This window comes from Zalophus californianus, chromosome 13 (genome assembly GCF_009762305.2).
Source record: "Zalophus californianus isolate mZalCal1 chromosome 13, mZalCal1.pri.v2, whole genome shotgun sequence".
In the NCBI taxonomy this organism is placed as follows: domain Eukaryota; kingdom Metazoa; phylum Chordata; class Mammalia; order Carnivora; family Otariidae; genus Zalophus; species Zalophus californianus.
Genome location: NC_045607.1, coordinates 11,554,728 through 12,124,389, shown reverse-complemented (window position 1 = coordinate 12,124,389; position 569,662 = coordinate 11,554,728). Strand labels below are relative to the sequence as shown.

The following is a 569,662-nucleotide window of genomic DNA, read 5'->3' as shown; positions in this document are numbered from 1 at the left end:
GAATGAAACTCGACCATTCTCTAATACCATTCACAAAGATAAACTCAAAGTGGATGAAAGACCTCAATGTGAGACAGGAATCCATCAAAATCCTAGAGGAGAACATAGGCAGTAACCTCTCTGACATCGCCCACAGCAACTTCTTTCAAGATACATCTCCAAAAGCTAGTGAAACAAAAGCAAAAATGAACTTTTGGGACTTCATCAAGATAAAAAGCTCTGCACAGCAAAGGCAACAGTCAACAAAACAAAGAGGCAACCCACAGAATGGGAGAGGATATTTGCAAATGACACTACAGATAAAGGGCTGGTATCCAAGATCTATAAAGAATTTCCCAAACTCAACACCCAAAAAACAAATACTCACGTCAAAAAGTGGGCAGAAGATATGAAAAGACACTTCTCTGAAGAAGACATACAAATGGCTAACAGACACATGAAAAAACATTCATCATCATTAGCCATCAGGGAAATTCAAATCAAAACCACATTGAGATACCACCTTACACCAGTTAGAATGGCAAAAATGGACAGGGCAAGAAACAACAAATGTTGGAGAGGTTGTGGAGAAAGGGGAACCCTCTTACACTGTTGGTGGGAATGCAAGTTGGTAGAGCCACTTTGGAAAACAGTGTGGAGGTTCCTCAAAAATTTAAAAATAGAGCTACCCTATGACCCAGCAATTGCACTACTGGGTATTTACCCCAAAGATACAGATGTAGTGAAAAGAAGGGCCATATGCACCCCACCGTTCATAGCAGCAATGTCCGCAATAGCCAAACTGTGGAAAGAGCCGAGATGCCCTTCGACAGATGACTGGATAAAGAAGATGTGGTCCATATATACAATGGACTATTACTCAGCCATCAGAAAGGATGAATACCCAACTTCTACAGCAACGCGGATGGGACTGGAGGAGATTGTGCAAAGTGAAATAAGTCAAGCAGAGAAAGTCAATTACCATATGGTTTCACTTATTTGTGGAACGTAAGGAATAGCAGGGAGGACATTAGGAGAAGGAAGGGAAAAATGAAAGGGGGGAAAGCGGAGGGGGAGACGAACCAGGAGAGACTATGGACTCTGAGAAACAAACAGGGTTTTAGAGGGAAGGGGGGAGGGGGGATGGGTTAGCCCGGTGATGGGTATTAAGGAGGGCACGGACTGCATGAAGCACCGGGTGTTATACGAAAACAATGGATCGTGGATCACCACATCAAAAACTAATATGTACTGTATGGTGACTAACATAACATAATAAAATTTAAAAAAAAAAGACCTTCAATGTCACAAGAACATCAAACCTAGTGACCATTTCCTTTTTTTTATTATGTTCAGTCAGCCACTGTATAGTACATAATTAGCTTTTGATGTAGTGTTCAATGATTTATTAGCTGCGTATAACACCCAGTCCTCACCATGGCATGTGACCATTTCTGAAGAAAATGAAATCTTGAAATACATATTATCACTGTCATAAAAATTTATTTCTATGAAATAAAGATGTGGTAAATATTTCACAGCAAATTATTGTATCCTCCCAACTTTGTGGAGTAATAAAACTTCCTGTTATTTTAAGTTCAATCATTTTATTCATTTACATAGTGTGTTGGATTGACTGTTATCAACTTTACCACCACTCTAGAATTACATTTCCCAGAATTCCTTTCTCTCTATGGTTCTGGGATAAAGTTTACAAATAAAGGAGCTTGTATGATATTTGGGACACCGCAGTGAAATGGAAGACTATTCCCTGGAGACAGATGCAGCTAAATGTGTGGACATACTAAGAATTTATAATAGCTCCTGAAAAAACTCATAAAACCACCTGCTTTGCAACTGCAGACTGAGACACTTGGTGGGAACTTATCAGAGATTCTCAAGAGTTAAGGAATCTTCCAGACAAGCCTTTGAGAACCATCTGCTTTGGAATGTCAAAAGCAAGACAACAGGCCCAAAATGGAGTCATCTATTCTAAGCCCTGTGTCACCAAATTGGGGTTTAACTTAATTACAATTTTGGCTCCCCAGAAACGGAATCTTACACCAGTCAACCAGGAATCACCTGATCAGCACTAGTTAGGTAATACACCAGGATAGACCCCTACCATCCCCGAAAGGAAAGCCTTTGCAATAACCGACCCATTTTTTTCTTTTTTTTTTTTTAAAGACTTTATTTATTTATTTGACAGAGAGAGACACAGCAAGAGAGAGAACACAAGCAGGGGGAATGGGAGAGGGAGAAGCAGGCTTCCCGCCAAGCAGGGAACCCAATGCAGGACTCGATCCCAGGACCCTGGGATCATGACCTGAGCCAAAGGCCAGACGCTCAACGACTGAGCCACCCAGCTGCCCCCAGACCCACTTTTTTCTTTCCTTTCTTTTTTTGAAATACAGTTGACATACAACGTAACATTAGTTTCACCTTTTTGTCTAGTATAACTTCCTGGTTCCCATTCCCTTCTGCCTGTAAAAAGTCTTTCATCTTGTACAGCTCCTCAGAGCTTCTTTCTATCTGCTGGTTGGATGCTGCCTGATTTGAATTTATTTTTGCTCAAATAAATTCAAAAATTTAATGTCTCAGTTTATGTATTTTTTTTAGGTTTTTATTTAAATTCCAGTTAATAACACAGGTGCAGCCACTCTGGAAATCAGTATGTAGATTCCTCAAAAAGTTAAAAATATAACTATCCTATGATCCAGCAATTGCACTACTAGGTATTTATCCAAATAATACAAAAATACAGATTCAAAGGGATACATGCACCTTGGTATTTATAGCAGCATTATCTATAATAGCGAAATTATGGAAACAGCTCAAGTGTCCATCAACAGACGAATGGATAAAGAAGGTGTGTATAAATTACCAAGGGCATATTACTCAGCCACCAAAAGAATGAAATCTTGCCATTTGCAATGACATGGATGGAGCTAGACAGTATAATGCTAAGTAAAATAAGTCAGTCAGAGAAAGACAAATACCATATGATTTCACTCCTATGACTCAGTTTATTTTTAACAGGTGCTTCTGGCCAAGGTCTTCAGTGTCAGTTTCTTTCACCTCTAGCAAAAGCTTCTCTGCCCTATGTTCCTCTCATTTTTTCAATAATTCCGTAAGCCCCAAATTCTACATTATTTATTATATCAGGAACACTGAGTCGCATGTTTTTCTAATGGGTTGATATGATTTTCAGTACCAAAGATGGCTCCAAAGAAACAGAAACTTAAATATGAGAATCTGGAATTGGTTATCCAATCTACTTAGATCTGAAGGTAGTAATGGCCTCCTTGCTAGTGGAAAATGGGACACAGTTAACCCATGGAATCATTATCGACATTGTTACAATCACTTGGTAGACCAAGCAGCCTTAGCAATAGAATAATAGAAAGAAAGAGCATAAAAAGAGTGGAGTGGACTAGCTGCTTCAGAATATAGCAGAAACCTTTGAGAAATATGACAAGCTCAACATTTTATATTTCAAGCTCAAGACATGAGTAGAAAGCTAAAAGCTTTGATGATTTCCCTGAAAAAAAAAATCCCTTCTTTTTTCTGTCACAGGATTGAGATTAATAAAAAGCAAAATAAGAATCTTACCCTGTAGGTGACTGAATTACAATGCAAATCAACGGACTAGATGGGTGATGGGGATTAAGGAGGGCACTTGTGATGAGCACTGGGTGTTGTGTGTAAGTGATGAATCACTGAAGTCTACTCCAGAAACCAATATTGTCCGTATGGTGACTAACGAAATTTAAATGAGAAGAAAATCCACACATACAAACAAATAAAACAATGCAAATCATATTTACAACCTTGTCATTTATGTTAAAGTCAGGGCATTTCTTGGGAGAGAATGATTTCCTGAAAATTGGACTGAGAAAATTTTGGTAGACGGTGATGAATCGGAGTACTTGGAAACCCCATGTGTCTGAGCCTCCTTTGCCACATATACACAGTCCTTTCTCCTCTCTCTGGAGAAGTTATCTGCCCCTTGCCATAACAGGCTGGAATAATTCCTCCTGAGGAAGTCCTCTTGCAGGGGAATGCTGAGTCTTCTCAAGATCAACTTTGACCACCACTCCTTATCTCCAGACCCATAATCAAACTCAAATCATGGCAGAACCAACAGGAGAATTACCAAGTCTGCCCTGAGAGACGCCATACACAATGAAAGAGCAAGATGCCTATTACTTGAGCAGAAAAATAGGGAATATTTATAGGAATGGGTTCTGAGGGTATTAGACAAGGGAAGAAAGGAAATGATTTTGCATTGGGCTACATTTATTGATGTCATTGCACAAACCAGAAATTATGGATTCCTTACATTAGCTCAAATAGCTGAAAATGGTTCTAACAGTTTTCTCAGATGGTTAACTGAAACCCAGACTCAATGGTGGCATACATTAAGCTGAGACTCCCCTTGGTGTACTGTAGAGGAAGCATGGAGGCATAGGAATGCTTAAGTGTATTTATATGCATCACCTCCTCTTAAAGACACATCACACTGCAGGGTCTAGAGGACACTTCCTTTACCAAAGCCTTGAGAAACACACTGGTAAGGAAACCATATATCCTTGAAAGTCTCTGTAATGCATATTCTCTATAGACAGTGAGAAATGGCATAGAGGTTCTCTAGATGGCATTGATGGGTGTCACTGCTGAAATGGACTCCCAGAAGTCAATGGAAATGATGGGATTCCAGAACAGGAGTCAACAGGTGGTAGCACTGATAAGAGATATCAAAAATCAGAATGCATTAATCTATAGAGTCATTGGCAGCAGCTAATTAATTATGGTGTCCCTAGTACTAAAACCGATAAGCAGCCCACCAAAGTCTTACTTGTTTTGTATAACAAATAACCTCAAGGTCTGGTAAACCAAGGATTAACTTAAACCATACAACATAATTTAAATCATAGCTCCTCACCAATTCCAAGTCTTAAACCAGTTCATGGTCCTAGGGCCCCCCCCAAAAAAAATTATACTATAAATCTTCCAAGTTTCCCCACAGGACCTACAGCCATATGCCAGGTTTACTGTGCATTGTAAAAGGAAATACCCAGATTGTAGGAAATTACTAGACACTGTCTCTAAACTGACACTAATTCCTGCAAACCCAAAATACCACTGTGGTTGACCAGAGTGGGGCTTTTGAAGCTCAGGTGATCATTGCATTTTAGATGCAATTAAGTTTTAGCTCAAATCCATCTCACAGTAAACCCAACTGAAAGTGAAAAGAGGATTCACCAACATTGATGAATGTTGGCTGAAAAATGGCTGAAAAATGGCTTCTGAGGATATCTAAGTCCTAATTCCCAGAACCTATGAATATGTTAACTTATATGGCATAAGGGATTTTGCAGGTGTGATCAAGTTAAGGATTTTGAGATGGGACAATTATTGTGGATTATGCAGGTGGGCCCACTGTAAACACAAAAGTCCTTATAAGAAGGATACAGGAGGATCAGGGAGAGAAGTAGATGTGAGGATGGAAGCAAGCGATTGGGGTGATCTGAGAAAGGGCCACAATCCAAGGAACACAGGTGATCTCTAGAAACTGAAAAAGGCAAGGAAACAGACTCTCCACAGAAGCCTCCAGAAGGAACACAGCCCTGCAAACACTATAAATTTAGACTTCTGACTTCTCAAACTACAAGGGACTATATCTGAGTTCTTTTAAGCCACTAAGTTTGTGGTATTTTGTTACAGCAGCAATAGGAAATTAATACAGCACTCAAGAGCATGGACTCTGATTAAACAGCTCTGAGTTTAAATCCTAACTCTACCAGCTACCAACAGTTTGATCTAAGGAAAGTCACTTCACTCTGAACTTTAGCTTCTTCACAAGTAATATGGGTGAAATACCCAAAATGACTGATTCAGGCAAGAGTCATTAACCTAAAGCTAAGCTAAAACCATGAAGTAGAAGGTTGCTGGGGGAACAAGGGGGTAATCAAAATGTCTCACATCTCACCCCACTGATTACCTACTAATTTACAAAGGAGAAATTTTGCATTTACAATGACAGATCTGCTGGTCACCATCTTAACAAAGTAAGCAAACTCACATGAGCACTAGGAGGGCCCAACATTGGGTTCCTACTGATGTGATGGAGCAAAGAGCCACACAAGATCTCCTGTGTAGTATTCTGGTCAAAAAATGTTTAACCTAGGGGCACCTGGGTGGCTAGTCGCTTAAGCATCTACGTTCAGCTCAGGTCATGAGCTCAGGGTCCTGGGATCAAGCCCCACATCAGGCTCCCTGCTCATCAGGGAGTCTGCTTCTCCCTCTCCCCCTGCTCATGCTCTCTCTCTCTCTCTCTCTCTCTCTCTCTCAAATAAATAAAATCTTTTAAAAAATGTTTAACCTAAGTTGAATCATGTGCAAAGAATCAGACAATTAGAGAATGTACAACATTCTGCAAGGCAACTGGCCTAGACTCTTTAAGAAGAGACAATGGCGGGGGAAAAACAAACAAACATAAGTAGGGATGTTTTCCCCTTATTAGAAGAGACAAAAGAGGGGCGCCTGGGTGGCTCAGTCGTTAAGCATCTGCCTTCGGCTCAGGTCATGATCCCAGGGTCCTGGGATCGAGCCCCACATCGGGTTCCCTGTTCCATGGGAAGCCTGCTTCTCCCTCTCCCACTCCCCCTGCTTGTGTTCCCTCTCTCGCTGTGTCTCTCTCTGTCAAATAAATAAATAAAATCTTTGAAAAAAAAAAAAAAAAAGAAGAGACAAAAGAAACACTCCAATGCAATGCATTCACCTTGACCAGAGTCCAGATTGGAAAACCTGGACCCCTGCATATTGGATGACATGTAGAATTTGTGTTCACTTTCTTGGTTACAATTGTTTTTTGGTTCATGGGAGATGCCTGCTGACGTACCTAAAGGGGAAACTTACTCTCAATAGCTTGGCAAAAAATAAATTGGCAATAGAAAGGAATGAAATGTGCCAAAAGGTTAACAACTGGTGGATCTGTGTGAAAGATATACAAGTGTTCCATTTTTATGTGAATTTGAAATTTTTCCACATAAAACTTTGGAAACAAAAACATAAGTTAGATCATATCCCTCCTCTGCTCAAAACTCTGCAATGACCCAATGGCTTCGCAATGCACTCAGAGAAAGAACCAAGTCCTTGTAACAGCCTACCAGACTCTACATGATCCGCACCCCCCCCATATCTCTCTGCCTTCTCACCCTGCTGGCCCCTTCATTATTTTTTTAAATTATATTTAAATTCAAGTTAGTTAACATACAGTGTATTATTAGTTTCAGGGGTAGAGTTTAGTGATTCATCAGCTGCATATAACACCCAGTGCTCATTACATCAAATGCCCTCCTTAATGCCCATCACACAATTACCCCATACTCCCACCCACCTCCCATCCAGCTACCCTGTTTATTTCCTATAGTTAAGAGTCTCTTATGGTTTGCCTCCCTCTCTGTTTTTATCTTATTTTATTTTTCCTTCCCTTCCCCCACGTTCAGCTGTTTTGTTTCTTAAATTCCACATGAGCGAAATCATATGGTGTTTGTCTTTCTCTGACTGACATATTTCACTTAGCATAATACACTCTACTTCCATCCATATTGTTGCAAATAGCAAGATTTCATTCTTTTTGATGTCTGAGTAATATTCCACTGTGTATATATACCACATCTTCTTTATCCATTAATCAGTCGATGGCCATCTGGGCCCTTTCCATATTTTGGCTATTATGAACACTGCTGCTATAAACATTGGGATGCATGTGCCCCTTCAAATCAGTATGTTTGTATCCTTTGGATAAATACCTAGTAGTGTAATTGTTGGATCATAGGGTAGCTCTAACAGTATGGTAGCTCCATACTGTTTTCCAGAGTGGCTGCACCAGTTTGCATTCCCATCAGGAATGTAAGAGGGTTACCCTTTCTCTGCATCCTTGCCAACACCTGTTGTTTACTGAGTTGTTAATTTCAGCCATTCTGACTGGTGTGAAGTGGTATCTCATTGAGTTTAGACTTATATTTCCCTGATGATGAGTGACACTGAGCATTTTTTCATGTGTCTGTTAGCCATCTGTATGTCTTCTTTCGAGAAATGTCCGTTCATGTCCTCTCTGCCCATTTCTTGACTGGATTTTTTATTTTTGGGGTGTTGAGTTTGATACATTCTTTATAGATTCTGGATACTTCTTTTGGCCCCTTCTTTACCTATTTCCCTCCAGAAATACTGATCTCTGGTGTTCCTTAAATAAACATGGATGGCTTCCATCTCAGGCCCTTTGAATTCACCATTTCTGCTGTCTGAAATGCTTTTCCCTCAGATATTCACACATATCAACACTTCTGCTCTCTTTCTAAATTCAGATATTACTCAAATGACAGTCAAAATCCTTGGCCATTTCCCCCTGTGAACAGAGCTATCCCACATTTCCCAGGCTTTCTTAGAGTTAAATATGGCCAAGGAACTGAGTTCCCGCCAAAGGAATGTGGGTGGGAAAAATGTGCATCACTTTTCGGCCTGGCCCATTACTGACACTGAGTAAATAACATGTGCTTGATAATCATTAGATGCGCCTTGACTGGTAATGTCGCAACTGTAAGAATTGTGCAAAGCAGGTCAAAAGGTATAAAGTTTCAGTTATGCAACATGAATAAATTCTTGAAATCTAACATAGAGCACACTGACTACAGTTAACAATACTGTATTGTACATCTGAAATTTGCTAAGAGGGTAGATCTTAAGTGTTCTCACCACACACACAAAAATGGTAACTATGTGAGGTGATGTGTATGTCAATTAGCTTGATTGTGGCAATCATTTCACAATGCATACATATATCAAAACATCAAGTAGTATACCTCAAATATATATGAATTGTATTTGTCAATTATACCTCAATAAAACTGAGAAATAAGTATTGTTTGAAATTATTTTTCTGAGTTGAGGTAAATTAGAATACCTGACAAATGATTAAAAACTTTAGTTCATAAATGCTGAAGTATTCATTAGACTCTAGACGTCTCTATCATTCTGCTTGGCAAGTAAGCTGTAAACCAGATGAGTGAGAGGTCAAAGGGAGACTAGAGCAGCTGGTCCTGCAAAACTAGGAGAAGAAGAATGTTTACAAAGGGTGAGGAGCCCAGTACCCATCATCACAGGGTACAAGGAAGAGAATAAGGCTAGAACAATCTCAGGCACCTGAACAAGTCTCGGTGCTGCCTTAAGATGGACAGGGTGGTCTGGGCAGAAGTGAGCTTTTCACACAGGGGTCTACCAGCAAATGATGGATGATATGAGAGAAGATTAATTGTTGAAAGAGTGACCAGTGACATTTAAGATCTCACCCAATATGAACGCTTTACTACTCTGGACTAGAACAAAGGCTGAATATGCCAGGATTCACTAAGGGGAAAAAAGGAGCCAAAACGTGTAGCCTATTCATAGTCTCCCTGTTATTAGACCTTCCTAAGAATACCACTTGCCTGAATTGTGACCCATTACCTGTCACCTCCAAATACTTTATCTGCCCTGATAGCCTCCCATTATCACACCCTGCTTGTCCATCCAAGCATGGACTCTGCTCAAGTATTTGTCTCCTCTCTAGAGCCATCTCTCTACGACTCTCTGAGTTTCTCACAAGGTGCTCTGTATAATTGGGATTCACATTTGGCTGAAAGTAATGGAAAACATGACCACAGTGACTTAATCAATTGGGAGGGGGGTGTTTATATCCTACCCCCCCAAGAGATCAGAGGAGATGGTTGCTAGCATTAGGTCCATGCCTCAGCGATATCAGAGATGATACATGACTCAATCTCTTGACTCTTCTTATGATGGCTACTTCAGCTCCAACTAAAATAGTTAAAGGTAGTAAAAAAGAGAAATACAGGGAAAGGATAGCAATGTATGACTTACGTTACATCTTCTCACTGCCTGAGACTGACTCCTCCAGCTGAAATAGTGGCTGAAAATCTAATGTATAATTTTTACAGCCAATATTCTAAAGGTAGGCAAGGAGAAGGGAGACTGGATCGGGTACTGGGTAAATGAAACTATGGTGTCTGCTTCACACCATTCTGATGTGTCCTGCTCTCAAAGAGTTGGTAATCTATCAAGGAAAATGCAGCAAGAACACAAATAAAAGCATACCAGATAGAAAGGGAGTCTCCATATGACTGTGGAAAAGCCAGCACTATATGAATCAAAGGAAGTACCAAATGAGTCATATCTTTGAGTAAATATAGTAAGCTTTCACAGCAGAGGAAGGCTAGACTTGGAAGACAAAATTTTCCAGGCAAGCAAAGATGGAGAGGCTAGGTAGATAAGTGCCAAGCGAATGGCACATGCAAATCCACATGGCAATCGGGTGCTAAGAACGGCAAGAAGCCAAGAATGGCTATGGCCTCAGGAAGTACTGATAGGTGACAAAAAACAGGAATAGGACTAGCTCATGGAAAGCTACGAATGGCAAGCTAAAGAGTTTGAATTATTTTCAGTAAGTGTAGCAAGCCTAACATTCCAGCCTCATCTCTGGTCACTCCAACACATTCACTCTAAATTTGAGTCACATAGCTATTTTCAGATCCCCAGACATAGTATGTCTGCCTGGGTCCCTCTGCCTTCAATGTTCTTCCACCATTGACTCTTTGGCCATCTTTCACTTACACTTTCAAGAATCAGCTCAAGTGTCATTTCTACTCGAAATGCTTTTCTCAACCCCCAGCCTCACCCGACTATGAATTCAATGCTCATTCTTCCCTACTCTTAAGACTCCTACATACTCCTATTGTATAAGCCTGACCACTCCATGTTGTAATGACATGTCTCTCTCTCCACTAGAATGTACGAATAAGGACTCACTTGGTGTGACTGATTTCTTTATTTCTAGCATCTAATATAGTATTGAATTAGTAAATGAACTGAAGGTTTTAATCAAAGGGGAAACATAACTAAAGACAAAGCCAATTAATGAATCGTTATACACTACATCAAAATCTAATGATATACTATATGTTGGCTAATTGAACATAATAAAAAAATTAAAATAAAATAAAAATTAAAAAAGACAAAACCACTTTCAGAGTATTTTCTGACTTTCTCATCATGAGAAGCTGATTGATACAATGGCTGCATTACATCAGATATGGTAGGCGTCCCTCTTTAAGTCCCTCTGTTTGCTGTTTCTGGACATAATAAATTCCTTTATCTGAAGTCTTAAAACACTTTATAAATATAATTATTGTTTTGGTAGCACAGCAACAAGAATTTATTCTGGTTTGGAATTACTTTTTAAATTCTTCCCAAAAATTTTAAAAAGAAATACTGTGCCTGGTATATTATTTATTATTTTAACAAACGGTTTTGAATGCCTACTATGGGCCAGACTGTGCTAGATGCTGAGGGGATGCATCGGTGAACTAAAAAGAAAACACGGCCCTACCCCTCAATGAGCCATTTCAAAAGTGGAGAAAGAGCTTGCTCAGGATTACCAGAAAGGGGAGGGGGTGGAAGTAGATAAATCTGTAGAACATTTGAAGATGGCCTGGCACCTTGGAGGAGAAAATGAGAGGAAGCCATCAAAGACATTCCTAGCTGTAGTCTTCACATAACAAAGTAGAATATGTGTGGAATATAGGAGTGAGACAACCTTGAATCTGAACTTAGCTGCAGTACTTCCTAGTTATGGGACTTTGGGCAAGTTATTTAATAAGACTGAGCCTCATTTCCCTCATCTGCAAAAGAAAGAACACTGCACTTGAAGAGCTACATACACATGAATCCAAAACCTATGGGATACTGCAAAGGCAGTCCTAAAGGGGAAATACATAGTCATCCAAGCGTCACTCAAAAAAATAGAAAAATCCCGAATTCACCAACTAACTTCACACCTTAAGAAGTAGAGAAAAAGCAACAGACGATGCCAAAGACACGCATTAGAAGAGAAAAAATTAAGATTAGAGCAGAGATCAATGAATCAGAAACCAGAAACTCAGTAGATCGGATCAACGAAACTAGAAGCTGGTTCTTCAAAAGAACCAGCTTAATAAGACGAATAAACTGACTTATCCAAAAGAAAAGAGAAAGGACCCAAATTAATAAAATTATGAATGAAAGGGGAGAGATCACAACTAACACTAAGGAAATAGAAATAATTATTAGAAATTATTATCAACAACTATATGCCAATAAACTGAACAATCTGGATGAAACGGATGCCTTCCTGGAAACCTATAAACTGCCAAGACCGAAACAGGAAGAAATTGACAACCTGAATAGGCCAATAACCAGTAACGAGATTGAAGCAGTGATCAAAAACCTCCCAAAAAACAAGAGTCCAGGGCCTGATGGATTCCCTGGGGAATTCTACCAAACATTCAAAGAAGAAATAATACCTATTCTCCTGAAGCTGTTTCAAAAAATAGAAACAGAAGTAAAGCTTCCAGACTCATTCTTTGAGGCCAGCATTACCTTAACCCCCAAACCAGGCAAAGACCCCATCAAAAAGGAGAATTTCAGACCGATATCCCTGATGAATATAGATTCCAAAATCCTCAACAAAATCCTAGCTAATAGGATCCAACAATACATTAAAAGGATCATCCACCACGACCAAGTGGGATTTATCCCCGGGATGCAAGAGTGGTTCAACATTCGCAAATCAATCAGTGTGAGAACACATTAATAAGAGGAGGGAGAAGAACCATATGGTCCTCTCAATTGATGCAGAAAAAGCATTTGACAAAATACAGCATCCTTTCCTGACTAAAACTCTTCAGAGTATAGGGATAGAGGGAACATTCCTCAAGTTCATAAAATCCATCTATGAAAAACCCACAGCGAATATCATCCTCAATAGCGAAAAGCTGAGAGCCTTTCCCTTAAGACCAGGAACACATCAAGGATGCCCACTCTTGCCACTATTGTTCAACATAGTACTAGAAGTCCTAGCAACAGCAATCAGACAACAAAAAGACATAAAAGGTATTCAAATTGGCAAAAAAGAAGTCAAATTCTTTCTTTTCACGGATGACATGATACTTTATGTGGAAACCCCAAAAGACTCCACCCCCAAATTACTAGAACTCATATAGCAATTCAGTAATGTGGCAGGATACAAAATCAATGCACAGAAATCAGTTGCTTTCTTATACACTACAATGCAAATGTAGAAAGAGAAATTAGAGAAACGATTCCATTTACAATAGCACCAAAATCATAAGATACCTCGGAATAAACCTAACCAAAGAGGTAAGGGATCTATACTCTAGGAACTACAGAACACTCATGAAAGAAACTGAAGAAGACACAAAAAGATGGAAAAACATTCCATGCTCATGGATTCGAAGAATAAACATTGTTAAAATGTCAATCAACGTGATACATTAATAAAAGAAAGAACAAGAATCATATCATCCTCTCAACAGATGCAGAAAAAGCATTTGACAAAGTACAGCATCCTTTCTTGATCAAAACTCTTCAGAGTATAGGGATAGCGGGTACATACCTCAATATCATAAAAGCCATCTATGAAAAACCTACAGCAAATATCATTCTCAATGGGGGAAAAAGTGAGAGCATTCCCCCTAAGGTCAGGAACGTGGCAGGGATGTCCACTATCACCACTGCTATTCAACATAGTATTAGAAGTCCTAGCCACAGCAATCAAACAACAAAAAGAAATCAAAGGCGGGGCGCCTGGGTGGCTCAGTTGGTTAAGTGAGTGCCTTCGGCTCAGGTCATGATCCTGGAGTCCCGGGATCAAGTCCCACATCGGGCTCCCTGCTCAGCAGGGAGTCTGCTCCTCCCTCTGACCCTCTTCCCTCTCGTGCTCTCTATCTCTCATTCTCTCTCTCTCTCAAATAAACAAATAAAATCTTTAAAAAAATAAATAAATAAATAATTTAAAAAAAAGAAAGAAATCAAAGGCATCCAAATCGGCAAAGAAGAAGTCAAACTCTCACTCTTCGCAGATGATATGATACTGTATGTGGAAAACCCAAAAGACTCTACCCCAAAACTGCTAGAACTCATACAGGAATTCAGCCAAGTGGCAGGATATAAAATCAATGCACAGAAATCAGTGGCATTCCTATACACCAACAACAAGACAGAAGAAAGAGAAATTAAGGAGTCGATCCCATTTACAATTGCACCCAAAACCATAAGATACCTAGGAATAAATCTAACCAAAGGGGCAAAGGATCTGCTCTCAGAAAACTATAAAGTACTCATGAAAGAAATTGAGGAAGACACAAAGAAATGGAAGAACATTCCATGCTCATGGATTGGAAGAACAAACATTGCGAAGATGTCAATGCTACCTAGAGCAATCTACACATTCAATGCAATCCCTATCCAAATACCATCCACTTTTTTCAAAGAAATGGAACAAATAATCCTAAAATTTGTATGGAACCAGAAGAGACCCCGAATAGCCAGAGGAATCTTGAAAAAGAAAAGCAAAGCTGGCGGCATCACAATTCCGGACTTCCAGCTCTATTACAAAGCTGTCATCATCAAGACAGTATGGTACTGGCACAAAAACAGACCCATAGATCAATGGAACAGAATAGAGAGCCCAGAAATGGACCCTCAACTCTATGGTCAACTCATCTTCGACAAAGCAGGAAAGAATGTCCAGTGGAAAAAAGACAGTCTCTTCAACAAATGGTGTTGGGAAAATTGGACAGCCACATGCAGAAGAATGAAACTGGACCATTTCCTTACACCACACACAAAAATAGACTCCAAATGGTTGAAAGACCTAAACGTGAGACAGGAGTCCATCAAAATCCTAAAGGAGAACACAGGCAGCAACCTCTTCGACCTCAGCCACAGCAACTTCTTCCGAGAAACATCGCCAAAGGCAAGGGAAGCAAGGGCAAAAATGAACTATTGGGACTTCATCAAGATAAAAAGCTTTTGCAGAGTAAAAGAAACAGTCAACAAAACCAAAAGACAACCGACAGAATGGGAGAGGATATTTGCAAATGACATATCAGATAAAGGGCTAGTATCCAAAATCTATAAAGAACTTATCAAACTCAACACCCAAAGAACAAATAATCCAATCAAGAAATGGGCAGAAGACATGAACAGACATTTTTCCAAAGAAGACATCCAAATGGCCAACAGGCACATGAAAAAGTGCTCAACATCGCTCAGCATCAGGGAAATCCAAATCAAAACCTCAATGAGATACCACCTCACACCCGTCAGAATGGCTAAAATTAACAAGTCAGGGAACGACAGATGTTGGCGGGGATGTGGAGAAAGGGGAACCCTCCTACACTGTTGGTGGGAATGCAAGCTCGTGCAACCCCTCTGGAAAACAGTATGGAGGTTCCTCAAAAAGTTGAAAATAGAGCTACCATATGACCCAGCAATTGCACTACTGGGTATTTACCCCAAAGGTACAAATGTCAGGATCCGAAGGGGTATGTGCACCCCGATGTTTACAGCAGCAATGTCCACAACAGCCAAACTGTGGAAAGAGCCAAGATGTCTATCGACAGATGAATGGATAAAGAAGATGTGGTATATGTGTATACACACACACACACACACACACACACACACATACACACACATGGAATATTATGCAGCCATCAAAAGGAATGAGATCTTGCCATTTGCAATGACATGGATGGAACTGGAGGGTGTTATGCTGAGCGAAATAAGTCAATCAGAGAAAGACATGTATCATATAACCTCACTGATATGAGGAATTCTTAATCTCAGGAAACAAACTGAGGGTTGCTGGACTGGTGGGGGGTGGGAGGGATGGGGTGGCCGGGTGAGAGACATTGGGGAGGGTATGTGCTATGATGAGTGCTGTGAATTGTGCGAAACTGTTGAATCACAGATCTGTACCTATGAAACAAATAATACATTATATGTTAAAAAAAAAAAAGAAGATAGCAGGAGGGGAAGAATGAAGGGTGGGAAATCGGGAGGGGGAGATGAACCATGAGAAACGATGGACTCTGAAAAACAAATTGAGGGTTCTAGGGGGGTGTGGGAGGATGGGTTAGCCCGGTGATGGGTATTAAAGAGGGCACATTCTGCATGGAGCACTGGTGTTATACACAAACAATGAATCATGGAACACTACATCAAAAACTAATGATGTAATGTATGGTGATTAACATAACAATAAAAAAATTTTTTTAAAACATGGTTAAAATGTCTATGCTACCCAGAGCAATCTCCACCTTCAATGCCATACCGATCAAAATTCCAATGACATTTTTCAAAGTGCTAGAACAAACAATCCTAAAATTTGTATGGAATCAGAAAAGACCCCGAACTGCCAAGGAAATGTTGTAAGAGAAAAACAAAGCTGGGGGCATCACGCTGCCCGATTTCAAGCTATATTACAAAGCAGTGATCACCAAGACAGCATGGTACTGGCACAAAAACAGACATATAGACCAATGGAACAGAATAGAGAGCCCAGATATGGACCCTCAACTCTATGGTCAAATAATCTTTGACAAAGCAGGAAAAAACATGCAATGGAAAAAAGACAGTCTCTTCAATAAATGGTGCTGGGAAAATTGGACAGCCACATGCAGAAGAATGAAACTCGACCATTCTCTTACACCATACACAAAGATAAACTCTCAATGGATGAAAGACCTCAATGCGACACAGGAATCCATCAAAATCCTAGAGGAGAACATAGGCAGTAACCTCTTTGACATTGGCCACAACAACTTCTTTCAAAATACATCTCCAAAGGTTAGCGAAACAAAAGCAAAAATGAACTTTTGGGACTTCATCAAGATAAAAAGCTTCTGCACAGCAAAGGCAACAGTCAACAAAACAAAGAAGCAACCCACAGAATGGGAGAAGATATTTGCAAATGACACTACAGATAAAGGGCTGGTATCCAAGATCTATAAAGAATTTCCCAAACTCAACACCCAAAAAACAAACAATCAAGGCAAAAAGTGGGCAGAAGACATGAACAGACACTTCTCTGAAGACATACAAATGGCTAACAGACACATGAAAAAATGTTCATCATCATTAGCCATCAGGGAAAGTCAAATCAAAACCACATTGAGATACCTCCTTACACCAGTTAGAACGGCAAAAATTGACAAGGCAAGAAGCAATAAATGTTGGAGAGGTTGTGGAGAAAGGGGAACCCTCTTAAACTGTTGGTGGGAATGCAAGTTGGTACTGCCACTTTGGAAAACAGCGTGGAGGTGCCTCAAAAAATTAAAAATAGAGCTACCCCAGGACCCAGCAATTTCACTCCTGGGTATTTACCCCAAAGACACAGATGTAGTGAAAAGAAGGGCCATATGCACCCCCAATGTTCATAGCAGCAATGTCTGCAATAGCCAAACTGTGGAGAGAGAGCCGAGATCCCCTTTTCTTTTTTTTTTTTTTTAAGATTTTATTTATTTATTTGACAGAGAGAGACAGCGAGAGAGGGAACACAAGCAGGGTGAGTGGGAGAGGGAGAAGCAGGCTTCCCGCGGAGCAGGGAGCCCGATGCGGGGCTCGATCCCAGGACCCTGAGACCATGACCTGAGCCGAAGGCAGACGTTTAACGAATAAGCCACCCAGACACCCCCCGAGATGCCCTTCAATAGATGACTGGATAAAGAAGATGTGGTCCATATATACAATGGACTATTACTCGGTCACCAGAAAGGATGAATACCCAACTTTTACGTCAACATGGATGGGACTGGAGGAGATTATGCTAAGTGAAAGAAGTCAAGCAGAGAAAGTCAATTATCATGTGGTTTCACTTATTTGTGGAACACAAGGAATAGCAGGGAGGACATCAGGAGAAGGAAGGGAAAAATGAAGGCGGGGGGGAATCAGAGGGGGAGACAAACCATGAGAGACGATGGACGCTGAGAAACAAACTGGGGGTGTTAGAGGGGAGGGGGGTGGGGGGATGGGTTAGCCCAGTGATGGGTATTAAGGAGGGTACTGCATGGAGCACTGGATGTTATATGAAAACAATGAATCGTGGATCACCACATCAAAAACTAATGATGTACTGTATGGTGACTAACATAACATAATAAAATAAAGTTAAAAAAAAGAAGACACATAAAATGTTACATAAGCGTTTGATAAATTTATTATTATATTATTATTATATGAATATATTCTTGAGTTTATTTAATTCTCTAGGCAACCCGCTCTGCCATACAGGTACTAAAATCTAGATGACAAACCTAAAATTCAGAGAGGCTGAGAGTTTGCTCCAAATCACAACTACTCACTGGCTGACTAGAACCCAAGGATCTTCACTCTTAGGATCCTTTCCACAGCACCACACATCACTCCCCAGCATCCCAGGGATGACCCCAGGTCCAAGCCTTCTCTATTTACATACCTCAATCTCCTCAAAATCACAATGGTAACAGCCACTAATTATGTGAGATTCAAAGAAACTTGTCACCCGGTAAGGCAGAGATTCCTTAGTCTCTACTGTTCTCCCCAAGGCTTTCTTCTTAATGAGCTCCCCCAGGAGCAGTGGATGGAAAAACTGTCTGCCTCCTTGGGATGATTTATGTGAAAGGCAATCACCTCCTTCCAGTTCTTCATCCTTCCTCATCATTTGAGTAAGTCGGCAAGGCCAGTGATGGTAGCTGGGGATGGGAGAAGGCCTTGGGTTCCAGATGCCTGAGGCTACACTGTAAGATTACTTCTCTAAAGGAAGAGAAGTGTCTGAGACGACAATCACACACACAACATTCAGGGTGTAGTGAGTCCTGTCAGCTCCCACACCAAGCCCAGATCTTGTCCTTCCTCGCTTGATATGAGAGCTCTATCTCCCCAGTCCGCATGTCCCCACTAATCACCAAGGCCAGTGAGGCTGAGGAGAAGATGCCTGGACTCTTGAATGGCCACCCTGGAGGTCACCAGCCCTTTCCTGAGTAAGTAGCTGTTATATTCCACCCCATGGCTATGCCCAAGTCCTACAAACCCTGGAGCATTAGAAACTAAGAAATTATGTTGTATGACATCCTACATCTCTTTTTACAAGGACAAAATCGGAGGCTCAGCACAGCTGAAACCACAAATCAGGTCATATACCACCTAAGCTTCCAATGCCATGGTCTCCACACTCCTCTGTTTCTCCTTCTCCGTTTATTTAACACAGGAAAGATTTGTTACTGGCAGGTAAGACCCCAAGGAAAGAAGTTCTGCACTTGGAACGAAACAGATGTAGCTAATCTGATGCTGTCAGGGAGACCCAGCCTGGCCCCTGGTTTTCCCCAAAGCCAGGCCTGCTGAGAAGGCTCCAGATTCTATGGCCTCACCCTGACCTCTGAACACCTTCAGAAGAGCACGGGCCATGAGCTAACACAGGAGAGTGGTAAGGGAGACTGTGGTATTGGATAAATCACTTGTTCTCTGGGCCTCAAGTTTTCCCTACATAAATGAGTACACTGTTTTCAACTACATCTTCATAATATTTCTTATGCAGTATTTCAATCTGTAAAACCACATTAATAGCCGAATTGCTCTGATTAGAGAAAGAGACCCAGAGAACCTCCCATTCGGCCTTCCCCTCAGCTTCCCAATCCCTCTTGGGGTGGCCTCTGAGTCCCCAGAGAAGCAGTTTGGAAACTTACAAAATGGGTAAGTTCTAAGATCACTTCCATCTCCAATGGCCTAGAATTTTATAAACGACCCCCAGGATCTTACATTCTAAAAGGAACAGGGAGCTTTAGCCATGCCAGCCAGAAGCTTAAAAAGGTGACTGTAGATGGTGGGATGACTTAATACCAAGTCCTGTTGGGTAAGGAAGGGTTGGAAGGAACTGGAGGAATTACAGCCAGAGAAGAAACCTGGGGACATGGTCATTGTTTTCAAACATCAGAAGGGCTATCACGGTATCCGATTCTTCTGTGTTAGCAATGTTTAGGTTGTCTCCTGGCACTTGGTGAAATTTTATTAAGTGAATTATAAATCAATCCATCAATCCATGAAAGAAAAGCATACCTAATATCATTAACAAAGAGAAAAGCCAGCTGACAGGATGCTAGTACTGCCAGGCTTAATAGAATGCTTGGCTCTTGCATTTCAATCCAAGAGGTATGGACTTACCCAATTTGGATTGCAAACGGACAAGGGGCACAATTTGGGAGACAGCGGACTCCATTTACTGGCACTATTTTAGCGGATGACCTAGCATCTGTGCTCCTGATGGGTTCACGCTCTGACGAGTAGAAAGGAAGAGAAATCTCTGAGTTTTATTTAAGACTTGATATTCTTTTTCTTATTCATAGACTTCAGATGCAAAGCATTGAATTAACCACATACCCCAGTTCGTGGCATATTGCCAACACTGGGCCCCTTCTTCTTTTATTTGTTTGCTTCCTCACTCACTCGTGAATATTTATACCCACTCCCCACTGCTGCCCTCCTCCATTCTAATATACTTAGTGTTCAACTTTGTGTATGGATATCCTTATTTCATTGCATTTTTAAATTATTTTTGAGGTGTACAATGTGACGTATTGATCTATGTACATGTCATGAAGTGATCACCATTTCTGTTGCATTTTTAATTTATATAAAACATCTTGTGTTACAGATCTCATTCGTTTTCTCACTTTTTCACTCAGATTATGTTTTTAAAATCTACCAGCGTGGCTATAAGTAATTCTAGTAAGTCATTTCTAGACAGCTGCGCTATACCCATGGTGTTCTCCTATCACGTTTACCAGCCTAGTGATGTACATGCAGGTTGCTGCAAACTCCCCATCACTGCAATTGACACTGCAGACACATCCTCCTCCATAAGCTTTTATTTGCCTGGGTACCAATCTCTCTGGGATATCCATCTAGGAGCAGGATTGCAGGGCCATGGGATAGTCATTCACTTGACTAAATCATGCCAGTTTGTTCTTTGAGAACTGTTTTACGAGTTTATTATTTTACACGTACCAGTTTTACATTCCAACCAGCAGTGCCCAAGGATCCCTAGGTTGCCACATCCCTTTGCAAGAGTTGTCTTTATTCTTTCTAATGTTTGCTGGGCTAACAAATGTAAAGTGAAATCTCATTGTCTGTTTTGCCATTTCTCTGATAACCAATGGATTTGAGCATTTCCTCATGGGCTTATCAGCCTTTTGGCTTTCTTGCCCATTTTTCTATTGGGATTCATAGATTTCTCTTTCTGATGTGAAAGTGATCATTGCTGGTTCCCCCTATTAGTACCTCACCTGCTACACATTGCAAATATCACCCCCCAGCCTTTCATATGCCTGTTAGCTTAATTCATAATTATGCTGCAATTTATTTTTGCCTTTTTTAAGGTGAAGTGTCTTATTTAAGAAGTTCTTTCCTCTCTAGCTCATAGATATTCTCCTACAGTTTTTTTTAACTTTATAGATTCATGTGTTACCACAGATAAGCCCATAATCCACCTTTATACATGATATTAGATAGCAATTTTTTTATAATCTTCAAAATAACGAGCCAGTGTTCCCAATACTTCCCAACATTCTATCCTTTCTCCCATTAGTTTTCAGTACCACCATTTTCCTGTATTAAGGTCTTACATAAACACAGGTCTCCCTCTGAGCTATCTAGTTTTTCCCATTGGTCTTTTACCTGTTCTTGCACCAAAACCACAGTTTTTATTACTATGGATGTTATTCTTAATCTCTAATAAGACAAATGCCCTCTTTTTACTTTCTATTTTCAAATATGACTTACCTATTTCCTGATCTTTATCGTTATATGCAAATTTGAGACTAAATTTATCAGTGACTCCAAAAAATCCAACATATATTTTAATTGAGAGTGAATTAAATTTATAGATTAATGTGGGAAATAACATCTTTGTAACATTATTCATTCCATCCAAGAAGATGGATTTCTTTCCCCTTGTTTTAATTATCTATATGCCCTTTATTAGACTTGGCTTCCACATGGTAGTTTTGTGTATTCTTAGATAAATTAATTCCTAGAGCTTTAGAGTTCATGCTGCAACAGTGAATAACATCTTATTACTACATATTCTGATTGGTTATTTCTAGTCTATTCTATTGGTTATTTATATTCTATTCCAGAGAGACGCTGTTGATTTTTTAAGTGGATCATGTATCCAGTCACTCTGCTGAACTCACTGATTGGTTCCAATAGTTTGTCAATTGATTCTATTCTTTTTTCCAAGACGATCCTATCTTTTTTTTTAAAGATTTTATTTATTTATTTGATAGAGAGAGCAAGAGAGCACAAGCAGGGGGAACAGTAGAGGGAGAGGGAGAAGCAGGTTCCCCACCAAGCAGGGAGCCCGATACAGGGCTCGATCCCAAGACCCTGGGATTATGACCTGAGCCGAAGGCAGACGCTTAACCATCTGAGCCACCCAGGCATCCCTGATCCTATCTTCTTTAAATAATGAAAGTTTTATATTTTTTTCCTTCTATCCCTTTACCACCTTTTTCTTTTCTTATAGTGTTAGACAGAATTTCCAATACTCTGTTTAACATTTGTGGTGACAATGGATATCCTAATCTTGCTTCTCATCTTAAAAGGAATACATCTAAGGTTTATTCATTTAGTGTAGGGTTCGGGTATAGATAGCTTTTACCAAATTAAGAATATCCCCTGTTCCTAGTTCTCTAACAGAGGTCACTGTAGACAGATATTAAACTTTATAAAATGATTGTTCTGTTTCAATGAAAATTACCATGTAATATTATTCTCCTTTCTTTTATTAATGTGAAGAAGTATATTGATGAAGTTTTGTGACATCTGCATTACTGGGACAAATCCCACTTGCTCATGATGTATTATTTTTAGTGCTATCTTGGATTCATTTAAAAATTGCATTACTTAAGATTTTACATATTTAAGATTATGTACATAAACAAAATGGACTTATAGTTTTCTTATTTTTATTCTGGTTTTGCACTCAGTATTACACTAATCTTATAAAATGAGCTGGAAGGTCACCCTCTTCCTTTTGTTTACTGGTTTCTGGAACAATCTGCATAAAAGAGAATTAGCTATTTTGAAAGTCTGGTAGAACTCAACGTAAAGTCATTTGGGCCAGGTATTTTTTGAAAGGGAAGGTTTTTGTCTACCACTTATAATTTCTCAATAATTGATGAGTCTAGTCAATTAATTCTTGTACATTTTGTATGTTTCTAGAAGAATGTACTTATTTCATTTAAATTTTTCATAAAATTTTCAATTGCATAAGACTTATTATTTTATCTCTAATGCCTGAAATAATTTCTCCTTTCTTAATGATTTTTTTCATGCATTCTTTTTTTGTGTGATTAGTCTTGCCAAGGGGTCTATTTCATTGATATTTCATAGGACTTCTATATTAGTTTCCTAGGGCTGCTATAACAAATTACCACAAACTTGGTGGCTTAAAACAACAGAAATTTATTCTTTCACAGTTCTGGAAGCCAGAAGTCCAAAACCTTAAAATAAAGAGATTATCCTCAATTATCCAAATGAGCCCAGTGTAATCACGGGGTCCTTAATATAGAACAATGAAGCAAAAGAGAACCAGAGAGATGGCAACATAAGAAGCACTCACCCGTCCTTGTTGGCACTGAAGACAAGAGGGAGGGAGCCACTCACTAAGGAATGTGCACAGTTTCTAGAAGCTGGAAAAGGTAAGGAACTGGATTCTTCTGTGGAGTCTCCAGGATGGAACACAGCCTTGTCAACATCTTGATTTTTCAGCTTTCTAACATACAGAACAGTGAAATAAAATTTTGTGTTGTTTTAAGCTAAGTTAAGAGTAATTTGTTACAGTAGCTACATAGAAAACTACACACTCCAATAAGAATTATCCTAAAGAGGGGCACCTGGGTGGCTCAGTTGGTTAAGCAATTGCCTTCAGCTCAGATCATGATCCTGGAGTCCTGGGATCAAGTCCCAGGATCGAGTCCCGGGATCGAGTCCTACATCAGCCTCCCTGCTCAGCAGGGAGTCTGCTTCTCCCTCTGACCCTCCCCCCTCTCATGCTCTCTCTCTCTCTCTCTCTCAAATAAATAAGTAAAATCTTAAAAAAAAAAGAATTATCCTAAAGATAATAGTTTATCTTTATCCTAAAGATAATAATTTACTTTATCCTAAAGATAATAATTTTCTCTCTCTTCCCAGGAAAGGCCAATTTGTTCTGAGTCTGCACCCTGTCACTCTGCTGTCCCCTCCAGCTTAGCACTTACACTCCTCCCAGTGACCAGTCCCCTCCCCAAAGCACACTACCCTGGCTTACCCTCCCCCTTACCCTCTGCCTGGCTTCCTCTAGATTACATCTACTATTTTTCAGCTGTACACAATTAGGTACAGAACACTAACAAGAAATATCACTGATAGTATAAGCAACATTTACATAGAATATTATAGATCTCAAACACTTTTTCAGATATGTTGTCTTATTTGAACTTAACAATAAACTTCAAGAGATGACATTTTATTTTCCCCATTTCTAAGAGGAACTATCTGAACCACTCTGGTTCCAATATCTGAACCAGAACTAATTTCCAAATCATGAATTTTCTTCCATCAACTCTCCCGATTTTAGGAGTCTAGTCTCCCAGTTACTAATCTAAAACCCACAGTCTTACAAGGAGTGGTCAGGGATGACATTTCTGGTTCAATCTGTTGGCCAGTATTTATTACACAACTACTATGAGGCAGGTGGAAAACAGTGGGGAGCAAAATAGACTTGGACCCTGCCTTGGTAGTGCTTTCACCATGGACCTATCCAGATGCTGTCTGGATGGCCTTAGTGGCCCCTTGCCTAGTGGAAGGATCCAATTCAGACCTTCTGAGCACCAAGTATCTCAGAGAGGAAGGAAACACTTAAAACAATGCTGCTCTATGCATGCCCATGTGCAGATGTTAAAAGGGAAACAAAAAGCCTGAGTTCTCCTAAGGGTAGGGCCACCAATTTCATTCAAGATTACTAAGCATTAAAAACATATCAGGAGTACTTAGTTTGTTTCTGACTCATTGTCAAAAGTACCAGAAAGATGATGAGGACACAAAGGAGTACAGAACATGGACTTCTCCAATTCAGACTGCATCCCCAACTCTACCCTCCCTTACCTAGGATTACTTGACCTCTGCTTAGAGTCTCTTTTTTCTGCTCTTTTCTCTGAAGCTAATCCTGTCCTTAGGCAGCGTGGACATACTGAGTGTATGTTCTGTGACTCAGCATCTCGCTATCAACCCAGGTGGCTGCTGGCTGGTTCTAATTCTATGTCCCAAATGGTTTCTTGTCTTGCCCCACTTCAACTGGGTCCCTACTTTGGTAGATAGATGATTAGTGCCTTAGTTCCTGTCAGGCTGGACCTTTGGCTTATTCTCCTTGGCTCTTGCCTTTTGGGAGGACAAAGAACCCATTCCTGAACCTCAGCACCTTTCTGTGCATACCTCTCAGTGTGTTTTTGCCAGAATACTGCATCTTCCCACATTTCTATTGCCCATATCACCCCCCTGGACTCTTCCAGCCTGTAAGAGCACTCATTTAATTCCTCTGTGTCTTCCTTGATGCCACCCACCTCCCTAAACCACCAAGCTCAATGTTAGGTAACTATCCTTCCTCTACCACAGACAGTTCTCCAACTTCTCACTCACACTTGACAGTTCCACACCCCGATGGACATGTCAAATTTCTAGGTCCCCACCACTCCTAGTTAGACCTTCTTCCCCATAATTAAATTCTCAAATGCATTCCAAAACCACTTTTTTCCAAGAAAGGTTGGATCAAAGAATACAGACTCTACAGTATTTATGTGATCTCTATAGGGAGAACTTAGGATACCCTACCTTCCTTACACAGGGGGAGCAAAAGGTAGAAATCCTGGCCAGTAGCACCAGGTAGGAGCAACTAGAGGTTAGCAGGCTGATCAGAAACAGGCCAGGGTGCCTGGGTGGCTCAGTTGGTTAAGTGTCCAACTCTTGATTTTGGCTCAGGTTATGATCTCAGGGTTGTGAGATCAAGCCCCGTGCTGGGCTCCATGCTGGGGGTGGAGTCTGCTTAAGATTCTCTCTCTCCTTCTCCTGCTGCCCCTCCCCACCTTCTTTCTTTGCCTCTCAAAAAACAAAACACCTGAGGCCAAAGCAAAATATGTGTCTTAGATACAACTTGGGAAATGAAGCAAAATGATTACTTTCTGAACATTTTTCCAAAGATCTTTAGCACGTATCGTCAGAATAGCCTAAGAACATGGGTATTACAAGTTCTGTCTTTTAGATAAAACTAGAGATGAAGTACCTTGTTCGAGTTCACAAAATTAGTCAGATGCGAAGTTGGAATTGAAATCAAGGTAGCCAACACCAATTCTATGAAGTCATATCATAAAATATATGATGGGCTACATGGATGAATCCCCCTCCTGCAGGGCACAAGCTGGAACAAGTTATAAGCTATCTCCTCTACCACAGTGAAGACCCCAAGCCAGGACACACACCTAACATTCCTTCATATTTTTTACTTACAGGAAATCAATGCTGAGGAGAAACCAGAGCCATATGACTGAATTCCTCCTCCTGGGACTGACCAGCGACCCCAAAGAGCAGGGCTGGCTCTTTGCCAGTTTCCTCGCCATGTATCTGGTCAATGTGGCTGGCAACTCAGTCATCATTGCAGCCATCTGGGGGGACGCCCGCCTCCATACCCCCATGTACTTCTTCCTCTCCAACCTGTCCCTGGTGGACATCTGCTTTACAAGTGTCATTGTGCCAAGGATGCTGGCAAACATGCTGAGCAAGAGCAAGAAGGTTCCCCTTGCCCAGTGCCTCACACAGATGTATTTTTTTGTGGCCTTTGGGATCACTGACAGCTTCCTCCTGGCGGCCATGGCTATTGACCGCTACATGGCCATCTGTAACCCACTGCATTACACCACGACCATGAGCCCCCGGCGCTGTCTCCTGCTCGTGATGGCGTCCTGGGTGCTGTCTCACCTCCACTCACTCACCCACATGATTCTCACGGCCCGCCTCTCCTTCTGCGGGCCCAACATCATCCACCACTTCTTCTGTGACGTCCAGCCACTGCTGATGCTCTCCTGCTCTGACACCTCCGTCAATGAACTTTTGGCCTTCACAGAGGGCTCCGTTGTGATCATGAGTCCCTTCATCTTGATCATTGTCTCTTATGTTTTTATCACCCGTGCCGTCCTGAGGGTCCTTTCTGGGGGAGGCAGGTACAAGGTCTTCTCCACCTGTGGATCGCACCTCACAGTTGTGGTGCTATTTTATGGAACCATAGTATTTGTGTACATTCGCCCCTCATCCACCTATTCAGTGACAAAGGACCGTGTGGTCACTGTCATCTATTCAGTAGTTATCCCCATGCTGAACCCTTTTATCTACAGTCTTAGGAATAAGGACATGAAACAGGCCTTGAAAAAGCTGATCAGAAGGGTAGAATAGCAAAACCCATTCATTCATTCAACAAGAACCCATGAAACACCTGCTATGTGCCAGGAACTATACTGAACTATGAAAATACTGCAAAGATACATCAATCATAGCTCTGTCTTCAAAATTAATTACAGTTCAATAAGTGGAGATGAGACAATTGCAATAGGTTATTATACTTTTTGGTAAAAATAAATAAAATGAGACACAGATATTGATGTCTTACTGTATCAGACACATGGTTTCCTTTTTTTTCGCTTGCAATCTCTGGCTCGTCACAGACATAACCAGTGTTGTGTAAAAAGTATGATGAAAAGTCAGAAAAACTTCTGTAGTAATTTTTTTTTAACCTGTTCGGATATGGGTCAGCTCATATGAAGCCTCAGTAAGTCAATGTTCTCATCATATGAGTTATTCATCTTATGCACAAACTCCTTCGGTCTGGCTAGTGGATCTTCTTATTACCTTTAGATCAGCTCATAACATCTCCATAGCTGTTCACATATTTGTCAGAGAAGGCAGCTTCACCAGCATAGTAATAAGGTCCTAAGATTCTGAGTGAAAACTTAAGTTACAAGTTGATCTCGCAAATTATGTGACCATAGTCAAGCCACTAAGTGTCCTGAACTCTTATTTTCCTCATCTACATAATGGATACAATAAATAATCCCACTACATGGTTGTGGGTGTGAAAGGAAAAATTCTGATTTTGATGACTTTGAATCATTTACTTAACCCCTCTGAGCTTCTGTTTCCTAGTTCTGAAATTATACCACTTGGCCTGGAAGCCCAATCCACCATTACCAACCCCATGATCTTGGGCAAGTACATTAACCTCTCTGTGCCTCAATTTTCATATGAAAAGTGGATTGTTTTGGGGATTAAATGATGTAACAAGTATCCTAAGACATATTTATGTTTTAAGTAATTGGAGCAGTGTCTTGCATATATCAAGCTCCAGAAAATTTCAGCCACTATATCAAAATTATATGAAAGTGTGTCTATGGACTCTTCCCAAATAACATTTGAAGATCTGTAACGAGGTGGGAAATAGTCATAATGTCATACATCCTCTAAGTGAGTTCAGTCCAAGTGTCTCCTGAAATTATTTCAGTATTTCCAAGTGTTTCACTATAAATGATCTGGTCTTTAGGACCTTACCACTATGTTGTCAACTTTCTTAGGAATTCCAGTGAGTACAGAGAAGGCCTCCCCAATATCCATAATAACAAAATGCCCCCCAGCCTCTTTTCTCCATCCCTCCTCCCTACATCCCAGAATTTCACTATCAACGAGAATCTTCATGAGAAATGCTGTTCAGGGGCGCCTGGGTGGCTCACTCGTTAAGCGTCTGCCTTCGACTCAGGTCATGATCCCGGGGTCCTGGGATCGAGCCCCGCGTCGGGCTCCCTGCTCCGCGGGGAGTCTGCTTCTCCCTCTCCCGCTCCCCCTGCCTGTGTTCCCTCTCTCGCTGTGTCTCTCTGTCAAATAAATAAATAAAATCTTAAAAAAAAAAAAAAAGGAATGCTGTTCAGCACTTCAAACTTCTGAAATACAATCTAAAGCTGTGGGATGTGGAGACGAGTGAAGAAAAGTTGGGGGGAAAATATAACTTTACCCAGGAGGAAATAAGGGGACCGGATATAAAAGAGGGAGGGAAAAAATGTAATCACCTTCCTGGACAGGAAAAGAAAAGGTATGGCGGATGATTAAATGGACCTTCAAAGAGAACAAGCTTTCATCTATAAGATGAATTAATGCACAGCATGGTGACAATAGTTAACAATACTGTATTATACACTTGCAGTTTGCTGGGAGAGTAAATAATCTTGAGCATTCTCACCACAAAACAAAAATGGTGGGCGCCTGGGTGGCTCAGTTGGTTAAGCCACTGCCTTCGGCTCAGGTCATGATCCCGGAGTCCCGGGATCGAGTCCCGCATCGGGCTCCCCCTTCTCTGTGGGGAGCCTGCTTCTCCCTCTGCCTCTGCCTGCCACTCCCCCTGCTTGTGCTCACTCTGTCTCTCTCTCTCTCTCTCTCTATGTCAAATAAATAAATAAAATATTAAAAAAAAAAACAAAAACAAAAATGGTAACTCTGTGAAGTCATCATTGCACAAAGCATATGCATATCAAATCATCATAAATATGTACACTCTTATATATCTAAAATTAGAAAGATTCTGAATTCCAAAATGAAAAGCCCTGAAGATATTAGGTAGGACAATGTGAACCTCTCTTATGCATCGGTGAAAAAGAATGACCTGTAGATGGGTATTAAAGAGGGCACGTTCTGCGTGGAGCACTGGGTGTTATATGCAAACAATGAGTCATGGAACACTACATCAAAAACTAATGATGTAATGTATGGTGATTAACCTAACATAATAAAAAAAAGGGGGGCGCCTGGGTGGCTCAGTCATTAAGCATCTGCCTTTGGCTCAGGTCGTGATCCTGGGGTCGTGGGATCGAGCCCCGCGTCGGGCTCCCTGCTCCGCAGGAAGCCTGCTTCTCCCTCTCCCACTCCCCCTGCTTGTGTTCCTGCTCTCGCTGTGTCTCTCTCTCTGTCAAATAAACAAATAAAATCTTAAAAAAAAAAGAATGACCTGTAGATACAAGTATCAATATGAATGAATGTCAAAAACATAAGCTTGAACATGGATGGAGCTAGAGGGTATCACACTAAGTGAAATAAGCCAAAGACAAATACCATATGATTTCACTTATATGTGGAATCTAAAAAAATGAAACAAATGAATAAACAAACAAAAAGCAGAATCAGACTATAAATACAGAACAAACTAATGGTTGCCAGAGGGGAGGGAAGTGGGGAGCAGACAAAATGGGTGAAGGGGAGTGGGAGGTACAGACTTGCAGTTATGAAATGAAAAAGTCCCAGGAACAAAAGGTATAGCATAGGGAATGTAGGCAATGTTACTGTAACAGTGTTGTATGGTGAGAGATGGTGGCCATCACTTGCGGTGAGCACAGCCTGACCTACAGACTAGTGGAATCACTATGCTTGTACACCTGAAACTAATGTAACATTGTGTGTCAACTGTACTCAAATAAATTTTTTAATTTTTTATTTAAATTCAATTTAATTAACATATAGTGCATTATTAGTTTCAGAGGTAGAATTTAGTTATTTATCAGTTGTGTATGACACCCAGTGCTCACTACATCAAGTGCCCTCCTTAATGCCCATCACCCAGTTACCCCATACCCCCACACACACCTCCCCTCCAGCAACCCTCAGTTTGTTCCCTAGAGTTAAGACTTGTCTCTTATGGTTTGCCTCCCTCTCTGATTTCGTCTTATTTTATTTTTCCTTCCCTTCCCCTACATTCATCTGTTTTGTTTCTTAAATTCCACATATGAGTGAAATCATACGATATTTGTCTTTCTCTGACTGACTTATTGCACTTAGCTTAATACCCTCTAGTTCCACCCACACCATTGCAAATGGCAAGAATCCATCCTTTCTGATGGCTGAGTAATATTCCGGTGTGTGTGTGGGGGTGTGTGTGTGTACACACCACCTCTTCTTTATCCATTCATCTGTTGATGGACATCTTGGTTCTTTCCACAGTTTGGCTATTGTGGACATTGCTGCTATGAACGCTGGGGTGCAGGTGCCCCTTCAAATCACTATTTTTGTACTCTCAGGAGTCACAGACTTGGTCACTCTGAGACAAAGGTGCTCCTGACACTGCTGGGATTCACAAATCCAGGGCTCAAAGGGCCAGCTGGGAGGTTGGACATTTGTCCCATCTTGTCTCTAACTAGGAGATTGGGGATTAGGTCCCAGGAGATACTCCATGTGAAAACAGGAGCCAGGAGATACTCCTCCTGGCTCCTATTCCTGAGGATGGGTTGGCTCCAGCTCCAACTCTTCAGTCCATGCTGCTGTTACAGGGGAGGCAGAACACTGAGGTTGTAGCAGGACCTCTTTTTATTTTTAAGATTTATTTGTTTGTTTTAGAGGTTGGGGGGAGGGGCAGAGGCGGGGAGAGAGAGAGAGAGTCCCAGGCAGACTCCACCTTGAGCACAGAGCACGACGTGGGGCTCAAACCCACGACCCTGAGATCCCGACCTGAGCCGAGTCAGATACTTAACCAACTGCATCACCCAGGTGCCCCATAGCAAGTCCTCTTAAGAAGAAGGGAAGGCAAACCAAATAGGCAAGACAGACCCAACACCTAGTGATGGTGACAAAATCTGAGGATGGTCAGAATTTCCAGGTAAGATCTGAGGTAGGTAGAGATGGGAGGCACTGGTCACACACACACATACCCTTCCTTCTCCTCCTCCCCTATTCCTTCCTCCTTTTCTGTCCCTTCCTCAGTCTCAGGCAAATACAACTTGGCTCGCTTAACCACCACAAGGAGAGCCTTGACTTGATATCCATGAATTCCCTGAGAGTCCAGCCTGAAGTCAGTCCAGATCAGGGGTCCCCAAGTCCCTGGCAATGGCCAAGACATTGGAGCTGTGCAATAACAGTGCTCAAGACCCCTGAACTATGCATGGACCACTCCCTCTCAGCCCACAGGATCACGGGAGTGGCTTCCAGAATCAGTCTATACCACCATCCGAGGAGCGAAACAATCTCCACAACAATGAATAGGTCAGCACGCCCTAGCTCATTTTTTTTTTTTTTTAAGTATCAGAAGTATTTGCAATAGATTTATTTAGGCTCATTTTCCAATCGAGGTTCTGAGAAGGTAAATGATTTGGCCATGATGGTACACCTGGAACTGACACCCGGGCCTGCACATGTCACATGTCTGAGTGCAAGCTTTGTCATTGTACTAGGTCAGAGCCATTGCCACCCAAGAGCATGATGACGAAATTGGTGACGATGGCACTTACAACTCTATATATGAAACTTTTACAGTTTTCAAAACTCAGCTTCCCACAGACAGGGACCAAGAAAAAGTCCAATTTGCTCAGGACTGAGGGTGTTTCCCGGAAGTGAAATGTTTAGTTTTAAAGCAGAAAAGTCCTGGGCAAACATGAAGGACTAGTTGGTCACTCCAGAAGGCAACCTCCTTTTGTTACCTCTGTCAAGAGAAAACAATAATATCAGGGAAAGCTACTATTTGATGAGCACTTGATATAAGCCAGTCACTGTTCTAGTTCTGTACAATCCTTATCTAGTTTAATACTCAACGACCTTCTGATTTTGGCATTATTATCCTCTTAAAGCAGATGCAGAAACTGAGGCCAGAAACACTGAGCAGACTTGTTCAACATTACAGTCCACAAGGAGGCTGGGGCCCAGTGAAGGCTCGTCACACCCAGAGAGAATGTATCTTATCGCCACATCAAAGAGCATGGCTGCCATTGCGTGTTTGTGACTTCATCCTTCCATACATCCAAATGCATGAGATAAAATCTCTCAATTTGGATTTTACATCACAGGTCCTGAAAAAAACTTTGATTCTGGTATTTTGATGCATTCAACAGTCCCATATGGTAGGTTTATGTCTACATCTTACAGGTAAAGAAAATGAGGCTCAAAGGATGTAAATAATTTACCCAAAATATAAAAAGTATTGAGGGTTTAGACAGAGAGGATTCCCCTTAATAGTTGTCTAGTAAATGCCCCTCCCCGAGATATCTTATTCACACCTCTAAGCCTATGAAATTGAGATTTTCGTTTTTAAAAAAGTGGAGAGTGGACTAAGACCTGGGAAGTTTCTTCCTAGCTAAGCTCCAGTTCAGCCTCACCCAGGAGGTCTACAGGACAATTTATGAGACACCTAAAATGCAAACTTCACCCCCCAAAAGATCTCCTGTTGCTACTGTCCATAGTTCTCAGTTCTGTACATGCTTATGTGCTCACCAATGAGAGACAAGAGTGCATTTTAGTGACATTTAAAAAGAACATAGAAAACAGAGGAAAAGCTTTGAATGGTATAACTTGTTGGAGTCTATGTACATGTAAGCAAGATTTTCCTGCAATTTGGCTACTATAAATGGCAATCAGAAACCACACCAGCATCGCTGACTTCGTGCTCCTGGGCTTCTCTGAACACCCAGAGCAGCCGCCCCTCCTGTTTGGGCTCTTCCTGGGCATGTACCTGGTGACTGTGTTGGGGAACCTGCTCATCACCCTGGCCGTAGTTGCTGACCAGCACCTCCACACCCCCATGTACTTCTTCCTGGCCAACCTGTCCCTCATCGATACCTGCTTCTCCTGCACCATTGTCCCCAAGGTGCTGGTGAACATCCTCACACAACACCACACCATCTCTCACACTGGGTGCCTCGTGCAGATGTACTTCTTCATGGCACTGGCCCTGCTGGACGACTTCCTGCTGGCCGTGATGGCATACGACCGCTACGTGGCCATCTGTCTTCCTCTCCACTACACCACGATCATGTGTCCCCAGCGCTGCCTGCTGCTGGTCGCCGTGTCCTGGCTCTGCGCCCACCTCCTGGCCTTCTCCCTCACCCTCCTCATGTCTCAGTTCTCCTTCTGTGCCTCCCATTCCATCCCACACTTTTTCTGTGACCTTCTCCCTCTCCTCAAACTTGCCTGCTCAGACACCCAGATCTTTCAGGTCACGATGTTTGCTGAAGCAGCCCTCTCGGGTGTGGTCCCTCTCGCCTGTGTCCTGGTCTCTTATGCCCACATCATGCACACCATCCTCAAGGTCCCCTCGGCTGGGGGGAAACACAAAGTCTTCTCGACCTGTGGCTCTCACCTGACAGTGGTCACTCTCTTCTATGGAACTGTCTTTCTGGTGTATTTCCAGCCCTCATCCTCCTACTCAGCAGACACTGGAATGGTGGCATCTGTGGTATACACGATGGTCACCCCCATGCTGAACCCCTTCATCTACAGCCTGAGGAACAGGGACATAAAGGGGGCTCTGTGGAGGCTCTCAGGCTGGAGAAGATGCTCTATTCTGTAAAGGGTCCTGCCCCAGACTGGAAGCTCAGGCTCTCTGAAATGCCTTCTCCCTGCACTCTCCACTGCAATTTTGAAAACTCAAGCTCAAGGTAGGATGGATGCTCGGCGTCACGAGCAGGTTCAATAAACAGAGAATGCCTGGCAGCACAGAAGTAGAGTAAGATCAATTGGCCAAGGATACAGCTCAACATGGAAGAAGGAGTGACCAGCAATGGCCAGCAATCCCTACAGGGTGACTTGATTAGTGGGTATAAGCGTCCAAGCAGATTCAAACCACAAAGTGGGAATCTCCAAAAGAACATCAGACAGAACTCGGGTTCTGGGATGAAGGCAGGTATCAGCTCAGTCTATGACTAACAGGTCCCCCTCACCTATAAGCAATGCTCACAAGAGATGGAAGGGTCAAGTGCTCCGAGTTTCAGGGACCATTTCCAAGCCCAGCTTTGGAAGCAATTCACTGAGAGGGGCTAACCTACACACAGAGAAGGCTGAACCAAGAAAACACATTCTTTGCTGGGACTGAGAGAACAAGAAGAATTCTAGGGGAAAAACTGGGCACAGAGAGTTCAGAGGACTGGCCCCAAAATACACTACAGGGATCAGATCTTAGATTGTGACAAAGAGTGATTATTAGTTATGGACAAGTCCTTGATTCTTTGGTTTTTAAACTCTGGGTTATTTCATTTGTCTCAACTGCAGAATAATACATGCTCATTATAGTAAATTTGTAAAACCTAGACAAATAGTAAAAAGGAAAACACGTACTATCCCTCCTTATAAAGAAAATTATTGATAATACTTTACAGTATTTCCCACTTAGCTTTTTCTAATGACTTTTTGTCTTATTATGTCAAGAAAATACTGCTGGTACAATTATATATACTTTTTTTGCTTAATCTTATAACATGAGTTGTCTCCATATTATTACCTCTTCCTGAACATTTGGCTCTCTGAGATTACGTCACAAAAAACTTCCATGATGTATATGGCGTTTCACCATGGTTGGATGATTAGGGGGTTCTGAAGCTTTCACTGTTACAAATAATGATGCAGTCAGAAAGGATGAACACCCACCTTTTACATCAGCATGGATGGGACTGGAGGAGATTATGCTCAGTGAAAGAAGTCAAGCAGAGAAAGTCAATGATCATATGCTTTCACTTATTTGTGGAACGTAAGGAATAGCAGGGAGGACATCAGGAGAAGGAAGGGGAAAGTGAAGGGGGGGAAATCAGAGGGGGAGATGAACCATGAGAGACGATGGACTCCGAGAAACAAACTGAGGGTTTCAGAGGGGAGGGGGGTGGGGGGATGGGTTAGCCCAGTGATGGGTATTAAGACGGGCACGTCACGTACTGCATGGCGCACTGGGTGTTATACGAAAACAGTGAACCGTGGATCACTACATCAAAAACTAATGATGTATTGTATGGTGACTAACATAATAAAGTAAAATAAAAAAAACAATGATGCAAATAAATTTGCAAATGCAAATGCAAAAAAAGAAATGATTTTCATATATTCATAGTCTGTTACATTTAATATTTTCAAAAGTAGAATATCGAAGTAGTACCTTTTTAGGGCCCTTTAACCATTCTGCCAAGATGCTCAAATGATTTAGAGTGCCCATTAGACTACATCCTCTCCATATTTTGATGTTCACATTTTCCCCTTAATTATAACTGATATGATAGCCAAAATGGTATCTCTTTGACTTAGTTTTAATTTCTTTGATTCTTGGTGAAGGAACTGTTTACCTGAGTCTGTTAACCATTTTTTTTCATTTCATTCTTTTTTAAGTTTTTTCTTTTTTTGTTATTATAATTCCAGTGTAATTAACATACAGTGCTATATCATTTTTAAATTGAAGTGTGGTTGACAAATAGTATGTAGTATAATAATATTAGTTTCAGATGTATGGCATAGTAATTGGACAACCATATACACCACAAAATGCTCCCCACAATAAATTTATATTTGAGAGTTGGGAAACTCAGCTAGAAATAATCTTAGGAGGAAAAGAAATCATAATGGCTATTAGAAAATACTGTTATCTGAATGAAAACCAATTATGAAAAATTATTTACAAGAAATTCTTCACAGAAAAATTAGTTATAAGCAAATGTTAGAAAAGCAAAGGCTATAAAATACTAAGCCTAGAATCCATCCGAAAAAGAATATCAATCCAAGCAAGAAAACAGATGAGAACAAAATATGATAAAATAGAATAAAACATACAACAGAGAAGACCTACAAAGCTAAAAGATATTTTGAAAAGATAACTTACATTCCTCTGATGAAAATGGTTATATGGGGAAAAGACCAATCATCAATAAGAAGAAAGAAAAGAGTGACATTACCTCTGATATTCAAATAAAGAGGTTATTATGAACAATGTTATATACATTTTAAAATTTAGATTAAATAGACAAACTTCTAGGAAAACATAATTCATCAAAGCTAATATAGTAAGAAAAAGAAAACCTAAATAAATCTATAACCATTGGGAAAGCTTCATTAGCAGCCCTTCCTTAAAGAAATATTCAGGCCCAAATGGCTGCAAGAGTGACTTTCTATACACAATTCAAGAAGGAAAACTTTTCAGGCTTGCAAACCCTTTCAAAAAAAAATAGAGAATGAAGGAACACTCACCCAATTCCCTTTATGAGATTAACACAAACTTCATACCAAAAGCTGACAAGAACATTGCAAACAATTACAATAAGAAGTTGATCTCCATGAAGATTAATACATCAAAGAAATTTATAAAATAAATGCACCAATTCAAAGTAAAATATTAGCAATACAATCACAACAATGCAGAAGAAAATAAGACGCATCATTTCCCAGTTGAGTTTTCCCAGGAAGGAAAGGTGGATTTCAAATTCAAAACTCAACCAAAGTAAGTCACCATATTTATACAGCAAAGGACAAAAATCATCTGATGCAAGAAAAACATCTCAACAGATGGAAGAAAAAACAGGTCATAAACTTCAACATCCACTCACTGGAAAGTCCTCTTGGCAAAATGGGGATGGAAGAAAACTTTCTTAATCTGAAAAAGTTGCCTTTTCTTTTAAACAGACAGCATATATAATACATAGGGTTATACATTTAAATCTCTGCTATCTAAACAGGGAACAAGACAGAATACCAGCTCTCACCACAGCTCTCCCACACTCTCCCTGAGGTGTCTTCAGGGCAGTCAGAGGAGAGAAAAGAAAGGAAGGATGTAAATTCTCTACAGGAAGAAAGGCTGCATTTTGTTTACAGATAACATTTCCATACAACTGCAATTCAAAAGAGTCTATGTAGGAACCATTGGAATAATTAGTCATCATCCTGCAAAAACAAATACAAAATAAACACACACACACCCACTTCCTTACATAAAAGAAAAATAATTCCAGGTGCACTGAAGAACTGATTGGGACAAGCAAAATTATAAAGTTTTTACAGAAGAATGCTGGAAAATATCTTCCTGAACTCACGAAAGAAAGGACCTCTTCAACCAGACACAAATAAAGCACTCGGAAAAAAAAAACTGATGTATTCAATCGGTTAAAATAAAAATACTGATGTCGCAAACAGCTCTATAAACAGTGAAATGACAAACTGGAGAGAGAGGAAATGTTTATCATGTACATAAATCCACAAAGAACTAGGATCTAGAATGAATAGTTCTACAGAGTTCTATAAATAAATCAGAATATTTAACTGATACAGATAACCAAATGGAAAAATGAAAAAAAAAATTGAAACAAGCAGTTTCAAAATAAGGAAATAAAAATACTAATGAGCGGCACCGGGGTGGCTCGCTCAAGCCTCCCACTCTTGATTTCCCCTCAAGTCAGGATCCCCGGCTGGTGAGAGCAAGCCCTGGGTCAGGCTCCATCCACAAGCCTGAGTCAGCTTCTCTCCTCCCTCTCCCCCAGTCCTCCCTCTGCTCCCTTCTCTCTTGCTCTTTCACTCTCTCTCTCTTTCTCTCTCTCTCTAAATAAATAAATCTTTTCTTAAGTGCTAAGGAGTATTTATAAGGAACTCAGTCTCATAATTAATCACTGAAATATAAAAATCAAGCCATCAGGAGAGGACCCCCAAACCACACACACAGCAACATGACCCCAGTAGAAAAGGCTGAAACCACCACGAGTCATCCAGGATGTGCAACGAGTACTCTCACACATTGCTGGTACAAGTGCAATTTGGGACAATCTCCTTGGAGGTCAGTTTCACAATGTGTACTAAACTGAAGGACATGGACATCTCTGAACCCAGCGTATGGGTATGTACACAAGAGAAAGGAATGCACGTGTGCACCAAGACTCAGGTGCCAGAATGATCACCCCAGTATTATTCCTAATAGCCAAAGAGCCAGCAATGCCTTCCACACTAGACTGCATGAGTAATATGTGGTGTTGTCCTACAACGAAGCAACTCACAGCAATGGTAATGGACACACTGCCACCATACACACCTATCTAGATGAAGCTCGCATAAGTAAAAATAGCAAACAAAAGGAGCCAGAGAAAAGAATACACAGTGGATGAGCGCATTCACTTAAAGTTCAGAAACAGGCAAAGCTAAAAGAAACTGTTAAAAGAAGATAGGGATTATTTTACTTCCAGAAGGAGAGAAAAGTCATGATTAGCAGGACACGCAAAACAAGCTTCAGACGTGCTGGCCATGTTTGACTTCTAAATCTGGGAAGTCATACAGAGGTGATTGGTTTCTAATATTTCCTTGAGGGGGAGTGTTGTGTTTTGCACAGTTTTCTGTATGTCTTACCCTGCAAGGATTAATTTTTAAAAATACACACCGTGATTACTACTACATAGGCACCAGGATATCTATCTACATCTCTATCATACAAAAATCTCTCATGAGAGAAGGATTTTCTGTACGTTATCAGTGAACTCATTGAACAGCAAACCATGATCTGAATTTGCACAAGGGTATTGAGCAATGTGCCTTTGTAGGTACTCAGTGTGAATACACATTCCTTCTGTTGTAGAAATAGTGTGTGTTTGTGTCCTCAGGACCTTCCGAGAGAATCACAGACAACATATATACACAGTAATACCAAACCCAAAATGTCTGAAATCAGAACTTTGGGAGGCTATAGGGGTACATAAGGAGGGGTTGTGACCTGTATGAGACAATACTAAACATGAACACCCTTCAGTTACATGCATCCACCCACATGACTAAGTGTGAAAGAAAAATGCTGAACAATACAAGCAATTCACAGAAGAATAGAAAAAGCATAATTCCGTTCACATAAAGGACAAAAACAGGCACATTCAGAGTAAACCATACAGTGTATCATCTATGCATGTGGGTTATCAAACTGAACACTGATACGGAGGGCAGGGAGCGAGCAAGGAAAGAGGCAGGCCACTCCCATTGGTAGGCAGCAGTGTTAATAAGCAAGGGAACTCACCCACAGGGCATGTCTTGTCTTGGGCACCCCAGGACAAGTAGAAAGGCACACCCGCCCATCAGAATCATAGAAGTTTAGATACAGAGAGGCCTCATAGGGGTTCAGTCACTTTGTCTTCCAGAGGGTCTCAAAGGCACATTGCTCAATCAGGGCTGCGTGCTTGAAAATGGCTCCCACTGTGGGAACAGTGGGCAGAGCTACATTCTGAGGACAGGGGACGGGGTGGGGAGCCTCCCATTGCCTGGGGCCAATTCATGAATCAACGGGTGGTCACATCTTCTCCAGGACCTCCCCAACCGTGCATATGTGGCAAAACTACAAAGAACAGCAAGAAATGATACACAATGTTCATAACAGTGATTTCCTCAAAAAGGGGGAGGAAAGGATATGATTGAAGACAGGTCCACACAGGGCTTCTACAGGATTCAACTATTTAAGCTGAGCGCTGGGAGAAGGGGCATTCATTGTATTATCATTCCTTCAACAGCAAATGTATGTTTTATAAACTTTTTTGTATGTAAGACACAATTACAACAAAAAATAAATTCAGAGATTGGGGCGCCTGGGTGGCATCTGCAGTGGGGGGTCCAACTGTTGGATTTGGTTCTGGTCCTGATCTCAGGGTTATGAGATCCAGAATGGGACTCAGTGCTTAGCATAGAGTTAGCTTGGGATTCTTTCTCCCTCTCCCTCTGTCCCTCCCACGCATGCTCTCTCCCACTAAAAATGAATAAATAAATCTTTAAAAAGAAATTCAGAGATTACACCCCGAGCGCTATACAGAGTCTACATTTGGTTCATATCTCTGGTCACTGGGGTCATAGAAAATAGGACTATTCCCTCTATTACATGACATTTGAATTGTTGGTCATATTCTTGATCTATAATTTTTTGAAGATTTTATTTATTCATTTATTTGAGAGAGACCACGAGTGGGTGGATGAGCAGAGGAAGAGGGTCAAGCAAACTCTGTGCCAAGCACAGACCCCAATAACGGGCCGATCTCAGAACCCCAAGATCATGACCTGGGCCAAAATCAAGAGTCAGACACTCACTCGGCCACCTGAGCCACCCGGGCACCCCTGCTCCTGACCTGTTTTATCTTTGATTTTTTTTCCCTTTATTCTAGGATTGACTGTATTTCATCCATGGGGATTGGGTTCTAATTAGAAAGGGTGACTCTATGATAGAGACAGGCCCTGTTCAGGATCAGGCCAGGAAGACGCATCCAAGCAGCACCTCACCCTGGGGAAAACCAGGAGTCCCCGCATGGACCCAGCCCTGGTCATCTGAATGGTATTATCACTGACACTTCTGGGACTCAGGGGCCCTGATGCAGAGGGGCCAGCTGGGAGGTTGGACAATTGCCCCATCTGGGCTCTAACTAGGAGATTTGGGAACAGGTCCCAGGAGACACTGCCTGTGAAAAGTCAGCAGCGCCTGTGCCTGAGATATCACCAAAGACCTGAGTCTTTAGTCTGTGCTGCTCCTACAGACAGACAGGGAAGGGCTCTGTGACTCTAGCCATGTCTTCTCTAGCAAACCCAATCTCCTTCCTGGAAGTGTCAGAGACTGAGGCTGGCCAACTTGTCCAGGTAAGAACTGAGGCATATGGATGGGGAGAGAGCAGTCTACCTTAACCCCTTATAAGAATACTTGCATGCACGTGCACGCGCGTGCGCGCACACACACACACACACACACACACACACACACACAGAGCAACTGACCTTTTCCTTTTGCTTTTTCCCTTTCTATCCTACATCCCCATCTGCTAATCAATTTTTGGCTCTTCAGATCACTAGGAGGGCCACCTACCTCTGGGGTTCTTCATGTGCCTGACAGTCTAAGCTGAAGGCGTTGAAGAGAATGGGCTTCAGACCCCCCTTCCCCCAGCCCCACCTGTGTCCTGACTAAGCACACCTCCCTCTCAGTTCACTCAGGCAGGTGTGGTTCCAGAATCTCTCTCAGCGACCACACCAAGTCAGTACTAGTACTGACAGTACTCCTCTACATCCAGTTAGAGTTTACCAAACTTGTCCATACCCTCCCTTCTTCTAAAAACTTGAGCCAGCAAATAACTATTCCAGATAGTCTCACGGATTCCCATTCTTCCATTAATAACCGGGGGCTGGGGGGCCCTGATGATTCTGTGATTTGACCAAGTTTATGCCAAAACACCAAAGGCTCTGACATTGACAGCTCTGAGTAGAGACATAACCCTGCAGAGACAGTGCTGCTGACAGTGAAGATGGTGGTGGTGGCTTCTGTTGTTCACACCTCACAACTGACAAGCCCAACCTGCAGGCACAGACTGGAATACCACAACCACCAAGCACCATCACTTGATTAAAAACAGCAAGAACATGGGGAGCCTGGGGGGCTCAGTCGTTAAGTGTCTGCCTCCGGCTCAGGTCATGATCCCAGGGTCCTGGGATCGAGTCCTGCATCGGGCTCCCTGCTCCGCGGGAGGCCTGCTTCTCCCTCTCCCACTCCCCCTGCTTGTGTTCCCTCTCTCACGGTCTCTCTCTGTGAAATAAATAAAATGAAAAAAAAATGGCAATAACAATACTAGACCGGATTTATTGAGCACTTCCTGGGTGCCAGCCTTGGTCTAAATATTATACAGTCATTTTTTAACCCAATGTAATCTTCATAACCACTGGATTCAGTAAACTCAGATAGTATTCCATTTGAAAAGACGTTGACGCTAAAGCCAAAAAATGTTCAGCAACTTTCCAAATTCACATCAAGATTAAGAGTGGGAATGCTTGGAGGCTCAGTCTTTAGAAGAGAACTAAATTTGAAGAAGTCCTTTCAGGTGAATCCCAGTTCAGTGTCACTCAGACAATCCATGCCAAAACCTTGCTCCATGACAGGAGTCTAGAACCCAAACTACAGCTCACCCTGACGCCTCATTATCACAGTCCACAGCCCTCCTGTTTACAAACCCACATTTTCAACTGCTAGTGAATCTCAGTGACTTTTTCAAGGAATAGAGAAAAACAGACCAAAGCCCTTGCAGTCTCTACTATTCAGAGCCTACCTTTACTTAAGCAAAATTCTCCTCCAATTTCTCTACTTTAAGACAATCAGAAACCACACCAGCAGCGCTGACTTCCTGCTCCTGGGCTTCTCTGAACACCCAGAGCAGCCGCCCCTCCTGTTTGGGCTCTTCCTGGGCATGTACCTGGTGACCGTGTTGGGGAACCTGCTCATCATCCTGGCCATAGTTGCTGACCAGCACCTCCACACCCCCATGTACTTCTTCCTGGCCAACCTGTCCCTCATCGATACCTGCTTCTCCTGCACCATTGTCCCCAAGGTGCTGGTGAACATCCTCACACAACACCACACCATCTCTCACACTGGGTGCCTCGTGCAGATGTACTTCTTCATGGCACTGGCCCTGCTGGACGACTTCCTGCTGGCCGTGATGGCATACGACCGCTACGTGGCCATCTGTCTTCCTCTCCACTACACCACGATCATGTGTCCCCAGCGCTGCCTGCTGCTGGTCGCCGCATCCTGGCTCTGTGCCCACCTCCTGGCCTTCTCCCTCACCCTCCTCATGTCTCAGTTCTCCTTCTGTGCCTCCCATTCCATCCCACACTTTTTCTGTGACCTTCTCCCTCTCCTCAAACTTGCCTGCTCAGACACCCAGATCTTTCAGGTCACGGTGTTTGCTGAAGCAGCCCTCTCGGGTGTGGTCCCTCTCGCCTGTGTCCTGGTCTCTTATGCCCACATCATGCACACCATCCTCAAGGTCCCCTCGGCTGGGGGGAAGCACAAAGTCTTCTCGACCTGTGGCTCTCACCTGACAGTGGTCACTCTCTTCTATGGGACACTTTTTCTGGTGTATTTCCAGCCCTCATACTCCTACTCAGCAGACATTGGAATGGTGGCATCTGTGGTATACACGATGGTCACCCCCATGCTGAACCCCTTCATCTACAGCCTGAGGAACAGGGACATAAAGGGGGCTCTGTGGAGGCTCTCAGGCTGGAGAAGATGATCCCCCCCCCCCATGAAGAGTCCTTCCCCAGAGTAGAAGACAAGGCTTTTTGAAATACCTTCCTCGTTGGAATTCCCTATTACAATTTTGAAAAGCTCAAGGTTACCGCAGGATTAATGCTTAGCATCACAAGCAGGTTTAAGAAATAAAGGGTGCCTGACCTGGCAGGCCTGGAATAAAACCAACTGGCCAAGGACAGCACTGCAGCGTGGAAAGAAGGAGTGGCCAAAAATCCCTACAGGATTTCACAGCAAAAATGGCACCAAAGTTCAACAGGCAAAAAAGACTTTATTCAAGACTCCTGAAATAGGAGATCTGAGCTCAAGTCTGCTGAGATAAATGCTAAGAGGACTCTTTTTTTATTATTATTATTTACTTGTTTATTTGAGAGAGAGAGAGAGAGAGCGTGTGCAAACAAGTGAAGGAAGGGCACAGGACCGAGAATCTCAAGCAGACTCCCCGCTGAGCATGGAGCCAAAGCACAGGGCTGGATCTCAGAACCCTGAGATCATGACCTAAGCCAAAACCAAGAGTCAGACACTTAAACAACTGAGCCATTTAGGTGCCCCCGGTAAGAGGATTCTTAAGTGCTGGGGTGAGTGGTGAGTGAAAAAACACAGGCCATCTGTGTTCCTTAATTGTATTTACCCAAAGGAAAAATAAACTTCTCACCTATGATAGGAGGTAGTTTTGTAACTTGAAACAAGCATCGTCCACAGGAGTGAGACTTCCACAGTCAAAGAAAGAAAGGGAGATGGGGGTCTTCCTTCCTTGTTCATTGCATTTCATAGGCAATACTCCCATCTGTTGAGTTGGGATGTTCCTGCGTTGTGAAACCGGCAAGAGGCTTTTTAAAAGATTTACATCTCAAAGAAGCAGAGAAAGAATTTATAATTGAAAGTTTTCTAAAGTAAATATTCTAAGAAAATGAGGTCAAAAGCCTAAAGTCAGGAAGAAGCTTGTCAAAAATTTCATCAACCTGAAGAAAAGGTAAAGGCCATCATGGTTGTGACTTAATTAGTAGGTATAGGGTGTGCAAGCCGATTCAAACAGGAGAGTGGGAATCAACAAAAGAATGACATTAGATAGAATTCAGGTTCTAGGAGGAAGCCCAGTTAGTAGGTCTATAACAAACACATCCCCACTCAACTATAAAAAATGCTCACAAGAGTTGGAAGGGTCAAATGCTCTGAGTTTCAGGGACCATTTCCAAGCCCATCTTTGCAGCAATTCATTGATAGGGACTAACGTACCCACAGAGAAAGCTGAACCAAGAAGACATGCTATTTGCCGGAACTAAGGGAACAAGAGTATTTCTGGAAGAAGCTATGTACATATAGATCACAGGACTGGCCCGAAATCACACAACAGGGATTGGATCTAAGACTCTGTCAGTGAGTGGTTATTAGTTAATGGGACAAGTCCTTGATTCTTTGGGTTTTAATCTCGAGTTTATTTTGTTTGCCTCCAAGCAAAATAATATTTTTTGCAGTAATCATTATAATAAGAATATAAAACTTAAGAAGTAGGAAAAAGGATGACATCACCCACCCTCCCTCCATTTAAAGACAGTCAAAGTTGGGGCTCAGTCAGTTGAGTGACTGACTCTTGGCTTTGGCTCAGGTCATGATCTCTGAGTCATGGGATTAGGTCCCACACTCAGCAGGGAGTCTACTTGAAGATTCTCTCCCTTTGCCCTCCCCCCGCCCCGCACTCTCTCTCTCAAATGAATAAATCTTTAAAAAAAATAAATAAAGACAATCAATGTTAATATTGTACATCATTACTTTCTGTCTTTTGCAAAATGCCCTCATTTCTGCTTTCATGAGGAAATGCTCTAGACACAATTACATATTCTTTTTACTTTGTCTGTAACAGGAGTTGCCTCCCTTTGACTTCTGTATATCTTTCTTTTTTGTGTAGTAATATTGGAGGGGACATTGTGCAATACGATTGCTCTTTTCCTGAGAAAAACTCTGAGGATGGGAATCTTATTTTGGCAGGAAAGTAAAGCATCATAAAAAACAGACGTGGTGTAAGTGGGAGAGAAATTGAGGGGAAAGCCGGGCAGAGCAGAACAGGATCTGGTCTTCCTCCATGAGAGTCCCGGCAGCCCTAGAAGAAGGGAGCACACGTAGATGTGTTTCCTTGGGAGAGAAGGTGCTGCTCACGGGACAATGGTACTTGTGACAGCTGGAGCAGGGGACAGGCAGCAACAAGTGCCCCTTATGAGAATCAATCAGTATCCGTAGAGCATCTTCTTGTCCATTAAAAATTTTATCTTTGTCTACTCTGATGCTCTGATATTCCCAGTTAATTCTTCATCTTTTAGAAGTTCATGATCTTGGGGTGCCTGGGTGGCTCAGTCGGTTAAGTGGCTGCCCTCAGCTTGGGTCATGATCCCAGGGTCCTGGGATTGGGCCCTGCATCAGGCTCCCTGCTCAGTGGAGAGCCTGCTTCTCCCTCTCCCTCTGCCTGCCGCTCTGCCTGCTTGTGCTCTCTACCTCTGTCAAATAAATAAATAAAATCTTTAAAAAAAAAAAAAAGCTCATGATCTTTTTTATGTAAATAAGTTTTGAATCTGTATATTATGTCAGACAGTTTTCCCTCTTTGTGGCTCTTCTGCTGGTCACAGAATAGAAAAATCTCCTCTGTGCAGAGTTCACATGAATAGGCAAACTTCTCATTTTCTCGCGGTGCATGATTTTTTACAAATTATTTTAGAAGGAAATCAAATGGTTCAAGGGCTTCCTTCTGAACATGTTCCCCTCGCTTCCTGCAAGAGTCTTCTCTCCTTTTTTTGTTTTGCTTTTGGTGTTTGTTTTTTGTTCCATGCACTTATTAACACATAGAAATGCTAAGTGTCTCTCAGCTTGGTTCCGTCACATACACCTGGTACATTCCTCTGCCTGGTTTTTCCTCTCCGTGGTGCCTTCTCTTTCTCCAGCCCGACTGAGACCCCTCCTCTACAACCCGTATCTGGTCCGGCTGCCACGGGGGCCAAGAGGGAGGGATCAGTCCGGTAATTTGCATCTTCTTATTAACGTGTGTTAAAGCTGTTGAGACATTCAAAAGGAGTTTAACTATGCAGGCAGGAACATTTTGAAATTCTCTTTAATAGATTAACCAATGCCCTGTCCTTCCTGAATAGAATGGTAAGAGTTTGAAACAAACGGATATCTCAGATACTGTGGCAAAGCTAGGTCGGCGGTGAGTATTTTGTTCCTGGTCACCAAAGACAGCAAATATAAAAGCAAGGAAGGAAATGCAGAATCCAACACGGAATATATTCAGAACTCCACCTTGAGTAGTCCTCTAATTTCAACTGGGACCACCAGAACACTGCAATGACTCCTTGGATGGTGCCTACACAGCCCACCACGGCTCGGTGCCAACTTCACAGACAACTCCAAGCATGAGACACCTCAGCTGAACACAGAGTGTTGCAAGTAGGTCTTTCTAACTCAAAGCTCACCCTTCTTTTCCTATCTTGTGCTGTCTCCCAACTCCCCAAAACTACATACACAAAAAGGCAGCTCATAATGAAATGGACAAGAGGCTAGACTAGATGTGCCATCAGAAAGATGTAGAGATGAAGGGTCAATAAACATAAAAAAGCTCTCAATATGCTCAATCATCAGGGAAATGCCCATGAAAGCCACTGCACAATACCAGCAAACTCCTACCAGAATGATTACAACTGAAAAGACGGACAAAATGACAAGTAATGGCAGGATATGAAGCAGTAGTATCTTTCGGACACTGCTAGTGGAAGTGTAAATTTGTACAAGAGTAGAATTATCTCACAGTATCTACTAACGCTGACATATGCCTTATCCCATGAGCCAGATTCATTGAATCAATATATCCAAGAGGAATCCAAAAGGCAGGTATAAAAATGTCCTTAGCAGTGCTATCTGTCATACCAAGAAGCTGGAAACAACTCAAAGATCCATCAACAGTAACATCAACAAATAAATCCCAGGACATTCATCAGTGCAATCCTACATAGAAATGAAAATGAATCAACTACTGTTTTGGTTTTTTTTTAGAGGGGGGAGGGGCAGAGAGAGAGAGAGAGGGAGAGAATCTTAAGCAGGCTCTATGCCTGGCACACAGCCTGACATGTGAGGCCTTTGATCTCTTGACCCTGAGATCATGACCTGAGCCGAAATCAAGAGTTGGTCACTTAACTGACTGAGCCACACAGGCAGCCCAAATCAACTACTGTTAAATGTAAATATATGGATGCATCTCATATTATTGGGTAAAATGAATCTTAGATTAAAAAGTACGTACTGGAAGTTTCCATATGTGTAAAGTTCAAAAACAGGTAAAACTAATCAATATAGTTAAAAGTTGGGTTGTTTTTGGAGGAACGAGAGGACTGGCAATTTAAAGGACACCCAAAGAGGTTTCTGGACTACTCTTCAGGTTCTCTTTCATGACCTAAGTACTGGCTCAGTCAGTGTGTGTGTTTTGGAAAAATTAATCAATGCATACATTTAAAAGGTTGTATACTTTTCTGTATACGTCAATAATCCTTCAATGAAATATGTACTTGAAAAGTTAAAAATGCATAAAGATTGAAAATACAAAGTTGAGAGGTGCCTGGCTGGCTCAGCTGATAGAGCATGCAACTCTTGATCTTGGGGTGGTGAGCTCAAGCCCTATGAACTCAAGCCCCATGTGTGGCATAGAGTTTACTTTAAATTAAAATAACAATAATAATAACAATAAAAAGAAAATACAAAGTTGAAAAAACATAGACTATAAAAATATATGTAGCTATATCATTATTGAACAACTAGACTTTAAGACAAAGAGCACTATTACAGATTCAAAGGTTCATGTTATAAGCATGAGATCTTTCATTCGCCAGGAAGATATAACTGTTCTAAATTTTTTTAGTAAAACAATTGCTGTAAATAGGCATTTTAAATTGATAGAGCAACAAAGAGAACTAGATAAAACCCACTTAGTAGAAGATTTTAATATACTTCTCTCAGTAACTGATAGAACAAGTAGGCAAAAAGAAATCAGTAGATATATGAAAGATTTGGAAAACACAATTAACAATATTAACCTAATGCACATTATGTAAAATACTACATCCAATCCTTGTGGAGAACACATTCTTTTCAAGCATACAAGGAATATCTTAAAAACTCGACCATATACTGAACCATAAAGCAAATCTCAACAAATTTTCAGGGACTGAAATCATACAGACCACAAATGCAACTCAACTAAACACCAGTATCAAAAAGATAACTTGAAAACTCCACATATTATTAGGAATTGAGGAGCACATTTAGAAATAATCTAGTAGTAAAGTATAAAAATTGGTGGATATTAAAAAATATTTAGTGTGAACAAAAACCACTATGTTGCTTTTGGGAGCACGTGGGAAGCAACTGAAATATTTAGGGAAAATTCACAGCCATACATGCGGATGTTAAGAAGCAGAAAAAGCTGCAAAATATTAGCTAAGCCCCCATTATGAAAAGTTAGAAAAACAACAGCAAAATCAATGCAAGAAGAGTAAAAGAAAGAGCAAAAAAATACTGAAATAGAAAATACAATAAAGAGTTCAAAAAAGCTAAAAGATTATTCTTTGAAAATATCAATAAAACTCATATCCCTCTAATGAAACTGAGAAAATATCCCACCAATTACCAATAATAGGAAAAATACAGTCACATCTCTTCAGATATGACAATAAAATAAGAGGATGTTATAATTAACATTATGCTAATACATTTGAAATTTTAGATTAAATAGACAAACTCCTATAAAAATATAACTTACTAAAACCTGAGGTGAGAAGAAATTTAAAATCTGAATAAATCTGTAACCATTAAAACCTTTCCTCAAAGAAAATTCCTGGCCCAAATGGCAAAAACAGAGAGTTGGTGTGCAAAAATGTTTCCAAGAAAGAATTAATTTCTGCCTTACAAAAACTCTTCCAGATAGTAAAAAATAAGAGACATTCACAAGACCCCTTTATAAGGTGAGCAAATCTTAATAATCAAAAGCTGACAGTCTTCATACAAAAGGACAATCGCAGTCGGGTCTCATTAACACATACAGACTCACATTCCAAACAAAATATTAACCAAACAAATCAAGCAATGCACAAGAAAAGATCATTTTTCATGACCACATTGGATTTTCTCCATAACTCAAGGTTGGTTTCACTTCAAAATTTAATCAATGACTTTTCCTCTTCCAGAGATTATGTCTAGAGGCATTCATTCAGAATGGTTTCTGCATCTGAGGTACTGTCCTAGATTATCCTACAGCAGAGCCTCTAACAAAGCTAGACTGTCCCCAACCCCTTGTAACAGACTTGCCTTTGTATCAAGAAGGTTGAGAAAGCACCAAAATCCACATGTGGCATGTGGCAAGGCCAACTTTAGAGGTTCATTCTATGAGACTGAAAGTTTTTAGAAGGCTATATAAACACACATACATACATACACACACGTCAACAGAACCTATGGTGCTCAACTGTCTGAGGATCAAACATGCTTTCCTTATTGCCTTAGCCAGCTCAGGCTGCCATAACAAAATACCTTAGGGGTATTTTTGCTAAATTTGTTTTCTCACAATTCTGCAGGCTGGACATCTGAAATCAGGGTGCCAGTGAGGTAGGTTTCCGGTGAGAGCCCTTTTCCTGGCCTGCAGACGGCCACCTTCTGCGTCTTCACATGGCAGAGAGAGAATAAGATTTTGTTCCTATAGGATTAGAGCCCCGCTCTTAAAACCTTATATAACCTTAATTACCTCCTAAAGACCCTATCTCCAGATACAGTCACATTGGAGGTTAGGGCTTCAATACGTGAATTTGCGTGGGTGGGGGTACACAATTCAGTTCATAGTACTTACCCAGGAGCAAACGTTTAAATTGCAAAGTGCTGACGGCACAAGTAGAATTAGAAAGCAAAAAATTTTTAAATAATGTTTTATTGTTTAATGAAAAGTCTATTTTACTTTTAAAAATCAAAGTAAGGGGCACTTGGGTGGCTCAGTCGGTTAAGCGTCTGCCTTGGGCTCAGGTCATGATCCCCGCATCCTGAGATCGAGCCCCATATCGGGAGCCTGCTTCTCCCTCTCCCTCTGCTTGCCTTTCCCCCTGATTGTTCTCTCTTTCTCTCTCGCAAATAAATAAAATCTTAAAAAAAAAAAAAAAGCCTCGTGAAAGATCAAGAGGACTAGGAAAGTCACCCCCACAACAGACCGTCCACTTACAGGAAGCACGGCTCAGCTGCGGCGGCGGAGAGGGACAGGCTCCCCCGCCTGCTGGCTTGCGCACTGGCCTGCCTACACGGAGGACACGAAGAGACCACGCAAGGGGGCAGGCCACGCGGATTGGTAGGCGGCAGGGTTAATAAGCAAGAGACCCTGCACACGGGGCACGTCTTGTCTTGGACGCCACAAGATGAGTTGACACCCGCACCCACCGGCCAGAATCGTGGAAGCTCGTATAGAGAGAGGCCTCATAGGGGTCCGCTCACTTTGCCGTCCAGAGCGTCTCAACAGCACCTTGCTCTCTCAAGCCTGTGTCCTTGAAAATGGCTCCCACTGTGGGAACAGTGGGCGGAGCTACGTGCCGAGGCTAGGGTCAACCGGAGGTCACGTCCTCTCCGTGTGGTCCTCCCACACTCCAGCCCTGGGACCCGCTCTCCCCGTCTCACACGCCCTCCGCTTCCGCAGTGTGCCCTGAGCGGTCTGCAAGGGGGTTCGCCAGCATGGAAGTGGCTGTTTGGTGGCTCTCTGGCTGCATCGGAAGCAGCTACCATAGCAACATATAGGCACATACAAAAGAAAACACGGATTAAGGTAATGATTCCCGAAATAAGCAACGTGCTTTTCCACCAAGAACCCCATGATCCGCACCACTGATTTATTAAGTCCCCCAGGCTGGGGGTCAGTTCACTCCGGGCGTTCACTTGTGCCCTCCTGTGATTTAATAAAGATGATACATAAGGATATTGTAACAGTGTTGTATGGTGACAGAGGGTGGCCACACTTGTGAGCATTGCATAATATATAGAGACGTTGTATCACTCTGATGTACTCCTGAAACTAATATAACATTGTGTGTCAACTGTACCCAAATTTAACAAAAGGGGGAGGGGAGAGAGAAAAAAAGATCCATTAGCAGACTCATCAGGTGTGAACACATAACATACTGTTTACATAATAGCCCAGATGCCTCCTTGCAAGGCAGTAATAACATCCAAGTCCATTCTGTTTTGGAGGACAGCTTTTCTCCTTAGAGACATTTTGGGGATCGGTAAAGGCAGGCTTTACTGGCTGTCATTTAAGGCTTGTTTACCAACCATCATTAAAACTTGTAAATTTAGGGGCACCTGGGTGGCTCAGTTGTTAAGTATCTGCCTTCGGCTCAGGTCAGGATCCCAGGATCCTGGGATCAAGCCCCACATTGGGCTCCCTGCTCCAAGGGAGGTCTGCTTTTCCCTCCCCCACTCCTCCTGCTTGTGTTCCCTCTCTCGCTGTGTCTCTCTGTGTCAGATAAATAAATAAAATCTTTGAAGAAAAAATAAAAAAATAAAAAATAAATAAAACTTGTAAATTTAGTAAGGGCTTCTACCTGTGTTCTAATGTCCTCCAGGCAAAATGATCATACCAGTAGAAAAAACAAATGCATGTCCTTCTGGCCTTGAGGAGAGGGAAATTGGCAATTTTTGTTACTAAGGGGTGGGTTCTCCCCTGTGCCCAGGGAAAACCCGGATGCATTGACCCAACAACCATCCAGGTGGAAGCCATAGCCAAAATTTTTTGCCATACAACCACTGGGTCCCATTTGGGGCTACCCAATAAACACCCAGCCAGGACAGCCAGTCAGTACTATCCTTTAATGTGACAAAATGACTACATAGGTCCAGTGATAGTCATCCCATTCTCCTGGTGCAACTGGGTTGGTTCTGTTCCGAGTGGTTTTCCTGTTCTGTGCTAGGTGCTCAAATACCCATAACTTAGAGGGAGCTACATGAACCCGTCCCAAATCTGAGTGCCGTCACCCATGGCTCTGCCAGTGATATTTTTAGCACCTTTCCAGTCAGCAGTTTGATGGGCTGCCTGTATAGTTTGACTGACAGGAAAAGAATATCCATGCCCAGTGTTATTGATAGAATGTGCCACGGGCCAGGTTTCTGGATCAGCATGGATAATACCAGATGAATTAAGAGTACTAGTCCTAGTTTGCTCTTCCCGAATGTGCTGCTTTCGTGCCTTCCAATCCCCTCCCTGGAGTGGTGACAGTGGCATGGCAATCCTGACAAGCCAGAGAGGGGCCACTGCCCACATACCCAACAGTAGGATTCATGCTTTTTGCCAGGCATACAAGTGAGCCCACCGCAGACAGGTCCTTCTATCAAGTGCTCATCTCATGATTGGACACCCCAGAAGCAGCAGACTTCTAAAGCCAAAAAGACAGATCTGTAGTAGGAACATGTATAAGGTTTTCCCCTTGTATAAGGATTACACTTGTGGCCTGATCCTTAGATGTTAACGTGGCTGCAGGTTTACGGAATTGTCCTCGTGGCGCAGACCACATATGTTGCCTATGAAAGGCAGCCCTGCCCTAAGGATGGCAGCCTGCCTTCCCCAGTGACAGGGGACAGGTGAGGTTAGACCAGTGTCCACACAAACCAAGGCATATTTAGAACAGTCACTCAGATGGTGGGGGCCAATGTATGTGTACCAATCCTCACCACTTGGGATTTCTGGTGGATGACTCCAGATTCAGGGTCCTAGGATCAAGCCCCGCATTGGGCTCCCTGCTTGGCGGGGAGCCTACTTCTCCCTCTCCCACTCCCCCTGCTCGTGCTCTCTCTCTCTCTCTCTCTTTGTCAAATAAATAAATAAAATCTTAAAACACACACACACACACACACACACACACACACACACACACACACACACACACACCCCTATGCCTTGGGCCCACCGTAAGAACGTGGATCTCATTTCCTGAGTGCTGACTCCATGGCTGGCCCTGGCCTCTGGTTGCTTCCAGTCTGCTGCTGCATCACACACAATCACATCTCCTCGTCAGTCTCAGAATCATGTTCTTGTATATGCATCTCTAAGACACACAGAGGGCAACAGCGTCTCTGCAGCGGATGCAGGAAGGCTTCCTGAAGAAGGTGATATTGAGCTCATTCTGCAACAAAAAGAGTTTTTCAGGTATACAAGGAAGAGGCTGGACATTTCAGGCAAGAGGAACAATGTGAAGTGTTAGGGGAACCACAAGAAGAATTTGTGTTGGGTGGAGATCATAAAGCATAAAAAAAAATGTTGAGCCCAAAGAATGGATGGGGAGGGCGCCTGGTGGTTCAGTTGGTTAAGCGTCTGCCTTCGGTTCAGGTCATGATCCCGGAGTCCTGGGATGGAGTCCTGTGTCGGGCTCCTGGCTCAGCGGGGAGCCTGCCTCTCCCTCTGACCCTCTCCCCTCTCATACTGTTTCTCTCTCTCTCTCTCTCTCTCTCAAATAAATAAATGGAATCTTTTAAAAAAGAAAGAAAGAATGGATGGGGAAAGCGAGCCAAGGGAACCCCTCTCCCCAAGCAGCATGATTGTCTGCCCCATACGGAACCTGGAGACCCACTTAACCAAACTTTTCCATCCTCCCTAGGCACTGAAGAGTGAGTCATCCCTGACATTCCCCTGCCACCAGCTATCATGGAGTCCCCAAAGGATGTGGAGAGGGAGTCTCCATGGAGTCTAGGACAGTAGAGAGGGAAGGAGCCAGGATGAAAACAGAAAGAGGCCATTCTCCCAGGGCCCAAGAAGAGTATAAGTCCCCCCATTCCTATGTTGGAGTGGGGATGTCCCTGCTACCTGCCCCTGCCGTTCTCATCCCAAAGGCTGGATTGGAGCTGCTCTGCCAGAAGATCTCCCCACCCACCTCCACCCCCTAAGTATGTCCTAACAACCCAGTAACCACACACCATCATGGGAAGAGTGGCTGGTATCTGGACTAAGATGGGTTGAATGCCTGTGTGCTGAGGAGGAATGGGCTAAGAACTCGGGCTTGCTGGGAAATAGCGAAGCCACATGTTGAGAAATGCCAGGAGGCCATCCTCACCAAACTTAAATGTGTTCATGAGTGTAGTGGGGCCTGGAGAGAGGATGACTCAAAACAGAGTTCAGCAGAGAGAAAGGAGCTAGCAGGAAAAGAAGCCTCCAGAAAGCTAAAATCTTAAGACATCAGAGCTGAAAATGCTCTCCAATATGACCTAGGGTCTTACTACTTAGAGCACGGTGCTCAAATTAGCAGCAGCAGCAGCATCTGGGAGTTGGTTAGAAATGCAGAATCTCAGCCCCCACCCAGTCCTTCTGAGGCAGAATCTGCATTTCACAAGATCCCCAGGTGATTCCTATGCATACTCAAGATTAAGAAGCTCTGCTGCTCAGGAATCCCAAATCATGCAGCACACCAGGATCACCTGGAACATTTTTTTCAAGCACAGATTTCTGAGGCCTGCTCTAGATCAACTGAATCAGAATTTCCGGACACTGTGCACAGCCATATATTTTTACCCAAAGCTTCACCAGTAATTCTAATGACAGAAGTCCATAGAGTGGACTGGAAACCACTGATCTGGCCCAATCTGCTCAATCTAAAGATGAGAGGACAGAGACAAGACAGTGGCAACCACAGGCTTGGGTGATCTATTAAGGAATCTAGTTAGAGTCTCTGCCTGGAGACAAAGAAATTGGATTTGGAACCCAATGTAAGTTTAAGCCCCAACTTTATTCCTTCATGGTTGTGCATCTTGGAACAAGTCCCCATTCTTTGGAACTCAGTTTTCTTACCTTCAAGGAAAGCTACCCTAGAATGTTCTCGCGGGCAGTTAGGCAACAGAGAGAAACTAATGGAGAATTAACTCTGTTTTGTACATGTGTGCGTGCGTGTACGCGCGCGCACACACACACACACACACACACACTCCATAATAGCTACATAACTGAAGTTTGAAGATTCTTGCACTCAAAAATTTCAAAGCAACTTAAAGGCTCTGAAGCTTCATTGTCCCCATTTTATAGATGGAGAAATAGAGAGTCACATGAAGCAGCTCTGCTCCTCACTTTGTGAAGGTGAGTAGTGTTTGTTTTCCAGATAGAGTGCAGAAACACACAAGGGGTTGACTACCAACTGGATTCTGAATGCAGAACGTCAGTCATCCAGCTGATTTGTTCATGGAGGACATGTAGTTTCTCTACCCATAGAGGCTTTCTGACCTCCACCAGCGACCCCACTAAGAAGGAGGGGAAGATCCCTAAAATTCTGTATCCCTAAGACTAGAGGGAAGAATTAGGCATAGTCCCAAATGCTTGATTAGGTGAGAGAGACAAATATTTAGGTAATTGGGTTATAAGACAGAGTCCAGTGACCGGGGTTCCAGCATGAGAGGTTGGGCAGTTGGGTGTTGAGATAAAGCTTCCTGGCAAAAAGTGACCCTGAATCATAAAAGATAAGAAGTATTAGTTTTAGTTCTGGATGAGGGGATGGGGCAAAAGTGATGCAACTTTATGAAATTCCCTGTGGTTCTTTAACTGGGATCCCATCTTTGGTTGGAGCACAGCATATGGTTCATATAAATATACATAAAAATGTACATACATACCCATAAAAATCATTTTGTGCCTTTTCATCAGTTTGTATATTTTTCCGAAAATCATGTTTTCATGTCAGCGTGTTTTTGAGATTTCTCCACATTGATACATAGAAGTTGAATCCATTCCTGTTTAACTCCCAGAGCCTACTGATAAACATTTAGGCTTGGTTATTGTTTGGTCATAACCAACAGTCCAGGAATGCATGCTCCCTTGTGCATATCTCCTTGTATAAGTGTGTGAGAGATTTCAAAACTAAACACCAAGAAGCAGAATTACTAAGCATTATGGACTGATTGTGTCCTCCCCAGTTCATATATTAAGGTCAATGTGATGGTAATTGGAAGTGGAGCCTTTTGGATGGTAATCAGGTTTACACTGCAAGGAAGCAACCTTCAAGTCAAAAAGAGGACCCTCACCAGAAGCCAACCATGCTGACACCCTCAACCCAGACTTCCCAGCCTCCAGAACCATGAGAAATAAATGGCCATTGTTTGAGCCACCCAGTCTACAGTGCTTTGATAGGCAGCCCCAGCAGACTAAAACACTAGGGTAGGCACACTTGTGGGTCTTTAACTGCCATATTCTCTTTCAAATGTCCCAATTTACATCTCCACCAACACAACCTCACGAACATGTGACATCATGAAATTTTTTCATCCAAGCTGTGCCTTGTAGGAAGACCATCATCCTTACCAGGCACAAATAGGTGCCAAACACCTAAACTTCTCTCTAAAGAAGGGGAAAGAGCATTTACTCAGCTCCAGGCCCTGTGCTGCACACCTAAAGCCTCCTAGAAACCCCCAACCGAAATAGTCTGATTCTTAAATATACAAGGAGAAAACAGGCTGAGAGAAGTGAAGTAACTTGCCCAAATTTACACACCAGAAAGTGGTGGAACCTGGACTCTAAACCAAGTCTGCACGCTGCTTATGTTCATACTCTTCACTTTTCTACATGCAACTAATACTTATTGAGCGCTGATTATACACCAGATGATTATACACCAAATGAATTGCAGGGCCATTCTTAGTGTGAAGTAGTATTCAGTAAGTGTTGGTTGAGTGAATATTGAGATCAAGGAGCTCCAAGCCCACAGGAGAGACGGACACAAAATACACGAATGGAAGCCTGATGTGTCGTGACAGATGTAAGCTGCAGTGCAGCAGGGCACAAACAAGGGAGTAGTTTCATTTCCTTTTGAATGCATTAGGTAAGCCTTTACACTGGAGATCGGTTTTGCCAAACATAAAGAGGAAATGGATTCTAGGAAGAAGGAGCAAGTGCAAAGGCACAGGAATGTGAAGCGATGTTAGACTTTCTGGAAATTACATGCTTTTGATTGCCTGAAAGTTGCTTCCTTCCAGTAGTGAGGCAAGGCATTAGCTCCGTTCAGTTCACTGATCCTTCATGAAAACGCCTTCTGTGCACCAGGCCCTGTGTGACAGAGATCCTTTACATGCATGATCTCATTTTGTCCTTGCACCCTTGTTCCCCATTACACAGATGAGAAAGTTGAGGCTCGAAGAAGTGGAGAGTCTGGCCCTGGAATACATTCAAACCTTCTGTTCTGTCCACTCCTTGATGTCTCCCCAAGATACTAGACCACTTCTGCACTCTCTTCACCCAGGTCCTACTCCAATGGAAAGATGTCCTCCTAGAACCTCAAGACCCAACACTAGTTACCCTTTGGGTCCATTTCTTTGTCTCTTTTCCTCCTTGGGAAACTGGAGAGCAGAATCCATCTGGAGTCATGGAGTGTTCCATCCTTGGCCAGATGCTAACTATCCCCCCACCGATCATTCATTCATTTAACAAACATTTGTTGAGCACCTACTATGTGCCAAGCAATGTTCTCAGTACTGTGGATACAAAACTGAGTAAGACAGACAAGATTTCTGCCCTCAGGAAGGTTAAATTGCAGTGACTCCTTAGAGTTAGGAAGGTTTGGAGAGGTTATGTGGTTTGTCCGAGGACACATAGCAATCTTATTACATGGGTAGAATGGAAGCCTGAGTCTGCCTGCCTCCCAGTGCTTTTTCCTCCCTCCTCCATGATGGACATAACCTATCTCTTACATCACTCTTGCTTTGCCTCTCCTTAGTCTCTGTCCAGCAGGATGACTACAGAGAACTTCACCCGGACCAGAGTTACCCCTGTTGACTTCATCCTCCTGGGCATCACGGATCGCTGGGACCTACGTGTGACCCTCTTCCTGGTTTTCCTGCCAGTCTACCTGGTGAGCCTGCTGGGAAATGTGGGCATGCTGCTGCTGATCCGCGTGGATGCCCGGCTCCAAACGGCCATGTACTTCTTCTTGGCCAGTCTCTCCCTGCTGGATGCCTGCTATTCCTCAGCCAACGGCCCCAAGATGCTAGTGGACTTGCTGCTGCCCCACGCCACCATCCCTTACCCAGCCTGTGCCCTCCAGATGTTTGTGTTTGCAGGGCTGGCTGATGCTGAGTGTTGCCTGTTGGCAGCCATGGCCTATGACCGCTACGTGGCCATCAGAAACCCTCTTCTCTACACAATAGCCATGTCGCGGCGCGTGTGCCTGGCCTTGCTGGGAGCATCAGGCCTGGGCGGGGCCGTGAGTGCCTTTGTCCACACGACCTTCACCTTCCGCTTGAACTTCTGCGGCTCCCGGGAGGTCAACTGTCATCTGTGACATCCTCCCACCCCCCGCCCACTGGCCATCTCGTGCAATGACACCAGTCTCAAAGAGCTCCTCCTCTTTGCTGTCCGTGGCTTCATCCAGACAGCAACTCTGTTGGTCATTACCGTGTCATATGGTTTCATTGCTGGGGCTGTGATTCGCATGCGCTCGGCGGAGGGCCGCCGGTGAGCAGCCTCTACCTGTGGCTCTCACCTCACGGCTGTAGCCATGCTGTATGGGACACTCATTTTCATGTACCTGCGTCCCAGCTCCAGCTATGCCCTGGACACTGACAAGATGGCATCTGTGTTCTATACTTTTGTCATCCCAGCTCTCAACCCACGCATCTACAGCCTCCGCAACAAGGAGGTCAAGGAGGCAGTCAGAAGGACTTGGAGCCGATTCTGCTGCCCTGGTCCAGGGCACCAATAAGAGGTCCAAGGAGCTTGGTTAGAACTATGACAAGAGAAGAGGTCGCTTTCTGGCCCCTCTCACTGTAGGTAAAGATAGATGAACCTCTGGCTTGGGTGTCTCTTGCAATTGTTGAAGGGACTGGAAAGGGGGAGAAGCTTGCTTCTAGAAGGGAGACAAGAATCTCCCAAGAGGGTTAATCTGGGGCTAGACCTAGAGCCAGAACCAAGATCAGGTTAATGTGGCTGGTGAGCTGCCTTAGGTTCCTCAGTGTTCAAAACTGAGTCCCTAGATGTTACCAGGTGAACTTACTGGATGTATTTGCCACTTGTACCTTTAGAAGGCTGATTCCCAGAAACACCAGGTAAAAATTGGGTTGGCTCCAAGTGTTCCTAGATTTCTTCCCCTTTTAAGGTTCTCCATGACCAGTGAGGCTGCTCCTACTCTCTTTGACCCCCAGAGAGCATCTTCAGAACCCACTCATGCCAAAGAATGGGACTGAATCTGATAAAGCAAATACCCCAACCTATTAGCCTATATAATTCCATCTCTTGGGGAAATGGCTGAACAGCACGGGAACATACACAGGCTCCTTCCTAAAATGCCAATAGTTAGGTTAGAATCTGGCCCCTGCCCCATTAGGTCAGGCATATGGTGAGGTTAGGAAAGGGTCAGAATTATGGATGTGGTCAGAATAGGGTTAGGATTAGGGTTCTGGTTATGCCTAAGACTACAGTTAGAGTAAGGATAGAGCCAGGGCTGGGTTTGGAATTTAAAAGCAATCAGATAAATTTAGGATTGAATTGAAATTATATGCATTATAGGATTTGGGTTGATTTTAATTAGTAGTAGGTTTGGGATAAATTTAGGAGTCAGTTTGGATTAACTTGAACTCTTATTAGAAATAATTGAGGGTTAGTTTTAGAGTACGGGACAAATTAAGGCTAAAGTTCAGGTTTCACTTTTATTGCTTAGAGTACATTCAGGTTAGAGTGTAGTCCATATCAGAGATCTGTTAGATAAGTTAAATTGATGTGTGGATAAGGTCCGTGATAAGTTTAAGTCACGGTCTAAAGTTATTATTGCAGTTAATCTAGGTTCAGAACAGATGAGAGACATAAGAAGAGTATTTTAAGTATCAAATTGGCATGTCTTGGGTCTTAATTTAAGATTCATTTTGGGTTATAGATAATGATTCATGTGTCCTAAAGCTTAGGGGTACAAGATGGTTATTGGTACATTTATATTTCATTTGCAGTTATGAACATACTCAGATTAGCACTTGGTCCAGTACAATAGACTGCTTTGTGTTTAGATTACAACATCCAGAGGCAGAATCAGGGTTAGGAGAGGGAATGCCATAGCCCTGACCTCTTGGGTAACCACAGTGCTCACAGCCTGGGGTCGCTCTGGAACCTTCTGACCCAATGCTCTTGGGATTTTCATCTACCCAGAGTTCACAATTTTGACAGAATTTTCTTTGTCTCCCTGACTCAGTTACACATGGGCAAGGCCAAGGCCCTGAATTCTGCCTGGAAAGCCCCTCCATGCAGAGGAGCAGGACAAGAATGGACCCCAGGAGTTAAAGCAGGAACTAAGAAGAGATGGAGCATGGCCAGAGCCAATGTCAGCTCCCACCTGATCCCCCCCTCCAGTTCCCCTGATTTGGCTGTGATGAGGCCAGAGGTGGAGAGGAATGGGGTTCAAACTCCAATAGGCTCCCCACAGAGTCTCTTCCTTTCTCTCCACCTCACCCCTTCAACTTCCCTTCAAAGGGAAATCAGCCACCAGGCACCAAGGCTGCAGGAAGACTGAAGGTTCAGCCTGGCTCCCTGGGAAGGTGATGCTCCTTGTTACCAGGACCAGGACCCTCCTTCTCAGTAACTGTGGCCTTCTGGGGGGTCCCAGTGTCATGGAGGGAGGGATATGCACAAAACTGTCTCTTCATATCTTAGAGGAGTCTATAGGTTTCCTGAAAGGGTCACCAACTTGTCCTGGTTTGCCCAGAGCTGTCCTAGTTTTAAAACACCAAGCCCCGGGCGCCTGGGTGGCTCAGTTGGTTAAGCGACTGCCTTTGGCTCAAGTCATGATCCTGGAGTCCCAGGATGGAGTCCCAGGATCGAGTCCCGCATCGGGCTCCCTGCTCAGCGGGGAGTCTGCTTCTCCCTCTGACCCTCCCCTGTCTCATGCTCTCTCTCTCTATCTCATTCTTTCTCTCAAATAAATAAATAAAATCTTTAAATAAATAAATAAATAAATAAATAAAACACCAAGTCCCATGTCCTAAGAACCTGTGCAGTGCTGAGAAAACCAGAATCATTGGTCACCTTGTTCCCTGATGAGCCCACATCTCGATGGTAGAGGGTAGAGTATCCTAGGTCAGCACATTACAACAAAAGTTCACCTAAATTAAAATCCCTTCTCCCATCACAGACTTTTATAATCCTTTCCCAGTTCATGCCTCCTTATCACTGTAAAAACTCACATGCCATCACAATGGTTAGAGGCATTATCAGAAAAGTTGGCAACCTCCAGACTGAGAATATGAAGTTTGCCCCCAATTCAATAATATTTATACTTAAAGCTCTCCTCTGTGGTCTTTTCTTCTTTGTTCATATTCTTGGGCTCTCATGACGTGTACAGGTCCCACCGCCATCAGGGAAGTTTCTAGAGGCATCTGGCCCCTTCCACTATCTTGGCCCTACAGGACATCCATGGGTCCTCCCACATGCTTAGCATCAGTGGGGCAGTAATAATTACAATAATAATTACAGAGATAATAATAATAATGCAATAATTACAGAAATCCTACACATTAACATGAGGTTGCAGGCCACAATGCTGGGCCTATTTGAGAGATAGAACAAACAAAAGAGAATGGGAAGGATTGGAAGGCAGTAACAGCTCAATCTGGAGGATAAGGGAAGAGAAGCAGATCCTCGACCCCAAAGTGAAATGTCCAGTAAATTAAATCTCCCCAATTCCAGTCAAATATTTCCCTTTTAAACCTCCTAAAACACCGTTTACCAAGATAAGCAGTCAGGACAAGAGCAGGCTTGAAATGGGGAAAATTGGGGGTCTGATTTAGGGCACTTATTGCACAAAGTGAGGTGGGCCTTACAGCATGGGTGGGAACTGGAAAAGGAACATTCCATGGGGGAAGGTACAAACGGACACAAAGACATGGCCATGAAATGAGCCCAGCGCGTGCAGGAGACTTTAAGGACACTGATTTAATTGGCTTGAGAGGGACGTATTAGAAAAGAAGTAGAGGGAAGTATGAAGATTGAGGGTCTGAGAATATCGTGGGTGAGGTCTCAGGTAGGGGAATGTGGACTTTCTTCAGTAGGCAATGGGGAATCCCGGAAAGTTCTCATGTTCCAAACCACACTTTAGGGTTGTTCTGACACCGAGTCTTGCAAAGCCAGTCCCTCCTGGAATGCTACGCACAGCACCCTTCTGTGACAATACACACCCAGCAACACAGACCCCTCCCCGACACAGACCCAGCCGCCATCCAGAAACGTCCTTGCACAAAGAAACACACTCACAGGCATGGCCTCCCGCACAGACACAGATGGAGCTGCACACTCAGACACGCACCGAAGCTGTGACGCACTGGCTTGCGCAGAGAGACACAGTGACTGTCTCCACACCCAGGCATACGATCCTACACACTCACACACACGGTCACACAGGCATACCTATCGCCCATCACCAATCCCTCCCACACTCCCCCACTTCCTACAAGAAGCCACCGGCAACAGCTGAGGGGACCGGAGGGTTGACCCCCGGGGAGCTGAGGCTGTAAGCCCTGGGCTCCCCTGCCCCCGACCCCAGCACTCTGCTTGGGGCTCAGGAGTCTTCTTTCTGGCCTTCGCAAGACAGGGACTGAGGGGCAGCACCCTCAATATGCATGAGCTCCTGAATGTCCCTTGAGTGGGGGGTGGCCCCAACCATCCCTTCTCCCATCAAACTGGGCCCTAGAGAGGAAGAATAACAAGCCCCAGAAGTGAGCTGCCTCCTTCCCGAGGGTTGAGGGCCTGGGGAAGGCACGGGGTTGCCTCTGGGGGGCCGTAAGTTGTGGCCAATAACTCCCTCCTCAGACACTCCAGTGACAGAGCACACAGGGTCCCCACTGCGGTTCCCTCCTGCAATGCGGAGAGGCCAGAGGGCACACTGGCGCAAAGTGTGCGGATCTGTCTTCCCACGTGCGACTGTGAGCATGAGACACGTGTGAGTGTGAGAGTGATGCTGCTTGTGGGAGGCTATGATTGTGCTTCCCCGTCATTGTACAGCCATGTCATGGGGGGGCAGTGTGCATACCGATGTGCCCCTCCAGGGTGGCGCATCTCTGCGGTGACCCATCACGAGCCTATATGAGTGTCGCCATGTGCGTGCAAATGTGAGGCTGTGAGCCCCCGCGGCTGTGCGTGATGAGAATGTGATCAGCAAGGGGGTCAGGTGTGACTAGCATGGGCATGAGCGCGCACTGCGAGAGTGCTTACACAGAGTAGGTATAAATGTGCACGGCGGGTCCCAGGAGCTGTACGTGGTGCTGTGAGTATCCATGAAATGATCATCACTCTCAGGCTTCAGGGCTATTTCGTGATTGTATTTGACCATCTATTTATGTGTATCATGATCTGAGTCCATGGGTCTTGTGGTTTTACTTGTTCGCTTATGTGTGACGCATGTGCTGGGTCCACATCTCTGTATATGACGGATCGTGCCTGTGTGTTTGCAGAGACCAGCCTGTGGCTGCGCATGTCTGCAAGCCTGCACGGGTGCGTCTATGATCACAAATGGAGGTTCTACAAACATTTCAGCGCATTTTAATGTTCACTGGGACCAATGTAGACACAGGTCAGAACAGGTCTAGTTTTTAAAAGCCACTTTATAAAGAGCTTGCCCCTTCCCCATCCGACTGTCCAACCACTCATCCTCCTGGAAGGTGGCACATGATCGGGACTTTGAGAAAATGCTCTACAGGGAGCCAAAGCTAGAGCATTCTTCTTACCCAACGGAGGAAAAAAAAGGAAGACGCTAAGGTAGGGAGGGCCTTTATTTTCTTTTATTTTTTATTTATTTTTCATAGAGAAGGACACAGGAAGAAATTAGGAGATCATTACCCTGCAGGGATGGTCTCAGCGAGGCCGCCAGTAAACCTGTGTCCTAAAACCCCTCTCCTGTTAAGACTCTCTCGTACAGAACTGTTCGAGATTCCTGCCGTGAGATTCAGACGGGGTCGAAAATGGGAGACGTTAAAACAAGTTGCCATCTGGCAGCTGCATCTGTCTGTGCAAGTTTCTCCCAAAGGGTTGGGCATTAGCTTGATTCTCAAAAAGTGCTTGATTTCGGGCGGAAAGCTCTCCAGGTATGTGGGGAATCATCCAGATCCTTTCGTTCTTTTTTTTTTTTATTTTGGCAAGTCTGAAAATACCTTTATTCTTCTCTCACACTTGATTATTATTTTGGTTTAATACTGAATTCAAAGTTCAAAATATTTTTTTTCCTTCAGAATCTGAAGATAGTGCTCGACCGTGTTCTATCATCTGCTGCCAATGAAGCACTTGAAGGAAGTCCGGTTACCAGAATATCATTAGATCCCTGTGCTCCATGTCCTCCTGAGGTATGGGGTTTTTCTGTTTATCCTTGGGGTTCTGGGTCTAGGTGTTGGGAGTTATATTTCTATATGAATATGTGGCATTCAGATTTGGGATTTTTATTTTTCATGTGTTCCTCCCTCCCATCTTGTTTTGTTCTGTTTCCCCCCATTCTTACTTTGCTGAAATAAGTGCCTGGGGGTCAGAACTTTTACCTGCTGTATTGACCCTCTCTCCGTCTTTTCTTCCATACTTTCTTCCTGCTCCAGTCTCTATCCTGGGCAACATCTTTTGTTCTGCCCTTGTTTAAAATCACAAAGTATCCAAGTTGGAAGTGGCCTAGAAGATCACCTAGGTCAGCTCCCTCATTTACAGATGGGAAACCTAAAGCCAGAAAGGAAGAAGGTTCGGGGTGGTAACATGACTTGCCCACAGTCACACCTGTGTGTATTACCAGGGCTGTCTGACTCCAAACCCATGATTTTCTCCATTGCTAGGAAGCCTTGAGAAATGTAGTCGCCCTTCACCCTTCTCCTTAGACACTGGGGAAATGACCCAGGAGTAGAAAGAACCCCTGCCGTTCTAGGGGAAAACCAGCCCAGGCCTGGATGCTGCCAATGAGTCTTCAGAGGGAGGCCCATTGATCCTTTTGGGACTGACAACAAGTCCTGGACCGCGGCGCCCTCTCTTCATGCTATTCTTGGGCCTGTGTGTGGCAAGCATCCTGGGCAATGGACTCATTGTGGCCGCCATCCGGGCCAGTCCAGCCCTGCACGCACCCATGTACTTCCTGCTGGCCCATCTGTCCTTTGCTGACCTCTGCTTTATCTCCGTCACTGTACCCAAGATGTTGGCCAACTTGTTGGCCCACGACCGCTCCATCTCCCTAGCTGGCTGCCTGACCCAGATGTACTTCTTCTTTGCCCTGGGTGTAACTGATAGCTGTCTCCTGGCCGCCATGGCCTATGACCGCTACGTGGCCATCCGACGCCCTCTCCGCTATGCCACAGGGATGTCCCGGGCCGTGTGCACAGCCCTGCTGGGGACCGCATGGCTGGTGTCCCACCTCCACTCCCTCCTGCATATCCTGCTTATGGCCCGCCTGTCCTCCTGTGCCTCCCACCGAGTGCCCCACTTCTTCTGTGACCACCAGCCTCTCTTAAGGCTCTCCTGCTCTGACACCCGCCACATCCAGCTGCTCATCTTCACTGAGGGCGCCGCAGTGGTGGTCACTCCCTTCCTGCTCATTCTGGCCTCCTATGGGGCCATTGCAGCTGTGGTGCTCCGGCTGCCCTCAGCATCTGGGAGGCTCCGGGCTGCATCCACCTGTGGCTCCCACCTGGCAGTGGTCGGCCTTTTCTACGGGACAGTCATCGCAGTCTACTTCCAGCCCACATCCCGGTATGAGGCAGAGCAGGGCCGTGTGGCCACTGTCATGTACACCGTAGGCACCCCCCTGCTAAACCCTGTCATCTACAGCCTCCAGAACCGCGATGCGCAGGGCGCACTCCGAGACCTTTTCACTGGACGAAGGATCTCAGTTGTTGACTCCTAAGCCCTGGACCCCAACGAGGACAGTCTGCATCACCCACAGGGACAGTTCATCAATTCATGAATGTACGTGATCATCTGTTCTGTGCTTTGTCCAAAATCATAATAATAGCTATCTATCACTTTCCAAGCACCCACTATGAAGCAGAGCCTTGCCTGATCTTACGTTATTCCCACAAAAACCAGGGAAGCGGATATTATGATCCAGTTTCATAGACGAGGAAACTGGGTTCAGAAACAAGAATTGACTTGTCCAAGTTTACATAATTTTTAGGTGGCAAACCTTGGGCCCTTTCTGCCTCATCATTCCTTCTTCCAACACTCACTCCCAGGCACTTAGGGAGCATGCTACCATTTACTTACCACCTAAAGCTGTAAGGGAGGGGGCAAATCCCCAGGTCTTGCTTTGGGGGGACTGGCACCTTATTTTCCATCACATCCCATGTATTCCCAAATAGTTGACTTCTCAACTGTCCGGGACACGGATAAAAGTTCACATACCCATGCATCAAGGGGTTGACCTTTCCCAGTGCACCCAGTTTGGCAGGCAGGAGGCACTCTGGACATCTGAGATGAATAAATGATTGTATTTTTATGCTAATAAGCATTTAGAAGCTGTCCATATTTTAAATCTTTGTTCTTGTACTTGTTTACTAGGACGCCACCTGTTTGGCTACACCAGGAATTCTGTAGAAGGTGCATGCAGTGGGCATGCACCATAAGTTCATGAAATGAAGCAAAGCAGGAAAGAAGGGATGGTCTACAGGCACTAGGGACAGGAGGAAGAGCACTTGTGCCAGCACTTCATTTGCTTTTACCTGCACAAAGCTAGGGTATTCTTACTGCCAGTTTACGAATGTGGACTCTGAGTCTCCAACATGGCAGGCTAGTTGCTTGCAGAACCAAAACAAGCCCTTCTGCTACTGGAGTTGCTCAGGTGCATTTTAACAGGGCCCCACAGAATCTAGACCCCAGGTTTGGGGGTCTCAGTGGAAGAACTTGCTAGAAGAAATCCCAGACCGGGGCAGGTGCACTGGCTCAGGTGAGGACACATTTGGGGTCTGAAAGGCTTCATGATATGCCCAATTTTTTAATAGGTTTATTTTTTTTTATGTCCACATCTCTCCAAGAAATCCACACCCATCCCACCCCCCTCCACTTCTCCCTTCAGGCTCTTCCCCTTCCAGGGAGGGGGAAGGCTGCAGCAATCCTGGCTTACCCACGGGCTTTTCCAGCTCCCACTCACAAGCCTGCCACCACCTGGTCCTGGAACTGCTACACTTTGCTGTTTAGATCTAAATAAATAAAATAAATAAATAAATAAAATAAAAGGGAGCTTAAAGATCTTTAGCAGTTTTAGCAAAACAAAACAAAAACAAAATTTTTAAAAAACACTTTTTTTCTAATAAATGTACACAGAAACATATATAAAACTGAAGGGGGGAAAAAGCAGCACAGTCTAGGTGAGGTGAGAGTCCAAGGCACCTTCTCTACCTCCTCGATGCTTCTCCTCCACCTCCCCGAGGGGCTCTTGATCTAATCTCATCCCTTCATTTGATAAACTGGGGAAATGAGGCCCAGAGTGCTTAAAGGGACCTGCCCAAGTTCACACACTTCAGGCTTCCTTGCTCAGCCCACCAGACCCCATAGCTCGGCCCTACAATGACACTGAAGGGCACTCTTTCCTGGTCCCTCTTCCTCCCACCCGCTCCCCAGATTATCTGTTCGTGCTGTGATGTCAGATCTTCGCTACTCTACCGACAGCCTGTCCCTCGCTTCACGACCCGCTTCCTCCCTCTGCCTTCTCTAAAGTTGCACAAAGGTACTGGTCATGATGCTCGTCAACCATTCCACACCTGCACCATCAGCCCTAACCTAGGGAATAGGGTGTGTCCTGAGGGACCTTGACACACCCTATGAGCTGATCATGAGGGACCTTGTCTGAGTTCTCTCGGTGTCTCCAGAACCTGGCACAGAGAATATGTATGTGATATGTTTTGCTTTGTCTGTCTTCTGATCTTCTTCCAGGTGATGTTGCTGCATAAGGAGAGAGGGACGCAGTGGGGTTTGGGAGATTACCAATACTTCCTTCTTCTGGGCCACCAGGCCCGCCCTGGTCATCCCAAAGAGCTGGTCGCACCCTGGAAGGGTCTTCCACTTCCAGACCCCCAGTAGGACAGGCAAGAGAAGGGAATGGTGGGCATGTAAAAAGCCTCAGTCACCAGGCATGTGGGACCCTGGGCCCCATCCCCAACCCACTCCTACCTAGAGCTGGCCTCTTGCTTTATTTTGGGTAGACCTAGCAGCTGACATTGACCTGAGGACAAGAGGATAAATCTTTCCCCCATCTCCAGAAAGACTGCAGAGGAATTCTTAAATCCACTGAAGAATATTTCCCTGGATCTTTTTCACATTAAATATAAAGAGACCAATTTTGAACACCTGAAGCAAAATAAGCATATGGAAATGCTTATATTTTCTGCTCCCAGGCTGTTGCCCAGGAAGAGCTTATGCTTATCTCAGTGAGGCTGTTGTAGCTCATGGGGGTTTGCAGTCCCCCTTCAGGAAGTCTTCCATGCTACACATGGAAACCTGCTTCTTACCCACCATAGTCTTGAGTTTGTCCTGAAACAACTTCCGGCCGTTTCAAAATCAATCTAGCCCACCCTCCCAGCATCAATATTTTCAACTTTTCAGTTTATTCAAACTAACATGGAGCACTATGACCCACCTCACCCAGAAAAAAACAAACAATTGCATTTCAAGAAAAGAATTTGAGTCTGCTCTACACCCTTGCTTCTAATGTAACCTCCACACATTATAAAGCAAGGCAGCCTTCATTTCAAATGTGCAGCAATTGGAGAGATCTCAGTGGTGAAAGAGGCTCCAATCATAAATGGGAAATTGATTACTCCTTCTACAGGTACAAAGGAAATTTCTATAAGCCTATATAATCTTTCATGAAAGGGCTGCCACCGGGAAAATGCAACCACTACACACGAAAAATAAGAACACAAGACTCTTTCTCAATGCGGATATGGCTGCTTTAAAATACTTGGGATAGATCAATATTCCAAGAAACTGAGAGAGCCAGCAGCTTAGTTTGTTGGGGAAAAATAATCCAACCGGCCAGAGACGAAGTGACACTTGGGAAAAGTAGGAGAACTCAGATTTATTTTACACCGGCGGACCCAGATGAGCCCATGCTTGAAGTTCTGGGCCCCAGGCAATGGGGTTATAGGGCTTTTATAGGGGACTGCAGGCAGTCAGGTTCCAAGGGCTGTGCTGACTGCTGGCTGGTAGGTTTAAACTGGGGGGCAGGGCTGCTTTAGGTGAGGACTGTAGTGCCGGGAGCCTGTGGTGGGAAGCCTGTTTAGAGAAGCAGAAACAGCTGGTTATCTCTTGCTCCCAGTAGAGCTTCTGGTTATCTCTAGCTTATTGTTGGTAACTTTCCGTCTTCTGGGGCCTCCTGACCTGGGCCTGCTCTGGGTAATTTTCCTTTTCAAGTTCAGATGATCCCTTAACTCACCCTATTCACATCTCTTTCAGTTTCCTTCTTCCACTCCCTTTACTTTTATGTGCCTCTCCTGTTTTCTCATTTCTGTCACTGGTTCCTACTTTCTTCCCTTGTTTGCTGTCTTCTCTCTCTCTCTTACTATTACTTACCAGGCACCAGGACTATGCACACAGTTCTTGCACTCATGTACATAACGGTAGCACGGATTATGATCCAAGCCAGAAGACAGGTACAAAGTGCTATAGCAGCATCAAAGAGGAAGCAAGGACTTGAGATCAGAGTAAAGGAGAGTTGAGGAAATTCAGGGAGGAATCTGGTCAGTTATATCAATGGCCCCAGTTCACCCATCCCTGAACACATGCCCTCGGCCACATAACTTTGCCCTTCATGACTCCGGGTTCAACCACGCAACTTGCTTTGTCAATAGAATATTAGGAGGCAAGACACAGGAATGAAAAGAAGCTACGAGGGGCGTCTGGGTGGCTCAGTCATTAAGCGTCTGCCTTCGGCTCAGGTCATGGTCCCGGGGTCCTGGGATCGAGCCCCGCATTGGGCTCTCTGCTCTGCAGGAAGCCTGCTTCTCCCTCTCCCACTCCCCCTGCTTGTGTTCCCTCTCTCACTGTGTCTCTCTCTGTCAAATAAAAAATTAAAATTAAAAAAGAAAAGAAGCTACAATATTGGGCTTGTTCTCTTGTTTCTTTCATTGCCATGAGAAGAACATGTCCAATTAGCCCACTGGCCACAAGAGGAGGATGAAGGACACATGGGGCACAGTCATCTAACTTGAATCCCTATCCAACCTGTAGATGCAAGAGCAGCCCAGCCATGATCAGCAGGATCCAGCTGTCCCAAAGACACAGGAGTGAAAATAAATGACGCATGATTTAAGCAACTGAGTTTTTGGATGATGCGTTACATAGTAATAGCAAGCTGATAAAGCTCAGAGTTATTTCTGATATTTGCCTTTTTCTCCAACACAGCATGTCCCAGCCCCTAAAATGTCCCAAGGATTGATCTACCAAGGCATACTTGCTTTCTCTGTTTGCTCTTGTCCTGAGCATGAATCTACTGAGGATCCTTTGAGAGTATGAGTTAACGCTTTTCCACTGGACTAGGAGTGCCTGGAAGTAGGAGTCAGGGCTCCCCCTTTCAGATCTCACAACCAAATCCACTTTCTCTTTGTACAGAGTTAGGTTCATCTCTTGGTTGCTTTCTTTGGAGACTTTATGCTCATTCCCACACTCAAATTCAAACCACACTGGAACACTGTCAGCTCCTCCCTTATGGGAAGGGAAAGTGAAATTGACAAAGGCTGGAAAAATAAGATGAGCAAAACTAATCAAATAACCCCTTGTTGGGGGGCGCCTGGGTGGCTCAGTTGGTTAAGCGACTGCCTTCGGCTCAGGTCATGATCCTGGAGTCCCGGGATCGAGTCCCACATCGGGCTCCCTGCTCAGCAGGGAGTCTGCTTCTCCCTCTGACCCTCTTCCCTCTCGCACTCTCTATCTCTCATTCTCTCTCTCTCAAATAAATAAATAAAATCTTTAAAAAAAAAAACAAATAACCCCTTGTTGGGCAAGTAGCCAGACACCCCCACCCCCTACCCCCCCCACACACACACAAAGACACCATTTCCACCCCTTCCTCTCCAAGGACCACAGAACGACTGACATTTGGTGAAACCATGATCAAGACCATCACCACACACATCACAAAATCTGGTAACCACAGACCTCAGAAACCACAATGACAAGGTAGGAAGCTACTTAATGATAGGCCAGATTTGGTGCTGGTAGCTTTGCATTCATCATACCATTTAATCCTCATAAAAATACTGTGCAGCACACATTATTATCCCCATTTTACAGATGAGGAAATTGCAGCCCAGGGAGGTAACTTGCCCAAGGCTCCAAGCCACAAAGTCGTAGAATCGGTATTTGAATGGAGATCTGGCTCTGAGCTGACATGAGGAATAGTAAAAGCCCTCCCCTCACCCCATTCTTACTCCGTCTATTTGCCATGCATCAGAATCACCTGGCCTATTTATGTAAAATGCATATTCTACCCTCCACCCCCAGACGTCCTGCATCAGTGGGTCAGGAGTGAGGGCTGGGACCACATTTTAAATAAGCACCTTAGGTGATTTTGATGCAGGTGGACTCCAAGGCACACTCACAGAATCCTGGCCCTAAATCCTATAAAACTTGAGATTGCTAAAAGGGAGAGAGCATCCTTGCCTTTAGAAAGGCTGTACTTAGTGGGAAGTGTTCAGAGGTAACACAAAGGCTGTAGGAAATACACAATTCTGGAAAAGATGGACAGCAAGGTCTACCATGAACCTCAGAGGGCAGAGGATTCTGTGATTCTTGCCAACTCTCCTTCCAGGTAAGTTTGAGGTGTCCCACTTCTCCCTACTCTCTTGAATTTATAGAAATTACTAGGAATCAGGGTCTTAGTTAGCTCAGTCCATAACACCAACCACGGGGCAGGCACCCCTCATCTCTTCCCAGTAGCCTTTTTGGGTGGACATCATCATAGCCTGTTACAGAGGCAAGGCTGCCAAACAGTACTAAGACCCTGACTTCTGAGCTCTGAGTTCCTGGGCATTAAGTCCTGACATTTTTCTTCACTGGCTGGTTGACCTCAGGCAAATTGCTTAACTATAAATGAGGATAATAATATCTCTCTGGGGTTGTTATGAGAATTATCCAAGAAAATACATATCAAGTGCTCAGAATAGGGGCGCCTAAGTGGCTCAGTCATTAAGCGTCTGCCTTCAGCTCAGGTCATGATCCCAGGGTCCTGGAATCGAGCCCCGCACCGGGCTCCCTGCTCCGCGGGAGGCCTGCTTCTCCCTCTCCCACTCCCCCTGCTTGTGTTCCCTCTCTCGCTGTGTCTCTCTCTGTCAAATAAATAAATAAAATCTTTTTTAAAAAAAGTGCTCAGAATAGGGGTGCCTAGCTGGCTCAGTTGGTGGAGCACGTGACTCTTGATCTTGGGGTCATGAGTTCGAGCCCCACGTTGGCAGTAGAGTTTACTCTTAAAAAATTAAATTAAATTAAAACTAAAAAATGAATAAGTAAATAATTAAGTGCTTAGAATAATGACCTGGCACCTAGTAAATCTCAATATATTTGGTCACTTGCACCATCACAGGGAGGGGACAAGAAGTCATTGAGGATAAGCGGCAGGATTGGGATTTGAACACAAAGCTTGTGCTCTGAACTAGGGAGCTTGGGACTCTTCACCAGTGTGGGTGCCCCCTGCCTTCCTCTTTTCAGCCTTAACTGACCATAATATGAAAGTTAAATGCATACATGTTGCATTCATCAAATAATACTGTGTTTGCCCTGTTACTCATTAATAAAAGGTGTGCATGTAATACTTTCTGGTTCTCTTTCCTAAAAACAAATTCTCTAAAACGGCTAGTACATGGTGGTAGACATCACCTCCAGCCCCTAAATCCGAAGTCTGTGGCTGGGTTTACCAGCAGCAACAAAATTATTCTTTCCCTCTCCTCTGCTGCCACCATGTGGCCAAAACCAAGTTAGACCTGGCATTTCCTCTTGGCTTTGGCCCGGCTGAGGGTTTAATTTGAATTTGTAATCTGGTTCTCAGAGAGCATAAGTAGTACACCTCTGACCAAAAATATGTAACATTTCTGGAAAAGCAATATAACAGAGAACCTTCTACCTTAGTGTGAATTCCAGCCTACTTCAGCCTTGGCGATTTTCCCCACTTACGCAGCCAACATGCGCTTCCGTCAACGCAGATCAGAAACCAGAAATGACAGGATACAGTCCCTGTCCCCAAATACTTCATAGTATTTTGTGTAAACAAATACTTACAATTCAACTGGGGCAACCACACATGCTTAAGTTGGGGTTACCCTACAGGAAAGGGAGACAAGTTCATTCAAGCCCCCAGGATTTCCACATCTCATACAGGGAAAACCTTATGTTTCTCATTAAACTAAATACAAAATGATAGCATGAAAACAACAGTAGATAACTTACTGAGATGTTCCTATGTGTTAAACAAAGTGCCAAGTACTTTACTGGTATTAATTCATGGGCCTGTCACGCAAACTACTTTTATCCCACTAGGTAGGTGGGAAAGCAAAGCCACAGCACTGAGCCCTCAAAACTTTTTTTTTTTAAGATTTATTTATTTATTTTAGAGAGAAAAAAAGTGCGTGAGCTGGGGGAGGGGTAGAGGGAGAGGGAGAGAATCCCGAGCCGACTCCCTGCTGAGCATGGAGCCCTACATGGGGCTCAGTCTCACAACCCTGAGATCATGACCTGAGCCGAAATCACGAGTCGGATGCTTAACCGACTAAACCACCCAGGCACCCCCCTCAAAACTTTTCTTAACCAATGTTGTCATAACCCATGAGTTGGATGCTTAACCGACTAAACCACCCAGGCACCCCCCTCAAAACTTTTCTTAACCAATGTTGTCATAACCCATAGAAGCACCGGGAATGGTGTGACTGCTTCTTCCTGAAGAGACAGGAAAGACTTATCAAGGTTCCACAAAAAAACAGATATAGCAAGTTAGCCGCAAAATGTTATTGGTAAAACTAAGTGAAGGGTATACAGGTATTAACTGTAATATTCTTTTAATTTTCCTGTAGTTTTCAAAATAAAAGGTGATTTTTAAAAATGCATGAATTCATCAAAGTTGAGAGCCTGACGGGTCTTTTTTTTTTTTTAAAGATTTTATTTATTTATTTGAGAGAGAGAGAATGAGAGATAGAGAGCGCGAGAGGGAAGAGGGTCAGAGGGAGAAGCAGACTCCCCGCCGAGCAGAGAGCCCGATGCGGGACTCGATCCCAGGACTACCAGGATCATGACCTGGGCCGAAAGCAGTCGCTTAACCAACTGAGCCACCCAGGCTCCCGAGAGCCTGACAGGTCTTAAAAGAGCATATAATTTACCTCTTATTTTACAAATGGGAAAACTAACGCCTGGGGAGAGGAAGAAGTTTGTCTGACGGAACACAGCTGGCTGCTGGGAAAGCTGGGGTTCACATTCACTGTTCTCTGGATCATTGCCACCTGCAGTGGACATGGGTGGGCAGTATGGTTCTGGGGGGACAGACCAGACAGGCTTTGCGGGGAAGGACTTTGTGGAGTCCTGGCAGGGAGAGGAGGACCCCTCAGAGGGTCACAGCCACAGCCCGGATGGGTGGAGGTTCTGATGTGAAACGCAGGCAGGACCAGGGGACCCGGGCTCCACCCAGCTTAACTCCTTTTTCTCTTTAAATTCGCTCCCTAATTTTCTTTCTCCAATCTATTCTCTCCACTTTTTCTTTTTTATCTTTTTTAAGATTTATGTATTTACTTAGAGAGAGAGAGAGCTCGCATGGGGGTACAGGGGGTGGGGCAGAGGGAGAGAGAGAGAGAGAGAGAGAGAGAGAGAGAGAGAGAGAGAGAGAGAATCCTCAAGCACACTCCTCACTGAGCAGGGAGCTGAATGCTAGGCTGGACCCCAGGACCCCAAAATCATGACCTGAGCCAAAATCAACAGACGCTTAACCAACTGAGCCACCCAGCTGCCCCCACTTTTTGTTTTTTAAATTGATGTTTTACTGTCACTTGATCATCTGCTTTCTCCACGCAGAACTAACACGACATTGTGGAAATGGTATAAATTTTGGAAATATACGGACCAGATTTTATACCCTGCCCTGTCCACAAGCTGGAGTAGTCACTTAACTCTGCTAAGTCTTGGTTTCTTCATGTCTGAAAAGTTACTATTTATTTCCTACCTTGAAAGGCTCCTGGTATTCAGTGGTTTATTTTATTTTAATTTAATTTATTATGTTCAGTTAGCGAACAATGTTCATTATTAAATGTTTATTGATCCTTAGCAAGAGTCAGGCACAGTAGTGGGCACTGGGGATGATAAAAACGTATTTGAAGGCAGTGTTCTGAATATTTTATATGAAAGGACTCATGTTACTCACCCCCATTTCACAGACGAGGACACTGAGGCACAGAGGGGTTCACAAAGCTAGTAAATGTTAGCCTATTATTCCCATCATTCCAATGATCATGCCAGGCACTGGGAAGAAAACAGAGCCTGTGCGTGGGAATCTCGTTCTGAAGGAAAGTGAAATCTGGAATACTACAGGGACATAGTTTGTGATAGACAAGTAGCAGTTTCTTTCCTTTCCTCAATGCCTTGGCTAAAAAGGAGAATCACATAAAGAGGAAGAGAAGAGCTCTGAGCGTTTGGTTTCAACTCCTTCCCTCCCTAACTCAAATAAGCTGTTTTGTGATCATTGCTGTCATTATCTTAATCTATACATCAGTGATTCTCACACCTGAACAAGCCTCAGAGTCACCTGGAGGACTTCTAAAGAGTGTGCTGGGCCACTCCCAGAATTTCTGATGTGGTGGGCCCGGGGTGGAGCCTGAGAATCTGCATTTTGAACAAGTTTCCCAGTGAGGCTGATGCCTCTGCTGTCGGACCACACGTTGAGAACCGCTATGACAGAAGAGGTGAAGCATATTGTTCCCATTGCAGAGGTGAGGAAACTGAGCTTCAAGAAGCCTAGGTACCTCACTAGGAGCTACACCAGTGACAGGATTCGAACGCGGATCTTTCTTGACTCCCAAGCCCGTGCTATTTCTGCTATACCTGAGTAAGAGATTTAATACTCAAGGATTTCCCCATTCCATTTCTGTTCATTTTATTCTAAAGATTTGACAGAGAGAGAGACAGCGAGAGCAGGAACACAAGCAGCAGGAGTGGGAGAGGGAGCAGGCCTCCCGCCGAGCAGGGAGCCCGATGCAGGACCCGATCCCAGAGCCCTGGGATCACGACCCAAGCTGAAGGCAGACACCCAATGACTGAGCCACTGAGGCGCTCTGTTCATTTTATTCTAGAATCTCTGTTCTTGAAAGGCAAAGTGAAGGTTCTGCAAGTGGCTATTTTCATTTCCAATAGGAACAGAAGACGTTTTCTAAAAACTATTTTGCAGGGTGCCTAGGTAGCTCAGTCGGTTGGGCATCCGGCTCTTGGTTTCGGCTTGGGTTGTGATCTCAGGGTCTTGAGATCAGGCCCTGCGTTCTGTGCAGAGTCTGCTTGGGATTCTCTCACTCCCTCTACCCCTCCCCCTGCTATGGCAGGCAGTCTCTCTCTCAAATAAATAAGTAAACCTTAAAAAAAAAATTATTCTGTAAATGTTCTTGCCCATCCTCCCAAGAAATCCTCTTCTAGAAATCTATACTAAGAGAACAATCCAAAATACAGCCCCAAATGCAAAGATGCTAAGTGTTTTAATGAAAAACTGGAATCTAAATACCCAATATGGGGGCACCTGGGTAGCTCAGTCAGTTAAGCGTTCAACCCTTGGTTTCAGCTCAGATCATGATCTCAGGGTCATGAGATCGGGCTCACATCAGGCTCTGTGCTGGGCGTGGAGCCTGCTTAAGATTCTCTCTCTCCCTCTCCCCCTACCCCACCACTCATGCATGTGCGCTCTCTCAAAAAAAAAAAACAAAAAAACCCAATATTAAGGAACTGGTTAAATAAATCATGGTATATCCATATGATGAAGTATTATGAAGCCATTAAAAATTATTTATTTAGAATTCTTATAACACGTCAAAGTATTTATGATATAATATTAAATAAAATAGAACACAAAACTAAATCCAGTAAGCTCTCAATGTTATTAAAAATACTGAAAAAAGACTGAGGGAAATAAACAGGAACATTGACAACAGTTGTCTCTGCTTCTTCTACACTTTCTACAGTGAGCTTTGTAAGCAGATAAACCATGCACTTTCTTCCTACTGACAAATCACAATAGATATTTTCAAGACCCTTCTACAGTTAGTCCACTCCTGAATAACCAGAAAAAGCAAAAATGAATTTTAATCTTTTAATTCCAGATTACATTTTCCCTGACCTTAGAATTATACCGTTTTAAGTAAAAAAAACAAGCGAAATACATTCAAATGACAATCATTATTATAAATAAGAATACAAATAGAAAAGACTAGAAGGATACCTATAAAGATGATAATGCAGATAATTTTTGGTTGGCGGAATAATAAGACTTTTAAAATCTCTTTTTTAGCTTAACAATTTTTATTGCATTTTCTACAATGGACACCTATTACTTCTGTAGTAAAAAGTCTTTGCTGTTTTTCCTTTTAAGAGACAACCACCAAGCAAATTACAGCACCATCTACACAGTGAAATACTAATGACCATTTTTTAAAATGTTGTAGATTATATAATAACATGAAAAAAGTTTGATCTATATTAGCTGACCATACTATAAAACAGTATGTTCAGAATGATCCCATTGTTTTGTTTAAACACAAGCAAATGTCTACATATACAAAGAAAATACAATGGAAGGATATATGCCAAAATATTAATAGTGTTTTACCATAGACAATAGGATTAGATGTTATTCCAACTTTCTTATTTTCACTTCTGTATTTTGGCAAATGTTCCTCTGTTAAATATTACTTTTCCAGTATGCAAAAAAAAAATAAAAAAGCTTTTTAAAAAGCTACATTAAAACAAAAAGTTACATTGTTAAATAAGAGAAAGACAGACAAAGAAATGAGGAGTATCTTATTGAAAGATCCTCCTTTAAAAAGGCCTCCCAGCTCCAAATCAGCTCCGATTTCTAAATCAAGCTGGCCTTCCAGCATCAAGAGGGTAGTCAGCATCAATCTTTCCTCCTATTCAAGACTTAATAATGCTTGAGCAGGACACTGGCTCCAACAGCAGAGGTCACCCCCCTTGATGGGGCAAACACACATTGTCTGGAACTTTTAAACAAGACCCTGGTAGAGAACAGGGTCTAGGGTAAAAACGTAACTGCCTTCCAGGACTATGGATCTGATTACAAGTAAGTATAATTTATGATCATTGATGAAGGAGACACACAATTTATGTTGCAAAGAACACACTATCTATAGAGTTATACTCCCAGGCCTGGCAGAGACCTCTGAGATCATCTGGAGACAATTTCCAGGACACTGTCTTTAGGATGTTATGTAAATACTGACTAGAAACAATAACAGAGATGTCATGCTGGAGAATCTTAAGTAAACATTTCAAAAGCCTGGCTTCCTGTTTATACAATTTTAAGTCACTTTACTGCTAGCCACAAGGTGATTCAGCATTCCAACTGAATCTAAGAATTTCTTGACTTTACATATACTAAAAGGGACTACAAAGAACAGCTGAAAACCCACACAACACAGGAAGGAACAAAAATAAATACACAGACATGTGTCTTCCAGCCCAAACAATGAGAAATCTATGCAATTAGCCTAGCAGTTCAATCTATTTCCAAATCACTATCCTCACTGTGACAGGTGGCAGAGTTACACACAGACGTCAGCACCAAGACTTCCTTTTCAGGGAGCAATCCAAATTCCTGTAGAAAAGCTTCAAGGTCCACAGCAAAGAAATCTTCCCCCAGCTGGTCAGTGACACGAACAAAATTGCCAATCAATTCACCCCCCTTGTAGATCAGCAGGGCAGGGAGGGCGTTCCTGGTGAAGCGACTGCTGGCCCCAATAACCGAGCTCTTCACCCGGCAGAATTTGACGGCTGGGTACTCGGCAGCAAGGCAAATCATGCAGCCATTCATGGCTTCGGTCCCCGGAATGCCATCCTCATAAATATGGACCATGATGAGGGTGCTTTTCTGCTCTTTATCAATCATGTCTAAAAACCCTTCTCCGCTGGGGATCTCAAAAACCTGCTTGAACTGGGGCCCTTTGTGAAGCTGCTGCCGCATCTCTTCCATTCTCTGCTTCCGGTACCGCTGGAGGAACTCTTCGTCATCTTGGTCCTCATTCATCATGGCAAACTCCTTCAGAGTCATCTGCAGGACGACCACAAAGTGAGCAGACGCAACACGAACACAACTCTGCGGTTATAGTTAGTATGCACCCCACGCTTATGAGATGTGAGGAACCCTGCCAAGTGCTCTGTATGCATTAAAGCCCACAGAAATCTTAGGATAACCCCACCGGGAGGGAACTTTCATTGCCCTCATCTTACAAATGAGATCCGAGGACTTGAGATTATTGGCGCCAGTTCACGTAGGTACGAGCCCAGGACTCAAACTAGATTTTTTTAAAACCCAATCTTTTAACTACCGCATTATGATGCCTCTCCATCCAAAAAGGCGGTTAGTATCACTTCATGAGCGTGTTTCTTTTGGTCAGTCTTGACAGTGGATTAATTATTTTATCCACTATGTCAATTCTGGTAAAAAGACAACAGGATATTAAGGAATTTTAAAAAGAACACTTGCAATTCTTGCTTTGCACGCTCCCCACACACACAGTCACATACACTCTCTAAAACTGGATGTTGCTTTTTATTACCAGTCGCAAGCTGAAATCATTTCTGCTTTTTTAACAGCAGCTGTCGGGTGTACCAATTAAGCCATAACCTGCTTTTGCCACTTGGCATCATTACATCATAAATATTTCCTCGCGTTTCTAAATATTTTTTTTTAGAATTACACATAATGTGCCATATTTTGCTTAACTTCCCAGTTTCTGGCATTGAGCCAGTTTCCAGCCCTGTTTCACAAGCACACAACCCAGCAGGACACGGACAGCTTCTCTCAACTGCCCCATGTGGTCATGTGATATGTTGTTATTATGCTGCTCTAATCTCCGTAGAAGGAAGCCCTGTGAGCAGTGGGCACATTGCCCTGCAGCCAGCTTATGTTACAAAAGTATCTTCCTTCTCCTGGCCTGGAACAGAGCCTAGCACTGCCTCCTATGGCACTGATTAGAGCGTGGGCCAGGGAACAACAGTAGATCAGAATGGACATTTCTGCATCACGGCCAGCACCATCCTTCCCTGCAGCTCCCAACTCTCCCATCTATCTTGGTCTGCCAGAGTGGCTCTTTCTGAGCCGTTATGGTCAGAAAGTCTCATGCCCCTAAATCCTCCTCAGGCTCCAGACAAATGACTCCTCACTCAATCCTCTTATGTGCTCCCTGATCCTGGCTGGTATTTCCAGCCAAGAGCTGCTTTGGGCCATGGCCAAATGATCTCAGGCACTCCTAGACATTCATCCATGTTCAGAGGGCACGTGGGAGGATTCGATGGTCCTTTGATATGGGGGAAATAAGAGAGTCAGGGACCTGGTCCCAAATATCTTCCAGAGTGCCCATTTGCTTCTACTGTGTTGCCTTGTTCTGCTAAATTCTCGTGAACAGGCTTCAGGTGAAACAGAGCAGAATCACAGAAAGAGCAAAAAAATCTGGCTGAGACGCCTACTTCCTATTAGCATTTACTGGTGGCATGCCCTGAACCAAGGCCCCTCTCCTCTCGAAGCATCTGTTTCATTGTTGGTAAAACAGGGATAACGCCACCAACCTCAGAGGGTTATTCCTGGCCCAAGGTAAGGCCTCAATAAAGGACAGAAAACTCCCATTTACTGAGCACTGTCAATGGGCCAGGCACTGCACTGGGCTTTGCACCCAGAGAGCACTGTGAGGTAGAGATGCTGACCTCACCTAACTCGTGACAAACCGGACTCGGAACAGAAGACACAGCCCCATGGGAAGCCGGTGGCCACACTGAGAAAAGCCCGGGGGCTGCCAATTACCTTCCCACTGATCTTCTCCTGGAGGTCCTTCTGCTTGTGTTGCTCCTCCTCTTCATCCAGATGGGACCTGCAGGTCATTGACAGCTTCTTGACTAGCCTTTCCATCTCCCGGCACTGCTCTTCCCTCTGCTCTGTCTCCAGCTGTTTGAAGCGGCGCCAGTCATTTATCACCCCTTTTGGACCTGAGCGGGGGGTGAACGTGGAGGTGACCGAGGAGAGTGGGGAGAGGATTACGGGCCAGCTCACAACCGGCTAGAGCCTGCTCCATCGGCTGCACAGGGACACAGAGCACACAGGCTCACGTGGCCCCCACACAGTGACGTCCGCTGCGGCGTGGCTCTCCATAATTAAATGGACAAGCTAAGGCCCAACATCAGGAGGGGCACTAAATAAATCGTGATTCATCTACTCAAAAGAAAATAAAGCAACTCATACAAAGAATGAGGTAGCTATATGTTTCTTGCCATGAAAGATGTTCAAATATATTAGGTCAAAAAAAAAAAAAGAGCAAAATGAAAAACAGTATCGTGGGACGATCATCCATTCTTTAGAAAAGAAATTGTTATGTGTATGTATATATATGTATGGATATCTGCTTATGCACATGTACCTTTGTATGTTCACAGAAAAAGGACTAGAAGGAAATGCCAACAGTTAACAGAGGCTGTCTCTAGGTAGGGGGATCCAAGGGAACTAATGAGACAGAACCGCTACTTTTTCCATTCTACATTCATACATTCCGTATTATCTGGATTTTTTTTTTAGATTTTATTTATTTATTTGACAGAGAGAGACACAGCGAGAGAGGGAACACCAGCAGGGGGAGTGGGAGAGGGAGAAGCAGGCTTCCTGTGGAGCAGGGAGCCCGATACGGGGCTCGATCCCAGGACTCTGGGATCATGACCTGAGCCAAAGGCAGAGGCTTAACAACTGAGCCACCCAGGTGCCCCTGTATTATATGGATTTTTATAAGATTGTGGCAGGTTGTTCTGTTATTCAAGTTACCCCCAAGCCTCGCTGCTCCATGCTATATATCCCTGCCATGTGTTTTGTAGGACCTTTTATGGGATGGGTATATGCATCCCTGGCTCACTGATGCTGGGCTTGGCCACGTGACTTGCTTTGGCCAATGAATTCTGAGCAAAAGATTTACGAGCCATTGTTTCCAACAGTCCTCTCTTGCTCGCTAGACTTGGTCATGAAAAGGCATGTCCCAATCAGGGGTTGCTCCTTCAACCCTGTCGCTAGAATGACAGGATATATGAAGAAGAGGCAGGGCTGCTGCTGACCCACACAAGCAGCTTTGAGGAATACACCTTCACTATCATAAGCCACTGAGGTTTGGAGGTCATCTGTTACCGCAGGAAAAAAATATAAAAATCTACATGAAGATGGGGCACCTGGGTGGCTCAGTCATTAGGCATCTGCCTTTGGGTCAGGTCATGATCCCAGGGTCCTGGGATCGAGCCCCGCAGCGGGCTCCCTGCTCCGCGGGAAGCCTGCTTCTCCCTCTCCCACTCCCCCTGCTGGTGTTCCCTCTCTTGCTGTGTCTCTCTGTCAAATAAATAAAAATCTTAAAAAAAAAAAAAAAAAACCTTTAAAATTCTACCAAGAAACACAAAGAAGGATCTGATTAAATGGAAAAGCAATACCATATTCCTGACCAGGAAGGCCCAATATCACAAGGGTGCCAATTAACCCTAAATTAATCTCTGTATTTAATGCATTCCCCTGTATGCATGCTCCTAAATTTGTTTTGGAAAAAGAAGAAAGCAAAAGTTAAGGGGCACCTGGCTGGCTCAGTCAGTAGAGCATGTGACTCTTGACCTTGGGGTTGTGAGTTCAAGCCCCACACTGGGCACAGAGCCTACTTTAAAAAAAAAGTTGGGAAAATGGTGACACAGAAGAGTATTGAGGGGAAACCAGCCCCACCAGATACTGAAACCTGTAATACAGTAATTAAAAACAGTGTGATATAGCACAATAAAAGACACAAATATAGGCAGGAATTCAGTACATGATAAAACTGACATTTCAAAGCAATAGAAAAAAGAAAGTTTATTCACTAAATGGTGTTGAAACCACTGGGTAGCAATATGAAGACAAAAAGGGAGCCCTACCACATATCTTGCACCAAAATGAATTCCAGATGAATCAATATTTAAGTGTAAAAAAAAAAAAAGACAGAAAAAAATCATGAACATACCAAGAAAAAGTATGGGAGAACCTTTTTATAATCCTGAGTGAAGACCCTTTCAATAAGAAAAAAAAGTAAGAAAGTATTAAATAATGCTTTCAGACACAGAAAAATAAAAGTTTTACGCCAGGAAAAGAACATAAAGTCAAAAGACAAACAACAAATTGGTAGAAATAGTTACAGCTCATAACACAGATGAGTTTCCTTACTATATAGCTGCCTAAAAAGAAAAAGACCAACCACCAAATTTTAAAAATGAGTAAAGGATATGAAAATATCTCTTAAAGTTAAAGAGGCTCAACATCCCTCTTGAAAAAGATAGAAAATAAAACTACAATGAGTTACCACTTGTCATCCACCAGGAAGCAGAGATCCCAGGGATCTCTGATAACACAGCAGGAGGGCAAGTGTATGGGGAAAATACCACGGGTTACATATAAAACAGCACCACCTCAATTGCCACAATTTGGAAATATGAAAATGTAAAAGTACAAACATGCCATTTCTAGGAGTTTATACTACCACAGAGTATACTACCATGTACTAAATGCATACCTATGACTTCTGTGATATCAAACCACTATTAATTTGAGAAGCCGGATTCAAAAGCAAGTCCGTCTGTGTTAACTGCGTGTGTGTTCACAGTCTACGTATGCTGTGCATGCCTGCTGGCTTTGTGCACTGAAATGGCTAGAAGCACGCAGAGGGACATGATGACACGAGGCTATCTCTGGAAGTGAGACTGGAATTAGAAGTGATCAGGAGACTTCTGACTGATACATATTTAACGGACATTTGTTAAACCTGATCCCAGAGCTCAGGGATTCCCAGTACCTGTGTTAATTGAGATGCCTTCGCCTGCCAACTCAGCATCTGCAGGCGTCGAACTACGGGCCAGTGCAGCCCCGCCGCCGTCCTTGCCCTCACGGTCGCTGTCCTCGCCCTCACTGCTGCTGTAGTAGTACTGCAGCTTCTCCCCCAGCAACTTATCATCCAGGGTCGTCATGGTGCCTAAGAGAGGCAACGGATCAGGCTCTTTGTTGGTGTGAACCAGACAGACATGGACTAGGGGCTCACTTATGCTGAGATCCTACTATTTACAAGACCCGAAAAGTGATTTTTTGCATAAGCAGGATCTCAACAAATCCATACCATCATCCTGGGTGACAGGGTCAATCACGCTCTTTTTGTCAAAGGTAAAATTGAAGCTCAGATAAGGGAAGTTTCTTTGCCAAGCTTTACAGCGAATGGCGGAGCTGGGACCAGGCCCCAGGGTGCCTGACTCCAAGACACCGAAGGCGTGAGTCACTGTCTTTCGTATACCATACCCCGCACTAGCCTGTTGGCTTGGAGCAATCTACTTACTGACTGGAGGTTTTACCTACACATACTTTTAGGTTTTCCTATCAACTACGACTGCTGGGTAATTGAAAATTGGGTAATAATCCTCAGAAAAAACTCCAAAAAGCAGCATCAAGAGTATTATGCTGAGTCACTCTTTGTTTAAATCAATCACTCATGTGTCCCTTGCCTCCAACTGCCCCTAACGCACACTGTGCGGTGAGGATGGATGGGCTCTGAAAGCCCTACCGCTTGACGGTGAGGATGGATGGGCTCTGAAAGCCCTACCAACTTTGGTTAGAAGAAGGGCCCCTGACAAGATCTTACTGATTCCCAAGAGTTTAAAGGGCAATGGTTAGAGCCAAGACTGCATCAGAAGAAACCAAGGGCACTTGGGGAGAAAGGTACAGCTTAGCTCCTCAGAGGCTAGCTTGCCCTTCCAGGAGGAAGGGTGCCAACTCTAGTCCCTCCCCTAAGCATCGTAATACTATGCTTCCTTCATTAAACACTTATCACCGGGCCTGTGAAACTCCGTTACAAAGTGGCTCTCCCAAGGGGCAAGGGGTTCCTGAAAGCAGGGACCTCCAAGGTCCAGCACAAGGCCTTCGCACCATTCACTAAGCACATACGGAGACAGGCAGGGTCGGTGCGGGAATGCGAGACCCTAGTAGTCAGACAGAGAAGCTGCACAGAAGGCAGGGCTGATCGAAAGAAACATGCAGATACCGGGGGGTGAGGGCCGCGGGGGGCCAGAACCAAACCTAAAGAGGCATGGAGCGGCCCGGGCGGTGCAGGGAGGGCAGAGACTGGGCAGGGGTGTACTCGGTGAGGGCGGGGCCTCTGAGGAGGACGCGGCTAGGGCGGGGCCAGTGGAGCGGCCTGAAGGAGGCGGGGCCGGCGGAGAGGGCGGGGCCTCTGAAGGGGAGGGGGGGGCTGGGAAAAGCGGAAGGGCTGGTGGAGGAGGCGGGGTGGCGGAGGGGCGGTGAGGGCGGGGCCAGCGGAAGGGTGGCGGAGGGGCGCGCGGAACCGTTGGGGGGAACCCGAGGGAGGTGGGACCAGAGGAGGAGGCGGGGCAGGGAAATCGCGGCGGCCGTAGGGGTCGAGGGGGCGCGCAGACATCACCTCCCACCTGTATTCCATGCCCGCCGCTTCTTCCCGACTGACCTCAGTGCAGTTACCCCGTCTAGCTCAGTCCGGATCCTTTCCGGCTGGCAGCTCCGGACACTTCGGAAGGAAGGGTGCGCTCGGTAGGAGGAAGAGAAGTGGGTCGGCGCCTTGAGCACTAAGAGAAAAGCCGCCGGAGTCCCGACTGCGCGGACCAATGAGGCGGCCTTCCTGCGGTCGGGCAGACGCACGCTGCCCAATTAGGGGCAGCCTCCCCCGGCGGCTGAGGGGAATGCTACGGGTCCTTCTTTGGGACAAAACACCTCGACGGCAGTAGTACTCTTCAGTTGGCTTTGTTTTAATTTAAACGAAAAGTTATCCTGTACGTACCTAGTTTTTAATAATAAAAGTTTGGTTATCTTTGAAGTTTCTGAAACCGTTCCACCTGTGTTTCTTATTGGTTCTTAATCACATCGCGGCGCATAAGACAGACTCAGAGACATTAACTGTTTTGCCCAAAAACACACAGACTTGCATTAAAAAAAAGAAGAAGAAGCCAGGTCCCCGATAACGCTGTGTGAATTTCTGAATTGGGTCCTGGAACAGAAAAAGGACATGAACAGCATAACTGATGAAATAAGGTCTACTAACAATAATAGTGTATCAGCAGTTTTGATAATTGTACTATGGTTATATAAGATGTTAACCTTTGACTACTCTGGGTGAAGAATATAGGAGAATTCCATGTTACTTTTGCAACATTTTTTTAAACCTAAATTTCAAATTGAGTCCTTATTAAGGTGTCCAATACACAACCATGAAGTAATTCATAGAAAGCTTTGTGCAAATTAAATCATCCAAAATACCCTAAAACAATACACTCTAAAATAGGGCTCCTAATTTGAGGGAGAGATCCTCAACTTGTGGTCCTACAACCACTACGACCACCTGAAATTGTCTGCAAATTGGTATACGTGCGCATTTTCCTAAGAAGCTGTTGGTTCAGGCTCTCAAGAGTGAGAACTCCTCTGGGGCGCCTGGGTGGCTCAGTGGTTAAGCGTCGGCCTTTGCTCAGGTCAGGTACTGGGGTCAGGACCCCGCATCGGGCTCCCTGCTCAGCGGAAAGCCTGCTTCTCCCTCTCCCACTCCCCCTGCCTGTGTTCCCTCTCTCTGTCAAATAAATAAATAAAATAAAATATTTAAATATTTTTTTAAAAATGAGAACTCCCCTCCCCAAATTTAAGAACAACTCATCCTATGGAGATCCGGTGGTGACTTTTGTATTTTTGTTCGCAGAGTGAATAATCTTACCTTAATCAGATTTGTGTGTTGAACAGCCAGCCAACTGGAGGATGCTTGTGATCTGCCTTAAGTGACAAGCCAGCACCCAGCAACAAAGCCTCTGCAAGGCAGATTCCCCATAAATATCTGTTAAATGAATGCTAGGTGAATGCATTTGCTTTTAATTCTGTTTTTCTGACACCTCCCTGAAGCAAGGATCTTCTTCATCCCTGGTGGTGCTTTGTCCTTCAAAATTCACTTTGGGGGCGCCTGGGTGGCTCCTTTGATTAAACAATTACCTTTGGCTCAGGTCATGATCCCAGCGTCCTGGGATCCAGCCCCTGTGTAGCAGGGAGCCTGCTTCTCCTTCTCCCTCTGTTTGCTTCTCCCTCTCCCTCTGCAGCTCCCCCTGCTTGCGCTCTCTTGCTCTCTCAAATAAATAAAATCTTTAATAAAAAAAATTCACTCTAAGGCTGTAATCCTCAGTGCTACCCAAAGATCCTTGTTTCCCTGGGCAGGTTACCCTCCCATTCACTAAGAGGAGCAATTCACATCTCTTTTCTCAAATACTCAACGCTCTCTCCGCTCTCCTGGCTCAGTTTATGACCTTGGTTCTTATTTCACCTGAAAAACAGAAGCAGTCAGGAGCTGAGGACTCCTTAAAACAAACAAAACAGAACAAGCAGAAGCAATCAAAAGAGACTTACACTCATGTCCACCTTCAAAACGCACCAACAACCTCCTGCATCTGTACCTATTAAATGAATCACTGATGCAGTGGATCCCACTCCTCCAGCCTGGTAAAGGACTCTTCCTGCAATTACCTCCTGTCTCCCCTGTATATTCAAGCTTGCTTTCTACAGCTTGCTTTTATGCTTTCCTGGTTCTCATCTCCAAAAGAAAAAATCCTCTCAGATACCATTTTCCACCATTCAGATTGTTAAAAATCAGAAAGTTTGATCACAGCAAGACTGTGGGGAATGCATTGCTGGTGAGGTGTAAATTGATACAACTTTCATAGATGAGAAATACTGGTCAATAAAGCAAAAATATATACCTTTACTCTTAATCATAGGAAAAAACTGAGGGTGGCTGGAGGGGAGGTGGGTGTGGGGATGGGGTCACTGGGTGATGGACATTAAGGAAGGCACGTGATATAATGAGCACTGGGTATTACATAAGACTGATGAATCACTGAACTCTCTACATCTGAAACTAATAATACACTATACATTAATTAAAAAAAAAGAACTTACGGAACAGCGAATGACTGGCTAAAGTTCTCAGAAGAATCTGACTCAATATATTCAGTAGTATAAAAAATATATAAATACCTTGTTAATTAGATATTTGCTGTTTGAATGGTAGAAGAGTATCAATAAATTATAAAAAAATACTTTTAAAAATTTAATATTTTTTTTTAGCCCAGAAATTCCACTCCTGGAAGTTCATCTTATCAATACACTTGCATGAACATAGTATTTAGTTTAAAAAAAAAAAAAAGCAAGGTGGTGGAGAACATTATGTATTAATTTCCTGCCTTTTGCATAAAAAAAAAAACCCCTAGGGGCGCCTGGGTGGCTCAGTTTGTTGGGCGACTGCCTTCGGCTCAGGTCATGGTCCCAGGGTCCTGGGATCGAGTCCCACATCGGACTCCCTGCTCGGCAGGAAGCCTGCTTCTCCCTCTCCCACTCCCCCTGCTTGTGTTCCCTCTCTCGCTGTCTCTCGCTCTCTCCCTGTCAATTAAATAAATAAAATATTTTTTAAAAAACCCAAAAAATGTTACTTGCTTATATTTGCATAAAGAAAAGCATTAAAAAAATTGTAAGAAATAGAATAGTTATCTTCAAGGGATAGAGGCAAGTCAGGCCTGGAAGAGAGACTTTTTATATATAACTTTGTGTATATTCTAGAGTTTAAGAGTAATTTTGGGGGGGGCACCTGGGTGGCTCAGTCAGTTAAGCATCTGACTCTTGATTATGGCTTGGGTCATAATCTCAGTGTCGTGGGATCAACCCCATGTCCGGCTCTGGGCTAGGCATAGAGCCTGCTTGGGAGTCTCTCTCCCTCTCCCTCTGCCCCTCCCTACCCTGCTTGTGCTTTCTCTCTCTCTCAAAAAAAAAAAAAAATAATAATAATAATAATTTTTTTTGTAGTTAATACTACCTGAAATTGTCCCTTCTGGTACAGTTTTAAGGCTGATTTTCATTTCATTCTTTTAATATATTCACTCTCCTGGTTGTATATGATGGAGGGATATATCTAGTGGTATCCTTGTTGGGAATATAGTTTGCATCTGTTAGGAGTGACTGTATATATGAGTTAGTTACCTAACAATATTCTCCAGGACTGCTCAGCGTAGCAGAATTTGGGGCTGGTGTGGATAATGACATTTCTGTCTAATGGGAGTACCATGTGTAATTTATAGTTCTTAAAGTATTTTACTTGTAAGCTTTTTGTTTGTTTATCCATAGAGCATACTGAAAGTATTTCTTAGCGGGAGGACCAAAATCCATAGCTGTTTTGTGACTATTAAAGCATTCGCCTTTTTTTAATAATTTTTTATTGTTATGTTAATCACCATACATTACATCATTAGTTTTTGATGTAGTGTTCCATGATTCATTGTTTGTGCATAACACCCGGTGCTCCACGCAGAATGTGCCCTCTTTAATATCCATCACCAGGCTAACCCATCCCCCCACCCCCCTACCCTCTAGAACCCTCAGTTTGTTTTTCAGAGTCCATCGTCTCTCATGGTTCGTCTCCCCCTCCGACTTACTCCCCTTCATTCTTCCCCTCCTGCTATCTTCTTCTTTTTTTTTTCTTAACATATATTGCATTATTTGTTTCAGAAGTACAGATCCGTGATTCATCAGTCTTGTACAATTCACAGCGCTCACCATAGCACATACCCTCCCCAATGTCTATCACCCAGCCACCCCATCCCTCCCACCCCCCACCACTCCAGCAACCCTCAGTTTGTTTTCTGAGATTAAGAATTCCTCATATCAGTGAAGTCATATGATACATGTCTTTCTCTGATTAACTTATTTCACTCAGCATAACACCCTCCAGTTCCATCCACGTCGTTGCAAATGGCAAGATCTCATTCCTTTTGATGGCTGCATAATATTCCATTGTGTATATATACCACCTCTTCTTTATCCATTCATCTGTCGATGGACATCTTGGCTCTTTCCACAGTTTGGCTATTGTGGACATAAAGCATTCGCCTTTTATCAAGGGAAAATCTTGATCCAACCAAAAGATTTGCAAACTGTTATTAAACATATTTGAAGTTTTGAACTACCTGAATGAAATTCATATAAAAATTCTTAAATGCCCTGAGGCATGGGTTTCAAGACTTCCTCTACCCTTAGACTTTTTCCAGATGATGATAATTAGACATAAAACAGGATTTGGTCTTCCACTGTGTTTCCCACCAATATTTTTGTAAATTTAAAACAAATTTGTCCCTGTCGCTTGGGTTTTTTGATTTTTTTTTTTAAGATTTATTTATTTACTTTAGAGGGAGGGAGGGAAAAAGAGAGTGCGGGAGCGAGCAAGCACAGGGGTGGGGAGGGGCAGAGGGAGAGGGAGAGAGAAACTTAAACAGATTCAACACTCATTGCAGAATCCAACTCAGGGGCGGGGCTCAATCTCGTGACCTTCAGATCAAGAACTTGAGATCAAGACCTGAGAGGAAATCAAGAGTTGGAGGCTTAATCAGCTCTGCCACCGAGGCATTTCACTTGGATTTTATTTATTTATTTATTTATTTATTCATTCATTCATTCATTCATTCATTCATTCATTCATGAGAGCGCGAGCACGCATGGGGGGGTGTAGAGGAAGAGGGAGGAGGGGCAAGCAGACTCCCTGGTGAGTGCAGAGCCCCACAGCGGGGCGCTAGAGCTGGGGCTCCATCCCAGGACCCTGAGATCATGACCTGAGCCAAAGTCAGATGCTTAAATGACTGGAATTTTTCTTATAGAAGTATTAAAGGTCTAGAGACAGTTTGGGGTGACATTAAGCAGTATGAGCACTGTTTGGAACAACTAGTCTTTTTCTTTCCTTTCTCTCTCCACTCTCCTCCCCCCCTTCCCTTCCTTCCCTCTTTCTTGGGGGTATGGAGCCAGTCTGTGGCAATTCAATGTCTTTCTTATTTAGAAATTAAACAGCCTTTTCTTCTTGTATTAATAAATATAAAATCAGTAATACTTTAGATGCATTTCTCTTTAAGTTTTAAAAGTGTTATCTTTACTGAGGGCTTTAATTTTGTTAACTGAAATTTTCTTTAGACGTTGGGTTGTCTTTAAGGAGCAATTACATTTCTTTTTAGAGTTTTGATTAAGGCATTTGAGAAAAATCAGAAAACTTCGTGTTCGTAGCTTTAGTAACATTTTTCTTTTCTTACACTTAAGTGTACGGAGCCAAATTTCCTCTTTTTTAGAACTATTTGAGTTTTTCTTATTTCATATATATTTTTCATCTCTGTAAGCCAATCAGAATGGAGCTCTGCAAATTTTTGAGACCTTATAACAGATGTAACCTTTATTCTGTTAATATGGTGGATGACACGGATTGATTTTCAGCTGCTAAACTAACTTTACATTCCTGAGATAAACCCAATTTGGATGTGATGTATTGTACTTTTTATACGTATGTAACTTTGGTTGGTCTAGCAATAATTTTCCCGTGGGCTTCTCAACATGAAAATTGGTGCCCTCAAGACCTCCTGTCACCACTGTCACCCGAAGGCTTCCTGTCTGCACTGGTGCCCATTACCTCCATGGGTTCCTGTGTAGCTCACCTGCGGTCCAGAGACTTGCTTCCTGCTGGCCAGCAACCAGCTCCAGCCTGGGCACATCAGCAAACTTCCCTGCTGTGTGGTGGGCTGAACTTCACCTTCTGCACTGAGGTCTATACCACAGTCTTGGTAAGAGGGCTTCTTTCCAAGTATGTCCTTCCTTAGATAGGGTCCCATATGGATTCCTCTAAGCCATAGGGTCCCATATGGAATTTCCTTTTATCTTATATTCATTCATTTATTAAGTCTTAATAATTCTTTGTTTTAAACTTCCCCTGTATGGTTTCTGTCTCCTGTCTACAGATAAGGAGGTCACTAGGTCTAGTCCACGCATAGGGGAAGGGGATTACACAGAGCATGAATAACAGGAGGTGGGGATCTTGGGGAGCTATATTAGTTCCTGACTGTGGTCTGGATCAAATGATGCTTCTAAGTAATAATGACAAAAGAGATGGGATCATACTTCCAAGATCAGGTTACAAAAGATTGTGAGTTCTTTATAGCGCCCTGCCCCCCACCTCTCTACCCATCCCCTCTCCCCCTCCCCTACCCCGTCTCAGGCTCCTCCTGTTTGCTGCTTGGATGAGCCAAACTACCATATTGATTGTGAGGGGCTCAAGTGGCAAGGAACTGAGGGCAGCCTTCAACGAGGAACTGAAGGCCTTCATTCCAACTGCTGGAGAGGAACTGAATCCTGCCAACAATCCAGGAAGTAGGCTTGGGAGCAGACACTTCCCCAGGTGAGTAGGGAGATGACTGAGGCCCCAGCCAACACCTCTGAGACCCGAAGCACAGGACCCAGTGAAGTCACACGCAGATTCCTGACCCACAGAAACTGTGAGATAACAGACGCCGTTACGTTAAGCCGCTAGGTTTTGGGGTAATTTGTCAGGTGACAATAGATAACTAATACAAGAGTTATTCCAATTTTCCTTTTGATTTTGTATCTGTTTTGGTAAATTGTACTTTGAAGGAATTTGTCCATTTTTAAGACTACATAAGTCCAATTTATCCATTTCTTTCAGAGGTAGCCCAAATACACCAATTTATTTGCTCAAAAAAATACAAGAAACAAAAAAACGTTAGTCCACACAAAAATATGTATACAAATGTTCATAGCAACTTTATTTATAATAGCCAAAAATTTGAAACAACCCAAATGTTCTTCAATGGGTGAATGTTTAAACAAAATGGTACATTTGCTACTCAGCAATGAGGAACAAACTATTAATACATGTGACAGTGACAGTTTGGTTGGATCTCAAGGGAATTAGGCTGAGTGAAAAAAGCCAATCTCAAAAGGTTACATCCTGTATAATTTCATTTATACAACATGCTCAAAAGGACAGTTATAGAGATAGAGATAGATCAGTGGTTGCCAGGGCTTAGGGATGAATGAAGATAAGGGAGGGGAATGGATATGAATGTAAAGGAGTAGCATAAGGGATCATTGAGTGAACATTGTTACCTTTTTTTTTTCAGTTCTGTTATCTTGGGAGTAGTGGTGGTTCTGCAAATCTGTGTGCTAAGAGCTACACACACACACACACACACACACACACACACAAATGAGTACATGTGAAGCTGATGACATCTGATTAAGGTATGTGGATTGTTACAAATGTCAATTCCCTGGTTTTGCTATTGTACTATAGTTATGAAAGATGCTATCATTGGGGAAACTGTGTGAAGGGTGCATGGGTCCTCTAGTATTTTTGTAACTTCCTGTGAATCTATAATTACTTCAGAATATAAAGTTTAAAAGAAAAAAAACCCCAGTTGAACTCATCCAGTTCCTTGGGTTAAGGGGGATGGTACCCCATCCCCTGCCATGGCTCTCCATCCAGTTTTCACTGAGGTTGACTTCTGAGTAAAAACCTTAAGAAAAGGAATATCTCATCATGAAGATATCCAGTGAGGGTGGGGGAAGCCTTTATCCTTAACAAGCAGAAAAGCCCTATGATGGAAGCATGCCTGGCGTGGTAAGCACCTAAGTGGCCAGTGCGGCCATAGCAAAAAACCAGAGAAGAGGCTTTGGCTTTCACTCTGATGGTGATGCATTTGAAGGGTTTTGAGCACAGGAGTGAAATGATCAGACTTCACACTTTAAAGGGATCACTCTAGCTGCTTGAAGGGAGGCAAGGGCAGAAGCAAAGAGAACAGGAGGCCATTCAGGCTAATTCAGGTGACAGATAATTGTGGCTCAGACCTAGGTGGTGAGAAGGGGTCAAATTCTGAATATATTTTGAAGGTAGAACTGGCAGGATTTGTTGCTGGACTAAGTGGGAGGGACAGTGATCTAGGGAGAAGTAACTGAAACGGGGGAGGGGGGGAGAGACTGGGGGTGTAGTTTGGGGAGTGGAGGAATCCCAGACAGTCCGTCTTTGACATGTTAAGTTTGAGATGTTTATCAGGGATCCAGACAGGGAGGTTGGGCAGCCTGCCCTGCCTAAAACTGTCCACAGTCCTGAGAATTACCACTCCCACCTTACAGTATCTCATCAGCTGGTTGTATTATATTCATTCTGGTTGTATTACTCCTCATGATCTAAATTCACCTTTCATTTGTTTTTTGTCTGTGCCTCCAACTGTAATGTAAGTTTCATGAAGTTAGGGACTAGCTCACTCCTGTATCCTTTAGGCCTGGTACGTAGTAGATTCTCATAAAGATATCTGCTGAATGTCTCCGAGAACCATACGGGCCTGAACATTTGCTAACGGATGTTATTCAATACCTCGGCTAAGACAGGTCCCAAATCCATTTTCATTCATTACAGCAGTGGTTCCCCAATTTTTTGCACATTGGAAGCACTCGGGGAGCTTTACAAGTACAGATGCCTTGGTCCCACCCCCAGAGATTGTGATTTAATCCGTCTGGGGGATGTTCTGGGCTTTGGAATTTTTATAAAAGATGCCTAGGTGATTGCACCATGCAAGTAAGTTTGGAACCACCGCACTGTGGAACTTTCAATTAAGGTTTTTACCGTCCTCTTTGTCACGGTGCATGCTCATTACTCCAATAGGTACATTAAAGGAGATAAAATCTTCCTGGACTTTCATTTCCTTAAGTTTCCTCTCTTGCTTGGATCCACTATCCCTGGTTTTTCCTCTTCTTCCTGATCTATGTCGTCACTCCAGGGCTTACACAATATTACACGTCTCACAAATATGGCTCTCTTCTCAGCAATGAGGTCTGGGACTCTAAGCCAAATCTGATCCACTGTCATGTGTAGATGCCTAGTATTGTCTCTCTACAACAAATCCGGTCAATTGCTCTCTCCTGCTTCTCAAATCCACCTGTCTCTCCCTCTCTCCATCCCTGCTGGGCCACGCTCTGAACACTTCTTACCTAGATTGCTGACCTGGCTTCCCTGCTGGTCTATCTCCAGCTTCACCTCACTCTACTACCAAAATGATGTCTTAAACCCCAGATTGTTCAGATCCTCTAACTTCCAAGACTCCCTAAGTTTTTTTATTATGATATTCAATGTCCTTCATAGAGATCCCTATCTACCTCATCCAGCCATGTGAATTCAGGCAAATTTGCTAAGGTGTCTGCCTTGGTTTTCTCATCTGTAAAACGGTGACAGTAATGGTCCTAGATTTTAATATACCTATCTATAGCACTTGGAACTGTGTCTGGAATATGGTAAGTGCTCTAAGAGTTAGTTAAGCTATTCCTTAAACACTCCTCCCACTGTAATACGGCTAAAACAGTCCCAACCCCCACCATCAATCACTACCTTCGGGAGGTAGAACAGACTTGAGTCCTGAATTCGAACTCCGCTACTTTCTAGCTAGGTGGTCTTGGGTAAGTTACTTAACATCTCAGATACAAAATAGGGATCATAAGATCTACAGTGAAGGACTAAGATACAGAGTGGGTTGTTGTGAAGGTAGAGTAGGTGTTCCCCTCTCTCTACCTGGTGACATATTATCCAGCCTACAAAGTCTAGCCTGGGATCATTTCTCAAAGCATCTCCCCTGGCTCACCACCACTACCCCATAGTTTCCTTTCTCAAGTCTCCACACAGCCTACATTAAAACAGCTCCCTGAGCTGCTGATTCAGATTTGTCTTTCCCGGTTTCCACACTATGAACTTCCAGAGGAAGAGTTCGTGTTTTATTGACGTTTAACCTTAATGACCAGCACACACTGGGGCTTAAAATGTATTAGCTGAGTGAATGAGTACAACTAGTCAGGGCCCAGGGAAAATGGTGTTTCGATCCACTCAGACCATTCATTATCTGTTCGTATTCTGAGGTTCCACAGAAGTGTCTTTGTACTTCTATGACACATTAGTTATGAGCTTGTCCTATTTCATTCCTCCCCTAGATTGTGAACTGCTAGTATTATCTATGTCCTCATCTGCCATATAGAAAGTACTCTATCTGTATTTGAATAATTGAGTTGACTGATTGGATTACAAACTATTTCAACCTCCCTGGTCTATTCATTCTTTCAGATCCTTCCCAGGCATGTATGCATGACGTAGGTGATTATTTGTTTATTTTAAAGATTTTTAATTTTAGGGGTGCCTGGGTGGCTTAGTCGGTTAAGTACCTGACTCTTGGTTTCGACTCAGGTCATGATCTCATGGGTTGTGAGACTGAGCCCTGCATGGGGCTCCACTCTCAGTGCGGAGTCTGAGATTCTCTCCCTCTGCCCCTCCCTCTCAAATAATAAATAAATCTTTAAAAAAAAGGTTTTTAAGTACAACCCCCCCCAATGTGGGACTCGAACTCACAACCCCAAGATCAAGAGTCCCATGCTCTACTGACTAAGCCAGCCAGGCGCCCCAAGGCAGGTGATTATTTAAATCTCAAGGAGTATCCTGGTAGCTTATTTAAGCCAAAAGGTATACCAAGGGTATCAATATAACTAAAATGCACCATGAACTTAATATTGACACTAAAACAACTTTTAAGGTGGACAAATAATTTTATTTTGTGCATGCAAATACATGTCAAGTACTGCAAACTTTTTCCATCAATTTTCTCTCAAACACTGAAAATCATGATGCTCTATTCTGTGAACAGCCAAAGCTAATATCGCTTCACTTCAGTGCTACAGCAAAAACACACAGAATTCACCCTTTGCTATTCACTACCATCACAACCCTCATTGTTCCATCTCTGCCCTCCCCCCATACACAGGCCTTATAAACCCTAGCCGTCCCCCATTTAATCCTATTCCTACAGCACAAAGGGAAACATTACAATTTGGAAATTCAAATTGAAGTAAGTGGAATAGAATTTATTCCCATATATATTCCCCATTTCATTGTACAGAATTATTTTAAATTATAGTTTTAAATAGAAGCTGAGTATATGCCTTAAAAATGAGCATTAAATCCATCTTAGAGATGGTGCCTGCTTTTTACATGATGGGTGTACACCATCTTTAATTTCATTTACATTTCAATCGAACAATAGATTTGCAAAGAAAATGTCTAATACAGACGTAAAAATATTCACACTAGAGCTTCACAATCGGTTGTACAATTGACAAACAGGCCTCTTTTCCCAAACTTTCCAGCTAAGCAAATTTATAAAATGTAATCAATGCAACAAGAAAAACATTTCTCTTTCACTTCCAGGGAAAAGAATATGCAATAAACAGTATAAATGCAGACAGCAGTTGCTGCAAGCGAACCACGATACTCCCAGTGGCTGTACAGTGGGGATGTGCGGTACAAAGAGAAGCCACATGTGTTGTATCACAACTACAGTATAATTGTTTGCCCAGCTAAGAGAATGCATGCACTTCCATGCCTTGGGTTATAAAGTGAGGCCTAATTCTCGACAGATTGATGGAATATATGCAAATGACCTTGGCTTTTGGCAGTACTAAGTGCAGCCAGTGTCTATGTTCCACTGGTTTGAGGATATTTTTAAAATTTTATTTAAAAAAAGAAAAAAGTTGCCAATTTCGGATTTGGGGAGATAACTGCTCTTGGAGTAGAAATAAGACTCCACTCAAATGTGGGGTGTTCTCATCAGTGGCCTTGACTCCTTGTATTCCCTTGCCAGCAAAGGGATACAAAGAAACTGCTAGTATGAAGGAATAACTAGCAAATGTATTCAATTTATCCAGAAAATGGGATACTCCTTGAGCATGTTCATTTGTGTTCTGCTTGCAGAAGGGGTTCTTATGAAGGAGTTACAGTAAGTGATCCCATCAATACTCTTCAATCACTAAAACACAAGGAAAGTTCTCCCAGGAAACTAATACATAGTTGCAATGCAACTTTTCCCTTTAACTGCTCAGTTACCAATACTGGTGACAGTCTGCTCAGAAAACGACACAGAGAAGCTAGGGAAGAAATATTCAGATTCAAAGTTAAAATCACATGCTGAACCTGATCATTACAATTCCACCCCTGTCAACCAAACAACATGGGCTTTAACATCTAAAATGCAAGAGCAAGCTAGATGGTTTTTAGAACAATGTTTTCAAATGTTTAAATGATCCCATTTTAAATTCCTAGAAATTGCTGTGCATCCTGTGATTTTCTCAAGGCAGCATGTAAAACTGGGATGTGCTTTATATACTTTGAATCAACTCGAAATTTGAGTGAAAGTGACTAGATCCATACGAATAGGGTATTTCAGTTCTCGTATAGGAGGTGAGGTTTCTTTTATTCTCTTGTGAGAGTAAATAACTGTTAGGAAAAAAATCAGTGCCACTGACCCTGTGAAGTACTACCTTCTCTTGAAAATTCTCACACACAAACTCCATGCATGACGCTGGCTTATCAGATGGTACCGAAAGGAAGTCATGGCAGGAAAGGCAAGGGAATCTGCTCTGCTCAGGTACCAACTAAACAAAATACATACATCACTTTCTCAGGTTTTAGAAAATGACCTGGACACTACAAAAGAGACCTACTGAGGCTACATTCACAGAACCTGAATGAGGCACACAGCCTTCAGAGTGGGACTTAGAAATGGAAAAACAAACACAAAAAGTAAAACAAACGCCCCACCATTTTCCCACTTTCCAGACCTCAGACTACTTTTTCCTAATTAGACCACAGGCACCATATGCAGTTTAATTACCAGCATTACCACCTTTCCTCTCCTATTGCCTTATATACTGATTTCAAACATTTGTACATCACAACATGTTGGTAAAAGGGTCAAATGACAGGGAATGCACCCAATTTTAAAAAGTCACATTCTCGGTCTGATTTATATATGTATTTTTTCCTCCATGACATCAGGGAGTAACTTTTTGAAGAAGGATCAGAAAAATTGCTCTTTCTTCTAAAGGGGCAGAGAACCAATGTCTTTCCTTACGTGAAACCCACCATGAGAAACAGAAGATGGTCACTACACAGATAAACGATGCAATACAGAATAATCCCAACACAGAAACAATTCCTATGTTGTTAGTGAGAACGAGAGTAAGCTTTTAAGAACAGGGAGTTACTGTTTTATGGGATCACCTGCTGCAAGACAAGCATTATTTTAATATAAATGTTCTGAGACATACCAATAAGATTGGCAGGTATATACATACACTGATGCAAATGTAATTTCACTGGACAAGTAGGCAAACACCTAAGCAGTTTATCCCAAACCCCTCCAGCAGAGCACAACCAAGTTTCAAAATTTCAATTTTAAAATTAAAAAGATAAGGTTAAATACACAAGATCAATTTATGTAGTATATATTCACCCTCAGAACGTGCTGAAGATGTTTTGCGTAGTTCTGTTGCACAGAGGGTTCTTTCCCTGAGGGCACATAAGGAGCTCTCAAACTGTTAATAGGTCTCTATTTTGTAACAAAATAGCAATTTTAAAATCTTAAAAAAAAATACATTACCTTCAACATGGAAGATCTCACTATTTAAATATCCATGAAATAGACATACTGGTTTGCATATCCTTTTTGGAAATACAAACAGCAAATAAAGTACATTGGAAGCATTTTAAATGTAATAAGCGCATATTTATAGAAGGGTTCTGATATAAATTATATAATAATCATGTTCCTGTAATATCCTAGGCTAATTTATAATGTCAGAAATAAGTTAATGTAACATGGTTTAAAACTCTTGTTCCTATTCATTTCAGGTTACAGAGTGAAATAAATAAAATGTTTTGTAGGGAGAGGGAGCACTGGCCATGGCAAAAAGGTACAGTACTAACCGAAGGAAACGAAGTCAAGGCTACTGTGCTGTTAGGCTACAAACAAACATCTTCATACATTTGAATATTAAATAAATGTGTAAGATCTTCCATACTGACACCAGAATATCAAAACTACCCCTTTGTTTCTCAGGTATATTTACAACTTATCAGTCACCTTATGAGCATGTTCATTAAGACAGGTATCAAACACCAGTATTTACTCATTCTGATCAAGAAATTTCAGGGAAATGTCAACCCTCCCGCCCCTGGAAATGTGCACAAAACTTTTTATCAAAATCTTATCTGATACAATGCTGTGGTTTTGTAAAACAACTAAATAGCTCAGACGACCAATAACATGATCCTGTTTAAGCATCTTGCTAGCAGGAAAAGCCCTTACATACAGTACACCTGGTGAAAGATCAGCTTGGCTTAAAATATTCCAGTACAGTTTTCAGAGTAAACAACTTCACAGAAGTTAATTAAAAAAATAATAATAAAAGTCAAACTAATCTCAAAGAAACCGGGGGGAAAACAAAGAGACAAACTATAGGTAAGATCACCAGAAAGGAATGCCCAGCTTTTGTTTCCAAATGTTGACTGAAATTTAGGTTTCAGTAAAATACCTCCCACAAATCTGGGGCATGGCTGGTTGAACATACTGCATACTTCCAGATGCCAGGTCCAAACACTTTTCAGTCACATTTAGCAGGGCAGAAATTATTCGTGTTTTTAAGTATGAATAAAGGTTAGCCAATGTTCTATTATTACATGGTTCATAGTCTTATCAACCTAACAGTCAGAAAACAAGGAAAATTAAACCCCAACGTGAAGTAACAATAAACAATATTTAACCGAGATATTGCAATGAACATCCAAATTAATTAGTTTAAATTAAAAAAAAAAAAAAACCAGCAATACCATCTTGTTAGTCAGTGCAAACGCTACATACAGGGTTTTCTTAAGAAAGCTGAAAGCACCTGATTCTTTTGCCAAGTCATCAGATTCAATAATGTACAGGCTTAAATCTGCATTTTAAAAAACTGCCATTACATTAGTGCATAATTTATCAAAATTGTAAAAACGATTCTGCATAACTTAGGAGAATTTAATATCTAGTACATCAGCTGAAAGACTTAGGCACTTGGTTATATATTTAATTACTTACTTCAACAAGTAGCCTGTGTATAAATATTAACAAAGCAGAAACTATTCTTGAAAAATGGAAAATTAAAAAAAATTTCAATGCTACAGATAAAAGCACTGCACCACACTCCTACATATAATGCAGTAAAGAAAGCTAGTATATAACCCTGTAAAATTCTATGGTAAGAACATCTAACTCCACTCTTCAAAGTAAAAGAAAGAAAGGAAGGAAGAAATAAAGAAGGAAAAGAAAGAAAAAGAAAAAAAATCCATGCAAAGTCCCATGAAAAAGATAAATAAAGCAGCTGGAATGAGATGGAAATTTCTCTCAGCAAAACATAAAATAGAAATAAATAAGTTAATTAAGTCTACTTTCACTAGATGTATCATTGTAGGATCCTGCTAGTTTAATAACTGAGTTGTTAATTTTCTATAGAAGCCATTTAAAATAGGAAATGGCTCAGTTACTGCACCGGATTGCTACAAACTCATAAAAAGCTGCTTGAAGCTTAAGTTAAATGTCCAAATTCCAATCACCTCTGGAAAGTGAACGTGTTACCCTAGTAAAGTAAATTTTCTTTTTTTTTTTTCATAATGCTAATGCAAGAGGGCTTGAAGTATCAAAGAGTCCACAGGAAATGGATGCCCCCAGTAATATCTTTTTTTAAAAAAAATATACATTATATAATATATATTATATATATAAAAAGCTAGTGTAAATGCTTCCATGGTATGGTCACAAATTTGAAAGATGAACCTCCTTTCAGCTGTTAACCATCTTCCCATTTGCAACAGGTTTTAAAAAGTCGTTTTTATCTTCAGACATAACATGAGTTTTCAGAATGAGGTTGCCAACACTGACAGACGTGGTGATGGGGAGGCAACTTGCATTGCTAATGGACACTGGGAGTGGCTGGCTAAAGCAAGAAGTTACCGGCAGAATTGTTTTTTGCTCCTCCCTGGGAGAAAATAAATGACATTGAAAACAAATTAGCTTTAAGTGAAAACTTTAAAGAATAAGTATACATGCTTAATACAAGTTGTAACAACCTTAAGAGCCCCTAGCAAAGGCATGTCTTTATCACTAAAAAGTATCAGCACTCACTAAAAAAAGTCCCATTTTCCAAAAATTGTATTAAAAAAATTAAAGTACTGGTTAATTTAAGGCCAACAAACTATTAAGTTCAAGACTAACCCATATTTTTGGCAGTAATTACATAAAATGGCAATATTAAATCTAAGAATATCTTAACATGAATTTATTAAAAAGGGAAACCCTACATCTAGGTTTTAATTCTCCATTTTGTCATTTAGAAGTCTGCCTACCAGACTGAGAAAGTATAACCTGATGCTGGAGCATGAGGAAAAACTTTTATCCCAACAAAAAGCAAGTTTCAGGCGACTTAAGTGGGCTACTTTGTTCAAATTTACCTCTTCTTTCCTAAAAATCCAGACTGACCCAATCATTTTCCTATTACATAGGGTCTTCCCCTTACAGGATAAAGCCAAAAATGCATTTAACACTGCATCTATTTCTCTTTAAATATTCACAGCCTATATCCACTGGTTAGGAATTATCTGTCTAACACTCACAGAATCACATGGTCTTCACCTAAACTCTGTCTCTTCTGCTCCAGCGGCTCCTTTTGGTGCTGCTGGACCGGATGCCCATTTTCCACTGCTGTTCCATTCAGCAACTGATCATTTTGAGGACTGATACCAAGCTGTATGTCCAGGATCTCCTAAGAAAATAAAATGTTAATCCTTCACTATGAAAGCACTTTATACTTTCATTTCCAATGGAATAAAGCCTCCTAAATATCTAATTGTAGTACTTACTTCAATTTGTTCACCTTGTCCATCAGGTTCATCAGTATCAAGTGCCGAAAGCTCTAACTCAATATCCCTATCAGGCTTAGTATCGCTTGCATCTTCTGTATAATCACTCTGTAATTAAGAAAAATGCTCATTTTATACCTGTGGGAAACCCCAGCTTTCCCTTAGATTAAAATGGGAATCCCAATGATTGAAATAAAGAATTATGTAAGAAATCTGGTACTACAATTTTATTTCTATTCTGAGTTTTAAAAGCAATCATCCACCAGAAAAAGGCACACTAACATGCACTAAGTAATGGCAGAAACCAACAAAACAGCAAACAGCAAATACATTAAGCACGAAGCTGGGAGAAGCTTTACCTCTCCATTTCTCAGTTCAATTTCCTTGCTTAGAAGATTTAAGCTAAGGTGACGGCCTTCATCCAGGGAATTCCACTTCTGTTGCATGGCCAGAGCATTGGCCTCCCTCTGAAGAAGCAATGAGTTACTCTTGGCCTACAGGAAAGGAAAAAAAAAGTAAAGTTAGCTTCTAACTGCCATTTTTTAAGAATTCAAAGCTGAGCAACACAGAGCCTACCTGCTGAAGTTCAATGCTCAAAAGGTCTCCAGTACTGGAATGCTTTCGATGACCAGATAAATCGGTAACAATGAATCGGTCCCTTTAAAGAGAAACATGTTTACAGTTATAAAAATGGAATCAGGAAGCACCTAAAGCAGTAATGGCCATATGCCATACATGTTTTCAGTAACGCATCAACAATGAAAGTTTCAGTTGTCATTCCAAATGTAAATTTTTTCAGAAATTTGTTATATAGCTAAAAGCATACTTCATGAATAATTGGGGGTAGGATCTATACTCTGAGGATAACGTACAGTCTGAGAATAGAGAATCCAAGAGAATTCAGAGTAACATTACCGTTCAATATAGTGTGCTGATGATGTGGCCTCGTTACCATATGAACTCCACCTTGAATCAACAGCATTGACATAAGGAACATAATCTACAGAAATGCAGGAAAAAACAATGATCACAAAAGTGAAAAATCAGTATATAAATGTGAACATATACATATATTTTTAAAGATTTTATTTATTTATTTGAGAGACAGAATGGGAGAGAGAGCATGAGCAGGGCAAGGGGCAGAGAGAGAGGGAGAAGCAGGCTCCCCGCTGAGCAGGGAGCCTGATGCGGGACTTGATCCTGGGACTCCAGGATGATCTGAGCTGAAGGCAGTTGCTTAACCAACTGAGCCACCCAGGTGCCCTGTGAACATATATTTTTAAGAAAAGATCTCTATTTTATCCAACCAGCCATGTTCTTCTGGCTAAACCATTTAATTCTGAGCTGCCTGGGATTATTAATGGATGGAAATGTTCTGTACCTCACAAAATGAGGATTAAAAAGCACAGTGTTAGAACATATCAGTATTAGTAAGGTGGATTACCTGATACACTGATAGGCTTAGTGGCACTTCCTTGGGAAGCAGTGGCCTGGACAGGATCCGTGGTATGGTAACCTGTACGTGAAGATCTGGAAATTGCACCCCATTTTGAGATGATAGGTCCATCACTAAATGGAATTATTGGGTCTTCTTCTTTTGTCCTTCTCTGGGTTTCAAATAAATGCACTCTTCTCTTAACATCTCCACTGTCCAGGTCCTGCATAAACCAAAGAAAATTAATAAAGGGATTGCTGGCAATTACTTCAGCTAGTAATACAGATACATGCTTTCAAAAGACATGTAATTAAGTTTTCTGGTAAATTTAACACTAGCTATAGATCTCTATGGTAATCCAACATCTATTTTAAACCACCGAACTATGCTCAAATAATTTAAACATCAAATGCAATTTATTTCAGACTTACCTAAATATAACTCTGTTGCTTACAGAGGAAGTATATAGCAACAATATGAAGATGAAAGCATTCAATCACTCTAAAACTTCAGTCAACATGCATGATATCCCCCCGCCCCCCCCAAATCATACCATTAATACAGCATTTGAATTAGCAATTACATCTCTGGGTTCTGAATCGATGGCATTTATACAGGAGCCTATGGTGCCACAAGACCAGGGAGAATAATGAGAAAGATGATCTTCTTCAAATTTTGTACCACTCACGCTCTCAGAGAACTGATTGAAAAAAAAAAAAAGCATAGTCAATTAGTACAAATCAAACTTACAAACTTGTAACTAATACAAAGTAACAATTATAGAATATACAGGACTTCATATCAATTAAACCTTCAATAATTAATATAAAAAACTGTCAATAGTAACAAGTAGTATCTATATTCTTTGTGTTTACATTATTCATGAATAGAAAATAGAATGACTTCTGTTTTTACTTTGTTCTTTCAGTACACATAAGAAACCCCTGACCGATACTATCAAAACCAATCAACAAATATTTACAGCATGCCTCGAATATGGACAAGGTACTCCAAAGAATGAAAAAAGCAAAAGAAAACACATACACACACCACAGTCCATAGTGGTAGTTTATCATTCTCTTGAGAAAAGACCAATATGAGACTATGGGAACAGGGGTGCCTGGGTGGCTCAGTTGTTAAGCATCTGCCTTCGGCTCAGGTCGTGATCCCGGGGTCTTGGGATCAAGCCCCGCATCGGGCTCCCTGCTTGGTGGGAAGTCGGCTTCTCCCTCTCCCACTCCCCCTGCTTGTGTTCCCTCTCTCGCTGTCTCTCTGTCAAATAAATAAATTAAAAAATCTTAAAAAAAAAAAACTACGGGAATATAGTGGATAAACCATGCAGGATTAAATTTAAAAAAAAAACACAAAACTATGGGAATATAACGGATAAACCATGCAGGATTAAAAAAAAAAAAAACACTCAAAGGCAGCTTTCTGGAACTAGAAGAAAAAGTGTACAAATTTTAAAGGGACTGTCAGAATTATTATAGGATCAGAATATTAAAGTTGTAATAATCATTAAATCTAAGTTTACTGATTGTACAGATACAGAAAGCCAAGGCCAAAAAGGTTAAATTACTTATACGAAGTCACACTGCTAGCAAACAGCTGAGCTGAGTGTCAGGGAGATAATTTTTTTTTTTTTTAAAGTAATCTCTACACCCAACGCGGGGCTTGAACTCACGACCCTAAGATCAAGAGTCATATGCTCTACCAGCTGAGCCAGCCAGGCTCCCCAGGGAAATACTTATTTCTTGAAGTATAGTATAAAAAAAATGTAAATACATTTTTGTATCAAGCAAGTGGCAACTCATATTACACTGCTGTCAAGATGTTTAGCTGCTTTGAAGAAGTCTTTTTTTTTTTAAAGATTTTTTAAAAATTTATTTACTTGAGAGAGAGAACGAGTTGGGGAAAGGACAGAGGGAGAAACATATTCCCCACTGAGCAGGGAGCCCAACAAGGGGCTCGACCCCAGAACCTTGAGATCATGACCTGAGCTGAAGGCAGATGCTTAACCAACCAAGCTACCCAGGTGCCCTAAAGGAGTCTGTTTGATGAGAAATTTGGATCTAGTTTAAAAATTCAATGGTTTATTGAAGTATTTATAGATGAAAAAATATGTCTAAGATTACTTCAAAATAATACAGAGGGAAGAGGGGGTACAAATGAAACAAGACTGGCTAAGTAGATAATTAGGGGTGATGGGTAGATGAGGTTTATTATATACTATTCTCTCTACTTTTTATGTGTTTGAAATTTTTCATATAAGATTTTAAGAAGTTTTTTATTTTAGAGGCTGTAGGAATGGGAAATAAACCAAACTAGAGGAATTAAAAAAAAAATGGTTTGTTCTACATAAAAAAGTACTGAAAACAACAGGGCACACTGAAATGATCCTAGTACAAAAACTTGTTCTGTAACAAGAACAACAGTTAACAGTGACGGAAAACTGCACAAATAAAACAGTAAGCATTTCTGCACCTTTTGTGAAGTAGGGAAGAAATGCCTCTGCCAGATTTACTACCTGGGCAAATTACTTAATTTCTCTGAGTAAGATTCCTAAAAAAAATAGAGATTTAATACCTGCCCCCTAAGATTTTTGTGAGAATTAAATAAAATAGCATTAGTACAGTGCCTAGCTCAAGTAGGTGCTCAATAAATGGTAGATACAAATCCTATTAAAACCAGAAAAACAATGAGAACTACACTGCTGGAAAGACTCAATTCTTGGTGGGAAGAGGACTGTTGACTTCATGGTCTTCTGAGTCTGACAACGCCTAACTGTAGTGCTCATTACATGCTCAGTGTTCACAGAACTAAGCAGACTCGACTGCACAACAAACCACTGCAAAATGGCCAACACAGCTAAGCCTGGTTTGAAGGAGTGCTCTGAGGTCAGGTGTCTGACCTGTCCTTGCAACATCAAGTGATTAAGACCTTTCTTACATCAGTGCGAAAGTCTACACTGAATAGAGGAGAAGGTGGTGTTGGTGACTGTGTTGCCACAGGAAGAGTTGAAGAGACAAGAGGTGCTTTCTGAGTGTGGTACTGTGCCCACTGCTCTGGCTTTCTTCTTATCTGCTCCTCGCAACTGGTCTTCAAATGACCACAAGGTTCCTAAGGGGGGATAAAAGAAACAATCTTAATCATCTAGGGAGCAGTAAATAAATTTAACTATGCTCTGTGGAAATAATGTTAACAGTTTATTATATCGTTGGGACCAAAAAAAAAAAAAAAAGAAAGAATACAGTAGGGAAGTCACCTTAGCCTGTTCTCCATGCATTTAAATGAAAGGGTTAATATTGAGTCCAGTGATGTTAAAAGTAGTATCCGAGCACTCAGTTTTTCTGGTTTAGGGAAGTCATTTCTCCCTACATGGGGATAATGAAAATAGGCCCTGTCCTATTTTGGAGATTTCTTTTTACTTTCCCCTCAGTTTCCTATCCAAGCATAACATTTATTGAGCATTAATATGTACCAGGTCCCATTCTAAGGGCTTTGCTTTTCTGATTTAATCCTCACAACAGCCTTATGAGGTAGGTACTACTATCACTGCCATCAGACATGAAGAACCTGACAGAGAAGTCATGTAACTTCTGTCCATCACACAATTCATAAGTGGAGGAGCCAGAAACTGTACCAGGGTGGTAGGACACTGAGTGTGACAGCAGGCTCTTACCCACCACACGACAGTAGCGCGCTCCTATTTCCGTCATCACTTACCCTTGGTAAAGGCACACTTGTCCTTGGCTCGCTTGGTGGCTGACAAGCCACGGAGTAATACGCATCTAGTGAGTTGTATCTGTCTCGCAAGGATGCCTGGTAAACAGACGAGGGCATCACATCCATTGGAGGTAAGGAACTGCTCCGAATAATGTCGTCTCGCGGGTAAACCGGTGGGCGCCAGATGCGCCTGCTGTCGTACACGGGCGCGTACATTCCAGAAGGTACTGGAGGAACTGGTCCATATGGCTGCGGAGGAGGGGGCTGGTAAGGAGAAGAACTCATTCGATCTCGAGGGGAAAATGTGCTGTATTGATCAGCATATGGCATAGAAGCAGGCGGGAGGGAGGACTCTGGAACATGACTGGACCTCACAAAGCGAGGAACACAGGGAGCCACACCGGCCGGCACCGTTGGAGGGGGTGCGTAGTAGCCTTGAAAATCAGAAAGAGGAATACTTAATGTAATCTTAGTAAAATCCAACATTTTACAAAGGTTTAAGTCTAAGGCAGCCTTTAATGTGGGAAAATAAAGTAAGCTTTGAACCTTACTTAATTACCCCTGCTTTAGAAAGAAACTACATACTTTCAAGATGTAACTACTATATGAAAATCATTAAAGTTCACTATTTTGTTAAACTGCTCCTCAAAAACGCAAGACAGAGCTATTAACAGATGGCTGGTAAGTTTCCTTCTAGGGCATCTATTGCCACAGGTTTTGGATTAAGTAATTAGTTACATTATTGACTCCTAACTTTTGGGGAGCAGAGATTAAAGAGCTTTCAAAATCTGTAAGTTGTGCATCATCTTTCCAAAAGTATAGATAAGTATATATAAGCCAAACATTCTGCAAACTGTTTCAAGAGATTCACAAAACTCCCTGAAGTTCATCCATGGACCCTAAATTTGATGCATGGGAAGGAGAATCTTAAAACTACGGGCACGTAGAATCATCGATTCTTAGGGCAGAAAGAAAACTTAGTCCAAAGCATTAATTTTTTTTTTAGTAGGCTCCATACCCAGCAAGGAGCCCAACACAGGGCTTGAACTCATGACCCTGAGATCAAGACCTGACCTGAGATTGAAAGCTGTATGCTTAACCGAGCCACCCAGGCACCCCAGTTAATTTCTTAATGTAGATATTCTAGGTAAGTGATTCACTTACTTACCTAAGGACAACAAATGTTATATCAGTTTTTTTTTCTTAGAACTATCTAAAATTACTTACCTGTCTGTGGGTACTGTGGGACTTCAAAGGGTATCTGAGTCCTTGGATCTTGAAAATACTGAATGTTTTCAGAATGCTGAGGATATACTGGTACTCTAGTTATAAATGGGCTGGATTTTGGAGGCACAGAATTCAGCTCTGTTCCAACATTAGAAGGCCCAGCTGAGGTAGCCGCTACATTACTTACAGGAGTCTTGGGTGGAGAGCCAATTTTACTGGAGAGATAATTTATCAAGAACAAAGAATAAATCACTGTCTGTAACTGTTGTCTTCCTCAGAAGGAATTTTTCACAAAATTATATAGTGAAACCATTAACAGGAAAAACTTTAGGTACTTCCATAGCGAAAAATTAGGCAATGAATTCCATTGCCACCTTCCACTGCTCATTCATAGAATCATAGTAACAGATCTCATATTCTGGCAAAGGCAAAAAGAAATGCAAACAAATCCCAGGCACTAATGTGACCCATCAATCCCTTTTTACTCATTCTTAAACAACACATTTTTCCTAGAGAAAATAAAAAAAATTACTGTTCAAGAAGTTCTCAACAGAAACAATATACAGTTAACCCTTGAACAACACAGGTTTGAAATGCACAGGTCCACTTACATGCAGATTTTTTTCAATGAATACAGTACTATAAATGTATTTTCTTCACATTTTCTTTTTTTTAAATACCTTTTTTTTTTTAAGTAAACTCTACCCTCAATGTGAGGCTCAAATTCATGACCCCAAGATCAAGAGTTACATGTTTTACTGAGCCAGGCACCCCTCCTTATGTTTTCTTAATGACATTTTCTTTTCTCTAGCTAACTTTACGGCAAGAATACAGTACATAGTATATATAACTAAAAAATCTGTGTTAATCAACAATATGTTATCGGTAAGGCCTCTGGTCAAGAGTAGGCTATTAGTAGTTACGTTTTTGGGAAGTCAAAACTTGCACTCGAACTTCGGACTGCACAGGGGTTGTGTTGTTCAAGGGCCCACTGCAGTCCACCAAAATTCTTTGGGACAAAGAAGACAGACATGTAAAAGAAAGGTTGTTCTATTAAGAGCTAGACAGACATTCTGAAATGTAAACTCCTTGAGAAAAGGCCATTTTTGTCCTTTTGGGGAGGAAGGGGCAGAGGGAGAGAGAGAGAATCTTAAGCAGGCTTCAAACGAGAGAATCTTAAGCAGGCTCCAAACCCAGCAGAGAGCCTGCTGTGAGGCTAAATCTCACAACCCTGAGATCGAGACCTGAGTCAAAATCAAGAGTTGGACGCCTAACCCACTGAGCCGCCCAGGGGCCTCATTTTCGTCCAGTTTGTTAATTGCGGTCTCTCCAGATTTTTGTTAAGTGTTATATCTACAAGAATTCCTGGCACACAGTAGTTACTCAGTAAATATCTGTTGAATAAATGAAACAGTTCCTGCCACATAGTAGGTAGTCAGTAAATAACTAGTGGATGATCAAAATGCCAATATATGTTACTCATTAAACTGAATACATAAACTTTTTATTATTTTTTTAAACAAAGGATTTTCTTTGTTGAGTCACCAAGCAATCAGCTCCAGGGGATCTCATCATGGCTTTCTTATGTCCTATTAAGAAGTCCAACTTTAGGGCACCTGGGTGGCTCAGTCAGTTAGGCATCTGCCTTTGGCTCAGGTCTTGATCCCAGGGTCCTGGGATCGAGCCAACATTGGGCTCCCTGCTCAGTGGGGAGTCTGCTTCTACCCTCTCCCTCTGCCCCTCCCCCCTGCTTATGCTCTCCCTCTCTCAAATAAAATCTAAAAAAAAAGTCCAACTTTAAGAGCTTAGATATGTGGTGGCTCCAGAAAATGCACTTGTTAATGATGCAGGAATTCAGTATGCTGCATCCCGAGTAGAGTAGAGGGTTTTTCTCAAACTAGAGAAGCCCTTTTAAAGCTAGAATATAAACAAGGAGTATGGGCTGCTTTTAAGTCTAACACAGCAGATTAGTCTAGCAGATGTTTACTTCTATGTGTAAAATGAAAATAACTAAGGAACTGTGGGTAATAATAGTAGATACAAATTTACTGACTTACAGTTTGAAGATATTTTAGGGCTATGTTTATTCTTTGCAGTTAAAGGCAACAAGGAAAATACTTAGGATTTCCTTTTAACAGTAATATACTAACTTTTATTGAGCAATTATTGAGCACATTCCAGGCACTATGCAACGTGCCTTACACAGGTTTTCTGGTCCTTCTATATGAAAATGTTATATACTATAAAATTTGGTAAGTACTTTGAAATGGCAAAGTTTTAGACTTGTCAGCAAAAAGGTATCAAAATCCATGACAAGATTCACAGATTCACAGCCTCATGAGATTGTGTAAACTATCTGTAAAAATCAGACTTAAGGAAAACGCTAGCCTTCGGTCACATTCCAGTCAGGCAGCTAGATTCCTACAGCTGTAGCCTATAGGACTTTCAGGATTCTATGCTCTTCTGCAGCATGCCTCTCCTGCATACACGATTTTGCCTGTGATGCTTGCTGTACTGAGGAGTCCTTCCTTCCCAACTATCCATGTTTCTGGAACTAGCTCAGGTATTCTCTAAGGAGCCTTCCACAATAACTTCCTGCAGAATGGTATTCTTTTTTTGTGTTCTAGTAATACTTGGAACACAACTGCATTATAGTACCTCTCAGAATATATTATATGGTCTGTTTACATCTGCATCCCAAACCACACTGTAAGACCCATCTTAGAAGCAGGGAGTAGTATTATCTAGTTCATTTTCATTACATTTCCACCAAGTGGCTGGTTTTGGGCACATGGAAGATCCATAATTTTTGAATGAATGATTCAGATTTTTTAAAAGTTTTCCCTACTCTTATTATCATTTAAAAAAATTGAGATATAATTTACCTTTTGAAAGTATACAATTCAGTGATGTTCTGTATATTCACAAGGTTGTACAAGGACCATCACCACTAATCCTGAGACACTTCCATCAGCCCTGAGAGAAATCTCTCCTTGTTAGCATTCACTCCCCAGCCCCTGACAACAACTCATTTACTTTGTCTCTATGGATTTGCCTCTTCTGGATAATGACATAAATGGAATTCTGTAACATATGGCCTTTTATATCTAACTTCTTTCACTTAACATAGTTTTCAAGGTTCATCCATATTGTAGTATGTACTAGTACTTCACTCCTTTTTTATGGCTGAATACATTCCACTGTATGGTTATAAAACAGTTCTACATTACCTTGCCAAAACCCTTCAAAAGCTCGTTTTCTAAACATATATGTAACACAAGGTCTCCATAATCTGGCGCCAACCTATCTATCTAAACTTATTTTAACCAGTCCCTAACAAAACTTTCAGTTCTAAAGGGCTGGTCTCTTCAATATTCCATATAATTACCTAGTATTACATTATCATATTACATATAATTTCCTAGAAAGCATATAATAAACACTGATAGGAGCAACAAAATCTGAACATGTTAAAACTCAGATTTTAAGACCCTAAAACAATAGCAAAGCATGAGATTTTAGAGGTGGAAGTAACTTTTCAGATTGTTAGAAAGTTGTAAAACTTTTTTCTTAAAGCACCAAAACCTTTTCTTATGCTGAAACCCAACAATATTGGTAATAATAACAACAGATATTTATTGAGTGCTATTTGGCAGGCATCGTTCAAAGCATCGCACTTAATTCACAAATCTGCACAACCAACATATGTAGTAGTTGCTATTATTGTACAAATTTTATGGATGAGTAAACTGAGGAAGACAGATTAATTGGCCTAAGATCAAACAGCTAGAAAACAGTGAGCCAGAATTTGAACCCAGAGAGTTCGGCTCCCAAGAGGCCCCTCTTAACTACCACACATCATTATAGAGTACAAAGAGGAATTGTTCTGACTGCAGCAAAGGCTGGAGACTCACCTTGCTTAGGTTTCTATTTAGTTCCTTTCTGGCACTTCTATGGACTCAATTCTAAAGTTCAAAGAAGTGTGGGGAAAAAAAAAAAAAAAAAACAATTCTGGCCCAGCCTCTTTATAGTCGAGGAAAACAAAACCCAGAGCTGAAGTGACTTTCTAAGGTCACAGAGCTATTCAACTGCAGAACGAGGACTAGCACTCAAATTTTTTGGCATTTAGTGCTTTTTCTACTATGTGAAACATTCTGCATAAAAATTCTGATTAACTTCTTTTCCATAGGATAAATAAAAATATTCAAGCATTTCTAAAAAACTCACAGTAACCATTTTTACCTAATACTTACTTTTCAGTGACAGATTCTGCAGAAGGCCCAGTAGCATTCTGACCATTAGTGCCAACCTTCCCCACCTTCTTCACAGTCTCCAGAGCTCTTAACGTACTGTCAGTACTACGTGGGATTAGCTGGGAAACACTGTTTTCTGCATTTGAAATTCCGTTTGTACTTGGAACAATTTTCCCCGTTGTTTCAGTACTTCCTATGACAGAAATGACATTTCCGGCTGTGGTTGTGACAGTGTTGTTTACACCAACTTTATTTAGAAGAGGAAATGTTCTTACAGTTGCATTGATCTTTTTGTTCCTTAATCGATACCTGTTTCAAAAACAATCAACATATCAGTGAATATTTCACTAAATCTTACCCTGAAAGGAGAAAAAAAGAAGACAATGGGAAAAGATTTAAATAGGAGGAACAGCTTTAAAGAAAAGTTTCTTCAGCTAAATATCAAATACAGTCTACATCAAACTCTGCTGTGATAGATGCCACATTAAAATACATATGCCCCCCCACAAACATATATGTAGGCACGTAATTAATACAGCAAGCAAAATACACATGTATTCAAAGAAGCCTTTTGAGGGAATAAGAGATTCTTTTGAAAATTTTATATAATTGGAATATAAAGTACATTATATAAAAATGAAAGGAACCATACCAAATTTATTTAGCAATGCAAAATGAAGAGAAAAGGTATGAAAAAGTTGGCAAAATTCTGTTATTACCAAATGATGAGAGCATTATATAAATTTAAAAAAATTATGAAACCAAAACTCATTCTTAAACACTATACCAAAATATGAAAATTTAGTATATTTTTCAGATTAAGTTTATGCCTTAAGTAAAAAGGATTTTGATTAAAGACTTTTCCGATATTAATTTCAGGGTTTTATTTATATAACAGGTGTTATTTATATAACACTCTTAATATATAAAGCAATTTGATCTTGGAGTCCATTTAAGAAAATTTGTTTCCACTTGTACAATTCAAAAACTTCATTATAATGTAGTCCTAGTCAATGTTTCGTCTAATACTTTAAAGTGATGAACTATTACACGAATAGAAAAACGACTACACACATTTGAAGTCATAATTACATATGCCTAAATTAATCTGATATTAATGTTATACATAAGCAAACATATGGTAATTAAATATAAATAGCGTTCGTGATGAGCAATGCCTTCACAATCCCCTCCCTCTCAGCCCATCAGTATCTACAAACAGCCTCATTATTCAATCCTGCTCTTTTCCCTCCCTCCCACTCCCCCCCACACACTGAACAGAGGCATGTGGAGCTCAATAAAAGACAAGTGTCCCCGGACGAGACTGGCTGAGGATGCAGTGACAGAACACAAAGTTAAAAAAAAAAGAAGACAATAGTTATAGCCAATCTATATATGTCATCTCAGAGATTCTGGGGAACCACCGATTATGAGTAGGGTACAAGCAGACCTATATTTTAGAAAGGCAGTTTGGTGATGTGGAGGGGCCTGCACTTTCCTCAACATGCTCTCTGAAACCTGCTCTTCATTCTTCATCTCAAAGGTTCTTGCACAAAATACCCAGCTGCTCCTTGCTTTCCATCCTCAAAGGACAAATCTCAGCTATCCTTAAGATTACTCTGGCAGGCAAAAAACAAAGGTTTAATTGTGAGTACCTTAAAAGAGAAGAGTTGTAAGAAGTAAAACCTTAACTAAGGGAGGTAAAGTAAGTGACAAGTTCAGGATACATACTGGACTTCTAGCAACTAGGCAGCTAAAGACTTGGGCTTAGGATCTGGACCTCACACTTGAAACAGCCACTTATTTCCTATTCTTTTAAAATCATCTTTGAGCTCCCTGAAGTACTTACTCCCTGACTTACCCAGCTTTGAATCCACTATCTACCATTAATTCCTCCCTCGTAAGTACCTTCAACTCCCCCTGTTGGAACTCACCTGGTAAAACCCTATAATCTGATTCTTCACTTATTCTCTTATGCTGGGCCTGCTCCCTGGCAGCTGAATGTTGGTGGAGAAAAACTATGCCATCATGCTCTCTAGACTCCCTTCAAAATTATGATCAATTTTTTAAAATGGCCAAGCAATACATTAATACACTTCTCTACTAAATTCACTTTCCCATCTCTCACATCCTTTCCACCTCCACTCTCCACAGCTCCTCCACCACTGATGATACTGCCTCCCACTTCAGAGAAAATAGTTGAAACCAGAAGAGAATGACTTCTTTCACCACCAAGTCCAGTAACCCTCCTGCATCTGTAACTACATGCTCCTCTGAAAAAGGGATGAAGAGCTCCTGCTCCTAACTCAGGCCAATCTTGCCACTTGGGTTCTACCAAGGGCCCATCTCCACTTGAGCCCCAGGTCCCAAGCCCATCTGCCTTTGCAAAGACTCCACTCCTGTAATGATCTGTTGTTCTAGGGCACCATCACTTCATTCAGGTGTCTCCTTACGTGTCATATCCTCTGTGATACCTTCCGAGACCATCTTATCTAAAATATCTCCCCTTTCCCAATCGTTCTCTTTCTCCATACCTTGTGTTATTTTTCTTCATGGCACAGATCAGTACCAGATATTATGCTTTCTAATTATTTGCTTTGTGTCAATATTCTCTACTACAATGTAAGCCCCATGAGAGCAAGGATTTTTGCCTTTCTTACCCACCACTCTACCTTCAGCACATCATACAGTGCCTGTGCATACTACGTGTTCAATAAATATTTGCTGCATGAATGTGGAGTAAGCCTCTAACTTCATATGGCCAAGAGAACGAACTACTGATTCTCTACCCCAAAAGCATTTCCCATCTCAGTAAAATACACTACTTGGTTATGCAGGTCCCAAACCTTGGAGTCATTCTTGATTTTTCTCTTTTAAGTCCACATTCAATCTATCAGTTCTATCAACCTTACTTCTGAAATACATCCCCAATCTGATCACTTTTCATCATTTTCATTACTATGGTCCTAGGACCAAGATACCAATCTTGTGCCTGAACCACTGTAGTAATTTAATTGGTCTCCAGCCATGCAGACACTTAGTGACATTTCTATGACAAAATTAAAATCTCATTGTTGTGGGTTGGCTGGCTGGCTCAGTTGGTAGAGCATGCGACTCTTGATCTTACCAGGCTCCTGAGTTCAAGCCCCATGTTGGGCATAGAGCTTACTTAAAAAATAAATAAGATTTGGGGTGCCTGGGTGGCTCAGTTGTTAAGCGTCTGCCTTCAGCTCAGGTCAGGATCCCAGGGTCCTGGGATGGAGCCCTACATCGGGCTCCCTGATCCACGGGAAGTCTGCTTCTCCCTCTCCCACTCCCCCTGCTTGTGTTCCCTCTCTAGCTGTGTCTGTCAAATAAATAAAATCTTTAAAAATAAATAAATAAGATTAAAAAAAAAAAAAACCCTCATCGTTGCATTTGAATAAAACCCTACAATGGCTTCCAAATTCCTCACCGTGGTCCATAAAGCCAGTATGATCTGGCCCTTGCCTACCTCTCCAATCTTATCTTTTGTTGTTCTTCTCATTCTCCATCTTCCAGACACACTGGTCTTGTTTCTAGTTCTCACGCATGCCAAGTTTGTTTCCACCTCAGACGTTCTTAAAGTATTTTATCAGTAACTGAAATTGTGTTTACATGTTTACTGTTCTTCTTCCTCCACTATAAGCATCTCAAATAGTACCTGGCACTTAACAATCATTTTTATAAATATTTGTTGAACTGGTTGATCCCAGGCTTTTGACACTCTCCAGAATGCAGCAACTCTTGGAAACACGATTCTAATACTCAGGAGACTGTTGGGAATTTACATTTAGTTTGGTTAGAGAGATGCATAGTAGTGAAAGCAGGCTGGAGTAAAATTTATTTAAGTAAAACAAATGTTTGCTCCTGGTGTATTATGTGAAATAAGACAAAGGTTCTACCCTCAAAAACTCAGAGATAGGTAGCAACATGTATTTTTTTAGCCAATAGGGTAGTGACATCTTCCACTTCCTTAATCCTTTGTATCATCCCGTTTTTTCTTCTTTTTTCACACAGCAACAAGGACTGTGAAGCTGGTTGGAAATAGGAATTGTAGATTATTTGCTCTTTCAACATAAATGTACTGAATTTACGTATCGGATACTTGCTAAGTGAAAAAAATATCAAGATTAATTACCCATAGGATAAATGAAGTCCAGTGAAAATACACACATGCAAATAAATAATTGCAGTATGACAAGAGAACTGGATGTTATAAAGTATAAAGCACTACACCGGCACAGTGAAGGAAGCAACTAACACTGCCTGGGAAGTCAGGATCCTCAGAAGGAAGTTGACATCTGAGTATGACTAGGAACAGGAGCTCTCCAAATAGAGAAGAGAAAAGCATATGATATAGAGGAACAACATGTGCAAGGGAAAGAATGAAAGAATTTGTGTAGTAGTAAACAGTGATTAACAAGATGTACCTTAAAAAAATAAAGACTGCAAAAGGTAGAGTAAGGCTGGAAAGCTAGATTAGGACCAGATCCTGTGATCTCCTGAGGAACCAATTTAGAATGTAAAACAGAAGATGGACATGATTAGATGCTTATTTGCCAAAGAAAATCTCGGTAGCAATGAAATAGCCAGGTTGAATATAAGGAGATGCCAGGTTAAAGGCCATTATAGTACTAAATGGATAAATTGGGTAAACACATGTGAAACACTAAAAATGGTACCTGACACCAAGAGGGACCAATTAATTTGGCTATGATTATTATTTTTATACTACTACTGTTATAATTTCAGACAAGAGATAATAAAATTCTGAAGTAGGTAATGGAGATGGAGAGTAGAAAGCAAGCTTGAAGATATAAGAGATAAAATGGATTTTCAGCTGGGGTACCAGTTATGGGTGGAATGGCAATGAAATCAGTTTCTCCTCTTTGTTAAGTCTAAGTACACCCAAGCAAGGTCCCCTAAAAAGTTCTACTTTCACTAAGAAGCTCTATTTCAGGTATGGGCAAGCTCAATAGATCTCCTAGAGTCTCAAAAACCAGCCCAATGTAAAACTCTGTATTACAGAGATGCTCAGACTGGGTGCAAACAGCATCTTTTTGTCTTAGGACTCCTACAACCTCTCTAAGCTCTTCCAGTAGGGGGAAAAACAGAGAAGAGAAGCATGTTTCTACTCTTCTTTTTAATGCACACACACATATCATCTATCATATTGCTGCTGCTGTGGAGCTCATTATATACAGGGCCCAGTGCTAGCAACTGAGGAGAGGAGACCGTAATCAACAAGATGGATACCGTCCATTGAACTTACACAGCAACAAGGCAAACAGTCAACAGATCAGGGGTCAGCAAGCTACCTCTTGTGGGCCAAAATTGCCTGTCTGTTGTAAATGAAGTATATAGCTATGCCCGTTTTATGCACTATGGCGGCTTTTTTGCTACAACGGCAGAATTGAGTGGTTGTGACAGTTCACTGCATGATCTGCCAAAATGAAAATATTTACTATCTGGACCTTGACATAAAAGTTTGCCAACCACTAAAATTTACCATTAAGTTAACCATAATTTTGATAAGCATGATAAAGAGGAACCTGGTTTAGTATGTAATATTGGGAAGACCCCCCCAAAAAAGTGAAGGATAAGCTAGGCAAAAGAAAAGCTCCAAAGGCAAGGCCCCAAGGAACAGCATGATGTAGAAGACCTGAGGTGGGAAGGAACATGATGCATTCCAGGCACTGTCAGAAGGTAAGCGTGGCCTGACTACAGAATGTAATTCAGGAGCACTGATGAGATCAGAAAGGTAGGTATATAGATGATGCAGGGTCCACAATCTAGATTTTTTAACTTTATCCACAGGGTAAGGAGAAACCACCTGCTTCTCATTATCTGCAATGAGCTTAATGTATAAAGTTCTCCCTGTTTTGTGGGGAATGATGGGGTTGGGGGTAGGCAACAATAGCTGTAAGACGACTAGTTAGAAGGCAATGGCAGATCGAGAAAAGGGGATGATAATTTAGACTATAAGGATGGAAAGAAGAATTGAGAAACATACAGGCAGGAAGCTGAACTGACTTGTTGAATAAGACAAGCAGGTGAGAGAAAGGTGACAAAAATGGTACCTTTAACATGGTATCTATAACTGACTAGACAGGGTTCACTGGGGGAGAGCAGAATGAAAGGTGGGAGAGGATGTATGGGAGGAGAAAATTAGCTCAACTTGAGCTTCAAGTGTCTAAAAACAAAAGGGAGATGTCTACTAAGAGCTGATACACAGGCTGCTTCAACAGAAAGGCTGGAATCAATTTTTTGGCAACAGGGGTACCTGAGTGGCTCAGCTGGTTAAGTGTCTGCCTTCGGCTCAGACCATGATCTTAGGGTTCTGGGACCTGGCCCGAGTTGGGCTCCCTGCTTGGAGGGAGGGGAACGGGACAACCACTGCTTCTTCCTCTCCTTCTCCTTTGCCCCTCTCCCCCGCTCATGCTCTCTCTCTCGCTCGCGCTCAAATAAAGAAATAAACCCCAAAAAACAAAAAACAGAAACTTGGACAATACATATGGCAAAAAGACCAAAAGCCATAAGAAGAAAAAGTATCTGCTGTACTGTTTTACCTGGGACTTTGCCGTTATCTTCAACTGAACCTGAGCAAATAAGATCGCATGGAGGGGTGTTTTATTCTGCACAGGTGCTTAGCAAAAACATGGATTCCAGCTATACAATGCTTTAAAGTATGACACTTGAATAAGGTTCTAAAGCACTTATCATGTTAATCTTGCTCCCAGAAGCGAGAAGGTATAGTTTCAAAAGAAAAAATTATCTTGCAATCTAAGGAACTCTACAATGTGAACTTAATCACATCTGCGAAACCCACCACAAACTTTGCGACTACACAGGACACTTTCATAATGACCCCAAATTAAACCCATATGAAAAAGAATTTTCATAACTTACTTTTCAAGCTCTTCCTGAGAATGGGCAAAAGTACAGTTTGTTCCTCGGGGACACCCTCCTTGCTGACGCAGATCTCGGCACATGCTAGTCTTGTATTTGCTGTTTGGCTGAGGCTACAAAAAAAATCAGTGTGTGGAAAAGTGAGAACTCTTGGGATTTCAGAATTTTATGATTTACCGCTTTAATTCTTTTTCATGTTAGAGAAGTAATGCTTATGCTGAAGCAACTGCCATTCCACCATTTCCCATTAGGCATTACACACAGGGTAACTCTGAACTGCCATTTTAAATATTCCTTCTGAGGATTATCTGAAACTGGTTCAAATGTTACATCTATTTATTTGTCAGGCAACATAATGTCCACAAAAATACAAGATTTTCTCCTCAATTCATTGCTGTCTTAAAATGATACCAAAACAAATGATTTAAAAAGCACTTAAAAAGCCATAAGCCTTGTCCACTTAAACTTTCCCAGGAGAGGTAGAATATAATTTCCCCTGAAAGTGAAAATTTATGAAACTAACTTATTTGTCAGCTTGAGGGTACAACTCTCTTCTTAGGCTTCGAGCTGTTTAAGTTCATAAAAACAATGAGGCAAAATATAAAAGCCTCATCATAACAGCTATAACTGCATCAAAATTTAAGATGGCATTGTTATTTCTGTGACCTTAATAAAGATGAAACATTTACCTATTTATCTGTCAGTTAATGTTTGAATATTATAATGTTTTCTAATAGAATAAGGGTAAAAGAGTGGAAAGATCACTTTGGAGTAGATTTGATCCCAGCTCTGGCACTTACTGTCACCAGGACCTTAGATTTGTTATTTAACCTCTTTAAACTTCAGCTTGGGAACAGCAATTATCTTGCAGGTGGCTGTGAGGATTAGAAATCATATAAATAAAATACTGAACATAGGAATTTGGCTCACAGTGAAGTAATAAATGGGCATCATTATTAGAATAAAAGATTATACCTTAAGCAACTCCTTCTAAAGTACATTGCAAATATTTTAAAAATTCTAACTCCACACATTTACAAACAGATATTCATTTGTACAAGAGCAATGGAGAAAAAAGTGACAATTTCCCTACATTAGAAAAGAATTAGACAAAATGTCTGGAAGGAATCATTGAGCTATACTTGGTCAAAACATTGACAATGAACCCATATTCAAAATACTCTCCCAATGGGGGCGCCTGGGTGGCTCAGTCGTTAAGCGTCTGCTTTCAGCTCAGGTCATGATCGCAGGGTCCTGGGATCGAGCCCTGCATCAGGCTCCCTGCTCAGCAGAAGCCTGCTTCTCCCTCTCCCACTCCCCCTGGCTTGTGTTCCCTCTCTCGCTGTGTCTCTCTCTGTCAAATAAATAAATAAAATCTTAAAAAAAAAAATACTCTCCCAGTGGTTGCTGTGCTATGAATTATTTATCAGGTGTACTAAAACTTGAGCTTCTCTCAAAAGAACAGAGATAATAGAAACCGAAAAGAGCAGAGTCATGTAAGAAGTCCATTAACCGAAAAGCTTGTTCAAGATGTTCAGGATGAAGCTCTGTTAGAGGTAACAGCAGTCAGAAGTGCAATGAATGTGCTTACCTGAGGTGTCTCATGGCCTTTCCTACTATAATTTTGTATGAAGTCCACAAGGCCATGAACCACTGTTTTAACAGCTACCATTGCATTTTCTAGCTGCTCCCAAGTTGGCGAAACAGCATCTACAATAAGCCGTCAAGGAGATGGGGGGGAAGAATTTGTTAGCAGTAATTCTCTTGTGTTATTTACCTCAAGGGCAGAAAAAGTATAAGCAACTGAATATTTTTCCACATACCTGGATTAGGGTCTATGTTTGCAAGAAGCTCTAAATGAGGCCTCAGTCTATTTAAGTTAGCTGGGTCACCCGTTCGTTGCAAAACAATTGTCAATTCCTGGACACTCTTTGCAAATGATTCTGGAGACTGCAGCTAACGAAGAGACAACAGAATGGCTTTTACTCTGCTTATGACAGATCTATATTCAAACGCTTCATTTAGTCAACATACTAAACAGGTTTTCAAGTGCCTTCAGATTCCATAGTAGGAGTATCAATGATGAATGAAATTTTCACCTCAGAATCTGCCCTATGAAATTCATCATTAGACACTTAGAAAACTTACCTATTATAAGCTGTATTAGCTCTCTGGGGTCAAAACACAGATAAACAACAGACTCTGAAAGCCAGGCTGCTTTTATGCTACTATCCTATATGTGCTTCCCTGTTGCCTCCCGTTGTTTATTTTGAAAGTTAGAAAAATAATAAAAAGAAATAAAGATAAAATAATATAGAGTCTGATACTTAAAAACACAGGAATCTCCAACTAGTTGTCTCTTTAGTTCCTTTAGAAGATTGCAATGCTCTTCTAAGTAACAGCAATGATATAAAACAAACATCACTAATTTCACAAACCTTATCAATGATAGACTGCATGTGTGATTTATGTGCCAAGTCACCATACAGAAGTGAGGACCACTGCTCAGGTGAAATGCGGAGTCCTGCTTCCATAGCAATATGAACAATTTGGGCATCATGTTCTCTGCGTAATGCTTCATAACTCCGAAATTCCTCCTTTAGCTGCATCAGAGAAGAGTCTTCATCCCTTTTGGTAACCTACGAAATAGAAAGGAGAAAAAAAAAAACCCATAAGAATTGGTCTGCTCTCCCTCCTTCTCCAGTCAGTTCTTTTGGGGGCAGAGTACAGATACCAGACACCAGACAAAAGGAGGTGCAGAGAAGAGAATGTCCTTATCACAAACTCTTTTTGGAACCAAGCAGAACTTACATAACCCAGTACATAGTTTTGCCTTCTTTCAATGAACTCAGCAGCTGATAGAGAAGACACTTGTAAACAGAAAATTATAGTGTACGTGCTCTTATTGCTCCGTGGCAACATAAAGGAAAGGCAATTAAATCTGACTTGGGGGAGAAGGAAGGGGTAACAGAGAAGGCTTCCCCAACTTGAAGGCTGCATGAACTGAGTCTTGAAGAATGAATAGGAGTTTCCAGGTAAGAAACAGAATCCTAACAAGAGTAGCAAGTGGTGAAACAGAAAAATAAAAGAGCAGAGCGCATAGAATTAAAGACTAAGAGGCTAGAGAAGAATCATAGAGGGCCTTATAAACTCCGGTGAGAAATTTTTATATTATGCTGAAGGGAATGGGAAGCCACTGAGGACTTTTAAGCGAGGAATGACAAATCAGTCCAATGGGTAGACATATATTAGCATTGCCACGTGATAATTAAGAAATTTTCTATCACCACAAAAATGATCATTAGGGTATTTATTATACAGCTTTAATTTATACCTGACTTAAGTCATTTAAAAAACATAAATTCAAAAGCTTACAGTTTCACATACAATACGTAATTTGTAAACATACAAATTAGTTTGAAACTAATTCTCTGAACATGCAAGTGTATGACTAGATAATTTCCACAACAGATGATACCATTTATCTAAAACTTGCACAGTGAAATTTGAAACTTGGCTAGGAGTCAGAAGACCTAGGACTAGTACAGATTCTGTAATTCAGACTGAACAAATCATTCAAACTGTTCAAAATCATGATTTCCTCATTGGCAAAATGAAAATATCTCCAAACCACCTCACTGGTTCTTTCTATTGTTGGCACATGAGACAACAATAATATGACCCCAAGAATATGAAGATGGGAAAATCAAGTTACCATCTGAGAATTAATAGTATCAGTTCAAAATCTCTTTGGAAATATGTAATTACATTAGAGAAAAGTGTGGGACATCCAAAATTCTAAACATAATCTTAGGTATAATTTGGAAGCAGAGTATGTAACTTAGAAGTCCCAAAAATCTATATTCTACCTTAACCTATTTAAAGAAACACTGAGGAAACAAAAGAAAGAATTATCAATTTAAAAAATAGAAGAAAGAAACCCAAGAACCAGGTGACGGTAGCACTCACCCAACTACCACGTAGGCTACACAAGGGTGCCTCATAGGCAGCGTAAGCATCTATTCACCTGAGTAGTAAAGACATACACAGGTGGCTAAGAGCATGGTCATATTAAAGTTCTCACTACCATGCATCAAAATCACCCGTGAAGCATTAAAAACTACAATTTCAGGTAATCATAATTCCTGGCTTTGAAGACCACACGATTTAAAAAGTATGTATGAATGCTCAAGTCCCACACCAGATACACCAAATTAGAATATATCCGGGGATGGGACCCAGGATTGTATACTTTTAAAAACCCCATAAATAATTCTGATGCAGATCATCACTTGGGAATCACTGCATCAAACGCTGGAATTATTAACTCCCTTGCGCTGATGCCAGGCTACTCAAGCAAAGGTCTGATACTCTTCGGCAGGAGAATATCTACAATATGATGATTTAAGTCATAAAAGAATCGCACCTCTCATTACAAATTAATAAAATAGATCATCCATTGTGGGTGACCTTGGTAAGGGCGTTCTGTTCCTGAGGAAAGAATCTACTGTATGCACCCACAAAAATTCACATCTCTAAGCCTATAAAATCAAGGAAAGACCTTTGACAATTGTGATTTTACTAGAGTAAATGACACCCAAGAGAGGCCTTTTAGCAGTTAAGTCAGTATGTTGTCCTTTTATTAATCTAAACACTGCTTTAACATTTAAACTAGAGGGCAGTAAGGATGAAATGAGAGCATAAAATTGAAATCACTTTCTATACTAGTGTTATTCAAATGTCAGATGTTAGTAGCAACTGTAGATGTATGACTGTCATAAACCACAAATCAGTATGATTCCTGAGAGAAAAAACACATTAAATCAGGAATACACAGTGTGAGAACCTAGTCAGTCACTTGAGGATGATAAATGATCTCTGTAATTTGGTTGCTTAGCCAAAAACATAATGTTTGAGGAACCAGGGTTTCATTTCTATTGTTGCCCTTAAGGGCACAAAATCAAGCACTATAACTATCAAGGAGATAGTGTCCAAGCCTCATTGGTGGAGATAAGTGAGTTCATTTGAACATATTTCCATCAGCAATTACCTGTTATTTCAAACTAAGCAGTCTGCCAAAAAAATTTTTTTCTGTCTGTACTGTTTTCACTCTTGGGCTATAAAACCAGCAAAATAGCTTTGGCTTTCAAATTTTGATGTTTTACTTTTATAGAAGCCAATGCACTTTTCTAGTTCCAAGTATTTGGGCTTTTCTCAAGATGAAGCCAGCAGTCCCTACTCCTGTAACATGCAGAAACTTTTAAGGATTCAGCCTACTTTCCACCTCTCTCAGTACCTGTAACCACGCACAAGTCTATAAGACAATGCAACCACATTTCTATTTTTTTTTTTAAAGATTTTATTTATTCATGAGAGACGGGGGGGGGGGGGTGGGCAGAGGGAGAAGCAGGCTCCCAAGGAGCAGGGAGCCCGATGCAGGACTCAATCCCAGGACCCTGGGATCATGACCTGAGCCGAAGGCAGACGCTTAACCATCTGAGCCACCTAGGCGCCCGTAACCACATTTCTAAGTATCTTGGGGTTTTTCTGTCTTCTCCACCAAAACAAAACACACAAAAAAATCACACCTCCTAAATGCAGAGTGGGGCAAGTACCTCAACTCTTCACTCTCTTGTCCTGAAGGCAACATTATAGGCCATCTTCAGATTAAAGGTCATAATCTAATCACAACAGGGAATAAAATAAAAATAACAATGGGAAATTGAAAAACCAACTTTTTATGTACTTTTATATAATTTTCCCTTTTAAGATGGGAAATTCATTTGAATTAGACTTCTTTAGTCTACATTCATTATCCTAAGAGTCAAGTTTATCAAACTATTTCCTTATGCTCTATTTTGTGTTACTGACACCTTCACATATGTTTATTCTTAACAGGTAGTATCACAGATGCAAACAATGCAGAAGGAAAACAAAGTTTCCTTTCAACTCTTAGAAGCATTCTGCATTCTTGGAGCCTCTAGACAAGGTAACATCCATTCTAGAAAGCCTCTGTCTCATACAAAGGCATGTAATGTCTAGATGGCTGCTTGCTACTTACCTTAAAACATGAAGCTCGATACAGTAGCTGCACAACATGACCAATACTTGTTTTTGATGCCTGAGGAAATCTTGGTTCTAGTCTTTGCACAACAAAAAGTACCAGTACTTTCCTTGAGAGAGCAGAGCCATCTTCTAATGCTAGCAACACCAGCTTCAAGGCCTCTTCTTGCATAGCTAGAAGTGAGAAACATGAATTCACAATAAATGAGAAACCCTGCAGATCATGTCTGTCAGACTTCTTTGGGTATTAGGTTCATGGTGGTCCATTATCCACAGTCTGTATTTCATCAGCACAAAAAGAGGACACCACACATACAAATATACAGTTTACTTAAAAAGCAATCAAACAAAATGTAATTTCTACTAAACAACTATTTAGAACATAAGTCAAGAGAACTTAAAACATATCTCCTGCAGGTATTTAATAATCAAATAGATAACAATGTTACATTGCAAAGAAAAAAATCCTCATTTACAAAATACATGGAGATACTCTGATATATTAAATACATATAAAGAACATAGTAGCCTTATGGTAAATGGTAATTTTTCTTTAATGCTTGAGACTGTTACTTTGCCTGACAACAATTTTGTACATGATTTTAAAGTGATATTAGCCTGTGGATACAATACCTAAAGAAGGTATTAATTTATGTTGTTTTTCCAGCCAGGGATGTATATAGTATAATCTGAATCTAATTATGAGCGAGTATCAGACAAACTCAAATTAAGGAACTTTTTATAAAATAACTGCCTGTAGGGGCACCTGGGTGGCTCAGCTGGTTAAGCATCTGCCTTTGGCTCAGGTCATGATCCCAGGTCCTCGGATCGAGCCCCACATTGGGCTCCTGGCTCAGTGGGGAGCCTGCTTCTCCCTCTCCCCCATGCTTATGCATGCATGCTCTCTCTAATAAATAAAATCTTTAAAAAAAAATAACTGCCTGTATTCTTGGAAGAATAACATCAAAGAAGGGCTGAAGAACGGTTCCAGATAAAAGAAGACTAAAAAGAAATGACAAATAAATAGAATAAATGATCTTGGACTGGACTGTATTCTGAAAGAAAATAAATTCCATTAAAGACATTTTTGGAATAATTGACAAAATCGGAATATGAACTAGATTTTAGTATGGTATGTAGGTTAAATTTTCTTGAGTTTGATGAACGTACTGTTGTTACATAAGATGGTATCCTTGTTTTTTGGAAATACATTGAAGTATAAAGGGATAACGGGGCACTGAAATATGCAACCTGTTCTCAAATGGTTCAGAAAAGAGGAAAAGGGCAAATAACATAACAAATGTAACAAAATATTAAAAACTAGTAATTGCGGATAAAGGGTATACAGGAATTCTCTACATCGTTCTTGCAACTTTTGGGTAAATCAGAAATTATTTTAAAATTAAAAGGTAAAAGTGCATTGGTTCTCAATTAAAACAGTGGGACTTCAAAACTGAGAGCACATCTAGAATGTGGATTAAAAATCAAACCCTAAAAAAAAAATAAAAAATAAAAATAAAAATAAAACCCTTTTACAAGTGAGGCACTGAGGTCAAGGTTCACAACTAGATAGCAACAAAACTGTACTTGCACCAAGGACTTTTTTAAAAAATTGAGGTAGACTTTATATAAAATTTACCCTTTTAGAGAATACAATTCACATGAGCCACCACCAGGTCTATCTAGGAAACCTACAGCCATTACGCAGTCAGCTCCCATAGCCTCTACCCCCAGCCTCTGGCAACCACTAGCTTGCAGTCTGATTCTATGGATTCACCTTTGTGGATACTTCAAATACATGGAATCATAGAATATGTGACCTTTTTTCTGGCTTCTTTCACTTAACATAATATTATTAAAGTTCACCTACACTGTAGCATATATCAATTTCAATCCTTTTTTAATTTCTATGCTGACTTTATATAGAAATGAAAATATTTTATATATTTCAACCTTTATGTGGCTGAATAATATTCTATTTATGGACAAAGCACATCTGGTTATCCATTCATCAGCTGATGCACTTGTGGATTGCTTCCACCTTTGGACCATTGTGATGAATGCTGCTGTGAACTCTGGCGTACAAGCATTAGCTTGAAATCCCTGTTCAGTTCTTTGGGATATATACACAAGGAGTGGGACTGCTGGGTCATACGGTAACTTTGACTTTATGAGGAACTGACAAATCGTTTTACAGAGGCTGCACCATTCTGCTTCCCAAGTTTCACCCACATCCTTAACAACTTTCCATTTTTTAGATTACGGCAAACCTAGCTGGTGTGAAGGGGTATCTCATTGTGATTTTGATTTGCAGTTCCTTAGTGACTAATGACGCTGAGAATCTTTCCAAGCTTTTTGGCCATCTGTGTACCTTCTTTGGAGAAATGTATATTCATGCCCTTGGTTCATTTTTTTACATTGTGTTGTCTTTTTGTTGTTGAGTGGTAGAACAAAGGATATTTGATACTTAGTCTAGTGCTTCTTGGGTCAAGTAAATAAATATGAGGAAATATCCAAAAACAGCATTTTTTAAAAATACATATAGATGTGGATTTTTAAAATTATTTTTCAACTTAACTTTGTATTATGGTAAATTTTCAACATACATAAAAGTAGAGATCATATGAACCCATAAGATAGCTGTTGCCAGTTCTTACCTACTTTTCTAGTTTGCTTTGGCTGGAGTGTTTTGATGTAAATCCCACACAACATAGCATTTCACCCTTAAATAATTCATTATGTATTTCTAACATGTAAGGACTTCCAAAAAAATTGTATACCATTATCACATTTTAAAAAAAGTAATATATACCCTTACTATCATCTAATATCCAGTTCGCGTTGAATTTTTTCCCATGGTCTCAATTTCTTCTTAGAGTTGGCTTTAGTAAGTACCCAAATAAAGTCCATATTGCTTTTGGTTAATATGCCTTTCAACTTAAAAAAAAAAAAAAATCTATACTAGCTACCCACTACCCTTCACTCACCCATTTAGGAGAAAATTCAGGTTTTCTCTGATTTCTTTGAAGAAACAATCATTTTTCTAAACAATTCCCAATTTCTAAACAATTCTAAACATTCTTGATTTGGCTAATTTTGTACTTAAGAGTATTTCTAAATATGTTCATTTATCCTCCTTATTTCATGTAAACTATAGGCTTGATTATAATCAGAATGAGTTTTTATTTTTTGAGGTTTTGTTTTTTTCTGCCAAGCAAACTTGTTATTCCGTATATTACGTAAGGTGATACTTAAGGTCTAGATGTCTCACTTTTAGTAATGTTAGTGGGTTTGGTAATGATCAATGGGTTCAGGCCTCAGGCATCTATAGTTAATTTTCTCAGCAACCTTACATCTAATGGTTTTAACAGCTACTAATAATTCTTGTGTAGACCCACTAATTCATTTGTGGTTGCAAATGTGTGATTTTTCTACTTTTGACACTTTTTTTCTAAATTTATTAGCTGGAATTTTGCTAAAAGAGGAAGTTACTCTCAACACCCTGAGAAACTGTCCTTGAAAAGTTTGTAAAGGAAAGGCAGAAAAAACATGCTTGATTTTTATTCTACTCTTTTGCAATTTCTAGAATAATGTGTTGGCATTAATAGGAACTGCCAAAGATAACCAATTAATTTTTCCTATACCATCATTACAAAATCATGGATTTTCATATATTTTATGTTTCAATCCATTACCGTCATTATTCATTTTGGTGTTTGAACTGTGCCACTCATTTCCAGTGGAAGCCCTTTCAAATTTACTTCTAATTATGACAAGATGCCAATGATCTCTGATAGCTTTTTTGCTTTCTAGCCCAAGAATTCCCAGGTTTAACTTGTACTTGGTATCCTAGAACTGGAATATGGCATTATCTAAAGACTAAAGAGCCCTGCTTCTTTTTAATGGGCAATGATATTTATTAAGAGTCATAATCTGGTTGCTATGGCTAGTCATTGTTTCTAAGCCCTTTCGAATGGACAGATCGAGGGAATACACATTTTTAGAGACAGAAAAGTAAACGAGCCTGTACTTACATTGACAATTCAAATTTAAAACTAAAGGGTTTTTACATAAATTCTTTGATTTCATATTTTTTAAAAAAGATTTTATTTATTTGAGAGAGAACAGAGCAAGAGTGAGAGAGACAGCACAAGAGAGGGGGTGGAGGACCAGAGGGAGGAGAAGCAGGCTCCCTAAGGAGCAGGGAGCCTGACACAGGGCTCGATCCCAGGACACTGGGATCATGACCTGAGCCGAAGGCAGATGCCCAACTGACTGAGCCACCCAGGCACCCTGATTTCATACTTGTATCTTTTCCTTTAAATGCTGAAAATCTTGGTTCCTGATGGCATTAACATAATTACTTACTTTAATTACTTACTTGCTTTATCCTACCGTGTGCCTGAACATACCCTAGGATTATATATCCCACTGGGGATATAAAAATCAAAACACTGTGTTCCAAAGTCACCTGTAATAATTCATTCCTGATGAATATGCTACCAACTTAATGTAGTTTTAGCTTTTTTATTTTCAGGTATTGTTGTGTCTTATTCTTTTTTTTTTTTTTTAAAGATTTTATTTATGTATTTGTGAGAGAGAGAATGAGAGATAGACAGCACGAGGGGGAAGAGGGTCGGAGGGAGAAGCAGACTCCCTGCTGAGCAGGGAGCCCGATGTGGGACTCGATCCTGGGACTCCAGGATCATGACCTGAGCCGAAGGCAGTCGCTTAACCGAGCCACCCAGGCGCCCTTGTGTCTTATTCTTTTTAATTAAACTTTTAAAATTTATTTTTACTAAAAATTGTTTTATAATTACATAGAACTTTTACATGGGTCCCAAGTATAAAACAAGGTACATTCAACAAGGTCTAGTTCTGTCCTGTCTGCTTTCTCTTGGTGCTTCCTTCCTCTATATAAGTTTATTACTTTTAAATATCTCCTACTGTTGTTTCTTTTGGAAAATATAAACAAAAGTAGACAATGGTTTTATCTCTCTCCCTTTCTTAGATAAAAAATATTATAATAAGCACACTATTCTGCACTTTGTTGTTCTTGTTTTTAAAGATTTTACGTATTTGACAGAGAGAGTGAGAGAGCACAAGCAGGGGGAGCAGCAAAGGGAGAGAGAGAAACAGGCTCCCCGCTGAGCAGGGAGTCTGATGCGGGGCTCGATCCCAGGAGTGTGGGATCATGACCTTAGCCAAAGGCAGATGCTTAACCGACTTAGCCACCCAGGTGCACCTGTGTTTTCTTTTCTTTTCTTTCTTTGTTTCTTTTCCTTCCTTTTTTTTTTTAAGTAAGCTCTACACACAACATGGGGCTTGAACTCATGACCCTGAGACCAGGAGTCCCATGCTCTACTAACGGAGCCAGTCAGGTGCCCCTTTTGTTTTTTTTGTTTTTTTTAAATGTATAGAGATCACACCCTAGCAGAACATATACATCTTCCTCATTCCTTTCGACAGATACCTGTTTATTAAACAAGTCTCTTCTTCATAGACATTCAGGTTGCTTCCAGATGTTTGCTGTTACAAATAGTGCTTTGTAACTATGCATTCTGGGGGCACCTGGCTGGCTTAGTCAGAAAAGCATGCAACTCTTGATCTCAGGGCTGTGAATCTGAGCCCCATGCTGGGTGCAGAAATTACTTAAATAAAAACTTAAAAAAAAACAAAACAAAACTATGCATTCTGTATTTTTTGCTGTATCTTTGGGATAGATTTGTAGAAATGGAACTGTTAGGCCAAAGAACAAGTGCATAGGTGATTTTGGTAGATATTGCGGAATATCCCTCTTTAAAATGTGTACCACTTAGTACTCCCATTGTTATTGGATGAAAGTACCTGTTTTCCCACAGCCCTGACAACAAAATATACTGTCAAACTTTTGATTTTTGCCAATCTGATACATGAGAAATGGTCAATATAATTTTCGTGAATATTTCTCTTGATATGAGAAACACTAAGTATGTTTTATATGTTTGAGGGCCATTTACATTACTTTTTCTCGTGCATTTTCTGTTCATATCTTTTGCCAATTTTTCAATTGGGTGGTTGGTATCTTTCTCTGAGTTTTTAGAAGTACCTTACATATTAGTTATATTAGTCCTTTGTGATAGAATACATTTTTCTAAGTTTGTAATTTTTTTACTGTGCTGATATTTTCTGTGATGCAATTAAAAAAATATTTAGTCATATATCAGTCTTTTCTATTACTGCTTCTGCATTTGGAGTAAAAAAAAGTGTTTCCTATACTAAGTTATAGAGGAATTCACTCTTGTATTCTTTATGAGTTGTATGATCTATTTTTTAATAACAAATATTTATGACCTACTTGGAATTTAAGTAGCTATGGTGTATAAGAAATATATCCAATTTTATCTTTTTCCACGTCTCTTCAGTTGTCCCAATGTCACTTATTTAAAAAGTTTCCTTCACACACATTCACACACAAAATTCTACCTGACTATAGTTCTAAATCAGAAAGGTAAAATAATAAAGCTCTAAAAGGTAACAGAGAAGTGTACTTCATTCATAACCTTGTTATAGGTAAAGATTTTTTAAATAGAATTTGGATGGTAATAACTATGAAGGCCTCAACCCCAGTGATTATTTTTTTGTGTGCAATTTCTGTTTTCCAAGTCTTAAAGACAATTTTTAAATTTTTTTTATTAAAAAAATACTTTTCCTTTACTTACTACCTGTATAATCTCAGGCCTCTAATTTGGTTCTTTAAATTGTGAAAGCGGATCTGTGTCACTTCTTTTGAAGGCTGCTAAAGATTAAATGAGAAATTTATTCTAAAATGTTACAGTACTATCACATAGATTATGATTACAAAAACTGGTTTATCTTTAATTATGTCAAGATTTGTGTGTATAACTAAAGATGGGTTGAGTCTGGGGATTCTCAGCTAACTCTAGAAATTGGCATCCTCTTGCCCTGATAGCCAGTAAGAGAGACAAGATAGTGATCTATCCTACCTGGCCCTAGAAACTGGCATCCTCGAGCCCTGACAGCAGCCCACAGGTTGGCAGACAATTGCTGGGGATTCTGGTGCTGTAGTATTAGTTCTGTTACAGTTCTTTCTCCAAGTGAACGGGCTGCTCGCATGGCTCTCACACGACCTTCTTCCTCCACCAGTTGACAGTTTACAAGTGTCACCAGTTTCCTTTGCATTGGACGGCTCAGTGCACTCTGGTTCAAACTAGCTACACCTTTAAGAGAAAGGAAACAAAGTATTTTCTATTAAATAAGACAAGCTACTTTTCATTACCCATACTTAACTATGAAGCCATAATTTGTAATGAGTCCTTCCACTGTTTTAACAACAAGAGTATTCTGAATCTGTTTATTACTATTCTATGGTAACAGGAGTCTAATTTGCAGTTATTTCAAATTTTATTTAGGTATCCTGTTCTCTGGGTTGCATGTGTCTCTCAAGAGAGTACTTCGGGTTTATTTAGTATTTTTCATCCAGTTAATTAATGAAATGTTTAATCAAAATGATTAATAACAGCTCTAATTTTATTGTATACATGATATTTAGAAATACAACTTAATGGCAAGCTCTTAGATCATAATCCCTTTCCTTGACTCACGGATATGCTCCAGCAATTCTTTCCTCTCTCCCACATCATTACTTCTTCCCCTTCTATTTGACTGCTTCCATCAGCGTACAATAAAAACAAGCATGCTGTTATTTCATCCATCTTAAAAATAAATATATCTTTTTATTCATCCCTCTTTGCCTACCGGCTCTGCCCCATTTCTTTCTTCTCTTGTGTGGCAAATTCTCTAATATTGTCTATATCGGCTATCTCCAAATTTCTTGCTTCATAATCTTTAAAACCTACTCCAATCAAGTTGTTGCTACTATCACTTCATCAAAACTGCCCATCACGACAATTACCTCTACTCTGCTAAGTCAATGGTCAATTCTCGGTCCTTAACTTACTTCACCTTTCAACAGCCCTGAACACAGATGACCACTCCTAATTCCTTTCAACACTTTCTTTACACTCCACCCTCCTGCTTTTCTTCTTTCCTTTTATTCCAGGTCTTCTTTTCTGATTTCATTTCTTCTTCCTGACTTCTTAATGTTAAAGGGCCTCAGGACCCAGTTTTCCTTCTCTATCTACATTTATCACGTACCTGATCTTAGCCAACCTTATTAATTGCTGTAAATACTACCCATATGTTAATGACTCCCAAAAGTACAATTTCTATACCTCATTCCTTAACATATATCCATTGGTTACACAATAGCATCCAAATGAAGATTTGACTCCTCAAACATAATATGACTAAAACTGAACTCCTGATCTTCCCATCTAAACTTGATCTACCTTCAGTATTTCTTGTCTAGGTTGATGGCAATCTCTTTTTCCAGATGCTCAGACCCCAAAACCCAGGAGTCATCTTTGATTCTGCTCTTTCTCTCATACCCTATGTGCAATAATTTAGGAAATCCTCTTGACTCTACCTTCAAAATATACCCACACCATTCACTTCTTACTACCTCTACTGCTACTCTTGGCCCATTAGCCTATAAGCCAATACCCTGCTCCTACCCTTCCCTTCCACACTGCATTCTCAACAGAGCAACTAGAGAGATCCTTTAAACAATAGTCATATTGTGTCACTCCTCTGCTTAAAACCCTAGAGTGACTCCCCAATTTCACTTGGAGTAAAAGCTCAAATCTTTAAAATGGCTTGCAAGTCTGCACATTATCTGGTCTTACCACTTCCTTCATCTATGTCCTTCTGCTCCCCCCCTAACTCACACTGCTTCAGACACACTCCTATTATTTTCTTTGAAGATACTAGGCATGCCTTGGGGATTTTGCTATTGCCTCTCTGGAACTTTTTTTTTTAAGAGTTATTTATTTATTTGAGAGAGAAAGACTATGAGGGAGAGAGAATCCCAAGCGGACTCTTTGCTGAGCACAGAGCCTGACACGGGGCTCGATCTCAGGACCCTGAGATCATGAACTGAACCGAAACCAAGAGTCAGACACTTAACTGACTGTGCTACCCAGGTGGCTCGGTCCTTATTGCCTCTCTGGCACACTCTTTTCCCAGGAACCTACATGGCTAACTATCTCACCTCTTTCATCTCAAGTTCAGAAGCTACCTTCTTAATGAGTCCTACACTAACCAACTTCTGTAAAATTGCAACCTGCCCTTGTCCCCTCACCCTGACATCTCTGATCCCTCTAAATGTATTATTATACTTTCATAACAATCAATTGTAACATACTATATAATTTTTTATTACACTTGTTTACTATACTTTCTCCCTTTTCTAAAACTTAAGTGCTATAAGGGCAAGCATTTTACTCATGTATGCCAAATACCAAAATAGTGCCCAGCACTGACTACATGCTTGTTAGATATCTGTTCAGTAAATGAACAACTGAATGAATGAGGTATATAAACTAAGTTTCTCAAGGAAATCACTATGTCCTTAATATTCAACAGTGCAAAGCACAGAGCAGATATAAAATAAATATTTGATTGATTCATCTATGATGCATGGGTCACTGGGTATGCGGTGATGAACAAAATAGAATTCCGTTTCTGTCACAACACTTAAAATAATTTATTGCACTTATATGCCTATCTCCCCCAATAGACTGAGATCTGTGAAGGCAGGGACCCTAACCACTATTAAATGCTCAATAAAATTGAATGATTGGATGAATACATGAAATTGTCTTTGTAGGACTTATTAAAATTAATATTCTGCTACAGCACTATTATTTTAATGAATACGAACTGTAGAAATCTCAATATGTAGTGTCTGATGAATTCTTAAAATAGTAACAATATTGGTTATTTTCAGTTTCCAAGAATTGTCCAAACTTTTAAAACTTAAATTAGGGGCGCCTGGGTGGCTCAGTCAGTTAAGCATCTGCCTTCGGCTCAGGTCATGATCCCACAGTCCTGGGATTGAGCCCCACATCAAGCTCTCTGTTCAGCAGGGAGCCTGCTTCTCCCTCTCCCTGCTGCTCTACTTATTTGTGCTCTCTCTCTCTCTGTCAAATAAATAAATATCTTTAAAAAATTAAAAAAATAAATCTCAAAATTTAACAGGGTATATTACCAAATCCTGCTCACCAGTAAAAAGACTTTTTATGAACTTACCTTTACCTCCACTTAGTGGTTTCAAGTAGAGTGCCAAATCCTCAACACATTTCTTTGCAACCTCATAGTGTTTGTTCTCACCTAAATTACTTAACTTTATTGACTGATGATCTGGTACCTAAAAACAAAGAAAAATCGAGGAAAGACATTCATCCAGCTCATGGAACTGTTATTTATATATTTGATAATAATCTTAGTGAGTATAAAAATTATAATACAGAGACAATACATCAAAGTAGTTTAAGTAAAATTAAAGCCGAACACCTAGTCAAACTGCTTTCCAAGAACCAAGGTTACTATACTTAATAGCAGGGGCTCGGTGTATTAATAAATGGAGAAAGCAGCAGGTAGTTAATAATACTGTCAATGTTAAATTTCTTAAGCTTGATAACTATGCTATAATTTTGACAGATATTAACATTAGGGGAAGTTGCAGGAAGTTATACAGGTTCTCTGTACATTATTTTTTTGCAACTTTAAAAAAGGTATTTCAAGATAACTAGAAAAAAAGTACTTAACACCTTCTCACTATATAATTCACTTATTATATTTATTGATAATGGTCTGTCCCCTTTTTGTAGAATAGAAACACCACAAGACACAGTATTTTTTTTTTTTTTTAAGTAGGCTCCATGCCCAGCATGGAGCTCAATGTGAAGCCTGAACTCATGACCCTGAGATCAAGACATGAGCTGAGGTCAAAAGTCAGACACTCAACTGAGTGAGCCACCCAGAAGCCCCAAGACCTTAATGAAAGGTCAAAACTTGGGCATAAACTGCAGCTCTGCCACCTCCATGAGTGATCTTGAGTAAATCACTTAACTGCTCCAACTCATGGTTTTCCTATTTGAAAAATGGAGATGAAAATCCTTATTTCATACTGCCACCATGAAAATTCAATTTAATCCAACAAATATTTGTATTTATTAAGTATATTAGGGTGTTCAGTCAGTTGTCTGTCTTTGGCTCAGCTCATGATTCCAGGGTCCTGGGATTGAGCCCTGCGTCTGGCTCCCTGCTCAAGTGGGGAGCCTGCTTCTCCCTCTCTCTGCCCTTCCCCCCCCACTCGTGTGCTCACTCTCTCGCTCTGCTCTCCCTCAAATAAATAAATAAAATCTTTTAAAAAATATATTTGTATTTATGGAGTACTTAACATGTTCCAAACACCGTTTTGGGCATTAGGCAATTATCAGTGAGCAAAACAGACAAAATTTTTTGCCCCTGGAGAGCTTACATGCTCGTGAAGAGAGAGGATGGAGCCAATAAATCAAAAAACATAATAAATAAATAGGTAGTATGATAGAAAGTGATCAGTAAAAACTACACAGCAAGGATAAGGGGGATTGGGAGTGCTGGAGAGGGGCTGCAATTTTAACAGGTGTGGTCAGGATAGGTTTCCTTGGGAATCATGACATTTGAATAAAGACTTGAAAGAGGAGAGGTAATAAACATTCTAGGCAAAGATAACAGTCGCTACCAAATCCCTCAGGTGGGAACATGTTTGGCATATTTAACAATTGGCTAGGAAGCAATATAGCTTAAGCAGAAAGAATGACGTCAGTAGTAGCAGGTGGGGCTTTAAAGGTAACAGAAATCACACTGTATAAGCCTGTAGGCTATTAAGCCTGACTGAGAGGACATTTATAAATGACAAAACATAATACCTGACCTATATAGCAGACGCTAAATAAATGGCAGGTAGCTAGTATTATTACAGTCTATAGTATTTATGGATCTAAGATGCCACTGTTTGCAAAAGGCACTATTATTTTATGTGCCATTAAGAAAAACTGCTGCCAATTATGACATACTATTGATTATAGATACATCTCGATTTCACAGTGTCTAACTGGATTATGAACATTGAAAATATGTTTTAAAAGAAAAACTTCAAATATCAAGGTACTAAAAGAATGGAATATTTTTAATTCACTGAATTTTCTAAGAAGTGATTAAACAGAAAATTCCTCTCTTGCTTTAATATATAGTGCATGATGTACAGAATTTCATCTTCTTCCTTACCTGTAAAATGGGGATAATAACTATCTGAAGAGCTATGGAAAGAATTAGTAATAATAGTTGTTGAATACTTACTATCATACCTAACAAAGTAAGCCTTTATTAAATGGAAATTATTATAAGTCTAGGGTCTTGGTCTGATTTCAGTAAAATGATTATAAACAAGAAATATTAATTTTATAACACATGAGCATAAAAAACTGTGAAGAATTTGGTACTGATACTCTGGAAATTGGTTCATTCCTAAATAGACCTTATTTTCTCATTTGTAATATCATCCTAAAAGTCAAGTGAAGTTAAAAAAAAACTCCAAAACCTCCATTTGAGGGTCCCAGTTGATTGGTATCTACCCAAAGCTTTAATTATATTTCTTTTCATATCACCTAATGAACACGCTTATTTAAAAATGTCCCTTATCCACCAAAATAAATTATAAACATAAATTTTGACCACAGCACTGAACACAAACACATAACTATAATGGAATTTGTGGTTTTGCATAAGAATTTATGATATTATCTAAAGAAAATTTTTGCAGAATACAATCATGACATCAGATATACTGAATATTTTTGAGGTCTCAAGTATCACTAGACACACTTTGTACCCCTTAATGAACAAAGGTCTATAATTATTACATATACCAAATTAGTAAAATCTTGAAAGCTTACCTGGGCTCCAACTAACTGGAGAAGTGCAAAGTTGACAGGAAGCACATCAATGTCTGTGTTGATGGCAGTCTGGTCAAAAGGACAAGCTTTTCGGTGAAGTTTATTCAAGCAGGTCTTGCAAACAGTGTGTGAACAACCTAAACTGATGGGTTTGTGCACATTCTCATCAAATTCATTATAGCAGATTGGACAGGACAGAAATTCTGTCCATTGAGCTGCCTGCACAGGCATTGTGGAAGCTGGATGCTCGGGTTAGCAGTCTAGCAGATCATTATTTTGCTGTGTAGTGTTTTGTAAGCTGGAAATGGACAAAAGTAAGAATTAACCACATAATATTCATCATTCACCTTTTAAGAGCTAACTGTTTAAGTCAACCATCACAGATTCAAAACCTAAAATACTCTGAATAATTTTATATGCTTTGGATGTCTTTTTCTTTAATTTGCTGAATTTGTTAAATTTCTGAAATTTTGTCCAGAAACAATATCTGTATAGTGTCCTTTTCAACGAAACATATTTATATTGGTTGCTCAAAGAATAGTTGACTATCAAAGCTTTTATGTATTTTTCTTGATGACCACATCAAATAAGTAGATTAACTTTCCATGTTTCATTTTTAGGAACACAAATTACTTTGGATTGCTTAGGTTTTTTGGATAGCTACTACCCCCAAATATATTAAGAAATGGTCTAAGAGTTATTGGACTTTGAAAACTATTGATCCAAAGAATATCATAGTGAGTCAAGTGTGAAGAAACAGCCACCTGAAATGACCAAGTCAGATAAGGATATGTTCAACTTGGCAGCTTCACAAAAGAGGAAATGTCTGGTCAAGATTTGACTAAGAGCCTAACAAAGGTACTGAAAATCAAAGTATGTGAGATGATGATGACAGAGCAGTTTGTCCAAAAATTAAAAAAAAAATGCTAACCTTAAAATACAGAAATACAGTGCCAAAGTTAAAAAAAAATTATCTTACAAATCTAGAATGTGGTTCCCTACAATACTTTTGACAAAACATATCTTTTAGTGAGAGAGGTATACAGATACATAACCCCAAACTGTCAGGTCCAATGAGCAAGATATGGAAGAAGCAATATTCTCACCTAATAATTCTAAACAGAAAAAAAACCAAAATATAAATTTTTATCTTTACATATGATTAAAAGGCACATGGAAAAAAAAGACAGAATTCTTTTTCCTAAGATTAAAATGTTTATTCCATGATTTGTAATAAAATATTTGGTATCAAAACTATACTGCATTCTAAAATCTTTAGATACCTAACTTGAACACTCTATATTTCACAAATGTTTCCTATTTTCCAATTCAAAACTTACATAAGTCTGACAAAGGTTCTCTGGTGAACAGATATCTAGGTATTTAGGGCAATTAAATAGCCACTACTTTATTTCATAAGAATGTTTACCAACCCAAATATCTTAGTTCCACAGAAATCAGATGTTTAAAACTATAGTCAGATTCAAGACAGAAAAGTATATAACTGATTCTCCAATATCCCCACATCCAAATGAAGAATTCTGTTAGCCTTTATTTTGCTTTTATGTTCACAAAAGCTAAGGTTTCAAAAAATATCTTGGTAAATGAATCACAGGGCTTGTTATATAAAAAGCTCCCTGTACAAATTTCTCCTTAAACAGTTCTAATGTAAAGTATCTAATATCTTTATTTTTAAACTAGCCAAATCTTGCAAGTTATACTTATTTTATACCTTTTACCCTTATATTGCCACATCTATTAATGCCATCAATCTTAAACCCAGTTAGTCTGCTTCCAACTTTAGAGATGAGCACTGAACAGGTGAACACATCACTTCTTGAAGCTATTTTACATTTGAAATGTTCAGTTTTCTAGGCTGTAGAATTATACAAGGAAAAGGCTTCTGAGGGAGAAGGCATTTTATATTAAATCTACTCAGAGCCCTAATTTATTTAATAACCTGAACCAATAAAATATTTATCAAAACAAGACACTGCATCTATTTTTTCATAATGGCCACCTGTTTGGAAATGCTAATTTTGTGGGTTAGGGTATCACACTGTGTAACAGGAAACTAGTAGGAAACACTTTTTCCTTATTTCGTTTTCCAAGATCACCCTGAAATGCTTTACATTAGTAAATGAGTCGGGGGTGGGAGAAGCTGTTTAAGTTTGAACTAAACATAAAAATGCTATCTTTCATATTTTCTTTCCCATGTTAGTTTTCAAGTATTTCAAACTACTCCAGAATATACTTAATAGTTTTATGTTATAATATCTCACATGTGTTTCTAGGTCTACAAACACCAGATGCTGTAATATAATTAATACTGAGAACTTTGATTTCTAATAGAAACTCAATACCTTAAAAAAAAAAAAGAAAAATTCTGCCAAAATTGGTCAGTAATTCTGCCAAATTCTCCTGCTATGTGTCAGAGTCTAACTTTCTGACAGGAAAAGTATGTACTAAATTCTCCTTATATAATAAGTCATAGGAAAAGTTTTTTTTAAATGTTTTTCTTCAGTACCATTATCAATAAATTTTAGATTCCTCAATTAAGATAAAGACAAAATAAAATTTTATCTAAAACACAGAAGCAGCTTATATAGTCCACCGAAATTTTTAATTCGGGATGGCAAAAGTGACTTTAATTTCTTCCTTTTTTTGACTTTCATTTCTTTAAAAAAGGCACTTCGTAAATATTTACCTAGGAATTATTTTTATAACCAAAAATGATACATAGCCTATTGTCTTTATTAATTCCATAGTAACTTACTTGACTCTATGGAATTCTAAATTGCTAATAACACTTAGAATTAATAGTCAAGTATCAAACCTGAAAATACTCCCAAAACATCTCAAACTGAGATAAAATGGATTAAAAAGCCAAAACTCAAAACAAACAAAAAGCCCACAACTCTAAATACATAGAGACTATTTAAGAAAAACATTCTAATTAAATTACTTGTATTAACTAAGTAACTTTCAATTACTAGTCAGTAAAATTGAAGAATAACAAGATAAAGCAGAGAAGAAACACTACATTATAGGTGCGACCTTAAAGATTTTCCTCAAGTAATTTTCCAGGCTATAAGTCCCTTGTTATGAATACTAACTTGTAAAATAGAAAAAGTAATTAGTAGACATCTCTGATATGATGCAAATTATGCATTGCTTTATTAGGAGCAAACTGCATACCAGCTAAGTACTCTCAGTTTTTGTTATTAGTCCACCATGAGATTATGCAGCCAGTTCTGTACTATGCCACCTGATTTTAAAGTGCCAGAATAAAGTTTATACTTCTTTCACTATTGTATAATAAAAAATATCTAGTATTTTACAATTCTCTTCATAAAAATCTAGACATTAGGGCTCAAGTCTGTTAATTAAGACATTCATTGTTTGTTTAATTATTATTATTTTCTAAGATTTTATTTATTTGACAGAGAGAGACAGCGAGAGCAGGAACACAAGCAGGGGGAGTGGGAGAGGGAGAAGCAGGCTTCCTGCTGAGCAGGGAGCCCGATGTGGGACTCGATCCCAGAACCCTGGGATCATGACCTGAGCCGAAGGCAGACGCTTAACGACTGAGCCACCCAGGCGCCCAAGACATCCATTGTTTTCATTTTAGCTCACCCATGTGAGGAATTTAAGCTCCCGAAATGAAAAGCACTGAAAAGCACTTCTCAGTTCAGAAACCTTACAAATAATTAGTTTTAGACTTCGAAAGTTATATTTAAAGCATCAGGTACAACTGAGACCTTAGCCTATAAAACAGCAAACAAAACCAATGGAAATAATCTGCAAACTCTAAAACTCGGCACTAAAACATACTGAAGGGACTGGAGGAAAGAGAATTGAAGTACAGTTTTAAAAGACTGCTATTATAAGTGACTGTAGTATAAGTTAGGAAAGATACAGGACTCAAGTTTTTTCTTAAATCCACCCTGAGCCTGAACTCAGTTTTTTAATCAGTATAAGATTTAATTTCCCATGTCTTCTAGTGTAACACTAATGGGATAATTTTCTATTTTAATTAGCATATCCAATAAAGTTTTGCTTTGGTGATGACAAGACATGAACAATATTTATTTTTGAGACAGAACTTACTCACTTCTGCCTATCAAATAATGGCCACTGGATAACTTTATTCTTCATATTACGAAAGTCCTTAGCTTTTTGATTATTCTGATTGCAAGATGATACTGTCAGGAAATTTTTGGTTTTCATGTGCCTACTTTTATTCAGGTAATTTATTTCTCAGAAGAGCAGTGCTGTTTTAAACAGTGCTGTCTAATAAAAACATGATGTGAGCCACAAGTAATTTAAAGTTTTCTAGTATTCATATTAAAAAAGGGAAAACAGATATTAATTTTAATAATAGAATTTAACCCAATTTATCCAAAATATCACTTCAATATGTAATCAATATAAAAAATTAAGGTAGCTTAAATTTTTTTTTTGCACTAAGTCTCTGAAATCTGATGTGTATTTTATTTTACATTGATACTACATCTCAATTCACACTAGCCACATTTCAAGTGCTCAACTGCCACATGTGGCTATTGGCTTGTATTGGACAGTGCAACTCCAGAGTACTTAAAATTATGAAGTAATAATCAAAACTAACTTTTATTAAGAATTTGAGGTGAAAGTCACAACCACACTTAAGTTTTCATAAAACTAGAAAACCTGAGAAATATAAAGATGTAACTTACAAGTTACGAGACTGGATGCAAAACATTACTTCTGATTTTCAGCTCGCTTTATTTTACCACGTTTCCTTTTTCCATAACTAGAAAGTGAAACTTCAATGCAGTCCAACCAAAACAACAAGTGCTTATTATAATAAGGCCTTGTTATAAGTTTATTTAGCATTCTTAGATACTGCATATAGCTTCGAAGTTTCATTTCTGAACACAAAATTTTGTGTTAAAAGGATGCTTCCCCCCCAAAAGAATTTTTGTTAGCTTTTTCAGACTGGAAGATATAGCAAATTACAAAAGCAGAAAGTGAATTAATGAAAACATACGAACAATTAATGAAAACATATGAACAAAGGACATAAGTCTTATATGTCAGGTCAACACAACAGTAATAACAGATCAGGAGTAACTCAAGGGATCCACTAATGAACAGAACTGCAACTAAATCTTCAAAGAATAGGAGGCAATTTGAATTTTAACATCTGCTTTTTCTAACCATGTTTGGAATATACGCTTAACATTTTGTCCTTCTAGCAATTTTCCAAACTCTAAAATTTGGAAAACATGAATCTCCAAATTAACAAAAATAGCAGTACTAAAAAATCTGACAGGATTTAATGGCCTCTATTCCTTCAAAAACTAATGTGGAATGAACACAGGAAAAGGATGTTATAACAGTGGTGTTGCTTTTTAGATAGTAAAAGAAGGTAATAATGGCAAAATTCATGAACTTTTCTTAATGTTTGAAAAGCCTTAACTAAATTTGTGTATTTAACTAGAAAAAGGCCACAGAGGGTAACTAAAACATGTTTCTTTGCTTTTGGGTGAAATTATATCAGTGTAGTGTAGCAACGTTTGCATTCTCGGGTTAATCAAAAGTTCCTATTGGAACTTAATAGTTAGAATAATACAAAAATGGAAAAAAGGTTACTTAAGCACTTTGTAATAAAAAGTCGTTCTACTCACAGCGGTTTGGGGGGAGTGTTGGAATTAAAAAGGGGCCCAGGTAAGGAGAGAGTAGGAATTAAAAGAAGGGAACCTAGGTGGTTATTTAAAAATAAAACAGGCTGGGAATCACGAGATTAGATCTACTTCATGTCAGTGATTACTTGAGACTATTTTGGTGTCAAGGTTCTACCTTGCCGGTATCTTAAACTCCTCTGTGATTAGAAGGATGGAAATGACAGCTACTCTCATGTTCTCCCTTCCTGAAAGCTAAGCGCAGAGAAAAGTAAAGCTGCTTCTGAGAAACAAAGATGCTTTCTACCATTCTTCTAAGATGGTGGAAGAGTCTCCTTAAGAGGTTTCCCCAAGAAAGAAAAATGAAAGAGGGAAAGAAAGCCACAGCAGAATTCCCTGGCCGTGTTTCATGCCATTGCTCCGTCACATCCACTGTGCAACCACTCTGGTCCGGCCATCTCGTTCCCAGGAGGTTAAGCCCTCCCAGGGCATTGTTTGGCCGCGGTCCCTATTTACCACTCAGATCGCCTCCACCATCCCTGCTCTGAGATCTCGGGAAGCTCCAGGACAGAATGCCGAAAAGCTAGGAGACGGCTTGGTTTCGAGGACCTCCTCCAAAACCCCTCTTGCCAACTGGTGTAGAAAAGAGAAAGAAAACCCTGGCCTCTGCTTGGGTGGGTTCCTTAAGGGTCAGAGGCTTCCCCTCCGCCGGTGTCGAAGGGAGGTGGCCATTTGCGCCGGGCGCTCGGTATTGAAAAAGCCCTACCAGAGAGGGGCCTCCGCAGGCCCCGGTCTCCGGGCCCGGTCCGAGCGTCAGGTGCGGCCCTCAGTTCCCAACCCTCAGGGCACCGGCGACGACAGCACACAGGCCCCGGGCTGAGGCCGGTCTCCCGCCCGACCGCCGAGGACTTAGGGACCCGAGCTAGGGCCCGAGCCGCATCGTGCCCGCCCCCGCCCTACCTGTGGGGGCCCGGGCGGGGTCGCTAAGGGCCGCTCCCGGGAGCCCCGCGACGGCGCGGCTCGGCGACGGAGGCGCCTCGTCTCGCCGGGGCAGAGCTCGGCGGCGGTTTCACGACCTCAAACTCCATCGGGAGCTACAGGGACAGCCCCGTTGGCGGCGGCGGAGGCCGCGACGGGGCCTCCTCCTCCTCCCTCCGCCTCCGCCTCCTCCTCCTCCTCTCCACGGAGGCGGTCCTGGAGGGATCCCGACCTAGCTCTCGCGAGAAGATACTCCCCCTTTCACGCGAGATCACGCAGGACTGGGAGTAAAGGAGGTGGAAGGAGAGTAGTAGCCCCCGCCACCTGGACTGCGCATCAGCTTCCCTCTGGTCGAGTCTAACCACCACTGTCACGTGACTGGGGAGCCCCGGAGCACTGTGGGAGGTTGCTGTTAGGAGGCTTAGGCAAGCCGAAAGGGTTGATGGGAAACTCCCCGCACCTTCATCGGCGTCTTAAGCCAGCCTCCTAGACAGTGATGTGAGGCAGTGTCTGACTCTCCTTGTGAAAAAAGTGGTCTCCATTGAGCATAATCTGATACATCTGTATTATATTCTATGCACTGTCCCGTAATAAACACTGACCCATTCCCTCAATCCCTCCACATATTTGCCAAGCAACCTCCCTATTTAAAAAAATAAAAAGAAAAGCATTTGCTTGGCAGGCACTAACACAAATCTCTTTATTAAAAAGAAAACTGAACTCCTTAGACGGTGGCAAGGATCAAAATTCAATTAATATCTCAAATATTTGTTGAATGAGGGGCACCTGGGTGGCTCAGTCGTTAAGCATCTGCCTTCGGCTCAGGTCATGATCCCAGGGCCCTGGGATCGAGCCCGGCATCGGGCTCCCTGCTTAGCGGGAAGCCTTCTCTCTCCCCCACACCCCCTGCTTGTGTTCCCTCTCTCACTGTGTCTCTCTCTGTCAAATAAAGTCTTTAAAAAAATTTTGTTGAATGATTTTTCACAGCAAACTGTAAAGCAGAAATTACTATGTTTTTATATATGAAGAAACAGCCTGGTAAGAAATAAGGGAATAAGCATTTACGAAGTGCTTACCATGTGCCAGGTCCTGTGTTAGGTAATAAAAATTTCATTTCTACTATAGATTTTAGTTTTATTTCATTCATCAAAATAATCCTAAAAGGCAGATACTACGTACTCTGTTACTGAGAAACTGAAAAACACAGATTAAGAAAATGGCCATGAGTTGTAATTAAACTCAAGGCACTTTCCAATGTGAAACCAGATGTCCAACAAAGGCATGTATGAAAGCAAATCCACTATGAATTAAAAACCATATGAACAAGTAGTTTATAAACTGTAAAGACGTATATATATATATATACACACACAAATATATATGTATCTACTGGACAGTGTATATGACAGTCTGCTAAGATTTTTCAAAGGTGGCCTGACCATCACAGTTAAAATTACAATCCCAATTTCCATTCCCTGGCACTCCCTATCTGCATTTTATTTTCTCCAACTTTGTTTTCAAAATCTCATATACACTGATTTTACTTGTTTGCTGTTTTTCTCCTTCCACTAGAACACAAGTTTCATGAGAGCAGGGATTTTGGTCTGCATATCTAACTTCTAATACTACGTAAAGACTCAGTAAATACTTCTTGAATGAATGGTCAGAAGAAATAGTTTTCTTCTTTAAAATTCAGAGATGTAGACAAAACACAAAGTTCTCCATTCCCATCTCCAGTTTATTATTTTTTTTTACGTAAAGATATAGAATAGTTACATCCAAGGAAAAACAGCACGGGTTTTCTCTTATACCAAAGTAACAACTACCTTTCCAAGATCCTTTATACATAAATGCAGTAAATGAAGAGGCTGAACTCAAACATGTTGCATTTTTCCCCATCATATCAGAAACACAAACAACTAAAAGTGAATGTTTTAAATGAATAAATTCAACACTTTACTTTGCCATACCTGCATTTTTAAAAAGATTCCATTTTCCCAGAACTGTTTATATACATCATGCAAACAGAAACTGTCCCAGGAATGTTCTGAGATCACTCTGTGCTACTGGACAGGAATAAATAAAAATAAATAACAACCATCACTTGCACAGAACAACCCTTCCCCCCAAGCAAATATCTCAAAGTGCTTACAAAAAATGTCACAAGAATCTTACAAGGCACACATAAAACTTAAACAAAGTTCAACCATAATTTTTTTCAAACATCAAGGATAGTAGATACCAATTCCTAAAAAAACAGTTTATTACTATTCTTTTACCCTTCCCTCCCTTCACCATCCCTTCCCCACAAAATTTCATCCTAGGAAACAAAAATAAGGAAAGTACTTCAAGCACAAACTATTTCTGAAAGGGAAATGTTTTCATACCTGGAAGTGGCCAATCATAGGTCAAATGGGAAAGAAAATTAAATGCTGCACTATCATGTTCTCCAGTGGAAGAAAAACACTACTTTAGAAAAATTCTGTCTCCAAAGTAGCACTCAAATAGCAACATTCATAGAGACACAAAACTCTCCTCTCTTGCTTTCCTCTCTGTTCTTGGAAACTCAGGGAGATTTAAGTATAAAATCATTGAATTTTGGACCTGGAAATGATCTTACAAATTACCAAGTTCAAAGTTACTGTTTTACACATGAATTTAAGAAAAATTGATAGAGAGGTGACCTGTCCAATGTCACTAACAAGTGACATGGGGAGGGAGGGGGTTATGAAGTTGGTTTTCTTATCAAAGATGAGAGGTGGATTCCTTAAAGTGTCTCCCAGAGTTAAAATTCTATGGAGAATATGTTTTTCACAAAAGTATCACAAAAAGGATATTTAACATTTATAACTATCAACATGTGATCAATCACAAAATTCTTACAAATGGTACAAAGTATATTACATTTTAAAATGTCGAAGGGCTTCAGAACCTAAGTATAACAGAAATTCTACATAAAGCTGAGGTGAGTAGAGGAGGAATAGAACTTGAAAGTGAGATGCATCCAGTCAGCCTTCTTTAACTAAAAGTAGTTCCTGCATTTTAGAGTATGATTTGCCCTGCAATAGATTTTAATCTTTGCTTTGACAACAAAAAGTTTTGTGTTATTTGTACACAGGGATAGCAGAGAGCAAGGGCTCATAACACAAACAGAATTACTCTCACTAAAATAACCATACAGTCATGGTTTTGCTTTTGGCACATTTCTGGAAATACAGAATAAAACTCTAGGGATGGTTAGGGTTTTTGTCAACATGTGGTAAATGAAAATTGCTTAATGTAAATGAAAAAAGTTAATAATTAAGAAAACACTAATAGCCAACCATATTTAAACTGTTCATCTAGTGGCAGCAAGATAGTATTTATTGCCAATTCAAAGTAAAAAAGGGAATGAACTACTGATACACACAACAACGTGGATGAATCCAATGGCATTCTGTGTGGTGAAAAAAATCATCTCACAAGGGAACATACTACAAGATTCCACTCACGTCATTCCAAAAAAGGCAAAATTATAGCAATAGCAACTGTTGCCAGGATTTAAAGATAGGTGGAGGAGCTGATTATAAAGGGGCATCATAAGGGTGTTTTTAGGGATGATGGAATGTTCTGTATCCTGATTGCAGTGGTGGTTGAACAAATCTACATGTGTTAAAATTCATGAAAATGTAGACCAAAAATAAAGGTCAGTTTTAGTATATGTTAATTAAAAAATAAAAATGAAGTAAATTTTAAAAAGGAAACAGTAGAGTATCTTTGGTAAAGTTGGTATTTCTAAAAGAAATTTTCAGAGCTTCATGCCAGTGGTATAATTTCACTGGTCAAAAAATTATTAAATACAACTGCATGAAATAAAATCAAGAAACTTGGGCTTGATTAATCATTTCTAAAATATGTATACTAAAAAAATCATGGAACCATTATTTTAAGGAATATTAGCCCATGTACAAGGAAATTCTACTACTCCCAAGTGAATTTGAAATGTGTTCCCTTATAGTTTAAAACAAGTACCTTGGTGCTTAGCTTTAGAAGTCAACCGCAGTTTGTTTAAAAAAAAAAAATCACTAGTCCTACAAAGCATAATGGATTACAGCATGTTTTTAAGTCTATTTTCTCTTCCTGTTATCCTAATTCATTAAAATTATTATGTGGTTGGGATTTTACATTTACATTATTTATCTAGAGAGTCAAAATCAGAATCTAGAAATACTGCTGGATCCTCTGTCACTAGAATCAAGAATATTTAAGAGAGGAACATTATTTCTCTAGATATACCACTGGGACTTACATATACTATATGAGATAAGGCAGCATCCCATTAGCTTTATCATGTCTCCCACACTTTGGAACTGTTAGTAGAAGTTCAGAAAGAATAACATGTGTAGGCAGACCAAAATTAAGACCCAAAGATGGGGGGGGGGATGCAATATAACAGATGCTGCATTTCTGTAGAAAAACTTGCCTAACAGAATTATATAAGGCTTACGTAGCAAGGTGTGGTTCTAATTATAGTAGATTTTGCCTTTTGAGATCATGCCTGGGTAGTTTTTCACTACTGCTTCTGCCATGGACAGAGGTTAAATGCTTTTTGAGGGCAGATTTGTGCTTGAAATCCATGTCACAACAATGGCATTTGTATGGGCGATCTCCACTGTGTATGTTCAAGTGGTCCTGAAGTGTGCTTTTAGCAGTAAATGTCTTCAAGCACACAGTACACTGAAAGGGCCGTATGCCCATGTGCCCTCGAATATGCCGGTTGAGATTTTTCTTTTGCGTAAATGTTTTCCCGCACTGTAAGCACAAGAACAGCTTATGCATCTTAAGGTGGCGCAGGTAGTTTTCAACATGAAGAAATCCTCGAGGACACCTGGGGCACTGGTGCCTCAGTGAATAAGCATCCTCCAGATTCTGAATCTCATTCACTGTACCATGATTTCCTTCAGTATTCTCACAAAATAAGCTCTGATCTTGGTTCCCAGGAACTTCTGCCACTCTGCTCTCAACCGTAGAATTGATCAGTGAATGCTGTGTTTCAGAGAAATACATGCTTGCTTTTGAAGAGGTACAAGGCTGTGAAAACTGCCCATTTTCTACACCAGCAGTACTAATAGATTCCACATGGAGGATACAAATTTCATTATCTTTAAAACCAATATCTACTGAAGACAGCTCTGGTGACTTCATTTCCTTTCTCTCTGATGTCAACTCTACTGTAGACTGTAAAACATTGCTTTCCTCTTCTTTTACATGAAAATCTATATTTATAGGACTATCTTCTGAAATTTCAATTATCTCACAGTCTTTATCTGAATTTTCTTCTTCATTCTTAACATCTGGATCAGAGGATTGACACAGGTCAGTATGTTGATTGTTATTTTTCATAGAAAGATCAATTTCCAGATACTTTGACAAAGCTTCTGTGCACTTTTCCACAATGTGAACCATCTGCAGGTAACTAGCAGCTGTCAAGTATTTCAAAAGCTCTTTCCTTTTAACTTCAAGTGCTCCAGTATAGCAAGAGAGCAACAGTTTTCTGCCAACTTCTGCACTCTGCAAGATGGTGATTCTGACATGTTTTGACTGTGTGAGTAAAAACTGATCTCTCATGAAAGTAGAGCAAGCAGCTAAAATCACCTTGTGCCCCTGGAACTCGGTGTCATTAATATAAATTGACACATCACAAAATAAATTCTGCTGTCTCAAGAGATTCATTTTCTGCAAGACTACATCTCCTTGCTGTTCAAACTGGAAGTGCAGGACATCGGATTCAGCAGCCATGGTCACAATCTACGCAAAATAAAACACAAACGTTGATGTAATAGGGAATGCTTTCCTACATTGTCATGGTAAAAACAAACAAAAAATCCCAAACCATAATTGGGTAAAAGAAAATTCAAATTCTAATCTAGGTGCAAAGACTGAACTCCTATGCCACCATCTCAAAACCGAGAAAATGAAAATGCATTTCTTTTTTACTTCATGTCCCGTTCTTCACTTATTACTTAGTACTTATTTAGTATTACTTAGTACTTATTATACTGAGTTGTACTTAATGGTTTCTGTTTTTCTCCTTGGCTAAATTTTATCTGTTCTGTGGTTCAAGATACTGTTAGTACCCGCTACTAAGGGTACTTAATATAGTTTCTCACATTAGAAACCTTAATGTAATCTCCAAGTTTCCTATTCTCCATCACTATTGCAGGTCCTCATTCTGTTCCCTTGGACTATTGCAAGGTCTTCCAACAGGTTTCCCATATTCCAACCTACCCTCCTAAGTGCCACCGGAACTAACATCTTTTAAAACTTTTTTAAAAAAGTTCTCTCGTCTACTTTAGTTTTTAAAATCTTTTTATTTATTTGAGAGGGAGAGAGCGAGCAAGAGCGCTAGCAAGAGTGAACACGAGTGGGAAGAGGGGGCGCAGGAAGAGGGAGAAGCTGACCTCCTGCTGAGCAGGGAGCCCAATGTAGGACTTGATCCCAGGACCCTGGGATCTTGACCTGAGCTGAAGGCAGACGCTTAAGCAACTGAGCCACCCAGGTGCCCCCCTCTTCTACTTTAAATCCTCCATTGCTTTCCTCTACCTCCAGGACAGCCTACCCTTCTTAGCAAATACAAGATTCCTCATTATTTGGTCCTAACCATCTTTAAGGCTTTATCTTTGTATCCTCTATTCTCTTTTTCATCAAAGCTCCTTCGACATTGAGATTTTCACCATTGCCCAGACAAGAAGACCGGAATACACTTTTGCACGTTACATTAAAACTGCAGTTCCTCTTTCCAGCTAGTGATTTGGCCCCTTTCAGACCCAAATCAATTTAAGACTGCTGTGACTCCTCCTCCTGTCTCCCCAACAAAGAGTTGGGTTGCTCCCAGAGCACCACGAAAAGGTGCCTGGTTCATCTGAGTTTCTGCAGCGAGCACAGGGGCAGGCACAAGAGCAGGCACAGCGGAGGGAACATCTGTTGAACTGAGCGGGACCCAAAGTGGCCTGGAAGATCCTGCAACTCAACCACACATGGGTCCTCCCGAGTAAGCCTCCCATAGGCCCTGTCGGCCAGGTGGTTGCAGCACCAGTGTAGCCTCCCAGTCCGCGCCTAGGGGCCCTCTACCTCCTCCTCCTCCTCTTCCGGCTTCCCCACCTGCCCGTCTCCAACGCGCTCACTCACCGACTCAGAGAGCCAGAACCCAGCTTTCCGCAGCAGCGGCGGCCCAGGCCGGAAGGTGGACTTAGCCTGGGAGGAAACACATCCGGTGTCAACTAGCTTTACTCCTCACTGGGGTGCGCTTGGCGTCCCGGAAGGACATCCTGAGACATTCTCCCTTCCTCACAACCCCCGCTCCTGGGATGGCAGAGAGGCACCCGTATTCCGGCAAATCCCATCTCTCCTGCCCCAGTTTCGGCGCGCAAGCCGTTCCCCTTCGTGAGTTCTCCCCAGCGTCCGTATCGCAGTCGGGTTGTGAGGCTGAGGTACAGCGCGTCCATCGGAATACCCTGCAACGGGACCACTGGGAGGCCCTCATGGGTTGTTACGGGCCGGGTTCTCTCCTCACTGGGCCATCTACAATTTAAAAGGTGGCAGAGGAAAGGAGACTGCCATAAGGATCGGCATTCGAGATTGCCTAGCTAATGACCATCAGGATCTGGTCCCTACCTCTGGATCTCATTTCACCCATCTGTCGCGTGTGACCGTCCACCTCCCCCCTCCCCCCACCCGCCAGTTCTAGGCAAACCCAGGCCTATCTAAACTCTTGGGGCTGCCTCTTCCCACGTGCCCTAGCTCTCCTCCCACTTATCCTTCAAAATCTCGTTCATAAATCATGTCATCCCTGAAGCCATTCTGAATTGCCCTTGAATTAGTTGGCTCCCACTTGGGAGCCTGTAAGCCCTTTGGCTGCCTTTATTATTGCAATTATCATACCTGTATTGAAATCTGTGACCCATCTGGGCGGAGGTATTTAGGACAGTGATTTATGATCTTTGCATTACCGAAGTCTAGCACTGAGTAGACATCAAGTTTTGCTAAATGAAGGAATGTCTGAACCAGGTCTTAAAAGCAGTAGCTCTACCCCCTCAGTAACTGACCCTACTAACAATTTCTAGTTAACCTTATTTGCTTCAGAAGCCATGCTCAGAATGCCTGATTAATAAGTGTTTAAACAATAGCAGTGAAGAAAGCTTTCCTTATTCAAATTTAGGCAATTGAAAAGGAAAGCAGGAGGGAGAGAGAAAAGAAACCACTGACACCAGAGATTTAATTGTCACACTTTTATTAAGGAAACTTCCCCATAATAAGTGAAGAGGTAGTTCATAGTATGTCTAACATACAACAGATTTAGAACAGCTATTCACCAGCTGAAATAAAACATTCTGGTTTGTTTAGGACAATATTTTAGAAGTGGTGACACTGGTCACCCTCCATTTATAGATCTTCTAATAAACGAAAACAAAAACACATCTGATTTACCTCAGAGCCACTTCAGTTTGGAGTTTGTCTTTAAAATTAAATAATAAATAAATAATGGTGACATGGTAATTTTTTAAAAACCAAACTATGGTAAAGAGAGTCCTTTTTAGTTATCCTGGGGATCCATAAAATACAAATGCAGAATGACTAAGGTTTTAAAAAAATTTACTCCTCTTTAAGAATATGACTAGTTTTGAAAGTCATCTTCCCTTATAAAATGTAGTTGATATGAGTTAACTTGACCACTTTGCAATACAACCTAAGAAACATGTACAAAGGAGAAAAGTCAAGTCCCACCAAATTAAGAAAATGTCTCACAGAAACAGAACACCTCTCCAGCCAAGAAATGGAGGAGACTGTAAATCACTTCAGTGGTTTGCAGTTGGAAAAGGTGGGAACTGGAAGTTTTACTGATAAAAAACCATCAAGATACTGATTTTAAGTGATTAAGTGATTAAAGGAAGCAAGGCATTTTCTTTATTATTCCTAGTTAAAATCACCTTATCTAAGACTACAATAGACCATATAAGCTCTGTGAGGGCAGGGACTTCAGCAATCTTACCTTGGTATCCTCAGTATCTAGCATAGTGCCTGGCAACAAAGGTGCCCAATAATTGAGTAGCTTCTCAACTACTGAATGAACCCAGAAAGTCTCCAACCAAAGAGGCCAATCTTATTTGAACCCACGCCTTTTAGTCTTCAAACCAGTAACAAAAACAGGACATGAATGTAAGCAAAGGAAGCACTCCAACTTGAAATTTCCCTATGATGAAATGATGTTCAGAGAAGCATTGGTTAACATATTAATGTCTCACTGTTGCATAGAACTGGTACTCTTTGGCTGGATAATATAAAAATCAGAATGCTAGGTAGCATTATTAGACCATAAAAATGAGTGACTTTAGGCATAAGATACCTATTAGTCTTATCACTCAATTTTATTCTCATTGTAAGTGTTTTAACATAAGGTAGAAATTATAACTCCAATTAGATTCACATGTCAATGCATCAAATTATAACAACTCTAAGAATTCCCTGTGACTACTCAAGTTAAACTTCAGTTTTGGTTTATCTGTACATGCATTCTCATAGCTCAAAAATAAAACAAAATCCTGATGGAAACACTGCTTTCAGACAAAAATCAGTTTCACATTTGGATCCTTCTCACACTATTCTTACTCGTCCTTTCCCTCCCTGACCACCACCTAGCAAGTCAGTCACTTGCTTGAGAAGAATGTAATATTCATTCTAACCAAAAAATAATTAATTGACAAAAACACATCCTTCCTGTGATGTTTTGTTTGCAAAATCCGGCTGTCTCAAAAAGCCAACAGGGATTCCCAAAAGTGAAGCACAAACTGGGAGCTTTTTGTTAATATACTTTTGATCATGTACTAAATCTTTTTAAGCCAAGAGATAGTGAGAAATAAGAAGACATTAGCTCATTCTTAGTCACTTCTCTACTTTGGCCAAGGCCACCTCTTTGAGCTTTGGATACCCCAACTTAAAAAAAAAAGAGGTGGAGTAGATGATCTCTTAAGATTCTCTAAGGACTCTAAGACTCCTATTACCTAAATTTAACTCATGAGTCAAAAGCTACTAAGACTCAAAATTTTATCACTTAACTCTAACATGTGCTTTAGAAAAAACGATTGTGTTTTTTCCATATTGGAAGATCAATTTTGTATTAGTGATCTATCAAACATGGCAAGATGGGACTGTGTACCTTTATAGGAATATCTGAATGCAAAAGCCTGATTGCTCCTCTGTGATCCACCTTTTTTCATCCATTTTAGAAACTAGAGTACAGGAAGAAATGAGAATTCAGAGATTACATTACACCAGACAAAACTCTGAAGGCCAAACTCACCTTTCTGATGGCTAGCCTCTAAAACAAAGTCCAGAGACGGACTCCCAGATAGCCCCTTTTTAGAGAGACCATTATACTTTAGCACATTTTAAGTGTGCCTGGAGCAATCCTGACTTAAAAACATCCACAAGAAGTTACACATTAATTATAAGCATTTGGCTTCTTTTTGGGAAGAACTCCTGTGTAAGTGCTATTGTACAATTGTACTTCTATCCTTTGTTAATTATGTTCCTCATGCTGATCCATGTTGCCGAAAAGATTGTACTCTGGTCCATGTGAACTACTCAGTGACATGAAGTTGGGCCATAATACTGTTGAAGAGTACAGAACCCAAAATACTTCATACCAGCTCCAAGACAAGTACAAATGGTAGGAGGCAGATTCATTATCAGTAGGCAATTAACAATAGGCAACCAGAAGTTCTAGCACATATTCAGGCCAAGAGCAGTATCACCTTATATCTCAGCCTATTTTTTGCCAAAGAAAAATACTATTCACTTCCCTTAGCATAGCATCTATTAGTGGACTGTAGGTGATGTTATTAACTTATTGGTACCTTCAGAATGTGCCCAGTGAAAAGCCTAAAATAGTTTCAGTCTAAGAAAAAGTCAATTGTTAGGTAGACAAATGGAATACTCCTTGGAAAAGGAAAACAGACATCACGAGATAAATAATTCAAAACACAAAATGGAAGAGGGCAAAAGGAAGGCAAGACCACTCCAAGTGGTAAGTTGCCTGGTCTGTTAGTGCTTTGACTCACCCCTACAACCTGCACAGAGGCTTTGGAGAAGTCAAACTAGCAAAATCACTCCTAAAAAGACTCGAGACTATTGCCACGTTTTCAGTCCATTCTAAGTTGAGAGCATAAAGCCCCTACTCAATTCACACAAGTACTATCATTTCTTAAGTTCAAGACAGCTTGGGCCAGTTTACCTGCATCCAGGACCTGTGTTGCATCAGGCTGTGGCTGACACCCTTTAGAGTCTGTGACTGTTGTACATGCAAAAGAATCAAAATCCACTGTGAGGTCTTGCACATTTCTTTCATTGGCATTATCAAAGCTGTTTTTGCCATGCAGCTGTTTAAGATGTTTCCTCAAAACTGGCTTATGTGCAAAAACCATGTCACAATAGTTACACTTATGGGGCTTATCTCCACTGTGAAGGTTAAGATGATCCTGTAAGGAACACTTCTGAGAAAAGGTTTTCCCACAGATCTTACACTGGAAAGGTTTAATGCCGGCATGCACACGCATGTGTCGATGAAGGTTGCCTTTCTGAGTAAAAGTCTTGCCGCAGAGTAGACACATAAAGAGTTTGTGCATTTTTAAATGGTTGGCGTAGTTCTCCAGGTGACGAAACACCCTGGTACACTTTGGGCACTGGTGATGCCACTGTAAGCCTTTGTCTACACCTCGAATATTAGGCCCAAAGACATCTTTTGAGGCCATGATGATATTATCACTGCCTGCGTAAGAGAGGGCATAATTGTGGAGATGGTTTTGTTCTATTTCACTTACTCTGTTTTCCACAGTTGAATTTATCAGGGAATGCTGGGGCTCTGATGAATGTAAAGCAGTGGGTTCAGAAGAAATAAACTGGTTCTGATCTTTTTTACTTCTAACCTCGGATACATCCCCAATAGATTCTACCTTAACAATCTGAATATCACTGTCCTCCATATCCATACTGTCTTCAGATGGATGAATACAAGGTGAATCCTGCTTTGGGGAGCCTCTGGCATCTCCCTGCTGTTCTTTTGACTGGGGAGAAGCACTCTGCGGTTCACATCCCTCTTTACTATCCATTGGTTGTTTTGGCTTTATAAACTTCCACAAGGCCTGTGTGCACCGTTCTACAATGTGGCTCATCTGAAGAAAACTTGCAGCAGTCAAATAATTGACCAGTTCCATCTCAGGGAATTCCAGCACACCACTATAACAGGATAAGAGCAATTGTCTCCCCACTTCGGAACTCTGCAATATGGAGATTTTCACCTCTCTGGAATCATTCAGTAAAAACTGGTCTCTTAGGAAGGGGGAACCTGCAGCAAACACAATTTTATGCCCCTGTACCTCAATATCATCTATGAGAACTGTAACATCACAAAATTTATTCTCTTCTCTTAATTTGTTCATTTTTTGTAACATTGAATCTCCATAATTTTCAAACTTGAAGTGAAGGAGATCTGATCTTTCAGACATTTTGGCAGACCTAAAGAACAGAAATGTAAAAAGGATGAATTTAAGAAAATTCAAACAATTAAGATACCTGGATTTTTCCTTCCAAAAACAATTTGTGTTGTCATATCTCTTCGTATGTATCCAAATGAAATTTTCCTTGAAAGAGGAAGCTAGTGTAACAGCTTTCAAAGGCTGTGAAAAATTATTCCACATCAAATGTCAATTGCACCTAAGGAGTAGACTTGTATCAGTGTAAATAGTTTGGCATCCATTCAACTTTTTAAGATACTTAATACAAGAATAGTGCTTGAGCTACTTTAAAAACATTTTTTCGCTTCTCAAATGAGAATTCTATCAGGTTTCAAAAACAAACTAAAAACATCCCAACAAATAATAAAGTAACTATTTTCTTTAACATGATACTGTGAACCTGCTTCTTCAAAGACAAAATGTTTTCCTTTGCTTTCTATTTTAAAGAACTGCAGTGACCTTGCTTGCCCCATTCCTGGGTAAATCCTCTTCTATTTAAACTGATGTGCATTTATTCATACAAGCATTTCTGCAATAAACTGAAAGTAATAGACTTAAAGGCACAATGTTCAGACAGTGTCAAAGGCACAGGTCTTTATCCTGTGCAGTTTGGACAGATCTAAACTCTCAAGCAACATTTCTTGATATAGAAAGTAAATATTTTATATAGAAAAAACAGATGAGGCACTTGGTGGGAATCTGAGTAGGAATAAAGTCAATCAAATTAATAGCTTATAGATTCTGTTCTTTCTTTTTATTCCTGTTTACCCATCATTACTCATCAACTGGACCACTAGAACAGGATCATGAATGTTTCTTGGGTTCCAGCTTCTAGTCCAACTTCTACACCAAATGTCAACTTTCAAAAAAACTTGATGTGATTATATCCAACCCCCGCCTAAAATCCTTCTGTGACTTCCCACTGTCTCCTGGATGAAGACTAACCTTTGAGGATAAACTAATGAAATAAACCAAATAATAATTAAGGTAAACATTGGCATAACCCATTCAACCATGGAGAAGGTGTATGCCAAACTCTTTCCCTATCTGTCCCTTTATATAGCAATTCCTTTGGAGAAAGTTCCTATGTTCTGATTCTATACTCTGTAAATGATTTTCTGATAATTTGTCTTCCCATGTTTCTCTCTAAAGGGAAGGATGAATTACCTATGTGAACATAATTCCAGTCCACCAGTCATTATAAAAATAATAAACTGGCACTCTGTTTATATACCAGTCTTCTGGAAGATCAGTAGGTATATCAACTCTACCCTTGAAAAACAGCTCTACAATCTCAGTGCATCATTAAATTCAACTTGAACTTTGTGCATTTATCAACTCCATAGTTGAGAATCACAAGAGACAATCAGCTGTAATTGGCGACATGTAGATCCTGAAGCCCAATCTTTATAATTTATCTTTTATAACAGTGACTGACCAAGGCTCATAGAACACCAGTTCCTTAAGAAGAGTTCAGGTCTTACTCATACTGCTCAGTGCCTGGTGCATGACAGCACTCTATTGACTCCAGGCCTTAGTACAGTTAATTAATTCTCTTTCTTTTTTCTTTCTTTCTTTCTTTCTTCCTTCCTTCCTTCTAAGTAATCTCTACACTGGATGTGGGGCTCAAACTCATGACCCCAAGACTAAGAGTGGGATGCTTTATCAACTGAGCTATCAAAATTCATCACTCCTTTATTTATTGAGATGCCCCTATCAACCTCTTAGACTAGAACAGTTGTCTCTACTGGACCCATAGCATAGCACTTCCAACATAACATTCAAAATATTTTAAGTACTTGTTCCTTCCCCTCCAAACTGCAAGCTTCATGGCATTTGAGGTAAACATCTCCATCTCACTCAATGAGGCTAATGCTGGGAACCTGCAACTTCTAGGGCAAAACACTTTTTCCTTTTCCTTCAAATTCTACTTCCTACAGCCACATTACTGGCCAGACCCTCTTCTGTTCAAACTGGTCTGTCTTCCCATCACCTAATATTGTGCTAAACACACAGCAGGTGCTCAGTTTGTTTGTTGAACCTATAGAATTTGTTTGACAGTGGAAGGAAGGAAGACCTGCTGTTAGGAAGATCAGCTCAGAGTCTGTAAAAGCATTATGGGTGTAAGGCCATGAGAGTCTAGAAAGGAATGAAAATGGGAATAAGGAGCAAGAAAAAATAACAAAAGATATTTTAAGAACTTGGTGATTGACTAGATACAGAGAATGACCAAAAAAAAAAAAAAAAAAGGAATGTGTAAAGGTCCCAAACTTAAGAGTGAAATGTCATTGGAAGAAAGGTGAAACATAGGAGGGAGAAATGGCATGGTTTATTAACAAAAATAGACATACAGAAATTATAAGCTTTTCCTTTTCCTTTTCCTTTGTATAAGCCTTTCCTTTCCCTTTCCTTTGTATAAGCTTTTTCCTTTCCTTTTCCTTTGTATGCATCCTGAATGTATAGGTAATGAATAATCACAATAAAATGAGAAAGGAAGGATATAGAGAAGCAAATGCAGCATCAGAGAAAAGATGGTGAATATCAAATAAAAAGGAAAAATCTAGGAGATACAAGAAACATATCAATAAAGAAAGCAGCAAAATTATATTATCACTGGTTAGTTTCAGCAATTTCAGTGGCCTCATACATTCATTCTGGAAAGTGAATACCCCAATTTATAACCAGAAGTTATAAAAATGACTGTTGTTTCAAGTGGCCAAACAAAAGGGGCATTCTTTTTTAGAGTTCAGCTTGTCCTCAGTCTACCCTCAGGTTAGTATTTTCCTATACACACCCAAAAATGATCATTAATTCCTTTCATCTATAGGACGATAATACTCAGAGTGCTTTAGACAAACTATCCTTAGGAATAATTGTTCCCTGAAGCTCTAAAGATGAGGAGCTGGAGTACTTCCTACCAATCAGTCTCAAGAAACTTAACAGTGAGAGCAGCCCAATAGGTAGGTACCCCAGGAAAGTGCCTGCTTTGATTTCTCTGCTATAGTCCAAGAATGTGAGGAAAATTTGTTCTGTTTACTTTAAGAAGTTTTACCTAATATATGTCAGTGTACTCTATTGGCTGTCTTTGATAAACTCTTATTTCTGGACCACACAGTTTATCCCTTTAATTGATTCCTGCAACCAGTTTCTCTTTTCAATACAATATTAGTTATCCTAGGACAAGGACCAAGTGTTACTTTATACACAGCTCATTCAACAAAAACTAGCAGAATAATTAACTCTTCAATGTCCCCTATGAAATTATTATTGTTCTATGATAGAGAGGCCCTCGTTTGAGTGTCCTGGGGAAAATCCCTTTCTAGCGTTTGTTACCAAAACAGTTTTGACAATGTAAAACCAAATTTTAAACAATTTTTTTTTTTACTTTTAAAAATGTCAAAGTGAAAAAGAATAATTGTGTTTCTTATAAATTGGTTTAATGATAAGAGAAAGGATAGCTAATCTTTATTGAATCCTTGCTATGTCCCAGGTATAGTGCTAAGTGCTTTACCTAAATTGACCCACCTAATCCTCAAAATCCTTAGGCGGTAGGTATTATTAGCATCTCCATTTTGCATATGAGGAAACTCAATCTTGGCGGATATAAGTAACTTGCTCAACTTATGAGAGGTAGAAAGTATTAAGTGTTAGAGGTGCAACTTGAGCCCAAGCTACGTGATGCCAAAGTCCATGTATGAAACAGTAAGACTAGGTGAAGTTTTACCTGATAATAATGTTAACTGTGTAACTGTTCAGACTCCCTTCCTCATATCCATTCAGCTGTACATTTAATATTTTAATACTTTTGTGTATTCAGTTATGCTTCAATAAAAGGTTTTTTAAAACAAAGAGTACGATGTAAAGCCAAATTTGTGTCCAGTCTAGAGGACTTTAACAGTAAGCCTTTTATGTACTAGTCTTATTCTTTTTTTTTTTTAAGATTTTATTTATTTGACAGAGAGAGACACAGCGAGAGAGGGAACACAAGCAGGGGGAGTGGGAGAGGGAGAAGCAGGCTTCCCGCTGAGCAGGGAGCCCGATGCGGGGCTCGATCCCAGGACCCTGGGATCATGACCTGAGCCTAAGGCAGACGCCTAACGACTGAGCCACCCAGGCGCCCCTGTACTAGTCATATTCTTGATTGCATTTTATTCCCTTATCCTTGTTTTACCTTTCTCACCTATTTTTTTAAATTTTTTATTGTTACGTTAATCACCACACATTACATCATTAGTTTTTGATGTAGTGTTCCATGATTCATTGTTTGTGCATAACACCCAGTGCTCCACGCAGAATGTGCCCTCTTTAATACCCATCACCAGGCTAACCCATCCCCCCATCCCCCTCCCCTCTAGAACCCTCAGTTTGTTTTTCAGAGTCCATTGTCTCTCATGGTTCGTCTCCCACACCTATTTTAACTTTATGTTTTTTCCATCTTTTGTGTATTTATATTTGTATACTAAATCTGAATGCCATTGCAAGTAACTGTAATTAACTTAAAAATATAGCAGCAGTTATTTGTAAGTTTCATAAAAATAACACATAATTCTAGATTATAGAAGAGCTTTGAGTAACTGAAAGAAAGTAAAGAACTTATCAGGTAGAATAGAGACTTGGTCACCACATTCTGTTGATTCTTTCCTCAGAATGACTTCCAAATTCTCTCTCTTTATTCTATCATTGCCATGGTTCAGGCCCTTATCTATTACCTAGGCGACTGCAATTAAATCTGCATACTGCCAAGTTTCTATTAGCAAGTTTTTTTTAAAAAGATTTTATTTATTTATTTGAGAGAGAGTGAGCTCGAGAGAGCAAGAGCGAGCATGCAGGGGGAGGGAGAGGGAGAAGCAGGCTCCCTGCTGAGCAGGGAGCCAGATGCAGGACTCTATCCCAAGAACCTGGGATCATGACCTGAGCTACCCAGGCACCCCTATTAGCAAGCTTTGAATGACCTATTTCTCAAACATCAATGTAATAGGAATATTCTCACTGAAGATCACTTTCTCTTTGTTATATTTATACAGTTCTTTCATAATTATCTCTGTAACAAATGTGCCAACTGATCTGAAAATTTCCCCTTGTTCAAACAGGAGTAACCAAAAAGGATCAGTGGATATTCTAAGTCGGACAATGTTTACTGCTATGCTACAGGCAGTGAGAAAATACCCAAGTTTCTTATTTCAAATACCTCTAATTACTTATAAGGAAAATCTTTCTATTCCACATAATAAACTCCCAAGCTATACGTCAGTCTATTTTGTCATCTACCTCATAAAAGTACCCTTATCTTTCAACTTAGCACTCATAACTACCTGGAAATCTTTCTTTGTTTCTCATTAACATCATACTCCATTTTTCAAAAAGGTTGCATTACACCACAACCTTTCTCTCTATAAACCTCAATCTTTTTCTTCATTTGGGTAACTTTCATGACACAACATTCTCCAAGTTATCAATCTTTTGTTTTGTTTTTACTTTTAACTATAAGTAATATACACAGAAATATATCCTTCCTGGAAAGTTTTTCAACATTATAGATACTGTAAAAGTCTCCTTTCCCAACCATCTTCCACTTACTACTGAGTTTAACTTTGGTCCTTTTTGACTCTCCTTCCCTCCATTTGAAAAACAATACTTCTATATGCCTAGCCCCAGAAGATATAAGACTATGTTTCTTACACATAAACTGTACATATTGTTTGGCAACTTTCTTTTTTCACGTATTGTTTTTGACAGCTATATATGTTGAATAGAGATCTAGTCCATTCTTTTTAAACTGTTGTACAGAAATGGCCAAGTTGCTTAACTACTGGCCTCAGCTTTCCACCATTCTTTTGCTTGTTTGCTCTTCAAGGTCCAATAAATTGTGTAAAGGTAAATATATCCTTCAAAGCTTAGTCCTTGATTTTTTGCTGTTTTTTCAAGGCTTACTTCCTCTCAGAAAGCCCATCTCGTTTCTCCATGTTTTATTTACATGCTCTATTTTTTTTTTTTTAAATCCCTAAATCTCCATCCTTATGGCCAACCTTAGCCAAACTTAACTTTACCTCAAGTTACTCAACAATACCTGCCCTAGGCTACTATTCTATTGCTTGAAATGTGTGATGTCTAAACTCCTGCACCGTCTAAAACTCAGTAAGTCAAAAATAAAAATTAATGGTGAATGGCTCTAAGAACAGTGGACATGAAGGCAAGGATACCTGTAGTATGCTATTACTCTAGCAGATCAAGATGGAAATAATGAGGGCCTGAATACTGACAACAATTATATGGATAGAGAGAGGAAAACAGATTTGAGAGATATTTCAAAGAACTGATGGACTTGGTGACCAAGGTGGGGTTCAAGAAAGGATAGTTTGAGATGACTCCAAGACCTTTGATTTGAATGACTGGATTAATTTGACACAGTGTCACTCAGTAAGCTAGGGAATATTGGAGGGGATGATCATGGGTCTGGTTTTAAAATGTTTAGTCAGAGACTCTTACATGACGTGAAGCGGAAGATTTATTAGCTAGTTGGATATGAGTCTGAAGCTGAAGAGGAGACCTGATTATAGATAATAAGTGATAGATGAAAGCATGGCATAAATTGACCTAATTGTGAAAGAAATTGACCTAAAGTGGCATTGATTGGAAGAGGATATAAGACAGAGAGAAATAAAAAACAAATATGTAATATAAACATACATCCATTACTTACCTTCTCAATTAGGTTCTCCTTCCAAGCCTCTCCATTTTCTATCAATGAACCTATCTTTGCTTAAAATTTTCCCACACCTTTCACTCCCATATTCAGTCACTGCTTAGTGCAGTGGATAAAACTATGGATTCTGGAGCCATATTTCCTAGGATGAAAACTCTGCTCAACCACTTACTAGCTGTGTGACCCTGGGCAAGTTACTTAACCCCTTCTGTCAAATAGTAATATTACTTCATAGCGTTGTTATGGGAAATTAAAAATTAAATTAATGTTTAAAAGAGCTTAGAGCAGTGTCTGGAATGTGCTTGATAAGCATGTTAGGTGAAAAAACAAATAAAGCCTGTCAATTTTCTTCATGAAACACTTCACATGTGGCCTTTTCTCATTCTCATTTAACATCAAACCAGTTGAGGTCTCCATTATTTCATAAATTGTGACCTCATCACTCTACCAAAATTGCTTTTGAAAAGGTCTCTAATGATCTCTCTCTTTTTTTAAAAGTCATCGCTATGCCCAACATGGGGCTTGAACTCATGACCCCCAGATCAAGAGCTGCATGCTCTCCTGACTGAGCCAGCCAGGTGCCCCACTAATTATCTCTTACTACAGGAAATGCAATCTTTTTTCCCCCCCTCTCATTCCCCAAATGCTCTGCATGAATTGTCCCAGTGGACCCTCCTCAAAATTCCCTTCTCTTGATTCTGGGTCTTCTTGGTTGCTGGAACCCTGTACTTTTATACATATCCCCTACCTCTGTTTTTGCTATCCCACGAATTCATTCCCCTTTCTGCTTCATAAATGCAACCATTCCCCCCAAATATTCCCATCTTTCTCAATACTTCCTTCCTGATGCCAAATATTACTACAGCTTCTACTTCTATGCCAGTGACTCGAACTTTTACCTCTAGCCACAGCACTGAGGTTAAGCTGCAGATTTGCATTTCCAACTCTATACTGGACAGTCTTATGTGGCTGTTCCATTATACCTTTAATTACACATGTCCAAAAAAATAAATTTGTAATCTACAAGGTTACGGTTTTATAGCTGATAATAGCATCAACATTCTCCAAATGCCAAAGGCCTAAAACCTCGGAATCAGCTTTGCTATCTTTCTCTCTCAACATCCAATTTATTAGAGTTTTCACACCATTCACTCCAGCATACTTCCCTTCTTTCCAGTAACACTGTCATAATTCCATTTTAGGCCTTCATTAACTTTCACTAGGCTGATTCCATTACTCCTTCAAAAGAATTTCCAGTAAGAGTACGCAGACATTAGTTGAAGAGTCCATAATCAGCTTATAGACATTTCTTTTCTATAGGCTGACTTCTAGAACAACATGGCTGTGCAAATCTGACTGTATAAGTCTCCCGCTTAAAACTCTTTTAAAACTACCCATCTCCTTTAGGATTAAACCTTCCACTATCTGGACCTCAGCCTACTTTCCCAGCCTTGTATCTCATCCTACGCACAAGAGCCCCCTATTTCCTCCTCTTCACACACAAGTTACGCTCAGTCATTCCTTCAGAGCCTTGCAAACTCTTCCTTCTGCCTGAAAAGCTCCTCTCCACTTCATCCTCTCCAAGAAGTATAATTCAGACCTCACTTTCTTTCTTCAGCCTTCCTAGCAACTGCCCGTTGGGCAGTTCACACATATATGACTGATATACAAATCGCAGGAGCAATTATTTGTTTATATCTGGCTCCCAAACTTGACCCTGGAAAACTGGAAGGGTATCTTAAGAAGCCCCAGTACCTGGCATAGCGCCAGTAATAGAAAAGGTGCTGCAGCCACTGGCCGATTTAGGGGAAACCCCGGCAAAAGGGTAACCTCGGTCAGCACGCATAGTGAGCCTAGCGGGCCGGCACTGGGGCCGGCACTGAGGCCTTGCCAGGGCCTCAGCTCTGGCACTTCCTACAAGATGCCAGAGTCAGGCGTCCAAGCCAACTGCCAGGCCCTCGGCTGGGGTCCCGGGAGGAGGTCCCTGGGGCATAGTTAGGCTCCCCACTCCAGACGCAGGGAAGGGAAAGGGGCGGGGCACAGCGTGGGCCGGACCAAGGGTTCCTTAAGTCCCACCGGGCCTAGGCCAGCTCCTCGCCCCCATCCCAGAGCAGGTCCCGGCCAATCCAGGGCCCCAAGGGGGCTCCCTCTTGAGAGACCCCGTACCCCTGCCCGGCGCTCCGGCCGCCTCCGCACTTACAGACCCGGGGGAAGGCCACCGTCAGGATCCGGCACCGCCAGGAGCTCCGGCCCCTCGGGGCTCCGGGAAGGGGGAGGGGCAGGGAACCCGAGCCAAAGGGGGACCCAACGGAACCGGAAGGGCAGCCCTCGCCGGACAAAACAACTTCCAGGTTCCTTGGTCCTCTCCACCAATCGGAGGAGTCGGAGGGTGACGGGGCTCGGAGAGGGACATTGCGCGCGGAGGAAAGGGTGCAGAGTATCCGAGAGGCCTGCGGCGAACTCGTCGCCGGCGACTCGAAGGTGTGGTGGTTCCTTCGCGTCCCGGGCTCAGGCTCTGCGCGCTTCGCCCGTTTGCAGCGGCTCCTCTGGAGCTGGGCCTCCGCCGCCTGCTGCCGCGTGGGCTTGAAGGGTGCCTCCGCACTTGAGCCTTGGTAAGACTCTCCCGCCCAGGGATGTGGACTCGCGGAGCTGGGGCCCTGAAAGCAGAAGGTGGTTTACTCCCCTCGCTTTTGGATGTTGGTGTTTCCCAGAGATCTCTTTCATTCCCGTGGCTTCCGTTACCTACAGCGTGCTGACCATTCAGAAATCACTCTTGCCAGCCGAGACAGGTTTCTTGAGCTCCAGGGCCAGCTGCACAGAAGACATCTCCAATTGGTTGTCCCAATCTTAATGTACCTTTTAATTATCTCAAGTTCATATGCAGACCTGTTTCTTATGGTCTGTAGTCCTTGTGTTGGTAAACGGCATCATCCACGCAGTCCTGCCGACCAGAAAACTTATCATCGTTCTAGAATCCTTTTCCTTCTCCTTGCCAATTCAGTTGCTCGCTGGGCTCTCCTTTTTTTCTTGGGGGAAAGGGGTATTATTGTGGTCAAACACAGTATAATTTTAATCATTTGTAAGTGTAAAGTTCGGTGGCATTAAGTACGTTCACAGTGTTGTGTGATAGTCACCACAGCTGTACCCAACTTCATATTCTTTTTATTTGGATATCGTTTTTCCAGCACCGGTTCTAGAAAAAACTGTCCTTTACCCTTTGAATGGTCTTGACACTTTCGACCATATATGTGACGGTTTATTTCTGGGCTCTCTGTCTTATCACATTTGAGGAAGTGTGAGTACTCCAACTTTATGCTTTTTTTTTTTAAGATTTTATTTATTTATTGGAGAGAGAGAATGGTAGAGAGAGAGCATGAGAGGGAGGAGGGTCAGAGGGAGAAGCAGACTCTCTGCTGAGCAGGGAGCCCGATGCGGGACTCGATCCCGGAACTCCAGGATCATGACCCGAGCCGAAGGCAGTCGCTTAACCAACTGAGCCACCCAGGTGCCCCAACTTTATGCTTTTTCAAGGTTGTTTTGGCCCTTTGAAACTCCATATAAATTTGAGGATGACCTTTTACATTTCTGAGAAAAAAGGATGTTGTAATTTTGATATTGTGTTGAATCTGTAGACCACTTTGGGTGGCATTGCTATTTTAACAAGTTTAAGTTTTCCTACTTGTGAATACAGAATGTCTTTCCATGTACTTAGGTGTTCATTAATTTCAGCAATGTTTTCAAGCTTTCGGGGTATTCTTTTTGATAATATTGTAAATGGAATTGCTTTCTTCCTTTTCATATTCATTGCTGGTGTGTAGAAACAGCTGATTTTTGTGTGTTGGTGTTATACCCAGTAACATCGCTGAATTTTTGTTTTGTTTTTGCTTTAGTAGCTTTCTTGTGGGTTCTTTGAGGTTTTCTCTCCATATAATTCATGCTGTCTGTGAATAGAGATAGTTTTACCTCTTCCTCTCCACAATTTGCCTTTATTTCTCTTTCTTATCTAATAGTTCTGGCTAGAATTTCGGGTACAGTGTTTAATAGCAGCAGTGAAAGGAGACATCTTTGACTTGTTCCTGATCTTAGAGGGGTAGCTGAATTATTGAGTATGGTGTTCAGTGTGGGTTTTTAACAAATACCTTTATCGTGTTGAGAAATTTTCCCTCTTTAACTAGTTTTCTGAGAGATTTTATTATGAAAAGCATTATGGTCTGTCACATGTCTTTTCTGCATCCATTGAGACGATCGTGTTTTTTTTCTCCTTGTTTTATTAATGTGATATATTACATTGATTGATTTTATGTTGAACCACACTGCATTCCTGCAATAAATCCCACTTGGACATGGCAAATAATCCTTTTAATATGTTGTTGGATTTGATTGTCTTAAATGTTGTTGAGGATTTTAGCATCTATATTCATAGGAGATATCAGCCTGTAACTTACTTATGATGACTTTATCTGGCTTTGGTATCAGGATGATGAAGGTCTCATAGAATGAGTTAGGAAATATTTCCTCTTTAATTTTTTTGGAAGAATTTGAGGAGGATTGGTGTTATTCATTAAATGTTTTGTACATTTCTCTAGTGGTCATCTGGAACAGGACTATTCTTTGTTGGGAGTTTTTTGATTATTCAATCTCTTTACTTGTTATATTTGTGTTGAGATTTTCTTCTGAATCAGTTTAATTTATGTTTCAAGGAATTTGTTTCTTTTCTAAGTTACTTAATTTGTTGGCATACAGTTGTTCATAGCATTCTTTTATAATCCTTTTATTTCTGGAATGTCAGAAGTAATACCCACTTTCATTTCTGATTTTAGTTATTTGCATAAAGATCTGTTGATTTTGTTGTTCTTTTCAAAGAAACAATTTTTGGTTTCATTGATTTCTCTCTTTTTCTGTTCTCTAATTTATCTCCACTCTCATCTGTTTTCTTTCTTTCCCTCTGCTAGTTTTGGGTTTATTTTCTAGTTTTTCTTGTTTTGTAAGGTGTAAAGTTAGGGTATTATTTTGAGATCTTTCTTCTTTTTTAACGTAGCCATTTTCAACTATAAATTTTCCTCTGATCAGTGCCTTCATTGCATTCTATCAGTTTTGGTATGTTGTGTCATCATTTTCATTCATTTCTAACATATATTCTAATTTCCCTTTTGATTTCTTCTTTGACCCATTGGTTGTTAAAGAGCATGTTATGTAATTTACATGTATTTGTGTTACTGATTTCTAACTTCATTCCATTGTGGTTGGAGTAGATACTTTGTATGATACCTGTCTTTTAAAATCTATTGAGGCTTGTTTTGTGGCCTAATTATATGGCCTGTCGTGGAGAATGTCCCATGTGAATGTAAGAATAATGTGTATTCTGCTGTTGTTGGGTGGACTGTTCTGTACATATCTGTTAGGTTTAGTTGTTTTCTCAGAATGTTCAAGTCCTCCGTTTCCTAACTTATCTCCTATCTGGTTGTTCTATTCATTATTGAAAGTGGAGTATTGAAGTTTCCAATTATTGTAGAACTGTTTATTCTTCCCTTTAATTCTGGTCATTTTTGCTTCATATATTTTGAGGGTCTCTTACTAGGTATGTTAATGTTTATAATTTTTATATAATCTTGCTTTATTGAAACTTTTATTAATAAAGTGTCCTTCTTTGTCTCTTGTAACCTTTTTTTTGGATTTAAAGTCTATTTTGTATGGCGTTTTTATAACCACCCCAGCTCTCTTTGGTTACTATTTGCACGGAATTTTTTTTTTTTTTTTAAAGTAAGCTCTAGGCCCAACATGGGACTCAAACTTATGACCCTGAGATAAAGAGTTGCATGCTCTACCGACTAAAGCCAGCCAGGGAGTCCCTGGAATATCTTTTTAAAAATTCTTTCACTTTTAACCTATTTATATCTTTGGATCTAAAGTGAGTCTTTCCTAGACTATAGATGGTTGGATCTTTTTTTTTTTGAAATCCATTCTGCTCATCTCTGTCTTTGACTGAAGAGTTTACACCATTTACATTTAAAGTAATTACTGCTAAGGATGGAATTATTTCTGCCATTTTGCTATTTCTTTTCTGTAGGCCTTTGTGCCTTTCATTTCTTTTATTACTGTCCTTTTCTGTGTTTTTTTTTTTTTAGTGAAAAGTTTTAATTCACCTCTTATTTCCTTTTGTGAATATTCTATAGGTATTTTCTTTGTGGTTGTCATGGGAATTTAATACCAAAGAGTTATAGCAATCTAACTGAATTGATACCAACTTTAATAGCATACAAAACCTCTCCTGTATAGCTCTTCCCTTTCTTTCTGTTATTGATGTTACAGATTATATCTTTTATACACTCTGTGCCCAATAACATAGATTAATATTCTAATGCACTTTTCTCTTAAATCATATAGGAAATAAAAAGTGGAGTTACAAACTGGAAGTATAATAATACTTACTTTTAAATTCCCCACATATTTATCTTTACTAGAGATCTTTATTTCTTCATATGGCTTCAAATTACTGTTGAGCATCCTTTCATTTCAACCTGAAGGATTGCCTATAGCACTTCTGATTGCCAGGTTTAGTGGTAAACTCCTTAGCTTTTTTAAAATCAGAGATTATTTTAATTTTCCCTCACTTTTGAAGGACAGTTTTGCCAGATACAGAATTCTTTGTCAACAGTTTTTTTTTTTCTTCCAGCACACTGATAATATTAACCTACTGCTTTCTGGCCTCCAAGGTTTGAGATGAGAAATTGGCTGATAATCTTATTGAGGATCCCTTGTATGTGAAGAATCACTTCTCTTTTGCTGCTTTCAAGAGTCTCTCTTTTCTTTGGCTTTCTACAGTTTGAATCTTCTTTTATTTTTTTTTTTTGAGATTTATTCACTTATCTTAGAGAAAGAGGTGCAGGAAGGGATGGAAAGAGGGAGAGAGAGAATCTCAAGCAGATTATGTGCTGAGCATGGAGCCCTATGCAAGGCTCAATCCCAGGATCCTGAAATCATGACCTGAGCAGAAATTGAGAGTCAGGTACTTAACCGACTGAGCCACCCAGGCACCTCTGATTATTCTTTCTCCCCTTTCTCTCTTCTTCTGGAACTCCCACAGTAGTATGTTGTTTCTCTTGATAGTGTCCCACAGATCCCTTAGACTCCATTCACTGTTCACATTTCTTTTTTTCTTTTCTTTCTGTTCCTCAGATGGAGTAGGAAGCACAAGGAATCCATCTCTCTACCTAGACAACAGTTGTACTGGCAGAAACCGTCTGAAGTAACTCTGGAGTCTATTTGAATTCTTGCATCTTCCAGGAGAAAATTTGGTTGGTAAATTGAGGTTAGTTTCAGTCAATGTCAGCCTTTAGCATGATAGCATCTCCCTGCTTCCTACCCTTCAGCCCTGTGGCAGGCAGCCATGTTCACATTCCTGGTGTGGCTTGCTGGAGCTGTGGTGGGAAATAAGAATTTTGTTCACCAAATACCAGAGTTCTGTGTTTTGATTGCTGATTATGCCTTTTGGGTTCTGAGATTCAGGCACAGAGTCACTGCCATTGTTTCAGCCCCCATAGGCTGAGCTGGCTTCTATGGGATTTGAAGGAACAGCTTCTGTTTTGTTTGTTTGTTTTCCCTTTTACCCTATTTGGGAGCCAGAAATTTAAGGATTAGGACATTCAGAAGCAACCACTTACATAGGGAAAATTAGAAAGCCACTGTGTATAACCAGGAAAAGATGCAGGCTTGGAAAAGAACTGAGAAGACCTTAAGCTTTCACCTTAGGCTGATCCTGATCCCTGGCATAGAGATATCCTTCAACAATTAAAAAACAAAACAAAACAAACACACACAAAAACCAGCAATACCTGGGATAGGGGGAGAATTTGATTTCCACAGTTATCACATTATAAGATTCAAATGTCCATTTTTTAGCAAAGAATCAAAAGGCATACAAATAGGAAAGTATGGCCTGTTCAAAAGAATGAAATAAATCAACAGAAACCTTCCCTGAGAAAGATGAGACATCTGACTTACTAGACTTTAAACCAACCATCTTGAAGTTGCTCACTGAGCTAAAAGAAAACATGGATGAAGTCAGAAAAACTATGAAAAAAAAAATAGAAGTAGTATTAAAGATACAGAAATTATGAAAGGAACCAAAATGAAATTCTGAAGTTAAAAAGTACAATAGCAGAAATGAAAAATTCACTAGAGGGATTCAAAATTAGGTTTGAGCAGGCAGAAGAAAATCAGCAAACTTGAAGATATTTCTTTTTCATATGTCTCTTGAACCCTGTTCCCTCCCACCCCATCCCCTTTCTTCTGCCTTAGTTCAAATCTTTCTGATCTTGGTCAGCCTCTAAACTGTTCCATTTACCCCATTTTGCCTTTTCTACTGCTACCAGAATGATCTTTTAGAAAATCCAAATAAAATATTGGCACTGTATTTAAAAACCTCTGAGGGCACCCATGGGTGTATAGATTGAATTTCCTTTTTTTAATTTTAGCATTCATGGATTTTCCCATTCTGGCTCCAACTTACCACATTAATCTATTGAGCCTTGAAATAGAACTTCCAGTTTCCAGGAAATACCAGGTCTAAAGGAACAAATTCAGTAACCGCTTGGGGAAGCAATCATTCAGATCCAGAGAGTGGGAAAGTTTGCACTTCAAGTGGCCTGATTTCTTCAGTAAGCCAGTATCTTAGTATTTTTCTTAAGTGCTAGAGTAAAAAATACTTAACGGATAGAACAACCAGATGTAGTGTGTGGTCCTGGATTGGATACTGATTTAGGAAAACTAGCTTTAAAAAATATATATTTCAATCAACAGAATATTTGATTATAGTAGATAATAGATGAGAGGAAAACTTAATTGAAATATTACTGATTTGGGAAAGCCAACTGTAAAAATACTTTTAGGTTGATGGAAAATTGGATGTGATCTAGGAATTAGATGTGAGGAAAATATACTGAAATGGTAAAGTAGATATTGTTAATTGAATAAAGCAGATTGCTAAACCATGTGATCTCATTTTAAAAAACAATATGTTGGCACACAAAGAGGGATATACATCATGGTATTAACATTGGTGGTGGGAATGTGATGTTTTATTTTTTATTGTAGCTTGTCTCTGTTTTCTGTTCTCCAAGGCATACTGTATTGAATCTGTAATAAAATTTTATTTAAAAAATTTATGTTAAGATTTACATACATATTTGGTGTATACATATGAATCAAAGAATACATGAATGTATAGTCACCAAAACATTAAAAGTGCATCAGGATATCAGGGGATTTCATAATATTGCATCTATTATTTGATACTACTACTTTAAAATGGGTGTGTATTATTATATAACTGTATAAGGAGAAAAGGAACAAAGCTATTTTCCTGTGGGAGTGCAGCCAAGTCTATTGTAATAGTAGAAAAGTCACATAAAGGACTGCAACAGAGCACATTTTTGTGTTTTCTCTGGTTGATTTGGATACATTATGCACAGGAAAACATTACATGGCTCATTCACTAGGAAAAGAGCATCGGCTATTTGAATAAAGAAAGGTGAAGAGTAAGGGATAGGCTGTAGAATTATAAATTATCATGACTTATTAGCACCTTTAGTAGCCATTGTTTCTGTTACCAACCACGTTGTAAATTCATTCAGGACTTTAAATCTCATTGCTTTTGCTCTATATATCACTTCTGAATGATTTAAGATTTTATTTTTAAGTAACCTCTATACCGCAACGTGGGGCTTGAGCTCACAACCCCGAGATCGAGTCGCATACTCCAGGACTGAGCCAGCCAGGTGCCCCACTTTTGAATGATTTTAAAATAAAATCCCAGCCCCATCTTTGGGTCTAACACTCTGAAACAAGCTATTTCTGATCTGTTCTGTGTGTCTCAAGTACCTCAAGGCAGCTGTGTCGCAGCCAATGGTCCTTGGACTTGCGTCAAAAGTGTTCGACTTTTGGATTGAACTGTTACTTAGGTTGGACTCCTTTATAAAATGAGAAAAATCGAACATTCTAACAGGTTTGTGGTAAAGCCAAGGAGATACCCATAAAAAGACCTATCATAATGCACGCCTTCGATAAAGGCCAGGTGAGTTGAGTAACGCTGGTAAGGGCTGCTTTTGAAATAGTACTTGAACGTGAAAGGTGAGATTTCTTGCTGTAGCACCAGTGGTCTTTGCATGTGTACCTCCTTTTAGGCGTAACAGGTGCTGGTTAGCCTGATTCCGCTGCCATCCTGCTTCCAGTCTCTGAGGCAGTCCAGAGCCAGTGCCGGTCCAAGTCTAAACACAGAGCACGGCGCTACTCCCCACCTTCAAGAGTGCAGACTCGGCGCAGGCGCCGACTCCCGTGGCGGGGTAAAAGCCCAGGTGGAGCTTCGAGGAAAGGAAGTACGCCCTCGCCGCCTGTTGTTGGGCCAATGGGGCTGCTCGGCTTAGCAGCAGGCCTATAAAAATAGGGTGGGAGGCGGGGCGGAGGGCGGAAGAAGCTACTCTCACGTGAGTAGGGGGCGGGGAGGGCGGGGGCAGGGCGGCTGGGGAGGCCCAGGCGGCGGAGCCTCCCGGACGGCGAACGGCGGGCGGCGGAGGAGGAGACGGCGGGTCGGGTAGGGCCGCGTTTCCCCTCCTCCTCCTCCCACCCTCCTATCCATCAAGGCCCGGGGGATCCTGTGACAGCCCTTGCTCGGGGCCAGGCTGTGTTTTTATCCCGCGGGGCTGGGCCGGCCAGACTGCGCTCACCTCCCTCGACGAGCCGGGTTCTGAGGGGAGCCGTGATTGGGGGGAGGGGGAGCTGTGGCGGAGGGGAGAGGGCGCATGCGCAGGCGGGAACGCGCTCTCAGCCCCTGCCCAAACCGGTTCCCCCTGTCTGGGTGGGTGTCTGTCTACCGAGTCCTGCGCTTGCGGCAGTCCCTCTGACCCCCAGGCAAAGCCGGATTGTCTCTTGACTTTCATGTTTGGGGCCAGGTCCTATTTGGGAATCTGGCCTCAGTTTCTCCCCATTGCCACCTGGGCCTGTATTTGTGACTTCAGCTGGCTTGGGCCTCAAACTAGCTTCCTGGGCTGCGCCAAATTTGAAAGACTTGCTTTCTTTTAGTGCTGGCCTGCCAGCTTGTAGTGATCTTTCTGTCTCATTTTCCCCACCTGCAGTTAGTGTCTCGCTCTCCCCATGTCTTTTAAGTCTCTGCTCCCAATACCTCATTGCTGTGTCTTGAGTCTCAGCAACCTTCAGGGTTGGTGTTGAGCCAGAGGATAATCCCAGACTTGCAATAGTTCGCTGTCCATTGCCTAGTACTACTTTGGTCCCTAATGTTTCTAATGACTGTTAGCATCTGCACCTGTTTTTACAGGCATCTCCGTATTTAAGCTTTCTCGGGGATTACTTTATCCTGGAAGCAAATGTCCTAGAAGACCGTGTTAAGTGATCATGCTACTAGTGCTTCGTTAGTTTAAAATCGTGTTCCAACTTGAATTTGAAATCTTTTGGCTTTTGTGGTTTTTATTAGTTGGGGGGAAAACTGTCAGGGGCAGGTTTTCACCATTTGATATTTTTTCAGCCATATAAACACCTGTGTTCACGTACATGTGACTGGAATAGTGTAGTAAGTGTGTTTCCAGCTGCTTTGTTTATTTAAAAAGAAAACAATGGAGGGTGAATTGCACTGTGTTTATCACATTAAACTGATGTTAGAAAAGTTGGAAAAAAGCTTAAATGCCAAGGAAGTACACATTTAACTTTTTTTAAACGAAGGACCTGTTGGCCTCAATTCAACATGTATAGGGTGCTATTTTATATATATTGAAGGTTTTTAAGTAGAGTTTACTTACAGAAACTGAAAATGAATATGGGAGAGCGTTATGTTCTTTATAGACCTCACATTGCATTATATTTGCATCCATGATTGATTTGTATTTACTAGTAACATTTAAAATTCACATGTAGCTTGAATACAAATTAACTCAAATTACTAATTAAAATTGAACTACTGCTATGTTGTAGTGCACTTCTTTTCATTGTTTCAATCTTATAACTCAGTTTACAGTGATTAACTTATGTCATTGGTGTTAAGGTATATGTTTGGATAGTTAATCTACCAACTATGCATTTTGGTCTTATTAGCATAGTATTTTATTAGCAGTTTACACATGCTTAATTTGGGTTAAATGGTAATTTAGTGGGACACTATAAAAGTGAAGACACCTGTTTCCTACCTTTTACATTACATATTGAAGTGTATTGTGCACATTATCTACATGAAGAGACATGAGTTTCTCCAAATATATCTCAACTTTACAGCCCAGATTCTTTAGAAGTCATTTTCCTTTTTTGCATACATTTCCAGCTAAACTTTACAGCCCACATTCTTTTTAAGAAGTCATTGTTATTGAGCACGTTTCCAGCTAATGTGTAACCTACTTTGAAGGTCTCATCATTTCACAGTAATTGTTTTAACAAGTGATCATTGAGTACAGGCTTCAGAAAATAATTAGTTTAAATCAGTGCTACTGTTGAGTGTCTACAGACAGTGGTGTGCTGAGGTTCTGACATAGGCTACCCATAATATCTTTGTAGTTTTCAGTATACTCAGGTATGATTAGATTTCTCAAGCATGTGGAATAAGTGAACTCATAAATAATCTTTCATGGAGTTAGAACTCAAATATCGAAGAAGTGCTGATTTAACCAACATACATAAAGAAGGGTTTGGCTGACATTTGGGTGCTTTGTATGCAACTGCCTGGTTCTATTGGTTTTCCATAGTTAGATCCCAAAGAAAATCCAAGGCCAAGGACTCAAAGTCAGTGGGTATCAACTTAAAAGCTGTTTCTTTTTTACATAAATTGGTTACCTGGTCCATCCCCCACGCCCCCCACCTCCTGTTCTGTGTTTCTGAGAGATCTTGATTCTTTAGAAAACAACACTGGATATACATTTAAACTTATAACCACTCTTGTTGACGCTAACAGGCTTGTTTCTCTTCCTATACAAAAAGTGAACAAATATGGCAGTCTGCAAGTAACGACGAACACTAATTTAGCCTGGAAGTTTCCCTCTTTTCAAAGCAACCAGTATCTCTGAGGTAGATCAGAGAGACTCTTTTGAAGATTGTTCTTTCCAGCATAGTAGAGTTTTATCAGGCCTGACTTTCCCCCCAAATTCCTTTTTTTGTGGATCGCTAAATAGTAAAACTAAAGCTCTTATTTTTAAGTTTATACCTGGTATTAAATAGTATATATGACCATGCCTCTAAAGCATTAGGTGTATCTTCTTAATTGTATGGCTGTGCTGCCAGATTGGGAGGTCCACATCTCTCATAGAGTTCATGCATGGTTGTTACATATCTCCAATTAAGGTTGCATCAGCTTTTTATGTTATAAATCACCACTCCTCGGAATCCATTAATCTTTGTGGGAATACAGTTTTCTCCGTGCTAAAATCTGTTATTTCTTTAGGTACATTAGCAAACTAGTGCCTGTGATAACTTTAACAAAATGTTATTAACTGTAAAGCTTAACAATTTGACTATTTAAAAAATTTATTTTATATATGTAAAATTCATATATAAAAATTTTTATATATATTATATGTATACAAAATATATTACATAAACGTATAAATATATAAAATTTTATATTTCATATGTAATATTTATATTATACAAAATTATAAATATACATTAAATTATTTTATATATGATATATAAAATTTATTATATGTTCCCTTATTTATATATTTTGGTAATTAAAACCAACAACCTGTGGTTATAATCTTGTTTTCCTTTTTTTGAAGATGCCCCTTGTATCAGAAAAAGGAATTGATATGCAGAATCTTTCTTTGGGAGCATATCTTAAATATCATCATGGGTATTAAGAGACAGCATGCAAGGCTAAACTGGATTAAATGGGCATTTGTATAATACTGGGGAGAGCCATGAGTTAATCATTTTAATATTTTTATTGTAGAGGTAATAAACTCTTTTACACCCTTGAAGTATGCTGATAAACGGATTCTGGCAATGTAAGAGTAGGAACATGTCATGTAAATCTCTTCTGTAACACACGATTTTCTATGAATAGACCTCTGATACATCTATAGAAGAGAAATGGTTATATCCTTATCATAGTTAACCTGTTGAATTCTCTGTGAATTGAAGAAAAATCTGAAATCTCTCTAACCTCAAAAGCTAATATTTCTTTTTTTCTTTTTTTTTTTTTGAAGATTTTATTTGACAGAGAGAGATGTCGAACGCAAAAACAGCAAGTAGGGGGAGTGGGGGAGGGAGAATCAGGCTTCCCGTGGAGCAGGGAGCCCGATGTGGGGCTGAATCCCAGGACCCTGGGATCATGACCTGAGCCAAAGGCAGACGCTTAAATGACTGAACCACCCAGGCGCCCCTAAAAAGCTAATATTTCTTTACAAAATTATTCCCTAAGCAGGAACAAATCTCCTTAATTTTTTGCTTTTGGTTGTGAGAAACAATCTTTTCAGAGGTTTAAAAACATCTGTGGAACTTAGTATTTGTACTTTTTTTAATATTCTCACACAGTGCCTATTCCAAGATGTGTAAGAAATGTTTATTGTTTGCCCGTCCCCTATTCAACACACTTGTCCCATGTCCCACCACCCTTGTGTAATTCTGACCACCTTATATCAGAAGGTGCAGAAAACAGGTGTGGATCTGCCAAACATTTGTGGTTTGCCTACACACTTTTCCCTGAAAATAAAAAAGAGGTTATAGAAAAGGGGGTGCCTGGGTGACTCAGTTCGTTGGGCATTTGCCTTCAACTCTGGTCCTGATCTCAGGGTCCTGGGATCCAGTCCCAAGTCAGGCTTCCTGCTCAGCGGGGAGCCTGCTTCTCCCTCTGCCCTGCCCTTCCCCACCACTTGTGTTCTCTCTTTCAAATAAAATCTTTAAAAAAAGGGGGGGGGAGGGTTATACAAAAGAGAAGCCATATTTTCTGTATTCATCTTAGGCTTTGGTCATCTATCAGATAATTTGCTTGTTTGGCATTAAATTCACATATTTTAAGGAGAAATGAATAATGTAAACATTTCATACTGAAGTATAGACAGGTTGATATTCTAAGTGGAATAGATTCATTTTCTTCACTGTGGATGAGAAGGAACTATATTGACTAATTTCCTAAAATGAGGGAGAGTCTTTGGACAATCCTGTGTTGCTTAAAAATATTCATATTTTTAGGGGTGCCTTGGTGGCTCAGACGATTGGGCATCTGCCTTTGGCTTGGGGTGTGATCCCAGGGTCCTGGGATCGAGCCCCATGTCAGGCTCCCTGCTTGGGCTTCCTGCTCAGTGGGAGCCTGCTTCTCCCTCTCCTCCCTGCTTATGCACTCTCTCGCTATCTCTGTCACTCTCTCTCAAATAAATTTTAAAAAATATTCATATTTTTAGATTTACAAAACACTAAATCATTATGCTTTAGGAATCTGTTCCAGAAAAAGAAAAAACATTTTTTTCAAATCTGTACTAGGGAGGTCAGACATATAATCTGACTTTGTGAATGAGCTAACTTTCATTGTTCCTAGAGGTAGGTTTCTAGTGTAGAAATGGCATCCAAATAATTTAAATATTTAGTTTTGGAGATACTGTGTTGAGGTGGCATAAAGTCATCATACCTTGAGTTCTGGAAAAAAATTAGTGTTTCCTGAAATATCCACAAGAACATGGAGAAATCACCTACATGGTTTACTTATTTATTTATTTTTAGCTGTCAACAGTACTGCATTCAAATAATCAGCTCAGAGTTAAATGAACTGTTTTATGTGCATTTCTTCCCCTCTTCTTACCTCTTGTACTCTTCAAGATATAGGGGAGTGAGTGTGAACATTGGAATCAGAAATACATAGATATCCTAAGTCCTGTACTTACTATATGACTGAAGGTAAGCTACTACTCTCTCTTGAGACTCTGTTTCTTCATTTGCGGAAATGGAACTAATGCTTACATCATGGATTAGAATTGGACAGCACCTCGCATCCCCCCCCTTCTGATTCCTCCCAATCACAAAAGAATAGAAAATGTTCATTCATTTCACATATGAGAAAACTGAAGCTACGACATTGGTTAAGTCACATCCAGAAGGACCAAGGAGCTCATTTTTTTAATATTGTACCAGACTGTTAACTTTAATAAAGCTTTATTATGACAAAGTGAGAAGTAACTCTGGAAATACTAGTTGTCTTCTTTGGGCCCTTTACTAATTTTGTGAGTTTTACCCTAAAGATCATATAATGTTACAGTCGGGCTTTAAAAACTTGTATTAACCAGGTCACCTGGGTGGCTCAGTCGGTTGGGCATCTTACTCTTGATTTCGACTCAGTCATGATCTCAGGGTTTTGGGATGGAGCCCTACATGCCCCCCCTCAATAAATCTTTAAGAAAAAACAATTTGTATTGTCCAATGAATGGATAAACAAAATTTAGTACATATATTCCATAGAATATTACTCGGCCTTAAAGAGGAAATTCAGACACATGCTATAACACAGGTGAACTTTGAAGACATTATACCAAATGAAATAAGCCAGCCACAAAAGGACAAATATTGTGTGATTCCCCTACTTTTATGAAGTACCTGGAATAGTCAAATTCATAGAGAAAGTATTAATAGTGTGTTGGTTGCCTGGAGGAATTGGAGTTAGTGTTTAATGGATACGAAATTTCAGTTGGGGAAGATGAGTTCTAGAGGTCGATAGTGGTGAGAGTTGCACAGTAGTGTGAATGTACTCAATGCCACAAAACTACACTTAAAATTGGCTAAAATAGTAATGTATATTTAACCACAATTTAACAAGATTAAAACTTTAAAATCTTTTTTAAAAATTAAAGTAAATCCTTCTATCTTACAAATTTTTATATTCCTAAAAGTTATCCTTTTTAGTTTATCTGGAATTGAACTAAAAGAATCACTTTATAGTTGAAGTAAATTGTCACAGGCATTGCAGGTTAAAATTTGCCTGATGATGACTTTTAGAGAAGCTGGTTTTTCTTGCTTTTAAGTGCTGTAGGCCCAAGACGATTGTTTTGTTTTCTTTTGTTTCTGGTTTTTTAAGCGAAGCTGAAATTATTCAGAAGGCTTAAATTAATATGGTTCTCTTAGCTCACTAGAATAATTCAAAGAAACAGCCTCCAAATTCAGTGTTAGACTTCAACAAAGACACATCTATTGTTTAGCAATTAGTAGTGGTGGAAAGGAATTTATTTTTATAAAGAAGGGATGATTTTCCATTGAGTTTTGTTAGATTTGTTCCACCCTTCCCAGGGCTAGGCTGTGAGAAATTCATGTGAAAACCAGTGCAGGGAAACAAACATCTGAGCCAAGGAAAAAAGAAAAAGCTGAGATTAATATAGTGTTATTAAAAAAAAAAAACTTCTTTGTACACTGTTTAATTTTAAAGGGTTACAAACCGAGAGGAATTGGCCTGTTACAGCATCTTTGAGACTTGATTCTCTTCCTTCCTGTTTTGTCTTTTTCTGAATAGAGTGTAATCTTGTCTGTGTTTTAGACGGATACAACTGGTATCTAACAAAAAGTGGATTAGAATGGGGGGAGAATGGAGATAAGGACACCAAGGAGAAGCATTCCAGAAAAGGACAGAGGCACCTACAGTTTTATCTGTGAACTTAAGCTATTGAACCGGTCTAAGCCTCAGTTTGTTTGTCATATGAAGTCAATATCTATCTGTCAAAGTTTGTGTGAATATTAGAAATAATGCATATAAAGCTTTTTAGTACCATGTTGGCCCATATAATTGGCAGTAGGAACTAATAATTATTATCTCTTTATATTTAGCAAGATGACTTAAGTATCCCCCTTAAGATTCCCTAAAGCTGTACTCATTTGCTCACTGGTTGAGCAACAAAAATGATGGGTATTAGGAAGGAAGTGGTAAGAGAGTGTTTTGGTCCAAAGGGAATCCAAGGTATATTTTCTGACTCGATGCTAACTAGTTTTGAGCTTGATAGTTGTGAACTTAACGAAGAGTCAGGGAGGCACACTCAAAGGTAGTTCTTTTTGAGTCTCTTTATTCTAGTTGCCATCCATATTCATATCCCCAAGTCACATGCATGTAGTATAGCCGATTTGTCATTTGTCCTCCTACCAGTTAAACACTGTCTAAAGAGTATTATTCAACCAAAATTATTTAGTGCTGCTAGTAAACAAGGATATAAAGATAATATGAATAAAATCCAAGATCCCAGTCCACAAATAGTTCGCAGGAACTATCTGTGCTCGTTGTTTTCCCAGCATTTACTATAGTGATTTGTACTTAGTAATTGTTTCTGGAATGAATGATCAACCAATACAGTGGAGCAGGGAAGAGGTATGATATTTTACTGTGTGATAAATGCTATAATTTTGTGATAGAATTAAAAAGCAAACAAAAGCCTTAGGAGCCCTAGAGAGAAATAATGAATATTGCAGAAGGGAAAGGGGGAGTTTGGAGATTTGATTGTACCATAAGATTGCTGGTGAGGGAGAAGGACTATGTGGGGAAATGAAGACATATTCCTAGATTAGCAAACAATGTGAGCAAAGGCTTGAAAGCATAAAAATGCATGACAATTTTGGTGCATTTCTGGTATGGTTTGATAGAAGGAGATGAGACTAGAATGATAGATTGTCTCCATATTTTGAAGAGTAATGATACAGAGAGTTTGAATTTTATTCTATTTTCAGTCAGGAGCAGTCAAAGGTTTTGAGGAAGGGGTGGGATATATGATCACATCTAAATTTTAGATATTAGCCGCAGGACTTTGATAATGACTAGAGAGGGTCTAGAAAAGGAGACTTATGTTTTAGCTAAGTTGAAAGAGAATGAAGTACTCACAAGTCTGTGACATGAAGGATGGCAAAGAAGGAATAAGATTGGGGTATGTTTTGGAACTAAAATCCATTAGTGTTCCAGGGAGAAAGAGAAAATGAGTCAAGGACTTTTTTGACGTCTCTGTCTTGGATCAGTGGTTGTTAACCAGGATAGGGAACCTATGAGGAAGAAGGAATATGCTTGTGTGACTGACAAGAGGTTTACATGGAATTGATTTTGAGATGGTCATGAACACATGTAGCAGAGCTATCCTGTGTATACATCCTTTGCATACCTCTGTTATACCAAGCACTATATTATAATTACCTGTTCATCTGTCCCATTTTCTGTACCACTGTAAGCCTATCCTAGGTAAAAGACTACCTATTGCTCCTCACCGTAACATTATACAGAGTGCCTGGCACATGTCAGACACTTAATACTAAATAGAAAGGAAAACACAGGGGTGCCTGGGTGGTTCAGTCGATTGAGTGTTCCGCTCTTGATTTCAGCTCAGGTCATGATCTCAGGATTGTGAGATCAAGCCCCGCGTTGGGCTTCATGCTGGGCATGGAGCCTGCTTGAGATTCTCTTCTCCCTCTACCTGCCCCTCCCCTCACCCTCCTCCCTGTCTTAAAAAAAAAGAAAAACGTAACAAAAATACCCATATGGATTTAGAGAGGAGAGATAGAGCTATGAGTATCATCAGCATACCAAAAGAAAAAAAAGTCATAAGTGTGTGAGCTAATAAGAGCCAGGGAAAAGTGGAAAAAGAAGAGGAACAGGGTAGAACTTAAAGAATGGGCAGAAGAGGGGCGCCTGGGTGGCTCAGTGGTTAGGCATCTGCCTTCAGCTCAGGTCATGATCCCAGGGCCCTGGGATTGAGTCCTGTATCAGGCTCCCTACTCCGCAGGGAGCCTGCTTCTCTTTCTGCCTTTCTGTCTCTCATGAATAAATAAAATCTTTAAAAAAAAAATGGGCAGAAGAAAGGGAAACTTAAGTGACAGCTGAGAAAAGGTAGTCAGAGGTAGAAAGTGGAAGCAAGAAAAAAGTTTTAGAATAAAGAAATGGTCAGCATTTTCATTTATTTCGGTGGTAGAAGATGATGAAAACTGAAGAAAAATTCTTTGGGTTTTGAAAGTTTGTACTGACCTTGACTGATTTATTTCCTTTTAAAAATGATGCTCAGAGGGTAAACAAAATACCCAGGGCCACAGATGAGGTGTTTTTTTTTTTTTTTTTTAAGATTTTATTTATTAGAGAGTGTGCAAGAGAGAGAAGGAGCAGGTGGAGGGGCAGAGGGAGAGGGAGAAGCCGACTCCCCACTGAGCAGGGAGCCCAACATGGGGCTTGATCCTAGGACTCCGAGATCATGACCTGAGCCAAAGGCAAACGCTCAACCGACTAAGCCGTCCAGGCACCCCCACAGATGAGGTTTTAATTAAGTTTTTAAAAGAGGAGGTTCAGTAAGGGTTGGTGAGAGAGAGAGGAGCCAGATTTTTGAGAGGGACTGCTCTTTGGAGTGTCCTATTGAAAGTGGTAGAGGTGGAGGCAGTTAATACTACTTTAGGAAGAAAGAGTTTAGGGAAATAAAGATGAATTAGAGCCCTAGAATAGTGGCTGGGAACTAGCACATTTTGTCTCAAGCATGTCAAGTTCAATTACAAGTATCACTCATACCTCTTTTATCAAGTTAGGTAGGTCACTTATTGGGAGGTGATTTTTGCCTCTACTGATTGTACATCAGCAAATTCATGCCACTGCAAGTTAACTGTTTATGTTACTCTGAATGTTAGTAACTAGAAACATACAAATATCTGATTGTACTCTGTACAAAAAACGAGTTCAAGTTTTTTAAAAGTAAACACTGATTATCCAAGAGCCCACTGCTGTTGAAGGACTATCAAAAGAGCCTTTATCATGGGCAGTTCTTTTTTTTTTTTTTAAAGATTTTATTTATTTGAGAAAGAACAAGCAGTGGGGAGGGGCCGGGGGTGGGGAGAAAGGAAAAAAAAAAAAAGCAGACTCCCTGCTGAGCAGGAAGCCAGATATGAGGCTTAATCCCAGGACCCTGAGATCATGATGTGAGCCGAAGGCAGATGCTTAACCTACTGAGCCACCCAGGCGCCCCAGTTCACATTTACTCTCCATTAGCTGGGTCTCTGAAGTGTTTAAGAAAGAGGAGATTGAGAATGGAAATTAATCTTCTTTTGGCAAGACTGAGGTGCATTATTTGCCATGATCTTTGCAGAAGTACATAGTTAAGCATAAATTTGTCACTTAGGGAACAAAACAGTAAATTTAGGCAAAAACTTTGTAAACAGTTTAAACATCATGAGACTAATTTTATTATTTTTTTTAATTTTTAAAATATTGAGAGAGAGCACGAGCTGGGGGAACAGCAGGCAGAGGGAGAGGGAGAGAGTGAATCCCAAGCTGACTCAACAACACTGAGCATGGAGCCCAACACGGGGCTTGATCCCACAACCCTGAGATCATGACCTGAGCCAAAATCAAGAGTTGGATTTTCAGCTGACTGAGCCACTCAGGCACCTGTTTTTATTTTTTATTTATTATTTTTTTAAAGATTTGTCAGCACTCAAGCAGGGAGCGCAGCAGGCGGAGGGAGAAGCAGGCTCCCCGCTGAGCAGGGAGCCCGATGTGGGACTCAGTACCAGGACCCTGAGATCATGTTCTGAGCTGAAGGCAGACACTTAACCGACTGAACCACCCAGGTGTCCCCAGGCACCCCTTTAAAAAAATTTTTTTATTAAATCTCTGTGCCTAACATGGGGCTCAAACTCACAACCCTGAGATTGAGTTACATGTCTACCGACCATGTCTACTGACTGAGCCAGCTAGGCTCCCCCATGAGACAATCTTCAATCAGAAAACCTCTAGGGATCTTTTATATCTCAATAAGGATAAAAGTAATGAAGTTATGAAAAATATAACAATTGAACTTTTGGGTTTGATGCAGGAGGCTGCATAATTAAACAAAAGTGACTTATTGACTTATTAAAGGAGATAGAGAAGGAAACATCCTTGAACTTGACTCACCAACCTGGCCCTGTTGGTAACTAGACATGCTAGGGTCTAGGTTGTCACTTGTATAAAAGAAGGAAGTAATTGGTGCCTACCAATACCAGAGTGCATATATGTATATTATCTTATTAAAATGGGATAAACATCCTTACTCTGTCTACCTTATAGAATTGTTAGGATGATAAAATGAGATAAAGAATGTGTATGTTTTAGTAATCTGTAAAGTATTACACAAAGATAAAACATTTTTTGAGTATTCCTTCACATTTATTTAGATATAAAGAAATTAGAATATGGAAAATAGGAAAGCTATATATTTTTGTCCTAGTATTGTGTTTCCTAAACTGAATTACCTAAATCAGTTGATACTTGTTAATTTTTATTATTTTTATTTTTTAAAGATTTTATTGAACTTTTTGAGACAGCACGAGAGGGGAGAGGGGCAAAGAGAGAAGGAGAAGCAGACTCCTTGCTGAGCAGGGAGCCTGACAACAGGGCTCAGTCCCAGGACCCTGAAATCATGACCTGAGCTGAAGGCATATGCTTAACTGACTGAGCCACCCAGGTGCCCTGATAGTTGTTAATTCTTTTAAAATTGGAAGTTAGCTTAAAAAGATGTAACTATTGGGTGCTTACAATGTTTTGTGATTGTTATTAAATGAGATGTACATGTGTTCCTTAGTAATTTTAATAATAGTTTTGTGAGGTAGATAGTACATCATTTTCACTTATGGAAACTAAGGCTTATTATGACAAAGCTCACGTTAGGTAGTGCAACCAGTATTCTAACTTGGGTTTTTCCTCTTAATTGTGTGCTTTACCATTACAAATATGACTTCTGTTCTTACTGTCAGTAAAAGATCTTTTCATTGGGTGGCTCTTGCTCTTTTCCATCTTTATTTGCCATTTATCCTAATTTTTTTAGCAAGTATTTGAGCACCTGCTATGTGCCAGGCATTGTTCCAGGTGATAAGGTACAGCAGTTAATGAAGCACACAAATTTCTGCCCTGGTGGAACTTAGATTCTAGCTTACGTGATATTTAAAAACAAATGATTAAAACGTAGTGTGTCAAATGGTGATGGATATTATGGGGAAAAGTAGGAAGAGAGATGGTAGTGCAGGATATTTGGGGGAAGAAGCTTGTTCTCTATTATCCGTGAGGTTTAGATCTAGAATTGCAGTCTGAAGGATGAAGGATTACAGTAGGAGGCTTCTTGTGGTAAATGATATAAGTAGGGATTAAAAACAAAACAATTACCCCTTGTGGTCTCAAGAGAGAGATTATGAATACAATTTTGCCAGGAGTACACTAGGTTCTGGGACACCTCTTTATTGTGGAGGCCAGAGAAGGGGAATCTTGTATAACTTTTCCTGTACTGCTTCATGTTTTGATAAACCTCATTCCCACTGAGTGATTCAGTTTTTTACAGGTGCCAAAACAAATAGTAAAGTATTTTATAAAGTGTATTTTCCTGTCTTCTCCTCAAAGGAAATAGGTTGAACTTTGAGTCGGACAAGTCTTCTCAGTTTCATAGTGTTTAAATATCAAAGTATATTATTTTTTGAGTCCAGAGTATCATAGAAAGCAGTGTCTCAGATCATAGCTTTAGAGAACTTTCCGAGGCACTTTGCTCTTATTAATCACAATTTAAAAGAATGGAAATCTAATTAAGCATGAAAAACCTTGCCTAAAATACTAGTTCTCCAAAACCTTGCCTAAAGTACTAGCACATTCTACAACAGATAAAGATTCCTTTACCCAATACTGAGGGTTTTGGGACAAGGCCCAAATTTGTGGCGTTGGAAAGGTATCATAATCTGACGGAAAGAGCATAGCTTCTGGAATACGAGATAACGGGCCCGGTTTTTGCTTTTGCCTCTAACCAGTTACATTACAGCCATTGCCTCGAACAAGTTACACCATCTGTCTAGGTCTCAATTTCCTTATCTGTGTAATAAATAATATGAAGAGTAAATTAAGAGGCAGTCGCCATCAAATTGTAATACATCACAATAGTACTATAAAAATGTAAGATGCTATAGGAGCAGAAATAAGGCAAGCAGTTTATTTGGTTCTGGGATGAAGATTGGCAAGCTACTAGGAAAAGGGGAGTCAGATCATGAATGTTGAGTTGGAGTTAATGGAGTACAAAACCAAGAAAACCACTTTAGAAGGAGGATCCAATGAGGGCAAATACATGGATGTATTAAAGTGTATATCTTTAGTAAGGACATTACCTCTTCTAATATATTTCTCTTTTTTTATTGATGTATAATTGTCATACAATATCCTACTAGTTTCAGGTGAATATATTCCTTAACTCTCCATGTCTAAATCCCTCTCCCAACATGTTCCCATAGTTTTCTTCACCCTAAATCTGTACCTATTAATCTGTTCAATGCGCCTCTGTTCTCTGCTACAGTATACATTCCTTTGGGGCAAGAATCTTAATTTCTCTTGCTTACCATGTATTATCCTTTATACACTAGACACTTGGTGAGTATTCATTGAATGGATGAAGCAAAACTACATTAAAAAAAGTTTTCAAAAAGTACATTTTGAAGTGTCTTTGAACGCTACACTATACATTTAAATTTAGTCCTATGAAATGTAAAGCTGTGATAGCCATGTAAGCAAGGAAATTAGTTTAAATAGAAAGAAGTAAGTAGCATTAGTAAGGGTTCCATCCTTAGTTATGCCTAGGTAAATTACCTTCTTTTGGGGTTGCCATTTTCTTATCTGTTTAACAGTTTCTTTTGAACTGTAATGCTGAAGGATTGTGTAATTCCTGCTGTCAGGTGTTTATCTAGTTGTGAGCCTTTGAAGGGAAAATAGTGCTTGGCACATGGTGGATGCTCGATAAATATATGTTCAATTGAAAACACGAAGCATAAATCAGGACTTGTTAATTGGAGAGATTAAATAGACTCTTCAGCACCTTTACCTCTTTGAGGTACAAGATGAGCATAGAGCTAGAACTACTACTGTTTATTGGTTAAAGCTTTCTGAGTATATTGTATTCTCTTGCTGTTTTGGCAACCAAATGGGAACATTGCCATAAAGTATTCAGAACCAGGTTTTTAAATGGTAGATGAGTTTAAGTTTTATTCCGGGAGTCAATAAATATTTGAGTGGCTTTTCATAAGTGACGTATTTTTATACTTCTTGCTGGGAATTTTTGGCATGAAACTTACTGGTAATGTTCATGTTGAGTTGAACTCTTGAGAAACTGTGGGATGGGAAGATTGAGTTTTTAACGGATTTCTGATTTCTTGCTATGTAAGGTATTTCCCAGCTCTAGAATTTCTGCTTGCTCTGCCTTGAATTTATTTCTCTTGAGTGTGACTATAAAATTTTATTTCTTAAAAGCATCTTGTTAATATTTTAAATTTAAATATCAGTAACATTAGAAAAACCTTATTGTCTTGTGTGCTTTCAATTTCATTTATGTGTACAGCTTTACAAATTAAAGGGTAGAAAACAGAAGTTTAGTACTTAATAGTTTTTGAAGTCCAAGAATAGAGTTGTAACATATGCCAAAGAAATCACTGTAGGTAGGCAGTTATTCTCAAGGGAATCTGTTTTATTGTTTCGTTTTGTTTTTTTAATCTGAAATATCCTGGCCCTGAATAGCATCAGATTCCTTCATTATCTGGAGTAAAAAGCCTAAGTTGTATGTAGTGAAAGTCTTGGGAAAAGATTTTGAAAGTATTTTTTTAAGTTTTTCCATATGTATTTTGTAAGAATTAGAGCATAACTGAATATCTGGCAGACATTCTATATGAGTATCTTTATGGTTTTTGTTTTTCAGGCATTTTTAAAATATTTAATCATTCATGAGTTGAGCTTCATTCTTGAGTCATGGATGACAAGGCTTCTGTTGGAAAAATCAGTGTCTCCTCAGACTCAGTATCTACTCTTAATAGTGAAGATTTTGTCTTGGTTTCCAGGCAAGGAGATGAGACACCATCTACAAATAATGGAAGTGATGACGAGAAAACAGGACTCAAGGTAAAACTCCATAACCTAAGATTCTTTTGCTTAGCCTTGCTAAGCGCATTGCAAAACTTGGCCTGTAATAGGAAGGTATATGGAGTGAAACTGAAAAAATGGAAGTAATATCCTAACTTTTTTAATGCTAAAGACTTTTATTTATAATTAGTGACAGTGACAAATTTGTATTTGATTAAGGATTTCCAATTTGATTAGCTTCTAAATCTTCTAATACCCCAATTGTCAAAACTAGTGGTCGTAGTATATTTATCATTTTAGTATTGTTTTTATTTTCCCTTTAAATTAGAGCTGATTATTTCTCTTGGGTCTGGTGTATGTAGTGTAAAAGGCAAGGGCAGGTCAGCAGTGCTATTTATAAAAATAAGTTTTAGGATTACTGAAACTGAATATTAAATACTTGGATATTGGCCACTTTGTTTATATTCTCTAAGCCAAATGAACAACTATTTTTCCCATACTCTTAATCATTCTCTTTATGGGTATAAATAAAAATATTCTCTGTTAATGTCATTTAAGATGTAAATAGCTTTAAAAATATTTCAGTTCTTGTTTATGTTTATTCATTCAACAAGTATTTATTGAGTATTGACTGTGTGCCAAGTACTAAATACTGGGGATACAGTGGTGAATAAGATTGCAGAGCCCCCTACTCTCTTAGAGTTGTTATTCCAATGGGGGAAACAGACTTTAAGCACGTAAGAAAATGAATAGGTTAAGTAAATTTAGGTGCTGTAAAGAAAATCACAGTGGGATACATGGGTAAAGAATGGAGGGCAGGTACTATTTTTGAAAATATCTTGAAATGACATTTGTGCAGAGACCTGAATGAAATGGGGAAGGAGGCCATGGAGAAATCTAGGAAGACAGCTTTTTAAAGGGAATCGAAGATAGACCCTGAAGAGGACCACCCTTGTTAGGACAGAAATTAGAGCAGAGTAAATAAAGTACATAAAAAGTGGTAAAGAATGATAGCCAGTGGTTGGCAGAGGCTGCATCGTGTAGAACTTTGTAGAGCTTAGGAGAAACTTGAACTGTGTTATAAATGTGAAGGAAATTTTTGGAGAGTTTTCAATGGGGACATGATCTGATTTACATTTTAAAAAGCTCAATGGCTGAAAGAGACTTCCAGCATGGCAGCATAAGGAGCTCTGTGGACCTACTCCTTAGCAAAATTGGTGACAATTATTAAAAAACAAAAACAACGATTTACAGTCTTTGGAAATGTTCTGAAGGATATATAGCAAGTAAAGAAACATTTATTCAAGGAAATTTACTAAAATTTGGTAAAGAATATGTGGTATTTGCACCAAGACCCATTGCTTCCCGGACCTATCCCAGCTGAGCAAGATGGTAACTCCATATCAGTGCAATCAAGAAGACAGAATTTCTTACCCCACCCCCACCCCCACTTGGAGGGCCATCTTCCAGGAAATAGGGCAATTGCATTTCTCATCCTGTCTCCAGCTACGTTTTGCTAGCCAAGTGTGACTCAGAGATGGGGGCTCCCTTTTTTTGCCCTGTCCTCATTCTTGGGATGGAGGCTCTACTTTGGGCACAGTGCTGCTTAGAATACTGAGAGTCCAATTGCCCTAGCCTCTTAAAGTAGTGGTTCCACACCACTACAGACAAACCAGGAAGACCTGAGACTACTACATCACCACTAAGTACTCAGCTTCTAAAGATGGGATGTCACTCAAAGTAAAGCATGCTATTGTCCATCTCCCAACGTCACAGCTATGGCTCACAGATTTTCCCTGTAGTGAGAAGGGGGTCATAAAACAGCTCCTAATCCCTTCCCAGAGAAGCTGACGCTATTTACAGCAGAATGTAGAGAAGTTCAAGCCTAAGGGTACTCTCAGAAACAGTAGAGCTTGTGGTGAAAGGTAATTCGAGAGGAGATTGGTAGATTGATTGAACATACAGATTTAAGTATAGGCTTACTAGGAGACTGACTCTTAGTGTCAGAACAAATCTCAGACATGGACCTCTGAAACTCTCCCTTCAAAGTAATGTCAATTTGGTTAGTTTATTCTGTAGAGTAGTTTATACCCACGTTCATTGGTGAAAACTATAAGGCAATTGGCCATATTTAGTGGAGTTTAACATCTAGGTGTGGTCAGAGAAAGAGACCAAGCACTCTTCCAAAATTGCTGTCATCTCAGGATGACTGTAGGCAAAGCCAAATCTCCTCAGGGGAGCAAGTCGGAGGCTTAATGCTATGGAAATTAGGGGCATAGAATTTAAGAAAATAAGCTATCTAGCTACTAAATGAACAAGCAAGCATAAAAAATAACAAGTCCCAGAGTGGGGAGACCAGTACTGTGAATTAGGACAACATATTATCTAAAATATCAAGTTTCCAACACAAAATTGTGAAACATGCAAAGAAACACGAAAAAATAACCCATATGTCATTTAAAAAAAAAAAGCAGGCAGCAGATACTGGTTATGAGAGTGACATGTTGGATTTAATAGATTCTTCAAAGTAGCCATTAAGTTCAATGAACTAAAAGAAATCATGCTTAAAAAAATAAAGTATGATGACAAAGTCATATCAAATAGAGAGTATCATTAAGAAGATAGAAATTATAAAAAAAGGAACCAAATGAAAATTCCAAAGTAGAAAAACACAGTAGCTGAAACAGAAAATTCACTAGAGGGGCTCAACAGTAAATTTCAGCTGGCAAAGGAAAGAATTAATGAGAGGTGTTTTCAGAAGTTTCAGGATGAAGTTTACTATCCAACCCTCAAAGAACAGTGATTTAGACAATCACTCATGGACGAGAGTGCCTTTGTGGGAGTCCAGGGGTCCATCAGAGAGGTTTCAGCATACTTGGAGGAAAAACCATCCAAGATTGGATCCATTGAAGACAATAAATGGAGCTGTTTTACTTTACCTGTGTCACCTTTCCCCCAAGACAGCACAACTCAATGCCAATAGAGACTTTCTCTGCCCATGATTTTCTCCATGTGGGAAATTGAGAGCAGGTGCTGGATTCCCCAGCTATGTGGGATACTCCCAAAACCCATTTCTTTCTCACTCTATCCAGAATATCGGGTTGTGAACTACACAACTTGGGGGTGGACAGTCATGCTGGGAGAACAACAGCTAAGGCTGGGAATGGAACATATCAAAGGAACACACATTTTATTAACTGCTTTGGGAACTCTGTCAGGAAATTACTCCGGAGCCACTGAGGTTGTCTCCCGTACTGATCACTTCAGCTGGCCTATGGGTACCACCAAGCTCTGTGCAGCTCACTCAGACACACCCATACCCAGTGACTGCCTTCTTGTGCATGCCTCTGAGGGCAAGAATGGTCATAATGAGCCTTTGCAGATGGCCAGTGAGTATGCGTAGAAACTGGATTCCGTGGGATTGGGAGAAACCACATGCTTGAGCAGTCATCACCACCTTAGGGAAAGCAAATGCAATTGAAATCAACAGCAGACTGGATCAAGCAGAAAAAATTATTATGAAGTAGAAGACAGATTATTTAACGTTATCTAGTCTGAAAACAAAAAAATGAAAAAGAGTGAAGAAAGCCTACATGAACCATGGTATACCATAAAAATAATCTATGCATTTATAGTATACCAGAAGACGAAGAGAGGGGGAAATGGGTTGAAAGATTAGAGACCTAATGAATGAGAATTTCCCAAATTTGGAGAGAGATTTGGACACCTAAGTTCATAAAATTTATAGTTTTCCCCAAGATTTCAACCCAAAGCAATTCTTTCCAAGACACATTATAATAAAACTGTCTAAAATAAAAGACCGTTTTTAAAGCAGCAAGAGAAAAAAAAAAATCACATGACAAGGGAATCCTGGTAAGTCTGTTAGCAGATTTCTCAGCGGAAACCTTTCAGGCCAGAAGAGAGTGGGATGATACACTCAAAGTGCTGAAGAAACCAACCAAGAATATTTTATTCAGTAAAGTTGTCCTTCAGAAATGAAGGAGAGAGAAAGATATTCCCAAATTGAACTAAGGGAATTACTCATCATCAAACCTTACTAAAAATGCTGAAAGGTGTTCTTCAACCTGAGATGACAGAATACTAGCTAGTAAAATGAAAAACATGAAGATATAAAACACTGAAGAAGGTAAGTATGTAGTCAAAATCATGATACTCTGATACTGTAATATGGTGTGTTGATTAATTCTAGTATAAAGGTTAAAAGATAAAAGTATTAAAAATAACTATAGTGATAATGAATATACAATATAAAAAGTTAAATTTTTATATCAAAACCCTAAAATGTTGGGGGGGGAGGGTGGAGTATTTGTATATGATTAAAGTTGTTACAAACGTAAAATGTACTGTTATATCAGTAAGATTTTATGTAAGCCTCATGGTAACCACAAAGCAAAACCTACAGTAGATAACATGAAAGATAAAAAGAAGGGAATCAAGGTATACCACTGGAAAATTTCATTTCACAAAGGAAGACAGGAAGAAAGCAACAAGGGAACTTTAAAACAATGAGAAAACAATAAAATAGCATCATAAGTTCTTACCTATCAATAATTACTTTAAATGCAAAAGAATTCTATTCTCCAAATAACATAGTGCTAAGTGGATAAAAAATATGACCCCCACTATGCCTGTTAGAGACTCATTTCAGCCTTAAGGACACACACAGACTCAATGTGAAGAGATGGAAAAGCAATTCCATGCAAATGGAAACCAAAAGAGAGCAAAGGTAGCTACACTGATACCAGACAAAATAGACTTTAAGTTAAAAACTGTAAGAAGATCTTTTCCTCCCTGGCTGCTTGAAGCCTCGCCGCCATCATGAACGACACAGTAACTATCCAGACCAGGAAGTTCATGACTAACCGACTACTTCAGCAGAAACAGATGGTCATTGATGTTCTTCACCCTGGAAAGGCAACAGTACCTAAGACAGAAATTCGGGAAAAACTAGCCAAAATGTACAAGACCACACCAGATGTCATATTTGTATTTGGATTCAGAACCCATTTTGGTGGTGGCAAGACAACTGGCTTTGGCATGATTTATGATTCCTTGGATTATGCAAAGAAAAATGAACCCAAACGCGGACTTGCAAGACATGGCCTGTATGAGAAGAAAAAGACATCAAGGAAACAGCGAAAGGAATGCAAGAACAGAATGAAGAAAGTCAGGGGGACTGCAAAAGCCAATGTTGGTGCTGGCGAAAAGTGAGCTGGAGATTGGACAACAGAAGGAGTAAAGATGCTGCAGTGGCTTTATCTGTGGTGGTTGTGCAGATTTTTCATGAGAGGATCAATAAACTAAGAATGTTAATAAAAAAACTATAAGAAGAAAAGGATATAATGAAAAATGGGTCAATTCATCAAGAAGATGTAACAATTGTAAATATCTATGTATTGAGCATCAGAGTACCTAAATATATTAAGCAAAAGAAACAGATCTGAAGGGAGAAATAGACAATACAATGATAGGGAACTTTAGTACTCTATTTTAAACAATGGATCGATCATTTAGGCACAACATTAATAAGGAAACATTGGACTTGAACTATACCTTAGACCAAATGGACCTAACAGGCATAAATAGAACATTCTATCCAACAGCAACAGAATACTTACTCTTCTCAAGCATACACAGAACATTCTCCAGGATGGATCATATGTTAGGTCACAAAACAAATCTTATCAAATTGAAGACTGAAATTATGCCAAATATCTTTTCTAACCATAGAGGTATGAAGTTAGAAATTGATAACAGGAGGAAAATGTGAAAATCACAAATATTTGGAAATTAAATAACATACTCATGAACAACCAGTGAATCAAAGAAGAAAACAAAAGGGAAATCAAAAAATATCTTGAAACAACCAAAAACACAACATATTTCACATTCCACAATGCATATGTGGAATCTGAGCTAAACTCAAGTAAAATGGTGGTTGCCAGGGGCAGGAGGTGATGGTAGGTGAAACGAGGAGATGTTGGTCAAAGTACAAATTTCCAGTTGTGCAATTATTAGGTTTTGGGGATCTAATGTACAGCATTGGGATTATGGTTAACAATACTATATTATATAATTGATTGAAAGTACCTAAGAGAATACTGTTCTCACCACATACACAGAAATGGTAATCATGTGAGTTGGTGGATGTAATAACCTTATTGTGGCAATCATTTCACAATATATACACATACCAAATCACGTATACCTTAATGTTTTATTTCAATTAAGTCTCAATAAAGTTGGAAAAATATGTAAAAAATAAAAGACCCACAGATTTTTTCATAAATAAAATGCGAGAAGTGTTTAAAATCTTTTTAAAAATGAACTATTACCACAATCATGAGGAAATATCAAAATAAGCTTAGTGGAAGAAGACAGACCAGCCCCCCCAAAATTCTCATATTGCACATTCTATTTATATATAATTCTAGAAGACGCAAAACCTGTCATCACAGAAAGCAGTTCAGTGGTTGCTTGGGTGTGTTGATGGGATGGGGAAAAAGAATGGGAGTACAGAGGGGCACAAGGAGTTTGGGGCATTGTGGATATGTGGTGTATACGTATGTGGTTGTGGTGTATACATATGCCAAAATTCACTAAAGTGCACACTTACATTATGTGCATTTGAATGTACATGTGCTTGCTTTGGCAGTACACATAGTAAAATTGGAACAATACAAAGAAGATTAGCATGGCCCCTGTGCAAAGATGACATATAGTGTACATCAAGTATACCATAACAAATGTTTTTTTAAAGAAAGAATTAAACAATGTTTATTATTTTTACTTCTTTATTAAGTAGGCTCCACACCTAACATGGGGCTTGAAATCACCACCCTATGATCAAGAGTCACATGCTCTATGGGCTGAGCCAGCCAGACACTCCTAAAAGAAGGAATTAATAAAGATCAGTAAAATATCCAAAGAACAGAAAGAAAAAACAACAAAACCTCAGAGAAAGATGAGATGTTATTAGCTGTAATAACATACTCATATATATATATATATTTCAGAGGAGAGGAGAAAAATGAGCAGAAAAAATATTTGAAGAAATAATGTCTGAAAAGTCCCACATTTATTTATTGAAAAACAATACACATCTAAGAAGCTCACCATACTCTAAGATAAACTCAGAAAGATCCAAAAAAAAGGCATATCTTAGTAAAATGTTGAAAACCAAAGATGAGGGAAATCTTGAAACAAAAGAAAAATGATTCATTTCCTACAAGGGGAACTCAGTAAGATTTACAGCTGACTTCTCAGCAGAAATAGTGGAAGCTTGAAGCCAATAGGATGACATTCTAAGTGCTCGAAGAAAAAACTGTCAACCAAGAATCCTAGCAAAACTGTTAGTCAAAACTGAAGATGAAATAAAAACTTTCTGAAATAAACAAAAACAGAATTTACTACTATCAGAACCACCTTACAAGAAATACTAAAAGAAGTTGTTCTGGCCAAAAGCAAGTGACCCCAAACAGTAATTTTAATCCATAGCACCAGTAAGGGTAACTGTGTAATAATAAAGACAGTATGAATACATTTTTTCTCTTTTGCATTATATATACAATATGTATATATTGTACCTATAACATACAGAAATATGATCTGTTTGCCAATCATAGAAAAACAAGGTAGGTCAGAGCAGAGCTGTATTACAGCTTAGTAAATGACTTAATATGGTAATTCAAAACTACAAGAGCCAATGAAGAGAACCAGGATTGATAAAATTAATATAACTAAATGTTTGTTTTCTCATCTTTTTTAAAAACACAGAATTAAGTAACAATTATAAAAATGTGTTGCTTTGTAATATAGATACAGTATGTATAATAATACCATGGGGGGAATACTGCTGTATTTGAATAATTTTTTGTATCTTACTAGAATTAAGGTAGTATAAATTAGAAAGTGATTCTAATAAATTAAGATATGTATGGCAAGTTCTGCAGCAACCACTAAGGTGGTGTGTGTGTGTTTGTGTGTATCTATATCATTAAAGAAATGTTAATGCTATATTAGAAAATAATCACGAAATACTAAAAAAGCAGTAAAGGAATAAAGGAATGGAAAATACGTAAGATCGTTGCATAAAAAATAAAAAGCAAAATGGCACACCTAAATTGAACTATATCAATAACAAAATGGATTAAGCAATATAATAAAAAAGAAAACTGTCAGTTGATAAAAAAAATATCTAACTGTATGCCCTTGGCAGGAGACACACATTAAATTCAGATACAAACATTTAAAATAAAAAGTTGGGAAAAGATCTATCATGCAGACGGTATGGGATAGAGCTTAAATGCATATAGGAAAATTTCTACTTATAAATTCCTATATTATGAAAGAAGGAAAATCTCAAATCAGTAACCTCATGTTTCATCTTAAGACATTGGAAAAAGAAGAGCAAACTAAATGTAAAACAGGCCAAAGTAGGAAATAAAAGAGCAGAAATCAGTGAAACAGAAAAGTAATAGACAAAAATTAATAAAACAAGAACCTGGCTCTTTGAAAAGATCAACAAAATTGGCATCACTTTAGATTGACCAAGAAAAAAAACAGATTGCTAGAATTAGAACTGAAAGAGGGGACATTACTGCCAAATTTACATTAAATAGGATTATAAAGACCTATTAGGAATAGTAATATGCCAAAAAATTAGAGAATTTATTGAAATGGATACATTTCTAGAAAAATACTAATGAGACTTAGTGTGACTAGACCTATGACAAGAAGTTGAGTTAGTAATAAAAAATGTACCCACAAAGAAAGCTCAGGCCTAGATGGCTTTATTCCTGAATTCTACCAGGTGCTTAAATCAGAATACCAGTTCCTCACAAACTCTCCCAAAAAATAGAAAAGGAGAGACTATTTTATCACTAAATCTATAAGGATGATGCTGTGCCAATGCCAAAATTAGAGACATCACAAGAAAACTACATGTCAGTATCTCTTAAATATGGACACGGAAGTCCTCAACAAAACACCAGCATACTTAATTCAGTATATGAAAAAGATTACATACCATGATCAAGTGGGATTTATCCCAAGAATGTAAGTTTGGTTTAACAACTGAAAATGTGTGAATGTAATATAACATATCAGTGGAACCAAAAACAAAACCACATGATCATTTTCAGTAGGCACAGGAAAAACACCTTTTTATGAAAATGAAGAAGTAGAAAACAAATCAACTATGAATGGAACTTCTCAACCTGATTAACAGCATCTATGAAAAACTCACAGTGAAAATCATTTTTGCTGGTGAAAGAGTAGATTCTTTCCCCCTAAGTTCAGATTCAAGACCTGGTGTCTGCACTTGCAACCTCTGTTCAGCATTGTACAACAAGGGCAGTTAGGCATGCAAAAATAGAATATCCAGGTTGGAAAGAAGGAAGTAAAAACTCTCTGTTTGCAGTTGACATGAATTTATATCTGGAAAACCCTATGAAATGTAAAAAATTATTAAATAAGTTCAGGATTGCAGGATACAAGGTCAGTATACAAAAAAAATCAATTTTCTGTATGCTCACGATGAACGATCTTAAAGTAACAATGAAAAAACAATTTATGATAGCATGAAAAAGAATGAAATAGGGGCACCTGGGTGGCTCAGTTGGGTAGGTGTCCAACTCTTGATCTTGGCTCAGATTTTGATCTCAGGGTCACGCATTGAAGCCCCACATTGGGCTCCACACTGGGCGTGGAGCCTACTTAAAAAAAAAAGAAGAAATAATGCTAAGTTAAACAAAAGTGCAAATCTTATACTTTGAAATCTGTAAAACATTGTTAAAAGACATTAAAGAAGATCTCAATAAATGGAAATTCATCCAGTGTTCATGGCTCAGAAGACTTACTGTTAAGGTGGCATTACTCAAACTGATCTACACATTCAGTGCAATCTATCAGAATCCTAGGTAACATCTTTGTAGACGTTTACATGCCAATTGTAAAATTCATTTTGGATTGCAAGGGACCTTGGGTAGGCCAAAATAATCTTGAAAATGAACAAAGTTGGAGGACTCAAACTTTGTAATTTCAAAACTTAGTATAAAGCAGTGGTAATCAAGACAGTGTAGTACTGACATAAAGATAGGTATATAGATCACTGGAATACATTTGAGAATTGAGAAATAGAACCATATTTCTGTGGTCAGCTGATTTAGACAAGGTTTACTAATGGCATTCAATTGGGAATGGGTTTTTTGTTTTTCAACAAATTGTGCTGGGACAACTGGATAGCCACACTCAAAAGAATGAAGTTGTACCCTTACCTCACACCATATACAAAAAATTAGCTTAAAATGGATTACAGCCTTCAGTGTAAGAGCTAGAAATGTAAAGCTCTTAGAAGAAACGGGTAAATTTTCATGACTTCAGATTTCGCAGTGGATTCTTTGATAACCACACCAAAAGCATAAGCGACAAAGGAAGAAAGACAACCCACAGAATAAAGGCTAAACAACCTAAATGTTTATCAACTACTAAATGGATAAATGTGGTATACAATGGAATATTATTTGGTCATAAAAAGGAGTGAAGTACTGATACATGCTACAACATAGATGATCCTCAAAGACATGTTAAATAACAGGCAAGTCACAAAAGTCCGCAAATTACATGGCTCTATTAATATGAAATGTTTAGAATAGTCAAATCTTTAGAGGCAGAGGATTGATTAGTTGTTGCTTTTTAGGTCTGGAATTATTAGGAGAAAGGAGAGTTGATACCTAACAGGATATGGTGGTGGTTGGTGTTTTGTTTTGTTTTGTTTTTTTGAGATGATGAAAATATTTTAAATTGACTTTGATGTTGATTGCACATATCTGTGAATATGCTTAAAACCATGAGTTATATCTGGCCTACTCCATGGAGAATGGGCAATAAAGAGACAAGCCTGATAGCAAGAAGAGCAGATGGAAGGCTGTTTTAGTCATTAAAGGGAGAGATAACATTGGCTTAAGATTAGAAGATGAACGTGGTCTGATTCAGGATATATTTTCAAGGTAGAACTGATAGGGTGGGCAATTTATATGTGGGATTTGAGACAAAGAAATAAATGATGATTCCTAGTTTTTGGCCTGAGCCGTTAGGTATATGGTAGTGCCATTTATTAAAATGGAAAGAGCTAGGACCAGGATTGGGTTAGAGGGATCAGAAGTTGAACATATTAAATTTGAGATGACTGTTATATGTCCATTTCTTGATGTCAAGTAGTTGATTGTGTGAGATTGATCCTCCGGAGCGACTGTGGCTGGCATCAACAGTATATAGATGGTATTTAAAGCTATGGGATTAGATGAGATCACCTACAGAGTGAGCGTAGAAACTGAAGAGTTGAGTGAAGAACTGATTCTTGGAGTACTTCAACATTGAGAGATGGAGATGAAGAGAAACCAGCAGAGAAGACTGAGAAGATATAAGTAGTGAGATATAAAGAAAACTAGGAGATTGGAATGCCTTGGAAGAGAGATGAAGAAAGTATTTCAAGAGAGCGGGAATAACCAGGTATGTTAGATTCTGCTGAGAGGTTGCTTTCGATGGTGACTAAAAAAAGACAGGAGAGACCTGGGTGATCCTTAAGAAGGGTATTTTTGTTTTTGTTTTTGCTTGCTTTTTTGTTTTCAGGAGAGAGATGAGATCATTAACATTCGTGTGGGTTTTGTAGTAAATGGTAGATGAGGAAGAAGTGATAGTATAACAACTGTTTTAAGGATTTTTGCTAAAAAAAAAAAATATGGCATGGTAGGTGAAGAGGAATAGGGATTGCAGTGAGAGATTTTATGATAACAAATGCACCGATGGGAGTTATTCAGTAAAGAGGGGGACATTACTAGTACCAGGGAAGAGCCAAGTCTTTGATTAGGGAGAAAGGTTTTCTGTTGTGTGAGTGGAAGGGTTAGCCTAGGAACAGTTTCTGTAATAGGAAGGAAGATAGCATGAACAAGTACACATGCAAATAGGTCAGTTTTCTCTTTTTGGGTTTCTTTCACTTGAAAATTTTCTTGTTAATTTTTGAAGTATTGTTTGACTTGCTCTTCCTGTTTCTAATTTGATGAATCATTTATGGTAAATGGGAAGGACCCTCAGGGCTCCTCCAGAGAACTTTTATTCTTGCTCTGTCATCTGTCTTGTTTACTGAAAAGAAATTGAGCAATATGCTCTACAAATTTAAAATGTTTCCTCTATGTATTTTCAGTACATCTCTACAGTATATTGGCTTATTGTATGTAGAACTGGTAAGCGAAGAAAGTAATACAATTACTGTTCAGTCTATGAGATCAAAGTAAAGTATGATGGGATTACTGCAGCATGTTGCTCCGTGATGCTCACTCATCTTTTTGAAACTTTGTTTTTTCAGCTACTACTAGATTTTAAAATTGAAGTGGATTTAGGAAATACATTTAAAAGCCTGTCATTCTTCCATGCCAGAAGTCCTGAGTGTTTTGTTGACTATTCAGTTGACAGCTAGTAATCTACCAAATGCTGTTTTTTGGTACTGAGGCTGACAACTCCCATTTTTGGAAATATGATGACCTAGAAAACCCAAAAATGTCCCAATACAAAATATTTAGGAGAGCTGGATGAAATATAACAAACACCCTTTCATAACTCTATTCTTAAGAAAATAAAGAAATCCCAAAGGAACAAAAGCAAAGAGGGACACTGAAAGCCAAAACTAAACATAAAAGCCGACACTGGGGCTGTACTGGGGGGAATTTGCTATTCTTTATGACCCATAGGTATGGGTTTTGATAGATAAATTGGGTAAGAGATAAGGCTTTGGGTTTTACAGAGAGGGGTGTTGGAAACTGAGATTTCCTTATATAGCACCTTCAGGGGATGATGCATCCTAATTGAAAGGATAGACTTGGAAAAGATAACTTACAATCACAGGAAGAAAATAAGGAAACTTAGCTTAAGTCTTCTTTTTTTTTTAATTTTATTATGTTATCACCATACATTACATCATTAGTTTGTTTTTTTTAAGATTTTATTTATTTATTTGACAGAGACACAGTGAGAGAGGGAACACAAGCAGGGGGAGTGGGAGAGGGAAAAGCAGGCTTCCCGCAGAGCAGGGAGCCCGGTGCGGGGCCCAGTCCCAGGACCCTGGGATCATGACCTGAGCTGAAGGCAGACACTTAACGACTGAGCCACCCAGGTGCCCCTACATCATTAGTTTTTGATATAGTGTTCCATGATTCATTGTTTGCATATAACACCCAGTGCTCCATTCAGTACATGCCCTCTCTAATACCCATCACCAGGCTAACCCATCCCCCCACCCCCTCCCCGCTAGAACCCTCAGTTGGTTTAGCTTAAGTCTTCTTAGCATGGACATAGGTTTAGAGGGAAGTCTTGTTGAGAATTTGTACCCGTAGGCTTGCCTTCGGGTATTTGGGGTTTGAATTTACACTACCTGAATATTCCTGGGTTGGTAATACTTTTAGGGTACCTGACAGAGTCAGTTGCAGAACTACTCTGGAGGGACATGCCTGCCACCTAGGCTGCGTGGTATTACCACAGATTACCCTAATAAAGAATATCAGATAATCCAGAATTTACAAAGAGCAAAGAACAGGCAAACCACAGCAGGATCAAATCTCACCAAAACTCGGGCATTTGAATTATTAGCTATAACTTTAAGATAAATATTTAAATAACTGAAGATTTGAAGAAAAATTTGAAAATATTAGAAATGAACAAAATTATCAAAAAATTTTAAAAGACCACGCAAACTTAGTGAAAATTAGAGCTAGTGAAGTTAAAGGTGCAACTGATGTGTTAAATAGATTAGACATGGCTGAAGAGAAAATCAAATACCTGCCAAATGAATCTGCAGAAGTTACTTGGAAAATAGACTAGAATGGGAGAGGAGGAGTTACTTGAGATAATAGCTGAATATTTTCCAGAAGTGATAAGACAGAAATCCTCCACTTCAGGGAACAGTGTGAGTCCCAATCAGGATAACAGTGAAACTGGCAAACATCACAAAGAGAAGCTCTTAAAAGGCTGAATGAAAAGAGATGAATTGGACATGGTTCCTATCTTCAAGATGCTTATAGCTTAGGGTAGGTGATAGTTGTTAGGATCCTTGTTGCAGTAGTGTGCACTAATCTTTTCTTTGTAACAAATTACCTCAGAATTGAGTGGCTTGAAACAATTTATTCTCATGATTTTGTCCATTGCATGGGTAGTTTTGCTGGTCTTGTTTTGGTTCATGTAACTTCACTGATCTGGTACATTGACTGGTGACTGGGCTGGATTGGGATGGTTGAATCTTTTAGTGTGGTCTTTAATCTTGGACTTCTTCACAGCAGCATGGTGGTCCTAGGGCAGACGTGGAAGCCGTAATGCATCTTTTAAGGCTAAGGCTTAGAGATTACAGGGTGTCACTTCTGCCACATTTTATTGGTTAAAGCAAGTCACAGGGCCAGTCCAGATTCTTGGGTTTAGGGAAATAGACTATACCTCTTGATGGAGGAGCTGTAGAGATATTGTGGCTGTATTTAATTTTCAACTTTAATAGATATATGCTACGGTAGAGATTAACAAAGGGTGCTATAGAACAGAGAGGATGGAAACCTATCTCAGCTTGGGGGAGGAGTCTGAGAAGCCTTCTTGGAGAAGACAATGCTTTAGTTAAGCCCTTTATAGAAAGGCTTTATGTGATGGTGTAGTTATAAAGGAAAAAAACAGGTATTTTTCTTCATAAAATGGTTTGACAACTCACATCAAAATTGGAGAACTTTTCATAAATTCAGAACATGTTGTATTTTCTTTACCTGACTCCTCTGGTGTAGGAATCTTATACCCTTAGTTCTTAACCAAAGATACTCTATAAATATTGGTTGGAGGTACATTGATGAGCTAATACTTCTTTGGTGGAAAGTTCAGTTAGAGGATTTAAAATTTTATTTTAATCTTTTTCTTCTTGAAAAATCCAATGGACATTATTTTAGTTGGAAACAAGTTGCCAAACCGTACTAAAATAGCTGATACAAAAGTCACTCCTCACTTAGAATTGCCTAAACTAATCTTCTCAGTTTCTGATATTACTTGTTTTTAGTATCAGGTGATCTTGTCCTCTAATGCAGATCTTTTATTCAGCAAAGTAACTGAACCATGAACACACAGTTTAATTAAGGGGATGAGGGCGATGGCAGGGAGACACATAAGTAACCATGTCATCGTGATAAAATTCATCAAGTGCTAGAATGTAGGTATGAACAGAATTATATGACAATCTGACTTTTGCCTAGAAGAGCAAAGCATAGGTAACAATTTAGCAAAACCTTAAAGAATGATTAAGAATTACTCAAGTGAGTCTGTAATGTGTAGAAAGATCAAGAGAATTATAAAGGGCCTAGGGTCAGGAGCATTGCATATGGTAGAATTAAATGTACTTTTCTTTTTCTCCCAAATAGCCTTTTTTGTTTTGTTTTCTGAAGTTATAAAAATAATGTGTGCTTGATACAGAAAATTCAGACAATAAGAAAAGTTAAGTAAAACCCAGTCATAATCCCATTACTTTGCAACACAGTCACAGATACTTTGGGTCTGTCTTCAGTTGACTTTTTAGGATGAGTTCACAAGGTACTCTTCCTTCTCCTTTCCCTTTTTAAATTAATGTTAATAATTCCTAATGGTAATTTAGGTTGTTTTTCTGGTCATTCCTTCACACAGTAAGATAAAGAGATGGATAGTCAAAACAGCTGCAGTTTATAAATGAGGCACAAAGTAATTTAGTGATTTATCAAAGATCACAGAACAAGTATGTGAGTGGATTTGAGATTAGTAAGGATACTTTTCCAGGATCCAAATGGGACTTCTGGTTATTTTGTGCCTTGCTTTCTGATAAAACTGAGCTTTATATACTTGTTTCAAAATGCCTTAGTTTTTACACCGAAGCTGAGTAAAATTACTGTCTGAACCATTGTCATTTATATTTTCATTACAGTCTGACACAAGTAGTGGAACTGTAGGTCATCAAAATTTGTCTTTAATTTTCTGATCGTCTATGATTTTCTCAAGTGCACACTGTTATTTCCTAAGCATGCTTTCTTGAAGACAAAATCTCTACTGTAAAAAGATCCCAAACTGCCTAAGGTAGCTTTGGATAACTGTCAAATCAAATGGGACCTGGCTGGTATTGTTGCGGTGACAGGAAACAGGGGCTATAAAGTTAGGAGTAGAAAATTAACACCAGGAAATGACTCTGGCTGTTGCCTTTGAAACATTTTGTCCCTTGCTTCTATAAATGCAGTTTTGCTCTTAAGGAAATAGACCTGTAGCCACTTCTACCATATAAATTATTACTTTTATTTGATATATTTAGAAAGGACAGATGTTATTCCAGTAATGGGTCTTTCACATAAATAGGTGTGTTCTTAGTTTTCTCTGGATAATGGAAAGTAGAACAAATACTTTTTTTTTTTAACTTATTATTTGTTTTTTTCAAACTTCAACTCCAGTAGGTGGGTCAGAGTTTATTTAGAAATAGCTGAAAGTGGGGGGCAACTTGCTGGCTCAGTTGGTAGAGCATGCGACTCAATCTCAAGGTTGTAAGTTCAAGCCCCACGTGTAGGGGCTGGGTGTAGAAATTAACTTAAAAATAAAAATTTTTTTTTAATAGCTGAAAGTGGGGTAAGGAGATACTGATTGTATGCTTACTAATTGGCAGGTACTGTGATGTGAGAAATGAGATAATTCCTGTAAAAATTACATACAGTGCCTGAATTATAAACAGTAAATGTCCTGTAATCATGTTATTATTGTGTCATTGAACCCTCATGACATGATAGTCCTGTGAGATAGACATTAACACCTTCATTTTAGAGATGAGGCAATTGTGGCTCCCAGAGGTTAATTAGCCCAGAGCCAACAGAGTTAGTGTCAGAGCCATGTCCCAAACTCAGCTCTGTCTTACTGTGGAGCTCAAGTAGGACTACTAAGTACAGCTCCACAGACTATACTCCGTACAGCCAACCCTTAAGGGGTTGCTGTTCACATGGTCTGTATGTGAATGGTGCCCCCTGGAGATGTGTCACAAGCCAACTCTTATCCCCAGTTTTTACTACCACCCTGCTTTGTAAGCAGAATTATGAATAAATCATTCATCATGCAGTCTCTGTCCTTGCAAATATTTATGTTTGTGTTTACAATAGCTGCTAAATTGGCTACTTTATATTTACTGTTTTTTTCTCTCAATTTGGGACTGTTTCTTAAGTACTCTCCCCTCCTTCTCTTACTCTAGTTTACATGGAGATGGACACAAATCTAAATATGGCCCTTGTATTATCCGTACATATAATCCTGTCTTTATAGAAGGCTTATGTAAAATGAACATAAGCTGTCCTGTGGTATTACCTATGCAGAGAGAAGAAGGAAAAAAATGCACAATTGAGCAAGGATCAGTAGGATTTATGAGTAATGTGGGAATGAGAGGAGTGAAGGGTGATTTTGCTCTTTCATTGGCCCACTAAGTGGATAGTAGTGCAATTCACTAATTAAAAAAAAAAAGCAGAGGTGGCACCAGGCTGGCTCAGTCGGTACAGCATGATCTTGGGGTTGTGTGTTCGAGCCCCACACTGGGCATGGAGCTTCATTAAAAAAAATAAAAAGGATACAGGAGGAGGCTCAGACAGTGATTTAAGTTGGACATACCAAGTTTGGGGTATCTGGCTGAAGATTTCTCTCTTCTTCTCAACTGTAGACAGTTGAGGAAGGGGTTGTAGTTACATATTAGGGATTGTTTGTGTATCTTGGCAGCAGATGAGGTGGGCACAGGAGAGTCTGTAAAATGAGGTTATTATCAAAAACAAAACCATGGATGAAAAAACGAACAGTGTGTTCTCAAATTGCATCTTTCAAAGAAACCATGTTTTTTTCTATTTTTTAAAAAATAGACTGTTTTTTAGAGCAGTTTTAGGTTCATAGCAAAATTGAGAAGAAGGTATACCGATTTCTCATTTAACCCTTCTCCTTTCACATATGCATAGCCTTCGCCACCATGAATATCTCCTTTCTATTTTAAGTTGATTGAGGTAAAATTTACACACAGTAACATGCAGCCCTTTTAGGTGTACAGTCCTATAAGCTTTAGTGAGTGCAAACTCTTATATAATAACCACCAGCACCACAATTAAGATGCAGAATATTTTTATCACTCCAGAAGGTTCCTTTGTGCTTCTTTTTCGTCCATCCTCTTATCTCTTTCCCAGCTCCTGGCAACCAATGATCTGATTTCTGTCCCTGAAGTTGTGCTTTTCCAGGATGCTGTATAAATGTAATCTTATAGTATGGTGTAGCCTTTTATGTCTGGCTTATTTTACTTGGAATAATCCATGCTATTGCATGTATTAATTCATCCCTTTTTATTGCTGAGTAGTATTCCATTGTATAGATATATGGAAGTTTTGTTTATCCACTAAGCAGTTGATAAACACTTATATTCAGTTTTTGGTGATTATGAATAATACTGCTATAAACATTCACAGTCAGGACATGTTTTAATTTTCTTGGGTAAATACCTAGGACTGAGTCATATGGTAAGTGTATATTTAACTATAAAATTTACAAAAAACAGCTGAAGTGAGTCTACCATTTTGCATTCCCACCAGCAGTGTATGAGAGTTTTTCAGTTATGACGTCTCTTTGCCAATCCTTGGTATTGTTAGCATTGTTTTGAATGTAATTTTAGCCAATCTTATAGGTATATGAAGGCATCCTAGGGCGGTTTCAGTTTCTCTAATGGCTAATGAATTGAGTTTCTCTCACGTGCTTATTAGTTAACCATCTGTATACCTTTGGTGAAATGCCCATTTTTTTAAATTGGGTTGCTTGTTTCCTTATTGAGTTATAAGACATTCTGGATATAAATCCTTCATCAGATACATATTCTCCAAGTCTTGTGGCTTATGTTTTCATTCTCTGAAGTGTCTTTTGAGCAGAAGTTTCTAGTTTTGATAAAGCATATTTTATCATTTTTTTAAAGATTTATTTTTATTTTAGAGAGCAAGAGCATAGGGGAAAGGGGCCGGGGGAGAGGGAGAGAGAGAGTCTCAAGCAGACTCCATGCTGAGTGCAGAGCCTGAAGCAGGTGCTCAATCTCACAACCCTGAGATGTGACCTGAGTCAGAACCAGGAGTCGGATGCTTAACCGACTGTGCCACCCAGGCACCCCTATCATTTTTTTTTCTTTTATGCTACTTTTTGTGTCACTAAAAATCTCTGTGTTCCAGGATTTTCATAGGTTTTTTTCCTTTTTTTCTGTAAGTTTTATGGCTTTAGGATTTACATTTAGACCTGTGATCCATTTTGCATCAATTTTTGTATGTGATATGAAGTATTGGCTGAGCTTCATGTTTTTGCATAGGTATGGATGTCAAGTTAATTGTTCCAGTCCCATTTCTTTTATTCTCTTTCTCCATTAAATTATCTTCTCAACTTTATTGAAACCAATTGACCATATATGTGTCAGTCTATTTCTGGATTCTGTTTTGTTCCATTGATCTGTTTGTCTACCCTTTGACTAATATTGCAGTGTGTTATTTTAGAGATGATTGTGTTATCTGTTAAGAATGCTGTTGGCAGGGCACCTGGGTGGCTCAGTCGTTAGGCATCTGCCTTCGGCTCAGATCATGATCCCAGGGTCCTGGGATCGAGCCCCGTATCCGGCTCCCTGCTCGGCAGGAAGCCTGCTTCTCCCTCTCCCACTCCCCCTGCTTGTGTTCCTTCTCTCACTGTGTCTCTCTCTGTCTCTGTCAAGTAAATACATAAAAATCTTAAAAAAAAAAAAAAAAAAGAATGCTGTTGGCATCAGGGAACAGAAAACCGTATTAATAGTGGGTTTATTTTCTGTTACAACACGAAGTATAGCGATAAGTAGTTGTTGGTTTGTTTAAGCTATTCATCAATACCAGGAGTCAATAAACTACAGTCTGCTGGCCTAATCTGGCCTGCCAACTGTTTTGTAAAGCACCTGTGGCGGTTCTTCAAAATGCATATGCCCAGGCTCTACCTCTGAGACTGATTTACTTGTTAGGTTGGGACCTGAGAGGACGGAGGGAGGAGCACATATTTGAATTTTAACATGCTTCCTGGTAATATTTGTTATTATGCTGTGTAGTCATGGTTAAGAACACTTCCCCCTAAATACTTCAACATGCACTTCATTAAATAGTTTCATTTTATTTACAGCTATTTTTTTTAGGTATGCACAATGATATATGCACATTTTAGGCAAACATTCTCCGAGTTTTGACAAATGTGCACAGTTGTTTAATGGAGACTCCGATCAAAATTACATTACTATTATCCCAAAATGTCTCATGTTCCTCAATCTGCCCTCTTACCCAACATGCAGAGACAGCTACTACTCTGATTTTTTCCACCATGGATTAGTTTTGCCTGTTCTAGAACTTCATAGAGTTGGAACCATACAGTGCATACTGCGTTACGCAAGGCTTCTCTCATGCAGCATGTTTTAGAGATTTACCCATGGTGTTGCTTGTGTCACGAATTTGTTCCTTTTTGTTGTTGAGCAACACTCCATTTGTTAAATGTACCACAGTCTGTGTATCCATTCCCCAAGATCAATATCTGGAATAAAGCTGCCACGAACATTCAAAAAAAAAAAAAAACCCATTAACCTAAAGTTAGTTCTTAGAGCATGGTCCCCAGACTAGCAGTATCACCATCTCCTGGAAACTTTTTAAAAATGCAGATTATCAGGTCCACCCAGACTCACTGAATTGGAATTCATTTGGGGCCCAACAGTTTGTGTCTTAAAAGTTCTCCAGGTGCTTCTGATGCATGCCAAAGTTTGAGAACCCTGAAAGCCATTGCTGAATGTTTCCTAGATAAGCCTAGGGAAAACTGTCTTTAAAAAAAGCGAACAACGGATGAGCGCCTGGGTGGCTCAGTTGGTTAAACGTCTACCTTCAGCTCAGGTCATGATCCCAGGGTCCTGGGATCGAGTCCCACATCAGGCTCCCTGCTCAGTGGGGAGTCTGCTTCTCCCTCTCCATTTCCCCCCTGCTCATGATCTCTCTCTCATTCACTCTCTCTCTCTCTCTCTCTCAAATAAATAAATAAGATCTTTAAAAAACAAACAGGGTTCCTCGCTAGCTAAGTCAATCGAGCATGCAGTTCTTGATATCAGGGTCATGAGTTCAAGCCCCATGTTGGGCATAGAGATTACTTAATAAAAAAAATATTTTTAAATAAAACAAAAACAACGAAGAAAACTGGTTTAAGTATGTATATTATTATGTCACAGACAGTAATTTTGAAATTAAATTGAAGGTTCACAAATCTAACATAATTGTTGAGTACTGTATTGACCCTAATCATCCAAAGCATATGTTGCATTGCTGTCTTTAAACAGCTTTTAAAAATCAGCATGTTTGTGTGTATACATTTCTTTTTCCTAGTCTTTAAGGAAGAGTTGAGGAAGTAGAAGGCAGTTCTTATGTTTATAGACTTTATAAACGAAAGAAGAATGCAAGATAAACATGTATAAACACAAAATATAAGCATATAAGCATGTTTTCTTTCAGGCTTAGGTGTATTTTTATTGATGAATATATGAAAATGTAGGCACCCTATCCAACAGGAAACGTGAGCTTAATTACCCTATAAACCAAAGAACAAAACAGTACTTTGTAACATGTAAAATATAATGTCTTCTCTTTGATTTAGTTTACTCTTTTGGTGATAGTCTCCCCAGTTATTACTAATTACACAAACATGGAGTCTAATATCTTTTTTCCATCTGTCTTCAGGAAGCTGTAACTATCCTACTTATGTTCTTTTTCCCCTTAGAAAACAGTTTAGGTTCAATTAGACTATCTTTTGTTTACTGCAGGTGATAGAGTAATTGCTCTCCAGTTCTGAAAGAATGAGAGGGTAATTGGAACTAAGCTGTGGTTTGTTTTTTTGATGACTTAAAAAACTTCTGAAAGTAGAACTCCTGAAAGAAGAAATTTGCATTCATGGATGTGTAGGATCAGGCGTAACAAACAATTAAAATTACTTGACCCACTTGTAGTTCCATTAGCAGTAACTGTAAACATAAAATGAAGTTCAGGGAAATAGACATTGTCACTGAAGCCACAAGGCTGAACACCTGTGTGGCCCTTATTTCCAAGGCAAGAGTAGCTGACATGTTAGATTTCGTTGGGAAAATGTCAGCAAAAAAGACTTAAGACTGTTTCTCAGTTATAATTTACAGCCAAAGGAACTTGAAGCTTATAGAGTTATAAAAAAATGTTTGAACTGAGTTCTTTGGTAGTCCAGAGGTATGTCTGTTATTATTGGAATTTTGCTTCTAACTTTTGTGTTGATTTGACTGGAAGGACCTCATTCTTTTTAAAACAGTCTCCTAGCCCCACCCACTTTACCTTTTTTTCAGGTTTTAGTCTTCAGAAAGCCTCCTAAATCAGCCCCCTTTCTTCATCATGACTTTTTCTAACTTGTTTTGTTAAATTTTTTTTAGTGTTTCTTGAATAAGCATTTAGTGACAATACTGGGTTTTGTCACTTGTGGTTTTCCTTAACATCGGTCAGTCTTCACTTGATTTTGCACTTGTTTACTTCCTTATTGAGCAACTAATAATAAACCATCATGACTCTAGAAAAACACTTGACACTGAAATGGAATGCTTCTCCTCAGGCCATTTTATACATACTAGCTTTATTCAGGTGCCTCAGAACTTTAAGAAACTGTTCATATCAAAGGAGTCTCCCTTAGAATTACAAGAGACTGACTTTTATATAGTAGGAGTGGTAAAATACATGTGAAAATTTATTACCTAATCAGTCTGTTTCTATGATAACTTTTGCAAGCAAACACATTTTCCCTGTTTCTTAAAGATTAAAGAAGCCCCTAAAGATACGCCTCTTAACAGATTATTTCTCACCAGACAAGTAAGATTACAGATATTTTAATTGTTAGTTGACGCCACTGTAGAAAAGTTTCAGGAACACTGTCACATACATTTCTGGGCAATAATCTCAAATTCACTATACACTTTTTCCATGAAAAAAGAATTAAGAGAGCAGCTGCAGCTCTTATTTATTGCAGATCCTGATTTATTCTGTTTTTGAAAAACATTCAGAAGATATCTTTGTATCAAAAGAAATGCTGATGATTTTCTCTAGAATACGGACCCATTTGAATTAGTACTGGCCTTTCTTTCTCACTTTGCTGATTGTGTGTATTTGTGACCCTTAGATTATAGGGAATGGAAGTGAGCAGCAGCTGCAAAAAGAGCTAGCAGATGTGCTGATGGATCCTCCAATGGACGACCAGCCAGGGGACAAGGAACTTGTGGAAAGGTCGCAACTGGATGGTGAAGGAGATGGACCTCTTTCTAACCAACTCTCAGCTTCATCCACCATTAACCCTGTGCCATTAGTAGGGCTCCAAAAACCAGAGATGAGCTTGCCAGTGAAACCTGGACAAGGAGGTTAGGACTGCTGCATTGCTTGCTTAACTGAAGGTTATTGTTTTTAATATGTGAGTGCCTACCCTATACTAGGTTTGATTCAGAGCAAGCAAAAACCATTATCTGTGTTTTCTAGAATGTTCAGATTCTAGATTTAGGAGGATGTGAGAAGGGTAGGTATATGTACCATTCTCATTTCCCTTTAAATGTATGTCATTGATATCAAAGGAAGAGATAACAGCAGTTAAATGACATTGAGGAAGTCTTATTTCAGAACGTTTCAAGATTTTTCCAAGGAAGAAGGAATTTGAGTACAGTGTTGGAGATGTGGAGGAGTAATGCTAGGGGAAGAGATATTTGCTGCAGGTCTGTATAGATAGCTCTTTGGGAGTAGTTGCCAGGTTTTTTTTAAAAGGGAGCCAAAAGGCACCACAGAAGAGGAGGAATAGGGGAATTATAAAGGCTCATTGGGAAAAATAGAGTGTTAAAACTATGCAGCTTTATTGGGAAAGGGAAACCACGGGTATTGGGAGAACATTAAGTGGCTAAGATGATGAATGAGAGAAATAAAGCAATACAGATCAGGAAGAAGACAGAGATAGGATTTTTCACAGTGGCAAAATGCTAAATATATTTTTGACCTAAATGTAAATTATAAAGTCAAAACAAATTAGAAGAAGCAAAAATGTAAATCAGATCTAACTGCAGATCACATTTTAGATTTGGGAATGACAGTAAAGCAATCCCTAAAAATTTTGGTGTTAGTGACAGTTTTAATGTGAAATTTCTGGCTTTAATGGGCAGTTCTTCTGGGGCAATGACATATTATCTCATTAGTTCTTAATTTTAGACCTAAGTGTAACTTTTAGGTTTTTACTTGGTATTCATGTCAACAAAATACTAAAATGAAAGTAACTTTCCATTACCATTTCTTTCAGATTCTGAAGGGTCAAGTCCTTTCACACCAGCTGCTGATGAGGACAGTGTAGTTTTCAGCAAACTAACTTATTTAGGCTGTGCCTCAGTAAATGCTCCCAGGAGTGAAGTGGAAGCCTTAAGGATGATGTCCATCTTAAGAAGCCAGTGTCAGATTTCCCTAGATGTAACCCTGTCAGTGCCGAATGTATCTGAAGGAACTGTGAGGTAAGACCAGTTTCTTGAAATGTTCAGATCAGATTTCTGCCCTACAGATTTAGAAAGAAGCGGTAGTGAACAAAATACATAATTATTTTATTCATGTAATGTTTAATTCACCTGGCACTTATGTCTTCCAAGGATTGTGACCCAGATGAAAATTAGTCACTCATTTGAACAGTTTTTTATATTCTTCCCCACCCTAGTTGTGTGTGGTACATTAAAAATTTAAATGTTTTGGAGATAACATATTGAAATATGTTGATCTGAAAGTATATATATTTCCTCTGTTCCACCAGTACAGATACTAGCTTAACACAGTAGTTCAGTATGAAGTTTCATATTGAATCTAACAGAACATATTAGAATCAATAATAATATTGACATATCAGAATCAGCATTTTTTAAAAGATTTATTTATTTTAGAGCATGCACACACGAGTAGGGGAAGGGGCAGAGGAAGAGGGAGAGAGATTCCTCAAGTAGACTCCCCACTGAGCATGGAGCCTGATGCAGGGCTCGATCCCAGGACCCTGAGATCATGACCTGAGCCAAAATTAAGAGTCGGATGCTTAATAGACTGAGCAGCCCAGGTGCCCCGTTAATGTGAAACTTCTCATAAAATTTGTTTAGTGCTCATTTCTATGTCCTTCTTAGTAGTTATTACCCAGCTGAAGTTATACTTTGTTCTGATACATTTTAATTCTGTAGACATACAAAAACCAGTTTCTCTTGCCCATGTTTCCAGAGTTTTCATGAAAGTGCCTTTGAATGTGAATTAGGTCCCCTTCCTGTGTATTTCCATTATGCACAGGGACCCTTGGGCTTTCCTCATTAATGGCCCTGCCCATTTAGTGTTGAAATTGCAGTTTCTTTTCATTACTTTCATATTTGTGTCTTAAGCGTCCAGAACAGAACCTGGAATATTGTAGGTATCATGGAAGTATTTGTGAACCAATACATATTTGAATGAATGACACACCTTTGATTTTCAGTAAATGGCATCCTTTTGATTTTAGTAATTATCTTTTTTTAGGTGTTAACATTTTGTACACTCTTATTTGCCATGAATCAGAAGAATATGTTTCACTCTGAGAAAGTACATCAGTTTTTTATTTTTTAAATAATACAGCAGATTAGGTCATTTTTTAGGAGGTAATGAGAAACACAGCTTTAATGATTCATTTTGGTAGTCTAATTTACCCATTGATCTAGTCTTTATTTAGGTACAGACTATATAGGAGAAACCTGTGTACTTATTCTTTGTCTTTCTGCTTGCCTCCCTAAAGCATAAGATTATGTAGGTTTTAATACCATGGAATTATGTAATTAATAACTTCAGGAATCTACATATGACTTTTTTTTTTTTAAAGATTTTATTTTATTTGACAGGTAGAGACACAGAGAGGGAACACAAGCAGGGGGAGTGGGAGAGGGAGAAGCAGGCCTCTCGCCCAGCAGAGAGCCCGATGCGGGGCTCGATCCCAGGACCCTGAGATCACGACCTGAGCCGAAGGCAGACGCTTAACGACTGAGCCACCCAGGCGCCCCCACATATGACTTACTTATTAAGACTTAAGATTGGGGCACCTGGGTGGCTCAGTCATTAAGCGTCTGCCTTCGGCTCAGGTCATGTTCCCAGTGTCCTGGGATCGAGCCCCTCATCAGGTTCCCAGCTCGGCGGGAAGCCTGCTTCTCCCTCTCCCACTCCCCCTGCTTGTGTTCCCACTCTCGCTGTCACTCTCTGTCAAATAAATAAAAAAAAAAACAAAAACAAGAATATGATTAGCATACCAAAAATGGTTTATATGATCTTGCTAGAATGATGAGTCTCAAATCATAATATGGATATAGTGAAAATAGTCCATAATCTCTCTAAGCTCTCTGTAACTTTTTTTCCTGAACAGACTCTTAGATCCTCAGACAAACACTGAAATAGCAAACTACCCTATCTACAAAATCCTGTTCTGTGTCAGAGGGCATGATGGAACTCCTGAGAGTGACTGTTTTGCTTTCACTGAAAGTCATTACAATGCAGAGCTCTTCAGAATACATGTCTTCCGGTGCGAAATACAAGAAGCTGTAAGTCCTTACCAGAAAAGTGTCTGCAAATGAAACTTCACCTGTACCCTCACTGTGTTGAAGTTAATTGCGGTATTTATTATGGTCACTTAATAAGCCAAATGAAATTCGTTGCTGTTTTATTCATCCCAGCCTGATGGGCTGAAATATAAAGAAACTAGAAGTTTGGGTAACCAGAACCTTGTTGCTAAGAGTGTCAGAGACTAAGAGTGACACATTTCCAAACTGTTCTTTTAAAGCTAATCTTGTAGGATTTTTTTTTATTTATAATATATTCAGAATGTTTTTAACAATTTTGGAAATTATTTTTCAGTTGGATTTCTTGTGTTTATAACCATTTCTTTTTTAAAACCCCTTCTCTGGCCATTTTTAGTGTTGCTTGCTTTCTAGGCCTAACAAATTATTTACCAAAAGAAATCCATGGGGGAAAGATGAATTATCCCCCACCCCCAACACACACACACAAAATAGGTAACCTTCAGCCTTAATAAAGGTTATTTTGTTTTTTCTGGTAACAGCCCATTTTCTAACTTGTCTGTTGTAGGTAAGCCGGATACTTTACAGTTTTGCCACTGCCTTCCGCCGTTCCGCCAAGCAGACCCCACTTTCAGCAACTGCTGCACCCCAAACTCCTGACAGTGACATCTTTACCTTCTCTGTGTCTTTAGAAATAAAAGAAGATGATGGTAAAGGTTATTTTAGGTAGGGTATTTTATTCTGCCTTTTTTTTTTCAAGTTTGTATTAACATGCTGTATCTGTGGTTCAAGGGAAACTCTGGGTCAGATTATATAACTTTCATGTATAAAATGATTGCTTTTATAGGTAGAGTTTTTTTATATTGTAAATGATAAAAGGAAATAGGCAAATTTGCAGAGGAAAGATTTTTTTATTTAAATTTTTAAAAATTTTAATTTCAGTATGATTAACATGCAGTGTTATATTAGTTTCAGGTACGTAATACAGTGCTCGCTTCGGCAGCACATATACTAAAAATAGGTACATAATACAGAGATTTAAAAACTATAGTCAGCACTCATCACAATAAGTGGTTTCTTAAAACCCATCACCAGTTTACCCATCCCACTCACCTCCCTCCCTCTGGTAACTATCAGTTTGTTCTGTATAGTTAAGAGTCTGATATTTGAGTTGTCTCTTTTTACCTTTGTTCCTTTTGTTTCTTAAATTCCATGTGTAATTGAAATCATATGGTATTTGTGTTTCTCTAATTATGGAAGCAGCCCAAGTGTCCATCAATAGATGAATGGATAAAGAAGATGTGATACATATAATGGAATATTGTTCAGCCATAAAAAAAGAATGAAATCTTGCCATTTGCAAAAGCATGGATGAGGTTATAATGCTAAGTGAAATCAGAAAAAAGCTGATTTCTTTTCATTTTTTGTCTTTTTTATGGCTGAGTAATATTCCATGGTATGCATTTTTGTGTATACACACACACCCCACATCTTCTTTATCCATTCATCTACTGATGGGCACTTTGGGCTGCTTTCCTGATTGGGCTATTTAAGTAATGCTTCAGTAGACATAGGGGTGCATATATCTTTTGGAATTAGTGTTTGTATATTCTTTGGGTAAATACCCAGTAGGGAAATTACTGGATCATAAGATAGTTCTGTTTTCCACAGTGGCTGCACCAGTTTGCTTTACCCCAGTAGTGCACCGGGGTTCCGTTTTCTCCATATCCTCACCAACACTTGTTATTTCTTGTCTTTTTTGATACTAGCCATTCTGACAGGTGTGAGGTGGTATCTTATTGTGGTTTTGATTTGCATTTCCCCAATGATGAGTGATGTTGAGCATCTATCTTTTCATGTGTCTGTTGGCCATCTGTATGTCATCTTTGAAGAAATGTCTTTTCATGTTTTCTGTCCTCTTTTAAATTGGATTATTTGTTTTTTGGGTGTTGAATTGTATAAGTTCTTTTTTTTTTTTAAGATTTTATTTATTTATTTGTCAGAGCAAGCACACAAGCAGGGGCAGCAACAGGCAGAGGGAGAAGCAGGCCCCCCACTGAGGAGGGAGCCCGATGCGGGACTCGATCCCAGGACCCTGGGATCATGACCTCAGCCGAAGGCAGGTGCTTAACTGACTGAGCCACCCAGGTGTCCTGTATAATTTCTTTATATACTTTGGATACAAACCCTTTATTGGATGTATCATTTGCAGATATCTTCTCCAGTTCAGAAGGTTGGCTTTTAGTTTTGTTGATTGTTTCCTTTACTGTGCAGAAGCTTTTTATTTTGATGTAGTCACAATAGTTTATTTTTGCTTTTGCTTCCCTTGCCTTAGGGGACATATCTAGAAAAATGTTGCTGTGACCAGTGTCAGAGAAGTTACTACCTGTGCTCTCCTCTAGGATTTTTATGGTTTCAGATCTCACATTTAGGTCTTTAATCCATTTTGAGTTTATTTTTGTGTATGGTGTAAGAAGGTGGTCCAGTTTCATTGTTTTGAATATTCCTGTCCGGTTTTCCCAACACCATTTGTTGAAGAGATGGTCTTTTTCCCATTGTATATTCATTACTCCTTGTCTAAGATTAATTGACCATATAATTGTGGGTTTATTTCTGGGCTCTCTATTCTTTTCCATTGATCTATGTGTCTGTTTTTGTGCCAGTACCATACTGTTTTGCTTACAACAGCTTTGTCATACATTTTGAAATCTGTGATTTGATACCTTCACTTTTGTTCTCCTTTTTCAAGATTTCTTTGGCTAATTCAGAGTTTTTTATGATGCCGTACAAATTTTAGGATTATTTGTTGTAGTTCTGTGAAAAATGCTGTTGGTATTTTGATAGAGATTGCATTAAATCTGTAGATTGCTTTGGGTAATATGGACATGTTCTCCCAATCCATGAGCATGAAATATCTTTCTGTTTGTGTTATCTTCAGAGCATAGGTCTTTCACTGTTTTGGTATTTTACTGTTTTTGGTGCAGTTGTAAATGGCACTGTTTTCTTAATTTCTCTCTTCAAGAGGCAAGATTTGAAGAATTTTAAAGCTATTAAAAAATTCTTTCGGTGGGGAAATATGTCACGTTACTTTGTTCTTCTAGACTCAAAGTAACTGGCCGACTGCTGTTATGAAATATGACAGAAGCTAAGCCTGCTGGATTTGTAGCTGGTTAATTTGTTTTAATAATCTAAAGATCTTAAGGCTGTTGACATCAGGTTTTCCATTATAGTTTATCTGAACACATTGGGGATGAGGAGAAATGAGGTGTGTGTCTGAAGTCTTAACCTTGCATGTATGGTCAGAAATAATTGGTTTGGGCTTTTAAGTAAAATGGTACTTTTTTTGAGTAGTGGAAAGAACCCTAGAATAGAAATAAAGACTTAGATTTAGTTAATTATTGCTGCTATTAACACTGTGAACTTTTCCAAGTTTCTTTATCTCCTGGCAGTAGTTCCCTTACTTAGAAAATAAGCTGGCTAGACTCTAAAGTGCTTTCTAACTTTAAAATACTACGGTCACGAGATGATTGTTTTGTTTTGTTTTGTTTTTAACCCATATCACACATTAGGTGCTTCTTGGATCATAATTGACAGTTGCATATTCAAAGTCTCTTTCCTTCATGACTACCTCATAAAATGGGTAAAATAAAATAGCATTAAAATGTGAGTGATTTCTACTATTTTGCTTTCAAATTAGAAAGCACAATGATGACTGGTTTATTTATTTGAACAACTGAGAACTCTTGGTCTCCCTGCAAAAATTTTTGGAATTCTCATGCCATCTGGTGGCCGATTTCATTTACAATGCAGCTTCAACTTTGATTTGTGCACTGAAGTATTAGACACTGTATCTGTGCCCTCTCATCAGCTGTATTTCTGTTCTCACAGCAACTGTTGGGATGTGCTGCTTCCCACAGTATGTATGCCTGCCCCAGGAAGTGGAAATTATAATCTATAAAGTTTGTAACAATTTTTTTCCTTTTTAAGGAACAAAAGTTTCTTTAAACTGCATTTTTCCCCTTTAGTAAAGAAATTTATGTAGATCCCATTTATAAATTTCAATTACAAATAGGAACGATGTCTAAGATCTCTCAGAAGCACTAGAACTAGTTCTCTTGCTTTTGGACTCAGGCATGTTCAAGGTAGAATGGTCGTAATCACAATCATCCCTGTTCTGTTCACCCTCATACCAAGGAAATGCTATACAGAAAATCCCTAGATTGTCATTTGCTCTTCACATTTGTCAGGGCTTTGTTCTTTTTTTGTTACATGGTTTTATTGAATTTGTAGTTTATAGTAGAAAATAGTGTTTTGTGGCCTTATTATAGTGATGAACTTATTGAAAAGTAAGCCTCTTTTTATCAGATTTGAACTGGCCAAATGCAGTTGTTTTTTCCAGTAATTCTGTAATATGTCCAGGAATTTATTTGCAGAAACATCATCGAGGTACTTAAAGAATTATCAAGATGGATGTTCCCCCTTAATACTGTTTATAATAACAAAATTAAAAAGTGGAAATTAAATGTTCACCAGAATAATTAAAATATGCATTTCACAATATATACAAATGTCAAAGCATTGTTATTCACCTCAAATTAATATAATGTATGTTCATTATATTTCACTAAGAACATAATACAGTGATATACCATATGACTTAACACCTATCCAAAAAATACAGGTATATGTAAGTAACCATAGCACAAGATAGATTTACTCTAACATAAATACAAAGTATTGTGACAAGAATTAATGCTCTTCTTTTCATCCTTGGAAAAGTATAATTCTTATATTATTAATGTTAGAAACCTACTTTCAATTTAGCCCTTAGGAAGATGGAGCGTTTTCATTTATACCATTCAAAGCACTTTTTTGTTTTATTTATTCTACCATATAACCCTATTAGGTATGCTGGGTATTTCATACTTTCCTTGTTTTATAAGTAAAGAAGCCCAGGGATGTTAAGCCTGGATCTCAGTATTGTAATTTATATAGTAGGAAGTCAATGTAGAATTATTGGGGTGGATCTATTCAATGATACGATGACAAGACTAGAAATAAAATCTAAAATCTAAACTCCCTGACAGCAGTGAAGTGAACTTCACTCTTTACAGTCTCCACTCTGCTTCCTGTTAATGTGGCTTTTCCTTGTACTTCAGCATTAGGACACCAGAGACAACTTTATATCTGTTGTTGTTTTAAATACTGCTAAGAGATGGGATTATATTTATTTCTGTGTCAGCATCTGCTGAACATAAAGACTAGTGTATCTGTTATCAGTTGAAAATTGAGATCTGTCTATATCCCTATAGGTGAAAATTCTGTCAGTCATAAATATTGAAGTTTGGTATGCAGAAGTTTTTCTTTGTACATGTTTGTCATTTCCAGACTCCTTTGCTAAGATTCTTTGGTTTTCTTTTCTTTTTTTTTTTAAGATTTTATTTTAAAGTAATCTCTATACCCAACATGGGGCTTGAACTTATAACCGTGAGGTCAAGAGTCACATGCTCCACTGACTGAGCCAGCAAGGCACCCCGATTCTTTGATTTTCTTATCTTAGTTTGATAATAGAGTGTTTTTGAATTGGTTACTCTATAAATACAGATGGTCTTCAAACTAATTTTATTTAAAAAAAACACAACAAAAAACAGACAACTAATTTAATTTTTCAGAGCCACTTTTTCGTTTGAGTAGGTACCTAGAACTCTCACGTAGCCTTTTATAGTATCTTTTAATGGTTCTGCTACCATTATTTTATAGTTGTACACTACGAAGACATAATTTGTATTTGCTGCATATTGGCTGATTGCCATTGGCAGATGTTTGCTTTTGAGAACAAAGGAACCAGAGAAAGTGGTGTGTGGGAGAGTAGGGGATTATTTTGGTAAACTCTAATTTTAAGAATATTTTCAACTTTTTTCTTAAGGTGATGTTTAACTATATCATTAGTATTATTTTTATAGTTATTGCACAGGTGAATAATAAGGTTATCACTGCTTAAGGGAAACATTAAGCAACAGCTTACTGTTGGCCTTAATTTTCCTTATCTCTATTATTTTTTGAAGGTACCTTGTTTTGGAATTCAAAGGATGTTTAAGTATTTTTTCTTTATTACATATTTAAACAAATAAGGCAATAAATATTTGTAAAAAAAAATGACTAAATTGAAAGGAAAGAAAACTAATGTTTTTTTCAGTGCCTACGTGCTAGATGCCATGCTAAGTCAGATATCTAACTTAATTTCACAACAGAAAATTAAATTAAAGCCACATTTTAGGGAGCATGAGTTTTTTCTAGCTCTTACAATTGTTTAGTGGATTACATACAGTAATGATAATATTTTCACATCAAGAGGTAGATGATTTTTAAATTTCTGTGATGACTTGAAAACCAGGCATACAAAAGAATCCTAGATTCAAGAGAGGTTGTTCTAGTATATGTCACAAGAAAATACTTTGCAAAATTAATGAAACATGTTGTTCTACAGTGCAGTTCCTAAAGAGAAGGACAGACAGTGCTTTAAACTTCGCCAAGGAACGGATAAGAAGATTGTCATCTATGTGCAACAAACAACTAATAAAGAACTGGCCATTGAAAGGTAAACATTTTTAGTAAATTCAGCTTAAATATAAATTCTGGTTTTTATCCAGTGGAGTAACCATATACTATATTCAAAAATATATTTGCAAAAATTTTGTTCTCTGGGGAATTCTTTTTGTTTTTGAAGTGAGTACTTCGTTCACTTTGAATTAGCTCCCATAAATCGTCAGCTAATATGCTGACTTCAGCTATGTGATAATAAAAGACAAGAGAATTGGTTTCTGTAAGTAAAAGAAGTAAGGTTATTTGGGCAATGCTAATTTATTGATAATTTTAATGTGTCCTTTATCCATCAATAAGAATTTTAAATGACCTAGTTTAAATGTCTTTTTTGTGTTATCTTTCTTCCAAATTTATGCCTGTTCTTTCTTTGCAGGTGTTTTGGTCTTCTCCTTAGCCCAGGAAAAGATGTACGAAATAGTGACATGCACTTGTTAGATTTGGTAAGGATTGCTTTTCTTTTTAAGGTTATACACTATTTCCTTGATAAAGGTTTCACTTTATCTCACTTGAATCTGATGGTAAAGCACTTTTGTGAAGGTGTTCTTGTGAGCTGTAATAGCAATAAACAAAGATAAAGAATTTCCTTATTTCTGACTTAATATTTACTAGTCTGACCTTAGATCTATTTAGTCTCAGCCTCGGTTTCTTCACTGTATAATGGTGAATAATCCTTATTTATAATTTAAAGTTGAAGTTGGAATCAAAGAGAAAGTTCGTGAGGGAAGTGTTTACAAACTATCATGAGTTTTTTAAAAGTAGGTGGTATTAGTATTGTTGCTATTTGAAAATCTTTATTTTCAAAACTAAAATTTATGTGATAATTATGCACTTGACAGAAGAACTCAGCATAGATTCAGGTGGTACATTTCTCTAAATTTGCAGAATTTGATATGATTTATAAGCATTTACTTTATAATTTTTCAGGAGCAATTGCAAAAATAATTGGCACATCTTTAATTTTAACTGCAGTCGTCTCATTCACATATATTTCTGCTTTTTAAAAAATATCTGACCCTCTTTCATATTTTTACATTTTTATGACTCCTGTTTTTTAAAGGCAGCAAAATGGGAACTAGCTGTTGTTCCTTTATTTGGCATTAATGTTTGTTTTTACTATTTTCTTTAGGAATCTATGGGCAAAAGTTCAGATGGAAAGTCCTATGTTATCACTGGGAGCTGGAATCCAAAATCTCTACCTTTTCAAGTTGTAAATGAAGAAACTCCTAAAGGTGATGCAGATTATTGATATCATGAACAGAAATTTTAGTCCCAAAAAGATATCCAAACCTTAGGACCACTTATTTGACAAATATCAGTGTTTTTTAATTCTGGTGAAACCAAAGAACTTGTATAGGTCTTTGAATTTATTATTAAATTTGACCTATAAACAAAGTATCATTTTTCCCCACTTATTTTTCCCTCCCTCTCAATTTTTCACTTCCCTGCTTCCTTTTTCTATTCATGTACTTATTTATATACAGAATTCTAAATTTTATTTTTATGGAGAGATAATATATGTACATATGGTTAAAAATTAAAAGGATATAGAGGGGAAAGTAAAAATTGACCATAGTCCTCAGGGCCCCATCCCAAGAGGACCATTGTGATCAGTTTCTTATGTAGCTTTTCAGATATTTTGTGCAGAAACCACCTTTTTCAAGTTATTTCCTACTCTTCCTGAATGCCATTTAGTGGCTGTATAATATTCTATCCTGAAAATGTAACATTATTTGCTTAACTAGTGCCTCCTGTTGAGCATTTATTTTTTTCCCCTTCATTTTTACTCATAGCACTATAGATAAATGGGTAAGTTAACCAAGATTTTAAAAGTTGAGAATTCCCAGTGTTGGTGAGAGTGGCATGAAGAGGCCATATGCCACTTTTGCAGATCAGTCTGACAGACATTTCATAAACTTTTATGTAATGCTGTCACTAATTCCAAGGAGTCTACCCAAGCAAAGAATTCTCAATACAGAAAAAGGGTTTTCAAAACAGCAATTTATCTGATTATTCTAGATTTTGATTTAATTAATGGATTACCTTAAGCTATCTTGAAAGTTTGTGAGAAAAGTAATTTTACATTAATTATATGAGCAAAGATATTTCCATTTTTTTATTTGCTTCTCCCCCCCTCTCTTTCTAGATAAAGTGCTGTTTATGACCACAGCTGTTGATTTGGTAATAACAGAAGTACAGGAGCCTGTTCGATTTCTCATAGAGACAAAAGTCCGTGTTTGCTCACCTAATGAAAGATTATTCTGGCCCTTCAGCAAACGTAGTACTACTGAAAATTTCTTTTTGAAACTAAAACAGGTACTACGCTTTTCTATAAATATGGGAGGGAGGTATAGATAAGAAAGGAGAAACTATTTTTGAGGCTGATATATCGTCAAGCTATCACTTAACATCTTTAAACAGTCATGTGTATTTTAAACATATTAAGAGGAAAAATTGTCTTTTATTTTTACCCACGTATTTATCATTTTTCTTGCTCTTCATTTCTTCCTCAAGAACCAGGTACCTGTCTGATCTTACTTGCCTTCAATCTGAAGAACTTACTTTAACATTTCTTTTAGTGTCGATCTACTAAAGTCATTAACTCTTAGACTTCTTTATCTGAAAATGTTTTTATTTCACCGTCATTCCAGTGGGATATTTTCACTGGCTGTAGGATTCTGGGTTGACATTTTTTTTCTTCTAGCACTTAGAGATGTTCTCTCACAGTTGCCTGGCTCTCATTGTTTCCCATGTGAAGTCAGCATGCATTTATTGATACTGTTTCTCTGTATGGAATGAGTCATTGTTTCCTGGCTGCTTTTAAAATTATTTTTTATCTTTGGTTTTCAGACATTTAAATATGATGTGTCTTAGGCATGTGATTTTTTGTCTTCCTTGTGATTTGCTGATCCTCTTGAATTTTTTTTTTTTATTTATTTGACACAGAGAGAGAGGGAGGGAGGGGGCATACAAGCAGGAGAAACCGGAGAGGGAGAAGCAGGCTCCCCCCCTGAGCAGGGAGCCTGATGCGGGGCTGGATCCCAGGACCCTGGGATCATGACCTGAGCCGAAGGCAGATGCTTAACCTACTGAGCCACCCAGGTGCCCCTGAGCTTCTGGAATTTTTAAGTTTTGTTAAAATATTTGTTTTGTTTTGACCAATTTTGAGGAAAATCTGGTTTATTATTCCTTTCAACCTTTTTTCCTGCCCCATCTCTCTTTTCTCTCATAGGATTCCAGTTATGTATATTTTAGTCCTTTTGATATTATCCTGCAGATCTCTAAGGCTCTGTTTCTAATTAAATAATTTTTTTTCCGTTTTTTTCTTCAGGTGGGATATCATTTAACTGTCTTTTGACATGTCTTAAAGCTGGCTTGCCCCTCTGTTTTATCATCCCCAATTTTCTGTTAAGTCCATTCAATGAATTTTTTTTTAATTTCAGATCTTGTACTTTTTATTTCTAGAATGTCCATTTGATTCTTTTTTTATAGTTTATTATGAGACTTCCTTTGTTCTTTCAAGAAGATTTTCTCTTACGTCCTTGAGCATAATTATAATATTGCTACTTTAAAAATCCTTAACTGCTAATTCTAATGTCTGGTGAGTCACATTTTCCTGTTTCTTTGTCTAGCAATTTTGGATTGTATGTTAGACATTTTTAATAATAGATTATTATAGCCTATTATGTTATGGTCTCTTCTGAGTATCAGTTTAAAAAAAAAAACTGTCAGTTAATTTGGTCAAAGTCAAATTCCATACTCTCTTTTACCTGTGGTGGGCAGCAGAGGAAATCTGTTTCCTTTTTGCTTTTTTGGCCTCAGATGCCCCACTACCTTTCCTTTTTTTTTTGCTTTCCTTTGTATTAAAACTTCTTGGAAAAAAAAAGTCCATAGTGACCTAAATTGCTAAATCTAGTGGTCAGTCTGAGTCTTCATAGTCCTTGGCCTTTGAGCAGTATATAATACGGATGATCACTCCCCTCTTCCTTATCCCTCTTTCACTTAGCCTTCAGGACATCTCACATTTACCTCACCCCCACCAATCCCTAGAATGCTCTCCTTGCCTGTCTTTACTGTCTCAGTTCATGGACATCTTCTCCTAATTGTTGCTGAGGCCAAGAATTTTACTTTCATTTTTCACACCCCATATCCAGTCAGTCAGGAAATTCTATTTACTTTCAAAATCTGTCTAGACTCTGGCTGCTTCTTACAACTTAGATTACACTAACCTTATATGAATTGTCACCTTTACCTGAGCTACTGTAGTAGCCTCTTCACATCTCCCTCTTTTTTTGCCTTCCTTCATATATTCTCAACACAGCAGCCTAAGATCAAATCAGATCACTTTTCTGCTCATAACTCTTTAAACCTGTTCTACTCTGTAAAAGCCAGAGTCCTTTCAGTGGCTCCTAAGACCACTGAAAGGTGGTCTACTGCCTGTTATACCATGAACGAATTTCTCTCTGACCGCTCTTCTTCCTTGCTGCTTCTGCTCTAGCCGTGCTCTCGGGGCCTTCGCTATTAACAGTTTCTTCTGCCTTAAATGCTCTTCCCATTTCCCACTTGCTATTATTCATCTCTTTCAGGTCCTCATCTTCTTCAAATCTGTGCTCAGATTGACATCTTCATAATGCCTGACTGCCACACGTAACACTGCAGTTTGTCTGCTCTTAACTTCCAGGATACCATATATACTTATATATATTATATACTATATGCATAATATACTTAATTTTATTTTGCTTATTATCTATTTTCCCCGTTAGAAACCTCTACTAGGGCAGTAGAGGTTCCTGATCTGCCTTGTTCACTGATTTATCCCAAGCATCTAAAACATAGTAGTTCTTTATAAATAGTTGTTGAATTGATTTTATTGACATGTAACTTCAGTCTTGAGTTTTACAAAATTATGATGTTGCTTGTGGATTTACTTGAGTATACTTTCTGATAGCAATAAATATTTTAGTTCCAGTGTATCCAAGTTAGGCCTTTTGGTTATGGTTAGAAAAAGGTGGCAAACAGAACAGGAATAGAGATTTCTCTTCAGTGTTGTCTTAGGAGACAGAAAGTAAACCTGGGCCCCAGCACTGTTCTCCCAGCTCTTCACTGTGGCAGCAGAAAAGCATTAGCATAGGGTTATCAACTAGAAGTTGGCTTTGGAATCAGAGTATATGGATATTACCACTGACTAGCAAGTACCTTCCAACTCTGTGAGCCTGTTTACTCAGCTGTAAAATGGCAGTGATTGAATCTTCCTCATAGTATTATTTGTTACTGAGAAACTATATAACACATTTGGCATATAGTATGTTCTTCATATATTTTACCTATTATTGAGACGGACTGTGGAACCTTAGTGGGGCAGAGAAAGAATAAAAAATAGTAAGTCATTGAGATGCCTGGGTGGCTCAGTCATTTGGGCATCCGACTCTTGATCTCAGCTTGGGTCTTGATCTTAGGGTCGTGAGTTGGGGTCTCCATGCTGGGCGTGGAGCCTAAAGTAAAAAAAAAAATACTAAGTTATGAAATCAAAACAACATCGATTATTATTAGTGGATCAGTCCCAGAAGAAGAACACTTCAGAAAGAAAACCAATTTACAGGTATTATTTTAAAAATTTAAGGAGTAGGGATGATTCTTGAGTGTCTAGAGTAAGAGATGATAAATGGAAATTCTATAATAATTTTAGAACAAATTTATATGTAAGAAAACATTCTCTTTAGAGTTCTGTCTCTTTAATCTTAGTGAACATAAATAAGATTCCTCTGATCTTGCTTTTCCTTTTAGGTCTTATACAACCTTATATTCAAAGACTGCATGAGTTTACAGGAATATTACTTATGTGGTTTGGTCTAATATAGTGTATCTAAGTAGGCTAATAAATGACTTAGGCAGAGTAAAGTAGCCAGAAACACATATACCTGAGACTTAGCCCAATAGACTACTCTAGAATCTCTGTGAAGGTTACAAGCTAAACATAGGCCAAGTTGTCAATATTTTCTTTGCAAAAAGCAGAAGTTTATATGTGGAAGCTAGGGAGGAGAGCAGGGAATTCCTGAGAATAATCTTTCATTTTTTTTCTTATTTGGGTAAGTCTTATTTTGGGGGGGAGGAGTTTTGTGAGGGGTAGGGAATGGGAAAGAAGAGAGAGAGTGTGAAGAATTTGAGCAACTTGTCGCTGTCTTAGTGCACTTAGAGCACTATTAATCTCATTTCTTGTAACATAAACTAAGTTTATTCCCTTCCTTACATTCATGGCATTAAAAAGTAGTAGCTACAGTGGTTGAGAGCCTACTGTGGCCATTACTGTAAGAGCTACCTTGACTTTTTCTGTCTTACATAATTTTTATAGTGATCCAATGAGGATAGTATTTTCATTTTTATAGATCCAGAGATGTAAAATCGATTTTATGGAATGTTGTGTGAACAAGATGCATACCTGAGCTTTCTAAGCATTCTCAGTCAGGATTCTTTCCATAGAAACATCCTCCCTTTGTCTGTCTTTCTGTAAGAGTATTTTTAGGATTTACTTAAATTAAGGAGAATTTAAAATTTTAACCCTTTTGCAGTTCTCATCAGACTGAAAAGGGAACAGTGGTGCAGACCAAATTTTTAAAATATATAGCATATAGTTTCTGTTGTTGTCAGTATGGGAAAATAATTATAGAAAAATTTTTAATACGTGTTTGAAAATTGATTTCTTCCTATCACTAAAATTACCTGATGACTCAGTAACTCCTCTTAAGCATGGAAGCCTTCCCAACTGTGAGTATTATTATATTAAGATGACATCATATTAGAGAAGAAACTTTTAAAATTAGTGGGGAAAGAGGCACCTGGGTGGCTTAGTCGGTTAAAACGTCTGACTCTTGGTCTCAGCTCAGGTCTTGATCTCAGGGTTGTGAGTTTAAGCCCCACATTGGGCTCTGCACTGGGTGTGGAGCCTACTTAAAAAAATAATGGAGAAATAACGATTGTTTTCGTGGATTTAAATATTTAGAATATTGTTTACTAAAAGAGGAAGAAACTGGTTTGAAGACTAGGTTTTCCAACAGTAACATAAAGTGAATTTAAGACCAGCTAAGCATTCTTAAAACTATAGAATTACAGAATTTTATTGCCAAAGAGACTCTAGGTGTCTTAGAATCTTTTATGAAATTATTTTATAAATGAAGCTGATGTCTACAAGACGAAGTATGCGGACAACATCACATAGACAAGTTACTAGTATGACCATATTAGAAACCTGAGCCTCCTATTTCTCTTTGGGGGGTGTGTGTGTGTGCATGCCTGCATACACAGGCATACGCACACATATGCAGTAAACCACTGAACCTCTCAAGGTGAAAAATATGGAAATGCTTTCTCTAATGGAGATCTTCAGCTGCTAAATCAGAGGGCACATGGTATCATGTGGTATTCCGCTATTCCTGGGAAGTGTGATCACTGGGTTAAGGTGGTGACCACTGGATTTCTCCTCTGTAAAAGTAGTTTTTGCATTTAGCAAGTAATATTTGGGGTGGCTCTTTGGCAACTTCCAAATACCCTGTTCCTCAACAATTTTCTAACTAATGGTTTTAGCATCCTTTAGCATTGATGATCCTTCAGTCAGTTGAGTTCATTCACATATTTTCAGTAGTAATTTCACATTACAGGGTTTTCTTTTACATTTATATATGTTTCTAATATTGAATATCTTAAATATAATAACTGCAATATATTTATTTGCTTTATCCTACTTTATCAAAGAATTAAAAAATAACAGTATTGCAGGAAACACCCTTAATACAGATCTTTCTTTTATTGCTCCTAGCAAATTTATAACAAAATCTTTATAAACTTGTAAAATGTTAAGAAAAGTTACTATTATATTTGTTTTTGAAATACAGATTTTAATTACTTAAAATTTCAGTGAGGAGAAACATATTAATACAATTAATCATGGGGTAATTAAGCATTCATTAATAAACTTGTACCATTTCTAAAATATGGATGATGCCACACTGCAATTTGTGTACAACTTACATTGTACAAACTTCTTTTAATTGGAAATAAGACCCATATTTTAATATCAGTTTATAAAAATCAGTATGTAAACATCTAAATGAAAAGGTTTTCAGAATGTTTAGCATATTCTGAACTTTTCTACAGATGCTTAAATTTTGGGAAAAACAATATAACTAATATGTAGGTATAACATAAAAATGGATGTATATAATATGAAATTGAGTCAGTACAGTTTCAAATTCCCATTTGTTGATCTTCATTCCAAAAAAGTCAGTATTGCAATTAATAAACTGTTGAGTGAAGTTTAAGATTTTATGGAACTTTTTTCCCCTTTGAACGTGTTCCAGTATGATTATAAAATGAGTACTGTGTTCAAAAGTTAATTGGAAAAAAATTTTTTTTCATTATAGTTACGTTACCATTTGACATATAGTGAGGTTCATTTGTTTCCATATTTTCAATTTGAGGACTTTGGGTCTTTTATTTGGTTTAATTTTTTGAATATTTAAAATATATACAGTGGTACAAAAGTCAAGATTATGTAAAAATGTACTCAGAAGTCTTAATTTTCATTCATGTTTCTCCATCCAAACCCATAGGTAACCATTATTAGTGGTTTCTGGGTTATCGTCCCAATGTTTCTTTTTGGGAAAATAATAAAATACTCCTATGTATTTTTAACTCCCCCCCCCTTTTTTAAAAGATTTATTTATTTGACAGAGAGAGACACAGTGAGAGAGGGAACACAAGCAGGGGGAGTGGGAGAGGGAGAAGCAGGCTTCCCACTGAGCATGGAGCCCGATGTGGGGCTTGATCCCAGGACCCTGAGATCTTGACCTGAGCCGAAGGCAGACGCTTAACGACTGAGCCACCCAGGCACCCCTTTAACTCCCTTTTTTTAAATACAAACTAGCCTATGTACTGTCCTGCACCTTGCTTTTTTAACTTACTACATCTTGCAGATCATTCCACATCATTTCATAGAGATCTTCCTCATTCTTAATGGCTACATAGTACTTTGTTGTTTGGATGAATCATGATTTGTGATTTTTTAAGTGTCCTCTATTGATGGATTTTTGGATTTTTTTTAATGATTTGCTATTCCAAATAATGTATATAACTTTGTGCATATGTTTTGATTTAATGAAAGTGTATCTTAGAGTAGATAATTTTGCATATGTAATTTTGTTATATTTGCCAGATTTCCCTTTCTCACTGTTGTAATCATAGAGATGAACAGGATATGAGAGTACCTGTTTCTCCACAGGCTTGTCAAGAGTATGTTATGAAACTTAAGGATCTGATGGTAGTCTTAATTTATCCTTTGGGGAATGAAAACAAGCCTTTTTTCATATGTTTAAGGGTGACTTGACTTTCCTTTTCTCTGAACTATCCTTCATATCTTTGGCTTTTTGGTTTTGGCCTTTTTCCTTTTAGTTTTTAGAAGCTTTTTCTGTATTTGAGAGATTAACCCTTTGAGATATAAATTGCAAATATTTCTCCTGGTTTGTCACTTGTCTTATGACTTAAATTATGATGAATCTTTTCAGCTTTTTTTGCCATAATGGTTATATTTTTAGGTACTTGAATTTATCAAGGTTTTCCCTTTAAAGCTTCTGGATTTTGAGTCATAATTAGGAATACTTTCCCTATACCCAATAATAAAGAAATTTACACATTTTCTTCTATTACTTATATGGTTTTGTTTTTCTACTTCTAGATCTTACTCATTAGTGTTTTATTCTGGTGTATGGTGTAAAGTATGGGTCTGCTTTAATCTTTTTCCAAATGGCCATCTACTTGTCCCAAAGCCATTCATTGAATAGTCTGACTTTTCCCCCAGTGATTTGAGATGCCACTTTTTATCATATATCACATTTTCTTGCATGTTTGGACTTTATTCGGGCTTTTATGTTCTCTTTCATGGGTTTTTAGATTACTCATGCACCAATATCACACTTTTAATTATGTAGACTTTATAATATGTTTTAATACCTGATAGGGCTACCTTACCTCCCCAGTTCTTTTGTGGATTTTGCCAGATATTCTTATTTTTCATGTAAACTTTAGATTCAACTTCTGTAGCTCTAGGAAAAAATTGGTATTTTTACTAAGGAGAACTGACATCTTTATTATGTTTAGTCATCTAAGAACATGGTATCTTTCCGTTTATTCAAGTCTATGTTTTTCAAGAGTGATTTTTCAAAAGTTTTTTATTACAGAACATTCAAACACACAGAAATAAAAATGATAGTATAATCAACCCCCATGTACTGTTTCCCAGCTTCAACAATGTATATCATTTTTAATAGCTGGCATTCTTATAAGCAGGGTTCAGTTCATGACTATGTTTATCTGACTTCAAAAGGCAGTTTTCGTATGGGCAGTATAACTCGGGGAAGAGTTTCTAGGTGAGCTGCAATGGTTATCACATTTACATAGTCTCTGAGAATTTTTTTTTTTTTAAATAAAGAGCTGTTGATCTTTGAACTCTTTTAGATAGTAATTAACTGTTTCAGACAGTAATTTGTAACATGAAAAAAGGAAATCCTATTCCCTATCAAAGTGTAATACTTAAAAGTTAAACATAATTAAAATTTAGAATGAACATATGTCATAGATTTTTAATTCAATTCATTAAATATTGAGGGAGCCAGTAAGATGGTAAAACTGACTCTATATATTTGAGGAAATTGAGTCAATATAGTCCTTTTTAAAAAAAAAAATAATGTTAGAACAAGATTGCTAGATCAGAAATAAAACTGGCTAATGTCTTAAAGGTAAGTTTGGGTTATCTTTTCTACTGGACAAATCATTTGCCTATCTATTGGATACAGATCTATAGGTTAATATATAACTTCATAGAGTCTGGGTCTTTAATAGTAAGTAGCTAAGTCAAAATTGTTTATTCATCTAGAAAATTAATCCTTAGGTGGACATGTTAAAACAAAGTTGGCAAACTAGAGTATGTGGGTCAAATCTGGCCTGGCCTTTGTTTTTATAAAGTTTTTTTGGAATATAGCCACACTCACTCACTTAGTGTTTATGGGGGCTTTTGCACCATCGTGGCAGAGTTGAGTAGTTGTGACAGACTAGTGGCCCACAGAGCGTAAAATATTTACTCTTTGGCCCTTTACAGAAAGGTTTACCGACTCCTATATTAAGCAGTGTTTCAGGATGATATTGAAAGGAAGCACACGTTGCCACTAACTTTGGTCTTCCAGGATTGGGATAATTTTTTTAAGAACCTACATGAACATTCAGATGATAAAATCCACTCTGCCTGATATTTTTGTACCTAATGAGCATTTTAATCCCCCCTTCTCTTTCTGTATTTTTACTTTATGCTTGTACATCTTTCTCATTGGTGTAGCCACATTTCTAGTTGTCTTTCTGTCTTTTCCTATAATTCTGCTTTTTCTTCCTGCTCTGTATTTCACTCTTTTTCCCCCTTCTTAAACTGGCTGTGATGTGGAATATTAATATATTTAAATTTGGTACTGGAAAAGTTTTATATTCTTGGTCCTTAATTTTTAATTTAGGTGAATTCAAACTGCTATGTGTTTGCCTCAAAATACAAACCAATTTGAGATACAAAATTTTTATGAATTTCATTAATCTCTTTTGCCACTCACCTCTACCCCCCAACCCCAGTCATAGCTTTCAGTTAAAGAAAAGTTCCCTATACTGCTTTAATTAAGCTAAAGGAGTGGGAAGAGGCATGGAAATAAAAGGACTCTCTTAGTCCTAAACTGTGTTAGAATATTTTAAAACATTTTTTTCAGGGTGCTTGGGTGGCTCATTGAGTTAAGCATCTGACTCTTGATTTCAGCTCAGGACATGATCTCAGAGTCATGACGAGCCCTACGTCGGGCTCAGCACTGGGTGAGGAGCCTGCTTAAGAGTCTCTCTCTCTCTCTCCCTCTGCCCTTCCCCACCTTCTCTCCCTCTCTAAAAAAATAAAAAAAAAAAACAAAAACATTTTTACAGGGATAGTTTTTTTTTAAGATTTTATTTATTTGATAGCTCACGTGAGAGAGAGCATGAGCTGGGGGAGGGGCAGAGAGAAGCAGACTCCCATCTAGCAGAGAGCCCAAGACAGGGCTTGATCCCAGGACCATGGGATCATGACCTGAGCTGAAGGCAGACACTTAACCACCTGAGCCACCTAGGGGCTCCCCTCATCGATAGTTTCTTAAACTAAACTTAAATAAAACTGCAGAATTAGAGTCCTGCTAGCCTATTTTCCTGTGGCTTTTTAAGTCTAAACGTATATTTTTCTATTTAGAAAAGGTTACATTTAGGGGCGCCTGGGTGCCTCAGTTGTTGAGCGTCTACCTTCGACTCAGGTCATAATTCCAGGGTCCTGGGATCAAGCCCCGCGTTGGGCTCCCTGCTCGGCGGGGAGCCCGCTTCTCCCTCTCCCCTGCCCCTGCTTGTGTTCCCTCTCTCATTGTCTCTGTCAAATAAATAAATGATATCTTTAAAAAAGAAAAAAAAGAAAAGGTTACATTTAGTGTAGACATTTCAAAGTAATACCTTTTTATTCTCACATCCTGTATGAAATCAGAAGTGTGGTGCTCAATTAGAAAAATAATTGTACCACTTAGTAAATAATATTTTTTCATCTTCAAGATAAAGCAGAAGGAGAGAAAGAACAATACTGACACTTTATATGAAGTTGTGTGCTTGGAAAGTGAATCAGAGAGAGAGAGGAGGAAAACTACAGCCAGTCCCTCAATTCGCCTGCCACAGTCTGGATCTCAGAGTTCAATGATACCTTCTCCTCCAGAAGATGATGAAGAGGAAGGTAAATTGTAGGGAGAGCTTAATTTCTATCATGGGGTGGTACACCATGCACACCATTATAATTTTATGAGGGAATTGATACTGTGACATAGCATTTGGAATTCTTTCAGTAAATACTTATGAGAATGTACTATATGCAAAGGACCATGGGAGATTCAAAAATGATGAGCACAGGACCTTCTTTAAGATAATTGTAATCAAGTTGGAAAAAAATGAGATTTATAATTAGTGTTTTTTTTAACAATCCGCATGTGCTAGCTTAGTGTATTAGCACATTTTTAGAGCAAACTTGACATAGCTTCCACCTAAATAAATGTTCTCATTTCAACTGGTTCATTTTACAGGGACAATTTCACTTGCCAAAATGTGGCTTCCACACATGACTCTTTCACAAAATATAAGTATTTAAATATACAAATTTATGTTTATATATTATTGGATTTTCACACTGATAAACATTAGGAATCATCCAGTTCTCTTTTTTCTCCTCTTTTTTTTTTTTTATTTAATGGTTATATCCATTAACTAATCTGTCAGTCTCTGTTAAAAGCTACTATATAGAAGTGAGAAGTGGAGAGGAGCAGCACAGGAAAAGCAAAAGTTTGGGAAGCATTTTCTAACCTATAATTTTGTACCAGGACTTTTTATTTTTATAAAGAGGAAAAAAGCTGATTATGATAGAAGGTCATGTGAAGCATGTGTCTATGTGAGGTTCACAGAAAGTGTTCTGAAAATTCATAGAGGAGAATCCATTTTTCATTGTGGGGAGATGTGGTAGGACATCATGACAAGTAGTTTTTGAGCTGGGACTTTTAAAGTTTCTAAAGTAAAATAATATTTTGTTTATATAATCCTCACAAAAATTTTGAAGAACAAGATTTCTATTATCCTTATTTTGCACATAAGGAAATGGTATCTCAGAAAAATGAATTTGCCCAAGGCCACACAACTAGAAATAAGCAAGGAGGATCTTTATCCAGTTCTGAGAGTTAGTCTGAGCTCTCTTTTGTAATCATCTTGGTGCATTTAGTTCATATAAAGCATTTTGAAGTGCAAAGAAGGCACATATATTGTTTTGGGAGAAGTTAGAGATACAATTTAAAGTCTTCCTGCAGAACCAATTAAGTCATGTGTTAAAGCTGGGAAAGTGGAATTGTTCTCACTGTTTGAGACTGCTCTATAGTAGTTTTGAGACTTGTAGTTTACCTTCTAAGTCAACATCTTAAGATGGAAGAGCAAGTAATAAAGAACTCTTCTCCTCTTAAACTCAGCAGTAAAAACAAAACCCCCATAAACTGAGAAAGACACTATTTTTATGAAACCAGAGAATGGTCAAATGCTGAATCTGAATGCTGCAGATTTTAAAGAATATCTACCTGTTACAAAGAAATTTGGGCCCAACTGAAGGGTAACATTCGGACTAATGTCTAAATCTAATCTATGGCAGGCATACAGTTTTCAGTGGAATTGAGTTCAGAGGGCCTCTAGTAACAGGTGTTAACTAGGAGAGATAAGGACCAATAGCAGACCATGGGAGAGTTAGGGAACACGAGAACACAAGTTCTGTAAAGGACAAAAGTGTCTTTTTTTGCCCACATTGTTTCCCTAGTGTATAACACAATTCCTGGTGTGTAGTAGATGCTTAGGAGATACTGGTGCGATAGGTTACCCGCCCCCCCCCCCCCCCCCCCGATCCATTCCCATAGTGAAAGGCTAATGAGAGGACCATGGGGCTGAAGAGAGCTGTGTAGTCTTCCCATCTTTTCATTCTCTAACCTACTATATGGACCAGGGAGACCCATTCTGTTATGTGTTTGCTCCCTAGAAAGAAATGGCTATAGTCCTCTAGTGGAGAGGCTCCTTATCCATAGGACATTTGTGCTCCCAGGGCAGGAAGCCAGCAGGTATAAAGGGGAGGTGTTCAGACTGAAACAGGTTGCCTGCTCCCTCCCCACCCATACCCCTGCTTTAGGTAGGTGGAGTTCTAAACACATATTTCAAACTGCTACTGCCAAGATATGTTGAAAGCATCCAAAAGAGTAAAAGAGAATTTGATAAGACAGGTCTTCCTAATCTCTTTAAAGGAATTGTCATCTCTCTTTAAAGGAATTGTCATCTCTGGTATATTTTAGTACATTTTTTATAGCTGCTATTCCCCAAAGAGTTGTTGTGTTGTATTGATAATTGAATGAGTAGAGAATTGCTTGAAGCTTAGAAAGTAGGGCCAATTCTGGCAAAAGAGCAGAGTTGGGAAAGTTTATCTTCATGCCCTCGAACCTTTCTCTTTTCCTTATTTATTCTGTCTCCCATTTGTCCCAAAAGAAGTCTCACTTACATTCAGTCTGTGTCTTCCCTATCTCACCATCAAAACCGATGCTAATGTCCAAGCCATTATAATGTAAAGAAGTAATAAGTGTCATGGATTTCTGAGCTGTTGCTAGTAGAGATGTTCATGATGTAATCATTAAAGGTATAAAGATCCAAACTTTGTTTAGGCAGGTTAAGCCAGAAGACTTAGAAATAGCATTGGTGAGGATACTTGGAAAGAAGTACCGTTGTCCCCTATTAGTGGAAATAAATTGTAGAGCCATTCTGGAAGGCAGTTTGTCAGTAAGCTTCAAAATATCCCAGGAAGTCCACTTCTGGGCATATGTCCAGTGAAAACAAGAGTTATGTTCATCCTGATACTATTTGTAGCAGAAAATTGAAAACTCCCCAAGTGTCCAGTAAAAGAGGATTGATTACGTAAATATCTTAGTCCATGTTTCCTCCTTTCGTTACACTTTTAAATTCCTCTCACAGGCCTTTATCATTGTCACTTTTTTCACTATCTTAAAATCTTTAAATTCTTATTTGAATTTACTTAATTACGAGAGTGAAGTTTGAAATGACTCGTTTTGGTCTTTTTTAATATTTTTGTGCATTCTGTAATAAATATATGTCATTGTAGAAAATTTAGAGTCCTAAAAACATAAAGGAGGGGGGAAAGAAATCATAACTCCATCACTCAGAGATTGTAATTGTTAATGTCTTAGCATAATTTGCTCCAGACTGTTTTGATCATAATGAAGATTTATTAGCTCCTGATTTTTATTTTATGTGACATTTTGCCAGATTATTAATGTAAACACATATCAATACATAATTACATTATAAACATATATCATAATTTAATCAGCCTCCTATTGCTGCTCTCCTATTGTTGGACACTTAGGTGGTTTGTAATTTTTTTTAACTGTGGTAAACAAGACTGCTATATATTTTCCTGGATAAAGTTGTTTGCTTTGGAAAAGGAAAAAGAACATACCATATTTTGAGTCTTAGAAATGGCTCTTTTCCACAGTTAACATAATGTGGACTCTATGGAAAGCAAAAGAGAAATAAAGAGATCATAGCCAGATCCTTGTACCTAGGATCATTTTTATTTTCTTTGTATTTATATCTGAATGCTAAAAGAGAGAAATAGAACTTATGACCTTATGCTCCCAGTAAAATCTTTCAAATTTGACTGTTATGTTTCCATTCATTCTTCTGGCTGGCATAGCCACTTCTGTTATCCTTTTTTATGTGTTTTATTTATTAAAGATAATGATGAACCTCTCTTGAGTGGATTTGGTGATGTATCCAAAGAATGTGCAGGAAAAATTCTTGAAACATGGGGAGAACTGCTGTCAAAATGGTAAGTTAGAATAGTTCTCCTTTTCCTCTGTAATTCTCATTTTATGGGTAGGGTATCTACCCCTAACTACAATATTCAATTTTGGAATTGTTCTATTTTGGAACCGCAAAGTATGGGGTTTGTGTTCTAGAATCTCTATTTTTAGAGATTTATAAGGGTAAGTAGTGAAGATCTGAAATCACCTTTCAGAATATCAGAAACCTAATAAATTCTCATTGCTGCAGAAAATATTAATTCAAACATGGAATGTATGGAGAGAATAAATCAGGAAAGAGCTCCTTTTTATTCACGTGGTTAGGAACCACTGACTGGTTAAGATAATACACAGCAATTAAGACAGTACACAATAATCAGGGAAGTTTGGAAGATGCTCACACAATGCGTAGAGCCACAGTAGAGACCTCAGGTGGGATTTTTTTCCTTATCTGTATTATGTACCTAGAGTGACAGAGCAGAGTGTTATGAACATGCTGTATATTGACTGCTCTAACAATTACTTTTCCTACTGACACTTGTAAAATTCAGGAATTTCTTGTCAAGAGAAATTCTCAGCTCTAGAGATAGCTTGACAACAATATTAAGAAGCACTATCCTATAGACTGTCTAGAAAGGATACACTCTGGTGTATTTCTTAATGAAACCAGAGACACTCTGCTAAGTCGGGTTGGTGAGACATTTATGTAGTTTCCTTTTTCCTCTCTGTAGGATGCCATTATATGCTGCAGAGAAAAAAAGCTTGAAAGTGATCTGAGCACTTCTCTATTTCTGACATGCTGGTTGTTAGGGTTGTCATGTAAGCTCCCCATGGGCCTATTACTTTGGGGTCTAATTTTTCTCAGAAAATTTAACAGTTGAAGCCTTTCACTCTATTCTTAGAAAACTGTGCTTCAGCATTTAAAAATCTTCCATGTCCTTAAGGGATGGGACTACAAATGGGCATACATCTGCTTCTAGCACTCCCACAGTGCTTTACACTTTTGGTGAAACGTGCTCCACATCGGGAAATGTCAAATGTGTACAGGAGGAGAATGCAAACCAAAGCATGGTTTGTCTTTATACAAGTGGTTTTAGTAAATGAACTCTGCAAAAGCCCCTTCACCCCCCCAGGATATAGTCCTCATTTACTTTTGGTACTCCTATAGCAGTCGTGAGACAAACCTGCTGATGCTCTCATCACAATTATATTTTCAGTTCAGTGAATTTGGAGTGTTTGGACTGCTGCTGGCAGGCATTTCATCTGTGTAAAAAGGTTTCTGCTCTAAAATAGAAATGTAATTGAATCTTGACATGGTTACATAATAGTATATTTAAAATCATTGAGATACAGCATTTAGACTCTAGATTTTATTAGATGAACTCACCACCATTTTATACAATTGCTTGGAATTTGTTACCAAATTTTATTGATTCATTCATTCATTTATATTATGTCTTTCTTCCACTTCCTCAAATACATTAACTGAGTCTACATGTTTCTTTACAGTGTTTAAAACTGTTTTCACTGATTTGGGTCCTGTCTTCAGAAATAATAATATAGTTTGTTTCTCTTCTTTAATTCATTTCATCTTTTTTCCCATCATTATTATATATGTTCTGTAGGTAGGAAACATTGCAATATCATGGAATTTTAGAGCCTAGTAAACCTGGCTTCAAATCCTACCTCTCCTACGTCCAAGCTGTATGGTCTTGGGCAAGTCACTTAACTCTTCTGTTTCTTCATTTACAAAATATACAAGTCTTTAAAATTACCATTCAAATTATTGTGAGTTAAAAATAATGGATGTTGTACTAGTAGTAATAGTAGTGAGAATTAATGAATTTACCATATGCCAGGCATTGTGCTAAGTTATGTGCTTGATTTCAGCTATTATAACAGCCTTATGAACTAGTATCTATTTATATAGATGAGGAAACTGGCTCAGAGATTTAGTCAGCAATTCTGGTTAGTAAATGGCAGACCTAAAATTTTTAACACAGGCAAGTCTAAGCCTAAAGTTGGTTTATTTAACTCCACATTAGATTTTAGTGGCAGTATTAGTAATAGTACCTTTGAGCTCTAATTCTCCAAGTACATTTTTTTTTAAAGATTTTATTTATTTGTTTGAGAGAGAGAGTGAGAGAGAGAGAGCACATGAGAGGGGGGAAGGTCAGAGGGAGAAGCAGGCTCCCTGCTGAGCAGAGAGCCCGATGCGGGACTCGATCCAGGGACTCCAGGATCATGACCTGAGCCGAAGGCAGTCGCTTAACCAACTGAGCCACCCAGGCGCCCCACTCCAAGTACATTTTAATGTGACTCTTAGTGGATAAGAGAACTAATGTTGGTATAAAATAGTATGTTGAGGGTAAATGAAGTTAATACGATCAGTGACATAAAATTATTCTGAAAATAATTTTACCAATATAAATTAAGCTAGGATTAGCATTATAAACCTAGGGTTAGGTTTATTATTTCTGTAAAGAGCCAGGTCATAAATACTTAGGCCATAAATATATATAGGTCATAAATATTAGGTTCTGTGGCCCAGTAGTCTCTGTCACTACTACTCAACTCTGCTGTTGTGGTGCAAAGGCAGTCATAGACAATATGTAAACAATTTAAAAAGGCTGTGTTTCAGTAAAAGTTGCTTTACAGAAACAGGCGGTGGGCAGATTTGGCCCACAGGCCATAGTGCACCAATCCTTGAATTAAGTAACAATTGCTTTTGTTCTTTCTGCTCCCAACCCTTCAACTTTTATATGTATATATTTTTCCAAGCAAAGACAAAACCATATTGAATTGTCTATAGCTACTGCATTAGGGTACTAGCATCACAGAATTAACCATTTTTAAATGTACTGTGCATTATTCTTTAGAATTCTGGGAATGTTTTGAGAAAAGTCTGAGTCCTTTTTGTATTTTTAGAGTGGTCATTTTGTATCAGTAACTTCTGTTTAAATCTGGTAGTCACAGAAGCCTTTCCAGGTCAGGATTCTGCATTACTGACTCAGTAATGGTGGCTTTCAAAACACAAAGCAGCCATGAAATCCAACAGAATATTTATTGATCTGAGTTTGAGGACTGCCTGAGTCATTTAATCGACTTCCCTGAACTTCTTTCTCCATCGGTAAAACTGGAAATACTAACCACCTACCTCAGATGGTTATTGTGAAGATCAAATAAGATTATATGTAAATCACTTTACAAATTGGTACCAATTCGGGCACCTGGGTGGCTCAGTTGGTTAAGTGTCTGCCTTTGGCTCAGGTCATGATCCTGGGGTCCTGGGATCAAGTTCCGCATCAGGCTCCTTGCTCTGCGGGGAGCCTGCTTCTCCCTCCCCTCCCCACTTGTGCTCTCTCTCACTATCTTTGTCTCTCTCTCAAATAAATAAAATCCAAAAGAAAAATTAAAAAAAATTGGTACCAATTCAAGATAAGTTTTATTTTCCCTATTTTATAGATTAGATAAATGAAGCTCAAAGACTTTAATAACTTATTTTGATGTTATAATAGTACAGTAGAAACTTTCTTATCATAGTCATTCAAAAATGTTACTTGAAGCAAGGTATCATAAAAAATGCTGAAAGCTTTATTTTTATATTTATTTTAAATATTTTAACTTAATTTTAACTTAGGACATATAAATACACAATTCATTTGTGAATTTTGATGTAGGGCCAAGCTCTTATCTTTGGCTTTCTGTCCGCTGATTGGAGTTTTGCTGTGTTTTTCTTAAATAAGCCACAACCATGAAGCTATAATTTCTAGTTTTGATTTTTATTTAAAAAAATAAAAATAGAGCAATAATTTAAAGATAGGTAGGAAATGGTCTGCACAATTCTTTCCACCACCCAATCTTTTAGTTATCTTGGCCACATCTATTTCAACAGCTTTATTTTTTTTTCTTTATTAATATGTTACCTTTATTAAGTCTGTAAAAATCATTTAGTTTTCATAAAAATAACACTGTTTAGCGGTGCCTGGCCAGCTCAGTCGGTGGAGGGTGTGACTCTTGATCTTGGGGTTGTGAGTTTGAGCCCCACATTGGGTGTAGAGATTACTTAAAAATAAGATTTTTTTTTTTAAAGATTTTATTTATTTGAGAGAGAGCGAGAGAGCACAGAGGGCAAGGGAGAAGCAGACTTGTTGCTGAGCGGAGAGCCCTGTGTAGGCTCAGTCCCAGAATCCTGAGATCCTGACCTGAGCTGAAGGTAGATGCTTAACCGACTGAGCCACCCAGGAGCCCCCAAAATAAGATTTTTAAAAAATAATACACTTACAGATTATGGCTTTATTTTTAGGCATCTCAATTTGAGTGTGAGACCAAAGCAGTTGTCATCCTTAGTAAGGAGCGGTGTTCCTGAAGCTCTGCGAGGAGAAGTCTGGCAGCTGCTAGCAGGTTGTCACAACAACGACCACCTGGTAGAAAAATACCGAATTCTCATTACAAAGGTAAGGGGCTGATAATTCAGCATTAATCCTTTTAAAAATTTGTTAGGAAAAGATTGTTGTGGCTATTTGATTTCAGGGAACTTTTTATAATTCCTTTATCTAATATAAGAATAGAACTTTTAAATACACTTCTAGCCCAAAGTTGTTTCTAGTGTTGGCACAGAAAAGAAGGAAAAAGGTTTTCTTTCTTGATTGGCTTCACCTCAGAGGCAAAAGATGTCCTCTACTCATTGGATAGCTAAATCCTTCTTGAACATAACTGTATTTTTAGATCATTCGTGCTTTGCAGTATGAAAAACTTCCTTTTGTTTATTTTAATTGTTTTCACACTTCACAGAAATGTGTTCTTTGTAGGTAAGGCTTAGTTCTAGTTTCTACAATTGGAAGAACATGATTTTATTCTCTTCGATTGTATTCCCTTTTAGCTCATTCCTCTAAAATGAAGAATTCTCATTTTTTATAGTATCCCTTTCTCAAGTGCATACATTCCTCAAGGTTTTATAAGCAAAGCAATAAAAACTGTTCTCTGTACAGCATACAAGAATTGAAATTAATTTTCTTCAAGATTCAATGATGCTTTGTGCCTTTGCACCCATCTCAGTGGTTTTAATTTTTGTTGTTTTCTCACATTCTTGAAGTATTTATCTTTGGAAAGCAGTTTCTCCAGTCCCAGACCTGGGTTTTGAATGAATTGCTCAGAACCCTCAATAAAACATCAGTATTTTTCAGTGTGACAAAAGGTGGCCTTCTTTTAAAGATATATTAGAACCTTAAATGAATAATATCTCCATAAAACTATTACTTTAAAAAACACTTGTAGGGGAAGAACAGCATTTGAACACAAAATTGGACCTTTTCTCACCAGAAAATGACTTTTACTTGATCAAAATATTGCTGTTGTCATCATTTTATTTCTAGACAGATTTTTTTTTTTTCTTTGAAGAACTAAATTCTGATTCCCTACATTATGTTGCTGTCATTGTTCAAACAGCATTTATTGAGTGCTCATTACAACCTCAGTGCAGGAGCTAGGAGGTGAAACACAAAGCAATCATTTGTCATTACAATAGACACAAGTCATAGGATGGCCTGAAATAGCAGTGGGAGCCATTGAAGGAGTGATTAATTCAGCTTGGGAGAACAGGAGAGTAATGTAATAAGTAATGTAACATTTAAGACCAGTTCCAGAAAAGAGCTCCCCAGCCGTGGACGGATGGAAGAGCATTGTACTTGTAGTATGAATGGAGGCATCGAAGAATGAAGATACGTAACAGGTATAGCTAGTGAAGGTACACCTACTTGGTTGTTTTTTTGTTTTTTTTTCCTATTGCTGGCAAATTATATTTTGGATAAATAATTCTCAGTTATATCTCTGTCTTTCCAGATCTTCTTTTGAAGTCCTTTGAAACACTTTGTCAAAAATCGTTTCTTAAATGTTTTTGGTGTGGCTTTTCAGACAGATAATTTTTAAAGATATGAACTATCCAGTTTTTCTGGTTCCATGAAAATGGTGGTTCTTGAATAGGAACCTGGTAGTTATATGATGTGTAAAAGATCACTTTATTAACAAAATCTGATGTATTTGATGAATGTCTTATATATGCTGGTGTCATGTGCTTTTTATTTCACATTAAACTTCTACTCTGTGGGTGGCTAGAACCTAAAAAGATTTCTCATGGATGTTTAATTATTTAGGGGCACCTGGGTGGCTCAGTCGTTAAGCATCTGCCTTCGACTCAGGTCATGATCCTGGGGTCCTGGGATCGAGCCCCGCATCGGGCTCCCTGCTTTGAGGGAAGCCTGCCTCTCCCTCTCCCACTCCCCCTGCTTGTGTTCCCTCTCTCGCTGTGTCTCTCTGTCAAATAAAAAAAAAGATTTAATTAATTAATTAATTGCTGGTAGATGATCAGAAAATACAAATTATTAAACCATATAATATTGGTGAATGCTTCTTTTTGTTTTACACTGCAGTATTATTAATGTAAGTTTATATTGCTTTTCTTTTCAGCCTTACTGAAAATAACAGTGACTGTTGTATAGGAATGGTACTTGACATTTTAAATTTTGTTCTGAAATTTTTTTAGGGGAAAAATTACTTTAAAATTTTTAAAGTTTATTTTCACAGCAAGGTGTAATTTATATAGGCTAAAATATACAACTTTGAGGTATACAACTCAGTGATATTTTACATATAAATACACCGCTGTGACTACTACTAAGAGGAATATACCCAGCACCCCAAAAAGTTATTTCTGTCGCATTCCAGTCATAACCACCCCTTCTCTGCCCTTGAATAACCATTATTCTGACTCTTCTTTCCCTACCATTAGTTTCAGTTGTTCCTGAACTTCATTTAAATGCAATCATACAGTTGTGCAGCATGTCCTTGTTTGTATGTGACTTCTTTTGATCATTCTATTTTGGGAGTGTATCAGAAGGCGTCTTCATTTTTTTTTTTTGTTTTCATTTTTTTAATTGCTGAGAGTATTTCACTGTATGAATAAGCCACACTTGAAAAAAATCTATTCTGCTGTTACAGATGTTTGGTTTTGCTTTGTTCTTTTCCAGTTTTAGCCATTATGAACAAAGCTGCTATGAGCATTCTTTTTTTTTTTTAAAGATTTTATTTATTTATTTGAGAGAGAGAGAATGAGAGCTAGAGAGCACGAGAGGGAGGAGGGTCAGAGGGAGAAGCAGACTCCCTGCTGAGCAGGGAGCCCGATGTGGGACTCGATCCCGGGACTCCAGGATCATGACCTGAGCCAAAGGCAGTCGCTTAACCGACTGAGCCACCCAGGCGCCCGCTGCTATGAGCATTCTTGCATTTAGCAAATGTTATGGTCTGAATGTTTGTCTCCCTCAAAATTCATGTGGTGAAATTTAATCTCCAAAGTGATGATGTTAGTATTAGGAGATGGGGACTTTGGGAGGTGATTAGGTCATGATTACAGAGGTCTCATAATAGTGATTAGCACCCTTATAAAAGAGGGTCCAGAAGCTCCCTCGCCACCTTCCATCGTTTGAGGGCACAGCAAGAAGTCAGTAGCCTGCAATGAAGGAGAGGGTCTATCATCAGATCCCAACCATATTCACACCCTGATCGTGGATTTCCTGCCTCCAGAACTATGTGCAATAAATTTCCGCTGTTTTCAAGCCATCCAGTCTGTGGTATTTGTTATAGCAATCCAGATGGACTAAAATAGCAGGATTTGTACATATTAGTATACATGTATTGACAATAATATTTACTTATATATATATGTATTACATTTTTATTTTGGACATGGGTTCTTTGCCAGATACATGCTTTATATTCTGAAATTTCACCTGTAATATTACTTTAGAGGGTTATTTATTTATTTATTTATTTGAAAGAGCACAGAGGGAGAGGGAGAAGCAGGCTCCCTGCTGAGCAGAGAGCCCCATATGGGGCTTGGTCCTAGGCCCTTGAGATGAGGACCTGAGCTGAAGGCAGATGCTTAACTGACTGAGCCACCCAGGCCCCCCTAGAGGTTTATTTTGCTTAGCTTCTTCAAAGACTAAATTTAAGACAGGACAAAAAGTGACTTGATTTATAGAGTGAAGCCCCCCCAAAAAAAATAAACGTGAAAACAAAACTGATGAATGTCTTCATCATCATCTTGCTTTGTCAAGCTTGACTTATAATGGGATATATATAGGATTTTTCCCATGTGAATTTTGTAATCCAAGGACAAAGGCCTTTCAGTAATAGAAAATACATAGGTATATATATTTTTAAGGGTTTTTTTTTAGATTTATTTTTGTGTTAGAGCAAGAGCATGTGGAGGGGGAGGGGCAGAGGGAGAGAGAATCTCCAGCAGACTTCCTGCTGAACAAGGAGCCTGACGTGGTGCTCCATCCAGTGACCCTGAGATCATGACCTGAGTTGAAATCAAAAGTTGGATGCTTAACCAGCTGTGCCACCCAGGCACCCCAAGGTGCTTCTTATTTCTGAAAGCAATGGAGTTTGGAGGCACTCTTTTTTTTTATGTTTGTTTGGGGTTTTTGTTTTTTGCTTTTTCATCTCAAGAAGGAAAAAGTATAATAATAGCTGCCCCTTTTGAGCACATGTGTCACCTGCCGAATTGAGCACTTTATAGTCATTATGTCATTCTAAGAAAATCCCCATGAAGTGGTAATTACTATTTCCATTTTAGAAATGAGGAAGCAGAGGTTCAGTGAAGCTTAGGAATTTGCTTACAGTCATTCAGCAGGTAAATAAATGATAGAGGCAGAATTTGAACTCAGGAACAACTCCAAAGCTGGTTCTTTTCCATTATTCTCCCTACTTGTCTATCCTTGAACTTAAATAAAAATTTTTTTATATAGCCATGTGTGTACTCATACAGAATTTCATGTGGACACATAAACATGCTTGTTTTTATGTGTAGATTTTTATTCAGTTACTCTTCTCTTGGTAGGCATTTACTTTGTTTCCAGATTCTAGCCTCTCCAAACATCCTTATATGTGTTCTAAATCTTTTATGGAATAGAATCTCAGGAGTATGATTGCTGGATCAAAGGGTTACATGTTTTTTAAACTGATTATTTAATTTTTATATTTAATTTACTTATATCCAGTTTGGTTCTCTGAAAGGCTGTTACTGTTCATAGTTCACCAGCAGTGTAGCAAAGTATCTGTAGCCCCACATCCCAAACAGTATTAGTTACCAGTAATTGTATTTAATTTTTTGCTGTCAATGGATGTAAGTGATACCAGCATATCTTCAGTTTGCAGTTCTCTGCCTACCAGTAAATTTGAGCGATTTGCTCTTCTGTGAGTTACCTCTTTATCTTTATTAAACATAAAATCTCAAAGCCAGAGGTGGAAGAAAATCACTTAAATAAAATAAAAATTATTTACCAAAAAAAATAACTCTCTAAGTATTCTCTATTATGTATATTAATCCTTTATCTTCATTCTTTATTGACTTTATTGATGGTTTCATGCCACACAAAACGTTTTCAATTTTTATGTAGAAAATTGTGTCTCGGTTAAGGTCTCCTACCTTTAAGTTTTGTTAAGTGCAGTTTCTAAGATTTTCTTGCAAGATTTTTATTGTATGTGTTACATATTTATATCTTTAATCCATCTGGAATTTATTTTTGTACATGGCATATGATAGCGGCCCAATTTTAATTTTTCCCTGGTGGAGAACTAGTTGTGCTACTCCTGTGTTCCTACTGAATAGAATACCATCTTTGTTAGATCTGAAATTCTTACATATACTGAAATTGAGTTCTGGATTTTTCTGTTTATTGATCTGTTTGTGTACTCCTCTGCCAATACTGTCTTGGTTAAACAGGCTTCAAGTTATGTTCTGATATCTGGTAAAGCAAATCTTTTTTCACTTTTTCTTATCTCATATTTTTCTTATATATTCTTACATATTTAATCTTTCATACAAACCTTAAAATCATTTTCTTCAATCTTACCACCACTACCTCCCTATAAGGTTGTGTGAGGATTCTAATTTGAATTTTATTTAACTTACATATTAATTTAGGCTATAAATTACATTGTTATAGTGTCTTTAAGAGTATGGTATGTCTTGCCACTTTTATGTCTGTTAAAGACTTTAGAGTTGCTTTCCTTTACATCTTGTGCCTTTTTTGTTAAATTTATTCCTAATAATTATCCTAGAGTGTTCTTGCTATTGCAAATGGAGTATTTTTTTCCTTTCTATTTCAGGGTGCTAATTGCTACAAAAGAGAATAGACATTGGTTCTTTTTTTTTATTCCCTATCCTTCTGCCTTTTGATATTTTGATTAGTTCTCCTAATTTTATGCTAGCATCTTTTGAGATTTTCAGGTATGTAATTATGTCAGCAGCAAAAACAGTTGCACTTCTTTTTTCACTGTTTCTGCAGGCTATTACATTTTCTTTGTTTTGTTTATATGTTGGAAATATTAAGACAGGGGCACCTGGGTGGTTCAGTCGGTTAAGCATCTGCCTTCATTCAGCTCAGGTCATGATCCCAGGGTCCTGGGATGGAGCCCTGCATTGGGCTCTCTGCTCAGTGGGGAGCCTGCTTCTCCCTCTGCCCGTGCCCCCCATGTGTGCATGAGTGTGTGTGTGTGTGTGTGTGCGCGCGCGCGCATGCATGCACGCATGCTCACTCACTCTCTGTCAAATAAAATCTTAAAAAGAAAAAAGAAACATTAAGACAATGCTAAGTGATGATGGTGATAACTAGCATCCTTATTGAGTTCTTAAATTAAGGTGGTTTTAGTTTTTCAGTCTTTTGGAAGGCATGCTGTTCATTTTTGTTTTTTTGTAAATAGTTTTTATTTTAAGTGATTTTCTTCCATCTTTGGCTTTGAAGATTTTATTAAGAATGTGTACTAAATTTTATCAAGAGGTTTTTTTAGCCCTTAATATGATTTTTACAAATTATCAGCATTATGATAGACTTGATATTGAACTACCCTTGGCTTCATGGAATAAATTTCTGCAGACCAAATATTCCTAAATTCTTTGTTTTCTGTTCTTTCTGGCCTTTAACCAAAGGTTCCTCAGCCCTGGTGTCTAGAGAGAACTTGTCAGATTCATTGGGAAGGAACCCTAATAAGCAAGCTGCAGGGACTCCCATGGCCCCTCTGACCCCCAGTTGTAAGACCTATAGCTGTTTGGGTCTGGTGAAGCAAATAAATGAAGGAAAATAGAGACACTTTCTGGTTTCCAACTTCCAGAATCAGCCTTTGGCCCTTCCTTTTGGTTATTTCTCACCTTGTGTGTCAGTGATTCTAGTTTTTTTGTTTGCTTTTTTGCTTAGTAGCAAAGATTTATGTCAAAATTGCTTCCTTAATGGATCCTTTTAATGAAAGAATAATGAAATAACAACATATTCTGATGGTTCTCATTCCTTTCATCCAGTCAGCCTTGTGTTTTCTGAAACCTGTTTGCTTTTGTTTTTGTAGTGATTTCATTGATAAAGTTCAGTGATAAGAATCTTTTGTTATGAATTTCAAGTTTTTATGCAAAATCTAAACTAGTGACAAGTCCATGTAACCAATATTTACATTTTTTAATTGTCTGTCCGAGGGAAGCCCTAGAGGCCCAGCCACATTTTACCAGTCTGGAAAAATAATTTAAATATCTAGTTATATTGTCATTATTCAGATTTTTGGTTTTAATTAAAATTATCTCTTTAATAGATTTGTTAATAGTAAAAGATTCAATAATATATAATCATAGAACCTGCCTGTAGGTACCAAGCAAAAAGGGGGTCAATTTAGCAAAAAGAGCTCTGACCATAGAGTTAGGAAGCCTGAGTACTGGTTTCAGCTCTGCCATTAGCTTATGAACTCAAATGAGTTCTGCACTTGTGGCCATTCACCTCCTCTTCTCTGACATTAGGTTGCTAAAGTAATTGGATGATCGTCCTTTAAGCTTGAAAATATGTGACATGTTTGAGTCCTGCCCCCCAAAATAGCCCATGATTTCACAGCTGAGTACTCTTGCTATCTGTTTCTTTAGGAAAATGGGTTTTGAGTACACTTTTAGGAACTATATTGTGTGCTCCCATATAGCAGTTGCTGTAGTTGGTCTGCTATAGACTGAATGTTTATGTCCCCCCAAAATTTATATGTTGAAATCCTAACCCCTAGAACCTAATAGTATTTGGAAGTGGGTCTTTAGGAGGTTAGTAGGTTGAAAGAGAGCAATCCTCAAGAATGCAATTAGTATCTTTATAAAAAAGACTCCAGATCGCTACCTTACCCCTTCTGCCTTATGAGGACATAGCAGTACCTGGCCATGGGTCCTCATGGTACACCAAATCTGCCAACACCTAGATTTTGGACTTCCTAACCTCTAGAACTGTGCTAAATTTCTGTTTTTTATAAGTCAGTGTGGTATTTTTGTTACAACAACCTGAATGGACTAAGACAAGTTTTTCTCAAATTGTTATTTGTGAAAATCATTTCAAGTCTCCATATCCCATCTCTGTAATGTCATGTCCCCTCTAGTGAGTTGCTGTAAGTTGTATCTGTCCAGGGAGTTCTAAAGGTTTCCTGAATTATAAGACTGGAAACATAATAGGCTTGATCATATTAAAATATCTGATATTTGATAATTTTTAATCTACAGTTAGGTAATTTCATATACATCAACCTAATAGGTGAATTAAACAGTTATTATAGTAGGGTTTTATTTGAAACATCTTCCCATCTAAAAGCAGAATTGCCTGTTGTTTTATTAGGCATTTGTTGTTTAGTCAGCCATAAATACCTTTGAAAGCCTACTTTATGTCAGCCCTGTGCTAGGTTTCATGGATATGCCCATGAATAAAATGTATCTGCTCCCTGGTTTGAGAGCGACTATAGTCTAATGAGGGAAATAATTAACTAACCATTTAATAAAATTATATAAGAGTTATAGAAGAGAAAATAGATATTGCCATGTGGCACGTGACAAGAACTTTTCAGTCTAAGGATTCAAAAAAGTCTCTTTTTCAGAAATTATTGAGGGAAGGGGATTGTTGTGGTGCGATAAGGTGCTGCATGGCATGTGTGATGTTAGAAGTCAGTGGGAAAAATGCATGCTCAAGGGTGAGAGAGAGCTTGGCAATTTCATAGAATGTAGAATGAAATGAGGCCAGAAAAGATAGATAGGGGCTGGATCTTTGAAAGCTTAAATAAGGCATATTTGAGATTTTTAGCAATAGAAAGTCATTGAAACATTAGAAGGCAGTATGCAAAGTGGGTTAGAGTATTGTCTAAAGGCAGATTGTCTTGATTCAAATCCTTCTTCCTATTGTATTTAAGCCATTAACATTGGGCAATAAATTACATTAGACTTTTGTTTCTTTATCTGTAAAGTGATATGACAATAGTACCTTATTTGTAGAGCTGTTAAATGAACTTAGATAATGTGTGAAAACACTAGGTACAATTTTAGCCCATAGTAAGTATAAATTATTCCTTAGTTATTGTTGTTATTTGTATTATCATTATTAGTTTTAGAATGGTCATTCCAGTTACTTGAGTTTGAATGGAGTAAGATTAATTGAAGCAAAACCTGTTAGTAATTGAGGCAAAAGATGATTGTGACTTGGAGTAGTGGCATAACAGATAGAGAAAGATACTATTTGAGAGAAGTTTCGAAAATACTTGACATTTGGGTGATTGAGTGAATGTGGGAGAGGGAAGAGTTAAAAGATAATAAGTCAAGGACCTCAGATTGGTTTTGGAATGACATTGGTACAAATACACCCCTATCAGCTGCATTTAAGTAATATGTTAATTAAATAAATCAACACTTAAAACTTATTTTTACAGAATAATAAGTAGTAGATAATGCCCAGAAGTGAATCTTAGGAATTTGAAGAACTGAGATTGATCCTTTCTCCTCTGTAATATTTAAGCCACTTGAATAGGTTGAGAAAAAAATAAATACAACTTGAGCAGTCATTTCCCTTTTCTGTTTCATGTTTCCTCTTTTTGCCTTATTTCCTTTTTAGTTCTGTCACTTTCATTTTTTAGTATTAGATTGAACCATATAGAAGTTTCCAGTTTTGGGCGCCTGGGTGGCTCAGTTGGTTAAGCGACTGCCTTCGGCTCAGGTCATGATCCTGGAGTCCCAGGATTGAGTCCCGCATCACATCGGGCTCCCTGCTCAGCAGGGAGTCTGCTTCTCCCTCTGACCCTCCCCCCTCTCATGCTCTCTCTCTCTCTCTCTCTCATTCTCTCTCTCAAATAAATAAAATCTTAAAAAAAAAAGTTTCCAGTTTTGTAGATCAGAAACTATTTAACCAGAAATGGTTACGTATTGGCCATTTTACATGGTTCATCCAGTTATATTCTCATTCTGTAAGAATTTTTAACCAGGGCTCTGAGGGTCCATTTTGAGTTAAATTGAGCATCGAAGCCTGTCTGAAAGAATGTTGCTGTGATGACATAAGGACCAGTGAAACGAAGTCCCATGAAGTAGGTGACTTAAACCTGGTATCATCCATTCAGTGCGGCTCTGGGAGGACATCTCGTGGCCAGAGTTTTTGTTAGCTTTACCGAAAGAGACATGTTATATATTATTTTCAATGTTTTTTTTTTAATATTTTATTTATTTGACAGAGATAGAGCAAGCGAGGGAACACAAGCAGGGGGAGTGGGAGAGGGAGAAGCAGACTTCCTGCTGAGCAGGGAGCCCGATGCGGGGCTCGATCCCAGGACCCTGGGATCATGACCTGAGCCGAAGGCAGACGCTTAACGACTGAGCCACACAGGCGCCCCTCGATGTTTTTTTAAACCTGATTATAAAAATGTACATTTGACCCTTGACCAGCATGCAACTTAGGGGCAATGACCCCGCCCCACATTTGAAAATCCACATATAACTTTTGACTCCCCCAGAACTCTACTACTAATAGCCTACTGTTGACTAGAGGCCTTACCAATAACATAAACAGTTGGTTAGCACATATGTTGTATGTTATACGTATTAAATACTGTATTCTTACAGTAAGGTAAGCTAGAGAAAAGAATGTTATTTAAATCATAAGGAGAAGAGAAAATACAGTACTGCAGTATTTGTCGAAAAGTTTCACTTATAAGTGGACCTGTGCAGTTTAAACCCATGTTGTTCAAGGGTCAACTGTACAAAGAAATTGGGAAATTCATAAAATATAGAAAAACATAAAAAATCTCTTGTAATCCCACCCACGATCCACTAAAAAGTAGAGTTGATTTCCAGTGTGTTTCCTTCCAATCATATATATATATAGATAGATATATACACATACAGAAATACTATTTTTTTTACCCAAAAGCCACAAATATATCATGAGATTGCATTATTTTTTTTTAAGATTTTATTTATTTATATGACAGAGCATACAAAGAGGAGGAGCAGGAGAGGGAGAAGCAGGCTCTCTGTTGAGCAGGAAGTCTGATGCAGGGCTCAGTCCCAGGACCTGGGGATCATGACCTGACCTGAAGGCAGACACTTAATGACTGAGCCACCCAGGTGCCCCAGGAAACAGACTCTTAACTATAGAGAACAAACTGATGGTTACTAGAGGTGGGGAAGAAGGGGGATAGGTTAAATAGGTGATGAGCACCAAATCTTACATGGAAATGTTGAATCATTATATTGTACACCTAAAACTAATATTATACTGTAAACTAACTAGAATTTAAATAAAAACTTAAAAAAATGAAAAGGGAAGTATATATAGATTTTTCTTTAAGATTTTATTTATTTATTTGACAGAGAGCGAGAGTGGGAACACAAGCAGGGGGAGTGGGAGAGGGAGAAGCAGGCTTCCCGCTGAGCAGGGAGCCCGATGCGGGGCTCGATCCCGGGACCCCGGGATCATGACCTGAGCCACCCAGGGACCCCTATAGATTTTTTTTTAAGATTTATGTATTTGGGGCTCCTGGGTGGCTCAGTTGTTAAGTGGCTGCCTTCGGCTCAGGTCATGATCCCAGGGTCCTGGGATTGAGCCCCATGTCGGGCTCCCTGCTCAGCGGGGAGCCTGCTTCTCCCTTTCCCTCTACCTGCCGCTCTGCCTACTTGTGCTCTCTTATCTTTCTGTTGAATAAATAAATTTTAAAAATCTTTAAAAAAAATTTATGTGTTTATTTTAGAGAGAGAATGCAGGGGGGGAAGAGCAGAGGGGGAGGTAGAGAGTCCGAAGCGGACTCCATGCTGAGAGGGGAGCCTAACCCCCCAGGCTCAATCTCAATATCCCAGATCACCACCTGAGCGAGAAATCAAGAGTCAGAGGCTTAACTGTGCCACCCAGGCGCCCCTGTATAGATTTTTGTTGAGGATGTAGATTTATTGCCACTTTATGTCCTTAATAATGTTTTTCTTTTGAAGAAAACGTTTTTCTTTAATCTGAAACAAAACACTTAACTCTTGACTGATTTGGTAAAGTGTCGCTCACAAGCTTTTTGTTGTTTTAGGTTTCCTATATGAATATTTTGATTATAGCTCCAAGTGATTTTACTAAAATGGAAATGAAGTTGGAAGAACTATTACTATACTAGTGGTAGTAATGTAACAGCTTGTGTTTTTATTACATTTTTAATTCTTTCAAGTTATTAACCAATGTAATGTCTTTTTTTTAATCAGCATAACTGTCTAGTTTTATACATGAGACACCCGAAATGGAGAATAAGTTACATGACAAACTTCACAAGTAGTTAGAAGAGCTTGTACTATTGACTTTGGTAAATGTTTTTTCTGTTTATTGAAATAGAACTCTCAGAAATCATTTCTTTTTTCATTCAGTATTAAGCACTCAAACAGTGAGAGTTCAAAAACAAAGTGTGTGGCAGATGTATAGAATAGTGAGTAACCTGGTTTGTCTGGAGGGCAGGATGTGTGGGGGGTGGTGTGGAATAGGGAGATTAGATTGGAGAGGCACTAGGGAGCCATTGACTTTTATTGAGCTGTGGATACCATAATAAAGCATATACTATTAGATGTTTAGGCAGAAATGAATAGATCGAAAAATGAAGAAGATTAAAAGCCCAGACAATATTTAATGATGGCCTTAAAGTATTAAAATGAATTGAAAGCCACTGTAGATATAGATTGCCAGGAACCTGGTGAGTAAGAGTAGTACATTGAGTGGGGAGAGAGTGGTCAAGATGATTCCAGAGTTTCTTACCTGAGTGCCTGGAAAAAATAAAAGTGTTGGAAAAAGATAAAAGAGGCCAATTTGTTGAGAAAAATGTATTTTATTTTGGACATGCTGTGGGTGAAGTCTGCAGGACATCCAGGTGGAAGATGTATTGGCTAGCAGGCAAATTGTAAATGGGAAAGAATGCTCAGGAGTGAAGTCAGGGCTGGAGACATAGGCAGAGAAATTATTAGTGTAGAGGGAATAATTGATGCCATATCATCATTCATTCTTTATAGATACTTTTACTGCCTTACGTATGTATAGCTTCAGTGTATTTGAGGAATGTGTGACAGCAAAATATCCAAATAACTGTTGGATATTCTGTTGTGCCTCAGAACTGGGCAGTCACAATAAGAGAGGCACTTTAGGAATCAGAGGACCCCATCCTCAAGCAGTGCAAACGTGGTTGGCAGAAAAACACAGACTACCTAGGAAGGGTATTTTAGTTCTAGGAGAAGAAAGGGAATAAAGTTATATACCCACTATGTGCTAAATATTGGTAAGCCTTTTGTATGTGTACACTGTCTCCTTTATTTTGCAATAACTCTGTGAAATAGGGAGTATGATCCTCATCTTACAGATGATGAAACAGGGTAAGAGGCTTAGTAATGTAAGACCAAGGATTTGAATGAGTTGGGTGGTCAGTGCCATGGGTTTTCTATATGTCACACTTAGCCATGTTTTCCAGTAAGATCTGTCAAATATAGCTATCAAGCTTATGCTCAATAGGTTTTTTAGTGTTGCCTTCCTATAATAAGTGGAGTGTTTTAGCTCTTAAGATATAATTAATTGAATTCTGATTATGGGGGACCATTTGCTTGCAGTGAGGAGGCATGTGTGTGAAACAAAAAAATGAAAATTGGATCACATAACACGTATCCCTGCCCAGGTGTGCCATCTTTCTAGAATGCCAGAATATAATCCCAACACAGTATAATATATCCCACAATATAATTCCAACTTGCATTGTTTTAAATAGGCACAAATGAGATTGTGTATTCTAAGATACGTAAGCTGATTTGTAACAGGAAACTTCTTATAGTTTTGAATCCTGAGTGAAATGGGTTTATTTACTTGTCCACCTTTTGTGTATATTTTTGTGCACTGCTTCTCAGTAAACTAAAAGCAAGAAATGGCATCTCAAAACTCTAGGGTAGCACTGAATACAGGAACAGTGTGCTTGTATGCTGTTTCCTCAGTGTTCAGAATGGGTGAGGTTTTCTTTATTTTTTCTCTTGAAAAACTGATTTTTAAGTTTGCTTGTTATTTTTGTCATCTTTCTTAAAATTAGCCAATATCCAGGGAATCGTGAGAGAAAATTAATGCTGAACATTTAGCCTTCTAGCTAGAACTTCTTGTGCCACTGAATTAGGATTCCTCAGTTGTCATGCACTGTTAACACACTTTAGCATTGCTCTTTGTCCCTGAGGAAAATGCTATAAGAAAATTGGAATTTCCTCTCACCATTACCCCCTTGGCTTTTGTTTCAGTCTAATTCCTGGCTGGCATTTTGTCCCAGTTACAACCCCTTCTCCTTACTAGCAGTCTGAATTGTGCTCATCGACTAAAAGGGGGATTCCAGACAGACGAGGAAACAGCTTTCAAACACTGCACTGCAGGCATATTAAGTTATTCCCCCACTGTGCAGTCGGGAAATCAGGGACCGCTTCTCTGGCCATGAATTCTAATGAGCTGCTAAAGATGCCGAAGGGTGTGTGCGCATAGGCGTTTTCTTTCCCCTCCCCCCTTTCTTCCTTTCCCAAGCCCCCTCTTCTCTTTCCCCTCCTCCTCCTCTATCCCCTCCCTCTGTCTCAGTTCTGCAGTCAACGGGGCTGAGGCACATTCCTGCACTGCAAGGCTTTCTGTTAAGGATGTTTTGTGGCTTTTGTTTGGATTGCAGCATGCAGAATTACAGGTAACACTCTGAAATCGAGCTAGACAGATAAATTCTGTTGAAATGTTTTCAAAGAGGCGAAATACTACATTGGAATCAGTGAAGAAAATAAATTATCTTAAGTAATTTTATTAGTGGTAGTTATGGTAAAATATTTTCGGAAATGCTGTAAGCAGATTCCTTTTCTTCCCCCAAAAGGCTCAAATGAAAGGAAATGGGGTTAGATTGATCTGGCTTGCGATTGATTTTGTTTTATGTTGATCATGAAAGCTTGCTGTTGTTGCTCCTCCTCTGTAGAGTCAGGACCAGTTATGTGGGGTGCCGCTGAGAGTAGCCATGAATGGTTGTACCGGGTGGAGTGGGATGGAGTGGGAGGGTTGATACCAGCCTGAGCTAGCCAGGTTCTTTGATCAGGGCATTGGATGCAAAATGTAAAATGCTCTCTCCTTTTCTTCTGTCAGCTATTCAGAGGAGCCTCATTACAACTCCTGCTGAAGCTCCTAATCTTCCTCCCTTCTCTTCTGCCCCTACCCCCTACCCTCATTGGCCTGAAGACATTGTACCCAGAGTTTGCCTTACTCCCCTGGTGCTATGTGTATGGTAAACCTGGTACTATGGCCGCATCTGGGACTGGCCAGACAACTGCTGCTGGTTCTCCCTATTCCAAGAAGGATTTAAAGGGGAATTGTACTGCAGGCAGTGCACCAGAGCAGCATCAGGAGCTTGGGGACTAAGGTTCGTCTGGCATTATTACAGACCCACAGAGCTGACCGCAATGACTGCAGCTGCTCCTCTGAACTGTTGGCAGCAGCCAAGCGGCAGCATGAAGTGAGAGATCACTCCCGAGCTCAAGATGAACTCTACCTTGGATGGTAATCAGAGCAGCCACCCTTTTTGCCTCTTGACATTTGGCAATTTGGAAACTGTCGATTTTTGCCTTTTGGAAGTATTGATTATTGTCTTTCTCACTGTATTGATTATTTCTGGCAACATCATTGTGATTTTTGTATTTCACTGTGCACCTTTGTTGAACCATCATACTACAAGTTATTTTATTCAGACTATGGCATATGCTGACCTGTTGGTTGGGGTCAGCTGCCTGGTCCCTTCTTTATCACTCCTCCACTACCCCCTTCCAGTGGAGGAGTCTTTGACTTGCCAGGTATTCGGTTTTGTAGTATCCGTTCTGAAGAGTGTCTCCATGGCCTCTCTGGCCTGTATCAGCATCGATAGATATATTGCCATCACTAAACCTTTAACCTATAATACCCTGGTTACACCTTGGAGACTACGTGTGTGTATTTTCCTGATTTGGCTATATTCCACCCTGGTCTTCCTGCCTTCCTTTTTCCACTGGGGCAAACCTGGATATCATGGAGATGTGTTTCAGTGGTGTGCAGAGTCCTGGCACACTGACCCCTACTTCACCCTCTTCATTGTGGTGATGTTGTATGCCCCGGCAGCCCTCATTGTGTGCTTCACCTATTTCAACATCTTCCGCATCTGCCAACAGCACACAAAGGAGATCAGCGAAAGGCAAGCCCGCTTCAGCAGCCAGAGTGGGGAGACTGGGGAGGTACAGACCTGTCCTGATAAGCGCTATGCCATGGTCCTGTTCCGAATTACTAGTGTATTTTACATCCTCTGGTTGCCATACATCATCTACTTCTTGTTGGAGAGCTCCACTGGCCACAGCAACCGCTTCGCCTCCTTCTTGACCACCTGGCTTGCTATTAGTAACAGTTTCTGCAACTGTGTCATTTATAGTCTCTCCAACAGTGTCTTCCAAAGGGGACTAAAGCACCTCTCAGGAGCCATGTGTACTTCTTGTGCAAGTCAGACCATAGCTAAGGACCCTTACACGGTTAGGAGCAAAGACCCCCTTAATGGATGCCATATCTGAAGTGGTTCAGACACTGAGTCACTGTGGGGTGTGTGTGTGTGTGTGTGTGTTTCCTTTTTATCTCTGTATTCCTAGTTCACTAGAAAATCTGGGACAAAATAATTAGACTCTAAGCAATAGCAAACAAATGATCCATCGAAAATACCTTCTAAGTTTGCAGAAATTATTTTCTAAAAAGTGTTTTGGCATCAGGAGAATCAGGACCGTGAAGATAAATTGCTCTTGGTTCCAGTTTTTGTAATGTCATGGAAATGACTACATTTTTAGGATTTAAAATAAAGCCCATATCTAACACCTCTCTTCAGCGGGCATGACTGAACCTGGGTGTGAAAAGCGTCAGCATTTTTAAAAAAGTCATTTTTTGTCGCTTTTCTGGGTTCTTTCCAGCTGTTTAGGCTGCATATGCAATTGAATTATTTTAATGGGGAATATTAAAAACCAGTGATGAATTAACAGGATATAAAATTTTTCTTTATATATGTATGCCAAAGTAGAACTGTGCTGCAAGTTTCAGCACTGTCATTTAGAAAGCCAAATGTTTTATATTTTATGTCTTATTCTCATGAGAGAATTCTCAGTACAGTGAATAATGTGAACACCCAAACACTAATTTTAAAATTTTGCAGTGCACCATAAATGAAGCAAAAGTGCAGTCAAATCATATAATTTTTATGAAAATTTGAGCTGCCCTCTGTGCCATGCTTCATGGAGATCTAAAGAACTGTGTGCATAGAAAGTGATTGTGTGGTGGTATTTTTGCCCATGCCTTTGGTATGTGTGTATTGACAATATTTGAATTTAGATTGCTCTTTACAGCAAAGTGTGTTTTAATAAGCTGAAAAACAAATGATAGGTTAATTGCTGCCATTTTTTTTATAACGGTGAAAACATATAAAAGTAAATCTTTAGTCTTCTCTTTTTTTTAATCCAGAGACTTTCAAAATATAAGACTATCTGGGAGAAAGGTGTCCTAAGCAACTGAGTGAGAAAATATACTGTATATTTAACTAATACATTTATAAAATAGAAGGGGATTGAGATGTTCTCTTTGTGGTTAAATGGAATCAACAAAGTAGCATCTAATTCTTTTTAAAAGCAATCTTTTTTAGTGTTAAAGGAATGCACATTTGAATGAGAGAAGGAGAATAAAGGACTTCTCCTTTATTGCGCTTCTCTTTCTGGAAAAAAAAAATCCTTGGATATAACAATTCTTTACTTTCTTTTTTTTTAAGCCAAAGTACTAGCAAAATTTGTAGGATGTTATTACTGTTACTCTGTAGAATTATCGATAGTGCTGTGTATTTCTATGTACTAGTGATGTTTTCTTCAAGTGATTATCTTTAGAACAAGAAGTATATTTTTCTAAAAGGAGAGAAGGATTTCCCAGCAGCTCCAAGCATGAGAGTATTTCCTCTGCTTTTCTACTGGTTTTAATGTTTTGGAAGTCTTCAGGGGACTTCTGTGATCTCTGCCTTTGGCTGGATGTTATAATCGTAATACAACAATGGTATTCAGTGAGATGGAAGAAACCCAAGGGAAATGGGTTAAAGTGAAGTTTTGAATCCAAGAAAGGACATGGATATTTATAAAACAGGGAGATAGGCTTTGGTTTTTTTGTCATATATTAGAAAACCTGCCTCCTTTTAAAATAAAGGGCAGCATTCTTATGATTTTAGGTTTTAGGTATCAGTTTGATTTTTAACCTCAAATGTGTGTTCTACAGTATTATGTAAACATTGAAATTTCAGATTCTGAATTCTTCCCAAAAACTTGCTTGCTCTTTATATTTACTATTAGAAAACTTGATTCCAAGCTGTTTCAATATTTAGAACTCATTGAAATTGCAAGTTATTTTAACAATGAATGGCTCTGTTAAATTGCCATTTGAATTGGAAAACCTTTTCCCTTGGATTCTGAAAAATGGTTCTGTACATTTCTTCATTTACATGGCACAGATCTAAAAGAACCAAAATTTCCTTTTCATACATGTTGGAGAATGTAACCTGTTCAGATTTGCAGTTTGCTTGTGAGTTTTTAGTTTAGCAAAGATGAGAATCTTAAAGATGATTTTTTATAGAAAACTGATGTTAAATCAGTGGATTTTTACTTTTGGGGGTGCTGAGCCCTTTTAATTTTTTCCTCCAGTGGAGTTCCATCTTGTGAGAAAAGAGAAAACTCTTTGGGAAAGATCTTATGGAAATTTTATGGAAAAGAGAAAATATCTGTTTGATTTTCTGGAAGTGGGCTAATCAAGCTGATCTTTTAATGACTCAAAAGATAACTCTTTTAATAAGAGCTTTTGTTAACAGATTTTTACATTTTTTTGTCCTAGTACCAAATTTAGATGTTATTAGAAATATTTTTTTCCACATTAAAATCTCTGTCAATGTCTCAGCCTGAAACTAAAGTAGAAGCTATGTATAGTAATTTTAAAGAAAAATTCCCCCACTCCCCCAGCTGATACTTGTTTAATATCAGATGTCTTTCCAGTTTATTTTGTCTTCATTGGACTATAGAAAGTCTGTGTTTCATCCACTTATCAGTTCTTTTCTCACATTCATTGTCTTTACCGTTTTTTAATTTTTATTTTCTTACATTTGTGCATGTTGGGGGAGAGGGGATGAGCCTGGGTATAATCATTCAGTCTTCAGTGGCTAGGAGCATTTTCTCTGTGATACATATGGACAGTTTGTATTTAAATAACCTTTTCATCCTGGCATGTTTAGTGCAACAATTTGATGACGTTTGGTTTAAATACCAATCTGGCTAGTTCAGAATGAAAAAATAAATATATTTTTAGATTCAGTTACCTTGGGCTTTGGCAAGACAGTGCATTTAACTATATATGGTATATGACTGATATCAGAGGAAGCATAAGCTTTTGGTGATTGTGTTGAAATTATTTCATAGTAAATGTTCAAATAAGACAATACTAATTATTATATTTGTAAATTGTACGTTTTTATACAGTGATTTCAGAGAAAATGTGTTTTTTTTCCTCTTAGAACAGAAAAGCAGTTACAAAAGGACAAGTGGTCTACTTTAATGAAAGAACTGTCTTACACCAGAAAGGATATTTAAATTGTTCATGGATCTGCCGACTCCCAAATTCCATTTTGGAAAGGGTTTTCTTTAAGCGATATTGCTTGATGAATTTCTTTTTGAGCCTTTTTAAGGGCTTTTCCTTTTTACTTGAATAATGGTCTCAGTATTTTAAGGATTGGGAAAACTTGAATTTTTATACTATAAATGCATTGTCCACTCTTTGAACTTGAAATTGAAGCAACAGGGTTACAAGTTCCCAGATGGTAGAGTGGTTTCTGGGAGTGTTTCCTCAGCCTTTCAGGTTTGATTCAAAAATCTGCACAGTGGCTTTGTAGGAAATGTTTTAATTTTGCTTTGTGTTTTTGTATCATAGAAGACTTGTGAAATAAATTATTGGCAAACCAGAATTTATTGTTATATGAGCAGATTGTGGGAAGATTAAGGATGGGAGAATTGTGGCATTTATGATTTTTTAAAGTCTTCACAAATCATTCTCTGTGTTTTTGTATAATTTTTCCATTTCAGGTGGAAGGAAACCTAATTATTTTATATTAAATGTACATATTATTAACATATTTTGCACATCTTGGCATTATTCTAGACATTTCTTATAGCTGCAAATGAGTCGTTAGGCTTTTCTTCAAAATTTGGGTGACGAGGGCACCATGATATGATTAAAATGAACTTTGAACTGAGAATAAAAAAATCTAGGTTTCTGTTTCAAATTAACTAGTCTTGTAAGGGCAAATCACTTCTCTAAGCACTTAATTTCTTCTATAAAAGGAGATAATCTCATCCCTCATAGGGTTACTTTGACAACTGAATTAGATATGGGTGTAAAAATACTTTGTAATACATGAAGTGCTTTGCAATAAAAACAAGTACTATTATTTGTATCTACCATGGTTTCACATCTAAGGAAGCCCTACATAATGATTTGGTGTCCCCCCCAACAATAAAGTCTTAGAAGCTCAATGTGGGGTTAGCAATTCCATGCTTTTTAGCAACCCCAAATTTGGGAAGAGAGGCATGATAAACCCTCACCTTTCTAAAATGACAGTAGCATTAAATTCAACATAAAACTGTTTTCGTTTACCTCCTTTACTTGTCTGTAAAGTCTCTAAAGGCAGGAACAGTGTAGTGTCTCTTCATATCTTTGTCCCTAAAATCTAACATGGGACCTGGCTCAGAGCAGGAGTTCTGGTCAACTTTACGGAATTAATGAATGATTCTTTCTTATTTTTTATTTAATTTATTATTATTTATTCTTTCTTATTTCTTATTTACATCTAGTCACTATTATTATTACTTCTGGTGATTATAGAACAGTGATGTTCAAAAGGTGGGCCAGAGCCTGTAAGCAGTCTTCTCTTTGCTCAAGGCTATTCTTGACTCTAAATGATAAAAGGTATCTTTGTAGTACCAGGAGACTAGTGTGGGAATGTGCGTTCTTTGTATGCCAGGTAACTTGACTCCTGGAAACCCAGTAGCCTGGGCCAAGGGAACTTCAGGCAGTGCTGTCAAACTGTCAGTTTCTCCCAGCCTGGATAAGGAATATGTATTTGGATCACATCACCTTCTTGGCTCTGAATCCAGATAAGGTAGCCCGTAAAAATCAGTCACAAGGAAAGAGGAGGTATCCCTAGCTTGGTGACTAATTCTGTGGTTTTGCTTTGTCTTTCAGTCTTAACCAGTTTTCTAGGTTTGTCTTCTTTCCTTAACATGCTATCAGTCATGTATTCAGAGGGATGTGCTTCAGATGATACTGCTTGGAAGGTGTGGATAATTCTATTACACAATAACAGTGGCTTTAGGGAAAGTTTAAGACACAGTCAAGAAGCCCTTATGCAGCAGTCTCTGCTATATCCCAGTCATTGCAGCTAACTGGCAGGGTTATAAAGAAGGATGACATGATTCCTTTCTTGTAGAAATGCCTGCGTATTTTAAATAATCAGTTTTCTTGTCCCTCTGTGCTCCCAAAATGCTCTCAGTCAGCCTTAAATCTTCTAAGCAGGAGATAAGAGGAGTCCAGTCTGGGGACTGATTATTTGAGGGCTCCCAAACTGTCATATTACCTGCCCAAGTCATTTTAAGTTGATGCCTGTCAGTCAACAAATCCCACCTATGCATACAGAGCTTTCAGTTAGTGTGTTTACTCCTCTTTTACAGTTAGCCAAAGATCACTGGTCTTTCGAGAAAGGCATCTCACATAATACACAGGCCCAAAACAAACAAAAATCAGAGGAAATAGAAACAGTGCAAGTCACAAAACTTTTAAAAGTAAATCCAATATATTTTCTAAAATACATTTTCAGAGAAGCTTTTGCATCCATTAAAAGAGAATAGGATGCCATAAAAAAATGAACAGAAAGAGAATAAGAAAGAGTTCTTGAAAGTATAATCAGATATTTTTTAAATCAGAAAAGTTGGAAGATAAAATTACTTCTGAAGTAGGCCAGATAGTGAAACAAAAGACGATAACGTAGGTAACAACAAGACAGAGACTCAATAAAGGAGACCCAATATCTGGCTAACATGATTTTCAGAAACAGAATAGAGGGGGAAAATGAGGAAATTCTCAGAGAAATATCAGAAGAAAGATGTCCAGAACTGAAGGATATGAATTTCCATAATGAAAAGGACCAGATTGGTGTATTAAAAAGATTTTATGATGGCAAATCATAAAATTTCAGAACACTGGGGATAAAGGAAAATCTTAAAAGCTTCTTGGTCTGGAGTAGGGATGGGAGAGTGGGAACATACTAAGTACAGAGATCTGAATAGCACTGGACTTTCTGCCACATTGAAGCAAGGAGATAACAGGAAATAACTTCAAATTTTTAAGAAGTGATTTTTAACCTAGAATTTTATGCCCAAACTTTCATTCAAATGTGAGAGTAAAATAAACCCATTTTGAGATATGCAGGGTCTCAAAAATATTTACCTGCCTTACATCCTTTCTCAGTGAGTTACTGAAGGATATGCTTCCCCAGAATGATGGTTGAAATAAAAAAAGTGGAAGATAGAGAACCGAGGAAGTGGGGACTCCCAGCACGGGACAGAGGGGGAGGGAATTCCCTTGGTGATGGAGAAGGAAAGCCATGGGGTATCAGCTGTGCAGCAGACCTGGAATCAGCTCATCCAAATTGGAGCAGAAGGAAGGAGGGCACTAGGAAGTATGTCTTTAGGAAAAAATAACTGAGAGGAATTTACAATTTTTATTTTATTTATTTATTTATTTTTTTATTTATTGAGAGAGAGAGGTGTGTTTGGAGAGGGGGAGACAGAGAATCCTAAACTGGTTCCATGCCCAATGCAGAGCCCAATGAGGGGCTTGATCTCAACCCTGAGATCATGACCTGAGCTGAAATCAAGAGTCAGATGCTTAGCTGACTGAACTGCGCAGACACGCCAGGAATTTACAATTCTGTCAGATTTGTTGGGGAAGAATTGGTGATAGATATACATAGAATACTGAGGAGAAAAATGGAGCAATTAGTAACTGCAGACAAAAATGGAAAGTTAATGAAAAGAAGTCTAGTTATGATATACTCTGTGATTCATTTATGAACAATATTGATTTAACTAACAATTGTAGCAAAATTACATTGAGAGTCCAGGGAAGGAAAGTAAGTGTGTGTGGCAGGTGGGTGAGGTTAGGGACTATAACAGAAGTACAGTATCATCTCCCATACTAGATAGTCTGAAAAAAAAAACAAAAAAAAACAGAAAATAGCAATTTAAGTATTATATTTAGAAATAGGAAAAAACAGCCAAAAAAAGAAGAAGGAAAGAAAGAAATGGTTGCCTCTGGGGAGCAGGGAGCAAAGTGGGAGGAGTGAGGGGTCTAGGGTCTGCTGTTTTTCTTTGTAAGCTTTGTACTGTGACCTTTCCAACTAGGCAGGTGTATTATTTTTACAAAAAGCATAAACCACGTTTAGGAAAAGGCAAATAAATTTCAGCAGAAGCAGAGGGAAACCAGAAAGCATAGGTTTAGAACAAACTACTAAAGTAGAAAATGAGAACCTAATAGCACTCTGTTATCTCTGGTCCTATATAGAGCAACTTCCTATTCATCATCTCCTCTCATCCTCCTAGGAAGACAGCCAAAAGGGATATTTTCCCTCTTTTACAATTGTGGAAGCCTGGTTTGGGGACTATAAAACCTTTTTGATTCCAGTCTGCTACATCATGATGCCGCATAAGTATCTGTTTGGGTCTTTTTAGGTTTTTTAATTTTGGTTTTTACCAAGGGAAGACAGCAGACTGGAAAGCATCTTCTTTGACATCCTGGGAAGGATATCATGAAAACAAACAAGCGTGTGTGTGTGTGTGTGTGTGTGTGTGTGTGTGTGTGTGTGTGTGTGTGATGAGTATATGTATACTGGTATACAGGTGTGTGTGTGTGTGTGTGTGTGTGTGATGAGTATATGTATACTGGTATACAGGTGTCTGTAGTACAAGACCTGGCAATTTGAGATGATGAGTGGAATGCAAAGTACCATGCGGTATTCATAGGTAAGGAGATGTGTGTTAGGTGAATTTCCTTAGAAGGCAGTATATGGGAAAAGTTCTGGGCTAGGTTCTGGGAAAAGTAAGATTTCTAAAGTGTTATCTCTGCCCACCCCTTGAATAAGATTGCCGTAAGTATCCGGCTGGGCAGAGTTTGAGGAACCCAAAAGATCTATAGACAAAAGACTAATAAAGTGACCTATAATTATCAAAGCAACATATGACACAAGAGTGCCCTTTGCAGAGTAGAAGCACATCTTTATGTTAAATTACCATGATTGAAATCACTTAATGAAAGATTTATTGGTTTGTTACAAAATGATTGTATTGGCTTTGAACAAAATACAAAAGTAAGAGTCTTTTCAAAGTAAAACTTTAAATTCTGTGTCTATCAGCTTTTAATAAATACTTGTTGAATTAGTAAGATAATATTTTGGGGAGAAAGCAGAAGTTACAGCATTAAACAGCGTGATTTATTTCTGAATTTTCTTCCAGAAAGCCTGGGGAAATCCCCGCTGCCAAAACCATTTATTTATAGCTAGATCAAAAGAAAAAAATTGAGGCCATTTGTGGGTCTCTGTCTTCATTGGCCCCTGGGGAGCAGAATCTGAGTCAAAAGGCTTTTTCATTTTTAAAAGTTCTTTTTCTTCATGACATGATATTTGTAGTAATTGAAACCCTTCCTACTTAGATTATGTTAGCATCATGAATCGTTAACATCATTGTACTGAAGATGTGTGTTGTAGCCTACAGAGCACTGGAAATGAAGTTAAAACAATTTAGATACTAGTTCTGGCAATTTATTAGGTAATCTGAATCTGTCTGAACTTCAGAAGGATACTCAAGTTTGAGTAATGATGATGCCAACATTAAAGGAGTTGGTTTAAGTTCAGCTACATATTACATTAATGTAAAGCTCTTTACGTTATGACTGTGATTACTTTGTACTCTTGGATCACTTTTCTCCTAAGATAAAGAGGAAAGTAGTGAAAAGAGCATGGATTTTGGAATCTCTGGCCCTTGGTTCTCTACTCTGTAAAATGCGCTTATGCTTCTTCATTAGAATTATTGTGAAATTCAGATACTGTACATTTTAAGTATGTAGAATTACATGATGGCATCAAAGAAACTCAGTAAAAGATTGCTGCTATTATTTCTTTGTCATACAGAGGTCAGAATCTCCCAATAACCTCCAGGGCCTGCCACCAATTGGCATATACTCAGAGGAAACTCCTGGGTGAATGTGGAGTGGCCCACCCTTTTTTGCAGGGATCATAAACCCCTCAAGTATTGCCATAATGATTTGCTCCATCAATACACTGATGTTTTATGTATTTTGTCCTGCTTTTATAGTATGTTCTGCAGGAGGATTACTCCTATACAATTCTTAGACATTAAGGTACATATATTTAGATGTACTTCATCAGGGAACAAGTCATTGAGGCTTAGAGTAAGAGCTTTAATAGGTTAGAGGTAGAAAGGAAATTTGGGACTGCAATGGTGAAGAGGTATCCCTTTCGTTGAAATTCAAAAATGAGTTATATTAGGAAAAAAAGTCATGGCAAGGGGAGTTTTAAGCTTCAAAGCTCTGAATAAAGAGGGCTCATTTATACACTAAGAAATGGACCGTGTAATATGTAGTGATTAAAAGTATGTGCTTGAGAGGCAAACAGACTTGGGTTTGAATTCTAGCCCTGCCACTTAATAGCTGTGACCTACTACGACAAGGTACGTAATCCCTCTTAGTCTTTGTTGCCTAATAGCACTATTTTATGCAAGTATTAGGATTAAAGAAACTAATGCATGTGAAGCTCTTGACCCACAGTAAGCATTCGGTATATGTTAACAGGTGCTGCTGTCTTCCTTGTGTGAACAGAGCAGCATGGATGAACCAGAGGTTTCAAGTTGAGGTGTAATGCAGAGTAAGGTCAGAAGGATAAATTGGGACTACCCTAGTTTGGAATAAATGGCTAAGGGATTTGATTTTAATTAGGAATTGGAGATGCACTTAAGATTTTTGAGTAGGTAAATAACATAATATAGAATCCTAAAGTGACAGGGCTAGAAGACCCCTTAGAGGTCGCAATCTAGAGCCTTCCTTTCACAGATGGGGAGAGGGTGACTTAATTAGTTGCAGAATTGGGACTCAAATCCAGCCAGGTCTTATACCTCCCTTAGACTCAATCATACCACCAAAATAAGTCCAAAGGATTGTTCAGCATTTGTCAAGTGCTTAGAAAATGGGTGTTGCTAGCAGGGTTGGGGGAAAAAAGGAAACTATTCAGATTTTGGTGTGTTATTAAATAAAAATAGTCTTTCCATTGGTACTTTCAACCAAACCAATTAAGATTTGAAAAATCTTATTTAGTTCCGTTGATCACTGGCAGCCACCTCAGAAATGTTGTTAGGGCAAGTGAAAATACATGGCATGGTTGGTTCTAGAAAGCTTTTATGGCTATTTATAGTATTTGTATTTCTGGTGAGATTAGAGGGTGAAGTTTTGCTTAAATAAAATTGAAGATCACTGCTTGTCCAGTATCTTTTAAAAGTGCTGTTTCCCAAGAACTTTTAATAGAAAAACATTTAAAAAATTTAATTCCAGGAGGGCTCTTAATACCTATGTAGAAAGGCATTACTACAAAGGTACTAATAGAGTTTGGTTGGTATTATACTTTGTGCTGGTAAGTTTTAAGTTTTTAGGTTAATAGAAAAATATCTAAATAGCTAGAGCTTTATACATTAATGATGAAATAAGATAGCTTTTAAATATTTGTTTCTTGATCATTGTTTCTTAAGATTAGTTCTTTAGGGAAATACTAAAGTCTCAAACTTGTTCTTATTGAAACATTATTTTTACCTGAAAGCTATATAAAAATATATAACTAAAATAGATGTTGAGGGATGCCTGGGTGGCTCAGTCGGTTAAGCGGCTGTCTTCGGCCCGGGTCATGGTCCCAGGGCCCTGGGATCAAGTCCTGCATTGGGCTCCTCGCTCATCAGGGAGCCTGCTTCTCCCTCTCTCTCCCTCTGCTTGTGCTCTCTCTGTCAAATAAATAAAATCTTTAAAAAAAAAAATGTCGAAACCCAGAACATAGAGTCTGTGAATATGTATATGAATGCAAACCTCTTATAGAATTCTAAATGCAGTTCAGCAGTTCACACATGGAGATGTTTGTGATTAATGTCATTCAAACACAGATTCTCATTTAATTGTGTTAACTGTTAAAAGAGCTAGGAACTCTCTAGAGTTGTAAAGTCATTTTAATATATCTAGCCATTTTGTAGTTGCTGTATATTTTTGCTAAACTTAGTTCTCTAGCTTAAGAGTTATTTTCAGAAGAAACTAACTTTAAAACAGTATTTGTTAATAAGCATTATGAAATATGAATATTTTCTTAGAAATCGTAATTTGATTATTTGATTATATAAAAATAAAGCATGAGGAATGTGTCTTGATCACGTTTGTGTGGTGTATTATGAATGGGTGATTTTGAGATTTGGTTCTGGGCATATAATGCTTTATAAAATAAGGAAATAATGTAAGTCAAACAATAGAGTATTAAGCTATACTAAGAAGGCATTTGATACATGGTCTTACTCAGTAATATAATTGAAATAAGTATTTGGAAATTATCAGAGTTATCAGAAACATGTGTTTGAAATATGACTTTGTATATAATAGTTTTGTGACTTCAAATTTAGCTGACTCATAGATTACCTCCCCTACCAGCTTTTTAATCAAAATGACACTTTTTGTGTTCACTTTTGTCAGGTAACAGTTCATGAGTATTTCCTGCTTCTTGGGCCTCTCCATGATGGATTACTATGAAGAAGAAGAAACAATAACAAAGCAGGAAAAGGTTGACAGTGCAGTTAGCATTTATGCCTTATCTATATATGATTTGGGACCGTTTTGCCAAACATTGAATAATTTTCCTGTGGGAAACTTGAGCCCTAAAAGGAAATGAACATAGCTAAAAGACTGCATATCACATGGGACTTAGGTTTATTTTTAGAATGGCACTATAATGCCATATTTGGATTGAAACAATGTGATAGCAGTACATTATTTTATTAAAAAGGTATCTTTTCTGAAGAAGTCATCTAATTTTCTGTCACATTGTATGCCATAGAGTTAACGTAAGAAGTATGTAACTATTTAGCTGACAAGTGCTAAAGTATGTATTAAAGTTAGAGGCACTTGCTTGTCTGGCAGACATTACTGGAGCCTGTTTTCTGAGTCTGCTCTGTATAATATTCTCTGGCAGTTCATTGCCATAGTACATAGTTGTCTTTTTGTTGTGCATGTTCAGAGTAAGTTGTTTTCTTTATTGGATGGGAAAAAGAGTAAAGGAAAATTAGTAGCATTGGGCGTTGGTATAGTTATCTGATTGTCTGGAAATGGAAGAGCACTTCCCTAAATGAGACAAAAATAGAGAAACCCAAATGGGTTTTGCCTCTGAGAAATGATTTTTTTTTTTTTTTTAAAGATGATTAGCAAAGGTATTTCATACTGAGCTCTACAGTGTTCTGGTTAGCATTGTTCATAGGTAAAAAAAGAAAAACACTTATTGCATCATTTATATTATGTGTCAGTTTTTCCTGCTACCTGATTTATCTTCTTTAAAATTTCATTTGGTTGAGATAAATTTATGATGTTGGTAATATACAGTGGATCTCTGAATTATGTACTAAAATTGCAGATCCCCCACAGGGCACTAGGTTCCAAACATGAAAACCTGCCAAATACACATTTTGTCCCTTGGCCTCTCTCCCAAAGTTGGAAATATGTCAACGTCATAAATCTCAAGTCTGATGGGAAAGAACCACCACTGATGTACAAGGTCTTATGATTAAGATACATGTTGGAATCCACCTAGCAATAAGGGAAAATGCCTTTTCTTTGAATAACTTGTAGAAGGGCCACATGTTGAGGTTTTCTTCACTTGTTTTTATGTTTAAGAGCATTATATATTTCTGTGTCTACATGTTGTTAGGGCCTTAATTGCTTCTGTTTTAAACCCAGTGAACAGCCTTTATCCAAGGAAGCACTTCCATATGAGTCAAAAGAAAAAGTGTATTTTCCCAAAGTCTCTGTCATGTTGGTTTTAGTTATAAGAGCTAGAAGACAAAAGCTTTTTTTTCATATGTTAAGAACTAAAAATGCCACTCACTGCTGATAAGGGAATTTGCTCACTTTTACTGTATGTTTATCTGGGTTAAGAATGTGAGTTAAAAAGCCAAAACAGTTGGGTTCCAGGCCCAGCTTCTCCCCTTTCTAGCCAGATGATTTAACTTCTTTCCCCCTTTGTCAGAGGGTTAAGATAGATCTGTCTGTATATAAGGCAGTTAAAACAATGGCAGCAGATCCGTCTTAGTTCTTGTTTTGTTGGTTAATTATTTTTAAGTCTGTAAAAGCAAATTTGTCGGTAGGAAATAAGTAGCCCTGAACCTTAAGTATCTCATATATCCCCTTGAGAATTCATTTATTCAGCAAATACTTACTGAATGTCTACCATTTGTCAGACACTCTTCTAGGAGCTGTAGATGGCATGTGAACAAAACAAATCTCTGCACTCGGGAAGCACGTCACATTCTAGTGAGTCTTAAAATTCCTGAACGTTCTTCTTAGAAAAATACACGCAAAGCATTGCACGCAGTGTCAGAGAATTTATGGTAACCTGTAAGTCTGTTTATTAAATCTTCGAACACATCTCAGAAATCTCCAAAATTTCAGAAATCTCTAAGAATATCCTGCATACCTTCCTTTTATTTTGTCAGAATTCCTATGTGAGGCATTCCTTAAGAGGGGTACAGTATTTGATTTTTAAAGACAGAGCTATTGTTCAAGAGACAAAATAATTGTTACTGTTTTCCTTAATCATCTTTTTTGGCTCTGTCAAATTAGAAATGCTTAGATTTAACATGATCAACTGAAATAAAATTTCCAGATTTTGCAGATTTTTGTAGGGCCATCTTGGTCTTGTCCAAACACAGGAACATCTGTTTTCATTAGCATAAAAGTCTTATTCTTTATTTTTTCATTTAAGCAATTCTGCTGTTTCCAAAACATACAAAATTAAATTACAAATGGTGAGAGTTATATGTAATTAAGAGAGAATGATTATACCTCAAGGATGTGTTCAGTCCTCATTTATTCACTTATAAACATTTAGCACCCCTTCAATTTCTGTTTTCTTCTTTTGGGTTTTTATCCTAGGGGATTGTAAAAATTAAGTCTTTAAAATCATTTCTTACAAGCTATAGCTGACTTTTTAAGAGCAAAATATAACCTTTTTTTTTTAAATTTCTGTGAAATATTGAAAAGAGAATATGGTGTAATCGATTTGAGTGGGGTTTTGCTGTTATCTGTTTTATTCTGTTTTCTTAAGTGTTACATGATGGCTTTTAACAAATCATTTTTTTTTAAAAGATTTTATTTATTTATTTGACAGAAAGAGACACAGCGAGAGAGGGAACACAGCAGGGAGAGTGGGAAAGGGAGAAGCAGGCTTCCCACTGAGCAGGGAGCCCGATGCAGGGCTCGATCCCAAGACCCTGGGATCATGACCTGAGCCAAAGGCAGACGCTTAGCGACTGAGCCACCCGGGCGCCCCTAACAAGTCATTTATTAACATTACAGACTAGTCCCAAGATCTTTTTCTTTAGGCAGCAAGCTACTTTGGAAATAATAATCTTCCCCGTGTTGGTTATTTCTCATGGCAGCCTTCCACTGCATTTTCTTTGTTTGGGTACTTTCTTTTTCTTCCTGCCATTCTTAGCTTTCTATTTTTCAACTTGAGTTTACAAAGGGTGTGTATTCAAAGGGTTTCCGCCAGTTCCCAGTACCTTGTTAATCCTGAGAAGTTACCCAGTGGGCCAATTCTCACAGTAAGGTATAAAAATAGTCATCCAGAAAAATTACAGAATGTGGTACCACTGTGATTTGAACTAATGGATGACTTTCAAAACTTAGATGGAGAGAAGAAAAAAGCATGTAAGTATTATCATTTCTGTAGATTTTTCTCTACAGAAATTTTTTTTGGAAGAACCTTAAAAATTAAGTAACAAAGCCTCACCGTTGCTTTATATCATATACACTAAAAGGGTGTAAGAGTTGAGGCCAAGAGAGAAATCATCTATAAATCTTTCACATGAACAGAGCCTACTTTTGATTACTATTGAGCTTATACCCACAGCATTCATTTCACCAGTTTTATTCCACATATTCTGTTCAGCATTTTATTGAGTGCCTAGTAAGTGCAGATCATTACTGGTATGTGAACTTGGGTGGCTTAACCTTGCTAAGCCCAAACTTCCATATTGTATAAGGAGATAATGCAATTTTTTTCTTTTAATAAGCTATATTCAAGAGTGGTTTTAGATTTACAGAAATTGTGAAAATAGTATAGGGTGTTCCCATATACCCTGCATTCTTTCCCCTGTTATTAACATCTTACATTAGTAACCAATATTGATGTATTAATATTAACCAAAATCTATACTTTAGTTTTTTTTTTTAAGATTTTATTTATTTATTTAAGAGAAAGAGCACGAGCAGGGGGAGTGGGAGAGGGAGAGGCAGGCTCCCCACTGAGCAGGGAGGCTGACATGGGGCTCCATCCCAGGACCCTGGGATCATGACCTGAGCCAAAGGCAGACGCTTAACCAACTGAGCCACCCAGGTGCCCCTATACTTTATTTAGTTTTGCTTAATTTTTACCTAATGTCCTTTCTCTGTAGTGGATCCCATCCAGGATACTATATTACATTTTGGCCTCATGTCTCCTTAGGCTCCTCTTGACTGTAACAATGCTTTATACTTTAACTTGTTTTTGATGACTTTGATGATATTAGGGAATATTGGTCAGGTATTTTATAGAATGCCCCTCAGCTGGAATTTATCTGTTTTTCTCATGAGATTATGAGTTTTGGGGATGAACACATAGGTAAAACACCATTTTCATCATCTCTTATCAAGGGTAGGGACTATCAGTGTGACTCACCACTGTTGATTTTGACCTTGATCATCTGGCTGAGGGCATATTTGTCCTATTTCTTCACTGTTAAGTCACTGTTTTTACCCCTTTCCATACTTTGTTCTTCCAAAGGAAGTCACTCTGCACTGCCCATACCAGGAATGGGCTTCCTCCAAGAGGGCAGCATGAAAGTTACTGGGAATTCTTCTGCATAGGGTATTTGTCTCATTCCCCCCCGCCGAATTTATTTAGTCATTTAATTATATAAGTATAGACTCATGGATTTTTATTTTATACTTAGGTTTTAATCCCAGTACTACTTCATTTATTTTGTTTAAATTGTTCCAGCTTTGGCCATTGGGAATTCTTTCATTTGGCTCCACTTTCCCTTTGGCATACTCCTGTTGTTACGGGTTTGTTTTCTTCATAGTCAGGATACAGGGGAAGCACTTCCTTACTCTCTGGCACTTATAGATAGTCCAGGTTCATCTTGTATATTTCCTGCCCCAGTCTTAGAAACAACTATTTCTGTAAGGAGTCCTGGTTCCTTTTGTTGGTAACTGGTATTAGAAACCAAGATCCTGGCACTAGGTGTGCTCACTGCTACTGGATTTTATTGCTTCTAGGCCCTCTCATCGACTGACAGAGCAAGGAAATACCTGTGCAATAATGCCGTTTGATCAGTCAACATGTGGGTCCAGCAAACAGTGCACTGGAATTAGTATGGGATGGTAAACCTTCTGTATAGTTCTTTGCAACTTTAGATACAATTATCAGTCATACATAGACTAGAAGGAGGGTAAGACAAGTACATAAAAGACTATTCCAAAACAGCAGGGTAATTGCTATAAGGGTGCTACTAATACGGTGTGTACACTGATTGGTACACTTTTCTGGAAGACAAATTGATGGTATAATTCACAGTCCAAAACACAAGGGTTAAGTTGGATCTTGGAGGAATGATGTAATTGTGGAAACTGTCTTTCCCTTAGGAATCATGGCTCTACTTTACAGCCTTGTTTATACAGAAGAAGTAGAACAGCCTGAATATTCCAGAGTCAGAAATTTAGCATAGTAAATTATGATATAGCCATGTTACAGGTAACTGCATTAAAAATGGTAGGGTAGATAATTGTCAAGTGATATGAAAAGATGCTCACAACATTTTGCAGTTAGTAAAATTAATTTTCAAAACAATATGAACTTTTATAAAAATAATTACATAAAAAGTTAGGCATATACCCACCAGACATCAGCTATAGTTATTTCTGAGTTGTGAAATTATCTTTCTTTTTTCTTATTTCCTCCCAGTATTATCGTAAGAAGGAAGCAAAAAAATTTTTATTAAAACAAAAAGGTTTTGTTACTATATGAAGAAAACAAAAAGTTAGATTTTTTTTTTTTTTTTAATTCAGTAAGGTGGGTCGTCAGCTCGATGGCTCAGTTGGTTGAGCATCCAACTCTTAATTTCAGCTCAGGTTGAGATCTCAGGGTCATGAGATGAAGCTCCACATTGGGCTCTGTGCTGGGTATGGAGCCTGTTTAAGATACTCCCTTTCCCTTCACCCCTCCTTATTTCCTTCCCACCCACCACCACCACCCTCCCCCACCCCCATTCACACTCACGTGATAAATAATAAAACGCAGTAAAGTGTATCGTTAATTTTGAGTTATGTTTGGACAACAGTGAGTAGTCCCATTTGGCAGGAGTATGGAAGGGGCAATAAAAGAGATTTAGGTGTTAGTATGAGGTGTTAATTCTCAGTATTTGTTTAGTGAATAAATTTTAGAAGTGCTGAGATTTTAGAGTACAATTTTTAATGAAGTTATTTCCAACAATGTACATGTGTATTCCATTATATGATTATACCATAATTTATCTCTTTTTCTGTTGATGGACATTTGGGGTTATTACAAATAAGGTTATTATGAATATTCTTAATTTTTTTTCCCTCTTGATTGTATGTTTTTGGTTCTCCTATGTAATATTAAGGAGGAGAATTGCTGGGTCTGGGTATATATGTGTTTACCTTTATAAGAAACTGCTATGTAATTCACCAAAGTGGTTGTATCATTTTATACCTCCATTAACAACAATTGAGAGTTCCAGTTGTTTCATATCCTTACCAACATTTGGTATTGTCTTTTTATTTTAGACAGTCTAGTATGTTTCAGTGCATATATTTATGATTTCTGAGCTGTACATACAGTACATATGATTTCTGAGCATTGCTAATTGAAATGTAAGGGACAATATCCTTATAGGATTTAATTTAAACTTCTGCATTGGGGGATACAGAAATTTACAAACTTTTGGAGAACTGACTTCTGTAAAATGTAGCATTTTTAACATTTTTTTTGTAGCTTGACATTTATTCTTTTTATTTTATTTTATTATGTTAATCACCATACATTACATCATTAGTTTTTGATGTAGTAGTGTTCCATGATTCATTGTTTGTGTATTGTAACACCCAGTGCTCCATTCAGTACGTGCCCTCTTTAATACCCATCACCAGGCTAACCCATCCTCACACTCCCCTCCCCTCTAGAACCCTCAGTTTGTTTCTCAGAGTCCATAGTCTCTCATGGTTCATCTCCCCCTCCGATTTTCCCCCCTCATTAACATTCATTATTACATGAAAAAGTGCATATGTTCAAAGGGATATACATTTCAAGTTATTGCAGCTTATTTGTGACAGAATTTATGCTTGTAAAACATATATGAAATTAATCAACAGTAGCATGTCAGTATATTTAAAATCATTACAAATCTCTGTTCATATTGCCCATGAAAAATTACTGTGGTATATATTTAGAGCAGGACTTGGCAAACTGTGGCCTAAGGGCCAAATCCAGCATGCTTCTTGTTTTTGTAAATAAAGTTTTATTAGAATACAGAACTGCTTGTTTATTTACATATTGTCTATGGCTACTTTTACTCTGCAAAGGGAGAATTGAGTAATTTTAATGCTAAATGACTCGCAAAGCCAAAACTATTTGCTGTCTGCCTCTTAACAGAAAAAGTTTGCAAGATGTTAATACTGCATAATCATGGCATTTTAGTTTCTTCTGGAGATTAAAGCTCTTTTTCATGGGATGAAATGGCAGAAACATCAAACCAGTTGATGGAAAAAAATCCACTTCTGCCATAACTTTGATAATTTTCAGGACACATATCAACTGACAGTTTTGTCATTCCCTGTTAGGGTTTACATCTCTCCACGATTGTCTTAAGTACCTTTGTAACAGCTTATTCTCTGTGAAATCATTTTACTAACTATAGTCTGGTTGAGAGGATGTATTTGGTTGACTTCATCAGTTTGGCCATGAATAGTGTTCTGCAAAATGCATTGCACCAGCAAGTTTCTTGTACCCGCTACACCTATGCTTAACTCCTTGGAAATAAAAGCACTGTGTATTATATAAACCTTAATGTTATAAGCACTTGGGTTTGGATATTTCACAGCTCTTTGCTGTGTTCTCTTAGGAAGAAATTTTCCATAATGTTGCTGTGATTTGTTTTCAGAATCTTTTCAAAGTTAGTGATGTCACTATTCTGTTACAAACTTACTAAATTCATTGTTGTTAGAATTCCCTGATCATTTTTGTACAGCTTAACTTCTGGCAAGTCAAGTGGATTTAATCCCAAGTTTTTCAGCATATTTCCTAAGACTAGATATTTTAAGTGGTTGACATAGAACTCCCCAGTATATTATCACTGTTGAGGCTTTGAATTTCAGCATGTGAATTTTCAAATTCACCTTTTCTCAAGGGCATTTTACCCCTTAATTCTCTGATGACTCCCATGATCAATGGATGAGGGTTGGCAGAGTGATGAGGACTGACCAGTTACAGAATATTTTTAGTTGTGTTATTTTCCTACCCTACGTGCATTTGAATTTCCGAACCATATATCTCTAATAACTGTGTCCTCAAGTTATCTTCATCACCAATCTGATATGACTGATGTAACTGGCATAGTATATTTTGAAGTTTTCCATATCCCTCTCAATTCTTAATATAATTTATTTAACCTTCACACTTGTATTAAGCCACAATCTCTTAGAATGTTTCAGAACTTCCATTGTTGTTTCATAGAATTTCTGGAGTAAATTCATCTGGCATTTTCTTAAAAAGAATTCTCTTTAGAGATGGAGATACAATTCAATAATAGAATTAACAATTTTTTCAGAATAATTTTTTGTAGCTGTTCCAAATGTAGGTCAGTGACATGTCTGTTCATCGTTTCAGGAAAGCTTTGTCAATGTGAAATTCATCTTAGTCGTTTTAATGTTTTCAGTCTCCCTTCTCTTTTTCTTTCAAGCTCCAAAATCTTTCAGAAACTGCATTAATGCTGCTTTGAAATTATAATTCTGATTTTCCAAACCGTCATTTGATTAAATAACTCCCTTCAGAGTATTCCAGGTAATGGCCCTTCTTACCAGTGCACAAGAGACCATCCTCTTTTGGCAGACATTTTGGCTGGCTGTTTCATTGTGGTTTTAATTAACCTTTTCATTTGCTTATTTGCTATTTATGTATTTTCTTTTATGAAGTGTCTGCTCAAATTTTTATCCATTTTATTAGATTGTCTTTTTCTTTAAGTTCTAGATATATTCTAGATACAGTTTTTTTCCCACATATCTGTACTACTTGCCTATTTGTTTTTTAAATGGCATGTTGTGTTTTATTTTTTTGTTTATTTTAATTTCACTATTGTTAACATACAGTGTTATATTAGTTTCAAGTATACTATACAGTGATTCTGTCCATTGCGCAGTGCTCATCATGGAGAGTGTATTCTTTAATACCCATCCCCTCTCCCACCCCCCCTCTGGTAACCATCAGTTTGTTCTCTGTAGTTAAGAGTCTGTGTCTTGGTTTGTCTCTCTTTGTGTTTTTCCTTGGCTTGTTTGTTTTGTTTCTTAAATTCCACACATGAGTGAAATCATATGGTATGTGTCTTTCTCTGACTTATTTCACTTAGCATTTTACTCTAGCTCCATCTATGTTGTTGCAAATAGCAAGGTTTTGTTCTTTATTATGGCTAATATTCCATTTGTGTGTGTATACCATATATATATTATACACATACATACGTACACATATATACAGATATATATGTGGCACATCTTCTTGATCCATTCATCTATCAGTGGACACTTAAGGGCTGCTTCCATAATTTGACTATTGTAAATAATGCTACAATAGACATAGAGGTGCATGTATCCATTTGAATTAATGTTTTTGTATTTGAGGGGTAAATACCCAGTAGTTCGATTCCTGGATGGTAGGGCAGTTCTATTTTTTTAACTTTCTGAGGCAACTCCACACTGTTTTCTACAGTGGCTGCACCAGTTTGCATTCCCACCAATAGTGCACAGGGGTTTTCCTTTTTCTCCACATTCTCACCAACACTTGTTTCTTGTGTTTTTGATTTTAGTCATTCTGACAGGTGTGAGGTGATAGCTCATTGTAGTTTTGTTTGGGCCTTTTTTTTTTAAGTTTATTTATTTGTTTAAGTAATCTTTACATTCAACATGGAGCTTGAACTCACAACACCAAGATCAAAAGGTGCACACTCCTCCGACTGAGCCAGCCAGGTGCCACTCTCATTGTAGTTTTGATTTGCATTTCCCTGGTAATGAATGATGTTGAGCATCTTGTCATGTGTCTGTTGGCCGTCTGTATGTCATCTTTGGAAAAATGTCTGTTCATTTTTCCAGTTAATAAGGTTCTTTCCTGATTTAGTTTGGTGCCTCATTCACATGGGTCTTGAATTAAACATTAACATTAGAATGATTCTGGTTTGGATAGGGCTGTTGACCACATAGTGTTGCCATTGCTTAGTCCTGAAGAAGTGTTTGGACTTCATTAGGTATATTTATCAAGCATTGACTGACTTTATGCCCTACATTATGCTAGGCTCTGTGGAAATTACAAAACAATCACAATTTCTATCCCTATGTGAATAGTTTTATAGGAAAGTTAAAATAAAAATAAAAATATTCTGGGAACCTGATGTGTGTATTCTGCATATCACTAGTGAGTGTGTACATATGTGTGTTCAGAGGAGATTACTTCCTTTCTCTTTTATCAAGTCTTTTCTATATGCATGTCAGACACTGGTAGAAGCTCTTTATAGATTTATATTTTATATATACATTTAATGTAACTTTTACTACAACTTTATAAGGTAGGTGATATTAGTCACAGAAGGTATGAAACTTACCTAAAGTTGTTCAGCTTAAGAAACTGAGCCAACTTTCAGACCCACATATGTGTGCCTCTAAGCTGTGCCCCAGGTTTTAAGGCCTTGAGGTAAATATGGATACTTCATTTTCATCACTTAGCTATATATACCTAAAGTAGGACCGGGAACTCTTATTACTTTAAAGGGCTGGAATCATCTTGGGTCTCTCTTTCATTTGTATGAGCATCCTCTTTTATTTTTCCATTTTAAAATCATCTTTATTCAGTTGTAATTTATATACAGTAAAATACACGAATTTTAAGTGAATGATTCAGTACATTTTAACTACCACCATAGTTGTGTTGGATAATGTTTCCATATTCAGACGTCAAAAAGTTCTCTTCATGTCTCTTAAGAATCAGTTTTCTCCATTTAACTCCAGCCTCTTCCAAACACTGATCTACTTTCTAAAACTTAAAATTTTGTCTTTATAAGAATTTCATACCCATGATATTAATGGAAAATAATCTTTTGTGTCTGGCTTCTCCAGTCACTTAGAAAATGCTTTTGAGGGGCACCTGGGTGGCTCAGTGGTTAAGCGTCTGCCTTCAACTCAGGTCATGATCCCAGCGTCCTGGGATCGAGCCCCGGCTCCTTCTCCCTCTCCCACTCCCCCTGCTCGTGTTCCTGCTCTCGCTGTGTCTCTCTCTGTCAAATAAATAAATAAAATCTTTAAAAAAAAAAAACCAATGCACTGTTAAAGTAGAAGGTCATGTTTCTGTGCTCCAGTTCTTTAGCATGTGAGCAAATAAAATTTAACAAGGAATTTATTAGAAATACCTGGATGCTTGCTTTGTTGTATAAAGGATTGCTGTGATATTATTGACATTTGTTTAGTTTTCGCCATTGGCAAAAGGAAGGGATATTTTTCCCATAGCCTATTTGAGTCCCTTGACATTTGGTGGTCAGTTTCATATTGAGTAGACTGCTGTGTGCATTTTTATGCCATTTGCCCTTAGGATAAACCCCAATTAAGGGACTTCTCTTTTCCTTTTGAGAACCTGGCATATGGGCATCATGCCAAAGGATCATTTAAAGCAGCGATTTTTATACACAGTTTTTCTAATGGGAGCATTTTACCTCCTTTTGAGATTAATTTGAATATTTTCCTGTGGGAAATCCATTTTGATTACATTTTCCCTCTTGCAATAGAAAGGTCACCAGCTGCACTTCTTGACAGAGATGAATACACATGAGGTATATACAGTAAGCAGGTTCCTTTTCTTCCATATTTTTTCCCTTAATATTTGATTTTGCTTTTGCTTGAACAGTTGGTCCCTGAAGATGCAGTAACTCTGGGCATGCACATGTAGATGTATGTCCCTGCAGCATTTTAAAGCATGTAAATGAGAAGACCTTGTTGTATAAAGTTACACAAATACGTTTGTGATTAACTACTAAACCTCTTTCCTAATGTTTCTACAGGAGTCTCCCCAGGACAGTGCTATCACTCGGGATATTAACCGGACATTCCCAGCTCATGACTATTTTAAGGACACAGGAGGAGATGGACAAGATTCCTTATATAAAATATGCAAGGTATTTCGCATCAAAAAAAATCTTAGTTTTGAAAGGTGATTTTGGTTCTTTGAAATTACACGAAAGGTAACTACAAAGTGTAATTTGTATCTGATGTATAAGAAGGCAAAAAAGGGGGCACCTGGGTGGCTCAGGCGGTTGAATGTCTGCCTTCGACTCAGGTCATGATCCCAGGATCCTGGGATCAAGCCCCCGAGTCAGGATCCCTGCTCAGCTCAGAGTCTGCTTCTCCCTTTCCATCTGACACTCCCCCGTGTTCGTGCTCTCTCTTGCTCACTCTCTCAAATGAAAAAATAAAAAATCTTTGAAAAAAAAAAAAGACAAAGAGAGCGCAGACTTTCTGAAATTGTGATGTTACCTTTAATTTTGTGCTGATAATGAACAGGAAATCAACGAGACATAAAATGGTAAGGTTTCTGTTTACCCTTTTAATCGGGACTTGCAGATGATAGTCCCTTGGCTCCACATTTATTATTTTTTTATGGGGGAGGGGCAGAGGTAGAGAAAGAATCTTCAGCAGTCTCCACACCCAGCACAGAGCCTTGACACAGGGTTCAGAGTTCAGTCTCACAACCCTGAGATCATGACCTGAGCTGAAGTCGAGAGTCAGATGTTTAATCGACTGAGCCACCCAGGTGACCCCTCCCCAACCCAACTCTACATTTAAATTTTCAGAAATTGGTTTTACGTTAAGAGCCTCTGAGTCCTATAACACTGCAAACTCCCTTTTGATATTCCCATTATAAGTTATGAACTTGGCAGCTAGGACACGTCCAACATTGGGAAGTGCTGATGCCTATCTAGGTGGACTTCTAGCACTGCAGCATAATAAATGGTGGGACATAGTGATATCTGTCAAAAGATCTGTACCTGAAACCTGTAAAGGAAATGTTCAATTTCAGCAGTCCATTTTCCAGTAGATTCTGGTACTTCAGAGCTGTAAGGCTAAAATAGGACTTGGGACCAAAGTTCTCCAACTTCCTCTGTCCTCAGAACTAGTCTTTAGTCTTTTCCCCCCAAAATTAATCAAGTACCTATTAGGAAGTACAGACTAGGCATGAGACATGCCCTTAAGAAATTTACATTATTATTGATTGAAAAGGTAGAATTAACAAGTTTTAGGGCAGGCTAATAATAAAGGACAGGTTCTCCAGGGATAAACTAGATGCTTCAACTATAAGGGCAGTTAGATTTAGAAAAATGTTTCTTTAATTTCCACAAAGTTGTCATTTCTGTTGTGATCCTCTTCTCTGATCATCCTTTTTTAGGCTCTTCTCAGTTGTGCTTCCCACTCATGCAGCCATCCAGCTATGCCTCACTGCAAAATTTCCCATAAAGGAACCCCTGTGCTCACTGCCTCTGAGCCCTTACTCCTGATCCCACTGCACTTTAGTGTCTGTCTCACAGTGGTCTTCCTTGCAGCGCTCTCTGCTCTTGACCTCTCTCACCCTCCCGGTTTTGCTCTCACCTTCTCTCTCAACATTGCTGACTCCCTCTTTATCTCTCTCTCTGCCTGCTCCTAAAACCGAGGCATTCCCCTGGGTGCTCAGTCAGTAGTTCCTTTCTCTCTACACTGTCTCCCTGGTTGACTCCTTCCACCCCCACAGCTTCAGCTACAACCTCTGCACAGATGTTCTCAAATCTGTGTTTAGTTCGAGGCCTAAATTTCTACCTGTCAGTTGGTCTTCATGTAGAAGTCTGTTAAGTACATCAAACAAAAAGGTCTAAAGATAGAGTTCATTTAAAAACATGTTTTATTATGAGAATTTTCAAAGATAACAAAAGTTTAATAGAATAATGAATTCGTATATATCCCCCACCAGATTTAATATTTATGAACATATTGCCACAGTTGTTTTCTCTATTCCTTTTAAAAATTTTCCTGAAGTGGGGCACCTGGTGGCTCAGTCGGTTTAGTGTCTTACTTTTGGTTGTGGCTCAGGTCATGATCTCATGGGTCATGACATCCAGACCCGTGGCGGGCTCCACGTTCAGCAGGGAGACTGCTTGAGGATTCTCTCTCTCTGTCCCTCCGCCACTCACACTCCCAGGCTCACTCGCTTGTTCTCTCTCAAAAACAAAAAAAGTACTTCAAAGCAAATCTCAGATATCATGAATCTAAATTCTTCACTATTCATCTCTAAAAAATTAGATCATTATTCATTGGTAGTATCCATCATTATCCATCAGTGCCATCCAGTAAACTCCATATTCAGATTTCCCTATATGTCTTTATACATTTGGTTGGAATTAGGATCCAGCAGTATCCATAATATGTTTAGTTGTTATGGCTCTTTTAATTAGAAACAGTCTTCCTTTTTCCCTCCATGCCATTGTCTTGCTGAAGATAGAGTCATTTCTCTGTTAGTTTTCAGTTCCTTCCTTTAGCCACATTGAATTTGATAGGATTGATGTCTCTTATAGCCATACTTCCCTTTCTAATCACTGCCTGCTACAGACCTCTGTCATAAGTGCTAGCACATTTACAAAAGCTGCCTTGCATTAGTCTCCCTCCCTTTGGGTTCTAGCAATTTATTATTTTCCCCACGATGACCCCAGAATTGGATCTTTTGCAGGGCCTCCACAAAAGTCTTTGGTGCTTCCTCCTAACCCACAGAATGAAATCAAAATTTCTTAGTTCATTTCCTGGTCCCAGATTCCTTAGCTTAGCATTAAAGGCATTTTGCAATGTATCCTGGTTTAATTCCTAAATATCTTATGCTTCAACTACATTGAACTTCTCACTGTACTCTGGTTGATTTACACATCAGACTTCCCAACTAAACTGTGAAGTTCTCAAGGGCAGAAATCACTTCTGTGTTTTAGTATCTGTACCACTCGGCACAGTGCTTGGCCTATAGTTGGTGCTCATTAAATGTTAATGAATTAATGAAATGCCTTTTATTCCCCATATTTCATTACAGCTCCCATGAATTTTATATCCTAAACATGTCTCAAATGTGTCATATTCTTTCACATCTGTATGTATTCCTTCAAGCTTTTCCATGAGCCTGAAAAATAAGCTCCCCTCAGTTTTCTACCTGTAGAAATTCAGTACATTTCATCGTGGTACATAATTAAGTCCTGTGCTGAGCAATTTACAGTGAGAGAGCTGAGAATAATACGTCGTCTGTCATATAAATACTCTGATTATTTGCATCTTACAGATAAGAAATATAAGTAATGGGCCTAAGATCCAGAGAGAGACATTAGCAGTTGTGGGATATCAGCCCAGCTCTGACTAACTCTGAAAGCTCTGTTCCTTCTTGACCAATCAACTATTAATTGATAACTTCACAGACATTGTCAAACTGCTTTCCACAGAGCTCTACTGGCATATATTACTACTGTTTTTAACACAGTTTTTTCTTAAGATTTTATTTATTTGAAAGGGAGAGAGAGCAAAAGCAGGGGGAGCATCAGAGGGAGAGGGAGAAGCAGGCTCCCCGCTGAGCAGGGAGCCCATGTGGGGCTCGATCCCAGGACCCCAGGACCACGACTGGAGCCGAAGGCAGACGCTTAACTGACTGAGCCACCTAGGCGCCCCTGTTTATAACAGTCTTAAGAACATTATTAACACTTCTTAGTGTTTACTAATTTGACAGGTGCAGAGTGATGCCTTATTGTATTATATAAACAGATTGTTTCAAAAACCCTCTGCACATCTTGTCTTTGGAAAAGTATATGTGTTTTCTTTGTGCCCTCTCATTAGATAAGCTTCGATGAAATGGGGGATTTAATGAGATTATGTTAAATTCTACCCTCATTTTTGAAAGCATGATTATTTTATGTGTGTGTGTGTGTGTGTGTGTATTAAAAGCTATAGTGTTTCGCCAAATGCTGATGATAAAATCCATGTATATGTTAACTTAATTGTCATCTAAAAAGCATTGGCATCACATTTTGCTAAATGATCTTTATTCTGAACATACTCATTCTAAATTGCTTTCTTGGGATGCAGAGGAAGCATGGCACAAAAAATAAGTGGAGAATAAAGGGAATTTCATCAGAAATAAACTTGTTAAACAGGGAATAACATCTTGAACCTGTAGGAATTTCCCTTTCCACCACAGCTTACATGAGAACTGGAAATACTAATCATAAAAACAAGACTGGAAAACAACTAAAGAACCAAAAAGAGTAAACCACAAGGAATGTTAGATGTCAGTATTCTGTTAAAGATAATGTTCAGAAGAGATGGGCAATAATCATCTGCTGCCAAGAAAAATACAAAATAAGAATTCCAAAGGAACCCACAAATGGTTTCAGAGTAATCCCTCTTATCAGAAAAGTTATTACTGGCATTGTGGAAAAAATTGTATTTTGGTGTCTTTGCCAAAAGATATTTTCCCAGAAAGAAAAATGAGTAACGTTAACAGTGTTTAGTGAGAGCCTGCTGTGTGACTGGCTAGGTTGAAGGTGTGAGTTGCTGGCTAGGTTGGATAGGGCATCACCCAAGCCCCTAAGAAGCTCACAGTCCAGTAGAGAGGATGGACATTTAAAATGCAGTGTGGTGAGTGCTGTAATAACTATACTTGTGTAGCAAGTGCGTCAGAGTACAGAGAAGAGAGGGCACCCTGGGGGAATGGAGTGTTTGGAACCTGAAGGAAGAGCACATTTTTCAGACAGAACAGGAGAAAGCAAGGGCCAAGACAGAGTCATGGCAACCTTTTTTTAGTGCTGAAGTGGTTTTTGCTTAACTTTTTCTACTCCTGCGAAGTGGTGTGGCGACAGCTGTGTTTATTGTAGAGAAAAAATTGAAGAGGGGCGCCTGGGTGGCTCAGTCAGTTAAGCATCTGCCTTCAGCTCAGGTCATGATCCCAGGGTCCTGGGATGGAGCCCTGCATTAGGCTCCCTGCTTAGTGGGGAGCCTGCTTCTCCCTCTCCCTCCCCTACTTGTGCTCTCTCTCTCTCAAATTAAAAAAAAAAATCTTTTTTAAAAATTAAAAAAAAAAAATCAGAAATATTTGCATCATTGACTGACCATCAAAATGCCATAGTGGAGTATGGGTGTCTTCCCGGTTCCTATGTTCAAGGTCCTATAGGCAGGTATGGCCCATGAGTGACTATATTTATTTATTTATACCTCCTGTGTTTTTCTTTTTTCAGGCATATTCTGTGTATGATGAAGAGATTGGCTATTGCCAGGGCCAGTCATTTCTCGCTGCTGTTCTGCTTCTCCATGTGAGTATTAGGTCTCTGTTTTGACTTACACATGACCTGCCTCAGCTTATACTAGCCTTAGACTTGAGCATGGTTTTATAGGGCCTTTGGCCAGACTCTAGTGCATGAGTTTTACTCCTGTATCTGGAAACCTTTTCCGTAATTTGACATTCTCATGGAAGAGAAACACGGTAAGAATAAATGACAGTGTTGAACACTAGTACAGGAGTGGAGTTCATTTTTATTGCTAGAATGATTGGATAGTCTTGGCTGATTGAACCCTTAGGGACATTTTATATTCTATAAAGTAGCCACTGTCATTAGTATTTGTTTGGGGATCTGTGTATTAGTGGTGGGAAGGAAGCAGAGAAGCTGGCTTTCTTTTAGTGCCATTTTATTCATTTATTTATTCAGCAAAGACCTTTACCCTCTGACTTACTGATATTCTTTCAAATCCACAGCTGAACTGAAAAATCATTAAGGTGGAATACCCATAAACTCTTCTTTTATTTTACCAATTAATATTTTACCACACTTTCTCTGTCTGCATCTCTCTTTTCCTCTTTTTTTACACAAATTTTATTTTTTACTAAAAAACATTTTTTGAAATTATTTTTGGAAAATCAGTAGCAAATATCAGGGTACTTTACTCCTATATACTTGAGCATGTATCTCCTAAGGACATAACCATAGTACTGCGGTCACATCCAAGAAATTCCACACTGATTCAGTAATGTCTTACACAGAGTCCGCATTTGATTTTCCCCAATTGTTTACACAATAAAGTCCTTTATAGCTTTTTTTTCCCCCTAACCAAGATGAGTGAAGATTCAAACAATGCATTTAGTGTCATTTTTCTTTACTTTTTTAATCTAAACTACTCCCCTCCCCTGCTTTTCTTGTGCTTTATGCCATTGACAGTCTTGGAAAATTCAAGCAAATTGTCTTGTAAAGTATTCCACATTCTTGATTTGTCTTATCATTTCCTCATGATTAAAATTAAAATGCTGGGTGAAAACACCACACAGGTGATTTAGCAGAGAGTTTGTGGGCACCTCCATCTTTGGCACAGTAGATGCGAGAGATCAGGAGTGAATAAAGTAGACATGGTCCCAATCTTCGTGGATACAGAGCTAGTGAAGCTGACTAGCTATAAGCAGAAAGTCACAGAAGTATGTCTTTATTACCTCAGTGGCGACATGAAGGTATAGTAAAAAGTTTGATGCAAGATTATAACAAAGGAGCCTTATTTATATCACAGGCTTCTCTGGGGAGGTAACCTTTAAGGTGAATGCTGAAAAATAAGAGGTATCCATTTTCTTTTGTACTTATCTGTATCATTTAACTTTTTTAAGCTAACATTATTATGAAAATAAGAAAACTATTTTAAAAGAAAGAGTGGAGAGTAGAGCACTCCCACCAGAGAGAATAGTACAACCTTATAGAAGCACTGAAATGGGCAAGACTTGGCCTATGAAAGGAACTGGAAGCTGGGCAATGTGACTGGAGCATTACCTGTGATGGGGGATGGGAAGGGAGCTGGAGAGGCCAGCTCAAGGAGTTCGGATTTTGTTTCCCTAAACAAGGGGAAGCTTTTGAAGAGTTTTAAGCCGTTTTGTGTAGGTTGTAATACAAGTAAAACCAAAACCACTTTGTATCTTCTTTCTGTGAGAACCTAGCTTATTGATATTAGTAACCATGTAAAAATATGATAAAGCTATGACATTAATAAAAGGGTCAAGTTTTTTCCCCAGCTTTATTGAGATATAATTGACAAATAAAAATGTGTGTGTGTGTTTGTGTGTATGGTGTATAATTTGATGAGTTGATATGCTATACATTGTGAAATGATCCACAGTCAAGCTAATTAACATCCATCAAAAGGTCAAGTTTTAAAATTTTGTTCTAATAAGACTTTATATCTCAGAGTCTCTCAAGCTTGTGTGGTTTGTCTTTGTTCTCAACTTCAGTCCAAGAACATTTGTCCCCATTTAAGTATCACAACCCCTTTAAAATGGGTTTCCCAGGACGCCTGGGTGGCTCAGTCGGTTAAGCGGTTGCCTTCAGCTCAGGTCATGATCCCAGGGTCCTGGGATCGAATCCCACATCTGGCTCCCTGCTTGGCAGGAGCCTGCTTCTCCTTCTGCCCCTGCCTGCCGCTCCCCCTGCTTGTGCACTCTCTCTTGCTCTCTCTCTCTGTCAAATAAATAAATAAAATCTTTGGAAAAAAAAATAAATAAAATAGGTTTCCCAGATAAATCCAGTGTCTTGGTTTGAACTCTGCGCTGCTTGCCGTTGTGTTAAGATAAATGCTTGTTTCAGAGGAAAAGCAGTTGTGCTACCTGACATCAGAAATGCTTCTCTGGGGCAGACCAAGTGTCCCACAGCATGTGGAAGAAATTATGAAATTGCCTTCCATGATAGAGACCTCTGAGATCTGGTCCTTTACTCCAAATGCCCTTACTTGTCCAATAATAATTTGCTGTGCTTTTCTCCTTTATTACTTAATCTGATTTGTTCTTTAGCTCTGCTTTATTCTCAGTGATATCTATGTTCAGCCCACCTCATCCCCTGTTCCACAGAAGCCCGCCCACCTTCTTGACATTTTGAAGGTTTGCTACAGTCATACCAAGCCTTAAATAACATTTCCAGTACTTTTTTCTATTTTGAAAACTAGACATTTTGCCAGGTTCTCAGGGAAATATTTTTTCCACAAAGCTGTGAAAGATGTAGGTATTATTATAAATGGGTAACATCTGTAAATAGAAATGAAGTGAGGGTTTTGTAGTATTTTAAGTATTACCATAAACATTACAAAGTACTTTGAACATTACTGTTAAACCTTAGAATATTTAAGGTTCTGCTGTAACTGGCCGTGTTTGTAACAACGAGGAAGAAGAAAATAGCTAAGGAGGTAAAATGATTTAATAAAGGTGTCATGGGGCGCCTGGGTGGCTCAGTTGGTTAAGCGACTGCCTTCGGCTCAGGTCATGATCCTGGAGTCCCGGGATCGAGTCCCCACATCGGGCTTCCTGCTCAGCGGGGAGTCTGCTTCTCCCTCTGACCCTCTTCCCTCTCGTGCTTTCTATCTCTCATTCTCTCTCTCTCAAATAAATAAATAAAATCTTAAAAAAAAAATAAAGGTGTCATGATTTGAGAAAGATGAAACCTATACTTGTGTATCAGCCTATTGCTTCTCAGTTCAGATATGGTCCTACAAAGCCTATTCTTGGCTCCCTCAGGCAGACTGAGGCTTTCTTGTTCTTGTATCCCCACTGATCTTTCTACCTAATTCATAGGTAGTTGTGAATATGAATTCTACCTAATTCATACTTACTGTGTACTGATTGATTGTATGGGAAGCTTCTCGAGGATAGCAACAGTATTGACAAAGAATAGGCATCATTAATATCCCTTGGTTGAGTGAACAAATGTCGTAAAACACAACTACCTGAGTTACTACATATCACTGAAATTTCCTAGTTTTTAGATAGGAGTGGAAGGATGAATTTAACATACTGAGAAAACTTCTGTATGTTTTGTGATCCCCACCCCTTTCTCTATCTTTACAGATGCCTGAAGAACAGGCATTCAGTGTTCTAGTCAAGATCATGTTTGACTATGGTCTCAGGGAACTTTTCAAGCAAAACTTTGAAGATTTACATTGCAAATTTTACCAGTTGGAGCGCCTCATGCAGGTAAAAAGAGAAACCAGCTTGCATTTGCCACTAAGAGTGCAGGACTTGGGAGAACCAGGTTGATGAACTGGTGCTAAGGAGCAGTGGTGATTGCTTTAGCCATCCAGGGTTAAGGACTGGTTTGATGTTTTTCATTTCTCACTATGTGATGACGATGCCAAGATTAATAAGGTGTGAACCTGATGGGTGTGAGCTAGGTTTTCACCCAAAAGATCAGATGACTTTGTAGGGGCCTTTAACACAGCAAACTAAGTCAAGAAATATCTGCCAAGGCTCTGAAGCTAACTGGTTAGGAATATCATAATAAAAGTGAAACAAACTTTTCCAAACATTTCATAACTTGGAAAGAAAAACTATCATTCCAAATATTTGTCACCATCTTGGGGATTCCTCTTCTGAGCTAGTTTGTGGGCTGGAAAGGGGAGCCAAGTGTCAGATAATAAGTGTTGTTCTGAGCACATTGGAGATTTGTAGGAAAGCACAAATATGTGACTTTTTTGGCCTATTCCTGGCAGATTTATGAGCCTTCCAAGTGGGGGTTGAACATCTGCGTATGTGCCCAAAACTAATTAGTTTGCTATTTCAGGAATACATCCCTGACCTGTACAACCACTTCCTGGATATAAGCCTTGAAGCGCACATGTATGCCTCCCAGTGGTTTCTTACACTTTTCACTGCAAAATTCCCTCTCTACATGGTCTTCCATATCATTGACCTGCTTTTATGTGAGGTATGTATCAGAGGCCACAGCACTTTGGCTTTTGGCTTTTGTTTTCATTATCTTCCTGTGTCAGCTCCATTAAAATAGAATTTCTTCTTAGTTAATTTTATTTTTGTGCTCAAAAATCCAGATTTAAGTAACTCTTCCTTGGGCTAAAACTAACAAGTTTTGTTAAAGGTGTTCTCTGCTAAAAAAACAATCAAACAAACTACTGTTTACACATTTGTATTACTGTTAGGTCTGGCTGCATTTATTGAAGAAACCCAAAATAATGACTAAATAAAGTAGAGGTTCATTTCTCTCTCATGTGAAAGAAGCCAGAACGTTGGCAGTTACCTGCCTTCCCTAGAGGGCCAGGGGACAGGGGAGGATGTGTCCCCTCTTTAAAAGAGACTTCCTGGAGGTTCTACCCAAATTTTCACTTATCTCTTATTGGCCTGACCACATCTAGCCACAAAGGAGAGTTTTTTAAAAGCTGGGTGGGAATTTGCTAACAATTGGAGGGTCTGTTACTAAAACAAAAATAAGATATCAGAATACATAACAGTCTTTGCCGCGGCATAGTTTTGGGGTGTATGTGTTTAAGAAAAAAATAATTTCCAAAATAATACGTATTTATTATAGAAACCGGAAAACACAAGCAAAAGGATTTCAAAATACTTTAATCTCACTCTCTAGAGAGTAACTCTTAACATTTTGGTGTATATTCTTTCAGCCTTTTATTGTGTTTATTTACGTACATGTGTTAACTTCTATACAGAATAACTTTTTTCATATGGAATATTATGTAATGATGTAATTATGGCTCTGTAAGTATGCATTTTAAAATGATTCTGCCTATGCTGTTCGATAACCTCTTTTCATTTCATATATTTGAACACTTATAGACACACATCTATACCATCCTTCTTCATGTTTAATTATGCCATTTTCAAGGCGTACAAAAATCCGTTAAAGCATTTGTACCTTCTACCCAGCTTAAAACACTGTCAGAAACACTGATACCAAATACGCTATTATTCTTACCTGCTGCCAAGTATCTCATTCTTTGGGGATATCATAGTTTATGTAACCAATTCCTAGTCTCAGACCTTTAAGTTTTATAGTTTCTCAGCATTATAAACAACCATTTGTTTTAAGTAGTTACCACCGGCCTGGTCATGCTAAGTAACTTAAATGAACTTTTCAACTAATTAGCTCAGAAAACCCTTGGGGGAGAGTATTAGTTATAGAAACCAGTGTCCAGGAACTTAAAGAATTTAGCAGGTCTTCATGCCTCCCCTTATCTTTCCTTTGCCCCTAGCACTCTCAGAATGGTTAGCTGAAGAAAGGCAGATTTGAGGGAGCCCTGAGCAGGTTCTGTTCTGGGATAGAGGGTTCACAGACAGAGTGACTGCTGCTATATTTGGAGTGGGGTAGCAGAAGATAAAGGAAAAGGCCACCTGCGGTTATTTCCTGAAAGATCACAATTTTATGGGTCAGATGCTTTGGTTGGGAAGCATAGAATACTTTGGAAAAGTGTTCTTTCTTGTTGATTGTGAGACTAGGGCTAAAAAAGTCCGGAAGAATGGGAGACTGGGTCTATTTTAAGCTGTTTTTCAGTAGCAGATCTGTAATTATTATTTTCCAAGATATTTTCAAGATATTCCATTTCTTAGTTTTTATACTTTCTTTAAAATTGTGGGGCATTCTGGGGACAGACAGCTGACTAGTCCAGATACAATCACTGAAAATCTTCTTTTTGTGTTTTCTCTTTTAGGGAATAAGTGTGATTTTTAATGTCGCCCTTGGATTATTAAAGGTACACATTTATTTGTAAATTGAGTGACATCCCCAGTCCAGCACTCGAAGTATGTTGGTCTTGATCTCCTTCTAAGCAGCCACCGTGCGGTAGTCGTGGCCTTGACAGTGACTCAGGCACTGGCTAAGAAGCATCTTCTGGGGATTGTAAAGGTGCTGGTGTTTTAAAATGCTTCTTGGAAGCATCTTCATAGCAAAGAACTTTTCCTATACATGGTTGTGTTTTCTTTCTTTCTTCAAGACTTCTAAGGATGACTTGCTGTTGACAGACTTTGAAGGTGCCTTGAAGTTCTTCAGGGTTCAGCTTCCTAAGAGATACCGCTCAGAAGAAAATGCAAAAAAACTAATGGAATTAGCTTGCAGCATGAAGGTAAAATAATATTTGCATTAATTTAGATTCTTTTGTTTAGTTCATGTCTCATCATTCCTGATCAAACTATGAACATTTACAATACATTAATAATAATGATGTTTGTATTGTATAATATTTTTCCAGATATTTTCTTACATATTATATGCCCTATGCATTAAATCTCATTGTTCAAATCCCAGCCTTTGGACTCTAGGGAAGGTATTCTTCTCATTTTGAAGACCCAGGAAACAAAAAGAGGCTGTAGCTCCTAGCGTCATACAGCTAAGCAGTGGCAGGACTCAGGTTTCACGATTTCCACTATGTTGTTTAATTTTCCATACTTGTGGTTTTGGTCAGAAATTCCGTCAAATGAAACTAATAATTAATGAAGGAAACTCATTTTTATCACTTTCAATGGTATTTATGATTTGTATAATTTTTTAAGGTAAAAAAAAGGTAGCATCTCCTTGTATTCACTTTGTAATGTGAGTGGGAGAAACTTCGGTATCTGCTAACCAGAGCATGGACTTGGAATCAGAGAGATCTGAATTCAGAATTACTTTACCCATTTAAGGCACAGTTTCCTCATATGTAAAATAATAGTGGACCTCCGGTTCTGGTTATATGTCAGACTAAGCTAACTCAGGCTGCCCTTCTTTAAACACTTGGAGGTAGCAAATATCTGGATGAACTTGAAAGAAAAAAGAGAAATCCCAGGTACCTAAATCACAGTAGCTCAAAGCTAGTGTGTATGAAGTGGTAAAACAACATCCCAGGGGAATATGGTAGGAACTATAGGTGTAGGTATGAGAGTTTTAATGCTCACGAAGCCATATAATATGAAAATGGGCCCTCAGGAGGTAGCTGAACCTGGTATCTCTGCATAAAGTTAGGACCTTGGAATGCCTGCCCTCTTTGTGAAAGGGGGAAGGAAGTACTAAAACTACCTACCTATTAAGCTTGAGAAACAATAGAAATCCTAATGTAAATTGAACCAAGGATTTGAAAAAGAAATAGAGCCTCTAGTTAGTGAAATAATTATTAAAGTTATTGTTCAGCTTAAAATGTTACATACTTCACAAGTACTCTGGATAAGATTTAATGATATTTTCCCATGTGCCAGGTACTGTGGTTAAGTGCCGTCATGTGTGAGAATTAACTACACTGTGTACAGTGCTTACTATAATGCCTGGTAATTAGTAAGCATTCAAGAAATGATGGCTCTTACTGTGGTTATTCCCTCTCTGGTTTTTCTTTTTTCTTTCTTTTTTTTTTTAAAGATTTTATTTATTTGAGAAAGAGCACAAGCAGGGGGAGTGGGAGAGGGAGAGGCAGGCTCCCCACCAAGCGGGGAGCCCAGCGTGGAACTTGATCCCAGGACCCTGGGATCATGACCTGAGCCAAAAGCCAATGCTTAACCAACTGAGCCATGCAGGTGCCCCCTGGTTTTTCAAGCAGATATCAAATCCACACTTTTTAGAAACATTTTCAGATGGTGGGTTTGTGCACAGAGCACAGAACCAGGTGAACTCTGCGGTTCTCTGAGTCATTCTTTCCACTTCAGCCTGGTTCACACAAGAGGAGGCCTCTTAGTTGCTGATTTCTTCCCTTCCAAAATCTCCTTTTTCAGTGTCCCATTTTAAGTTCCTGGAACTTGGCCGCTCAGGCCAAAACCCTTACTTATTCTCCATACCTCTTTCTCTCTCACACCACATCTTGGTCCTCCATCCCAGCCCTGTTTTCACAGTACACCCTGAATCTGATTGCTTTTGCCCCTTCTCACTAACACCCTAGTGTAACCATCACTGTCACTTGTCTTCTGGAGTGTTCCAGTGGACTCCATGTCTTCCCATTTCCACAGTGGTTTTCTTTCTCTTTTTTTTCTTTTTTTTTTTTTTTTTTAAGATTTATTCACTTGAGAGAGAGCGGTGGGGAGAGGCAGAGGGAGAGAAGCAGACTCCCCACTGAGCATGGAGCCCAGTGACCGTGCTGGGCTTGATCCCAGGACCCTGAGATCATGACCTAAGCTGAAACCAAGAGTCAGATGCTCAACGGACTGTCACCCAGGTGCCCCAATGGTTTTCTTTTTTAATCCCATCTGTCCCTTACTTAAAACTCTAATGGCTTCTTATCTCAGAATGAAACTCAAGAGTTTTTGCCTAGGCCTACAAGGTGCCATGCCGTCTGACCTCTGACCATCTCTCTGATTTCACCTCCTCCTCCTTTTCCCCCTTACACCTTCCACTTCAGACAACCGGGCCTTCTTGCTGTTCTCAAACATGCTGAGCATGTTCACTCCTCAGGCCTCTTCACTGGCTGGTCTCTCCACCCATCATGTTCTTCTCGGTGTCCACGTGGTGTCACAGTCACCTCATTGAGTCTTAAGCTCAGATATCATGCCATCAGAGAGGACTTCTCTAATTACCATAGTAGCTCCCTCAACACTTTACACCCTGATCTCTTTATCCTGTCTTACTTTCCTCCTATCACTTATTGTTACTTAACATTATCTTATATGTTTATTTGATTACTGTCTGCCTGCCCCCTCCCCAAACTAAGCCTGCAGCAGAGAAAACTTGATCTCATTTATTGCCAGATCCCCAGCATAAGAACAGGACGACATATAAAAATTAGTTGAATGAGTGAATTAAATGAATATGCTGCTGAGTTTCTACCAAGTGTTGTCTTATGAAGAGTTGGAGAGTTAATGTGGCTTTGGGGAAGGCTTAAAATAGCTTCCAGCTGAAGGTTTTACCTTTTGGGTTTTCAGGAGCTTGAAACACTTTAATAATATATGGATCCTTTATTTCCATAGTCCAGGTTGGAGGTGTCTAATATCTTTTTTTTTTTATGCCTGTGCTTTCAAGGAGTTAAGGTAGACAAGGCTGCACAGCACACATATTTTGTGCTTAGATACATAATTCCTTCTGACCCTGGAGAACTCTGCATGGCTGGGGTACACTTTGGATGATTCCCCCTACTTGCATATGGTTTCGGGTGAGAAAGTTAGTAATTTTTCTTAAAATTGATTCACGGTGTGAAAAGCCTGCATATTGAACAGGACATGAGAATGAAATTGTTCTGCTAAAAGGTGGGATGTAGTGTAGTTAGGGATGGTTACTTGTACTCTGGTAGGTATATTAATGCCAAAAATTATTAAGAGAAACATAGGCAGTAGTTGAGCCAATTATTGGCAAAGAACCTCAGGCACAGTGATAATTTGCTATCCCAAAAATAAGGAAACTCATCAGCAGGCTCAGTCATGAGCCCTGCATTATGTGGACTGCATCATGTGGGAGGGCCTCCGTTGGCAGGAAAGGACAAATGATCATCTGTGGGTTTGGAGCCCCCTCTAGACATGGAAAAGGGGATTCTTGCTTTATGAATGGCTTGGAAACTAGCTTTTGAACTTTCTGGTGTAGAACTTAGAAAGGAAACATTGGCTTTGTAACTCAATGAAATCCCGTTCCATTATTTTTTAATTTCTTAAATATTGTGGCTTGGTTTTCTCAGTTGTACTTCCTGACTAGGGTGGGAATTAGGAATACTTTGCCTCACATGCCAGTTGAGGAAACAGTTACCTACTTTTGTTGCTGTTGTGTTTTAACAGTTTTGATGTTGTAATTTCCGGTATTTGTGTAGTTTTTATGGATATCTCCTTTCTTCCCTTCAGTACCCTGTGAGGTATGCAGGGCAAGTCAAGTGTGGCAGCTGAGGCTTATAGAAGTCAAGTGACTTACCCACTGGACCTCGCTGGGCAGCGATGGGGGCCCTTGTGGAACTCAGGCCTTCTGACTCCACATTCCCAAAGCCTTCCACGCCATTGTGTGGCCTCTTAACTGCCCAATTGCAGTAGGAATTAAGTCAGGTGTGGCAATATCTGAAATGGCCACCAGATGGGGATGTTGCTCAAAAAGGTCTGTATTCCCATCTCTGCCTGTGTCTTCCTTTTCTCTATAAATCTTTCTCTGTCAATCTTTATTTGCCTCTTTCTTAATTTCTCTCTCTTCAGTCCTTTTACTTCTCCCCTTCTCGCTCTTGCTCCTTACTTTTATTATGGAACTGAAATATTTTGTTTACTTTTTAAAGAGTCTTAGATCCTCTGCTCTTAATCTCAAATTTAACAGCATACATCAGAATTCATTGAGCCGTCCATTGAGTTGCTCTTCCTTTATGGGTCATTGTCTTGAGATAGAAAGATCATTTCCACTTCTGATAGAAGATCTAAAAGGAATTTCACTTTTTTTTTAAAAGATTTTCTTTTTAAGTAATCTCTACAGCCAGTGTGGGGCTCAAATCCACAACCCCACGATCAAAAGTCCCATGCTCTGCCAACTGAACCAGCCAGGCGCCCCAGGAATTTCACTTTAAATAGATTGTTCCAGGAGATCATCAATGGTCCTAGGAGCTCCATAACTCTTTCATACTCATAACTGGGCTATGGATTGTGTTTAAAGGGAGAAAATGGGCAAAAAATTAATTCATAGGTCTTAAATTTTTTTGATTCAAGAAATATGAGAGCAGCTGGTTTTTTGAGATGTTTGAGAGCAAATCAGATATGTAAGGCTAGTTCAGAAGAAGTAGGAGCCATAACAGAGATGGCCGGTGGGTTTCTTAGAACAAACCTGAGTGAAAACTTGACCGTTTCACTCTGGAATCCTATCTGAGGTGAAATGGATCTTCTGAACCATTGATTGCTTCTTTGGGATGTGTTATTTTCAGACTTAAAGTGAATGTGCAAGACTTCAAACTACCTATAGAAAAAGATATTACAGAAACCAAATAGCAGTTTCTCCAAACTAATGTAATCCTAACCATTTGCTATTTGGAGAAACAGAAAACCCTGGCATTTGGGAATATTTGCCTATGGGGGATATTTTTATTCAGGAGCTAAAAGTAGTATTAGTTTGAACTTCATTCTCTGCTCAGATCATTTGTATATTAGTGTATGTTAGGATTTTAAGTTCTGTGATTGCAGTGTTGCTTCTTAATGTGTTCACAGAATCTTGCTTAGTGTCTGCACATAGTGACTCAATCCTTACAGTGATCATATGAGGTCATTTTACAGATGCGTATACTGAAGCTTAGAGAATTGAAGAAAACTCTCAAAAGGTGTAAAGTTAGGAAGTGATGGAGCTAGGGTTAGATCCCAGGAATTTCAGACTCCTAAAGTCAGTGCTTACCATCAGTGTGCCATCCTGGAAAGGAGGGATTGAATCAATGGGACAGGGGCTCCTTGTATTTTTGGTGATGTTTGTCTTGTAATGGCAGGTAAGCTCAGTCTCTGTCAGTTTAGCTCAGTTGTAGCTAAGTTTAGCTAAGTTCAGTTTTCCTTATGACTGGACCAGGCTCTAGTTTTACCTCTGTGCTTATTTTCTACCTTTTAGATTGAATTTCATGAGGAAACTTCGGAGTGAGAGCTCATTTTCTCTGCAGTGAACTGTAAATTTTGCTGCTTGTCACAAGGGTAGCAGTGCCCACTACCTTCTTATTTTATTTTAATAAGCTGGTCTCTCTTGGTTCTTATCTGTGTTTGGGTTCTCTGCTACTAATTTGCTACTTGCATTTTAGAAAAATACTCAGATGGTAGAACCAGAATGCCTAATTCTATTTAGTGATCTTTGAGGGAGTTTGAGCCTGAACTCTTTGTACAAATTAAATAAAAGGGCTCAGAAATTAAATAGGATGTTGATTTGTTTCAAGTGGTTATGAGTGCAGGCCTTGGAGTCCCACAGACCTTGGCTCTCATCCTGGCTCTGCCTCTGCTCATGACCCAAGGTAGGTTAACAAGGCAGGGTTGTAGAGAGAGAAGTCAGATGATGCCTTTAAAATAGCCGATGTTCTATTGATGACCATTATTATCATCATCATCCATGCTCATTTGGCCTACCGTGTTTGACCTCCTCTGCCCAGACATCTACTTTCCTTAAGTCCATTCACAGCAACAAACATTTGTAGATTTTCTTACGTGCCAAGAACTGTGCTCAGTGTTGAAAATACTACAGGGATGGATGAGAAACAGTTACCCCAGATTTGTGTTCTTGTGCTGCTCTTGCCACCTAATGGACTGGGTCCTTGGCTTTCGACATGTCACTTTACCTATCTAGGTCTCAATTCCCCATCAATAAAATGAGGTGATCTCAGTTGTTTGGGGGATTAAATAAAATAGTAGGTGTAGAGGTATCTTGTTATCTTGAAAGTCCAATGTAACTCTCAGGTTTTTAAATCAGTAACTAAAAAGTGAAGTCCCTGCCATAAGCATTCTAGAAAAGGAAGATGGATTTGTGTCAGATTTCTTTATTTAGCAGTGAGGACTTTGGGTTCAAGATTTCCTCAGTGTACCAGACATCTTCATACCCACCCACTCACCTGCACAGTATACTTCACCCCTGCCATGTAGAGCTACTAATAACATTCAGCCTCCCGCCTTTCCTGGACTACCTGTGACTCTAGCCCAGTGGGGATTCCCACTTGCAACAGGTTCTTAAGCCAGGCTTGGAAATCAGCTCCCATTTCCTATCCACAGCCTATTTCCTGCTCTCCTGTGTTAAATAGACTTATTTAAATGGCTCATTACTTGCAGCACATGTTCAGAAGATAACTCTGTCTCTGAGTCAGGACAAGAATGTAGATGTTAATAATAACACATAATAACTACCCTTTTAATTAAAAAGACCTCATGTACTAGGCTCTCTTCTGAGCTCTTGATATGTTTTATATCATGTGATCCTCCTAACAGTAGTCCTCATAGGACTGTTGGAATTTTCTTAGACGAAGAACCTGAGGCTGAGGTAAGGCAGCTCACCCTCAGTGACGGAATGAGTCAGTGGCAGAACCAGAGCTCAGGCCTGGGTTTGTCCACCTACAAAGCCCAAGCTCTCCATGACAGACTGTCCCACTTCCCCCCAACCCATGTCAGTGGCCACTCTCACTATCAGATCAGGTACCAGCTCTCCTGGGGCAGGTAGCACATGTTTTAAGAGAGAGCATTATCCAATTCCTGTGACAGATAAATGACAAGTGACGGAGAAAGAGGTGGGATTAAATACATACTTCTACCAAAATATCAAACTGGCATGGTCCAAGTCTCCACCTTCTCTCTGATTCAGGGTTTCTTAACTTGGGACTATGGGTGGCCTCTGGGAGCTCATGAGTCCTCTGAAATGGTGTGCAGAATGCTTTACTCTGGTGTAGGGTTGAGGCAGGTTGGCTTCTGTGCTCTTTTTGTTTTTTTTTTTAAGATTTTATTTATTTGAGACAGTGCAAGAGTGTGCAGGTGCACAAAGCAGGGGGAGGAGCAGAGGCAGAGGGAGAAGCAGACTCCCCACTGAAGCAGGAAGCCCGACACGGGGCTCGATCCCAGGACCCTGGGATCAGGACCTGAGCCGAAGACAGACGCTCAACTGACTGAGCCACCCAGGCGCCCTGGCTTCTGTGCTCTTTTACAGGGACAGTGCTTTTATGGGAACCACGGCTTTTAGGAGACTTTCAAAATAGTACTCTAACAGTGTTAAGAAACAATGTACTAATTGCAGTGGGACATAAAATTGGTTTTACCTAAATTACAAACATAGTCTCATCCCAGGAAATTATATTAGAGTTTTTTTCCCCTGAAAGTACATTTAAGCAGAACAAATTTCAAAACTAAGCTTCTTTGAGGGCAGTAATACCTGTGTGTGTGAAGCTGTGGCTTTACCAGCTTTCTTATAGGAGTCCACTAATAGTGGGTATGCTTCAGAACTCTGGGGCTGAGTCCATAGCCGCCCTGCTTCCTGAATTCAATTAAAATGTTATTGGCATAAGTAAGAGATCAAATGAACCTTAGACTTTTAAGAGTGGGGACTTTGTCTATTCATTGAGCGTTTTCATGCTTGCGGTCTACGAGGCATTAGGAATTTTATAGTAAATAAAAGTCCCTACCTTTATGGAGCTTGCATATTGTGTTCTATATACATCTTTGTATCACTAATGCCTCACAAGGAACACTGCTCAACTGTTGGATAAATGTCCTGCTGCATCCTTATTAGGTTAAAAGGAAGGCCACTGGCTTTGATTTGTTCAGCATCTGATTATTGAGTCCCAGTTATGTTCCAGGCATTGAGCTAGGTACTGGAGATATGTGGTAAGCAAAACAAGATGTGGCCTGTTTCCCAGTGGGAAGACAGACAATCAAGTAAGCACATAAAGAAATAATTGTGAACTTGGACAGGTGCCCTGAAGGAATTGACCTGATGTTATGAGAATATATAATGAAGACCTGGCCTGATAGAGGGAAGAAGTTGCCAGGGAAGGGTACACTAAACTGACGTTAGAGCTCAGATCTGTAAGGTGAATAGGAGTGAAGCAAGTGTGGGGTTGTCCAGGCAGGGGACCAGGCTTGCACTGTATGTTCACTGTGGTTGCCATTTCTGTTCAGAAGATAGGTTGATGCAGAGAAGAGGGGGTCCTTTCTCATTAATTTAACAAGCATTTGTGGGCACTCTCTTTGTGCATGGGCAGGGGCCGATGATGAATGAGAGTTCTGACCTGGGGAAGGCACTGATAATGGGACAGACAGGCTGAGAGGTGCTGGTTTCTCCGGGGTGCAGCCTAATAAGGAGGCTGGAATTGTGGCTTCTGCAGCTGGTACCTGTTGGTTCCCTATTTGGGTATCAGGTATCTGCCTTTTCATGGGGTCCATTCCTCAGAGGAAGCCTGGACTAGTTGGCTCTGGTATACAGCCGCCCATGCTCCAAAAGTGAGGATCAGGTGTGAACCCATTATAAGCTGTGTTGGTTTTATTTATCTGTTGTCTGTGGTGGGGGTGGGGTGAGGGGTAAGGGGTAAGGGGGTAAAGAGAGGGGGAGACCAGGAACAAATGAGGAGGAGAAATGGGAAAGCAAGCCAGAGCTGGTGAAGTCAGAACTCTGGACCAGTGAGGAAGGTGGTGGAGGTCTGTTTGTATTAGTCCTAAGGGGTGACCCCTGAGGACTGACTCAGAAGCACAGGTGGGGACCTGTGCTATTGAGAGAAGTGAGCAAGAAGAGCTCTGTCTTAGAGAAGTCTAGAATAATTATGAGAATTATTTTTAAACAAGCATTTATTTTGTTTCTTCTTTAAAAGATTTTTTTAATTGAGAGAGAGAAAACAAGCAAAAGAGAGAACATGAGCAGGGGGAGGGGCAGAGGGAGAGGGAGAAGCAGACTCCCTACTGAGCAACTGAAGGCAGCCGCTTTAACCAACTGAGCCACCCAGGCGCCCCTATTTTGTTCAATTAATTATAAAAATAAATCGTACTCAAGGGAGAAAATTTGGAAAATGTGGGAAGTACATGAAGAAGTGCCTGTATCTCATCATGAAAATGTCAGAACCAAAATGAGATAGCATGCGTAAAGGGTCTGGCATCTCTCAGGTATAATAATGTGTATAATAATGCTGTTAAAATGCTGAGGCAGAGTCAACCCTTTGGCTCGGAGAATAAGGCATTTATCTTAAGGGATAAGGAAATGTAGAAGAAATTATTTTGTAATGAGCTTTTTGTAGTGTATGTTTATGGGGAAAAAAATGTTAGCTCTTCCTTACTCCAGCATGAGAATGAGAAGTTAAAGAATCTTGCAGACTTATGAGAATATTTTGTAGGATTTGGTGTCAACTCTTTTTTTTTTTTTTTTAAATCAGGCACTAGGGGGGCCTCCTAACCACTGTGCTCCCTTGTCAGTTACCCAGACTGGGCGCAGAGAACTCTGGGGGGGAGTGTTTGCTGCCCACAGGCCTCATTTATTGTCTGTTCCTCTACTATTGATCTGTTAGGATTGTTTATAAATTTACTGATCACACCACTGTTTTACTTAGGTGCTTTCTTTGTGAATCACTTATGTACATAAACATTTACCCCAGCATTGTCCTTCAACTGCAGAAGATCTGGCTTTAGGGATGTCACTGTCCAGCTTGTGGCCTCACCCCAAGTGTTTATGGGCATCTCTCTAAAGACGGCAGCCAGGGCATAGGGTTATGTTCCTGGCTGCCTGCCCACAGGCAGTAGTCAGACTCCAGGAATAAGCTCTGATTGAGGCAGACCTGTAAACATCTGACAAGGGCAGTGTCCAGAGAGTCAGTGGGAAGAAACAGGCAGCTCCAGTGAGATGGAAAGGGAATCCTGGAACAAGAGACTGGAGATGCTGTACACTTGGGGCTGGCTGTCCCATCCCCTTTCGAGGTCTCCATTTCTTGGCCTATAAAATAAGGAAGTCAGACTGGCACAGCTCTGAGATTCCTAATTACCCAGAGCTGGGGGGCTGGAAGTCAGATTTGTGAGCCAGCTGTGCCCTGCTGATTATGTTAAAGTCTTGGGAGGGAATGAGTGTTGGCTTTATAATCGGTCGTTATGTTGCACATACTGATTTTAGCACTTCTCTATTTCTTATATTTCAAAGTATTTAAAAGTGTAATTTAAAAAATACCAAAGGGAATGGGTTAGTGGTTTAGAGGAAGGAATCAAAAGAGTAAGAGTTGCATCTTGAAGGGATGCCTTTGGTTATGTTTAGATGGAAGGAAAAAAGAGGCTAGCCTGCAGGCGCGGCATTTCGGCATTTCGGTAGAAGGAGAGACGAGAGAATAAAGGGAGATGATTTCCTGGAGGGGAGAAGAGTCCTTTGGTCATGTTAATGAAAGGCAGGAATTTTGAAGTCTAGCTGGGGAGAGTTCGGACCCACTGGATGGAGTGAAAAAGAAACTAGTAGTGACTTTCAAGAGAGTACTTTCTGTAGAGTAGTCGGAGCAGAAGCTTGATTTAGAGAGGTTAAAGAGGCCATGAAGCACCGGAAGTGAAATGGATACACCTGTGGTTTGCCATGGCTGACAAGAAGCAGCTTGAGAGCAAGAGGACAGTAGTTGGATGGGGCAGAAGAGCAGCTAAGTAGAACGGTCAGTAGAATGGTGTTTTTAAGGGCAGAGAGAATTGTGTCTATTTGATAGCACAGAAGGAGCTAGTAGAGAGGGAAAGTGGTCAGTGTAGGGTAGTGTGGTGAGTACAGCTTGGACTTTGCATGGAGTTTAGCTGCCTGGGCTCCACTCCCAGGTCTGCCGGTCCGTAACTGAGTGAGCTTGGTCAAATTACATAACCTCCTTAAGCCTCCAGTAAGTTGCCTATAAAATGAGGATGATAATACCATATCTTGTCGAGGTATCCTGAGGTCACAGACTGAAAGCATCTTGCAGCAGCGCTGGTGTGTGCAAAATAAAATGGTGGAGGAAGCGGGGGAATGATTAGAGACAGCAGGACTCAGAGCTCAGGCTGGAGGGGCTCCATCACGTCCATGGTGGCTGAAGATGCCCAGGCCAGCACAGGCCCCAAGACGGCTACCACTTGCTGATGCTTTTTAATTTGTGCTGTGATTTGTCCTACAGATTAGTCAGAAGAAGTTGAAAAAATATGAGAAAGAGTATCACACCATGAGGGAACAGCAGGCCCAACAAGAAGACCCTATCGAGCGATTTGAGGTTCGTTTGCTTATGGCCTGGGTCGATGGGAAGCGCTTTCATTTCCTATAATCACGCCTGTAACTGGCTTTGCTGAGTTCTTTTAAATTTAAATTCAGATCCACTGTTTCTAGGTTCAAGTTTCAGTTTGAATTTGCAAAGAGAACATAAGATCTGTTGTGCTTTAAACCAGCTGCCTAGATTGTCACACTTCAGTGGCCTTTTGTCACGGTTAATCAGAAGTAGCTGCTTGACAAGGTCACTGGGACCAGTTAAGTATTTCTCATCAGAGATAGAAAAGAAGAAATTGTTGCTTGCTCGCATTTTAGGACCAGCCACTCCTCCCATGATTTCCATAGGACTCAGAAATGAGTTTTGAGGGTTAACCCTGAGAAATTGTCATCGCCATCTGATTTTTTCATGTCTGTAACTGGTTTCTTTCTACCCTTCAGCGGGAGAACCGGCGTCTACAAGAAGCCAACATGAGGTTGGAACAGGAAAATGATGACTTAGCCCATGAGCTGGTGACCAGCAAGATTGCGCTGCGGAAGGACCTGGATAACGTGAGTCTGACGTGGCCAAAGGGATGGATTATTTTGAAACTCTCAGCTTCTCCCTTTATCAAATCCAGTCCTTGAATTGTAGTGTCTCTTGTCCCAGTGTGTCACCTGTGAAGTGTCCCTCTTGCAGAACCACTTGCTCGTGTCACTCTAGCTTCCCTCCTTTCCTTCAGGGGTTTTCCGGTAAGCCCTGCCTCCCACACTCTTCTCTTGTTACGCAGGCCATCCCTGAACTCCTTTTCCACCAGTGTTTGATGACAGGCTTTTTTGACTAATTCTTATGTTCCGACAATTGACAGTAGCATTTAATCATTATCCTTTACTTATCTTCCCTAAGAAGAGATTTTGTTATCCTGCATATTAGGTGCTTGTTGAATAAGCATTGCTAATTGTCAGTGCCTCAGCAGCTTGTGATTTCACCAGTAATTTCAGTTGGCAGATGTTCTTTCTTTGCTTCCCCTAATCTTAAAAAGTTCAAGATGATGGCTTTCCTGGCAGGGTATTTGTCCATTTTCTATACTACAAGCCTCCCTTTGAAACAGTGTGGTCTTTCATTCATTGTTTGGGTCAGAAGTTGGCAAACTTTTTCTCTGAAGGGATGGATAGTAAATATTTTAGGCTTTGTGGGCCATATGGTCTCTGTTGCAACATCAAACTCTGCCATTGGCACAGAAGTAGCCGTAGACAATAAGTAAAGGAATGAGCGTGGCTATGTTCCAATAAAACTTTATTTACAAGAATAGGTAGAGGCTGGATTTGGCACGTTGGACTGTAGTTTGCCAACATCTGACTCATATTTCCCTGTCAGGCTCCTAAGATTACTGTTCTGTTCATTGGTTTCCTAAGGTTCTAGAGAGAGACTCAGGCTGTTGAGGGTTTACAGGGGACTTACATGATATGTTGAACCCCATAAGATCTATGAACTTCATAAGGTCCTTGACATCCACCAAATGTGTATGAAAATACTGTGTTCTGTATATCTTTGAAAGTGTACTTCAGTTAGATTCTCAAAGTGGTTCACACGTCAGATGAAGAGAGCAAGATGGCAGTATCTACCAGTTTTTATTTTCTTTAGAAATAGAGTTGTAGAGTAAACAGTTTTGAGCAGACCTGTTTTGTTTTTTTTTTTTAAGATTTATTTATTAAAAAAAAAGATCTTATTTGAGATAGTGCGGGGGTTGGTGGGGGTGGGAGGAAGGGTAGAGGGAGAGGGAAGGAGAGCGACCCTGAGATCACCACCTGAGCCAAAACCAAGAGTTGGACGCTTAACTGACTGCACCACCCAGGCACTCCGAATAGACCTGTATTCTAATACCACTCTCCTTTCAAGTAGAGCAAAAAGTGGGAAGGTGGAGTATCAGCTCTGTCCCAGGGTACGGGGAGACTGCCATGACTTGGTGAATGTGAAAAGCACCGCCAAACACAGCCAGCTCAGGCAGTGTTCCTTCCCCTTGCTTGTCAGCTACACATGGCTGCAGGTGACTGGGAAGGTTGCTTTTTCCAGTTTTGGGGGGCAGTTTCGAGGTCATTAGCCCTCAGTAACCGGAACCTGGAGCCGTGACTGCTTCATGATTTACCACAGTCTGGCCCTCAGGTTTGAGTCCCCACCTTCTAGTGCAGATTCCCAGCCTGCCTTCTGTTCTTTGTAGGAGCGCTGGAGGAATGGCCCCCTCCTTGTTGGGGCCTTTCTGCCCAGCGCGTGGAGGGAGGCAGCTGGCGCTGAGCAGCCACTACTGAAGCCAGGCCACAGCGCGCACCTCAGGTGGCCGGCCCCATGGCAGCTGGGCATCATGCAGCAAGGAGGTGAAAAAGACGAAGAAAAGAAAATGGGTCCCGGATAGGAGCTTTGTGTTCAAAAAAATTGTATGAAGAGGCCACTTGAGCTAAGATCCCGGGTGGATTGTTTAGTTTGAGCTGCTGCATAGTCACCTGCCAGGCCCAGCCATCACACTGATGTTCCCCTGTTGGAGTCTGCTCCTAAGTGGTGTAAACCTTTTCTCAAGTTGTCATATCCTGAGACAGTAAAGAGCTAGGTTCTTTACCATTCCCCATACCAGGAGTGAGGAATAGTCAGAATGATGTGAACTCCCATTTGCTGGTGGCCTGTGTGGCCAGCACTGTGACGAGCACTTTGCTGACATCTGGCGTCTCTTACCCTTGCCTCAGCCTTGTGAGGAGAGTTACATGAGCCCCCCCAACAGACAAGGATTCTTGTAACAATCACGAAACTTGAGATTCAGAGAGAGATGGAGGCACCGTGGAGGAAACAGAGCCAGGAATCTAACCCAGGCCCATCTGATTGGAATGCCCCAGACTTGTCTACGATGCCATGCTGTCTCCAAAATAAATATGGAACAAGAAGCTACGATTTGGTGTCATAACTACATCAAAAACATATATAGTGACACATAACAAGCAAATGTTTCCTAAGCACTTACCAAGTTCTAGGCATTGCTCTAAGTGCTTTGGTCCTCAAAACAGCCCATGTTGTGTCAGGGATACAGTATGATCCCTGTTTTACTCATGAGGAAACTGAGGCATAGCGTGACATTTCAGATTGAAACCCAAATGGCCTGACACCAGAGCTTACACTCCTAACTTGGCTCAAAGGAGCAGGGCCCCCTACTGCCCTTAGGGCTCAGGAACTTCAAACTGGGGTCCCCTCCTCCAGCCGGCTACTACAGTGCTGAGAAGACAGACCTTCTCCACGCTAGACATGGAGTCCCTTGCCAAGTCTGTCTTCTCTTGTTCCTTTAGAATCATCACTGAAAATCAGCTAGGTTCTGAAGTGAGGGGCATGGGGTCCTCTCACCCCTTTTTTTGGTTTGTTTTCAGCCTTCAGGGACTTAGGTTTTGGGGGGGGTTTTTTGAGAGAGTGCACGAGTAGAGGGAGAGGGACAAGGAGAGTCCCTGCTGCAGGGCTTGATCCCAGGACCTGGAGATGATGACCTGAGCCACCACGCTGCCCCCTCAGTCAGATTTTTGAAAGAAATTCATTATTTTCAGCTTTTCCCTTTTTGCATCCCAGAGTAAAACTCTGGTGTGTGCCTTACCAGGTTTCCAGAACACTCTCTGAATTTTCGGTTGTTGTTTTATTGTCACTTTTGTTACAGGCGAGATTGCTAGTTAGCCATGGAGTCCCCGGGTGAGCCCAGCCATGCTGTCTCCTCTATGAAACGGGAGTCCTGCCCAGACCTAACATTGCACAGGGTCCCTGGCACAGGGCCAGCCGGACCATACCTGAGCCCCTCTGGCACATCGTCTACACTGAGTGTAATCAAAGTGAGGGAAACACTCAGGAGCCCACCTGCCGAGATTTACAGTCTGGCTACACCGCACACTAGATCTGTCACCTTGAGCAGCTTGCAAACCTTTACTGAATGAATTACTTTGGCTTCTTTATCAAAAATCAATTGTATGGATGGTCTCCTCAATTCCATACCTGCTCCATTGATCTATATGTGTATCCTCATGCTAACACCATAGTCTTAATTACTATAGCTTTACAATCTGAAAATCAGGTCATGGAGTCCTCTAACTTTATTGTTCTTTTTAAAAAACAGTTTGGCTATTCTGTCATTTACATTTCCACATAAGCACTAGGATCAGTTTGTCAGCTTCTAGAAATAAAAGACTGGGATTTTGAGTGGGGTGGCATTGAACCTGTAAATCAGCTTGGGGAGAGTTATCATCTGAATAATAATTGGACTTTCCAACCCATGAATAGGTTATAATTTTCATTTATTTGTGTCTTTTTCAATTTCAGCATTGTTTTTTAGTTTTCAGTTAACAAAGCTTGCACATTTTTTAATTTATTGTAAAGGATATTGTTTTCCTAAGGGTGTTTTCCAGTTGTTTATTGCTGGTCTCTAGAAATAAAATTGATTACATGACCTTCTGTCCTATGACCCCACTGAATTCACTTACAATTCTAGTAGCTTTTTTGTTTACTATTTAGGATTTTCCACGTACACAGTCATTTCATCTCTGAATAAAGACAGTTTACTTCTTTTCAAGTCTTTATGCCTTTTTCTTTTCTCAGCCTCCTTGCACCCACCAGGATCTTCAGGACAATGTTGAATGGAAAGAGTGGGCATCACTGCTTTGTTCCAGGCATCACCTGGAGGGTTTTCATAGATCAGGTTGAAGAAGTTCTCCTTTCTTCCTGTTTGTTGAGTTTTTGTCATGAATGGGTGTTGAATTTTGTCAGATGCTCTTCCTGCATCTGTTGAGATGATTATTTGCTATTTCTCCTAATTCTGTGACTATGGTGATGTAATTTGAATTTTCAGTGTAAACCAACCTTTGCATCCCTAGGAAACTTGGGGTTTCCTTTTTTTCTTAAGATTTTTAATTAAACTTTTTGTGTTCATGAGGAGTATTTGTCTGGAGTTTCCATAATGTTTTGTCTTGTTTTGGTATCAGGGTAATGATGGCCTTCTAAAATGAACTGGGAAGTGTCCCCTCCTGTTTTCTTAAGGAATTTGTGTAGGATTATTCCTTAATTAAATCTTTGATTCCCTAGTGATGCCATGTGGGCCTGGAATTTTCTTAGGAAATTATTTAATTATGAATTCAGTTTATTTCCAGATAATGAAAATTTTCTAATTCTTGTGTCTATTTTTATAATTGTCTTTCTGATAACTTAATCATTTTATTGTCAAAGGTGTTGATATAAAATCATTGTTATTTCCTTACTCTTTTGATGTTTATAGGATCTGTTGAGATGTTCTTTCATTCCTGATTAAGAGTAATTTGTGTCTTTTCTCCTTTTTCCTTAATCTGACTAGGAATTTATCAGGTGTGTTGGTTTCTTCAAAACCCAGTTTTGGGTTTGATTTTTTTCTTTGTTTCATTGATTTCTGCTTTTTGTTATTTTTTTCCTAACTTCATTTTTGGTTTAATTTGCTCCTTTTCCTAGCTGATCTTTTTTTTAAGATTATGTATTTTAGAGAGAAGAGAAAGAGTGGGTGCACACGCAGGGGGAGGGGCAGAAGGAGAGAGAGAGAATCTCAGGCCGACTCTCCACTGAGCGCAGAGCCTGGACTAGACTCAGGGCTCGATCCCATGACCCCAAGATCATGACCTGAACTGAAATTAAGAGTTCGACACTTAATCGACTGAGCCACCCAGACACCCCTGCTCTTTTTCTAGCTAGTCTTTTTAGTTCTAGACCCTGTTTTTCTAAAATAAGCATTTAAAGTTATAAATCTCCCTGAAGCACTCTTTCAGCTGCATTCCACACATTCTGATATGTTTTTATTTTCATTCAGTTCTTACTGTTTTTTCTTTGACCTGTGAATTGATTAGTCACTAGTGTATTGTTTAATTTTCAACTATTAGGGATTTTTCCCAGAAATCGATCTTCCTCCCTCCCTCCCTTTTTCTTTCTTTTTTTTAGATTTCATTATCTATTTGAGAAAGCAGGGACAAGCAGAGGGGAGGGTCGGGGAGCAGGCCGCGAGGCCCAGTCCCAGGACCTCTGATCACAACCTGAGCCGAAGCCTGACTGAGCCATCCAGAAATTTTTCCATTTTTAATTTCTAATTTAATTCAGTTGTGATCAGAGTACATATCCTTTCTGATTTTAATCCTTTTAAAACAATTTATGCTTGTTTTAGGGCCTACCTTATCTATTTGGGTGCATGCCCCACATGTCCATTTACAAGTGGAAAACGTGTGTGTTCTATTGTTGTGGGTGCAACATTCTATAAATGTCAGTTTGGTCAAGTTGGTTGAGTTTTTTTTTTTTAAAGATTTCATTTATTTCAGAGAGAGAGCACAAGATGGGGGAGGGTCAGAGGGAGAAGCAGACTCCCCGCTGAGCAGGGAGCCCGATGTGGGACTATGTCCCAGGACCCTGGGATCATGACCTGAGCCGAAGGCAGATGCTTAACTGACTGAGCCACCCAGGCGACCGAGTATTATTGATTATTGAAATCTTCCATGAACATACTGGTTTTCCCTCTCTACTTGTTCTTTCACTAACTGAGAGGACAGTGAGGAAGTCTCTAACTGTGTATTTATTTCACCTTTCAATTATGTTAGTTTTTGTTTCCTATAATTTGAACTTACACATTTCAGATTATTACTCCTCCTCAATGGAGCAAGTCTTTTATTGTTATGAAATGTCCCTCTTTGTCCCTAGTAATACTCTGCTCTGAAATCTATTTTGATATTAATAGTCACTCCAACTTTCATGGTATTGCCTGGTATACATCCTTTTCCATCCTTTGACCTTTAATATATCTGTGTCTTTATATTTAAAACTGTTTTTTGTAGCCAGCATATAGTTGGGTCTTGCTTATTTTACTCAGTCTGATAATCTCCTCCTTTTAATTGAAACGTTTAGACCAGTTACACTTAATGTAATTACTTATATAGTAGATTTAAGTCTGCCACCTTGTTTATTGTTCTCTGTTGCATTTGCTTTTTCTTTCTTCTTTTCTGCCTCCTTTGGTTTAAAGATTTTTTTTTTTTTTAAGATTTTGTCAGCATAAGCAGGGGGTACAGCAGGCAGAGGGAGAAGCAGGCTCCCCGCTGAGCAAGGAGCCCGATGCGGAACTCGATCCCAGGACCCTGGGTTCATGACCTGAGCCGAAGGCAGCCGCTTAACCGACTGAGCCACCCATGCATCCCTAAAGATTTTTTTTCTTTTTTTTTTTTTTTTTTTAAGTAATCTCTACACCCAACATGGGGCTTGAAATCACAGCCCTGAGATCAAGAGTTGCACACTCTTCTGACTGAGCCAGGCAGGCACCCCTCTGTCTTCTTTGGTTTAACTGGGTATTTTCATGTTTTCGGTTTATCTCCTCTATTGCCATATTAGCTATTCCAGAGCTCTCTTATCTCCAGGCCTCTGTCCCCCAGCTCCCAACCACCTCAGCATCCCTGGTCCCTTAACTCTGCCTCCTTGACCTTTTGAGACATGCTCTGTTTGGAATCCTTCACCCTCCTTCTTGGTCCAGAATGTGCCTCTAGGTAGAAACCCAGGGTGATAGTGGGACTCATCTTATTTGTCTTCTTTCTCCCAGGAACCACAGTTCTGCATGTATTGTCTGAAAACAGTAGTTTCATCAACTTTGTCCAGTTTTTTGTTTACAGTGGGGGGGTAAATCTGGTCCCTGTTAGTCCTTCCTGACAAGAAGTGGAAGTCTGGATTTGTCTTTATTATCTCCAGATGCTCCCTCTTCATATGCTCATGCAGACAGAGTGCAGGGAGTGTGGTACCCTGAGGGGGCGCTGGTTAGGCCAGTCCAGTAGCTTCTGTGCACCTCCCTTTCACACAGCACTGAGAGTCATCAACTCTTTGAGAGGTGGCACAAACACTGGGCTTCATGTCATGCCACCTGGTTGCAGATTATAGCTCTGCTATGTGCGTTGTGAGAACTTGAGGGGAACCAGGGTGGGCAGGGAAGACTTGACTTCAAAGACCCAGTTCATAACCTTGCTGTTTCACACTTCTCAGAATCACTACCATGGTAGTAGTGCTGAGTGAGAGAACATTCGTGTGTGCTCCAGGCTCTAGAGCACTGCTCAGAAAATGGTAACGGAGTCCAGGGGAGAAAGGAGAAAGGTAACAGGTTGCTCCACAGATTGAAGTAAAACCAATCTGTAACAGGACTTAGTTCTCCTCACTAGTCATTTTCTCTGTTGTTTGGTTCTCATTTCCTTTCACTGATTCTTGGGTTTGAGCTAGAGAAGGAGCTGACAGGCCACGGCCCAGACAGGACAGGCCTTAACTCTAAGACCCCACTTAACTGCACACATGTGCAGCTTGCCATAATTAATGGCCTTTTGAGGTTGTGTTATCAAGCCATTCTCAGTTCTCCATGTAAGTCCCCAGCCCTGCGGCTCCTGTTCCTCCCAAAGAAGATACTTGAGAGAAAGTGTGGTGTGGTAGAAAGTGCGGGGGCTCTGTGACACCTCTTCAGCTATGTGACATCAGAAACGCCGTTTAATTTCAGGGAATCCACCTCCATTCATTGTTAAAAAGGGGGCTGTGTGTAAGGAGCCAGCAAAGACCCTCTATATCTAATGCTGTGGGACTAGGAGCTTCTGCCCCATTTCTGTGGCTGCCCTCTGACACGCTCCTCTTTGGTTATCCTTGGAATGTCCAGTGTCAGGGATTCCTGCGTCAGGCACAGGTGTATCATTTTCACTTGGACCCACAGATCTTCCCACCAGACCTTTGAATGTTTTCAAAAAGAACTGGAGTGGAGGGGGCCATTTCAGATCACGGGTCAGCAAGTGCCAGGAAAGGCAGCGTCCTTTATCAAGTGACGAGAATGAAATGTAGACCTTGTTTGAGGAAGCAGAGGAAATACTGAGAGTCTCGGGGAAGAAAACCAGGATTTATTACTACTATTAGTGATCATGACTGCTACCTTTTATTGAGTGTTTACTATCTGCTAGGTGCTGTGCTGAGTCCTTCATGTGCCTTATCCCTCAGATGACAAGCCCGAAGCTCAGAAAGGTTCTCAGTGACTTGTCCCAGTGGCACATGGTCAGAGAACAACGGGGGTTGAGCCCAGGCTGTCTGATGCCAAAGGCTGAGCTCCTAACCCCTGCCCCGCACAATGTCTGTGCAGAAGACCGGGCCAGGCACTTCTGCGTCAGTCCAGTGTCTGACCTCTGGCATGTCTTCCCCTCTCTGGCTCACTTTCCCTGTCACGGTAAAAGAGGATTGTCCTGAGCAATTCACATCCCATCCGGTTCTCAATTCTTGTTCTGTGATGGCATCTCTTACATGTTTCAGGCTGAAGAGAAGGCAGATGCCCTCAATAAGGAGCTGCTGATGACCAAACAGAAGTTGATCGATGCTGAAGAAGAGAAGAGACGGCTGGAAGACGAGTCTGCGCAGGTAAAGGGGCGGGGGGGGGGGGCGGGGGGGGCGCCCTGCCCACGCGCCTCCGTGTCCGGTCAGTGCCCAAAATCACAGTCCAGCTGGCAGCTCCCTGTTGGCGTTGGGGGACCACAGACAGCTGGCTTCAGTTCCTCTCCGAAGGCTTTTTCTACTTACTGTGTAAAGCATAATAGTTACTAATAATTAGAGCACGGGAGGAGACACTGGGGCAGAGCCCGTCCTTCCTTGGGACAAGAGAAATTCCTGTGTCAGCAACTGAATGTGACAAAGAGAGTTAGCATTTCTGCAGAAGAAAAGCAGCCATCTTATAATGTCTGGCTCTTCCGCTACCTGTCCACTGGCACCCCCCCCCCCCTCCAAAGAGCAGACCCTGGAAGGCCTCTCTTGAGCCAGCTCTCCACAATCACTTTGCTGCACAGCCTGCAGGAAGTTCCTCTTGCCCCCGTGGTTCTCCGTAATGGTGACACTCTCTGGTCTCTGGCAGGACTGCCTGAGGTGAGAGGCGACGAGGCACTGTCTGTACGGAAGACACAGCAGTCCTCTGATGAGCTTTAATCCTTGGGTCTGTGCTACCTCCTCAGCTCAGGTTCACAGGCAGGGAGGAACTTTAGCCAAAGCCCCACTCCAAAATGGGGTTTGAGCTTTTGGGGAATTTTGACTTTTCTCTCCCTCTCCTGGCATCGAGACCAGGTAGGTGAAGTACAGCCCTTCCAGAGTAGTCAGGTACTTTTTGGAAAGCCCAGAACGAGGCAGTTGGTGCCAGAGCTTTATATTTTCCTTAAAACATTCACTTTTCCTTTTTTTTTTTTTTTTTAATGTTTATAGTTAAAAGAAATGTGTCGTCGGGAACTTGACAAAGCAGAATCTGAGATTAGAAAAAACAGTTCTATCATTGGTGACTACAAGCAGGTGAGTCTGAGCACCCTGTGAGTGGGCCATGTATTCTGGAAGCCCTGCTTGTCTGGCTGAATGCGTCCCCTCCACACCCGCCTGCTGCCTGCACTGACTGGTGACTTCACTGGGCAAGTGACCTCACTGTTCCTCAGCGCTGACACAAGAGAAATGGCCACTGTCCCAGAGAACTGTCATGAGGATTCTACAAGATCAGGTCTGTAGAGAGCCAGGCATATTGCCCAGCATTTATAAACAGGCATTTAAGAAATGAAAGCCACCCTGCCCTTGCGGCCTCATGTTCACGTGTGGTCAAATGCTGTGGAACCACTTCTCTCCCTGGCGGGTTGAGTTTTAAGACCATAACGAAGCTGGTCCTGTTCTTTCCTAAACTCGGATCTCGTGCTGACTTGAGAGTCTGTCAAGTGTCTGTAAACCGTCGGCCATTGAGTGTGGCGCTGACAGGTTCCTCACATCCTAGGCCAGTGGATGTGGAGGTGGCACAGCCCGACCTCCTGCCCGTCCTCCTGCCCGATCTCCTGCCCCGAACTCCTGTCCCCCCCACCTCCACGAGCCCCTTGGCGCCCGCTCTTCCTTCCCCTCGGCCTGTCCGGCTTCCGCTGTAGAATTCCTCCCAAGCCCAGATTCTGCACGTGATGACATTGCTCAAGAGATTGTCACTTTATGTCTGTTTCTTTAGATTTGTTCTCAGTTGAGTGAAAGATTGGAAAAGCAGCAGACAGCTAATAAAGTGGAAATTGAGAAAATTCGGGTAAGTTTTCCTTTACCAAAGAGATTCCGTTCTGTACCACCTAGGTCACTGTGCTTTGCTCAGCACCACAGATTTCAGGAGGGCGTGGTTTACTTCGATTTCAAAAGTGAGAGAAGCTTGTGAGTACCTGATGAGGGGCCCGTCATGGCCTGGCTCCATGCCGGTTTCCTCTGGACGGGAGGGCAGACGCAACCCAAGAACTCTGGTTTTAGATCTCAAAATACGAATGCCCTTTTCCTCACATAACATCCTCTGGATGATGTGACTGAAACAAAAAGTGACCCGAGATTTGCAGATGTCAGTGGAGCAGGTGGTCACTGCAGTGCCACAGGTGAAGGAAGCCTGCCAGCAGGAGTTTGGCTCCAGGTCCAGTGCAGAGGTCAGGACCCTGTGGTGTCATTTGTCACTCCTCACGTTCTGTAAAATGAGGACACTCAACTCCCCCTCTGAGCTCAATTCCTTCTGGTATAATGGATCCAAATCCAATGAGGGCTTTAATTTTTTAATGTTTTTGTTGCCAATTCAGGGGTTTTTGTAACTTGGTGCTTTCTTTTTTTAATTTTTTTAAAAGATTTTATTTGAGAGAGCGAGAGAGCATGCACATGAGCAGTGGGGGAGGGGCAGAGGGAGAAGCAGGCTCCCCGATGTGGGGCTGGATCCCAGCACCCTGAGGTCACATCCTGAGCCAAAGGCAGACGCTTCACTGTCTAAGCCACCCAGGCGCCTGGTGCCTGCTTGCTTTAAGCTGTTACCTGTATTAGAGCACTCATCCAATTTTTCCAAGATGAGTGACTTACTGAAAGATGCTTTGCTAACATATTTAATAGCTCAGTGGACAGGAAGATGAGCGAATTCTGTGCTCATGGCCCTAATCACACACATCACCGTTTTACCTGGAGGAAGATGGCACCTGGCCTCCATCCTAAGTGGTGTTTAACTAGCAGTGTTGGTTTTTTAAATGTAATTTATTACCTGATTATAAAACTAGCAATGCTTATTGGAGAAAACTTGGAAAATAAGAGTAAGAAAACAAACCCTTATATTACCCTAGATAGTATCACCATCATTAACACGTTGGTGTATGTTCTTTCAGTGCTCATTCTGTGTTTATTTCAACATCTAAAATGCTATTCATTCTAAGATACGCGTTTTTTTCCACATTTACCTCTCTGAAATTGGGACATGTTTTATAACTGATGGCCTTCTAAAGTGGTTTAACTGGGGGCACCTGGATGGCTCAGTTGGTCAGGCATCCAACTCTTGATTTTGGCTCAGGTCTAGATCTCAGGGTCGTGAGATCGAGCCCCGTGGTGAGCGACATGTCGGGCTCCACGCTGGGGGTGAAGCCTCCTTGGGATTCTGTCTCTTCCTCTCTCTCTCTCTCAAAATTAAAATAAATAAAGTGGTTTAATTGGCAGAATATTTTCTTAGAGGAATGTGAAATGAGGTTTCTCCCAGTCAGGGACATCTTATTTTAATGAAACATGGTATATATTTGTCACCATGCTTTACAGACATTCCTGTGCCCTTGTTCCCGCAGCATTTAACCATTTTACCACGTTATGAAAAATTCCTCACTTTGTAGAGGCTGCCTACATACTTCCTTGTATAGATACAGCCCAGTATATATTTAACTTCTCGCGGTGGTTGGATAATTTATCCCCCCATTATTTTTCTGTCTCTGATTCTGCAGTGAAAATCTTTGTATATAAATCTTTAGTCACTCCATCTTCATTTTTTTAACGAAGGTTCCTTGGAAGTGAGATGACCAAAGATATAAGAATGTTCTTACTGATTTTAGTGTAGGATACTACGTGGCTTTTCCACTAGGGTATCTGCCAGTTTGCAAAGAGAACAGAGTTTTTTGGGAGCTATAGTGCTCGACCCAGAAGCCACCTCTTGGCTCCCCAAAAAGGAGGTGCCCACACCTTCCTACGGGGCCACTTCTCTTCTTCGCCTGTTCACATCTGACATTCACTTTCAGCAAAAAGTGGATGACTGTGAGCGCTGCCGGGGATTTTTCAACAAAGAAGGTCGCATAAAGGGCATGAGCTCAGCTAAGGAAGTTTTAGATGAGGACACAGATGAAGAGAAGGAGACACTCAAGAACCAGCTGAGAGAGATGGAACTGGAGCTGGCGCAGACCAAGCTGCAGTTGGTGGAGGCCGAGTGTAAGATCCAGGTAACTGCCCGGCCCCACGCCCGGCCCCCTGTGTGGGCTGCGGACCCCAGAAATGGTCTCTGTGGTTTGGGGGTTTTTTCCCTTTTAAACTTTGACCATAATCCTTATAGGAAGAAGCCCATTGCTTGTTATTTACCAGTGGATGTTTAATTAGTATTTGGCCTTCATGAATTAGACTTTCTCATAATGAGAATTGTCCATCAAGCTTGGAATCTTTTTGGTGGAGCGGAGACATGCTTGGAAATCACCGCTGCACCACCAAAACCTGTGACCTTGGGTTTGTACATGACCTCCTTACACTTCAGGTTCCTCATCTGCAAATGGAGGTGATAAGGGCCCCTATCTGATAGTTTGCTTTGAAGACTAATAAGATAAAGCACAGAAAGGGCTCGCAGCACAGTGTCTGAGGACTTCCTAAATGCCACCTCTTAGTCCCAGCTCCTATCACTTAACTAGCTTTGTGACTTTGGACGTGTTACCTGATGGATCTGAGCCTCCATTCCTGATGAAGAAATCGGGGCTGACTTTGGTCATCTTTATCCTGCGTGGCGAGTTCCACAAGCACCCTTACGGAGCGCAAGGGGGTCCTAAGCACCGTTTGTGGAAGGGACCGAGTTAAGGACTGAAGTTTAGGGCCTGGTCTCCCACATCGCACACATTCACTGGGCATCTGCTCTTTGCCAGGCCCTGTTCTAGGTGCTGGGGTTGCAAAGCTAAGACATGGCTTGTGTGACTGTCCAGGACAATCAGGAAAAGCACCACCAAGGCAGCAGTATGTGAGCTGTGGTCAAAGAATGAACAAGGGTTGCAGCTGCAGAAGCGAAAGAACAGTGAGCATTGCTGGTGGAGGGAGCGGCATGCTGAGCAGCAGAGGGAGGAGTGGGCCTGCCCTAGAAGGAGTGTCAGGAAGCTAGGGGTGGAGGTGGGTACTGAGCTGGCAGACAGTCTCTGGGTCCAGATCATGGAACCCCTCAAATGCCTTGCCTGGGAGTCTAGACTTTAAAGGTCTTTGCTGGAAATTAATGACGTGGTCTTAACCGGAGTGTTAGCCCTGTCTGTCTGGTGTGTAATAGGTGGACAGGAGAGGGAGGCACTCAGTTAGGAGGTTGTTTTAATAAATACACTAGGCAAGAAATGGAGAGGTCTTCACTAGGAAAGATTCCAGAACCCTAGGGATCCCAGACACTTCCATGCCAGTTGGAAACTGGGGAATTGCCGGAGGCCTCTCAAGAGTAAATAGGCTGAAGTCTTGTGTTGACTCAGCTCTGGGGAGGCAATGCCATTCACACTGGAGCCCAGCACGCTCATGTGCATTGTTCCTCTTGCAGGACCTGGAGCACCATTTAGGCCTTGCCCTAAATGAGGTACAGGCTGCCAAGAAGACATGGTTTAACCGAACACTGAGCTCCATAAAGACGGCAACGGGGGTTCAAGGGAAAGAGACTTGCTGAGTGAAGCGGCTGCCTCCAGACACCTTCAGAAAACACAACACCTTTTGTTGCCTTCTTTGGCCAGATGTGTGATTCTGTGACGTGTCCCAGGACCAGGATGTATCTAAGTCAGATCCATAGAAGCATGTTGGTAGGTCATTGGACCAGAGCTCGTGATGCAGGCAGCCTCTGGGGTAAGGCACCCCTGACTACTGACGCTAACAGGCCTGCTGGCTGAATGACGCTCTGGACGCGCTCTGGGAAGCCATCCTCGGTGTGAGCTCCCAGGCCTCTCTCCCTGGCGGGGGTCACGACCTCACCCAGCCCAAGGGCTGAGTTGACATTGTCAGAGTTTGGGGATCCTTCAGGCTTTTGGTTTTTTTCTAAACCTTTAATCTTTTTTTTTTTAAATATACGTATTATATGTATTGCGGGGCGGGGGGGGGTGCAGGGATCAGTAACTCAGTTCTCTACTTCAGTGCCAGCATAGGGTCCTCCAGGTAGACATGGAGAAGCACTTTGTTTTCAGTAGGAGGGTTTCCTGGTTGTAGTTGCAGCCACCTAGTTTTGTTAAACTACACGATGCACAGGTTTGGGGCTTGGCATTATTCACGTTTCTGATCAATTCTATGCAACTCTCGTAGTTCCTGTTGTTCTTTAGTGTTAGCTGCCAAAACTTCACGGGGCTGGGCTGGGTGGCTTGACCGACGTGAGGCAGGATTAATCATAACATGGACAAATCTTATTTTGCTTCATGTGTCGTGTGTGTGTGTGTGTGTGTGTGTGTGTATATATATAAATATCTTTTCCCAGTGCACTCAACTGACAGTGTTTAAATCCCAGACCAAGACTGATCTGCACAAGGTAATTATGTGGATATCTGGGCACTTGATCTCACTCCGGGTTTGTCAGGTTTCCCTTCCTCCCTGCCCTCACAAGAGCTGGGAAATGTTCCTTGACTAAAAGGTTCCTAGTGTTTTTGCACAACAGGTCATACAAGCGAGAAAGACACTGCACTGTGTGTGTGTGTTTGTGTAAACGCATGTGCGGGATGCGCGTGCCGAGGCCCCGTCCTGCTGGCCCGTGTCCCTCCCCAGTGTGGCTGGGTGCAGACCTTGCTGTTCAGATGGACTGCAGGTTCTCCCTTCAAAACTATGGAATGGAGGTTTTAGCACCTTTAAAAAAATAAATAAATAAATAACCTAGTCTTTTAATTTATATAGCGGTATGCTGACAGGCTGGCGCCGGGGGCCTCGTGTCTGCACGCAGGGCGCAGGTAGCTGTTCTGAGAGGCACTGGTCTGTGTATAAAGATACTTGCCTTGTTTTGTATCTCTTTTCCCGGTGGCTGGCCTAGCGCTTGCTGAGGTCATCTGTGATAAGGGAGGTGACAAGCGGCAACCCCCCCCCCACCACACCCTCCACCGCTTTGTGTCTTTCTTGTTCAGTTACCGAAACAGCTGTAAGCCCATCTAAAACTAGGTGCGTGGACATTGTGCTAGGGTAGTTCCAGTGTGTCAACTTTATGAATTGAAATATAAACCAGTAAAATTGTATTACTATTCCTTTTGTTGGTTTTATTTTAACAGCATATTCATTAAATATTTTGGTACAAAGAGCATCACTTTGTAGAAACCGGTTTCATCATTACGCGCTCCTGCCCTGTCTCCCCGCTCGCACGCACACTCCGAGAAGGGCAGCCTGCGTGCTGGCAGACACGTGTGCGCTCGGGCACCCCCCGCCCGCCTGCGCCCAGCGGCTCCAGGCTGCCGGCTTTGCGGGGTGCAGCGGGAGCAGCTGCACCTCTGTGAGGCTGATGCCCTGCCCCGCCACGGCCAGCATGGATGCCCCGCTGCGAAATCAAGTGCCGCAGTGACAGGGTGAGGCGCTGTTTGTGAAGTGGGGGGTTAGGGAAGTTCTACAGGAGGTAAGGGTGTAGTAGAACCTTGCAAGATGAAAGCACCTCACCAGGCAGAGACAGGAAGTGGAATTCCAGGCCTAAAACGTGAAAGTGCGGGAGAAGCAGCCAGGGTCCGAGTCTGCTCTGCTGAAACTTTCAGGGAGAGAGGCGGCAGGGACGACACCTCTCCCAGAAGCTCCTTCCTACTCCCCGGGGGGTCCTCCTGCACCCTGCCCCGTACAGCCCTCTTTACCACCTCGCCCCTTCTCTGCGGCAGGAAGAAGAGCAGTCTCCCCAACCCTGCGGTTCTCCCCATGTGACCTGCCCTCCGGGACCCCTTCTACACCCGGCCTCGGATGGAAACGGGCTGAGATGCAGGCTGCAAAGGAGGGAAGGCGGTGAGTGAAGCCCCTGCTCGGTCTGCTGTCCACTGCACCGAAGCCGGGCAAGTGTCTGGAGGGGCCTGGGCCATGGCAGGTGCGTGACAGCAGCCCGGACAGCGGCTCCAGAGTGCATCTGGGATCCCTTTGTCATTCACAGGCTGAAGAACCAATTTGTGGGGTCCACGTTCCTGGCTAGCTGGGGCGGGAATCCAGAAAGGCCAGCTTGCCCTAGGTTTTCCAATCCCAAGGGTCCTAGTGTTCAGGGAGTGCAGGGATGCAGCAGAAATCCTCACGTCGCAGCTGGGAAAGGAGAAAGGGAGTCCATATGCCGGTCAGCCTGTGCACAGCAGGCCTCAGGGGACTCCGATGGGCCCTGCTGCGGGGAAGTCCCCTAGTGGTGTTGAGACCCAGACTGATAACACTTGAGTGCTGGGGCAGGTGTACGGCGCCCTGTGGGGACAGGGAGGGGTGTGTAATGGCAAGAGAGATGAACCGGCGGGGACTGTTCTTCTGCACTGCTGACTAGGGGATTTGCTGGAGAGTGGGGCAACACTTAGCTGGAACGAACAGTCAGTAGTTAGCACCGTGGTCTGATGGGCCGGGGGAGAGAGACTGGATAATGAGGTTGAGGCCACCCAGGCCAAGCGGTCTGAAGGTCAAGGGAACCTTGACCGGAGAGTTTTAAGCCAACTTCCTTAAAAAACTTAAGTAAGTATCCAGTCAGTCCTTTAGAAAGAAAAGTTGGAGGAGGGAGGAGAGATTTAGAGTCTAAAGAGAGGTGACAAGATAGGCCAGATCGGAGACAGTTCCTGGGGAGTCACCGAAACTTGGTGAGAGAAAGCGGGGGAGACACCCAGGGGGAGCCCAGGAAACACCACTGGGAGGCGGCCGCAGTGTTTCTGAACCTCAGCAGTACGGCTCGTGCTCTGGTGCGGGGCGCTGCCCTGCCCTTCCAGCTGGTTGGCAGCACTCCTCCCTCCCCGCCCCACCGCCACCCGTTTTCACAACCAAAAAGGTCTCCCGTCCCTGGGTGGGGTGGGGCGGTCAGCCCTAGTTGAGAAGGCCTGCCCTGGCAGGGGAGGCGAAGCCAGGAGAGCGCACAGAGCGAGCGAGGGGGCAGGCCTGCGAAGTGCTGGGCGAGGAGAAAGGGCAGCCGCAGAGTAAGGCTGTGGTCACCGAGAGGAAAGGGAGCTCATCAGGCAGCAGTAAGGGCAGGACCAGGAAAGGCTCGTTGGGTTTGGTGACGGTGGGGTTGCTGGTGCCCAGGGTGGGGGCAGACTGCGAGGTGGGTGGGGTGCAGCCAGCTGCGGGGAGGGAGGGGAGGAAGCAGAGACAGGCCAGTGTAGATGTTTAGGAAGCCTGGCTGAGGAGGGAGGGAGAGAAAGGTGGGTAGTTGGCAGGAACCACGGCAGAAAGAGCAAAGAGCATGAGGCTTTGGTGCTGGAAAACTCTGATCCTCGTTCTGACCACCTCCACATTTCCTCCCAGGCTCTGTTCTGTCGGGGCCACAGAAAAGGTCAGTGGAAGTACCTGACGGGCTGGGTGGACTTGCCAGCAGGCCCCCCCATTGAAGCCAAGAGCCTCTGAACCCAAGAGCCTCTGATCGCCAGAGCCTTGCTAATAAGTCCCAGCAGGGAGGAGGCATCTTCCTCAGGCTCCCAAGAGACCTGCCATCCCGTCCGCTCTGAATCGCATGGGGAGCGGCAGCAGGCCTGGTGAATCCCGGTCGGTGGCAGGCAGGGAGAAGTTGGGCCCTGAGTGACAAAGGGAAGCAGGGACGCCCAGTGCCTTGTCCAGTCAGTGGTTGCACTTACCTGGAGGGCAGGAGCAGGCCCTGGCCTGGCTCTCTGCCTTCTCTGTCCCCGGGCTCTGCGTTACTGGGGCAGCTCCACGGCAGGACCCTCACAAGGGGGAAGAGCTTCAGCTTTGGATACAGGTGGTTGCTGCCATTCAGAAGTTCTGTACTTTTATCTGTGAGCCTTAGTGTCCTGATCTGCCATGTGTGGGTACTGCCAGCCCTGGGAAACAGGTGTGAGATGCGTGCAAAGCACCCAGTAAATTCTACAGTTTAGAATTCGGCCCTCGCTTGGCACCCACAACTCCCCACTCGCTAGGTCGGGGTGCCAGGTTAAAGTTTCAGGTCCAGTGAACTCTTTGCACCATTAGCAGAGAGTTGTAAGGGCAGGAAAATGGTCCTGCACTTGACCATTTCATCCAAGTGACAGCCTTCATTTAACCAGAGTGGGTCCAGACAGAAGCTTTTATTTTGTATTCATCCAAATGGGGAGAATGCAACATGTCAGGGCATTACAGACAAATGGCAGCAGCCAGACGAGAGGGTGAGTGTACGGCAGAGTCCGACAGTCGGTGCGAAGGAGCCACAGTGTGGGCGCTGGGGTGGCAGAGAGTCCCTTTGGACGAAGGCCAGGCATCTCTGGGCGAGGCACTGGTGACAGTCCACACATGCAGGCTGCTGCTTCAACCATGTCGAAGGTTTAAAGTTCAGAGTCCTATGTGTCGTCATTGCCCCAGAGGGGAAGGACAATCCTTGGTGGTCGAGTTTGCCATCGTTTTTCAACATCATACACAACATAAAGTTATTGCCAAGGACTTTGCACTGCAAATTATACTATTTACACTTGCGTATTCAGAAAAAACAGTAGATAGGTATTTTAAATTGATATCTAAAAACTACCTGGGCCATCACCAGACCAGAGTGAGAGTAAGCTACAGCCAGGAGTCCAATGTCATGTGTGTAACCGTGCAGTGGGGAAAGAAAGGTTTTCTACCCACAACTACACTTGGCCTTCTCCATGCCTCCTGAACTCCCCACCCCGGGGCTGAGGCTGAGCAGGGCCACCTTACTCCTTTATGAGAGAAGACCCTTCTTGAACAGCCCCGGGCTTCAGTTCGGAACTAGCGGCCTCCTCCCCACACCATGCCACCCTACCCACTCTGCTTCGAGCGGGTAACGAGTCCCCAACAGGCCCCTCGCTTCCAGTGCGACATGGCAAGCAGACCAGGGTCTGGGGGCTGTGGAGCAAACAGGCTGAGCCGGGCCCATCAGCCTCACTGCTCCTAGAAGTACCCTCACCCTAATTAGGGCTACCTCAGGAGACTGTCCTCTCCTGTCCTCCTGGAAGGTGTGGCTGGGCCCCCACCGGCCACTTAGGCCGGCAGACTGCTCCCTGGTAAAAGGCCTGAGCTCTGAGACACTTCGGGGTAAGCAAGGTAAGCACTGCTCAGGGCTGAAATAGATGAACTCTGCCCAGGGAAGGCGGCTCATGCCTCACTTAGAAGCTCACCAGAAGACAAGAGGACTCCCACAATAAGTATTCACTCTGCTTCCTTAAGCTCCTGGGAAGGAAATGCACCTGAGGGTGGGAGACGGCACACAAGACAGCCAGAGCCGCCTGGGATTCCTGGGAGGTGCCGAAAATAAGGCCCCGGAGTGCAGGGCCTTGACGTTGCCCGTAATTTGTCTCCCCGGCTGAGTTTCTAGACACAAGGGAGCAAGACCCGGTAGGCCCCCACCGCTGAGAAGCCACTGCGGGAAGCGAGAGAGGGAGCAGGCAGCCCGAGGTGTTCCCTGGACGAAGAAGGGGTGCAGTGCGAACCCCGCCTGAGCGCGAGACGCCCTCCTGGTCAGGGAAGGGGATGCATCTAACGGCGGCGCTTCTGACTCGACGGGAAAGAAGAGGTGTTTGGGGAATCAGGGCTTGCTGGCCCGGTGGAATTCCAGCCACAGCTCGTGTGGGTGTCCTCACGACCCCAGGGCTCAGGGCCGAGGCCAACACAGTGACACGTATCAAGGAAGGAGCGCCGCCTGGAGCAACGTGTCTTGCCACCAACACACCAAACCAAAACGCCTAAGCCCTCAGCCCAGAGAAGAGGGGAAAAGAGGCTGGACACTTAGAATGCAACTTAATAAATCACAGGTGGAGAAGGGACCTCTTGAAGGGTCTTCTGAGCGATCGAAAACTCCTGTCTCTACTCTGAATTTCCATGAGCAACAACAACAAAAATCTGACTTTACAGAGCAGGAGAAGTATTTAGGTTAGAGTCCAAAAAAAGAAAAGCCTTCTGACCATCTGTGTCCCTAAGCAGGAAAATGGCATCAAGCCTATGCTCGTGGGCTAGGAGAGGGCAAGGGCCTGGGCCAGGCTCCAGCTCCAGAGGGACTGTGGTGCCCGACTGACAGGAGCTTCCCTCTGAGGCCTGAGCTGAGGAAAGGCCACAGCTCACATCACACCCAGGCCCACCTTCGTCCTTTCCCTTCCGTGAGCCCAGAAATGCCTCTGGGAAACAAGTGCTCCTCAGAAAAGTTACCCACCTACTGTCAGAACATGAGAGCCCCCTCTCCCCAAGCCCCAAAAGAGAAGATCAGGGACCCAAGTCCGAGAGGCACACCCTCCACGAAAGGGAGCCTGACGAGCCCCGGCTGGCATCCGACGGGCCTTGGAGGCTCACAGCTTTGACCACGCCTTCCTTCCGTAACCCTCACCCAGTTCCCAGCAATGACAGGACACAGCTTCGCTCCGCATGCAGCGTGCACGTGTTCCCTAGGTTTTTCACCATTTCCTACCACCCTCCCAAGTCCTCCCCCGGGGGCCAGGCCCACCTGCCCAGGGCAGCACCCAACCCCTCACCTCCTGACTGGGTCTCCGGAGGACCAGGGTGCGGGCAGAACACACGCAAAGCTCCTCCCAGTAACTCCAGTGCTGCCAGTGCTGGCGCCACGCCTCCCAGCTGCGGGGCCTCAGGCAGGTGCCTTCCCCTCTCAGCTGCGTGGGAGCTGCACCTGCTGCCCCAGCCTTGCCGGGGGCTTAGGGAGATGGCAGCTCCTGTCACTGCACACGAGGCACGCAGCCCCCTCCTCACTGGAGGACGACGAGGGCAGCTCCCAGCCCTAGCGCCTCACCAGTGCTCCGGGTACAGAGGCTCCCCTCACCCGCCCACAAACCGCGGGGGGTGGGGGGGGGTGGGGACACGGACCTCCGATCTGGAAAGCAGAAAGCACTATGTACATTTCCAGTTGTTTTCATCGCCCCAACTACATTGAGCACCTTGGGGCAGGCACCGTGAGTGACTCACCTCAGTCTTCCCTGTACCCAGTGGAAGGCCCGGCCCCAAGCAGTTTGTGACGCCCCTGAGCAGGGTTGGCTTTAGCCTGTGACACACATCTTGCCTCAGTAGTTTGTAGGCTTCCTGAGAGTCCCGACCATGGTCTGTGCTTCTCCGAAGGCCTGTTCCTATGGGCTGGCTGCACGCGGACAGGAAGGGAGTCCACTGCGTGAAGCTCTCCTGCCATGAACTCAATGCTGAAGTGAGGGGAGCGCATTTTCACCCTCACACACCGAGGCCCCAGGCCAATATCTAAATCTGGCTTGAGACGGTATGTTTGTCTTGCCCTTTTAAATGGTCTTTAGGACAGCAAGAGAGAAAAGGCCTAGACGTGGAGGATCTTATCAAGCCCTGCCAAGTCCAAGAGTGTGCTCCCTGTCCCCTAAAGCCAAAGGCCAGAAACACCAACTCTCTGGGACTTCTCCTTCCCACTTGAATACCAACTCTAACCAAAGTCTTGCCTAAAAAGACCAGATATGTGGTTTTCCAAAGTCTTCCACAACTAGAGTGATGTTTCTAAAGTGCATCTGTGATCAGTTTACCATTCTGAACACAACCCCTCACTGGCTCCCAGCACCCAGAGAATGAGGACCACGCTCTTTGGCCTGGCACTCAGGGCCCTTCCCAGGCCAGGCGCAATGTGCCTGTGGGACTGCATGGTCCCCAGTGTTCCACACACACTCTCCCTCCCTCTAGAGCAGCTTCCTTCTTACGGCTCTCCTGATTCACCCTGAGCCCCTGTCACCCTGGACTTCCCCAAGCTTCATTCTGCTCTATATTTTGCTCTCACCTGTCAATGCATTAACCACCCCCCCCCCCCCACACAAAACCTGTGGTCCTTACGGGCCAGGACCACCCCTTACTTCTCAGTGCTCACACAGGACAGATGCTCTCAGGAAGCCCTGTGGGAAGATGGATGGGCCAGGCAGCAAATGGAAGTTTCCAATCATGAATAAGCCAAGGGGTGAGCAGTCTCTACAGCCCAAGACGGGTTGGCAAAATATGGCCCACTATCTGTTGGGTTTCTTGTGTTGTTTTTTTTGTTTGTTTTTTAAGTTTGCTGGACCACAGCCATGCTGTGTTTATATGGACCACAACCACTGTCTCTGGGCACTCTTGTTGCTCCCACAGCCGAGCAAAGTAGCCATGAGAGTGAATGGTCCATGGAGCCTGAAAGGTTGGCCCTTTCCAGAAAGTTTGCCAACACCAGGGCTAAGGCAGTGCTCCCGCATATTTCCTCCTCATGACACACACAGGTGATAATAAGGTGGCCGCTAGGGTAAAAAGACAAAGCCGTTTGTAGTTACACACACTTGGCCCTGGGGTCCTGGCCACCCCAAAGGCTGAAGGGATCAGTGTCTCAGGGCACCTGGAACCTTTCATAGCTCTGACCCAAAGGTTCAAAACTGTAGCTGCCTCTTTAGCCTTAATCCCCAGCAGAGCTATAGAAACAACAGAGGTGCAGAAACCCACCCTGACTCCTCTCAGTTTTGCGAGCCACCTGTCCTGAGCTAGACACCAAAATCTTACATGGTGTTTTCCCCCTTTTAAAGTCCTCCGTAAAGTCAGTCTGCAACTTCCCACTAGCTAAAAACCATGTTCTACAGATGTTGAATCCAGTGAGCTCTGGACCTTGCCCAGGTAAAGAAACCAAAGCGTTACTTTTTTTAAAACAGAAGGCCACTGTACGAAGGAACACCCAGTACTCGTCACTCCCTTTGGCGAACCCAGCAGAACAGACGTGCAGAAACTCAGGGAAAGGGTAAGATGCTGCCGACTGACCAGCCTGCAAACCTCTCTATCCACTGCCAAAGAGGTGCTTCCCAGAGAGCACAAGAGGGCTCACACCTCACACCAGTGAGGACTTGGGCCCACCAAACTCCCAATTCCCAGCCCAAAGGACATGGTCCTTGCCACACTGCTACCCCTCTCCCGTCACCCCCTCCTGCCCTGCCAGCACCTTCTCCCGGCCCCACCTTCCCCATCTTGGCCCCAAGTACCACTGTCCTCTCAGTGACCTACTGAACAGAGGCCCAGAAGAAGTGCTTGGGCAGATCCCCCGCTACCCTTAATGGATGCTGTGGTACCCTGGCCCCCTGCCGGGAGCCATCCCATCCACCCTCCCACTCGGTCCAGGCGAGGAGCCTGGCTTATGAAGAGACCCCATTCTTGTATCTGTGGCAGCCCCTGCCTCCCGCCTCCAGTCTTTCCCCATCCAACTGTCCAGATCAACCCTCCAGAATTCGCTCACCATTTTGGAACAGGATAAGCACCGAAGGGCACAGGACCCAGGGCCTTACCCCAAGTGACTCCAAATTACACATCCCATCTGCCACTTCACCCTTCTGACCATCCCAGTTCCCGTCAGCAAGTAACCATGCCGCTCCAGAAGGCCATGCCCTTTCTGTGCACACCATGCGCTGCCGCCCCCCCTCCCGCCCCCTGCTTTGAGAGCTCTCCTCACGACCCTCCTGGCAGACTGCCGTCCAGCTCGGATGCCCATCTTAGGGGGAAGACTCTGCCAACCCGGTCAGAGCCGCCCAGGTCCTCAGCCTCCTCACAGGCCTGGCTCCCGCACTGAGGGGAAGGCCTGCCAGAGTTTTTCCCAACCACAGAAGACAGCTCTGATCTGTTCAAGCCCCTGGGCAACCCCTCCCTCTTCCTGTGCGCTCCATCTTGGTCAGCGGTTTCACCTTCTACTCCATTGTTTAAGCTGAAAATCCTGACATTTTCTCCAGCTATTCCTTCTGCCGGGTCACCACAGAGCCTGGTAAACAGCAGCAGGTGACAGTGAAGGTTTCTCAATGAATCCATATGCCCAAGAGGGGAGAAGTGGTCTTGGCAGTGTCCCCAGAACACATCAGTGTTCCATCCAAACTTGATACCCCATGGAAGAAATTCCTCTACACTATGCTAACAGTTAGCTTGCTTAAACATTCCTGGTACCATGGGCCTCATTTCTCACCACACCTTATCTCCCAGGGCAGTTCTGTCATCCTGGGAGGCACACATTAGCCCAAATTGCCCAACTGGCTTCCTATAACCGTCCTTACCCTTCTGGAGCCAGATACAAGTAAATATAACCCTTTAAAATCACTGATGGATAAGTCCTCTCCTTCCCCAGCCTCAATGAATCTCATTTTGAGGGGCATTCAGCTTTCCAGAGTTCCCCAGGTGCCACCTTCCAGAGGTTTCTCACCTCCTAGATGTCCATATTTCCCTTATGTAGCCTCTAAGGACATGAGGGGTGCTAAGAAGCTGAGCAACTTCTGAGACCATCTCCATTATGAAGGGTCCAACGAGATCCCAACATCAGAGCCCTCGAGCAGTGTGTCACTGTGAGGGTGACCCCTCTGGTTGGAGCACACACTGAAGGCCTAGGCAGGGAGAGTCGACAGACGACAGCCAAAACATGGATGAAGCTGAATATAGAAAATACACTTCTAACAGCACACCGCACCCCCCACCAACACTTGGGGGTCTCTCCAATAGCAATCACCGGTTTGCACTTCGTTATGGAGTTCAGTTACAGTGCAAAAAGATGGTGTGGAAACAGAGGGAGCTGAGGCTAACCAGTCAGTCCCCTGGCCTGGGGGCAAGCTCACAAATAGTTCTTCAAAGGAACCAGAGAAAGAGTTAAGCCTGAAGTCTGGATTCTTTTTTTCCCCATGTGGCGGGGGGGGAAGGGAGGGAGGGGGAGCATAGGTTTTTGCTTATTTTGTTTCAAACCACAAAGGATCTAGTCCAGAAGCGTGGACGAGAGGTCCGTGGAATGCATCACAGCGAGCAGGGGACCGGGGAGCCAGGCGGTTTGGGAAACGGGGCGGTGGCAGTGCTCCGCAGGGACCCCAACCACCAGCACTGCGCACAGCGAGCGCTATCAGGTTGGGGGGCCCAGCTGGTGACAGGCTGTATAATTTGTGGCAAGTCACTGTGGCTAAGCCTCCATTTCCTCATCTGTAAAAGGAGATCATTTCTAGGTCCCACAGTTGTGGTGTAATTCAAATCTCGTCCCTAAGAACGGGCTTCTGTTAGCTCCAAAAACAGTGGCAGGCATGTTATTTCTTCTGTGTGGTTAAAAACTCACTTATTAGGAGCCACAGTGTTTTGCCACAAACAAGCTGGGTGGTTTGGCGAGGTCTCTGGGCTTCCACGTCCTTGCCTGCGCAGTGGGAACAGCAGTGCACATACTGCGGCTTGTCCAAACCGTAGGGGCAGCACCGGACGTGGGGTGGCCGCTGGGAAAGATCGGCTGCTAAGGCAGTGCTGTGCCAGGTACTCACTCTCCTCACACACAAGTCACTGTTCTGGAACTCGGGCAACCTGGGTGTAAAACAGTTCCTTCTTCCTGCTCCCCACCAGCATTGTGGCAGGTGGTGCCGAGAAACAGCCAACTGCCAGGGACCATGCCCTGCGGTGAGGGAGGACCGTTCTGCCCTGGAGAGGATTCGGCCTCCATCCCTCAGGCAGAGACCCAGGAGGCCATCATCGGCCAAGGAGCCTGCGGCCTGGTGTGCGGCAGCGGGAGCCGCGGACAGGGGCAGCAGAGCGGCTCAGGAGACCTCCAAGCCACCCCAGAGGGGCTCACCAAGCACCACCAAGTCTAAGGGGCTGCCTGCTGCCTCCAGGCTGGCAGCCTGTCCTGAAGCCTCGTCTGGGGAAAGTCCTGCTGATCAGAACAGGCCCCCGCCACCTGCCACTCCGCCAGCTGTGCTTAGCAGGGGGACAGCCCCCCAGCACCCCCCAAACCTGGGCTGCCGGCCTTCCAGGCCCCTCTCTTCTTTTTACCCCATGAGTCAAAAGCTCGCCAGGCTTGAGTCTGGCTCAAATCTTCTAAGGCATCCCCATCACCAGTCTCAGGCCAGGCAGAGCGTCACCTCAGAAAGCATTAGCTGAACGCGGACACAGACCTCAAGTTCTCATTGATATTCAAACAGAAAAACAAGCTTGAAATATAAGCGCTTCCCTTCGTTTATGCAGCCACACCTTACTCTTCTAGCCTATCCTTCCGGTTTGTTCAACAACTTCCCCAGTTGGTCCAGTAAAAAACAGCCCTATTTGTAAAAGGCCAGGATCCGGCACAGGAGCCCATCAGCCCATCTGGCCCAGCCCACTGCCTGCGTGTCCCTCCTGCCACGCGGCGCTCCCCTCCCCTTTGGCCACACAGCACGCACAAGCGTGCATGGTGTGGTGGAAAGAGGCTTTGGCATCGAACAGAGTGGGGTTTCATCCCTAGCTCTAGTGCTTAACTCTGAGCCTCAGTCTCTTCTCTTGTAAAATAAGAATACCACCTCTGAGAAGGTTGTTGGAGAAGAATGTCCAAGTGCCTGGCCCACACAAGACAGCAATTTGAGAATTTCTTCCTTTTCTTTCTTCTGTTCCTTCAATCTACTGCTGCCCACAGCCCAAAATAACTTAAATTGAAGGCTACTATTGACTTCATTACCTGAAAACATTTAGCTGACAGGTAAATGCAGAGACCTCTCATCCCAACCTTACAGAGGATCCAGGTAGGTGAAGCCAGACCAAGGCTGAGAGACTGGGTCCCGAGGCAGTGCTAAAAGAAGGTCTGCATGGCAGCCAGGCTAACGTTACGTCCTGTGGACCAGAAGCAGCAGGAGAGGTATGACCATACATCTCCGGCTGGGACACGCTAACCAGTCTCCCTTAAGCTGCCCAGGCAGATGGCGGCAATCTCCACGAAGCCCCCCAGCAAAGGGAGCACAGTTTGCAGAATGGCAAAGTTCTGCCAAGAAAGACAAAGACCCTCCTTAGAAGGACCAAGGAATTAAGATGTTAAAACTGACTGGTCAAAGCTGGGCGGGTGGTGGCGGGGGAGGGAGGAAAGGAAAAAGAAAAGAAAGGCCCTCCCTCAACCTTGGCTCAATGAGGCAATGATTCCACCAAACAGCCACAGCTGTAGAATGGGGTGACTTCTGCCAGGACATTAGTTATACAAATATCTCTTGGATTTAAGAAAAGCCTCTTGCTTTGGGGCTACAGCAAGAGAGTAAGGTCTTTGGAGTTTCCCCTGGAACTGGGGCTGTTGTGTCCCCTCTTCATTCACTTCCCATTGCAAACAATACAGACAGACCGTTGGTACCATTAAAAGAAGAAAAAAAAAGCCTCTCGACTATCATGCCAATCCATCTTATTTGTCTTTAAAGGTAATGCTCAGTCCCTGTCTACACAGTTTTTATAAACTTAGAGCGTCGCAGAATTCAACCTAAAAAAAAAGAGAGAGAGAGAGAACTGAATCTGGAACCCCCACCTAGCATACCACCTGCCAACAGACAGGGATGCCTGCACCTGCCCACCCTCAGTGCGGCTGAAGCCTGTGCAGAAAGAGACAGCAAAGCTGTTCAGCCGGCTCACCATCTACCCATTCTTCCTTTTACTGAAAAGAGAAAGAGATGGATGGACAGGCAGATGTGTTTTTTCTAAGATTAACATGCAGGGGAGGCCTCCTGTGGGGATGAGTGCCGATGTGTCCCAAGGCGCTGAAGCACACCAGGCAGAGAAGCTGCAAGAATGCTACAAAGAGACGCACGGGAGTCAGCGGCCCTCTAAGCACGCCACCCAGGCTCCTCCTCCCGTGGTTTATAATAACTTGATTTCTACCTGCCAAAAACTGGTGAGCTCTGGATGTTGGATTCCAGGGCTAGCTGTAATCACACACCTCTTTTCTTCTCATTAATGCACTGGGAGGAAAATTGGAATCAGCAGGCTGATACTCTAAGCTCAGCCCTTTTGAAGTTCCAAGCACACTTAAATGCCCAAGCGAGTACATACGGATCCCTGGCAGCAGACCGGCCAGTGAGCTCACCACCACAGCAGAAACACGGGCATTTTCAGTCAGCAGGGATCTGCAGCTACCTCCCCACACTACCTCTCTAAGTGTTTGCTTTATGTTTCCTGTTTAGGGGTCCTCTCTCAAAGTGTGGGAGCACCCCCAGCCTGCAAATACCAAGGAACCAACAATGCAGCTCCCCCCGCCCCCCGCCCCGAGCAGGCCATGTGCTTGCTTCTCCAGTACAGTTTTGCTGCCTCCCTCACATACCTTCTGTCCCTTCGGCCAACCATGGTAGGGACCGTCAACACTGACTGAGTACCTACTGTGCACCAGGTACTATTCCGAGCACTCTATGTGTATTAACTCATATAATCCCCAAGCCCCACAGGAATTTGCTGGAGGGAGAAAAATACTTTGGCCCAGATTCCCACATGATTTCTATTCCCTATTTCTAGCTGTGCTGTAAAGCTTACATAACCTAATTTGCACTATGGAGCTATTTTTTAAAATCTCCAAAGATCACTGCATCAAGTATCAATGGAAGCTGTTAGCTCCTACCTAAAATGATAATGTGGGAAAGGATATCTATTCTTACAACTAACTCAACTTGAATTCTTGACTTAAAACGGTCTTTCTGGAAGATGGGATGAGGAAGGGAAAGAGACTCATTCTTACATAAGAAGTCCTAGCTTGTGCTCTGTAAGTTGCTGCTAGAGAAACATCAATACTGAAACTCATCTCAGCAGTAGGTAGTTTCCTGACGCTGTGGTGGTTATTCATTTACCACTTATCTCCCTTCCAGGCCTCCTAGTAACACTGAGAAACCTACGGTCACTGTGTGGCATCAGATCCTTATAGCTTGCAAGTACAAATACAGCAGAACCTTTTTTGCTCTGAGGACTTCAGAGAGACCCCCCCCCGCACCCCCCCACCCCCCCACCCCGCCCCGGCCCAGGACGCACTGGCCTGTGCTGAGTAGGAGGTACAGGAGGACCATTCACAGAGCAGGTTTTCAGCTTTAACTGCTCCTAATGTCCCTAGTTCCTAGGGCTCTGGATTCCTAGGAATCTAACTGCTGAGGGCAAGGGCGGGGACACATCTGCAAATCTTAGTTCGTTCCCCTAACTCACTACTGAAGACTTGCATCCACCGCAGTTATTAAAGAAATCTAGATAAACAGGTAAGTTATAATGAATGATTGATTATAAGCACAAAATTCCCCTCGTCATCAAAAAAATGTGGTGTTTAAAGCAACCACTTTGGTCTCTGCTATACTATAAAAACTGCTTAAAAAGGACTGGGATATTTGTTCATTTCATTCCGTTCACTTACTTGGAGAGAGGTCCATGAACATAAACAGAGCTGGTTTCAGGCTCTCAAAACTGCCAGGGAAATATTTAAAATGAGTGAATTTCCAAATGATGGCCAGTTCAGTGATGTCAGAGGGCCTATAATATTAAATAATCTATAAATAAACTACTAACCAAGTTAATTATCTTTTGACACTGCTACTGCATCATTTGTCTCCCAACCTAGGAGATTTATAATCAGCCCAATTCCACCAACAAGGAGACTCTCAGACTTGCATGTTTTCACCGGGCAGAGCCTCTGTTTCACTAGTACCCAGAGAAGGACATGGCACGTTAAGGGCACTCAGCTGCTTGATGAGGACGGGAATGTACGTAGTACTAGTCAGCTAGATCTCATACAACCTTCTATAGATGCCAAAGCCACATTCGACGTACATACAGATACTGTATGGGGAAAAAACGTTGTTCCAGCAACCTTCAAAGTTAGTAATAACAAGAAAATTGCTACTTAGAGACATATAAAACACAAAATTCATTTTAATCTCTATATATCAAATACGGCCTCAGCAAAGAACATCTAACACATATGAAATGTATTTATGGGACACACTAAATGAAGCAAACCCTTACTAAAATATTTGGCCTAACCCTCACATCTTTTAAATGAACTCCATGATGGTTGAGTAAGGTGGGAAATCAATCATCTAGCTTCCTAAACTGGAAAAGACAGATGAATTGTCTGTTTAGTCTCTGCAGACTGGGTATTTACCATTCTGAGTCTTGCAAAGTTGGTTCTGCAAATAGTTAGCTTAACTCAGTCAATTACATATTTTTCCATAGTTACCTTAATATTTTGGTTGTGGTTTTTTTTTTTCATTTTCTATTGCTTTTTCTTTTTATGGCTTCTTGCTGCTGTTGTATTAGGGCATACAACACAGATCAGAGATTTCATTTCTCAGAGAAGTTTCTCTCCTTGAGAAATTGGCACTTTGATCCTCTGCTTGTGTAACAGCTACATATAAATGGATCCTACCAGCATTGTTACCAGTCTTGCTGCTTATGAAATTCTAGCACTTTGGCCAAAAGGGTGCCCTGATATTAAAGTCTTCTTAGGTGAACTCTTCCCACCACCAAATTCTTTTATTTAAACATGGCTGTGTGTGTAATTCACATATATGTAATATCATAAGTTTCTACACACATACACACATTTAACTCGTAAAAGTGAAATGTCTCTCTTGAATAAAAAGTAATTACAAGGGTATTAAAACAAATGCTGAAAATAACTATTTTACATTTAGATCATAAAAATTTTAAAGGTAATATCATGACATAAGACCTAGGAGATCAAACACATCCTGTATGATTGTCATATATGCACGTTGTGTTCATTGACTTTTAGTTATTTTTCTCTTTAATCAGAAAATAAAAGAGCTTACCTTTGTTTACTGAGACCACAGCTTACAGTCACTAGATCTCAGCCTATTTTATACAAGTGATATGGCTACGAAGGTCCGAGGAGAACGAGAATAAAGTGAGATAAACGTGCTGAAAACTGCTTAAAAGTATTAACCTGAAATACACAGAGGGTCCAACACTAGTTTTAAAAATACATTAACGAGGTATTCCCAGCTCTTCAATTAATAACGGTGACTGACTGATTCATGATTTTCAAACATTCACCCGAATTTTAAAAAAAGAAGGAAAGGCTAAATAGCAGAAAAATCTATAAGTGGTTTGTTCCCAGGTTAACGATTTCAGAAAGACTACAAATGACTCGGGACTCCTTGCTGCACGCACCATGCACTGCATCTAGTCAGCATGAGGTATGTTGGGAATCTATTGGACCAATTACCTTGCACAAGAGAGGGGGTGCTCCTGCAGCCAGAAGAGACCAGGGCTGCAGGCCACATCCCTGGCTGGGTGCCAGCCCCCATGCAAAGAATATGGCTTCAAGGAGGACCCCTATCTCTGAGAAATTATAATAGCGCTAACTGACGCAGTCAGGAATGCAACTACCCAATTTATGTGCTACAAAAGTTTAAAAACTGTCAGGAGATAGCACAGCTCACACACTGAGTCTAAGTTCTACATTGGTCTGTAAACTCCCTGACAAGAGACTATGCTAGGAGGGGTTAAGTACAGATATTGCTAGGTTTCCAAAGGAAAGGTTTTAAAACAGACACCGTGGCTTTGAATAAAGTATTGCTCTTCTTTAAAATGCTCAGTCATTGCTTTCCAAAAGAAGGTGTCAGAGTGGTGTATCTGAAAGCTGGAAAGCCTCAGAGGGTCACAATGCTCTTAAGACCAAGACAGAAATTGCCATTTCAAGCCAGACAACCTGATGGTTCTAGAAGTCAGAGAAGAAATCTTGAGGGCCCAAGTGAATAATAAGTGGCGCGACGCTCAGAGGCTGGCAATAGGGGCTGTCAATGAAAAAACCGCCTACAGTGGAGAAAAGAGCAGAGAAGCAACACTTGGTGTTAATGTCACAGAATTTGGTGAAGCCAAGAGCTTCATTTATATTTCTCTGCTCTTTCAGCTGTAAGTGGAATTTTCATTACAAAATGGAGGGGTGGGAAGGGCAGAAGGAGGGGAGGGGACACTTAATTCATTACAAAATTTCAACAGTTGAACTTGCATGGTTACCACTTCTAACAAAGGACTGACAGCTCAATTATTTTAAGTAAAGCAGAGAAATGTAAAAGTTTGCAGCAACTGGGCAGGTTTACAACATGGTTAGTAACTTCCAACAAACAACAAAATTAAAAAAAAAAAAAAAGACTTGGTAGAAACCATTTGAAATGACTGCCATCATGTTGGAAAACAGCACAGCTCCCTTTTTCACCATCATAGAGGGGTTAAATCATGAAGCTGAGTCAGCTACTTCAAAATAATTTTCTAAAGAGAAATCTCCAGAGAGATTCCAACTTGGAATGCAAATTTGACAATCAATTTCAAATAACAATCTGGCTGCAGCTGCCAATTAATAGTATTCCAAACACAGAGAGGACTATTGTAAATATTGAATTAATAAAAACTGGAGACTACCAGCCATGCTTTTTCTTCTCAGTGATGGCTCTGTTTCATCCATAGGTCAGCAAAATGAATCAGTGAAACATGAAAACTCCCAGCTGCAATGGGCCCTCAGGTTTATGTCTAGCCACTTAATGCACAGGATGAGAATGGTAAGTTCACAGCTATTTCTAGCAAGTGATGAGGTTTTATTAAAGTATCACCCACCACTAATAAAGACTAAAGGTCAAGGAGCAGAAGTAACAAGCCACTGTGATAATAAATCCACATCTGAGAAGTGACACTAACATTTGTTTTAAATTGCCCATCTCATTCCCATTTAGCAGTTCCAAAGAAATCTGGTACATAAATTTGCTATATTTTGCGAAGCCCATTCTCACTGATGGGCACTACTGGGCTCTGAGAAACAGAATTTAAGAGGGAAGAGGGAAGCTAATTCGTACTAAAAACAGACATTTTTAAGACATAGCAACTTAGAAATCTCGACACGGGACCACACTGGTGCCTTCATGGGGGTGAGTACCTTAATGAAACCATTACCTTCTAGTAACATCATAGGCTCTCCAAACAAGGCGAGAATGCAGGGGAAGGCTCAGGTCTGCACCCTTTATAGGACAGCACAATGTTACCAACTGATCATTTTTCACCAGCTTAATCAGATAAATTTTAAGAAAAACTTAAAAATAAATGCTGACCCATGGCTGAAACCTGTCACTTTTCACAGCATCACTCAACAAGAACTGGGACAATCGAAGAGCAAGTTTTTATGGGGACCCTGTTGCTGCTTTAGATTCTGATGTAATTGAAGAGGAAAAGAGACCTTTCCATGAATCCCAGAAAAATCGCTAATCTTCTATCTGCATGAAAAAAGCCAGGGAAGTGAACACAGTATCTTACAGAGTGAAGAAGGCCACAAGAACAAGAGAGGGTGATTGATCGATTAATTTATTCTCTTTTAAAACTTGGAAATTAGGAAACTAAATCACATTCCTCCTTCCCCATCTCTGGGTAGTGCCATCATTTTAAGAAGCAATGCTCGGATCACAGAATATACCTTTCTCATGGGGATGCCCTTGTCCAGCAGTACAAAGGGCTTACAAAGTAAGTAGACTGGCTCAAACTAACAATTGCCTTTGCTTTGTTTTAGCAGTTTCCTTACAAATGAATGGGTTTCTAGGGCTAACTTATTAGTTTTCAATTCCTTGTAATTTGATACCAAAACATATCAAAAATAATAAGCTAAAACAATATTCAAACCCATATTTTATTGGCTTTAATTACACACTTCAGTATTTACAAAGTTAAAGTTAAATGAAAAGTCTCTATTGTATTAAAAAAAATAACTACAGCCCGAATTCCAGTGCCCTGGGCAAATACATATCAATCAGAGCTAAGACTCGGTGACTGCATCAGGAACCAGGCAGTACTCTGTGTTACAACAAAGCAGTTTATTTGTGATCAGTGTTTGAGACTCTATACATCCTTCACAAATTTAATTTTACATAATCTGATACTCCTCCTAAGACTCAACCTCTGCACTGCTAGACTTATTTCCCTAGGACAGAAGGGCTGGTATAAGGTATTTTCCGGAAGTGAGGTACCGTTTCACAGAACTAGTTCCTTGTTGTTTGTTTTCAAGTTGTAGAGAACTAAATTTGCATTTGTTAAAATCAAAAAGTAGGAAAGATGTTCTTTACAAATAATTTTGATCAAGTATGTGTTCAAAGAAAGCAGGATAAAAAGGCTTTTGCTCTAACATTCTGTATTGTACTGTATTTGTTGTTCAATAGGAATTAGCTTCTGTCATTTGCTAAAAGAATGAGTAGTGGGGAACAGGATATGTTGGGAATTTCATAACGGGCAACAGAACCATTCTCTTGGGTAAACCTACAGAGAAAAGAAACGGAGAGGACTCCAAATAAGTTTAATAATCCAATAAAAATTTCAGGTAAAAAAATATCTTACAGTAATGATCATTAACCTTTTCCAGATTAGTCAGTCAACATGAAGCATTCTGGAGGAGACCCACAAACCTCTCACAGATCTCCTATTTTGAAATTGCTAATATTTTGATAATTGGTATTTTCCACTCAAAATTAAGATGGCTATATCACAGGAAGAATGATATTCAGAAAGCAATTTCATTTGTGTGAGTGGCCATGAATTCTAAAGATCAAAAGCAATGCCATTGATGAATATTCTCAAGGGACTCTAGAAATCCATAATCGTTCTCAATTTGGCACATCACAATATTGTAGGAGAAACAGGGATGACTGTCAAGACTCAAAGCACAGCTTTCTGTGCAGGCCTCAGCTCCCCAGAAACACAGCTCTAACTGGAGTCGTGACCAGGGGTTTATCTTCTTAACGGCTACTGCCGGCATTGGCATGGCAAATCTGGAAAGATTAACTACTTTCTTAATTTTGTAATAAACAAGTTCTTGTGGCCTCACAGACTTCTGCATACTCAAGCATGATTTGAAATCTGCTCCTATCTCTATTCTAGTATTTAACCTATGGAGAAATCACAAAGCAGCAACAGCAGGTGTTCAAGAGCACCAGATGATCAGAGGGAAATTACCCCCACATGCAACAGCTTTACAAAGGCCAAAAGACATATTTACCTTACAGCCAAAATAAAGCATTGTTTTAGTAGGTTGGCATCACAGTAACATTTAAAAACCAAATCTTTTATGTGAAAAATGGGGGCATCAAATTTCACCAGCTTTGGAAGTCAGTTATATGGCACATGGAAGAGAGGAGCCTTCTGAAGTGGGGGCTCAGAGGCCGCAGGGTGAAAGTATAATGTTAGAGGAAAGGGAGGCACAAGAGAGAAAAATTAAAAAGACTGAGGAAAAACATGAATGCAGCTTAAAGCCTAGACACACCCGTGTTTTAAAGAGAAAAATTCAGCTCTAAGTAAACCTGTACTAAAGAACGTGGGACTTACGATGTCTGAAAGAGAGACGAAGAATTAACAGCCTGCCCCAGCAGGCAGATGCTCTGGCGCTCACACAAGACACACCACAATGGGACTAGTGAGTCAAAATGTATCTGGATCAACTGCCCAGACCTAATTCACAGGAGGCATGAGGTGGTCAGGATACCCAGGAAGGCGGCTGCATGGTAAAACAAGTGGCCAAAACCAAAGGAGCTGGAGAATGTGAATTTAGAACAAATTCTGGGTGAAAACGTTTCCTCGAATGAATTCTCAATTCCTTATCACCCCACATCCGGGGATCTGGGGACTCTGGGGAAGTCCTGACCAAACCTGAGCATTCCAGAGGAGACACTCAGGTCAAGGATGAGACCCCAGACTTGGTACTTTGCCAGAGAGAAGACTCACCCAAATGTTTGACCCTTGCAGCTTCTCCACATCTTTCCAGTCTATCTTAATGGGGAAAGTGGTCAAACTGTTCATGTTCATTTTCTACTTATTTTTTAGAGTTATGAAATCAAATGGAGCCTCCACTTAGTGGTGTCTTAAGGACCCATCATTTTCATCTGAACAAAAATGGAAAAGCTGATGCATGAAGAAAGAAAGCATAATGAAGGGCCCCGAGGCTCGTGTGGAGGACTAACACCACAAGTGGCAGGACATTCAAGGTCCTTCCCCACTGTACACGTGCACACCCAGCCCAGGGTCGCACCGATACACACTCACACGTGCACACGCACACACTCACACTCATGCGCACACACGCTCTCTTCTTCTCTCAATGGCAAACATCCTGCAGATGGCTGACCTGTAACATGTAGCGCCTGAGTTAGGGAAAATGTCTACGAGGGCATATCACTGACTCCAAACCTACTGCCTCCATTGCCACATAAACCTCATTCAAAAGTTATCCAAAGGGCCACTGAGGTTCACTTCTGCATATGCTTTTATTTTTTATTTTTGGCAGGAGAGGAGACACTCCTACGATTTTGTAACATGCTGCACAGACTCTGTGCGGGAACCACTTCAAAGACACTGCCAGTGACACCCTGTCACCACGCTGGGGCCCACTGACGCCACCTCTAAAGCAAAATTCACGGGAAAGGATGATGGCTACAAATTTGAAGTGAACATTTCCTAACCCTAACTCAAGTCACCCAGATGGTTTCAAGCCAGAGACTTCAATGCAGCCATGTAACCGGCGAGCAGTTCAGCTGGAAACCGGGTATGGCCCTTCAGTAGCCTTTGAATGGAGTATAAGTTGGCTGTAAGAAGAACTACTTAAAATATTTAATTTCAATATGGTCAGAAACAGGCAATTAGAACAAGCAGTCCTTCAATCAGGCAAAGCAGAGAGAAGAGCAACTCCAACCAAACCGAGAACCACAAGGTTGTGGCGTTTTCAAAGGGAATTTAAGTTGGGTCACTAGAATGAACAGGTCTGAGATCCTCCAATTCACTTAAAGAAACCCTGGATACACACTGCGCTTTAGACTGCTGTGACAGCACTGCTAAGAGGAGAGATCAGAAAGCTGGTGTACGTACCATAGGCAGGGGCGGCTGTGCTGTAACCATACGGCGCTCCATAGCCTAGTGCAAAGAAGAAGAAAGCAATCAGTCCAGAACAAAGGGCAACCAACCGGTACCAGCCCAATTCACAAGTACTGCCTGGCCCAGCACCTTGGGCCCTGAGGACTTCTTCCAGATGCTGGATGAATGAGAACTATACCCCGAATGGCCAAACCCTCCATTCCCGCTTAGCATGACCTATAGCGTTCTCCTGACCTACCAGAGTATTCTTTCTCCTTGCACTTATGACACTGTATTATAATTATCGACTCCATGTCTGTGTCCCCTACTAGAGTGACAGACACCAAGTCTTAGACATTTCTGTATCACCGCAACTTGGAAGAAGGTCTGGCACATAGTAACCACACACTAAATATAATTTATTGAACAAATTTGTCTCCTCTCCCTAAACTTAAAATCACTCAAGTTACCAATTTCTTTAAAGCTGGAAAGCACAACTTTCCAGGTCTCTTGAGAAAGCAGTGACAGGACAGGCTGAAGTCTCAAGTGCAGATCGGGTTGTGGGCTCGGGGACAAGGTCCACGTCTCCTGGTATCTGAATTCCTGGCCCCAGCACAGGGTCTCTCAGTAAATGTTGGCAAAACTGACATTAGCCTCTGGTGCCTATGAAAAAGGCTCATACTGTCAATAAAAACAAGTCTGAAGAACAGAGAAGTTTTTGAGCCAATTTGTTCTGGCATTGGTTTCTTATATGTCCTTAAACATTTAACTTCTGAGTTGCCTTTTCATGCCTGTAAAATGAGAAATCTTCCAAGCTACTCTATAGTGCTGCAGGGATTAGAAATACTGTGCTAATAGAAGCCACAATCTTTAATCTTTCAATAAAACAACTTTAAAAATATAAATACTAAATTGCTTGGGTAAATCTTCAGGGAAAATTGGGTTCTAAAATAGAACAAAATCTACATGGGCCCTTCACACTGTACCTAAAAACAAATCAAGCCTTTTTAACATTACAAGCCCTTTTTCTATAATCATTTCTGCTGCTTGCAAGGATTTTTTCCCCCCCTCCTTCTCTAGCTGCCCAGCTGCAATGCATCCTGTAGATCAGGATCAAATATCACCTCCTCTGTGAAGTTTCCTGGGTTTAATGTTTTTTGTACCCCACCCCCAACCAATGTTACACCTTGCATCATGTTGTACATTGTTGATGCAAGCATCTGTTCCTACCCCAGATGACCTTCAAGCATTCACTGGGGCAGATGCTAGTCATCTTCTAATGCCCAGCTCCAAATCTCTTGCTTGAAACAAAACACTCAAATATATGCTGAATAAGTAAAAACTGCTTTTAGGGACTAATGGAAACATTTCCTGAGAGATGGAAATTTTCACTTTTCAGTCTATACTTAAGTCACATAAAACTGGGGATACAATGTAGCCTTAGTCTTTAGTCTTACTTGTAGTCTTTAGTGCTTCCCTAAATCCTAGACTTCAAGAGGATACAATGCAGCTAAAAGAGGCAGCAGGAGATATGCTGTAGGAACTGAGGTCAAAAGAGAAATTAATACTTTAAAAAGTTTGCATATCAAATCTATTCCAGGAAAAGGTACCTAGCTGGATGACTAAGGCTACAGTTTCAAGGGTTTTACCAAAACCTACTTAAAGAGAGATGAAACTAAAACTACTAAGCTAGCCACCGATCAGGTTGTGGGGTTTGAACCCCAACTTCACTTTCACTAGCAAGGTGACTTTGTGCCTGTTATTTCACCGCTCTGAGCCTTACAGTCTTCCACAGTAATTGAGTTGGCAGGGGAATGTAATTAAATAATGTATGTAAAAACACTTACTATAGTCCCTGCTGCAAGAATACACTCTGCAAATGGCATATAACCTATTCATAATCTAATTGACCTAATCTGAATCTTCTCTGGGCTATAAAAGAACTTCATTTTTAAAAGCTTCACGAGACAGGCCCTTCACAGAGGTCAATGTGATGACATAAGAGAAAAGCTACTATTGAGCCAACGAGCCTGGCAACAAGCAGACACACACAAAGCCTTTCACGACCACTGCCACTAGGTGATGGGTGGGAGGTAAGCGTCCCTGACCACATGACCGCAGACACTCCCAAATGGACAAAGCCCCCACTGAACATGCAATCAAAGGCTAGAAAGTTCATCTCAATAATTTGCCTATTATTAATAAAAGCTGCTTTCTTTAAATAATGATCAGATGAGGCAAAAGAATATGAAATATCAGTACAAACAGTGGGATGCAAAGAAGAGTGTCTTAATCCGGGACCCATCAATGGAACCAAACCCCGATGAGCCTTCTCCTCTCCCATCTCCCTTCCTCCTTCTCATCCTTCAGCATTCTTCGTCTCCTTCAACGGCACACTCAGTGACCCAGTTCCTCTTGCTAAAAATGCTGGGAGAAATCCTTGAAACCTCCCTCTTTTTCATTCTCCACATTAAATCCATTAACTGTGCTTCTGCAGCACGTCTTCAATCCGGTTGCTTCTTGCCACCCATCTGCTTCCCTGCACCCGCTGGAGATACCTGCACTGTCTCTGGCCTGAGCTATGAGTTTACCAGAACCTTCTAACTTGTCTTTTCACACCCACTTCTGTACCTACAGTCTATTCTTCACACTATAGACAATGATCTTTACAGAAAAGTCTGATGTTGTCACTTCTCTCCTTAGAGCCCTTCACGACTTCCCACTACACTTAGCATTCTAAGGCCAAAATCCACACCTTGGCCTCCAGGACTGGGATTGAGTGTCTAGCTTTAGCTCAAATCATTCCCTGTCCCTGTTGGGTCTCTCCCCACCAGCCCCCACCCAAAACACAGAGTGCTCTCCACACTACAGACATTTGGCCATCCTCTAATCCTCACCAGCCGAGTTCCCTGGCCCAGCAGCACAGGGTCTCTGCACATGCTGTTCCCTCTGTGTACAACACTCGTCCACCCTAGTCTTCTCCAAGTTAACGCCTCCTCACTCTCTAAAGCTCAGGTCAAGTGTCACTTCTTTGCGGGAAGGCCTTTAGGCCCCAAATCCTAGACCCAGCTTCTCTGTTACATTCTCTCACAGAACATACCCTTGTCCTTCATCACAACCTTCTCAGTTGATAAGTGAGTGACTTATCTGATTGGCCTGTCTCACCTTTAGATCATAAGCTGCACACAGTAAACTCCCAAAGCAGGCACATGGTATTTCAATGAGTGAATATATTCATTCCATGACACATCTTTGAGCTCTGCCCCTACTGGGACAATTCCTACAAGTATAAGTCCAAAACCACTGAATCCACAGAACTTCCCAAATAGCCTATTCTAACTCTGAAAGAAAGAAAGAAAGAGAGAGAGAGAGAAAGAAAGGAAGAAAAAAAGAAAGGAAAAGAAAAGAAAGAAGAAAGCGGACACACACACAATCTAAGTGGACTTCTTAGCAATATTACATAAAAAAATAATGATGGTATAAGATCCAATCCTTATGAAAATTTCACCCTGATCAATTACAAGCAGTCTACTTGTTAAGTCAAAAGTTCCATAGGTTCAATATGGCAGACGACCTGACTTTAATGAGACAGCTCTACATCTACTGCTGAAATGACGTATTAGAACAGAAGGCAGAAGGAGGGCATCTTTTCCCCCATCTCCCTCAAGCCATGTGGTGAAATGGAAAGAATATAAACTCTAGAACTGCAAACACCTACATTCAAATCTCGACTCTGTTGTTCGCTACATGTCTCAGACTGAGCTAGCTGCCTTCTCCCATTAAACCTTAGTTCCCTCACCTAGAAAATGGAAATAATTTCTACCTGAGGAAACACTGTGAGGATTAAAAAAACAATTAAGTGAAATCATTTATGCCAAAGTACCTGTTGTATATAGTAAGCTCTGGATAAATAAGTTTCCTTTTTTTTTTTTTTCATTTTTCTCCTTTTGTACTTCTGTAGACCTTTGCTGGATCCCAAACACTGAGTTAAAGAAAGCTATTAATGCTAGGCTTCACCCCAATGAGGGAGTCTCTTATCAGCAGTTTTCCTCTCCTGTTACACCCAACCATCCTCTACATGTCCCCGCTGAATGCACCCTGCTCACATGTCCACACTCCTCAATCTGTGGAGTATTTGTTAGCTGGAGTATTCATTTTGATAATGAATCAAAATATGTCCTCTCAACCAAGTGCAATATTCCTCATCTGTCACCTCCCTCCAGAACGCCTCTAGTCACTCAGCAGATTCCACAAGAAAACCTATGACATTCTGTAGATTTTCTTCTTCTGAATTTCCGTGCACACCCATCTTACACCTGTATTACGTTTCCAGGGACCGTGTATTACCCTGGAAAATAAAGGAGATACTGTTCTTCAAAGCCCAGAAGAGGAGGCAAACCTCTTACAAGCTATACCCTACCTGGAGCTATGTAGCCAGGAGCAGCTGTAGCCCCAACAAAAGCTCCCCTTGTTAGAGCTCCTCTTCCTCTGCCCCGAACAGCTTGGACTGCTGCAGACACAGCTGTATTCACAACACCCTTTGCCTGTTAAAAATAACACATTTTCATTACTGAGAGAAATAAGAACTAACATCCCATCATCTTTCTAATGCACAACCTCTATGAGAATACTTGAGCCCACAGATGAGTCAATGAGTGTCTATGACCTTGAACCTTTATCATCTGTAAAATAAAAATGACACCTACCTTACAGAGCTGTTCGGAAGAATATTTGGGCACATAAAAGTATGCAAATAACTTCTTTTTACTTGAGGGTTACTCAGAAAGAGTTCATTTTCTACACACAAATTTCATAGTCAAATTACATCCATTACATTTTAGACCTGACTAAAGTAATTATAGACACTTGATACCTAGGTTTGAAATCCACTGAATTCTCCGCGCACAAACAAAAACTACCCAATAAACCACCAAGAATTAGCTGTGAACCTGAGCAGAGTTAAGAAAAAAACAGTACAACAACAACAAAAAAACAGAACTATGAAGAAAGACCAAAAATGACAACTCCAGGAAGGTCATGTGATTTCTCTGAGTCTGTATTTTCTGCTATACATGTATGTGTGTATGTGTACATGTGTATGTACATGTACCAATCATTAAAGAAATACCACCTCTAAAGTCCCCTCTTGCTCTAAAATGCCATGGGACTCTGGTAAAAATCACAAATCTCTATGTCTATCGGAGTCTCCCACTAATTATACAATGAGGATAATGATACCCACTTTCTTTTACTTCAGAGGAGAAAGAGCAATTGAGAAAACAGCAAACTCTGAAACGTAGACTAGATAAGGACAAACAGAACAGAGGGCTGCTAAAACATCCCTTTCTAAAACTGAAATTTTAGGAAAATCAAGAATATATAGTTTTAAATGAAACAGTATATTTATTTTTTAAATATAAAGACACAACAAAAACTCAAACTAAAAACTACCAGAATTCCCTCCTATAACCAAGGTGCAGAGCCTCAGAGCTCAGGGTGGAATAAAGTCAACAATATTTCAAACAGCTTAAACATTCAGAGTATACACACATTTATCTCACACTGAAAAGCCATCATCTTTTATTCCTCATCGGAACACCTCTACCACTACCATAGCTGGGCAGAAGACAGTTTCAAGGTCAAATGTATCATGCACAGGGAACAGCCATTTTTCTATCTGGCTGAAAAAAAAGGCAACCCACACATCCAAAATAGACTGCCTCCTGGCCGTCAAGCATATTGAACACATGAGTTTTAGAGCTTCTAGTATGGAAAATTTCTAAAAGTGTGTGAACCTCATGTAGATATCTTTTTTTTTTAAACACAGTTTAGTCCAAGTAGTCAGGAAGTAACAATCTGGTGGCAGTAGAGTGACTCCACACAAAGCGAGCCCTTGTCTACTAGAACCAAACTTAACTACCTAATACGTATCTGCACTCACTTTTTAAATACTAAAATTAACTGACCCAATACAAGATGTAACTCATGGTAAGAACACACCAAAACAAACAAGGTAACAATTACCTTTCTACTAATTTAGCACATTTCCTGGAAGGTTTTAGGGAAATAAAACCCCTTCTCTCTTTGCATGTGTACCAGTGCAACTTAAATGCTTTATTTGTATTTCATCTCAGTAAAAGTTACCCTTGGTTGTATTTTGAATCCTAGAATGTAAGCAATGTTTATTACAGTAAGTACAAGACAAGACAAATTTCTAAGATGGCTATAATATGCAACAGAATGCCCACGGTCTTTGGAAGGAGAAGAACCTAGCTGAAAGAGACCCTACCATCAGTTACCTGCGGTAGTAAGGGCAGTGTCTGTATCTCTTCAGGCCTCATCTCCTCGTCTATAAAACAAGACCAACTCTACCCTTAGCCAGTGCACTCAGGGTATGTAAAAGAAACTAAACAAACTGTTTCATTCAGAACCTTAAGTAATCTTCCTTCTATTAGTCTAAACATTTTTAATTGACTTGTTTCTATCACATAATCTATTCAGACATTACTGTACCAGCATTCTCCACCAGGGAGAGAACTGTCTTATATTTAATAATGTACCTCTTTTGCCCTCACAATCATGCACATAGTATATGACTAGAAAATATTTGCGAATTCATAAATGAATGGATAGAAGGATCTGTTATCCAAAAACATGTAATTAGGAGGCCATCTTTTCTAAAGACCTTTCTACAGTCCTCGGCCTTCAGCAGGACCCACATGCCCATTGTCACGAATGAAGAGAATACAGGGTCAAGTTCTACTGTGGCACCCCAAAGGAAAACACAAAATAAATAATGCAAAAGGACAAAACTGGAAAGGAAATGGAAGTGCATCTGCAGACTCTGATGAAAGTAAGCCCCTATACTCTTGGCAGTTTCCCTAAACAAATGCTAACATCTCACTAAAAGTACAGATCCCTCAATGCTCTACTTCATCAAGAGTGACTGAAAGCCCCCAAATAATGCTAATAGCTTTTTTAAAATATATAATTTGCCTATGAAGACCACAGAAAAGTGAGTATTACAGTATTTATGATCCAACCCAAAGAAAAGGATGCCAAATGCAAGAAAAAGAAACAACTTCAGAAAAAGCTAAAGTGGCACCAAGGCAGTAAAGGAAATTTAATTTTGGTAATATTTTTCAAAAGTATTGCAAAGGTTTAATGCTTAACTCATACCTGAGGGATAATCTTCTTTTTCTTATTATTTGCTGCATTGGGTCCAGAAAACAGCTTCTCCAGGGCAGCTAAAGCTGCACTTGCCTTTGCCACTTTCTTATTTGGACCTGCACCTCTGAATTTCTGTCCATCTACTTCTACCTAAAATCAAGAACAACACTCTGCAATTATCCCATGCAATTCCTCTATGTAGTTTTAATTTAAATGTATCACAACACAGAAAACACCAAAAGTCAAATAGTGCCACAAGAATTAACTCAGTCTAAAACTTTTTTACACATAAGCTCAGGATAGCCTATGTCCTTGAGGCGAAAACTAAGGTTGGCTTGAATCTAGGTACACACCTCCATTACAAAGCGTTTGTCATGGCTTCCACCAGTCTCCGAGATGAGTTCATACTTAAGACCTCTTCTTTTTTCATTGAGCTCCATTACGGGATTTTTGCCACTTGCTGTGAGGATAGGGCCCTGAGTTCTTACCTAAAAGGAGGTTCAACCAAGTAAGATTTTAGAGTATTAAATTTCTTATTAATACAATTATACTATGTTTCTGTTGAAAAGAGGCTCAAAAATTATACTTTAAAGCATTTAGGGACTAGGGTGTGATCACCTCTACATGCAAATGACAAAATACCTTTAAAGGTATGGAAACTCTACAGGCAATAAACATGGCAGTCAGTCATCTAGCCAGCCTGCCCCTAAAGTAGGGCTGTCTCAACACTGTTCAAGAGCAATGTGGCGTTGCCATTACATGGCACTCTAGGGTCTGCTCTGTGGTGTTCATGATCTAAGAATAATACTTTAAATGACTAACAATGTGGACAGAACAGTTGAGATTCACATGACACCTGAATATTCACTGTTTTTCATCTTTAGGGTTAGGAAGAAATAACTCTCAACTTGGGAGATGGGAAGAAAATGTTCCTACACAGCTCTCAGTTCTCTCAAAAGAGACTTAAGGGCACCTAAGGTAAAAACAGTAGGCTACAGACTATGGATTCTGAAATTTAAAAATAAGAATAAAAGCAGTCACTCTCCGCTCAAAGGAGCTAGAGTATAGTGGGAGGGACAGACATAATCACTGTAAAACAGTGTATATTATACAACAGATGTATGTTATGGAAATACAGAAGCAGCCATTTTCTAGGGCAATCAGGATAGTTTTCCTGGAAGTGACATGCGAGCCTGACCTTAAACCTTAAAGAGGTAAGCACCAGACCATGATAAGGTGGAAACAAAGGAGAAGGGCATTCTAGACAGAAGAAACAGCCGTGGAAAGGCCCAAGAGAAGAAAAGAACATCTGTTAGGGAAATGGCAAGAAGCGCAGTTTGGCTGTATAAGGGAGTGAGCATAGGAAGACAGGACCTGACTAAGAACGCCCTTGATGGTGCCAATTCATAAAGGACTTTGCATGCCATGCAAATGAGCTTTGACTTTATCATGAACTATGATAAGCCACGGAGAGACTTTAATCTAGAAAATTCAGGATTAGATATGTATTGTAGAAAAATCAGGCCAGGAGTAGCAGAAAGAACTGACTCGAGGAAGGATTAAGACTAGAGTAAGGAAAACAAGTAATTCATGTAAGTGTGAAGCCTCAAATGAAGAGAGAGTGCAGCACCAAAGATAAACCACAAAATACCGCACCTATAATTTTGAGAAAGGAGAGAGACCCAAAGATTGAGTACTTTTTGAGGTTAGAGATCATGTCTGTAATTCTACCATAGTAATTGCTCAAGAAATACTGAACAAAGAAATGAATGCCCCAGGGGCGCCTGGGTGGCTCAGATGGTTAAGCGACTGCCTTCAGCTCTGGTCGTGATCCTAGGGTCCTGAGATGAAACTCCCTGTTCAGCTGGAAGTTGCTTCTCCCTCTCCCTCTGCCCCTCCCCCGACTCATGCTCTCGAGTGTGCACGCTCTCTCTCCCCCCCACCTAAATAAATAAAATCTTAAAAAAAGAAACAATTATTATGTATACATATAAAGCCAATGGACAAGAGTCTCTTAATAGTTACTATTCTATGCTCATTTACTAAGTGGTCAAGGCTGTAGGGAAAAAAAAATGAAACACTGGACAACTTTTCAAGACAAGTTTAATAAACATGCCTGGGTCTTCTGCAATAAAAAACAAACAAAAAAAAAAACCCTCACTTCTTGAAGAGTTTTTGTAATCTATATTTTTTTCATTGCAAAGCAAATTTCCAGTCTTTTTTTTTTTTAAAGATTTTATTTATTTGAGAGAGAGAGAGAGAGAGAGAGCGCACGAGCAGGAACACAAGCAGGTGGAGTGGGAGGGGGAGAAGCAGGCTTCCCACGGAGCAGGGAGCCTGATGCGGGGCTCGATCCCAGGACCCTGGGATCATGACCTGAGCTGAAGGCAGCCGCTTAACGACTGAGCCACCCAGGCACCCCTCCAGTCTCCATCTTTAAAAGGTAATGAATAATTTGTGAACCTAGGTCTATGGTAATCACTCTCTACTTTCAAATCTGAAATCACTTTTATAAAAATGAGTCAAGACATATAAATATTTGCATTTTAATATTTTAATTTTAAATGAAGACTAAGGGCTCTCTCCCCCCGATTCCCATGCCATTACCACATTGCATAAAACAAAGCACAGATGTACTCCTACCGAAAGCACCATACATGCATGTGGCTGCTATTAGTGCAGCCCACACTGCTCTCTCTCTCTCCCCCTAATTCCCCTGAACAGTCTAAGTCTCATAGCTAATGAGATCTTTCTTCTCTAAGTATTTATAACACTGCCAGCAAAACACCTTGTCGTGTCTGTGATCACCTGTGAATGATTGGTCCTCTGAAAAGCCAGGTGCCAAGGCTCCTCCACGAGATCACACGGAAAGTCAGGCGAGGCTTCCACAGGCTTCAGCCTCCATCTCCCCCCCATACTGGCCTACCTGGCACCTCTCAAACATGTACTTTCACAACTTCAGGTCATTATACCTCCTATTCCTTTGATCCAAAATGCCTTCTCTCCACCTCTTCTCCACATAGCAAAATCTTACTTATCACCTAAAACCTCACTCACATTTTACTCCCTTTGATTTTACAGGTGTCTAAGTTCCCTAATCACTTCTTCTTTTGAGATTGTACATTATTATGTTCACTTTGCCATCATGGTACTTATCACATTACATTATAATTAGTTATGGATATGTCTTTTGTGCTTCTAGCCTGAGAACATTTTGAGGCTCTGCACACTATTTCTGCAGCATCTGGCAGTAAACAGGCACTACAAAAGGTTTGTAGACTGAAAATATTATGGTCCACCGAGTCTTTGATAGATCTCATTCCCAGAAATGAAAAAAAATTTTTTAAAAAACTTAATGTAACCTCTTGCTGTTACTTCAGAGCCAATTTTTCTTATGCAGAATGTAATGAATAAGTACCCCATGAATTCCCAAAAATGCTGTGTATAATCAGTACTTAGATTTCTGTCCCATTCTATTATCTGTGGCAATAAGCTCATACGTTAGGACTTACTCAGAGTCTGAGGAATATACTAGATCAGGCTATGCCTTCCTAAAGGCTAGATCAGCTCCATAATGACCCACTGCCTCCCACAGCTCAGCACAAACTTCAAATAATCCTAAATTTCCTCTGCTAGGCCTGGTTTTTCACTCTTTAGTTATTGCTGATATTGCTGATATATTTTAACTGTGAAATACTGGAAGGAACTTCCATGGCCAGCAAAAGGAAAATTCTAGTTAAATTAGGATACATTCATGTGTTGTGTACTATACAGCTATGTTTACAGGTTTTTTTTTTAAAGTTAAGTGAAAAAAACAAGATGTAAAACTGCATGAAAATATGACTGCCAGAAAAAAAGGCTGGATGGAAATAAACCAAAATATTAATAATGGCTATCTCTGGAATATATACATTTGTATATGCTTTTGATTTTCTTATTTATACTTTTCCACATCTCTCAAATTTTCTACAGTCTACATATACTCCTTTTTTTCTAAGGAAAAAAATATATAAATATACCTCTAAGGTACTGGAGGTTTCAGTTGTAGAATTTCCAGTATTATTGCTTGAGTTTGAAGAGACTGTTTCATTTTTGCCTTCATTATCTGATTTTTCATCGGAACTCATACATTCAATATCTGCATCAAAGCCTGTTGGGTATCCCATTGCTTGTAATACCTGTACAAATTACATTAAGATTCAGTTTTATTCAAACATCAGAGACCACAGAGAAGAGATGAAATACTGAAAACAAGTTTCAAATCCATAACATCTGAATCCATGAAACACCTTGCAGGAAGAGCAAGAGGGTGCTAAATCTACAAATCCTTGGTTAAACTAAGTTTACCTACTAGAGTTTCACCATGGAGAATGGGAAAAACATCCTCAGAGTAATTAGGCTTAAATAAAGGATGACAGAAATGTAAACCTGAGGTTGCTTCTGGTTCATTTAATTTGAAGGCCAGAGGTAGAGAAACAGCATAGCCAAGTTCAACCAAGGAGGTGAGGGGAAAAGTAAAATAACATAATGAAAAAAGTACAATGGACTACAAAAGACAAGACATGGCGGTCTAATCCTGTATTTCTCCTCTGGTCCTCAATTTTCCAATCTGCAAAACAGGAAGACTGATTAGTTGACCTCTAAATTCTATGACTCAATCCATTAGGGGAATTAGCACAGAAAGGGAATCAAGAAGTCTTCGTGTTGGAACCATTTTGCCTGTTAATTATATAATATCTGAAACTTTCTACTACTGACCTCTTTGCCTTCAACTTAAACCAAAATCAATACTTGAAAGAAAGGATTCAGTCTCAAGATTTATTTGCTATACTAAGTGAACCAGGAACAATATTAGGTTTGTATTTCCATCCCCTCAAGGCCTAGTTACATTCTGGCTTCCTCCAATGTCCATTCTTCTTATATTACCATTCAAAGCCTGCAATTTCTTATCTTTTTTAAAATAAAGTCTTCTGAACTGTGTGTTGGGGGGGGGGGGCATGCATGTGCCCATGAGCATACACACATACAAGCATGGCTTTTAATATCCCTGCCAGGTTATACTGCTTTTTAGATGTTTACAAGAAAATACATTCACTAGCATTTTTTTTTTTAAGATTTTATTCATTTATTCATGACAGACAGAGAAAGAGAGAGAGAGAGAGAGGCAGAGGGAGAAGCAGGCTCCCCCGATGCGGGACCCAATCCCAGGACTCTGGGATCATGACCCGAGCCGAAGGCAGATGCCTAACCATGTGAGCCGGCATTTTTATAAACCTCTTTCAAACAGGCTAATGTTGCACTGTCAGTTACTAATTTAAAGGTTTATATCAAAATATATGGAGATAGGTTCGTAAACATCTCTGTATTTGTTTCAGCTTTTGACTAATGTTTTAAGTTGCTGGAGTGTAAAAGCAATGTCATATTTCTTTACGATCCCAACTATACGTAATAGGTGTCTCAAAAAACAGTTGTGATAGTCCCACGAGTGAGAGACCAGGCAGCCTAAATTTTATAAACAATGGCATCTTCTATAATGGATTCTGCCAATATAAATAAAATCTGTAAAAAATGGACATAAGTAGAACTCTGTACCAAGAGAATTTGAAATTAATTCACCCAATTCATATGGAAACACTGGCACTCTGTTGAACATTTCAAATCATAAATTAATTCTTTGCAATCACTAGAAGAAAGCCAAGAACCTCTTTTCAATATCTTAAGTTTTAGAAGTTCTCAGGTAGTACTGTAAGACTAAGTATGTTAGCATCATTTAGTTTATCCCCGTCAACATTTTACAAAGAAAACACCTTCTCCACTGTATGAGTCCTGTAAATATGCTCTTCCTGAAAAATCTCATCTCTGAAAGAACAGTTATCAGTCTGGAATGAACACTAGGCTAATACGGGCTGCAAGTCAAAAGTCAAGAGTCACAAATAAATTTGATTTGTTTATTCCAATAAAAACTAAAGAAATGCAGCTTTTCCCAATTTCACATGGACAGTTAAAGTAAGTCTAATGTGAATTATTTAACACCATTTCTCTCTGTGCTTTTCTCACATATCATATTCATTTATTTGTTATTGTAGCAACATATTTCATACACTTTAGTTTATATAACTGATGGATAATCTCAAGGGATACAGTATATTTGCAATACAGACCAGCTAACAAAAAAATGTCTAATTATGTCATTTTCTCTATGAACACATGAGATTATTAACTAGTATATGCTCTAAAAGTTAAAGAAAAAAAAAGTAATGAGTTCTCAGACCTCTAGAACCAAAGTTTGCTTGTAATCAATACTGAAGCCAAAAAATTGATACACCAAAAAAGTGGTTTAAAGTGTCTGGCAAACAAATCAAATCTAATAAATACATTAATTGGGTTGAAAAATCACAAGATTATTCCTGGAAACAAGGTGACTGGGAAATTCACTATAACCATGCCCACCCCCCTCCACCCAGAAGGGGGTTGAGGCTGGGAAAGCTGATAACCTCAAAGACTACAGGACAGAGGCACCGGGTGGCTCAGTCATTTAGCGTCTGCCTTCAGCTCAGGTCATGATCCCAGGGTCCTGGGATCGGGCCCCGCATCAGGCTCCCTGCTCAGCGGGAAGCCTGCTTCTCCCTCTCGCACTCCCCCTACTTGTGTTCCCTCTCTCGCTGTGTCTCTGTCAAATAAATAAATAAAATCTTTAAAAAAAAAAAAAAAAGACTATAGGACAAAGGTGAAAAGAAAACACATGAAAACATACTCTACTCTAGCCCTCCACTCAAAAGAAAGTCCTATCCATGGCTTCTGGATGGTGGAGAGCTGATGGCTTCAAGAACCTCTCCCAAAGAGCCTTCACTCCTTGTCCTGACCTTTTCCCCACAATGACTAAGATTTCTTTTCATGGAATATCGCTGATTATATTCTTTGTGAGGGACTATCAGAAAAAAGGGCTGGAAGAGCAAAGAAAAGATTGGCAACTGATCTCCATCACTTCAGGTTGCCTACTGCTGGAGGCCAGGCTCCTGTGGCAGGAACCGCTTTTTCGTATTTTGTTTTGATTTGATTCTCTGGTGTGATTTGTCTTAACAGGTACAGACTCCTACCAAACTACTGAGTAAGAAATCTAAGGATTTTTATCTAGTGGGATCTACTTTCATGTTAGATATAAAACACTCTCAAATTCATTTGTAAAACAGAACTGAAACTTGTATATAGATGGCAATTTGGCAATATATATACGCCTGACATATAATAGGAAGCCCAATACCTATTTAGTGAATTAATGGATCATTCAAATGTGCCCTCTTCTTGATCTAATTTCATTTCTAGAATTTGTCTTTACTTGTTACTTTTGTTTTTTTAATGTAAGCTCTACACCCAACATGGGGCTTGAACTCATGACCCTGAGGATTAAGAGTCGCATGTTCTACCAACCAGAGCCAGCCAGGTGCCCCTAACATATATCTTAAGGGATAATTAGACTAGTTTAAAAAGATGTAAAGCAACCAACTGGCAGCATCTAAATCTAAGAGATCAGTTACATTACGGTAGATCGATAATAAAAAAATATTAGGCCATCACTAAATAGGAGAACAATCTTTGTGAAAACTAATAAAAAAAAACCCATATTCTTAAACAAAAATAATACTTGTTTTAATTATATATTTTGTATTCCCACTATGTAGGTCCCACCACTCCTAATCTAAAACTCTTGGGGCCAGACTGTTTTGAGAATTCATAGTTTCTCAGAGTTTAGAAAGCTAATACAAAATATTAATGTATATTTTTCAAATCCCCAGTTGATTTCAGGTGCTACCCCATGTTTGTGCAAAGAAACATATAAAATATTCACATGAAATGGAATAATAAAGACTAAAAGTAGTTCTACAACAATTCAGGTCAGGTTTTCCCATCAAGTGAGTTTTCATCAAACTTCAGGAATTATTTTTCATTTTCAGTGTTTTCTGGATTTTGGAATTGCAGGTTAAAAAAAAAAAGGCTTGGAAAAATACATACCAAAATGTTAATCGTAATTATGAGAACAAATAGCATCTAAATCCTGTCATATTACAAAATCTCCCACTGTTCTTACTCCCCAAATTTTACTCAATTACAAGTTGGTATGAGGCCACTAGCTTACATTAAAGGCAGTCATAACAAACAACACACAAATTTTTCACTGCATCACACATGATGTTTAAGGATGTCACTGCAATCCTTTTTTATGAAGACCCCCTCAAGGAGAATGTCCATTCGATCTGTATACCAAAACAACTATGACTCTTATAATCAACTGTCTGTTCTTATGTCACTATGAAGGAATATTTCATAAGCTTTTTGAGTCAGATTCTAGAGAACTGAGATCTTAATTTGTGACTCATCCTCAGCGTACATTATGGGACTAAGTTACTGAACTGTAATTTTAGCTTTATTCCTGGATTCATTTTTTCCCTCATTCTTCATTTTTTCTGCCTCATTTTAAACCCACACTATTTCATCATACTTGGAAGTACCCCTTTTGTAAACAAGACACAACATAAATGTTGTTTTATATGTTTACAGTTATTATTTTCCTACATTGTGCTTATTACTACCTGCCTTAGAATTTATTCATTTGTGTATTTGTTGTCAGTCTCCAATCCTTTCCACACTAGAATGCAGGCTCCAGGAGGCCAAGGGCTTTGTTTTGTTCACTGCTATATCCTTAGAATCTAGGACAATGTTCACATCTTTATCAATAATACTTGCAAAATGGAATGATCATGAAAACAGACCAATTCTGTCTTATGCCATACTGTTACATAATAGAACTTTTCTTAAATTAAAATTGATCTTTAGTCTACATGATCTTTGACATTTTCACATTTGTCTACAAGAGGGCAAATGTACTCATGGAAAAATTCCAGGATTTAGGGACTTTCTACAAACCTACATGCATGTTTGGTTGGTTCGATCCTGGACTTTATTCCCTACGGAAATAATCTGAAATGCAGAAAAGGCACCGTATACAGGAAGATAATAATTAAATTTATTTATGACCAGCAAAGTCTGCAAACAGCAAAATATTCAATGTCTAAACAAATAACAGTATATCCATATCATGTTAATCACTTGGGCCTTAAAAATTATTTGTGAAGATTTTAAAAACCGGAGAAAACATTGATGACACAGTAAATGAAAAAAAATCAGAGGATAAATTACATACACTGTGTGAGCTCAACCTAAACAAACATACTCTATATAAATATTAATGATCTGCCCCATATTTTTTATGTCTTTACTTTTCTCTGCATTTTCCAAATTTTATTTGGAATATACATACTATTTTATAATGAAAAAAGAAAAATTTTGTAATCCAGAGGTGACAAAAATCTTTACATCATTATCATTAAAATCTTTAAAAAGTCTGTTAACTTATTTTAGAAAAATAAGCACCTTATTTACAACATAAAATAACAAAGCCCTGCTAAATAAAAGCAATACTGTACCTTCACTGCTACATGAAGTTTTGCTGTTTTCTTGGATGGCCCTGAGGCTTCATATGTTGTACCGTCCACATCTACAGACATTGTGAAGACTGGGGCGTGGACAGGGCCAGACTGAGACAAAAGCTTATACTGAAGCCCAGGTCTGATCTGATTTAGCCTCATTAGTGCATTCATAAGGTCTATTGCTTTACTATCCAGAACTGTTTAAAACAAAAACAAAAATAAAACAAAAAGAATGAGATCAGAAATTAAACTATTTTGCTTTTAATCTATGCATCTGTAGGTTCTAAGTGACTACTATAAATTCACAAGGCTTTAAAAAACAAGAATTTGAAAACACATATACAAATTAATTTCACTTCATAACTGTAAAATCACTTTAATTATACTAACACTACTGTACAAGTGATATGAATTATTATATCTATAACATCAATTTTAGTTTGTCAATACTAATATACCTGAAGCAATGAAGACTGAAAACAAAAGAAAGCTATCCAATCATCAATTTCTCAGTTAAGCTATATTCTTAAAACTCCAATTCAAATCAATCAAATTCTTCACTTTGTAATTTTTATTTTCCTGTCTGAGACTACAAATCTTTTCTAGTTCACATCTCTAAGAAGAAAGATTTTATATACTTTTCCTTAAGTTTCGTTTCATCTTCTTATTGGGATCTTTATCATCCCCTAATCCATCTTCAAATGGCCTCTTCAGAGCTGAAGACCCAGCACCTAAAAAAATTGTAAGAGATTCGTTATCAGTCAAAACAATGTGTCTACTTACTCCACCAAATGTAGCTAATAATATACTCCACCATATGTATCTAATATGTTCAGGAAGGAAAATCTTAGGAATCACAAAGACCATATAGTACTTTCACTGATCAATTAAATTGCCATATATATAATCTTATAATAGCAAAAATGTTTAAATGAATCTTTATGAAACAATTTAATACTACCCCTTTATATCAATATTTATTTTCCTATTTATTTCTATGTACTGATAAACATTTGCACAAATATCTTTGCATTTTTCTTTTTTTTTTAAGATTTTATTTATTTATTTGACAGAGAGAGAGACACAGCGAGAGAGGGAACACAAGCTGCGGGAGTGGGAGAGGGAGAAGCAGGCTTCCCACTGAGCAGGGAGCCCAATATGGGACTCAATCCCAGGACCCTGGGATCATGACCTGAGCCAAAGGCAGACGCTTAATGACTGAGCCACCCAGGCGCCCCATCTTTGCATTTTTCACACCTGTATATACATGAACAGGAAAAAGTCTAGAAAGATATATATCAAAATGTTAAAGGTATTATCTCTGGGGGAAGGATTTATTTTTATTTATGTCTTTTCAGATATGTCTATAATTTAACATTTATTATTTGTATAAATTTTTTAAGCACACATATTAAAATCTTATGCTTTTGGAATTCTATTTCTCACACTACAAACCATTCTTTTGTCTGCCTACTCAAATCCTATTCAAGATTTTATTTACATAATCAAAATAATCTGGTACTGGCACAAAAATACACACACAGATCAATGGAACAGAACAGAAAACCCAGAAATAAACCCACACCTATATGGTCAATTAATCTTCAACAAAGCAGGAAAGAATATACAATGGGAAAAGAAGAGTCTCTTCAACAAATGGTGTTGGGAAAACTGAACAGCCACATGCAAAAGAAAGAAACTAGACCACTTTCTTATACCATACATAAAAATAAATTCAAAATGGATTAAAGAACTAAATGTGAGACCTTAAACCATAAAAATCCTGGAAGAGAACACAGGCAATAACCTCTTTGACATCAGCCATAGCAACTTTTTCCTAAATATGTCTCCTGAGGCAAGGGAAATAAAAACAAACTATTGGGACTATATTAAAATAAAAAGCTTCTGCACAGCAAAAGAAATAACAAAACTAAAAGGCAACCTATGGAATGGGAGAAGATATTTGCAAATGACATATTTGATAATGGGTTAGTATCCAAAATATATAAAGAACTAACACAACTCAACACCCCCAAACCAAATAATCCAATTTAAAAATGGGCAGGGCTGCCTGATTAGCTCAGTTGGTGGAGCATGAGACTCGATCTCAGGGTTGTGAGTCCAAGCCCCATGTTGGGTGTAGAGATTACTTAAAAAAAAAAAAAAAAAAAAAAAAAGAACAGAAGACATTTCTCCAAAGAAGACATACAGATGGCCAACAGACACATGAAAAGATGCTAAACATCACTCATATGTGGAATTTAAGAAGCAAAACAAATGAGCAAAGGGAAAAAAGAGAGATTAAAAAGAGAACAGACTGGGTGCCTGGGTGGCTCAGATGGTTAAGCGACTGCCTTCGGCTCAGGTCATGATCCCAGGGTCCTGGGATCGAGTCCCACATTGGGCTCCCTGCTCGGCAGGGAGCCTGCTTCTCCCTCTCCCTGCCACTCCCCCCCAACTTGTGCTCTCTCTGTATCAAATAAATAAAATAAAGAAAAGAAAGAAAAAAGAAAGAAAAGAAAGAAACAAAGAAAGAAAAAGAACAAACTGATGGTTACCAGAAGGGAGGTGGGGTGAGGGGTTGAGTAAATATATGATGGGGACTAAGGAGTGCACTTGTCATGACGAGCACCAGGTAATGTATGGAACTGTTGAATCATTATATTTTATACCTAAAACTAATATAACACTGTACGTTAACTAACTGGAATTAAAATAAAAACTTTAAAAAAAAGATCTTATTTACAGTTCTTCTTCTTCAACTTTCCTCTCATCTCAACTTTCTAAAATAATTTCTATGTTATCAGAAACCAAGTGTCACATGTAGAATTGTGCCGCTGCCTACTTCAAATATAGAGATCTTGTATTTCCACTAAACTTGATAAACATCAAAGATACTTTCTCCTTGTCTTGTATCTTACAAACTATCTAGCATAAGACTTATAAAGGATATATAATGGTTATGGAACAAAAACTAACTGAACTGATTATCAATCAATTTCTTGAATAAAGCAGCTAGCTAATAACACTGTCAGGTATAAGGGAGGAACGTGGCTGTCCAAGTTAAAAACAACCAGGGAAAAGCTCATCAATATGTGCAAGGACTCTAAAGAACTCTGTGTCTTCAACTTAAAAGTTCGTTGTTGGGTTTTTCCAAAAGGAAAGTTATACGCAAGAGATTCATTCCACAAGATTTCTAGATACTTCTAGTGAAACTCCATAATAATACTGAGATTAACTATATATTCTCTGATCATCAAGATTTACTGTCCCTTGTGGTAAACAATGCCTTCAGCATTTGCTTGAGTCAATACTTACCACTCAGGTCAATCAATCTTGATGCTCTCTTCAACAAAAACAGTATTTGCTTTTATCTGCCTAGTATCATATTTCACTTACATTACATAAAACTGTGAGTGTGCCAGTCTCCCAGAATGGAGTCCTTACAAGATAAAAGTTAAAAAGGAATGATGTCTATTCAATCACTCTCCCACTCGTTAAGTTACATTAAAAGCTGCTTCGTGATTGCCTGGAAATCACAAGCTGGCTTAAACACACAGATCTATTCTCTAATCCTGCAGCTACATAGAGAGTTCCATGGATTAAGCTTCATTCTACCATCCCAGCTGCAGGGTTGTAAAATCTGGTGTTAATCATAACAGTAATGTGAGCAAAAAAAAAAAAGGCTTGCTTTACAAAAAGCAAGTAGTTTTCAATCTCTATAATATCTAGAAATGAGAAGTGATCATTTGAAAGGCAACAATTTTGAAGAATAATATGAGTTTACCATATGCTTGGCACTGTGCTTAATACCTTCACTGTAAAAATCTTCACTTAAATGTATTAACTTATTTAATCCTCACAAGCACCTATGAAGCCTATACTTTTATCATAATTTTTTAAATTTTATTGTTATGTTAGTCACCATTCATTACATTAGTTTTTGATTACTTTTATCATAATTTCATTCTTATATTCATTCAACAATATTGAGCATTTTTTCTTTCTTTCTTTTTTTTTTAAAGAGAGAGAGCGAGGGGCACCTGGGTGGCTCAGTCGTTAAGCATCGGCCTTCAGCTCAGGTCATGATCCCAGTGTCCTGGGATTGAGCCCTGCATCGAGTTCCCTGTTCAGCGGGAAGCCTGCGTCTCCCTCTCCCACTCCCCCTGCTTGTGTTCCTGCTCTCGCTATCTCTCTCTCTGTCAAATAAATAAATAAAATCTTTAAAGAGAAAGAGAGAGAGAGAGAGCAGGGAGGGAGGAGGAGAGGGAAAGAGAGAGAGAGAGAGAATCTTAAGCAGACTCCACTCCCAGTGTGGAGCCGATGAGGGGCTTGATCTCATGACTCTGAGATCATGACCTGAGCCGAAATCAAAGAGACACTCAACGGACTGAGCCACCCAGATGCCCCTAATTGAGCAGGACAATTTTAGGGGCTGGACATGTAACAGAACAAAACAATGTCTCAAAGAGTTTATGCATAGTGGTGGAAGCTAATTATATATCATAAGATGGTCAGCAAAATGGGAGAAAAATAAGAGGCTTGAGGGGGTGGAGGTGTTGCTATTTTGTATGTGGTGCTCATCAGTAGGGTCAGAGAGGTATCACAGATAAGGTGACCCTCTGATGAAGACCTGATGAAAATAACAGAGTGAGCCATTCAGCGATTTGGGGAAGAACCCCAGGCAGAGAAAACAGCAAATACAAAGGTGTTAAGATAGGAACACGCTAAGAAACACCACAAAGGCCTGAGTGGTTGGAGTAGCCTAAACAAGAAGGGGATGATTACAGAAGATGAGGAGGGACAGTAACTGTCAACCCTAGCTGCCACCAATTCACCAGAGGAACTTTTACAAAATACTTAAGTTCCACTGTCCAGTATGAGAAGTAAGTAAATTCAAAAGGCCTTCTTCAGAAAAGCAACTAGAAAAGCTGGAGAAAAGGTAGAAAAAAAATCTATTCCCAGACACTAAAGAACTGTGGAGTCAAGATATGGGAGATAATGGAAACCCTACACTACAGGCCATATTTCCCCTAGGTGCATCTTCCAAATCCAAGAGAAGCCACTAAGAACTGGACAGAGTAACTTTTAGCAGACACTCAGGACTCAAGGGTCAAAAACTGAAGTTCAAAAAAAAAAAAAACTGAAGTTCACCAAGCAAAGAAGGCCTGTTGAATCCCCCACACTGGGGGCTGGGCCTCTGCAATGTCATACACTAGAAGTAAATAAAGTAGAAATAGTCTGGATCTCACATGGACTCGAGCCCATCTTAATCCTTGATTGCATTCAAACAATCCAGTGTCACCAATTCCACTAACCATCGCCCAGAAACAAATGTAAATCCTCCAAGATATCATTATCCTAGGTTTTTAATTCTCTACAACTGTTCATTTAAAGTGCCCAGCACTCATAATAACTAAAGACATGAGAAGACAAGATAATGTGATCAAAAATCAAGGGCCGGAGCAGACAACAGAAACAGACCCAAAAGGATCTAAATGATTGAGCTTTCAAAAACATACTTTATTAAAAAGAATGATCAGAATGTTAAAAAAAAAAAAAAGACAAGAAGAAGAATTTCTGGCAGAAAATCTGAAACTTTATAAACTTTCTCTTTTTTTTCAGAGTATGAATCATTTACAAAAACCACGTACGGGGCCATAAAATAAGTCTCAAGAAATATCAAAGGACAGAAATCATAAGAAGTATGTTCTCAGATCGCAGAATAAGCAAGAACTCATATAAAATAAAGAGATAACTAGAAAATCCTCATTTGTCTGGAAATAAAGCAATGACATCTAAATGGCTCAAAGAGCTGATAACAAGGGAAAACAAAAAACAGTTTTAACTAAGCAAGAATGAAAATATTCATGTCAAAAGAGTGTAGGGGCGCCTGGATGGCTCAGTCGGTTGGGCGTCTGCCTTCGGCTCAGGTCATGATCTCAGGGTCCTGGGATGGAGCCCCACGTTGAGCCCCACATTGGGCTCCATGCTTAGTGGGGAGTCTGCTTCTCCCTCTCCCTCTGTGCTCTCTCTCGCTCTCACTCTCTGAAGTAAATAATCTTAAAAAAAAAAGAGAGAGAGAGCATAACACAGGGCACCTGGGTAGTTCAATCGGTTATGCATTCAACTCTTGATTTCAGCTCAGGTCAAGATCTCAGGATCTTGAGATCAAGCCCTGCATCCACTCTAGGTTCAGTGGGGAGTCTGCTCGAGATTCTCTCTCTCCCTCTCCCTTTGCCCCTCCCCCTACACTCGCCCCAAGCTCTGTAATAAATAAATCTAAAAAAAAGTGTAATGCACATAAATCTGGGCTTAAAATGGAAAATTTATAGCCTTGGTAGTGTATATATAAGAGATCAAAAGAAATTAATAACGTACCCAGCTATCTCAAAAAGTTATAAAAAACAAAAAACAAAAAAAACCCCAGCAAATAAAACCCAAAGATAGTAGTGAGGAAAAACAAAGAGCACAGATCAATGAAATAGAATATAAGCATATACCAGAAGATGATCAACAAAGCCAAAGTTGATTGTTTTTAAAGACTGATTTACTTATTTTAGAGAGAGTATACAGGTGCAAGCGGAGGGAGGGGCAGAGGGAGAGGGAGAGAATCTCAAGCAGACACCCTACTGAGCACAGAGCCCGACTGGGGCTTGACCTCACAACCTGGAGATCATGACCTGAGCCCAAACCAAGAGTCAGATGCTCAACCGACTGAGCCACCCAGGTGCCCCCAAAGCTGATTTTTTTTTAAAAGACTCATAAAACTGATAGACCTCTAATGAGAGTGATCAGGGAAAAAAGGAGGTATAAAATGTACATAAGAGCACATCACTAAAGATACTGCAGACAATAAAAAAATAAGATCTTATAAACTATTTTTAAATTTGGTTAAAATGAACAAATTCCTAGAAAAACACAATTTACCAAAACTCTGGTAAGAAGATAACAGTCCTTTCCCTATTAAGGAAATTAGATCCATAATTTAAAACCTTCCCACAAAGAAAACCACATGCCCAAAAGGCTTTGCTGATAAATTCTTCCAAACATTTAAGGAAGAAATAACATCAATTTTATACAAATTCTTCCAAGGAAAAGAAAAAGAAGGGACACTTCCCAGCTCATTTTGTAAGGCCAGCATAACCTTAGAGCCAAAACTTGACAAAACATTACAACAAAGGAAAACTGCTGGCCAATCTAACAAAAATTTGTGTTTTTGTGAACTGTTCACAAAAACCTACACAAGGATCATTTGTAGCAGTTTTATTTGTAATAGCCCGAAACTGAAAGCAAACAAGATGTCCTACAACAGGTGTGTGGTTAAACAAATTCTGGCTAATCCATGCCATAGAATACTACTCAAGAGTAAAAAGGAAGGAACTACAGACACACACAACAACCTGGACGGACCACAAGGGAATTATGCTGGGGGAGGGAGGCACTCTCAAAAGATCACATGTGGTATAACTCCATTTATATAAAATCCTTGAAAGAACAAAATCAAAGAGACTGAGAAAAATGCATGGTCTCCAGGTCTTGGGGATAGCGGAAGGGAGAGGAGTGGGTGTGGCTACAAAGGGGCAAAATGAGAGAGATCTTGGTGGTAGTGAAATAGTTCTGCAACTTGATTATGATGCTGGTTATACAAATCTACACATGTGATAAAAATGGCATAAAATGTATCAGTGTCAATTTCTTGGTTTTGATAGTGTACTATAGTTACATAAGATGTAACCTGGGAGAAACTGGGTGAAGGGAACATGGGACCTCTCTGTACTATCTCTGCAACTTCCTTTGAATCTGTAATTATTTCCAGATAAAAAGAAGAAAGGAAAAAAAAGGACTTCAGCTTTGCTGAGAACAGACAACAGGGGCAAGGGCAGAAGTAGGAAGACCAGATAGGAAAGACAACCGCAATAATCCGGTGAGAGACGAAGACACTGTAGGCCAGGATGACAGCAGTGAAGGAGCTAAAGAAATAGCTGAATTGTGGACATATTTTGGAAAGTAAAATAGACAGGATGTGCCATTGGTCTGGATCAGAGTGAAAGAGAGGATTCAAAGGGTGAAGGTGTCTGACCTGAGCACATAGACAGAGTTTCCAATGACTGGGACAGGGATAACTATGGAAAAGAGCAGACCAGAGGCAGGGTTAAGGACAGGAATTTGGATTTAGACATCTGAGGTTTCAGATGTCTCTTAGACATCCATGTGGAGGCACTGAAGAGGCCTCTGGATATCTGGGTCTGCAGCCAGAGGCTGGTGGCTAGGACTGGTAGTAGAGATATGTACATTTCATGACAAGGGACTAAATGAGGTCACCTAAAGAGTGGGTGTAAATAAAGATAAATAGTCTGAGGACTGCACCCTGGGACACTCAAATATTCAGGAATCAGGAAGATGGAGAAGCTGAGGAGAGGGCTGTGTGGCTAGAAGAAACAAGAGAAAGTAATGACCTAGAAGTCAAATGAGTAGTATTTCAGAAAAAGTGTGTGACAATGACAAATGCTGCTGAGGATACAGGGTACCAAGAACTTTTACACACTGCTGGTCAAAGTATAAACTGATATATATAACTATTTACTAGATCATATGCTAGCCTACACTAAATCCTGGATATACACCCCAGGAGCCACATATAAAAATGCTCATAACAATACTGCAGGTGGATGCCAAAAAATGAAGACTCCAAGTGTCCTGCAAAAGTAGATGGATAAGCTGTAGTACATTCATAATGGGTACTATGTAGCTACTAAAATGAACAAACTTTAGCTATATGCAGCAACATGAATGTATTCCAAACAATGCTGGAGAGAAAGAAGCCACTCACAAAAGATTAAATTTAGTTTGATTCCCTTTCTGTAAAATTCTAGGCAATATCACATTGTTTAGGAAAGCATACTCAGGTGGAAAAGCTATAAAGAAAATCAAGGAAATGATTATCAGAAAGTCAGGAATGGTTAGTAGTTCATGGGGCAGGGAGGTGATGTGGAGAAATAAACAGATACTTTCTGAGAAGCTAACAATGTTTCTTAAGGATGGTGACTGCATGTAATTTTTTAATCATTATTTTCTAAATGATACATTTTATACTTTTCTGTATACATACTATAACAAAATTTGGGAGCAAAAAAAGTGTTCCTCTGCATCAAACGCGGCTAGTCCAGTAAGATGAGGACTGAAAACTACCTGCTGAGAGCAGTAACATGGAAGTCACAGCAAAGACTTTGGTAGAGTGGTGAGGAAGAAAGCCTCATTAGAGTAAGTTCTTTTAAAAGTGAAGAAAAGGAGAAAGAATAGGCCACTCTTTTCAAAAGTACTGCTTATAAAGGGGAGCAGAGGAGGGAACTGCAGAATTGGGGGGGGGGAGTTTGGTTTCATCTTTCAATTTTTTTTTTTAAGATTTTATTTATTTATTTGAGGCAGGGGGAGAGAGCACAAGCCAGGGGAGGGAGAGGGAGAAGCAGACTGCTGCTGAGCAGAGAGCCCAATGCAAGGCTCAATCCCAGGACCCTGAGATCATAAACCTGAGCTGAAAGCAGATGCTTAACCAACTGAGCCACCCAGGCGCCCCTGGTTTCATCGTTGGAATGGGAGGCATTACAGCAGGTTTTTATGGTGATGAGAATGATCCAGTAGGAAGGGAGGAGTTGATGCTGGTGAGAAAAGAGAGAACTGCTGGAATAATGTCCACTTGTAGACAAGTAGAAAGACTGGTCTTAAGAGCCTGGATAGTCTATCACAGTCAAGGGAGTTTATCCAAATACATGAGTCCTTTGAGCAAACAAGATCATCAGATGAGAGTGAAGTGTTGGAAGAGGAAGTATGAAATGGGAAAAGGTGTAAAACAGTTATCTACGAAAACTGGAGGACTCTAGAACTTACAGAAGGATTGCTAGACAACACAAAGGGTCTACTTAAGGTTATTTACACCTGAGACCTAAAGGGAAAAGTCAAGATGATTGTATTTTTCCTCCAACTATGTTCAACAGCCTGGTCTAGGTGCAGAATTGGATTTTCCCAGAGTTAGAATTGTGCCAGGAACAGAGGATCGAGAAAGGGAAGGCATGTATGTGCTAGGGAGTGATCATGATGATGGACCATGGCATACAATCAGAGAAGGGACAGAAGAGAGAACATGAAGAAGGTGAGACTATGAAAAGGTAACAGAATCAGTGGTGAGGCTCAAGAACTGGACTAAGGGTAATAGACAATGATGACAAGAGGCAGTTAGAAGTGGGATTCTTAAAAATAAGATTACGGACAGGGTAGAGTTACTCAAGGCAGGTCTAGGGTACGTTCACAGTATGGGTAACTGGGGTTGGATAGAAAACAGTATTTGTGGAAGAAGAAATCAAGGAATTAAGAAGTCAAAATTTGGGGGAAAAAAAATCATCCGAGTGCATAGTGAAATCACCAAGAATTAGAAGAATAAAGTTTAAATGCCAATGTCAGGAAGCTAGGTGCTAAAAACATGAAGATATGAGGAAGAATGCCAAAGGGTCTGGAGGCAATGGCCATGGTCCCCTCCTCCTATAGCTAAGGCACAGATGGGTAAGTGACTTGCCCAGCTCACGCAGCCAGTAACTGATAGTGCTTGAATGGAAACACTGACAGTCTGGTTCTTTTTTAAGCTATAAATTGACAGATCAACAGTTCCCTAACTTAAAGTTAAAAAACAACAACAACAACAAAAACCTAAGCCACACTACAGGAGATATACTTTTTCTTCTAGTGAAAGAAAATATAAAAAAAAAAAGCTATGAATTCAATGATTCAAACAAATTTTTCTATACTAATCACAAGAATCTCTATAAATATTTGAAAATTTTATTCAATCCACACACAGTGCTTAATGTCACACGGCTATGTGAATCCTTTTCAAAAAATCTTTGCCCCCCACCCCCAAAATCTTTGCTGCTATGTGAGCATCCTCTGGAATAAGGTGGCTTTCATTCCACAAATACTTATTGAGCATCAGTTTTTAAGCTATATAGTAGGATCTGGAGAATTCCTTACCCCTGAAAAATTAGGCAGTGATTCTCAAATTTTTATTTTATTTTAAAGATTTTATTTATTTATTTGACAGAGAGAGAGACAGTGAGAGAAGGAACACAAGCAGGAGGAGTGGGAGAGGGAGAAGCAGGCTTCCCGCTGAGCAGGGAGCCTGACACGGGGCTCAATCCCAGGACCCTGGGATCACGACCCGAGCCAAAGGCAGACGCCCAACAACTGAGCCATCCAGGTGCCCCTATTTTATTTTTTTTAAAGATTTTACTTATTTATTTGGGAGAGAGAGAGAAAGAGAGAATATGAGCGGGAGAATGGCAGAGGGAGAAGGAGAAGCAGGCTCCCCACTGAACAGGGAGCCTGACACGAGGCTCGATCCCAGGGTCCTGGAATCCTGACCTGAGCTGAAGGCAGATGCTCAACCGACTGAGCCACCCAGGGGCCCCTCAAATTTTTAATCTCAGGACCACTTTATTCTCTCAAAAAATTACTGAACACTCAAAGAGCTTTGTTTTTTGGGTAATATCAATATTTAGCTTATTAGAAATTAAAACAATTTTAATATAGGATTACACAAAAAAAAACATTCCATTAGCCAGAGTGATGATGCTATCACATGTCACAGGCAGCCTCTGGAAAACTGTACACTCATGAGACAAAGAATGGAAAAGACAAAAAAAAAAGCCTTAGTATTATTATGAAATAGTTTTGGTTTTGTGGACTCCCTGAAAAGTCTGTTAACCCACTGGAATTCTGTTGTCTAAATAAACAGATTGAGCCATCGCACTATTTTTGTCATATAAAAATTATTAGAATAATATCCATTGCAGGAGATGGGCTCAGTCCCAGGTGAAGAATAACTTATGTTAAACATTCCACTTCCTAGCCTAAGAGGAGATAAGGGAAGGGGGGGAAACACGTACTGTGCACAATGAGGTAATTAAGTGATTCACGTCAGAGTATCTGCTGTAATCCAGGCACTGAGTTAGGCATTTTAATCTGACATCGGGTAACATCCCCACCGAGAGAGATGAACCCATTGCTCAAGGCCTAAAGCTAGTAAGTAGTGGAGCTTTGACTGGAACCAACCAAGGTCATACTGACCCCAAAGCCTGTGCTCTGCCTGTTGAAACTGAGTTCAGACAGACTAATCAAATGCAATAGTTCTGAATTTTCCAGTGTACTTTTCTCCTCCTCTAGATCTCTTTCTTCGTTACATAATAACACTTCCAAGCATGACGAAGATCTAACTGGTCAGTGACTATGATAACATCTATTCTCAGCTTATGGCTCATCTTTTCCCCTTCGACCACCAGTTCTCAAAGTGTGGTCTCTAAATCTGTGCAGTAAACTGGATAGACTGGAATCTGGCTAATGTAGCTAAGTGAGTTTGTCACTACTAAGAATAAATGGTAGTAAGCTGATGTTACCGATGGGAGAGAAGAGAAGAAAGTCAGGAAGAAAAGCAATACACAACTTGGATTAACAATAAAGTTCCCTCCACTCTAACAAGAGATGCAGTCCATGACCATTTTCACCACTGCCCACGTCCACCCCCAATAAAACACTCACCTTCTTTATCAGTAACTGACCAGGAATATTTCTGAAAAGGCTTACTAGATGGAAGGGGGTCCATCTCCAGCACTTTATAAATCTGGCCAAAGGCTGATAGTCTGAGTGCATGCTAAAGAACAAAAGATTTATTTATTCAAATTTCAGTGGCCATTCATAAAGCCTTTAGTACATGTAACTAAAAAGACATTCATTAAATGTTATGCTTATGATGGCAAAAGTCCCTAATAACAAACAAGAAAAGAAGTGTTTAAATGGAATGATTCAGAAAATGAAGTTATGATCTTTCTCTAAACAGATCATTGTGACATGTCCCATCTTTTACCTGTGCACTGTGGGTAATATCTTCCTTTTGCTGGATGGTCATATAGCTGAGAGCATCTGTTGGGTCTCGCTCACAAGGATCATGGAGACCAGGACCCCCTTTGGCAAAAGCAAAAGAAAACCACAAGCACCACTTAGAACTGAGTTTAGAATTCCATGAACTAACACAAAAGAGAGAAAAGAATGGAGAGAAAAAGAAAAACAAAATGAGGAACTAGGTTAAAAGTCTGCTCAATTAAATGGAATAAAAAGGACTCTCTCATTTTCAATATGTTAACACTTAAATGTCCTTATTTTACTGGAAGTCACTTGCGTTATCTAAGGACAAAATTGGGTCTTGCTCTGAGAATTTAGAAACAGCATGATGAACCATCCCAGATCTTTAAAGGGATTACGTATGTAAAATAAGACCAAATTTAATTTTTCCAAATTAAACACCAGACTGCAAACAGAATGAACTTCATACATTTTAACCAAACATCTATATTTTCAAATTCAGAGCTCTAGGTAAAGCAAATTCATAGCAGACACAATATCTTATTAGTACCTTTTATGTTAGTACATATAAAACATAAATTACAGTTATTGAAAGAGAGAGTTTTATAGCACTTTTCCAACATTCAAACATTCTAGTTGCTAACATTCCAAGCAAAACAACACCTACACATCATTTTCCTGTGCAGAGGACAAATTTAGCACATATTCAGAAAACTAAACTAAAATGAAATGTTTCTGATTCTTCTGCCTCCAGAGTTTGAAACCCTTACCAGGAAGTAGTATTCCAGATGCCAAACACTCCATTACTCGTCTCAAGGCCTCCCCAGCGCCCAAAGGTCTATTACAAGTACCTATAGACTTTTCACATATAAGCTCTAGTGGCTAGAAGATATTAAATTACAAATTAGTACATGCACCAAGTGTTAAAAGGATTCCAGTTAAATGTGAGCTGACATTTCTAACTACAATGGAGGCCAAAAAGGTGAAAGTCAATTTAATATTTAGGGCCCAATTAAACTTTTCCTGCTTGATTATCAACTTTCATCCCAGCCAGAGTTTTTAAATCAATCATTTTTGAGGCAACATATTCAGAAGACATTTTGTTACAAAAACTTTGTTTTTGGTTACCCTGAAAGGATCACTTAAGAAACTGTGGTCACCTAGTTGATTTAACAAAGATTTAACAAGCTTTTGTCTACGTTAGTAATAGCTAATTAACTAATCAATGTTCAAACCCAGCCCACCTATCTCCTACTTAACCTAGGAAGTACTCAAACCACCTACAACTTCACTTCAGACAGCCTGTCCCAAGTACTACAATTAAAATAAAGGAAAGACCAAATCTCCATAGTTAATAAACTAAATAAACTAAAACCTCATGTACTATATATCAAAGTAATAATTGTTAGATTAATCTAAAATGACCCTTACAGCTTTATTTGTTTTATAACGTTCTTCACTGTGGTCTTGACTGGGCCAAGCATAATAATTTCCAAATGAAATAAGTTTTGCAATATACATTATAAACTAGGTCCAAAATTGTGTCAAGTGTACTATTTGCCCGACTTTACTTACTAAAACAAACTTATATTGAAGTGTCTACACTCAAAGATAAAGAAAAAGAGGATATGGGAGCCATATACAGGCATATCAGGTAATTTTTATTTTAAATGGAAGCAGCCCTGAAAGAGGAATGTGCCAGTTGAGGAGGCTTTCACGGGCAGTAGGTGAACAGTCATCAACCATCAGTACAGAGTAAAGTGCAAGAAGACAGTCACTTCTGACAGGTATAGAACCTTTTTGTCAGAAAAATATCTCAGGCTCTGTAATATGAATATGATGAGGTAGAAGAGACAGGTTATATGTGTAAAAAAAGTATATAAAAAGATATATAATTTTTTTCTAGAGAACAGATAATGCACACCTAACTCAGAATGTAGCCATTTTACAGTAACATGTGATTTCTACAGGATTTCCTCTGACTATGGCTACAGAATTTGCTTTTAACCATAAGTACTTACCCATCCTTTTAATGGTGCCCATGTGGGAACTCTGTTGCACAAATCACGCAGAATGCGGAGGACAATTACACATGATTTTAATCCGTTTGCCCTTGCCTAAAACAAACAAAATGATTCCAATATCCCTGTTGAAATCCAGTCTTCATTTTAAGCACACGGATCATGGATAGGTTCTTTAAAGTGAATGCTAATTAGTCACTCATTCATTAGTTGTCAAGCAAACCAAAAAATTAAGTTATTAAAAGCAGTAAAAATGTAGTTTAGAAAGACAGATTTTAAAGTAAAGGAAGCATATTACTAAAATAGCTTTCACAGCCTCATGGCAGTCCCATTCTGGGCAACCATCTATCTTATCTTCCAGCTTTTCTCATCCCTGTTTGTATTTTATAAGCCATCATTTGAAATTCAGGGTACTAAGCCAAAAAAGATTATATGATAATTAAACATCATTAACTGCAGCAGAAGCTATACTCTGTACCTTACCTAAATTAACTCATTTACTCCTACAATAACCCTATAAGGTAGAAAGCACTCCCATTTTATACATTACGTGCACAAAAACCATTAAGTGGCAGGTGGCAGGTGTTCCAAATGAAGCCTGCACATGGTTACAGTAACAATAAAATAATAAAAAGCCAACCTGAAACCATTTGGCATGTCGAAGAGACGCCAAGGCGTTCAGGCATTTCTGCCTGTCCAATAAGTCCGGAGGATCTTTCATCGCAACCTTTTCTAATAGGAAAATGGGATAAAGAAAGACAGATACAATTTGACCAAGGGTTTCCTGTCAAATTACCAAACAATAAAAATAAAAAGAGCAGCATCTGAGTGAACTAATAAGACTCCCAGAAGATTTCACGATTTGGCTTTGTTTTTGTTGCTTTCTCCTTAAATTACGTGCACAATGATTACTTAAGTAAACAGTCATCAGAGCCGTTGTGTGCACAGGTACAACAGGAGTACAAAAGCATTCATTAACAAATACATGACCGATGCTACATACAATCTGGGATCTTATTAAGCATGTGTGTAACATTACAGGGGCACAAAATAGGTACATAGCACTTTTGCCTTTGGCAGGGCACAGAGAGCACAAATCTGGGACCAGGAGCAACAATGATTTTCCTTTACAGAAGAATTGCTGATCAGTTCTTGAGGGAAACTGGGGCTCTTTTATGTAAATAATTTGAGATTTACTAAGATTACACTGAATATAATTTTTTTTACAACTAAATAAACTCATCCAGCAAGATAACCCTTAACAGAAACTCTGCTCCACTGATGAGAACTCTTCAAACGTCACCTTAAATTCTCTCATTATTTCTTTTCTAAAACAAAATTATTAGAACTACAAAAATGAAGTACATTGGAACATTTCAAGTTTTATCTACCTTTAAAAAGGGGGGGGGGCAGCAAAGAATACTATCTAATTACAGTTTTCTGACTTGCCTTTACATTTTAAAGTTGGATTAGATGGCCCAGAGCAGCAAAAGAATTCAAACACGAGATTAATGATAAATACCCATATCTGAGAAGATGTCACAGGATTCTAAATCCACGTTCGGATCGCCAAATTTAGATCATCTCTAAACTCCCAGGAAGTAGGTTTTTAAGCAATATTTGGTGCAATATTTATAATGCATAACATACAAATATTTCCTGAGGAATAATTCTTTGTCTAATCCATTTAAGTCAGATTCACCATTCTCTTGTATGTGGGAGAGTCCACCCAACACTTCTTCCTAGTGTAACCCTAACAGTCACAGAAAGCAGTATGTCTGTGTGGGCCAAGTGATACGTTGTAAACATTTTTAAATGGGAGACAAGATCACTGACCTTTGAGATTCTTCAGTTATAAGATTCTATTAAGGCAACTACACTGTAATATTCTAATTGACAGAATGCCATTAACTAAAACCAATGGGTTTAGTTAATTGGGCATAATGCCCAACAGAAAACAAATCTATGAAAGAACAAACTGTGGCTCTCTCTATTGGCTGTTAACGCTCTAAAGGCTGAAGTGCTACACACTTATTTTCTGACCAGGTGAGCTCTACAGCAGATATTTGCATTGGTTCACATTAACCTCTGCCCACAAATTCAAAACACAGGGTCTCATTTCATTGCCCCTTTTTACTCATAAAATGGGAAGCCTCAAAAAAAAAAAAAAAACTATTAACGTAATTTATAAACATAGATATACTATGAATATGTAGCCATAGCCTATGGGTATTTACTTCACAGATGATCTAGTTCCTAGATTTGCTTAATTCTGTCTCTTTCTAATAACATAAAACATAAATGAACTCATTTTAATGTTTTTATATCAAAATGCTCTACTGTGGTCAATACAAGCATCTGTGTAAAGCTCACGTACCAGATAAAACAAACTACTATAAATGAATGATTAGAATCTCTTAAAAGTTAGACATGACAAAGGTTGACTGACTGCTAAGTAATGTAAGCTCAAGAAAAAAACATGGAATGTACTTATTTTTTAAGACTTTTAATCTTCAAGTTAAAAGTAAGGCAAGCTAAGTTTTATCCGATCATCTTAACTGGAGTGTTGGAAAAGGGGGCAACGGAAGACAGGCGTTGAGTCAGAGGAAGTTTGCATAGGAAAAGACAAGGCAAACCAAAGCTCTTTTTGAACTTTTTGGTACTTTTGCCCAGTGGTCGCAGTTTGTAAGTAACATCTTATGCTCAGTGCAACACAGATGTTTTTAAAGGGGGACAATGGCAAAAATATTTAGATAAATTCTTTCATCCCCAAGGTCAGATTTTAATCACAAACTCTTATTAAAAAAAAAAAAATAGACATCATCTTGTTACAGACAGTCAACATTTGGAGGCAGTAGATTCTGCTAAAAAGAGATGAAAGGCACAGGCAGTGAACAGAAAGAAGGCTTGCACTGGTCTCCCTTTACATCACCACCAGAATGGCCATGTTTCTTCATGCTCTCATAGTCAAAAAAGTCCAAAGATTCAGAATGTTTCAATATTTGTGAGGTGGGAAACAGCAGAGGAAATGTAATAACTCATCTCATTTTATCTTCTTCAAAGTTTCTTATTTTAAAACAATATAAATTCATACGGCACTGCAGTGCTACTTATAAGCCCTGCTTGCCTATTTGCTTTATATAAAAATATTAGTTTTATGGGTACCTGGTGGAAAAACAATGCTACTTCTCAGAGTAAAACCTCAACCTTAACATTTCTGTATGAACTTTAACACAGGGGTTTCAATTTTGTTGGAGAAGCAAAACTTTTCTGATAAAAAGACATTTGGAGTCTTTAAATTAGAAACAATGGAACTGTGAGCCATTTCATTTTCCTACAGTGACCAGTAAAACAGATGAGAAACAGCAGAGGGGATGGGCTTGGGGAGTGACAAAAATGCTAAAAGCAAAGAAAAACAGCTTTTAAAAATTTATTGCTCAGTAACCTGGCATCAGGGCATGAAGGCACATAAAACGTTCCGAACAATGGAAGCACTAGAAGACAAGTCTACTATGCCTAACTTTGCTTATTTGGTTAGAGGTCAGATCAGTGACCAGAAACACACCGTACTGCAGGAAATGTTGGTCAGTTTCTCTCAATCCCTTCACACGTAAGCTAGCTCTCTGTTAACAAAACACTAGCCTGGAGATGGGGTAGGGAAAAGCCAGAACATGACTGTTGAATCAAAGTTATTTGTGAGGAACCTGGGCTCTTCAAAGGTAAAGTAACTGAGCTGGGTTATCAGAAAGGCCTCCTTGACAATCTGGATGTAGCTGAGCTACTGAATTCATGCTGACAGGATTTTCTAGTTAGCCTGAAGATATCCTGGCAGCCCCTTCTCTCAATTCCTCGAGGCTTTGGAAGAGCAGATACTAGGCACCAAGCCACTGCCCATGCAAAACATCAGGCCACAAAAATGTGGACAGGTAAATGTAGCACTAAGGTAGAACAGAGAGAGCACTGTTTTCCTAATTTATGGTAGACACATCACTGGATATGACTTTTCTTCAATGCTTCAGTAGGCGGCCGGCCACTGGAAAGGTAATGGCTGAAGATTTGCACTGGATAGTGTGGGTCCAGCAGCTGGGGAAGGCAGGAAGATAAAGCCCACTGCATCGTTACAATCCCAGCTGTGGTCTCCGGACCAATGCCTTCTGTTTAGCAGGCCTCACGCTGGTAAACTGCCAAGACGCATCAGAAGTTCATACTGGCACCAATACGTGAAAAGGGGCTTTTGGGCAGCTTCTCTGTTGTGAACCCCTAAAAGTCTACCCCAAAACTGAGGACAGAGGTTCATCTTAGCCTAAGCCAGAAGAGTTGCTGTGGGTTCCCTATCCACTTGGTTTCGAACTGCACTGTAAATATAATAAATAGCTAACTCACCACCCTCACAGCAAATACACTTCTTAAAATCACAAGCACCAAAAGAAGCTGAGACCCTGTAAGGCTGAGAATAACTACATCAGCCAAGAGGCTCCTACACTCATCCTAGAGAGTAATGGGAGCCGACAGCACACTGGACTTAGAGTGGGAGGAGCAGGGTAAAACCCCCATTTATCAAACAAGGCAGTTATCTACCTCATAGGGCTGTTGTGAAGCTTAAATCATATATGAGAAAATGCTTCTAACACAGTAAGTTATAAAACACTTTAACACAGCTGAATCATCAATATGCATTGCTTGAATATCAAGATGCCCATTGTTAATGCTTCTTACACACCACACAGTCCTATTTAATCAGGTAATGTGCTGGCTCCAAAATTCATTTAACAGATTTTTTTTGGCGGGGGGTGGGGGGCACAACACACCTATAGTGTATTAGGTACCATTCTCGGCACCAGGGATAAAGGACACGGGTAGGGAAAAATACACCCACCCCTTGATGAATCAAAAGCTATATAACAAATCAGCTCATTATAAGCACTGCAGCAAAAACAGTATACTGGTTCTAATACTACACTTCAGTGGATCTTTAAGAGTTTACCTGTGTTTAGGTTCAGTTCCTCAGATCTATCAAGTACATGTTATTCTCACTGTGAACTGAAGGCAGTTTGCATATGTGAGTTTGCACTGGGAGTCCTTTTAGTATAAGCTGAGTAAGTGTAACTACCACTATTGAGCCAATACTTTGTGTAGGTATCGTAGAGGTCACACTACATAAACTCTGTCATTTGACCTCAAACAACTTTCTCAAGTGTTTCTTATCTACAGCTTAAAATGAAGAAACCTGTCCAAGATCACACAGCAAGAGTACCTAATGGAGTTAAGAATCAAACACCTAACTGCCAGGCACTAAGTGCTGCTTCTCCTGCGCCTTCTTTAGCAGGAAGTATATGGTGATGGGGAGTGGTTATTCTACAGGGCCTTCAAGTAAAGGGTTAGAATATGGCAAGAAGACTGACAGCACGGGAGGAATCTTACCTGTGAAAGAGTAAGCAATACCAAAGAGATTCACTATATACTCCGGCCACTGAAAAATTTAAGTAGCAATCTGAATGAATAATTAGACCTACTTCTGCAGAGACAACCCTAAGGAGTTAAGCGTGATGTTCTCACCTGCCCCAGTCCTCTGGTTCTCCCTGCTTGCAATCACGCTTTTTTCCCTTTTTTAGATTTTACCCAAATATGCAGCAAGTGAAGAGAGGGAAGAGAAAGATGTGAGTGTATACGTACTGTGAAAAGTTGGTTTGTTTTGTGGGGAGGGAAGCTGTTGAGATTCTATAGGAAAATGTCTCCTCAAAGAGAGTTACAATGCATATTTTTTTAAAGACTGAGAAAGAAAAGGAGCGGAGATTTTGAAAAGGGGGATATCTCCCACTCTTAGAAATTCCTGGAACCCAAATGAATCCTGTACTTTCACCCCATGCAGCTGAAAATAACTGCATCAAAGTGGGAGGAGTTGTCTGGTAGGAGGAAACAAGTCCTATAGAATCATAAGCCCAGGTCTCAAATGCTCAGTCATGCCGGATCCTAAAAGTTGCGCTCAGGAATACACAAAACTGCAGTGCAAATCAAGAAGCATTTTGAAAAAGCCCAGGTTGGACAAAATGCACAAATTCTAAGAGGTAACAGTGACTCAACAGGGCTGAGAGTTTAAGGACGATACGTGCAAAACAAATCTTTCCACCATTCAAAAGGAGAGGAAGTAATATGTTTTACACATTAGCTCCAGGCAGATTCTTTCACCTTCTCTGATCCCACACAATAGTGTTAATATCAGCTGATGAGACTCAGCTCAAAAAGAGGTCTTGGGATCCTTTAGTAACCCAAACGCCTTGAACAGAGACTATTCTACAGTAACTAGTCTTCTAATAAGGGTGCAGTACAGTAAAACTCTGTTTCCAGCTTCTGTGAACAGAAATTAAAGTTACAGAAGCAAGAGACCAAGCTTAAGGGTATCACAGAAAACTATTACCTAATCCCACGTAAGTATACAAAACCACGGGGAAAAAAGAAGCCTGATGTTCTCTTAATATTTTCAAAGAAATAACAGAAGAGATGCCTACAGCTACAAGCAGATGCAGAATTAATCTGGTCTTTGGTGATTTCAGTCTTTTTTTCCTCTCTCTATACTCAAATAATTAATAATACCTATAATTATAACTATCCTTAGAAGTGGTTGGTTTTACACTAGAGGGTCAAGTAGAACACAGCTTACCAGAGTTAACAGAATTATCTTGACACTTCAGAAATCATTTTATAATTCTACAGTTAATGGTGAACTGTAAAGCTGTTAAAAAAGCTGCTTAGGATTGGTTCTTCAGAGGTATTAGAGATACTATATACAGCAAAAAAAAAAAAAGTACTGGCATAAACCCAATTACAGATTGGATGCACTTTAATTTTAAAACTTGAGTCATAATGTGTCTACTTTATATCTGTTGGGTATGGGATAACTGATTTTAGTTATTCCAAAAAAAAAATTTTTTTAAAGGAGTATATCATTTTTACTTTAAGAGATTCTATGAGACATGTCTGCCAAAACTCGAAATTTCTCAATCCTAACATCACTAATGTGTCTTTTAATACACCTTTATTGTCAATTTGACATAAATTAAGAAACTGACCAGTATTTCTTACTGCACTGGTATTTCAGATAAGGGAGTAAGTAATGGGACTTGTTGAATGTCTAGTGATGAAAAAACAGCAATCCTAAGGGAGTCCCCACTGGCCCAGATAAGCCACACTGCCTCTAAATTGTCATGACAGAGAAGGGCCAGTTGGTCAAAGGTCTGACAAGAGGACAAATATCACATGGCAAGTGTTTCTAGGGATAGGAATGAGAGGCAGAAACAAGCTAACTTGACAGGATAAAAACATCAGATAAAGAAGTCCAGCTCCATTATTCCTTCTCAAAGCTGAATACAGATTTCTTACTCTACTTTTATGATGACACTGCCATACAAGAATTTTTAACTTCAGAAGAAAGTTAGTTTAAAGCATTAATTCCCACATATATCACATACAAAATGTTAACAGGATCACAAACCTCCTAGAAAAAAATTTACTAAAGATTAATTTTTAAGAAAACAATCCCCCAGTTTATATCTCTTACATTATAAAACATATTTACACATGGACAATTAGGTAAAGCATAAATCTTACAAGGCTGTAACAGTTATTAGAAGTCAAGAGCAATGTACAAATAAGTAACTTGAAACAATGAGTGAGTAAACTTTGAAAACAATATTGTTCTGGACCACATTTAATCCTAAAATCAGACCTAAAAGCCCAACTACATAGACTAGGTTGGCTGATACCAATAACAATGTAATAATAGACAAAGGAAAACAGAACACCGTAACAGTATAAAAACTAAAGCAGAGTTAAGACCAACATGATAATCAACAGGTTTCTGAATTAACACATATTTCAAATGTATACATATTTGCAAAATACGGCAATCGTGTAGAAATAAAGCTTTTTAAAATACTACGAGTGGCATAAAACAAATGAAGACAGTTATTCCTTAAATCCATTAAGCACACTTAACATAGCATTCAAGAGAGGTCTTATGCAAAACAAAATCTATACACGTGTACCTCCATCCTTCTTCTCCAATTCGTCCCTAATCAGAGGGGAAGTAAGTATCACCTTCAAAGTCAGCGTGGGCTCTTTTGTATTCCGTATTATAATAGAAGCCTCATCTACGCATTGTTCCACTTGGTATTTCTCTTCTGTGAGTTTCTGAAAGTTACCAAGATTTCAAAAACACCTAATTAATTAGATTAAAATCTCAATAAATGAATGACTGCCCCTTAGTTTTCAAATGTTATTAACTATTAGTAATAGTGGGCTGAAAGTCTTTAACTAGTTCTTTAGTTTAAGGATAACATTTCTCTCTCCTCCCAACTTACCACAACAAATCTTCATTCTCCACACTAAAAATGCAACCACACTGTCAACTATCTATACAATTACTAAACAATCTTTAAAACAATTCTTTCTAATATGAAAGTAAAATACCAACAGCATCATTATGTGATAATGGGTAAAGTGTTGTTCTTAAAATTCTTACAGAGAACTACTGTAGAATAATAAATTGCTGAGAATGTTCTCTAAGCCAAATCCCTTTTTGACAGGACTGTCTCAAAAGGAACTCCTACTTGTTAAGGACTTACAAATATAAGATAAATTGATTTTTATATAGGATTATATAGATTGTTAAAGAGAATCAAGTAAGAAAGAACGAGAAAGGATCTCTGCACTGTCCCTTACCAGCAAAAAGATTAGTATAAACAAGTCACTTCCTTTCCCAAAGGACAGCTAGGTCTCAGAGATCACTCCAGTGAGACCTAACATTATAGGACAAGTCACCTGACATCCACAGGGAAACATACAGTGCTTCTTTTAGCATATAATTATACACGTATAATTTAAGGGCCTTCCACAAAATAATCACCAATTAGAATCACATATTAAGCTATATTTATTATTATACATTAAACATACAGCTTAATAAGTTACACAGGGTCTTACTTGGTGGTGAAATTTGTATCTATTACCTGACATAAACAGCTGAATGGAAACACTACTAGATCTTTGCGTATCAGTGTGCATTAAAAGAACTCAAAGCCTTTTTCATAAAAATAGCATTTTACCATTAAATATTTATAGCAAAAAAGATAGCAAAATAGAAAATTCATTATCCTAATTTTGAATAAAGGAAACCAAGGAAGGGAAAGGTCACACAGTCACTGGAAAAACCAGAACTAGAATACAGAGAAAAAGGAGAAGCCTGTTTACATCAACACTATAATAACAATAAAGATGCCAGCAGAGAATGAGTCAAAATAAATCTTCAACTATGCATGCAGATCACCATGGTGTAAGTTTCAGGCTAATCAAAAGTGATTCCTGGTTTTGGTCACCCTTATCCCTTGCTCAAGGAAGTTCTAAAATTGACCTAGAAAAGAGTATGTAGAGAAAAGGTACGGTACAACCGAAATTTAATTAAGGTAGTTAAACTACTGAAAGTTTTGCTATGGTAAGTGCTCAGGAAAAAGATTTTTAATTCACAAGAAAACAAGATTGTATCATACCAGAAATTGGTTTTCCATACAAACATCAAAAAAACAAGGAGGCAGGGAGTAAAGGTAGAAATCATGCTTAAAATGATTTTCTGAAATACTAATAGTAATAATAATAACGTGTGTATGTATGTGAGCATATACGTTGGCTTTCTGAGCCAATTACCCAATGGCTAATCTGAGATGGGTATACAATTATGTCCCCATTTTACCTGGATACCTCTACCAAAAAACCTATAGTAATGGACCTAACCATCACACAAAGCAGCTGGTTTCAGGGTTGGATAACTCTATTGGCTATGATAAAGTGAAATACTTTTCTCTTAATGTCTACCACTGGTCTTAAGAATTCAGCCTCTTTTATCTTCTCTAAGAAGCCCTTCAAAGACCAAAAGATATGTGTCTCTTTTTGGTCTTCTCTTGCCTAAAAAGCCCCAGTCTCTTCAAATTTAAAATGGTTTATACAGATTGCACTTTCTTCTGGGTTCTTCCCTTGAACACTTACTTGCTAGCTCAACAAGAACATTTTAAAACTGTGGTGCCCAGAAATAAAGACTCACACCAAGGACACAAAAAATGTAGAGTTTACACAGTTGTGATCTGCACAGAGAAAGCTCTATTAATGCAGACTGAAATTTGGCCCAATCTCTCATATCAATACTAGAGAAATTTGACAGATTTTCAGAATAAGAACTTCACTTATTTATAGCCCTGGTTCTCAACTCCTTTTCCAACCTGACAGAACTAAGGAATAGGACCACTCTCATAAGAAACAGGACTCGCTACAGGGAGCAGAAACAGGGGTGAGATGGTTGAAAAGCTTCCATGAATTATTACTTTATCCTAGATTTAAAAGTAACAGTGCTGGGCGCCTGAGTGGCTCAGTTGGTTAAGCGACTGCCTTTGGTTCAGGTCATGATCCTGGAGTCCCGGGATCGAGTCCTGCATCGGGCTCCCGGCTTGGTGGGGAGTCTGCTTCTCCCTCTGACCCTCTTCCCTCTTGTGCTCTCTCTCTCTCTCATTCTCTCTCTCTCAAATAAATAAATATCTTTTTAAAAATAAATAAATAAAAAATAAAAGTAACAGTGTTCACTGCAATGAAAGCAGGAATACAGATTACATTTTAAAACAATATAAAAAATAGAAATGAGAAATTTTATTAACATTCTAATAACAAAAAGTATAGCTAGCCAGAAACTCCTGTTATTGAGCTCACTGTTTTTTAAAAGCTCTACTGGGGGGCCTGGGTGGCTCAGTCGGTTAAGCATCCGACTCTTGATTTCGGCTCAGATCATGATCTCAGGGTCATGGTATTGAGCCCCACATCAAGCCCTGTGCTTAAGATTCTCTCCCTCACTCTCCCTTTGCCCCCCCAACCCCCACTCCCCACCCCCCCCAGTCTCTAAAAAAAAAAAGGCTCTATTATTGTACTCCATATTGCTCACCACTCTCCCTTCCCAAATGATGACAAAAGGACTTAAAATAATTTTTAGAATAAATTTAACCTTATGAAAGAGCAAAAAATTTCTTCATGAGAACTGAAAATGGAAAAGCCAAATATATGTTCAGTCACTTAGAAAACCATATCTTGAGATCTAAGGCAAAATGAAAATATAATGCTCCAAAAATTAAAATAGGGAAATGTGACACTTAAACACAAATTTGAGTGTCAAGAATAGTAGATAAAAAAGTCAGGAAGATGGTCTTAAAGATCAACTTGTAAGTGTGAAAGAAAAGTATCCAGTAACAAAGCTAATAAAAACAAATTTAGAATTCATGTAACTTGGGGGGAGAAAGAACCTTTTTAGAAGAAATACAAATAAAAGAACTAAACACAAGAGAGCATTCAACTCAAAGGACTGTGGGACCCTGAGGGCTGGTATCTATATGACACGGATGTAAGGACTAACTGATACGAGATCATCAAAAAGCTACAATCTGATTATACCACAGACAACACAAGTGAAACTGAAAGATGATCACAGCCTTCCAGTTAGTGATGCAGCGGGCCCTCGGAGCAGACGGGCAGAGCAAGTCCTAGGGCGGCCACTGCCCCAGACCAACCCACTGTCTTCAGCCCTGAGGAGCCTTCCGCCTTCACAGCATTCTCCAAAAAGCATGCCAACATCAAAATTTTCTAAAAGCATCCAATTGGAAAAAAGGTCTGGAACAAGGAATTAATAGTGACTTTCTATTAACAGAATGAAAGGGTGACTGTTAAATTAACTGAGTTTTCAATTTTATTATCACCTATGAAAGTTTCTAGTTGTCTACGCTCTTTTTGATCTTTTCTGCATTATACCAACCCTTCTAGGAAGTTTATAAAACTGAGAGACCTAGTCTGAAAAACATGAAGCCTCTCAGCAAGATATACCTAAAAATTGAAGACTGTACCTTAAAAGCCTTCTTAATCTAGTAAATATATCCTGAGTACTAATCATCAGAAGTTTGTTTTAAATGTGATGGATGAGTCACTGACCCAGAGTAGCAGTATTTCCTTTGTCTGCATCTACCCTTTACTATTACCAATTTCTTATTATTAATTTCATCAAGGTTGCTACCTATTTTCACCTTTTTACAAATTCTCCTAGAGGTGCAATTAAACTGTACTCACCTGAATCTGAACAGGAAGATTATCTTTGACTGTATTTAACAGGGTCTCTGTGGGTTTGTCTTTGCACATTAAAACCAGCTCCAAGTCCATATCATCTTTAATCAGCAAGCCTTTTGCAACCAGGCCAATCCTCATTACACCACACAATGTCCGACCACCTTGATCCCTAAAAATAAAAGTCTAAATGATTACTTTTACAACCTATTTCCCAAACTATAACTTAATCATCATTTGGCTTCCTGGATATCCATATGAACTGATGAGTATATAAATCCAGACATCAAAAATTAAGTCTCAGATTTAAGACTAATAAAGTATCTATCTTCCCCAGGGAATCAACAGGGAGCCTATTTCATACTACAGATCTTTTAATTCTTTATTACAGTTACAGTGCTTGTTAGGAAAGTCTATATGTACTACATCCTCTTAAACATTTTTTAAAATATTTTTAAACTTCCTCCTATCTTTTTATTAGTAATTAAAGAAATTTGTGAGAAACCTGAACACCAAAGTATACTGAAAAAGAGCACCAGGGTGGAAATCTAAAAGACCTGAACTCTATTCTTACTGGTGCCTGCTGGCTCAGTACCCATAACTGCAAAACAGCCATCAGCTGCATGAGCCTTAGCTCATCCCTTCTAGCTGTATCATTCCAGGAATCCACAAAAGCTTATGGGGAAAGCAGAACAATGTGATAAAACTAAAGAGCTGAGGAAAGAAGGAACAGACCAAAGATAATCTGCCAGTATATGCATTCTAAATCCAGTCGTGGCTAAAAGAACAAACATTCAAAGAATATCACATCATGAATGGTGCATAAAAATAATGTTAATATCTACCCTTGATTTTAATACTAAAAATTTCTTACCGGTTCATTTCCCTTATCACAAGTGAAAATGTAACTAACCTTAGCAGTCATTCAACAAGTAAGCAAGTGTCTGAGTACAGAAAGTATACTAAAGGAGATCCAATCTCTCCTGCTCCTGAGGCTCACACTGTAGTAAAGTACAAAAAGTAACCTGCTTAAAAGGGGAAGAGAAAGTAACATCTGAGAACAAACTGAATGTCACAAACTCTCATTTAAACCTCACAACAAGGGCACCTGGGTGGCTCAGTCCGTTAAGCGTCTGCCTTTGGCTCAGGTCATGATCCTGGGGTCCTGGGATGGAGTCCAGCATCAGAATCGCTGCTCAGCGGGGAGTCAGCTTCTCCCTCTGCCCCTCCCCACCATGTGTACACACTCTCTCTCAAAAATAAATAAAATCTTTAAAAAATAAAAAAATAAGCCTCACAAGAAGCTTGCATTTAAAAGACAAGGGATGTCCCAAATGGCCAACAGACACATGAAAAAGTGCTCCACATCACTCGGCATCGGGGAAATCCAAATCAAAACCTCAATGAGATACCACCTCACACCAGTCAGAATGGATAAAATTAACAAGTCAGGAAACGACAGATGTTGGCGGGGATGCGGAGAAAGGGGAACCCTCCTACACTGTTGGTGGGAATGCAAGCTGGTGCAACCACTCTGGAAAACAGTATGAGGATCCTCAAAAAGTTGAAAACAGAGCTACCATACAATCCAGCAATTGCACTACTTGGTATTTACCCCAAAGATACAAATGTAGGGATCCGAAGGGGTACGTGCACCCCGTTGTTTATAGCAGCAATGTCCACAACAGCCAAAGTGTGGAAAGAGCCAAGATGTCCATCAACAGATGAATGGATAAAGAAGATGTGGTATATATATACAATGGAATATTATGCAGCCATGAAAAGGAATGAGATCTTGCCATTTGCAACGACGTGGATGGAACTGGAGGGTGTTATGCTGAGCGAAATAAGTCAATCAGAGAAAGACATGTATCATATGACCTCACTGATATGAGGAATTCTTAATCTCAGGAAACAAACTGAAGGTTGCTGGAGTGGGGGTGGTGGGAGAGATGGGGTGGCTGGGTGATAGACATTGGGGAGGGTATGTGCTATGGTGAGCGCTGTGAATTGTGCAAGACTACTGAATCACAGATCTGTACCTCTGAAACAAATAATGCAATTATGTTAAAAAAAAAAAAAAAGAAGATGCAGGAGGGGAAGAATGAAGGGGGGGAAATCGGAGCAGGAGACGAACCATGAGAGACAATGGACTCCGAAAAACAAACTGAGGGTTCCGGAGGGGAGGGGGGTGGGAGGATGGGTTAGCCTGGTGATGGGTATTAAAGAGGGCACGTTCTGCATGGAGCACTGGGTGTTATGCACAAACAATGAATCATGGAACACTACATCAAAAACTAATGATATAATGTATGGTGATTAACATAACAATAAAAATTTTTTTTAAAAAAGACAAGGGATGTCAATCTCAGAAAAGCTAATTAATTGTTCAAGTTCACAGAGAGAGTAAAACGCAAAGCCTGGATTCCAAACTCAAGTTGGTGTGATCACAATGCTCAGGTTCTTTAAATTATTATGGTTGCTTCCCAAGTTCAGAAGGAGAGGTCAAAATTAAAGAGGCCAAGCAAGGCAACCTCAAAGTCTGACTTCAGCAGTCTCAATATGGTTAGAGAGAAAAAAAAGGTCATTCTAGCTGGGGCAAAGAATCAGTGGAGTGGAGAATGAACCAGAGAAAGGATAAGGGAGAGAAACACTGTGGCAGGAGAAACAAGACAGAAGTAATAAATAATCCAGACACTGGTTAAGTGGCTGGCATACCTTAGACATTCAATAAACATTAAATCAATGAAAAACTATAAAAGGAGGTAGAAGTATAGACAGAAAGAAAAAGAGTTTTAAAGCAAGTGACCCAAATAGGAAATTATTTGATATTAAGAAGAGAGTCCATCGCCTTTGATTCTTTCTTCTTCTGTGTCCCTGTCCTCTCTTCTTCTCATTCTCCCAAATCTAGTAATAGTTAATAAATTCTCCCTCCACGATCACCCTCGAACAAATGCCTTCAAACTAGTTTCTGTTCAGGCTCTTACTACGTATCACCTAGACTACTTCAATAACCATCTCTTCACTGGCTTTGATGAGTAACTTCTGCCATTCCAATCCCCTGTATACCACCACTACCAGAATAATCTTCCAAGAGCACTGCATGGATGGCACTCTGCCTATTACTTTCCTAGTGTCCCACTGAACACTTAGGCACTTAGCATACTGGGAGGCAAGTGAGAAGACAACATGACTTCATCGTTCAAATTCTGGCTCTGCCACTCACTACTATGACACTGGGTAAATGACAAATTACCTGACTCTTTTGAGCTTACTTTCTCATTTGTAAAAAAAAAAAAAAAGAAAAATACCTTTCTTACAAGTGGTCCTAAGAACATCACGTAAGTAATGAACTTAGTGCAGATACTGGCATACATTAATAGCTCAATGAACAATAGCTATTAATCCCTAAATGGTCCCTAAGCTTTCTCACACCTAGAACTTTGCTGAGATTTATTTTTTTCTTCCACTTTCAACTGCCTGCCAAAAGCATTCCCATACTCTGAGCCTACCGCAAATGCTACTTCCTTCATAAAGTTCTTTTAATCCCCAGAACCAGCATATAATCTCTCCCTGCTCCATACTTTCACATTTTAGTCACAGGAATTTGAGACAAAGATGCTAAGAAAATTGGATCTGGAGTCCAACAGATGAATATGAATCCTGACCCACCACACATACTCATTCACTGACCTCAAGCAAGTTAAAGTTTGTTAATAATTCTGAGTCACTCTTTTCATATACAGATGTGAAGCAGAAATTTCATAGGGAAAAAGGAGCAGAGGAGAGGAATGATAATGACCGAGACTAGCAGGTTTGCTGTAAGGTAATGTGAAAAATAGTCTGCTACAGTAACTGGCATTCAATAAATGGCAGCTATTAACTAGCCATTATTACTTATTAAATTCTATGTCATAATTAGGATATACTTGGTCTTTTTTTTTATTTTTTAGGATATACTTGGTCTTATGCAGATGACAGCATGACTGAGCAGAGAAAGGAACTCCTACTTCAGTCCTGAATTTGAATAATGAATTTGAATATAGGATACTGTAAAGCAAACACCTCAAATATAGGGAATTACTTAAAACTGAGAACAGAACCCTAATATTCCTAATAATACAAATAGTGGGAACTTTCTTTGACTTTTGAGTCAGTTTGTTAAAAGGTAAAATAAGAGCACACGGATAAAAGCTGCCTAACAGTGCCTGGCAATAAAAGCTGCTTAATAAATAGAAGCTAGGGGCGCCTGGGTGGCTCAGTTGGTTAAGCGACTGCCTTCGGCTCGGGTCATGATCCTGGAGTCCCGGGATCGAGTCCCACATCGGGCTCCCTGCTCGGCGGGGAGTCTGCTTCTCCCTCTGACTCTCCTCCCTCTCATGCTCTCTGTCTCTCATTCTCTCTCTCTCTCAAATAAATAAATAAAATCTTTAAAAAAATAAATAAATAAATAAATAAATAAATAGAAGCTAGCCCTCACCCATCTTGGTGCCTTCTGTAGTACTTAGCATACATCAGGAGATCAACTCGTGTCCATTACTGGAAGACAGCTCTGTTCTTAGAAGATGTGCCTGCCTCTGTTTTATACAAAATAAGGACCCAAACATTCTGCCCTCCTTGAGCTCCGACACATGGGAGGAATTAAGACAAGTCCTCAACCTGGGACAAAGACAGTCTAGAGCACCCACACACAGAGCTATATTTACAAGTCCAAATGGAAGCGTGGAACACATTATCTTTTAAAAACCTTTAAAATACAGTGACCTGATCCAGTTAAGCAAAAGTCTGCTGGAGCACTTTTCAAAAGTCTGCACAGCCTTAAAAACAAACAACAGAAATTAAGAAGGCCTGAATTCCAAAGATAAATGAAACTCCACTTAAAAATGGTAAATTTTATGTTATGCATATTTTATCAAAATTTTTTAAAAAGTTTTTGAAGGGGCATAAACACATTCCAAAGTACAATTTAAATATGGACTGCACAACTATTTAACTTGCACAGGGACTGGGATACACAGAGCCAGATTAGTGGATACTACTAATTAACATAAACCTCAAAATTTGACAGTATCTATTTTAAAGCCATCATATGCAAGAAAAATTGAATTACTGCCAAGAGTCTCCAAGCTGACAAGGCTGGGACTATATACAATGTAGATATCACCTGTAAACAGTTAACAAATTCAAGGAATTATGCTCTTAAGCTGAAAACTGATCCTGATTATCTTGCATCTAAAGATGAAAATGTTACACTATCTTTCAGTTAAGAAATTCAATTTATCAAAAGTTCCCCACTATTCTTTATCTATTTATCACATTTAGAATTGAAAGTTGGAAAAAAAATTCTATAACCTCTATCTTTAATTTGTAAGTTGTAGCCAAAGCAATGCTCTTAATCCTATAAATATAGTACAATCAAATGAGCTTCTTCTTTCAAAGTAAATCACACTTATTCCAATTATAGTGACATTGGCCAAAACAGTAAGCTTAGTAGGGCATACAGAGTTTCATGATCTAACTCCAGTTATCATGAAGCTTCATCTCACTCATCTCTTATTATTGTTACAGCACTGAGAATACTCTGCTATAACTGCTGAAGGGTCTGGCTCCTATTAGTCCTTCATTCATTCCACAAATATCCAATGAGCATTTACTACATGCCAGCCACTGTGTTGAATCCTGGGAATCAACAAGGTAGATATGGTCAAAAATACATTTAGAACACATTTTCCTGCACTCTTTCTTCTCCACCAGGATTTTTAAATACCTAAAAAAAAAAAATGACATTTTATGATTTCCCCAGAGACCAAAAACACTATTTATTTCTGAATTTAGAAGGCTGAACCAACACATGAAAAAGGTGACATTTCATAATCTCCAAAAATAACAATTTTAAAGGGCTTGGTGCACTCTCAAAAGGCATCCTGAACAAGTCCATCTTCTTTTCCTGGTCTCATTGGTATTCCTTTCTTGCCTTCCTTTCAAATGTAACTCGGAAAAATTCCACAAACATTTACTTCCCCGTTTACAGTCAAATAAATGAGAAAACCTAAAGAACACCCTATACCAAATGAACCCCAATGGGATAGGACTCTGAGATTTTCTGAGCACTGCAATAAAGCACCACAAAGGTCAGGCCACACTTACTTGGAATAGGTGTCCATGGCCTCATCCTTCTTCACTTCTGTCTCGCCCTCTGTTTTTGTGCCTTTATTTGTTTCATCGAGCCAATCTGAGACATGTTTAAGAGCACATTCAACAGTAGACACCATATTCTGAACAGCTTCAAGTTCCTCTGGAGATGGATAGATTGTTGAATGTTTCACCATAACATGGCGATCATCATTGGCAAAAGATCTAATAGATCTCTGTCAGAAGACAGAAAACAATTACTTCAATACAAGTAATGTTACCTGAAAAGTATGATACACAAATATATTAAAAAAAGAAACAAATATATTTGTCAAGTCATAGCATTAACTGTCAAACTACTGTGAAATAATTAATGTTGAGACAATAAAAAAAAAAAATACACACAATAGAAAGTAAAACCTCATTCTACTGAACTCCACAATAGAAAATTAGAGATCTTTCATTCATGTTTTGGTAAGATTCATACAGGTCACTCTAGATATCATGTACATGCTACCTTTTAGCTGAATCTAGTATTTTGAATACCACTTCAAAAAAGATCATCTGTATCACACACCATCTGCGAGAAACAGATACTTCCTAGCTTTGACAAAGTATCTAGGAATGCATGACAGTGACTCATGATACCCAGTCACTCCTGTCCAAACTATTGAAGACTTTTGCACCTTGAAATATTGAGATTTCATAATACAGTAATAATATAAAATACAAAGGTATGTGTCAACACTATAGAGAAACTATGGATCACATCAGAACTCTATTTACTATTTGGCATTCAAACTCTTGGAGCAAGACCTTAATTTTTTAGATTAGCAGGAAACATTCCAAACTCCAAAATGGGGAAAATACATACTACAAAAGAATCAACTTCCCAAAGTAAATTACAAATGTATTACATTCTCAATCAAAATCCCCTCAAGACAGCTTTACTTAATACTCAACAAAAATCATTTTAAAGCTCATTTGGAGAAAAAAAAAATCAATGAAAGTATCAAGAAATATTCTACAAAGATGGATGAGTGGTACCATTACACTGAAACAAAATATCAAAAATTTAAAAAGCAATAATTAAAATGACACGCTGGCCCAGAAATCAGTGGAGATTAGAGCCTAGAAATAGTGAATTTCATGAAAATTTAATAGAGTAGATCCTTCACACTCATGAGTCACACTTCCAAAAACTTTTGAATATTTCCAAATTTACAAATACCATGAAGACACTTGTACCAGTACACTGCAAAATGAATGGGGATAAGTTGGTGAGTTTCCATAAAGCTCAAGTATTCCATTTAAAGGGTGGCTACAGTGTCTTTACTTATATGAACTTATATGTTAGTAGATGGTAAATATTTTGTTCTGAAGTCTACCACAAACTAAAATATTCTCAATTCCTTATCAGTCCTATCTCTTTTTTTGTTTTTTGTTTGAATATTAATGTTTAAAAATCATACTAATTTGGACACTAGTAAATTAATACTACAGTATTACTGTCCCCTATAAAATGAAGCAAACTATAACTAAAAACATAAGTAAACCTTTGGAACCTTCAATTATAAGGACTAAAATCAATCACAAAGCTTTCCTTTTTTCTAGATAAAAGCCATTTCTGTTTAGATTTCTTCCTTGCTCACAGTCCACAACCAGTTTTCTAACTGGAGTCTTCTGCCACAAAGAAAACAATTTTTAATCACTTCTTGAGATTTACTCACATATCCCAAAATAAGTAACAAGAAAACAAAAAAGCCATGTAACAAATTGGAGATGGCCAGGTTGTTCTAGAGATAAATTATTAAATTATTTGACTTGCTCTTTAGAGAAGAAGAAATTTACTAATTTTTTAGTTCTGGATGGTGGAGGAAAAAATGTTAACTTGGGATCTTCTCTGTCATTTAGTTTTATGGTGAGTTACTAAGTTACTTAGCTAAATTACTCAGTCCTGCACACTGGCCTTATCTTAACAAAATGACATATTGCTACATACCATAAACCTTTGGTGTTAAATAACAGACTGCCAATGTTAAATTCAAGAATAATAAATCCAAGACTCTACTGTTTGTGATAGGACAAGCATCATGAAACAATGATGAAAGGAAGAATAAGCAGTATTACAAAAAAAAAAAAAAAGGAAAAAAATTGGGGAGGGCAATTTTATTTACCCCAACAAGATCCAAAAGGATTTATTTAAGGATTTAAAAAATTAAAATTAGAAATAAATATGCAGAAACAGAAAGTTAATCATTCAACTCTAAGATCTAAGAAGTAAGGCAATAAGAGAAATTGGAAAACACCTACCAACCAATTAAATTATGTAGACACAAAATTATGTAAACACCAGAAAATCTAAATTTAAAATGAATAAACTAGGAAAGGAATTTTTATCAACTATGACAAATAATATTAAAAAGCATTTAAATTGTAAGAAAATCAAGACTATAATAAATAAATTGAAGAGGCACATAATTCATATTCAAGGAAACACAAGTCAGAGTGTCCTTCCTTACACTTCACCTAAAACTAAATGACAGAGAAAATCCCAAGTTAACTAACATTTTTCCCCACCATCCAGAACTAAAATATTTGGAGAATTTCTTCTCTAAAAGCAAGTCAAGTAAGTTATAATCCCTAGAACAAATTTTTTTAAAAATCAACTAACACTTAAAGAAATACCATCAGACTTGCTAAACAACATATTTCAAACATACTGATGATTAATATTTTTGTGCTTTTTCTCCCACTTATAACATCTTTTTTAAGCCTTTTCTCACTTATACTTAGGGAAAAAATTCACACAACATCCTCCAGAACCAAAATACTAGAAGAAAAAAAATCAACACATTTTACCAACTGAAACACTAGGCACCAGATATTATGATCTCATATAACATCTCATCCAATTTGAGTATGAACTTTCCACAAAAAAAGCAAGATTTTTACTTGAGGTTAGATTCAGTGCCCCCAATACAGTCAACACTTGACCGTGTTATTTTGAAAGCATATGGAAAAAGGTAACTTTTTGAGTTCAATACTCAAACATTTCATAAACTTCTACACCATTCGCATCACTCATTAAAGGATTAGTTCAAGATTTTTAATTTCCACTGGAAAAAAACTGAACGTCAGGTAGAAGACTAGAGAAAAATTACATAATTTCAAGTTCAAGGTCACCTAAGCCATCCTTATATCAGTTTGCTAATGCCAGTTTTATTAGAAAATATTATTTATGAGCCTTCTCTTCTTTGTATTTAATAATTTATGGCCTGAGGGCTCATGGGGCTCCATCTTGTGGTTTAAAGGGCTCATAATAAATCTGAACTCATTGGCTTTGCTTAAAAAGGAGAGTACCATATTTATCTGATACACTAGGGCCAAAAATTAACACCACTGTCTTTCACTTGCCTTCACTATTAACATTTCCAATTTTAAACTACTGCAGTCTTTTATAACTAAATTAAGAAAACACAAATAATACCCACCATGGTTTTCTATAGTGTTTTAGCTTCTTTTTCCAATCCTTTCCCCACTTTCTTGTCGTCTTCACTAGACACTGTTTTGTGTGACAGTACCTCCTCATAAGCCTGAGTCCCCTGACAACTCAGAGTCAATATGGCAAAGATGTTTGAAGACTTATTCTCTAGAATACACCTGCAAGAGAAAAAGAAAAACTTTTCAAAAATGATTATTTACAATTAGTTTCATATCTGAGTGTGGAGCCCATCAACATGTTATTGACTAAAAAGAAATAATCTTGGGGCGCCTGGGTGGCTCAGTCGTTAAGCGTCAGCCTTGAGCTCAGGTCACGATCTCAGGGTCCTGGGATCGAGCCCCGCATCGGGCTCCCTGCTCAGTAGGAAACCTGATTCTCCCTCTCCCACTCCACCCCACCCCCGCTTGTGTTCCCTCTCTGTCTCTCTGTCAAATAAATTTAAAAAATTAAAAAAGATATAAAAAGAAGTAATCTTTATAAAGGAAAATTACCTCATTTCAAACAAAAAGTTAGTGTATCTTTTGAGGGCCTGGGGCCAAGAGCCTAAGTAATATAGCCAAAAAAGGAACACTCCTGGTAGTCACAATGTGGCAGCTGGTTGACTTGCACTCAATGAGATAAATAGAGAGAGACATTCAGTAAAGAAGTACTACCTGAAAAAGTAATACTACTATCTGTGGCAACAACACTGCAATTAACCCTAAGATTTTCAATTAGAAATTGGCATTAGCCAGATCTATCCAAAAAGTAGATAATACACCTGAAAATACACCACCGCTGATTGAGACCATAAAGCTTTTCCATTTGATATTGCCAGTATATGTTGCCACAGTGTTTCTTCTTTAATCATTTTTAGGCCTAAAATTCAGAAGGCTGATTTGGTTCTGTTCGCCTAACTCCCAAGAGACCCTGCCTCCTGACTTCAACCTATATGTGCTGTTATGACAAACTCCTGAATATTCACTAGATCCTGACTTCATTACCCATGGATGACTCTCACCAAAATCCCACTGTGTATTTCTGCCCAGAGGCCTAATCACTATTCTATTACCCCTTTGCTCCATCTTTATGAGATTTCATTCAAGGTAGGGTAAAAGTAAACTCTTCTGAGCACTGATGAAATCCTTATAAAATTATAAGCCAAGATGTTTAAAAAGAAAAAAACTAGAGAGCAACCATCAAATAAGAATACATGCTTAGCTGTGCGGATATCAGAAGTTATTTACATACCACAGAATATGTAAACTCACAAAAAAATAGCTTCCTCTTCATCTCAGTATCTTTCATTTAAATTTCCTTTAAATAAAGAACCGTCCTATACTTTTGTCTGTAAGTCTCCTAATACTATCAGTTGCTCTCTTAAAGAAAAAAATCCTTGGGGCGCCTGGGTGGCACAGTCAGTTGAGCATCTGACTCTTGGTTTCCACCAAGGTCATGATCTCAGGGTTGTGAGATCAAGAGCCCCACATCAGGCTCTGTGCTCAGTGCAGAGTCTGCTTAAGACTCTCTCTCCCTCTCCCTGAGCCCCTCCCCCCTCCCCACTCACATGCTCTCTCTAATAAATAAATCTAAAAAAATTTTTTTAAATCCTTTTTGAGTTTCTGAAACCAGAAAAGTTACATTTAATGCTCCCCAATACTGCACATGAAAAAACAGACCCACAAATGATACTCAGCTGTGACCTACATGCAAAACTATTCATATCCTGTCACCAACTTCCCTGACTCTACAAAATCCACCTGAAATAAGCTAGTGAAACTTGATTTTTTTTTTAAAAAAATCATGTAATTGAACCAATCAATCAGACTTACTTTGTTACACATATCACACAATGGTAGGGTGGGAACACACACATGCTGCAATTCATAGGGTCTTTTCATACAACAAAATTAAGAAACAATCCAAAACATGATCCCATGGTTTAAGACACATGTCAAAGATCCTCTTGTATAAAGATCGTACTACACAAAGAAGTTTTCAGCAATTCCCATTCCCAAACCCACTTCACCATTCTAGGGGATTCAGCCACTCAGTGTTTAGCTGTGAATACAGCAGCCAAAAAAAGACTGCTATGTGTTCATTTGAGAACTGACAGCAAAGGTCATGTGCTTCACTCTGTAAAAAGGTAAAGCCAAAAATTCAACCATATTAAGAAAGTAATTTGAAAGCAGGGAAGAGGGGCACCCGGCTAGCTCAGTCAGTTAACTGTCTGCCTTCAGCTCAGGTCATGATCCCAGGGTCCTGGGATCCAGCCCCGCATCAGGCTCCCTGCTTTGGCGGGGAGTCGGCTTCTTCCTCTCTGCCCCCGCCCCGCCTTGTGCTCTCTCTCCCTATCTCTGTCTCCCTCAAATAGAATAAATAAAATATTTAAAAGAAAAGAAGAAGCAAGAAAGCAGGGAAGAAGCTAAGAAAAATTATATTAAAAAACAAACAAAAAAAACATTAACAGTGGATAAAATTCTGACCTTGAAATAAAAAACCTCAACTTTGCCATTTAATAGCTATGTGACTTTAGAAAGTTGTAAGACTCAGAAAACCATTTAATTTCTTTGGTTCTCAGGTTCTTTTATCTATGAAATGAGGAAATATTCCACTACTAATTAATAGCTAACATTTATGTAACTCATATTCTATACCAGGCACTGTTCTAAAAGCTTTTCATACATTTACTCATTTAATCCTCACAATTTCAATTACTATCTCCATTCAACACATAAGGAAACTAGAGCATAAAAAGAGGTAATATAACCTAGTTAAAAACACAAGGCAAAAGCAGACAGTAAAGCCAAGATTCAAACCTAGACAATCTCTTTCAATGATATTTTTGCTCTAAAGGCACTTACATTAGGGGATAAATTTGAGCAATTTCAAAAAACAAGTCTTTGTGAATTACAAAGGCTATATAGCATACAGGTTTTAGAGCCAAACAGGCCTAGATTCAAGCACCAGCCTTGCCACTTCACTTCTCTGGGTCAGAGCTTTTTCAACTGTGCAATGGAGTAAATAGTATCTACTTCAAACTAAATGAAAAATACCTAAAAGTTTCTGCCAGAAAGTATACACTCAATAAATGGTTTCAGAAGGGGAAAAAAACCCTCAAATATCAAACAAAATGTGTTTATACATCAGATATGTATACCATTAAAAAGCAGAGCCTAAAAAATATTAGGTGTATTCTACTTATTAATAAATAAGAGTAGCTTTATACAACAGGTAGAATGTAGGTATATATGTGAATGTGTATCACTTTTTCAGTCAAGCACTGCTTTTTCAATTAATAGATTTTCTTAAACAGTTTTATGTTTATAGAAAAAAACTGAGTGGAAAGTAGAGAAAATCCCATATACCCCTTCTCCCTACCACACAGTTTCCCCTACTATTTACATCTTACATCAGTGTGGTACATTGTTACAACTGATGAAGAACCAATGTTTATACAATATTATTAACTAAAGTCCATAGTTACATTAGGGTTCTCTCTGTGTTGTACATTCTATGAGTTTTGACAAATATATAATGACATGCATCCACCATTACAGAATCATGCAGGACAGTTTCACTGCCCTAAAAATCCCACGCTCTACCTATTCAACCCTCCCTCTTCCAAATGTCATATAGTTAAATTCATACAGTAAAAGGTCTTTTCAGATTGGACTTTTTCATTTAGCAATATGCATTTAAGATTCCTCCCTGACAATTCTTTTTATAGCTGAATAGTATTCCAATGTCTGGACGCACCACAGTTTATTCATTCATCTAATCTAAGACATCTTGGTTGCTTCCTAGTTTTAGCAATTATGAATAAAGCTGCTATAAATATTCATGTGCAGATTTTTGTGTGGATATAGGTTTTCAACCTATTTGGGTAAATACCAAGAGGCATGATAATGGGATCATATGGTAAGACAATGTTTAATTTAGCTTTGTAAGAAACTTCCAGGGACACCTGGGTGGCTCAGTCAGTTGGGCATCTGCCTTTGGCTCAGGTCGTGGTCTTAAGGGTCCTGGGATTGGGCCCCAAGTCAGGATCCCTGCTCAGTGGGGAGTCTGCTCCTCCCTCTCTGCCCCTTCCCCCCACTCATGCTCGCTCCTTTCTCTCTCTCTAATAAATAAAATCTGAAAGGAAAGAAGGAAGAAGAGAGAGAGAAAGAAAAGTGAAGGAAGGAAGGGAGGCAGGGAGGGAGGGAGGGAAGGAGGGAAGGAGGGAAGGAGGGAGGGAGGGAGGGAGGGAGGGAGGGAGGGAGGGAGGGAGGGAAGGAAGGAAGGAAGGAAGGAAGGAAGGAAGGAAGGAAGGAAGGAAGGAAGGAAGGAAACTAACTAACTTCCAGACTCCTTCATCAGCATGGCTGTACCATTTTACATTCCCACCAGCAATAAATGAGAGTCCCTGTTGTTCCGCATCCTCATCAGTATTTGGTGTTGTCAAGATTTTGGACTTGAGCCATTCTAATAGGTGTGTAGTAGTATCTCACTTTTGCTTAATTTGGAATTCCCTGATGACCTATGATGTTGTGTATCTTTTCATATGCTTATTTGCCATCTGTACATCATCTTTGGTGAGGTGTCCGTTCAGATCTTCTACCCATTTTTTAATGGGGTTGTCTGTTTTCTTGATGTTTAGTTTTTGTTTTTTTTTTAAAGATTTTATTTATTTATTCATGAGAGACAGAGAGAGACAGAGAGAGAGAGGCAGAGGGAGAAGCAGGTTCCCAAGGAGCAGGGAGCCTGATGCGGGACTCGATCCCAGGACCCTGGGATCATGACCCGAGCCGAAGGCAGACGCTCAACCATCTGAGCCAGCTCTTATATATTCTGGATAGCAATCCTTTGTCAGATATGTGTTTTGCAAAGATTTTCTCCCTGTGACTTGTCTTTCCATCCTCTTCCATGTCTTTCATTGAGCAGAAGTTTTTAATTGTATGAATTCCAGCTCATCAACTTTCTATTTCATGGGTTATCCTCTTGGTGATGTTATCTTTTTTTTTTTAACTAACCTTTAAAGGTGAAAGACTTTATATGTCAGGCTACCCAGCCCACAATGCTAGGTTTTTATATGTAAGAATATTAGACCCTTGTCCTACAAGCAAACCTCAAAACTGAAGAATGACTATGCTCCCTGTCTTTGTAACATAAAACTTAGTCAAATATTTAAGCATTTTCTGAAAAGCAATTAAGAGAAAATACTAAATATTAAGGTAAATAATTATTACACTATACTTACCTTCTTAAGAAATTCCAAGTAATGACATAGAAATCCAGCAAATTACTTATTACTCTAAAATAGTAGCTGAATAGAAAACTTCTTGTTTTTTGTTAATACTAATACATGAAACCTCTCCAAAGAAGCTATGTATAAATAAAATATCTGGGTTCTACTTCCCCATTATGAAACAATCACATGTCCACTATATTAAAGATGGGCAAGATCGCAAACAATGAATCATGGGACACTACATCAAAACTAATGATGTAATGTATGGTGATTAACATCATAAAAAAAAAAGATGGGCAAGATAAAATTCGAAAAAGACCTCACTGATACTCCAAGAATATCACTTTAAGATAAATTATATGAGATTTACGAGCAAATACATACTAATTAATTGTCTATTGTGTACCTGGTGCTATGCTTGGTAGTACAGGGAATACAACAGGGGATGAATCAACTCAGACACACAAAGAGCAAATACTCCTCCCCCAAATCCCTTCAAATAAACTTTCTGTACATGGTGTCACTGAGTTTGTGTATGATATTCACAAAAGAACACTGATTTTCAGTATATTCCTCTGGAAATTTCCTTTCATTTTCTACATTAAAAAGGCACATAGGGGAAGGCTAAACTGAAAAACCTATAAATCACATACACCTAACTTCAAAAATCTAGCTATTCATCATCTCTACCCCAAACACCCAGAATGATGGAAAAGCTCAATCCCACCATATCATTTGAAGCCTTGTGATACTGGGATCAGGTCAAAAGGTCCTTCATCAATTAACAGTTAAGCAAGAGTGGTATACCCATGGCTACAATCCTAACATAGAACGGGCTGTAGGAGCCAGCTAAGTTGAACCAGAACACTTTCTGAATACTTACTGATTGTCCCTGAGCAAGATGGAAAAGATGTTAGCAAGTAACCAATTGAAGGAAATGGTAATAGGAAAATATACTTCCTCATTGAAATAAACGGACACCGGTCCTTCCCAATCCTTGACAGAATAGTTATGTGACAGAACTATACCACCCCATTAGATGGCCCATCTGGTGAAAGAATCAATAATTCAACTCATCTCAGCAAGTCTTTGTTGAGCACCTATAATATGCCAGCCATTATTCTAGGCACTTAGGATCCATTAGTGAACAAGACAGACAAAAATCCCTGCCTTTGTTGTTTAAGAGCAGAGAGGGAAAAACAACAAAGCCATAAATGCAAAAATAAGTAAATTAAACAGTATGTTAGAAGGTGTGAAGTGGAGGGAAAAGAAAGAGAAGAGGGTCAAAGTGCAAGTAAGGCAGTATCCAGAGGGGAATGCAATTTTACACAAATGGACAGCCCTTACTGAGAAGGTGACACCCAAGCAAAGAACTGATGAGGTAAGGGAGTTAGCCACGCAGATATTTGTGGAATGAGCATTCCTGGCAGGGGAAGGAAGAATGTGCTTGGTGAGGTGGAGGAACAAGGGGGCCAATGTGGCTGGATGGCTAAAGAAGGGTGAGTAGAGGGAGAAAAGAGCAGTAAGGACGAAGGGGTGATAGTGAAGGACCAGATCACTAAGGGCAGAGGTTAGCAAATTTTTTCTTTAAAGGACTAGATATTAAATAGCTTAGGCTTTCCGAGCCATGAGGTCTTTACTACTCAACTCTGCCTTTATTGTACAAATGTAGCCATAGACAAAAGATGAACAAATGAGAGTGGCTGTGTCCCAATAAAACTTTATTTACAGGCACAGAAATTTTTTTTTATTTTTTTAAAGATATTATTTATTTGAGAGAGAGAGAATGAGAGAGAGAGCGAGCATGAGAGGGGGAAGGGTCAGAGGGAGAAGCAGATTCCCCGCCAAGCAGGGAGCCCGATGTGACACTCGATCCCGGGACTCCAGGATCATGACCTGAGCTGAAGGCAGTCACTTAACCAACTGAGCCGCCCAGGTGCCCCAGGCACAGAAATCTTGATTTCATATAATGTTCACATCACAAAATACCAATTTTTTATTTTTTAACCATTTTAAAATGTAAAAATCATTCTGCAGGTCATACAAAAACAGGCAGTGGGCCAAATTTGGTCCAGGGAACAAAGTTTGTCATCTCCTAATAATGGAGGTCCTTCTAGTCATTTTAAAGACTGTGGCTTTCACTCTGAGTGAGATGGAGAGCGCTTACAGGGTTTTAAGCAGAGAAGTGATAATATCGGACTCATATTTTTAAAAGGTCACTATGATTGCCACGTTGAAAGACATAATAGAGAAGGCAAGACTGGAAGGAAGGAGGCCACTGGGAGGTTTAGTGATCAGATTATGTATATATTCTGAAAGGAAAGATGATTTAGGACTTCCCAGCAAAATGGACGTGTGCGTATGAGTGAACTGGAAGCATCAGGATTAACTTCAAGGTTTTTGGCCTGAGCAGATGAGTCAGGAAAGGTGAATGGAGAGCAGGTTTGGGGGATTAAGATTAGGAATTCAGCTCTGTACATGCTGAATTCCAGATATTGACTAGATATCTTAAGTAAGCAACTGGATATGAACCTATAATTTAGAAGAGAGGTCTGGATTAGGATATACACTTGGTACTTTATATAAAGCCACAAGATCACTAAGGGAGTAGGCAGGTATACCAATGAATGGGAGAAAACAGAAGAGGCACAACTACAGTCAGAGAAGGGGTGGCCTAAGAGGTAGGGGGAAAATAAAACAAGACTGTGCTGTTCTGAAAGTCAAGTACAGAAAACTCATAAGGCAAGCTCCTTGAATTAAAAACAAGAAAAGGGATATAGCATGAGAATGGAAATCCTGAGTTTTGCTCCTTGCTTTACTACAAAGGATGTTTCTAAATCAAAGATACCTATATTTCAAAATCTTATATACTACAATGTCTAGTATTGCCATGTTTTACCATTTAGAGGAACTTACCCTCTCCTACACTATTCTCTCCCCACTCCAGCCCTTCTCTGGGGGGAAACTTAACCTTGAGAATATCAAGTTCCCCTTCAAAACCTTCAATGACTAATCATTACATAAAGCAACCAGCATTCCATTCATCCACTCTGTGTGGCACCAAGGTCCTCCACAATACAACGCTAATGTAATTGTTTCCCTGTCCTTTCTCTCATCTCTGTAGTTCCAGCCAAATCGAGAATAATGACTCTTCCCCAGAACACCTTGCAATATGCTACTAAGTTTTTTCTTATTTTTTTAGTATTTATGAGAGAGAGAGAGAGAGAGAGAGAGAGAGAGAGAGAGTGTGTGTGTACAAGCAGGGGGAGGGGCAGAGGGAGAGGGAGAAGCAGGCTCCCACTGAGCAGGGAGCCCGATGTGGGGCTTGATCCCAGGACCCCAGGATCATGACCTGAGCTGAAGGCAGACGCTTGACTGACTGAGCCACCCAGGTGCCCCACTGCTAAGCTTTAAATTAAACCTTTCCCTTACTTGGACTGCAACCTCTACTCCACCATGATCTGTCATTATTCTATTCATTAACTGTCCATCTCAAATCCACCTCTCCATGAAGCTTTACCTAGTGCCTGAGATCAATATAAGTTCTTCCTTCTTTGAGCCATCAAGCATTTTTTCAACTTCCTAATAATACCCGGCTCCAGTTGTTTTTATCATAAGCTCCTTAATGAAATAACTTAATCTCCACAGTACCTCATACAATGACCTGCACTCAGGGAGGCTCAATAAAAATCTGAATTCAACCCTTAAGAGAGCATCTAACTGCAGAATCCAAGAAGGTTCCATCTTGAAAGGTCACCATCTCTTCCCATAAATCTCCATGGCAGTCATCATCACAGTGACTTACAGGGAATTTCTGACTCTTCCTCCATAAACACAAATTCCATTATTTATTTGACTTATTTCACCTATCTTGGATATTAACCCCTCAAACCCTCTCCCACTCCTTCAGAACTTTACTACTTAGCTCACTGAAACACATTCAGTTTCTACTCCTGGCATAATTCTCAGCAATTTCAGTAACAACAGAGATGATCCTTCTAAAATTCTGGGCTCTCCATTCCTTTTCTCCAATGTTTTCATCTTCTTTCCTATTTTAGACACCCACTCCCCACCAAGGCTCCTGTCCTAATCCCGATCCGACCACCTTTCACAATCCCTCACCCTTTTCACACCCTCACTTCTGTCCTTATCTGACTGAAATTACACAATCCATCATTTGTCACTCATTTATGCCAACAACTCCCTTTGTTATCCCCTCCTGGCAAAACTCCAAACCTGCTTAAATCCAACCTTCTCGGCTATGCCACACCAATAACCCTGGATGGGACTAGGGAGAGAAAAAAAAAAAAATCACACAATTGTGCTTATTGGTCTTTTTTCTAAATTCATGATCTATCCTCAAAAGGCCCAATAATCAATAGTTCTCAAACAGTATTGCAACCCTGGGGGATTTGAAAATGTGAGGTAGAGTTTCTTGGTTGTCATGATGACTAGGTGAGTAATCCTAGCATTTGGAATCCCAAGATGCTAAGCCCCACTGGAAAAAAAAAAAAAAAATTCAGGGGTTGGGGCGCCTGGGTGGCTCAGTGAAGGTTAAGCGGCTGCCTTCGGCTCGGGTCATGATTCCAGGGTCCTGGGATCGAGTCCCACATCAGGCTCCTTGCTCAGCAGGGAGCCTGCTTCTCCCTCTCTCTCCCTTTGCTTGAGCTCTGTCAAATAAATAAAATCTTTAAAAAAAATTTTTTTTCAGGGGCATGTGGGTGGCTCAGTCGGTTAAGCATCTTACTTCAGCTCAGGTCATGATCTCAGGGTCCTTGGATCAAGCCCCGTGTGAGGCTCCCCACTCAGTGGGGAGTCTGCTTGTCCCTTTCCCTCTGCCCCTCCTGTGCTCACACGCATGCACTCTCTACCTCTCTCAAATAAAGTCTTAAAAAAAAAGAAAAAATCATTCACTTTAATGATTATTTCACATTTTCTCTTCTTTTTTCAAACACCTATAATTCTTTGAATTTACATTTTTGGTTTCAATTTCCTCTCCTCCCATTCTCTTAAATTCACCCCAATCAGCCTCTCACCCCAATGCTCTATTGAAACAGCTCTTGCCAAGGTCCCTTAGGGCTCCCATGGTGTTTAAATACTGTGAACGAGTCTCAGTCCTCACCTTAGTTGACCTCTCTCAGCAACAGGTGACACAGCTGATTGCTCACTTCATAAATTACTTTGCCGGCCCCTTTCTTTCTTATCTTCAGAGCCTCTAAATGCTGGAATGCCTCAGGACTCAGCCCTCACACTGAATCCCTTCACCACTGTACATGTACTCACTTGACAATCTCTCAGGCTTGAAGCTTTAAATACCATCTACACACCAAGGACCATCAAATTTGTATCAACCCGAGTTCCAGATTCACACTCAAATACATAATCAACATATCCACCTGGATGTCTAATAAACATCTTAAAATGTGCACCGAACCAATTCCTGACCTTCGCCCCCAAAAAAACAAAAACTTTGCTCCTTCCAGTGTTCCCTCGCTCAAGAAAAGGCAACTACCCCTTTTCTCAATAGCTTATGATAAAAAGTCAATCTTGACAGCTCTCTTCCTATCACACCCCATATCTAATCCATCAGCAAATCTTTCACCTTTACCCTGTTCACTTTACCTAGAACAATAGCATCCAGAGTGCTCCCTTTGAAATTTAAATTAGGTCATGTCATTCTTTTTTTAAAAAGTTTTTATTTAAATTCTAGTTAACATATAGTGTAATATAGGAGAATTTAGTAATTCATCACTTACATATAACACCCAGTGCTCATCACAAATGCCCTCCTTAATGCCCATCACCCATTTAGCCCATCCCCCACCACCTCCCCTCCAGCAACCCTCAGTTTGTTCTCGATAGTTTTAAGTCTCTTGTGGTTTGCCTCCCTCTTTTTTTTTCCCCCTTCCCCTATGTTCATCTCTTTTGTTTCTTAAATTCCACACAGGAATGAAATCATATGGTATTTGTCTTCCTCTGACTGACTTATTTCGCTTAGCATAATACACTCTAGTTCCATCCACATCATTGCAAATAGCAAGAGTTCATTCTTTTTGATGGCTGAGTGATATTCCATTGTAGATATACACACACCACATCTTCTTATCCATTCATCAGTGGATGGACGTTTGATGATGAGCTCTTTCCATAATTTGGCTATTGTTGAGAGGTCGTGTCATTCTTTGCTCAAAACCTTCCAATGGTTTCTGGTCTCTGAGTAAACACTCATATAATGACCTATAAATCAATCTGATTCCCCTTAACCTCTTGACCTCACCCTCACTGCTCCCCTCTTCACTGGCTGTGTTCCATCCACAGTGGTATCCTTGCTATTTCTCAAACAATTTACACCTTCCCCTCCGTGGAGCATTTACATTTGCTATATATTGCCACAGGTATGCACATACCACCTTACTTTTTCAGATGTCTTCTCAAATGTCCTTATCATGAGCCTATCTTTGATCATCCTATATAAAATAGCAACCCCTCCTCCAGGACATCTCTGACTTGTTCATATCTCTCCATAGATTTACCACACTGGCATATGATATCTTTGCCTACTCTTTGTTTTGCACGCCTAGAACAATGCTTGGCACAAAAGAGAAATTCAAATGAATTTCTCAAAATATTTTCTCATAAAGCATCACATTCAATGTTCACAATCCCCTGAAAAGTAGTGAAAAATGGAATAAATGGTACACATTTTATAATCTTTTAAAATATTGAAAGTATAAATATACAAAAATGTTAAATGATTTGTCAATGATCACACATCAGCAGAGCCATCCTTAGAACTGGGGTTAGGTCTCTAGCATCTTTTCCAATTCATATCAATGTGCCTATAAGTAAACCAAAGAGCAGGTGTGTATTTAATTTTGCACAGTGATCTTTAAAAGCTCAACCTGAAATCTAGTCCTTTATATCACAAACATGAAGTAGCATCTGAACTGTACCTGCCTCAGTAGCTGTTTCTTTTCACTAAAAGGTTCTGATAGAGGACATCAGATTATCTTTGATATTTACACATCTTGTGACAATTATGGTCAAAAGGAAAAAGCAGTAATGAATGTGCCAAGAAATAGTTAAGTATTCAAGTATTCTCTGTCTTCCTGTGCCCACTGCAGCACACTTAACACTGAAGGGTAAACCAGCACCTTGGTAAATGAGCTTCAAAGGGTGTCTTTGGTTCTCAAAAGACTTTTTGTTGCCATTCTACAGAACAGAGCATGGAAAAGAAACTGTATCTAGAGAAAATGGACATGATAATTTTTCTTAATTAGTTGTTTGCAAAACAACCTCAGAACCTGCAATCTAGTTATAAACAAGTAATAATGTTAAAAGTCACCAATTTTAAAACAAATAGAAGTCACTCTTCACCTTGGCAAAATAAACAATTGGTTTTGACTCAAAATATGCATAAATTCACTAAGTATTATGTCAATACAGAAAAATTTTTATATATAACAGTACTAAATATTAAGAGACAGATTAGATCCTTCCGTAATATAATAATTTAATTTCCAGACTCTTGCCAACACTCATTCTCCTGTTTCTGGCATCCTTTGCCACAGTTGGAAACTGTGTATCTAGGTCAGAACAGACAAGTAGCTTTTCAGAACAGCTCAATATCTTTGGCACAAGTGTTGATATTTTAATTCAATCCTTTCACAAATTCCTTTTAAAATACACTATGATGTAAATCACAAGATTAGTACTTCACAGACAGTAGAGTAGTCTAATATTTAAGAAAAGCCACTGGAAAAAAACACTTACATGCTAGATTTACAAAACTGATACAGGTCATGAGTTTGAGCTCCACCTTGGGGATACAGATTAATAAAAAATAAATAAGTAAATTTTTAAAAAAATTGATAGAGGTAATGGACTAAAGAAAAATACAAGGTAGCCAATACAATGTAATTACTGTTTAGGGTCAGAAGATCTGCCTTCTAATTCCAGCTCTGCTACTAATGAACTAGCCAATTTTAAACAAATCTCAACCTGAGCCTCAATTCCTTCATTTATAAAGTAAAAGGGTAAGACTACACCCAGATTACTTTTTAGGTACTGTGTTTAAACATGGTTCTGTGATAAACCAGAAATCTACAAGTACATTTTATATGAGACATATTAAATTTAATCCTTAAAAGTATGTTTTTAAATGTAATCGTACTTTAAATATCGTAGATAAAACTAAAAACTAGATAGTTGGGGAAATCTGAATATGGAATAATTTGATAACATTATGGAATTATCTCTAGAGGGTGATAACGGTATTGTGTGGGTTTCTCTTGGGTGCTAATATCTAATTTGAGAGATACTATTTACAGATGAAATTATCTGAAAATCTGAGATTTTCTTTAAAATAATGTAGTTGGGGGTTACAGGATAGTGAAATAAGAATGGACTGATCTTGATAATTATTGCACACTGATAGGGATTCTCCACGAGTCACAGGCACTCTCTCTACTTGTATATGTTTAAATGTTTAAATTTCCTTAAGAAGGTTTTTAAACAGCAACAAATTTATCAAGAATCTTTTAAACAGCCAATTTTCAATTTACCTGTAGTACAAATGAGATTTTCATGTTGTATTTTCTTCAGGCACAACATGTCTGCTTTAGAGAATCCATTATATTAACTGCACAAAACCAAAACTATAAAACCATCTTAGGGAGCAATTTAGTAATAACTAATAGTCAAAGATGTGGATATCCTACAGCAACAATACTATTTCTGGTTACATTATGTACAGACACTCCAACACAAACACAGTTAGATAGGTTAAAAATCAATGTTCACTGCAGCATTTTTTATAATCACAAAACACTGGAAACCTAAATGTCCATCAACAAGAGCATGAAGATATAAACTGTGTAGTTAATGAATTACAGTAATACATTTCATCATTTCTAAACCCAGAACAATGCTGGGTAGAAAAGCTAGTTGTAGAATAATACGTACAAAGTGATTCCTTTTATAAAGAGCTTGAAAAGGCATAAAATAATGTTATATATAATTTACGGATAAATTATTTTTAGTGTAAAAATCATTCGAGGAAATGACAAACAAAATTCAGGAGAGGTTATCACTGGGAAAAGAAGGAATAGAACAGCATCAAGGAGGGATATACACATGGTATGTATCTGAGCAGTACTTAAGAAAACAAAGCAAATTTGGCAAAATGCTAGCTTGTGAAAAGGTTGTGTGTGTGGTTGAGTGCACATTATTTATTATATTCTATTTTGTCTATATGCCTGAAACAATTTATAATTTCAAAATGTTTTTAAAATTACGCCCACATGGATAAAATATTCAGAAAGAAAAAGGAAACTTGGTCCTCTTTTTTTTAAGATTTTATTTATTTATTTGACAGAGAGAGACAGCAACAGAGGTAACACAAGCAGTGGGAGGCTGGAGAGGGAGAAGCAGGCTCCCCACTGTGCAGGGAGCCTAACTCCGGGCTCAATCCCAGGACGCGGGGATCATGACCTGAGCCAAAGGCAGACAATGACTGAGTCACCCAAGGTGCCCCGAACCTTTGTCCTCTTAAGCAGAAAATTATTTTAGCTCCTAGCCTTTGGGGATTACCAAATTTTTCAATTTAAACTAAATACTGATGTTGGATAGAAGATACAAGAAAGTTCCCCCATCAAAGAAGACAAAAAAGTTGTGTGTGTGTGTGTGTGTGTGTGTGTGTGTGTATTTAATGGAATGAGACATATTCCTACATAGATTTATCCAGGTGAATAACCAAAGACTTTCAAAGTATTAGAGAGTATAGGCTAGAGTCACTGTCACTGTGTGAAGGTCCCAAAACATTACAGGAGGTATGCTCAGAAACATTCTAATTCTAAATAAAGATCAAGTAGTACTTTTGTTAGGGCACAACTATGGAAAGTCTAAGATGTTTCCCAAGTCTCTATAACCTGGCAGAAGTCAACTACCAAGTTCGGTCTCCTCTGAAGATTTTTGTCAGGATTTGATTATAGGCTTTGTTACGGGAAGGTTCAGAGTAGGCTCTACTCTAGGGCAGAAGTCAGAAAATCTTTTCTTACAGGGACAATGTAGTGAACACTGTAGGCTTGCCAGGCCTACAGTCTCAGTGGCAATACTGAACTTTGCCACTGGAGAATGAAAATAAGTGGGTATGGTTGTGTTTTAATAAAACTTTATTGACAGAGTTTGCCAATCCCTCCTTTACCTCATGGTCTTTCTATTTCTAGTGTTTCACCCACATGCCCAGGGCGTCAATCAGGTCTCTCTCGCAATTCTGCCTGGGCCAGAGCTCCAATATCCCACAGCTGTACAACCTCGAGCATCTCTGTTCCATTCCCAACTCTGGGGCAGCCACTCTGATAAACCTTCCGGCCTTTCTCCCCTATGGACAGCCCTACTCTTCACCAATAATTCATGAGGAATCCACACAGGAACATTTGGGAACCCCTCCTATAGCGCTTCCTCTTCTCCAGTGTCCTGCCCTAAAGATTCTACCCATTTTAGCTGCTCTAAATTCTGACTCAATACAGTTAGGCCACCATGCTCTGCTTAGATTCCAGCTCAGGAAATTATTCTTAGGCAGAAAGCAGGGGCAATCATGGGATTCATTTCATGAATTTCAAGATCACAGGCCTGTTATCCAAAGCCTGAAAGAGTTGCCTCATATATTTTGTCCAGTTTCATGTTTTTTAATGGCAGAAAGGCTAGTCCAGAACCAGTTACTCCATCATAGTCAGAAGCAGAAGTTGTAGTCAACAAACATTCTAGTTTCTACTATATATCAAGATCTCTTCTGGGGCATAGCTAAATCTGAAGCAATGGTATAATGCAAAGGGCATCAGGGTGAGACTAACTAACCATTTATTCATTCATTCATCCATCCAACAAATACGAAGTATCGTAATGTACCAAGAACATGCTGACTTTATGTCTTCAAACCTCAGTATTAGTACAGGACTAAAGTAGGACTATAATCTGCCCTGCCAATCACCCAGGTTTTAGGTAAGGATTAAAAGTGAGGAAATGCATATAAAAGCACTTAATAAAGCCCTACACAAATACATGTTATTTTTGTGGTGGCAACAATGAATAAAGCACAAGAAGTTCTCTGTGTACACTTTCCCAACAGCAGAAAAGGATAGCTTTGAAAGAGCAGGGTATGTGTGTGTGCACATGCACGCACACACATGCTCTGGAGGAGAGATTTCAGAATTCAAATCTGCCAGAGCACAAAGTACATAATATATAGAAGGGACAGGAGATATGGGTACTTGCCATACAAATGCTTGTGACAAGCTACATGAATAGCAGAACTGCATTTAAGTGAAGTCTTTTTTAGAAATTTTAAAACCAAAGTATAGAAAAAATAATTTCTGAAAATGTTCTATTGCAGAATGCTTTAATACAAATTTCTTCAAGTTAAGCTTTATTCCAACTATTTTAAAATTCAACAATAAAAATAACTTCTAATATAAATAATATATTCATGTAACATTCTTTTAATGTTTGTCTAAATGGATCAGGAAGGTCATAATCATTTTCTTACCAAGAGTCATTATTAAAAAAATTTTTTTTGAACCATACATCCAGACTAAGGTCCAGACATATAGGCTGGTAAGAGGTTAGGGAAAAATCAGGATAGCAGGCTAGTGACCTCCACTCAGGTTTAAAGCACAAATGTGAATCCAGCTTTTGGCAAGGGTTTATTTTCTAGTGGGGGTCGGGGATGGGCAATGAGTGTTATTCACATTTTAAGCTACATTCCGCCTTCTCTGTTGTCCTACGACTGCAATCTCGGGCCTTAATTATTTTTTCTATACTTTGGTTTTAAAATTTCTAAAAAAGACTTCACTTAAATGCAGTTCTGCTATTCATGTAGCTTGTCACAAGCATTTGTATGGCAAGTACCCATATCTCCTGTCCCTTCTATATATTATGTACTTTGTTCTCTGGCAGATTTGAATTCTGAAATCTCTCCTCCAGAGCATGTGTGTGCGTGCATGTGCACACACACATACCCTGCTCTTTCAAAGCTATCCTTTTCTGCTGTTGGGAAAGTGTACACAGAGAACTTCTTGTGCTTTATTCATTGTTGCCACCACAAAAATAACATGTATTTGTGTAGGGCTTTATTTAAAATAAATGTCATCTGTAATGATGTAAAGGGCTTTATTTAAAATAAATGTCATCTGTAATGTTAACAGATATTGGCATATAAAATGTGTTTTATAACACTATAACAATTCCTTAAAGACACCGAGTGTTGACTATAAATTATATTCAAGTATATTAAAATCAAGAACTTTCGGTCATCAAAAACACCCTAAAGAACATGAAAAGTAACAAACTGAAAAGGCTTTTGGAATATATACATCCAACAAAAGTATCAAAACTATACAAAGACAACTTAAAATCCAAAAGAAAAGCACAAACAACCCAGGTAAAGAAAAACAAAAACAAAAACAGAGGTCACGAACAAACATTTCACAGGAAAAAAACAAAAAACACAAGACCAATAAAAAGATAATACCATTTATACCCATTTAAGCAACAAAAATTTAGTCTGACAATTCCAAGTGTTAGAAAGGGTATGTCCATAGGGTCTTTAATAAATTGATAGTGGGGAAAAAATGTCTGGCATAATTTCCACAAATTGAATAATCCCATTCTTTATTACCCAGGGGTTTTACTCCTAGGTATGTATGAAGAGAAACTTACATGTACAAAAGACATATTAAAATGATCACAGCAAAATTGTTCATGGTAGCAAAAACCTAGACAACATGGAAAATGCCCATTCACAGGAGAATGAATGAATAAACTATGTTACTTTGATATAATGGATTATTACTCAGCAAAGTGAAGGAACTACAATGACATGAAATAATATGGATAAATCTTAGCAATACAATATTAAATAAAAATACTAAGTCCCAAATGATTACATATAGAATGTCTTTTTTGTAAAGCTAAAGCCAAAACAAAAAGATACCTTCTAAGAATCCATAAAGATGTGATGAAGCTATATAAAACCGGAAAACTAGAGAATGAGGAACACAGAATTCAGGTTGTAAGTTCTGGGGCGAGGGGAGAGGCATGAGGGTGGAAGAACCTAGAAAAAGTCAGATGTAGATTATTAAGGACCTATCCTTTTGTTCTAGTGGTGGGTTCACAGTGGCTTCTTAAATTCTTAAAAAGAGAATAAGCCTGGATGGCTCAGTCAGTTGAGTGTCCAACTCTTGATTTTAGCTTGTCATGATTTCAGAGTCCAGGGATGGAGCCCCACATTGGGCTCTGCGCTCAGTGGGGAGTCTGTTTGAGATTCTTTCCCTCTGCACACACCCCAGCCACGTGCATGCTCACTCTAAAATAAATAATCTTTAAAAATAAACAAAAACAAGGCTATGTGTGAACCAATGAGAGCATGCCCTAAACAAGGATTACAGCTAATCCATTATCTAATTCCATCCACATTATATCCAATTTTTTAAAAAGATTTTATTGACTTATTTGTCAGAGAGCGAGCGAGAGCACAAGCAGGGGGAACAGCAGACAGAGGGAGAGGGAGAAGAAGACTCCCCACTGAGCAGGGAGCCCAACACAGGACTCGATCCCTTTCAGTAACAAAGGGACTGAGCCACCCAGGCATCCCTATATCCAATTTTTTAAAAAGCTTCCAAGCCCATGTTAACTAAAGCCTATGTTGACTAAACTGAGTTTTGGTCTTCTTGACTGGAGTATAACTTTTTTTTTTTTTAAAGATTTTATTTATTTATTTGAGAGAGAGAGAATGAGAGACAGAGAGCACAAGAGGGAAGAGGGTCAGAGGGAGAAACAGACTCCCTGCCGAGGAGGGAGCCCGATGTGGGACTCGATCCCGGGACTCCAGGATCATGACCTGAGCCGAAGGTAGTCGCTTAACCAACTGAGCCACCCAGGCGCCCAGGAGTATAACTTTTTTAATTAAAGTCAAATCTACTCAACTGTAAACAGCTATTATACTATTTTTCCTAATGTGGATAACTTTAAAAATATGAATTGCCAAAATGGTATCCTAAGTTATAAGGCCATTTATCATGTCTAAGTCACATATTATGATTGGACTCCTGGCATACTCAATACAACAGTATTTATGAAACAGCGATTTAATAAGTACTCATAGTTTGCTACATATTGGAAAGGCAACAAAAACTTCCATGTCCACAGAAAATATCCTTGTATTTTACAAGACAACTTGTTTCTCGCCCAACCCTTAAAATATAGATGCCAACTCGAGTCTCATAACTCACAAATGACACTTCCAAGTCAACCTCAGTACTTTTTCACAACCTCTGTTCAGAAAAAGAACAAGTAAAATGCAAAAATTCTTCCTTAATGCAGATTTTCTCAGCTATTAGAAAACTTAAAATTAGGGTTTTCATAACAACTAACTCAACCACTTAATAAGTGCCCACATATATATTTTTAAACATTCAAGAAAAAATAAGATTATAATATGTTCTCCTCAATTAATATAATTTATATATTTTTATATATAATAATATATATTTATATAGATTATATATAAATATATATAAATATATTTTATTATATTATATAATATATATTATATAATATATATATTATAAATATATAAATATAAATATATATAAATAATATATAAATATATTAAATATATAAAATAGTATATATTTATATATTATATATAATTTATATATATTTATATATAATTTATATATATTAATATAATTTGTTCTACTCAATTTGTACATTTTGTAATTTCCAATTAATATAGTGTTTACAGAACTATATATTCACCTACCTCTGACAGAGGTTCATGAGGATAACAGTATATAAATAACTGATAACACATGAAAAATGATCTTCATATGTAAAAGAAATCCCCTTGTCTGAATTTCCCATGGGAAAGAAACTGCAAACTTCTAAAATAATGTATTTATTAGCTGGAAAGCTTTAAATTGTTTAACCATCTGGGTAATACTAAACCAAAAAAGAGAGAGAGCAAGAGAAAGACAAAGGGGTAAGGCCAAAAAATGCAAGTAATGATGTGAAAAATAGATTGTTATTTTGTGAAGTGTTATTATTCACCTGTCAAACACTCCCAGATCGCCTAGGTTTTCCCAAGACAGAGCCTTCACATCACTATCAAAGATCTTACCCTCAAATAAGCAGGATAAAAACATTAGAGGCAATATTGAAATAGGAAATTCTACCCGAAATAGGTAATTCTACCTGAATTATCATTAGGCAGATAAGACACCAATTAGTGAATAAACTTGTGTCTTAAGACACACCACCCTACAACATTATACAAAGCAATTCTTACAAAGCATTACACAAAGTAAATTCAGCATCACAAACAATCCTGTATGATTCAAAGTCTCATCATCTGACAGATGGAAAAACAGACTCATAAATTAAAATTTTATTTATTTATTTATTTGAGAGAGTGACAATGAGAGAGAGAGCGAGCACATGAGAGGGGTAAGGGTCAGAGGGAGAAGCAGACTCCCTGCTGAGCAGGGAGCCCGATGTGGGACTCGATCCGGGGACTCCAGGATCATGACCTGAGCTGAAGGCAGTCGCTTAACTGACTGAGCCACCCAGGCGCCCCCAGACTCATAAATTAAAGAACTCTTACAAGATCACTCAACTAGTAAATAGCAGCAATTGAATGCAAACTCAGGTCTACTGACATACTTCTATTCACAAAAAACTAAAGGAAAAAAGTGGAATGGAAGTCAGGAGACCAGGGCTATATAATGTTGGAATGGCCACTAACAGTCACAGAGACCTTTCCCCTGGTCCTGCGGATTCTGCTTCCAGAAAAGTAAGACTTCCCACCCTATGTGCTTCACAAGGTTACTGTGAGGATCATGGAGTAACAGTTGGGCAAGTATTTGAGAAAGTACAGTGTTACATAAACAGGGAAGATGACCCTTCCAACCTAACCAATAATAGTGAGTCCTGAACTCAAGGGAACAGCAACACAATACCATGAGCTTGTGACTGGTGTTTTTTTCAGTCTGCAACAAATTCTGCAGTTCAAGAAGAATCCAGAGTAAATCTCAATTATTCAGTGTGTGACTCATAAACGGAAAAATACTACCACTAGATTATTTATCAAAACTTGATAGTTTAGGTGCCCCTGGGTGGCTCACTCATTTGGGCATCTGCCTTGGGCCCAGGTCACGATCCCAGAGTCCTGGGAAGCCCCACATCGGGCTCTCTGCTCAGCAGGGAGCCTGCTTCTCCCTCTCCCGCTCCCCCTGCTTTTGTGTTTTCTCTCTCTCTCTGTCAAATAAAATCTTAAAAAAAAAAAAAAACTTGATAGTTTATCAAGACAGAACAGAATAAATTCTCTCTTGTCTAAAAAGGCTTCCCCAATCCCTACCAGTAATAATGATGATACCACAGTAATAATAGCAATGTTTGCTGTATGCCAAGCACTTGTGTAAGCATTTTACATGCATTACTTCATTTAATCCTCAAAAACCCTCTGTGGGAGATGTGATTGTACCAATTTTACAGAGGAAACAATAGTCTAGAAGAGTAACTTATCTGAGATCAAGCAGCTAGTCAATGGCAAAGCCAGGATTCAAACCAGATAACCTGTCTAGAGAACTGGAGCTCCTCATGACTCACTCTACTATAAAGCATCCGCCAAAAAAGCCCACTCATCTCTCAAAGTCTATCTCTCCAGGAAGCCTTCCTTCATCCCAAGTCTAAAACCAATTCTCCCTTCAAAGCACCATTTCATTTCCTCTGTGGCAATACCTCTATCTACCTATCTTATACAGTTACGAAAGAACATAAAAATCTATTAAATTATGAATCTTGACATACATATACATATATACATACACACACACACATATGTGTATAGAAAAGCAAGCATGTAACTTACCTGAGTCTTGGGCTCCTCGTCCCTGAAGAACCATCTACATCAAAACCCGTTTTGAAACTAAACAAGAATGTCTCTAAACACTCTTAACAGAGACATTAAGTTATTTGCCCAGTACCGTAAGGTGAGTGACAGAGCCAAGATATGAATTCATGTTTATTTATGTATTCACGTTATTTATGTTTATTTATGATTCATGTACTAAATCAGCCACCTGATTCCAAAGCCCAGTGTTCTCAGTACGATCTACACTGCTCACCCAATCATTTAGCCTCTCAGATCTTAATTCTTAAGGATGGAGGTGGGGTAGGGACCAGAACCATGCCAATCCCTTTTGCTACTGAGTCAACAAATATTTATTGTAACAAAATTACAGAAACTAAATAAACACCTTGTTGGTAATGTTTAAAACTCCAGCTTCCAAGTGAGATTCTAGACTCTAGTTTTTCCAGAGCACAAAATGAGGCCTACTCCCTCCCTATCCCCAATAACAATGAGAAAAAGGATTTCTAAAACCTGATTTCCCACTTCTGCTGGAAATTAGACTCAAGCATGCTTACTCAGTAATCTAGTCTCAGAAATAAGATGCTCTACTCTTAGAATAAAAATTTCAAAATACCACCCTTAACTTCTAAACCTTTTACCCTCATTATGCCCTCAGCTTAGACAGCACCTTCCCCATGCAGATTTCCCTGATCTTGACCTCTACTCTAAGCCCCTTCCCAGCCAGGACTGAATAAATTAGCCCTCCCATATGCTCCCACTGCACTAGCTTTGCCTTATGTTGCACCACTTATCAGTTCTATAACTACATGTTCCTTAAAGGCAGATACTACGTTTTGTTCTCTGCTGTATTCCTTGTATATATCACAGTACCTGGATAGTAAGCCCTCAAATATTTGTCAAATGAATAAACAAGTGAATAAATGACTGATGACCCAATTATGACTCTGTCTTGGTACTTTTTCTTTGAGAGTAAGCGAGCAAGCATGCATGTGAGCAGGGGGGATGGGGAGAGGGAGAGAGAGAATCTCAAGAAGGCTCCATGCCCAGCGCTGAGCCCAATGCAGGGCTTGATCTCACAACTCTGACATGACCTGACACTTAACTGACTGAGCTACCCAGGTGCCACTGTCTTGGTATTTTTGTGGGGGGCATATGAGCACCTCCTCATCATTCTCCATAGCTGTAACACAGCTAGACTCATAACTTAGACAATCTTGCCCTAGGGCTATATCTCAACTAGGCTGTAGGCAAGTAGGTGCTATGAGCACAGTTATTGTGCACCCTTTGCTTGCTGGGAAGCAAATTCAAGTTTATAAGAGTGTGCTTCAACTGAGATACTGACTGCAATTCATTCTAAACATGCTTTATTCCCAGATAATTCATTTGAGGAAACTGCTCATATAAACAGCAAACACTACTACCACAACATACACAATTACATGACCGATCTCGTAAAATGATCACCTTGGAAGTTACTTCATTTTTGATCCCCCATGTTCCACAGTGTGTACAAGACACTTTACATTAATCATCTAACTTAATGTTTACATCAGCCCATGATCAGTCTCCACTTTAAGGCTCCTCATTTGAGGAACTGAGACTCACCACAAGGGCAAATGTACAATTTGAACCCAAATCTGTTAGGTGCCAAAACCTGTGGGTCTCTACACTAAAGTGCCTTCAAGTAAAAGATACCTACTTGTCTGCTTCATAAGGTATGGCCAATCAACTGAAAATTCAGCTAAGGGGCAGAAAAAAACAATCATTCAGTAACTTAAAATGTAAGGTTAGGCTTTCCATTCAGCATTATATAGATACAAACCCAACTCAAAATATAAAAGGAGCTTCAAGAATCAAAACTGTCATACTGAAATGAGTTATACAATCCTAAATGATGCTGTCATGAGAAAACTTAAGTCACTGTTAGAAATTGACCTTTTTCAAAACAGTTAAAATGATGAATACAAGGATAAATTGATCATCTGTTAACAGCGTGGTTAAAGGTTAGGAAAGCAGACCAGAAAGAGAGAAGACAGGGAAAAAAAATCTCTTATTCCAAGAAAAACAGACCATATGCAAAGTTCTTCCCCTGCCAATTTACAGAAAACACAAATATGGAAAATAGGAAAAATGTGAAAGTATTTATAGGAAGTTTTTTTAAAAAGTTGCCAATTAAAACAAAAATTTTCAAATCATTAGTAATTAGAGACCAGAGAATATCTGACATACCATCTAAAAAACAGCACCATGTGTTTAGTTCCTCTAGTCTTAGTTTACATTCACGGAAAGGCAATTTCTCTAGAAAAAATCATTCCAATAATAAGTTAAACCTCACTTAAAATTACAATTAGCTGCTTCTTGGGTATTGTTATTAAAGGCATCTGGTTTTATGCTGAACTATTCAACCTTAAAAGAAATACATAAGTGGTGTCCATTCTTTTTTTTTTTTCAAGATTTTATTTGTTTGACAGAGAAAGACACAGTAAGAGAGGGAACACAAGCAGGGGAAGTGGGAGAGAGAGAAGCAGACTTCCTGCCAGGCAGGGAGCCCGATGCGGGGCTCGATCCCAGGACCCTGGGATCATGACCTGAGCCGAAGGCAGATGCTTAACAACTGAGCCACCCAGGCGCCCCAAGTGTTGTCCATTCTTGAATCATTTCCCATTCTCCTTTGTCACAATATTTGAAGATACTGGCATTTTAATACTGTAAATCCACACTGCTTCTGACATGTTTGCTTTTCTACTTCTTAAAAGATTAATGAGCCCTCACTTAAACGCATTCCGAGTCCATCAGTCCTGATGCTTCAATGGCTTTATACAATTTCCCTTGGAAAAAAATGTTAACAGAGAAAGTGGTTTTTTATTCTTCATACCTATGGAGGAAGCTTAGTTAGCATCCTCAGGTTACACACCATTTCCTGAAGAGACCATATTAAGCAGAACCCACAAATAATGTTTCTAAATTCAGCAACCAGCACAATTCCTACATCTTTCCTATGGTATATTTACAGCTTCCTCCTATGACACACAGTTTCATCACAGATTTACTACCTCCTTCCCACTCTTCTGACTACAGATTCTTTTTTTTTTAATTAAAGAGTTAAATTTATTTATTTATTCATTTATTTGAGAGAGGGAGAACGTGAGCGAGCATGCTGGGGAGGGTAGGGGGAGAGGTAGGGAGCAAAGGGAGAGGGAGAGAGAAACCAGCAGATTCTGCACTGAGTGTGGAGCCCAACAGACCCGAGCTGAAACCAAGTCAGGACGCTTAACTGACTGCTCCATCTAGGCACCCCCTGACGACAGATTCTTAACATGGAATGTTTTCTTCACTATTATTGTTATTGATAAAATGAATTAACTGAGGAGATTAGGAATGATATGATATATGTAATCACAAAAATGATGCAATGGGGAAATGACCTAAGTCAATCATATAGCTTATCCATTCATTAATACAACTTTAAAGGTTTTACATTCTCTATACCCAGGTGCAGAGGTATGAAAAGATAATTTGGTTAATAATATTTATCCTCTACACATTCTATTGGTAATCAGAATTGTGATTAACCATGTACCAGACACTGGCTACTAATAAGCAACATCCCATTTTGTAATAATAAAATGATGCCAAATACTTAAATTGTGCCTACTCTGTTCCAGCCATTGTTCTAAGTATATTGCATATATTAACTGACTTAATCCTCATAACAACTATGAGGTAAGTACTATATAATTACTTCAAATTCACAAATGAGGAAACTGAGGCTTTGAAAAGTTAACTAACTTACAGTATTAGTGAGGAAATGATACAGCCATAATTGAAATTAAGGTTGGGCTATGGAATCAGGTCAAGCTCTTACCCTCCAAGTAATACTTTCTGCTTTCATTGTATCACCCCACCCCAAACAACTCTTCAAGGACTCCCTACCATCTAAAAGACAGAGAATAGGAATTTATGGCTCCCTGTAATGAGGTGCCACCTCACATACAATCTTATCTCCAACATTTATCACCTTCAGCTAGAGCCAAATCAAGGGTGCTGCCATTCCCTAAATCCATCATTTAGCCCTCCATGCCTTTCTTCACGTGGTCTGCCCCTGCCTAAAACAGTTTCTACAATCTCCACCCTCAACAAATCTGCCTGGGGTTCAGACAACATTCCAGGACAATCTCTGACACTTGCAGCCAAATGTGAAATTCCGTTTGCATAAACTCTTCCTGTAATTACGGCAAGCTATCCCCATTTTAGCTGTTAGCCATATACCACCTCAGTGCAACGTTAATGTTTTTGGCATGCTTTTCTCTAAACTATAAAATTGAGGGTCAGAATTATGTCTCAAAATCTGGTATCCACCTCACTCTGTAGCAGTGTTATACACATAATGGGAGCTGGATAAATACTGTTAAAGAAATGAATATATACTTTTCTTTAGTGAGAGGCAGTAAGGCAAAGTGGGGAAAGTACAGGTGTTGACGTCCAACAGACATCATCTGCTAACTGTTTGACTGGCAAGTTGTCCTGAGTTTCTATTCACACCTGCACAAACAAAAATAAAAACCTATACTCCACAGGCTTGTTATAAAATGTGAGAGCAAAAAGACAAATTACCTAAAGGAGAGGCAGACTGACAGCTCTCAGTATTTACAATGGAAGCCAGAAAATGGAGGAATGGTTATCTTCAATGTGCTTTTTAAAGAAAGTAACTTGCCATACAGAATTCTATATCCAGGGAATATATCCTTCAGGAATGAATGCACTTTTGGGTGGAGGGGGGAAGAAAAGAGAGAGAGAGTTCACCACCAGAAGACCTATACTAAAAGAAATTCTAAAGGCTGTTCTTCCAACAGAAAGAAAATTATCACAAATAAAAGATCAGAGTTCAGACAGAAGAAGAACAAAGAAAGTGATAAATACAGTTGACCCTTGAACAACACAAAGGGTTAGGGGTGCTGACCCCTCCCCATGCAGGAAAACTGCATAAAACTTTTGACTCCACCAAAACTTAACTACTACTATTAGCCTACTGTTGCCCTGAAACCTCACTGATAACATAAACACTCAACACGTATTTTGTATGTTATAGGTATTATATACTGTACTCTTACAATAATGTATACTAGAGGGGCGCCTGGGTGGCTCAGTCGTTAAGCGTCTGCCTTCGGCTCAGGTCATGATCTCAGGGTCCTGGGATCGGGCCCCGCATCGGGCTCCCTGCTCGGCGGGAAGCCTGCTTCTCCCTCTCCCACTCCCCCTGCTTGTGTTCACTCTCTCCCTGTCTCTCACTCTGTCAAATAAATAAATAAAATCTTAAAAAAAAAATAATGTATACTAGAGAAAATGTTATTAAGAAAACCATAAGGGGTGCCTTGGCGGCTCAGTCGGTTAAGGGTCTGCCTTCAGCTCAGGTCATGATCCCAGGGTCCTGGGATAGAGCGCCACATCCGGCTCCAGGCTCAGTGAGGAGTCCGCTTCTCTCTCTCCCTCTCCCTCTGTGTGTGCTCGCTCTCTCTCTCTCTCAAATAAAATCTTTAAAAAAAAAATAAGAAAAATACATTTACAGTACTATACTATATGGAAAAAAAATCCACGTACAAGTGGACCAACGCAGTTCAAACCTGTGTTGCTCAAGAGTCAACTGTAAACAGATAAATCCAAATTAATATTAACAGTTCAAATTTTACAAAAAATAACAATATTGACTTGTGGGGTTTAAATATACAAAGTACACAACTATACAACTATAACAATGTATGAGATGAGAGTAAAGGAAGTTAGTGCTCTATGATGCATACGTTGTCAAGATAAGGGTAATAGTATCAAGTAAAAATAGACTCTAGTAAGTCAAAGATGCATGACAAATTTTCTTAAAAAAAAAAAAGACCATCAAAAGAACTGAAAAAGACTATATAGCTTCCAAAGTAATCAAGGATTTGAAAAAGTTTATTAAAAAAATACCTCAGTCTCCTTACCTTTTTCTTTCTTTTTTTTTTTTAAGATTTATTTATGTGACAGACAGAGAGAGAGAGCAGGAACACAAGCAGGGGGAGTGGAAGAGGGAGAAGCAGGCTTCCCGCAGGGCAGGGAGCCCAATGTGGGACCTGATCCCAGGACCCTGGGATCATGACCTGAGCCAAAGGCAGACACTTAATGAATGAGCCACCCAGGCACCCTGTTTTTATTTTTCATGTCAGTGTCTTTTTTAGGAGTCCAGGGCAACTGTCATATGGAATGCCCCACATTATGACTTCTCTGATTATTTCCTCATTTCTGGCAATAAAACAACCAGAGGTAATGTTACGTAGTTCTTACTACATCAAGTCAGGGAGTACTTGATGTCAGCTTGGTGATCCTAAGTCTAATCACTTGGTTAAGGTGGTAAATGCCAGATCTCCACATTACAAAATTATTTTCCCTTTTGTAAGCAGTAAGTAATCTGTGATGTGATACTTTAATACTGTGTGAATATCCTTTTTCCTAACAACTTAGCAGTTTCAGCATCCACCAATGATCCTTGCCTGAACTAAATTATTACAAAAAGGTGATTTTCTAATTATATCATTCCTTTTACATTTATTTTCTGGTGATCTTATGCAAAGAAGAGCTCTACCTTTCTCTCCACACCCCAGTCCTTCCCTCTCCCCCACTCCCAACTCATTATGAACTAAGAATATTCTTAAAATCCAGTGTCCATTGCCATCGATCATTCTTTGTCATGCATACCCAAGTTGTCTCAAATTTGGCCAATTTGAGTGGAGGCTTTACAAGTGAGTTCCTGTGTCCTTTGGACATGAACTGCTACTCTTTGACAGCTCCCTTGCTTTTTTTTTTAAGATGTATTTATTTGAGTGTGAGAGAGTGAGTGGGGGGAGGGGCAGAGGAAGAGACTCTTCAAGCAGACTCCCCACGGAGTCTGATGCTAGGCTCGAGCCCATGACCCATGAGATCATGATCTGAATCAAAACCAAGAGTTGGATAGTTAACCAACTAAACTACCCAGGCACCCCAGCTCCCCTGCTTTTTGACACAAGATGTCCCAGACTCAGCTAGCACTTTTCCTGCTCCACACCTGGAACCAGCTCCAAGGAACATTTCTCCAAGGTTCCTTTCAGTGGGAAATGGTACTGAAATTTAAATTATCTGGGCACCAAGTAGGCTCTTCTCCACTGGATGTCATTGCTGCTAGGTCCTTTCAGTAGATAGGGCAAGTAAATATATTCGTTTTTTAAATCATAAGTTCATATTGATATTTCCAATTCAGATTTAACATTACGAGGTTTTTTCTTCTTGGGTTTTATTTTCTTCCACTAAAAATCTGATTCTAAAAAACATTGTATTTATGTGTTGTTGGTGGTTTTTAAGATTTTATTTATTTGACAGAGAGAGAGAGAGAGAGCACACAAGCAGTGGGGAGCGGCAGGCAGAGGGAGAGAGAGAAGCAGGCTCCCCGCTAAGCAGGGAGCCAGATGCGGGGCTAGGCCCCAGGACCCTGAGATCATGATCTGGGCCAAAGACAGACACTTAACCAACTGAGCCACCCATGCCCCTATATTTATGTGCTTTTTAATTAACAAAAATCATGAAATGAAGTTCGACGTCTATTAGTGATATAAGCCCTCAGAGGCAAGAAGCTTCATGCCACTTTTTGATTACTGACACAAACAGAACAAAGGAGCTAGAGTAGAAAAACAACAAGGCAGAAGAGAAGGTAGGCAAGCCACTCTGGAAATACTACAGTTAGCTAGTCAGTCAGAATTCCACATGGATGGCACTGGAAAAAGCTGAACTTCCTTTAATAAATTACACTCTGCAACATACATTTTAAAGTTCTGAATCTTGGACTGCCACAGAATAAAATCTGCCGAGAAAAAGAAGAAACACCGACTCACATTTTTATATTAGTTCTCATACTGACAAGAGAGATGTGAGCTCCATTTATGAAGAAACTAAGAAGAGATAAAGCTGACCAAATAGACACCTGCCCATGCCTTGTCTAATCTGTGTCCAATCACCGGCCCAAATCTTTTTTTGTAACTATTTCCTAAGAGCTGGGCACACTTTTAAATAAAAATGCAATTCTTCATTCACAGAACAAAATAGCTTTCATTCATTAACTCTCTCCCAGTTCCGAAAACAAAAAAGGGCTATTACCTACAGAATCCAATCAGATTCCATCTGACTTAATTCAACCCTATCACCATTTCCAACATACCATTTCCTTCTAATTCAGTCAGATCACAAAGTTCTCTCCCCCCAAAAATGCCAAGATTATCCCAGCCTACACAGTCTTTATTTTTTTCATGCAACTTCCACTGAGCATTTACTATATACATCCTATATTCTGTACTTAATACTAAAAGGAGATTTAAAAAAAAAATGAAATCTCACATCAAAGACTTAATAATATAATAGACACATGGAACTGATTAGGTAGAATCAAGCAAGTATTATCCTGGGTACAAAGTCTTACTGAAAGAACAAAGATGTTAAAAAAGATGTAACACACTGGAACTCACACGTACTACTGACAGGAGTATAAAGTGGAAAAACTACTTTAGAAAACTTTTTGGCATTCTCTCCTAAAGCTACACATACACAGAATCCATGACCCAATAATACCACTCCATGCTACATACCCACAGAAACATATATATATATATATGTAAACCAAAAGACATGCAAGCATAACAGCACTTACTTGTATTAGTCAAAACTGGAAATAACCCATACTTCCATCAATAGAACGGATGGTGTTATATTCATACAACAGAATATAAAATCAACTCTTGTCACACACAAGAACATGGATGAAGCTCACAAATGAGCCTGAGTGTTGAAAAAAATCATACACACCAAACATAACATACAGCTTTGATTATATAAAGTTGGGAAGAGGCAAAACTATTCCTGTCAAGATAGCTGTTACCTAGGGGAGGAGAAAGTGCGGGGTTTCTAGGAGGGGACATGAGAAAGGCTTCTGTGATGTTAGTAATATTCTATTTCTTCTTCTGGGTACTGGTTAAAAGGATGAATTCACTTCATGAAAATCCATCAAGCTGTATATACTTGGGATTTATGCACTGTTTCATTATACTTCAGTGAAATTTACTTTAAAAAGACAGACGAGAAAGAAGTAGACAGGTAAGTAAACAAGCATTTATAACCTACCAAGTAGAAGGCACCTAATAAGTTCTAGGCATTACATGGAAATTATTTTATCTAATCACAACCACCCCTGGAGGTAGATAGCTGCGGTACATATAGGTCATTTCCTTTTAGTAGCCCTCCATCTGAACCTCCTTTTCTACATTTGGGGAACCCCCTACCTTATGAAGCAGAGCTCACCTCCAGAAAGTGATTCAAAAGTAATGACTCAAAAGAGCGAGGTCTTCAGAGAATCCATTCTGGCAAGTGCTAGCAGCACTGAAGCCTCATCAGGTTTCCAGAGATAGCAGTTCTAGTTACAGTGTCCGTGTCCCTTCATGGTTTTGGCAGTTCAAACTCTGGTGTCTGTGCCCAGGATAATGTTCCTCGATACAGAACTGAGCCTCTCTCTCCAGCCCTCCAACGGATTCTGTGAGCCACCAAATAATATCTTACTCCTAAGATCCCTTGCCAGAGTACATTTTTGTTCCTTGCAACTAAGAGTCCTCACTAACAGCCCATTTGATAAACGTGAAAAAAGACTCATCACTCTGAAGAACAGTTTGGCAGTTTGTTATAAAGTGAAATTCACTTACCATACAATCTCGCTCCTAGGTATTTACCCGCAAGAAATGAAAACATATGTCCACCCTCCAAAAAGTATTTTAATGTATATATGACACATAAAAACGTATAACACCTTTACTCATATATGTTAAAAACTAGAAACCCAAAAATACATCAAATGGTAAATAAAACAACAAATTGTTAGTATATCTATACACAGCAATAAAAAGATATCAACTCCTGATACATGTAATAACATGTATAAATCTCAAAAGCATTAGGCTAAATGAAAGAGGCCTGACTCAAAAGGAGTCATACCTAGTGACTACATGTGTATGACATTCTGGGAAAAGCAAAACTATAGGGAAAGGAATTAGATCAGTGGTTGCCAGGGATGGAAGATAAAGGGAGGTGACTGACTACAAAGGGACCCAAAGGAACTTCTTGAAATGAAATGAAAACATTTTACATCTTGATTGTGGCAGTTACATGATTGAGAAAATCTATCAAACTTCAAACAACTGTATACCCGAGAAGAGTGAACTTTACTAAATGTGAAGTATACACTTAACAAAAATTACTTTTTTGGAGTTGCTCAGTCGGGTTGCTCAGTCGGTTAAGCATCCAAGTCTTGATTTCGGCTCAGGTCACAATCTCAGGGTTGTGAGACCGAGCCCTACATCGGGCTCCGCACTGGGCAGGGAGCCTAAGATTCTCTCTCTCAGGATGCCTGGGTGGCTCAGTCATTAAGCGTCTGCCTTGGCTCAGGTCATGATCCCAGGACGATCCCAGGGTCATGGGATCAAGCCCCTGCACTGGGCTCCCCGCTCAGCGGGAAGCCTGCTTCTCCCTCTCCCACTCCCTCTGCTTGTGTTCCCTCTCTTGCTGTGTCTCTGTCAAATAAATAAACAAAATCTTAAAAAAAAAAAAAAAGATTCTCTCTCTCTCTCCCACTCCCTCTCCCCCTGCTCACTCTCACGTGCTCTCACTCTCTCTCTCTCAAAAAAAAGCAAGCTTCCTGAGTCTTTAAAAAAAAAACTTTTTAAAAAAGAATCAAGGGGCGCCTGGTTGGCTCAGTTGTTAAGCATCTGCCTTTCGCTCAGGTCAGGATCCCAGGGTCCTGGGATGGAGCCCTACATCGGGCTCCCTGATCCACGGGAAGCCTGCTTCTTCCTCTCCCATTCCCCCTGCTTGTGTTCCCTCTCTCGCTGTGTCTCTCTCTGTCAAATAAATAAATAAAATTAAAAAAAAAAAAGACTCAAGAGTGGCCACAAATCTTGCTCAGGATCATATACACAGTAAGAAGCAGATTCAAACTCCGTCCTAATTCATATGCCCTTGAAGGATAGGTGATTTTGTGAAAGGCACAGAGAAGAGAGGAGTAGGAAAGAAAATAGATTCCAAGCTGTTCTTTTTTCCCCAAAGCTTTTGCTTATCAAAATATTGCAAGATCTGCCTCAGACCCCACCTCCCCCTTTTAGCTATCCATTTATTTGCTCATTCCACAAATATTTGTTGAATGGATAATATGTACCATCACTGTCCCTAAACATTTAGGACACGCCAGTAAACAAAACAAATATCCCTGCCCTCATGGAGCTTCAGCCGAGCAGAGGGGTTTGGAGGGAGAGCAATACATCATAAACATCATAAATAAGTCAATAATGCAGCCAATCAATAACTCAAGTGTTATGTAAAAATGAGAGCAGAGTAAGAGGAACCAAGTATGGAAAAAGCAAGCTGTAGAATTAAAAATTAGAGTAAGCTTCATTCACAAGTTTAGAGTAGATTTTAAAGAAGTGAAGAAAATTTCAAGCAAAAGATACAGCAAATGCAAAGGCCCTGTGTCTAAAGCATGCCTGAGCTGTTTGAAAAATAGCAAGGGGTGGGGTGCCTGGGTGGTTCAGTCAGTTAGGCATCCAACTCTTGGTTTGGGCTCAGGTGGTCATCTCATGGATCGTGGGATGGAGCCCTGTGTGGGGCTCTGCACTCAGCGGGGAGTCTACTTAAAGATTTCGCCCTCTGCCCCTCCCCCATTTCACGCATGCATACACGCGCCCACACTCTCTAAAATAAATAAATCTTTAAAAAAAAAAAAAAGAAAAGAAAAATAGCAAGGAGGTCAATGGAGTAAACCATCCAGAGTAACGGTAGATGAGGTCAGAAAATACAGATGAAACAGGGCCTTGTTTGGCTATTACTGAGTGAAATGGAAAGCCAATGCAGGGTTTGAGCAGAAAATGAATAGGATACGACATACTCCTCAAGGATTATTCCAGTTATTGTATTGAGCTAGACTGCTAGAGGCAAGGTACCTTAGCAAGGGATCTGACTGGGAATTTTTTACAAAGATTCAGGTGAAAGATGATGACCAGACCAAGATGACAGCAAAGTTTAGAGGTGGCGAGAAGTGATTTGACTGTATACTTTGAAGGTAAAGCCAGCAGGACTTCCTAGAAGATTGGATATGGGATGTAAGAAAGGAGGAGTGAAAGTTAACGTCAAGGTTTTTGGCCTGAACAACTAGAGGACAGAATTCTCTTCATTAGGGATGGGGAGACCTGTAACATATTATGAAAAGAAGAAAAGGGGTTTGGTTTTAGATATTTTCCATTCAAGATGTCTATTAGACATCCTGGTGAGGCTGTAAGTAGGCAGGCAGCTGGATATATGGCTCTGAACTACAAAAAAAGAGATCTCGGAGCCAGCACACAAATAGTATTAAAAGATGTGTAAGGATACATAAGCTCCCCTATGAGAACTCCAATTTTAAAGCGGAGAAAGGAAAAAACAACAAAGGAAACTGACAAAAACTAGTCAATAAAATTGGGGGTGGGGGGGCAAAAATGTGTGGTGTCCTGGAAGCCAAAAGTGAAAAAAGGAGGAATGAGTAATCTACTATGTCAAATGCTGTTTATAGGTCAAACACAATGAGAACTGAGAATTGACTGTGAATTTAGGTACTCTGATGTTACTAATGACCTGTCAAGAGCAGTTTCAACTGAGAAGCAAGAAAAAAGCCTGATTAAAGTTGGCGTATGAAAGAATGGATGGAGAAACTGGAATTCATGTACACTGCTGATGGTAATGTAAAATGCAGTTCTTTTATAAAAGTTTAATAGTTCCTCAAAGTGTTAAACATAAGGTTACCAACATGGCCCAGCAATCAACTCCAAGATACGCACCCAAAAGGACTAGAAAACACACATTCACACAAGAACCTGAATATGAAAGTTCATAGTGGTGTATTTCAAAACAGCCAATAAGTGGAAACAACCCAAACGTCCATCAGCAGATGGATAAACAAAATGTGGTAGGTACACATCCGTACAATGGAGTATTACTCAGCCAAGAAAAGGAATGAAGCATGGGTATATGTCACAACATGGGTGAACCTTGAAAACATTACTAAGAAGCCAGACACAGGGGCGCCTGGGTGGCTCAGTTGGTTAAGAGACTGCCTTCAGCTCAGGTCATGATCCCGGAATCCCGGGATCGAGTCCCGCGTCCGGCTCCCTGCTCAGCGGGGAGTCTGCTTCTCCCTCTGACCCTACCCCCTCTTGGGCTCTCTCTCTTTCTCACTCTCTCTCTCTCAAATAAATAAATAAAATCTTTTAAAAAAAAAAAGAAGCCAGACACAAATTGTGAAATAGTGTATGATTCCATTTACATGAAATATCCAGAATAGGCATGTCCACAGAGACAAAAAGTAGATTAGAAGTTGCCAAAGACTGGTGGCAAGAAAGAAACAGTGAGAGACTACTAAGAATGATGTTTCTTGTGGGATGATGAAAATGTTCTGGAATTAGTGGTGATGGACATACAACTTTGTAAATGTACTAAAAACGACTGAATTATACACTCAAAATGATGAATTTTATGGTATGTGAATTATATCTCAATAAAAAATAATAGAAAGAGAGAGAGAGAATAGGAAGAAAAGAAATTCAAAACAGTTGAGGAGAGAACCCTTTCTAGAAGTTTTGCTACAAAGGAGGGCAAATAAATGGGACAGTACCTGGCAGTGAAGTGGGAGTAAGAGAAAAGTATTTCTAAAGTCAGAAAAATAACATGTTTATATGCTATGAATGATCCAATAGAAATGAAAATAGTGATGTGGGAAAACTGGAGGCAGGGGGGATTCTTGGAGCAATATCTTTGAGTAGTTGAAAGGGGATGCTATCTAGTAGACAAGTAAAGAGACTATCTGATAGATCCACAGACAGTGGTAATAGGAATGAGGGCAGAATACATAAATACAGAGTCCTTCAGCTTTCTTAGTGAAGCAGAAGGCAAGGTCACCTTGCTTGAATGGGAGAGGTGTTATGGGTTTAAAGAGGAAAATGGATGGTGTAAAAAAGCTGTCCAGGAGTGACAAAATGAATGGACTAGGGACATATGATTGCCTAAGGACCCACTCAAGGTCCAAGGTCATGATTTTAAAAATAAGATCAGTTGGCATGGGTGTGGGAGTGTGTGAGTGCACATGCGTGCAGTGCCTGTTTTCCATTACATTCAGATGCACGGGTGCACATACTGAGTAGGAGAGTCAGTTTAGCCAGGGTTGTAGGTTTTGCCAAGTGAGTGATAAAGCAAGAAGGGCATGGGAGTTGAGGACATATAAGAAGAAGTTTGTATGACCATGGAATTTAAGTTGGCTGAGGAAGGAAGGCTGAACATCAAGAAGATAAAAGACAATGAAAAAATGGTAGGATCAATGGATCTGAGGTCCACGATCTGACTGACGTCCATGGAAAACAAGATCACTAGAGAAGAAGAGATCAAGGAACCAGAGGCCAGTGTGTTAGAAGAATCATCTATGTGTAAGTCATCCTTAAATGCTTAAGCCCAATAAACCATTCTAGTTTCTGGATTCTTATAGTTACCAAATAATTTTGCATTCAACTGTCATTTACATGCCCTCCTCAACTCAAACACTGGCATGCCTAGTGCAAGTCCCATGCATTTTTATCTATTTGTTTAGTATCTTACATAAATTTCCTAATATACTCCTGGGCATATTCCAGGTACTATTAATACATATTGATGGATACAGGACCCTGCTGAGTTATAAAGCCATGCAGGGAGGGAATGAAAGAACGGTGAGTGAGCAACTGTCCTTTCCATATCACATATCAGAGACAATCTCACCATTTACAGCTGTCTGCCTTTCAGACTATATTATACACACAATTCATTTACCAATCATTGTCCTTCATATTTACTATTCAAAGACACTGCAGCTGATGAGGAAATTTTCTATGTTTGGCTGCAAAAACTATACACTATTAGTAATTGAAATTAGAGAAGACACAGCCATTTCAATAAAGGAAAGCTTCTGTTTTAAAACTGTTTTATCTAAAATAGCTGTATCTTCCACGTATTTTTAAGAACACATGTGCATCACTGTTTTAACAAAGGGCATACTTTTTAAATCTCCAGTATTAGTGGGGGGAAAGCACAAGGCATATGAATTATGTCCCAAAAAAAGAATAAACCTGTAATGAGCTCTAAAGCAATTACAAAACCCTCTTTGCACAACTCTCCCTGTGTCACAGAATGTAGGGAGTTTAAGTGATCTTCCTGTAACCCAGTGGTTCTCATCTCTGTGCATCAGAAGCACAAGAAGCTATTTAAGCTAGATGTTGTGCCCTCATACCCCCAGAAACCAATTTAATCGGCCTGGAGTGGGATCTAGGTTATCAGTACTTTTTTCAACTCTCCAGAAGATTTTAATATACAGCCAGGCTTGAGAACTACATACCTAATCTGATCTAATCCTTTCATCTGTACCGGCAGTCCATACTTCTGTACTTCAGACTTCATATTCAACTGCCTTCTAAACACCTCCATTGGGAGGGTCGCATGGACAGCCCAAATGCAAACTGCAACCCTAAAGTCAGCATCTTTTTCTCCAAACGTGTCTTCTCCTGTTTTGTTGTTGTTGTTGTTGTTCAACATTTTAGATTATGAAATATAACTTAAATGCAGAAAAATGCATAAAACATACAAGCACAATTTAAAATGCCCTTTAATTATCAGTCAGATCAAGAATTATACCACCAACAGCACCTCAGTCTCCTATCTCTTATCTTAGATGGTAGCCCAATTCATCTAGTCACCCAGGTCAGAAGATCAGGGGGCATCCTCTTAAGAATGATCCTTCTCGGGGCACCTGGCTGGCTCAGTTGGCTAAGCCTCTGCCTTCAGCTCAGGTCATGATTTCAGGATCCTGGGATCAAGCCCCACATTGGGCTCCCTGCTCAGCAGGGAGTCTGCTTCTCCCTCTCCCTCTGCCCCTCCCCCTGCTCATGCATGCACTCCCTCTCTCTCAAATAAATAAAATCTTATAAAGAAATTATCTTTTTCCCCCTACATCTAATAAATCCCAAGTACTGAAGATTTTACTGCCTAAAAAATCTCCCCCCCCCTTTTTTTTAAGATTCTTTTTAGGGGCGGGCGCCTGGGTGGCTCAGTTGGTTAAGCGACTGCCTTCGGCTCAGGTCATGATCCTGGAGTCCCTGGATCGAGTCCCGCATCGGGCTCCCCGCTCGGCAGGAAGTCTGCTTCTCTCTCTGACTCTCCCCCCTCTCATGTGCTCTCTCTCTTATTCTCTCTCAAATAAATAAATAAATAAAGTCTTTAAAAAAAAAAAGATTCTATTTAGGGGCACCTGGGTGGTGCAGTCAGTTAAGCGTCTGCCTTCGGCTCAGGTCATGATCCCAGGGTCCTGGGATAGAGCCCTGCGTCAGGCTCCCTGCTCCTCAGAGAGCTTGCTGCTCCCTCTCCCTCTGCCTGCCGCTCTATCTGTGCTCTCTATGTCTCTGTCAATTAAATAAATAAAAAATCTTTTAAAAAAATAATAAAGATTCTATTTATTGGGACGCCTGGGTGGCTCAGTCGGTTAAGCACCTGCCTTCAGCTCAGGTCATGATCCCAGCGTCCTGGAATTGAGTCCCGCATCAGGCTCCCTGATCAGCGGAGAGCCTGCTTCTCCTTCTTGTGCTCGTGCGCTCTCTCTCTCTCTCTCTCTGACAAATAAATAAACAAATAAATAATCTAAAAAAGTAAAAATAAAAAATAAAGATTCTATTTATTTATTTAGAGAGTGAGAGGGCGTGTGTGAGCACAGGGAGGGGCAGAAGGAGGGGGAGAATCTCAAGCAGATTCCTTGCAGAGCGCGCGCAGAGCCAGATGTGAGGCTTGATCCCAAAACCCTGAGATCATGACCTAAACCGAAAGTGTCAGAAGCTTAACCAACTGAGCCACCCAGATGCCCCAGTATCTCCCCTCTTCTTTTTCACTGCCACTCTCTTAGCCCAGGTTGTCAAGAGGATAAACCTGCCCCCAGTTCATCCAATGAAATTATCTCATAAGGAAACAAATCTGATTGTCACCTATTCTTTCTGGCTTCCCTCATCTTAGCAAGATAAGATTTCTCCATGAACTGGGCCTGATCTCCCTCTCTCTCTAGCCACTAACAAACCTGCCCTACTTCAAAAATTATACCACTAACGTGCTTACAACCACCCAAACACACTATGCCATTTGTTATCTTTCTATTGCTGCTCTTCTGTAGGGCATATCCTTCCTTCCCACTGCTGTACTTGATTATCTTTCAAAACCCAACTCAGCCACCAATTTCTCCAGGAAGCTCTCCCTGACCCCCACTCCATCCCTAAATAGTGATTCATTTGCTCTCTATGCTATTTCTGTATGCTGTTCTTGTCTATAGAATTATTTATCACATTTGTAGTTAGAAGCAGTTTTCAGTGTCAGTGTCCTCACTTACAATAGCTCCCTACTTGCTGAGAAGGGTCTCTTCTCTTTCCCCTATTTCACTCCATCCATAAAGGGAGAATTCCAATAGGAGATAAGTACTTCAAAACCCTGCCCTCAGCCAGAGCCAAAGCAGGACTGAGCCAATCAGATTCTACCTCCCAGGAATTGGGAATTGAAATTAAAATAGAAAATTGGTGTCTGTGTGGCTGAGAACTGTTAGTTTTAAAAGAAAGGCTGTGGGGGCAGTCATAATTCTACCATATGTACTAAAAAGAGGATAAAGCAGATCTTCAAAGAGAAAAGAATGAACAAATGGGCAAAGTGAAACAGAGGTTAAGACAAGACAGTTGTGTGGGTCGGCCAGGTCTTGCTTGGTTTCAGTCCCTCCAAACGTCCCTCTGAATTCTTGCTCTTGGCTTCTGAAAGCAAGACCTGTATCTTTCAATTCAGTATAATACAGAGTTTATTTTTACACAGCTTTCCCCTACTTATCCTACTAGCACCATGAAGGCAGAAGCTGTGTCTTCTTCATCTATTTCCCAGACTAGCAGACCCTAGAAAATGTCAGGTGCTCAATTAATGACTGACATCCATGGCACACTTAAGAGTTGTATGTTCTTACATATGTAAATTTTAACTTCAATAAAGTGTAAACAACTATTGAATGCTAGCTAATTATATGCATATCCAAGAGTTTAGTGGTAAACTGTAAGGATGTCTGCAACTCATTTTGAAATACAACAAAAATAAGACGGACTTGGGGCACCAGGCTGGCTTGGTAGGTAGAGCATGTGACTCTTGATCTCAGGATTGTGGGTTCAAGCCCTATGCTGGGTGTAGAGATTACTTAAAAATAAAATCTTAAGGGGCACCTGGGTGGCTCAGCTGATTAAACATCGGACTCTTGGCTGCAGCTCAGATCATTATCTCATGGGTCATGGGATCAAGCCCCCTGTTGGGCTCCGTACTCAGCAGGGAGTCTGCTTGAAGAGTCTCTCCCTCTGCCCCTCCCCCCACTACCGTGCCCCTCCAAATAATTTTTTTTTAAGATTTTATTTACTTATTTGAGAGAGAGGGAGAGAAAGCACAAGCACATAATGGAGGGGCAGGGTGGTTAAGGGCAGAGAGGGAGGGAGAAGCCGATTCCCTGCTGAACACAGAGCCCAACACAGGGGTTGATCCCAGGACCCTGAGACCATAACCTGAGCCAAAGTCAAACACTTAAATGACTGAGCTGCCCAGGCACCCTAATAAGTAAATCTTTAAAAAAAAATAAAAAGTAAAATCTTAAAAAAAAAAAAAGATGGATTGATATATGGGTAGTGGAATAAATAATAAGTGATAAAGCAAATAAAAGAAAATGTTAATTGTTGAAGTTGAGCTAATTATAGAATATATAGATGTTCACTGTACAATTCTTTCAACTTTTTTGCATGTTTAAACTTTTTTAATAAAATGCTTACAGAAAAACAGCAATACATTTGCACTAACTTATATGGCAAAGCTCCATACCCATACTCACATTAACTGATTTTATTGCCTATACCTAAAAAATAGAAATTCAAAAGACTTTAGAAGGTTTTCAAAGTGTTTGGTCTGTCTTTCCAGTTCATATGCTTGTTTTACAGTGACAGCAGGGAGGCACAATTAAAATGTGTAACCAACCTGGCTCTCTGGTGCAATGGACAACACAGCAGACTTCTAAAATATATAACAAAATACTTCTAATTTTATGCCTTCTTTAAAACAAATTTTAGAAAACATATTAAAGTTAGGATAACTCAAATCATGTTATCAATTATGAACACCTTCCACCAAGACAAAAGAACTGGCGGCTTTATATTGTTAACTTTCTCTTTATTAAGACGAAAAAAACAAACAAACAAAAAAAACCACACTAGAATTAGGAGATAATCAGAATCACAGACTGCTAAAACTGGTCAAAAAGACTAACAATACAAGACCCTTACTTCTCAAAGAGAACACTAAGATCCAAGGAGGTTAAGTACCTTGCCCAAAGTCACCAAACAACTTTTTAGCAAGGCTCAGACTCAATCAAACCCTGGACTCATGACTGAAAGTCCAGTGCTCCTTCCATCCTCCTTTCTAGTTTTAGAGCCTTTTCTTTTTTAAAGAGTAATATCATATGAAATGCCTAATCTCAGCTTAAATATTCTGTATTTGTCCAACTGGTTTAATCTTTTTTGGACTAGGCATTCAGGTTATAAATGTAAGTGAAGACAAGAATCACATTATAACCAGGATTCAAATGACATACCTTACAGTTCACTGTAACTGAACTTCATTCAAACGTCCTGAAAGTCCTGTCCCATTTTAGGCAAATAAAGAGGCCCTGAAAGAATGTTAGCAGTACACATGCCTGCATTCTTTGTCTGTGGTAGAGGGCCAAAAGTTTACATGTACTTTTCCAAAAAGTGCATAACTCAAAGCTATAAAAGCTGGAGGATAAACTTTTTTTTAAATTTAATAGTTTTAAAACTAAAATAGTTTTAAAACTATTTTTTAGGCTTTTTATTCAGAGTGTATATGCTAAAATAAAGGATTACAGAAGATCTGCATAAGTGTGTTTTTATTACAAAAGCATTCAAAGAATGCTAGTCTTATTGTATGAGGATCTCAATTACGCTTCAGTGAATTTATGATGCAACCACTCTATTTTTATTGATATCCTGTCACACAACTGAAAATCTAAGAAAAGACTGAATCATTTAAGGTAAAACCTCAGCAAAATACACTGTCATCCCAGAGAGGTACAGGTCACCAACCAAACGCAAACAGAATGGTATTTCTTTGTCTGATCTTTGTCCCAATCATGGCAAAATTAAAGCTGTAAGGAATGTCAAAAGGGTAGTTTGTGATATGGGAAATAAATTTAGATGATGCCACTTTCAACTATTTAAATTCATCTGTACTAAAGTCACCTCTTCTGAGATAACTTAGGAATAAAGGCGCTTAACAAGACAGAGTTCAAGAAAATAAGTCAACCAGAATGAGCTTGCTGCCTTTGTTATATAAAAATGGGAATGTGTAGATACCTCTTACTTTCTGATTAATAACCCATCTGTACAAATACATTAACATTTTGCCACAGTCCATAGTTTTTAATCCCTAAATCAAATTACACAAACTCTGCCAATGAAAATGTACTTCACCAAGACTACTTCAACACTGATGAAATACTCAAAATACTAAAGAATGGCACCTTACCTCCTAGGGGCAGCAAAGAGAAAGGACATCACATTTCCAAATCCCCCTGCAGCTAGACAACACAATGGGACTAAGCCCTTAGCAATGGAAGTGAGCAAAACTGTATTTGCACCTTTCACCTCACCTGCTCAAGAGAAAATCTCTTGCCCTATACTTCTAAGAACCACCTTGGAAGCCATGCATTGAAGATGGCAGAATCCCTACCAGTCCTAATGCCTGAGGTCCCTAAATGCTATATAAAGGAGAGCCACATGTTGATGTAGACTCCTGCTCTGGACTATTATGCACTGTATTTTGAGGTTTTAGGCAATGTATTTCAGGGCTCTAAATCAGCAGCTAGGGTTACTTAACTAATACAATGACTAACCCCTCACCCATAAGGTGATGGGTACAACTATAAAGTCCCTAACAGGAACTTATTAACAAGCTTACAATGCCCTCACACAAAGTAACACATAAAAGATAAAATTAAATTCCCAGTATGACAGTTTCCCAGAAAGACATTATCTGAGAAGACTGTAAAGCATAGTGGATAAGAAAATAGGCCCTGAAATCAGTCTGCCTGGGTTCAAATCCCTGCTCTACCACTTACTAAGTGTGTAACCTTGGGATAGAAAATTAACCTCTGTCTCACACTTAAAGTGGGAATAAAAGCAATACTCACCTGAGTTGTTGTGATGTTTAAATGAAAAATATTCTATAAGCTATTTTAAATCTGCTTGGCAGAGTGCATGGCATAAGTGCCCTAAGTAAATGTCAGCTTTTATTATTAAAATTCTAAAATTCATCAAGCTGTTGCACAATTTCATTGAGCCGATCATGTATCAGTAAGAAAAGCTATTGGAATGCTATCAAAAATTCTCTGTAGCCTAGTTGGTGGTACAAAGCATTCAAGTAGATATGCAATTAAACCTAGATTCCCTTAAAGACAAATTAAGAGCATCTAACTTCCAGTAACCAAGAAAGGAAGCTGCATAAAAGAAGCATGACCTAGGGTCTGGCTATTTACAAACCATTACAGTGACCGAGAGAGAACAGTGCATTGTATTAAGTCAACCCAATTTCAGCACAGGCTGTACAGGGACTCTGATAGCACTGTTTTCCAAAACAAAAAGAGTCATCCTAGCATCCCACATATGCACATGAATTTATAAATAGTTTAGATCCAAATAATTTAAAGACATGAACAGAGATTACCCAAGGAAATTTCAGAAATTTGCCCTGCCTTTCTAACAATAAATCTTACAGCATAAAATAGAGGGCTTTGTTATTTATACACATAAAAAAGAAAGCCCCTAACAGACATTAGACCTAGGTATATCATAAAAGCAATTCCATATTTTAAAAAAAGACATCCCAAAAATAAATTCTACCCTATAATGCCATCTGGAGAGCAGGCACAAGTTCAATAAACTGTACAGGGAAAAAAAAATAAATTTCATTTTAACATTACAGCAGTTCCAGAATGAGAATCTTTTAAGTGTTACTAATGATTTCCTCAGCAGTGGCAGTAACATTTATGCTTTGGTACCCCTACAAATAAACTGTACATAAAATAAAATAAATAAAACAAAACACATAAAAGCCCTCTTAGTATGGAATGCATACCGTGCCCTCCCTGACCTTTTTTTTCTGGGCCACATTTAGTCTCACTGCCACAATGAGGCCCAATGAAGATGCCTTGCCTGTTTTCCTGTGTGTGTACAACAAATTTAGGCACCAGGGGCAGAGACTTTTGGTCTCTGCCTTGCATTCACATGAGTATGACTTACCAACCACCCAGAGCAAAACTCCTGAAAGGAAGAGATTGTCATCTCCTTTTGCTATGCTAATCTTAGAGCCAGAGCAGAGTAATAATAATGACTATCACCTACAATTTACTGAATGCTTCACACTGGCCTAGGCACTATGCATAATTTTTTTAAATTTTATTTATTTATTTATTTGAGAGTGAGAATGAGAGAGAGAGAGAGAGAGAGCATGAGAGGGGGGAGGGTCAGAGGGAGAAGCTGACTCCCCGCTGAGCAGGGAGCCCGATGTGCGACTCAATCCCGGGACTCCAGGATCATGACCTGAGCCGAAGGCAGTCACTTAACCAACTGAGCCACCCAGGCGCCCATGCATAAATAATTTTTAATGGAAACTTACAGAATATATGATAAATACAAATTATTAAATGAGACATTTGAATTTATGAAGCTTGTTAATAAAATGAGTATCTGCAATAAATGAGTATCACAATCCAATATGAGGACGAGTATATTGTCATTAGAGTTGAAGCAACCCTAGTCTTCATCTTTATAGCAGCCCTATGAGGCAAGCAGGGGGGACACAGGTTCAAAGGGACTCAACCAAGTTCACAAGGCTATTAAGTCACAGAGCCCACATTCAAACTAGGTCTTCTGACTAAAAAGCTCACTGCCTTTCTATCACACCTTATTCTGTTACCTGGATTTGCTCTTCTTCCCTGCCTACTTAAGTCCTATTTATTCTTCAAGCCCCAACTCCTCTAAGAAATCCTCTTCGGCTACCATTGCTTACCCATTTTCTTTTTTGCCTCTCTTTCCATCAAAGTTCAACGAAAACAAGGTCTATATTTCACACCTCTTTTGTTGTGTACCCCAATTTTAGCATTATGCTAGACCCAAGTAGATACTCAATTGCTTCCTATGTATATGCTTTTTTTTAATTATGTTCAGTTGGCCAACATATAGTACATCATTCGTCTTTGATGTAGTGTTCAACGACACTGCATATAACACCCAGTGCTCATCACAACACATGCATGTATATGCTTTCCTGATGAAGCCATTCTCTTCCTCCATATAAAAATTCTAAGTATTGTCCGTCCACCACACTGAAATCTAAGGATATTGCATTTTCTTTAATGTTATTGAGTTAATGGATTCAAGGGGGCAAACTAAAAAGAGCCAGGCACCAAAGGCTAAACCTTCCTATGCTTTGCTGGCTCTGTCTCTACCTCTTCCAGACCTTAAAATGTTCCAGTGTTCCAAGGTTCTGTCCTAGGCCCCTTCATCTATCATCATACTCTCTTTTGGCCTATCCCAGTTCCATGACTCTAAATAATGCCAATATACAGATCACCATACTATACTTATAATCCTGGCCTCTACCAATTGATGACGGACATCACTGAAAACAAAGTGATCAAAAACCTGGACTATGAAAAAATTTCCCCAAAACCTACTCCTCTCCCAAGTCTCACCTATCTCACTGAACACCAATAACCTTCCACCCAAACTCTAAAATAAATAAGTGTATATATATATAGTCCTCCCATACAGACTGTCAAATATCCTATCAACTGTATCTCTAAAATACATCCTGAATCCCTTCCCAGCATCATCTTTCACCTAAACTGAAATAACCTCCTAATTCATCTTCCCGCTTTTATTCTGGCCCCTATATACAATCCTTTCTCCATACAACTCAGTCATCATTTAAAACATCAAACCTTCTCACTCCCTCATTCAAAGTCTTCCAACATCTTGTCATTCTCAGAATAAAAATCACCTCCTCACCCTGACTTACAAAATACTAGCTGATCTGGCCCCTGCCTACCTCACCAAAGCCATCTGTATCTGTACCTCTCCCTCTCTCCCCACCCACCCTCTTGGCTCTCCCTCTTGCTCATTATACTCCAATCCCTCTTTTTAGTTCCTCCCACGTACCAATCGTGTCCCTGCACCACACTAGCTGTTCCCTCTGACTGGAACAGTCTTCTCCCTTTTCTCCCGAAGGCTGACTCTTTCTTAACATTCAGATCTAACCATAAACGACATCTCTTCAGAGGCTTTCCCTGATCATCCAGTCAAGTAGCCACCCTATCACTCTACTTTATATCAATCCATTTTAATTCTCCACATAGCATTTAACTGATGTATTTCTTGATTATTTGCTTACCACTTCCCCACAGGAGCATAAAGTCAATGAGAGTAGGGACCCTGTCTGTCTCATTTACTACTGTATTCCAATGCCTTGAACTACCCAGCCTACAAGAGATAACTCATAGAATGCTGAGTGAATATAACTGTGAATAAATGAACAACTGCTTCCACTTCCTTTGCTCTGTTAATGGTGTTGTTATAGCACCAAAGGGGGAGTGGGACTTAAAAAATTAACACTTTGGTAGTTAAACAAATCTCTCTGTCCAATTTAAGAAGTTTCAGTACTTTCTCTACAGAACTACTTCTTTCTAATCTCATTCCAATCTATTAAAATCCATGGTAAAGATACCCATAGTAAAGCTGTCAATTCCCCCCAAACTGATCCACAGATTTAATGAAATTCCTATCAAGGTTATTTTTAGGCACAAACTTACTCTAAAATTTGGAATATTCTAAAATATGGAAAGGCACAAGACCTAGAATTGCTAAAACAGTTTTGAAAAAGAATAAAAGGGGAGGAGTCACTCCACCCCATTTAAAGACTTATTATAAGCTACAGTAATACACATAGATCAATGGAACAGAGTAGAAAACCCAGAAACAGATCCACACAAACATGCCCAATTGGGTTTTGACAAAGGTGCAAAAGCAATTCAATGGAGGAAGCAATTCAATGGAGGAAGGATAGCCTTTACAACAAATGACGCTGCAGGAATTAGACATCAAAAGGCCAGAAGAAAAAAAGAAAGATAGAAAAAAAAAAGAACTTTGATCTAAACCTCACATGTTATATATATATCTAAAAAAGGGGGGGGCGCCTGGGTGGCTCAGTCGTTAAGCGTCTGCCTTCGGCTCAGGTCATGATCCCAGGATTCTGGGATCTAGCCCCACATTGGGCTCCCCGCTCTGTGGGAAGCCTGCTTCTCCCTCCCCCACTCCCCCTGCTTGTGTTCCCTCTCTCGCTGTGTCTCTCTCTGTCAAATAAATAAAAAAAAAATCTTAAAAAAGAAAAAAAAAAAAAAACCTGAGTCAAAATGGATCACAGACTTACAACTATAAAAACTTTCAGGAAAAAAATCATAGGAGAAAATCTTCAGGACATAGAGCTAGGTCAAAATGTCTTGGAGTTGACATGAAAAGCAACATCCATAAAAGGAAAACCTGATCAACTGGGCCTCATGAAAATTAAAAACTTTCGATCTATGAAACATCCAGTTAAGAAGATAAAAGGACAAGCTAGGGGTGCCTGGGTGGCTCATTCAGTTAAGTGTCCAACTCTTAATTTCAGCTCAGGTCATGAGATCAGAGTTGTGAAATCAAGCCCTGTGTTGGGCTTCGTGCTCAGCAGGGAGTCTGCTTGAGATTCTCTTTCACCTTCTTCCCCTGCCCCTCCCCCTGCTCGCACACTCTCTCCCTCTCTCTAAAATAAACAAATCTTAAAAAAAAGAAGAAGAAGAAAAAAGGGAGAAGCTAAAGGCTAGGAGAAAATATCTGCAAATCAAATATCCAGTAAGACTTATATCTAGAATATATAAAGAATTCTCAAAAATCAACAGTGAAAAAAGAAGCAATCCAATTAGAAAGTGGGCAAAAGATGTGAACAAACATTTCACTGAAAAGGACACATTAGATGACAAGCACATTAAAAGATATTCAATATCACTGGCCATCAGAGAAATACAAATTAAAACCACAATGAGATATCACTACATATTGATCTAAATGGCTAAAATAAAAAATAATTCATTTCTGGAGAGAATGCAAAATAGTACAGCTACTTAAGAAAACCATCTGGCAGTTTCTTACAAAGCTAAGCACAGTCTTACCATACAATCCAAGAATCACAGTCCTAGGTATTTACCCAAATGAGTTGAAAACTTATGTCCACACAAATACCTGCAAACAAATGTTTATCACAGCTTTATTCATAATTTCTCAAAACTGGAAGCAACCAAGATGGCTTTCAATAAGTGAATAAACTGCAATACATCCATCCATACAGTGAAATATTATTCAGCAATTTTTAAAATGAGCCATCAAAGGGAAAAAAAAAAAGCCATCAAACCACCAAAAGACATGGAAGAACTTTAAATGCATATTGCTAAGCAAAAGAAGCCAACCTGAAAAGGCTACATACATATAATTCCAATTATACGACATGCAGGAAAAGGTAAAACTACAGACAGGAAAAGATTAGTGGTTGCCAGGGGCTGGGGTGGGCTGAATAGGTAGAGTACAGGAGATTTTTTTAGTGCAATGAAACTATATGATACATACACACTTGTCAAAACCCACGGAATGTACAACACAAAGACTGAAACCTAAACTATGGACTTTAGCAAAAAATAATGTATCAATATTGATCCATCAATTTTAACAAATTTACCATACTAACACAAGATGTTAATAAAAGGGGAAACCAGTAAAAGAGGAAGGTCTTTATGGGAACTCTGTATTATCTCTTTGATTTTCTATAAATCTAAAACTGCTCTAAATAATAAAGTCTATTATTTTTTCTTAAAAAACAGTGATAACATCAAATGCTGGTAAAGGTGGGGAGAAACTGAACCACTCACACATTGCTGGTGTGGGATGTAAAATGCTACAGCCTCTCTGAAAAAATACAGCAGTGACTTAGAAAACTAAAAAGGCATTTACCATTCAATAGAGCAATTGCACTCTTAGGCATTAATCCCAGAAATATGAAAATTTATGACCACACAAAAGCCTGTATGCTAATGTTCACATCAGCTTTACTGGTAATAGCCAAAAACTGAAAACAATCCAAATATCCTTCAACAGATGATGATTAAACAAACTGTGACATACCTACCTATCATGGAATACTATTCAGTTTATAAAAAGAAAAACTATTGATACATGCAACAACTTGGATATCTCAATGGAATTATGCTAAGTGGAAAAAGCCAATCTTAAAAGTTTATAACATTCTTGAAATAACAAAATTATAGAGAAATTATTATTGGATATTTCTTACCAACAGCAAGTCATCCTATAATTATCTCAAAATAAGTTTTTTAAGCTCCAGAGGTAAAGATACAATTGCTCTTCAAAGTCAAATATTTCCCCTTGGGTGGGCTGACAAATTTTGCAAAGCAGTGGGTCTCAGCTTCAAATACACATAAGAATCACCTCTAAAAACCCTCATGCTTAGGAAGCATCCTAAACCAACTCAACTAGAGACCTTCAAGGTGAAACCCAGGCATCTGTATTTTTTAGGCTCTCAACTAATGAAAATGTGCAGTCAAGACTGAGAATCAGTATCCTCCAGAGCAAGAGTCTTTTTAAAAGCAACCTGTTATTAGCATGCCAAGATTATTAAGAAGTGTTAAGGATTTGGCCATTAACAATTTGCTAAAATCTTAGCTACGAAAATCATTTCACTGATAAATGGAAACTTAAACCCAAATCTCACCCACCTTCCAGAAATAAAAGACTCAAAAAATTAGCTCAAGAAAGACAACAGTTCACAACAGTTTATTTTTAAATAATGTCCCTACTTGACAATGGAGTTTAAGTCAGAAGCTGAATACTAGGTTCATTTATATCTGTGAAATTTCTATAAATATGAAAATAGAACTTATTAACTTGGCTTTCTAAAATCTTCCAAACCAGAAGTTTATCATAGCATATTCCATCCATTTAGGATTTAACCTAAATCAACAGGAAGGATATAAAATAACCTCATGACTTTCACAAATGTAACTACCTACACATAAACCATGAGAACAAGGTATAAAACATGAAGCATTTCAAATGAAGTGCTCTTTTCCACCTGGATGTGAAAAAGCAGCAGTGGAAACATCAAAACTGGTTTAAAACTAAATGTCATGCAGGAACACGAAACACACCCAAACAAACTCACATACCACATAATTCAACATATCTGGCAGCAGTGGCTAAGGAATAGAATAGCATGGATACTGCAAGGACTTGGCAGACCAGTGTGGAGAGATTAATATTTTCTTTGCCTTCAACCATGCCTGTTACATTACCAAAGTAGTTTTTGGTTTTAGGTTTGTTTGGAGATTTACTTAGAGGGGGGAAGTATATATACGATATAAATAATTAATGCATCACACTCTCAGCCCAGAAAAACTAAGCAAGAAAACAAGAACACTATAACATAAGAGAATTCGACAGTTTTGAGTTGCTTAAAACATTAGTGATAAGGTCATTTTTAAATATGTGTAATCTTTTTACAAGTTCAGAAGAACCACAAATTATGGAGCTACAAACCACCAGCTATTCAAAAGAAAATTGTAGCTTATAAAATACTGGCTGACTGCCAGTACAAATGAATTTTTTTCCTCACACAAGCTTTGTAAGCCACAATACTCTTTCAAAAGTGACTATAACCATATTATTCAATCAAAGAGTAATGTATTAGAAAGTAAAGGTAAGTCAATTCTTGGCCTAAAACAAGCTGTAAAAGCCCACAAACTGTTCTTCACCAATATAGTAAAATGTCACCTTGAAAAAGAGATCTTGAAAACTTTAATTCATTTCTATTTTACCATGATTTCATCAAGCAATTAGGTAATCAAATGACTAAATCATTAAAAAAAAAAAAAACTCTGGAATTCAAACACAAACCAATACATGTAAAAAGGGAGAATAACCACCATCCAACTCCCCTCAGCCACACACACACACACACACACACACACACACACACACACACACCCCTGTCCTTTGAAAAGCAGCTAAATATTCCAAAAATATTAACTTACTGCCCAAATGGAAAGGTAAAAAATAACACCTTGGAGACAGATGAGGGTTCAAATCCCAGCTATACAATTTAACTAGTAAGAACCTTGAGCAACTAACCATTGCCAGACTCACTTTTCCCATTATAAAATGGAAACATCATTACTCACCTCATAGTGAAACTGTTGCAAAGATCTAAAGAGGCAATGCATGTAAAGCACCTAGCACAGTGCCTAAAACACAACTAAGAAGCACTCCACACGTGGAGACCAGAACAGTTGAATTACTACCATTTAACAAATGGATGTCAGAAATGGACTAAGAAGTTAAATGTCTTATCAAACTGGTACATTAGAGATAATTCAGAGTTGAACAGGCTGTAACAACAGCAACAACAATAACAAGAGCTACCATGAGTGCCTTCTAGCACTAGGCACTTTAAAATTTTTTTAAAAAAATCTTTATAACAGGGGCACCTGGGTGGCTTAGTTCATTGGGCGTCTGCCTTCAGCTCAGGTCATGATCCCAGGGTCCTGGAATTGAGCCCCACATCAGGGTCCCTGCTGTGCAGGGAGCCGGCTTCTTCCTCTCCCTCTGCCATTCCCTCTGCTTGTACTCTCTCTCTAATAAATAATAAAATCTTAAAAAAAAAATATCTATTAACAAGCCAATAAGGGAACAACCAAGCACAAAGTATACACAGGTACTTCAGGGAGCATTAAAATATTTCTACAAAGTCTTGAGTGGAGATATTTACACTCTGTATACATATTCGTATATATTTTTCCCTAAAGAAAAGGATCAATTTTTTATTCTATTTTGAGCATATATACACATATTCTAATATGTACAAATAATGTATTACTCATATGTATGTGTTCTTGGCAGATTTTAATCTTGTTTTCTTATCTACCAAATAGTGATAACATTTTGATAGATGTTTGATAGATCTATCCTACCCACAACACAGGGAATTCGCCTAAAAAAAGAAAGCAAATAATCTCTAAAAAACACTGGAAACCATACAATCCTACAAAAACAGGACAACAATGTAAGAACAGAAATATAAACTGCAATTTAATTTTACAAGCCTAGCTTAATTATTCTATATGCATTTTCCAGTCTAGCCTAACTGACGTAATGACTATCTGAACAAGCACTGCAGTTTTCTTCCATAAAAACAATGGCTTCCTCTCTCCACCTATTTAAAACTCATTCTACCCAGCACTGTATGTCACATTTGTTACCAGAGAACACTGTACTGTTATCTTTTTCATGAAAGTATGTCTTACCTCTCTAGCTAGACTGTAAACTACTGAAAAGGAATCCTTTTTCATAACGTGTATCTTTGGTAGCACAACAACATAATGCCTTGTCTATAAAAAAGCACTCAAGTGTTCAAAGGCCAATTCACTGCATTTCAAAATAAAGAATAGGATGGTTTCTAAGACTAGGGTTTGTACAACAATCCATTAAATCCATTAAAATTTCCAGATTGGGGCACCTGGGTGGCTCAGTTGTTAAGCATCTGTCTTCAGCTCAGGTCTGATCTCGGGGGTCCTGGGATCGAGCCCCGCATCGGGCTCGGGCTCCCTGCTCCATGGCAAGCCTGCTTCTCCCTCTCCCACTCCCCCTGCTTGTGTTCCCTCTCTCAGTGTCTCTCTGTCAAATAAATAAAATCTTTAAAAATAAATAAATAAAATTTCCAGATTATCCATTATTAAAGCTGCAATCTGCAAGCCTGCTCACTACCTTTAGTCAGTTAACCTTTAGTTAATCTAACTCCATGGTTCTCAAATTGTGACCCAGGCCCTCTAGGGGTATTCAGGACCCCTTCAGGGGCATACAAAGCCAAAAGTATTTTCAAAGTAGTAGTAAGGCATTATGTGCCTTTTTAACTCCCTCTCATGAATGTAGCTTTCCAGAAACTACATAATGTGTAGAGATATATAATGAAATGTGTCACATTTGGAAGCTCAACATAATTCAGTGAACCAACACTTTCCAAATGACCAACACATGATATTATGAAATCATGTATGGATAAAAGATCCATTCAAAATGCAACAGACTATTGGATTTTAATGTAACAGAATAAGAAAAGTTCACTGATCTGGCTTCAGATTCCTTCAAGAAACTACCATTTGTCAAGTTTTCATATAGTATCAAAGAAGAATATCCACAATTATCTGAAAAGGCTATTAAAATACTCCTCCCCTTTTCCGACTGCAAATCTTGTGAAGCCTAATTTTCTTCTTTATACACTTCAACCAGAACAACATAACCCAACAGGCTAAATGCAGCAGCAGCTATCAGAACCCAGCTGTCTTCTATTAAGCTACACATTGAGATGTGCAAAAATGTAAAGCAATGCCAGTCATCTCACTAAATTTTTTTGTTGTTAAAAAGTTATTTTACGGGCGCCTGGGTGGCTCAGTTGGTTGAGCAACGGCCTTCGGCTCAGGTCATGATCCCGGGGTCCTGGGGTCGAGTCCCACATCGGGCTCCCCCTGCTCTGCGGGGAGTCTGCTTCTCCCTCTCCCTGCCACTCCCCCTGCTTTTGCTCTCTCTCTCTCTAATAAATAAATAAAATCTTAAAAAAAAAGAAAAAGAAAAGTTATTTTACATTAAAAACCTATCATTTGTAGGAAGTGGGTGAAATGGGTAGATACTGGTCAATGGGTACAAAGTTGTACTTATGTAGGATGAGTAAGTCTAGACATCTAATGTAAACCATGATAGCTATAGTTAATAATACTGTATTGGATACTGGAAATTTGATCAGAGTAGATTTTAGGTGCTCTCACCTCCCCTCAACACACACACACATAACTATATGAGAAATGGAGATGTTAATTAGGTTGACTGTTGTGACCATTCACTAGGTGTGTGTATATCAAAACATCATGTTGTACATCCAAAATATATATAACTTTTATTTTTTTTCTTAAAGTAGGTCACCAAACAACATCTGCAGTATGAAAGAGAGAGAGAATTTATAATTGCATAAAAATAGTTATGAAAGAATACACGCTGAATTGTTGACTGCAGGGGTGGAATGTGTATTTGACAGGAATGAAATAATTTCATTTTTACTTTGATTCTATATCACTTTAATTTACAGGTACACTTTTATAATTTGAAACAAAAAATTAGAAACCTAAAATCTTAAAATATATATTTATACACATATTTGTATATAATTTGTATTAACATAAAATGGTTACTATTTTTAAATGAACAAATATGTAAATTTCATCTGATATAATTTCTAAAAATCCAAATATCAACAGATAGAACACATAAACAAGGGATCTTTGGGGTCCTCAATAATTTTTGAAGAGTATAAAGTACTACTGAGTTTAAAACTACTGAGTTAGGCTGGCCTAACTAAATTTACGCTGATTTGGGTGTTCCTCACACTAGCTCCGTTTCACTTCAGAAATGCAAAAATTTCCCAGAAAAGAACCATGTCAACACTGTACAACTTGGAGCAGTATTCACTAAGCTCTTGATGAATGTTTTGCACTCGTTTTGCAGTAAGCAGTCCTCCTACAATGAACAACTACTTAGATTTTCAGCGAAAGGATTTGGCAAAAACATCAACCGTTCTCATTGATTCCCATTTCATAAACAATAATCACTTAGCCATATGACCTGTTTTAAGTAATCAAGAAAAACAGTACAACATAACAGACAGCATTTATTGAGCCCATAACATATGCCAGGCACTATACTTTACTTACATTATCTCAAATCCTCACAACCCTGCAAACAACATATAACAGAGCAGCAAAGAGACTCAGATGTACTTGTCAAAGGTCACACAGTTAATAAATGGTGGAATCAGGACTCAGAACCAGCACTGTGTAACTCCAAAGTCCAGTGCTCTCTGCACTCTACCAGGTTAGCTTCATAACCCTAGACTGGAAATCAGACCTGTCGCTTATTCTGTGTCCTTGAGCAAGTTACAACTTCTCTCAGCCAGTTTTCGCATCTACAAGAGGGTTAGTCTAACTGATCTCCAAAGTCCCCTCCATAGCTAATATTCTTGGATCATGATTCATCACAACTTCAACCCTACAGTTTTAGAGTAAAAAGGTCCTCTGTATCCTTTTCTGAACAGAATAAGAGAAGCGATACAAATAATGGGGAAGTAATGAGTAAAATTTATAGACCAGGATATAGCTCTTCATGCTTTAATATTAATAATTATCATAAAATATACTATAAACACTAAGCGGGCACTCTGTACTCCTTTCATTCCAGGCAACCAGAGCTTCCTTCTTTGACAAAAGCTTGGGCATTCTGCCAGCAGACATCTCTGAAGGTGGTAAGAACCTGTTAGCATGCAGCACAGGAATACCTAACTGAAGGATTGCTATGGGAAGCAAATGCCTCATCATTAACCTCTATAGGAAGCACCATCTAGTCTTTGAGGCAAATTATACAATAATCAATGGAGATCTTTGCCAAGCATTTCTGAGAAAAGGAGAGCAAGCTACAGGAACTACTGAAAACTGACACATGGCACTTCAACACACACAAAGAAACAAAAAATCCAAGAAGAAATGTATTGATTGCAGGACAGTGTACATTAGGAGACGAGGTTTTACCCTATTTGCATACACTGATATTTGTCTAGGCTACCAAAGTTTAAGATTTCTTCCTGCAACAGCTACAAACCGAACACGATTTATTAGTATGTGCCAGACACTGTGCTGAGCCCCTGTGAGAAATCACCCTCTAATCCTATTCTACACAACTGTCAGATATTATATTCATTTTTAAAAGGTGAAAGAAGGTCTTACAGATAGTAAGTGGGAGAGGAAGGATTTGAAAATAAATCTGGCCAACTCCAAGGCCTGTGTTCTTTACAACATATTTTGGCTGGTTCCAGCGTTAATAAAACCTCATCCCTAGGTCAAAACAGAAAAATAATGTGTAATGTTTGAGTCAAGTTACAAGGGCATTTTAAAATTTTTAAATAAAGTTTTTAAAAGCCTGAAATCCATTTATGGAAGTACCTACTATTTAGATATTAGCAAAAGTCACAAGGTCACTGTCAAAAATCCATACTTCTTTGGATAACTATCAATACGCTTAAACTCAGGACATTTCAAATGGCTGCTGTTGCTATAGCTTACATTCCTGGTATTCTCACAGAATCTAAAAAAAAAAATCTCTTTTCTCGGGGTGCCTGGGTGGCTCAGTTGGTTAAGCAACTGCCTTCGGCTCAGGTCAGGATTTCAGGGTCCTGGGATCAAGCCCCACATGGGCTTCTTGCTCAGCAGGGAGCCTGCTTCTCCCTCTCCCTCTGCTGCCTGCCCCCCCCCCCCCGCTTGTGCTCTGTCAAATAAAGAAATAAAAAAATCTTTAAAAATCAATCTCTTTTGTCTAAGGAGCCAGGAAGCTATCTTTTACATTACCATCCCTTTTAGCCTAACCTAGCATAGTGAAGCAAATTACTCCAGGAGAAGAGAAGTTATGTCATTCAAAACACAAATATGAGTCTGACTGGCTCAGTGGGTAGAGCATGTGACTCTTAATCTCGGGGTTGTGGGTTCGTGCCCCAGACTGGGTGTACAGATTACTTAAAAAATAAAATTAAAAAAAAAAAAAGGAAGGAGAAAAAAAGAAAAATGACAAGGTTTACTAGGTGACTTACTAGCCACTTTAAGAAGAATGACTGAAAACTGGCCTATTTAAAGTTCTTTCAAACTTTAAAAAAGCTAAAAGGAAGAGTTTTCTTAATTGGGGCAAAAGTATAATTACAAAACCCTTCAACACACACAATTTGAGTTATTCTTCATTGAAAGTGAAGTATCTTAATCTAAGATACTTTTTAAAAGTATCTTAAAATGGGAAATCAATCAAGTTCTGATACCGTTAAGACTACTATTAACTTCTCAGCAAATCAACTTATGATTTTAAAATAATGAGCAGGGAAAGAAAGAATTTCAAAACACAAAATCTCAGAAGCTACAATTTCTTCTAATTACTTATAATGTCCACTAGAGAGTTCCAAAGGTTATTTCATATTTTGCTTTTCTCATATGGAATACAGATCACAAGTGGTCAGGAGAAAGTGGTTATACTGCAACCAGCAAACTCAACCCCCCTTCCCTTACACACTGTCCTGCTAAAAGAGTACCAGGTCCCCCATACAAGATGATCTCTTCCATCTGTTGCTTTTTGCCTGTCTACTCCCAAATTTAGTGAACACTCAACTCTTGGAACCAAATAGACATGGATTTGAATCGCAGGTCCACAACTTACCAATTAAGTGATTCTGAACTTACTCAACAAGGCTCCGTTTTCTTTTCTTTTTTCTTTTCTAAGATTTTATTTGAGAGAGAGAGAGAGCGAGCGCGTGCACAAGCAGGCGGAGGGGTAGAGGGAGAAGCAGGATCTCCACTGAGCTGGGAGCCCAACATGGGGCTCAATCTCAGGGCCCTGGGATCACGACCTCAGACGCTCAACTGACTGAGCCACCCAGGTGCCCCAAGCCTCCGTTTCCTTTTCTGAACAAGAGCAACCACTTTAAAAGGCTAGTGTGAAGATTAGAGATAATATGCATAATGCATACCTATTATTAGTATTGTTAATCATTATGTGTCTGACAGTTTCTTTTTTAATGTTGCCATTGTTTGTAAGTGTAATACATCCACTACTAATTAACATAAAGAGAATTCACTTTATTTCTCACTGGCAAACCAGAGACAGGTAGCAAAGCCCTAGGAGTGACCACTAATATGAAACCTGCTATTGTCAACCTCGTCATAGTAAAGACTTTTATTTTAATTGTTTAAAGATTTTTATTTTAATTGCTTAAAAATTTTTGAAACTGCTCAATGGGTCAGGGGTTTCACTTTGGAGTGATGGGAATGTTTTGGAACTAGAGAGGGTCGTGGTTCCTAGACAATGTGAATGTACTAAATGCCACTGAACTCTTCAGTTTGAAATGGTTAATTTAAAAAAAATTAATTTTCAGAGGGAAAGAGGAAAAAAGTACCATAATTATTCCTACTGAACATCATTAGATGCCAGTAAGGTGACCAGATAAACTGAGTTTATTTGAGGTTTTCTGGTCCACATTTCTAAAGAAGCAGCCTGACATAGTGGAAGGAGCCCAAGCCTGGAGGTCGAGAAATCCACCTCTCACCCCAACTATGCCACCAGCTATATGTGTGATTCTGGACAAGTCCCTTAACCGCTCAGGATATATCCTGAATTCTTCATCTATCAAAGAACAAAGCAGGGCTAAAAGAACCTCAAAACTTTCTCACAAGATGCTATACCTTATATTCTTGGCAAACCGATTATGTGAAATAAAATTACCTAGATCTAAAAAAGTTTAACTACAATATATGCTAAACCTGACAAACTAAAAGCCACCACACGTCCGCTGAGCTGAAAATGTGTTATCCTATATAGGAAAATCTTCTCATTTCAGGGTAATTGGGTCCTACTGACTCCTATTTACTGGAAACAAAAACAGATCCTATAATGACAGTGCCAAAATCATATTCACTAACATTATGATCTAAGCACAAAGGAAAAGACTTAATTCAGAGATGACTAATGTGGTAAGCTCAAGGTCACCATAATAAAACAAGCTGGTGAACTTCAAGTTTTTAACTAATAAATTCAAGGATGTCTTTTTATCCAACTAATAAAAATGCATTAAGTACAAAAATATAAATATAATGCATCATTAGATAGCCTATAAATAAAAATTATATACATTAATCAAAATTATTTTGCAAATACGTCTTTTTTCCCATAAATGACCTTCAGACTAAACTCCTGCTACAAGCCTCTGAAAAGGTTATAATCTAAAGGAATCTTATTCTGTTCTTGACTATGCCTAGAAGAGAAGCTAAATCCTCTAGTATCTTCTGGTATTTTGTCAAGTGTAGGTTGTTAAAGACATGTTTTGGCAACTAACACCTTAACTACCATTAATTAGGGTGGAAGGCTTGTCTTCCTCCAGTGTGCTTCTAAATCCTTAGGGGAAGGAAGCGGGGCTTGGCATGATCATGCAAACCTGTTAACAGGATCTACACAAAGTGATGGAGGTGACTAGTTGGGAACTCCGATCTGTTGTTTTGTTTTTTAATATTTTATTTATTTGAGAGAGAGCAGAGCGAGAGAGAGCACACCAGCGGGGGAAGGGGGAGGGGGCAAAAGGAGAGGGAGAAGCAGGCTCCCCACTGAGCAGGGAGCCAGATGCGGGCTGGATCCCAGGACCCTGGGATCATGACCCGAGCCAAAAGCACATGCTTAACCAACTGAGCCACCCAGGTGCCCCTCATCTGTGGTTTGCAAAAGGGTGGGACAGACACAGTTTAGATACCCATAGCCCATGAAGCAGTAAAGGAAAGCTCAAAGGATGACATCTAAGTTGTAACAAACTGCTGAGAATACATGAAGTGCTTTACAACCTAGAGCAACTTATCTAACAAACCTAGTGAAACAAGTGGAGGCACTTACAAATCAAAAGAAGTCTGGATGCCTTATCAGAAGTTTTCCAAATCAATTATCTAGATTCAGACCTCAGTAACAGATTCAAAATCAAGTCTTCTCTTTCTGGCAGTTAGTATCAAAATGAAAGCATAAAGCCACAGATGCACATCCTTTCTAAACATCCCTAATTTTCTTTTTATCAAAACAATCATCACCTGACTGTCACCACCACACTGGCAAACTCAATACTGAAACTAAACTAAACTTGCCTCCTGATGCCACTTCTGTTGGATTCCGTACCTCTCTTCAGGGCACCCTAGCCGGCCCAATCAACCGGGCTTAAAACCTGTAGACTTGTCACTCAGCCCTCACATCCAGTTACCAAGTTTCACCAGTTTCAAGGCATCCCTTCTATACCCTTTCCACTACTTTTAGCCCTTTTTTCCTTCAAACTAGTACAACAGCATCATAATCAATGAATGCATTTCAGCCTCTCTTTTCACATAGTTATCAAATTCATAAATATAGCCCTAATAATACCAACCCTCCACTCTTGCTCAAAAACCTTTCACTGAAGCCTCACTGTCAACAAAGTAAAGTCTGAGTTCCTCACTCTTGCATTCAAGGCCTTCCACCCATGGCTCCAACATTCCTCTCCAAACTTACGCTCTTACCAATTCCTTTGATATTCCCTCACCTTTAACTACTGAACCACTTATTCTTTCTCAAAAAAAAAAAATCTTGAGCATTCTTATTTTGCTAATGCAGTTTCCTCCATATGTAATTCTCTTCTCTATTTTCTCATTATCGAATCCTACTTGTTTTCCATGGCTCAGTACAGATGTACATATCACATCCTCTCTGAAGTCTCTCCCTTATCTCCCTTAGCTAGAAATAATTTCTTGCTCTTCTGAATTCCTGGACCATTTTATCTAAGGTCTTACCTTTAAAAAATACACACACACACACATATATACATACATATATACACACATATTTACACATACATACACACGTATATACACACACATACACACACACACACACACACCCCATCATCTATCCTAACAGACTGTAAGCTCTTAAAGGTCAGGGTCTATGTGTACTTTATTCTTGTATCCTCCCCATCCAACCAGCACAGTGCATAACATTCAAAATTATGATGAATTAATAATAAAACCAACAGCAGTCCTATGAAAGGATACTCATTAAGAAGAAAAACACATCGTAAAGACTTCAAGGTACATAGTATTCCACAGGAAAAACTGAAATTCCAACTATAGCATCTTTACCAAATAACAGACTACAACCAATAAAAGAATAATTCAGTCAACAAATAGTCAACGACCTACTTAGTGCCAGGCACTGTTCTAGGTGCTTAGAATCTGCAGAATACAAAACCAATATTAATCCTTACCTTATGGAGCTTTTACTCTAGTAAAGGTAAAAGGGCAATACACAAAATAAGTAAAATGTAAGTTAAATGGTTTAAGTGGAAATGAGAAAAAGGTGGAAAAGGAAGTCTGGGGAGGGCCAGAAATGGAGGAGCTGCCATTTTAACAGGGTAGAAAGGGAAGCCTTCACCAGAAAGGGCAGATATGCACAAAGAACTGACAAAGACAGAGCAATCTATCTACTCAGCAATGCTGAGTAAGAGCATTCTAGGCAGGGCAAATAGCAAGTGCAAAGGGCCTAAGACAGGAATATATGCCTGGCACATCAAAGAAACAGCAAGAAGGCCACTGTGGCCAGAATGGAAAAGCAAAAAGTAAGAGATGAGGTCAGAGGAAAGAAAAGGATATCTGAGCACATAAGACCTTGACAGGACTTAGCTTTTTATTCTGAGCAAGACAGGGAGTCACCAAAGGGTTCTGACCAGAAAGAGACAAAATCTGACTTACCTTTTTAAAAGGATCATCCTTGCTATGGTATTGAGAACAGAATATGAAGGGGCAAGAGCAAAAAGGGGCTACTGCAATAATTCAAAAAACTGATGTAAACTTAAATCAGTAGAGGTGATGAAAAACGGTCAGAGTCTGGCTATATTTTGAAGGCAGAACTGGCAAGATTTCCTGATGGGTCAGATGTAGCGTGTGAGAGAGAGTCAAGGACAACTCTTTTGGCCTGAGCAACTAGAAAGATGGAGAAAGTTGCTATTTACTAAAACATGGAATACCACAAGAGGGGCGAATGAAAGAGGGGGCAGGGTAAAGATCAGGAGTTTGGTTTGGGACAAGTTTAGTTTGAGATGCCAATAAGATATATAAGTGGAGGTGTCAATATAGGCAGTAGGACATACAAGTCTGGAGTTTCAGAGATAAGAATCTGAGAATCATCAGCATATACACAGTATTAAAGCCATGAGATTGGATGAGATCACCAGGGGAATGAGAATAAAGAGCAGAGATCCCAGGTGGTCCAATATTAAGAGGTAGTAGTTATGAGGAAGACCCAACAAGGGAGAAGCCAAGCAGATAGGAGGAAAACCAACAGAATATGGTATCCCAGAAACCAGAGCAGAAAGTATTTCAAGGAAGGAGACATCCACTGCACCAAATGCTGCTAATGGGTCAAGTAAGAAACTTGGTGGTTTCGACAAGAGCAGTTTCAGTAGCGTAATTAGGTTGAAAGTCTCATTACTGTAGGTTCAGGAGAGAACAGAACTGAAGATGAGTAGAAAAACTTTTTCAGGAAGCTGAGAAATTGGGTTGCACCTACAAGAAAAAGCATGGTCAAGAAAGGGTTGTTTAAAAAAAAAAAATAGATGAAATAACAGCATGTGTATGCTGACTAGAACGAGCCACAAGACAGGAGAATAATAATGTTGCAGGAGAGAGGGGGAGAACAGACATGATTTCAACTGCTATAGAATTTCACCAAAAGAGTCAAACAGCCCAATGAAGAGAAATTTCACTAGCTTAGTGGGCAGTAATTCCAGAGTACTATTGTTCTTTGTGATACTAAAGAAGGAAGGAGGGCAGCCCATAATCCTAATTCACATGCCATAGGAAGCTCAGAAGGGAGGCTGGGCCATTTACTGAGAACATTCATGTTAGGCCTTTTATATGTTATTTCATTTAAGCTCAAAATAACTTCATGAGGTATTATCTTTATGTTACAGATAAGGAACCAGAAGCTCAGAGAGAGCAAGTAATTTGATTAACACACAAAGCTGGTGAGTGGTAGAGCTATGTTTCAAATCCAGCTCCTCCTGAGCATTAGATAAGGAATTATAGTTACCGTAGACAGTTAAAAGTTTTGTGGTTATACCTTTTTTTAGGTTCCTATTAGAAATACATACTGAAGTATTTATGGATGAAAGCATATGATGTCTAAGATTTACTGTAAATATTCCAACAAAAACAACAGAAAGTAATTGTGAGTGAGGGGTAGATGAAACAAAAGCAGCAAAATGCTGGTAATTATTGAAGCTAGTTGACGGGTACATGAAAGTTCATTGTACTGTTCTCTTTCATGTACATCTGAACATGCCATGGTAAAAAAAAAAATAAAAATCCAGGTGCTTCTGGGTCAAATTTTTCTCATTACTACAAAGTGTGCCCCTAATTTCTTCTTCAGTCCTCCCTTCAAAAAAAAATGTTATGTGCTTCAGAGCTTACAGTTTTCTTCTTTAATCCTCACTGTAACTGTAATTTAGGGGTTTTATTCCAATTTTATACATAAGGAGAGAGAACTACAACTAGTAAATAACAGGATCAGACCTCAAAGCCAAGTCTTCTGGTGTCAACAACATTGTACTACCCATTATAGCAGTCAAGGTTGCACACAGGATCATCTCTAGAAATAACCTAAAAGGAGAGTCCACCCAAGTACTAGCCCTTTTCTTCAAATTCATTACTACTGCATAACCCTGGAGCCCCAAATTTCCTAGGAAGGCCACATATTACTGCAGGCAGTTCTTGAAAAGACTTGACTAAAAGAAGCAGATTTCAAATTTGCCCAGCCATCAACCTTCCTGGCCAAATTTGGGAACCAACAGGAATCTCTGAAAGGGTGTTCTGAAAGTCTGCCTATCTCTGCTCTAGAGTCAACTCTGTGCCTCCATTTCTCTAAATGTAACACTCTCCTGTTCACCTACTTTATACTCCCACAGGGACCAAAGTCCAGGTATGTGAACCCTGAGCGCTAGAAATAAAGAACACTACCAAACAATAATACTGACCAAAGTCAGTTTTGGAGATTTTATTTTTTAAGTAATCTCTACACCCAACATGGGGCTGGAACTTAACAACCCTGTGATCAAGAGTCACATGCTCTATCCACTAGGCCAGCCAGGTGCCCCTCAAAAGCCAATTTTGTGTAACTCCACATTTACCACAAAGCTGGCATATCAAAGAGCATCACAGTTAATAATTATCTTTAAGATACCATCTTTTCAAAAGCCTCATCACTAATATACTTGATATCTGTTCTTCCATACTAACCTTGACATTAAAAGTTTATTTACAGCTTGCTTCAAAAATAACTGAAAATATACATACCAAGGGTTCCAAATGTTATTCTCTCCAGCTGCTAACCTATATTATCAAAACTGTAACACCTTTCGCCTCTAGTTCACTAGCTTTGCTAACTAAAACTCAATTGTCCAGAGTTAAGATAAGAGCTAACCCAGTACCCTATACTTCATTATGTAAAAATGTAGTTTGTCTAAGTTGTACAAAAGCCTATGATTAGATGCAATGTTTGAGGTTGTTTTTTTTTTTAAGATTTTATTTATTTGACAGAGAGACAGACAGCGAGAGAGGAAACACAAGCAGGGGGAGTGGGAGAGGGAGAAGCAGGCTTCCCACCGAGCAGGGAGACCAATGCAGGGCTCAATCCCAGGACCCTGGGATCATGACCTGAGCCGAAGGCAGACGCTTAAAGACTGAGCCACCCAGGTGCCCCTGAGTTTTATATTTACTTGGAATTATAAACATCATAAGAATAAACTGCCTCCATCTTAACTGTTAGAAACAAACCACCTCTTTACCAGGTCACTACCTAGGTAACCAAAGTTATAGACTCCATTTGCACATTAAGGGCCAATCTATCTAGGGAAGGATCTATTCTTTACTGAAAACAGTATTATAGAGCCCTACTAAGAAATCTTAGGTCTGGCACAAAATGTGCCTTTGAGCCAAAAGTCAATGCATGTTTGTTGAATTAAACTGGTAGGACAGGTAGGCATAATTAAAAAAAAAAATCTAAACAGGGTCTTTCAGGACAATTACTATTTGCCTTATGTCAATAGTATTAATATGGTTAAATTCAATTTTTAACAAAATGCTGATCTGCCTAATAGGGTATCGTGAAAAGTCCTGGTACCTGGAAAACTGCAAAGAACAGGAAATTCTGCAGGTGCAGTAAGAAACTACATCTTATCCATGACCTAGAAACGCCTCAGAATTTATTACACAACCCGCGGCAGAATTCTCACTCTTCAAATGGAAATGAACCATGAAGTCACACAATGCAAGGCTGTGATTTTATTATTGATATAATCAACTATACCCTTTCGAGTTGTGCTAAAGTTAACTCAAGAAAGCAGATGTTCGACACAGTGTTAGTTATGTCAGAAGTTAAGAGAATTTTAATATCAAATAACTAAAACTTAGGATGGCATTCATTTACTCAGCAACACAAATATATGGAATGTCTTTTTTGAGACAGACACCATACTTCTCAAAAATGATGTATTTCAAGGACGCTTAAAACAAGAAATACATCAAATTAGGCATGAAAGTGACAAATCAGGTCATGTGGTTACCTCATTATTCAATGCAAGACCTAAAAGTTACAGACTTGCAGATCTTTCAGGCTTAAACCATTTAAATATTTATATCACCACTAATCTGGCCTCATCACTTCATTCTTACCTGTTTTAACTGACATATAAATTTAACTTACATTTCCCCATAAAGTTTTCTAAAATTAGACTGGATTATGAAGCCTCTCATAATTACCTGTCAGAAACACTTTTTCTACAGCTGAACAAATTTTAAAAAACAACCAATTTTCCAATAAGAAGAGCTATGCAAAACAAATGAAAACAGTAAGAGCAGTAAGATGGGTAATGGAGGTCCAAACTTGTTATATAAGAGAGTAAACTATTAAGAATAGATCAGCTGGGCACCTGGCCGGCTCAGCTGGTGGAGCAAGTGGCTCTTGGTCTTGGGGTTGTGGGTTTGAGCCCCACGTTGGGTATGGAGATCACTTAAAAATCAAATCTTTTTTTTTTAAGATTTTATTTATTTATTTGACAGAGAGAGACACAGCAAGAGAGGGAAAACAGCAGGGGGAGTGGGAGAGGGATAAGCAGGCTTCCCACTGAGCAAGGAGCCCGATGCGGGGCCCAACGCCAGACGCCTAACAACTGAGCTACCCAGGCGCCCCAAAAATCAAATCTTTATTTTTTTTTAAAGACTCTACCTATTTATTTGACAGAGAAATACAGAGAGAGAACAAGTAGGCAGAGAGGCAGGCAGAGGGAGAGGGAGAAGCAGGCTCCCCGCCGAGCAGGGAGCCCGACGTGGGGCTCGATCCCAGGACCCTGGGATCATGACCCGAGCCGAAAGCAGCCGCCTAACCAACTGAGCCACCCAGGTGCCCCCAAAAATCAAATCTTTAAAGGGGAGCCTGACTGGCTCGGTGAGTTGGGCATCCAACTCTCGGTTTCAGCTCAGGTCATGATCTCAGGGTCCTAAGACTGAGCCCCACGTTGGGCTTCTCACTCACTGGGGAGTCTGAGATTCTCTCTCCCTTTCCTTCCGCCCCTCCCCCCCCAAAATAAATAAATCTTTAAAATAAAATAAAATCTTCAAAAGAAAAAAAAAAGATCAGCTAGCACAAAAGACTACTATCAGGGCTGGGTATTACCAAGCTCAAGCAAATTAATGTCTAAAATGTCTTACTATTTACGTTTTTGCAATGTCAATCATAACCAGCATCTAGAGGCTTTTTACAACTAACAAACATTTTTAAAGCATTTAAATATCATTCCTCCTCAAATAGCGCATAACCTGTCAATAGGCTTGGAAATGTCAAAAGGATGGGTCTTTGAGAACTAAAATTTTAAAAAGGAAAAAGTATTCAATAAATCTAAAGGAGGAAGTTTAATGCCACTAGAAGAGGGATAGCTCTATTTTTCTGTTCAAGTCACTTAGAATTAGTTGATTTTCTCCAAAAGACACAGGAAAATGTATTTACTATTCCTGATTTAGGAAGTGAATTCACTGAATGAGAGAAGTGCTCATCTCTGGAAATTCATGCTTAGAAGCCATCTCAGGCTATAGCCACAATGCAGAATGTCTCTCACGATCTTCTGCTCATACTCAAGAATTCAAATCGGCACCAACACTCAACTACAAGAAATGAGCCAGAAAAGATAAGGAGACAGTAGAGCAAAGAATGAACAAACTTCAATTTGCAGACATCTCTGACATTCAGAAAAGTTTCATCTCTATCCAAGTTTCTCACTACAAATTAACCCACCTACTGCCAAATTCTGCACCAATTATTATTTGACCAAAATAAAAAGAAAAAAGGAGCTAAGGAAATAACATCTATCCCCATATTTACATAGTTCTAATCTTCCTGAAAGACTTATACTTGTTTTATATAAACCATCTCAATTCTCATGGGAGGTAGACAGAGTCAGGTTTCTGGAGGAAAACAAGCACAAAGGGATTAAGTATCTTGTCCAGCAAGTCAGCAGTGAAAATAAAACCAGACCCAATTATTTAGCCTACAAAGTCTAAATAACCTGCTTTCCTTGGTTCATGAACTTAGGACAGTATTTTCAAGTGCCTACTAACTATCCCAAACCATGGAACTTCACAGAACAATACATATAATCAGAACACTGTGCCAGAATTGAGTATTCTGAGCAAGAAAATACTGCTTGCCCCAAATCAATAAAATGAACTAACACAATGGACTTAAAAAATGCAAGGAGGAAACAATAGCCATATGGGAGAGAATTTTCAAAGGTCACTCTATTCATCTTATATCCTACTGCTCAAATTCTCTGCCAGGGAGCCAAAGAGGCCAAACATGCTCCTTATAACCATATCCTACACATATATCAAATCTCAAAATACTGCAAAGAATTTCAATGAAATGTATTATTATGCTTCAAAACCTTTCCCTCCAAAATAAAATCTTACAGCAATGCCTTCAGAACATTATTTTGTTGCCTTCATGATGCACTTTAAATGTGGATTTTATTTTATTTTATTTTTAAAGATTCTATGTATTTATTTGACAGACAGAGCCAGAGAGCATAAGGGGAGGGAATGGCAGAGGGAGAGGGACAAGCAGGCTCCCCACTGAGCAGGGAGCCTGACGTGGGGCTCGATCCCAGGACCCTGGGATCATGACCCAAGCTGAAGGCAGATGCTTAACCATCTGAGCCACCCGGATGCCCCTAAATTTGGATTTTAAAAATGATGAGCTCCCAGGTTATTTTTTAAATATTTATATTTACAGATTCAGATTACTTAAAATGTGTTGTTCTGCTAAGCCCTCATTATGTTTAGGCAAGATTCCCACTTCCACTCAAACTTATTATTTGAACTTACAATGGCCGCATTAAGATACTTCCTAAACTGACAAAAGGAGAAAACTAATCAAACCAGAAAGCTTCCCAAGGTATCAAAGCAGACCTTTTACTTGAAATCATACTAGGTACTACATTACACACTACATGAAGCCCACAAAGCGATAATTGAAGTTATTTCTGCAACACGACGAATAATAATTTTTTTGCAAAATCTGACAAGACTGAATTTTCAACTGTCAAAAGGGAAATCATTTTCTAAGATTCTAGAAAACCCTGCTTACTAAGGCAGTCTCAAAGCAGTTTCCTTAATCCTTCCAAATCCCAAAGAATCTAACACAAGCCACAGAACACTGAATGAGACCTGCACTGAAATATCTGTGCTCAAACCCCTGAAGGTTATTTCCTATGTGTCTGGCAAGCTGATTGGCTGTATGTCCACACAACCCCAAAAGTCTTGCCTCAATAAAGCTAACACTACACTCCATAACTCAAATCACAATACCAGAAAATCCAAAAGCCTCCAACCAAATTTTACTTGAACTATTTGGGAGAAAAAGCCGACAAGCTAGGATCAGTTATTTGCAACCTTGAAAGAGAGTTAAAGAATCGCAGATCTCCATTCCTGCTACATTTAGGAGCTGGATGTACATTACCTCTGTCTGCCTCTAGCATGGGACTCAGATATTACATCACTCAAAGCCTGAAAACTACCCCATTACCCAGAAAGCACCAGGGTAGCTGAGACACTGCACCAAGGTATCCTTTCCTCCCTGATACAGCCTTCAAATGCTACAGACACTGGGCCCTGCTCTCTCGCAATATCTTCACAAAGGCATCTGCCCTGCACCTGCTGCAATCCTATTTCTATTCAGTTGTGGTGCACTCCACACAACCCTGTATGGCTCTTCCATCTGCACATTTGTCAGTGCAATGCACTAGGACAATATCCCACCGCATACCTCCTCCAAACTTGGGAGTGTGTACTACTCAGCTCTCCCTTATCCCTTCCCCATTCACAGAGTTCTGGAACTAAAATCGGGCTCCTTGATTTTTCTGATCCTAGAGGCATGAACTTCCAAATATGTACAGGGTTTAATGTCCTCCATTTTTCATTAATATCATTCCAGGATCCACATACACACACCACACACACTCTTCAGCTCTACATACAGAATGTAATCCCCTCTCTTTAGTTTTGTTTTGGTTTTTGTTTTTTCAACTTCTGCACTCTGCCTTTTCTTTTATTTCCAGTGACCTAAAATTTCTGAACCCCCTTAATCTCTCAAGACTCAAAGTTTGCCAGTCTCTCCCCACTCTTTGGCACCCTGCTCCTGCTCCTTCCATTCTCTTTTAAGCAACCTGTTTTCCTAACTCTCTCAAACCTGAACAGTCATTTCCTGCCCCTAAACCTGGACAACCTGCTTCCCCTACCACCACCCCAATCCAATACACAACCTATCCCTTTCTAGTCACAGACACATTCACACACCTCCCTACCTTGCCTGTCTTTTACCCCATTATGTACTACTATGCATTCTTCTACGTCCTCTACCCAAAAAATCCTGTTTCCCCCCCTTCTTCCTCTTTCCTGCCTGTCCACTTCTCTACCAGACAAAATCTAGCACCCCCAAGCTATGCTTCCCTCCCTCTACACACTGTATGTACTCTAGACCTGCATCCTTCCCCTTCCAACCTATCCCCTACTACCTCCCTCTACTGATTTCCCTTCACACACGTACCACCCCCCCACCCCTTCTTCTCCCTAACTTCCCTCCACACTTCTGCCCCCAAATCATTTCCTTCCGTCTGTTTTCATACTTCACCTGCCCCTCCAAGAACACTTCCCTCACCCCCTACCCCTTTGGCCCTCTACCTCACACATACTACACTCCACCTGTCCTCTGCAATGTCTCCCCAACCCCAGAGTTTCCTATCTTGCTGCTCCCCCACCTACATTTTTACTTCCCCTACCTACATCTACACTTCCCATAAGAACACTGTCCATTTCACTCACATCTGCTACCTACTAAACACCCTGCACAGCTCCTGTCCATCCCCATCACCCCACTCCACTGTCCTCACTTCTCTCAAACTCCGGCCCTGCTCCAATCACCTCCCCCGCCCCCATACGGTTCTCCCCTGAGCACCACTCACCAGTGAGACACCTGTCTTCTCCCCCCCCACAACACGCCCTCCCTCCGCATGTCCCACGTGTCCAGCCTCAACACCCTCCTGCTTCCCTCTTGTCTTCCCTACACACCTCTTGGCGAGATACAGTCCTCACATCCTTCACAGGTCTCCTGAAGCCTCTGGGCCTACCCTCACACACACCTCCTCCCTGCAAACCTCCATTTCCCTCACCATCACTCCAGAGACCCCTAAACACCTCCGTCCCTCTCTCCCCACCACACTTCCCCCTACCTGCACATCTTCCTCCACATTTCCCTTCACATTTGTCCGGTGGCCTTCCTTAAATCTGCCCCCACTCCCTGCCCCTCACACGCAGCCCCGACCGGGACATCCGCTTCTTCCACTCCTCCCTCGAGTCCCTAATTTCCTCCTTCCATTCCCATCACGCTCGCCTCTACCCTCCCCAAAGCCTCCCTCACACCCTCCCGAACCCCTACAGACTGCCCCCCACCCGCCTGAATGTCCTCCATCCCTCTCGCACTCGCCCTGGCCCCATTGGGCCCCCGAACCTGCCTGAAGGCCCTCCCGCTCCGTTGGGCCGGATCCCTCCACCCTTCATTCTCCCCCAAGTCTGCCCACACCCTCCGCCAGCCCCCCAAGCCTCGCTCCCGGCCCCTGCCCCCAATGTCCTCCAACACCTGCCCGGAGCCCCTCGCCCTCCATCCTACCGAGACCCAGGGCGCCGGGTCCCCCCACGCTGCCCACGCCCTCCCCTCACTCGGGGCCGGGACCCCGTCCCCGCGAAGGTGAGGAAGGCTGCCCGCTGCCCTTGCCCGAAGCGGCCGGGGCACCGCAGCGGCGGCCACAATGCCGGAGCCACGGGGGCCGGGATTGCTCCCTGTTCTCCGCCGGGGCCGCCGCGGCCGCTGCCGCCGCTGCTAAGGACGCACAACAAACAATGCGGGGCCCTGGCCGGCTCCGCCAACCGCCTCAACCGCCGCCTTAACCGCCGCCCGCCCGGGACGGCCCGCCGCGCAGGCGCCTACCCCGCCGCCGCAGCCTACCCGCGCCGCCGCGCTCTGCCCGCGCCCGGTCCCCGCTCCCGCTCCGCCGCCGCCGCCACCTCGTCCGCCCGCGTCTCCGGCTCCTCAGCCCAGCGGCGGCGGCTGCGGCGGCTGCTGCACTGGTGGCGCTCGCGGCTCCGGTCTCCGCTTCGGCGGCGGCGGCGGCGGCGGCGGCGAGCACGTGACACCGCCCAGCGCGCCCATTGGCCGATACGGGGGGCGGGCCCGCGGCTGCTGGGGAACGGAAAGCCCGCCCCCTCGCTCGCCGCGCGCCCCCTCCACGCGCACTCTGCCGTACCTGAGAGCGCCGGCCAGCGCCCGCCGGCGCCGTGCCGCGCCGCCGCCTGCGCCAACTGCGCACCTGGGAGCGCGCAGGAACCACACGCTGGTGGAGGCCGCATGCACCTGCGAGCGGACGCTTACGTAAGCTGCGTCCCCGCCTTTCTCCCGGCGCCAGGCCCCCGCCCGCTGCAGCACCTGAGCCCCGCTGCGCTAACAGCGTAACTGCTGCGGAGCGGGGACGAGCTGCTCAGAGAGGCAAGAGAAATGCACGGAAACTTCGTAACTTCCGAATCTGGGAGCGGCTCCCGGATGCCACTGCTAGCCGGCCTCTCCCGCCCCGCGCCCCTGTGGAGAGTGACCCCCCCCAACCCCAGAGGTTAAGCAGCGGAGTAGGCTGTTCAACGCCTCCCCAGGTGGAGGACGGGGAGGCCAGTGGGCTTTGACTTGGTAAGAGGTTCTCTCCCCGCCTCCGCCCCTGCTACACTTACCAGCTGTGTGACCTTGACCAAATTAGAGAACCATTCTGATCGTCAGTTTTATGATAGGGAAACTAGGACAATAATTCCGATTTAGAAGCTGTTGGAGAGATGGAAAAAGACAATAGGTGTGAATTCTTTCAGCACATAGCAGGCATGGAACAGAAGTTGCAGCTTAGTCAGCAACCACCTACCTCTCCTTTTCCCACCCAATGGACCTACCTGGGATTGAGTTTGAGGCCAGGACCACTCTGACCTCCTTATTGTTGTGTCAGATTTTGGCTGAACACCTGTCTGGGCAGTGCTAAGGAAGAAATTAAGTTTTACTTTTTTGGTACAGCATTCTGCCAGCCAGTTCGGCCCCTTACTGAGTACCTGCTGCATGCCAGGTGCTGTGCTGGGTGTTAGGCTGCACAAGTGAACGAGACAAGGTCCTTGCCCTAAAGGAAATCCCAGCCTGGGGTGGGAAACAACCCGACCGCCCAGCCATAGGATTTGGAGAGCTGGGGGTCCAGGAGGGATCTCCCATAACAACCCCTTCTGGGCCTCTTCCCAGTTTTGTAACATGCCAGATTCAAATGTTTTAACAGCTCTGCTTCATTTGTAAGATGAAGTTTGAATACTCTAACTCAACTTAAAAAGTTTTGGTGATCTGGCCTTAAGTTTCAAGGTACATGCCCTTCCCTTTGCCCCTCCTTCAGGCCAACTTGACTCTCCAGCTACACTGAACTTCAGCATTGTAGTTGCCAGAGTCTGTAACACTTCTGAGCCGCCTGAGCCAGGGGCTAGGCCCCAAATCCCTTTCTACACCCTGTCCCCACTTCCAATCACCCTCACCTTTCTTTACCCTCCTGGAAGACTCCTCGGGGTTCTTAGTCAACTCAGAATGTATTCTCTCAAAACTTCTTTGGCTGCTTCAGACACATTGTCCAAATTCCTGCGCTTTGGATATAGCTCATTAAACCAGGCACTCTTAGAGCACTAGATTGTAATTGTCACCTCCCTGGACTGTAAGCACCTTGAGGACTTGATTGGGTTAGGGAGGACTGCACATACCCATGCAATGAGGTCATTAAAGCTGGGCTTTCCAAGAGGAACATGAATCTGGAGGAAAAGAGACGCTGCTGTATAAAGGTCTGGGTTCTGTGCACACTAGCTGTGTGACCTTGGAAAATCAGTCTCTCTAGGTCTTAGTTAACTCATCTGTCAAGTGGGACCATAATATTGCATACCTCGTTATAAGGATTCAATGAGGCAGTATATCTCAGGCACTCAGTATAGTGCCTGGCATTAGGTCAATTTCTAAATTGTTTTAAGTAGGTAGACTGCACAGCATTAAACATTCATTGCTGTCACTTATTCCAATATCTTTATTGGGTTTATAACTCCAACATTCCTGACCAAAAAACATGCAAATGATATAAAAGTAAAGAAACTAAAAATTTCAAGTGTGCCTCTCACTCTACTCCCTCTACCCCTAATCCCACGTCCCAGGGCAGTTACCATTAACTTTTTCATGTCCTACAGTATATGTCCAGAGAGAGAAGAAAATTGCAAAAAATTACATGTCTATGATGTGTATGTTATACTTGGATTTTGCGTAGAAAAAGGCTAGAAAGTGTTAAACACCAACTACTACTGTTATGCCTCGAAAGTAGAGCTAGGGGTGGGGATGGGCACTTTGAATACTTCTGCATTGGTTTAATTATTTAAGAATCATGTATATAACCAAAATAAATATATAAATAACACATTTTTAAATATTATTGAGGTATGTTTACATATCCTAAAACTCAAGCATTTCAAGAGCACAGATCAAGGATTTTTAGTAATGTTACCAAGCGATGCAACATCAGTATGTCGGTTTTAGAACATTTATGGATGCCCCATAAAACCCCTCAGACCCATTTACTGTTAATCCCATTCCCACTCCCAGCCACAGGCAACCACTAATCTATTCTGTCTCTATATTTTTGCTTTTTCTGGATATATTAGATACATTTTTTTAAATCAAATAGATGTTTTAGAAAAAAAGTGTTTTTACCTCGTAATCCCACCTAGTGATAGTAATCATATTCATATTAATTATATATATTAATATTACATTTATTGCTCCAAATTTGTCCTGTGCATATAAATATACATAATTTTTACAAAGTGAGATTATAGTATACCTTCAGTTTTGATTTTTTTTTAACTTAACAATATAAATACACCTCTTTTTATGTTACTGAACACTCTCTTGCATAATGTATCTTAAGAATCCTTTAATTAGGGGCGCCTGGGTGGCTCAGTCATTGGGCATCTGCCTTCGGCTCAGGTCATGATCCAGGGTCCTGGGATCGAGCCCCACATCAGGAAGCCTGCTTTTCCCTCTCCCACTCCCCCTGCTTGTGTTCCCTCTCTCGCTGTGTCTCTCCCTGTCAAATAAATAAAATCTTTAAAAAAAAAAAAAAAGAATCCTTTAATTAAACCAAGACCCTATGTTGGGTATTTGGGTCTTTTTCCAGTATTTCCAGTTATAAATATGGTAAGGTACTAGATATTGTAAAGTTATAGAACTCGATGAGCTTTAAAATCACACCTAAATTCAAATACTAGCACTTGTTGTTTCATCCATTCATTATACAAATATTTACCGAGAACCTACTACCTGCTAGTAGATACAAAAGCAAGAAAACAGCTACACTGCCCTATCGCCGTGGCCTAGACGCCAGTGTACATTGCTCAAATAACACTGAATGGCCCACAGAGAAGGGAACAGCCAACAGAGGGGGATAGATGGGGTTCTCTAAGGTTCTCTGAAGAGGCATCTTTGGAACATACACTTGGCACGTCACTCTGCCATTTTTACAAAAGGTGCTTGGTAGGGATGCCTGGGTGGCTCAGTTGGTTAAGTGTCTGCCTTCGGCTTAGGTCATGATCTCAGAGTCCTGGGATTGAGAGTCCCGTGTCAGGCTCTCCACTCAGTGGGGAGTCTGCTTCTCCCTCTGCCTACAGCTCCGCCTGTTTGTGCTCTCTCTCTCTGTCAAATAAACTTTAAAAATCTTTCTTTCTTCTTTTTTTTTTTTAAATAAAAGGTGCTTGGTAAAGGGAGTTGGATTGGTAATTTGTGAGAGCAGTGGGCAGCCCTTCCCAGTTCCTGGTGCCCGACCTCCCTTAGCTCTTTGGACCCTCACATCTCCCCACTGAAGAGAAGAAAACAGAGGAAATTGAAGCCTAGATAAGGAAGTGAATTGCCCAGAGTCACCAAGCCAGGAAAGGGCACAGCTGAAATTGAACTCTGGTCTGACTTCTAGCCCAGTGCTCTTGGTCCCCAGAGCTACTGCCCTCTATAGAGGGTGATCATCTTTGAAGAACCACATTGAGATAGAGGCAGAAAACATGCAACACTATACTCTCTGATACAAGAGATACTAGCCACATGTGGCTATTTAAATTTAAATAAATTAAAATTAAATAGGGGTACCTGGATGACTCAGTCAGTAGAGCATGCAACTCTTTTTTTTTTTTTAAGATTTTATTTACTTATTTGAGAGAGAGAGCATGGGGGGGTGCAGGCGGAGGGAGGGCAGAAGGAAAGTGACAAGCAGACTCCCCGCTGAGCACGGAGCCAGAGTGGGGCTCCTGAGCTGAAGTCAGATGTTCAACCAACTGAGCCACCCAGGCACCCCAAGCATGTGACTCTTGATCTCAGTGTTGTAAGTTCGAGCCCCACATTGGGTGGAGAGATTACTTAAAAACAAAATCTTGGGGCGCCTGCGTGGCTCAGTCATTAAGCTTTCTGCCTTCGGCTCAGGTCACGATCCCAGGGTCCTGGGATCAAGCCCTGCATCGGGCTCCCTGCTTCATGGGAAGCCTGCTTCTCCCTCTCCCATTCCCCCTGCTTGGTTCCCTCTCTCTCTGTGTCTCTCTCTGTCAAATAAATAAATAAAATCTTTTAAAAACATCTTTAAAAAATTGAATTAAATTGAAAATACAAACAAATAAAACATTTCTGTCATTGCAGAAAGTCCTATTAGTTAGCGCTGATCTAGAGGAATGATAACCATATTATCGTAGTAGTAACAGCAATAATACCTTACTTGTATATTATTTTCAAAGCAGTTGCCCTGGGAATAGAGAGGTCAATCTGGTCTCCCTATCCTTCATTTCCCTACCCCTCTCCCTACCATAGGCCAGCTCTACAGAAAGAAGCTGAAGACAGAAGGGTGGCTAGTCATGCTGTGGGTGAAGGGTAGGACACAGGGGATGTAACATCCTTCAACTTGCCACCATGTTTCTAAATCTACCTATGCATCTCCAGCCATTCCCTCCTTCCCTCCTTTTACAAAAAATCAGCCCTCTCACCAAAGACCAGGTCCTTTTCCTGGACCTGGATGCCCTTTCCTACCCTCTAAGGAAGTTTACTCTTTAATCCACCACTCTCTGTTATGTCAGCCTCTCCTTTCCCTACTAGATTCTTTAGATCCTATTGCCCAAATAATCTTTTCGATTCTAAGGGAGGGAGGGAAGAAACAGATTCAAAGGTGATCCCATGCACCTTACAGTTGAGAAGCATTGACCCAAGATCAATAGCTACAGATACCAATTGAAGATTAGAATACCACAACAGAATCACTATTGGTGACCTGATTTTCGGAAATGGTGAATAACTCTTGGTAGAGTCTTGAGCACAATAAGGTATAATCTTCATTCACCTTGCATAGTATTTGCCTCCCTGGAATAGAAAATCACACTAGAATATATTTTGTCTCTGTATGAAAATTGGAGTTAGTTGTTAGGCTCAGATCATTGCACAGAAGACTTTCCCCTACATAAATGTCCAGTGCGACATTCAAAGGTCGTGCAGTACTATCCATGCAGGGAGGGACATCTGGCATTCCTGGCTTCCCCCCAGGAAATGCCATTATGACTACCCAAACTCCAGCACAAATGTCTAAAAGGCCCATGTGAGAATTATGGCTCTAGACTCTCATGCAACGGCCTACTCAGGATTTCTATCTGGATGTCTCACATGCTACTGGACTGTCCGTAACTTCCAGATCTTTCCCCTAAACCTCAAACACATTGCCCCTACTGTCCCCCATTTCAGTTCCTTTATCGAGGCTACTGATAGCTGGTAGCTACTGATTTTGAATGATCAGTAAGCTGAAGGTTTCATGTAGGCAGACTGTTTGATTTGTTCTACTTGTATGCCTTTGAATCCTGCCAGGCATATAGTAGTCACTTAATAAATATTTACTGAATGAATATTTTCCCATTCCCCTTCCTCAGGGAACAAACCCCAAAGAAGACAAGAAGGTAGCAGGGATTCCTGGTCAGGAAGTTCCCACTTCTTACAGGATTTCTTCTAATATCACCGATACTTTCATCAGCCAAAAATGCACAACAGCCCAGAGCTGCTGCTGAAACTCTCCCACCAAAACTGTCTCACAGCAAGAGGAGATGGAGACAGGGTTTCTATAGGGGAGAAAGTGAACAGAGTGGAAGGGAAGAGATTGGAGGTGAGGCTTCTCTGAATGAGACTTGTTAGATACCTTTGACTTTGAAATCTCATAAATGATTCATGTAAATATTTAAATCATGAAATCATATAAATTTTTTAATAATCTCTAAAATGAAAAACAAGCCAAAATATGAACATAACTTTATATCAGGTTGATAACAAGACCACATAGGAAAAAGAATCACTCCAATTGACCTTAAAACAAAGTATTTTTGACTATCTATTGTTAATGAGATATATGCTAAGGATAAAGGGAAAAAAAAAAAACAAAGAAATCTTGAACTCTCAATAGTCTTAGTAATGATATTAGTATTGCTACTTTAAAAAATATGTCTATCATGGGTTAAAATATATTAGTAATGACGAATAATAATTTTATTCGTCATTACTAGATAGATAGATAACAGCAATCTTAATGCTGTTAAGATTCAAACTTTTTGGGACAAAAGTGATACAAATATAGTATCAAAGGAGTTAAGTAAAAAAACTTATAATCTTAAATTTCAGTTGGAAATCTCAGCATTGCTATTCAACTCCCTTTTGGAGATGTCGTAAAAACTGGAGGGTTCTGTTTAAAAATAAAATTTGAGCATTTATTTTGCCTTTTATTATGGACTAAATTTCAGGTAACCAAATACCCCCAGAGGATAAGAAAAAGTCCTATACAAAAGAACTTCAGCTAATAAATCAGAAGGAATGCTAAAATTAGATCATCACTATTTTGCAAACCCTAATAATATACCTGATTTAGGCAATGGTCATCAATAGATGGTAAAATTTTTGAGCCAAGGATTGATAGGGAACATTACAATTACAATGAAGAAATAAGGGTATCACTCCCTGAATCCACTGATAAATGTTAGCATCACTAAAAGTTACATGAACATATATTCTGTGCCTCCTGGTAAGGTGCATTCTAAAGTACATAGCATCTCTATTTGGGCCAAAAACGTTTAGTCTGAATCCAATGAAACTTTTAAATAAAACCTATCTGCAGGAAATAAGGGGCAAAAGGAACAAGTAAATGACACACCATAAAGAAACAATCGGCAAAATTCAGAACGGGTGATCTTCTACAGAACAACCTGCCCAGTTACTTCAATAAGTTAGTAACATGAAAAAAGAAAATCTGGGGCTTAGGAAGGGGAGGAAGAAGGGATTGTTCTAGATTACAAGTGACTTTAAGAGTTTTAACAAACAGGAGCACCTGGCTGGCTCAGTATTGGAGTGTAGGACTGTTGATCTCAGGGTTATAAATTCGAGCCCCACATTGGGTGTAGAGATTACTTAAAAAAAAAAAAAAAAGAGCTTTAAGAACCAAATACAATGATGGACGTCCTTTATATCTCATTTGGATAGACTACCAGTGAAAAGACATTTTCTAGACAAACATGGAAATTTGGATAAATACTATATATTAAATGCCAGTAAGGAATTATTGTTGACTTTTTCAGGTGTTATCATGGCCTTGTAGTTGTGTAATAAAATCTTCCTTTTTAAAACTGCAAACTGGGTGCACCTGGATGGCTCAGTTTGTTGAGCGTCTGCCTTTGGCTCAGGTCATGGTCTCAGGGTCCTGGGATTTAGCCCCACATGGGCTCCCTCCCAGGCGGAGAGTCTGCTTCTCCCTCTCATTCTCCCTCTGTGCTCTCTCTCTCTCTCAAATAAATAAATAAAAATCTTTAAAAAAAAAATAAATAAAACTGCAAACTGAAGCATTTAAGATAGGGTTGCGGGGCACCCGGGTGGCTCAGTTGTTAAGCGTCTGCCTTTGGCTCAGGTCATGATCCCAGGGTCCTGGGATCGAGCCCCGCATCGGGCTCCCTGCTCGGCGGGAAGCCTGCTTCTCCCTCTCCCACTCCCCCTGCTTGTGTTCCCTCTCTCACTGTGTCTCTCTCTGTCAAATAAATAAATAAAATCTTAAAAAAAAAAAAGGATAGGGTTGCAAGATAAAATACAAGGTTGCACAAAACGTACTAAAAAATTACTTATTGTTATCCAATTTAACTGAGTGTCCTGTATTGTCATTTACTAAGTTGGCAACCCTAATTTAGGGGTGAGATGTTATGACATCATGCTCCAGTAAGGGGAAAAAAAAGGTGGAGCCATGGATTAAATACAGTATGACAAAATAGAAATGATTGTTGAAACTAGATGAAGGTTTACTGTGCTCTCTACATCTGGTTATGTTTGGAAATTTTTATAAGAAAAGCTTTTTAGGGGTGCCTGGGTGGCTCAGTCGTTAAGCGTCTGCCTTCGGCTCAGGTCATGATCCCGGGGTCCTGGGATCGAGCCCCACATTGGGCTCCCTGCCGAGCAGGGAGCCTGCTTCTCCCTCTCCCTCTGCCTGCCACTCCCCCTGCTTGTACTCTCTCTCTCTCTGTCAAATGAAAAATAAAATATCTTTAAAAAAAAAGCTTTTTAAATGGAGAAATTAATATATTACTCAGGTTTCAGAGACAGCCCAATTCTAGCCTGGTCCCCTTATCTCAGAAAAGGAATTGAAAGCCCAGAGAGGGGAAGTGATTTGCCTGAAGTAAAACAGCAAGTGAGCAGCAGAACTGGGACTGAGCTCCAGGTCTCCTGACTCAAAGATCCGAGCTGTTTCCATTTCCACCAAGTATACAAAGGCAGTGCCAGGTGTTTCGGGCTGAAAGCCTGGGTGGTCTAGCAGCCCTGTCTGAGCTAGCATGCTCAAGAGGGGCAGGGTTGGAAGAAATGAAATGATGTACATTAACAGGAAAGTGTCCTGCTGTAGCACTTAAGGGACACCTGCTGGAGTGGTATGTAGCTGGTTCTGAAACATCTCTGAGCATCATTTCATGTTCCAAAAGGAGAACAATAATACTTATCTCCAGGTTGTCATGAGCATTAAAATGAAAAGCATCTAGCACGGTGCCTAGTGTTAGCAAAGACTGATGAAAATATATGACACTCTGGTTAGCTCTTCCTGTGTAACAAGCCACCCTAAAATTTACTGGCTTAAAACAACAATTTATCATTGTCTCTCATGGTCCTGTGGCTTGACTGGGCTCAGCTGGGCCGTTCTCACTTGGGGTCACTCACGCGTTTGTACTCAGATGTCAGCTGGGGCTGGATTCATCTGAAGGCTCAGTGGGCTGAACATTCAAGATGGCACACTCATGTACTCAGCACCTGACACGGTTATTGGCTGGGGAGCTCAGCTAAAACGTTAGCTGGACTACCCCTATGTAGCCTCTTCATATATCTTGGGCTTCTCACAGCAATAGCTCTTCTAAACTATTAAAGATTAGTCCTGGGACTGGCCTAGTGTCCCTTCCCCTGTGTTCAGTCAGTCAAAGTAGTCACAGGCCAGACCTGATTCAAGGGAGTGGGGACTAGACTCCATGGGGGAATGCAATGCATGTTCTGGGAGGGAAGCAACTGATGGGCCATCCAGGGAGCAGGCAAGCTACACAGATGGGTACAGCGACGCTTTTGGAACACGGGGAAATGCCTTTTCCCCTCGTTCATTGCACAGTTTAAACCCCTTTCAAACCCACCCCCTTCTCTCTGTCCTCTCTGCCACTATCTCAGTCCACCTCTGGGAGAGTGCTGGCCTCATCTTCCCTCATTCTGTTATTGGGTAATTGTTGCATGCTCTCCAAGAGCTTTCCAGAAGACCAGAGAGCCAAGATAAAATGAGAAACTTAGTAAGGTGAAACTACTTACTGGCTCACTGAAACATTTAAAGGAAAGAATTGCCAGGTCTTCCGCGTCTGCCCCTGCTGGGCACTATATCCCTTTCCAAAGCTCACTTCTTAAAACCAGGTCACAGAACTCGTCCTTGCTGAGACCCAGAGAGTTTGGATTTCTTTAAAAATAGCTTGTTCTTCAAGTGCAAAAAATAACATCTGAGACGTTTGTTTAAGTGTGAAACACACCTTTGTCATGACTCAGTACAGGCTGAACGGAAGTTTATTAAACTTTCCAAAAAGAAAAATTTCCTCTTGAACTAAGCAAGCCTGAGAGACAACAGCTCGGGAAAGGGGAGGGGAGCAGAGACAGGTGGAAAGCGAGAAATGTGGGAATAGATCTTTCTCATCTCTGAGGCTTTCTCGTGTGCCATTCTTTCCACCTTGAAAGACCTTCCTCTTCCAGCCAGTCTGACAATGTTCTCCTCCTCCTGGAAGCCTAATTTAAATTTCACCTCTGTGAAGTCTTTTCTGACCCCTCCAGGCAGAGTTACTCATTCCCTCTTTGTTCTCAAAACACTTTGTACACGTCTTTATTATTAGCACATTGTATTGAAGTTGTCCATTTACAGGTCTGTCTCCCTTCTTAGACTGTGAACTTCTCATCAGCAGGGGCAACTGGGTGAGTCATCCCCAAGCCCCTCCACCTGGCGCCAGGCCTGGCACAGATAGGGTGTTGGGAGAGGTTGTTGGTAAGAGACGGTCTCACTGGGAGACGCATTAAATCCTGAAGGGAGTGCTTTCATTCCTCCTCTGCTTTCCAAACGCCTCCTGACTCTCTCCACACCCTCTTGCCAAGACTTCCCATCTACCTGCATCGGAGCCCGTGTGCTCAGCCTCCACTCCGGACACAATGGCAGAACCGTCCCCCCTGCTCCCTGAGGCCAACTCCTCCCCGGGTCCCCTGGATCACATGCCCTTTGATCCTGCAGTTGTCCCCCTTTCTCCCAAATCACTGATAATTTTCCCTTTCTAGTAAATTATTTCCACAACAGAGAAATACTCTGTACTTTCAGCTAAATGCACACACCCAGAGCCTCATTTCTCTGCAATTATCCTAATTCCCTGATCAAACCCCTCCACTCTGCTCCATTTAATCTTAAGATCACCAGCGGCTTCCACGTTGCCAAATCCAAATGGTTTGTTCTTTCTCTACCTCAGCTTACCTGTCTCCTCAGCAGCACTCAACACTTGATCCCACTCTCTCTAGAAGCATTCTCTTCCTAGACTTCCAGGATTCCACACCCTCTCCTTATCTTCCACCTCACTGGCCCCTCCTTCTTGGTCTCTGGTCTCCCAGGGCTGGATCCTCCCCCCTTAGTCCAACCTCTGAATGTTGCAGTGCCTCAGAACTCAGTCTTCAGATCTCCTCACTGTTAAACTCTTTCCCTAAGTGATCCATCCAGTCTCAAGATTTGATGTAGCCCTTGATAATACCCGGGTTTCTGAATATCTAGAACTCCAACCGGGACTTCAGACTCAATGGCTAACTGCTTACTCAGGTCTAAAAGGCATCTCAAACTTAACATATCTAAAATCAAACTTTCGATCCATCTGAACCCATCAGTTCCTTATCTCAGTAAAGAGCACCACAATTCACCCAGTTGCTCAAGCCAATGGCTTTGGGCTTTTCCTTAATCTCTCCTTCTCCCAGACCCATATCCAATATTTCAGGAAATTCTATTGGCTGTGCCTTCAAAACGTACCACTTTCCCCACTCCAACTACTGTCCAAGCAGTAACCTTTCAGTCGGCTCCCCCTGCTTTCAGTATCTTCCAACCCAGTAGCCAGAATGAGCCTTTGGAAACAAAGCTCAATCTTGCATACAATCTCCCAATGGCTTCTTCCCCTACAGCTGAAGTAAAAATCCCAAGTCCTTATCATGCTCTGCAAAGTCCCACACAGTCTGGGCCCTGCCTGCCTCTCCGACCTCATCATTTTTCCCTCTCTCCCTCACCCACTGTGCCCCAGCCACATTGAACTCTTTGCTGTTTCTCAAACATGAAGCATGTTACTGCCTCAGGACCTTTGCACTTGTTGTTTTCCTCCCAATCTCTAAACATCTGTATGGTTCACTTCATTCAGGTTTCCGCTGCTTTTACTTACCCAAAGAGGGCTTCCTTAACCAGTCCATCTAGAATAGCCCTCTCTAATCCCTTATCCTGCTTTACGTTTCTTCTTAGCACTTTTGAATTTCACATTATATGGTACACTGATTTGTGTTTGATTGTATGCCTCTCTACATAGATTGTAAGCTCCACAAGAGCAGTACTCTACCATTGTCAGTTACAGCTGTCTCCCTAATGCCTAGAAAAGTGCCTGGTAGACAGGCAGTGTTCAATAAATGTTGACTGAATGCATGACTACCTGACTGAGTGAATGAATGAATTCACTGCTATCTACTGTCCCTGCTTTAGGCCAGGCTTCAGCCTCTTCCATCTGTGTGGTAGACTGCAAAATAGGACCACAAATTCATCCCGTCGAATGCAAACTCCTTTGTAATGTGATTTTGCCATGCCTCCTATGAAGAGACAGAGTCTATGTTTCCTAGTGCTCAAATCTGTGCTGGCCTTGTGAATTGCTCTGGCCAATGAAAGGAGGCAGAAGTAACATTACATGACTCCCAAGGCTAGACCTTAAAAAACCTGGCAGCTTCTACCAGCTCCCCCCACCTTTGAATACCAACCTGAGAGCACTGTGCCGAGAAGACATCAAGAATGAAATACCACGTTGAAAGAGGTCCAGCTGTTCCAGCTAGGCCAGCCTCCAGCCAATCCACCCAATGAATGCAGCTGCATGAGGGAGCACAGGTGGGACTTGCAGAAGAAATGCCCAGCCAACCCACAGAATCCGGAGAAATAAGAAATCATTGCTTTAAGCCCCTAGATTTGCGAGCTGTTTCATTACACGTGTATGAAACCCTCCATGACCCAGCCTCTACAGACCTCTCCAGCCTCATCTGCACATACAGATGGCACCCTCCGGGGGCTCAGCAGCTGCCAGGAGGAACCGTTCTCAGACACTCTGGACATCAGAATTACTTGGGGGAACTTCAAAAATTCTAGTGCTCAGGCTCCTCCCCCAGGGACTCAGATTTAATTGGTCTGAAATGGGACCCAGGCAACAGTATTTTTTAAAAGCTCTCAGGGGGATGCTAATGTGTAGTCAGGGTTGAGAACCATTGAGCTGGAGGATCTAAAAGTGTATTTTGAAATTGCTGATCTTGCCTTCAAGGAAATTCAAAAGCTTCAAGGAAAGATTAAATTATGCTTAGTGCCCTTTTAGCATTAAGTAAGCAATATAGTGTTCTAAGTTTTGGGAAACTGGTAATAGACTCTAGGAGAACATTCTTTAATTATGTGAAACATTAAATTATCAATACTTTATTTCCTCAAATTCGAAGACACGCCTTTTCATATTTTAATGTTTCTGAGATCAGGCTCCATCTTATTATTAAATGTGTACCCTTCGTGTTACTTTATTTCACAGAAAACTGTAAGACTTAGACTGAAGGAGTGTCTTATTGCCCGCAGTGATTACAATCAAGGACACCTCTTTCTGGGACACCGCCTTGTGTCCCAGCCTCTTTGATTCCAACTGCTTCTCCTATCAACATCATGAGATGGGGCTCTTGAACTTCATTTTATTTATTGTAATTGCTACAATTTATTGAGCTTTTACCTTGGGCCAGACACTGTTCTAAGCACTTTGCAAATACTATTTCATTTAAGCCCTGCAGAACCTAAAATGTGACCACCTTTTATGCACAGGAAGCTGAGGGTCATGGTCACACAGCTGGGAGGCTTGGGGAATGTGGAGTATTGTCTGCAGGGACTCTGAAAATGCCATGGGGTTTTCAGGAGATGGTGCATCCTGCTTGTTTCTTAGAATAAAGTACAGATGACTTAAACACGATATTTAGGGCCTTTTGCAATCACAAATCCATATTGCAACGGTAATGAGAAAGCCAGAGCACCCAGGTAGAGAATAGCCAGCAGCTGGGAAGAATCGCAGTAGTTAAGGGCCCACTGTGTGCCATGTACTTTGCACTTCTTATCTCTGATCCTCCTAAGGACCTCACATGAGGGTATTTGCAGGAGGCCTGGGTTAGTTTTGCTGCTAAGCGCCCCCTCCCCTTTCTGCTGGATTCTCCGCTGGGCATCAACTCTGCCCCATAGTTTGGTAGTCTCCGTGGGGTTGTCAGTCAAGATGCTCCAGCCTCCCCTGAAGTAAGGGAGTAGGTAAGTGACCCTAGCTAGACCCAGCATACTCCCTAGGGCTCTGAACCTTGGACAGAGCCATGCAGGGTCAGAGAAACTGTGTTAAGTTGAATCATCCCAGCAACAAGGCCCTCTCAAGAATAGTAATAGTGAGAGTTTTCACTGCAAGACACTATGATAGGTGTACAGACATGAATTCATTTAATCCTCAATATACGCCCTATCTTCCCTGTCTAGCAGATGAACAGATTGAGGCAACAAAGCAAAGCCACACAAAGCTTTCTGGGCAGAGCTAGGTTTGAACCCCAATAGCCTGAATCTGGAGCACATCCTTCACCAGGAAGCCCAGAGCCTCTCACTTCTTCTTCTTCTTCTTCTTCTTTTTTTTTTTTTTTTAAAGATTTTATTTATTTATTTATTTGACAGAGACAGAGATATTGAGAGCAGGAACACAAGCAGGGGGAGCGGAAGAGGGAGAGCAGGCTTCCCGCCGAGCAGGGAGCCAGATGCGGGGCTCGATCCCAGGACCCCGGGACCGCGACCCGAGCCGAAGGCAGACGCCCAACGACTGAGCCACCCAGGCGCCCTCACTTATTCTTCTTTGGATTCTGCCCCTTGGACCTTTTCTTTCTGAACCTGGTTCTTTGTCCTTTCCTCTAAGCACTGCAGCCTTCCAATAAATTCCTTTTTTACTCACGAGCCCGAGTAGGTTTCTGTTGCCTAGACCAAGAAACCTTAACTAAGTAAAGTGTTATTACTCCCGTTTGCAGGTGAGAAGTCTGAAGCTCTGGGAGGCTAAGGAACTAAAATCACCAGCTAGTCTCGTAATGAAAATATTGGTCACAGTATCTTGCATTTATTTGAATTATGTAGCATCAAATGAGTGCTTACTGCAAGGCAGGCTCTGTGCCAGAGGATTTACCTAAATGATCTCATTTAAGCATCACAAAAAAACAAATTATGTTTTTTATTGAGATGGAATTCATATGCCACAAAATTCGTTCTTTTAAAGTATATGATTCAGTGGTTTTTTGGTATAGTCACAAAGTTGTGTACTCATCACGACTCTAATTCCAGAACATTTTTGTCACCCCCAAAAAGACATCCCACTACTCATTAGCAGCCATTCTCCATCTTCCCGACGGGTCTACCTATTCTGGACATCTCACATAAGGGGAATCAAACACTGTGTGGTCTTTTGTGACTTGCTTCTTCCACTTAGTATTATGTTTCCAAGGATCATTCACGTTGTACTCATATCATAGTTCATATGGGTACTTCACTCCCTTTTACTGCTGAATACTAGTCATTATATGGGTAAACCACACTTTGCTTATCCTTTCACCGGCTGATGGAGATTTGGGCTGTTTCCACTTTTTAGCTGTTAGTGAATAATGCCACTGTAAACATTTGGGTACAAGTGTTTGTGTGGACATCTGTTTTCCTTTCTCTTGGGTAAGCATCAAGGAGTGGGATTACTGGGTCAATTACTTACTATCTTTACGTTTAACCGTTTGGGTTAACGGTTAATGTTAATTAACCATAATAACCATAACCATAATAAATGGCTCACATTATAGATAAGGAAATAATGGCCAGGGAGGTTAGGGTACTCAGGGCCACAGAGCTGCAAAGTGGGTGGCTGGGCTTTGAGTCTGGCCTGGCTGCCACAGGAGCAGTTATCACTGCCCTCTCTAAGGAAAGCAGCTTTTTGTTCTAAAAATGATCACTAATGGTGGGGGATTTTTCCAGAAATTTTGACACCTGAGGAATTGAATGCCACCTCAACTCTCAGCAAAACACCCTTTCTTCTTCCTCCTCCCCCTTCTCCTCCTCCTCCTCCATCTTCATCATCATCATTATTATTAGCTACCCTTTGTTGAGTGCCTACTATGTCTCTGGTATTTTATATACTGTTTGTTTTAAACTTTATTTTTTTAATTTTTTAAAAAGATTTTATCTATTTATTTGACAGAGAGAGACACAGCGAGAGAGGGAACACAAGCAGGGGGAGTGGGAGAGGGAGAAGCAGGCCTCCCGCCGAGCAGGGAGCCCGATGCGGGGCTCGATCCCAAGACCCTGGGATCACGACCCGAGCCGAAAGCAGACACTTAACGACTGAGCCACCCAGGCATCCTGTTTTAAACTTTAAAACATGGAAGCCTGGTAGAGTTTTGGGGGTCAGACAGCCCCTAGGTTTGTGTCCTGCTCTGCCACTTGGGCAAGGAATGTATCCTCTCAAAGCCTTGCTATCCTCATCTGTAAAATGGGAACAACAGTAGTAACTATTTTACAAATTGATTGTGGGGTTGTATGACTTAGCACAGTGGATCAACAAATGCTAGTTTTATTTATTTTTTTAAAGATTTTATTTATTTATTTGACAGAGAGAGACACAGTGAGAGAGGGAACACAAGCAGGGGGAGTGGGAGAGGGAGAAGCAGGCTTCCCGCGGAGCAGGGAGCCCGATGCGGGGCTCGATCCCAGGATCCCGGGATCATGACCCGAGCCGAAGGCAGACACTTAACGACTGAGCCACGCAGGTGCCCCAACAAATACTAGTTTTAGCAAGAGCTTATAAAAACCCTCTAAAACCCATGTCCCAGACATATTTCCCAGTTGAGAAAATGGAGGGATGTGATGTAGTCTAGTTAGGATCCTGAAGCTAGGCGTGGCAAAAATGATGTTTTTTTCATCTTGGCTGTTTCAGCTCTTGGTCCATCCCTTGCTCTCCCCGCTCCATCTGTGGACCATTTGCACACCTGGGATTTCTCTATCCTGCCCTCCTTATGAAGACTAAGGAAGTGCAGCCTTTTGCACCCCCTACTGATTCCCACTTGCACTCCCTTTCCCCACACATCTGTGTCTCCCAGGACAACTCCCTCCCCAGGAGCTCTGGGGTGGATGGGCATGCTCCCAGAAGACAACTTTGTGGAGGGGAAGGAATGTAGGCTCCTTGCCTAGACAGTCTTGAGTTCGAATTCTATCTCCACCACTTAGGCAAATGGTTTAATCCCCCGATCCTCAGCTTCCTCAAACATCAAATGGGAACAATTGTTATACTTTGTGGGATTGCTGGGCAGATTTGAGAATGTATGTGAAGCGTCTGGTACAGGTGCCTGGTGCACCATAGGTACTCAATAAATGATCAATACCCTTGTCTAGCCCTGTTCCTCTGGTGTGGTGGCAAGGAGAGGCTGAGGCTTCTATAAGACAAACTCAAAGATGGGCTCCACAGGGCTGGGGAAATAGCTGGGCAGCTGGAGTGAGAACAAGGGAGGATTGGGGGGGGCCCAAGATCAAAGGCTAAATTATGCAGATTATTCCTTTGTTCCTTGTGGTTTGCACTTGCCTTCGTGCCTCCTTGGGCATGAAGAGAGGCAAGCTTACACCGTATGCACACAGATACACAAAAGCACACATGTGCAAACATGCACACAACCTGAGACGCACATGAAATATATCCTACCACACCACACACACATACACACACACACACACACACACACACACAGTCATGGGCCCACATGCATGCACACATACTCCAAACACATATCCATCTACGTGCTCAGGCAGTCATTCAGAAGCTCACATGCCTATGAACATGGGTAAATACACATGCAAGCACATTCACAGGCACACGCATGTTCACACCTACAAGCCCACACAAGCATGCACACAAATGCTTGTCCAGGTGTGTGTACACTCTCTTTTCAAATCCCCACTCTAAATAGAAGCATAAGCTGCAACATATGTGTGCCTTCCTGTCATTTGGAAAGAGGAGGCTTCAGAAACACAGCTTTGCAAAAATAAGGTAGAGAAACTGACAGGGTTTCCAAGTACTGCAAGGAAGGTTGAAAGGATGGGGGTTGCCCGGCAGCTGGGTGAGAGGGGACAGAGGATAAGACAGGTCTCTTAGGGACAGGAGACAACCCCTGAAGTCACCCAAGATTAACCTGAATCCAAATCAATCAAAGGTTTATATCAGGGGCTCCCAGGCTTATTGATGGCTGTTCACAACCAAATAAGGCTTGATATGAACACTTAGTGCCTCCAATGAGTCAGGCATTGTTCTAAATCCTGCATGTAGATTAACTCATTTAATCCTCGACAAAAATAGTCTGCAGCAATAATAGGATAGTTATTAATATTATTATTATTCTCTTCAATTTGTAGCCTGGGGAAACTGAGACAGAGTACCTACCCCACCCAGCTTCTGGCTTGACCTCCAACTTCTGAGTATCTCTCTGGACTTGTTCAGATGCCATCTCCATATTCCCTGCTGCATGACCCTCTCCTCACTCCTGGAGTCCTTGCCACTCCATTGCCCTCTGAACACAGGCTGAACATGTGTCCTTGCCCATTCATCCATCACCATGCAGATCATGAATCATTCACTCATACTCATTGTATATACCAAAGAAGGCTAATACAGTTTGGGGAGTTGGAGGTGGGGAGGGGGTGCTGTTTAGGGCCTGTCTCATTGAGGAAGTGAGTTTTTTTTTTATAACTTTGTTGAAGCATAATTAATATGCAACAAACTGGGCGCCTGGGTGGCTCAGTCGTTAAGCGTCTGCCTTCGGCTCAGGTCATGATCCCAGGGTCCTGGGATCGAGTCCCACATCGGGCTCCCTGCTCGGCGGGAGGCCTGCTTCTCCCTCTCCCACTCCCCCTGCTTGTGTTCCTGCTCTCGCTGTCTCTCTCTGTCAAATAAATAAACAAAATCTTAAAAAAAAAAACCACTCTTAATTTAAAAAAAAAAATATGCAACAAACTGCACATATATTGAAAATATACAATTTGGGTGGCTCTGTCAGTTAAGTGTCTGACTTCTGCTCAGGTCATGATTTTTGGAGAGATCAGTGAGGAGTCTGCTTGCCCCTCTGCCCCCCCTCCACTCATATACTCTCTCAAATAAATAAAATCTTTTTGTAAAATATATATATATATACTATTTGGTGCATTTTGGTATATATTATACCAATAAACCATCACCACAATCAAACTAATAAACCTACCCATCATCTCCAAAAGGAGAAAGTGACTTTTTTTTTTAAGATTTTATTTATTTATTTGAGAGAGAGAATGAGAGCGGGAGAGGGGGGAGAGTCAGAGGGAGAAGCAGACTCCCTGCCGAGCAGGGAGCCCAATGCGGGACTGGATCCCGAGACTCCAGGATCATGACCTGAGCTGAAGGCAGTTGCCCAACCAACTGAGCCACCCAGGCGCCCCCTAGAAAGTGACTTTTAAGATAAAACATGAAGCAGAGGGAGCCTGGGTGGCTCAGTCAGTTAAGCAACTGCTTTCAGCTCAGGTCATGATCCCAGGGTCCTGGGATCCAGTCCCACATTGGGCTGCCTGCTGGACGGGGACCCTGCCTCTCACTCTGCCTGCTCCTCCCACAGCTTGTGCGCTCTCTCTCTTTCCCTCTCTGTCAAACACACACACACACACACACACACACACACACACACACACACACACACACACACACCACCAAAAAAAAACCCCATGAAGCAGAAGTTGCCCAGGTGACAGAGAAGTGGGAAAGGAAAAATATTTCAGGGAGAAGGGACCCCTCCTGCTAAGGTCCTATGGAAAGAAAAAGCAAGTTTCAGCTGAGAGAATAAAAGAAAATCTAAATTGCTGGAGTGCAGGGGGGAGGGGAGGTGAGGGAGTCAGACGAAAGGGGGCAGGAGCAGTTCCAGGGGTCAGATGACCTCATGCCTGTCCTGGGTCCCACCCTTGCAGTCTAGTCTTCTCCAGCCTCCCCGACCTGCTACCTACAGGTCAGGCTGGTCCCCAGGATGAAGGCAAACCAGAAGCATTTCTTCCATGGATCAAGTGAGCAGGTTTTTGCTCCTGTAGCTGATTTCTGGAGACTAACCTGCAGAAGCCATGGTAGGGCTAGCTCTTGGCTTTGAGCCCTCAGCCCACCTGTTCACAGCTGGGCTTTAATACACGTTAATCTGTATTTCAAAATCTGTCAAGATTTTTTAAATTGGCTTTGGAAAAAATTATTTTGAAGATATTTTAAAAGAACCATAATCCCACCCACCTCCCCAGATACAACCGATATTAGCATTTAGGTGTATATTCTTCCTCTTCCGGATCCTTTATATATGAATACGTTATATATAAATACATTTTACATATATATATAAATATATGTTATATATATATTTTTTTGGTTTTTAAAGGGATCACACCAAGGGCAGGTTTTCATCTATATCTTAAAATTTAAAAATATATAATCACATTTCCATATCCCATAAATATAGTCTCTAATTAGTTATTAATAGTCTCTAGTTATTTCAAATAACTCTTTACTCCTGTTTCAGAAAAAAATGTTGTGATAGGCTTTCTTGCTCATACACCTGTACACAATTCCTTTTCTTCTTAAACATTTATTTATTCATTTGAGGGGGGAGGGGCACAGGGAAAGGGAGAGGGAAAGCAGACTTCCCACTGAGCATGGAGCCCTATGGGGGGCGTGGGGAGGGCTCGATTTCACAACCCCAAGATCACCACCTGAGCAAAAACCAATAGCCAGATGCTTAACTGACTGAGGCACCCAGGCACCCCTACATACAATTCCTTAATTATTTCTTTAAAATATCCAAGGAATACAATTACACATCTTTAAAACCATCCTTATAGAGAAATTATACATTTTGAAGGATTTTGAGATAAATTGCCAAATTGCTCTTTGAAAGCCCGAACCAAATTATACCAGGATCTGCAGTATACAAGTGCTTCTCTTCACACTGTTGCCAATACATACATCCTGTGTACTAGCAGGTTTTTCTTCTAAAGTTGGTCCATTAAAACAGGATTACAATGCTGTTTTAATTTGCATTTTTAATAATTAGCAAGGTTGAGCATTTTTCATGTTTATTAGTTGTTTCCATTTTCATGGATTTCCTTTGCCTTTTTTTAACACAAAAAGTAATTTCATTGCTTTTTCTAATTATTAAAGCACTACATCCTCACTGTAGACAATTTAGAGAATAATAAATATCAAGAAGAAAATAAAATTTAGTCAGCCACAGTTAACCATATTGTGGATTTTTTTCCAGATAGAGAGGGTTAGAAACAGATCTCATATTTAGAAAACCAAAATAGGATCATGTTCTATATAGCATCATATACTGCTTTTGAATGTTATTGCAGAACAGTGATTTTCCTATGTTATTGAATATTATTTTAAAAACATGATTTAGGGGGGCCTGTGTGGCTCAGTCAGTTAAACTTCTGCCTTCTGCTCAGGTCATGATCCCAGGGTCCTGGGATCCAGCCCCTCATCAGTCTCCCTGCTCGGCGGGGAGTCTGCTTCTGTCCCTCCCTCCCCCAGCTCCTGCTCTCTCTCACACTCTCTCTCTTTTGCTCTCTCTCTCAAGTAAATAAATAATACCTAAAAATAAAAACAAAGAGTGCCTACGTGGCTCAGTTGGTTAAGTGTCTGCCTTTGGCTCAGGTCATGATCCTAGGGTCCTAGGATTGAGCTCCAAATTGGGTTTCCTGCTCAGTGTGGAGCTTGCTTCTCCCTCTCCCTCTGCCTGCCACTCCTCCTGCTTGAGCTCTCTCTCTCTCTCTCTCTCTTTCTCTGTGTCAAATGAATAAATAAAATCTTTTAAAAATAAAAATAAAAACATTATTTAGGGGTGCCTGGGTGGCTCAGTCAGTTAAGTGTCTAACTCTTGATTTTGAGATGGAGCCCTGTGTCAGGCTCCACACTGGGCATGGAGCCTGCTTAAGACTCTCTCTTCCTCTCCCTCTGTCCCTCTTCCCTCTCTTTCTCTAAAGAAATAAAATAAAATAAAATAAAAACATGATTTAGTATGTGCAAAACTGTAGTTATACTATAATTAAGTTATTAACTGCTCTAATTTAGACATTTAGTTCCTTCCACTTTTTTACTTTCATAAATAACAGAATAATAAACATCTTTATCCTCAAGTTTTTCTCATTTTCATTGTCTTTAGCATAAATTTTTAGATAAAAAAATTTTTGGATAAAAAGACACAAAGAATTGTTTAAAGGTTTTCCAACACATATTGTCAAGCTCTGTTCCAAAGCACACTGCCATTACTTTTTAAAATTGTACCTGTTTACAGATACTCTTGCCAAACTGAATATCGAAATATTAGGTGAAATAAGGTGTCTCATTGTTAACTTCAGTCTCGTTCTTTAATTAGAAATGAGACTGAGAGAAACAAGACACTTCTATTCAAGATAGTACTGGAAGTCCTAGCCACAGTAATGAGACAACATAAAGAAATAAAAGGCATCCAGATTGGTAAGGAAGAAGTAACACTTTCACTATTTGCAGATGACATGATATTATATATAGAAAACCCTAAAGACTCTACCATAAAAATACTAGAACTGATAAATGAATTCAGTAAAGTTGTAGGATACAAAATCAATACGCAGAAATCTGTTGCATTTCTATACACTAATAATGAAGCAGCAGAAAGTGAGATCAAGAAAACAATCCCATTTACAGTTGCACCAAAAACAATAAAATATTTTAGCAAATATACTTAGCCAAAGAGATGAAAGACCTGTACTCTGAAAACTATAAAACATTGATGAAAGAAATTCAAGGCGGGGTGCCCGGGTGGCTCAGTCATTAAGCGTCTGCCTTCAGCTCAGGTCATGATCCCAGTGTCTGGGATGGAGCCCCATGTCGGGAAGCCTGCTTCTCCCTTTCCCTCTGCCTGCCACTCCACCTGCTTGTGCTCTCTCTCTCTCTCTCTTCTGTCAAATAAATAAATAAAATCTTTAAAAAAGAAGAAGAAAAAATTCAAGGCAACACAAAGAAATGGAAAGACATTTCATGCTCATGGGTTGGGAGGACAAATATTGTTAAAATGTCTATACTACCCAAAGCAATCTACAGATTTAATGCAGTCCCTGTCAAAATACCAATAGCATTCTTCACAGAACTAGAACAAACAATCCTAAAATTTGTAGGCAACTATAAAAGACCTGAAATAGCAAAAGCAATCTTGAAAAAGAAAAACAAAAGTGAAGGTATCACAATCCCAGATTTTAAATTATGTTACAAAGCAGTAGTAATCAAAACAGTGTGGTGCTGGCATAAAAATAGAAACATAGATCAATGGAATAGGATAGAAAACCCAGAAATATACCCACAATTATATGGTCAATTAATCTTTGACAAATGAGGAATGAATATACAATAGGAAAAAGAAGTCTCTTCAACAAATGGTGTTGGGAAAATTGGACAGCAACATGCAAAAGAATGAAACTGGGCCACTTTCTTATACCATACACAAAAATAAACTCAAAAGAGATTAAAGACCTAAATGTGAGATCTGAAACCATAAAAATCCTTGAAGAGAGCATAGGCAGTAATTTCTCTGACATTGGTCATAGCAACATTTTTCAAGATATGTCTCCTGAGGTAAAGGAAATAAAAGCAAAAACAAACGATTGGGCCTACATCAAAATAAAAAGCTTCTATAGCATGAAGGAAACAATCAACAAAACTAAAAGGCAACCTATGGAATGGGAGAAGATAGTTCCAAATGGTATATGTGATAAAGGGTTAGTATTCAAAATATATAAAGAATTTATACAACTCAACACCAAAAAAACAAATAGTCCAATTAAAAAATGGGCAAAAGACATGAACAGACATTTCTCCAAAGAAGACATACAATGGCCAACAGACACATGAAAAGATGTTCAACAACACCAACCATCAGGGAAACACAAATCAAAACTACAATGAGATATCACCTCACGCTTGACGGAATAGCTAAAATCAAAAACACAAGAAACAACAAGTGTTGGTGAGGATGTGGAGAAAAAGGAACCCTCATGCACTGTTAGTGGGAATGCAAACTCATGCAGCCACTGTGGAAAACAGTATGGAGGGTTCTTAAAAAACTTAGAAATAGAATTACCATATGATCCAGTAATTCCAATACTGGGTATTTACCCAAAAATACAAAAACACTAATTCAAAGGGATACATGCACCCCTATGTTTACTGCAGCATTGTTTACAACAGCCAAACTATGGCAGCAGCCCAAGTGTCCATCGATTGATGAATGGATAAAGTTGTGGTATATATACAATGGGATATTATTCAGCCATAAAAAAGAATGAAATCTTGCCATTTGCAACAACATGGATAGAGCTGGAGAGTGTAATGCTAAGCGAAATAAGTCAGTCAGAGAAAGACAAATACCATATGATCTCACTCATATGTGGAATTTAAGAAACACAAATGAAGGGCGCCTGGGTGGCTCAGTTGTTAAGCGTCTGCCTTCAGCTCAGGTCATGATCCCAGGGTCCTGGGATCGAGCCCCGCATCGGGCTCCCTGCTCTGTGGGAAGCCTGTTTCTCCCTCTCGCACTCCCCCTGCTTTTGTTCCTTCTCTCACTGTGTCTCTCTCTGTCAAACAAATAAATAAAATCTTAAAAAAAAAAGAAACACAAATGAGCAAAGGAAAAAAAAGAGCAAGAGAGAGACAAAACAAGAAACAGACTCTTTTTATAAAGATTTTATTTATTTATTTGACAGAGAGAGACACAGCAAGAGAGGGGACACAAGCGGGGGGGGGGGGAGAGGGAGAAGCAAGCTCTCCGCCAAGCGGGGAGCCCGATGCGGGGCTCGATCCCAGCACCCTGGGATCACCACCTGAGCCAAAGACAGACACTCAATGACTGAGCCACACAGGCAGCCCAAGAAACAGACTCTTAATTATAGAGAACAAACTGGTAGTTACCAGAGGGTTGGGGGGGGTGGGGGATGAGTGAAATAGGGGCTGCGGATTAAACAGTACACCCCTCATAAAAAAATAATAATAAAAAAAAAATGAGCCTGAGAAACGAACTGATCACGTGTCTTACTTCTCCAACCCAGCTGGTGGGGATGGGGTGGAGGAAGTGCTTTCTCTATGCTCAGTCTCTTCCTCTGCCACTTGCCATAAAGCTAGGCACAATGTTTTTAAGCCATGTTTCTTATTTAATTAGAATTTTAAAATACTTTTAGTAATATTAATAGTTTTATTTAAAAACCTACTAGTCTTTTCTGCCTCCAGTTTTGCCCTCTTGCAAGTCACTCTCCACGTATCATGAGTGAACTTTCTAAAACACATATCTGATTGTGTCATACCTCTGTCCAAAACCTTTAATGGCTCACTATCACCTAGAGGATAAAGACCAAGTCCCTAGACACTAGAAGGCCTTCATGGTTTTGCCTCAACCTTCCTTTCCGGCCTCATCTCCTATGTTTATCTCCCAGACCGTACCTCCTTGACCCTGCAACTAATCTATTAGCCACACCAGACTCCAGCTCGCTATTTCCCATTTAGATATATTGCCCATACTGTTCCCCTTGCTTGGAATCCCTTCTCCCTTCTTCAACCGACAAAGATCTCCTGGGCCTTTGAGATACAGAGAATGTCCACATTCCCGATTCCCCAAAGAGAGAGTGTTGATCCCCCCGACTGTGCTCCCATAATGCAATGTTCATACCTTGTTGCTCCTAGCTCCTGACTACACTCTGCACCTTTGTGCTCCTGTCTAGCTCCCTGGGGCCCAGACTAGTGCCAGGCAGAGGGTAAGGGCTTCATACTACGTCTCTTAGCTATTTAATATTTGATTATAGAGCACACACTGTGACACAAAAACCGTCATTGAAGATGTATAAATTAAAACACAAAACTTCTCATCAAAATGTCTCCTAGGAACAGCTGGGTCAGAGCAGTTGGCTAGCAGCTAAGGTGTTTAATAAAACCCTAGTTAATTAACAAGAAAAAGATTCCTTTGTGGTTTGCTTCACAGCGGAGGACAGCAAGAAGCTCCTGCTGTAGACTGATCTTGGCCCACTTCTGGTTGCTCTCAGAACTTTTAGAGTTAAAAGAGTTACGGGGAGCCTGGTGCTGCTTCTAACCCAGACCAAGCTACAGAAGAGCTGCCCTAATTCCCCTGAGTCTGACATCCCCCGCCCTCCACACACTCCTGGAGGGTTGGCGGGAGAAGAAATTAATTGATACAATCTCTTCAGAGAGCACTTTGACAGTGTGACAATGTCTAACCACTCTGATCTCCCACGCCACTGCGAGGAAACCAAACTATAGACGTGCCACCAGGATCTGCATCTGAGGATGAGTTGTTACTGTGTTGTTTAGGGAAAGAATAAGCAAATTATGCCTTATCCAGTCCTAGCATCCAAGCAGATGTTCAAAAGAATAAGGTAGGTCTTTTGTTATGAGATGGCAGCAAAATCCTATATAGGATTCCATTCTACAAAACAATAGCAACACTAAATTACATACAAGGGTGTACACACACACACACACACACACACACGATTTGTAAAGGTAGGAAAGAAGATCTAGCAGGATACCCATCTAATCTCTTGGGGGAGAACTGCGGGGAGGTGAAGGAGTGCTTTCACTTTTCACCGTCAAAGCCGTGGGTTGTTTCAATTTTTACAAGCATATATTAATTTTGTAGGTAAAAGGAAGATAAACAAAGCCCTTTACAAAGCTGGCTTCCAACTATCTTTTCAACCTCGACTCACAGGGCTTCCTCATTCCAGGGATGATCAATTCACAAAGTTAGAATAATCACTAGTAACTGTAAAGTGTGTGTGTGTGTGTGTGTGTGTGTGTGTGTGTGTGTGTGTGTAAGATATTTGTTTCGAAGCAATCTCTATACCCAACATGGGGCTTGAACCCATGGTCCCAAGATCAAGAGTTGCATGCTCCACTGACTGAGCCAGCCAGGTGCCCCAAATTGTGTGTGTTTTTATTCTTTTATTTTTTTTAAGATTTATTTATTTATTTTAGAGAGCGAGAAAATGAGAGAGCACGTGAATAGGGGGAGGAGCAGAGGGAGAGGAAGAGAGAAACTCAAGCAGACTCCCCGCTAAGCACCGAGCCTGACGTGGGGCTCGATCTCACAACGCTGAGGTCAGGACCCGAGACGAAACTGAGAGTTGGTTGCTCAACCCACTACACCATCAGGCACCCTGGGTGTGTGTTTTAAAGCATACCATACCCACTATGTGTTTTGACCGTGGCCACCAATCCATGACAGATACCATTATTACTGCCTTCGTTTCCTTCTCACGAAACTTGGATTCATGACTTGTGGTTTTGAATTTGTAAAATTCACAAAGAAGAAAATCATACACCATGTTAGGGGAAACACTAGAAAATGGGCAACCTATATTCCGCTAGTAGGGATGTAGATAGGCGCAAATCATCTGGGGAGCAATTTGACAATATGTATTAGCTTTCTTTAAAAGCTGCATCCCTTTATCCTGGCACTTCCTTTACTAGAAACTTATCCCAAGGCCATAATTAAGGATGTGCACAGAGTCGGCCGCGAGGATGTTCATTTAGAAGATGCTTATGATATTGAAAAATTGGAAACCACTTAAATATCCAAGAATAGAAAATTACTTAAATAAATTATGTTCCATTCATATGAGAGAATATTGTAAAGTCATTAAAGAGTGGTGAAGAAGAATATTTAATGGCAGGGAATACAGTTCATGATGCATTTTTAAAAGTAGGTCACAAACGGTATATAGTACGTGAGTCCATTTCTGCTTTTGTAGAAAAGAAAAGAGAACATATATGATATATTTGCATAGAAGAAAAGGGGGAAGGGAGCGCACCAAAATGTTCGTACTAGTTACCTCTGGGGAGAGAAAATACCCAAGATTACCTCCTTTTCTTAATTGTATTTTTACAATCCTCCCCTTGCTAAACGTCTTAAAACCAAAGTGCATCCCTTTGAATAAGACAAAATTGTATTACATTTTAAAAAAGGAGATTCGTCTCCTTGCTCTTTCTCCTGAAGCAACGTTTGTGGTCCTGCCCCTCTCCCTCCCAGATCCCTGTCCTCTCTATGCCCTGCAAACCCTGCCCATCCTGGTCCTCCAGGAAGCCTGCCATGATTCCTGCGGGCTTCTGGGCTCCCAAGCTCACACTCAGCTTTCTGTCCCACTTGCAGGGGATACAAGTGTCATGGGACAAAGCATGCTGGGACGTGGCTCATCAGCCTAGGAAGCTTAAAGCATCTCCAAAGCAACTGCTCCATCCCTGGTCCTTTAAATAGATCTGGCTGCTTACATAGCAGGTAACTGGGTGCCTAAAAGCCCTCGTCTGAGTGCCAACTTCATCCCCTTAACCAGTACCCTATGCTGCTCCTACACCACCCTATGGAATAGGTGTGACAGCTGAGAAAACCGAGTTTGGGCACGGGTAAGTCATAGTTCAAGGTCATTTCAGCAGTGTATCAGAGAGGCCTGGGAACTCGGCCATGAGCAGATGCTGGTCTGGGTGAGACACGGGATGAACGAGAGCATCACAAAAGGGAAGAGTCTGGTGTGGTTGAGGAAAGGGGCTAGGGTCCTCACCAGGAAAGCAGAGATCTAGCACTGAGCTCCAATCAAGGCAGGAGAAGTGAAAGCTGGGAACAGAAGCTTCCTGGGGCTCCCTCCCACCCAGAAACACCACCCACCTGTCTGGCACAGCACAGCCATTCCTAGATCATACCTGCCACTGTTCCTCTGGGCCTTGGGCTCAGGAACCAGGTGGGGCTGTGTGTCTGCTGAGAAGGGTGGAGGTGGGGGGCTCAGGGCCTTCTCGTGTCTAGGGTGGGGGGTCGAATAAGCTAGGGCTCTCGCTGGACACCTGCTAGAAAGTGAGCTGCCATGAGCAGAGGCAATGCCTCAGACCACATCTCATCCGTCAGGGGCACAATATAAAACCCGGGTGATTGCCTCAGGTGACAAGATGAATCTGGGCCCCAAAGTTCTTGGCTCAGGTCCTGGTTCTGCCACTAACTGTCCCTGGGACTTTGGCATATCACTTTCCCTCCCGGTGCTGATAGCTCCCCCTGGGCCTAGGCACTGATGTGTGTGGGAAAGTGTTTTGAGAACTCGAGTCAAGAATAGCTAGTGCAGCCGCTTTGGAGAACAGTCTGGCGGCTCCTCAAAAAGTGAAACACAGAGTTCCCATATGACCCAGCAATGACACTCCTAAGTGGATACCCAAAGAAATGGACGCATGGGGCGCCTGGGTGGCCCAGTCGGTGAAGCATCTGCCTTTGGCTCAGGTCATGATCTCAGGGTCCTGGGATCGAGTCCTGCATCAGATTCCCTGCTCAGGGGGAAGCCTGCTTCTCCCTCTCCCTCTGCCCCTCCCCCCCTGCTTGTGTTCTCTCTCTGTCTGTCAAATAAATAAATAAAATCTTAAGAAAAAAGAAATGAACACATATGTTCACACAAAAACATGTACCCGAATGTTCATGACGGTATACTCATAACGGTACCAAAGTGGAAATAACCCAAATGTCCATCAGCTGACGAATGAATGAACAAACTCTCTTTGCCAGAGAAGAATACGATTCAGCCTTAAAAAAGAAATCAAGTACTGCTTCCGTGCTCCAATGTGGAAAACATTATGCGAAGTGAAAGAAGCGGGGCACAAAAGGTCACACCTATATACGTGATTACGTGTCTGTGAAATGTCCACAGTAGGCAAATCCATAGAGACGGAAAGTAGATTCGGGATTGCCTGGGGCAGGGGAAGTTGGGGAAAGTGACGGCTAACGGGCACTGAGTTTCTTTGGGGTGATAAAAATGTTCTGGAAGTTGTGGTGATGGGTGCACAACCTTGTGAATATACTAAAACCCACTGGATTGTACCCTGTAAAAGGGAGAACTGTATGGTATGAGGATTACAAAACAAAAACAAAAGAATAGCTCACATTTACTCAGTGCTTATTCCTCCAAGCTCTGTGCCAAGGTCTTCCTGTTTTACTTGATTTAATCCTCACACCATGACTGTAAGGGAAGAATCCTCTTCTCTCTATCCTGTGGACGAGGAAATGAAGCAGAGGGAGGTCGGTAACTTGCCAAAATCTGCACAGCTATGGTGCTCCGCACAGCAAGCTCAGTGTGGCCGCATGCGCCACCCCCGGGAGCCCACACGTGGCACTTTGTACCTCTTCCCGTGACCAGTCTCACTGTCCCATGGGGGCCTGGGGAGCAGATGTCTTCTCCGCTGACTCCCAGCTCAAGGCCAGGCTCACAGACATTTACTGAATGGACAGAACAGGGTGCCTTCTCTGCCCTCTTGGCTGGTTTGGAGAGAAAGTGACTTTTCACCAAAGCATCCGCTGTGAAATCTTAAGGCTGCCAAATGCCGCTTCACATTCACCCTGAGGTTGCTGAGACAGAGGCAAGAACCACCTCAAATCAAGACAAAATGCATTTGTGGTTTTGGAAGAAAGTCTTTAGAAGACACAGTCTGTCTTCCAAGACCAAGGTTGCTCCAACTCCGTTTACTTAAAGTACAAAGAAGACAATCCCTGCCCCAGGAGTCTGGGCCGGCTTGCAGGAAGGAGGGGTTTTGCTGAGCTTCTACCGCTAACTGCAGGAGAGAGCAGACGGGAGACAGTGGGAGCCAAAGCAAACATTCTGAAGTCAGAGATAATGGGAGAAGGTAGGAGGAATGGGAACAGGTTTGGAGGCCAAGCAGGAAGCAGGTCTGAAAGGAAGGGTGGGAAGGCAGGAAGTTTTCTGCATTTTTATGAAAAGATTGCCCTTCTGAGTTTTGGGGGGAGGCCCCTAGGAGCCTGGGCCTGCTGAGCTGGAGTCCAAACCATAGCCAGGTCCAGCTGAGACTACTCCTACAGCCTCTACCTGGGCCTCCCTGACTGCTGCCTCACCCCCTCCCCGTCAACCCGCATTTGAGCCCAAGGCGTTCTTCTAACACAAAGATTGCCCCATCCCTCCACTGCTCAACACCCTTCCATGACTCCCCATCCATACAAGGCCTTCCAGGCTTGTGTGTCCACATGCTGGCCCAGTGTTCCATGTCTTTTCTGCTTCCATTCCCACCTCGCTCTGTGGTACCACCCCACGATCTAGTGCACCAAACTTCTTGCTCTTCCTTAAATGAACTCTCGGCCTTTCCCACTTTTTTGTATTTTCTCTTTTTCAGATATGTCTTGTCTCCTCAAATCGTTCCTGGAGGGACTCTTTTCTCTTCTTCTCTGCATCTCCCTTATGGACCGAAAGCTCAATAATTGCTGCAAGAACAAACGAAGTCACCAGAACAGAAGGGTGGATAACAGGATTCTGGACAATTAACCTGTCTGGTTGGCTCTTAACGTAGCTTGATGCATTAGGTTGGGTTCCCCAGCAAGAAGACCCTGAGAAAACGATTGGGGTCCAAATGGGGCACTTGGGAGGTGAGCAACAGTACAGGGTGCTTTTATGAGCAGGCATCATTCCAATCACCTAGGGCTCCATCTCCCTGGGGACTTCTGGGAAATGGGGTAAAACACGGCTTAGCATTGTTCCACCCCAAGGGCCAAGGACGCTGGGGTATTTACCTACCGTCTTCCATTTGTCTGGGGTGAGGACACTTCCTGGGGTGTTTACTCCTGGGCTCCCATGGGCTGCTTCTGGAGTCATGGCTGCCTGCAGCAGGGCACCACAGACAGGCTCCAGATGCGTGGGAGGGGATGGAGGGGGCAGCCACAGGGGCTGCTAGCCTTGTCAGTCTTCCTCTCAAAGGTGGGCCCATCTCTCCCAGGTTCTGTGCCTTTGCTTGTGCTGTTCCCATCCCTGGACTGCCCTCTTCTGGGCCTCTTCTTGCCCCGCGGGTGCACTCCTACACCTCCTTCAGGGCCCAGGCAGATGGTCTCTCTCCAGGAGGCTTCTTCCGAGCCATCCTGGAGCAGTCAGAGCCTCCCCTCTCCTGGCTCCCATGGCACCGACCCTCTGATATCACCATGTACAGGGACGGCCTGTGGTCCTGCCGGCCCTCCCCTCTGGACTGGGAACTCCGCGAGGCCAGGGTCTCATCTGTGTCCCTAGTACCCCCAGCAGGGAGGGAACAATTGAGGGAAGAAGCAACAATAATATCAAACAGTTACGGCCGAGTGCTTACTATGTGCCAGACTCTGATCTAAATTCTTCCCTCAGGATGGCTTATTTAGTCTACACAGCCACCTACCTTAGAGGGAGGTGCTGTTACCCTCACCATCTTACAAAGGAGACACCTAAAGCACAGAGGAAGGACTTGAGGAACTTGCCCAAGGCCCCACAGCTCTGGGCGCCGAGCGAGGGATGACTGAGGGGCCCCTCCCCGGTCCGTCCGTCGGCTGCTCAACACCCACCAGGAGCCAGGCCAGGATGGAGGCTGGCAGCTGGCCCAGGGCTCCTGGAAGTTGCCTCAGGCTAAGAAAAGGTCTGCTGGGAGGATGGTGAGTGAGGAAAACACACAGAACTGCAGAGAGGGGCCTGGAGCCGGGAAACCTGACCATGCCTTGGGTGAGTGAACTGCAGAGGAGCGGAGTGTGGGTCCCATGAGGTGCAGCCGGAGTCGGGCTGTGAGGGAGTCAGGTCAGAGGGTGGCGGCGACAAGAGCGGCTCACAGCCACACAGCCCCCTCCAGGCTTCCATTATCTTTCCTTCCCACGTGCTCCTCACCTCACACCAAGCCCTTTGACATGGGACAGGCTGGGTTAGACGAGTCTGCCCAAGGTCACAGCCAGAGCTGCTGCTTCAAATGAGGTGTGTCTGACCCTGAAGGCTGCGCTCTTTCCACTGCCTCTTAGTTCTGTCGAGATGGACCTGGGAGATCAGACTGTCCCTGGTGGCTGGGGGGAGGGGAAGGGAGACAGAGTAGCCACAGTAAGTCGGGCTCTCAGTCCATACCAGAGAAATCTCAGTCCTTTCTCATCACAGCCTTAGGAAAAAAGGATCACTGCTCCCCTTTCACCATTGAAGAAACTGAGGCCCAGAGAGGTCAAACAACTCAGCCAAAGACACAGAGCAAGCAATTAGAGAGCGAAGAGGGGGATCCAATATGATTAGGCCCCAAGGCACAAAGTCTAGCAGGTAGATAGAAGAGGGCATTGAAGGGATTGTAGACTGGGTTTTGCCAAGTTGGATTTGACACTGCACCATTTCCCTGTAACTGATCCATATGCAGTCATACCCAGAGATCTCTCACACCAGTGAACAGGAGACTTGCAACTCACATAGATCCCCCTACAGCAGGCACGAGACGCCCAGCCAAGGTCACGTCTGAGATGATTACACCCATTGGTCCCGCGGCCAGAGGTAGCTGCACAGACGGGCCACGAACTCAGGGGTCCCTAAGGCTCTGTGCACGTTCCCCTGGGGGTGAGGGATGGGCAGAGGCGCACAAAGGCATCTCAGAGGACAAGAAATGATTTCGTTAGCTACCGAAATCCTGACTGTTTTGTGAAATTTTATTTGGCCTCTGGGGAAAGAACTCGCTGTAATCTAACAAGGGCAAAAGCACACATGTGGGGAAAAAACTCAGCTCTTAAAATGCAAAGGCTGGACGGTGCTTTCTGGAGATTGCACTGAGGTAAAGTCAATGGTAAAAGAGACATCCGTCTAGAAAGGATGAACATTTCATGAGAATCACAGGGCAGGTTTAGAGAAGACATTTTCCTAAGTAATACGAGTGAGCTTTGAGCAACAAAGTTAGCTTTTAAGAAATGCTAGAATTCTCTTTATTACATTAGGAAGGTTTGGGATCAATAGGGAATCCACTGTGTAGTTAGGATGCGATGCACATAACAAAAACCAAAGGTGTTTAAAAATTAAATACCAAAAGTCGCGATTGTTCTGTCTTTACAGAATTTTCCAAACCCACTCACTTTCTATCATATCACATGATCTGCATAACCTAATATGGCAGAAGAATAGCCTGCATTACACTTTTTATTTTTAAAAAAGTAGCTTTTTTGAGATATGATTCACATACCATACAGCTCACCCATTTAAAGTGTGTGATCCATTGGTTTTCAGTACATTCACAGAGTTGTGCAAACATTACCACTATCTAATTCGAGAGCATTTTTGAAAATAAACCCTGCGCCCATTATGAGTCAATCCAAATTCCCTCTTTTCCCCAGTCTCTGACAACCATTAATCTACTTTCTGTCTCTATGCATTTATGTATTCTAGATATTTCATATAAACGGAATACTATAATGTGTGATGCTGTGGGTTGAACTGTGTCCCGTCAAAATTTAGATGTTGAAGTCTGAACCCCCAACACCTCAGAATGTGACCTTATTTGGAAATAGGGTCCTTGCAGGTGCAATTAGTTCAGCTGAGGTCATTAGTGTAGGCCTTAATCCAACATGACTGATGACCTTATAAAAAGGGGAGATTTGGACACAGGGGGCACGCCATGTGAAGATGAGGGTAGGGATCAGGGTGATGCTTCTACCAGCCAGGGAATGCCAAAGATTGCCAGCAAGCCACCAGAAGCTAGGTGAGGGGCAGCCAACAGGTTCTCCCTCATGGCCCCCAGAAGAAATCAACCCTGCTGACACCTTGATCTTGGACTTCCAGCCTCCAGAACCATGAGACAGTACATTTCTGTTATCAAAGCCACCCAGACTGCAGTACTGTGTTAGGGCAAACAAAAACATGTGGCCTCTTGTGACTGGCTTCTTTCACCTAGTGGGCTTTCGAGGCTCACCCATGTTGTAGTAGGTAGTTCTTCATTCCCTTTTGACGACCAAAGAATACTCCACTGTATGGATTCTGTTGTAGGACTATACCACATTTTACTTGTCCATTCATCTCTTGAGGGACTTTTGGGTTTCGTTTCCTATTATGGAAAAAATGCTGCTGTGACCATTCATGTACAAGTTTTTGTGTGGACATCAATTTTCATTTCTCTTGGTTGTATACCTATATTTCTGTTTTACAGGTATGGAAGCAGGCCTCATGAGGTGACTTGCCCAAAGTTACTAGCTAGAACATGGAAGAGCTGCTCCTCTAACCTAGATGTGTTTGAGTCCAAATCAGGGCTCTTTCAACTATACTAGGCTGTACACACTCACATTCATGCAAAGACGTTCCTACATAAATGCATCGTACTGTACAAGGCATATTTGTTTGAGCCTACTGCTTTGACCAGCGTGCAGAAGTTCAGCAAAAGCAATCAAACAGACGTGGCATGGTGCCGAGGGAGATAAATGAGACTTCCAAAGAATAAATAAGGGAGGACATTGATTTGAATATCACCAAGGGATAGACCAAAAAATATTTAAGAGGGTATAAAGAGATTGGTGAATAGCAAATGGCCTAAACTTGGCCTTCAGAAGTGTGCACACAACTTCTATTGATTACGATGAGATTTCTGGAAACAAATGCACTTTACCAGAAGCATAGTACAAAAGTCAAGGATGTTTATGCGTAGAGAGCCACATTTGAAACCTGCTCTAACCATCCAGTTCCCCCCTGAGGGCAGGGGAAGTCTTCGTAAGCAAAGACACTGACGATGGGGTTCGTGCGGGAAGATTTGATTTCACCATGTCTGTGAGTGAGCAGGATCAGAAGCTATTCTGGGCGGCCTCAAAGGAAAAGCGCCAGCAATCATAAATAAAGAAGAAGTCAAGCGTGTCCAGTGGTCATATCAAATATGACATTGCTGAAGAACGTGTGAACATGGTATCTTTCAAACTGCTGCTTCTCTTTTCAAAAATAGAAAATGCCTTGTCCCAGGCAACAACAGCATTCACTACAGTTGAAATCTGATGGAAGGTAAAGTAATTTGGGACAGAAAGAAAAAAAGTTGCATTTACAGAAGTGCAAGATTCAGCCATTCAGGCAACAAATATTTATTTTCGACACTCTGCCTGTCATTCTGTTCCTACTGTTCTCTAGTCCCTTACCCTGCTTCCTTTTTTTTTTTTTTTTTCTCCTTCTTACTTTCTTACTGCTACCTGAACATATATAAGCAGATCGATTCCTTGCTTACTGCCTGCGATGGTCAATTTCATGTGTCCAACTGGCCGGGCTGTACGGATCTAGACATTTGGTCAAATATTCTTCTGGGTGTGTCTGTGAGAGTGGTTTTGGATGATATTAACATTTGAATCGATAGACAGAGTAAAGCAGATTGCTCTCCCTAATGCAGGTGGCCCTCATCCAATCATTAAAAGAGCTGAGTCCAACAAAAGGACTGAGGAAGAGGGAACTTTACCTTCCTGGCTCTTGAGCTGGACACTGAATTCTTCCTGCCCTCAAACTGGAACTGGCAGGATGAGCTCTCTGCTCTTCAGGTCTCTGGGCTCAAGCTAGGATTATATCACTGGCTTTCCTGGGTTCCCAGCTTGCCAAACGCAGATCCTGGGACTTCTTAGCCTCCATAACTGCATGCGCTAATTCCTCAGAATAAATCTCTTGATATAGATACACAGATACAACAAATACAGATATAAATATCGGTATAGATAGATCCTGTTGGTTCTGTTTCCCTGGAGAACTCTGACACATTGCCCGTCTCCCTACTGGAGTGCAAGCTCTCCCACTCACCTCGCTTCCTGATGATGCCTCCAGCCTCCTACGTCGTCTGTCTGGTTCTCCTTTCGCCTCTTCCCGTACCATTTCCCACAAACGGGGCATGCCATTCTCCTGCTTAAAGTCTGAAAGGATTCCTGTGGGGTAGAGAAGGTTGTATAGTGAGAGATGTCCGGGCTCCCTGTTCTTGAGCACCTGACAGCAGGCAGCCACAGATGGAGACACTTTCAGACCCCCTCTCTGACTTAGGTGATCTCACTTGTGTCCAGGTCACCTCCTGTTCACTCCCCTAATTTCGGCATCACCCCCTTGGGTGAGAGATCCTGGTAGTCATCTTGGAGCACCTGGCAGCCGAGCTGGGCTACCTGTCCTCTTTCCTCCTCGCCTTCCTCCAAGAATTCCTACCAGCTCACACTCGGGCTCAGGCTCACCACCAGCAGATCAGCCCTGTCCCCACAGCCTGGGTAACAAGCTCAGGCATGCACTCAGCTCGCCTGCTGGCACACTGCAGGCATTCAAAGACTGGTAGTACTTAATTTTCTTAATTACAGCTTTGGTGAGATTGTAATTCTCATACCGTAAAGTTCACCCTTTTAAAGTGTACAATTTGGTGATCTCTTCAGAGTTGTGCAACCATCAATATTACCTATTTTCAAAACATTTTCATCACTCCCCAAAAACCCTGTACCCATCAGTAGTCCCTCCCTTGCCCCCCGCCCCCCACAATCCCTGGTGACCATGGATCGGTTTTCCATCTCTAAGGATTTGCCTATTCTGGACATTTCATATAAAGAGAAACATATGGGGCGCCTGTGTGGCTCAGTTGGTTAAGCGTCTGCCTTCAGCTCAGGTCACGATCCCAGGGTCCTGGGATCAAGCCCCACATCAGGGAGCCTGCTTCTACCTCTCCCTCTGCATGCCACTCCCCTTGCTTGTGCTCTCTCTCTCTCTCTGTAAAATAAATCAATAAAATCTTTTAAAAAAATAAAAGAGAATCATACAACATGTGGTCTTTCATGTCTGATTCTTTAACGTCATGTTTTCAAGGTTTGTCTGTGTTCTAGCGTGTTACCAGCAATTCGTTCCTTTATATTGCCAAATGATATTCCATTCCATTCCATATGTCACATTTTGTGTGTCCATTCCTCATTTGATGGACGTTTGGGTTGTTTCTGCTTTGGGGCTATTATGAAAAATGCTTCTGTGAATATTCATGTACAAGCTTTTGAGTGCACACACATGCGGACATGGGTGTATACTAGTAACGGAATTGCTGAGTCATATGGCAACTGTGTATTTAACTAACCCAGGAAATGCCAAACTTCAAAAGTGGTTGTAGCATTTTACATTCCCACCAGCAATGTGGGAGGGTTCTAATTTCTTCACATTCTCAACCCTTGGCATTTTCTGCCTTCTTTGTTTTAGCCATCCTAGTTGGGGGAGCACTTTTTTGTTTTTTAAAGATTTTATTTATTTATTTATTTATTTGAGAGAGAGAATGAGAGAGAGAGAGAGAGCATGAGAGGGGGGAGGGCCAGAGGGAGAAGCAGACTCCCCGCCGAGCAGGGAGCCCGATGCAGGACTCCATCCCGGGACTCCAGGATCATGACCTGAGGTGAAGGCAGTCACCCAACCAACTGAGCCACCCAGGCGCCCGGGGGAGCACTTAATATTAACTGTCGGGTCTGGTATAAATTCTGGCCCAGCTTCCCTGTGGCCCATCCTTCACCATCCTGGCTCATCGTAGTCCCTAGACCTCGTACTTTGCTTCCACCTAGCATCCCATGTCCTTCCCCTGGTTCCATCCCTCACCTTCTTATGCATCGAGACACCTTTGTGTCTTTGAGCCGTTGTGATTGTCCCACTCCAAACTAGACAAACATCTAGAACCATGTAAGGCCACCTGCATGAAAAACATGGCTGCTCTCTGGAGCCTCAGCTGTTAGGAATGTTCTTGGCTACAGAGTCCAGCCCACATCAAGCCCAAGTACCCTTTGGGTACTGTCCTTTTAGGCACCATAAAGGAAGGAGGAATTAGCTCTGATTTGGGTCATTTCAAACAACAGTTAATGATGCATGGTGATGATGATAATATTGGGCAACATTTATTTATTCAGTACTTACCATGGGCCTGGCACTGTGCTAAGCACTAACACATATGCTCTTTGTTAACCTTTATAACAATCTCATGGGGGGGGGTATAGTTATTCCCATTTTACCGATGAGGAAATTCTATAGAAAGGACAAGTCACTTGCTCAAGGCACACGGCATGCAAACATTGGAATATAAATCCTGGATTATCTGAGGCAGAAGCCAAATGCTTAATTGGCATGCAGGGCCTCCTTCTGCTTCTGAGATGGAGTAGGTACAGTCCTGCACCCCACTTCCAGATACCATAATCTGCATTAGTCTCCTATTGCCACTGTAACAAGTTAACATGAACTTAGTGGCTGCAAACAACACAGATTTAGTATCTTATAGTTCTGGAGGTCAGAGTCTTCCCTGGGCCTTAGTAGGCTAAAATAAAAGATGTCAGCAGGGCCGCATTTTTTCTTGGAGGCTCTGGGGGGAAATCCATTTTCCCACCTTCTCCAACCTCCAGAGTATTCCTCTGCCGGTGGCTCCTTCCTCCATCCTTAAAGCCAACAATGACTGCTTGAGTCTTTCTCCCATGTTTCACTTTGACCTTCTCTTGTGCCTCTTTTGTTCAGTTATAACGATCCTTGTGGTTCCATTGGGTGCACCCAGATAATCCGGGATAGTCTCTCTCTCTTAAAGTCAGTTGATTAGCAAACTTAATTCCATCTACTACCTTAATGTAACCATCTACTACTCTGCCATGTAACCTAATATATTCTTTGGTTCCAGAATTAGGACATTAACATCTTTGGAGGCCATTATTCTGCCTACCACAGGGAGCTCAGAGTGTGGGTAGGGTGACAGGCATAGATATAAATCCTTTCAGCTGAGGGGCCTCTTGGTAGAAGAAGAATGTGCTGAGTTCCCATGCGCCTGCCATCAAAGCTATTCTAGCTAATAATTTCCCCTGTTTTTCTCCAGGACTCTTACACCACCTTATTCATTAAACAGTCTTGCCAAAGACAACCTACAATCCCTGTGTCTTAGTGTTTTGCCTCCTCTCCCCCACTGGTTGATATCCAACATATAAGAGATTTTGGTGATCGCCTCATCTGTTGGTGATGGACATGAGGGAGGGACTCTGGGGGCAGCCCCCGTACCAGACAGAGGTGTCTATGAAATCTGGATTCTTTCATATTCGTGAGTAGGAAGTATAGACCCATGTCAGGATAAACAACTCTGAGTTGGGGGCAAAGATACAGTAGAAAGCTGACAGATACCACCTGTCATTAGATATTGTTACAATTTGGAGGGGGAGCTAAGTTTTGGGGAGGAGGGATGATGAACAGTTGGAATGGAGAGGTTCTGTTCTTTGTCTTTTGTTTTTAACAACCTTTCTAGGATGACCACTTTGGATCTGAACCAGTGAAGAGCTAGGACTCTCAGACTATGGGTCTCTTTTTCATTTTGTTCACCCTGGGACCAAAAAGGGCCAAAGCTACTGGATGGGGCTCCAGGTTCACAGGCTCCACAACCCTTTACAAATGCAGTAAGTGTCCCGATACATGCAACAACATGGGTGAACCTTAAAACATGCCAAGAGAAAGAAGTCCGTCACAAAAGGCCACGTATTTATGATTCCATTTCAATGAAACCTCCAGAATAAGCGAATCTGTAGAGACAGGAAGTAGATTCATGATTGCAGGGGCTGGAGGAGCTGAGGGAAAATGGTGAGGGACTGCTAATGGGTTTCTTTGTGGGGGGGGGGTTGGAAAATATTCTGAAATTGGATAGCGGTGATGGTTGCGCAGCTCTGAATATACCACTGAATTGTATGCTTCAAAAGAGTGAATTTTGTGCTGTATGAATTATATCTTACTTAAGCTGTTACTTTTAAAAATGTGATAAGTATAAAAGGCATTTGGGGACACAGGAAAGGCCTCTTAGTCAAGGGGGCTTTGAGAAAGGCTCTTCAGCAGAGATGATGCTATGGCCATAGCTGGAAGAGGAGTGTCAGGTGACCGAAGATGGGAAGGGCATTCCACACAGAGGGAACAGCATGGATAAAGACATGGTGGGGTGAATAAGCACGGCATCCCCAGAGCTGTCCTGCTAAGGCCAGTCTGCCTGGATCCGAGGCTTGATAGATGACTGTAGTAGATAGGTGAATGGATAGATGGATGGACAGATAGATGGACAGTGGGTGGATGGATGCAGTGGCCACACAGGGACACATAATCCAATGATCTTATCCAATACTTATCTCAGTCCTTATGGAGCACTTGTTGGGTCATACTAGGAATTTGGAGAATGTCAGAGAAGACATTCCCCTCGGGGAGATTGCAGTCTATTTGAAGAGAAAGTCCCAAGGGCAGAGCAAAGGGGTCAGTAATGGAGCCAAATTACTCTGCTGCTAGGAGACTTCAGAGGAGAGGGACCAATGTTACATTTAAGAGAAGAACAGAGGAACCAGAGAAGGAAGCAGAGTCAGAGAGATAGAACAGGAAGCAGCATGGGATACCCTCACCCCCTAACTCAGCAGGGAGAAAAGCAGCCACGGAACAGGCTCTCGGGACACCTACAGGGGAGCATGCCTTTCAGGGGAGAGCCGCAGCCTGGGACTTAGGAGACCTGGGTGTTTGTCCCCTTTCTTTGAGTTCCTGTGTGACTGTGGGCTAGTCACTAACCCTCTCTGTGCTCTACTTCCTCATCTATATGTTGATGAATGTGACCTGGAAAGCTTCAAAGGCCCTTCCACGAGGCTGAGTTCGGCGGAGTTTGAGCCTTTAGCAAAGCAAGGGCAGAAACACCATTTCAAGTCGATGCCAGGTAGGGTGCTAGAGGAAAGAACATAATCCCTGGAGTTAGACAGTCCTGGATTCTCATCCAGCTGCACCCCTTCCTAGACCCCCATGTCTTGTGCAAGTGCCTTAACATGCTTATCTCACAGAGTTGTGAGAACTGAAGTCAATTTTAAAAATATATGCACTGTTTCTGAAGCCCTCAATATGTCAGTTTTAAAAAATGTTCATTCCTGTCCCCTGGTTTTAGTTTTGTTTAGTGCACACATTTTAGGTCTTAGTCCGCATGGTGCCCCCTTCTCTCCCTGGGGAAGCTGCAGCAGCCAGATTAACACTACATAACCCTGTTCCCTCAGCCACAGTTGATTGGACCAGAGATGGTCACCTGACCCAAACTGGGCCAGACTGAATTTAGAATTGGGGCAGACACCAGTCAGACTCTGCTGGGTGCTTGAGACAGCAAGTGATGCATCTGAGAGTCAAGTTTGCTTGAGGAAACAGAGGGAGGGAGAGAATGAGGGAGAATGGGAGGGAGGGAGGAAAGAAGGAAGGGGTTCCTTTATCATGCCTTGATTTAATCTGGCCAGCTGCTAATCAAGGACGCGGTCACCTCTGATGAGATATATCCCTGAACTGGCCAGGCTGAAGGCAGGTGACATCTTGACTGATGTCACCAAGTCACAGCAGGGTCCCTCCTGTACTCTGCGCCTGACAGGAACCCCTCTGGGGAAGAGAGGGTTCAAAAGCAGACAAGAGGAAGGCCCCTGCTGAGATGGGCTGACACTGGCCAGAAATCACCTCCTCCTGGGGGGCCGGGGATTAAAGGGGGTATGTGGCTGCATTAAGGAATAGAGCTAACTGGTTCCTGTTCAGGGCTCCCATTGAGGATACCTGTGACGATAAGGAAGACAGGAATCTAAGCCACCTGACTACATTTTTGTGGAGGCGGGAACGTGCTTCAGGGTCCTGTGTTGTTCCGGTGACCAGGCTTTGGGGTGCCATCTGCCAAAGCTGTTCTCCGTCCTAGGGTCCCTCCATTGGTTCCTCCACATCAGCCATCCCGTGCCTTCCCCTGCCCACAAACGTCTCTCCATACCTTCATCTCATCTTCTGGTTCACCACCGCCGCGTCTTCCTGAATCTTGGCTCCTGCTCACTGCCTTCTCTGTGTCTCTTGGCTTCTGCCCTTGCACAGAGCCCTGCTTCTCTCCAGAGGCCCACTCTCAAGCCCTGAGAGAGAGAGAGAGATAGAGAGAGAAAGAGAGAGAGACGGTGCTGGCTCCATTGGTCACTGTTCTCTGTGCTGGGGATTCGTCTCCTGCCGTGCCGCCTCCAAAGCCGCTGGCCTGCCGCAGGTGGCGGGGTGTGTGTGTGTGTGTGTGTGTGTGTGTGTGTGTGTGTGTGTGTGTGTGTGTGTGTGTGTGTGTGTGTGTGTGTGTGTGTGTGTGTGTGTGTGTGTGTGTGTGTGTGTGTGTGTGTGTGTGTGTGTGTGTGTGTGTGTGTGTGTGTGTGTGTGTGTGTGTGTGTGTGTGTGTGTGTGTGTCTGTCTCTACCTTTCTGTCAGGTGCAAACCTTCATCCAGTGCGCAAGGGGTGGGTCACACAGGTGGCTTTCTTCTAGAAGGGGCGGTGGGCATGGCAACTCTCCGAGCATAATACATCTCTCTCCAGTATACATGGAGAAGGAGCAAATGAGATTGTGGAGGTGGATATGCTTTTGAAAAGTAGAATGGATTGTACTGGCCCAAAATATGAATTATTGATGACATTAACAAGGCCATTAGGTCGCTATCTGTGGAAGTTTTGCTTCCCTGGAACTTGTTGGCCAAGGGCCATGGTTACCGATGGCCATGGTCTTTGATTCCCAAACCCTCTCTGGAACACCCAGCCCCTCTCCCATTAGTGCTGCTTCTTCTAGAATCCCCCTTTCCTGCTTCCCTGCTGTGGCTCTGGCCGCTCAGGGCTCACAGATCTCCTTCAGGCTCCCAAAGTTTTCCCAGGTGTTTTCACTTTAGAGCTACTTCCATGGAGGACTTGGAACATTCCAACGGCCTGGGGAATCAGCTTCCTAGTCTTTCCAGCCCTGCCCACAGGGACTTGGGGGGAGGAGCTGTGGCTGTCTTAAAGCCCCCTAGTTCACGTATTCTAGGCCTTGGAGAGGAAGCCTCCACCTCTGTCAAGACCCCAAATTCTAGAGAAGGGACCTGGACTGATTTAGCTTGGGTCAGAGGTCCATACCAGGACCATCTGCTAGAGCCAAGGGCCATGTGGTACAAACACACCTCCGTAGCTGGAGAACAGGCAACAGTGGAGGGGCTTCTTGAGAGCCAAGCAGACACCACTGATGGTACCAACCACAGGTCCTGCACACCAAGGAAACCGGCGCGCATCAGAGGCTGTGCTGTGCCCTCAGATCACCCTCCAGCATTTGAACCAGTGACCCATGCTGGCGTCCATTCACCGGACACCCTGCTTCCCTGTGGAGCTTCCTGCCCACCTCAGGTCCTCAGAGACAGCCTTTCCTCTTTCTCCCCTTTCTATTTATTTATTCATTCATTTTATTTATATTTTATCTTTTTTAAAGATTTGATTTATTTGAGGGGCGCCTGAGTGGCTCAGTCATTAAGCGTCTGCCTTCGACTGGGATCGAGCCCCGCATCCAGCTCCCTGCTCCGCGGGAAGCCTGCTTCTCCCTCTCCCACTCGCCCTGCTTGTGTTCCCTCTCTCGTCTCCCACTCACCCTGCTTGTGTTCCCTCTCTCGCTGTCTCTCTCTGTCAAATAAACAAACAAAATCTTAAAAAAAAAAAAAAGATTTGATTTATTTGAAAGAGAGAGCACCAGTCGGGGGAGGGGCAGAGGAGAGGGAGAAGCAGGCTCCCCCCTGAGCAGGGAGCCCCACGCAGGGCTTGATCTCACAACACTGGGATGGTGTCCTGAGCTGAAGGCAGACCCTTAACCGACTGAGCCACCCAGGCGCCACTCCTCTCTCCCCTTTTTAACTTGAGCATTTTTCCTTTATGTGGCAGGGCTGGACTCTCAGGCCCAAAATACCTTTCACTTACTGTGGAATCCGAGGAATGAAGGATGGGGAGGGGGTAGCTTATCAGACAATTGGCCCTAGTATCTCTGAGGTCCCAGGCTGATATGCAGCTTAGGCCCCTCTTCTCCTACCTCCCTTTTCTGGTAATAGCTTTACTAAGATATAATTCACATACCATACAATTCACTCAGTTAAAATGTACAATTCAATGTTTTTTGTGTGTGTATTCCCAACAATCAATTTTCAACATCCCCCCCATCCCCATTAGTGTCACTCCTTTTTCCCCTTAATACCTCCCCCCAGCTGTAGGCAACCCTCCTCTCTACACTCGGTCTCTGTATATTTGCCTCTGCCGGACCTTTCACGCAAGTGGAATCACACAATACGTGGTGTTTTATGATTGGCTTCTTTCACTTAAGATTTTCAAAGTTCTGGCCAACAGACACATGAAGAGATGTTCAACATCACTAATCATCAGGTAAATGCAAATCAAAACCACAATAGGTTATCATCTCACACCTGTCAGAATGGCTAAAATAAAAAACACAAGAAACAACAATGTTGGCAAGGATGTGGAGAAAAAAGAACACTCGTGCACTGTTGGTGGGAATGCAGACTGGTGCAGCCATCATGGAAGGTCCCTCATACGGAGATTCCCTCAAAAAACTAAAAATAGAATTACTAGTAACTCCACTAGAGGGAAATTTACCCAAAGAATATGAAAGCACTAATTTGAAAACATATATGCCCCCCTATGTTTATCACAGCATTATTTACAATAGCCAGACTATGGAAACAACCCAAATGCCCATTGATAGATGAATGGATAAAGATGTGGTGTGTATATATATGTATATATGTGTAAACACACACACACACACACACACACACACACACACACACACACACACACACTGGACTACTACTCAGCCATAAAAAATGAAATCTTGCCATTTGCAGCAACATGGATGGATCTAGAAGCTATAATGGATATATATAAGTGAAATAAGTCAGAGAAAGACAAATACCATATAATTTCACTCATATGTGGAATTTAAGAAACAAAGGAAAAAAATGACAAAAAACAAGAAACCACAGATTCTTAACTATAGAGAACAAACTGATGGTCACCAGAGGGGAGGTGGGTGGGGAGATGGGTGAACTAGGTGACATGGATTAAGAGCACACTTACTGTGATGAGCACTGAATAACGTATAGCATGGTTGAATCACCGTATTGTACACCTGAAACAAATGTAACACTGTACATTAATTGTACTGGACTTTCAAAAATAAATCAATTTTTTTAAAAACTAAATTTATTAAAATAGGAAGCGGGCCAATTTGGCCTGTGGGACATAGTTTGCCAACTGCTAAGAGTCCCTCTGGCTTTAAAATATAAAAGGTTTGGGCGCCTGGGTGGCTCAGTTGGTTAAGCGACTGCCTTCGGCTCAGGTCATGATCCTGGAGTCCCGGGATCGGGTCCCGCATCGGGCTCCCTGCTCGGCAGGGAGTCTGCTTCTCCCTCTGACCCTCTCCCCTCTCGTGCTGTCTCTCTATCTCATTCTCTCTCTCAAATAAATAAATAAAATCTTTAAAAAAAATAAAATAAAATATAAAAGTTTTGATGATCTGCAAAAAAAAAAAAAGAAGAAAGAAAAAAGGAAGGAAGGAAGGAAGGAAGGAAGGAAGGAAGGAAGGAAGGAAGGAAGGAAGGAAGGAAGGAAGAAAGAAAGAAAGAAAGAAAGAAAGAAAGAAAGAAAGAAAGAAAGAAAGAAAGAAAGAAAGAAAGAAAGAAAGAAAGAAAGAAAGAAAGAAAAGGAAAAAAGAAGAAAAAAGATTTTCGAGGTTCAGCCCTGTGATAGCAGGTGCCAGGACTTTATTTTCTCTCATGGTGGAATCATATTCTGTTGTATGGATGTAGTACATTTTATTTATCCATTCATCAGTTGATGGACATTTGCGTTGTTCCTACTTTGGGGCAATTATGACTAACGTTGCTATGAAGATACAAGTTCTTGTGTGGACATGTGTCTTCATTTCTCCTGGGTATATAGCCAAGAGTGGTATTGCTAGGTCGTATAGTAGCTCTGTGTTCAACTTTTTGAGGACCTGCCAGATTGTTTTCCAAAGCAGCCCTGCCATTTTGCATTCCCATCAGTAGTGTATGAGGGCTCCAAGTTCTCTACACCTTCACTTACACTTGTGATCATTTGTCTCCTTGATTAAAGCCCTGAGTTCTTACTGACCATCCTTGAAGGCCGTGCTCAGAGGCTCCCTTTTCAGTGATCCCTTCCTTACTCCCTGGCTTCTCTCCTTGGAGCTCCCCACCTCCGCATCATGATTCCATGGAATGCGGCATTTATAACTCAAATGATGCCATAGAAGGGACTCATGGGGGTGGGGGCACAGCCAGAACCAGCTCCCCTCTGGCATGTGGTATGACCTGAAAAGAGATTAAGGAAAGCCCAAGCGAAACCAGATCTCCAGAAGTTGCTGTCACTAGTGGAAGTTCGGAAGTTTCCATTAGAGGTGCTCCTCTGGGACAAGGGGCTGGCCCTGAGCTTATTCGGGGTTCGGCTGGTTTGTAAAACAGAAATTCACTTAACTCCGTGTCCGAGATGCATTGTGTGTGTGCATGGACCTGTGTGTGCATATTTGGCATTCACTCCCCATTGGTCTGAAAAGGGTACTTTGATTTTTTTTTTTTTAAACCATTCGTCATCTTCTCAGTCTATTTGGTTGAGGTGGGCCTGACCCTAATCCTCAGATCCAGAGGTAATGGGCTCACTGGTTGACCCATCAACAGTGAATGGGTCAGGGTGGTCACATGACCCAGGCGGGGCCACTGAACGTCAGCCCTGGGACCTTTCCCTAGATGAGCCAGCAAAAACACCGGTTAGCAAAGCTAAAAAACAAGAGGCAGATATGCGAACAAAAAGCAGAAATGGGAGATTGCGTGGCCTGAGAGAGAGAGAGACATGGAGTCAGAAGCAGCCTTTTCATTCCTGTGATTTCTGGTTATACTTCCGTGATATTCCCCCTTGTTTTGTAATATACCCCAATTGTATATTTGTAGTTGAAATTCAAGATTCAAGAATCTTTAGTCAAGATTCATTCAATTTTACATGACAGAAGCTCAAATCAAACTAGCTTAAACAAGAAAAGGGGGATTTCTGGGCTCACATGATTGGAAAACTCAGACTGAATCCACGTGTGGTAGGATATAGGAGCTCAAATGACATGCCCAAGAAGCTGTCTTTTTGTTTATGTTGGCTTCATTCTTAGGTTCCATGAAAACCTAAGAACGAATCCCTGAAAAAGGGCACCTCCTTCCCAATAATTCAGTAAAGTCGAGCTGATTCCCGTGAGGCCCAAGATCTGCCACTGCTGGTCTCCGCTGTACACTTTCAGCCTGATGGGGAGCTGGGCACAGGGAGAGAGAAAGAGGAAGGAAGGGGATGCATTTGTTTAGTATTTACCAATGTGAAGTCACTGGTAGGCCCACTCAACCTCAACGGACCCCTTGCAAAGGAGGGTCAATCCTGTTCAAAGAACAAGCCTTTCTGTGCTTACATACGTAAAGATGTGCAGTGTCTGGGATAATGCCAAGAAGGTTGGATTGTTCTGCCTAGGAGAGTAAGAAGAGAATTTGGAGGGGTTAATAGTAATAATAGTAATAACTAACATCATTGAGCCAACCCTACACTAAGTGCTTCCCATGGATTGCTTTATGAAATCCTCACCACAAATCGTATTATCTTCCACTTGTATAATCCTCATAAAAGATAAGCTTGAGGTTCAGAGAGGTTAGGTAAATCTCCTTTGATCGCACAGCTGATAAGATGCAGAGCCAAGCTCACAGAGGCAGGCCCTTGCATTGAACCACTGCACTATTTTGCTTTACAGGGAAGAGAGATGCAAATAAGGAAGATAAAGAGCCAGGACCGGCTAGGGAACTGAGTGAGGTCAAAGGGCCCATAGAAGTTCCCAGCGGTGGGGTGACCCCAGAACTTTTAAGAACGGGGATGTCCGATGTTCTGTTTGAAGTTGACTTAATTGTAAGCCTTGAAACCATCCCCCCAACTTCCCTAAGTCGCCATCCGCCTGCTCGCGTTACACACACACAAATACCTTCCACAGTGGGCGTCTGGTGGACGGAGCGGAAGGTGCCCACTGCATTCCCCGTCTCACCCAGAGCTCTGTAAAAACCGAACAGCAGGCCTGGGGCAGCGGCCCAAATCCAGACGCGAAACGAATTCAGCAGAAGCCACAGCTCTGATGCAGAGGGGAGTGTGAAAAAGCAAACCATTCCAGAACTCTCCAAAGGATATTAAGGATATTTTTGCATTTCCACAGGCTGTGGAATATGGATCTGAACCGGTATTTTTGAAATCGTCCGGGACTGGAGGCCTCAGCTGACAAATGGGCTGCATAGAGATGGCCATCGATGGAGGCTTAGAGAGACCCCAGACCCTGAGAGTATCAGCTCCCGTCTGCGTCCCCGTGTCTGCAGGCAGGGCTGGGGTTTGAAGATGCCAAGGCCAGTTTGTGTGGCCTGGGGTGGGCGTATGCGACCTGCCAGTCCTTGGGGCTCAGTCTCAGATGTGGAACATAAACCCCGTTGTCAGAACTGGGTGTGAGGACAGACACAGACGAGCTTGTAAGGGCGGGGCAGGGGGGGGGGACACTAGTTCTTGCTGCCTGAGGCGGGAGGGGTCCCCGGGCCTGGCACGCGGCCGCATCTGCAGACAGGGCCCCAACTGGCTCCCGCTCTAAGGAGAGGAGAAGACAGGGGCAGGGAGCCAGGCAGAACTTGGCGAGAGGCTCCGCAGCGGGAATGAGACCAGGCTGGTAAACTGATGAGGAGAAAGTCTGGAACGCTGGGCCCGAGGGGGAGGGCAGCGCCGGCTGGCCCAGGGGGAGCTGCCTCAGCGGCCACCCCGGCCAGAACAAGAGCCCAGGCTGGAGGAGGGGGTGGGCAGGAAGTGGGCAGGTGAACTTGTCCCACTGCCCACCTGGGCAGACGCAGGCCATTAGGTTTCCCAGAGCAGCAGAGGCCCATCTTGGCTGCTGCCAGAGAGGGTCTGGCCCGGAGGGTGGCCAGGATCTGGCAGCCGCCGGCTCATACCCAAGTTCCTGGAGCTCTTCCTCCCATTTTCCAAAGTTGGCTTCCCCAAGGCTCCCTTCTCCTGGATGCCTCTTCCGCTCTCGTTTTTACACCGAGGCTTGTGGCATCCCCTCTCCCCTGATGACTCCCAGATTCCTGTCTTCTACCCCAGCTCTCCCCTGAGAGCCCCGGACCTCTTATCCTTCACCCCTGGATAAGCCACGGGCCCCTCAAATTCGGAGGCCCAGGCTGAACCCCTCTCTGCAGCCCTAAGCAATGGGGAGCAGGGGGGAGGCAAGAGCTCCTTCCTTCACCTCATTGCTTCCCTTACCCTACGCCCACCCCCAGGGAGAGAGCTAGACCCCAGGAGTCAGGTCCCCTGACCGAGCCGCGTGAGCCAGCAGGTGGGTGCCAGAGGGAACCCAATGTCTCCATGCCTTGTACTGGGTTCTCCCCTTCCTTCTGCATCGCCCGCTGCTCTGCCTCTGCCACCACCACCTTCCCAGCCACGCTGTAGAAGTGGTGGGCTAAATGAGGGCCAGAGACACACCTCTTCTCACTCCCAGCTGGAAGGTCACTCGCATGACCCCCGCTGCCTCCGACCGATCCCACTTGGGCCCACTTAGTGTGAAGGGATCCTGAGATTTGGGTCTGGCCTTGGAGGAAGCCAACCTAGGGAGGGCTCGGAGTCAGGTGAAGGGCTGAAGTCCAACCATGTTTCCTGTAGATACGGCTCCCCCCAGACCTTGTAGGGAGGGGTGAGTGCAGAGTGGCCCCCCTGCCTAGTTCATTCGACAACACCTCAGTCCGTCCTTATTTCTAATCCTCTTTGTGCTTTCAAATCTGGTCCCCTCTTTGGGTTCCCTTTGTCAACAGCTTATTAAGGACTTTCAGCTCGTTAGGTTACAGTTACAATTATTTTTCTAATAATGGCTACCAGCTGGGCCCCGTGAACCCTCCTAGCAGTTGGCAGACACACGCCTTCCACAGCACTTTAGTCCAGTTTCTGACTTGTAGACACTTTTGGTTATAAAAGCAGTCCCATTCTGCTTAAGACCTGGTCATTTTAAAACCTCAGGCTCAGATATGACCCCAAACTTACTTCTTCCTCCACAAGGCAAGCAAAGCTGGGAGCTCTAGGGGCTCGAAGTGTGTCTGTGCATGTGAGTATGTGTGTGTGCACGTGTGCATAATGCGCTTTGGGGAGTACTGGGTCTGGCAGGGTGGTCTCTCTGTCACACACACACACACACACACCCCTTCTCTGCGCTCACCCCTAGGGTTGGGTTTGGGGGAGAAGGAAGAGGGAAGCAGCTGCCCCTCTCATGACACGTGGCCAGGCGGTGGTGCCCTTGTGAGTCATGGCTGTGGCGGACTTAGCTCAAAGCCTATGGTTCTGGTGATAATGGGTGGAGGCCCCCAAAGATCCCACTGACCAGGGACTGAATTCCTGGGGGGGTCCTCCAGGCATTGGCGGTCCCTCTCCAGACAAAGCTGCACCTCAGCTTCAGCCGGCACCTCAGCCACATGCCCCTCATGCTGAGAGGGTGCCAGGAAGCCTATAGCCTCCACTCCCTTTGGCCCTCCACAGACTCTACTCGGCTCAATCCCCGTGCCTCTCAGGAACCAAACCCCAAGGGGCCTTACCCCGGCCCTGGGCCACCATGTCCCACGCTCGTGCCCCAGGGGCAGGTAGCAGCCCATGACTAAGCAGATATCCAGCCAGGGAATGACATATCAGTTTCCCCTTGTGACAGTCACCCCCAAACTTTGCAAGCAGCTCCCTGGGGCTCCCATTCCTCAGAGATGGGGCAGGAATCACCGCAGGCCCCTCTTTGCCTCTGTCGGGTCCTGAGGGGCAGGGATGAGATCTTGGTGATTGTTCATTTTCCTCAAAAGGTGAATTTCTCCAGGTTCTGATGCTCTGCTAACACCTGCCAAACCAGTTTGCTCCACCCCCACCCTGGGGGGCATGGGGTCCCAGGGTGGCCCTCTCCTTGGTGGTCTTGCATTGTTTGGCCTCTGGAGCAAAGATTGCCATCAGGACCTCCCACCACGTTGGCACACCTGCCTGGCAGACGGCGTGCACCCAGACTCCAGGTCAGGCACCCAGAAGCCTGGGAGTCCTCCTTAAAGCCTTCCTCTTCTCTTCCTGCACCACAGCATCTGCTCAGTCATCAGGCTCCCTTCTGTGCTCCCAGTTCAGTTGTCGGGGGGCGGGGGGCTTCCTCTCTCACCTGGACATTGGCACTCCCTCACTGGTTTCCTGAAATGTTAGTCTTCGGTACATCCCTCCCCCCAACATCCTCCGATGGCTCCCTAACACCAGAAGAAGATTCTAGCTCCTTAGTCCCGCATTCTGGGCCTCTCTCAGTTTGAACTCCAGCCTCCTCTCCAGCTAAGAACACACTGTACCCATTGCTGAGCCCCTGGTGGCAAATAGGTTTCCTCTAGGGCATAGCTTGACAATGGGAAGTGACTGGCCCCACCATTGTGTTGAAGGCTGGCAGGTGGAATCTGCGGGAAGGAGAGTGCTGTGATCGATTAGTGATGCCTGCTATGGGCCCAGGGGTGGCAGAGCAGCAAGGTTTTGCCACTCTGTTCTACTTGTACCAAACTGTCCATCTTTTCCCACCTGGAGTCCGCCCTGGGCTCTCGTTCTGCCCCTTCTCCATGGTACCAGGTTATTGCCACCATAAACTCTCCAGTTACCCCAAACTTGCCACATCCTGGCACATGCCATTACCCCAGCCAAGACTCCCTTGTACTTGTCCTCCCTGTGTCAAGTCTCTCACTTGTCCATCCTTCTGTTGAACTGGGGTGAACTTGAACTTGTATCTCAGCTTGCTTGGGTTGATACTGTGCTCCCAGCAGAATTGTTAACAGTGCCCCTTGGCTTTCACGCATGTCCCAGTTTGGGATACGAATTGTGTACGCCCACTCTGCCTCTAGCACGTGCGCTGCTAAAGGCACTCCGGTCAGTTGTAGGTTTGTCTGTCAGTGCCCAGCCCTGTGTCTGGCACAGATAAGGACCGTGGGGTGGAGTGGATTGAACCGGGAGCAAGAAAGAGAGAAAGCAGACAGAAGGGAGAGAGGTGGCTGGTATCAATTGGCCATCAAGTGTGGGCCCCTGGGCCCGAGGGCATCCGTGAAGCAGCCAGGGCTTTGTGGGGGGCTTCCAATCAGCTCTGCAGCTCAGGTCTCCAAGGGGAGGGCTGTGATGGAGACACCCGTGGTAGGAGACTATAAAAGCCCTGAGGAAGGCCCAGATACTGCCAGCCCACCAGTCATCGGAAAGTAAGAGATCTAAAAATACAGCCGGCAGACAGAGAGGAAGTGGGCACAGCGAGGGGGAGGCTGAGGTGCAGCCACCGGCCTGCCTGCCTGCTCCTCTTTCCCCAGACCCCAGGGGAGGGGTGTCCTCCGAGAGCCCTGGGCTGCAGGGTCGTCCAGTTGGTCGTGCTACCCGCCCCAAATGCTCCTCCTTCCCTGGACTCTTACCCCATCCGACACTTCTTCCAGAAGTTCTCAGCCTAAAAGACACTTCTAGAAAGCCTTCTCTGACTTGTCATCCCCTCCCCCCAACCTGGATGGATTAGTTCTGATCTCTCCTCCACCGCTCTGTTGTTAGATCATTACTTAGGTGATCACCTACCTCACCTCAACCGAACCCCCTCACACAACTTGGATCAGAGAGGCTGAGAGCAGGGGCCGGAAATCAGGCACCTGGGCTCAAATTCCAGCTCCATCATTTACACAGGCTGTGTGACCTGGGGCACGTCTTGTACCTCTCTGTGCCTCGCCTGTAATATCTTTCCTCGTCTATAAAACGGAGACAGTTCCAGCCGCCGCCTCCCTGGGTTGTGATGAGGGTGGTGTCCCCTGAAGCTGGTCGAGTGTTTAGAACCTTCCCTGACACATCATAGTTCCCCTTATTGTTAGCGTTAGTACTCGTATTACTCAAGGGCAGGGCCAAATTGATATTCTTCCCTCATCCCCTAGCACCTTAGCAAAGTGCTTGTTCAATAAACAACTAGCGAATTAACGTGTTTTTATTTATGTATTACCTGGTTCCAAAAAAAAAAAGACTTGAGGCCACATGATGATGTACAAACGTCATGAAGAGTTTGCAAATTTAGATCACACTGAAAATGATTGTTCTCTCTTCCTTGACAGCCCGGTCTCTCCCCACCATAGGTGTCCCTCCGGATGGTGGTCTGCTGCGGACTGGTTTGTACCTGCTGGCGCAAGACCTACCAAAAAAGCGCCTCAGGTAACTTCTGACCCCTGGTCCCAGTTCTGCCGTCAAGGCCTCAGCCCCCCATCAGCCCAGGAGCACCTCCCAGAGACTTGAGGACCAAGAAGCTCATGGGTCCTGGGATGTACAGGTTGGGGGTGGGAGCGGGGGCTGGGCCAGACGTCCGCTTGGCCGAGTGGGGAGGTGGCCCTCCCTGCCCAGGCCTCTGAGGGAAAGTTGGGGGTGTGAGGACAATGGGGCCATGCTTTCGTTAAACCCTTGCTCTTGGTGGAATCCCAAGGAGCTTGAATAATTCACAGTGTGGTCAGCTGCTGACCGCTGGCTTCCCAACACGGTGGAAATCGATCTGGTCAACGTTTACTGGCCTGGCCCCGGGAGGCCTGGGGGTCAGAGGTGAGGAACCCCGCCCCATCCCGAGTCCTAATCAGGCAGTGTGACTGGAGCCAGGCAGACCCCCCCCCCCGCCGTGTGCTCCGTCCTGCCCTCCTCTGAGCCTGCTTCCTTCCCTCTCCTCACAGGCGGGGAGAACAGAAGGCGTGACGTACATCAGAAGGAGGGTGCAAACAGTGGGCAGGAGGCGCAGATGATGAGTCTGATTTGGGATGCGTTTGAGTCCAAAGGGCCTGGAGGAGAAGGTCCAGCCTCTGGATAGCTGGAAACTATAGCGGGGAGTGGTCCGCAAAGCCACGGGAGAGGAAGGGGCAGCGCAGGGTGGGTGCAGAGCGATGGGAGGGACCCGCACAGGCCCTGCAGGCCACGGATATTTAAGGAATGGCTGTGGGCCCCAGGAAGAGGAGAGCCTGAGAGGACAGAGAGGGAGCTGCTGGGGAGAAGCAGTGTGGGTCCAAGTCAGAATGGGGAAGGCTGCCCAGAGCTCGGGGAGGATCAGGACCTGCTGGATGGAGCCACAGGAAGACTTAGCGGGGACCCCTGTGGGGGCAGTTTGGAGAGAGGTGTTGGGTGGGGTGGGAGGAGGACCTGCTTTTCCTATTAGCAGGGTGTCCAGAAGCTGGGACGAGAGAGGAGCCTAAGAGGACCCACACACTCACTTACATGGATGGAGCCCGGGCATCCTCGGGGACACTTCCGATTTACACCCGGATCAGCCACTACTTGTAAAAATCCTAATTTTTAGTCTGATAGTTAAGCCTTTGTCAGCCTAGTCCCCCCTGGTCTTTTTTAGCCTCTTCTGCCACAAGTCTTATCCAGAAAACTCCTATTCTCCCTTTAATTCCCACTTTGAATATCACCCCGCACCCCAGGCAGTTCCCGACCTCTCCCCATGTAATCACTCTGTCTGCACCTTGTTCATTCTTTCGTTCGTTCATTCACAGATGTTGGCTGCACACCTACCATGTGCTGGGCTCTGTGCAGACCCCGGGGATTCGGCGGGAATCAGACAGACAGTGACAAACTCCATTTCCAACAGCTGAGGCCAAAAGTGGGGTACTGAAGGAAGCAATGAATAACCAAAGCAAAATGAACAGCAAACCAACAGGGTCATGGCCAGACCGTGGGCCAGGATGAAGCCAGCTCCCTCCCCTCCCCCTTCCCTCTGCCTCCCCCGCCCTCACCCCCCTTCTCCTTCTTCCTCTTTTCTCCTCTCTCCATCTCTACCTCGTCTCAATCGCTCTCCCTTCAGCTTCCCTGTCCTACTTAAATTGGCTTCCCCTACTTTGTAGGGGAAGGAAACTTGACTGCTCTTAGCTCTGAGTCTCCACTGGGGAAAAGTAGGACTGGTACCCCCTAGTTCCCATTTAGAAAAGCAACTGCTGAGAAGGACCTGTCTGGCCTGGCTTGGGGTAGGAGCCTGCTCCTCCCTAACCAGTCAGCTGACTCTGGAGACTGAGGTCATGTGACAACATGGCAACCTCTGCTGGGACCACCTACTTCTATCTAGAGCAGGGGAGAGGAGCTGGTCCCAGGAGGAAGTAGGGATCTCTTTCCAGAAGGAATGGGGCAGGGAGGATGGGGTGCTCCTCCAACCAGTAAGGGTCTCATAAGGCAAAGGGGCCTCCTGTGTCATGGAGGAGGGAATCCTGTTACCAGCAGTCCTGAGGCTGCAGTCCAGAGGAACCCTCACCTTTTTGGTGCCCCGGACCCCCCTGAAATCAAGTGAAGACAATGGACCTCTTCTCAGATTAACGGCTTTAAATGCATAAAAGGCATAGGATCACAAAGAAAACCAATTAGGTTGGTTCTGCCCACAGCCCTCTTGAGGACTTTGAATGTGGAAGGAGTGTGAACAGACAGGTTAATTAGAGATTTGCTCAGAATCTCCTGGAGGAAAAGAGATGGGAGCCTTGGCCTCTCCCTTGAGGGTGGAAGCTGTTAGACCTGCAGGGCTGGGGGGTGCCGGGTGTAGAGGGGTCTGGGATGGCCCTGGGTGGAGCTGGCAGCAAAGGAAATCCTGGAGGGAGTGGGGTGGTGGCCCGGCTGTTGCCCAGGCTACAGAAGGAGGGTTCTTGGCTGTCGTTAGTAAAGACTGGCTCTGGTTAACCTAGAGCAGTTGTCTGGAGAAGTGTCAAGTGGCGCATGCAATTGACAGGAGGACTGAAGAAACAGGCTTACCAGGCACCCAGAGCTCAGGCCCCGCCAAGGGGTCACCTGCCAGTGGTCACCGTGGCTCCTGCTGGCCCCGTGGGGCCACAGAGATGATGCACCACACAGCACTAGCTGCCATCCTGCTACAGTGGCCTTTAAGGTCCGACCGACCCCGTGCCTGGGTCACTCTAAAGATTCCAAGTCCTGGGAGGATGTGTCCCATGGGCCACACCGTGGGCCGCAGCTCCTAATTCTAGCTGCTGGGGATGCAGAATATCTGCCCCAGTGGAGGTCCTCTCACCATCTTGGGATCCCCCAAACAGATACTAGCTAGCCCAAGTGGCGAATGTCTGCTATGGCTGGTTCTGAGGGGTGTGTGCGTACGCGCGCGTGCACCCATGTGCTGGGAAAGTGAGGAGCCGCGCCATCTCTCCAGAACTGTTCTGTTGCGAGCCCAGGCCAGTGGCCGTGTGAAGTGACAGGTAACCCTGGGGAGAGAGGCTCCCTCTTCCTCCCCCAAAAAGGAAATGCTACAGAGAATAGGGCCTTTCAGGAAGTGAACCAGGCCTTCCAGTGTCTTCTCTGCAACCTTTTCTTTCTTCCTTCCTTCCTTCCTTTTTAATTTTTAATAGGCTCCACACCCACATGGAGCCCAATACAGGGCTTGAACTCATGATCCTGAGATCAAGACTTGGATGCTCAACTGACTGAGCCACCCAGGGACCCCATCCGCAACCTTGTAGAAACAGGATTGCTGACTCCTTTTGGACTGAATTGACAGGGACCCCAAGGAGTCTTGGACTTATCATGGGATGGGGTCTCTCTAGAGAGAAGGACTTCCAGTGATCAATGGGAGGGGGGCTCAAAAAGACAAGTCCTCGTTCTGAACTTCAAGCTGGGAACATCAGCCACCTACACCTGCTGCTGCTTCCCCTCCCCCACTAGTTATGAGCTTCGAGAGAGAGCAGGTGGGCCTTCTCAGTCATCTCTGCCAGGCAGCTTCCAGTGCCGAGCCAGACCCTGAGACCTGGTCAGCTAGCTGTTCACCACCCTGTCTCTTCTTTCTCCTGAGCACACAGCCAGGCTACATCTCCCAACCCCCCTTGCAGTTCCGTATGGAATGTGACTTAGGAATGGGCCAATGGAACGTGCACAGAAGCAACATGGGCCACTCCCCAGCCTGACCTAAAAAAAAAAAACCTCTGTAAAAATCCATAAAAACTTGCAATCCTCTGAATTCTTTCCCCATCCAGCTGAAAGCAGATGATTCTGAGGCCCTAGGGAAGGGTGCAGCCATAAGAAAGGAGCCTGGGTCCATGAGTCACCATGGGGAGGGCTTCTCCACCATCCAGAACACCTGCCATGTGAGTGAAAAAGACAACTCCATTGTGCCCCTGAGATCGGGAGCCTATCTATTACAGCACCTGGGGTTCACTAATACGCTCAGAAAACAGTTGCTAAACCGAGTTGTTCTGTGCTCCTGGACAAAGCACTGTGTGTCCGGGGCCTCAGATTTCTCCACTAGGAGGAGGCTGGACCAGGTAACCTCTAGGGACCCTTCCTTCTGGGGAAAAACGGGAGGATTTATGCGGCAAACATATGCGTTCCTACACTGGGGGCTCTTTCTGCAAGGATGCCCTGCGGTGCCTTCCTGGATACTATTTGTCCCAAGCACCCAAATGAGGACAGCCTTCTAGAAGCTTGTTTCTAACAGACGTCAGCATAACAAAAACACACACACCATCGACCAGTAAAATGCAATGACCAACTCCAGGGATAAAACGCGTTTGTCTATGTGTATTTTTATGGCCTCCTGGATAACAAAAGGAATTGTATTTTAATCAGATGCTGTTGTAAATCGGGTGCAGCCCCTCCACACTCCTCTCTGTGCACAGCCAGCACTGCAGGGGAGAGGAAGTGGCCACTTCTGTTCTTAGTACCTTGTGGTCCTGTGGGACTACGTGGTTGTCCTTGTTGCTGTTTCTCCAGCTCATCCAGGGCTGGTGGGAGGGGGAGTGCAGCGCGATGGGGGTGGAAACAACAGGAGTTGTCAGAGATGATTTCTTCCCAGCTCCTGCTAGGGTCCTTCTCCCCATTCTTAGGGGGGGAACAGTACCAGTGAGGCTGCAGTCTCGGGCTGGGACTTGGTCTCACAGGTCCTTGGGCTGTATGTGCCAGACACTGCTCTAAATGATTTGCATATGCTAACTCATTTAAACTTCATGATAACCTTTTTTTTTTTGGAGGGGGGCTCATGTTATAGAGCGGGAAACTCGGGCACAGAGAGGTTGAGAACTTGCCCAAGGTCACACAGCTGGTGTGTTCTCACCTGGCCAGCTTTGGTTCTAGAGCTGCCTCTCTAGGTTGGAGAAAGATGCTGATCCGTATCCTAAAAGCCACCAGCAGCAGAGAAAAGGAATAACCAAGTAAACAGACTCTAAAACTGTGGCTTCCCACTGGGGGAGATTTGCCCCCCCACCCCAGGGGACATCTGGCAGTGTCCAGAGGCACTTTTGTTTGTCACAAGTGGGGAGGACGCACTATCAGCATCTAGAGGGTAAAGGAGAGGGCGAAAACATCCTGCAATGGCACAGGACAGCCCCCCATCCCCAAAACAAAGAATTACCCCGCCAGCAAGATGTCAATAGCGCCCAAGCTAGGAAACCATGTGCTGAAGTCAGACAGGCCTGCAGCCTCTGCCCCTTCCTGGCTGTGTGGCCCTGGGCAACGGACTTCCCCTCTCTGAGCCTCAGTGTCTTTAGAACAGTAGGTATGGCAACGATGAGAGAAAGCCCGGCACATGGAGAGGACTCAGCAAATGCCAAGTAGGGTTGTGTTCATCTTCCTCTTCCCCGCACTTTGCCCACCTCTCGCCCTACCCCAGGCCCTGCCACATCTCCTGACCGAGAAAGAGAACACGGCCCTCCACAGTGAGCCTGGGAGAGTTATGAGTTTATATTTCCCTGCTCACTCTTGGCTGTGCCGACGTCTTCAGCTCCTCTCATTACTTATTTAAAGGCTATCGATTCCTTGGCGGCTGCCAGGAGGCCTCGCGGAATTGCAGGCCTTACAAATAGCCCGAGCACCCGGCAGTGACTGGGGCCTCAGCCTGACATAACCAGGCGGGGGGTTATTTTCGCCGGGGATGCTTGTGAAATATTCATGTGCTGATTTAAATACTGAGGATGTCAGAGCTGGAGAGGGCCAGAGAGATCAGATCAGCAAAGGCTGCCCTGATCAAGGAGAGGTTGTGGCTGGATGTGGTGGGGAGGGTGTCCGGCAGAAGCCGAGGCCAGCACACGTAGGTTCGAGACAGATACAGGGCCCCGTGCTCAACGTGGGAGCTGGGGCACGTCACTTGCCCACTCGGGGCCTTTGATTCCTCAACTGTAGTGACAAAAAGGGGGGTGTGATGCTGACGGAGATGGGTATATAAAAATAAACTCGGCACATAGTAGGCCTGCGAAGTTTAATTGCATTTGAAGTCAGGGAGCCTGTCTGAGCCTGAATTTCCTCTTCTAAAACTTTCCCAGTGTTCTTAAAGCTATAGGAGACGACAGATGAGATCATTGTACACCAGGCCAGAGACAAAGTGATGGCTGATAAATGTTAAGTGTGTTTAATTAGCACATATTAGTGCCTGGGTGCTGTGCTAAGTCCCAGGTGCTGTGCTAAGTCCCAGGTGCTGCGCTAAATGCTTAAAAGGCAATAGCTCTCTGAATCTCCTAAAAACCATGGTGAAAGTTTTCTTACCTGAGTTCCAGTGGCTGGCATGCTGATAAACTGACTGTTGGGGGTAGAGGGGGCATGGAAGGGGAGGTGGGGAGGGAGGAATCCTGATTTGTAATGTTTGCCAATTTGTTTGATGTTGATACTCACACTGTGGCCCGTTTCAAGCCAGCGACATGACATCACTAAACACTGAGTTATTATGAGATGTGCACACCACTGGATCTCTATTTTACAGATGAGGAAACTGAGGCTGAGAGTGGCTGAGTGACCTGCCCCAGAGAATTGGCTGCAACAGGTCTGTCCACCCACTTAAATGTCAGCCCTTAACTACCTCCCAGGTTGGAGCTGAACGAGGACATTGAGGCTCAGAGATGGGAGTGGCTTGGCCAAGTTCGCATATCACACTGGGCCAGAACTAGAACTTTCTTCCAGGCCAGTGTTCTTCCCATCAGGTACTGAGCCAGGGTTGGGGCCACACTTGACCTCCCCTCCCACCCCGAAGCTTGTTCAGGAAGGCAACAAAACCATACTTGGTGGAGCACCAACTCTAGGCTGGCCCCCATGCCAGGTAATGGATCCCAGCTGACCCGTGCAGTAGGAATTCTGATCACCAACTCATGGGGAGGAGACTGAGAGGCAGAGAGGTGAAGTGACCTGCCCAAGGCCATAGAGCTGGGACATCTTAAGACACGGATTCAAACCCAGGTCTCCAATGCCTGCCAAGCCCACATACCTTCCTTTCTATCATCCAGCCAGGCCCTCAGCCTAGACCACCAGCCTGCAGACTACCTCAGAGGGCCTCATGTGGAAACCCCACAAGGCATCACAGACACATTAGTGATGTGTGCAAACCCTTTCTCTGGTTCAGCAGTGTATATTGGAATCAACAAGGATTTTTTAACAAATCACTCAGCAGGCGCCACATCAGACATTTGAATTGGATCCTGGGGGAGGAGGTGTGAGGCCCACGCGGCTCTGGTGGTTCCGTACTTTCCAGGCGGGTCAAGGTGCAGCCCGTCCTGAGAACCACTGCCCTGCCCTTGGTAGCCCTCAGGGGAGGCAGTCGCTGATGGGGAAGTGTCAGACCCTAAAGAAGGACCCCCAAGTGTTCATGTTCACATGGCCCTCGAAGGGGCCAAGAATGTGTTAGTACTCGGTTGTTTCTGGGGCCCAAGACAGACACACATCAGCTTCAGCCTCTTCCTGAATTAGTCCCTTTGCCACAGAACTGACCTCCAAGAGCAGAGGGCCCTAGACAACCACAGTGGACAGCTTTCTGGTCCCCCTGCCCCAGTAACCCCTGTCCTATTCAACTGTTCCTTCATTCACCACATATTTCCCAGCTGCCTGCTGGGGGTCAAATTACTGGGCTGGGGGCTGGGCATACAAGAGCGAACAGGGACACAGTCCTGGCCCTGAAAGGTCACACAGACCCATGGATGCAACTAGATGAAGAAAACTTGCATTCATCACAACCCGGGAAAGAGTCTGGCTTTGTTCTGAGGTATGCTGCAGGAGGCAAAAGGAAAAATGCTGCTGTCTTGCTTCTGAAAGGTAGGAGAGGGAAAGAGGAAGGCAGAGCAGGAGGGAGAGAGGCAGATGCCAGCAGGTGGGGAAAGCCTGGGATGAGCTCTGAGGGCAGGAAGATTCCAGCAGACCCTCCTTCATCTGTGACATCTACAGCGAAGGGCACATTGCTCACACATGGTTTGTAAGGAGCTCAGAGGAGGTTCCCCTTGGGGGTCAACATCACGCAGCCCAGGGGCCACAAGGAGATGGGGCTGGAAAAAAGATTTCTGCAGAAACTCCCGGGGTGGGCGGCTCGAGCTGGATCCAGACGGCCCAGGGCCCCAGCTGTCATCTGGGTCACATGATAAGGCAGGCTTTTTATCAAGTAATTGCCAATGCAAGGAGGCACAGGAAGGGGAATTGCATGGCCTTAGGAAGCACAACGGGGCTCCCAGAATGGTTCGGGGCGCGGCAGATCATAGTTACTATTGATGGGCTTCTTAGGTGCCAGATTTTATGCCATACGTGCCGTATACACATCTCCGAATCCTCACCAACTTTTTACAAGGCAGCGACTATTATTAGGCCCATTTTATAGCCGAAGAAACGAAGGCTCAGAGAGGTGATGTCACTTGCCTAAAGACACACAGCTATACGTCACAGAGTCAGGATTTGAATCCAAGTCTTTATGACTTGAAATCCCATGCCCATAACCCCAAAGCTCTAGAAGCTGCCTCACCTTGTTTTTCTCCCTGACTGGAAGGCTCCGGGGCCTATGGAAAGCAGAAGGGACAGAATTTGCAGGCACACCAGGCCACCCAAGGCCTACACACGAATGGGCATTATCAGTCTTTTATAGCTGAGGGACTCCCAACTTGGCGTAAGGGAACTTGCCCAAGGTCATAGGTGAGAAAGTAGCAGGCAGAGCTGAAATTGGAACCGCCCCCCCCCCCCCGGGGCGGGGCGGGTGGGGGGGAACTTCACAGCCCAGGGCCTTTGCACCACCCGCCCCCAGCCCTTGAACCCCCGCTATTCTGTCAACCTGGGGGCAGCAGGTGCTGCAGGCTGGGTCTCCAGGGCAGGCCCAAGTCTGGGCCTCAGAGCAAGGTCATCAGGCAGCCCAGGAGCTCACCACCTCCTCGGCCCACAGGGAAATCTTTAAATGGTGTCAGGTTTATTGCCTTTGTGGTAGAAAAAAAAAAATTAAGACAAGGCACAAGTGTGAGGAAGGTAGGGCTGATTCCTGCTTAACTCCTCCCCCTTGGCTGAGTCAGCGATGCAGCCAGGCCGCCCTGGCCTCAGAGCAGAATCGCAGGCATCTGCAGATACGCTGGAATTTCTCCGCACCGACTGGCACGGGCGGGGTCGGTGCCCAGATCAGAGGGGAAACGGCCGCTGCTTCCAAGCTCTGGTTCTCGTTTCTTCCTCTGCCCCCTCCCACCCTGCTTCTCGCCCATGTGGCTGTGAAAGGCCACTCGTTTCAGACTTGCCCAGCACTCAACAGTCTAGAAAGCCCTTACAAAGAGCTCTATGGTCTCCAAAGTGATTTATGATTTTGAAGTGCCTTTCAGATTATAAAAAGCTAATCTACAATAGCCTTCTTAATGCGGCAACATTTACAAAACACTTTGCAAGTCACAATGCGTATTACGGTTTGCAACCTCCTTTGCAGCCAAAAAACGCTTGCCTCTCAAGAGAGGACTTTACGGTTTGTAAACCCCAGTCACACCCCTTGCCTCATTTGAACTGCAGAAAGGCTCCCTAGTGAGGGCTAATAATAATATCTATCACTTGTATAAGCACTTTACGTATGTTAACACATTTCACTGGCACTCAACCCGCGAGGTTGGTATTGTTACCATCCCCACTTACAAATCAGCACTTCCAGAGGCTCAGCGAGGTAAAGCCTCTTGCCCGAGATCACAGGGCCGTAAGCAGCAGAGCCTGGATTTGAGGCATTTATGTTCGATGGGAGGGAGGCGGGTTTTGTGCCCATTTCTCAGATGAGGAAAACAGAGGCCCAGTTCTGCCCTGCTCACTATGCTGCCTCAGGCTGGACTTGGCACATCTCTTAGCCCTCCCTTTTCCTCCTCTACAGAAGCAAAGGGACAAGACAGCCCTGCTGTCTTCCTAGCTTGGAACAAATGTGAGATACAGAGGTGACCAAGGAGGAGGGCCAAGACCGAGGACACACCCTGGCCTTGTTTCCTGTGCCACAGCTACTGTGCAGAGGAGTCGTCTGGGGCCTGGCTCTGCTCTGCACAGAAGGTCACCTGGAGGCCTCCCCTGAGACCGCCTGTCTCACACACAGGAGAGGGGACAGTGGGGTAGTCGGGGCCGTGGGGGACTTCCCTGGGGGCCTGACTTAGGGAAGGGAGCTGCAGAGAGGAGGGAGGGCTCCCCTGAAGAACCTCTAGGGAGAGCCTGGAAAAACATCATGCAGTCCAACTCCACAATCCATTGTACAGATGGGGAAACTGAGGCCCCGAGAGGGGACGGACTCACTTCTGGTCATGGGAAGCCTTGGAGGCAGAAGTGGGACGAGAATTTATTTCTAGGCTCTTTCCATGGCACGTGCTGGGAATCTGGCTTTTGATCTAACAAGGTGTCGGATCATTTGTTCATTCATGCACTCATTCTTCCGTTCATCCAGTCAGTCAGCCAGTCATTCAACAAACATTCCCTGAGTCTCCGTCACATGCCAGACCCTGGAGATAACTGTGGATACAATCATGGTCCTTGCTCTCATCAAGGCGTAAGTCTAGAGTACTGCTGCCCAGTACAGTAGCCACGTGTGGCTGGTGAGCACCTGAAATGTGTCTAGTCCAAACCAAGATGTATTGTATGTATATGAGACACACCGGATTTTGAACACTTAGTAAGAAAAAAAGTTAAAAAAAATTCAATGATTTTTTTATCTGGATTACATGAAATGATATGGGGGTATACTGGGTTAAATAGAACATTAAATTTAACTTCAGCTGCTTCTTTTGTTTTTAAAAAGTGGCTACTAGAAAATGAAAAGTAAAAATGCCGTAGGTGCCTCACACTTTCCTTGCAGGGGGTGGTGCTGGTCTACGGGGAAGGTCTGAGGACGAACAGGTAACCCGGGGCAGACTTACCTTTGAGCCGCATGCCAGCCAGAGGCGCAGGCAGGCTCAGACCCCAGGCGGAAGTTTCGTCCCGATCCAGGGAGGGTCTGAGAGATGGGGCCGGCTTACTCCCGGGTCTTCTCCGTGGGTATCCAGTGCCCTTTGTGGGGGCCCTGGGAGCCCCCTTTGCCTCTCTTCTCCTTTTCCTTCCTTCTCCCCCAGAGCCCTGAAGCCAGCTCCTCTTCCAGCTCTGTGTCATGCCCCACCCATGCATCAGAGGGGCATTTACGGGAGCCGGCACCTCCCGAGCAGCCAAGCACTCGGGGGCACCCACGCTGTGGCCACGCGGCCGGCAGCCGGCCCCGGGTCTGCCCTCACCAGCTGTGGCCCACCACCCGTAATGACCCATGGAGTTACAGCTGAGCTTCAGGGTTTGTAGGTAACCTGAGCAGCAGTGGAGGCCTGGGAAGAAGTGGATTAAGCTGAGGCCCCAGTGTAGGTGGAAGCAAGGAGAGAGGAACAACATGCCTGCCAAAGGGAATAGTAGGTACGGGGGCCAAGAGCACTTGGTCCCGCAGAGGTCCTGACAGAAGGTCTCTGTGTCTCAGAGATCAGGACATGGCGGGAGGTGGGCTCAGGGGTTTGCCAGAGGCCAGAGCACAGGGTCTTAAGGGCCTCACTGAGTTTAGTCTTTATCTGGAGGGCACTGGGGAGCCATGGAAGGCATGGAAGCAGGGGAGGGCCTGGAAGCCTGAAGCTCTCTCTGGCCCTGGACAAGGAGTGAAGGAAGCAGAACCTGAGCCCACTCGCTCTTCTTTGGCCCATGGCAGGGCTTGCTGGAATCCCAGCTCCGCTGCCTCCTCGCTGTGTGACCTTGACCAGATGACCTACCTCTCTGAATCTGAGTTTCCTCGCCTGTGAACTGGAAATGAGGCAGTAGTGGTTCTCTGAGAGGGTTTTTGGGAAGACTCAGAGACATACTGCTTGTAAAGCTTTCGGCACAAAGTAGGTCCACAAGCAGTTGCCCCCTTTCCTTTCCCTCCCGAGTCCCCACCCCACCTGTCAAGCCCCGTGCCCCAGCTCCTCAGGCAGCAGGAAGCAGGATCCGAGGAATGGTTCTGCACCCGTCAGAGTATTTATAGCTGTGTTCTGTCAGCACGTTGTTTTTCGGTTACATATATATATTTTTACATTCTCCTCCGTCACACATGGCTTCTTGGTGTGGTTGAGAAGCTGCGGGGGTGGCTGGATGCACAGGGTGGCAGGTGTGGGAGGTGGAGACAGATGGCCCAGGACAGCACCAAGGGACCTGAGGGCCCAGCCCAGGGCATTTCTCTCCCAGCTCAGCAGCCATCGGTGGCTCCCCACTACCCTCTGCACCAAGTCCAGACCCCCTGGCGGTGCCAGGAGGGGCTCCTGCAGACTCCACTGAGGCATTTTTTGCCAAATGACGGTTGCTCTTTGCTGCACCCATCTGAGCAGGGGAAACGGAGCTGGACGTGGCTCTGCCACTGGCCAGCTGTGTGACCTGGGGCAAGTCTCTTTACCTTTCTGAGCCAACATTTCATTTCCTACGGGCTGGGAGCACAGCTCCCCATCTCTGGAGCTGCACTGAGAACTGAATGTAAATGGGCCAGGCCGGGAGCAGAGTCGCTGCGGCTGAGTGGGCACCAAGCTCCGGCCTCCAGGCCTTTGAAAGGATGCTGGCTTCCTCTGCCAATTCTCCTACTCCTCAGCCACCCCACTTAGAGAAGTTCCACCGGCCCACCTGCTCGGGGAACCCTCTAGGCCCCATGCTCCCACCCAACCCAGGGCATCTTGTCCTCTCTTGGAGGGACTATGAGAGGCCTTGGCCCCAGATCTTTCTCCTCTAGAAGCAGCCTGCACGTTCCCCCGAGTCAAGCCTCCCCTGGCCCAGCTCTAGCCCCACATGGACCTGCTGGTGAGGGGGCACGTACCCCCCTTCTACCAATGGGGAAATGGATTCAGGAAGGGCAGTGACTCATCCAAGACCTTCTCCAACCCAGGGCCCCGTGGCCACGGCTCTGGGCAGTTGCGAGTGCCTCCACTCCGCTGTGCCAGACGGACGACCGCCCTCTGAATAAATGGCTGGTCCAAGCGGCCCCGCCCCAAGCAGGTCTTGGGGCTCTTCTCTCAGCCCTGGAGCCCAAGCAGGCCCACCCCTCTGGCCCTGGCCTTCTTCCCCCCAGCCTGAGAGGGTCCCTATTCCTGGAGTGGGGGTGAGCTTGGAGCTGCCTGCACGTGCCCAGCTCTGGCCGGCTGAAGGGGGCGGGGCCCGGGTGAGGGCCCCGTTGCTAGGCAACAGCCTGGCCTGAACTCAAGCCGCCCTGGGAGGAGGAAAGGCCATTTTCCTGGGAGCTGGAGGTGGAACAAGCGTAATGGCCTTCCCCTCTCCTGGATGCTGCTGAGCCCCACATCTCACCTTGGCTCCCTCTGTCCCTCCTTCAACTCTGCACCTTTTAGTTACTCACCTTTGCTCTCATCCATTCACTGGTCATTTCTCAGGCTTATCAATGAGTTTGCTGGTTTAGTTATTTACTTGCTGCCTAGTGGATCAGGGCCTTGCCACTTACTAGCCGAGTCTCAGTTTCCCCACCTGTGAAATGGGAGTAATAACGGCATGCCCTCACAGGGTTGTGGGGGCAGAGCACATGGTGAGTGCTTTATGAGTGTCCATTCTTACGATGGTTATTTATTCACAGCATTTTCTAAGCACCAACTCTGTACCTAGTGTCGTGCGGTGACAGAGGTAAATAAACTCTGTTTGGTGGGAGGGACAGACGAGACCACGGTGGAGCCAGCCTGGGCGCTGTCCCTCACATGTCCAGATTTCCTCCCCTGGTTTGCTGAGCACACTAGGGGTGTGTTTAAGAACTCGGGCTGGGATTGTATCCTGACCCTTCACTTGCTGACTCTGTGCTCTTGGATGACACGTTCAACCTCTCCTGACTTTGGTTTTCCTGCCTATAAAATGGGAACCAGCAGTAATGATCTTACTGGATCTAGTGAGAATGAAATGCGGATCGTGCATGGCCCTCTTTGGGCACCCAGTTAGCCTTTAACAGTAATTCTTGCTACCGGTGTATGGTGGGAGCTGAGCCCCCAGAGTGCTGGTGAAGTCCCTGGGAACCAGGACTCAGTTTCTCCTCCCCTTTCTCTCCTCGCTCTACCTTCCTGGGTCTGTCTACTGTCCCCACCTCCACATGTATGCTCATGCTGTTCCCTTCTCCTGAAATAACTTCTCTTGTGTTTCCTAAAGCTCTGATACAGTTCTTGGAGGCTTCAGGCTCCAGCTGGGATGGCTCACAAAGCAAATCTGGAGGAGATTTTCAAAAGACAATCCCCCCCCCCCGCTCCGCCCCACTTACCTCCTGACTTATCTCCGGCTGCAGCCAAGGAAGCCCACTGGCTGGAAGGGCCAGGTGGGCTGGTTGTGGCCTTGCCAAGCCAGTTGACTCCACAAGGGCATTATTCGCGGTTTGCTCATAGCTTCTGTCCCCCGAGGCCAGGCCCATGGGGCTGTCTCATCGGGTTTCCTGCCCACCAGCTCCCTGGGGCCCAGAGAACACTCCTGAGAGGGACGGTCCTTGTTACACCCACTCACAACATCCTGAGCTGCCTCTTCCCAGCACTTAGCACAGTGGTGATGCATTTGGGTTCTGTGGGCTGTTTATTTGCCGGCCTGTGCCCTCCACAAGAGTAGGCTCTGCCTGCTCTGTCCCCAACACCCAGCCCAGACCTGGTGCACAGAGGGTGCTTGGATGCATGCACGGACGGAGGTGTGCACGGACGGAGGTGTGCACGGACGGATGGAAGGAAGAATCACCAGTGCGGAACAGATGGGGAAAGTGGCTGCCTTAGTCCGTTTGGGCTGCTATAACGAAATACCATAGACTGGATATAAACAACAGAAATTTATTTCTCACAGTTCTGGAGGCTAGAAAGTCCAAGATCAAGGTACTGGTTGATTCAGTGTCTGGCGAGAGCCCACTTCCTGCTTCACAGACAGATGTCTTTTTGCTACAACTTCACAGGGTAGAAGGGGCCAGGGATCTCTCTGGGGTCTCTTTCATAAAGGGCATTCCATTCATGAGGGCTCCGCTCTTCTGATCTAATCACCTCCCAAGGGCCCCACCTCCAAATACCCACCACACTGGGGCCTGGGTTTCAACATCTGAATCTTGGCCACAAACATCCGGTCAGTTAGCAGTGGCCTTCGTTCTTCCACACACTGAACAGAGGACAGAAGACCAAGTGTCAGGAATTCTTGAGTCCTGGCTCTGCATGTCTGGGCAAGCAGTGTCCTCTCTCTGGGCCTCAGTTTCCTCTTTTGTGCCATGCAGATGGGGGTTGGACTCAGATATATGAACTGGAGGGCTCTGAGAGAAACAGTGGCCTGCCTGAGACTGGGCCCGGGTCACAGCGCCCAGGACTCACGGACTGCCTGCCACTCTTTCCCTGACTCCCCTTGCTACCCTGGGCAGTCACAGGCACTTGGCGAACAGCTAGTTCGGATGACCCCCCGGGGCCTGGAAGCCCCTTAGGGGCCTCTCTTCGGGACACCAGTCTCTGCTTGAGCCTAGATCCCACAGAAGCACAGAATGGTCCAGGGTTTGAATGCTGGTTCTGCCAGGCCTGAGGCACAAGTCATTTCAACCCTGTGAGCCTCGGCTTCCTCATCTGTAAAATAATAGGTGAGAATAGAGCCCCATGAGATTGTTCTGAGGAGACAGTAAGAGCATGAAGCAGATCCCACGGCACAGTGCCCAGGACATACTCCCTGCTTGAAAAACGGCAACTATTAGGACTAATCTCATCATTCTTGGTTCAGATTTGGTTTTTCCATAAAGAAGATCCTGTTTAGTTGCTTTTGAAAAACACCTCCCTGTGAAGTGAGAGTCTGTGACCTTGACCTCCTGGCTGCCCTCCTGGGTCATCAGTTCATCTTCTCCGAGGTTGGCTTCAGGCCTGCTCTCCGTCCAAGCCAGACTCCAATCCCTTTCTACCTCCCACTGATCACCCCCTCGTTCTGCCTCCCATGTGATAACCGGGCTCAGCCTGGTACGAGGAGCAGAATGTAGGTTCAGCCTGTAAGCAGTATTGAGTATTGATGACCTGCACTGGGTCTCCTTTACTGCTGAGATTGGCTCTTGTCTGTGACAAGTGCGTTAGATGGGGTTCCTGGAAACACGCTGAGCTGGAGGATTACACACAGGTTGGTTGGGGCATGCCCTCGGAAGGTACACCTGGAAGGAGGCAGGAAGGCAGCACTGGGCAGAGGGAGAAGCTGACCCACAATGAGGTTGCAGCTGAGGCCCCTGCAGGGTTGTCCCAGTTGAAGTAAGGGAGCTGTAGCTGCCTGTAGCTGTCTGTAGCTCCGCACTGGTCAGGCACTGGCCCCTGCTGCCCTTGGCAGTGGGCATAGCCTAGGAGCCATCAGCGGTCAATGTTCCCAGCAGCTGGGGTGGATACCTGGCCCTGGAGGGGGGCTCTGGAGCACCCGGTATCCTCTACAACCAGCCCCAGGGCTCTGGCTCAGATAGGGGTTTCAGCCAGGTACTGGAAGTAGATGAGCATCCCCCCAGGACAGGATCTTTGTCCCCAGCTTCCAGCACAAGACCTGGCTGGGCAGCACAAGCCTCAGCCCACAAATCTGGAGGAAGAAGAGAAAGTGTGAAGTAGGGTGGGTCGGTCAGCCTCCCCAGAGGCTCAGAGAGGGTAGGCCATCTACCTGAGGTCACACAGCTGCTGAGGGCAGAGCCAGGATTGGAACCCCGGACTGGCTGGGGCCAGAGCTTATGTTTTCTTGACAACGCCAGGCTGTGAGCTTATTAGAAAGCAAAGACTGGGAATGGGAGGAGGAAAGCCCCTCCTCCCAGTTCCCAGAGCAGCCCCAGTACCCGCCAACTCTGGCAGCCTCTGGCTGGCCCACCAGGACCCATGCCCGGGGGAGGGAGTGACATCTTGCGGGCGGGCAGCCCTTCTCGGGTAATGAGGCCCAGCCAGCCGTTCGCAGGCCCTACAATGTGAATAATTCATTTGCAACCAAGTCTGGGAATTAGAAACCATTTCTGGATGATTTATTTAACAGGGGCTGCTCCTGCGGAGAGGGGAGGACTTTGAACCCTAAGAGGGAAATGCATGTCTTCTAGATGGGTTTAGAGAGGCCGACAGACCTGGCTTCCAATTCCAGCTCAGCCTCTAGCAGCTACAGGACCTCGAATAAGTGACGGGAGCTCTCTGTGCCTCCGTTCCCTCGAGCGTAAAACAGGGACGATAGTAGAGTTGTTGGCAGGATTGAACGAGTCAAAATGTGGAGAGCCCTGAGAATCATGGCTGGTTTATAGGAGCTGCTCAGCAAGTGTTTCTTGAATGACTACATGAAAGCTTAGAAATAATAATGGCAACTGGCTAACTTGCACATCTGCTCTGTGGCAGGCCCGGAGCTTTCCGGTGCACTATCCCCCAGCACTCGTATACAGTGAGGATTATACCCATATTACAGATGAGAAAGTAGAAGCTCAGAGAGATTAAGTAACCTGCTCAAGCTCACACAGCTAGTCTTGGCAAAACAGGGATTAGAACCCAGCCAGGCTTCTGACTCCACGGCCCATGCACCTATCCACATTCCCATACCACGGATCTGGCCCACAGCCGGTGCCTAGTAAATGTCTGACTCTTATTTTACTAAACCTTTCCCTTTCTCCCCGAAAGCACTGCCACATCCATCATCAAATTTGATTCTAACAACAAACCCAACAAGTAGTCTGGGAGATTGTGGTCCCTATTTCTCAGACGAAGGAAACTGAGGCTCCGATAAGAATGTGAACTGCTCAGTCCCACAGCGCAGTTGTAGCTCAGGTCTCTCAGGCCTCCTCAGCTCTGTGTAATCGTCACAATGTGTAATACAAGAGCTCGGCTCTGGGCGCACCGGGTCCTCCCCACTCCTAGCCCTTTGTTTGTCTTTGTTTTGCCTGATTCACAAAATGTTATTAAGTATCAGATGAATGAATGAAAGAAGAAAACCTAAAGCCACATAGTAGCTGAATTCATCCATCCTGACTTTGCCCCTGCCTGCCCCGCCAACAGGACACACACGGGAACCCACCCACTCACACACTCCTATCCGGAGGCGAGAGCCTGGGGCTGAGCGACGGTGAGTCTGGGGCAGCTCCCGGCCCCCGAGCTGCCTGGGCACTTGCCATGAATCAGCCGTGGCTCAGTGCACAGGGCCTGGTGTCCTTGGGCTCCCGCAGGAGGCAGCATTTGCCCATCTCAGATCCCCAGGCCCTTACAGAGGGGTGGCAGGGTCTCCAGGACGCTCCCCGCTGCCCTCAGTACCAGCACGCTTGGGGGTGAGCCGGAGGACATGGCTGTTTAGCCCGGAGTGTCGGCTGGTGGACCTCACGGGGCTGTGAGGTACGCTGTTCCCGTGAGTGTGTCCGTGAATGTTGAGGACAGTCTGTGTGTCTGCTTATGTGAGTGGTGGGTTTGTAGATGCACACTGAGGGATGTGTTTGAACCTGTAGATATTTGCATGTGTGTGCCCTGTGTCGGTATCTGGATAGATGTGAGTATTTAGATTTGGCGTGATCAGATATTTGTGTGTACCAGCACCTGCGTGTGTGAATGCGAATATGTTTGTCTGTGCATTTGGGTGCTCTGGGGGGTACCGTGTGGACGTCCACACACTTCTAGCCAAGCAAGTTATGTGTGTCTAGGTGAGCAAATCTGTGAGTCTGTCTGTATGCAGGTATTTGCATATCTGAGTTTGGAAAGCATTTCCTGTGTGGGGTGGGGTGGGGTGGGGTGGGGTGGGGTGTGTGTGCGCGCGTGTGTGTGTGTGCAGTATGTGCAGACAAACAGGCGTATACAGAGAGAGGAGACCCAAGCCTGAGAGTCAGGAGTTTGTTCCAGGTCCAACTTTGTCGTATGACCTTGGGTTAGTCCCTGCCCCCACCTAGACCTCCACATGTGCCACCAGAGCCATGTTGTTGAAAGGGGCTTCAGATTCGGGGTTCTCGGTTCAACTGAGGAGGCAGCTTGCACTGAGTTCGGCTGGGATCGCACCTTTTGTTACAGATGATTACAATCCTGCTGACATTATTTGGGGTTGGGTGTCCTCTTTCCATGGGATTCAAAAGGAAATGGATTTCCTCTTTCTGGGTCTCCGTTCGTTACTCATTTTTTGTTTCATAAAAATTTAAAAGACTGTCATTTAGACTCAAGTAGAGAGGCCACTCACTTTTCCAAAAATTGTAATCCTGCCCCTCCCCTCTCTGCAGCTGGAGCTATCCTTTGCAAACGCCAGGCTGTCCTGGCGTTGAGCTCTCTGGGCATTGCCTCCTATGGAGGAGGCCTGCTGAAGCCCCCATGCTCCCAGGAGGCGCCCAGACTCCCTAACGGGGCGCCCCCATCCCCCCAGCAGCCATCAGTCCTCGGGCCAACCTGCCCTCCGCCCCATTCCTTGAACCTGCCAGGCTCCCCCTGCCTCCAGGCCAGGAAAGCTATCTCCCCCACGCCTGGGGGTCCCAGGTGACACGGGGAGGTGGCTCAAGGAAACTCCCCCCACCGCCCTCGCCGAAGTTTTTGTAGGAAGGGTCAGCGGTTCTTGCCAAGGCTGCTTGCACTGTTCTGGTTCAAGAGCTGCTCTGACTTGGGAGCTCAGGTCCATTTCGATCCCCAGCTGGGGACAGCAGTTCTGGCTGGCTCTGGCCTTGCCTCTGACAGTGATGTGACCTTGAGCGGGTTGCTCCCCCCTCTCCGGGTGGGAGTAGAGGGTGAGGTGCAAGGTAAGGCAGGACAGGCTGTCTTTGCTGCTTGCTGGCAGTCCCCAACCTCTGCCCCCGCCCCCCTGCTCTCAGCTCAAGAAATTCCCCCCGCTCCCAGCAAACCCAGTGGCTGGAGGACGAGGTGGCCCAAGTCTGTGAGCAACTGCACTTGGGCCAGGCCCTGGCAGGACCCCCCAAGCCCACATCTGAGCCGTGTGGGGGGGTCCTAGCCCCTCAGGGAGGGGCGGTGGAGGCTGGCCGCTGCCAGGAGGGGAGCCTGGCCTATCCTGGAGCTCCCTCTAGTGACCCCAGAGGGGCCTGCAGCCTGTCCTGTAGGCTGGGGAGGAGGGGCACCTGACTGCTCCTGGCTCCACCCTCACCCCTGGTGGTGGCGGTGGGGGGGGGGGGTGTCCACCAAGCTGGGATGCTTCCCCAGAGAAGCACACTAGCCTTCTCCCTCTTTCTCAGCCCCAGCAGACCTCAAGCTCTGTTGTTTCAGCCACACAAATGCCCACCCTTCTCTCTACCCTCATCCCTGTCCTAATTAGGCTTTGTGACCTTGCCCCGGATTATTTCTACTCCTGCCCTCCTACAGTGCATCTTCCACACTGCCCCCAGAGGGCCCTCTGCCACATGCAAACCTAATGGATCATTCCCGCGCGGCAGTGCTTCAATCCCTCCCCGGCTCCCCAGTGCCCCCGGGACAAAGCCCCAGCTCCTTGGCGGCTTCTGCAAGAGCTCTTCTCTGCTGGTGCACCAGCCTCACCTCTGACCACGGCCCCTCCACATCCTGACCGCAGGCCATACTCACTTGCCTGCAATCCCTGACGGGACAGCCGCACAACTGACCTTTGCCCACACCGAGTCTTCGGCCGGGTAAGCCTTTTGCCTCCTCTCTACCCGGAAAACTGTCCCCAAGGTTCCACCTCCTCTGGGAAGGTGCCCTCTGGCGGCTGGCCCGTCTGTCCTTGGAGCTCCCACCAGGCCCTGAGCAAGTGTCTCCCAGCATTGTCCATGTGTCTGCCTTTCCACTGGATGTGAGCTTCTGAAGGCCAAAGGCTGAATGGCTCTCACCTGCCGTGTGCTCTGCCTTAGGATGGTGCAGACCTCCTAAGACGGAGACTGGCAACTGGAACAGGGGATGTTCAGTGCGGAGGTCAACTGGGGAAGCCCACAGGTCTGGGCGGAGCACAGGAGAGGCCCCAGCCAAGCCTGGGAGGGGGGACTGAGGCTGCCCTGAGGAGGGGGCGCCAGGTCTTAAAGAATTGGCAAGGTTTTATCAGCATGGCATTCAACCAGGCGGACGGAGCAGTGGTGGGCTTTCCAGGGAGCGGGCACGGGAGCGAAGACTTAACCGCAAAAAAGCAATTCTGCGTGCGCGCGCGTGTGCGTGTGTGTGTGTGTGTGTGCGTGTGTGTGTGTGTGCGTGTGTGTGTGTGTGTGTGCGTGTGTGTGTGTTGGGAATAGGGGGAAGGCGTAGCAGCTGAGCGTAGTGGGGAGGGGAGAGGGTGGGGCCTGATGATATGCATCCGCATCTGTGGGAAGATAAGGAGGAAGCTGAATTATGAGGACTTTAGGCATCAGGCTCAGGAATTTGAACTTGGCCTGAGGATAACTGGAAGTCAACAAGTAGGAGACACAACTTGGGATCTGGAAAAGTCTGGCAGTTGGTATAGAACCCAGGGGCCTCCTGGATGCTTTCGGGGGGGAACTTTAGGGGGTGCTATTTTCATGATGACTGGGGGCCACGGCTGGCGTTTAGTGGTGGGGCCCAGGGTTCTGGACACCCTGAGATGTGCAGAACAGTCCATACCACAAAGAATGTCCTATATGCCCTTTGACTTTGGAATGTTCTACCAGACATTGAAGTAGAGGAAAAAACACCTGTTTGTGTCTGAGCAAGAGCCCAAGTCTTGTGCATTTTTGTATGAATGCTCTGAATTTCAACATACCCTGAAATTGCCAGAAATACGGCTTCCATGTAAATTGAAAGAAGACTGCTCTTTATCTTGTACAGAAGCTTACCCAGAGTTGTCACCATTTCAGAAAATTACATACTTAATGTCAACACTACTTGTGGTATCTGAATTGCCAACTTGACAGGCTCCTCACCAGTCCGCATTTGGGGCTGTCACATTCAGGGGGCTCTATGTAGGTACAAGTGTCTTGCTATTTTAGCATGTTTTTTAGTGTAGTCGATAAAAGTATTTACAACTTGAAACACACCTCCTCTTAAATTACTTTCCTTATTAGTTTAATCAGAACTCGCTTAGCTCTTAGCATGTGCCAGGCACTGTTTTAAATACTTCATGAATAATTACTCACTTAATCGTCATAACAACTCTACCCAGCAAAGTGCTACATAGAGGAAAAAAATCCCCCCCTTTTTTTTACTGGAGAGCTGAGGCACAGAGAGGTTAAGGGACTTACCCAAGGTCACACAGCTGGAAAGTATAGAAGCCAGGATTTGAACCACTGTTTGTGCACTTCACCATTAGCCTATAATGGTTTATTCTGATATTTCAGTTAGGGCGCTGGGATGGTTCTCCTTGGGGAATTATATGCATACGTATGCCATTTCATTTCAGGGGAATAAAGGGTGATTTGAGATATCTGTCAAGGGGGAACTGAAATGGTTAAGAACCACGGGCAGAGAGCTCACAGGCATCAACAGGCTCACCCAGGGAAGGAGGTGTGAGAAGGGCAGGGGGATGGGAGCAGGTCCCCATGCACCCCAACATTTGGGGAGGAAAGAGGGCAAGGGACAGCCGGGAAGATAGAGGAGGGAAGCCAGGGGAAACGGTTCCAAGAAGGAGGGAGTGGGTGACAGGGGGGGAAGGCCTCTGAGAGATCAGGAGGTCAGGGCTGCAGGTGGCTCCACTTGGCCACAAAGGGAACAGGGTTACCTGAGCTGGTGAGAGCTGAAGCAACAGAGGGGCCTCAGGTTGGAGCTGTAGTCAACAGGGCCCCAGTCCCGGCGGGCGGTGGGCGCAGGGAGCCACAGGGGGAGGAAAAACCCCCGGGCCCTCCCCTCCTCCCTCCCTCTTCTCTCCTGCCCTGCCTCCACAGGCCACTTCCTGGAAGCCAGAGGGAAGGAAGTCCTTGGGGATCAGTGGGGGGGGGGGGGTCCTTGAGAAGGGAGATGCAGGCTTGGTGGTGGTGGGGTGGGGGGAGATCCAGGGCAGGCGTCCCTTGGAAGGGTCCGGAGGCATCTCTCCTGGAAATCTCCTCAGCGGGGTGCAGCCCCGGGAGCCATCCCCTCCCCCCAACCAACACCTGGTGGCCGTTGCCCACTCCTCAGAGTACTGTGATGCAGATACTGTTATCCCAACCTACACTTGGGGAAACGAGGGTCCAGAGAAGTAAAACAGACCGACAAAACCCTGCGTAAGGGCAGAGAGCAGAATCAGGATTCATACAAAGTGGGGCTGATGCCAAAGCTGGGGCTGCCCAGCACTAAGCTTTCCTGTCACATCTCCCTCGGCTCCGGAGGTGCTGGGTGCCCTCGACCAGGATGTCAGCAAATAATTCCCGAGCAGAGTGGATTACTGAGCGCACCTACTCAACCTGGAGTCAAAGATTCAAGGAGTGGAAAGGGCCGGTGTCAGGCAGCCCCGAGTTCGAATCCTGCCCCCGCACAGACCAGCTGTGGGACCCCAGCAGCCAATCTCACCTCCCTGAGCCTCCGTTTCCTCCTCTGTAAAATGGGGACAACGCCGTGCTGTTGAGGGGGGTAAAAGGTCCCCTTTCCCCTTCCTCACACCTGCCCCCCAAGTGGGGAGGATCTCCGCATTGGGGCTGACTCACTCACTGTCTCTTCTCCAGACTCTAACGGGGAATGCGTGTGGACGGCTTGCCCCGTCTGACCTCGGCCTCCTGCCAAGCCGCGTCTCCCCGGCCTGCCCCTTCTCGCTTTCGGGGGCTCCCGCGCCCGTGCTGTTGAGTTTCTGCATCCCTCCCTCCCTGTCCACCTCCGCCCGTCCAGCGCCCCCCAGACCTCGCAGGACACTCCCGGGTCTGGCCACAAGGTGGCGCACAGCGGCTGCAGGACTGGGGCGCGGGCGCGGGCGGGAGCTTGGACTGGAGTCTTTCTGACCTCAGGGCTCAGCGCAGAAGCGCGGATGTGTGTGTCCGGAGACCCGCGGGGCCGTGGGAGCCTTGTCGTCCTCCTGTGCGCCGCTCCCCGGGCTGCTTGGCCCTCTCGGGACCCTCTGAGACACAGAACAGACAGAAGTTGTACTGCCGCTTCACCTCATTAATGCTTTACAAGGTGGGAACTGTTATTTCCATTTTACAGAGGAGGAAACTGAGGCCCATGGAAGGAAGTCACGTGCTGAGATGACTCGGCCAATCAGTGGTAGAGCTGTGCTCAAACTGAGATCTGTTTAGCTGTGGGGTCTGTGCTTTTCTCACAGAGTAGAGAGGGGCTTGGTGGTGGTGGGGAGATCCTGGTACCTGAGAGGCAGGGAATTAAAGGTGGTTTGGGAGTGAGGAGGGTCCCAGAGACCAAGGAGCACCTCCGACCCCAGCGGAAACAAGACTCCAGGTGGGGATGGCGTGGGATGTGGACGAGGGGTCCACCCACGTCTTTGGCTCCCCTTGCCAGGGTTGGAGCACAGTGTGGCTACGGGGCACCCATGCGCCGTGTGATGCCCACTGCCCTTCTCCCTGCTTTTCCATGGACCTGCTAGCACGGCCCTAGCTCCCTCATTCACGGCTCAGGTCCGTCTCTCCAGACTGCGCCCTCCGGGTGTCAGGGCACATCCCAGAGCCCAGCACAGGTTCTCGGTGGCCTGAGTCCGTGATCACTGAATTGAACCAAATGGGGTGCATTGGCAGAAGCCAGTGGCTAGCTTCAGAAAGTCCTTTCAGCAAGGGTTTCTTCCTCCCCTGGAGCTGAGGGCAGGGGAGGAAAAAATGGGCTGCTTTTTGATGTTGTAGTGGCTTTGAGATGGCTTGGATTCCTGGGTCCAGGTCCCCCAAAGAACCGCCCCCCCATGTAAACAACATTCCCCTTTCCAGCCTGCAGCAAGCAAACATCAAGTGCAGCAAGAGACTGTAAGGTTAGACAACAAGAAGGACTTCCCAGCAGGGGAGCGGGAAAATTTGCTTAGTTGGAACTGCCATTCAGTAGAGTGGGCTGCCTTGGATTGCAGTGAGGTTTCCAGAGTTGCAAATGGCAGAGGCAAAGATTTAGGCCAAGGGGGAGAAATGGAAAAGGTGCAGTTTGGCTGGTGAGGGAGTGGTGAGGGTGGAAGGAGCCAGGGGCCACCTGAGGGCCACACCAGGAGGGGTCATTTGTTAGGTCTAGGGGAGGGATGGGATTAAGAGACAGTGAGAAGGAAGAGCCGCCAGGAGCTGGGTGTGGGGAGGGGAAGGGGACTTTGGCTGCAGGGTAGGGGTACCTTGTTCAGGTGGGGAGCACCGGGAGGAAACAAGCCCGGTGGGGAAGGGCTGGGGCTTCCGCACAGAGAGGAGGTCTGGGAGGCTGCTGGCTGCTCGGGCCTGGGCTGGGGAGGGGGGCCCAGGCTGAGAAGAGATGGGGGCGTGTCCAGCAGGGTGGGATAACCTAGGACTTGGGAGTAGCTGGCATCATCTGGGGAAAAGAAGAGAAATCCTCCCCAGCCAGGAGGCTGAGGCAGCAGGACCTGAGAGGTGGGAGCGGGGGTGGGGGTGGGGGTGCACGAAGATCAGGTCAGACCTGCAGGGGCCCCTGAGACCTGTCTGGAGCCCTGGGGCTTGGGGAGATGGGGTGGGTCAGACCCCTCCTCTAGAATCTGCTCCCGGCGGAGCAGCCTGGGAGGGCCTGCGGTGGGGGAGGAGACAGGAGGGGAGGGAGGGAGGGGCCGGGCCTCTGTCCACGGCATTAGTGCTGGTTGGAGGGAGAGGGGGGTGCCGAGCCAGCCAGGCCGCCTGTTCCCACAGCCGGGAGCTGAGCGCGCTGCCATGGCGCTGGCCGGGCCTGGGACCCCGGCCTCCAGGCCCCTGGCCCCTCTCCCGCTGCGGTTGCTGCTCTTGGCTCCTGCCCTCACCCTCCTGGGTGGTGAGTTGGGGCATAAGCCTTGGGGTGGGGGTTGGGGGGGGCGGACTGGGGCAGGGTCTGTCTCCCAAAGCAGATACCCCAGGCCCTGGGGCTGTCTGTGTGGGTGCCAGGCCCGACTGCGGGGCTGGGCACAGGCCAAGATGTGGGTGCAGAGGGGTGTGCTCTGCAGGCCACCTTGCATGCAGGGGAGTGTGTCCTGGGCCGTGGGGGTCGCTGTGTGGCATGGGGGCCTTTGTGAAGGGGTCGTGGGATGGGTGGTGTGGCCTGGGAGGGGTGTTGGGGCTGGGAAGTCCCGGGCTGAGGCCTGAGCGTGGGGAGCTGCAGGTAGTGTGAGCCTCATTCCAGAGTCTGTTGTGCATGGGCGCTGGGCTGTGGGTGCCTTAAAGTTGTGAGCCGGGTGAGCTGTGAGTCGTTGTCTGGGGCTTTCGGGGTGTGGTGGGCTGTGTCCCGGCACAAGTTGTGGGACGTAAGTTGTCAAGCGGGTTGAACTGTGTCTTAGCTCTCGACAGGGGGACCCGGGGTGGGGGCAGCAGACCCCAGCCCAGTAGATCGCTGTGGGGAGGGGGAAGGAGGCCAGGGGAGCCGGGCGTCTACTTGCATCCCTTCCACGTGTGTGTTCCCTTGCCTGCACTGGGGGCTAGGGGTGCTCTGGGGCCCCTGGGGGGTGGCCAGGCACTTGGGAGCACGTGTGTCTACCGCTGTCCCCTCCCCAGCACTCCCAGACCCAGTTGAAAGGGCTTCCTAAGCCAGACCCCATTCGCCAAACGGTTTTGCTTTTGTCCGAGAGGATTCACGTGTGCACAGGCAGCCTGGACTTCTTCCTGGGGGGTCTGGGGGATGCTTTGTCTTGGTCACTATAGCTACGGGGCCAGGCCTGGGAAGTCCCCCGACCCCGCCTCCGCTGCTGGAGGAGGGAGCCAACCAGGGCTGGTGGCCTGGACTTCACTGCCGGCTGCGGGGAGACCCAGCCCTCAGACTCCCAGGGTGGGAGGTCAGGCCTCCCCAGACCCCTACCTGGGGCCCTCCTTCCCATTCACGGGGCCTGGCTCACAACGCTTTCATCTCCTCCTCCCTGAAGGGCCCCCGGGGAGGATGAGGACCCCCATTTTATAGTGGAGGACACTGAGGCTCAGGCAGGGATGGGGGCTTGGGAGCTGGGCTCCTGACGCAAATCTGGGGCTCAGGAGAGGAGCGGAGGGCCTGCTCTCTGCCCACAAGGGGCATAAAATCCTGGTGTGTGGATCTGCAATCTGCCCCCTGCTCTACCATGTGCACACTCACACCTGCGAACACACACCCCCACATGCTGGTGTGGTACGAGGGCACACCCCACTGCCATGTGAACAGGGCTACAGGCACGTGCGCTCACACGCATACACACACACTCCTATGGGTATGTGATGGGTGCCCGCACACACCAGTGTGTGGGTAGCGACGTGCATTCACACTCAAACACGCGCTCACGTGAACTGTGGGGCAGAGTGAACACAAAGGAGATGGATGCCACAGAAAAAGGGCGCCGCTGAGGGACACGCTCATCCCCATCCCACCTGCTGGGGTGTCCAGGGGCAGCCTTTCGCACTATGATTTCTGTGCAGGGAGCCCCCTCCCTGGGGATCCTCAAAAGCTGGGGTGAGGGCACCGTGGGCATGAGCACTTCTGGATACCAGCACCCGAGGCCTGGCTGCTAGGAGGAGAGGGGTTGGGGACAGGGGTGTCACTTGAAAAGTAATTTCCATCCCCAAGGGGATTGGGTTTCTGGAAGCCCTGGGCCCCTGGCTCTGCCACTCAGGCCTGCCAGGCCCTGAGCTGAGCCCCTCCATCCTGGGCCCACTCTGCCACAAAAGCCTGGTTGGTTTCTGTGGAGAGGACCAAGCATCTCGGAGTACAATGGGGCATGCTGGGCTCTCACAGCCCGGGAGCCTGGCTGACAAAGGGCAGCAGTCCCATTCCCGTCCCTGCGTCTGGCCCCTCCTTCCACCAGCCCTGGAGAGGGGGGGAGGGCTGTGGGGCGGAGGCAGGGAGGCAGGGACCGAGTGGGGTGCCACACACATGTGGACCAGCATCCAGGATTGGTTGGCTAGACAGCGTTTGCTCCAAGTAAATGTTTGTTGGTCAGTGAATAAATAGCACCACCAGCCACCCCCTGGAAGATACTATGCTAATGGACTCACAGGATGGACTTTGGTTTTTGCTGTTGTTGTTGTTGTTTTTATTAAAGATTTTTAAAAGTTATTTATCATTTTTAAGTAATCTCTACACCCGACACGGGGCTTGAACTTACAACCCCAAGATCAAGAGTCACATGCTCTACCGACGCAGCCAGCCAGGCGCCCCTTAAAGATTTCATTTTTAAGTACATGGGGCTTGAATGCACACCCTTGAGTATGAGAGTTGCAGGCTCTACCACGGAGCCAGCCGGGCGCCCCACACGACGGACTGAGGATCTCCCCGCTGCGCTGTGAGACCAGCTCCAACACCCCCATTACAGAGGAGGAAATGAGGCCCAGAGAGGGTCAGGAACTTGCCCAGAGTCGCGGAGCTAGTGTGTTCCGGACCAGCCTATTAAAGCCCCGTCCCTTCTCTGCGCCTTTGCCCCTTCAGGGGCCCAACGAGCTAACTCTGAGGGCATCCCGAGAATTTGATGGGAAAACACAGTGGTTCTCCAACTCGGGTTTGGCCTGCAAGCCCCAGTTTCCAAGGACATTTTAGACCGGAGACCACTCATAAAGTGGCCTGTTTGGGTGGCAGAGCCTCACCAGGTCTGTCTTACCCTCCGCAGGGAAGTGTCGCCATGGCCTTGGGCTCTGAGACCGAAGTCTGGAGATGCTAGGGTAGGCCAGTGCCAGGCACAGGGTGGGCGGTGAATCCTGGCAGTCATCGTCACCACTACCGTTACCAAAATTATCAATACTGACCCCTCTTTTATCCGGGGGGGGGGGGGCGTAAACATTTTTGTGGAAGAGTATTCCAAACTGTCCCATCTTGTTAGAGTAACTTAAGCCCTTTCCTGGTGGCTCTGAGGCAGTGGGTAGTCACTCCTTATCCTTGGGGCCTAGTGAGATTAGATGAACAGTGTTTGCCCCTATGTCAGAAGCTCCCACATCTTACAAGATCTCGGGCCACTTCTTAGAAATATCCTTTTTCTTGCCAGGTCAAGACAAGAAGCTTCTCAGAATTCACCCTCAGTAAACACTTCCCCTCAGTTGTTAGCAGTTATCACGAGGCCCGTTATAAGTGCACATAAAGTAGGAGTTACTAGGCACTGAGTGGGCCCCAGAGCACAGTAGGACTGCCAACAGCCCGGTTCTGGTTAAAGAGGGAAGACTGCCCGGTCTGCTCAGGCCCACCCTGGAACCTCCACCCTTGTGCCAACCTTCAGAGACTTTTTCCAGTGCCCGGGGAAGGCTGGGCTGGAATGCACTAAGATGACAATGCATGGGTGGCAATGTAGAGTTTGCAGAGTGGGAATTTCACATGCTTTGGGAGATGTGCCCCTTCCGGAAGTCTGGCGGAGATAACCTGCTTCTTAGTTTTTTGAGGGATGATTTGGGGCAAGTTTATAACCTCTCTGAGCTAGAAAACAGCACCCACCTTTCCTGGCTTGAATCAACTGCAATCATGTAAACATAGAGGCAAGATGTGTGGCGCGGCCTGGTGCCCATAGTGCGCACTCAGTAAATAGTTGCTGTTATCATAGTAAGATCGTCCTCTCTGGGGAGAGAATTTCCCTCCCGGTGGTGGGATCTGGGCCTTTCCCGGGGACGGGGCAGCAGGTCGAAGGGGAGGGGCGTGTGTCAGTTAATCCCTCCCCTGCCAGGACCTCCTGAGAGGTCAGGAGGGATTTGTAAAGATAAGCACAGGCCCCTCGTCACCCTGGCAACAGGCCACGCCCCCCTGCCTGGCCCAGCCCCCCCCCCCCCCCCCCCACTGCCCTCACCTCCCTGCCTCTCAGCCCAGGGCTAGCCTGGCCTTCTGGTCTCACTCCTGCCGGACAGAGGACTGAGGCCAGCGGTTCCCGGGCCTCCAGGTGCAAAGGATTCTCCAAGGGAGCATGCTGCAGTGCAGATTCTCTGGGCCCAGGCCCGACAGCTCTGAATCTCTAGGTCTGGAGTGGGGGGCCAGAAATCTGTATTCTTCCTTCCTTGCTTTTCTTTCTTTTCTTTTTTAAGATTTATTTATTTATTTTAGAGGGGAGGAGCAATCTTAAGCAGACTCCCCCCTGAGCGTGGAGCCCGATGACACGGGGCTCGATCTCACGACCCTGAGATCATGACCCGAGCTGAAACCAAGAGTCAGACGCTCAACCGATTGTGCCACCCAGATGCCCCAGAAATCCGTATTCTTAATACAAGCTGGAGGTTCAAGAACCCCAGGGGTGAAGGCTCTGGAGTAGCGAGACCTCCAGCCCCTCACAGGCTGTGGGACAGTGAGGTCCCCTCATCTCTGAGCCTCCCTTCCGTCAGCTGTAGAACAGGACTAACAGCACTATCCATCTCCTAAGGTAAACATGAAGAGAACTGGGAGTACACAAGAAAAAGGGTTGTCTCTCCCATCCAGGCTTTTGGTGCTACTGCGTGCCTCTTGGGATAGGCAGCAGCTCCCTCCCTCTCTGCCTGGCTCTGACTGCAGGAGCCCCTTCCTCCCCTGCTGCTGGACTCCGAGGGGTGCCGGCGTATAGGGTCACTGGCTGCCTGCTCCCAGGGCGATGCAGCGCCTGGCCCATTTCCCCCATGCCCTGTCTCCCCAGCCTGGTCCCACCTGCTCTGAAATGGAAGGCTCTGAACTGGGGGCAAAGCTCCAGATTCTGGTGGGGTCCCTTAGGCCACACAGATGAGGAGCAGTGCCTTGTTGGCATTAAATGAAGGGCCGCCTGGTGCAGGACCTGGCAGCCAGGGCTCCTCAGAGTGGAGGCTATGGTTACTGTCTTCTGGTCCTGGGCTGTGCTGGGTTGAGGGACCCTGATCAAAATGGCCACAGCCCTTCATGAAGGCTCACTGGGTGCCAGGCCTTCACTCCTGTCCCCTCAGTGGCTCCTCACAGCACCCCACGAGGTGGCACTGTTCAAACTCCAGAAGCCAGGCCTTTCTGATGCCCAAACCTCTGTCCCTTCCTAAGGGAGCTCGGTCCACTCCCACCCCCATCACACTATCTTGCCACCCTCATCTGGCCACCTAGCCCTGAAGGATGTGGCTCTAAACAGATCAGCCACAGTGGCTGGGGTGGGAAAAAGGAAGATGAGCTGCCCAGAAGCCCCTCCGAGAGGCCCAGACACCTCGGCCCTCTCCTACATGACCCGGCTTGGGAGAGAGGGCTGGGATGGAGGCCCTGAGCTGGGGAGGGAACTGTGGTCAGAGAGGGGCTGTGGACACTAGAGCCCTAGGGGTCATCTTGGCCTTACAGTGTTTCAGACCTTCTGCCCCCTTGCAATGTGCCTAGCCCTGGCTGGGTGCCGGGGCCCCCCGTCGGGGAGCGAGTGAGCACATGCCCGAGCCGTACCAGGTGCTCTGGGCACTCGGTGGTGGCAGTCAGGGTCTCTCCCCGGGGCCGAGGTCTGTGTCTCCATATCCCTGTCCCCCGTCCTGCTGGGACCTGGCTGGGAAGGGTGGGGGTCGGCCAGTGGACGGCCCTGCCTGGTGGAATGTGGATGACGCTGAGCCTTATCTGGGGGTCTTCACCAAGGTGGGGGAAGGGAGGTGCAGGGCCTGAAGCTGTTCTGGGCCTGGGTAGTGTCTGGATGACAACATGGGCAGGGGAGGGGCGCCTCGCAGAGCCCCAGGTTGGGGGTGCCTCCTGCTCGTGGGTGGTTCCCCTCCCCCAGCCCTTACTGAGGTCCTGCAAGTGGCCAAAGGCAGTACCTGAGGCTTTGAATCCTCCCACGTGAGGCATGCCCTGTGACCATCCCCTTTCCCGTGTGAGACAGAGGCTCAGTAGGAGAAATGAACCTGCTCAAGGTCTCAGAGCCACTAACGGAGCAGGGATCTGAGCCCAGGGCAGTTCTACTTCAAAGCCTAAGTTCTTAACCAGCGCTACAGGCTCTCAGGAGGGTAGGGGGCCGGCCCTCCCCGTGGCTTGGCTTCCAGACTAGCAGGTGACCCTCTAGCATGGTGGAGGCAGCAGTGGCCTGAGCCAGCTGTCAGTCAGCAGGTCTCAACACCTGCCCTGCACCCTGTGACCTTGGCCAGGCCAGCTGGTCAGGCAATTGCTGAGGCCAGGGGATACCGCGAGGGCCAGGGATTCCCAGAGAGGTTTCTAGGCCCGAGGCGGCCGGGAGGAAGGACCGGGAGGGGGCCCAGCTCCCAGTCCCTGTCTTTGAAGTCCTCCATCTCTGGTTTCACCCGGGGATGGAGTTGCCAGACCCCTAGCAGGAGAGGTGGACGGGACAGTGGGAGGAGCCCCCCCCCCGGGGGGGGGAGGAAACAGAGCTGCAGAAGGGGAGACCCAGAGAAGACCCCCTCTCTGGGAGGGTGGGGGAGGGCTGAAACATGTGATAGGCTTGAAGGCTGTCCCAGTGTTAACTTGCCATGAGACCTCAGGCAAGAGTCTTCACTCTCGGGGCGCCTGGGTGGCTCAGTCGGTTAAGCATCTGCCCTCCGCTCAGGTCATGATCCCAGGGTCCTGGGATCGAGCCCCGCACCGGGCTCCCTGCTCAGCTGGGAGCCTGCTTCTCCCTCTCTCACTCCCTGCTTGTGCTCTCTCTCTCTATGAAATAAATCTTTTTTTTTTTTTTTTAAGATTTTATTTATTTATTTGACAGAGAGAGACACAGCGAGAGAGGGAACACAAGCAGGGGGAGCCAGAGAGGGAGAAGCAGGCCTCCCGCGGAGCAGGGAGCCCGACGCGGGGCTCGATCCCAGGACCCTGGGATCACGACCTGAGCCGAAGGCAGACGCCCAATGACTAAGCCACCCAGACACCCCAATAAATAAATCAATCTTAAAAAAAAGTCTTCACTTTCTTGCTTGAGCCTCAATTTGCTCTCTTATAAAATGGGCACGACAGTGCCTGCCCCAAAGGGGCTCTGCTGGGAGGGGATGAGCCAGCAGAGCGCAAAGCTCCCAGGGTCAGAGAGAGTCTGTCCTCTAACTCTACTGGGGCATGGACGGGGGGGGCCGCAAACATCCGGGTCCCATTCCTCTTCACGGAGACCCTCCTGAACCAGCCTCAGCTCCGGCTGTAGTTGTGCATGGGTTGTGGGGATGTGGCTTGCAGAGCCCCGGCCCTCCTTCCATCCTCCTGAATACAGACAGGCCCATGCTGCTTTCTGGCTCTGGGGCCTGGGGTGGGCCCTAGGGTGGGGACGGAAACATCCTGGTCCACCCTGCCTAGCCCATTTTCTCTCTTTACAGGAACGGTGTCTTCGGAGACCCCAAGTGTCTGTGCCTCAGCCCCGTGTGCTCCAGGGACTGAGTGCCAGGCTATGGAGAATGGTAGCTACACCTGTGGGCCCATGAAGCCCCGGGGCTGTGCCACCCAGCCGTGCCACCACGGCGCTCTGTGCTTGCCCCAGGGTCCAGACCCCAATGGCTTTCGCTGCTACTGCGTGCCTGGGTTCCAGGGCCCACGCTGCGAGCTGGACATCGACGAGTGTGCATCCCGGCCCTGCCGCCACGGGGCCACCTGCCACAACCTGGCTGATCGCTATGAGTGCCGCTGTCCCCTTGGTTATGCAGGTAATGGCCTCACATCCTGGGAGGAGGCCCATAGTGTCCATCCCATCAGTGGCTCAGGGTGTAAAATCACGCATTCAGCTTTGACTTTAGTATAGAGACACCCCCAGACATCCTGGAAGCTCCAGGGCATTCCGCTCTGGGTCTTGCTACAGAATGGATGCTTCTCGAGCTAACCTGGCTCTGGATGACAGTATAAGCGTGTGAGTGCGCCTGGTGCCTGACATTTAACAGATACTGGACAAAGGTTATTTCGGTCCCTTCTGGAGTTCAGCTTGGCGCTGGGGGTGGAGACACCCCCAGGCATCTCTGGTGGGACCAGAGTGCAAGTACGCCTGGTTTGGCTTTAATGAGGACATGTCTAGACAGTCTTTCTAGCATCTACTCACTCCAGACCTGTGTCAGGCTGTAGTGTAGACACCGTCTGGCTCATCTGATGGTTCTAGAGTATGGACACCCCTGGTATGGTTCAGGTTGCAATGTGGACCCTCTTCCCCTCTGAGTAGCCCCTAGAGCTCCAGCAGAGAGACACTGGTGGTCTTGTTCAAACTGTAACGTGAATGTACCCCAGGGATCCCTGCTGTCTCAAGTGGGTGGATAATGTAGACACAAGGTATCCAAGGGCTCAGAACGCAGACTGGCATGCGTACATGCTGCTTCTCTCCTCCAGAGTATGGCCCTGTCCCAGTCCTATCCACGCTGTAATCAGAAGCATCCCGGAGCGACTGTCCAGAAGCCAGGAAGGAAGGGGCAGCTGGGCACAGGTCTGGGAGAGGCTACATCCAGGGCAGTGGGGAGCACTGCAGTATAGACACTCCTGGTTCTAGTTCAACCCTGAATTCAGACAACTCTGCTCTGAGGGCGGAAGGCAGTTTGAGGTCACCTCAGAGCAGGGGTTGCACACTGGGGGGTGGGGGGTGGGGAGGGGGGCTGGGCCCCAGGGGAGGGAGCTCATAGTGAAGAGATGGGTCTTGGCACTTTGGAACAGACTCTGCAAACGGGTCCCACGTACCCTTCTCACCATTTGAGAGCCTCGGCGTCTGGAGTGTTAGTTGTGTGTGTGTGAGGGAGGTCAGGCGAAGGGCCTGTGTGTGTCTCTATCTGCGGGTGTCTGCGCTCCCTGAATGCATCCGTGGGAACAGAGGTGTGTGAGTGCCAGCAGGTGTGTGTGCCAGATGTGCCCGGGCGCTCTGGGTCACACTTTCTGGGTGAGTTGCGGATGTGAGCGGGGGCAGAGTCAGCCATGACTCATTTCTCTCCTCCTCCTTCCGTTCGGAGCCAGGCGGGGGAGGTTGGGATTCCAAGCGGCCAGGGCCTGGCTCCCCCTGGCACAGAGGGTGGGCGTGGGACTGGGGCGGGAGGAGTGAGGGGTCACAGGAAGGAGGGGCTGTGTTTCGTGCTCACTGAGCTGGGAAGGGGGCAGGTTCCAGCTGGAGCCAGCTGGTTCCCTGGCCCCCCAGGACCCACCCCACGTAGGGGGCAGGGGCAGGGCCTCTGGAGTCCACCGTGACATGTGGGTCCCCGGATGAACGCAGGCAGTACATCCCCAAACCCTGAGATTTTCCATCTCCCTTCATCTGCACACATCTCCCCTGAGGGCCGCCCAACTGTCTCAGTTGCGCCCAGGGCTGACGGGCTTCCCCGGACTTGGGGCTTTAGAAGCAAGAAGGTGCAGGGGAAACCAGGAGGAGCTGGTTTCTCGCTGGGGCCTGTCCTTCCCCAACGGAATCCCTCTCTACACTCTCTTCAAAGCTGGCAGAGTGAGCCTTCCACAGTGTAGACAGAATCGTGTAACTCAGCTGCTTCCCACTTTTAGGATAAGCCCAGATTGGGGCCCCAAAGGCCACCACAGCCCCCAGCCCTGCCTCACCTCACCTCCTCTGCTCTCTCCTTTGCTCTTGACCCTCCACGCTCCCCTTTCTGAGGGCACCATGTCCCTGCCCCAAGCTGCTCTGGACCAGTCCCCAGCCTGGAAACCAAATGCTGGCACAGTCCCATCCCAATCTAGTGAATGCTTACCATCTTTCAAAAGGCTCTTCTTCCAAGAAGCCTTCCCTGACTCCAATTCCCCAGGCCAGAACCTTGGGTCTGGCTTTTAGGGGATCCACTTCACTCCCATTGCTGAGCTTATCACAATTAAAAATCAGTCCGCATCTATGTAATAATTGACCTAATCCCGGTCTCCCCAGCTACACTGCTGTGAGCTCAGGGAGGGAGGGACGGCCGTCTGGTCTCTACCCCATTGCCGTTGCTGGCTCAAGAAATACCTGCCCTGGACGAATGGACCGATGGATTCTCTCGGCATCCTCGGGTTTCCGCTCCTTGTAGCCGTCTGAAGCTGGTTTCGGGTCGGCCTGCCTGAGCCTCTTTCGTCCTCCCTCTGGGTGTCCATCTGTCTGTCTGTGTCTCCGGCCCTGTCCAGGGGTGACATGCGAGGCGGAGGTGGACGAGTGTGCCTCGGCGCCCTGTCTGCACGGGGGCTCGTGCCTGGACGGCGTGGGCTCCTACCGCTGCGTGTGTGCGCCGGGCTACGGGGGCACCAGGTGCCAGCTGGACCTGGACGAGTGCCAGAGCCAGCCGTGCGCGCACGGGGGCCAGTGCCACGACCTGGTCAACGGGTGAGCTGGGTGAGCGGGCGGCCGGTGCCCCGACGCGGGGGGAGGAGGCTGCACACAGCCCGGGGCCGCGGTGGTGGGCAGGTGGAGGCTCGGGCGTGCTCAGCCGGCGCCCCGCGCCCCGCTCCAGGTTCCGGTGCGACTGTGCGGACACGGGCTACGAGGGCGCGCGCTGCGAGCAGGAGGTGCTGGAGTGCGCGTCGGCGCCCTGCGCGAACAACGCGTCCTGCCTCGAGGGCCTCGGCAGCTTCCGCTGCCTCTGCTGGCCAGGTGTGTGCGTGTGCGTGTGCGCATGCGTGTTTCCGTTGCCTCTGTGAGCCAGGTGTGTGCGTGCGTGCGTGTGCGCGCGCGCGCGTGCGCATGCGTGTTTCCGCTGCCTCTGCTGGCCAGGTGTGTGTACGCGTGCGTGTGTGTTTCCACTGCCTCTGCTGGCCAGGTGTGCGTGTTTCTGTTGCCTCTGCTGGCCAGGTGTGTGCGCGTGCGCGCGTGTGTGTATCCGCTCCCCACGGGGCGCAGTCTGGGGCGGCGGGGAGGTGTGCGCCGGGGCTCACCTGTCCTCGGAGCATGTGCATGTAGCTGCAACTTCTCTGAACTTCACTTTTGCGGAGTTCTGCAAAATAGGGCTAATCGTAGCACCTGCTCCTGGCGTTGTTGCGAGGAGGGTAAAGGTGTAAAGCCCGTGAAGCGTTGACACGTGCAAAGTGCTCAGTAGTACTAGCAATAGTAGTAATAGCACACTGATGAAGGTGCCATGGTCATTCGTACCGCCCTCGGTGCATCCGTCCCTCACCATATCCGTGAGCATATTCTGAGCTGTCGTTCCAGCCTGGCCTCAGTGGAGGGGGTCTGCCCGGTGACCCCGTGTGACCTGCTACCCACGCGCGCGTGCCCCCAGGCTACAGCGGCCAGCAGTGCGAGGTGGATGAGGATGAGTGTGAGTCGGGCCCCTGCCAGCATGGGGGCCAGTGCCTGCAGCGCTCGGACCCAGCGCTCTACGGAGGCGCCCGCGCCACCTTCCCAGGCACCTTCAGCTTCCGCCACGCTGCCGGCTTCCTGTGCCGCTGCCCTCCGGGCTTTGAGGGTGAGTCTCCTTCCACCCTTCCAGGGAAGCAGGTCCACCAGGGTGTGGGTGCGGGGGGAAGGATGCCAGGGCTCCGCTCGAGGCCTGGCCCTGCCACATATGTGCCACCCGCCTGAATCAGCACGTCTCACTGGGCCTCAGTCTCCATAGCTCTAAAACGGGCCCTTCCAGCTCCAGTGTGGTTCTGAGGGCCCGGGTGGGAACCATGGCTGGCCCTCTTGCAGGGGACGAATGTGGCGTGGATGTGGACGAGTGTGCCTCACGGCCATGCCTCAACGAAGGCCGCTGCCAGGACCTGCCCAACGGCTTCCGGTGCCACTGTCCAGATGGCTACACAGGTGCGGGGGTGGGGGTTGGGGCGGGATGGGCACCAGGGTAGGGCAAGGGCAGAGTCGGTGGGCCTGGGGTGAGAAGCTTCCTCCGGCTGATGCGTGGAGGCTGGATTGATGGGGACGAGGAGAGCAGGAAGGAGGTGGGTGTGCTGGTTGGGGTGACAGCTAAGAGGGGCTGAGCGGGAACCCGGGCGTTGGAGGTGAAAGTGGAGGGAACTAAGTGAGTTGAGAACTATTTAGGGGGGACACTCTGGAGGCCCTGGGGGTTAGTCCAGGCATGAGTGGGAGGTGTCAGTGATGCTTCTGCCCTGGGGGGGATGCTGGGTGTCCGTCCTTGCCCATACTGAGTGCGAGTGTCTGCGGAGCACCCACAGGGAGGAGCCAGGTTGGGGGCCGGTGGTCCAGGGTCTGGCGCCCAGGAAAAGCCAGAGACCGGGGTTCGGGAGTACGGTCCTGGCAGCTAGGACCACGGGTGGCCAAGACTGTCCAGGAGAATGTGTGGGGTGATGGGCAAAGAGAACCCTAAGCACCTGACAGCCAAGGGCCGGGCAGAGGCCAACGGGCCGGCAGGAAGAGGACAGAAGAGGGAAACGGGGGCATCACACATAGAAGGGTGAGCTTGTCCTCTAGCAGCTGGGGCCTGTGGGGCGGGAGTTGGGTTGCAGAAAAGCGCTCCCTGCCTTGGGCACAGCAGATGCGTAGACACGCAGATACCCTTCCATGGGCGCTGGTGAGCCCAAAGCACCCGTCACATCCTCCCCGAGTGTCCCTGCCCCCTCTGGAATGCGTGCGACACTTCCCCCGTGTCCGCCCGCATTCCTGCTTGGGCACACGGGCTCCTCTCCCTGGCAGGCTTCCTGGGCACTGGCTCCCCCCCCCAGAACAAGGAGGTGGCGATCACCCCCCTCCCTCCCACCTCAGCGGCCCAGACATGCTAGGCTCAGTGTCCCTCGCCCTGGGGTGGCCGCCGGGGAAACCCATCGTCTGCCCCTGTGGGCTGAGACTCCCTGAGTCCGGCCTGGGAGCATGGCCTTGCAGGCACCACAGCGGGCCCACCACGGTGTGCGCTGCCCCTGAAGAGCCTTTCTGGGCATTTCGTTCCCTCCTCATCGCACCCCCATGAGGTAGGGTTCTTACAGATGAAGTAACGGAGGCTTGAGAGAGGGGGTGTCGTTCCTTGCGGTTCACCAGTGTCAGCCAGAGCCCAGCTCCTCCCCCAGCTGAGCTCATCTGATGGGTGACAGGGAGGTCAGATCTGAGGTCAGGGCCCGGGAGGGGAACCCCGACCGTAGGGCTGGGCTCCTTGCCACTGTCCACCCCCATCCTCCCTTTGGGTCGTGCCGGCCTGGGGGAGGCCAGTGCCTGGCATTCCTGAGCTGGTTCCGAAGGAGGCGGCCAGTCAGGCGGGGAGCTCTGCTCCCCCGGCCCACGACCCGCCCGCCACTCTTGGCCATCCGTGGGGAAATGCGATGGGGCCGTGGGCTCTGTGGACTTTCCCGGGGGTCCTGTGGCTCCTGGCAGGTATGCAGGGCTGGGGCCTTGGGCAGGATGAGGTGTGACCGGCTGTCCCCAAAAGGAGGCTGTGGGGTTTGGGGGCTGACTGGGGTCAGGATTCAAATCCTGGTGGCTTCTCTGGGCCTGGGCTCCTCCAGCTGGGGTATGGTGGGAAGGGCTGGCCTTGGTTGTTTTGTGGAGGCTCTGGCTGAGCTGGGGTTGGGCTGTGGCCTCTTGACCCAAGCTGTGGCCAGAGCACCTGTTGTGGGAGCTTCTGGAGGGGAGGGTGAGGTGGCCCCTCCATAGTCAGCATGGGGTGCTAGGGCAGAGGGACTGGGGGATGGAGCCTAGATGCATACATCCACCCCACTCCCTCCTCCATTTTGGCACTCTGTCCACAAAAGCCATGCCAGGCCCTTTGCTGGGCACCAAGAACATATTCAGGTCTCCAGAGGAGATCTCAGCTGAGTAAACAGATTCTTTCAGTACAGGGTTCCGGGGAACTGTGTCTGGGAGTGGGCAAGGAGGTGGGAGTGACACAGAGCTTGGGGTTGGAAATCAGAGAAAAAGCCTCCTAGGGGCCTGGCCCTTTGAATTTGGGCTTTGCAGGATGACTAGGAGTTTGACCGGCAGGGTAAGTGAGGAGAAGGCATTCCAAGCAGAGGAAACAGTATGAGCAAAGCCCCAGGGAAAAGTTTTCCAGGAAATGCTTGGGGGAACGGGCAGTTCAAGGTCTGGAGGGAGCAGGGTTGAGACTTGAGGGCCTGGTAGGGCCCAGACCCTGAGGGATGTTGAGTGCCAGGGTGAGTGATTGGACCTTAAGCAGCAGGGGAATCTGGCCAGGCGATGCTCTAGAAATAGGCCTCTGGCTACTTGAGGAAATGGATGGTAGAGGGGTTGAAGGCAGGCAAAGTAGAGGACGCTAGACCTGGACCTGTGAGCTGGTGAGGCAGAGGTGGGGTGGGAGAAAAGGGGAGACCAGCGAGTGTTTAGGGGATGGAATCCATGGGGCACGGAGACCCACCAAATACGGGAAAGGAAGGGGTATCTTGGATTCCAGCCTCCGGGGACTTTAGGGGACCATGAGAAATCCTTTGGGGATTGGGAATTCGTTCAGTTGCTAGATGCTGAGATCCCCAGCCCAAAAGGCATGTAAGCTCTGCCTTGAGTGCTTCGTTCTTGCCTTGAGTGCTGAGCCTTGGTGTGGTCTCTCCCGAAGGCCTGGCATGTCAGGAAGATGTGGATGAATGCCTGTCGGAGCCCTGCCTCCACGGTGGGACATGTGATGACACTGTGGCGGGCTACGTCTGCAGGTGCCCGGAGGCCTGGGGTGGGCATGACTGTTCTGTGCGGCTCACCGGCTGCCAGGGCCACACTTGCCCACCGGCTGCCACCTGCATCCCCATCTTCAAGGCCGGCATGCACAGTTATGCCTGCCGCTGCCCACCTGGTACCCACGGCCCTTTCTGTGGCCAGAATACCACCTTCTCTGTGGTGGCCGGGAGCCCTGTGCAGACAACCGTGCCGGCTGGCGGCCCCCGGGGTCTGGCACTGAGGTTTCGCACCACACTACCTGCTGGTGCCTTGGCCACTCGCGCTGATACCCAGGACAGCTTGGAGCTGGCCCTGGCAGGGGGCATACTTCAGGCCACCCTCTGGAGCCACGGCAACACCACCGGGCTTACCCTGAAGCTGCCGGACCTGGCTTTAAATGATGGCCACTGGCACGGAGTGGAGGTTTCGCTGCGCCCGGCCGTCCTGGAGCTGCGGCTCTGGCATGAGGACTGCCCTGCCCAGCTCTGTGTGGCCTCCGGTCCTGTGGCCTCCGGTCCTGTGGCTTCCGAAGCGCTGACGCCTGCCAGGTTCTGCTCTGCCCAGCTGGGTGGCACAGCCTTTGAAGGCTGCCTCGAGGACGTGCAGGTGGACGGGCACCTCCTGCTGCCCGAGGACCTGGGCGAGACTGTCCTTCTGGGCTGCAAGCGCCGTGACCAGTGTCAGCCTCCACCCTGTGCCCATGGAGGGGCCTGCGTGGACATGTGGGCTCACTTCCACTGCAAATGCCCTCGGCCCTACAGTGGTCCTACCTGCGCTGATGGTGAGGAGCAAGGCAGGTGGGCCCCCCCTCACCGGGGCAGGGAGTGTGCCTTCCCCTAGCCCACAGGCCTCACACCCAACACCCTCTCTCCCTGCAGAGGTTCCTGCTGCCACCTTTGGCTTGGGGGGCACCCTGAGCTCTGCCTCCTTCTTGCTCCACCAGCTGCCAGGCCCCAACCTCACCGTGTCCTTTCTCCTTCGTACTCGGGAACCTGCTGGCCTGCTGCTCCAACTTGCCAATGACTCAGTAGCTGGCCTAACAGTATTCCTGAGCGAGGGCCAGATCCAGGCTGAGGTGCTGGGCAGTCCTACTTTGGTGCTTCCTGGGCGCTGGGATGATGGGCTCCGCCACCTGGTGACGCTCAGCTTCGGGCCTGACCAGCTGCAGGGCTTGGGGCAGCAGGTGCACGTGGGTGGGAGGCTCCTCCCTGCTGATGCCGAGCCCTGGGGTGGGCCCTTCCGAGGCTGCCTCCAGGACCTGAGACTCAATGACCTCCACCTCCCGTTCTTTCCGCTGCTGCTGGGGAACTCAAGCCAGCCCAGCGAGCTGGGCAGCAGGCAGTCCTGGAACCTCACCATGGGCTGCGTCTCCGAGGACACGTGCAGTGTGAGTTCCCCGGGAAGAAGGGTGGCTCCCTTTCTCAGGGTCTACCCTGCATCTCTGAGGGTTAGCACGTCCTTCTGGTGAGGAAAATGGCGGGAGGTGAAGCACTCTGCCCAAGTTCCCACTGCTAGAGAGTGGCAGAGCAGGATTAATCTCTCTGGCCCAGCTGCTCTTGCCCTCTGTGGGCCCCATACCTCCCTCCCCAGTCTTGGTGTGAGACAGACACCCAGACCCATGCAGAGGGCTGCCTGAGCCTTTCTGTAGGAGCTGCCTGGGAAAGAGGGACATCCTCGGGTCCATGGACAAAACACCAGCCTTGGCATTGGAATGGCCTGAGTGTGAACTCTGGCTCCTCTATTTCCTGCCTGGATGAGCCAGGCAAGTGGCTTCTCTCTGAGCCTCAGTTTCTTTATCTGTAAAATGGGGACAATAGTGACTTCCTCTCTATGTGTTTGTGAGGAGTTAATGTGTCTGTAGTAGGTGCTCAGTGAAGAGCCACTACAGTGATGGTTATGGTAGGATGATGCTAGCCCCAGGCCTGAGCCAATCCCTGCCCTGATTTTTCTGCAGCCTGACCCCTGTCTCAATGGTGGAATTTGTCTCGTCACCTGGAATGACTTCCACTGCACCTGCCCTGTCAACTTCACGGGGCTGACGTGTGCTCAGCAGCTGTGGTGTCCTGGCCAGCCCTGCCTCCCACCTGCCACCTGTGAGGAGGTCCCTGGCGGCTTTGTCTGTGAGTGTGTGCTCCGGGCAGCCCACATGCTGGGTTCTGGACACCCAGGCTGGGTGAAGCCCTGAGGGCTCCTAGGCAGTGGACCAGGATGCCAACAGCCCCCAGTGTGGGTAGGCCACTGCATCCAGAGGGACAGGTTTTCTGGAGGAAGACAGCATTCACCAGGTTTCCAAGGACAAGTAAGACTGACTGGGCGTAGGGGAGGACATTTTAAGGAGGGGCAACAGCATGTGCAAAGATCCTGGGGTTTATAAGAACAACTGAATCAGTTACGGGTGTTGGAGTCTAGATGTTGCCAGGAGGTGCCTTGAGAGGTAGGCCAGGCAGCTCAGAACTTTTCCCCAAGGGCAGTGGGGAGCCATGGGATGGTTTTAGGCAGGAGAGGGACATGATCAGCATTTTAGAAAGGTGACTGCATTTTATTGAAATGCATGATCAGCATTTTAAAAATCTGCATTTAAGAAAGATGACTGCAGTGAATAATGAGCCTCAGGGATGAGACTGAACAACTCCAATGAAGAGGGAAGGGGGCAGAGGCATTATTGTTGCCTGGCCTGTGACCCGGAGGGTAGGGTGGGTCTCCCCAGCGCGGCAGAAGCTGGTTCTCGGAGGTAGGGAATTGTGAGCGGTGGAAGCCACGGCGGTGGGGGCGATGGTTCCCGGAATTGAATGATGGGTGGGTGGGTGTGCCCCCTAGAGATGGGCGGGGGCCGTGGGGGCGGCAGGTGTGTCACCCGCGGGCTCGGCCCGGGGTGGGTGCCCGTGGGCCCTTCCCCGACGCTCCCTCTCCCCGCAGGTGTAGCCGAAGCCACGTTCCGCGAGGGCCCCGCGGCCGCCTTCAGCGGGCACAACGCATCATCGGGGCTGTCGCTCAGCGGCCTGTCGCTGGCCTTCCGCACGCGCGACTCCGAGGCCGGGCTGCTGCGCGCCACCGCGGGTGCCCACGCGGCTGTCTGGCTGGCCGTGCGCAACGGCTCGCTGGTGGCCGGCGTTCGCAGCGGCTCTGGCCTGCCCGGGGCAGTGCTGCCGGCGTCCGGGCCCCGCGTGGCCGACGGCGCCTGGCACCGCGTGCGCCTGGCCATGGAGCGCCCGGTGGCCGCCGCGTCGCGCTGGCTGCTCTGGTTGGACGGGGCGTCGGCGCCCGTGGTGCTGCGCGGCCTGGCCGGCGACCTGGGCTTCCTGCGCGGCCCCGGCGCCGCCCGCGTGCTGCTGGCGGAGAACTTTACCGGCTGCCTGGGTCGCGTGGCCGTCGGCGGCCTCCCGCTGCCCCTGGCGCGCCCACGACCCGGCGCGGCCCCCGGCTCCCGAGAGCACTTCTCGGCCTGGCCCGGGGCGCCTGCCCCACGCCTCGGCTGCCACGGCGCGCGCGTGTGTGTCCCGTCGCCCTGCCTGCACGGCGGCGCCTGCCGCGACCTCTTCGACGCCTTCGCCTGCGCCTGTGGCCCGGGCTGGGAGGGCCCGCGCTGCGAGGCCCGCGCCGACCCGTGTCGCTCGGCACCCTGTGCTCGCGGTCGCTGCCACTCACGCCCCGACGGCCGCTTCGAGTGCCGCTGCCCGCCTGGCTTCGCGGGCCCGCGCTGCAGGTGCGGACGGCGTGGGGGTAACCTGGGCCCCAGGGGCCCGGTGGGTTCCCGGGGCGGGGGTGGGTTGGGGCACC

At 41.8% G+C, this 569,662-nt stretch overlaps 14 protein-coding genes, 1 long non-coding RNA gene, 1 other non-coding gene and 2 pseudogenes across 34 annotated transcripts in view; 10 read left to right on the top strand and 8 right to left on the bottom strand.

The window, feature by feature from the left end:
* The first annotated feature begins 26,466 nt into the window (after window positions 1-26,466).
* LOC113934568 (olfactory receptor 1L6-like) lies at window positions 26,467-27,396 on the top strand. Its single transcript, XM_027615829.1, has one exon. The coding sequence runs from the start codon at window positions 26,467-26,469 to the stop codon at window positions 27,394-27,396; it is 930 nt and encodes a 309-aa protein (XP_027471630.1).
* Window positions 27,397-33,364: 5,968 nt separating this feature from the next.
* Window positions 33,365-34,306, top strand: LOC113934567 (olfactory receptor 1G1-like). The gene has a single exon (XM_027615828.1). The coding sequence runs from the start codon at window positions 33,365-33,367 to the stop codon at window positions 34,304-34,306; it is 942 nt and encodes a 313-aa protein (XP_027471629.1).
* A 4,161-nt stretch (window positions 34,307-38,467) lies between these two features.
* LOC113934182 (olfactory receptor 1G1-like) lies at window positions 38,468-43,763 on the top strand. Its single transcript, XM_027614696.1, has 2 exons — window positions 38,468-38,590; window positions 42,837-43,763. Exons 1-2 carry the CDS (start codon window positions 38,468-38,470, stop codon window positions 43,761-43,763), a joined length of 1,050 nt encoding a protein of 349 aa, XP_027470497.1.
* Window positions 43,764-58,533: 14,770 nt separating this feature from the next.
* On the top strand, window positions 58,534-59,502 carry LOC113934040 (olfactory receptor 5C1). Its single transcript, XM_027614519.2, is given in 1 exon segment — window positions 58,534-59,502. A coding segment is annotated over 1 exon segment (969 nt).
* Window positions 59,503-64,200: 4,698 nt separating this feature from the next.
* Window positions 64,201-66,642, top strand: LOC113934183 (olfactory receptor 1K1). The gene is made up of 3 exons (XM_027614697.2): window positions 64,201-64,268; window positions 64,693-64,801; window positions 65,674-66,642. Exons 1-3 carry the CDS (start codon window positions 64,201-64,203, stop codon window positions 66,640-66,642), a joined length of 1,146 nt encoding a protein of 381 aa, XP_027470498.2.
* Window positions 66,643-77,733: 11,091 nt separating this feature from the next.
* PDCL (phosducin like) lies at window positions 77,734-86,784 on the bottom strand. Of its 4 annotated transcripts, none has more exons than XM_027616726.2 (4): window positions 86,442-86,784; window positions 84,806-84,982; window positions 81,775-81,915; window positions 77,734-80,025 (listed from the first exon to the last, which is right to left on the bottom strand). In XM_027616726.2, the coding sequence occupies exons 2-4, from the start codon at window positions 84,962-84,964 to the stop codon at window positions 79,474-79,476; spliced, it is 852 nt and encodes a 283-aa protein (XP_027472527.1). In that variant the 5' UTR covers window positions 84,965-84,982; window positions 86,442-86,784; the 3' UTR covers window positions 77,734-79,473. The 4 variants fall into 4 exon arrangements, with proteins under 4 accessions (XP_027472527.1, XP_027472526.1, XP_027472525.1 ...); XM_027616725.1 differs by having other exon boundaries at window positions 86,477-86,781; XM_027616724.2 differs by having other exon boundaries at window positions 81,775-81,956; window positions 86,442-86,776.
* Window positions 86,785-97,432: 10,648 nt separating this feature from the next.
* On the bottom strand, window positions 97,433-146,975 carry RC3H2 (ring finger and CCCH-type domains 2). Of its 3 annotated transcripts, none has more exons than XM_027615000.2 (21): window positions 146,736-146,975; window positions 140,110-140,407; window positions 137,420-137,537; window positions 134,254-134,487; window positions 127,266-127,441; window positions 123,643-123,843; window positions 123,028-123,160; window positions 122,796-122,914; window positions 121,205-121,317; window positions 114,275-114,583; window positions 110,022-110,236; window positions 108,795-109,228; window positions 108,018-108,188; window positions 105,622-105,768; window positions 105,078-105,291; window positions 104,549-104,633; window positions 104,210-104,291; window positions 103,993-104,127; window positions 103,634-103,741; window positions 103,388-103,536; window positions 97,433-102,753 (listed from the first exon to the last, which is right to left on the bottom strand). In XM_027615000.2, the coding sequence occupies exons 2-21, from the start codon at window positions 140,338-140,340 to the stop codon at window positions 102,558-102,560; spliced, it is 3,570 nt and encodes a 1,189-aa protein (XP_027470801.1). In that variant the 5' UTR covers window positions 140,341-140,407; window positions 146,736-146,975; the 3' UTR covers window positions 97,433-102,557. The 3 variants fall into 3 exon arrangements, with proteins under 3 accessions (XP_027470801.1, XP_027470802.1, XP_027470803.1); XM_027615002.2 differs by having other exon boundaries at window positions 102,579-102,753; window positions 103,407-103,536; XM_027615001.2 differs by lacking the exon at window positions 108,018-108,188.
* LOC113935203 lies at window positions 123,244-123,354 on the bottom strand. Its single transcript, XR_003523954.1, has one exon. It is a non-coding gene; the product is annotated as a small nucleolar RNA SNORD90 (small nucleolar RNA).
* A 1,504-nt stretch (window positions 146,976-148,479) lies between the features above and the next one.
* Window positions 148,480-168,268, bottom strand: ZBTB6 (zinc finger and BTB domain containing 6). Of its 5 annotated transcripts, XM_027615169.2 has the most exons (3): window positions 168,205-168,268; window positions 153,921-154,313; window positions 148,480-152,540 (listed from the first exon to the last, which is right to left on the bottom strand). In XM_027615169.2, exon 3 carries the CDS (start codon window positions 152,529-152,531, stop codon window positions 151,260-151,262), a length of 1,272 nt encoding a protein of 423 aa, XP_027470970.1. In that variant the 5' UTR covers window positions 152,532-152,540; window positions 153,921-154,313; window positions 168,205-168,268; the 3' UTR covers window positions 148,480-151,259. The 5 variants fall into 5 exon arrangements, with proteins under 5 accessions (XP_027470970.1, XP_027470973.1, XP_027470969.1 ...); XM_027615172.2 differs by lacking the exon at window positions 153,921-154,313 and having other exon boundaries at window positions 168,209-168,231; XM_027615168.2 differs by lacking the exons at window positions 153,921-154,313; window positions 168,205-168,268 and adding an exon at window positions 158,023-158,440.
* On the bottom strand, window positions 158,172-167,850 carry ZBTB26 (zinc finger and BTB domain containing 26). Its single transcript, XM_027614698.1, has 5 exons — window positions 167,760-167,850; window positions 166,904-166,987; window positions 160,247-160,259; window positions 158,311-159,302; window positions 158,172-158,194 (listed from the first exon to the last, which is right to left on the bottom strand). The coding sequence occupies exons 1-5, from the start codon at window positions 167,848-167,850 to the stop codon at window positions 158,172-158,174; spliced, it is 1,203 nt and encodes a 400-aa protein (XP_027470499.1).
* A 135-nt stretch (window positions 168,269-168,403) lies between the features above and the next one.
* Window positions 168,404-325,267, top strand: RABGAP1 (RAB GTPase activating protein 1). 5 transcript variants are annotated; one of them, XM_027614632.2, is made up of 27 exons: window positions 168,404-168,616; window positions 173,181-173,313; window positions 191,672-191,871; window positions 215,098-215,332; window positions 216,250-216,454; window positions 218,353-218,527; window positions 219,072-219,229; window positions 224,991-225,101; window positions 225,480-225,546; window positions 226,233-226,335; window positions 227,250-227,419; window positions 237,746-237,920; window positions 241,505-241,598; window positions 245,879-246,029; window positions 285,701-285,814; window positions 290,924-290,998; window positions 294,550-294,675; window positions 295,262-295,405; window positions 297,156-297,197; window positions 297,438-297,566; window positions 308,934-309,026; window positions 309,458-309,568; window positions 318,324-318,428; window positions 319,257-319,340; window positions 320,023-320,094; window positions 322,079-322,276; window positions 323,605-325,267. In XM_027614632.2, the coding sequence occupies exons 3-27, from the start codon at window positions 191,722-191,724 to the stop codon at window positions 323,725-323,727; spliced, it is 3,210 nt and encodes a 1,069-aa protein (XP_027470433.1). In that variant the 5' UTR covers window positions 168,404-168,616; window positions 173,181-173,313; window positions 191,672-191,721; the 3' UTR covers window positions 323,728-325,267. The 5 variants fall into 5 exon arrangements, with proteins under 5 accessions (XP_027470433.1, XP_027470432.1, XP_027470435.1 ...); XM_027614631.2 differs by lacking the exons at window positions 168,404-168,616; window positions 173,181-173,313 and adding an exon at window positions 176,520-176,592; XM_027614634.2 differs by lacking the exons at window positions 168,404-168,616; window positions 173,181-173,313 and adding an exon at window positions 203,074-203,364 and having other exon boundaries at window positions 191,745-191,871.
* On the top strand, window positions 198,493-198,605 carry LOC113935160 (annotated as a pseudogene).
* GPR21 (G protein-coupled receptor 21) lies at window positions 260,514-274,536 on the top strand. The gene is made up of 3 exons (XM_027614639.2): window positions 260,514-260,601; window positions 261,042-262,444; window positions 273,813-274,536. The coding sequence occupies exons 2-3, from the start codon at window positions 261,434-261,436 to the stop codon at window positions 273,867-273,869; spliced, it is 1,068 nt and encodes a 355-aa protein (XP_027470440.1). The 5' UTR covers window positions 260,514-260,601; window positions 261,042-261,433; the 3' UTR covers window positions 273,870-274,536.
* Window positions 281,253-285,122, bottom strand: LOC113934801 (annotated as a pseudogene).
* Window positions 325,268-325,460: 193 nt separating the features above from the next.
* Window positions 325,461-343,113, top strand: LOC113934084 (putative uncharacterized protein ENSP00000383309). Of its 2 annotated transcripts, XM_027614640.2 has the most exons (4): window positions 325,461-325,585; window positions 325,883-326,003; window positions 332,789-332,874; window positions 335,475-338,805. In XM_027614640.2, the coding sequence occupies exons 1-4, from the start codon at window positions 325,550-325,552 to the stop codon at window positions 336,006-336,008; spliced, it is 777 nt and encodes a 258-aa protein (XP_027470441.1). In that variant the 5' UTR covers window positions 325,461-325,549; the 3' UTR covers window positions 336,009-338,805. The 2 variants fall into 2 exon arrangements, 1 of the variants encoding a protein (XP_027470441.1); XR_004819508.1 differs by lacking the exons at window positions 325,461-325,585; window positions 325,883-326,003; window positions 335,475-338,805 and adding exons at window positions 342,312-342,403; window positions 342,976-343,113 and having other exon boundaries at window positions 331,941-332,874.
* Window positions 338,859-471,851, bottom strand: LOC113934082 (spermatid perinuclear RNA binding protein). Of its 2 annotated transcripts, none has more exons than XM_027614638.2 (18): window positions 471,807-471,851; window positions 400,065-400,233; window positions 396,586-396,806; window positions 390,445-390,610; window positions 386,343-386,487; window positions 378,941-379,032; window positions 378,301-378,396; window positions 377,050-377,161; window positions 376,284-376,381; window positions 375,959-376,070; window positions 364,012-364,104; window positions 363,371-363,570; window positions 357,908-358,066; window positions 354,242-354,376; window positions 353,898-354,038; window positions 351,139-351,262; window positions 346,734-346,778; window positions 338,859-340,788 (listed from the first exon to the last, which is right to left on the bottom strand). In XM_027614638.2, exons 2-18 carry the CDS (start codon window positions 400,065-400,067, stop codon window positions 340,784-340,786), a joined length of 1,947 nt encoding a protein of 648 aa, XP_027470439.1. In that variant the 5' UTR covers window positions 400,068-400,233; window positions 471,807-471,851; the 3' UTR covers window positions 338,859-340,783. The 2 variants fall into 2 exon arrangements, with proteins under 2 accessions (XP_027470439.1, XP_027470438.1); XM_027614637.2 differs by lacking the exon at window positions 338,859-340,788 and adding an exon at window positions 343,180-344,138.
* Window positions 471,852-506,452: 34,601 nt separating this feature from the next.
* On the bottom strand, window positions 506,453-518,606 carry LOC113933975. The gene is made up of 5 exons (XR_003523549.1): window positions 518,501-518,606; window positions 517,493-517,544; window positions 514,358-514,490; window positions 508,396-508,517; window positions 506,453-506,683 (listed from the first exon to the last, which is right to left on the bottom strand). It is a non-coding gene; the product is annotated as an uncharacterized LOC113933975 (long non-coding RNA).
* A 32,628-nt stretch (window positions 518,607-551,234) lies between these two features.
* The window catches only part of CRB2 (crumbs cell polarity complex component 2), a 28,003-nt gene continuing 9,575 nt past the window's right edge, over window positions 551,235-569,662 (top strand). For 3 of the 4 annotated variants that reach the window (XM_027614747.2, XM_027614746.2, XM_027614745.2), the window contains exons 1-10: window positions 551,235-551,379; window positions 558,729-559,052; window positions 561,472-561,667; window positions 561,795-561,934; window positions 562,560-562,745; window positions 562,970-563,083; window positions 565,791-566,666; window positions 566,764-567,272; window positions 567,840-568,005; window positions 568,802-569,588. In XM_027614747.2, the coding sequence (XP_027470548.2) occupies window positions 551,283-551,379; window positions 558,729-559,052; window positions 561,472-561,667; window positions 561,795-561,934; window positions 562,560-562,745; window positions 562,970-563,083; window positions 565,791-566,666; window positions 566,764-567,272; window positions 567,840-568,005; window positions 568,802-569,588 (3,395 nt within the window). In that variant the 5' untranslated portion in view covers window positions 551,235-551,282. Of the gene's footprint in view, window positions 551,380-555,666; window positions 555,884-558,728; window positions 559,053-561,471; window positions 561,668-561,794; window positions 561,935-562,559; window positions 562,746-562,969; window positions 563,084-565,790; window positions 566,667-566,763; window positions 567,273-567,839; window positions 568,006-568,801; window positions 569,589-569,662 lie in introns of those variants that run through there. The other variant, XM_027614748.2, reaches the window with a different exon arrangement.

Excerpts from the sequence above, each read along its gene's own strand:
- LOC113934568 (XM_027615829.1), top strand. The coding sequence starts at position 26,467 with ATGCTGAGGAGAAACCAGAGCCATATGACTGAATTCCTCCTCCTGGGA.
- LOC113934567 (XM_027615828.1), top strand. The coding sequence starts at position 33,365 with ATGGCAATCAGAAACCACACCAGCATCGCTGACTTCGTGCTCCTGGGC.
- LOC113934182 (XM_027614696.1), top strand. The coding sequence starts at position 38,468 with ATGTGCAACGAGTACTCTCACACATTGCTGGTACAAGTGCAATTTGGG. Across the intron at positions 38,591-42,836 it reads TCTCTGAACCCAGCGTATGG|ACAATCAGAAACCACACCAG; the intron begins GTATGTACACAA and ends CTCTACTTTAAG.
- LOC113934183 (XM_027614697.2), top strand. The coding sequence starts at position 64,201 with ATGACGGATCGTGCCTGTGTGTTTGCAGAGACCAGCCTGTGGCTGCGC. Across the intron at positions 64,269-64,692 it reads ATGTCTGCAAGCCTGCACGG|AACTGTTCGAGATTCCTGCC; the intron begins GTGCGTCTATGA and ends TCTCTCGTACAG. Across the intron at positions 64,802-65,673 it reads GTGCAAGTTTCTCCCAAAGG|GGGAAAACCAGCCCAGGCCT; the intron begins GTTGGGCATTAG and ends CTGCCGTTCTAG.
- PDCL (XM_027616724.2), bottom strand. The coding sequence starts at position 84,977 with ATGACGACCCTGGATGATAAGTTGCTGGGGGAGAAGCTGCAGTACTAC. Across the intron at positions 81,957-84,805 it reads AGGCATCTCAATTAACACAG|GTCCAAAAGGGGTGATAAAT; the intron begins GTACTGGGAATC and ends CCCCCCGCTCAG. Across the intron at positions 80,026-81,774 it reads AGGAGAAGATCAGTGGGAAG|ATGACTCTGAAGGAGTTTGC; the intron begins GTAATTGGCAGC and ends GTCGTCCTGCAG.
- RC3H2 (XM_027615000.2), bottom strand. The coding sequence starts at position 140,340 with ATGCCTGTGCAGGCAGCTCAATGGACAGAATTTCTGTCCTGTCCAATC. Across the intron at positions 121,318-122,795 it reads AAGGCCATGAGACACCTCAG|CCTCAGCCAAACAGCAAATA; the intron begins GTAAGCACATTC and ends TTTTTTTTGTAG. Across the intron at positions 103,537-103,633 it reads GACAAGGTGAACAAATTGAA|GAGATCCTGGACATACAGCT; the intron begins GTAAGTACTACA and ends TTATTTTCTTAG.
- ZBTB6 (XM_027615168.2), bottom strand. The coding sequence starts at position 158,163 with ATGGCAAAAACAGCTTTGATAATGCCAATGAAAGAAATGTGCAAGACC. Across the intron at positions 152,541-158,022 it reads AACACAGGTCCTGGATGCAG|ATTGTGACCATGGCTGCTGA; the intron begins GTAAACTGGCCC and ends TATTTTGCGTAG.
- ZBTB26 (XM_027614698.1), bottom strand. The coding sequence starts at position 167,850 with ATGCGTGCTGACCGAGGTTACCCTTTTGCCGGGGTTTCCCCTAAATCG. Across the intron at positions 166,988-167,759 it reads TATTACTGGCGCTATGCCAG|GTATAATGGAACAGCCACAT; the intron begins GTACTGGGGCTT and ends GTGTAATTAAAG. Across the intron at positions 158,195-158,310 it reads CGGCATTAAACCTTTCCAGT|CCAGTTTTGAGGAAACATCT; the intron begins GTAAGATCTGTG and ends TTTGCACATAAG.
- RABGAP1 (XM_027614632.2), top strand. The coding sequence starts at position 191,722 with ATGGATGACAAGGCTTCTGTTGGAAAAATCAGTGTCTCCTCAGACTCA. Across the intron at positions 218,528-219,071 it reads GGTGCGAAATACAAGAAGCT|GTAAGCCGGATACTTTACAG; the intron begins GTAAGTCCTTAC and ends TGTCTGTTGTAG. Across the intron at positions 294,676-295,261 it reads AGTTGGAGCGCCTCATGCAG|GAATACATCCCTGACCTGTA; the intron begins GTAAAAAGAGAA and ends TTGCTATTTCAG.
- GPR21 (XM_027614639.2), top strand. The coding sequence starts at position 261,434 with ATGAACTCTACCTTGGATGGTAATCAGAGCAGCCACCCTTTTTGCCTC. Across the intron at positions 262,445-273,812 it reads TAGCTAAGGACCCTTACACG|GTAACAGTTCATGAGTATTT; the intron begins GTTAGGAGCAAA and ends CACTTTTGTCAG.
- LOC113934084 (XM_027614640.2), top strand. The coding sequence starts at position 325,550 with ATGCCCCGCTGCGAAATCAAGTGCCGCAGTGACAGG. Across the intron at positions 325,586-325,882 it reads TCAAGTGCCGCAGTGACAGG|GAAGAAGAGCAGTCTCCCCA; the intron begins GTGAGGCGCTGT and ends TCTCTGCGGCAG. Across the intron at positions 332,875-335,474 it reads TGCAGAAACTCAGGGAAAGG|CATTGTGGCAGGTGGTGCCG; the intron begins GTAAGATGCTGC and ends GCTCCCCACCAG.
- LOC113934082 (XM_027614637.2), bottom strand. Across the intron at positions 386,488-390,444 it reads ATCTTCCTGTTCAGATTCAG|AAACTCACAGAAGAGAAATA; the intron begins GTGAGTACAGTT and ends GGTAACTTTCAG. Across the intron at positions 346,779-351,138 it reads TCCTGGCTACATAGCTCCAG|GCTATGGAGCGCCGTATGGT; the intron begins GTAGGGTATAGC and ends TCTTTGCACTAG.